At 41.0% G+C, this 576,716-nt stretch overlaps 1 protein-coding gene across 2 annotated transcripts; it reads right to left on the bottom strand.

Annotated features, from left to right (window-relative positions):
• Positions 1-137,189: 137,189 nt before the first annotated feature.
• Positions 137,190-431,036, bottom strand: LOC136863913 (centrosomal and chromosomal factor). 2 transcript variants are annotated; one of them, XM_067140334.2, is made up of 3 exons: positions 429,934-431,036; positions 354,912-354,986; positions 137,190-141,027 (listed from the first exon to the last, which is right to left on the bottom strand). In XM_067140334.2, the coding sequence occupies exons 1-3, from the start codon at positions 430,835-430,837 to the stop codon at positions 140,195-140,197; spliced, it is 1,812 nt and encodes a 603-aa protein (XP_066996435.2). In that variant the 5' UTR covers positions 430,838-431,036; the 3' UTR covers positions 137,190-140,194. The 2 variants fall into 2 exon arrangements, with proteins under 2 accessions (XP_066996435.2, XP_066996436.2); XM_067140335.2 differs by lacking the exon at positions 354,912-354,986.
• Positions 431,037-576,716: the final 145,680 nt, after the last annotated feature.

Raw genomic sequence — 576,716 nt, 5'->3', positions numbered from 1 at the left:
CACAAACCACAAATGCAGTATTGCACAGTTAATGTTGCACAAAATTCGAGTTAGAGAGTTGTTGTTTGATTTTTTTGCTTCAACGGAGGAAATGTTTACTTCGAGAAATCAAGAAATTAGTGTAACCGAATTTCGAATAGAGAAATAAATGAATGTGAAGAATGGGACAAACGGCCGGGAAATATAAGTTACGTCGAGATACTGAAAATTCGAGTAATGGAGGTTCGAAATATCGAGGTTCGAGATATCGAGGTTCGACTGTATAAAGTAGAAAACTAGCTTCCTACCGCTTCTTACAATCATTGTCCAGGTTGGAGCGTGTAATTATTTTATGTATATTATATACAGGTCGATAACGTTTCGAGTTGAGGTTAAATCCGTGGACCCCAGGCAAATGCTGGGGCTGTACCTCAACTAAGGCCACGGCCGCTTCCTTCCAACTCCTAGGCCTTCCCTATCCCATCGTCACCATAAGACCTATGTGTCGGTGCGACGTAAAGCCCCTAGCAAAAAAATCCGTGGACACCGAGCTCGATAGCTGCAGTCGCTTAAGTGCGGCCAGTATCCAGTATTCGCGAGATAGTAGGTTCGAACCCCACTGTCGGCAGCCCTGAAAATGGTTTTCCGTGGTTTCCCATTTTCACACCAGGCAAATGCTGGGGCTGTACCTTAATTAAGGCTACGGCCACTTCCTTCCCACTCCTAGCCCTTTCCTGTCCCCATCGTCGCCATAAGACCTACCTGTGTCGGTGCGACGTAAAGCAACTAGCAAAAAAAAAAAAAAAAAACATCCGTGGCGAAGCTGATTACACCAGATAGAGTAGAGCTGCATAACAGGCTTGACAAAGAATACTGTACCGGTAATGTGATCGAAACGTCAGCGACAAATACATAAGGTCCATAATAATCCACGCAGTCCAACCTGGACTAAGACCGTGGACTAAGTTTAATATACTGTGGATGCTTCATCAGTAAATTACATTTCCCTGCCCATCCTCAGAATAAATCAAGACCTACTGTATTCACTATTTTAAACATATAAATTACATCTAGTCCAAGTTAATTTAATTTTTCTCGGTTTTCCGGTCTATCTACTTCTTCTTAATCAGGGTTGGTTTTCCCTCGGACTCAGCGAGGGACCTCACCTCTACCGCCTCAAGGGCAGTGTCCTGGAGCGCGAGACTTTGGGTTGGTGGGATACAACTGGGGATGAGGACCAGTACCTCGCCCAGCCGGCATCACCTGTTCTTCTGAACAGGGGCCTCGCGGGGGATGGCAAGATGGGAAGGCACAGGCAAGGAATAGGGAAGGAAGCGGTCATGGCCTTAAGTTAGCTTCCATCCCGGCATTTACCTGGAGGAGAAGTGGGAAACCACGGAAAACCACTTCGGGGATGCCTGAGGTGGGAATCGAACTCACCTCTACACAGTTGACCTCCCGAGGCTGAGTGGACCCCATTCCAGCCCACGTACCACTTTTCAAATTTCGTGGCAGAGCCGGGAATCGAACCCGGGCCTCCGAGGGTGGCAGCTAATCACGCTAATCACTACACCACAGAGGCTGGCCAGTCTATCTACTACTCTGCGAATGAGAGTCGAACAGCAGGTTGAATAACCGAAATTAGAATACCAAGAAAGCAAGCTAAAATCTTGTAGTAGTAGTAGTAGTAGTAGTAGCAGTACTACTAGTAGTAAGTTCTGTGAACTTATTTGTGCCGTTAAAATCACTCTGAGTCCGCCTCTGTGGTGTAGTGGTTAGCGTGATTAGCTGCCACCCCCGGAGGCCCGGGTTCGATTCCCGGCTCTGCCACGAAATTTGAAAAGTGGTACGAGGGCTGGAACGGGGTCCACTCAGCCTCGGGAGGTCAACTGAGTAGAGGTGGGTTCGATTCCCACCTCAGCCATCCTGGAAGTGGTTTTCCGTGGTTTCCCACTTCTCCTCCAGGCAAATGCCGGGATGGTACCTAACTTAAGGCCACGGCCGCTTCCTTCCCTCTTCCTTGTCTATCCCTTCCAATCTTCCCATCCCACACCAAGGCCCCTGTTCAGTATAGCAGGTGAGGCCGCCTGGGCGAGGTACTGATCATTCTCCCCAGTTGTATCCCCCGATCCGATGTCTGAAGCTCCAGCACACTGCCCTTGAGGCGGTAGAGGTGCGATTCCTCGCTAAGTCCGAGGGAAAAGCCAACCCTGGACAATAAACAGCTTAAGAAAGAAAGATAATTCACTCTGATATTATTAGTGCTAATGTGAAAAAGGTGTGTTTGTATACGAAAGGGTTAGCTAAAATAAGTAAGCTCGAGTCCTCGTATTCCCGGAATTAGTGCACTTATTTAGAATCACACTCCCGAGAGAGGTGAATTACATGCACCTCTTAAACCACATAACAGGCCTTCTGCCAAACTTAAGGCCTTGGTAGTGCCGTGAATCGAACCTGAGCCTCTAAGGACGGGAGCTAATAGGATTAACTTTCATAATGCGCACTTGTGGCCCACGGGCTTGTTACTGAATGTCATGGTCCTACATGAATATAGCCTTCCAAATATATAACTAAATTTCAACAAATACTGCAGTTGGTACCGAACGTGTAGGCCTAATGCAATCTGTCCGGCTCCATGGAAAAATAATTAGAGTGCTGGCCGTTGGTCACAGGGGTCCCGAGTTCGATTCTCGGCAATGTCTGGAATTTTAACCATCATTGGTTAATTTCGTTGGCACGAGGACTGGGGTTATGTGTTGTCTTCATCACCATTACATCCTCACCACAACGCGCAGGTCGCCTACCGGCATCAAATCGAAAGACCTGTACCTGGCGAGCCGAACATGTCCTCGGACACTCCCGGCATTAAAAGCCATACGCTATTTCATTTCATTTCATTTCATTTCATTTCATTTCATTCCAAATGGAGGTATCAAATATGCATGGAGATGTTACTACAACTTGAAATGCTCGCAATGAGTAGTACGCTCATTCAGTAAGCGTCCGACTCGTTGGCCGAATGGTCAGCGTACTGGCCTTCGGTTCAGAGGGTCCCGGGTTCGATTCCCGGCCGGGTCAGGGATTTTAACCTTAATTGGTTAATGCCAATGGTCCGGGGGCTGGGTATTTGTGCTGTCCCCAACATCCCTGCAACTCACACGCCACACATAACACTATCCTCCACCACAATAACACGCAGTTACCTACAAATGGCCGATACGCCCACCCTCATCGGAGGGTCTGCCTTACAAGGGCTGCACTCGGCTAGAAATAGCCACACGAAATTATTATTATTCAGTAAGCGATCCCAATTAAGGTAAGGGATTCGTTTCCAATCAGACTAATTTCTGAACCGAAACATTGACTGTGCGGCTTCAGTCACGTAGCTGTCAGCTTGCCCGAAAAAGTATTCAGGGCTGCCGACAGTGGGGGTTCGACCCCATTACCTGTTTCCCATTTTCACACCAGGCAAGTTCTAGTACTGTACCTCAATTAAGGCCACAGTCGATTCTTCGCCACTCCTAGCCTTTTCCTGCCCCATCGTCGCCGTAAGACCAATACGTGTCGGTGCGACGAAAAAAAAATTGTTAAAATATTATGTAATTTTCCCAGGTAATTCACAAGTTCAACACTTTTTCTTCTTTAGTATTTCCAAACGTAAATTAAATAGAAGAAGGAGAAGAAGAATAGAGACATGCATTGCAACAGAGAGGTACCATGGTGGCAATGTTTGTTTATTGTAGTTTAATAAATGTCTTCCAATTTTAATTTTAATATCATTGAAGGATACAGTAGAGATAACTTAACATACTTTAAGAAGATTATAAGAAAGCAGTCCTTTGAAACAGCTAGAGAATTCTTTTAGCATTACGAAATAATTTTGTTTTAAGTAACATCGATTTTCTCCAACGATCGCAGAACAAGAACAGGTAGGATTATTTTTATCTTAAACCAGTTACCTGATGTAATGGATACAACCGTTAGATTATTGTTATTTGGCTGACTAGGGTATACGATTGCGTTATTGAATTTACGGGGATATTGATATTGACTAGCATTATCCTTTGAGGTAAATGAGGATATATTCCTCCTTTAAGAAATACTGGCACCAGCAGTTTTAAAATCCTGACTGAACGTTGAGACAGGAAATCGTGGAATCCAAGTGTGCGCGAACTGAGCTGAACTAGCCTTCTTTATGAACAGTATGAGTTATTTAGATCATTATGTGTTAAGATGTTCGCCTCTGTGGTGTAGTGGTTAGTGTAATTAGCTGCCAGCCCCGGAGGCCCGGGTTCGATTCCCGGCTCTGCCACGAAATTTGAAAAGTGGTACGAGGGCTGGAACGGGGTCCACTCAGCCTCGGGAGGTCAACTGAGTAGAGGTGGCGTCGATTCCCATCTCAGCCATCCTGGAAGTGGTTTTCCGTGGTTTCCCACTTCTCCTCCAGCCAAATGCCGGGATGGTACCTAACTTAAGGCCACGGCCGCTTCCTTCCCTCTTCCTTGTCTATCCCTTCCAAGTTTCCCATCCCCCGCCCAGGCCCCTGTTCAGCATAGCAGGTGAGGCCGCCTGGGCGAGGTGCTGGTCCACCTCCCCAGTTGTATTCCCGACCCAATGTCTCATGCTCCAGGATACTGCCCTTGAGGCGGTAGAGGTAGGATCCCTCGCTGAGTCCGGGGGAAAAGCCTACCCTGGAGGGTAAGCAGATTAAGAAAGAAAGATGTGTTAAGATAGAAGTAATCTGCAGCATAACGAAGAACAAATAAATTCGTTCCAGCTCTAAATGCTGACTGGCAGTTTATAAACATAATTTAGAAGATGCCGTTATACATCACCGGCCGGCCCCGTGGTGTAGGGGTAGCGAGCCTGCCACTCGCGCGGAGACCCCGGGTTCGATTCCCGGCCAGCTCAGGGATTTTTCTGTCGACCTGAGGGCGGGTTCGAGCTTCACTCAGCCTACGTGATTAGAATTGAGGAGCTATCTGACGGTGAGATGGCGCACCGGTCTCGAAAACCCAGAATAACGGCCGAGAGGATGCGTCGTGCTGACTACACGGTCCCTCGTATCTGCAGGCCTTCGGGCTGAGCAGCGGTCGTTGGGCAGGCCAAAGCCCTTTCAAGGGCGTTAAGTGCCGTGGGGTTTGGGGGGGGGGGGGTTATACCTTACCATCAGAGTACTTACCAAGTAACCAAAAAACAAAGGCGGATATCCAATAGGTGGTATAGTGGTCAGTGTGATTAGCTGCCACCCGCTAAGGCCCGGGTTCGATTCCCGGCTCTGCCACGAAATTTGAAAAGTGGTACGAGGGCTGGAACGGGGTCCACTCAGCCTGGGGAGGTTAATTGAGTAGAGGTGGGTTTGATTCCCACCGCAACCATCCTGGGAGTGGTTTCCTGTGGTTTCCCACTTCTCCTCCAGGCAAATGCCGGGATGGCACCTAACTTAAGGCCACGGCCCCATCCTTCCCTCTTCCTTGCCTATCCCTTCCAATCTTCCCATCCCCCCACAAGGCCCCTGTTCAGCATAGCAGATGAGGTCCCCTGGGCGAGGTACTGGTCATCCTCCCCAGTTATATCCCTTCGACCCAGAGTCGGAAGCTCCATGACGCTGCCCTTGAGGCGGTAGAGTTGGGATCCCTCTCTGAGTCCGAGAGGAAAAACCGACCCTGCAAGGTTAACAGATAAAGAAGAAGCTTTATATCTTGCCGTTATGCGGCCGTGGACGGCCAGAACTAAAGCACAAAAGGAACTTCCATTTGGTCAGAAGACAACAGATACGTGGATATTTCCAGCTTTCACCTCTTTGTGAAGCCAGATGGGTCTACGAATTACATCAGATTTCCTGCAATGTAGCCTAACTTTCCATCGTTATATTTTAGTGTACAAGAGATGGCAGAGTAAATAAAAGGAAACCCATTGAAATATTCTGGCTTAACAATGGACGATTCCTTGTTAGACACAATTGCATTATGAGGGACGTCCGCCTCCGTAGCATATCGGTTAGTGTCATTAGCTGCCGTCCGCGGGGACCCGGGTTTGATTCCCGATACTGCCAGACATTTAAGATTGGCAGGAGGGCTGGAACATGGTTCAAATGGTTCGCGCAGCTCACCTCCATTCGGGGTGTGCCCGAAAAGAGCTCCACCACCTCGAGATTAGGACACAAGTTTGCATTATGAGGGACCTGAAAATAACTTAAATATAATTAGTAAACGAAATATAATTTATTATATTTGCATTAAGCATCGTACAGTTGCAAATGACACAATCACACTATTAATAATTTTAACTTTTATATATGCTTTTTGTTACAATTAGAAATTGCGTTACGTCCCACCGACACAAATATGGCGACGATGGGATAGGAATGTGCTAGAAATAGGAAGGAAGGAAGGAAGGAAGGAAGGAAGGAAGGAAGGAAGGAAGGAAGTGGCCGTGGCCTTAACTGAGTTATAGTCCCAGCATTTTCCTGGTGTTAAAGTGGTAAAACACGGAAAAACCATCTTCAGGGCTGCCGACAATGGAGTTAGAACCCACTATCTTCTAAATGCAAGTTAACAACTACACGACCCACACAGCAAACTCCCTCGGTCAAAAATAGTGATCCCTACACACAGGGTTGGTGTCAGGAAGGGCATCCGGCCGAAAAACAGGGCTAAATACACATGTGCTATATAGTTCTCACCCGTGACCCTTTAGATGTGGGAAAAGCGGTAGATGAAGACAGAAAGAAGAATGGTTTTAGTACCTTAACTGTCTTTGAAATGCTTTTGGCCTTTACAGTAATTAATGAAGGATGGTTTCGTGATGCTCTAGATAAGGACTGTATGTTGTAGGAGAACATGATATGTCATTGTTTCATGATGCTGATTTAACTATTAGATACACAACTCTCATAGCAATTAAATAATAGAATGGACTCACTAAATACCGGTATTAAATATCCTGTTCTAAACTTAATGAGCGTTCTAAACTACATCAGGAACATGTTCCTATATTTCGTACACATTAGTTTGCTCACTACGGTGCCTAATGAAAAGGTAGAAGTAATTCTTGTGTGTCTATTTTGTAATGGAAATTCGTAAGCTGCTATTGCGGAATGCAGTGAGTGATGTACCAATCAAAGAATTCCATCTCGACGTATCATTTGACTTGTTTACCAGATGGCATTTAAAACGGGCAGGCAGCCAAATTCTCTATCGCAACATGAAGGAAAAGCATTATTTGATGTCTTAAACCTACACAAAGTGTTAAGAATGGTGACGATTTTTATTTAAGGGGCCAAATACTGAAGTCATTGGCCCCATTAAAATTAATTTACGGACGAAAACTCGTGGAATCGCTTTACGTAGGCTAGTGGAATGTCTGTCACGGGTGTGACGATTTCTAGATTAAGAGATCACCTGTTCAATATCTGGAAATCGGAGACTGGTCGGTGGTTTCTTCAATGGATGGGTGTTCATGCTGTCTCTTCAGTAGGACTCTTGTAGTAGCTGTATTTTTTTATTTAGGTGTTTGGAACAGCGTTCACAATAGATTAAATAAATTCCATGATATTAAGTACTTCACCGAGCTCGATAGCTGCAGTCGCTTAAGTGCGGCCAGTATCCAGTAATCGGGAGATCGTGGGTTCGAGTCCCACTGTTGGCAGCCCTGAAAACGGTTTTCCGTGGTTTCCCATTTTCACACCAGCCAAATGCGGGGGCTGTACCTTAATTAAGGCCACGGCCGCTTCCTTCCACTTCCTAGGCCTTTTCCATCCCATCGTCGCCATAAGACATATCTGTGTCGGTGCGACGTAAAGCAAATAGCAAAAAAAAAAAAAAAAAAAAAAAAAGTGAAGTTCTTCTAAATGCTCAGTGCAGGTAAAATTAGTCTAGTTATTTGGTGTTTTTGAATTAATAACTGTCCGGTTACATGGCTAAATGGTTAGCGCGCTGGTCTTTGGTCACACAGGACCCGAGTTCGATTCCCGGCGGAGTCGGGAATTTTAACCATAATTGATTAATTTCGCTGGTTCAGGGGCTGGGTGTATATGTCGTGTTCATCATCATTTCATCCTCATCACGACGCGCAGGTCGCCTACGGGAGTCAAATCAAAAGACCTGCATCTGACGAGCCGAAGTTGCCTCGGATACTCCCAGCACTCAAAGCCATACGCCATTTCATTTTCAATTAATAATCTACGATATATCATTTTGTTATATCCGTTTCTCCTGGCTGAATGGTTAGAGTCACGACCTTTGGTTTAGAGCATGCTGGTTCGATTCCCGATTTGGTCGAGGATTTTAGCAGCGTCTGGTTATTTCTTGTGGCCTAGGGGCTGAGTGTTTGTGTCTGTCTCAATCCACAGCTCTTTATATACACGTTGCACTGCCAACCACCACAGAAACTTCCAGTGGTGAATACATACCTTCATATAGGGTTGTCATCAGGAAGGGTATTCGGTCCTATAACAGGGCCGACATATGCGGCAATGTTCTCATCTGAGACCCCACCTATGTGTGGAAAAATGGTGGAGGAAGATAATGATTGTATACCCCTTGGATTGCATGAGAAAATTACAGAAAATCCCTTCTTGAGTGGCCTTGAGTGGAGCATTTGCCTGGTGTGAAAATGGGAAACCACGGAGAACCATCTTCAGAGCTGCCGACAGTGGGGTTCGAACCCACTATCTCCCGAGTACTGGATACTGGCCGCACTTAAGTGACTGCAGCTATCGAGCTCGGTTGTGCCAGTTACAAGACGAATGGTATAGATGAGCTGTGTTTCAAGTCTTGTGTGAGTACAGTAAGTAGGCCTACAATACTGTAATTACAGTAGTGTGTTTTTTCTATACATTTGAGCAATAATGTAGTAACGCAGTTTCATAAGAAAATTCACTTTTACATTTCCTCATTTATACATTACATTAGCTACCTTATTTTGAGAACGTATACTTGAGGTATATCTTATTATTATTAGGCCCACCGAGCTCGATAGCTGCAGTCGCTTAAGTGCGGCCGGTGTCCAGTATTCGGGAGATAGTGGGTTCGAACCCCACTATCTGCAGCCCTGAATATGGTTTTCCGTGGTTTTCCATTTTCACACCAGGCAAATGCTGTGGCTGTACCTTAATTAAGGCCACGGCCGCTTCCTTCCCAGTCCTAGCCTTTTCCTGTCCCATCGTCGCCATAAGACATATCTGTGTCGGTGCGACGTTAAGCCAATAGCAAAAAAAGAAAATTAATAGGCCTACCATATAATTTAGATATGATTTATATTTCATTTATGGATTTTCTAACTGCTCTCCTGAATAAAGCATATTTTGTGGTGTTGGATTAAATCATCCCGTTCAGATCTTACACGGCCTACAGTGTCCTATTCCAGACCATCAAACTAACCTTACGTGCGTGGGAAAGGCTGGAATAAAAAACAGGCCACGGTCATGGCAAGAAAAAAATGGTGTTCGAAGCCACATACCTTTGAAAAGAATCTGAATGGCACGGATAATAAAGACAATAACCAGATGGGTGCAATTAAATTAACATGACTGAAGGTCTGGATACATTTCCTGTATTCCCAGTAAATTCAGCCGAGGTGGACATGCTTAGAGCATGTAAATCAAATACAGCTGCAACTTCCGGAACCAGTGAACCGCTTCTCTGCTCCAGTCACACGCTAGTGCTGGTGAGTGGACAAGACATGAAGACCACACACGTTCTGCCAAGTGCAAAGAAATTCACCTTTTACATTATAACCGAGCTGTACATATTTTTCAGTTTTGTAGTCATTCGACTTAAGATGCAAATTCTGTGAACTTCATATTTTTTTTTTCCTAATATTGCTGTTTGGATTGGCAGCTTGAGAGCAGGCTTTTAACACGGATTTGCATGTGAAAGATGTAAAGTTAATCCCAGAGGGTGAGTCCTTTACATATACACAACTGCATGTACACTGCACATGGGTCACTATTAGTGCATACAAACTGGTTTTCTACCTCAGTTCACTAAGCTTCATAGCATACTTCTAATGTTGCAGCTCTTCCATGAATTCCAGTCCACTTGCTTTCAAAATAGCAACGAGGTGTCCCTACCTCATGTATCGCCAGTTTATTGTAAACCCATTCCTCGCACGGGTTGTGAAGGGGTATAACAGCACTTAACCAATTATTTTACATAGTTTTTAGCATTTTCCAAGAAACGCTGCGTCCAGGTAATAATATGTCTTTGCTCAATATTTTCTAGTTTCTGTTTTCTGTTTATTTAATTTTTGTTGCTAGGGGCTTTACGTCGCACCGACACAGATAGGTCTTATGGCGACGATGGGATAGGAAAGGCTTAGGAGTTGGAAGGAAGCGGCTGTGGCCTTAATTAAGGTACAGCCCCAGCATTTGCCTGGTGTGAAAATGGGAAACCAACGGAAAACCATTTTCAGGGCTGCGGCTAGTGGGATTCGAACCTACTATCTCCCGGATGCAAGCTCACAGCCGCGCGCCCCTACGCGCACGGCCAACTCGCCCGGTTATTTAATTTTTGTCCTTTAATGTTATTACATAGAGTATTATTATTTATTTGCGAATTGGCCACTTAGGATCACGCTACAGTTACATTTTTTCTTTGTCTGAAGTTTGCTCCTCCTCTAATAGGCCCTACTTCTTCACATGGGCGCTATGCTGTTTCCTCTGTTCATCCGTCCAGGCTCTTCCCGTCTTTTCACTTCTTTCAACTTGAAACCCTTCCAAATTTTTAATCATGTTCGGAAATGATTTCCTCTGTAACATCTGAACCTCCTGGATGTTGGACTTCTCTAGATCTTTACGATCTTCCTTAATCCATGCCGTCGTTATCTTCTTGTTCCACAGGTAGTCGAATAATTTTTGGTTAGTCTGGTTTCGTCCATTCTGTACAAATGTCCGAGAAATGACAACCTCCGCTTTTTCACGGTCTCTGAAATTTTCTGAACATTTTTGTAGACTTCATCGAGAGGCATTCGCTGGCATACAGTCGTTATGCTTTTACTGCAGTGTTGTAATGCCTTATTTTCGCATTCCATGAGTTGCCTTTTTTGTTGTAGATTTTTTTTTTTTTTTTTTTTTGCTAGGGGCTTTACGTCGCGCCGACACAGATAGGTCTTATGGCGACGATGGGATAGGAAAGGTCTAGGAGTTGGAAGGAAGCGGCCGTGGCCTTAATTAAGGTACAGCCCCAGCATTTGCCTGGTGTGAAAATGGGAAACCACGGAAAACCATTTTCAGGGCTGCCGATAGTGGGATTCGAACCTACTATCTCCCGGATGCAAGCTCACAGCCGCGCGCCTCTACGCGCACGGCCAACTCGCCCGGTGTAGATGTTTTTATTTAGTCTATAAGCTCTCTCAATTTTTGAGATACAACCGTCTACAGCAGCTTTCTCTAGTCCGCTCTTGGATGATTTCACCGAGGTATTTGAATTTTTTAACCTTCTGAATCCGTCCAATTTCTATTTGAAGGAATTGTGGTCCATGTTTGTAATTCATCATGAACTTTGTCTTCTCTTTCTAGATCCTAAGTTCCAAATTGCTAGCGATCTTTTCTAGGAGGTTGATCTGTATGGCCGCTTCCTCTAGGTTTTCTGAAAGTATCGCGAAAGCCGCGAAAGCCGAGCGGTTGACTTTGATTCCTCCCGATTTTCTTCCTAAGCATATCGTTCTACGATGCGATTTTATTGGACGTAAATAAATATCACACGAGAACACGTTCACTTCCTTGTATAAATTACTTTATTTACACTGTACGTCACAACACACAATTATACACACTAGCAAATGATACTATATACAACACACAATAGCGGAGTACCTTGAAGTCCATTCTGACCAGTACAGATTTATCAACCCTGGTTCGCGCACTCTCTTGAATTCCCCGCCTCACTCACCTACTCGAGTCCAATGATCAGACTCCACCTCGGAGCCCAACAGTCACTCCCAGTCAATCACTTGCCTGAGTCCCAAGAACCATGATCTACGAACTGAATGAAATGTCGTATGGCTTTTAGTGCCGGGATATCGCAGGGCGGGTTCGGCTCGCCAGGTGCAGGTCTTTCTATTTCACTTCATCATCATTTCATCCTCATCACGACGCGCAGGTCGCCTACGGGAGTCACATAGAAAGACCTGCACCTGGCGAGCCAAACCCGTCCTGGGATATCCCGGCACTAAAAGCCAGACGACATTTCATTGGAAGTGTCAAACGAAGCGTCAGGGAACGGTAACGGGTGTAAAAAGCAAAAGTTAAAAAATATACGGTAAATTGATAGTTATTATTGATTAATTACTTGGAATAAATCAGCAGCTGGTGCCGACATAAAATTACAATGAAGAATATAAACAAGGTTTCACCTTGAGCCGTCATTGTTGATTTGAAGATTAATTCATACACACACGTGCGTTGTTCGTTGTTCAGATGAGCAGCTAGGATTTCATTCGAGAGTTAGGGGAAGAAGTGGTGCAGGGGAGGGGTGAATAACATCGCATCCATTAGCAGTAATCGTATTACGTATTGGATTATGTTTTATCAAACTCGCCTTTACTCCTCAGAAACATTTACACCATCAAGTAGCAACACAATGAAGCATAGAACTGCGAAGTAATATATCAGTATTAATATTAAATTTGTATGACGTTTCAAACGCCTTTGCTGGCGCGACCTAGTGTTTACTGTGCACTATGTCTTCTGGTATGGGCTAGAGAGATTTTGTTACTTTCATTGATATGTCTCAGCTTTATCATTGGCTTTGACAATATGAAAGTGACTGAGGTATGAGTGATGCTAGTAATGCCATTCCTTCTGCAGCCAGTCCCTGCTATGAATGGTGTGAAAATATTGCTCATAGGGTCGGCTGGTGCATGCATTTCAGTGGGCTTGGCAGACTGACATGTAATAGCAACTTCTGGCTCGGCGAGGAAAGCAACGGGAAAATACCTCACTCCTCATTTCCCTAGTACGCCTCTTCAGTGATGCCTAGGCCATCTATGACAGCTGATGGCGGAACTGGTGAGGATCCAACCAGCCTTCGGGCTGACGACTAAACATACATACATGACGTTTCAAATAATGAGATGTATTGCTCCTCTCAGTAAAATGAAATTAGATAACGCATAGCTCTCTAAATGGCCGATTGCTTGGCTGAGTTGTCAGCGTAGTCACCTTCGGTTCGGAGAGCCCCGGGTTCGATTCCCGGCCGGGTCGGTGAATTTAACCTTAAATGGATAAGTCCCTGGCTCGGGGACTGGATGTCTGTGCTTTCCCCAACATACCTCGAACTCACACCATATACAACGCTATTCTCAACCGCAAATACAAGCCGCATCCTATACACGGCAGATGCCACCCACCCTCGTTGGAGGGTCTGCCGTAAGGGCTCCACTAGGCTACCAGGACTCACACGAAATTGTCGGCTCTCTAAATAGCGTGTAGGTAATAACGTGTTATCAAATCTATGATTTTTATTTACGACCTTTGGTCATCGTAAGCATCACATGAGTAAATTCTGTTGCTGCTGTGAATAGGGTTACTAAACGACTGTATATGACAGGACATGCCCATCCTATGTTGTCCGGCCACCCATATTTATTTCCAAAATAGGAAAATATTCACATTTTTAGTAAACGAAGTTGAGTATTCACATCATTAAAACACTTTAGGCTTTTTCAGCTGTGAAATTATCAGCCTTTCGCCTCACTGTAGCAGTCCGTTGAATTGCCACACCTTTGCAAGACACAACTGTAAGGGCAATGCAATGACGGTGCGTCAGGGGAAATATAACCGGCTCCATGACTAAACGGTTAGCTTGCTGGCCTTTGATCCAGCGGGTCCCGGGTTCGATTCCCGGCGGGACAGGGATTTTAACCTCCATTAGTTAATTTCGATGGCTCGGGGGCTGGGTGTCTTTGAGTGCAGTTTTTACCATTAGAATTCATCATAGGCACGGCCCATCCTCATAGATGCCTATACGGCGTCAACTCGAAAGACCTGCACCAGGCCTCTTCGGAGGCCACACGCCATTATTATTATTATTATCAGTATTATTATTATTATTATTATTATTATTATTATTATAGTTCTTCTTCTTCTTCTTCTTCTTAATCTGTTTACCCTCCAGGGTTCGTTTTTCCCTCGGACTCAAAGAGGGATCCCACCTCTACCGCCTCAAGGGCAGTGTTCTGGAGCGTGAGACATTGGGTCGGGGATACACCTGGGGAGGAGGACCAGTATCTCGCCCAGGTGGGCCTCACCTGCTATGCTGAACAGGGGCCTTGTGGGGGGGGGGATGTGTACTTTGGAAGGGATAGACAAGGAAGATGGAAGGAAGCGGCCGTGGCCGTAAGTTAGGTACCATCCCGGCATTTGCATGGAGGAGAATTGGGAAACCACAGAAACCAACTTCGAGGATGGCTGAGATGGGAATCAAACACACTTATACGCAGTTGATTACCTTAGTCTGAGTGGACTCCGTTCCAGCCCTCGTACCACTTTTCATATTTTTGTGGCAGAGCCGGGAATCGAACCCGGGCCTCCGGAGGTGGCAGCTAACCACTACACCACAGAGGCGGACCATATTATAGTTATTAGGGGAAATATGCACTTCTACTTGTATAAATGCCTGTGTTCAGCTTTTTTATCAAAAGTATTTGATGTTGAATATTTTTAATTTTCTTTTCAACACCGCTAAGTTATACCAGTCGCCTCCTGTATTCTCATCAAATGATCCAGAAGGGTCTCATTTTATCTTGTGAATGGTACCGAATTCTCTACGGTTGCAGCGCTTTCGGCTGCAGTATCAGCAGAGTATCAGTCTGGTGCGTATGTCATAAATGAATCCATAACGCAAACTATAGCCAAAAGAAAGAGGAAACGAAAGAAACTCTTCAGATGAAAACCTACGACCTGTTTTCCAGTCATTGACAGGGTCAGGGATGAAATGACTGAAGCCCCCATCTTGCGGCGAAGATAGGAATTGTGCTGGCTGAGGAGGCCTGTCGCACTCTTCTAGGGCAATGATTAATGACTAACAGATGAAATGAAATTATTATGGAGAGTGTTGCTGGAATGAAAGATGACAGGGAAAACCGGAGTACCCGGAGAAAATCCTGTCCCGCCTCCCCTTTGTCCAGCACAAATCTCACATGGAGTGACCGTGATTTGAACCACGGAAGCCAGCGGTGAGAGGCCGACGCGCTGCCGCCTGAGCCACAGAGAATTTTTGAAGGAAAGTCTTCAGGTATGGGGAAGAAATTCAAATCTCCACAAATAAAATTTATCTTGCTTGCCAGTTCATGTGTCACGCTTTCACTCTTTCTCTCTCGCACACACATTATTTCCCCACCTCTACCTGCTTCCCGCCACTCACTCCTGTCTATTCGGCGCTTAAATGATCAAACATTGACACCCCAAAACAGGTGCTAAATATACAACTGGGCATTCTAATTTTGATATGGCTGAAGTCGTTGTACCAAATCCAAATCAGATCAGAGACTTACAGATGGAAGGAATTCCTTGTCAGCCACAAGGCCTTACACCGTTGGCTGCGCAGTAGCATGTGACTGGGGAAGAGCTGTCCATGCTGTATCGCCATGTCGCAGGCACTCCACAGCTCACCGAGGAGATCGCAGTATGGAATTCATGCATTAACTTCAATTACGCACGAATGAAAACACCTCTCGACAGGTTATTTTTATTCGTGCGATACAGGATAACACGGTGAGAAAAGATGTTCATTAGATACACCCAAAATAAAATGTTAAAAATTTGCCGCTTTAGAAAACAGAAGATCCGTACGGAAATGTTGCATTCCAAGCATCAGGGAAACTTATCTATTCCCAGGTCCTAATTGATTAATAATAAATGGCACAGCCTACACCAGCTAACGTGAATATACGCAATAAATATACAAGAATCAAGACGGTAATAACACGGAAATGATACTTATGCGTACAAACTGAATGCATTTGCATTGTTATTGAACAAATCTCCACAAATCATTTGGATAGCTGGCCTATAAGTAACAGACGTAATAAAACAACATTTAGAAAACTGGATAAGAAGACTTCAAAATACACTAGTAATGATAGTAAATATATACCTACGTATATAAACACATGTCTTTTAGAGAACTCTCTCCAAAAACAGAAAAACATTGTATACCAGTACATTAAATTAATAATCTTCAAGAAAGAATATGTAGCTCACATTAGGCCTACTACAATGATCATGTTTTAACTGATTTGTTTGCATATTCGGAATAGACACATGCAATTAAATCCTAGACTCGGCAGTTAAGCTATCATGAAAATACCAAGACATTTTCAAATCACAGCAGTTTACAATTTCAGTATGATTTACAGATCATGAGGAGAAAAACAGTCTTTTACCTGTGACTTAGGAGAGTGGAGAACATCAATAATCCATCAATTTTTCAATATTTACAGCATTTACAAACAGTTGTATCAAAAGCAAGAATCTGTAATATTGGCAAAAAGAAAACCTGTGAAATAGAATGTTTTCTATGGAAATTACATGGCAGATCTTTTCTTTCTGATGAGTAATCACAGAAGGTATTATTCAGTACTATGAACAGATTGTTGGAAATGTACATGACTGCAGAAATCTGTAAAAGAAAAAGTAAAGCTATGCCCAATGTTCACCACAAGTAACTTTACTTAGGTACTTTACTAAATCCCATCTGAATAAAAATTTTCTTTTTTATTATTTCCAGGATATGAAATAGTATATCAGGATGAGTATATCTTCAATTATGATTTCTATATGATTTGGAAAATAGCTACCTAAAATCTACTGAGATATACTGAGATTTTTATATGTGTTGTGGGGCTTCCTGCACTAAAATAATTGTGCTCAGATGAAATGCACTGTGTAACAGCACTGACTGAACTGCTATATAGACTGGGATCTATGGTGTTATTCTGTGGATTTGTCCCTCCAAAATCTATCTTCCATTTTAAAATCCTACAGGGAGTCTTGTCAGTCTGAAAAAATAAAAATATATAGGCCTATTGAGTCTACCATAAGCAAAGCCCTATCATTGATTAAAAAAATAAAATAAAATGAAATGAAGTAATACAATATCTAATCCAAATTACTTGACCTACAAGTACCATTTTTTAGATGATTTGGAAAGTCAAACAGTGTTGGCACTGCATCTTTCAGAATTTTGTTTCCTTCAGATTGCCAAAACTTGCTTCTGTGAAGTGAATTGAACATAGTCTATGGGAATAAGTTGGAAAAAACTTGTCTCGCTTAACAACAACAAGCCACTTTGACAGAAGGTCAGGCTTATTGAATGGAAAACTGTAAGCAATATGTCTAAAAAATCAGCCATGTATTCGAAATCAAAGAAATGTATATATTTCTACCTCCTCCTTTTTTCTCAACCATTCCTGGTACGATGACAGAACATTCTCCCGTTGATTTATCACAAAATATTCTTCTGCTTCATAAATAGAACCTCATGTGATATATATCAGAACAGAGTGGTGGAGCCAGCAACCATTCGCATTTCACTAAATTATTTTACATTTTGAAAATATTCTTCCTGAAAAATCTCATTACACTAGTGCTACTCTACCTCATAATTCTAAATGTATCTCATCATCATCATCATCATCTGTTTACCCTCCAGGTTCGGTTTTTCCCTCGAACTCAGCGAGGGATCCCACCTCTACCGCCTCAGGGGCAGTGTCCTGGAGCTTCAGACTCTTGGTCGGGGGATACAACTGGGGAGAATGACCAGTACCTCGCCCAGGCGGCCTCACCTGCTATGCTGAACAGGGGCCTTGTGGAGGGATGGGAAGATTGGAAGGGATAGACAAGGAAGAGGGAAGGAAGCGGCCGTGGCCTTAAGTTAGGTACCATCCCGGCATTCGCCTGGAGGAGAAGTGGGAAACCACGGAAAACCACTTCCAGGATGGCTGAGGTGGGAATCGAACCCACCTCTACTCAATTGACCTCCCGAGGCTGAGTGGACCCCGTTCCAGCCCTCATACCACTTTTCAAATTTCGTGGCAGAGCCGGGAATCGATTCCGGGCCTCCGGGGGTGGCAGCTAATCACACTAACCACTACACCACAGAGGCGGACCTCTAAATGTATCTAACAATGAAAAGTTTAAGTTTCTCTGAATTAAATACATTTTTACCAGTTGGTTAAATTTAAGAGAGGAAAAATATATCATTTAGGATGCAAAATTCCCTCTCATACTATTCTCATCTTGAATACAAATATTAGGCCTACTGATTTTATCAACTCGAACTGAAAGGAGATTTTCTGAGCACAAATTAAAATTGAAAATGTGTTCTAACTTTTCTATTACAGGAACATTATGATTCACATAAGGAAGAAAATAAAGGAGCTCGAATATTAAGCATATATGAATATAACAGTTAAACAGGTATTTTTATTAGTGTTTTCTAGTGAAAAGTAGGAGTCAGCCTAGTCAAACTTCTCTGGAAAAGCATATTTAGCAATTATTTTATTATAAAGGAGATGTGAAAACATGGATAATGGTATCAATAAATCATTTTTCTGATAATTGTTAATAATCTGAAGTAATAATTTAACCTAAAAATAGATGGGTTTACCAAGCTTTATCAATTATATTTTTTGGATTCTAGGCCCGTGTTTATCGAAATTTTAATACAGTTACACAGTCTGTAAGAACAAAATATGCGCTTTTTCAGAATAGCTGATTAATTTTTAAGAATTGTCCCTAATGAAATGAAAAACGCCAAGAAGAAGAAGTCTAAATATTGAGAATGCCACGTCCATACATCCCTGAATCCACCAATCTGTATCCCATTCTCGATTATGGTAATTTTATAACATTTCAATTTCTACTCACTTGTGAAAAGAAATACCAGATCCTTTCTGATACCGACTGTGCAATTGAAAGCTGCACAAGAGGTCACCATCGTGAATAGTTCTCCACTCCGCACTTACGGCTTAACTTAGGCCTACTCTCCTTTAATATCGCCGATCAATGTAAGCTCGCACTTATCACTAAAGTAGTTGCCAGTACTATATAAATGATCACTTAATCACATAACACAACCACAGATCCGCTAACCGATAGGTATCACCATGAAAAACGCACAAGAAACTGTAAACATCATCACGTGTTAACGATGCATTCAAAACTGTAGTGCCCGCAACATGGCGATGCGCGAAGATATTCAATTTTCCGCATAGCACCAGCGCGCTCTGTGAGTCTAGATAAGTAATATTAAAGTCTTTGGTCAGCCAAGGGTGTGGGCTGCTATGTTAATTAATATTTATCCCGCATGTCAGCTTCAAAAATTCGTAGGCTGCTATTTTTACATCAGTTGGTAGCGTATATATCCCTTGCTGTGATTTTCTACAGGTTGTGTCAGACAGCAGAAAACCCCCGTGCAAATAATATTTTGTTTGGGGAAACACCAAGCTTCAAGATGCAGCGCAAGATGTAGAAGAAACGTTACCTTAGCTGAGGCCACACAGAACGCTACGCTATGTTCGCTACGCATACTACGTACGGGATGTATCCCACGCGGCCACGCAGAAAGCTATGTTTTGTACGAGACGGCTCAATCTTGACTGAAATGTTGGCTGATAGTGTGCCATGGGTGAGCAGCGATGGTTCCGACGACGCGCTATTGTTGTTACTTTCCTTATGTAAGCGTAAAGGAACTGGATGCATGGCGTGAACGTAAAGTTTGCAGAATTTCAACCTTTGATAAAGCAGATGCAAGTTAAATTTAAAGATCACTTAAAGAGTTATTTTTAAATAAAACAATACTGCGCTGAGTGAGATAAGTAGAGTGAAAAATGACTTACGAGGTGATGATGATGATGATGATGATGATGATGATGCTTGTTGTTTTAAGGGGCCTAACATCGAAGGTCATCGGCCCAATGACTTACGAGAAATAGGCGTGTATTGACACCTCGCAACTATTGAACAGAACGAACGTAGCGTACGGACTTCTGTGTGACCAATCACATTGCCAGCAAAGGAAGCTATATTTCTGCACGCATAACGCTCTGTGTGGCCGCACCATTTAACAACCCAGTGCATCATTCAAGTTACAAAACAATGAAATTGTGTCCTATTTTCATCTCACTTCTACCTTACGTTGTTTTTTTTTTGCTTCACGTCGCACCGACACAGCTGGGTCTTACGGTGACGAACCAAACCAAAACCAAACCCCATGGCACTACAGCCCTTGAAGGGCCTTGGCCTACCAAGCGACAGCTGCTCAGCCCGAAGGCCTACAGATTACGAGGTGTCGTGTAGTCAGCACGACGAATCCTCTCGGTCGTTACAATTGGCTTTCTAGACCGGGGCGGCTATCTCACCGCCAGATAGCTCCTCAATTCTAATCACGTAGGCTGAGTGGACCTCGAACCAGCCCTCAGGTCCAGGTAAGAATCCCTGAACTGGACGGGAATCGAACCCGGGGCCTCCGGGTAAGAGGCAAGCACGATACCCCTACACCACGGGGCCGGCCTTACGGTGACGATGGGTTAGGAAAGGCCTAGGAGTGGAAAGGAAGCGGCCGTAGCCTTAATTAAGGTACAGCCCCGGCATTTGCTTGGTGGGAAAATTGGAAACCACGGAAATCCATCTTCAGAGCTGCCGACAGTGGGGTTCGAACCCACTATCTCCCAGATGTAAGCTCACAGCTGCGTGCCCCTAACCGCACAGACAACTCGACCGGTAGGGTTCATATTAGCTCAGTCGATTTTCTGAAGGCACGTGTTAAGTTAACGGAAAATTTCCATGTTGACGACTGAGGTTCAGGTTTTCATTTTAATAGTGGCAGAATGTCAGGAAGACCGATCGTACTTAAGCCACGGCCAAGGCTCAGAACAAGCCAGTGAGACATCAACAACACTTAATATTTCTATGATGCAATGACGGTTATTTAAAGCAGGTTCTGTGGTCACAGTAAATGTAATCATTTAAATTTCAATTCCGAAAGACACTGCTGACAATTCATAAATATTCATAAATATCGTATCCTATCTTTTGTTTGAGTTGGAATAAATCTGTGTAGTGGACGTGATAAACGAGTGGCATAGCTAACTGGCTTCTGACCAAGCCCCGACAATTCGAAACCGTGCCAACAAAAATAGAAATTTTATAACGAAAAGTTACGTCTCGAAGGTTCGGATTACACATAAAACTGGAAAACTGGATATCAAAAGTCGCTTGTTATATTCATACCTTCGTCTATCCCTACCGTTTTTACCGCCTACACGTCCCTCAAAAACCAACTGCACAAGTCCTGGGGAGAAGGGTCCTATCATTTTATCTCTTCTTCTGGTCTTGCTTGCTTGCTCGCTTGCTTGCTTTAAAGTGTGAATTTTCTCCACATAGTGAAACACAATTTACATTATAAAATTGAAGCCATAAATGCGGAAAATTAAATAATAATAATAATAATAATAATAATAATAATAATAATAATAATAATAATAATAATAATAATAATAATGTTTTGTCGTTGTTGCTTGAGACATCAGTCCATAGGTTGGTTTCATGCAGCTTTCCTATCCTCTGCCAAACTTTTCATTTCAACATTTCTACGTAATCGCTGCATCCTACGTACAGTACATCTCCACTAATCTGCTTGTCATATTCATAACTTGTTCTACCCCTACGGTTCTTACCGTCTACACATCCCTCAGAAACCAACTGCAGACGTCATGGGTGTCTTAAGATGTGTCCTATCATTTTATCTCTTCTTCAGGTCAAATTCAGCCAAATCGATCTCCTCTCACCAATTCGATTCAGAATCTCTTCATTCGTGATTCGATCTGTCCATCTCACTTTCAGGATTCTTCTGTAACACCACATTTCAACAGCTCCTATTCTATTTCATTCTGAGCTAGTTATCGTCCAAGCTTCACTTCCATACAATACCACACTCCAGATGAAAGCCTTCAAAAACATCTTTCTGATTTATATATCAATATTCGAAGTAAACAAATTTCTTTAGTTAAGAAAGTTCTTCTTTGCTTGTGTTAATCTGCATTTAATGTCCTCATTATTTCTGCCATCGTTATTTATTTTACTACTCAAGTAACAATATTCATCTACTTCCTGTAAGACTTCATTTCTTAATGTAAGATTTCCTGCATCACGTGACTTCCTTCGACTACACTCCATTACGTTTGTTTTGGACATTTATTTTCATATTCTACTCCTTATCCAATACTCTGTCCATAATAATAATAATAATAATAGTAATAATAATAATAATAATAATAATAATAATAATAATAATAATAATAATAATAATAATAATAATAATAATAATAATGTATGTGTATGGTCAGTCCTCAGCCTTAAGGCTGGTTGGATCATCAACAACTCTGCCATCAGCTGTCATAGATGGTCTAGGTATCACTGAGTAGGCGTACTAGGGAAATTAGGAGTGAGGTAGTTTCCTGTTGCTTTCCTCACTGAGCCAGAAGTTGCTATTACACATCAGTCTGCCAAGCCCACTGAAACGCATGCATCAACCGACCCTATGAGCAACATTTTCACACCATTCATATCAGAGACAGGCTGCATAAGGAATGGCATTACTAGCATCACTCATATCTCAGTCACTTTCACATTGTCAAAGCCAAGGATAAGACTGAGACAGGTCAATGAAAGTAACAAAATTGCTCTAGCGTACACCGGAAGACATAGTGCACTATAAACACTGGGTGGAGCCAACAAGGGCATAATGATGATGATGATGATGATGATGATGATAATAATAATAATAATAATAATAATAATAATAATAATAATAATAATTTCGTGTGGCTATTTCTAGCCGAGTGCAGCCCTTGTAAGGCAGACCCTCCGATGAGGGTGGGCGGCATCTGCCATCTGTAGGTAACTGCGTGTTATTGTGATGGAGGATAGTGTTATGTGTGGTTTGTGAGTTGCAGGGATGTTGGGGACAGCACAAACACTCAGCCCCCGAGTCATTGGAATTAACCAATGAAGGTTAAAATCCCCGACCCGGCCGGGAATCGAACCCGGTACCCTCCGAACCGAAGGCCAGTAGGCTGACCATTCAGCCAACGAGTTAATAATAATAATAATAATAATAATAAGAAGAAGAAGAAGAAGAAGAAGAAGAAGAATAAGAAGAAGAAGAATAACATTGATCAAAGCTTAGCCCTACACCGGATGGCTACACTGGGTTCTATTATTAAGGACATAAGTACGGTGCCTTTGAGTCGATCGGTTATTATCGCTGACTTGCCTTGACTCCGGTCTCACACCAGTCAACGATGATTGACTGGCCGAATTAGCTTGGAGTGTGGTAGATTAAAATAAATCTCGTGGCGGTCTGGCCTTTGAAACTTCATGACTAAACTACTTGAGATATGGGTCTGTTTGACAAGCCCGATATTCGTTCATGTCATAACCATAGATTTTGGCAACGTTGCGGTTCGAGGTGAACATGATCCACACGGCCTAGGCATAATTTACTTCTTTCTTATTCGCTTAGGCTCGTATTCACCAACGTCAGTTACTTTTCCTGTTATGTTACATTTCCAAAACTAGGATAACGCTCACTTCTGTACTCACCACATAATTTATTATCTCGGTTTACCAAAACTATGTTATCTTTTCAATCTGAATTTGAATCTTCTATTAGTCATACTTGCGCACTGAAAATGAAATAAAATCTCGCCAGATGCAAGTCCTTTTTTAATTTGACGCCCGTAGGCGACCTGTGCGTCGTGATGAGGATAAAGTGATGATGAAGACGACACATACACCCAGCCCCCGTGCCAGCGAAATTAATCAATGATGGTTAAAATTCCCGATCCTGCCGGGAATCGAATCCGGGGTCCCTGTGACCATAAGCCAGCAGGCTAACCATTTAGCCATGGAGCAGGACACTTGCGCACTGAAAACAAGTGACTACGTGCTGCTGCCATTATCGAAAAGTAAAAAAGAAGGTTCGATGTTTGCAAGTAGTTTATTATAAAATTAGGCCCCTATTAACCAGAAACGAAGGAATAATCCTGATATGATGTTCCAAGGGAACCTACTATCTTTTGACTGCAAGTACACAGCTACGCGACGCTAATCGCAAGGCCAACTCGCCTGGTGTCTCCGATATTACGAACGAGAGTGAACTGTTGACATTTGTGCCAAAATAAAATATGCGAAGTGAAGGGAATAAGCAAATCCGTGGAGCAAACCCCGAGATGCTCACGTACAAGTGATTTACAGAGCTGAGTGGAATGACAGTCAGAGGAATTGAAATTCAAGTTGCTACAGAAATACTGGTAAAGCCAGGCATATATTTTCAGGGAGTTCAGACTGACTTTTCAGATTTCCAAGACGCCATAACGTAAGGAATACCTTATTTTTAGGTCTATGCACTTTAAATGTGCAAAATAGAATAGACTTGCGCTGTTTGGTTCATCTAGCTGTCATTCGGGAGATAGTGGGTTCAAACCCCACTGTCGGCAGTTTTGAAGATGGTTTTCCGTGATTCCCCACTTTCACACCACGAAAATGCTGGGACCGTACTTTAATCAAGGCCACGGTCGATTCCGTCCCATTCCTAGCCTTTTCCTGTCCCATCATCGCTTCAAGGCCTACTGCGCCGTTGCAACGTACAGCAAATTGGAAAAATGAAGAAATAAAGAAGTATTGTTGTTCTAAAAGGAATTTTAATGCAGTTTAAAAATATATTATTGTTTTTACGTCCCATTCACTACTTTTACGACCGAGCTCGATAGCTGCAGTCGCTTAAGTGCGACCAGTGTCCAGTATTCGGCAGACAGCAGGTTCGAACCCCACTGTCGGCAGCCCTGAAGATGGTTTTCCGTGGTTTACCATTTTCACACCAGGCAAATGCTGGGGCTGTACCTTAATTAAGGCCACGGCCGCTTCCTTCCCACTCCTAGCTCTTTCCTGTCCCATCGTCGCCACAAGACATACCTGTGTCAGTGCGACGTAAAACAACTTGCAAAAAAAATACTTTTACGCTTTTTCGGAAACTCCGAGGTGCCGAAAGTTAGCCCCTCAGGAGTTCTTATACGTGTCAGTAAATCTACCGATAAGAGGCTGACGTTTTAGAGCACCTTCAAATACCACCGGTCTGAACCAGGATCGAACCTGCCAAGGTTGAGAAGGGTCAGCGCTTCAACCGTCTGAGCCACTCAACCTGGCTATGCAGTTTTACTGATCTTATCGGTTATTTCAATTAATACGGACTTGCCTTAATCCAATCAACCTATCCACCCGACTAGTCCAGATTGAGCCTCTACTGTTTATGATGTCTGCGCAAAGTGTATCTTGACGACACATTGTTGTGCCGTCAAACACTTTAGCTCCCGTGTGCTCATTTCATTAACTGGAATTGTATAGATGACAGTCTCAATGGGGTACCGGTAGGTGTGCTAGATTTCTGTGAGTAATTATGTTCGTCTTGTGCAAGCGACTAAAACTGTGATGAGTGCATAATGACTGAGGCTCCCAGTCGAGAGCTTTCGTCACATATTGACATTATTAGATATGATGCTATGATTACTAAAATGGTGTCGTGCCAGATGCGACCGTGCCGCATGCGTCCAGTGCCACTAGCGACCGGCGCTGACAATCTAGTTTTAATTTAACAAGCAATGTCATCATCCAAGATAAGGTAAGGTAAAACAGAACAAGGCAATCTGACAAATTAGGTCAAACATTTATACCACTGCTTCCCAGGTTGGGAATTACATTTTTCTTTGTTATGTTCAAATAGCGAACTACTATAACCACAAACCGTGCACAACATTTAATTATGTACACTAAATGAGTCGTCGGTAAAAAAAAATGTATGGCGTATGACTTTTAGTGCCGGGAGTGTCCGAGGACATGTTCGGCTCGCCAGATGCATGCCTTGTGATTTGACGTCTGCAGGCGACCTGCGCGTCGTGATGAGGATAAGATGATGGAGACGACACGTAATCCCAGCTCCTGTGCCAGCGGAAATAACCAATGATGGTTAACATTCCCGAACCTGCCGGGAATCGAACCCCTGTGACTAAAGGCCAGCACGCTAATCATTTAACCATGTAACTGGAGTCGTCGGTAAATACAGCCGATATAAATCTTTACGGAGAACAATCCCAACGAATGAGTGAAAGGTTTATAAATAATAATTAATGAGTACATTTCTATGACGAAAGTTCAAATAAAGGATGCATTATAGCACACACACAGGTAATATCTATGAGCAACTCAAGAAGTCGTCGTTGAAAACTAAATCACTGTAATGTATAGTTTGGAATGCCATTAACTGAAATATTCCTCCCCAAGAGAAAACACAGATGGGTCATAAAAATGCAAGAGATATTTAAGACCAAAAACCTAAGAATGCGGGGGAAAATGTACGATCAGGTAATTCTATTCTGAATAATACTATAACACACGTTCAGTTATATTTTAAGGAAGATTATGTTTGTAAATAATAATAATAATAATAATCATAATAATTTGGCTTTACGTCCCACTAACTTATTTTACAGTTTTCGGAGACGTCGAGAAGGTGGAATTTAGGCCCCCATGAGTTATTTTACATGCCAGTAAATCTACCGACAAGAGGCTGACGTATTTGAGCACCTTCAAATACCACCGGACTGAGCCAGAATCGAAGCTGACAAGTTGGGGTCAGAAGGCTAGCGCTTCAACCGCCTGGGCCACTCAGGCCGGTAATTGTATTTGTTTTACAGTTGCCTTATCTATAAACACAGTTCTTGGGGATGATGAAGTTCAGTCCCTGGATTTTCGAGAAACAGAAATGACAGAGCAGCATCTTCTTAAGTTGCTTTTGAAAAACTGACTGTGGGAAACTGGTAGTTTTTTAGAACACAAAATATGGTGATGCGTTTACGTTTTATCCAAATCATGCCCGTATATAGAGATGCGTTTCCATGTCTGGGAGAAGTTACCAAACAAGTTATCTCAGTGCGTTACGGCACTGCCTGTTACGGCTATTTCGAAAGACGGCTGCGTTCGAATACCCCGTCGGCTATCCTCGAAAATTTTCATTTCCAGCCAAACGCCGGGATGGTACCTTTCGCATGGCCACGACCACTTCCTTCCCATTCCCAGCCCGTACAATTACACCCACGTACAACACCCTCACACAGTAGTACAAGTAGCTCACTCCCGTGGGGTGTACCGGGAAAAGGAGGTACAGATCTGACGAGCCGAACATGTCATCGGACCTCCCGGCACTAAAAGTCTTGCGCTCAAAAATAAAATTTGGAAACGTTCAAGGTAATCGTAAGAAGTTGTAGCATTTATTCGTTTTTTCGTGTGATCGTGTTCAAAAATCAAACCACATTCCAGTATATACAGCATGGAAGGTAACTGATGCACCAAATTAACAGAGTAGATCTTGGAGAAAGGATCACAATGCCGTAATTTTCAGGTCTAATGCTTGCACCGTTACGCTAAGACTTGGGAGAAAGGAGACGAGTTGCTCGAATAAACGGTTTGTTCCGAGCTGTAGTGGAGAGATGTCGTGGAATGACATTGGTAGACGAATACGTTTGAATGGTGCTTTTAAAAGTAGGAAAGATCACAATATGAAGATGAAGTTGAATTCAAGAGGACAAATTGAGGCAAATATTCGTTTATAAGAAACTGAGTATTACTTTGCTGGCGAGATGTAGTGTTTACAGTACACTATATGTTCTTGTACGGGCTAGAATTAATTTGTTACTTTCGCTGACCTGTCTCAGTTTCATTCTTGGCCTCGGCAATATGAAAGTGACCGAGGTATGAGCGATGCTAGTAACGCCATTCCTTATGCAGCCAGTGCCTGTTATGAATGATGTGAAATTATCGCTCGTAGGATCGGTTGGTGCATGCAATTCAGTGGGCTTGTCAGACTGCTATGTAATAGCAACTTCTGGCTCGGTGAGGAAAGCAACGGGAAACGACCTAACTCCTCATTTCCCTAGTACGCCTCTTCAGTGATGCCTAGGCCATCTATGACAGCTGATGGCGGAACTGTTGACGATCCAACCAGCCTTCGGTCTGAATACCCAACATACATACACAAGAAACTGAGTTAGGGATTGGAATAGTTTACCGAGGGAAATGTTCGATTAATTTCGAAATTCTCTGAAATAATTTAAGAACAGACTAGGTAAACAACCGATAGGCAAACTGTCACAGATCAGCGGTGACTGACTGACTGATTGACAGATGGGTCGCATGCGGCACGATATCAGCGTGGTCGCATCCGGCACGGTCGCTTCTGGCACGTAACCACTAAAATACCCTGGTTGATTGTGTACAAGCCAACTAGTTGATCTATTCATTAATTCCGTTCAGTTATCGCTGTTGAGAGCACCTTGGCATCTTGTATACGGGGGAGGATTTTGAACCCACATTATAAAGAAGCGCCTTAGTCATTATAACTTCCACCGATTCCCGACCAAAGATCGAAGGAACCCGAATCCCTACAAATTGAGTACATAACCGATATCATGTACAAGTCGGAAATGCATTCGGAAATAGTGGGTTCGAATCACACCGTCGATAGCCCTGAAAATGCTTTTCCGTGGTTTCTCATATTCACACCACGCAAATCCTGGAGCTGTACCTTAAATCAGGCCACGGCTGCTTCCTTCCCACTCCTAACCCTTTTCTAATTCATTGTCGCCACAAGACCTATCTGTGTCAGTGCGACGTAAAGCAAGAACCGTAGTAAAAAGTATGTCGGAAATACATTGCTACGACTATTTATTTAATTCAATTGTGGTTTTGTAAATTAATTCTACCGTATGTTTGTCAGGTAGCGGTAGTGTGCATATGGACCTTATTCGCATTGATTAGTGGTAAATTCTCCAATGTCTTCTTTTCCCCCTTCCTTGAGTTTTCCCCTGTTTTCTAGATCTGTACTTGATGTGTATTTGGCCTAGATTCACGGGCGGGTGCCCTTCCTACCGCCAGCTCAATATGGAGGACTGAATTCACTATTGCGGTAGTTGGTAGTCAACCCTCTACCCTTCCGGCCTTTTAAATATTGCACCGGGAAAAATCCTAGGGTCGCATATACGGGTGATCCCAGAGATATATTCGAGTAGAAATAACTAATCTTAAATCGTTAAGCACAAAGAATGAGAGAGAAGAAAAATAAATAAAAAGATATGAATGAGAACCTTTGTTGCAAACAAATTTATTAAAGAAAAAAATAAACTTTGGCAAAATAAAATAAATTAAAAATGTATAACACTTTGAACCATTCTGTTCATGGTGTCAAAGATGATATTTGACGCAATTATAGTATTGCACAATAGGACTCAATGATAATTGGCACGAAGCCATATTGGAAGCGGGAGCTTGACTGTAGTCCACTAGGTCGGGCGTGGCATCATGTGTGGGAGAGAAGATTTTGTCAGAGTGGGACAGAAATATGCGGATTTTGTTTGGGGAACCACAATGCCACCTTGACGAAACCTAAAGCGGCAAAAAAACAGGCTTGTCACTTCGAGGGAATTGAGCCATATCATTGCTCCCTGAGGGATCTTAGAGAAGATAAAACGGCAGTAATAATCCTCAAATTTTCGGAACGTCATGATGTGTCTTATGACATTAATAAGCAATGAATTCTATAATACAGCATTAGCGCGCACACCGTGGGAATCAGTCAAGTAGCCATATACCGATCTCAAGTTTGTTTGCTGGTGAGTCCCCCACCGTGGCGTGAACTAGGTGATCTGGTGGGAGGCATCTCATTCTGTAACAAGATTTACTTCTGTGCGTATCGTGAGTATGTCGGCTTGTTCGAGAAATTGTGCCATAAACTTTGTATCGGACAAAGATTCAGCTTACCTTAGTGCGGTTGTGCAGGTATTTATTCGGCTGATAGGTGATTCATAAACTTATTAGAAACCAGTTCCATCGAACGCTTACGTTCGGACACTTTACAGTGCGGTCGCGAGTGTGAAACTATTTGACCGGAGATAACGCCGTACCGGTATGCATAGACTTCATCATAGAAGCTGCACGGGCAAACCGTGTAAATATAAAGAAATGTGCGGTATAGCTGTAGATATAGACACGAGCAATTAATATTGTTACTGTCAGACTAACATGTGTTTGTAGTTGAGCATGAAGTAATAACAGTTTTGTTCAACGGATTAGGCTACAGATTTCGGCCTACAGTTGAAGTTAGCTCACACACGAGTTCGCACGCGGTTAAGCAGTTGACAGAGAACAATGACACTTAGCTTTGCAGATCGCCAATGTCTGATTTTATGCCTGTGAGAGTGAGTACGAGTATCTGTAGCACAGTGCTATCAACTAATTAGGCATTTGATTGCAGTGAAGACCTGTATCGATTTCAAGAGCTGATAGAGCACGAGACCTTCCTACCATTATTTCAAGAAGACGACACCATGATGGAGCCATCCATGGAGACGAGACCAAGAGGATCAACCCAGGACAACAGCATCATCATGATGGGCTAAAAATGAGTAGCCATATCCAGGCGGAGGAAGCCGTGAGGTCATCAGCCATCAGATAAATGAACAGGTGTTTTGGCATGTGATGTGTTAGGGGTAGTAATGACTTCGCATATAGTTGTTTGTTTTGCTACGTGGCTTAGATGTTCATTAAGCCCTTATGACAATTTTGTAATATAGCCAAGATGTTAATTAAGCCCTTCCGGCAACCTTATAAGATAGCCAAGATGTTAATTAGGCCCTTCTGGCAACCTTGTAATATAGCTAAGAGATTGAGTAAGCCCTTCTGGAGATTAGTTAATTTCCACAGGACTATTGCATGTGGGGATTGTGTTGTTAGCTATGATTTGCGGGAAATGAGGGAAATAAGGTATAGCTTAGGATTGTTACTAGGGAAATATTCCACTTTATTCTTTATGCAAGTTAGTGTAATCAGTTGAACCGTACATGTCTTCAAAATGGAAAGTTCTGCTACTTCAAGTTGATGTATGGGAAGGTAATAAAAAAAGTTAGTTAATTTAATGTCAGGATTTGCACGATTTTGCATACATGAAATTCAGTGACTTGGACTATGCTGTGTGTAAGCTGTTGCAACGTCGGAACAGCAAGGATTATCTAAAATTTCCGGCAGAGTTTTCCACCACTGTGCACTTGACATGAATCTGGGACTTCGGGACGAAATATTACGCAGTATGGCAGATACTCCATAGCGGTTATGAAGAATTGGTACATGAAAATACTAAGTAGATCCGAGAAGAGGTCAGGCGTTTAAGCCTTTATGTTTATGAGAAAGAATGATCCCTTGTGTGTTAGCGAGCGGCTTTGCTAGCCTGTGTATACCTGCTTTTAGAGGAGCGGAAGATTTAAATTCCCCTCTTGTCGAGACAGCATCAGCTGAGTATGGCATTCGGTCGAGTAGATGTGTTTGTTTACATTTTTTGTTGGTCGGGGAGACCCTCCTATTCCACTGTACCAGCGGTCAATGACACTGCCGGCACCCCAGGCGAGGGTGTGATTGCTCGTTTAAGACGTCTGCATGTGAAACATTTCCTTTCCATTTATGCGTTTTATTTTCAGGTAGCAAATTCTGATGTCTTTCTATGGGCATCATTGTGCTTTCTTCTTTGTTTTGTTTATGGGTGTTGTATTGTCTTATGTTTGACGATAAGAATGTGATGTAACACGCAAGTTACTAGAGGTTGAGTGTTCAAACCCATCCTTGTGAGATTCGCGCTCACGGTAAACTCGGTGTTTTGGTGGGAGTAATTAAGTCCCATGTTTATGTACGTTTGTATAGACATAACGTACGTGAGGGAATTTATTAGTGCTAATTAATCATCTGCGAAGCGTTACTAGTCCTAACACTATAACTGATTAATTTTATGCAATGGTGTTGCACACCTAGGGCCTGTTCACGTTTATCTTAGATCTCAGATGGCAAAAGCAATATCCCGTCGACTCAATGTGTTGTTCATTGAATTGCCACCCCTTGGCATTACCGCACTTGCATTTTAGTGCATTGCATTATGTAAATTTGGATTTTGATACTTTTTGTACTTTGTGCTCTCGTTCATTAAATTTGTTTATCACAAGGTGTTCCTCATTTATAAAAACTACGCAAATTCCTGTCTGTTCAGATCTTTTAGAACCTTTTAGTTATATATTTGAGGCCACAGGACCGACCACGCGTTCTCCGGCTGCTAGGCGGTGCAATCAGGACAGGAACAATAGGTAAGTTGTTGAACCCCTTATCCACTCAACTTACCAATTTAATTATACCTTTATAGAGTATAACTTGCTATATAAATTTGTCACTCACGCACTAGGTCAACTGAAACCCTTAATAATTGATCCATATTATCACATTCATCTAATCCACTTAACTATTTATTCCAATCAATCACAAATGCTTTCATTTGTTGAATTTTACAGGTCGGCCTAATTTTCAAACCAATTCAATTCCATCCATAAATTATTAACATAATACAACACTCTACCTTCATATACTCCAAATCCAGACAAATGCGTATCAAATGGTTGAAATATTATTACGTCTCTTAACAAATTCATTTAACAAGTTCATTACAATAAATACTGCCAGCATCATTTTAATTAATTCGTTCTTTTAATTACCACATATCGCGTTTCGTTATTATTTACTTATTAACATTTTTCCAAAAATATAGTTGAGCTGTGTTAACTACACCAACTCTACCTGAGTGACATTTCAATCCCAAATATCTACTGTACATTTCTTCTATACATGAATTGTTTAAGGGATATTAAATCATTCTCTTCTCTCGTGGCTTCATACTTTCCGTCTACAAACACCTAACATGAAACGGATCCGGACCGACGAAGTACAGACAGTACAGTACAGACTGCAGACTACAATCTGACTTTTACAAAAAATATTAACTCCACACATTCATAATCAGCTGTTTCTCTTTGCATTAAATAACCACAAACTTGTAGCGAAGGGCCCTAAAACTAACACAAAGTCCCCCAAAAGCTTATATCTACACTGAGTCTACAGTAGTAAGACAGAACCTCTGCTTCAAACAATGACAACCACATTAAATTAATCCACAAATCAAAACATTACAACACCGAGCTCAATAGCTGCAGTCGCTTAAGTGCGGCCAGTATCCAGTAATCGGGAGATAGTTGGTTCGAGCCCCACTGTCGGCAGCCCTGAAGATGGTTTTCCATGGTTTCCCATTTTTACACCAGGCAAAATGCCGGGGCCGTACCTTAATTAAGGCCACGGTCGCTTCCTTCCACTTCCTAGGCCTTTCCTATCCCATCGTCGCCATAAGACTTATCTGTGTCGGTACGACGTAAAGCAAATAGCAAAAAAACATTACAACTAAAATAAGAATTTGCTTTGCCAAACTGTACAATAAACACAATTCACATATGCCAACAGAATAAATCATCCGTCAATAATAACCATCAAGAAATCCCAGGTCCACTGACCTGGTCGAGAGTCGAAGTATCCACCGTCAGGATTGTGACATTACAGTGGCCTGAAAATATCTATCTTTAATTGGAGCATTGCAAATAATATTGTATCTTTAAATCTCTATGTGCTGTTACCTAAATGGTCAATCTGAATTAACTAATAAATGACATTGTAACTATCCTTTGATGACCCCATTTCAACGGGGTTTATTCTTTAACACAAAACGCAGAGCAGTGGAGAAATCTTATCTGGGAACTCAAGCACATTTATTTCCTTTACGCCTTCAGCACTATATCTGTCATCACAACTAATATCTCCGTGTCCTCGACAATTCACATAATTCCTCTCAAATCGTACTCCACATAACTTAGCCTTCACTGGCTTATAATCTCAATTGTTCATTTGCATTCTGCATTTCAAAATACACTATGTCTAACATATCCACATATCCACTGGTTCAAATCTCACCAGGATTCACATCGTCATTCATCGAGAACACTTAACTTCTTTGCCTGCAATATTCTTAATAGTGTCTCGTTCCATATTATCATTGGTTCACTGCCTACCACTAGCGTTTTGAATGTTAAAGAGCCTTATCCCAAACTAAGCTCGAAACAAATTACGAGATGAAGTATATAAAAAATATAAAGTACCTCACAGCACATTATTATTAGCCTGACAAAATCAAGTTACTTATCGATGAACGAAACCCTAAATATTCACTGTAATGCCCGTAGCTGGTCACTGGTTCATATCCGCAGCATAATATACATGAAATTTCTCGAAGATTATGAATATTCATGCAACATGCCACTTACTACAGTATAATTAACATGCCCCAAGGGCTACTAAAAATGTACCGTACTAAATGCCATCTAACCTTATCACTGTATTCACACACACGAGTATTATTTCAGAAGATCACACGCTTATATTATTATAGATCATATGACCCAACACACGCTTACAAAAAATATATTAAAAATCACAATAACATCAACACACGTAAATCATATATACAAAATACTCACTCCCCCAAGGTATTAGTACTACAAATGAATTATCTAACCCTAGCTAACCCTTGCTACGCTTAAAATAAAAATGAAATTAACCATCACATGCAAGAAAAAATTATTTACAAATTTATATAACAACTGATCATGCTTATATGAGTTATATAAATTCAGAATGTACTAATCTTAATCCGGTTTCGTTCCATGTTCAGCCACACACCATCTCGGCCGTCAGGTTGGCCCACCGACATTGGGCTCACTCCATAATGAAGGTGGCATTATCGTCAGTGAAAATTCTCTTCTTGAGGTCCATGTCCTTGACACAGTTTACGTACGGCATCTCACACGTTTAATACACCGAGTATACAAAAAGGAAAACCTAATTATTATATTACAAATTATACACAAAATTACAATCTTCTCACTCGCGTACAATTCCCGTAACTGTTTGATTAGAATTTTATCTCGGCAAGAATCCACGATTCCATGATAAAATGCACTCCAAAGCGTCCCGCAATTTCATTTAATTACGTTTGTTGCTGCTCGGCGAACAGGTTTATCGGCACTCGATACTTAATATCTCAAATCTATGGCAATCTGAATATCTAAATTTCCTTATGGAAATAAATCCCGCGGATTATGTTCTACATTAGCAAGTTAGTATTTATTAAGTCGGGAAATGCTCAGATCCACATTTCTACAACGGCGATCACACAGACACGTCCGAACCGTTCCGAAGTAACGAGAGTAGTGACCGAATGGCGTTCTTCCGTCCGCGTTCCTCGTGGCACAGCGTCTAGGGAATCCCCTGATCAGTTTCATCATATCCTGCTTTCAGTAGCCACCTATTTAAATTTAAAAGGTTTGCCAGGATATTACAGCTTAATTTTTCCAACTATGTACAGGACTTATTTATCTTTTAAAATATCTTCTTGTGGATTTAGGTTAATATCGCAGGGCGTTCACATTGGTGTTCCTGCTACTGCTTCACTTAGCTCCTCGCGCGCTATCCTGTGATTCGCTGGTTCAAAAGTTCTGCCAACTTAAATTCGTATATCTCTATCGCCTATCTCTTACACTTCTCTCTCTAGAATGGAAGATTCCATTGCTTTCTCTCTTATGCAATATCCGCCAACTTTGACACGTGCGCTAATGGACTTATAAATTTAGCAAGCTGCATTACAACATGCATCCGGCTTCCCATACAGGCTTTGCCTCATATAATATTACTTCTATACAATTCTTACAATTATATGCCAATGGCATAAACCACTTGCGTTCAGTAGTATGGTGTGCTGTATTTTGATGAAGATAAGAGTATTAAGATGAACCTAAACACCCAATCCCGAAGCAAAGGAATTAACCATACGCAGTTAAAATCCCTGGGCCGGCCAAGAGTCTAATCTGAGGGCATCTGAACCTAAGGCCAGTACCCTAACCAATCAGCCAGGGAGCCGGACGTCATTTCTCCTCTGTATTCATTGTTTTAAAAAGTGGGCAACCTTGTAAATAGAAATCCCTCTTTGATATCCTTGAATGAAAATTTTGGGAAACAACAATAATAATAACAACTGCTAGTAAGTGAGATTGCGAGAAAGAATAAATAATTTTCCAATTTCTTATTGTTAGTAGAAAAATATCGTCGCAAAAGTACTTGATAACGCGTTCATTTCTTGTGGTGATTCCATGTCTATTTTCTTTTCTTTCTTTTCTGTCTTGCCACTTGTTTAACGTAGCACTAACACATCAAAGGTAATTGGCGACGAAAGGATGGGAAAGAGCTAGGATTGGGAAAGTAGCGGCCGTGGCCTTAATTAAGGTACAGCCCCAGCATTTTCCTAGTGTAAAAATGGGAAACTACGGAAAACTATCTCCGGGGCTGCCGACGGTGGGATTCAAACGTACTGTCTCCCGAATGCAAGTTTACAGCTACGCGACCCAACCCGCACAGCCACTTGCTCGGTAGAAATAAATTTATTTTGAAATGCCTCATAAATTTATAGAACATGTTTTGTTATATTTCAATCTATATCACAACATTTTAAGTGATTTCAAGATTGTTACAGCGACTTCAAGCTCACCACATTCGTAGAATTTCCATCACTATCTCCGTCATCGTATTTGTCTCTCGGTTTTCAGTACAAGTCACATAACTGAACAAATGTTCAGGAACGATAAATTTTCTTGTTACAGAACTCACTAATTTTAAATTTCAGTGTATGCTTAATGTCCTTTCGTATTTCGTCGCAGAACTCCGTATTTGATATACTGTAAGCTCCACCATAAATATCTACTTACGCACAGTTTTTTGACCTCTTCAAAAGCAACCAATCTAGCAAGTGCGTTATTTTGTGCTATTTAATCCTGTAACTAATTAATGAGCCCGCCTCTGTGGTGTAGTGGTTAGTGTGATTAGCTGCCACCCCAGAAGGCCCGGAATCGATTCCCGGCTCTGCCGCGAAAATTAGAAAAGTGGTACGAGAGCTGGAACAGGGTCCACTCAGCCTCGGGAGGTCAAATGAATAGAAGTGGGTTCTTTCCCACCTCAGCCATCCTGGAGGTGGTTTTCCGTCGCTTCCCAATTCTCCTCCAGGCCAATGCCGGGATGGTACATAACTTAAGGCCACGGCCGCTTCCTTCCCTCTTCCTTGTTTGTCTCCTCCAATCTTCCCATCCCCCGCCAAGGCCCTTGTTCAGCATAGCAGGTGAGGCCACCTGCGCGAGGTACTGGTCAGTCTCCCCAGTTGTATCTCAGACCCAATGTCTCACGCTCCAGAATACTGCTCTTGAGGCGATGGAGGTGGGATCCCTCGCTGAGTCCGAGGGAAAAAACGAACCCTGAAGGGTAAACAGATTAAGTAGAAGAAGAAGAATGTGAATTTCCCCTTCAAAAATCCCATACAGATCCATATTTCATGACAGTATCTTAGGTAAAATTTAGATTTTACAGCTTTAACCTTTTGAACCATATTTCCTTTCCAAAACTCTTCATTAACTTCTCTTACCTTTTGTTCTATATATAATTGGGGAAGATCAGCATTAAACACCTTACTAACTGCAAGTTGGTCCTGAAATTCACTCCATATTGCTCTCTCCTACGAAGCACTTGCTGAATACTAGCGGACAAGACATTATTCTATATAAATGTGGTAATCACATACCCGATCTGCTGGCTAAAGCAGTTCTAATACGTTATCCTTACATATTCTACAAGCAATATGTCATGGTATAAATAAAAAAAGGAAATAATTGCAACTCACGCAACTTGCCCTGTAATATGTTGGCACCCTTTTCCCTCTCCCCTTTTTACCATCAATAATCGTACTCGTAAACCCCGCCTATCCAAACTCCCCTTTACGATAAACAACACCCCTATGCACGGAAAATTAATCTGTCAGTTCACCAGGTGACAGTCTCCCAGAATGGGCTTGTTCCAAATACAGTAGTTTCACCTCTCTTTAATAATTCATACGCCGAGTGGCTGGGTGAGTGGAGCCGTTTTTCCAAGCTTGTCTCCTGAACTCAAGATTGCAGAATCAACTCCCAGTTCAATTACTCTGTTTTACAAGGTGCAGATATCTGACATGATGTTTACTGCTTCTAGTGCAGTTTTTCATCCTGATTTCAAATCTAAAGTCCATCTGCCTCTATCACATCAGAGGTTGAAGATATTAACAACGATTTATTTCTCATGGAACAGCGTTCATCGAGAATATTTTTCGTTATTTTTCATACAAAGCCGAATATTTTTATTTGCTTCTCTGTTATTGTCAGTGACAGTGGACATTATAGCTTCCAGAGGTTGAACAAACTCACCAAATCTATTTTGCCACGTGCGCGGCTACGTAACAGACAAATCCAATAAGTTCCATGTGGTGCATTTGCACTGATCTTAGCTAAATGCCATGTTCATTAATATTTCATGTTCCAATCAATGCTCTAGTGAAATTTCTGTCTATGAGTTGTTTTCCTTGATACGATGTTAAACATATGTAGCCGGGCTGAGTGGCTCAGACGGTTGAGGCTCTGGCCTTCTGACCCCAACTTGGCATGTTCAATCCGGGCTCAGCCCGGCGGTATTTGAAGGCGCACAAATACGTCAGCTTCGTGTCGGTAGATTTACTGGTACGTAAACGAACTCCTGCGGGACTAAATTCCTGCACATCAGCGTCTCCTACATATGTAAATGGTTGATGTCCTATATCTTAAAAACGGTGGGTGATGCAGACAAATGCTTTGTATATTTTGAAAATGTAACGTTTCAGTTGTCCTAGAACGCGTGTTGGATACCAGGATATCCGCCGAAAGTTATTTTTTGTTGATCAGTGTTATTAGTTAGCATTTGAAAATTCTTAAATGTCAGAGTTCGTTGACACCATGTCAAGTTTAAACAAATCGTTTTGAGAGCAGAATTTCAGTCGGATCGATTTTCGTTTGCTCGAGATTTCCTTCACATTTTCGTACCATTGTCGTAAAGTTGCCTAAAACTAATAAACTCTTATTATTAAAGTGATAGCAGTAGAAGAGACTCTAACATTAAATGTATTATTATTGCTATTATTATTATTATTATTATTATTATTATTATTATTATTATTATTAATATTATAGATAGTGGGTTCGAAACCCAATGTCGGCAGCCCTAAAGTTGGTTGTTCGTGGTTTCCCATTTTCACACCAGGCAAATGCTGGGGCTGTACCTTAATTAAGGCCACGGACGCTTCCTTCCCACTCCTAGGCATTTTCTATCCCATTGCCGCCGTGAGACTTATCTGTGTCGGTGCGACGTAAAAGCAAATGTTTGGAACTCTCTTGGGGTTTATTTCGGGCCCAGAATGTTTTCGTTATATGTGCTTTTGCCCTTTCTTAAATTCATTGGTTTGCTGGACGCAGAGTGGTAATTGTTAGAGGTTCTATTGAAGCTGTAGATCTGATTATATACCGAACGAGTGGCTGCACGGTTGGGTTAATATAGCTGTTAGCTTGTATTCAGGAGATACTGGGTTCGAACCCCAATGTCGGCAGCCCTGAACATGGTTTTCCGTGGTTTCACATTTTAGAGTACGGCAACAAATTCCCCAGTCCCAATTCTTCCCTATCCCACTGTCGCCGACGATGTGTGGCTGCTGACTAAAATGAAAACAACTTAAACTCGACTCCAGATACTTCCGCGTAATTTAGATAAGTACGTAGTTGGTTCTTATCTTTCTACGGAGATTTTAACTACTGACCTAGTTAATGAGGGCTCTTCAGACATTGAAACAAACAAGGTACAGTAACATTAACAGTACCGTTCATTAACACATAGTTGTCAGAGAATCATTTTCCCCCAAGAAAAGAAATATTTTAGAACTTCACCAACACAATGCGACTTCATATTGTTTACAGACCTATTACAAAATGTTAATGCTTATGCTGATGCCTGTGTGGCTGGCAAAGGCAAATGCTGTGTTATATTGAGAGCACCCATGCACCTAGTTTTGAAATTTCGACCAGTTTTTTCAATGTTGATTTTTTTTTGCTAGGGGCTTTACGTCGCACCGACACAGATAGGTCTTATGGCGACGATGGGATAGGAAAGGCCTAGGAGTTGGAAGGAAGCGGCCGTGGCCTTAATTAAGGTACAGCCCCAGCATTTGCCTAGTGTGAAAATGGGAAACCACGGAAAACCATCTTCAGGGCTGCCGATAGTGGGATTCGAACCTACTATCTGCCGGATGCAAGCTCACAGCCGCGCGCCTCAATGCTGAATTTAAGAGGTTCATTGTATATTTGAGTTTGTAAATATCAATTAAGTTATACAAGGCTGTGGGCTCGATTTTTTTGTTTTTGTTTTTGTTTTTTGTTTTTTACAAGTTACTTTACGTCGCATCGACACAGATAGGTCTTATGGCGACGACGAGACAGGAAGGGGCTATGAGTGGGAAGGAAGTGGCCGTTGCCTCAATTAAAGTGCATCCCCAGCATTTGCCTTGTGTGAAAATGGGAAGCCACGGAAAACCATCTTCAAAGCTGCCGACAGTGGGGTTCGAAACCACTATCTACACTATCTCCCGAATACTTGATACTGGTCGCACTTAAGCCACTACAGCTATCGAGCTCGATATTTTCTCTGGCCTGAATTCTATTAAGGGTTTGGTTCTATTTTCTGAATGCCATCTTTTACACTAATATCCTGGATTTTGTGAAAAGATGTTGCATTATGTTAGTGTAACATAAGCAATGGAGTCATTATTATGACCACATTCTACGTCGGCACCACGTATCTCATGATGCACGTCACATGTCATGAGCTAACGTGCTGAGTATAGAAGGTGTGAGATAGGCCGTCTGCACTCGTATCACTCATCGCTGTCATATGTAAAAGGGGAGATTTATCAGAGAAACAAAAAGGGTAGATTGCGGGCTTTCGGCCCTAGCGTGGCAGTATTTCTTAAACGGCTGTTCGGGAACTACTTTGGTAAAACTCTATCGTAGGTGAACAACTGGCATCTTTGCCTATAACCGACAAAAAAACTGCGGAGGACCACTTGCCATTGATGTGAAAGGTCAATCTCGGCTACGTACGCGCATGAGGACCGACGTATGAACGTGGAGCACTGATTGTCTTCAGTGACACGGTTGAGATCCTCCAGCAAGAAAATGTGACATGTAACAGGAATGTGGGAGCACGACCGAGATTTTCAAGTACTGTACTTCCCTGTCTCCAGATGTCCTTGACTTGAACCGAACTGAGCATCTGTGAGACCACCTCGATCGTCGTGTTCGCTCTATGGATCCCCGTCACGCCCCTTCCAACAGCTGTGGGGTTCATTACAAGCAGCATGGCTACAAAAATGAACTCCATGACTAAATGGTTAGCGTGCTGGCCTTTGGTCGCAGAGGTCCCGGGTTCGATTCCCGGCAGGGTCGGGAATTTTATCCTTAATTGCTTACTTTCGCTGGCACGGGGGCTGGGTGTATGTGTCGTCTTAATCACCATTTCATCCTCATCAAAACGCGCAGGTCGCCTACGGGAGTCAAATCAAACGACCTGCATCTGGCGAGCCGAACTTGTCCTCGGACACTCCCGGCACTAAATGCCATACGCCATTTCATTTCAAAGGCATTCATGTTGACAATGTGCCGCAGTGAGAATTGGCGGTAGATTGAGCCCTTGGTTCAGTTACCTGCGACAACCTACCAGCAAATTTATGAGTCACTCCCAGACCAGTGGCTGTTCGTGGTATATGTTGTAGATGGTTGTAGTTTATTTTATATTATTATTATTATTATTATTATTATTATTATTATTATTATATTTACTATTAACAAATTCATCGCAATTGGGAAATGTCTCGCTGGCAATAATCACTTACAGAAGTGTGATAATAAAGTGAAGTTAAAACGTAATTACCCAACAGCAACAACAACAACAACAACTACTACTACTACTACTACTACTACATGAGTACAACAAGCAATTCCATGGAAAGAAAACATTACAAGAAATACTACTAGTTTAACATTCTAAATCCAGCATCAGCATATACAAATTCACACACAACTGAAGTATTTCCAATGCTTATCAATACGGGTTACAATACTAAAGGTTACTACTAGCATAACATATAACAACGTCATACACACCAGGCAAATGCTGGGGCTGTACCTTAATTAGGGCCACGGCCGCTTCCTTCTCAGTCCTAGCCCTTTCCTGTCCCATCGTCGCCATAAGACATATCTGTGTCGGTGCGACGTAAAGCCAATAGCAAAAAAAAAAGTCATATACAAATTCACACGTACCTTAAGTATTGTCCGCCTCTGTGGTGTAGTGGTTAGTGTGATTAGCTGCTACCCCCGGAGGCCCGGTACGAGGGCTGGAACGGGGTCCACTCAGCCTGGGGAGGTCATCTGAGTAAAGGTGGGTTCGATTCCCACCTCAGCCATCTTGGAAGTGTTTTGCCGTGGTTTCCCACTTCTCCACCAGGCAAATGCCGGGATGGTACTTAACTTAAGTACACAGCCGCTTCTTTCCCTCTTCCTTGTCTATCGTTCCAATCTTCCCATCCCCTCGCAAGGCCCCTGTTCAGCATAGCAGGTGAAGCCGCCTGGGCGAGGTACTGGTCATCCTCCCCAGTTTTACCCCCCGACCCAGAGTCTGAAGCTCCAGGACACTGCCCTCGAGGCGGTAGAGGTGGGATCCCTCGCTGAGTCCGAGGAAAAAACCGACCCCGGAGGGTAAACAGATAAAGAAGAAGACCTTAAGTATTTCAACATTTTACACTATGACTTACAAAAACAACAACATGAGTACAACAAGCAATTCCATGGAAAGAAAATATTAAAATAAATACCACTAGTTTAACATTCTAAACCCAGCATGGTCATATGCAAATGCGTAAGTGTAAATGTTAAATTCTAAAAATGAGATAAATTACAATGAAATCACGAATATACAAGTCTACAGGATGAGGTGTTTTAAAAGTCGGATAAAATATTAAAATAACATTTTATTTTTTCACAATTTACTTTACGTCGCACCAACACAGGTAAGCCTTATTGAGACGATGGGATAGGAAAGACCTCGGAGTAGGAAGGAAGTAGCCGTGACCTTAATTGAGGCACTGCCCCAGAATTTCCATGGTGTGAAAATGGGAAACCACGGAAAATCATCTTCAGGACTGCCGACAGTGGCGTTCGAACCCACTATCTCCCGGATGCAAACTCACAGATGCGCGCCCCTAACCGCACGGCCAACTCACCCCCGGCAATAACAAGTAAATAATTCCGTTATTTAATTAAACAACTGTGTTGACGACACCAGCTTGTTGGTCCTACTTGAAAAGGAAATCCACGCTACGTTCATCGATGTGAGCGAACTTATCGATTACTTTCTCGTTGAATCTGGAATTGTTCATGATAAAGTCTGATAAATATCATTCCTATTTTTGTCCATTTATCATCCCTGCCAAATAACAAACATGGAAAACAGTGCAATGAATTGTTCTCTTCACAGTTACAAATCCAGTTATGTTTATCATAAATTGAACGTACGTGTAAAATGTTTGCTTTTACTTGTTCAGTCTTCTCTACGTTTAGTCCTGATGTCAAACGTCCGAAATGTTTTAATTTATAGCGTCTCTTCTGCTTAATACAAGCTGAAGGGATTTATCAGCAAATTGGAAACGAAATTCATTGGAAAATGCACTCCTTGAACCACAGTTGAATTTAAATAGCAGCAACAATACACACTCATGACTGCTACACACAAATATTGTTAGTCAACTGCGAACCAGTTTCTCCGAACAATGCTTTATGACACCAGCAGTGCAGAAGCTAGCGAGATGCGCTTCCATTAGAAATGAGTGGAGAATACAATCTGTCGTTTGGTTGCAAAGCAAATACGCGCCACCCACACTCCGCTGGAGTGAACAGAAACCTAGATATATGGACATTGGTGCAGAAAGCTTTAAATGAACGATGCACTGCTCAGAAAGAATAACTTGTAATCTCGAATCAAATAACGAATATAAAAATTGGTGGATGCGCAAACCTGCAACCAGGCCAGAAACCGCCACTGCTCGCAGCCCTTCAAAGTCTGTGATGCATACGGTGGTTAATCAGAATTTTAGCAGGTGGTCATACAAGTAATGTTATTGGTTTTACGCAGGCGGTGTAACCTGCCTGCCTCTTACCCGGAGGCCACGGGTTCGATTCCCGGCCAGGTCAGGGATTTTCACCAAGATGTGAGGGCTGGTTCGAAGTCCACTCGGCGTACATGATTACAACTGAGGAGCTATCTCACGGTGAGATAGCGGTCCCGGTCAGGGAATTACGGCCGAGAGGATTCGTGGAGCCGACCACATGACACCTCGTAATCTGAAGGCCTTCGGGTTGAACAGCGGTTGCTTGGTAGGCCATGGTCCTTCGGGGCTTTTGCGCCATGGGGTTTGGTTTGGCTTGGTTTGGTATGGTTTTACGTCCCGCTAACTATTTGTACGTTGCTTTCGGAGACGTCGAGTTGCCGGAATTTTGTACTGCAGGACTTCTTTTACGTGCCGGTAAATCTACCGACAAGAGGCTGGCGTATTTGAGCACCTTCTAATTCCATTGGACTGAGCTGGGACTGAGTCCACTACCAAGGGCTCAGGAGGCCAGCACTTCTACCGTCTGAGCAATCCAGTCCGGCATGGTCATAACGAAACTCGGCTGTGCATGGCATACAGTATATGTTAACGTTACTAGGTAATGGACGATAACAATGGCGAAAATTATAGTGTGTGGATGTGTATATGTGATTCATACTACGCCTCCTGAAATCGCCGTGTAGACTACAGAACAAAGCATAACAATATCACGCTATACCGTATTGATTGTCAATCAATACACTGCTATTCGAAAGTGACCTGAACTTTATATAGTCCAACCACTGTAAGCCAGGCAAGGAACTTATCAAAGAAGAGTTTCCTCATAGAGGTTTTGTAGATACTAATCCATGAAAGCGGTATGTCAAAATTTTAACTTTGAAATATTTTGTTTGGTGCCACTGAAGGGCTTGTAGAACGAGAAAGTTTTTTCAATCGATGGCTGCAGTTTTATCAAAAACAGATTTCTTTAATGTGTATCACAATATCAGTAATTGGTAATGTTATTTCTAAAATTATGGGTATTGAACCATTCTGTTCATGGTCAAAGAACGTTGATATAATGATAGTTATGGTAATAATATGAGACCACAAAGAAAGGACATTAGGGGGCATTTTATTATGCAATAGTATCTAACATTGCGCGCTTTTCAAGAGAACTTAGCGTCAGAAGCGAGCTGAAGTTCCCAAGATGCTTATTAAAATTTATTATCCCAAGCGAACCTCTTGACTTACAGCGTGGGACGCGAACTACTCCGTGAGAAGCGGCGGGGAAGTTTATATTGGAGGGAAATGAATTTATTCAATATCCCCGCCCACAAGAGGAATATAGAGCATTGGAAGTAATAACTGCAATGAGCATATTTTTCTGGAAATTTTGATATGCTACACGACACAAGTTGTAATCACAATAAAGGAATGAATAATTACTCTGCGTACCGTGGGAGAATTTTCCTCTCCGCGGGCACGCTCATGAGGGCCCACACACGAAGAGCTCTGTAGCGTGGGTGCACGATCGCTAATATATACGGCCGCCGAGGGCGCGAGCGTCATTTACTATGTGTATCGCTGTCAAGAAGGTGTCTGTCACGCACTGACTCAGCGAAGGGAAGATTACCTTTGTCTACGAGCATCGCAGTCAGAGTCTACCTTGTCCTGGGGACTTTTCCTCTTACGTCACGTGTGTACTGGACGCTGCTCATCCATCGCGCTGAGGCAGTAATTTGGAGCGGAGCTACAGAATATCCTTCACGGCATCGAGGTACGACCGTGGACCATCAGCGACGTCCAATCAGCACACCGACCACATCGAGGAGGCGGCAATCGAGTCACCTGAACGAGTTGCAGTTGAACGTCACAGCAGACCAGGATGTCACCAGTCATCAAACTACGATTGTTGTCGCCTGCCCACAACGTTAACATGATGGCTTAAATTAGCAATGTCCATAGGAGAACTGTTCAGATGATATCACAAGACACAGGTCAGATCATTCCACTTCTTAGCATGCAACAGATAGCAAATGGTTAGGTCAGCAACAGATAAATTTGGCCTTCCGCCAATATGTAAATAAGTAGGTGTCTGAGGGCATATGTAAATAGAATTTATGCTCAGGACTCAAGCTTAGTTGGATAGTTAATGTTTGCATGTTATTGTTCTTATTTATTTTCGTTAGTGTCATAATTGAATAGATACAATGTTTCAATATAGGGGAATTAAGGTCGTGTACTTTCATTTATCCAAGACTTACGCAGTCTCAAATGAGTATAGCCAGGACAAGTTGTTTAGGTACTAGCTAAATGCACGGAGCATGGTAGACTGTAGTGTTAATTTGTGAGACGAAGAAAAGCATAAGATCTTCTATATTTCTTTAATGCACTCGGACTAGCATATCAAAGTGAGCGGGTCATGTACTAAGAAGCCCATAAGAAATGAGGAATATGTTTGTTAGGCCCAGAGTATAGAGACAAGGCCCATAAATAGCATGATAAATAAAGGCTTAAGTGGTAATTTGATTATTTGGGTGCCAGCAATAGCGCCAAGGTGTATTTGTATGAATGTGCTAGTTAGTGTACCAGTGTGAAGTTAATAAACGGGCCAGTTCTATTTGAGTCATAACTGGAATAGAGTGTTGAATTTTGATCTCTAGGGAATAAATTGGCATGTAGTAATTACATGGGAATTATATAATAAGAGGGGAAAATGAACGGTAGATCAATGGGCCGGAACGAGGGAAGAGTCGTCCCTTGGCTCTGTTTATAAGTTGTCGACCGAGAGAGAGATTTATGGTTGTAGAAACATGGCCGCTCAGTTTATCCAAAAGCCGAGGCGTGTTGAAGGACAAAAAGTAGGTCGTTCTGACGTCACGACACGAGAGTCTGCAGTGAAGAACAATACGGTTTCCGTCAAGGGGAAAGGAGAGCAGTGACCTTTTAATACAGCAGCTGGAAGATAAAATTCTATACACGATTACGTGTGCCATTTAAAGGTGTACGTAACTATTCATATGTGTCTGCACGATGTAAATGACGTTTTTCTCATCATTCTAGAAGTCATGTTGTCGTAGGATTTGGGAATAGTCTCGTGGTCGATTCCCAGGCGGTAGAGTGTGTATTGCATGCTTAGTTTAGAGCTTATATTAATCATGAGTACTGTGGCATAGATTCACTTTAGGAATATGTTATGTTCATTGTAAATATGATTTGGTTATTAGCAGACTTATGATTCAATTTATTTTCTTTTGACGGAGTCATTATGCTGGCTGTTGCAGTATCGGGTGTTTCCACGAGGCTAGAAATCTCCTCCACAAGGCCATTAACTCCAGGCGAGATGCCTCTTTACTTCAAGAATTTTTTTTATGACAACATTGACCATTATGTAAATTTTATTGAGGATTTTGGTTTATAACAGAATTTTTAAAATTATTGTGATAAATTAGATTATTATAGCGAACGTGCAGCTCAGTTATAGTTTTTTGGCTCGAATTAGTTCACATCCTGCTCATTTTATTCCTCTTCATTTATTTTATTTGTTCACGTTGACCCCTTTTCTACACGTAATCCCTTGTTACTGCTGTTGCTGACGGAGATGATGAAGAGGATCGTCGAGCAAGGTAAGCTATGTGCCAAAGGGATTCACCTGGTGGTGCGCGTATTGTTCACTATAATGTACTTGGTCAGATCTCAGCATTTGCTTGACGTTGACAAGGGCATTATAGGTCACAGTATATTGTTATGCAACTAAGTTGCAAATCTATTGTTCTTTTAAAACAATAGGCCTATTCATATGCAACTATGTTGCAAGTCTATTGTTCTTTTGGAAACAATATGTCTATTGTTATATAATGTCTATTGTTACCTTGCAACAATGTTGAAGTTCGTTGTTCATTTGAAAATATCATTGTCAATGTCAATGAATGTTTTCATGCAGTGTAAAACAATGCTATTTAAGTGTAAAAATCTAGCCAGTATGGTTTCTAGAATATCGTGTGTTTCTTCAAAACTTATCATGTTAGTATACAGACATAATTATTTTCATGCACAGCACTGGTGTGTTTCTGTCTGTGAATTTTCGTCTCAAGCAGTTAGTGTACCTGTGCATTTTAAAATTTTTTTGTTACTACTAATGAGTGTCGTTCTCTTCCTATGCCATATCAAAAGGTCTTCTCCCAACACGGTGTGCTTTCTTACCGTGTGAATGTTTTTCAGTTGTTTCTCACACGGTATGTTTACTGTATTAGTATACGATGCAGACAGAAAATTTTACCAACAATTTCTTCCTGTAGACGAATCATCACATTATTTCTCACATCATCATAATGAAAATAACAGTAGTATTTTAGCGCCATATGGTTATTTTCAACAAATTATTTTGTAAATAAGTTTTTGTTAGTATGTTTTATCAGTCTCTCACAAAAAAGTTTCCAATGAATTATTTCGGGTACTTCGAGTTCTTCTGCAACAGGTAAGTGAATATCTATGCAGTATTTTCATACAGCGTTCTTTTTGTGTAAAGAACGTGCCTGTGTGTTTTAAATATTCTTTTTCAAAGCTTCACGTGTTAGTACAGGGACAAAAGAAATCAAAACACAGTCCTGATGTGATTCTGTCCACGAATTTCATCTCAAGATGTTTGTACGCGTGTGCACCGTTCTTTTTTATATCATGCTAATGAACGTTTCTTCAACACCATGTCAAAACTTTTTTTTTCTCTCAACGCAGAGTGTTATCATGCTGATGTTTACTCAGTCATATAACACACATGTGTCTGTGTTCACCATATTAGTATACAGACGGAAAATGTTACCAACAAAATGGGTATTCCTCCACTAGATATTGTCTAGAGATATAGTTTTCAAAAGAACAACAAACTTGCAACATTGTTGTACAACAACAGACCTATTGTTTTCAAAATATAGCCTTGCAACATTGTTGCAGCATAACAATAGATCTATTGTGTTGTATAACCCTTTCCGAATCCCTACCACGACACGTAAGAAAGTTAGTAAGAAAATAAATAAACGAATATGAGAGACTCATTTGTAGCATAATTCCTACAACCATGAAAGTACCAGACAAACATCAATAGCAAGGTTGTCTGTTTTAAACCTACTAACTACTTTAAAGTACTGCGGAGCCCAGATAAATGACCTGTTGATAACAGAGTGAATCATGGTCAGCACATTCCCAACTATTCACGGCCGGGTACACTGTCACTCATATCACAAAGCTTCTAAATGGTGATAAAGAGACTGTGAGAACGCCGCTTTAACATTTAGAACAGGATTACATGTTATTCAGTGAGCACTACTTGTACTTAATGTTCGGTAGCCATACCTATATTTTCCTTAGATAGGTTCGATGGTTGAAAAATTATAAGCCTAAATTTATATTTTACAGTAATTATATTCCATGGCGTGTTTATATTGTGATGTCTCTGCAGGGACACGTACGCAAATATATATTTTGACTGCATATTGGCAGGCTGCTGAATTTGGAATTTGTAACTACTTGAAATTTAACAGTATGTGCTGTCGTTTTGCATATATTGGTACTAAAACACTCTCAATAAACTTTCCTTCACATATACACAACACACCAAGGACGTACCCAGAATCTAAACTAGGGCTGAGAGTGGGGAGGGGGGGCGGGTGAGCAGAAATGAGGCGGGAGTCAAAGTAAAGCTCAGGATTTCGGGAAACTAATTTTATTAGTCACTAACCCAGGTGGTGATTTTGATCACAGGCAGATACATGACGGGGGGCCCGAAGTATGGTGCCAGTATTTCGACTGTAGCCGCTCATGATGACTGTCCCCGTACCATGATATGGAGAGTGTTCCAAGAGTGGAGGAATCGTGGAGAGACATCGAGGAGAAGATCAAACTGCAGCCGTCCACGAGTGATTGATCAGCGAGGTGAGCGTCGGGTGTCACGACTGATATCATAGCAGCGACGCTCCATAATGGAACATTTGACCCATGAGTACAACAGCGGACAGGAACGTCCGGTTTCCACAATGACTATGCGACGTGACTTGCGTTGACTCGGGTTCGGGAGCCATAGAACAACAAGGGTACCCACATTAACCCCACGTCATCGCAAACAACGCCCGCGTAGGCCATAGAAAGTCGTCAGTGGACATTGGACGCATGTAAGAGGGCTGTCTGGAGTGATGAGTCTCGTTTCCTGTTGCACCGTTCTGACGGACGAGTCCGTATCTGACTTAAACCGCATCAGGCGGCGTCTGTACCGTCGGCGTCCAGCAAGTTGGAGGTTACGGTGTCAAGGCTGGGGAGCATTCTCATGCCCGTCCTGTGGATATTGGTCATCTTACCACATACCGTGAGTGGTGAAGACTACAGGAATCTGTCAGTCGACGATCAGCACCTGTCTCTCCAGGCATTCTTTCCCGACAACAGTACCATACTCTAATAGGATAATGCATAGTGTAATCGGGGCAAGGACACTAAGGACTGGTTGAATAAAAATGAAAATGTATTCTTCACTCTGCCATGGCCTGCAAATTCTCCGGACTATACGCCCATTGAAGATGTCTGTGGTACGTTGGAACGTGCTATGAAGGCCACTTCTAGGCCTCCAAAAATGTGCGTCAACTGCATGAGATGCTACAGCAGGCATGGCTTGGATTAGACATGACTACGTGCTTCACCTTGTGGAATCTGTCCCCTGATGTTTGCAAGCCGTGATCGCCAGCAAATGGTATATATATCTACCAGATGCAAGCTAACAGCCGCGCCCCTAACCGCACGGCCAACTTGCCCGGTACCAGCAAATGGGGACCAACCCATTATTAAGTTACTGTTACCAATAAAGTGATCGTTCAAATTTATAATTCTGTTGGGTGGTCAAGCAAAACGCAACATCAGATCACACTATTTGTCGACTGCTGTTTGTATCTCAGATAATTCTTTTTTTTTTTTTTTTTTTTTGATAGTTGCTTTACGTCGCACCGACACAGATAGGTCTTATGGCAACGATGGGACAGGGAAAGGCTAGGGGTGGGAAGGAAGCGGCCGTGGCCTTAAGTAAGGTACAGCCCCAGCATTTGCCTGGTGTGAAAATGGGAAACCACGGAAAACCATTTTCAGGGCTGCCGACAGTGGGGTTCGAACCTACTATCTCCCGAATACTGGATACTGGCCACAATTAAGCGACTGCAGCTATCGAGCTCGGTAGAGAATTCTCCGGTTAGTAACTATACAGTAGGGAGTGCAGGTGCATTATATACTAGGTATCTCTAAGGGTATATGTAAGATATTCCCTTAAGGCGGGATTCCACTGAGGCTACCTTTGGGCGACAGTGACGCACGATGCAGTCGACTTTCAATTGAGGAAACACTGCGCGACATGTAGCGTGCGACTGTGTGGCATGAGACATGTTGCGATCTGTCCAACGCTCTCTGGTGTCGCATGCCTCAAAAATATGCTAGTCGAACAGTGTCGCCCGGGATCCGATAGTGTATGGATCGGTGCTACAATATTCGTGCGGCAAGATGAAATGGCTATTGATAAAACTGTGAATGTAATTGAGGATTACCACAATGCTCCGGAATTGCGGAATGTAAAAACAATAGGATTACGATGGATTCGTTGAAACGGCTCTCAGCGTCCAGGAACTGAAGAAAAATTTTTTAAATGCGTTCAGCTTTCCATCGAGACCACAAAATGAAAACTAGTGGCACTTCTCCACTGAGAGGAAATTTTTGGTTCGGGTATAATATACTTACCATTCTTCTTGACTTCGATGCTCCGAGGAAAACTACTTCAAAGTCAGATGAAAATGGGGAACGTGAGGTGAGTCGATTTTAAACCACTGTTTACCTTTAATAAATAGTTAACTGCTTATAAACTCTGTAAGTAAGATTGTGATTTATTCAACGTCTAGTTTTCTGATTTTTGGTACTGGCAACAGTTCGCACTAGAAATAAATAAATTAAAGATAACAATGAAAACATAATTTGACATCATACTATTAACTACTACTACTATTAATAATAATAATAATAATAATATATTCTACTTATCAGCATCGTATGACATTTTCATCCCTGTAGATTTCTTGTAAATACATTTTTTAACAGCTAAACAACAAAATGTTCTCCTTTCTACACTGTTAACACACAACAATAATCTACTTGTTATTTAGAAATCCAATTGCGCAGTGTCTTCCTACATTGTTTCATCACAGTCTTTTTCTTCCTCAGTACATCTGCTTATTGTCATAGTTCATTTTTCTGGTTTAGGTTTATTAGAAATTTGAATGGTAAGGGGTAAAGTAATCGGGACATAGTTAGGATATTCTACTTAAAAGTAATACATTTTAATAAGAATGTTGATTATGATTAAATTCCAGTGTACACGAAGCTTCTAAAACTTCCCGTACGTCTGAGCATACCGATCCTGCCATAGTACACCGTAGTGACGGAACTATCGATTGAAAACTACCGAATTATTCGATGGTCGTCAACTACCGTTACGACCGATTGCTTCCGTTTGCATTCGGTTTTACATTCGGATCTCAAATTCCAATTGCATCCACTTGTCGGCGCTGAAATCGGCCTCCTCTTTCGTCATGGAGTAAAGTCAGAGTTGATAGTATACTCTATACTCTTTGGGATAAATCTCTTGACCGGCGCGAATTATGATATAAACATAAACTAATAAAGCGAATAATATGTTTGGATATATTTCCCCCTCGCAGACTCTGACACAAATTTGTATAATGAAACTGAATTAGTGTTCACATTATCAATAGATAATTATGTTATAGTTCTTATAAATACTTTCCATGTACTAACCATGAACCTCTAATGATTGAACAATAACCTTAACTGAATGGAATGGTTTTTAAATTAACATGTGCAGTATTACTTGGTCTTAGTAAAATATGTTGTCTTTTCATTTAGTTTAGTTTGCTGCATTCACGTTATTTTAACATGGGGTCTCATTACAATAGGTGTAAAGCTAAATTACTTAACATTTGTTATTTTATGAACTATAATACATTCATTATCTTGTGGTTAGGGACACAAAAATGCATTTTATTTAAAATGAAACATAATGATCACAATTACTTTAATCGGGAATCTTTATTTTATTTTATAGACCAACGTTTTTCAGTTTCCAATCACTTCACTCGAACATTGTGTAATGTTTGTTACTAGTCTCTGTATTCCCGCTTATATCACTACCAACAAAACGAACATGTTGTATAAATCGGTAGTATAATACAACAATCCGCATTTCAATATTCGATCTTTGTAGTTACTAGCAAATGACATATTACTAGTTACTGAGAGTCGAGCACCGCAGTACAAAACGCATTTCACTACTTTCTAACTAATTTCAAGCCGAATGCTTTTTTTAATATTTATTTTGCTTAACGTCGCACCGACACAGATATGTCATATGGCGACGATGGGATAGAAAAGGTCTAGGAAGTGGAAGGAAGCGGCCGTGGCCTTAATTAAGGTACAGCCCCGGCATATGCCTGGTGTGAAAATGGGAAACCACGGAAAACCATCTTGAGGGCTGCCGACAGTGGGGCTCGAACCCACTATCTCCCGATTACAGGATACTGGTCACACTTAAGCGACTGCAGCTATCGAGCTCGGTCAAGCCGAATGAAAACTATCACTGTCACGCTTCACAATTGGTAGTCTACCGATAGTTTAAAACATTCGATATTCCCATCACTAGTACACGGTCTTCATCTGACATAAAGTAATCCATAAACTCATCCCTAATGGCTTTCGCCTCTTGAGAATTCCGACGTGGTTTGCTTCCCAGAGGCTCCATGCCTGTATCCACTTGAATCACTCCGCGCCATGATCCACGAATGATATTACCATCTTTGGTGTCGGTGTCAAATGTCACCGGAGGCGAATAAAGAGATCTTGAACTAGGACGTTTTCTGAGAAAGTTCTGTAGATACAGGCATGTGGTAGTTACAGTTTCTCTATTTTCTACACTAATCTCCATAGGCTTTCTAAATACTCCGAAAACACTGGCCAGTAATCCGAAGCAGTTTTCTACTATTCTGCGAGCACGTGAATGTCGGTAATTGTAGATTCTATGGGGTGAGCCTTTGTCGTTATAACCAGTGTATGGTTTCATAATGTGCTCTTGTAGGGGAAATGCATCATCCGCTACCAGAATATAAGGCGATGACGTTTCTCTTCCTGGAAGAGGTTCTGGAGTCGGGAGAGACAATTTGTTTTTCGATAAAATCTTGAGAAAGCCAGGTTTCCGGAATAGTCCACCGTCCGAAATCCTTCCTTGACGCCCAGTATTAGCGTACAGGAAGCAATACGTTGTGTCAGCGATTGCCATCAAGACGATGCTGAAAGTTCCCTTGTAATTAAGAAATTGACCACCACTTCCTTTTGGGCACTTCACCTTCACCAGTATTTATGTTTTCCGTCACACGCGCCAATACAGTGAGGATAATTCCATGAAGTCTCAAAATAGTGTGATGATCTTTCCCAATCTTTTTGTTTGTTTGGAACCTGAGGACAATAATTTTGTTATTAGTAAAGTATGTTGAGTACTCAGCCCGAAAGCTGGTTGTATCCTCAAGAGCTCTGACATCAGCTGTCATTGATGGCCTAGGTATCGCTGAAGAGGTTTACAAGGGAAATGAGGAGCGAAGTGGTTTACCGTTGCTTTCCTCACTAAGCCAATCGTTGCTATTACACATCAGTTTGCCAAGCCCACTGAAATGCATGCACCAAACGAACCTATGCGCAACATTTTCACACCATTCATAGCAGGGACTGGCTGCTTAAGGAATGGTGTTACTAACGTCGCTCATACCTCATTCAGTTTCTTATTAGTATTCTTTAAATGTTACATAGAATTTATACGTATTACTTCTTTATCTGCAAGCTACAATGATCTGTTATTCTTCATTAAATGAGGCGACTTTGGAAACTGAAGATTTACTCCGCGCTGGAACTCCAGACTTTTCAGAAATCTCAGTGGATGATCCATCAAGTCAGATTTTGAAAAGCATGGAGAAAAATCAGCGGTCTCCTGAGGAAATTGGACTTGGAGGAAAGAATAGTGGAAAGTGCAGGAGAAGGAAGTGTAATTTGCAAGAGGAAAGAATCGAAGAAGCCTCGATTTCGAAGTCTTCCATTACCAGAGATGGGTTCGCAGTGTATGGAGAATATGTGGCAAATGAGCTGAGAAAATTATCGCCAAGAACACAAGCTCTAGCAAAGGTACATTTTAATTGAAGCCTCAGTTGGCAACTACGACTTTCATTTTCCAAGCTACACTAGAAATTTTAGCTTTCTTTTCTTTTTTTGAAATTTGCTTTATGTCCCACCTACACAGATAGGTCTTATGGCGACGATGGGATAGGAAAGGGCTAGGAGTGGGAAGGAAACGGCCATGGTCTTAATTAAGGTACAATGATCTGTTATTCTTCATTAAAGGAGGAGACTTTGGCAAGTGAAGATTTACTCCGCGCTGGAACTCCAGACTTTTCAGAAATCTCAGTGGATGATCCATCAAGTCAGATTTTGAAAAGCATGGAGAAAAATCAGCGGTCTCCTGAGGAAATTGGACTTGGAGGAAAGATCTGTTCATTTTACTCTTTAACTGGTGACGTGGGGTTTTCTAGACTCCTAAGAAACATTATTCTAGGCTTCTATAATTAAATCTTGGAGGAAGCTGTTGTTTATGTGACCTTATCTTTGTCAACACATTTCACACCCTCAGTTAGGAATATTCATTGCCGGGATAATAGGTTCCAAAATGTACTGCACGTTTTCTGGTGTGAAAATGGGAAACCACAGAAAACCATCTTCAGGGCTGCCGACACTGGGGATCGAACCCACTATCTCCCGGATCCAAACTCACAGCTGCGCGCCTCTAACCGCACGGCCAACTCGCCCGGTTTTAGCAATTTTACCCTCAAGTAATAGTACTTACGGGCCACCCTCAACTACATCAATTTCTACATTCCAGTCTCCTTTGGCGCCTGTACGTTCACCTGAGAAGCATACTTCTGTCCCGTTCCCACCCATCGATGAGAACGAGATTTCACAATTACAGTGCGACAACACTGCTGACAGCCAAGCAGATTTCGTGGAATTACTGCCTCCACAACTTGAAAGATAAAAAATGTTGTAAATGAATATATTGAACAAAAAACTATGTTGAACCAGGGTATTGTGGGTTATTGTAAATGTATATGTATGTTTCAGGTGTCCAGATTCTGCTTATTTTCCTTTGCGGTTCTTTTATAATTTATTTTACTCTTTAACTGGTGACGTGGGGTTTTCTAGACTCCTAAGAAACATTATTCCAGGCTTCTATAATTAAATCTTGGAGGAAGCTGATGTTTATGTGACCTTATCTTTGTCAACACATTTCACACCCTCAGTTAGGAATATTCAGTGCCGGGATAATAGGTTCCAAAATGTACTGCACGTTTTCATTTAACTTATATGATTATTTTTGTTTACGCTATTTGTTTTCTCTTTGTTCCTTAGATTATAGTGAATCAGTGGAAAGTGAAAAAGGAATTTATGGTGTTTGCGGTGTATTTGTATAATTTAAGTGACGACAACGGGTAAAGTGAAATTTAAGAGGATGTCTGCACACAGTGAGTAAAACATATATATATATATATATATATATATATAAATTTTTCACATTAGTAGATCCTACGTAGAGTACATTGCGGAAGACTATTAAATGCTGAAGCAGACAAAATTATTATAGTCATCATCTGTTTACCCTCCAGGTTCGGTTTTTCCCTCGGACGTAGCGAGGGATCCCACCTCTACCGCCTCAAGGGCAGTGTCCTGGAGCTTCAGACTCTTGGTCGGGGGATACAACTGGGGAGTATGACCAGTAGCTCGCCCAGGCGGCCTCACCTGCTATGCTGAACAGGGGCCTTGTGGAGGGATGGGAAGATTGGAAGGGATAGGCAAGGAAGAGGGAAGGAAGCGGCCGTGGTCTTAAGTTAGGTACCATCCTGGCATTCGCCTGGAGGAGAAGTGGGAAACCACGGAAAACCACTTCCAGGATGGCTGAGGGGTGAATCGAACCCACCTCTACTCAGTTGACCTCCCGAGGCTGAGTGGACCCCGTTCCAGCCCTCGTACCACTTTTCAAATTTCGTGGCAGAGCCGGGAATCGAACCCGGGCCTCCAGGCGTGGCAGCTAATCACGCTAACCACTACACCACAGAGGCGGACCAAAATAATTATAGTACTTGTATAAAATGTCAAATTTTTCTTATCGACCTCTATTTCCCAGGAGTCTCGCAGACCTCACGTCACCAATTATGTTCCGAATTCCGCACGTCTCCAGTTAAAGGTTTCAAACGGAAAAACAATTCTATGTTTCGTGATTCTCCAAGATACCTTTGGTCAGCGTGTTACCGTAAATTGGGGTAACATTGTGACACAGTAGAATCTCCAAGACTTTAACATGTCGGCTTAGAAGGGTCGTAAGTTATGTCAGATTGCAAGTCAGTAGTGGGCTATGAATTAGTATGCATTATTGTTTATGAATTATTATACTTTTAACGACCGAGCTGGATAGCTGCAGTCGCTTAAGTGCGGCCAGTATCCAGTATTCGGGAGATAGTGAGTTCGAACCCCACTGTCGGCAGCCCTGAAGATGGTTTTCCGTGGTTTCCCATTTTCACACCAGGCAAATGCTGGGGCTGTACCTTAATTAAGGCCACGGCCGCTTCCTTCCCACTTCCAGCCCTCCCCCGTCCCATCGTCGCCATAAGACCTATCTGTGTCGGTGCGACGTAAAACAAATAGAAAAAAATACTTTTAACGAATTTTCCCCATTCTGGCACTAAGTTAGCCAACTTGACGGCACTGCATATTACGAAATGAAAACTAGAAAAATAAAAATTGTAAAATTTAACATTTTGATCCTTCCAGGTAATTATATTAAATGTACTTACCTTTACGAAGTCTTTCAAATCAATTAATTAAAGTCATGCACACCTCCGGGATGATTCGTGAGATGCTAGGTTCAGAAACTCGAATCAAGTACATTAGTGAACTAGAGTTGTCACGAGTAGCAAAAAATCGAAGGGTAAGCAACAGTCTAACTTTTGGCGGCATTGCTTCACGAAAATTGGTATCGAACTTTGCAATCATCGGTCCAACCTCCTCGAACAAAAATTCAAAATCTTCCTGGCACATCCGCGTAAAAATTTTGAAATGCGCTTTGTCGTCAGCCAACAGCTTCTCGAATAATTCATGCTGTACTTGATTTGATCGAGTGAACAATTCTCGCCTCCACAACCGGGGCCGTTTTCTCCTAAGACCGTCCTGAATAACAATTTACGCTGTTGCCGCAATAGTTTGCAAATACACCCTTCTCGGTCAATGTCGCGTGAGAAACTGTTGCCTTGATGGAATAACATTTGTAGCTGGCGACACGTCTCCACAAGTAACGCATGCTACACCCGGCAACACATGGGCAACACATGTAGCACACTACATCTTTCCTGCCTCACCGACAACAAGACGCATGCTACAAGTAGTAACAAATTTTGTTGCCAGACGCATGCTACATGTAGCAACAAATTTTGTTGCCAGTCACATGCTACATGAGACCCTTTTCCGCAGGCAGTGGAATCGTGCCTCACGCAGCCAGCAACTGAAATGAGTATCAGATCAATTCTAGAGGCCGAATTCGACCGGGTATAAAGATAACCAGTCTATCCTATGCTGAGGTTACTGATACTGGAAGTCTATTTCAGGAGATATCATGGCATGTACAAGGATTTCTCAGCTTTTTACTTACCGGTATGTATTGTATGCCGACCTTACGGTATAGGGGTAGCGTGCCTGCCTCATGCCCGGAGGCCCCGGGTTCGATTCCCGGCGAAGACAGGGACTTTTACCTGGATCTGGAGGCTGGATCGAGGTCCACACAGCCTACGTGATTACAATTGAGGAGCTATCTGACGGTGAGATGGCAGGCCCGGTCTAGGAATCCAAAAATAACGACCGAGAGGTTTCGTCGTGCTGACCACACGACACCTTCGGACTGAGCAGCGGTCTCTTCAGGGCTGTTGCGCCATGGGGTTTGGTATTATTTTCCTTTTTCTATGTATTGTACAGTCATTCGCCTGCGTCACTCCGACCGTTTCAAAGCTGAATTCTGAAAGAATACAGCATATTCGCAGAATGGTGCTTAAATAACTAGATTTTATACCGTTACAATTGTTATCTGTAATAAAGCATTTAACACGCGTGTAACTGATATGCGAACGAAGTTTCCCATAAAACTAGGGAATTTATTTAACATTCTATAGCTTTGTAACTGATCGTATTTACGATAATCTGGTTGAATGTTTGCTACCCTTCACCCGACAAAGGCTAGCTAGCTAGATACGACGTATCTGGCAGTAACCCTGACTGGCTTTCATGTGCAGCGTCGCTTATCACTGTGTCACCGGCACGCTATCAATAAACAGCTGTAATCTGCACTTTTATTGCCAGACGATGCTGAATATTCCAAGGATAGGTTACAACACCTCCCAAGGGCGGAGCCGAGGTAGTCGTGAAGTCGATCTCGCGGTCGGGGTTGTCATTGCAACACTTTTTCCACTTTTATCATTCAACTAGCGAATGTACCCGTGCTTCGCTACGGTATTCTACATTGTATTCGAATATGAAGTAAATAGTGTACATGCAGTAAATAAGATTGTTTTAAAATCGCATGTCTCTTAGCGTTATCCGAGAAAGAGCATGGGGAGGTCCCCGTACGTTGTTTCCAATGTAAAGTGTTTGTTATGGATTTGTGATATAACGGCAGGCTCACTTGCCTACTGCCATTCACAATCGCGTTGGGAAGTTTACATTATAATTGCAGGCCCCATTGCCTACTACGCGGACAGAATCGATTTAGGGAGTTTTCGTTAAAATGGCAGCCCCCCGTTCCTACTTCCAGACAGATTACAGTTGAGGAGTTTTTATTATAATGGCAGGCAATTACCCTACTATCACTCGAAATTGAGTTGTGCAGTTATCATTATAATCCCAGGACCATTTTCCTACTTCCAGCCAGTCACACCAAGTTGGTGAGTTTCCATCAAAATAGCAGGCCACTATGCCTAATGCCAGTCACATTTTAGATGAGGACATTTCTTTATAATGGCGGGCACCCTTGCCTACTGCCAAACACAATCGGGTAGGGGAGTTTTAAACAAAACTGCATGCTCACTTGCCTTCTGCAAGTCAAATCGAGAAGTGAACTATTCATTACAATTGTAGGCCTGCCTTACCAATGACAGTTACACAGGAGTTGGAGAAGGAACCCTTTCATACTGCCAGTCAAAGTCGGTGTGGGGAGTACTGATTACAATAGCAGACCCACCCTTTCTCGATCGCTACAAATCGACATCAGTGAATATATATAGATCGACATACGAAAGTATATGCGTGTTTACAATATTGAAGACCTTCATTTACAGATTAACTGCTACTAAACGTACGTCATATCGACAAAGGATTATACCATAAGACACGCCGGATTTAGTGGCCTAAATGGCTGGTCCTATGATATGTCATCTGTTCTTGGGTCAGATTGAGTTAGAAACGTGGAACAGGGTAACGTTTTTGTAAGATTATCTCACATTACATTACTTTTCGGATAATTATGTGACAGCTAAATACATAGCATTTGGCTCACATATGGCTACTGGGTGGGCCAATTTTCGTGAAGTGTTTGATGATTCTGTATTTCATATAAGTAATCGGAAGTATGAATTATGCATGTAAAAATTCCAAATTGACTTAACATCGATTAATAGAGAAAAATCAAACGTAAAAGGAATACAGATACGGCAAAAAGGCATAAGACCAAGGTTGTAGATCATTCCAAATTGAACGGAGATTGTGCAATCTGTTATGTGATAGGAATTTCCGAAGGTCTGCACCATCATTAAAATTGCCTGCATATTTCGATATTCTTCGGGGATAAAAAGTGAAAAATTTAATGATCTAGGATGTTTTCCGTTCGTTACAGGATAAAACGTATAATTTTGTCAAATTTCAATTATCTTCTTTTTCTTCTGGCAGATTATGCCGCAATCTGGATTTTGGGCGAGGCGGGTAAAAGTTAGGACTTTCAGGAAACTAAACCAAAAATTATGGAGATGGTCATTATTACCCCTTAAAGGGAAAGCTGTACGAAAATTTCGCCAAAATAGTCAGTGTAGAGGCTCACAGTCGTTACGATTTGATTTATATAGATAAGGAATCTGCTCCATGTAAAACACATTTTGGGCTATGTCCGCTGGACTTAACCTGCAAAACTGACCATTCATGATATCTCCCTTATTAATCCTCCTGACGAGAAAATGCACATGAATAAAAGGTTTAGAGGTGGAATTCCATCATGTTTGTTCGATTTCCAGTCAGGTTGGTCTTGTTCTGTATATATTGTGGAAGAGTAAAATCACCATTTCGGTTCCCTATAAACCGCCAGTCCATTCCGGAACATGAAATGTTATTTACGTTTAAAACCTACCTTTGGACAGGTGGATGCTAAATATAAATTTTGGTTCGAATGTCTTCAGTAGTTTTCAAGTTGTAAGGAATACGCTTTACACGCACCCGCTCGTGAGTTAAGTCCGATGGGAGTTGTACAGAAAAACGGTCTGTTAATGATATCTCCCTTATTAATCCTCGTATCGAAATGATGTACACGAGAAAAAAGGTTTAGAAATTAATTTCTACCAAGGTAGGTAGATTTAAATTAACGTTGGTTGTGTATATTTTGTGGAAGTGCAAAATCACTGTTTCGGTTTCGTATAAACCCCCAGTCAGTTCAGGGATTTAGAAACAATATTTGCCCTAAAACCTATCAAGGACAGGTGTATTCTAAATATGAGTCTTGATGGAAATACATCCAGTAGTTCGTAGCACTCGCGTACATACGGCGTAATTAAGGAAGAAAATTATACAGTTAAGAAAGTTGAAAGTAATAGAAAATGGATTATAACTGAGGACAGCCGGATAACGACAAATATGTAAATGCCAAGTGAATGTATTGGAAAATCAAATGTCCCTCAATAAATTATGCTAGTGTGAGTTATGGATATAATAAAGCGGTAACACAGGATAAATTTAGGTCCAGTGATTCCTAGGTAAACAAATAATAAGAAGATGACTAATGGTGTTATTACTTAATCTATTCGAGGGCGGTTATAACATCCAACGATATTCCGCCAATATCCCGCAGATAGGCCGATTGACGCCTCTCTTGCCTTCTACCCAAGGAACAACCACGAATTTAACAGCATGATGAGGAAAATGGCAATACGTTACTTCCCTGCTGGCATGCAGTCAGAGACGTTGCCATGGTAACCTGTAGGTTCGTTGTCCGTCTGTCGGTCACTCAATGCAGAGCATGATACCAGCGGAAAATTGTAAATTTCTCCGTCATGTGAAGAGTAAGGTAAATTATGAACATAACGAAAGTTGTTTATAATGAAGAGACGTTTCACGTACGGTAAACTAAGTTTACAGAAAATCAATAGTATAGGAGAAAATGGAGGAAAACCATTATGGTTTTCCTATAAAACCCCGTCTATTCAAAGATTTTAAAATGATATGCATATTGAAACCTTCCCCGGTATGAGTATACTCTAAATATGAAGTTTGATTGAGATCTATCCAGCCGTTTCGACGTGATGGTGGAAAAACCATTCTGGTTTTCCTATAAACACCCCGTCTATTCAAAGATTTTCAAATGATATGCATATCGAAACCTTTCCCGGGATGAGTATACTCTAAATATTAAGTTTGGCTGAGATCTATCCAGCCGTTTCGATGTGATGGTGGAAAAACCATTCTGGTTTTCCTATAAACCGCCCGTCTATTCAAAGATTTTAAAATGATATAAATATAGAAACCTTCCCCGGGATGAGTATACTGTAAATATGAAGTTTGGTTGAGATCTATCCAGCCGTTTCGACGTGATGGTGGAAAAACCATTCTGGTTTTCCTATAAACACCCCGTCTATTCAAAGATTTTCAAATGATATGCATATCGAAACCTTCCCCGGGATGAGTATACTGTAAATATGAAGTTTGGTTGAGATCTATCCAGCCGTTTCGACGTGATGGTGGAACAGACGAACAGACAGACAAACAGACAAACAGACACGAAACGTAAAAACCACCGATTCGGTCTTGAGTTGACCTAAAACGGATAAATATCTGAAAAATTGGCAAAACAAAAGAAATTACAGACAGCGGACCCCCTACAATTTTATTTATATAGATTAAGTCGTATACATAGCCTATGGTGTAGTGAATGTCCTCCTTATATTAAAAAGACTGATTTTCGCGCCTCTATGACGAATTTTGTGCACCATAATAAAATAATAAAAGCGTATGGCTTTTAATGCCGGGATGTATCCGAGGACTTCGGCTCGCCAGGCGCAAGTCTTTGTATTTGACATCCATAGGCAGCCTGCGCCTCGTGATGAGGATGAAATGATGATGAACACGACACATACACCCAGTTCCCGTGCCAGGGGAATTAACGATTATGTTCAAAAACTCACAACCCTGCCGGAAATCGAACCCGGGACGCTTGTGACCGAAGGCCAGCACGTTAACTATTTAGCCATTGGGCCGGTGTTCGAACATCGATGTGTAATAAATCTGAATATCTATAAATAAGAATTTTGTTTGTACATTGCTCAGAATTAAAAATAACTAGTCGCCTGTCGCATCAATAGCTATGAAAAAAGTCTGAAAATGAAACTCTGATGATAAAGGAACCGTGAGAAATGTGACTGAAAATATACTGAACTCTGGAAGACCATTCAAGTGCCTTTAAAATTACACTTCCTTTGTGACTATAAATATGGGATTTTTGAACCTTGGCAAATGCCCTATAATAATTTTCTTGTGGATGCTCTTAACAGTCATGCATCACTTTAATAAAGTAGGCTACAGTCCACTGTAAATAATTGCACTTGACTGTAATATTCATTGACCGATTTTAGTACTTCATTGTAAATGATGATGCCCTTCAGTTTCGGGAAACTGACCCTGATATGGTGCAGTTATAATTTTTATTTTGACATCCCTCCCAGCTTTAACTCTACTAAATGCCACGTAACTGACCATGGCTGCAAACGCACCGAGATAAGTAAATGCCTGTGCTTTGTTATTAGTCATTGCGAAAGCAAGACGTAACGGGAACTGCCTCCATTTGAATTTGACAGGCACCTTACCGACACTGGACACCAAACCAGTCCTAGGTAGATAAATTACCTCATTCTTTGAAGCACCTGTAATGACGTCTGTCAGCGTGAGTGGCTCAGACGGTTGAGGCGCTGGCTTTCTGACCCCAACTCGACAGGTTCGACCCTGGCTCAGTCCGATGGTATTTGAGGATGCTCAAATACGGCAGCCTCGTGTCAGTAGATTTACTGGCACGTAATAGACCTCCTTTCTTAATCTGTTTATCCTCCAGGGTTTGTTTTTCCCTCGGACTCAGTGAGGGATCCCACCTCTACCGCTCAAGGACAGTGTCCTGGAGCGTGAGACATTGGGTCTGGGATACACTGGGGAGGATAACCAGTACCTCGCCCAGGCGGCCTCACCTGCTATGCTGAACAGGGGCCTTGGTGGGCGATGGGAAGATTGGAAGGGATAGACAAGGAAGAGGGAAGGAAGCGGCCGTGGCCTTAAGTTAGGTACCATTCCAGCATTTGCCTGATGGCTGAGGTGGGAATCTACTCAGTTGACCTCCCGATGCTGAGTGGACCCTATTCCAGATCTCGTAGTACTTTCCAAATTTGGTGGCAGAGCCGGGAATCGAAACCGGGCCTCCAGGGGTGGCAGCTAATCACACGAACCACTACACCACAGAGGCGGACAAATAACATTATTATTATTATTATTATTATTATTATTATTATTATTATTATTATTATTATTATTATTCGTAGTTGCTTTACGTCGCACCGACACAGATAGGTCTTATGGCGACGATGGGACAGGAAAGGGCTAGGAGTGGGAAGGAAGCGACCGTGGCCTTAATTAAGGTACTGCGCCGGCATTTGCCTGGTGTGAAAATGGGAAACCACGGAAAACCATTTTCAGGGCTGCCGACAGTGGGGTTCGAACCTACTACTACTACTACTACTATTATTATTATTATTGTTATTACTATTATTAATGCCTTCCAATTTTATAATATTGTCATACATCGCTTATTATAACCAACATGGAGTAATAACTTACATTCTAGTGATAACGTTATCTCACAGAGCCATATAACGGACTAACATAGAAATATCTGTATAGGCAACTTTCACAAAGGCCTCTATCGGGCTGGCACAGAAAGATTAGCGGAAACAACTTTCATAGAACTGTTCCAGAGTCTGAAGTGAGACGATAACTGATTTCAATTAAATTACATGCAACGGGGGCTGATGAAATCCCAATTTTCTTTATTACTAACATTATGGATATTATATTGCCGATTATTACTGATTTATTTAATGCATGCCTCTCTCGCGGTTATTTTCCAAAAAAGTGGAAAGATGCAGAAGTTGTCTCAGTTTCAAAAAGCACCTGACTTTCATCCTGTAGGCATTCTATCAGCACTGTCTAAAGCTCTAGAAAAATTGATCTATAAGCAAATTGAACAAACCTGAAAAAATGTTATCTGCGTGAACCCTTCCCATCTGGTTTCAGGAAAGGACATAGCACAGGGACGGCACTACTAAGAATTACAGACGACGTTACACGAGCTATAGATGAGCGGAAAGTGACAATACTTATTTTACTTTACTTAGGCAGTGCGTTTGACACAGTAAATATTGACATATTATTAGCAAAACTACAAAGATTTAATCTGAGTCCCTCTGCTGTTCTGCTCTTTGCTCCATAACTCACCAATCGGCGACAACGTGTTGTCATAAACGGCATGACCACGGACTGGAAGATGAAGCAAACAGGTGTCCCACAGGGATCTGTGGTAGGACCTCTTCTGTTTACTCTATATATCAATGATACCTCTCACTTCAGCACTTGTAAGTATCATTTATATGCAGATGATCTACAAATATATTAGCACTGTAAAGCTGTTGATATTGAATTTCGAATTCATCAGATGAATTCTACTTTAAATCTGATTAGCTCCTATTCTAATAAGAACTGTTTATTAATTAATGCTAAAAAGATACAAGCTATTATAATAGGGTAACAAAGGCAGCTAAATACCATTAATAAGAAGTTATTGCCTTCACTTTTGCTTTGTGGTGTACTATACCATTGCAGAAGTCGGTAAAAAATATTGGGATTATCATAAGTGACATACTAGACTGGAGTGAGCACATAACATGCATCTGTAGGAAAATTCACTCGTCACATCACCCTCTCAAAACTCGCCAATCACTTCTTCCACTAAGCATGAAAATTAAACTCATCCAGACCCTCATATTTCTTATACTTAGCTATTGTGATATTGTAATGATAGATGCCCCCATGGAAGAAAAATTAAAATTACAGAGGACAATGAACTCATGCATTAGGTTTATATTTTCAATTAAAGTTTCAATTCATATCTCCCCTTATTATGAAATTCTCTCCTGATTAAAGATCGATAAACTACGATATCTTCACATTGCAACTCTCGTACTTCGTCTGTTGAATGAATCTAAACCACAGTATTTATCCTCAAAGTTTAATTTACTCTCATCCTCTCATGAACATAACACACGATCGACTACTACACTCTCAATTCATGTGCATCGCTCATCATCATTTAACCGCTCCTTCGAAGCGTCTGGTGCAAGGCTATGGAATTCTCTTCCAGTCAGTGTCAGGAATTGCACTTCTTTAGCTTCTTTCAAGCGGTATTACAGAGATTACCTATTAAATGATAACCAGCTTCTATGAATGGCAGTATGAATGGAAGAATGAATGTGGTTAGAATTATATTTTTTCATATTATTTCATTATTCTGTTTTATGAAATTTATTTTAGATAATACGTGGTTAAGTGTAAGACAGGGCCGTGAGCTTTAACTTCGCCACAAAGGAAGGCATGAAATAAATAAATAAATAAATAAATAAATAAATAAATAAATAAATAAATAAATAAATAAATAAATAAATAAATAAATAAATAAATAAATAAATAAATAAATAAATAAATAAAGCCATCTAGCGGCTAATACAGTGTTCACTACAATGACCTAAGCATCATATTATTCTAAAAGAAGACTATTTTACGAAAGTAAAGGGTAAAGGACTTAATGAAAGAAATAATACTTTTTCTAGTACTGCTGCAATGGAGACCTTTATTTGATGTGTAACACATACGCGTTAGTATTGCGGTTATCTCGTAATTTTGTATTACACGTTCAAATTATATATATAGATTGTATTTCTGTATCCGTCGAGACCAGAGTAAGAAGGAAATGCAGTTTTTAGTTTTCCGTTATGTCTGTCTGTCTGTCTGTCTGTCTGTCTGTCTGTCTGTCTGTCTGTCTGTCTGTCTACCTTTACGCGCATCACGAGGAAATGGCTGAACAGAATTTAACGAAAAATCAGTATATAAAGAGAAGCAATACTTTAGGATATAACCAATTTTATTCAGGACGAGTGAAATGGTAGTCCAGGGTAGGGCCTAAAATTTAATTTTTAAATATAATCTTTATTAGTGGTCCTATCGATAAATCCTAAGTAACAAAAGTTATACAGAATATAATTTCTGATCATTTATGTCTTATACAGTTTTACCGTACCGACTATGAAAACAGTAATTTAGACTTTTGTTCCTTAGTCCATTTCAACGCCAAGCATCACTAACGTGGAAATATGGTTCAGTACGAAAAAGCTTCACCAGTATTATTTGAAGTGATTGGTTATGAAGTAACATAAGACCCCACTCGAGGACCAAGCCTCTTTGAAAATTGAAAATTCTAGCTTGTAACAGTTATGGCGTGCTGCGATTATCTTGGTTTGGATGTAGAGTTTTCTAGTGCTCACTTAGTTTGTATTATGTATGTTTATAGGCTGTCTGCGGACGGTGTGTGACCCCCTTTGGGGGTATTATGTAATTTAAAGACGCGCGAGTGTGTACCTTCGTTTGCCTTATTCACTTTGGTTACTGGTGACTAAGGTTTCTAAACTTTAAGTTTCTCTTCTGCGGTTCAGTCTTCAACATTTCTTGTCTTAATTCACCACGTAGTATGGCTTATCCTCTGTGTAACCGGGCCTCCTGCCCCAATAGGTTTTATGACAAAACATGTCACAGGGTTCAGCATCCCATTACATTTTTCTCGGACCTTCTATTATTATTTTGTTTTTCTCTTTCTTGGCCGTGTAGTATGAGCTTCGGCTCCTGTATTTTCTGGATCCTTCGGAATTTTTTGTGTTGCTCCCCCACGAAGTAAGGGTAGCGAGTGTCACGTGGTATGAAAGCTATTGAGATTTTTATTTTAATAAGATGTGAGTCCTTTGCCCGTTATTATTATTATTATTATTATTATTATTATTATTATTATTATTATTAGTATTATTATTATTTCTTAATCTGTTTACCCTCCAGGGTTGGTTTTCCCTCGGACTCAGCGATGGATCCCACAACTACCGTCTCAAGGGCAGTGTCCGGGAGCGTGAGACATTGGGACGGGGATAAAACTGGGAAGAATGACCAGTACCTCGCCCAGGCAGCCTCACCTGCTATACTGAACTGGGGCCTTGCGAGCGGATGGAAAGATTGGAAGGGATAGATAAGAAAGAGGGAAGGAAGTGCCCGAGGCCGTAAGTTAGGTACCATCCCGGCATTTGCCTGGAGGAGAAGTGGGAAACCATGGAAAACCACTTCCAAGATGGCTGAGGTGGGAATATAACCCACCTCTACTCAGTTGACCTCCCGAGGCTGAGTGGACCCCGTTCCAGCCCTCGTACCACTTTTCAAATTTCGTGGCAGAGCCGGGAATCGAACCCGGACCTGCGGGATGGCAGCTAATCACGCTAAACACTACACCACAGAGGCGGGTATTATTATTATTATTATTATTATTATTATTATTATTATTATTATTATTATTATTATTATTATTATTATTCGAACAAAGTGGACGGCAATTTGGGTACAACCAGTACAACTCACACAATCGTTTTGACCTCTTTGTAACTTTGTGTTAAGTGTATCAGAAAGATCACTTTACACGATAGGAGTAAATACAACGACAGGAAACCCTAATGACTATACAAACGTTTCCACATATTTGATGAGATGGATGTAATGTTTCCACACAGTTGTTGTAGAAACAGATTATATCTTGTTAATAATGTTTGTTTATTAGTCACTCCAAGGAGATATTACATTTTTTTGTAACTGTACTATATGTGCTAACCGTATATACTGAACTAAGCAGATACAGTAGCTGTTACCAAGGAAATTAAACTGAATCTGATATATCTATGTCCGCCTCTGTGGTGTAGTGGTTAGTGTGATTAGCAGCCACCACCAGAGGCCCGGGTTCGATTCCCGGTTCTCCCACGAAATTTAAAAAGTGGTACGAGGGCTGGAACGGGGTCCACTCAAACTCGGGAGGTCAACTGAGTAGAGGTGGGCTCGATTCCCACCTCAGCCATCCTGGAAGTGGTTTTCCGTGGCTTCCCATTTCTCCTCCAGGCAAATGCCGGGATGGTACCTAACTTAGAGCCACGGCCGATTCCTTCCCTCTTCCTTGCTTATCCCTTCCAAGATATAGCAGATATCCTGGATATCCTGTGTTCAGGAGGCCAAATGGTCTGTATTGCGATTGACCTACCTAAAAAGAGTGACTGAATGGGTGGCTATATTTCTAGAAAACTGAACTCAGAGAATTAGAGTAGGCGAAGCTTTTTCTGACCCTGTAATAATTAAGAGGGGAATTCCTCAAGGCAGTATTATTGGACTTTAATGTTTTCTTATACATATCAACTAGGTGATGTACCCGTGCTTCGCTACGGGATTCTCAGAAAGACTGACTTGGTGGTTTTCCTAACTGAATTCAACATAGGTCATTACAAAAACCTCAGTAGGAATGTAGCGATTGGAAGCAATGTTATCATATAAAATACTCGATCAAATGAAAAACCGCACACTCTCACATTCAACGAACAGTACTACTCATTCCAATCAGTGCCACAGAGTAGGGATTGAACAGCTCGAATGCTATGATGAACCAGTGTGTTACGTAACAGTAATATCAGAAAATGTATGAACCAGTAGAATGGCATGCTAAAGAAGAAAGTTATCTAACTCCCCAGCAACTTCCCGCCAATATACAGGCAGGCTGTTACACTCGGTACGGCCAGGTGAGTTGGCCGTGTGGTTAGAGGCGCGCAGCTGTGAGCTTGCTTCCGGGAGATAGTGGATTCGAACCCACTGCCGGCGTTCCTGAAGATGGTATTCCGTGGTTTCTCATTTTCACACCAGTCACACCAGACTGTACCTTAATTAAAGCCTATGCTGTTTCCTTCACACCCCTATTCCTTTCGTATCCCATCGTCGCCATAAGACCTACCTGTGTCGGTGCGACGTATAGCAAATTTTAAAAAACCGCGGTACGCTGCAGTAATCCTATCTATCGGGTATGAGTGGAAACAGAAGACAGAGAGCACATCACAACAAACAATGGTCAATGTAATGTTATTGTTGATAAAGTTTATGAGCTTTCTATATTGCAGGCCTTCACATTAGTTTTCTTTCGACTCTGTGATATTAGGGCGTCTTACAAAATTATTTATATCGTACACTGTAGTTCCTTATTCTCACATTTTACATACCTATTTTCACTAAATTCTGTTTACCCATTTTCTCGTGACTCGGCACTGATATGAACTTAGTAACAAAAATCCAAATTCAGGAATATCTCTGTGATTATATGCGGTACGGTAACAATGCGTAAGTGATCGGAAACTTAATAACTTCTTACATTACTACTACTAACTTACGACATAATTAAAGTTATGTTATGTATGTAGTATTTATCGATAAGACCACTAATAACATAAATAACTTATTTGAGAATTACATTTCAGGCCTTCCCGTAAACTACCATTTCACTCAGCGTGAATAAAATAATTTATAGCTTAGATTGTAGTGGTTCATCACCCGACTTTACATACCGATTTTCAGTAAATTCTCTTCCGCCGTTTTCTCGTGATGTGTGTACAGACAGACAGACAGACAGACAGACAGACAGACAGACAGACAGACAGACAGACAGACAGACAGACAGACAGACAGACAGACAGACAGACAGACAGACATTACGGAAAAGTAAAAAATGCATTTTCTTGTTACTGGGGACATGACCGATACAGAAATACCATTCTTTTCAAATTCTGAGCAATGTACAGACAAAACGTTTTTTTTACATACATAGACGATATGTGTAAAGAAAGTGGAATCAGAGATAAGGCTGTTTGCAGATGATGTTATTTTGTACAGAGTAATAAATAAGTTACAAGATTGTGAGCGGCTCCAGGATGACCTCGATAGTATTGTGAGATGGACGGTGGGCAATGGTATGATGATAAACATGGTTAAAAGTCAGGTTGTGAGTTTCACTAATGGGAAAAGTCCTCTCAGTTTTAATTACTGTGTTGATGGGGTGAAAGTTCCTTTTGGGGATCATTGTAAGTACCTAGGTGTTAATATAAGAAAAGACATTCATTGGGGTAATCACATAAATATGATTGTCAATAAATGGTACAGATCTCTGCACATGGTTATGAGGGTATTTAGGGGTTGTAGTAAGGATGTAAAGTAGAGGGCATATAAGTCTCTGGTAAGATCCCAACTAGAGTATGGTTCCAGTGTATGAGACCCTCACCAGGACCCCGTTCCAGCCCTCGTACCACTTTTCAAATTTCGTGGCAGAGCCGGGAATCGAACCCGGGCCTCCGGGGGTGGCAGCTAATCACGCTAACCACTACACCACAGAGGCGGCAAGTTGAAATTTAAGAGGACAAATTTAAGAGGACAAATTGGGACAACTATTCGTTTATAGGAAGGCGAGTTAGGGATTGGAATAACTTACCTAGGGAAATGTTCAATAATTTTCCAATTTCTTTGCGATCATTTAAGAAAGGGCTAGGAAAACAACAGATAGGGAATCTGCCACCTGGGCGACTGCCCTAAATGCAGATCAGTAGTGATTGAAAAAAAATCTTCCCATCCCCCCGCAAGGCCCGTGTTCAGCATAGCAGGTGAGGCCCCCTGGGAGAGGTATTTGTCATTCTACCCAGTTGTATCCCCCGACCCAGAGTCTGAAGCTCCAGGACACTGCCCTTGAGGCGGTAGAGGTGAGATCCCTCGCTGAGTCCGAGGGAAAAACCACCCCTGGAGAGTAAGCAGATTAAGAAGGAAGAAAGAACGACGCTGTTATTCATCCTGTGCCCCGCGCATACTCCGCAGATTAGGGGCTGAATGTACTGTAAACTCTGCTGTCATTCGGCATGTTTTCCACAGAGGAATACGTTGACATGCTCCTCATTTATGGGGAAGCAAGACAAAACGCGTGCGAATTACTACGTTTGTACCAGGAACGGTATCCCAACAGGCGACAACCGGCTGCTACGACATTCCGCCGTGTTGAAAGGCGCCTAAGGACAACAGGCATGATTTCCAACCAGCCACCAGTCCGCCACAAACACATTCATTCACACACAGTTTGCATGAAAGCGGGCACTGAACTTATATAGCACGGGTGGCCACTGACCTTAATTTTGGGAGCTGCAAATTTAGGAGCGTCCGCCTCTGTGGTGCAGTGGTTAGCGTAATTAGCTGCCACCCCCGGAGGTGCAGGTTCGATTCCCGGCTCTGCCACGAAATTTGAAAACTGGTACGAGGGCTGGAACGTGGTCCACGCAGCCTCGGGAGGTCAACTGAGTAGAGGTGGGTTCGATTCCCACCTCAGCCATCCTCGAAGTGGTTTTCCGTGGTTTCCCACTTCTCCTCCAGGCGAATGCCGGGATGGTACTTAACTTAAGGCCACGGCCGCTTCCTTCCCTCTTCCTTGCCTATCCCATCCGATCTTCTCATCCCTCCTCAAGACCCCTGTTCAGCATAGCAGGTGAGGCCGCCTGGGCGCGGTAATGTTCATTCTCCCCAGTTATATCCCACGACCAAGAGTCTGAAGCTCCAGGACACTGCCCGTGAGGCGGTAGAGGTGGGATCCCTAGCTGAGTCCGAGGGAAAAACCGAACCTGGAGGGTAAACAAATGATGATGATGATGATGAAATTTAGGAGCAAATTTAGGAGACAAAATTGGGAGCATGTTTAGAAAACGGTTTATAAAATGAAGACACGTTTCACATCTCATAAAAAAATGAAGGAACCTTTATTTTCTACACTACACAGAACATTATTGCTCAGGTACACATCAAGGAATGAGATTTTACTTTTGAGAAGTGCCTTTTCTAGTGGTGATTTTTGCTGTTAGTTTTTTTAAATCTGGCTGATAATTGGTAAGCGCAGTTCGCAGTTAGTTCAGATCGATATTTATATTGAACGAATTTAAGCGTTGAGTACAGTGATTCACACACGTAAGTAGTACGAAGGATTGAGATAACTCTCTTAGTACACTCCATTTTTAGTGTGTATTTTTCTTCTGGAGCATTCTTCCAAAACTCCATGGTAGACGCCACTTCGTTTGAGTCCTTTTACTCTTTCGCCCTCTTGCAGTTCTTGTAGCTCCAACTCTACAGCTACTCTATCCTTTGTTAATGGTGATGAAACAGGACAGACATCGCCCGCAACATCAACAGCAAAAGGATTTTCCAAGAATGAAAATGAAGGTTTAAGTGATCTCAAATCATTAAATAACGTTAAGGCGCACATCGCTGCTACTGACTGCCACCGGCCGCGAGATGCTGTTAGTTTCCATTAATTATATAAATTAATTTTACTCTACGCTTAGTGTAAACGCCGCACGAGACTGACTCAAGAGCCGCATGCGGCTCGTGAGCCTCGTTGTGGCCAGCCCGGTTATATAGCGTGCGGTACGTATTAAACAAAGATTTCAAAAATTCGTAATTTTTATGCCGGACTCGAACCTCCCACTTGATATGCAACGCCCACTCCGCCGCGCCTGTTCCAACTACGCTACGGTTTCTTACGCGACGCGCGGCAACTTATTGCAAGTATTAAGTTTACTGCGGTCACCAGATCAATTTAGTGTTTCGCCGGCGTGTCAGGTTCATATGAACTAGAAGGCACACGCATGTCTTCCAAAGTTTAACGAGTATAACATTACGGCGTCCTATCATGGTGAGGCCGTAAATACCATGGTATCCGGTCTGAGCATACCGACAGGGCAAATATTTTCAGGACGGAATGAATATTGTGGGTTGCAAAAAGCTACAATGGAAGGGGCGGCTGAATCACGCTGTATATATTGAACATATATTTCTTTCTTTCTTTCTTTCTTTCTTAATCTGCTTACCCTCCAGGGTTGGTTTTTCCCTCGGACTCAGCGAGGGATCCCACCTCTACCGCCTCAAGGGCAGTGTCCTGGAGCGTGAGACTTTGGGTCGGGGATACAACTGGGGAGGATGGCCAGTACCTCGCCCAGGCGGCCTCACCTGCTATGCTGAACAGGGTCCTTGGTGGCGGATGGGAAGATAGGAAGGGATAGACCAGGAAGAGGGAAGGAAGCGGCCGTGGCCTTAAGTTAGGTACCATCCCGGCATTTGCCTGGAGGAGTAGGAAACCACGGAAAACCACTTCCAGGATGACTGAGGTGGGAATCTTTTTTTTTTTTTTGCTAGGAGCTTTTACGTCGCACCGACACAGATAGGTCTTATGGCGACAATGGGATAGGAAAGGCCTTGGAGTTGGAAGGAAGCGGCCGTGACCTTAATTAAGGTACAGCCCCAGCATTTGCCTGGTGTGAAAATGGGAAACCACGGAAAACCATCTTCAGGGCTGCCGATAGTGGGATTCGAACCTACTATCTCCCGGATGCAAGCTCACAGCCGCGCGCCTCTACGCGCACAGCCAACTCGCCCGGTGAGGTGGGAATCAAACCCACCTCTATTCAGTTGACCTCCCGAGGCTGAGTGGACCACGTTCCAGCCCTCGTACCACTCTTCAAATTTCGTAGCGGAGCCGGGAATCGAACCCGGGCCTCCGGTGGTGGCAGCTAATCACACTATCCACTACAACACAGAGGCGGACGAACATATACAGTATTTAAAAGCATAAATACGTACGGTATGAAGTGCAGAGTTTCTAAGACGGAATCCTGTGCTAATTAATGACAAATCACACCTATCATCGAAGAACATTATACTGACAGAAAACGCACACTCAATTCGCATCCCCGGGGAGTGTGTATGAAAAGAGCTGAACCACCTGGAGGAACGAGAGGGCACGAATTTACATTTACTTATAACACAGACGCAATTGAGAGGTTTACTAATAATCACGTCTTTCAGGTAGAGATCTTCATGTGTGGTTTAACTTCTTCTATAGCAGTGGCATCGTTGGACTTAGAAAAACCATGGTTGGTAAAATGTTCCTTTCTTAATCTGTTACCCTCCAGGGTTGGCTATTCCCTCGGACTCAGCGAGAGATCCCTCCTCTACCGCCTCAAGGGCAGTGTCTGGAGCTTCAGACTCTGGGTCGGGGGATACAAGTGGGGAGGATGACCGGTACCTCGCCCAGGCGGCCTCACCTGCTATGCTGAACAGGGGCCTTGTTGAGGGATGGGAAAATTGGAAGGTGTAGACAAGGAAGATGGAATGAAGCAGCCGTGGCCTTAAGTTAGATACCATCCCGGCATTTGCCTGGAGGAGAAGTGGGAAACCACGGAAAACCACTTCCAGGATGGCTGAAGTGGGAATTAAATCCACCTCTACTCAGTTGACACCCCGAGGCTGAGTGGATCCGGTTCCAGCCCTCGAACCGAGGCCTAAGGGGATGGCAGCTAATCACACTAACCACTACACCACAGAGGTGGACTTGGTAAAATGTTTGGAATAATAGTATCGGTACAGTTTGCGAAGAAACGCCTCTAAGTAATCACCGTGACCATTACATTTGTTCTGAATATCCTTAATAGAATTGACCATTTCTTCTTTATATACCTAGACATAAAGAATTACCATATTGTGAGAGTTAACTTACAATATATAGATGGAGACCTCCAACTACGATCAATGTTCAGAACCTTGGTGTTTCATATAATTCTCCTACATGATTGTGGCGTAATAACTTAATGTACTTATTGTTCTCATCTCCACACGATTTTAAATATTTCCAAGCTCTACCTTTCTTTACATACTTGCACATCACAGATATTGAAAGAGGCGGTGCGTCACGACTGTTGGAGTACACTTATCGTATAGTCCCTTCAAAGTAACTAGAGAAACTCCATCACCAATGTTTATACAAATGTAAAGTCTCTCTCCATTTTGCAGTTTCCCGATAATAAATTCCTGGAAGTTAAGTAATTTTTAGTCTTTGTTATCTATGGAACTTTACTATAACATTTCTTTCTTAATCTGCTTACCCTCCAGGGTTGGTTTTTCCCTCGGATTCAGTGAGGGATCCCACCTCTACCGCCTCAAGGGCAGTGTCCTGGAGAGTGAGACATCGGGACGGGGATACAAGAGGAGAGGAGGACCAGTACCTCGCGCAGGCGGCCTCACCTGCTATGCCCAAAAGGGGCCTTGCGGGGGGATGCGAAGATTGGAAGGGATAGACAAGGAAGAGGAAAGGAAGCGGCCGTGGCTTTAAGTTAGGTACCAACCCGACATTTGCCTGGAGGAGAAGTGGGAAATCACGGAAAACCACTTCCAGGATGGCTGAGGTAGGAAACGAACCCACCTCCACTCAATTGACCGCTCGAGGCTGAGTGGACCCCGTTCCAGCCCTCGTACCACTTTTTAAATTTCGTGGCAGTGCCGGGAATCGAACCCGGGCCACCGGGGGTGGCAGCTAATCACACTAACCGCTACACCACAGAGGCGGTGTTTATTTTCTTTTGTAAAAATTCCATGGGGCATTCTAACCCCCCATAACCCTCCTTGGCTACGCCCCTGTTTTAATCATTAAACATGTATTTAATGTGTTTACAGAGGTGTCTGATTGGAATGAAAATGGTCGTAGGCTATATCCTGACACGCGTCAGTATTTAAATTGAAAAATCATGGGAAATCATTTCGAGGATGTCTGACTCGTTGGCTGGTCAGCGTACTGGCCTTCGTTTCAGAGGGTCCCGAGTTCGATTCCCGGCCGAGTCGGGGGTTTTAACCTTCATTGGTTAATTCCAGTAGCTCGGGGGCTGGGTGTTTGTGCTGTCCCCAACATCCCTGCAATTCACACACCACACATAATACTATCCTCCACCACAATAACACGCAGTTACCTACACATGGCAGATGCCGCCCACCCTCATCGGAGGGTCTACCTTACAAGGTCTACACCCGGCTAGAAATACCCACACAAAATTATTATTATTATTATTATTATTATTATTATTATTATTATTATTATTATTATTATTTCGTGGATGACCGAGAGTGGGATTAAAACTCACTTCTCTGTTCACTCATATTAGCTGAGAATTAGTGCGTTCCGTTCCGCTTCCTCAAACTAGTACAACGTTTGTACTAGAGTTGGGAATTATACCTGAGTCAGTTGGAGCCGTCCACATACCCCATATCTAACACTACCTTTCCAAGGATCGAAGGATATTTAATGTAGGTGACTGCGAGGTTTCTGCGTTGTAATCATAAGCTCACCGGAAAGAAAAAATTGTCAGCCCTGGATTAGTCATTACAAGCATAATTTAATACCGTGTGCCTCCGCCCAGATTCTGTTAGGAAGTTGGTACGTCGCATCCACTTGATGAGGATATGATCGCCTAATTCCACCAGATTGTGGAGATGCTGATGTCGGCGTTTTACCCGCTATTCCAACATGTCCCACAGATTATCAATGGGGTTCAAGTCAGGTGATTATATAGGCCAATCGAAATGTAATAAGGTGGGGGAGTGTTCGTAAAACCAGTCTCATAAACGTTCAGCCCGATCAACTTTGCCGTCAGCTTGAAAAATCGGGGTATCTATAGCATACACATCATGAAAATGTTGACTGAAAGACAAAACCTGGCTCATGTTAGTAGTTTCCTCAGTGAGCAGGCCCGATCCATGATACGAAAAACACCCCCAAAACAGCACAGACCCACCTCCGACTTGAACCTGACCTTGCACATATCGAGGATGAAATGCTTCATTTGGCCTTCGGTGCGTCATTGGAATACAGCCAAAAACGTGATTCGTCAGACGACATTACGTTCCGCCAGTCAGCTGCTGTCCACGTTTGATGACTTCGAGTCAATCGAAGTCACGCAGCTTTATTTGCCTGGGTGAGAAATGATCTCTTGGGAGGTGACCTACTCCAAATGTTCAATACATGTAGTTCCCGTTGCAATGCTCTCTGCTAACAGGTTGTGATGGACATTCATTCACTGACTGCAGCAATTCCTGTTGGGTTTGGAAGGGATTTTGATTCTCAAGCTGTGAAACGCGTCTCCGGTCCCTCTCAGAGAAGATCATTTTCCGACCACAATTCTGACGTAATGTTTTGTGGACGTTTAGCGGCCACGTGTAGCACACCACTGCTTGTAGACACACCGAACAGACTGCTGCGAAACACCAACAAATCCAACAAATTCACGCACCGTATGGCCATGTACGCGGACAAAAAGGATTGCCCCTTCTTGCCCCTCTATCATCTACGAATGCCATGTACATGGGTTTGTCCTTCTTGATTCGATCCTCTAAGATCACATATAAAGTCAGGATTGCTTCACGTGTTCCTACAGTTCTTCTGAAGCCAAACTGATCTTATCCCAACTCAGCTTCAACTTGTTTTTCCATTTTCCTGTAAATAATACGTGTTAAAATTTTGCAGGCATGAGATACTAAACTAATGGTGCGATAGATTTCACACCTGTCAGCACCGGCTTTCTTGGGAATAGGTATAACAACATTCTGCCGAAAATCGGATGGGACTTCCTCTGTCTCATACATCTTACACACTAAATGGAATAGCCTTGGCATGCTGGTTTCTCCTAAGGCAGTCAGTAATCCAGAAGGAATGTCATCAATTCCAGGGGCCTTGTTCCTATTTAGGTCGCTCACAGCTCTGTCAAACTCTGACCTCAAAATTGGGTCTCCCATTTCATCATCATCAACAGACTCATCTTGTTCCAGAACCAAATTATCTACATCTTCAACTTGATACAACTGTTGGATATGTTCCTGCCATCTTTCTGCTTTGTCTTCTTTCCCTAGAAGTGGCTTTCCATCTGAGCTCTTAATATTCATACACCTAGATCTCCTTTCTCCAAAGGTTTCCTTGATTTTCCTGTATGCGGCATCTACCTTTCCTGGGACCATATAACCTTCCACAACCTTGTACTTCTCCTTCAGCCAGTCTTACTTAGCTACCTTGCACTTTCTATCCACTTCATTCTTTAATCGCCTGTATTCTTTTCTGCCCTCTTCATTTCTAGCATTTTTGTATTTTCGTCGTTCATCAATCAGGTCTAGTATCACCTGAGTTATCCACTGATTCTTAGTTGATCTTTTCTTCCTTCCTAACATTTCTTCAGCAGCCCTCCTGACTTCATTTCTCATGACTATCCACTCTTCCTCTATAGTGTTTCCTTCAGCCTTTTCATTTATTCCTTTTGCAACATGTTCCTTGAAACAATCCCTCACGCTCTTTTCTTTCAACTTGTCTAGATCCCATCTATTTGCATTCTTTCCTTTCTTCAATTTCTTCAGCTTCAGATGGCATTTCATGACTAGCAAGTTATGGTCAGAGTACAAGTCTGCTCCTGGGAAAGTTTTGCAATCCAACACCTGGTTTTTGAATCTCTGCCTAATCATAATGAAGTCTATTTGATACCTTCCAGTGTCTCCAGGTCTCGTCCACGTATAAAGCCGTCGTTTGTGGTGTTTGAACCAAGTATTGGCAAGGACTAAATTATTATCAGTGCAGAATTCAACCAGCAGACTTCCTCTTTCGTTCCTTTGTCCCAATCCGAATTCTCCTACTGTATTACCTTCTCTTCCTTGGCCTACCACTGCATTCCAGTCTCCCATCACAGATTCTCGTCACCTTTCACATATTGTATTAAATCTTCTATCTCTTCATATGTTCTTTCGATTTCCTCATCATCCGCTGAGCTAGTAGGCATATAGACCTGCACTATTGTGGTGGGCATAGGTCTGGTGTCTATCTTGACGACAATAATTTTTTCACTATGCTGGTCATAGTAGCTTACCCGGTGCCCTATTTTCTTATTCATTATTGAACCAACTCCTGCATTTCCTCTGTTTGATTTTGTGTTGATAATTCGGTAGTCGCCTGACCAAAAATCCTGTTCTTCCTGCCAACGTACTTCACTTATACCAACTACATCTAAACTTAGCCTATCCATCTCCCTTTTCAGATTATCTAACCTACCACAACGATTCAAGCTTCTAACATTCCACGCTCCGACTCGGAGAACGTCAGTATCCATCTTCCTGATGATCGCCCCCTCTCATGTAGTCCCCACCCGGAGATCCGAGTGGGGGACTAGTCTACCTCCGGAATATTTTACCCGGGAGGAAGCCATCATCAGTACATCATCCATACAGAGAGAGCTGCATGTCCTCGGGAGTTAGTTACGGCTGTAGTTTCCCATTGCTTTCAGCCGTGTAGCAGTATCAACACAGCTAAGCCATGTTGAGTATTATTACCAGGCCATATCAGTCAATCATCTAGACTGCCGCCATTGCAACTTCTGAAAGGCTGCTACCCCCCTTTCGATGAACCATTCCTTAGTCCGGTCTCTCAACAGATACCCATCCGATATGGTTGCACCTGCGGCTCGGCTATCTGCTTCATTGGGACACGCAAACCTCCCCACCGCGGCAAAGTCACATGGTTCGCAGGGGAGGTCTATATAATTAACCGGTAAATAATGAAAACGGAAAGCAGATAGTACATATTTAATAAGTTTGTTTCTTTCTTCTTGGTTCTGCGGTAAACGAACTAGTTTTTTTCGTATTTTTGTTACCCCAATAGACATATTGGAATAGATCTTTAAAAACAAGACAACAACTGTTTTGTAGAATATTCGTAAATTTTTCCCACATTTTAGAGAGTGGAACAGAATAAAATGGCGCGTTTTGGAAATATTATTTCGAGATTTCTAATAGTTTTATACAATCTTGTATTGGATTAAATAATTTTTCTTGTTGGAAATTTTCGTTCGTATAATTATAAATTGTTGCTTCCAATCTTGTAATTCCATTCTCATTATCTAATATAGAAGAAAATCTTTCTTTTAATCTTTTATCTGGACAATTTAAAATATCTATTATATGGTTTCCTAGTTGTTTTTAAATCCTGGACTTGTCTATTCCAACAGAATTGTTATTGTTAACTATTATATTATGTTCTTCTTTGTATTTTCCGTGCGTACGGAAATTAAAATTATTTGTGAAATACTCGCACATTTCTTCTTTGTTGAAAATACCTGCGAAATCTTGTGTTATATCTGCATCCAGTAGATAATAATGATCTTTTTAGGTCCTTCTAATATATTTGGTAATTCTGTTAATTCCTGTGGTTTCCCGGTTTCACTTCCAGGGAAATGCCAGGGATGTTCTTATTCATAGGCTACAGCCGATTTCTTCCCCCTCCACACCCCATTTCATTCACCATCGTTTATTTCGTCTTTATTTTTACATCTGCTAATTCTATTTTATATGGAATAACATTGCCTGCTGCCATTTCTTGATGGATACAGTACTTTTGTATCCATCTCTTGGCACAGGCCAGAGTAAAGTGTAGCTTTCACCGAAGTCCCAGTCTCATCCATGGCTGTGACAATATGGAAGCTGCTGGGGTATGGGTGGTACTGAGTAATAGCATTCAGAGCACGACTAGTGCATCTGAGTGTTATGAAAGGTGTTGCTCATAGGGTCAGTCGTGCTGCAATAGCACTTTCTGACCCAGTGAGGAAAGCAATGGCCAACTACCTCACTCCTCGTCTTGCCTAGTACGCCTAATTTTTGTGCTGCCATTGGTTTTTGGGGTTTCCTTATAACAGCATAACCTTTGGTGGTGCTATTTGAGGATCCAACCAGCCTCTGGGCTGATGACCTAACAGACAGACAGATGGAATAACAAATTGATTCGAGTACTTTTTATTTATAATATCTATATCCTTTTTAAAAACATATGTTTAACACCTCTAATAGTTTGTGTATTGGAATTTAATAAGTATGATATTTTTGCTTTAACTCCATGTCTTGCAAAATTAAAATTAGAGAACTTACTTCTTATATAACTATTAAACGAACCGCATGCCTCTTTTTTTACGAGAAATTTAACGTTTTTAATTCTCCTTGGTTGTTTCTCTCGCAATATGTAAAATATGTCATTTTAACAACCATAATATTATCGCAAAAAGGTTCTGCATTTGGTTTAAATTCTTGTAATTTTCGTTCTCGATTTGCGTAATTCATATCTCCAACATTTTTAATAAGATTCGTGTTATTTAAATTTACTGTAAGTAGCCATAATCCAAATCTTTGGTTGGTTGGTTGGTTTTGTTTTATTGCCTAATGACTCTGTAATAGAGTATTTATTTGTTGCAGTTAAATTTCAACTTCCATTTTTACGGAGAAAAAAGTATTTAGAATATTTTTAGAAATTTTTATTAACTTGTATTTGTTAGAACTTTTAAAGAAACCTGAAAAAATAGAGGTAGTTGAAATTGGGGTAGTTGAAAGCAAAACAAGGTGCTTTTCATACCTATGTGGCACAGATAGCTATAGTGACAGCGACTAATCTTCTTTTTTTAATACATTTCTGGGCTTTTCAGTCCTATTTGGTTGTAAATGGGTACGTTTGGCGAATTTTCCACTTTTCTATAAAATTCACTTTTGGCAGTTTTACCTAAAAATGGTAATTTTGGGGGAAAACTGGCAATTTGTTGGAGACTGCCGAGAGTGGACTTTCGGAAAATGGAAAATACAGTGAACGTACCCACTTACTACTGAAACGAGTGACTACGCTCCTTGGGTGAATATTCAGTGTAGTGGCCTTCAGTTTGGGGGGCCCCGGGTTCGATTTCCGGCCGGGTCGGTGATTTTAAGTTAGTCTGGTTAATTTCTCCGGTTTGAGGGCTGGGTGTTTGTGTTCTCTGAGACTTAGGACAGTTTGGGGTGAAAGTTGACAAGCCTTCCTTCTCCCTGCTCCTCAAGAATAAGTATCTCTTTTGACGCCAAATTTATCAATATGCCTGAGAGAGAGAGAGAGAGAGAGAGAGAGAGAGAGAGAGAGAGAGAGAGAGAGTGACCGGCTCACTTTTTCTAGAACTCGAACTGCCTTCTACACCCGGCTTTTCACGTAATCCTAACCTGATCGTGTTGCCACAGTAGAAAATGGTACGTTATAGCCAGTTTCAAACTTATATTTGTCAGCATCTCTCGATGCCCTTCGATAGCCATCAGTAGGTGCTCTCTGTTCCTATTGAGCATTCATTATGGCCACAAATGTTGTAGCCCATGAAGTTAAATTGAGGGTACCGTTTAAACCGCGCCTATTGAAGCACCAAAGCACTTAAAACTTTACGAACATTCGTCATTATACTGCATACGGTTTTCTAATTCCTGTATAGCCTCCATTACAACGGCAAGGTGTAAAAATATGAATAAACAAGCTATACATTATGTAAGAAGGAATTTTGCATAACAAATTATTCAGATATGCAAATCCAGGTGTTTGACGTGGAATAAGTGTTCTAAAGATAAATGAATGGTTTTTATTTTTCTGAATGAAAGTCCACGGATTAAAGAGAAATCATTGCTAAGGTCACATACTGTATAATACTACATAGGTGAGTTTACGGCGGAGAATTGGGCTGCCCACGAGTAAACCACTGCTACTTTTATCTGTGCACTTCTTCATTTGCGTACACTTCTCATCTCTTGCTTTCACTGTTGTGCAGAGACCCTCGGATGTACGGTCAGACTAAAGCATCATCCAGTAATATCAAACACTTCTAATTTTCTCCGTACTAGTGAAAAGAATAGCGTTAAAAATGTATTGACAGAATCGTTACGCTGCGGAATCTACTGCTGCGTATTGCATCTCTGGGGTGAATTATTAATACTCCACACTGAATATCTAGTTATGCATCTTTCCCAGCTGGCTACAGCAGGAACGCAAGGAGGTTGAGTTTTAATGCCGAGCAGCCCTAGAGGTAGGTATATTTAACATAGCAAGCATAGAATGTGTTGAATTCCGAAGATAAACGATAAGCTATGAGATAAAGCACTCGGAAACGAAGATATAGTGTTCATTATAGCATTGTTTCGCATACAATGAATGCATTGTTGAATGGAAGGAAAGAGCATCTCCTTTTAAAGCTTATTCAAATTCTTACAGTAGGTACGACCCACCAACAAAAACATGCATTTGGATAAAATTTATCTTGCCTACTTTGTTTTAACATTTCTCTGATCCATGTTCTGGGGAAAATACTTAACAGCGTTGTGGAAATGAGAGCGTACGAGATTGATAGACAAGCAGGGAGAAGGAAACCAGAGAGTTTTAAACCTCGGAAGGATAGTCATAGTGTAAGTAGGACTGTATTATACACTAGTGTCCAAAAGTTAAGCATAATCACTAAACGAGGCCATACCACCTGATAGGAATGTCAGACGGATTGCTGAACAAACGGAAGCTGACTCACACACCATATGTCACACAACTTGTTCACAAAAACAATGTCAGAGAGGTTCTGATAGCTAAGATACACCTTTGACTACGACTAACAAAACTTGGCAATGCCTTCCACAAAAAAATATGCTGTTAATAGGGTGTATGGTTACCCCTAACGGCCACACATGCTTCGCAGCGATGTGGCATGCTCTCTATCAGATGGTCCAAGAGCTTTTGTGGCAGTCGATCCCATTCGTCCTAAAGGGCAATGCGAAGGTCTTGGTGGGTCCTTGGTGGAGGCTGATGGGATGCAATTCGCCTCCCCAATGTATCCCAGGCATGTTCTATATGATTCAGATCCGCAGAACTCGGTGGCCATTCCATGCGGATGAATGTCTTCCCCAGCCAGAAATTCATCCACCAGAGCAGCGCGGTGTGGTCGGGCACTATCGTCCATTAAGAGGAAGTCTGAATCAACCGCACCTCTGAACAGTTGAACATGTGGTCTCAGTACCTCATCCCTGTATCTCCGAGCGTTAACAGTTGTGACGTACCCACTCAGCCCACAGATGTGTGACAGTATTATAACGTGGCGGGTCACTTTAACAGTAATATAAATAAATGATATCTCATTGTTTCTCAATAAACAATATCCCATGGGCGCCAGCCTTCAAGCTTATGGCTTGAAAACGATAGTTGATAATTAATAATAATAATAATAATAATAATAATAATAATAATAATAATAATAATAATAATAATAATAATAATACGTCATGAGACTCAAAAAGCTCCCAGGGGTAGGGTGACGGGACACTAATCATTAAGTACACTAACTTGGAATTTAAGGATCATTAATAATCATTTCATAAAATACAAATTAAAACAGCTATTTATTAGGATGAAAAACGTGACGTAACGGCGTATTAACGAAATCTGAACTTACGGAAGCAAAAGAAAAATTGAATTAAATTAATTCTAAGAAAATGGACTGTTGAGCGAAGACTTGCAGTAACTTATGCCATAAGCTCACCATTTGTAGTCTGTGTTGTCTTGAAGCTGATGATCGATGGATCTCTCGTACCGGCTGCGTCATCTGTTGTTGGATTCCAGTCCTACTTCTGCTTTTCCTGCCTTTAACACTTCCTACTGTACTCCTTACATAAAGTCGTAATGAGTCCTAATTTTAAATGCAAAACCACCATGGGTTATGTTCATGGAGAGAATACACTTGTATTCTTCCGTATTACGGAACAGTAGCGTAGCTAAATTCATAATAAAAGCTCTCCTCCCCTATACTAGTTAAAACCAGTCTCCCGTTGACTACCTCTCGTCATTGAGATAACAGGTCCCAATGAGAGTAACTTTTGAGTAGTATATACTCGGATGCGAAGTGAACTAAGTTAAAATCTTCTCCGATGTGCAGACGTAGAATCGTAGTAAGAGTGTCTTCCAAGAATGTCTCTGTGTCTCAGAGTAAGAAAAAGAATGTCCACTCCAGCTCTTGTCGGCGGGTATATAGCCGTCAAAAGTCTCCCTCCATCAGCCATATCACATGGTCCAGTAAGATTCGAGGTCTCATCCCTTCTCCTATGTATTGCTGTGAATCCATCACGTTGCTTCATTACGTCCATTCACATAGGCTGAACTTTCCCGCGAAATCAAAGCGCCAGGTAGCGAACTTCGAAAAGTCGGCGTTCATAATGTTTCAACTGTCTCTTCAGAAGGTGGAGAGGGTAAGGTCTCTCGTAACCTTGATGACGTACTTTTCCTGGAAATGGGCTGAAATTAGCCTGCTGACTCTGGTCACCTCACAACGGCTATTGTAAAATTTACTGCAAACTATTAATATGAATGATGTTGAAATACTTTACCCAATATGTGGTTCGTTCAGAATACGTTATAGCCGCGATACAAAGAAATGAAATGATGTGAAATGGATCATTAAAACCCCATATATATACATATTAATTTAAAAATGAACTATCAGAGATTAAATATATACATATTATCAATTAATTAGACAGTTCAATAATTTATCACATTCTGTGATGTTCCAAACATCACACAGTGTACCTCGCACCACCCATGAAGATGTGCAGGTCCGTACGGCCATTCAGTATGATGCCGCTCAACACCATGACGCCACCACCACCATACTGGTCCCGTTCCACGATGTTCCTGGGGTTGTATCGGCTACCCGGTTCTCTCCAGATTAATGTGCGACGGGAATTTTTCCGCAAACTAAAGTGGGATTCATCTGCCCCATTTATTCATGGTCCATTTTCGATGTTGACGGCTCCACAGTAAACGGACCCGTCTCTGGGCTGGAGTGAGCGGGACGTATGTGCTCTCTCCTTTACATCCTTACTACAACCCCTAAATACTCTCATAACCATGTGCAGAGATCTGTACCCTTTATTTACAATCATATTTATGTGATTACTTCGAGGATGGCTGAGTTGGGAATCGAATCCCCTCTACTGAGTCGACCTCCCGAGGCTGAGTGGACCCTATTCCAGCCGTGGTACAACTTTTGAAATTTCGTTGCAGAGCCGGGAATCGAACGCGGGCCTCCGGGGGGTAGCAGCCAGTCAGCTAAACACTACACCACAGGACAGGTATCCTACAGTATTAACTTTAATTTCAGCATTTTCTGAAATGAGTGTGGAAAACAGAACTAAGGATACGCTGTCAGTCATCGAGCTAGCTGCAAAAACTCACGATTTTGATACTCCCAACACTCACCCTTTCTTGCTTGAAACTATGGCAGCGTACCTTATACCATTGCTATCGCACAGCGCCTACGTCACCACTGCTGACGCGATTACTCTGGAACCTGCCCTACCAACAAAGGAACGGGCTATAAACTCACGCACAACCACATAAACGGACTCTCCATCAGCAGTTATCGCAGCAGTAGAAATGTGCCGGGCGAGTCATGGATATTTTGTGTGGAACTTCGCGAACAAAGTTATCTGGGAAGACGGTGAGCTGGATGCAGCTTTCATACAACCACAGTGGAATCTCAAGAAATGTTATACGTCGAAAGTAACGTCTACTGCCTTGCGAAAACCACTTTAAGTCGAAATATTAACAGGTGCTAACACGAAGTTTTCGTTAGAATGTCAGAGTCGGAAAAACCTGTGCCAGAAACTCGATCACCATTAGTCGAAACAATTTAGTCCAGTGTGAAAGTGGTGTTGATTCCAGATGCTTAATGCTCTCAATCGAAGGAGAACTATAACCGTATATGCTGTAACAAAGATACTTGTATTTGAGGAGTTGTTCTGTTGACACCCCACAAAAATGTTCTTGTTGTTGTTGTTGTTGTTGTTGTTTGAGTCATCAGTCCATAGACTGGTTTGATGCAGCTCTCCGTGCCACCCTATCCTGTGCTAACCTTTTCATTTCTACGTAACTATTGCATCCTACATCTGCTCTAATCTGCTTGTCATATTCATACCATGGTCTACCCCTACCGTTTTTACCACCTACACTTCCTTCAAAAACCAACTGAACAAGTCCTGGGTGTCTTGAGATAATGAACTTTATTTCTGTAGGTAAAAATTCCATTTCCCACATTTGAAAGGGAATTAATGTAAACAATGCCGTATTTTAAATAATTTTCTTTAACCTTTTCCGTTTATTAACAAAGAGATTGAATTAGTATTTAAAGGCACAGATAAATACAAATACTTTTCAATTGAGTAACAATAGACTAGAGTTAAGTGTTATTTTATGGAATAATTTCAGAATACCGTAGCAGAGAATCAGTACAGGCTAATCCACTCATTTTCCCATAAACGAGAAAAAAATCGTAAATCAAAAATAATTCCATTCAACCTCGTCAAATGATAACATGTTTCTTAACACTGTATTTAAATTCGATATTTAAATAAAAGCAAAGCCTTCTCCGTAAAGGCCATGAAAGCAGTTGGAGGAGTGGAGAATTCCTCAATTTCTTCATTGATGTGCCATTTACACGTCTTGGCACTTCATGGGATAAAGTAGTCAGTACTATGCTCGGCCACCTTTGCCCCAGGAATTAATTTGATGATCATTTTCTCGGCTGAGTGAATCTCATAGGCATGAACTTTTCCAGACAAGTGGGAATCTCGTTTATAAATGTTTCTACTTTCTGACGGAGAAACGATCCCACGTCGTTCCGGGTGAGTCGAACACGCTTTTATCGCCTGAGGTAAAAAAAATTAAAACCTCTTTATCTTCGAGTTACATTTATGTTCTGCTGTATTCTGAATGTTATTTGTTCCAGACAATTTTTTCCCTCCGATTGTTCATAAATTAGAACTTTGTAAATTTCTCCATTGATGTGCCATTTGCACGTTTTGAAAGGACGGCTCGCTCGCACAAGATCATACTCACCAGTACAAATACTGAACAATCTTCGTGTATTTGCATTATTATTGACACCGAATGATGTGAATTCACACATGTGAATTATGTGTCTTTATATTCTCTACGTCACGGTACCAGAAGAAGATTTTTCTTTTTTTGCTATTTGCTTTACGTCGCACCGACACAGGTAGGTCTTATGGCGACGATGGGATAGGAAAGGGCTAAGAGTGGGAAGGAAGCGCCCTTGGCCTCAATTAAGGTACAGCCCCAGCATTTGCCTGGTGTGAAAGTGGGGAAACCACGGAAAACCATCTTCAGGGCTGCCGACAGTGGGGCTCGAACCCACTATCTCCCGGATGCGAGCTCACAGCTGCGCGCCCCTAACCGCACGCCCAACTCGCCCGGTAAGAAGAAATTCAAGAACACCTTTAATAACTTATAAAACTGATATTTTAAATGTTGCGAATTAGTTAGGTCGAAGAGAAATAATTTATATATATTACCAATATTCTTGTGGTATTCACAAATGTTTTTTTCTCCTTTCTCGTCTGAAAGAGGCTTAGGATTCTACAGTCAACACCACCGTGAACATAATACGTGCGATCCCATTCTGAAGAATTATTTTGTCTGGTATTTAATATGCACACTGGTGTATTTATTATTAATTAGGGCTATGTTTGGGAACTATTCCGAAATATATGTAAATATCGAGTGAGAAACCACGGAAAGTGAAGGTAAGATTGTTACTGAATTCCCTTCTCAGTAACTGTTCAACAGGCTATCACTTGATGAAGTTGCAAATTTATTTTGGCAGATAAAAGTGAACCAGAAAAACATTCACAGGCTTCAATCCTGGCTGTGTCCGGTGTTATTTGAAGGTGGCTAAATACATCAGCCTCCTGTCGGTAGATTTTGTGGCACTTTAAAGCACTCCTGCAGGGCAAACTTCCGGCACCTCGGCGTCTCTGAAAACCATAAAAATGTAGTTAGTTGGACGTAAAACAAATAACATTATTATTAGTTTTAACTGGCACAGTTTTCTATATGTATCTGGTATTGTTGCTGGTTTAACCTCGCACTGACTACTTCTACGCTCTTCAGAGACGCCGAGGAGTCGAAATTTTGTCCGGCACGTGTTCTTTTACGCGTATTATTATTATTATTATTAAATGTAGGGATTGAAATAATGTTACATAGGTTTTCAATATAACTAAAAACATATGGCGTTGGTGGTGATTCGTCCGTCAGATGGGAACGTAAAGCTTTGAGCAGACCCCATGGTGTTATTCGACAGGAGTAGGCTACGTGCCGACACAGGGTTCCACACTCTCCCTACCTCATTATCATCCTTCCACATCGAGACGTGCAGGTCACCCATGGGGGTCAAACAGAATGATCTAAACTAGGTGAGCCGAACATGTCCTCGGACACTCCTGGCACTAAAATGCCATACGGCAAAGTCAGTGAGTGAGTGACCTACTCGAATTTACAGAGCAAGTAATTACAATATACAGTACAGTGCGTTGTCAATCAATATGACCGCACAAACATACAGTATACCTGCCAATGGTGCTCGGAAATCGAATCAACAACAACACAATTATCGTACATATATATATATATATATTTATTTATCTATTTATAAGGTCTTCTTTTACTTGGCGCAGTTAAGGCTATAAAGCCTTCTCTTAGACTGAACTGAGTTTAACTATTACACAAAATGTTATGATCCTAACTTACACCTATATACACATGTCTATATGAAATATATAGCCTAAATACATAGAGGTACTTACATATCACTATGCAGTTATTTACATATCCGTTAAATAATCAATAGAAATAAGCTTAAATTTAACCTGCTATAATAATAATAATAATAATAATAATAATAATAATAATAATAATAATAATAATAATAATAATAATAATAATAATAATAATAATAACTAATGAAATAATTCTACTTTACGCAACAAATAAATGTCATAAGAATAATTACATTGCATCCTGCGATTTGTTCGAAAACCCGTCTGATGCCATCAGTACTTTGGTACAAGTGACGTTAGAAGGATATCATCCTAACATATGCCTGAGTTTATATAGAAAATTGTTAAATGATGCGTGATGTGAACGTAGAAATACCATGCATGTAACCAATTGGTCTAACATTTCCACGCACGAAGCTAAATTGTTTTCCCCCACCCATAAATTCTAGGCTACTGAAATAGGATTTACATACCAGCCATAAAGCACAAATTGTTTTTCCTTAAGACGTTTTTGCATTGCCTCACCCTTCCATATACGGCTCTTTTCTTCTTTTATTGTTGTCGGTACTAACGTGATGACAATACACATAACAGTCATAGCCTTTGGCATTTCACGGAAACTTATCAACCTGTTTTCCACACACTCCATTTCCTCAGCTACTTGTAGTAATTTATCCCCAAGAAAAAAGTTTGTAGTTTCATGTGACCGTTAATATGATCAAGGCCATGTGACCTGTAGTTTTCTGTGATATAAGAACCACAGCGATAATAATTTTCATTTTTCAAATCCCACATACACTGGCCGGCATTCAAGCCGAGGTCACATTCGGGAGAAGCCAGTGACAATGCCACTCGGCTATCACGCCCCGCCCTTACAATATTTTTTCCATTCACTTCCGGGCATCGCTATATGGTTATGGTAAGTCACTCAAATAACAGAAGCCTAATAACTGTTGCTACTTTCATATATGTGACTTCCAATCGATTCTTCATGCACTCGGTTTCTATCAAGCTTCTAATCCCGTACAGTAACAGAGTGATTGAAGGTTGTACGCACCTACTTTCGCGATTACTTTGCTATATCTAAAATTATATCTCACATATAATAATCCAAGTTACTACCAGTCTTGAAGGACCTTCATGGTCTGTACGGAGATTGCTTCAACTGCCAGTCTGCAACAGATATTACCAGACATCGGATTATTTTGCAAATGCATATTTCTTTTGTCGTTATGTAGACCCCCAAAACCGACAAGGAAGTGCTTTTGAAGGTGAAATTAGACGAATTATTAAGTTCAATAATGTATATATATGCATAGTTACATATATTTAAGTGCATAATTTCAAATTTCGGATTTATTGTGTATGTTTTCGACTTTTATTAACTTATTCATATTTTGATGATGATGATGCTTGTTGTTTAACGGGGCCTAACATCTCTGTCATCGGCCCCTAATGGTACGAAATGAGACGAAATGTATTGACAATTTAAACGTTGAAAATCATCTATTGGCCAGAATAAAAAACGTGATGAAGAATGAATGGATGGATTTGAATTTAAAACAATCTGTGGATCCGACCCAGAAACTATCATAAACAATAGTATTACTGACCAAGGGACTGCTTCTAAAGCACAATCCTCAATCGAGGATGCTTATTGTATAAAGGGGTTCAAAATCCAGGTCAACGGCCGCTCATAATGGTATTTATCGCTAGTAATGTACAACCATGGTATTTGTCATGTTGCGGTACTAATCAAAGTAGCGTAGACTCACGGTGTTGCACACATTATGGTCCTACTCCGAAGTATTGTATTTCGCACAGGTAACGCAGACCTATGGTGTTTCTCCATTATTGGCGCCACTCGTAGGCAACGCAAACCCATGGTGCACCTGGTCGCACTATCCCGTGGTGTTCTTCATATAATGGGGAACAATAGAAGGATTAGGATGAAAGAACGGTTTTATTTTAATAACTTGGCAAAAAATCACCCCTTTAATACTCTTGGCCTATATTATTGTGCGTATGTTTTAACAGAAAACACTGATAGATTGATACGCCTCACAGGCAACGCCCAGACCCGTAGTGTTTCTCAAAATGGTACTAATCACGGGTACTTGGAAAACCTACACAGACTCGCCTTCTGTTGCTACTATTCACAAACCTATTGTGTATCTAACATAGTGGTACTTCTCGCAAGTAAGGGCGACCCATGGTGTCCCCGCGTGATGGTACTAATCACAAATAGTTTCATGGTTCTAATACAATAATCCCTTGGTCGCCTCTTACGACAGGCAGGGGATACCGTGGGTGTATTCTTCGTCTGCGTCCCCACCCACAGAGGGTGGAAGTGCGGTTGAAGGTGAAATTAGAAGAATTATGAAGTTCAATAATGCATATATGTGCATATTTGCATATATTTGAGATTAGTACATAATTTGAAATTTCGGATTTATTGTGTATGTTTTCGACTTTTATTAACTTATTAACTTATGGATATTTTAACATATGTTATGAGCAGTCTTCAAGAAAATGTAACGTAATTAAAGCCGTTAACTCCTGCGGAATGAGCGGCCTTGTTCTGAATGGACATTACAGCTGTCGTTAGATTTCACGAAAAAATCAAGACAAGAACACAGCGTGTGATTCCGAATTCAAGTACTGTCCTGTCACATCCGTGGATGGAGATAGATCATTCTCCGCATTGAAGCTAATTTTATCAGAAAAACGGCACAGGTGTTACAAGAAAACTGGGAGAAAATTGTTCTAGTGTACTACAAAACAAATTAGGGATAGGAAAAGTAGAGTGTGCAGTGTAAAATGAATGAAAAATGTGTATTTAAGTGTGTTTCTTCACGTTTGTGTTTTCTTACAGCCTTACTAACTATAATTTATCATGCGTATTGATTAACACACTGTGTCTTATCTAGGAGACGTGTGCGTATGTTTTAACAGTAAACACTGATAGATTGATACGGTACGTCTCACAAACTATGCACGACCGAGCTCGATAGCTGCAGTCGCTTACGTGCGACCAGTATCCAGTATTCGGGAGATAGTAGGTTCGAACCCCACTGTCGGTAGCCCTGAGGATGATTTTCCGTGTTTTCCCATTTTCACACCAGGCTGTACCTTAATTAAGGCCACGGCCGCTTTCTTCCCACTCCTAGCCGTCCCCTGTCCCATCTTCGCGATAAGACCTATCTGTGTCCGTGCGACGTAAAGCAACTATCAAAAAAAAAAAACTATGTACGGATTATTTGTACTGGTAATGAAATGTCGTATGGCTTTTAGAGCGGGGAATGTCCAAGGACATGTTCGGCTCGCCAGGTGCAGGCCTTTTGGTTTGAATCCCATAAGCGACCTGAGCGTCGTGATGAGGATGAAATGAAGACGAAAACGACACATACACCCAGTCCCCGTGCCAGCGAAATTAAACAATGATGGTTAAAATTCCCAACACTGCCGGGAATCGAACCCGGGACCACTTGGACCAAAGGCCAGCACGCTAACCATTTAGCCATGGAGCCGGACATTTGTACCAGTGAAACAGCCGCAGCTGTCAGTAGAGTGGGATTTTTTCTTTTAATTCGGTTATTATTCATAACCATGATTATATGTACTGGTAAGGGTGAATCTCGTGAGTCTAGTAAAAGAATCTTAACGATTGCATTTAATAAAAGTGTTTAATAGCATGAAATTAAGTGGATACATAAGTGCCTATTTTACTACTTTTTGCAGCATAGTTGCAAGCTTATATTGGTGATTTGTACAGCATATCGATGGATTAGTGTACAAACATTGTATGTCCAAAAATCATGATTCTGAGAAAACTCAAAATGAAAGTTAATGAAGTTGCAGTTACTTACGACAAATAGTATAGCTGTAGCCAGTGTTACTGATCCGTATATAATTTCTTTGTAACTGTATTTCAACAACTGGAGCACATTTTTGTGCATCAGTAAAGCAAATATTCACTATATTTTAATGTAATGTTGGGACATACCATATTTGGCACTAACAATGTGGAAGAGAACTTCAAAGCACAAACGTTGTATTTCTCAAAGGATTTGATTTCAACATTGCTTTTCATCATTTATTATTAAATGATTTTATTTTCTTAATAAAATCATAAGGTATGAATAATAAGTAATTATATAAAGTTGAATAATCACTGCTCAGTTATAAATATGTCTCAAAACCTTCAAAACAAGTCCAGGACATACAATATTTGTGCTCCATCAAGGCAGTAAGAAATTGAAATTTTCAACAGCAAAATAGTATGTCCGGACATACAGAATCTGCGCCTTCAAGAGAAATGAAAATGAAATGGACATACGTATACCTAGGCTAAAGTTATTATACAGAACATACAACCTTCGTGAAGTAGAGTCGTTGATTTAACTATGACATGCAATATTTGCACCTTAAAAATCAGCATGTTCCCTATTATTTCGACATGCTATAATTGTGAATTAGCTAGATATGTTTAAGGGACATCCAAATATGGTATTAACTCCAAACTGGACATAACTGGACATACAATTTTTGTGCACTAAGCCATCGATATAAATCCGATGTCTAGATATTACTGTGTTCACACTAGCCAGTATCAAAATGATGTGTTTCTTAATTAAATCTCTTGCAATCTGAGAGTCTTCCACGTACCTACATATTTTGTCACCGAGCACTGGAGTGTCATTAGCTGAATTAAAATGTATTCTAAAATACATGCCTTATCCCTAAAATCGGACAGACATTTCAGCATGCCGCAAGTGGGAATGTTTTAATTACCACCGACTGCTCTCTCGATTAGTCCAGTCTACAGGTCACGGCAGACAAGACTCCTCACAGCTTATACGAAAGACAGGCTCGTAAACAAGATAACATCTAAGGAACTCGTTTCAGCATCCACGTTTTGATCTTGCCACTCACAGCACTGATTTCACTCCACGCTGCCAACTTTTGTGTTCGATGCTCAAAATATGTTGAGCATATTATATTTGCGCACCATTCCATGCAGAGCCGTTTCAACGTAACGGAAAGTCCGCTCTGACCCCATTAGCAATGAGCAAAGGTGCTAAGAAATCTTGTCAACTTCATCCTCATCTGCACCCTCACATGGTGAATACATTGAGACAATTCTCGCACTAATTCCTCCAACTGCCAAATCATTTCACATCAATCGCTCATTTACGTGCCTAACAGAAACTATGTTGCGTGCAATAGTATTCCTGATGAACAGTCCAACCCTACACTCCGCCCTTCCCCTTTTGGCACCGGTCAAGTACACTTTATAATCTCTCCCTCGTTTTCTCCTCTACCGTAACACATCCTTTATACTGACTCAGCCATTTCTATTTTCTTTCTTCCTTAAGCCCCGTTAATGTTGAAAGCTCCCCGCCAATTTGCTTCCAAGGAGTCCATCGCCCGTCAAATGGGAGTAGACTCCGTTATTCGCGTAAGTGCGAGGCTTGCTTAAAATGCTCTGAGCGTGCTCGGTGAAAATTCTAAACAGTATGTTGCTTCCCTTACACTTTGTCCCAGTGAGTATCTTTCCTCTAACGGGGTAGGGACCAGCCATAGATTGTATAATCCTAGCCGCCTGAGCACAAGGAGGGCCACGACTCAGAATATCTCCGAGATGCCCACTCACATTAGTAGACAGAACGGACATTAAATAAGTAACTTTTTAATTTCCACGTTGTTATGTGTGTTCTTCATAACCAAATTTCCATTAACTTTTACAAGATATTGGAGTGTATTTTCAGTTAGTCAATTTACTTTCCATGGGAAATACCTACATTCTGTTTCTCTTCAGGCAACCAAACAATTACCTTTATTACATAAAAGCAGTTACCCGCGGCTTCGCTCGAGTGGATTTGGTAATTTGAAAAAAGTAATCGTTCCTCAGCATTGTACTAAGATATTATCTGAAAATCTCTAAGTATAAAAACTCACCTAAAAATGAGTTTCATTTACCCCAGAAACTCTTTGTAAACCACGTTTGTGGTATTGCCTTTTCGGGCTAAGACGACCATGCGACATAGAACCGTACATGTAAGAAACTGTCTTCTCTCAAGTCGAAAAATAAATACATATTTCTTTACTTTGCCTATTTTCCATCTGTAACATCTTCAGTTTTTAAGATATAAGTATCCCCATAAAAAGAATTCAACTCCGTTATAGTCCTTCCCCATCCCTAAATCCATCTAAGTGTATTTTCCGAAAACAAAAAGAAGGCATATTTCTTTATTTTTAAAGAAGATTCCAAATGCCAATTTTCACGCTTGTAACATCTTCTGTTTTGGAGATATAAGTATCCTCATAAAAATAATTCAACTTATTTTTCACTTCTTTTCATCCCCGATAAGTGCCTTTTCCGCAAACAAAAGGGTACATGTTCCTGTATTTTTAAAGGACTTTCTAAATATCAAGTTTCGTGTCTGTAACATGCTAAGTTTTTACAAATACTGTACATATACCGGCACTCATTTTAACATTTCACCCGATTTTTCAATTCTTTTCAGCCCCTTAAGTGGATTTTCCGAAAAGAAAATACGTGTTTCATTATTTTTAAAGGAGATTCGAAATACCAGTTTTAACGTCTGTAGATCTGTAACACCTTCAGTTTTGAGATATACACTGACTGACAGAGCAAATGCAACACCAAGAAGGAGTGGTCAGAACTTTATGCCAATTGCAGGGTAGACTGACGTCATTGAGGTATACTCATGATGTGAAATGCGCCGCTGTGCTGCGCACGTAGCGAACGATAAATGGGACACGGCGTTGGCAAATCGCACACTTCGTACCGTGATTTCTCAGCCGACAGTCATTGTAGAACGTGTTATCGTGTGCCACAGGACACGTGTATAGCTAAGAATGCCAGGCCGCCGTCAACGGAGGCATTTCCAGCAGACAGACGACTTTACGAGGGGTATGGTGATCGGGCTGAGAAGGGCAGGTTGGTCGCTTCGTCAAATCGCAGCCGATACCCATAGGGATGTGTCCACGGTGCAGCGCCTGTGGCGAAGATGGTTGGCGCAGGGACATGTGGCACGTGCGAGGGGTCCAGGCGCAGCCCGAGTGACGTCAGCACGTGAGGATCGGCGCATCCGCCGCCAAGCGGTGGCAGCCCCGCACGCCACGTCAACCGCCATTCTTCAGCATGTGCAAGACACCCTGGCTGTTCCAATATCGACCAGAACAATTTCCCGTCGATTGGTTGAAGGAGGCCTGCACTCCCGGCGTCCGCTCAGAAGACTACCATTGACTCCACAGCATAGACGTGCACGCCTGGCATGGTGCCGGGCTAGAGCGACTTGGATGAGGGAATGGCGGAACGTCGTGTTCTCCGATGAGTCACGCTTCTGTTCTGTCAGTGATAGTCACCGCAGACGAGTGTGGCGTCGGCGTGGAGAAAGGTCAAATCCGGCAGTAACTGTGGAGCGCCCTACCTCTAGACAACGCGGCATCATGGTTTGGGGCGCTATTGCGTATGATTCCACGTCACCTCTAGTGCGTATTCAAGGCACGTTAAATGCCCACCGCTACGTGCAGCATGTGCTGCGGCCGGTGGCACTCCCGTACCTTCAGGGGTTGCCCAATGCTCTGTTTCAGCAGGATAATGCCCGCCCACACACTACTCGCATCTCCCAACAGGATCTACGAGGTGTACAGATGCTTCCGTGGCCAGCGTACTCTCCGGATCTCTCACCAATCGAACACGTGTGGGATCTCATTGGACGCCGTTTGCAAACTCTGCCCCAGCCTCGTACGGACGACCAACTGTGGCAAATGGTTGACAGAGAATGGAGAACCATCCCTCAGGAAACCATCCGCACTCTTATTGACTCTGTACCTCGACGTGTTTCTGCGTGCATCGCCGCTCGCGGTGGTCCTACATCCTACTAAGTCGATGCCGTGCGCATTGTGTAACCTGCATATCGGTTTGAAATAAACATCAATTATTCGTCCGTGCCGTCTCTGTTTTTTCCCCAACTTTCATCCCTTTCGAACCACTCCTTCTTGGTGTTGCATTTTCTCTGTCAGTCAGTGTATGTATCCTCATAAAATGAATTCAACTTATTATTCACTTCCTTCCACCCCTCTCCCCACTCAAGTGGACTTTCCGAAAACAAAAAATACGTGTTTCTTTATTTTAAAAGAGATTCCGAATACCAATTTTTACGCCTGTAACATCTTCAGTTTTGAGATATAAGTATCGTCATAAAAACGAACTCATCTCCTCTTTGCACACACATCCCCCCCACCGTTAAGTTGATCACCCCACAAAGTGAGTGTTTCTTTATTTTCAAAGGAGATTCCAAATACCAATTTTCACTTCTGTAAACTTCAGTTTTTGAGATGTAAGTTTCTCCATAAAAAGTTCAATTTGTTCATTTCCTTTCACATTCACCCCTTAAGTGATATTTCCGGAAACATAAAAGCGTGTTTCTTTATTTATAAAGGAGCTTCCAAATACCAATTATCATGTCTATATCTTCAATTTTTGAGATATATTGTGACCGTATCGGTCATATACCTATTTATTTAATAATGAATTTAGGCAGAGAAAACTTTTATCATATTACTGAAAAGTTGCATTAGGTTGCATCAGTTTTCATAACACCTCCAACTTGGTGTAAAAATGACTCCGTCATAGCTGGAAGAATCTCCAGAAAGAGAGCGAGCTATGAAAAATGACAAGGAAAGGAAATCTATAGTAATAACTCCGGCCACGACAAATGGCCGAAACACGGTAATGCCAACGAGCAAGCTTGATTTGTATTGTAAGATTTCGAGATATGCATAATAATTAGTAAGGGAAACCTCGGCATGTCATATGTTTTCATAATAAAGCTCTGCCAAAATTCTAATTGTTTATAAAATGTTAACGTGTGGAAAATTACGCCACCATATTATTATATAAGCACCAGTAGCGTACCCACGCCAAATGACTACGCAGACTACGGATGGGGATCCCCGAAAAGGCATCATTTTGATAATAAATTTCAGATAAACCGCCGATCGATGCGTTTACCGCACATAACTAGATTACTTAAAAGTCTGAGTCACACATTTGAGCGCATTACCGATGTCACACAACCCGTAGAACCACTGATATGCAAAAATGTGGTGGGGACTGATCGCCGTCTATTGTTCGTGTAGTGGTGAAATTATATAAGGGGTCGCCATGTTGAGAAAACATTCACTCGACGCGAAAGATTGAAGGCAGACACACGGTCCGCTGGTGTTCTGGCCTTACCTGTACCCGGGAATGCTAATACACATTTTTCCAATACGTAGTGTGAAAAACTTTGCACAAGTTATAGATAAACTTAAAGTGCTAAATGTGTTTGAAATTTTTAACTAACGTGACCGCAAGAACTGTGTTACAGTTTCGAAAATTGTGTTTGTGAATGACGCAACTTATTTCAACGTCATTAGACTTGTTACAGTGAAGAAGAGGACCCTAGGATTGTGAACGTGCTCAGCAGGACTAGAAGAGGATTCGAACCTGTTGATCCACGTCAGCACCATGAGAGGCTAAATGACGATAAGGGCCTTCCCGAGGTCCGAACCATGGATTTCTCGACATGACGATAAGTACATAAGATCTAAATATTATCCAAATAAATGCACGGTTAAGTAATATGTAGATTACATAACTTGGGTTAGTAATATAAATTGCATGTATTCTTGAATTAGAGAGAGACTTGTGAGTGGTCTTCATATTGTTTTAAATATATCACCTAGATGGGAAATTTTCGGGCCTCTAAAATGAAATTTTAACGTAACGCATGTGCGTGATTTAACGATGAAACTTCAGAAAGGTTGAGAGTGTTTTAGAATTAGGAGGGCAAAATAGAGATTTGTATTATTGATGATCTCAAACCGTAATATGTTTTATGAATATTCAAACTATCATGGTAATGCATGGCGATAGTGTCTTCAAAATGTCAGTATTGGCATAATAATCATGGGGATAGGAAGGCACTCTTGTTTTAATGTAATTTGCATGAAGAGAATAGGTAGATGGCTGTATTAATTATTTGTGTAAGTTGTGACAAGCCTGGACACGAACGAACGCCCACCCAGTTTTAGATAAGGTATTCCTTTTATGTCAACAAGTATGTGCTTTTCTTTAATATTAGAATAAAATTATGGATACGCTTAAATCCATTTGAGATTTATGTCTGAGTTCAAACTGTAGGGAAACATAAGCTGCTTTTTTCTATGCAATCGACTGGATGTGAACCTGGATATTCTAAGTCTATGGATGGGACGCTGAAAAGATGAATAGTGGCTTGATATTGAGTTAAATAATTGTAAGCGGGCAGAGAATTAATAAGCCAATGGAGCTAAGGAATATGATAAGAGGATATCAGTTGAAATGATATATTTACCACGATGTTTTTCTCAAGGAGGCATTTCACCTCGCCTTGTATGTATTTAAAGGGAGTGATCTCCGGCCACCCATTACTAAGTGTGGATCTACGCTGTAGTATGATTTATGATTTTTCAAAGGGTGCGTTAGCACTCCTTTGTTTTAAGGGTCACTGCCAAGAATATTGTTCAAGCTTGTCCACCAAGACTGAATGCTTGGGGTTTCGCAAAAATGCAGTTGCGTCGATTGTCAATGGCATCCTGGAGACCACCGGTTCGAAGTCCAAGGCAGACAATGGATTTTTCATCACACACATGTTAATTTTTTGTGTTGTGTTGTGTTTATTGCTTATACTTCTGTTTTATATACGTGTACATAATTTTTTAATATGCTTTTGAGATGTATTTAATGTTTTGTTGGAATTCCAAAACTAGTTCTGTCTCGTTATTTGTCATCAGATTCATTTGGGATGTGGGTTTGATTCTGGACCCGACATCTGTTTAATTTATTTGATGATTGTGATTTTGCCCACTAGTGTTAGCTTATTATTTTATTTATCAATTAGTAGTATAATTATTAGGTAGGCGACCACTCCAATTTGTCTCCAATTTTTGCATAGATAATGTGTTTCTCCTAATAGTGGGGAAAGCTTGTAATGAGAACCGTCGCACTTACAAGGATATTTTGTACTTACCAAGCATTCAAAGTAATAATAATATAGGTGTACTAATTGTCATGTCAAAAGAGAGAATAGCGATCAACCGAATTAATGGTCAAATAGAATGAATTATTACAAATTCTCAATGAAAGGAGTGACATCTCCAAATTTGTATTTAGTCCATCGGACATTGTTTATTTTGTTTTTATTATTGTAGAAGTATTCAGGGTTGATTTTTATTAATCATGATTTTATCAAGGAATAATAAATACGTTTTTAAACATTTCTTTACTTGTCATTTTTGAAGTATAAAATTATGCATCCTAAATTTCCCTCCGTTCATTTATGCCTTTAAGTTAGTTTAGTGTTGTATTTAGATCTTATGCCGCAAACGCACCATGGCCCTGGGAGGCCGCTGGTTTGATTCTATGGAACGGAGGAGTGTAGTTGATCCTTGCACGGTCGAAAGAGCTTCTGTTCACCCATCACTTTGAAGTTTACTTTTCTTCGCCTTCTAGATGAGGTGGCATTTGACTCTAGACTTAAAAGGTCTTATACAATCGAACGCTTTGGCATATGGTGCTATATATCGGTAGCCCGAAATTTTGGGGACAATGATGCTGTCGTATGGTTCTATGGGGCAATGGAGTGGGTGGTATGGTTGCAATATGTATCCTCGTAAAAAGAATTTAAGTCCTTTTACACCGCCCCACTCCCCAAGTTGATTTTCCCCCAAAATGCGTGTTTCTTTATTTTTTCAAGGAGATTCCAAATACCAATTTTCACGTTTTTAAGATATTTTGTTTTTGATATATGTGTCCTCATATACAAAGAATTCAACTAATTTTTCAATTCATTCACCCCCTTAAATGGATTTTTGGAAGACAAAAGAATACGTGATTTTCTACTTTGAAAGAAGATTCCAAATACAAATTTTCATATCAGTAACATTTTCAATTTTTGAGATATAAGTATCTTCATAAAAAGAAGTCGACTCCTTTTTCACCCCACCCCCAACCGTTAAGCTGATTTCATCCGATCCAAAAAAATACGTGCTTCATATTTTAAAGGGAGATTCCAAATACCTTTTTTCTCCTCAGTAACCTTCAGTTTTAGAGATATGTTTCTCCATAAAAATAATTCAATTTTTCACTACTTTTCACACTCGCCCCCCCCCCGTTAAAATAATTTTCCGAAAACAAAAAGATGTGTTTCTTTACGTATAAAAGAACTTCAATAATAATAATAATAATAATAATGTTATTTGTTTTACGTCCCACTAACTACTCTTTTACGGTTTTCGGAGACGCCGAGGTGCCGGAATTTAGTCCCGCAGGAGTTCTTTTACGTGTCCGTAAATCTACCGACACGAGGCTGACGTATTTGAGCACCTTCAAATACCACCGGACTGAGCCAGAATCGAACCTGCCAAGTAGGGGTCAGAAAGCAGCGCCTTAACCGTCTGAGCCACTCAGCCCGGCTAAAGGAGCTTCAAAATACCCATTACCACGACTGTAACATCTTCAGTTTTTGAGATATATAAAGAATTCAACTACGTTTTCATCGACCCTAATAGAATTCCCTCCCAAAATGCGTGTTTCTTTGTTTTTGAAGGAGATTCCAAATACCAATTTTCACATTTGTAACATCTTTAGTTTTCTTAGGTATAAGTATTCTCATACAAAAAACTGAACTAATTTCTCAATTCTTTCATCCCCCTTAAGTGAATTTTTGGAAAACAAAATTATACGCTTTTCTTTATTTTTAAAATAGATTCAAAGTAACAATTTTCACGTCTGTAACATGTTAAGTTCTTGAGATATACTGTAGATATGCTCATTTAAAAATTCACCCCCCCCCCTTTCCAGTTCCCCTTAAGTGGATTTTCCGAAAACAAATTATATTTCTTTACGTTTACAGGAGATTCCAAATACCATTTTTCAAGTCTGTAATAAATTACGTGTCTGAGATAATTTGCAGATATAGTCTCTTTTAAAATTTACCCCGTTCGTCACTCCTGTTCACCCCTTATTCATTGGATTTTCCAAGAACACAAACATTTGTGTTTCTTTATTTTCAAAGGAGATTCAAAATACCAATTTTCATGTCTGTAACATCTTCATTTTTGAGATATAAGTACCCTCATAAAAGGTATTCAACCCATTTTCCCCATTTTTCACCACCCTTAATGGGATTTTCCGAAAACAAAATATACGTGTTTGTTTTTTAACGAGATTCCAAATACCAACGTTTCCGTCTGAAAACTTTTTAAGTTTTTGAGATATACGTATCCTGATTTAAAATATTCAACCCCCCCCCCTTTTTGCCCCTTAGCGACGGAATATCCAAACATCTTCCCTTAGTGAGCACCTGCACCCTAATATAAATGTATCCCCAAAATTTCATTTCTTTATGTCCCTTAGGTTTCTCTCAGCGATGATGAATCAGTCAGTCAGTCAGGACATGTTATTTTATGTATAGACTAGCAAGATACCCGTGCTTCGCTACGGTATTACACTGAAATTTATAATTGAATGCTTATTGTTTTAGATATATAATCCGCCGAAATTCGGGATCCGACTCGTTTTCTGCGAGAATCCGCCAAAATTCGCGATCTGACTCGTTTTCTAATAGATTACGGCAAGTTTCCTCCCATTTTTCGTTCTTTCCTTCTAGCAATCGATTTCGTACTTCCCGGGGTAGGTCCAGGTATTCCACCCGGTCAGTTGGGTCCCTAAATCTTTGCCATCTTTTCCTATAAGCATTTTTAATATGGATCAAATCCTTCAGGAGATCCGGCTTGGTGTCGTCTTGGGTGCCTTGGCGGTACTGAACCCGCCGCCGGACTGCATTCTTAGTCATTACCCGTCCAGGACCCGCTTCCAGCGCGGTCCGCACATTTCACGACGGTCCAGAACATTATTATTATTATTATTATTATTATTATTATTATTATTATTATTAGATGTTCTGGACCCCACAGCAAGATGCAAGACCGCTACTTGGCGGTAAATTACATCTGCTGCCATTGTCATTGTTGTCAATGTGACCAGCACCATTGTCGCGAGTAGGCAAGTGTGCGGGTTTTCTGACGATACGAATGACTGACATCCGTGCATTATTGACCTTATTATAGAGATGAACAATCTGACGGTCAATCGCATTCCTATCGTTTATTTCAAATGTGTTTAAATTTTTATTTATATGCCAGGAGAATCTACTGTAATCTAAGAACGTTCTCCGAACGAAAAGATGGCTGTTCAAAACGAACCCAGGAAAGATTAAAAATGATCGATTAATGATCAGAATAAGTACATCGAAAATATACAGCCTGTTTCCAGTCATTCGACAGGGTCAGGAATGGAATCAATAAAGCCCCATTTAGCGGCGACAATAGGAATTGTGCCGGCTGCCGAAGCACTCCTCTGGGGCAATGATCGATGAATGACAAATGAAATGAAATATTGGACAGTGTTGCTGGAATGAATTATGACAGGAAAAATCGGAGTAAACGGAGAAAAACCTAACCCGCCTTCGCTTTGTCCAGCACGAATGTCACACGGAGTGACCGGGGTTTGAACCACGAAACCCAGCTGTGAGGGGCCGGCGCGCTGCCGCCTGAGATTCCAAACACGAATGTTCACGTCTATTACCTTCCGTTTTGAGATATAAGTATCCCCATAAAAATAATTCACTTTCTTTCACTTCCTTTCACACTCCTCCCCCCCCCGCCCCCCAAGTGAATTAACCGGCAAAAAATACTGTTTCTTTAATAGTAAAGGATATTCTAAATACCAATTATCACGACTCTAACTTCTTCAGTTTTTGATTTATGTGTCCTCATGAAAGGAATTCAACTTTTTTTTTCACTCCCGCCCCCCAAGATGGGTTCCCCCCAAAACGCATTTTTCTGTGTTTTTAAAGGGGATCCAAATACCAATGGTCACATCTGTAACAACTTTAGTTTTTATTAGATGTATGTATTCTCATACAATTAAGTCAATTAATTTTTCAATTATTCCACCCAACCCCACCTCCCAATTGGATTTTCCGAGAATACGTGTTTTTTTACTTTTAAAGCAGATTCCAAATATCAAATTTCACGTCTGTAACATCTTCATTTTTGAGATATCAGTAGTCTAATTAAAAGAATTCAACACCATTTTCCGTCACTTTTACCCCCTCCACCCAAGTGTTATTTCCGAAAACTAAAAATACACGTTCTTTTATTTTTAATAGAGATTAAAAAATACCATTTTTTACTTCTGTAACGTGTTGAGTTTTTTGAGATACTGTAGAAATTCTAATTTTAAAATTTCACTCCTTTTTAGTTCCCTTTAAATGGAGTTTCCAAAAACATATCACCTATGTTTCTTTACATTTACAGGAGATTCCAAATACACACTTCTTACGTCTGTAACATTTTACGTTTCTCAGATATTCTGTAGATATAGTCTTTCAAAAAATTCACCCCAATTTGTCACACCTGTTTAACCGCCATTAATTGGCTTTTCCAAAAACAAAAAATACGTTTCTTTATTTCTAAAGGAGATCCAATATACAAATTTTCAGTTCTGTAATTTCTTCAGTTTCTGAGATGTATGTATCCTCATTAAAGGCATTCAACCCGTTATTCACACTTTTACACCCCTCCTATTGCGATTTACGGAAAACAAAAAAATACGTGTTCCTTTATTTTTAAAGGAGATTCTAAATACTAATTTTTTACATCTGTAAACTTTTAAAGTTTTAAGATGTAGACACACTCATTTTAAAAATTCACCACCCTTTTCACCCCCCCCCCCATTATTTGGATTTTCCAAAAACGAAAAATACCGGTTTCTTTATTTTTAAAGTAGATCCCAAATACCAATTTTCAGGTCTGTAATATCTTCAGGTTCTGAAATATAAGTAGCCTCATTAAAAGCATTCAACTCATTTTTCACCCTTTTCCACCCTTCCTATTGGGATTTTCCGAAAACAAAAAATACCTGTTTCTTTATTTTTAAAGGAGATTCTAAATACCAATTTTTACATCTATAAACTTTAAAAGTTTTGAGATATAGATGCACTCATTTTAAAAATTCCCCCCTTTTCACCCCCCATTAATTGGATTTTTCAAAAACAAAAAATACGTGTATCTTTATTTTTAAAGGAGATCCCAAACACCAATTTTCAGGTCTGTAATATCTTCAGTTTCTGAGATATAAGTATTCGCTTTAAAGGCATTCAACCCGTTTTTCACCCATTTTCACCCCTCCTATTGGGATTTTCCAAAAACAAGAAAAATACGTGTTTCTTTATTTTTAATGAAGATTTTAAATACTAATTTTTACATCTGTAAACTTTAAAACTTTTGAGATATAGATGCACTCATTTTAAAAATTCCACCCCCTTTTCACACCCCTATTAATTGGTTTATCCAAAAACAAAAAAATACGTGTTCCTTTATTTCTAAAAGAGATCAAAAGTACCAATTTTCAGGTCTGTAATATCTTCAGTTTCTGAGATATAAGAACCGGAATTCTGGTTAAAGGCATTCAACCAATTTTTCACCCTTTTTCGCCCCTCCTATTGGGATTGTCTCAAAACAAAAGAATACGTGTTTCCTTATTTTTAAAGAAGATTCTAAATACCAATTTTCACCTCTGTAAACTTTTAAAGTTTTGAGATATAGATACACTCATTTTAAAAATTCACCCCCCCCTTTTCAGCCCCTTAGCGACGGAATATCCAAAAACCGTCTCTTAGCGAGCACCTACATTTTAATATGAATATATCCTCAAAATTTCATTTCTTTATGTCCAGTAGTTTTGGCTCGGCGATGATGAATCAGTCAGTCAGTCAGTCAGTCAGTCAGTCAGTCAGTCAGTCAGTCAGTCAGTCAGTCAGTCAGGACAAGCTATTTTATATATATAGATTACAAAACACCGAGTGCGCATGAAGTTCTATTAACATTGCAGATGTTTCCATGGAAACCGCGGACGGCGATCCTCACTTAATTAAGTCATCGCCACAAGTGGTTCTCTTTCCACATTTTCATCTGAAGGACTTCTGTAGATTTCTCTTGATACTTAGAAACTACGCTAGCCTATTCCAAGAAAATTTTAGATGTCTGGAAAATGCTCTTCCGATATCTTACATTTAGGTTTCCCAGTTTTATCAAGTTAGGTATAGCTGGTATTTTCCAGATTATAAACCATCACTCTCATTTTTGTTCCGTATTGAAAAAAGCGATCTCAATTAATTTACGAAAGGAGTATATCTTTCACCCCACCTATTCAATACAATGGATTGTATTCCAGATTAGACAAATGTCGTAAATTGCAGCTGAGGATATTTTGAGTCTAAGATAGCCATTTCTGTTCTCCTTCCTCCCCTCGATGACAGAAGTGGCAACGGTACCTTCTAGTCTGAAAGCTAACTTGAAATTTTTTGCTGTATTGGGATGCCATCCATTGAATTTGTAGCTGGGGCTTTCTCCATTATGTGTAGAGTGAATGTTGAGCCACTGGTCTACAGTGTTAATCCCAGATATTTAAAGGAAGGCCCTATGTCCGAAGCAGAGTTACAATATGTAAAGGGAGAAACTGGAGGGGAAGTATGCTCTGCAGCAATCAAGATTTTTAAGGGAGACCAGGAGCTGGGGGGATCTATTGACGTGGGTGGTGTTGAGGCTCCGATCACGTGAGCACGTGAGGAACGTGTGCGGAGGAAAGGAAATCAGAGTAAACTGATTTGGGAATTAGGTTAATACAGATATTGAGAAAAGTAGAAGGGTAAGAAGAGGGTAAGGAGGAGGTTGTAGTTTTTCATACTGATACCAACAACGTAAGGCAGGCAGGAATAGGTACCGGCATAGTTGGGGATGTGTGTGATCTGGTTCTGGCAGCGCAGAAGAGGTTCAATGGAGCGGAGATTGTTATCAGTGGGATAATGTGCTGGAGGGATACTGAATGGAGATTGATTGAGAATTTAAATGAAACTGGGAGTGGGACTTGTAAATCCTAATGAGCGGGTAGGAGATAGCGATCTGCGCTCTGAAGGCCTTCACTTGAACCGCATTGATTTGTATAAGTTAGAGGTTTATTTAGGAGTGTTATAGGGAGGTATTGTACCCGCTCAAAGCCTGAGTCCCAACCCGCATATATCTTAGGGAGTGTTACGGTCCGAATCTATCGCAACTAATACAAAATAAAAAAATATTTTGAGATGTAAGATCTCAAACTAAATGTAAGGGCGCCATCCAATCAGTACTACAGGGTTGAACGGGACACTCTAATCTTTAACTTTAAGGCCCATCATAAAACACACAAATTATACATCTATTCAGATCAAAGGGAAATTATGAAGGCTCCATCCTAGGGATGAGGACGGATATTTAAACGGTCACCAAGGGTTTACTATTCTACAAGAACAAGAACCTGGAAATGTTTCCTTGCAAATGCTAAAGGAGCCTTTTATTTAAGTAAACAAAATAATTTTTTCACACAATCAAAATCTGTTGACCCTTGATTTGCCGGTAATTTGGCAAATTATTCCTGAAAAATGATTACATAATATTTATCAATTTGACCACCCTTCCATTTGGGTGGTGGAACCGTTGATATCTGAAGGTATCAGATACACCTTCGTTAACACCATGACAATATTTGGTCGTGGACCAATTACCTGTTGGCTAAGTGGGCGCGATCGCATGAACTATGTTATCGCCTCCACTTTGATTGAGATGAGACCAACCCGGGAGACTACAAACTCTCCCCGGGTTCCTAAGCAAGGTACGCTAATCGTTAGTTGAAGGAAACGACAAAGAGACTCCAACCTAATGGTCCAGATGTAGGGATTTGCCTTCATTTTACAACTACTAACTTAACTTATTATTCACAACAACTTGACATTATTACGTAATTCGCCAGCTGACTTCCCTAGTATCATTCATCATCAGCATCCGAAATAATATAATAAAATAAAATAAAATAAAATAAAATAAAATAAAATAAAATAAAATAAAATAAAATAAAATAAAATAAAATATTTAAACAATTATTATTATTATTATTATTATTATTATTATTATTATTATTATTATCACCATTATCATTAATAGTGGAAATCGTGATTATCGTAACCCGTAATCATCCTCGCTATAATACTTCAACATCTCGCTCTTATTATTCTCATCAAAAAAATAAAAATAAAAAAGTAGCTTCCTTTTTATTCTTCTCCTTCTTCAAATATTCTCATTATTATTATTATTATCATTAGTTAAAAATCACAAATTTTTCATTTCAACTCCCAACATCATCATTATGTCCAAAATATAAAAAGTAAATTCTTCTTCTTCTTCCTCTTCTTCTTAAAAAAGTAGCTTCTTTTTTTTTATACTTCAAATATTATCATTATTAAAGTGGTTTGAAAATTTCAATATTTTCAATTCAATTCCCACCATCATTATTGTGTTCATAAATAAAAATAAAAATTCTTCTTCTCCTCTTCAAATATTTATTATTATTATTATTATTATTATTATTATTATTATTATTATTATTATTATTAATTTAAAAAATAATTTCGCTTGTTACACGGTAGTCCACTCTTAATATGTTTAACGCATAACCCCTTTTACAATTTCGATTTATTTTGGCACTAATCAATCCAGACATGATTTACTTGGAATATTATTATTATTATTATTATTAATATTCTTATGCTCTCGAAAATCTTTATTTTTATGCCCCATCTTTATAATTTAGTCACATATGTCCTCTCCCAAACAGAAATCACCAAGATCCGAATTCACATCGGTCGGGACATAATAGTGTTCGAAACCGCAACCTTATTTTCGTATTGTCGTTAATTCATGGAGACCATATGCTCCTAAGACAAATCTCAAATCCCATAACACCTCGCAGTTGGGCAAATACCTCCAATCTCTGCAAGTGTTAAATTATTCCTTCCTTTTCCATTTTGAAGTCCATTTATCCATCGGAACTTTTCAAAACATTTTCACTAATTAACCCTCGGTGTGTGGACTCCATTCTGCCACTCAATACACCAGTATATATATACAACCTCTATGTAGGCCTTAAGATCCATCTATTTCTTCATCAACATCAGTACAATTCACTTTCATTTCGGGCCGGATTTCTGTCCCATAAAACTCCAAATCTCAACTTTTGGCTCAAATCACTCTGGGCCTCAAACATAGCGTGACCATATTATCAAAATGCCTATCTCGTTTCTACCAAAATTATTTATGATTATTATGGAGTCCACAATCGTTAAATCAACAATTAGTGTTAAAATCAGATTCACTGCCCAAATAAAACTTTCATGACACATAATATCTCACATTTAAATTACTTTGATTTGCAATCATTCTATCCAACTTGCCCGTGCCTTTGTTCTCAAAGATTATTATTAAACACGCCTTTACACATTACCCAATATTAATGTAACTACTTCGACACTTGTACAGATTATTATTATTTTGTCCACTGGCGAAATTCGCGATATTTACAAACAAATCAACGGACTTCATTCCGTCTCACAATAATTTAGATCACTTGGCAACCCTACCTCTGGATTATCTTAACCACATGCCTTAATATCTATAAAAGTTCCGATACTGGAAAAACACTTTGCAAGCACTTCTAAATGAATATTAACATTATCTTTACGTGAAACGTGCTCCATATCATATCAAACAACTCAAGCACTTGAATGAACAACTCAAACATACTATACTCTATTTAATAATCAAAATTATGATGAGTGCTCGATATAATCATGTACATATTAATTTGTCCCTTTGTCTATCTATCTTTGAATTTATACGAGCCGGAAACGGCTCGTTTCACAATCAAGTTACCATGATAAAATAATATGATTTCCTCCCCCTAACGATAGCAATCTACAAATATTTGAAAAGGTTACTCATCTCTTTTTTGTAGTCTGCTAAGCCGGACGAGAAGTACAGGCCCCGTCCAGTCTTAGCCCTGCATTCCACTGGTATTCATGCCAGCTTGAAGAATTAATCCTTGACCCTTTTCAACTTTACACATTTTGAACAAAAACAAATAAAATAACTGTTGCACTTTGGAATAATTTCCACCCTAAATTCTACTCACAAATTTTACACTCTCGGCCTTGTATCTGGCCCACTTAATGTAGATATACATTCTTCATTCCTTTCCCGGACACTAGGAACATGGGATACCTCGGGATCCCTTTACAACGGCCCGTGCGCGCACTTGAATTTCCCGTCTCACGTTCGTGTAGCTGACCAGGTATCAGTTTAGAATCGACTGTTTACTAGGTGACATAAACACTCGTGACCGTTCTCACGTAACGCACTTCCTAATCTGTTGGTAGAATCTCACACTCCGTAAGTTATGCTTTACTGAGTCCTGTCTATTTGAAACACTTCATACTAGTATACTGCTCAAGACTGTAATATGAGCTACATCACGTCATGAATCACTGTACTATGTAACAATATAATACTTCGAAACCTACTCCACGAGTAAGTACACACATGCACCCCTGGCGTAATCACGGCTCGAACAAAATATCAGAAGTTGTCACGCACCCCAAGCGTGGTATCCGCTCGAACGCTTTGTCAAAAGTAGTTGTCAGTCCTTGTCCACGACCTCATATTTATACTCGCATCCCTTCTCTTCCGAGTTCACCGGAGTTCATCTTGGGACGCGCAGTCCCGATATCTTCATACGACACTTTGCGGTTTGGCCCGTGGCTTTAATATATGATCCAATGATGTAATTATGTTCTCAAAGGCTCTATACCAATTCTCAACTATTATCGTTCGCTGGTAATGGATATATTTGGGAATTTAGCTGCCGTATCTTGGCTCGGCATTTCGCGCTCTATTGTGGCGTCCTATGCCTCCAGCCAATCAACGAATAGCGTCCATGAATTGTCAGAATTACACCATGCAATCTCCCGCAATTATTAACTTTTTATAAGTTTAGTAATATAGTAAGGCTCCTAAATTCCACCTTATTCTGAATTGATAACTCACTCCCTTCTATCAGTTTAATCCGCGGAGTTAGCCTCGCTAGTGCTTCTTACAATACGAAGTTGGCGTACCTGCGACTGGTCGATGAAATTTTCTATTGGTTCACATAAACCACGGGATCGGGAAGGCTCATATTTTTTTCTTCCAGTGCCAACCCCGCGTTCAACTCCCGCTAGTACATGAAGATATCCTGCCATCATTTCTAAGAAATTTGCACCCGGCTCCCTGCTCTGTCGCCACTACCTATTCTGCCCGGGGCTATGATAACTTTCCGCAACTAGTCAACAACTCGTGCCTTTCTCTTTCCCACTCCGTCACAATTTCTGAGAATTCTAATTCTGCCGTTCATTGTGTTTGTTAATCTCAGTGGAGACAATAGTCTGTGCATGTTTCACCATACCATCTCGGCCTGGCCTGCTCTTACTGTATGTACAGTAAGATATTCTTTATTCTGAGAATGAAATATATATTCCTCATTAATTCATCATAATAGCATGACGCTTATCACACCCCCACCAGGGCGCATTATTTCCCACGCTACGTTTAAAAGTTTTGTGCATACATGAAATTTTTAATAACTTTGGAGTCACTATAGCGTCATCAATTGTTTTCTGACATCCTTCTAAACTAAATCATTTCCTTGGCTTCAACAATCTTGTTTCGTCGTTGATTATTCTCCTTTTGAAGTGCCTCGTTCTCTTGCTCTAATTGACGAATCATTTCTATGAACTCCAGGTGGTCGCTGTCTGGGTTTCCACATTCTGAACATGGTCTGGCTATTGATGTAGGCCGGAACATTTGGACATCTACTTCCATGGCTTCTCCTTCTCCTATGGCATCTTCTTCTTCATCTCCTTCCCCCTCTTCTTCTGCCTCATCTTCTTCGTCTTCTCCGCCTTCTTCCATACCCTCGGCTGGCGTGTGGTACAATTTAAGGTTTGCTGCGATGTGCACTTTTTCTGTGGTGCCATCCATGCTCTGGACTTTGTAGGAATTATTCTCGTAAGTATGAATAATTTTGAATGGTCCCACATAAAGTCGAGAAAATTTGTGGTATACCTTTTGCTCTGGATTCGATGGCGTCGGATTCTTGACTAATACAAGCTCGCCTACCCTCAATGGGCGATGAAACCGCTTGTTCCTCAGCCTCCTCAACCTTCTATCAGCCTGCGCTTGCAGGTGTTCACGCGTCTTAGTCACGCACATTTCTTGTGACTCTCGCGGATCCGTTCAATCGACGACTTCATGCCATGGTCTGGCTGGAAATTGGTTATGGTGTACCACCGCAGGTATCCGTCCCGTAGCTTCGTGCATAGTGGTATTGATACATTCTGTGATTATCGGTACCACATCAATCCATCCACAGTGTGCTTCTGAGCAGTAGATCCTACAGAATTTGGCGATCTCCCTCATGATTCGTTCTGACGGGTTGGCTTCAGGATGCCGTACATGTTTGATGTCTAGCCTGCGTAGTTCGTTTGCAAATGCCAAGGATGTGAATTGACTTCCATGGTCAGTCAAGATGAATTTTGGCTTTCCCATGGTTGGGATTATGTGAGATATTATCCCCCTCAGTACCAGTTTAGAATTTGCGTTCTGCATGGGATATAGAGCCACGAATTTGGAAAAAACGTCTAAGCTTACTAAAATGAATTTGTTTCCCCTGCGGGCCTTTGGCAAAGGGCCGTATAGGTCCATTGCGAACATCTCTTTTGGCTCAGTTGGTAACAATGGACGCGGTGATTGTTTGAGCAAGAATGGATTCGGCTTAATTCCCTGACAAATGTCACATGTTCGCAATACATCTCTGACAATTTTGTTCATTCTATTCCATACGAAAGTTTCTTGGATCGTTGATAACACCTTTCCGATTCCACAGTGGCCTATGACTCGGTGAACGTGGTTTACCAGTGCCTTTTGGATCCCCGAAGGCACGACTATCCTCAGCTTCGTATGATTCTCATCCACGAACTTGTGCAGGGTCCCATTGTAGTAATGGTAATTAGGAGCCATTTTTCCTGCTCTCACAAATTCGGGACTGCCAGGTTGAAGTTTCTGGGTAAAGAAATCAATCATGAAATTGGTAAAATCGTCTCTCTTCTGCAACGTTCCGATTTCCCCTCAACTTTTGTAGTACCTCACGATCCTCATCGACCAATTCCAAACGGTGTATCGCGAAATCATCTGGGTTTGGGTTACGACTTAATGTATCCGCCAAGATATTCAATTTCCCTGGGCAGTGTTCAACGGTAATATCAAACTGTTCAACAAACAAAGCCCAACGGCTGACCCTCTCACTTGACATATTTGTCTTCATTATGAACGTTAATGCCTTGTGATCTGTGCGAATGATAATCGGGAAACCATAGATTATCTTCCTCCAATATTGCAAGGCATTGACGATGGCCAATATTTCTAACTCGGTGATGGTGTATTTAGTCTCATGTTTCTTCAATTTCCGGCTCATGAACGCAATGTATGTTTTCTTGCTGGAGTTTTCTGGTTCTTCTTGTAATAATACAGCCACGATGCCTATGGTGGAAGCGTCCGTCTGAATGATAAATTTTGCTTTGTAGTTTGGATATCCTAGTTTTACTCTCTGCAAGAGCCTTTGCTTGGTTTGAGTGAAAGCCTCTTCGCATGCCGAATCCCACTTCCAACGGTTGTTCTTTCGGTGGAGGTCTTGCAATGGTGCCACGATCGATGTATACTCTGGGCAGTGATCCGCGAAGAACTGACACATACCGAGAAACTGCCTGATATGTTTAATTTTGGTAAGTTTTGGGAATAACCTAATTGCCTCTATTTTCAAAGGATTTTGTCGTACTCCTTCTCCGTCAACTAAGTTACCCAAAAACAGAACTTCTTCTTGACACCGATGGACTTGGGTAGATTTACCTTGAAGTTATTCTTCCCCAAATCGGTGAGGACCTCATCGATGATTCCTAAATGTTCCTCTAGAGTTTTTGTGGCGATCAAAATATCATCCACATACCGAATGGTTGTGTCTCTGACTTTAGGGCTGAGGTTTCCATCAAGAGCGCGGATAAGGACTGATCCAGCGTTCTTAATACCAAATTGGAGCCTGTTAAAAACATATGTTTGCTGTTCAAACAAAAATCCAGTTAACAATTTTGATTTCCCTTCTAATACTATGTGATGAAAGGACGAGGTGAGATCAAACGTCGAGAAGAACCTCATGTCCCTAAATTTCTTTAAAATTTCTTTAATGGCTGGCGCTTGTTCATATTCTGGTACCAGCTCTCATTTATAGCCCGTGCGTCCAGGCAAATGCGCACGGAACCATCGGGTTTTCTGACCACCACTAACGGGTTCAAGAATGGAGTCGGGGACTTGGATATAAGCCCTTCCTTCTCCATGTCCCGAATAGCCTCCCTGACTTGCGGATAGAATTTCTCCGCGGCCGGGTATACATTTCTCCTATACGGGGACTAGTCGTTAACATTTAATTCATTTTCAAAATTTGGGATCTTCCCCGGTTTCGCGCCAAATGTGTCCCAATGTTTTCTCAAAATATCTGCTAATTTTGCCTTTCTCTCTGGATCGATGTTTGCTTCATTGATTTTTCCCTCAATGTTCTTCTCACAATCCCCATCATCTTTTTCCATAGTTCCGACAATTTCTTCTGTATCAATACCTGCTGCGTCCACTAGTTCGTTGTCCCAAATTTGAACCTCCGTGTTCCAGACAGTTTCTTCGTTATTTATTGTCGCTTCCTGAGGGTCCATTGATGCGTCCTCTATAATGTCTTCACTTTTGAACTTGATTGTATTGTCTCCCATGTCAATCAAAGCTTGATACTCAGTCATGAAATCAGCCCCAATGATAAGGTTGTAGTTAATCTTAGCCATCACCACGAACGCGTGTGGGAAGGTCGACTAACCAATTTCGACTTCCAATAAAGCTTGCTACTTACAAATGACATTTTTGTCCGGAAGTATCCCTCGAATTTTGATACTTGAAACTGGAATAAGAGGGATATTAAATTTTGATTTCAATTCATCCATTAAATTTTGTGAAACTACGGAGATGCTAGCGCCTGTATCAATAAGTGAGCGAATCTTTAAGTTCCCAATCCTAGTAAAGATAATGCGTAACTGTCTGATGCCCCTGGCGATCAGAGGTTGAGGGTCGTCGATCAATTCCTCCGGGGTCGCGAACCATGAATCGATCTTCGGGATCGTCCATTCCCCCGCTAAAATTTGGCGTTTTTTGTAGCCTCGAACCTTTGTTCAGGGTCAAATTGGCTTGCGTTCGGATTCAATTGGCGCTCCGACCTGACTTGCTGTAGCTGTCTGCCCTCAGCTCCGGAAACCTGTTAATCTGGATTTCTATTCTGGATCGCATCTTTCCATTTCCGTTTATTTAGTTCATCTAGATATCGTCTGCTCTCCTGATGTCGATCCTCCAATTCGTTATTGGCCTTCTGACGAGCTGTATGCTGGGCTGGGTTCCGTCAGGTGTTAGACGAATTTCAGGTAGGAGATTCCGTTCTGTTACGTGTTCCCATGCTCTCGTCCAGTGAAGAGAAGGTGACGAAGAAATTATTTTTTTTGTATCAGGGTCCATTCTAGATTCATTGTCGGGTTGGTCCTTGTGCATACAGATTGAAAGATGGTAATCGTGTCATGTTGGGCACTTATAATATTCGCTCTCTAAGACGATATATTTCTGCGAATTAAGTGTAATGTCTCACCGATGTTTTTTTGATAACATTAAATGTACTTGAGTTTGAAAACGTGAATTCATGTATAGGTTGTGAACCTAGACCTGACACCATTGTAGAAGCCATGAGTAACTTGGGATTTTTGTTTTGAAACTGCAGAAGGAAATTAATGCAATAATTTTCTAAGTAGTAATATTTTTTGCAATGAAAACAAGAAATTGCTTGCGGCCATCTAAGGGACGTAATCCACGTGTGATTACGTGTGTGTGTGGTGTATATATTATGATAACCTGGAACTGCCGAACACTTTGATGGTGAAGTGCGAAGATAGAGTTATTTTACCTGTTCGTGTAAATATTATGAGTGTCGCTGACAAACTTTCGGAAGAAAATCGGCAGGAATTATGTTATATGGTATCACTGAAACAGACAATCTACAGTGAGATACAAGATTTGGTTAAGTATGTTTTTTATTAAGTGTGTGTCAGATGTAATGATGTATATATCAACCGTTTTGGTGTAGTGTGTTATTTTCATATATGTTATATCTGTAAATAACAGGAGGGCGTATGTAACCGTCCAGGCTTCACCAGCCCTACTAATTTAATATATCATTTTACGGATATCATTTGATATCAAGTTTATCCGCCATCGGCAATTATTTGTAATAACATATTTATTCAACGTCAATCATTTGTAATCAAGGCTTTTTGGAAACATATTGTATATATGATAACATCGTTTTATTATTTAAATTATTATATTATGTAGGATAAGAATTCATTAAGTTGTAAATACGGTCAATATGTTGAGACATAGTTGTTTTCATTTCTTCTCATATTTGTGTATACGGAGGGTTATTCTTGAAGCTTGGGATTTTGCGTGAGTCATGGGTTTATTTTATGACCAAGGCTAGTAAACAGCGACCCGAGCGCGAGGCTTGCAAGCTGGTCAGCTATATCATCGCCACGCCTTTTGGACTTGTCGAGGAAGAAGGGAAGGGGAGTTGATGCTTCGATCTATCGAATCAGATACCTCGTTGTATATGAGTTTTGAGATTGAACTGTTACCAAGAGTGGGGGTGAGCACGGATATATACTGATTCTCAACACGAGAACGGGACCGTACGACCTTACAACCTTACAGCCTTACGACCTGACAACCTTACAACCTAACTACGTGAACTCCATCACTAGTACTTCTACTGTGAACATCTACTTTGAACGGTGGGATTTGATTTTTGAAACAGTGTGTGGTCGCTCCGCGACATAGTTATTTTTGTACAATGTGTTATCGCTTCGATACAGTACTTACGTGCGGTTATGTTATCGGATCTGCATGACAAGAAACTAGCTTACGGCTTGTGTTATTTTCAGTAAATATTGTGGACGAAGAACTATGTTTAGTTCAAGTCTACGTAATTTTGGTACAAGTCTGTACCGTATAAATAGTATAGCCAAGTTGGATTGAGATTTCTACTAATATGGAAAAATTCATATCTCTGAATTTTCTCCTCTTACGATCAAAGCTGATCAGTTTTTACAAGTATAGGGCCAATGTCTAATTTAAAGACTAGGCATGTAGGGAGTGTTAGTCCAGATAGCCCGTACCATATCAGAGAAGGAAGGAAGGATGACCATGGAGCGAAGTCTACATCGAGAAGAAGAGAACGAGTAACCACGGAAACCAGATGACTTCAACGGAAGCTGCAATTGGTGAGCTTCGATTAGATAAAGCAAGCAATAGTAAATTCAGTAAATTATAAATTCCTCCACGCTTTAAGGAAACTTTTCCGATTCATCTCATTTTTTAAAATAATAAATTCATTTGTATTTTATATTGCGTTAATTTTCTTTCCTAAGCGATACTTAATGGTTAATTATTTAAAATCCTACCCCTGTGATTTAAGTATAAGTCTCTATGCTAGTAAATATAAATATAAACTGTAACCATGGCGCCCAAACATTACATAGAGAAATGCGGATCCATGGAATGTTAATTGTTTCTATATGCGTGACAATTTGCGGGCAAGCCACAAATAGTTTATTTAATATTCATGTGTCCCAAGATAATAACTTTCATCTCCTCAAGTGTTTTGCTGACGAGAGGGAACAGTTACACTGCGGTCTTCCTTTCTCCTGAAATGTCCCTCGGTTTTTCCATGGCCTATGTTGCCAATTTTGCTCATACGTTCTCCCCTTAGAAGTTGTTAGTTCACGACTGGTGTTTGTGCTCTGGTGTCTAGTGGACTCTGTTTTCGGGCTTGTCCCCATTTCAATATTATTGACCTGCGGCTCTGACGATCTTTGGTGCCTACCATTTCCGTGATGGGTCGTCTGGTCAAGTTGTCTTAACAGACTTTCCGCCTGTACTGCAGTGCGTACATTAGAAGCAATCAGCATTCGCTGAATTTCGAACGGCAACTGCTTCGCAATGGCACTTATGAGCTCGGTCTCACAGACCGGATTGTCCAACTCGCGCATTTTATGAAATTGTGCGGTGAAGTACTCGGAGTACATTGTTGGCGAAGAAGTAGAGTATCGTCTCGAGTATAACTCTAACCTGAGATTCTGCAGCGATTCCATACTCCAATACTTCTGTAAAAACGCTTGGCGGAACCCCACGAAGTCATCAAAGGTATATAGAAATGCCCTGAACCAAATCGCTGGCGCTCCGTCCAGAAAATTTTCCACTGTCCGCAGTTGTTTTTCGGCAGGAATCCTGTGCTCTTGGATGTAATTCGTGATCTCCCTGATGAACCATTTTGGCGTGATTTGCCCTCGAGATTCGAACTTGGGAGGTTTGTCATCTGACATCCTAATAAAATGAACTATAGGAGACGTCGCATGGTTCGCAGAGGCCGACGGTGATCCGTCTCCCATGTGGAGTTTCGAACCTGTCGTATCAGATGCCAAGTTTTCCTCCTTCATCCTGTTCAACCCTCTGTTCTCTGGGGTCTCGAACTCCCTATACTCTAGGTTAAAATCTCGAGTACCGGACCTGTCCTCGTGCGTCATTAAAAGTTCAACTTCCTTCCTCAGTTCATCTATTTTATCCGCGTTGACATCCGCAATGAACTTAGTCTTAAACTGTCTTTCCACGCACTCTTCCAGTTTACTGCCTAATTTTCGTTCCAACTCTTCGGTTTCCTGCTCCCGTATTTCAAGTGCTTCGATCGCTTTGATCAGCTTATCATTTATATCTTCACAAGCCTCCAACCTGTGATCTAAACTTTCGATCCGGACTCCTGCATCCTCTAATTCAGTTGAAACCTCACGATTATTTTTGAGGGATTCAACTTCTGACTCCAGAACCGAAACCTTCGCTTCCGTACGTTGGTGCTCAGTACGTAGCGTTTCCACGTTTTTCACTATCTCGTCAGTTTTCCGTGCGGCTTGAATGATATGGCTTTGGATCTGAGACCTAATCTCCTCGCGTCCTTGCCGACATTCCTCTCGCATCTTCTCAATCTGTGCCTTCGACTCATCACGATCAGCTGACATCTGGGTCGTGATTTCATTGAGCCCTGCCACTAGCCTTTCCCTGATTTCGTTTCTATCCTCCAATGCTTCGGACCTAACTCGCTCTACCCTCTCGCTCACTCGGATGAGACTTGAATCGAAATGTTCTTTCATTTCCTCCTTCGTCTTATGACACGCTTCGCGTACCTGGTCTAGACCTCGGGTAAATTCCCGTTCGTAATTTTGACACGCGGTCCGCACTTCACTTATTTGCTCCGCTAATTCCATTCTACTATTATCACAAGTGATCCGCATTTCTTCAAATTTCTGTTCCATAGACTGTTTTAAGGAATCATTATTTTGCTCCATCGACTGTTTTAAAGAAGATTTTGACTGCTCTACCGACCTATCTAACGACTTCAGAGGAAGAGCCATAGCCCTCATCATCTCCGCCAACGTGAGCGATTCTTCCTCTCCTACATGTCCATCCTGGGATATCTCCCCCTCTACATCAGACATTATGAATTTCTATCATAACAAATTAGGGCCAAACGGCTCCTCGCCCTACAGCACTACGTTTAACAGTTGGGCAAGGTCCTATCATCTAACGGTTCAATACTCGAATTACATTTTTATTTTCTTACCACAATTTATATTCAATCACTCGTATCAAACAACGAGTAGCATAAGGACAACAAGTTTTGCTTGGTTCCATCCAGAATAAATACGTGTCAGACACATATAGAAAATAATTTTAAAACTGTTATGTCAAACACCACCTAGAAATTTTGACATAACACATCAGTCTCGTAGCTTTAAATCTGAAATTAATAAATTCTCGACGACACAGTTCCAGTTCTCATTCCTGTATCAACTTGGAGTTTGGTACTCAGTATAAATTTTACCATATTCTCCTTGTTCCTGCAATATACTCATACTGCCCTTTGGTGACCAACGTGTGGAGCCTTCACCCTCGCAGATATAAAATCGCATGAGAAAATTTACAAAAAATTATTTACTAACTGATGAGCCCAACAACCTACTTCTATCATCCTATCAAATGAGCCCCATTCGTAAATTACTACTAGCCTATGCTATGTTAATAAATTTCTCAACACAATGACAGAATAAATAAATTAAAAACAAATGAAATGTAAACATCAAATTTAATAAACACAGTATTATAATAATGGGGTCATCTCATACACTAGATGATGCCATCATTATTTAGATTTACCTTCCTAGATCTGAATAAATGCTTCCCAACAACGCATAACCGTGATGCGGTCTATAATTAATTCCAATACCCTGATTGGGTTTAATCATGATGTAATCGGGCTAAATGTTTAAGTCCCACGATTGGGTCTAACTATTTTCCAGTCCGTCCCTTAGTTGTGTGACATGATGTCGTCGCTAATGCAACAAAGTTCCGGATTTTTTTTGCAAAATAAAAGTCACACGTTGCTCAAGCACGATGCAATCAGCCCTTTTACGTTGGGCGCCATGATGTACCCGCTCAAAGCCTGAGTCCCAACCAGCTTTTATCTCAGGGAGTGTTGCGGTCCGAATCTATCGCAACTAATACAAAATAAAAAAATATTTTGAGATGTAAGATCTCAAACTAAATGTAAGGGCGCCATCCAATCAGTACTACAGGGTTGAACGGGACACTCTAATCTTTATCTTGAAGGCTCATCATAAAACACACAAATTATATATATTCAGGTCAAAGGGAAATTATGAAGGCTCCGTCCTAGGAATGGGGACGGATATTTAAACGGTCACCAAGGGTTTACTATTCTACAAGAACAAGAACCTGGAACTGTTTCCTTGCAAATGCTAAAGGAGCATTTTATTTAAGTAAACAAATGAAATTTTACACACAATCAAAATCTGTTGACCCTTGATTTGCCGGTAATTTGGCAAATTATTCCTGAAAAATGATTACATAATATTTATCACTTTTGACCACCCTTCCATTTGGGTGGTGGAACCGTTGATATCTGAAGGTATCGGATATACCTTCGTTAACACCATGACCATATTTGGTCGTGGACCAATTACCTGTTGGCTAAGTGGGCGCGATCGCATGAACTATGTTATCGCCTCCACTTTGACTGAGATGAGACCAACCCGGGAAACTACAAACTCTCCCCGGGTTCCTAACCAAGGTATGCCAATCGTTAGTTGAAGGAAACGACAAAGAGAATCTAACCTAATGGTCCAGATGTAGGGATTTGCCTTCATTTTACAACTACTAACTTAACTTATTATTCACAACAACTTGACATTATTACGTAATTCGCCAGCTGACTTCCCTAGTATAATTCATCATCAGCATCCGAAATAATAAAATAAAATAAAACATTAAAAAAATATTTTTATTATTATTATTATCACCATTATTATTAATAGTGGAAATCGTGATTATCGTAACCCGTAATCATCCTCGCTATAATACTTCAATTTCTCGCTCTTATTATTCTCATCAAAAAATGTAGCTTCCTTTTTATTCTTCTTCTCCTTCTTCAAATATTCTCATTATTATTATTATTATTATTATCATTAGTTAAAAATCTCAAATTTTTCATTTCAACTCCCAACATCATCATTATGTCCAAAATATAAAAAGTAAAGTCGTCTTCTTCTTCTTCTTCTTAAAAAAGTAGCTTCTTTTTTTATACTTCAAATATTATCATTATTAAAGTGGTTTGAAAATTTCAATATTTTCAACTCAAGTCCCACCATCATTATTGTGTTCATAAATAAAAATAAAAATTCTTCTTCTCCTCTTCAAATATTTATTATTATTATTATTAATATTATTAATTTAAAAAAATAATTTCGCTTGTTACACGGTAGTCCACTCTTAATATGTTTAACGCATAACCCCTTTTACAATTTCGATTTATTTTGGCACTAATCAATCCAGACATGATTTACTTGGAATATTATTATTATTATTATTATTATTAATATTCTTATGCTCTCGAGAATCTTTATTTTTATGCCCCATCTTTATAATTTAGTCACATACGTTCTCTCCCAAACAGAAATCACCAAGATCCGAATTCACATCGGTCGGGACATAATAGTGTTCGAACCCGCAACCTTATTTTCGTACTGTCGTTAATTCATGGAGACCATATGCTCCTAAGACAATTCTCAAATCCCATAACACCTCGCAGTTGGGCAAATACCTCCAATCTCTGCAAGTGTTAAATTATTCCTTCCTTTTCCATTTTGAAGTCCATTTATCCATCGGAACTCTTCACAACATTTTCACTAATTAACCCTCGGTGTGTGGACTCTATTCTGCCACTCAATACACCGGTATAGAAATACAACCTCTATGTAGGCCTTAAGATCCATCTATTTCTTCATCAACATCAGTACAATTCACTTTCATTTCGGGCCGGATTTCTGTCCCATAAAACTCCAAATCTCAATTTTTGGCTCAAATCACTCTGGGCCTCAAACATAGCGTGACAATATTATCAAAATGCCTATCTCGTTTCTACCAAAATTATTTATGATTATTATGGAGTCCAAAAACGTTAAATCAACAATTAGTGTTAAAATCGGATTCACTGCCCAAATAAAACTTTCATGACACATAATATCTCACATTTAAATTACTTTGATTTGCAATCATTCTATCCAACTAGGCCCGTGCCTTTATTCTCAAAGATCATTATTAAACACACCTTTACACATTACCCAATATTAATGTAACTACTTCGACATTTGTACAGATTATTATTATTTTGTCCACTGGCGAACTTCGCGATATTTACAAACAAATCAATGGACTTCATTCCGTCCCACAATAATTTAAATCACTTGGCAACCCTACCTCTGGATTATCTTAACCACATGCCTTAATATCTATAAAAGTTCCGATACTGGAAAAACATATTGGAAGCACTTCTAAATGAATATTAACATTATCTTTACGTGGAACGTGCTCCATATCATATCAAACAACTCAAGCACTTGAATGAACAACTCAAACATACTATACTCTATTTAATAATCAAAATTATGATGAGTGCTCGATCTAATCATGTACATATTAATTTGTCCCTTTGTCTATCTGTCTTTGAATTTATACGAGCCGGAAACGGCTCGTTTCACAATCAAGTTACCATGATAAAATAATATGATTTCCTCCCCCTAACGATAGCAATCTGCAAATATTTGAAAAGGTTACTTATCTCTTTTGTGTAGTCTGCTAAGCCGGACGAGAAGCACAGGCCCCGTCCAGTCTTAGCCCTGCATTCCACTGGTATTCATGCCAGCTTGAAGAATTAATCCTTGACCCTTTTCAACTTTACACATTTTGAACAAAAACAAATAAAATAACTGTTGCACTTTGGAATAATTTCCACCCTAAATTCTACTCACAAATTTTACACTCTCGGCCTTGTATCTAGCCCACTTAATGTAGATATACATTCTTCATTCCTTTCCCGGACACTAGGAACATGGGATACCTCGGGATCCCCTTTACAACGGCCCGTGCGCGCACTTGAATTTCCCGTCTCACGTTCGTGTAGCTGACCAGGTATCAGTTTAGAATCGACTGTTTACTAGGTGACATAAACACTCGTGACCGTTCTCACGTAACGCACTTCCTAATCTGTTGGTAGAATCTCACACTCCGTAAGTTATGCTTTACTGAGTCCTGTCTATTTGAAACACTTCATACTAGTATACTGCTCAAGACTGTAATATGAGCTACATCACGTCATGAATCACTGTACTATGTAACAATATAATACTTCGAAACCTACTCCACGAGTAAGTACACACACGCACCCCTGGCGTAATCACGGCTCGAACAAAATATCAGAAGTTGTCACGCACCCCAGGCGTGGTATCCGCTCGAACGCTTTGTCAAAAGTAGTTGTCAGTCCTTGTCCACGACCTCATATTTATACTCGCATCCCTTCTCTTCCGAGTTCACCGGAGTTCATCTTGGGACGCGCAGTCCCGATATCTTCATACGACACTTTGCGGTTTGGCCCGTGGCTTTAATATATGATCCAATGATGTAATTATGTTCTCAAAGGCTCTATACCAATTCTCAACTATTATCGTTCGCTGGTAATGGATATATTTGCAAATTTAGCTAACGTACCCCGGCTCGGGATTTCGCGCTCTATTGTGGCATGCTATGCCTCCAGCCAATCACCGAATAGCGTCCATGAGTTCTCAGAATTACACCATGCAATCTCCCGCAATTATTAACTTTTTATAAGTTTTATAATATAGTAAGGCTCCTAAATTCTACCTTATTCTGAATTGATAACTCACTCCCTTCTATCAGTTTAATCCGCGGAGTTAGCCTCGCTAGTGCTTCTTACAATACGAAGTTGGCGTACCTGCGACTGGTCGATGAAATTTTCTATTGGTTCACATAAACCACGGGATCGGGAAGGCTCATATTTTTTTCGTCCAGTGCCAACCCCGCGTTCAACTCCCGCTAGTACGTGGAGATACCCTGCCATCATTTCTCAGAAATTTGCACCCGGCTCCCTGCTCTGTCGCCACTACCTATTCTGCCCGGGGCTATGAAAACTTTCCGCAACTAGTCAACAACTCGTGCCTTTCTCTTTCCCCCTCCGTCACAATTTCTGAGAATTCTAATTCTGCCGTTCATTGTGTTTGTTAATCTCAGTTGAGACAATAGTCTGTGCATGTTTCACCATACCATCTCGGCCTGGCCTGCTCTTACTGTATGTACAGTAAGATATTCTTTATTCTGAAAATGAAATACATATTCCTCAATAATTCATCATAATTGCATGACGCTTATCACACCCCCACTAGGGCGCAGTATATTCAGGGAAACGGGGTGAACCAGGGGTGTGATGAGGGTACAGGGAGCTGGAAGTTAAGTAAGGATGGCAATGTTGTTAGTGTTTATCTCCTGAAGTGTTGTCAAGAAAGGAATGGAGTTAGTAATTTAATATATATATATATACCGGATCCTGTAACAGGAGTTTAATCATGACTGAAACTGAGGAAAATTTATACTGTGTAAGGGGAAAGTTTCTCCCAGAACTGACGTGTCTATCACAGAGACAGGAGCGGTTCGAAAGGAGGGAGAGTATTCATACTGGTCAAAGAAGAATTTGTAATCTATGAATATTTTTGGGATAAATGTTAAAACATTCTAAGTGTAATATCTAAAGATATAAAGCAACTCGATGTTCTTGGGGAGGCAGACCTCGCAGAGTTGATCCTGACAATGAGGCGGAATTATTTGCTAGGATAATCAGCTATGTGGGGAACGATATTGAAAGTAGCGTGATTGTGGCGGGTGATCTCAATTTACCAAATGTAAATTGGGAAGGTAATGCGAATGTCAGAGAACATTACCAATAAATGGTAAATGAGTTAATGGAAGGATAGCTGAATCAGCAAGTGATGAAATCAACTGGAGAGAAGTCCGGCTCGTTGGCTAGAGTCAGCGTACTGGCCTTTGGTTCAGAGGGTCCCGGGTTCGATTCCCGGCCGGGTAGGGGATTTTATCCTTCATTGGTTATTTCCAGTGGCCCGGGGGCTGGGTTTTTGTACTGTCCCCAACATCCCTTCAATTCACACACCACACACAACACTATCCTCCACCACAATAACACGCAGTTACCTACACATGGCAGATGCCGCCCACCCTCATCGGAGGGTCTATCTTACAAGGGCTGCACTGGGCTAGAAATAGCTACACGAAAAACTGGAGAGAAGAATATTCCAGACGTAGTGCTGATAAAACCAGTAAGCTCTACACAGACACGGAAGTGACTGAAGGTATAAGTGATCACAAAGCTGTCTAAATCACCGTCAAATCTAAATCTTGGGATCCCAACGCTGCTTCTTCTACTCATCTAAGTCGGAAGAATCCTCTGAAGACTGAAGCATCAAGCACCATTGATGGACACTGGAACATCAAGATTCAAGAACCATGGCATGACAGTGGAGCACCAAGATTCAAGAAATACGTCAACCATGGCCCATAACAATGCTCTGTGCAAGAGTTCTACCGGACTTTCATGTTTGGCGGGGATATTTGTAACCCCTATGTACACAACTGTATTCATTTGGACTGTTATATCATATTACTTACTTGACTTCCTGGTTTTGGCATAATATTTTATTATATTTTCTCCTCCGGTCACGTCTTCCCCAGCCTCGTACTCTGTCCCCATGCTACTGCCTCGTGTTCCTGGCCTTCCACTGTTTCTGCCCTGTCTCAGTCTCATCCTTGGCTTTGACAATATGAAAGTGACTGAGGTATGAGTGATGCTAGTAATACCATTCCTTATGCAGCCAGTCCCTGTTATGAATGGCGTGAAAATATCGCTCATAGGGTCGGCTGGTACATGCATTTCAGTGGGCTTGGCAGACTGATATGTAATAGCAACGGCTGGCTCGGTGAGGAAAGCAACGGGAAACTATCTCACTCCTCATTTCCCTAGTAAGCCTCTTCAGTGACGCCTAGGCTATTTATGACAGCTGTTAGCGGAGCTGCAGAGGACCAAACCAGCCCTCGGGCTGAATGCCCAACATACATACATACATACATACATACATACATACATACATACATACAAGCATTGTGCAAGCTTAGTTAGCCTATATTTAAAAAATATTTATCTTATTATGATGTCGCAATTAATAGTAAGCCGTTGCTTTATACACATAAAAGGGAACAAATTGCTTCGATTAGATGTTAAATTTCTTCTGTATGAATCTTGAATGTACATAACTAGTGAACCCTCACCCCCCCCCCCCCCCCCAATCCCTCAGACGTCAGTGGAGAATTTTCAATTGAACGAGGACTGATCAAGGCAGATGTGGTGCTACACTCACCAGATGGTGATGTTGGACTTACCGAACGACTGTGGCGTCAGTTACAGACAGTTGAACGTATTACATTTGAGTGCCTACTTCAACCTTTCTAAGGTACTTTGACAGATCTTCACCTCATACCCAATGAAGCCGTCAAGTGGATTTCCAATCTGGACTTGGGTTAGTCACCACTATTCCGATATTGTGATTTCTCAGTATATTTCTTTTATTATGTACGTAACTTGTTTATACCTTTGCACTAGACGTTATGCGCCTTTAAACAACAAGCATCATCATCATCATCAACCTTTAAATTAGCATACTCTAAATAAAATAATTTACTGTACTTCACATAAAAAGATTTCCTTCTTTCATTATTATCTTGTGTTTTTTTCATTTGTTTACGTTCTTCATAACAAAGTATGTTCCACATGGTAAATAATGGCAAAGCAATTGAAGTAAGGAGTGTGCAAAGGCATCTGATGTTCCTTTCATAAATATTTCGGCACTCATTGCGAGTAATATCGGTTGAGACAAGAGGGCCGGAAACCATAAAAGTAATGGGGTGTAAAACCAATAACTGTTTCCTCTTCTTTCAAATCGGCCAACTAAAGACGACGAAGTTCCATATTAACGCTTGGAGCGCGCCTCAAATTGACCAACTAAGGACCACGGCGTTCAATATTTTTGCTTTGAGCGAGCCTTGATTGCCCAGCAATCTCTCATTCTCTGCTTATGTTGTTCATTTCTCTTCTTCGTCCAGAAGCGCTTGTATTCTTTCGTGGTAATTAGGCCTGGAACTCTTTTGTCAATATCCTTTCGAGATGTAATAGTTCTCTGATGTCACCTCCTGTTACACCTAATTCCTGCATGTCTTTCGTCACTTATGTTAGCCATGGTGTATTGATCTTTCTATTGTTCCAGTACGTAAAAAGCCGGTTGATCAGTCTGGTTGGATTCATCCTCGAAATTTGACCACAGAAAGTCAGAAGCCTATTCTTGGCAACACCTGTGATCTTTCCAGTGCAGCGGTATAAATTCTGGTTAGGTTGCCTTCTGCATTCGCCTTCTTCTTTGACTGGTCCCAACATCTTCCTTAGTATATTTCTCTCCTGGATCTCCATTTTTTTTCGTCAGTCCTTTTTTGTTAAGTATCAGACACTCAGTGGCATACAGGGCTTCTGGGCAGATGACTGCTAGGTAGTGTCTGAGCTTGATGATGCTTATTGTTTAAAGAAGCCTAACATCTAAGGTCATCGGCCCATGTCTGAGTTTGGTATTGTGGGGGAGACTGTTCTTATTGTAAGTGTTCTTGGTTACTTGGTTGGAATGCAAGCTCTAGTTTATTCGCCCGGGTCGTTGGCAGTGGTCCTTGTGAGCGACTGGGTTCCAGCCATTCACCAAGTTTGACTTGTTGACTTTCTCAATTTTGCCCAGCTACACTTGTAGTTCACTGGGGACATCACCGATGTTGGTCAGGTATTTCGTTTTGTTGAGTGACACTAATCTTCTAATTCCACCTTCTCAGACTGGTGTCTGAGTGTTTTTGGCTGCTTCACTGATATTTCTCTTGAGCTCACGTCATCTGCGAAGTTCAGGCCACCCACTCTTATACCCTCTCGTTTGTGTCCCAAGTAGATCTCACTGGGGAGTTTTTTTTTCAGCTCCTTCCGCCACTCTCCGAAGACCTTCTTCAATGCACTGTTGTTGAAGAGGAGAGGGGTGAGCCAATTCCCCTGTCTAACTCCTTTCCTTATCTCAAAGCTTTCTGAGAAAATTCCTCTGAACATTACTCGTGATCAGGTGTTGCCCAGGGTATGTTCGATAGGCAGATGCTCCTGTGGTCCAGTCCCATTTGGTGTAGAAATCTCATAAGGAGAGGTCTGTCAAGTTGAGTTATATGCCTTCTTAAAATCGACAAATGTGACCGCGTAATTCTTGTCCACTACCTTAGCTCTCCTTAATACTATTATTATTATTATTATTATTATTATTATTATTAAAATGACCTATGAAATGGTGTGTTGTCTGCAAGGCAAATTCAGGCATTTGGGAAAAATAAAGCACGGTGTTATGCACCTATGGTAGAGATTAAACACACCTTCGTACATATACACCAGGTTTCCGATATTCTACCGGTTGAACTGTCCCCACACCATTCTGTTACGTGCCAGCCCTGCACTAGCCCACTTCGATTTTTCAAGGAAGGGATAAGTCAGGCCGACAGCCTTCCAGCCGGTCCGATGGCGTGGCCCGCCTCTCGTATTGTTTTCGTCCTGTTTCTCCGCAGGCCTTCTCGAGGGCGGAACGATAATATTTCTTCTTTAGCCGAGCCCTGAAGTTATAGTTCCCCATCACTAGCGATGTAAAAAGGAGGTTAGCCGCGAACAGACGGTAAATAGTTGGAGCTGGACGGCAGTAGTGCTGGATATCTTCAGTTTTGCTGTGGTGGGTGTGCTACTTGAGTCAGCATAAGAATATCGTCGTGTTGGAGTGTTGTTGGTGTACTGAGTGAAATACACTCTGTGTGTGCCGACCTGGAGTCAGTATGTGGAACAGTTGGTTTGGGTAGAGTTGGAGCAGTATCAACTGCCGTTGTTGCGAGGAGTGTAGTGCTGGTTAGCACTGTTGAGCTGTTGCTGTTATGCGACCCATGTTTAGTTGTCAGTGTTAAGTAGTTCACTATGTGGAGCATTTAGGTTGTCTGCGAGTTAATCGAATTGACTGAGTGTGTTACCGGAATCATCTGGAGTGGAACAGTCGTCGTGTGTCGTGATTGTTAACAAACTGTATTTGAACCTGTCTGTGTGCAGCTTTTGAGTAACGTGACTGAGCGTTCGAGAAGCGAAGTGAAAGCTCAGTTGTCAATCAGAATTATCGCCGTCTAAAATAATACCAGCGATTCAGACTACCTGCTGAGAGTACAGATACACTGTACATAGTCTCTAATTAGTGAAATGTTATCATTCTCAGATATAATTGTGCGCGTGTATATGAGTGTGTACTCACGATATACAGATGTTCAGGAATGCTCCCGGAGGCGGTCGAACGTTTGTTACGAATAACACACTCTCTGTGTTATCGATCTAATTCAGTTCAGGACGACCCAATTAGTAAATATATACAGAATGAATCATCTTACATTTGCACCCCAAATATTTCCGAAATGGAAGGTGTTATTCGGGGTTAAGAAACAAAACCTCGTATGACATAATGCTCTTCCTAGCCATTTTTCTTAAGACTGGTCACGACTCCCAGCCACATATGGATATGTTATCCATCAGAACAACGTTCGTTGTTAACATTGATGCTTTCACGGTCCATAGCATGTCTACAACGTTCGTTGTGTTCATTTGTATACCAATTTACGCACTCTAAGAGTATAGTGCATTTAAGGTTCATTTTTCTTTACACTTAAGCATGGAGAAAATGAACACAACGAACACTGTTCCGATGGACTTTATTTCCATATGTGGTTGGGAGGAGTGACCAGTCTTAAGGAAAATAATGGCTACGGAGAGCATTGCAAGATTCAATGTTTTGTCTCTTAACCCCCGTATTGATGTGCTGTTTTCACAGATATGAGGTGTAACCAAGGACTCCGAATTGTAGCCCATACATAGACTTTAATACTTACTCTATTAGAATGGGTGTTGGTTTTAGAAAGTTCGTTTTTCAAATGGAACAAAGACTGTCGACACTAACAAAATTAAACTAGAGTAAATTAGAACGTTAATTGTAATTTCTTGTCAGGATTCTAGTGCAAGTAGTTTATGAGCTATCGTAGTTCCGAAAATTGTAAATATCGGAAGTTTTCTGCTCCATTTATCAGCACTAACTTACAACAAGAAGTGAATAAACGAATTCTTCGGATTCTGAAGAAGAAAGAGAATTGATCTTCAAATGTTGTGTTCGAAATGATGACCACCAGCTTCAGTACAAGCTTCCAGTTTGCCAGTTTCATCAGAAATGTCAGCACAAGTAGCACTAATAATTCAATTCATATCATCTGATGTAGTCAGTATGTCCTTGTAAACAGTGTATTATAGCTTTCCCCAGAGGAAAAATCTAAAGGGGTCAAATCTGGACAACGGGCCGGCCATGGTACAAGACCCCATTCTTCGAATGCAATAATTCTGAAACAATCGGTGAAGACAATCTGTAGTACGTCGTGCATTATGGACTAGACAGCCATCATACTGATACAACATATTCCTCCTAGTCTGCAGCGGAACTTCTTTAACATCTGTGAAAGTTGGTCTGTTAGGAGGTTGACATAATTTGGAGAATCTAGTGTTCCTTCTATGAAAAAAAGATCCTACGAGCTGATGGCTCACTATTCCACACCATACATTTAAACTCCATGGACGTTCAAACAATCCCTCCTAATCTGCATTTAGGGCAGTCATCCAGGTGGCAGATTCCCTATCTGTTGTTTTCCTAGCCTTTTCTTAAATTATTGCAAAGAAATTGGAAATTTATTGAACATCTCCCTTGGTAAGTTATTCCAATCCCTAACTCCCCTTCCTATAAACGAATATTTGCCCCTATTTGTCCTCTTGAATTCCAATTTTATCTTCATATTGCGACCTTTCCTACTTTTAAGGACACCACTCAAACTTATTCGTCTACTGATGTCATTCCACGCCATCTCTCCGCTGACAGCTCGGAACATACCACTTAGTCGAGCAGCTCGTCTTCTTTCTCCCAAGTCTTCCCAGCCCAAACTTCGCAACATACTCGTTGGTTGAATGGTCAGCGTACTGGCCTTCGGTCCAGAGGGTCCCGGGTTCGATTCCCAGCCGGGTCGGGGATTTTAACCTTCATTGGTCAATTTCAGTGGCCCGGGGGCTGGGTGTTTGTGCTGTCCCCAACATTCCTGCAACTCACAAGCCGCACATAACACTATTCTCCACCACAATAACACGCAGTTACCTACACACGACAGATGCCGCCCACCCTCATCGGAGGGTCTGCCTTACAAGGGCTGCACTCGGCTAGAAATAGCCACACGAAGTTATTATTATTCGCAACATATTTGTAACGCTACTCTTTTGTCGGAAATCACCCAGAACAAATTGAGCTGCTTTTCTTTGGATTTTTCCAGTTCTTGAATAAAGTAATCCTGGTGAGGGTCCCATACACTGGAACCATACTCTAGTTGGGGTCTTACCAGAGACTTATATCCCCTCTCCTTTACATCCTTACTACAACCCGTAAATACCCTCATAACCATGTGCAGAGATCTGTACCCTTTATTTACAATCATATTTATGTGATTACCCAAATGAAGATCTATGTATGCTATTTGTTTTAGGTCACATCGACACAGATAGGTCTTACGGCGACGATGGGATGCGAGCTCACAGCTGCGCGCTCCTAACCGCACGGCCAACTCGCCCGGTCAATGAAGATCTTTCCTTATATTAAGACCTAGGTACTTACAATGATCCCCAAAGGGAACTTTCACCCTATCAATGCACTAATTAAAACTGAGAGGGCTTTTCCTGTTTGTGAAACTCACAACATGACTCTTAACCCCGTTTATCGTCATACCATTGCAACTGCTCACAATATTCTAATTTATTACTCTGTACAGAATACACATATCATTGACATATATATACACAAGAAAACATACAGGTCCAATAATACTGCCTTGAGGATTTCCCCTCTCAATTATTACAGGGACAGGGCAGTTGACGTTCCACCTGACGAAGACAATGTTTAGTGCATGTTTCAGAGGTTTACTTGGCCATGTTTGTAAATGTTGCTTCATCACTAAGATACATGGTAAATCTGGCGATTCTTCTGCAATAGCGCTAGTAGCGATGATACCAGCTGCCACACGGTACGTGCCGGAATATCTTATCTACTAGTGGAAAGCAAGAAAATTGTGCACGATGTTTGGCAATCCTTCGTTACAGACGGTCATGACTTCCAGCTTTGAGTCTCCATGCCACTGTGAATGTACCAAACACCGCCACAATCCTCTACTTTTATCTGTAAATCATCAGAAACCGAGTCTAACAATCGTCGTTTCGGTCTTCCTCTACTTCCCTTACCCACCCTGAGATAGTTCATTATTCTCCTAGGTAACATATCCTTCTCCATTCGCTTCGCATGACTCCACCACCGAAGCCAGTTTATGAGTACCATATTTATCCATCGAGTTCATTCCTACCTTGTCCTTTATCTCCTCATTCCTAGTATTATCCTGCTTGTTTGTACCAGCAATCATTCTCGCTACTTTCATGTCTGTTTTTCCTAACTTATTCACAAGATATCCTGAGTCCACCTAGATTTCACTCCTGTACACACCGGTGTAATCTTTCTATAAAGACTAGCCTACTATTTTTCTGAGGACTTTCACATTGCACGAATTAGAATCTATCGAGTCGTTTTCTTACAACTGCAGTTGCTGAACGACAGTTTAGCACATTGGAAGCTATGACAATTACAGTCTAATAATACTGATATTGGATTTACGTCCCACTAACTACTCTTACGGCCATCGTAGACGCCGAGGTGCCGGAATTTAGGCACGCTCACTCAGCCCGGCCACAATACTACTCAAACAAATAAATTTAATATAGGACTTCGAAAATTCCGATACCACTGTTTCGCCCAAATTAATGGTTTTAATCTTGTTATTTATTATTTATCGCTTATTACTTACTTGTACTGCTTTCAAAAAAATATAAGTCTCATAACGTAAACGATTTTACTGTAAGCTTTGCGAATCCAGACTTCTAATTACGGAAAAAGCAGAATAAAATATACGTGTAAAGCAGTCCACTCCTGAGTAGCGGTTATAATCTATCGATTAATGAAGTGTATATGATAGTGTGGGAAACAAGTGTTAAAATTTGTTTGATTGTATGTAGACTTCCTTGATTTCTTCTTTGTAGCGATGACTGTTCCATTTTGAAGGCTTGGAACATCTTCGTTAACCTTTTTTCTTGGACTTAATACAGGAATATTGAAATGTCCGATAATACGGTACGTTTTACTGTACATGTGTTAATTTGTTATTTATTAAGTGTAGGATTGTAGATTTGAGAAAGCTATCATCCTACCATTCACCTGAATTTCAACTGAGGATTCGGGACGAAGAATCACTTCAAGGATAGCTCACATTGGAATAAAACATACTTACCTTCGGTCGGAATGGTCAGTTTTACGGGTCTTCAGTTCATCCACTAGACATGAGCGTTCTTCAAATATTTCCCAGGAGACAATTTGTGAAGGAATCTTGTGGTGTTCTTTTAAACTCGAAAGTAGCCGTGAGCACGTTAAGTCAGAATTATAACGGAACAAAATAGCATTTATCTGCAATTACAGATTAAAACGTAGAATTTGTCAGTTACTAGATATACCTCGCAAATGGAATATTTTTAACACTTCATTAAGTTGGAATACTTGAAAGACTGTCCGTGAAGGTGGTCGTTTACAGTTCAATTATGGATACTGAAAGTTGATAACAGATGACTAGAGGTAAGAGGACACAAGCCAATGCTTCTTTTTGGTTTTAGCTTACGTAGTGCAATGGGCTACCTCCCCAATAGAGATGTAGGCCCTCGTAAAATGTGTTGGGAGCAGTAAGTCAGCACCTTTAGGTGACCTGAGCCTCCCGACCACTGTCAGGATCAAATGGACCTAATTCATGGGACTGAGATTCTCCTTATCATTTTAATGAGATTGTAGGGTGGTTGTCAGTGATGTATGAAGTCTCGATGGTAGAATTATCGGGGGTACATATCGTTGTCTCAAAATCAGGGAAGGCTATCCAGAAACCGTGCACACTGATTCAGAAAGTCCGCAGACGAGCTGCATTAGCAGCCCTTCCCTTAAATAAATGGGCGACCTAAATCCAAAGCAATGACACTACTCAAAATTAGTTTGACAACAGGCCTATGTCTTATTTCTCATTTCAAAACTCCACGCAGGACAAATTGACAGAATTTATATCCAATGGGTTTCTGTACATTAGAACTGGATCTTACTATATCGGAATACTCGTATAGAAGGATGAGAGGATCTGTGTCAAGCTAGGTGGTAAATTGAATACACAGAAGACAAATTGAATCTATTTATAGTTTATTTATCTCTTTATAACATTCCTCCTAAACACGTTATCACAGTCACTTTGAAAAGAATCGAACATTGATCATGTTTTTGTAGTTATCATAAAACTGTCACACTCTTTGTCAATTGTGCTATGGGAGGTTGGCCAGGGTAAGTGGTAAGGGATAGGATCTGGTTGGATGAGGATTGAGGTTCAGGATAGCACTCCCATAACACGTCCCTAGGCTGATCCAAGGCAAACTCTTTCATCAGGGCTTCACAAAAACCTTGCCCAGAAAGTAAGCAACTCTACATAGTGTATCAGTACCAGTACATCATACATTATTTACATGATATATATACCCTGCTAGGTGAAGACGAGTTTTTTTGGAAATTTGTGTAATATACACTTTTTTTGATATTTTATATATTTTAGCAGTTTTGAACTCAACACGCACATGCACAATTTTACATGGAAGGAATGTAAAAAGAGCTCAGATCTCATCAAATAGTTTCATTTTCAATCCTTTTCATCAGATATGAAATCACACATCCATTTTATTTTACGATATTTGGTAATATGATAAATTGTGAAGCGTAAAATAATTTGTCGGTGTGGTCACGTGATAACTATCTCATCATATATACTGTGGATACGGCCGCGTACCGACCCACACAATGTCTCTAGGGAGAAATAAGGAAGATTCAGGAACTATTCAGCAGTTGTTTCTTTAACATTCACTTGAGTTAAGACTAACATCATTTATGATAGGGGGTCCTCTTTTATTTCGAATAGGGCCTACCCGCAATAGTTTATTTCAATAATATCGAAATATACACAATTAATATCTATATATACCGTCATTTTTGTATACAATGAAAGCTCTGACAAACACATCTCAGTTAATGACTTGTGTATGGCCTTCTACATATTCTCGTCCCTCAAATACTTTCTCTCTCAGTACAACGCTGTTTGTGGCCATCCTGATCAATAACCACGTTACTCAACTCTTCTACAAAGGGGCTTGAGTATAATTTCTCTATAATTATTCATTTTCAGAGCCACACAAAAGCGTTGAAATCTGGCCTTTAAAATCACATACAAACAAGGTCAATAGAAACAATCTTCTTTCACAAGTAACCCATTAACAGCATGACCAGCATATAAGCTACCTCACTTCACCAGTCAGGCGGATCACACAACTAATTAAAGCGACCAGCCAACACTTGAGCCTTTTCTTAGAATGATAACATAAAAGAACAGCCTCATAGTGCATGAAGACGCTCCATTACTGAGAATGCCAAGGAAATACTGCCCTCTTCCGAAGACAGACATCGCGATTTCTAAATTAGAACAACGACTCCTACAAGTCTTTCGAACCAATTCCATGTGACATTCTCGATATCAAGTCAAGGAAAAATATCACCTTCAAATCACATTTAATTCTAAGACAGCAAGTGACTTACTTATTGTATATAATATATGGCACTTAACTGCCATCGCATAATTGTCACATCTGTCCTACGATTCTCTCTACACTCACGCCATTCAGCCTGCTCTGACTCATGCAAGACTAGACAATAGAATGAGCAGGCCCTCCTGGCTTAAAATAAGTCTTTAACATCACTCATTTTCGTCACATCAAACTGGTCCAAAATTGGTATTAAAAAGCATATGACATAATATACAATATACAATTCTCTAAGCGTGAATAACACACTGTCATACATATTTATTTAACAGTCTACATATATATAGATATATGTATATATAAAACAAATTTAGCATTCTCACTAATGAAGGCACGAATATAGACATGCAAGAACAGTTTTAAGGCGTAATTTGTATGTAGTTATATGGATAAATAGAGGAGTGCAGCTGAAGATTCTTTCATTTGGCTAAGGAATGTTCCTTTAATGTCACGGAGACATGAATTATATTTGGAAAGCTGCGAAGAGTCCTATAAAATGACGGCCGAGTGTTTACAATGAGTTGGATATTAAAAGACGCGTTCACAATGCAACATGTATGATCTACAAACATGTAGTTAGTTACTCCATAATTATTATTGACTACAGTTGATTAAACATATAGTATACACTGGTGTCACTTCTTTGGAATTAGATCCAGTACATTAGCAATATTCTCCAAGGCATCAGTAAGACATCACTATGCTGTATAGGATATAGAAGTGAATTCAGTTAAACTAAATCCTTATTTGTAGATCTGTCTGGTAAAACAATTGGACATGACCTAAAGTTTAAATATTAAACATAAAACACGAGATTATATGGATATATAGGAATCAGTTCCGTATTTAAAGGAGGCATTAACACACCTCTTGACTTATGCTTTCAGAAAAATTTAATCAAGTAACGCAGATCGGCATTAACCGCTTATATAATTATGGGCTACATAAATGTTTTGAAACTCTTATCTGCAACATAAATTAAATAACTATTTGCTACTCAGCTTTCAAGGCCACGATTGTCCTTTCTGGAATTTCAAGTTAAATTGTCAATATCTCACATGGTAGCTAAAATAAACTACTCCTGCATATAGTCACCAATACAGGATATACAACAGATTTACTCACACTACATTATCCAACACAACTGTATCAGCAGTTAACATATAAAGCAACATGAATACTTTAATTTAATCTGATTTTAAAGTAACGATTATAGGACTACACGAGTTTCACACAAAGTCTGTTACTACGGTAAATATGTTTGTGGCTATGTCCAGGTAGTTTATTTTAACCATAAAATTCTATAATGCTTATCAGTCGAAAGAAGGTAAGAGCAAGGTCACACGATACGCAAGTCACACTGTTCCTGCTAAGAAGCAGTCATAGGAATGGAATGGAAACTTATGCCAATAGCAAAGCTGTCCAATGGCACCGAAGGTACATTAAAAGGGACAACCGTGGCTCTTGAATAAAACGAAGGTCATACATCTTGCAGTGAGAACGCGGCCTGGCGTTACGGCACCCGGGCAGTTCGTTTCCCAGGCATGTGCTACACCTGGAACAGCCGTAGCATATTCTCGTTGTTCCACAGTATTCGTGTGCCATCCTCGCTGGCTCCACGACAGTAATATGAGCCCCACTGTTGTTGCTGCTGTTGTTGTTGCTGTTGTTGCTGTTGCTGGTCTGTGGGTTGGACCATGCTATTAGCGCAGCAAGTCTTGCAGACGGGGCCGCAGTCTTTGCAGTTTTGCCAGCTAGCCGCCCACGCATTGCTCGCGACAGCGCTGCTCACCATCTCTGGCTGCTGTTGCTGCTGATGATGGTGATTAGTCATCGTCGCCGCAAGAGCAGCAGCTGCTGCTGCGGTGGCAGTCGCAGTGGCAGTTGCAGTCGCCGTCGCCGTCGCGGTTCGACTTCGCTTGACAGCGCCACTACCAGCACTGCGTGCCCAAGGTACAGGGCGTCGTGCATGCAGCGAGGAGGCAGCGTGTTCGGGTCCGGGTTCAACCGCACGCACGGAGCGCTGCTTGCCCCCTCCAGCACTGCTCGGCATTGCCGCAGCGGCAGGCTGATGAGGGTACTGCGCCGGAGCCGTCACCCCTGCCCATGGTTGCTGCAGCAGACGCTGGTAAGGAGCAGCCTGTGGATGTAGGAAGCAACTCTTGCAGCTAGCAGCTGCCACTGCGGCAACTCCAACGGCTGGTTGTTGAGGTCCACACTGACATCGCCCTCCAGCAGTTGCCGGGCACAAAGGACCATGTGTGTGCTGCTGCGTCTGCTGGTGATGATGATGGTGGCGCCGGCTTTGGTGACTTTGATGTGTCATTTCTTTCCCGCCTAGATTGTTGTTCACCTCACTGCCACACGTCGCAGCGAGCAATTCTGAAACAGAAAGAAAACCACTTATTAGTACAGGTCAGGTTTCTCACCTCCTTACATCGTGGCGATTGCTCGCCATTTTATTCATAAGCATCGTACTGCTGTTACAGAGTTAACGTTATAAATATTTCCTGGAGAGCTTAGTTAATGGTCTCCCTATTATCACAAATTGTTTTTTGTGGGTAGAGTACGAATATATTAAATTCATCCAAAGGAGAAATAATGGACGTTTGCGATACACGATCACACTAACAACATTACTAAAGACTGGAAGGAGAAATCTCGAAAATTACTTGAAAGATCACAGTCTCGCTCCAAGAGAACTGTTAAAGAACTTAAAGAACGAAATTAATGAATATGATCATAAGTCCTGAAACATTTTAGTTCAGCGCTTAGATATATGAAAACCGAGCTCGATAGGTGCAGTCGCTTAAGTGCGGCCAGTATCCAGTATTCGGGAGATAGTAGGTTCGAACCCCACTGTCGGCAGCCCTGAAGATGGTTTTCCGTGGTTTCCCATTTTCATACCAGGCAAATGCTGGGACTGTACCTTAAGCAAGGCCACGGCCGCTTCCTTCCAACTCCTAGCCCTTCCCTGTCCCATCGTCGCTCTAAGACCTATCTGTGTCGGTGCGACGTAAAGCAACTAGCAATATATATATATATGAAATACAATATAATTTGATTGTATTTCAGTATCTCGAGCAGATTTGACAGTGATGGTTTACTATGTGATAGCCGTCAGTGAGCCATTCAGAAGCAGGGGATCTGGGTATCGAAGTATGTTATTTCATTTCTATTAACAACGTTAATCACAATTCAATTCAGGCTAAACCACAGAGACATATTTATTACATGAATATTTATGTTTTAACTAATTGGAGAAATCATAGTACACTTTCCCTAGCGACATCATCGAAGTAACACAAAGCATACAAGGAAAGTAAACACAACCGTAAAACAATGAAGACTTCAAATAAAATTACAGAAATGCTCAAATACATTCCTGAAAACACAAAATTCCAGTGTCTCGCTAACCCCACAAATTTACAGAAAGTGTTTTTTTTTTTTGCTAGGGGCTTTACGTCGCGCCGACACAGATAGGTCTTATGGCGACGGTGGGATAGGAAAGGCCTAGGAGTTGGAAGGAAGCGGCCGTGGCCTTAATTAAGGTACAGCCCCAGCATTTGCCTGGTGTGAAAATGGGAAACCACGGAAAACCATTTTCAGGGCTGCCGATAGTGGGATTCGAACCTACTATCTCCCGGATGCAAGCTCACAGCCGCGCGCCTCTACGCGCACGGCCAACTCGCCCGGTACAGAAAGTGTATAACGCCGTAATGAACTCTAGACTCAGAGGAGGAATTCTGAAAGACAATAAGAGAGATCATCGTAGCCGCTACAGAATTGTTTTACGTAAGCCATAAACATGAAACAACGTTGAAACTAATGAAGTACTTCCAGTGGTGGGCAGGGACAAAGTCTGTCTTTAGGCGTGTAATTGCATTATTGCGATCCAAGACGAGTCGAGTTGCGTGCCTGTGGCTGGCGCATAAAAGGGAACCCAAACAATGTGCCGGCCCACAAAGGAGCACTCGAGTCTTATCGCGCGTAGCTCAAGGGCATATGTCCCAAACTCGTACACGCTCGGCTAAGCTTAAGCAAGTCCCTTCAAGTACCATCTCACAATAATGAAAGGAAATAAACCTCACGATGTACGGTAATGAAACAAGACAGAAGTACCAGTGTTACAACTGAAAATACTTCTCGAATACATACTCCACAAACTTAACAAAGGAATTGATGATGTAGAAGTGGTTTAAGTCTTTGTAAGGAAGTTGAAGAAACTCTGGCGCAACTAGTCCATACAATAAAATACCATAGCCAAATATACTAGTACCTCTCAACAACAGATAACTTGTAAACTAAAACAGCTGATGTCACTGCTCATATATTTGAAAGACAGATAGGTATGCATCTCACATACTCTGCATGTTCGTAGTGGTTTTCCGTGATTTTCTGCTTCAGTCCTAACACTAGACAAATCACGGCCGCTTCCATCTCAATTGCATTAATAGAATTTCTTTGTAACACTCTAGCCGCATGTTTACTGCCCAGTTTTACTACACTGGGAATGGCACAGTTCACTGATAATCAAATGCCACAAGCATTTCGTTATTGTCTTCCAATATTCGTCCTACACAATATTTTACAACATGAAGGTACGTAAGAGCTCACCGGCAAACAAATGTAATGAAACAGTTAAAGAATAAGACCACCCACAAAGATTTTCATCCCAAAAATCGGAAACAACTCAGGTTGCACCAATCCCTAAATCACGGAGGAGCTGATGACGATGATTTTTGTTGTTTAAAGGGACCTAACAGCTAGGTCATTGGCCCATATCACCGAGGGGCTGTTTCTCTTGTGTTAGGCAACCAACAGATCGTTAACTGCATATAACAGTCATGGCTATAACAGATGTAAAATCGAAATTACCATTGATGGAACACAGGAAACGGACTGAACTAAAACCATTAGAAAAATTGTATCTTTCGGACGAAAAATAATATCCAGTCATTGAGTTGCCTCCCAGACCTATTGTGGTACACCTATACTATTCGCAAACCTGGAACACACTTGATCAAGACGTCAAAGTTGCTTGTGGAAGGAACTTATATAGCATATGTCTCAGTTCCTTATCTCTGCTTACAAACGCTGCCATTTAATTCTAAGAATAAAGACCAAACAACATCTTCATTAAAATGGGTCGTTTCCTTAAGAAGCCATCAACGACCATGACTTGCGTATTAAGTGACGTATTGCTATCAAAAATTAATTGGACGATACGGGAGTGGAAGTTTGAAGGAAGTCAAATAACAAGCTCTACCACAGTTCATTATTAAAGCCCATGAAACTCGTTTCTGTGCGGAAAGACACAGATGCACAAGTGATTTTGAATCTACGCGTAAGCCTGTATGTGCCTAAAATGACATTACAACTCCGGTGAAACACGCCTTACAGCTACCTTACAAACGACAATAATCATAGAATAGTCCATCAGCTACACACTGATTCAAATGAACAATAGGAAAATAAATAGGAAAATGAAGCAGCACAAAGACCGAACATATCGTCGCTGCCGGGACAAAACCTCCCATGTGAAATATTTTAGCTTAGAACTTTGGCGGAAAGAATATATCATCTAAGATGCAATATTGTGTGAATATTGTCCAGGCATTCTCGCTCTTCATAATGTATGTGCTGCGTGTCAGTATATTTCCAAAAATGTTATCACATAGGAGGTATGGTCCCGGCAACGACGATATTCCATGATGCACTATCGGCTATCACAAATGCATGTTTGCCCATGGTTGAACGATTTATGGTTGAATATTTAAAACAATGAATTGGTGGCATTACCCGGTGTCCGGAGACCAGCTGTACCGTGACGTTTGCCTTCAGTTGAATTATTTTGTTATTTAATGTAGAAGAGACCAATGTCTCCTAGCTGTCGCATCGGATGTCCAGCAACGACCTCTACTGGTCAATTCTCAGAGATTTTAAGAGACTTTTACATGGAATCCGAACCATGAACGTGACTAAAATATCAAGATTCCCAAACGCATTAGCTAGGAGGAGTTGAGTTAACTGGCCCCACCCATAACCATCCAGTCAATAGCCAGATTATTAAGTTGGATGTTTCCTGTCATTCGAATTAAACTTTGTAAAGCCCTATACGGAACGCATTTAGTATTTACTGTCTGTACTATTCTATATACAACATATGAATCAGAACTGCATGGCAATCTGATATCCTATCTTACCAGGGTAAGCTTTGTTATTCGAACTCTAACCGCGTCGTAAGTTGAATATTTTTTCCAGAAAACTGTATCGAAAATTGCGTTTATACCAGACTCCTGCAGCCATTCTTAGAAATCTCAACATCCTGTTTCCTGTAGGGCAATGCTAGACTCGAGATACGGGGCTATTGTACAGAGTTGTGTGTACAAAGCCAACATTACAGTGAGTTACAACAACCGGAAGTAGACAGCAAGTTCCGGGGCGTTCTCTGTCTAATGCCGACCTACACATTAGCAAGTGGCACGAGCAATGTGCACGAAGGATACCTTAAAACTGCCGCTCATTGTTCCCTGGCTCATAAAATGAAAGGGTTGTAAAAAGATATGAGACAACAAAATCTGCACCAAGTCTCACGTTAGACACGGCAAGTAGGGCAGTTCTGGTTGTTGAAGCTGAAATCTGGTAGAGTATTTATCTCCCGAATTCTCTCTTCAACAGCGTAGATATTTATTACAGCCTGTGGAATGTTTTTTAATTCGGGATATAATTAAAAAATAATAATACAGCCTAACAGACACGTTCATCAATATCGTGCACAAGAGATGCTTGAAATTTTTTGGACATATCTACAGAATGGACAACAGCCGCCTCACGAAAAGATAAACTAAGTAGAAGAAACAAAGGAAGATATACAAGAACTTTTTTAAATTGGGGTTTAACGACGCACTAACACATCGAAGATTTTCAGCGATGCAAGGATAGGAAGGGGTTAGGATTGGGAAGAAAGTGATCGTGGCCTAAATTAAGGTGCAATTTGACTGGTGTGAAAGTGGAAAACCACCTTCAGGGCTGCCAATGCTGGGGTCGAACTCACCATCTCCTGAATGCAAGCTTACAGCTTCGGGACTCTAGACGCATGGTCAATTCGCTCGGTTCTACAAGAACAGAAGTCGTCATAAAAAATATCAGAGCCTTTGGAACATCAGTAACTAAGCATATATTTACGGAGAAACGTAAAGAATGAAAACTGGTAAGAAATGATCAGTTATTATTGTACATACAACTTGCTTCACGTCGCTCCGACAGAGATATGTCTTACGGCGACAAGACGGCGAAAGAATAGGAAATGACTGGGCCAGAAAAGGAAGCGACCGTAGCCTTAATTAAGGTACAGCCCCAACATTTGCCTGGTTTGAAAATAGGAAACCACTAGAAATGGTCAGAAGAACGCAAGAAACATCACAGCGAATTCACGAAGAGATTTGGGGAGGATAAGACGACGAAAGCCATCAAGCCAATTAAGTTCCAAGGCGCTCTTTGAGTACGCAAAAGGAATAATAATAATAATAATAATAATAATAATAATAATAATAATAATAATGGACAGTATAGACTCCGAGGAAGACAAGAGCTATACAGGGATAATGGACGGTTATGGAGTCAATAAGGAAACTACGACTGAGGTTCTACGGACACCTGTTCAGGATGGATGCAACCCGACCAACGAAGCTGACTTTTAATGTGTTGGACAACGGATCTGAAGTCTCGGATAAATGGTTCAAGGAAGTAAGGAAGGACCTCAAGAGTATGGGACTAAATCAGTAGGACATCTCTAACCGATCAAAATACACATCAGTGATCAACAACGTTAAGGGGTTCAACGATGATCAAAAGCAGAACAGCGGCTGGACAGAAGAGGTCGGTGGAATCAGAGTGGGTTTCGGCCCTCAAGTGGCCACGGCTGGTCCATGGTCCAACAGCTCTGCACTCCGACCGGCTAACCGAACAGAGGCGGGGTGGTCACGGCTCTACCGTGGCTCTACGCCTCTGCATTCGGGAGGCGTGACAGGGCTGGACCTCACGACTGGCCCCAACCGTCCTGAGAATGGTTTTCCTTGGTTTTCTATTCTCCTGCACTAAGGCGTATGCCGGAACAGTTCCTACTTACAGGCCACGGCCGCCACCCCCTCACCTTCTCCGTGCAGCTCCTTTCTTCACTGTAACAAATCTCCAGGCCTGAGAGACAGCGTTACCGTCTAAGAGGCCCCTTCCGGGGAGGAATGCAAATAGTAGTAGTAGTAGTAGTAGTAGTAGTAGTAGTAGTAGAAGTAGAAGAAGAAGAAGAAGACTGACGACCAGAGAAAGAATGCAACGTTTTCGGGCTTCAAAAAAAGGCTTCCAGAAATGCCTTATGGTTACTTGAAGTGGTTTCTAATGGCCCTAAACGAAAATAATAATAATAATAATAATAATAATAATAATAATAATAATAATATCATTATCAAGTGGTCGACGAAAAGTGTGTGTAATGGCACTGATATTCGCCTTGTTCATCACGTGACGATAAGTATTGTTTCAAGAGTTTATTGAACTGCTTGTGACTAAGTACTTCTAACAGCTTGTTTGTAATCAAGTACTGCATAAATGACCGCAGGAAGCAATGTCTTCTATAAGGCAATAAACACACACATCCAAGCCAGTACGAGCAGTTTTGCTAGTGATTGACCTCTGGTAAGCTTATCATGGCTATTGTTGAAGAGCTTTATGGTGTGTGCCAGCAAGCTAGCAGGCGACTAACCGGTCCCTTGTTTATAGATAGTTTGAAATGGAGGCTCGCATACGTCAGCAAACTGCGGTAGGCCGGAAGAGAAGAAGACTGATTGAATTAGCACTGCACCCGAGCGACTTAAATCGTAAATCATTGCTTCGATCAGAGCGCCTCTAATCAGATCGCAATAGCTATTTGGTTTGCGTTCACAATTTGGGGAAGCTAACACAGTTTACGACGCAGCCGAGAAACTTCACAGAAGCTGGAAATTTGTTTCCCGGAGCAATATCTTGCCTCGTTCTCTCCGTCACTGCCTCACTGTCGTCATCTACCTCTTGTAACTCAATATTACACCGATGTTGGCAGTGCAGTAAATTAAACGCAACTATAATTACCAAAACCGTTCTCAAGGCACATTTACTGTTCAATTTCTGTCTGGGGTATATTTTAACCACTGCATGAAGGAAGAAGAACTTGTAAAAGCTCATTAAGCTATGAAACCGCAAATGAGAGTTAACAAATGTGCTCCAAACTCTGGATGAAAACAAAACTAAGAAATATATATTGCAGAATTTATTAATAAACAGAATTAAATTACTCTAGAGAGAAATTTGCACCGATAACACAAGCACATAAGTATGTTGTTTGCCACAATCGGATGTTGGTCATGTACAGTGCCGTCCTATGGAGATCTTAGCCAGTCATACACAGACGTCTACTTTTACACTTCCCACCAGATGGCACCAATAGATTCCCGTTATTCACTGCTGCTACGAACTTCCGATATCTTCTGATCATTAATACTGTATATAGCTATGTATGTATGCATGTATGTAGATATGTATGTATATGTATGTATATTACGTTATTACAGGATTTGCACCGAAAATAAAATATCTGACCTTATAATAGAAATATAAGCACATGGTTTGAAGTATGTCCGATAATTTTTAAGTGACTGTCCACTATGTAGCCTGAAGTCATGGACCGAGGAATACGAACTACTGAGACATTAGGTTCAATTCCTAAATGTTCATGAACATTAACTGGGATTCAATCTGCAACTTTCCTGACGAGATAAGCGATGTACCCAGTTTTCCTGCTTTTGCAGATTTTGGAATAACCTGGCCCCAAATCACACTGTACTGCCATAATAAGAGCCAAAATCGAACATGTGATGATGGAACGGTCCATTTTGCACCAGGATCATGTGCCTCTTGGGAAGTGCACGCCTCGTTCTAAATTTCTCCACTTCTGACCAGGAATCGAAACCACGTACTTCCCAGGCAGACCATGAATCAATAAACCAGAATTTTATCGCTCCAGCAAGGTAATGATGGGGTCCAGACGGGTATCAGACCACCGAGAGTGTTGGCCCGTTGGATAGGGACGCTCAGCGGAGAGCTTGCATCCGGGAGATAGTGGTTCGAACCCCACTGTCGGCAGCCCTGAAGATGGTTTTCCATGGTTTCAAATTGTCACACCAGGCAAATGCTAGGGCTGTACCTTAAGGCCACGACCGCTTCCTTCCCACTGCTAGGTTTTTCCTATCTCATCGTCGCCATACGATCTGTCTGTGCCGGTGCGGCGTACAACAAACAGTAAAAAAGTAGGTATCAGCCCTACGTAATTGTTATTGTTATTGTTACTGAATTGTGTATTAACATAGACATCAGTCCTTAATGATCATAAGGTATCCTCTAAATTCGGTGCTATTGCGGTGTCTGTACTGATATACAACATAACTGAACTGGTCAGGTCAAGAACAGCCCAAGTGACATTTTCTGTCGAAATTGAGTTATGATCTCCATTTTATTCTACTCTCAAAAGTTCGACGTTCTGAAGGCAAAAACAGCCAAAGTACAAAATGTCTGACTGACTTCAAATAAGAAATAAAGTCAACCTCAAGTCAAGAACTGCCCAAGTCCAACGTACATGGGTGCTTCCTCCCATGAGATTGGTAATTTGCTACAACCACCTGGTTTTAATAAGTAGCAAGTCTAATCATTTCTCTGTGAATGTGTATCTTGTTGTGTTAAGTCAATTTTAAATATTATCTTTTTAAAATTCGTTATTAGGAGTGAAAGTGAAAGTTGTGATGAGCCTAAACTAATGGTGAGGCATACAATATAAAAAAAGAAAAGAAATCCACAAGAATGGAAAAAGAATAAAATATCAGCCAAAAAGGCTCAAGGGGAAGAGCATGTTGGACGGAGAGGGCAACTGGTTCCTGTATAAAAGAAAAACCAAGAAACGAAAAAGATGCGCAAGAGTAGGTTAGGCCTATATGCATATAAATTTTTTTATCAAGTATCAGTTTATTGTGCTGATTTGTAAATAAACATGGTTTGTTATGTTCTAACAAACTCATATTTTCAAATCTATTCCCAACACAGGCAGGAGTGGTACAATCATTATAGGCATATATTTAGTAAAGCTCTCTTGTTTTTGTAGTTAGCCAAAATGTACAAAAAATAACTGATTTTATTAATTATACGACTTACTATGAAAAGTTGTATTGTTTAACACACCAAAACCATATTTATAATGAATTTGTACACTACCCGGTGCAAAGGAAACCTAACGTCATGGTAATAAGTAGTATTCATGTCACACGTCCAAGTCAAAAACTAAAATACAAAATTTATTTCTATTTTTCTTTACTTTACCTAGTATTTAATGGGGAAAACCAGTATATGGATATGTTTATGGTATTATTTACTGCAACCAAACAAAAATTGGATTTTTAAGACAATATTAACAAAGCTATCAAGTTTTTTAATGTTTTTCCGATAACTGCCGGAATGTTACATAGGCACTTCTTGGTTGACCCATTCAATTACAGGGTTTAGGAATCACGGGAATTGAAACAAGAAGCCTATTTTCCTGTAGAATACCGAATGATGTGTGTAATATCACCTCAGCTACTAAAGGAATTCACAGATGGCGGAACGCCAAATGTTTGTCCTTTCACGGTCCTGATCAGGAAACAGATCAAAGTTTTCTGTTATGTAGAATTTTGCTTTATTTTTACTGAAAATATGGAAGGCAGATAAGAATGGAATGATGCACAAAACAGACTTCAATATTTACATTTGCTATATGGCTTTGCTGGCGAGATGTAGTGTTTACAGTGCACTATGTCTTCTGGTAAGGGCCATATCAAATTTGTTACTTTCATTGACCTGTCTCAGTCCCATCCTTGGCTTTGACAATATGAAAGTGACCGAGGTATGAGTGATGCTAGTAATACCATTCCTTATGCAGCCAGTCCCTGCTATGAATGGTGTGAAAATATCGCTCATAGGGTCGGTTGGTGCATGCATTTCAGTGGGCTTGGCAGACTGATATGCAATAGCAACGGCAGGCTCGGTGAGGAAAGCAACGGGAAACTACGTCACTCCTCATTTCCCTAGTATGCCTCTTCAGCGACGCCTAGACTATTTATGACAGCTGTTGGCGGAACTGCGGAGGATCACACCAGCCTTCGGGCTGACTACCCAACATACATACGTACTTGTATATTATTCCATTCTTATGTTTTACATTTACTTGTGCATTATTCCATTTTTATCAGTCTCCTGTTTTCAAAACCAGATAAAATGGCACAATAGCTTGCATTACAGAACATGATCACAACCATATAATGAGTACTAAAGCAATTCATCAAAAGAAAGGTAAACTGCAGGAAGATGCTACAGGAACTGAATAATGAATTACAACAAAGTATCATTACGTGCATCAAGAGGAAGCCATATCGTCACAACTTTCGCATTTAAACGCGCGCCTCTGTCATAAAATCTGTCCTCAATTAATTCCCTCTCGGAACAGGTAACAGGAAACTAAGTTCTTAAGGGAAATACTTTCAGTAATCTGCCATCAAAGAACGAAAAAATAATCGCTAGGATTCGTTAAGTTTTCATACCTTACAAAATGCTGCCGTAATACTTTTCACCGCCATTTCACCGTTACCACTCTGAAGTAGTGAGGGCAGAATGCCGCACTTACGAAGCAAACCAAGTTAAATTATACAGCAGAACAAGATTGGAGCGATATTCATCGGATTCCGGCGCGCAGATTAAAAAGAGAAACGAAGTTGTGCATAATGGATGGCACACTACTTTCTCTGTCCTGTCTCGTTTTGAAGTAACTAATCGACGAGAAAGGAGAGATCTAGTCACGCTAGCAAGCGCACAGTCCGATAAAAGAAGAGACAGCCAGCTGAATACTGGACCTTCAATGGAGCACGTCACGCTATGTAAGTCCCGGGTCATCACTCGCCACTAGAAGGAAAAAGAAAAAAGTACAGCCCTTATCTGCATTACCTTCACGACTACTTAACATTACTCTGCAAATATGTGTATACTGTAGATAAAAAAAACCATGCTATTCCTAAAACGTTACTACGGCCACAAGAAAGATAACGATTCCGTGCATTTTATTTATTCAAAATCTCGTGAGCCTCACAAAACAAATTCTATCTTTAAAGCTGAGTCCATTATTACAAAATGAGGAACTGAGAGCACCCCCCCCAACACACACACACACACACACACACACACACACACACACACACACACACACACACACACACACACACACACACACACACACACACACACACACACACACACACACACACACACACACACACACACACACACACACACAATCTGAACACGAACTAGTACATGTTTCTAAACAAAGGCTTATGTGTGAAAATGGAGAACCAGGATTTAAGTCCTATGGTAATCAGTGAGCCATAAACAGGGCGAAATATGTTAGAACAGCTTCGAAACATATTGGCACATTTCCGATACGTTGAGGAGTTTATGAAACGAAAAAGTTGTTAATACAAATTTAGAAAACAAAGGAGCGGAGTTGTTCTATTCCCAACCACTGTATGATGACTGAGTGATAGAGTGAATAATTTTATGTCTGGACCACCTGTGCTGCCAAGAAGTAACCTGGTGATTGTTAGTAATTTTGTCGGGTGATACAGATTGCGGCCGGCCCCGTGGTGTAGGGGTAGTGTTCCTGCCTCTTACCCGGAAGTCCCGGGTTCGATTCCCGGCCAGGTCAGGTTTTTTTTACCTGGACCTGAGGGCTGGTTCGAGGTCCACTCAGCCTACGTGATTAGAACTGAGGAGCTATCTGACGGTGAGATAGCGGCCCCGGTCTCGAAAGCCAAGAATGACGGCCGAGAGGATTCGTCGTGCTGACTACAAGACACCTCGTAATCTGCAGGCCTTCGGGCTGAGCAGCGGTTGCTTGGTAGGCCAAGGCCCTTCAAGGGCTGTACTGCCATGGGGTCTGGGGTCTGGATACAGATTGCACAGAGATTTTCAAACACCGTCGGCAGCCTTGAAGATTGTTGTCTGTAGTTTCCTATTTTCACACCAGGCAAATGCTGGTCGCTACCTTCCCAATTCTAGCCCATTCCCATCATTCCGTCCCCGAAAACCTTTCTTGTATTAGTACGACGTTAAACCACTAGCAAAAAGTAATACTAGTAAATAAGCCTAAACCTTCAAAAATTCCAACAACAATGACATGGAGAGAGAAGATTCTTGACCGCACTTCAAACCTCGATTATCTCGGCCAGAATCGAACCCACTAACTTGAGATCCTGAGTCGACGATAACAACTGAGCAGCAGGACGAGCGAGCGAGTGGTGTCAAATCAATCAGTCACTACTGATCTGCATTTAGGGCAGATGCCCAGGTGGCAGATTCCCTATCATATGTTTCCCTAGACTTTCCTTAAATTATTTCAAAGAATGGGGACCAGCCCCTCCTCGTCTCCCGAATACAGAGGCATAGAGCCCACTCTTCTGTTTTGCACGGTTGGCCGGTCGGAGTGCAGAGCTGTCGGATCACGGACGGTTGCTGACTTTTTTCCAAGCTGAAGAGCATGATCAAAGAGCATAGGTTCGCCTCGACAGAAGAGGTAAAGGCATTCACGACGTACGCACTAAAGGAGGTCACCAAAAATGGCCTGCAGGACTATTTTGATAAGTGGTACGGACGCTGGCAGAAGTGTGTCGCCGTCCAAGGTGTTTACTTTGAATGTGGTGTTTCGTAAAATCTTGCATGTCTTTTGTAATAACTTTTATCACAAATCATAAATGTACTCTACCACGAATATATGTCAGTAATGAAAATCGTGAAATGAATGTCACATAACTTCGCCTACATGTCCACATATACTGCAGCAGCACGATTACATTTTTCAGTACCGCTGTAACCTCATGCCCATCTGCTAAACGCTGTCAGGACGCATCACACGCAACCGGAATATCTAGCGCGTGATACTACTAAGCCATAAAGCACGGTGTCAGTGATAATGAACTCATGCTCACAATGTTAGCGTCACGAAATTCAGAAAGTATTATACGGTACGGCATTCTGTTTAACGATCCTGTTTCAGTGGCAAATGAAGCGTATCGGGCCGTTTTACTGAAGGATAAAAGAAATTGTATGTTTTTCTTAATTCGACCATCGTCACCTGGCCAAACACAATCGAGCAGCAACAGATCAGTAGCCACCAAACGTTTAGGCGTTCACCAAAATAACAATTCCACGTTGTAAGTTTCTTTCTACCTACAGCATCTACAACACAGTGCGTTCCAATGAGAGCACCAGAGGCCGACAGGAAGGGGTTCGATACCAGGCCACGTCAGTCTCGAGTCCGTAGATCCACTGGCACGTAAAGGAACTCCTGCGGAACAACGTTACTGTACTTCAGCGTCTCAAAAAACCGTAAAAAGTAGTTAGTAGGACATAATACCTATTAAACTGTATTATTATTATTATTATTATTATTATTATTATTATTATTATTATTACAGTCGAACCTCGATATCTCGAACCTCCATCAACCGAATTTTCAATATCTCGAAGTAACTTAAATTTCCCGGCCGTTTGTCATATTCTTCAAGTGTATTTACTTCTCTATTACTCGAAATTCGGTTACACGGTTACACGAAACCTTTCCTCCCTTGAAGCAAAAATACTCTGTAACTCGAATTTTGTGCAACATTAACTGTGCAATACGGCATTTGTGGTTTGTGAGGAACAGTTAAGAAGTAATGAAAGGTTTACAGTGATGCTGGAAGCTAATATCAAGGGAACCGAAAAACTAAAACTTCTAGTGATCGAAAAATCGGCGAAGCCTCGCTGGTTCTCGGGTGTGAATTAATTACCGGTCACGTACGAAAGCAACCCCCGAAGTCGCGCATGACAAGCTCCATTTACGAATCTCGGCTGCGAGGTATTGACGAGAAGTTTCAACGTGAAGGGAGGGAAGGTTAACCGTAACAAACAGAAGAGACTACCGGATTTCTTCCAAAGGTGTTAACAGAGGTAGCCTATGTTTGTTTCACTATTGTATGTACTGTACCCTGTCTTCTAAAAAGTTACTATAATAAGTGTTATAATTAAGGCGATGCCGTAAAATAGAGTTTGTTTCTATACTTTGTTAGTACTGTTAACAATAACGTATTCAGTATAAGCCCGTGGACACATGATTCAAGTATGTGTTAGGGTAGGTTTCCATGTGAGATTAACTGGGAGAGTAACTCTCGATATCCGCTCTCAGGTTATTGTCCATTTGAGAGTTAATTTCGGCCCGAATAACTATCGAGAGTAGCCCGCGAGTCCCTCGCCAAGATAGCTTTCACGAGTTCTCATCACACCCTGTCCACTTATGCACTTGTAGAGAGTGGAGAGTAGTCGATGTGTCATCACACTACTACTGACAAGTCACAGCAGCTGTGATTATTCCCTGTAAAAAAAGAAGTCCACTTTGGTAATTGTTATCTGTCCCGCTACCGCTTTTCCTGTTTTTAATTTTTTTCAGTTCTTGAGATACCTTAAACAGTAGAGAGCATCAAATTATTGATTTGAATATCGTATATATGTATTATATTGTACTGTACTGTTAGATCATCAGCCCAGAGGCTGGTTGGATCCTCAAATAGCACCACCAAAGGCTATGCAGTAATAGGGAAACCGCAAAAACCAATGGCAGAGCCCAAATGAGGCGTACTAGGCAAGATGAGGATTATATTATATACTTGTTATTATAATAATAACCAGACTACAATCATTACAATATATTTCCATGCAAATTGATGTGATTATAATAAAATATAAACTAACAATTTATTCTTAATTCGCCTTTGTTAAACAGACTTAATTTACCTGATTCCTTAAGTTGTGAAGTTCCCTTTGAACTTCAGCTCCGGAACACGAAAACTTCACTCCTATTTCCTCGAAAGTTTTATGTTTCTTCACTCTGTCACGGTAATCGCTACAAAATTTCTCGACTTTTATACATTTCAATTATCAGTTTTGTTTTCTCCGGTGATCAATTGTTAGCCATCTTGCAATTGAAAATAGAACCAAGGTCTCGATAGCTTCGCCACAATTCGAACACAGTTCGTATCTGGAGAGCTAATCTCCGAGAGGGCCGGGGAGAATGTGTCGACTAGCGAGGACGCTGAGACAAGTTAGCTCTCGGAGATTTGCGAGGGAATTTCCGATAGCTGCTCTCGGCACTGTGTCCATTGGCGAGTAACTGCTATCGAGAGGTTCTCGGCAGTATTTACTCTCAAGTGTACGGGCACCTTTATACATGCTCAAAAAACGGTATTCTCTATGTCTCGAAATTTCGATAACTCGAAATAAAATTTAGTTCTCGACGTGATTCGAGATATCGAGGTTCCACTGTATTATTATTATTATTATTATTATTATTTTCAATCATCATTAATGGTACTACCTACAATCAATTGATCAATCATTAACTCCAGCGACATCAACACCTTGATCTATTGATTACGACAGCTGGGAAACGAACGAAAATTACGATGGCTCTCACATTTATTTCGTCTAACAACATGGCAGCAGAGCACGTGCAAGTGCGTGATGCCGCAGCCAGTAACGCACAGTTGGTACTGTGTAGAGAACAATGTTAATTTTTTCAAGCCGAGTTGTTTCTGTTTTGTCACTGAAATTCGTGACTGTGGTGACATCGCACGCTGCCTTTCCTCTCGCTCATTTCTTGCACGACTGACTGCATGGCTGGCTGGAACTGCTAAGAGCCACGTACTGTACTACAAGCGTCTGTTCCCATTCCTGAATCGAAGGAAGTCGTGCCAACCGTTACACATTTCCGCCATGCCAGAATGACATACATCATCCGTGTTGAGACAAAACTGAACTCACAAAATGTTTTCTTATCATGAAAGTCATTTTCTCCACTTTCGACTTAATTAATTTAAAATTCCGAGATTTTCCAGTCTGTCGAAACTAATTTGGTAATAACATACATTTAGGAAATCCTGAAAAAGAAAACATTTAGTAAGAGATTATGCCTGAAAATTAATTAATGAAATGTTTGAAGTATAATCTGTTAACAAATGTTTTCCTTTTCATGTATATTATATTGAATTAGTTTCAACAGACTGAAAAACTTCACAGTTATAAATCATAAAGGTGTCGTGTTAAAATTGGGATAGAAATAAATATGTAAATTGAAGCAAGAAAGCTTTGTGATCGTTGTTGATATCTGGTTCATAGCCATGAGACTACCAAATTCTATGTGGAATTTAAAGGACGTAACTGTTCAATTAAAATACGATACAGGCAATGGAGGGATACTAGCTACTCTCGCCTTGTGGAGAAGTCAATGACATATCCGCCTTGTGCGAACTCCGCAGAGACTACGATTTCTCCTCATCTTATCACCTTTCAACACGAGACAGCAACAACAACAACAACACATCAACAACTTTCTACTGTTCAAAACCATACGAGAAATGTAAGCACAAAGGAAATATTTAACTTCTACATCCGAGAGTAAATTCTAATTTTAAAACGAACTGTACTGACGTGATGTCTTGTACTATTATAATGAAAATGTCCAGTAGCTAACTGCATGACGTAAATATAAACAGACTCCAGCATTCTGTAAATTGTGTGTAAATTTCTATGTGATGCCGTCATATTTTAATGTAACGCTTAATCCACTGCAAACTGCAGTATTAAGGTATCTGAATTATTTAAGGTAGATCCTATGTGTGAATTTGTATACGAACGTATTGAATTTACAATAGTTAATAACTGGACCGCTCAATTTACTGTAAGCCATAGTGTGAAATTTTGAAATACTTTAGATACGTGTGAGTTTGTATAGGACGGCGTTGTAAGTCATTGTACTGCTCAACCTATACAGTAGTATTGCAAGCCGTAGTGTTAAGCACTGGAAATACTCAAGTTATGTGTGGATTTGTATACGATGATGCTGAATTTAGAACGTTAACCTAGTAGTATTTCTTGTAATATTTCCTTTCCATGGATTTGTTTGTTGTATTGTTGCTGGGTAATTATGTTTTAACTTTATTTCATCACCACACTACTGTAAGTTATTATTGCCACCGGGATAATTCCCGATGTCGATGTTAATAATAATAATAATAATAATAATAATAATAATAATAATAATAATAATAATACACACCGAGCTCGATAGCTGCAGTCGCTTAAGTGCGGCCAGTATCCAGTATTCGGGAGATAGTAGGTTGGAACCCCACTGTCGGCAGCCCTGAAAATGGTTTTCCGTGGTTTCCCATTTTCACACCAGGCAAATGCTGGCGCTGTACCGGTACCTTAATTAAGGCCACGGCCGCTTCCTTCCCACTCCTAGCCCTTTCCTGTCCCATCGTCGCCGTAAGACCCATCTGTGTCGGTGCGACGTAAAACAACTAGCAAATAATAATAATAATATTAATAATAATAATAATAATAATATTAATCATAATAATAATAATACATTTTCCATATATTAGCCTATAACGCGATTTTCACCACCATCAGGGTCACCACCGCCATCACAATCAAACTTAATAAAGAAAATACGCGTGTAAACTAGCACAAAATATTTCCTCGCAGATAAATTTAGATTAGCAGATTGTCAATTGAATCAAAATTTGAGAGACTGAGTTATATTTCACGTAAAACATGTTGTAATATTTCATCTGCAGCACTGGGAATCTCGTAAATTGCAGCATACTTCATGGACCTCACGCGCACGAGTTATACTAGATATAAATACTTCATGAACCTCGTGGTTTATTTATGAGCGAATCTTCAGAAATTAGCTAAGTGTAAATAGGGCCGTATTTTAAGTCTAATTTCTTCTTGAAACCTTTCCATAAAGATAGTTGATGTTCACTGACTACTGTGCAACCCAGGTCACATAGTCCTACATTTTACATTAGACTATATTAAGTTTCCGGAGTTCGGCATTTATTGCTTTACCATAGAGAGATTAAAAAGGGTCAAATAACGTCTTCACTGGCAATCGAGGGTGCCACCTCTGAAACTCAAATCATCAAGGCCGCCGGGTGTATAAGTCAAAGGTGATGGAAATTTAAGAATGATAATAAACAATAAGATTTTCTCCTCATGCGGAGAAGAAAGTACTAAGTACTTACCGGAATATGCATGGGTCAAAAAGAATTCAGGAAGATGTTACCCACACCTTAAAAAACCCTCGCTATCTCCTGTACAGGATAATTCAGTAAAAGCGCAGAGAAATGAAACTTAATAATCTCCAAATCATTTTGGAAGAAACTTGGGACTAATACAAAAGAAAAAAAAACGAAAGTGTTCGCATTCGTTGGCACGAAGTTGTTATTAAATGCAAGAGGAATGTGTCAGTAAATTTACTGGCACGTTTTAAGATTTCATTTTCCAGGCAAAAATTCTGCTACTCCGGTGTCTCTTAAGACCAATTACTAGTTAAAGAGATGATAAATAAAAGGTAATAGTATGTAATTAAATTTACACCCTAGGTCTTCAATGTATGTTTCTGGCTAGGCGAATGCAAAGTTTGATGGGCTTTTATAGGTAGGTGAGGGGTTAAAAAGATTGAGAACTTTCATTGAGTTAACAATAACACAAAACAATGAAGAGATGTTTCGCAGCACTCTTCCGCAGTTTTTTGGAACAGCTCCCAGCATGAAGCTTGCTTGCTTTCTGGTATGTGCTCGGAACTATGAAGCGCGACGAATGCGTAAAATACAGTGCACTGAACTGATGTCGTTCACTAGCCCACTGTACTACGTCATAGGGGATCTTGAAGTAAGAAGAACTGTAGGGGCCACATGTGCCAATGAACAGAATATGAACTATCTGTAAAACACAGAAGTGAAATCCTCTCTTCTTATCTTAGCAGCCACGAGGAGTCATAAGGCGCCACCTTACCACTGATGTACTAATTACACTGTTTTATCATATCGATTAGTTATGACGCTTTATGAAGTCTTACACTGATGATAAGATTGTTTTAGTTTCTTTTTTCCCCGGCGGCGGCATACTTACGAGTCTCTTTTCCGTCACAAACCACGCCTTGAGCAGCCAGCGGTTGCGAGGCAGAAAACGGAAATCTGTAATGGGCTCTATGAAGACCTCGCCACTATACATTAATGAGACATTCAATTATTAAGTAAGGCATTCGACCTTACGGGCGTGGTTCTTCGACCGGGTGTTACAATACGCCGCTCAAGTGGACTGAGACATTCACCTTTCATTATTAGTATCAGTCATTAACGATACCTTAACTGAGAAAAGATCAGGAAGTATGATTGTAGTTCCACTTAATTTTAAATATCTTAGCTATCAGTCACATAACCAACAATTTTACGCGTAATATTAGCACATGAACTTAGCTTATCAGAAGGAAAATTCTTCATGTGTACTGACCGGAATTCGAACCCGCAGCTGCCTAGATGAAAGAAGTTTATGGTGAAACAAATAACCCCACCAGAATACCAATAATTACCAATGGTATGCAGAAGGAGAAAATGTGTTCAAGTTTTTTTTGAAGACATACGAATATTTAAACTCAGAATATATACTCTATGTACTGTCGCTCTAAAAATAAAATATAAAAGAATCAGAACTATCTGTAACCACAGAAGTTGAAATCCTTTCTTATCCTCACAGCCATAATTATAATTAAAATATAATTCACCTCCCATGTACAGCGAGTTTCTCTCATTGGTTGGCCGGCAGGCGCGCCCAGCTTATCTGCCTCCCGTTGACTCACCACTTCCCGTTACACAGCGCAGCGACAACACGGGAATGCCCACACTTCGCAGTTCAGGCCCGTGCCTAGAACGAGTATTAAGTGTTGATCTGTCGCTCCAACTGTGCTCGCGCTGTGAAGTGTTACTATGGGGTATAATTCCCATAATGCCTCAACGTGTGTACAAGGTAGAGGAAGGGGTATTTATGCATGGTAATTATGTGAAAACAGTCTTGCAGGGAAGTCGTTAGGCAATTTGTAACACCATTTCCAGGTGTACGCCCTCTACATAGACCGTGAGGAAACTCGTAAACAAACTGAGAGGAACTGGTTCTTTACTCGATAAAAAGCGAAGCGTTAAATAACGTATACTTAACGAGAAAAAAAATCCCTAAGACGATTTGGACAAGAAGCCGGGGTTTCGAAGAGCTCAGCATGATGGGCTACGAAAATGTGTGGATGCACGAGGAGAACATTTCCAACATCTCCTGTCATAAAGTACGAGCTTATTTTTTAAATTCTTAATTACTAATTTTCTTATGAAAATGAAAACCTACAACCAGTTTTCCAGTCATTGACCGGGTCAGGGATGTAATGAATGAAGCATATATAGGCAGTTAGTACGATGGGGTCGCAACTCCCAAAGTGATATATTAATGACTGATAGATGCTATGAAATGAGAATGGAGAGTGTTGCTGGAATGAAAGATGACAGGGAAAACCGGAGTACCCGGAGAAAAACCTGTCCCGCCTCCGCTTTGTCCAGCACAAATCTCACATGGAGAGACTGGGATTTGAACCACGGTATCCAGCGGTGAGAGGCCGACGCGCTGCCGTCTGAGCCACGGAGGCACTAATTTTCTTAATTCTTATTTTATTAACTATAATTTTTATCTCATGTCATGCTGCCCTTGTTGCTTGCAGCGGAGCGGGGAGTGATGAGTCAACGGTAGACAGGTAAGCTGGGGAGGGGTGCACCCGGCCAACCGATGAGAGAAACTCACCGTAGTTCGACGTATTGTACCAGCAGAAGAACATCCTTCCTTCAATTTATATTCTGGTGTGCGTGACGCTCGGTTCGATAGACTATCTCCCTATCTCAATGACGACTATAGATGCGCTGCCTTTAACCACGAGGCCAACACTACAGATAAATAGACTATACTCTCAACAAGAAATCATGACGTTGACTGTGGAGAAAAGGAAACTTACCGAGTTCACGGGATACAAGTACATTTCCCGCATGTTCGCCTTTACTTTCCAACTTGCCAATCATGACTGTTATCCCAATTTCTGGGCCCTGCGTATCGGTCGACAGTGACATTTTCATCCTCATCACGACGTGCAGGTCGCCTGCGGGAGTCAAATAGAAATATCTGCACCTGGCGAGCCGAACCCATCCTGGGATATCCCGGCACTAAAAGCCATACGACATTTCATTTCGTTTTCGGAAACGATACCCCTGTGCCTTCCTTTCCTTCACCAGAATACGGTGTCTGCATACACAGAGGAGCATGAACGCTCAACTCAAGGCAACATTCTCATTTTCCTCTAATTCAGTCTCTGTAATTCTGTACAGAAGTATGGAGGGTGTTGTTCACTAGCACCCAACACCCGTACCATCATGATTACAAGTATTCCTACAGAATGTAAATTCTGCATAAAACAAGAGGTGTAGATAAAAGATGAAGGTAGGGACCTAAAGGAATGGGATAATACCTGTGAAATACAGTTGAAACCATCATTACTTTGGTTTATCATTCTACGGAAAAAACCGAGCGAGTTGACAGCGCGGATAGGGTCATGCAATTGTGAGATTTCATTCGGGAGACAGTGGGTCCAAATAGCCCCGTCGGTAGCCCTGAAGAGGGTTTTCCGTGGTTTTCCTTTTCATACCAGGCAACTGTTAGTGCTGTACCTTCATTAACGCCACGGCCCCTACGTTCCCAATCCTAGCCATTCCCCTACCTTTCCGTCACCGACAACCTTCGATGTGTTAGTATGACATTAAACATGTAGACAAAATAACATTCTAAGAAAAAAATAATGAAAATCGAACTAACGCCGTTAACTTTGACATCCCACAGCATTATGCAGCATGGTGTTTACTGGAATCCTACCTATAAACTCTCCGTCTTGACAGCTAATATTATCAGTCAACTGTTTCTATATTTCTTGTCGATATATTGCAGGCGTGTGATATATCTAGGATCAGCGATGTAGTAAGTAAGTAAAATTTATTATCATGAAATACGATAGCTAAAAATACAACCCATGTTAATTCCAAAAGTGAACACAGAACCTATGTAGATGGCTAACTTACAAATCTCTTTAATTAAAACTACAGTAATTAAAAGGAAAATGTTTCACTAAACTGACAGCCAGTTTCTTGTAAGTAGACTAGACATATGTATTATTGGATCTAGATAAAAACATTAAGACAAACAGCTTCTTTCAAATGTGTCATACATGGCTCAGGAAATAGGATGTGTCTCAGACGTTTACCTCTCTGAATTTTGTCCCGTGGATGCGATCACGCACCCAGGGAATAGGTCAAGAATGACTGATCGACTGAGATTCATATGAAGGCTAATATTCAAGACAGGAAGCTTCAAATCCTAATTCCAGCTTGTTATAGAAAACGATGGTAAATATACCAATATCTCGTCAAAATATAAACGCACTGACATATCAGAAACAACATGTGTATTTACGGTAAGCGCACATGCTGACGACCGTGATGACATTAGTTTCTCTCTATACGGAATCTAAATGAGCACAGTAAACAAGGAACGTGAGCCTTCTTCGAAAGTTGAAGCGCAGGCAGTGAACTGGGCAGTACAGAAGCTAGAGAAGAATCTGAAGACAAAAGGAGCGGTTCGGTGCAACGTGCAACTCATTTTCTGTTAATCTTGTTGGTAGGGTAAGATCTCCCGGCGTTCTCTACTTTCGCATTTTCTGAATGTCTATTGTTTTTGTCCAACGTTATTGTCATGGGGAGCAATCCAACTAGAGCTCCTTCGCAAGTTTCATTGTTACCCTATGGTATACAAATATACTGCGTTAATGTTCAACATTTCAATGAAAAATGAAAATAAAAACTGAACCGTAAATCACAATTATCAGTGGTTTCCATTCAGGGCGAGGAGCCCTATTCAAGCTTACGGCCTTATTTATGAGTTAATGTTACACACACGCGCACCAATGCACACAAGAGATGTATGGATATGGATATGTCCTGTCCATAGCTTATCAACTGACTACTTCCTATTTATTGCTGATTAGCTATCGTTTATTTTTACATTTTTGCTTTTAACACTTTGTACAATGTGAGTAGTTTTTAAATGTTTATCTGTTCTATGTGATAGCATGATGTAATAAATGGCATCGTCTACAGACTATTATGTTGATTACATTTTCCTACCCACACTAATCCACGGATTGTAGTCAAACGACCTCCAATGACATACCCACTACAATTTGTGTAGTCATAATTTTCGTGAATTTTGCATTTCATCTATCAGTAATGGCTTCCCCTCTTCTATTAATGGTAAAATACTATAATTTCAACCCATATAGCCAACCCTTTGCGTGATACAGCCAGATATTGGCTTGGATGGCGCTTTCCATTAAATTTATTTTTCAAACTCAAACAATAGCAATAGAATTGAATATTTTGTCTTCTCCATGGCAGTAGATATTTAAAATGAATCAATTTCAAATGTTTTCGAACCATTACCTTAATGGAATGGCATGGAAACAAAAGTGGAGGAATATACAATTCACTGACCCAAGGCTAGCCTGACTTTGTGTACAAAAATCAATGGTACAATTCAGAATAAATAAGAAACTTCAGTGAAAATTAACTATGTGTCAGCTAATACGCGATGGCAATTAACTTGTAGGTATTTACTAGATAAAACAATTCAAAACCTTCACGTTCTAAAGAAAGTGATTTCGTTTTCAGTGGAAGTATAATAATTGTTGTTCCATATTACGAGCTAGTGACATTTTCGTAAGCCTAAATGATGTAACATGATACGTAACGGTATATGTGAAGCTTCTACTGTGATTTGAAAAATAAAGCTGCAACAGTAGCTATCAGAATAGCAGAATTTCACAGCTAATCAACGGGGATTATTAAACCTGTCAGGAACACGTGGCCACAATTTTAATATGAAACTGAGTATATTGACCAACAAGGACTATTTATGCATGGAGCACGTTCAGTACAATCGACCTGCTTTGTACTTAACTAACATATCTCGCTTGAAATTAAGGTCCGTACGCGATTTGAGATTGTTGTGGTTTCTTTGATCCCTGATTTACTAATGGAAAATTCAGTTCCCATGCCCAATATTTTGTGTAACTACTATACTGTGGTTGTACTAACAGTGCCAATGTTTCGCTCGAGAACATTTCTGGGCAAAATTTTTGAGTGTCGTAATCGTAACTCTTGCAATCTGACTTGAAATTAAATACGAATTCAATAAGAAGAATTTGCCACACTAAACCTGAAATGAGAACAGCAAAAATAAATGAATAAACCTCAACCCCACATACAAGTCTTCCCAACATTTCCAACACTTTTCCCATATTACCTCAAGTACGGTACCCTACCAGTTACGACGATGCTGCTGCTGATGATGATGCTTTATTTTTAAAGGGGTCTAATATATCGGTCATCGGCCCCTAATGGTACGAAATGAGATGAAATGGAATGACAACTTAAATTCCAAAATTCATCCACTGACCAGAATTCAAAACTTGATCATGAAGAATGAATGGGTGAATATGAATTTAAAATAATCAGCGGATCCAACACACAATAATGAAAGTTACAAATAATTCCAAAATCATTTCACTGACTTGGATTCCAAATGACGACGATGAATAATGATTATGAACTTAAAAAGAAACGAACTAAAAACAATGATATATCCCTTCTGACCAAGGGGCTGCTTCCAAAGCGCAATCCTGAATCGATGATGCTTGTTGTCTAAAGGGGTCCAAAATCCAGGTCAACGGCAACTCATAATGGTACTACCGCTAGTAAAGTAGAACCATGGTATTTCTCATGTAGCGGTACTAATCACAAGTAACGCCGACTCACGGTTTCACACATTGTGGTACTACTCACAGGTAACGCAGACCTATGGTGTTTCTCATATAATGGCGCTACCAGTTATGAGAAAGCTGACCTGTACTGTAAGATAATTTTCTATTGGGACATGTCAGAACGACAATTACCGTGCAAATAGTGTAACCTATCAGTCTGCAAAAAGTCCACGTGAAAGTGTCAAGTTCCAGTCTAAGTAGCTCGCAGAAACTGCTTCCAAACAGTGCAAATTAACACTACTGAGAGTAATAATGACAAAGTATAAGTTACTTCTCAAGATAGAAATTATGTGAGCCTACTTTTGAGACTTATGTTAGTGGAGAATGCCTGGCTTCAAGTCCATGAACAGACTCCACAGCTGTACGATCAATGGTATCGACCACGGGATGATCAGAGATGACAAGCGAGATGACAGTTCTAAACCACAGTTAATTTCGACTTTCACGTACTCGATCACCTCTCCCTCACGTGTAAAACCTGTCCGACTCTCAGATTTCTATGGTATCCGTACTGGTTTCCGAATCATTAATTAATTAATTGCGACTTGGATTAGGGTAGCATTTATTTGTTATTTTATTTACGTCACATTGACACAGATAGGACTTATGGTGACGGTGGAATACGACAAGGCTAGGTTTAGGAAGGGACCGACCGTGGCCTCAATTAAGTCGCATTCCCAGCATTTGCATGGTGTAAAAAAGGGAAGCCGTGGAAAACAATCCTCAAGGCTGCCGACAGTGGGGTTCGAACCCACGACTCCTGAATACAAGCTAACAGCTACGTGACCCAAACCGTGTAGCCAACTCACTCACTGATTTGGGAAGATCGTTTTGTGATTTATAGTAATAAGATCTATCTCAGAACATACCAGCAAAGAGCGTGAACATTTTGGAGAGAAAAAAAAAAACATTTAGGATAGCAGCCTAAAGTTGACATGACACTCTGCATTCTCATCTCTGTTCTGACGTGCTGTACACCCGCTCGGCTACATTAATACGCTACAACAACAACAACAACAACAAGAAGAAGAAAAAGCAGAAGAAGAAGAAAAAGAAGAAGAATTTCAACCCCCAACGTCGGCTCCCATGAATATTATATTCCATTGGTTCTCATTTTCACACATATGCCGAAAACCCTGCAATGTTACCGCGACTTTAAAATTATATATATATATACATACACGTTTGACGTCCCATCAATCATCTGATATAATCTTAACGAGTCATCTGATATAATTTTCACGAGATGGTGGATAACCGGAATTTTGCCCCAAAAAGGGGGTTTCTTAACGTGCCAGTAAGTGTGCTGAATCTCGGATTTACGTACTCCTAACCGACTGTGCTACGGTTCGATCCCACAACCTCGAACACGAGAAGCGTGTAGATAACCAACAATGCTTCATAGGCCGTCTTCCAGAAGAGAACAACTTATGTAAATTTAAGCCACATCTGCGCGACAAATTACATTTTCACCTATATAATTTGACGCTGACAAGGAATTTTACATAATTATATGAATGCGCATCTAAATTTTCCATTAACTGCGTCAGCTGTTCACAGGAATTCAAGTAACTTTCCACTGCGCGGCCAATTTAAAATGTTTAGGTACGGTACTCAGAATTATAAAGCCTTATAAAGCCTTTGTATTAATTACTTTCCATACATTACACCTTACTTAATTCCTTCCCAGTTAGGTTTCACAAGAGCAACGAACGTGCTAGGAATTAGTACTAACTTCACCGCGAGTAATATCTCCCAACGGAAAGAAAAATAATAATTGTCGATATGACAAACTCTCAATGGTGAATATCAAGTACAAGATAATCCATTGTGAAAGCTCAAAAATCACCCTGCAGTTATACTCGGCCATCATTTTAGGACACAGCTCGAGTGCATGTTCCACAAGCTGTGGCTGAGTTTATCAATCGCTGGGATTTGAAAGTCCTCTTTCATCCATATGATCTCCTGATTTGAACCCGTATGACTTTGATTTAATCCCCAAGAGGAAGAAACAACTTCGCGGCATTTGGTCCAGAACTATCCCAACATTATTCTGGCAGAAGACTGTTCAACGAAGCTATCGACCAAATAGGAGCTATCTGCTTCCGCATCGCTGGCAACGGTTAAATTCTACAACACGGTGATACCACGGCAGGTCAACAAAACTCTTATGCTTTACCGGTTGTAATTAAATTACACGAAGAGGTGTAACTCTATACAGTATTTTTCACACACCGAACTTTTATACACGTACATCGAGGCATGAAGCCACTGTTTAATCCACCTAATCACCCTCTGGGTACGAACAGGGTAATCCTTAATTTGAAATATGCTGAACACAGATACATGGATGTTGCATGCATATAAATTTTCCGACAATAATAATAGTAAAATATGAGACTAGGATATTAAAATGAATACCTTGAACGCATCGACAAGCTACAGAATTATCGTCAGTATTACCCTCTGCAGCAGTAACGAACAGAGAAACCACCAAATAGCCACATATTTATATCCCAGTCTCATGCAAACGATTATTGTATTTAATTTCTACTCATTGTAATGGTTTGTATTACGTTACATTCTTTTTCGCGTCATAGCTTTGACGGCGTGAGTGAAAATAATGATATATAAAATTCATAGTCCACTTCAGAAGATATGTCACGGACACCATGAATGAGTTTTATCCATCAAGACAAGACTCAGTGGATGACATCAGACAACCAACCGCATCGAAGTTATTCTGCAACACGTGCTCGAATATATTTGATTACAGGAAATTGTTAATTATAGACGGGTAATGAATGTAAATCACTCCACGCCGGCATCATGCCTGCATATGCCACATCTAATGGAATATTAATTAACGAATCCTTGTTACCGTTCACTGATTTTATACAGCGTATTTCCCTCTCATATGGACATCAATGTCTTATTTAACAAAGAATTGCGTTTATATGAACACATTTAACTGGCCAATCGAAATCATAATACCGTATAAGACGAATATGTCATTGCTTACAGAATATTTTCCAGTATGATCGCAGGAAAGGAAGGAGCAAAAAAAAAAAGAGCAGTAGCCCACAATATTTTGAATATTCATTCTTATTGTGCAGTACTTTCATGATTGTCCAATCTCAAAGATTCTGAACGGTGATCAGGATAGCGAGAAACAAGATGTATCCACAAACAAACTGCTGGGATAAGAAACGAGGGATATGAAAGAAGTAACTACTCAGAAAGGAGTGACAGCGTGTCTGATTTTTTATTTTTTATAATAAAACTGGTGGTAAAGGAGATCAATGTGAAATTTCGAAAACAGAAACCGCAAGTTCACGGAGAGGAAATTAAAATTGAGATTTGTCGACAATATACGAGATCTGTAGAAATTACTGAATAGTGTGGACACGGTCTTCCCAAGAAGGAGAACTAGATGTAAACAAATCACTTTCAAAATAATTGTTTGCAGCCGAATGAATTACGGACGTAAATGAAAAATAAGATAAGGAAATTAAAATGTAAAATAAGTAGATTAATATTGTTACTTGAGAGTAGAATAACCAATGATGGCAAAGAAGGGCATGAAATGCAGACTAGCTCAGGCAAGGAGAACCATCCTTGAGGAAAGAAATCTGCTTACTTCGAGATTGATATGCGTGTTAGAAAAATATTTTTGAACACGTTTGTGCGAGGCGTGGCACTACAAAGTGCAACATGGACAATAACTGGCGCTGAAAGAAAGAAAGAAAGAAAGAAAGAAAGAAAGTGAACGGACCTTACAGAATACATAAATGCAGACGTTTCTTTCAACTCATAGCTTTAGGCCATAGTAATTGATGAGTCCCACACAAAATCCAATTCCTTCAAAATAAACTCATACCATTGCGCCGAAATGTACATCCGATAAAAAAGATGTCCATTGGCCAATATAATGTAAACGGACTCAAGGTACCAAAACAAGACTGACTGTTAGAGTATACCAAGCCATTTAAGATGCTATAATTCAGTAACGTTTACGAACAGAAGACATTCCCTTTAAAAGAATTGAGTGTAAGGACACTAATTTTGTAGGCGTTAAAATTGAGAAGCGGTTCCACATCTGAATATTACAGCACATATCATAATATATGATATGATAGCATACCCTGGGGAAATGTTACAACCCCTTTGTCTTGAGCCCCAGCCACGTCCCTCGTCTCGCAACAACCCCTGTAACGTGATTAATGGTGCATTTATTGAAGGGCTAATCTACTTTTCCTTTCAACGGATTTAACATGCAACATTCTGTTAGCTGGCAACAGCCCGCTGGGGAGGCGACTACGCGTTCGCCCCCATACCACAACCAATAGGGCAGTTGTACGTCCAATCCAGCACCGCGTTCATCTTGACTCAGAAGAGCGATGGTGCACTTCAAATTGCATTCTGGAGAAATATTAGATATTGGACCAAGCATAGAAGGAGCACACAAAGTCAGGCAACAGATATCCAGAACCATAAATACTCTTGAACCTTAATTCTGAAAGCCGACCTGTTTTCAAATCGAACTTCACGGAATATCCTTTCATTTTTACTAACCTACCAACGCATTATTATTATTATTATTATTATTATTATTATTATTATTATTATTATTATTATTTACAATCTGCTTTACGCAGGTAGGTCTTATGGCGACGATGAGGTTGGACAGGGCTAGGTGTGGGAAGGAAGCGGCCGTGGCCTTCATTAAAGTACAGCCCCAGCATTTGCCTGGTAAGAAAATGGCAAACCACGGAAAACCATCTTCAGGGCTGCCGACAGTGGGGGTCGAACCCAATATCTCCCGAATGGAAGCTCACAGCTTCGTGCCCCTAACCGCATGGCCAACTTGCTCGGTCGAATGGCTGGAAACAGGCTGTGGATTTTCATTGTCATTACCTGAGTCGACACTGAAAAAGAATGATTTCCTTCTTGACAAATTATCCACTATGTTGCTCAAGTTCACAGGAAGATGGCCAGTTAAGGTGAAACAGAACAAATGAGAAGAAACGTTTGGTTGTATTTTAACGTAACCGATTAGAAGCAGCAGCAGCAGCAGCAGCAGCAGTAGATCTACCCAAACAGTAATTCTCTGCTTATCTGGTATTACGTTAACTTGCGGGAATATAATGAACAGTTGATCTCAAGGAGAGTAGAGGATATAACATTTGCTTGCTTTGATCCCCTGAACTGCATGTTGATTTTCTTAGACGACATTTCCATACATATACAGCGGAGTAGCCGTGTGTGATAACGCGGTACAGCGATGGACCCAAGCTCTGCATTCGGGAGACGAATGGGTTCGAATCCCACCGCTGGCTGTCCTAAAAATGTTTTTTGTGGTTTTCCACTTTTACTTACAGGCAAATGCCGGGACAGTTGCAATTCATAGGCCAAAACCGATTCCTACCTCCTTACCCAATTTCGTTCGCTATATTCATTACATCTAATTAGCTCCTCAACTGACGTTGGCGATAGGAAGGACCACCGCCGGTAAAACATGTCATAAAATTTTATCTCACCTCATCACCTCCCGCGTATCAGGAAACGGGTCTAAGGGGTAGACATATATAAGCAAATTACGAAGTGGACACATAAGAAAATGTTAAGTCATTTCACAGAAATTTCATCACAATTGCCGTAAGAATACTGGAGAAATCAAGGAGCATATACTGAGCGGTCACACTCAACTTATGAAATAACCCTTCTCCAACTGAGCAGCAGTACGTGGAAAAGGCATTCACCATTTTAATGAACAGTTATAATCCGTGAGTGAAAGCCACCAAAACACGAAAGTAGCTAACCAAAGAACAAGGTAAGAAATTACGCTTTGGCAACTTTAATTATAACAACATGATGAGGAATAAAAAGAAAATTTCAAACCACGTTTAAGATTGCCACTTTATGAAGGTAAGTTTTTATCGGCCTACCAATACTAACATAGAAACAGGATACGTTGGTTTATTCAGAAACAGGGAGTCGCGAACGAAAAATATTTGCCTTCCTATGGCTTAGTTAACAGAAGAAATCCTTCAGTTGGCATAGTGCAAGAAAATGTTGATATAAGCGACCACCAGGTTTCGGCAAATGAATGAGGTGACGAGGTTGAGAAAAGTATTTATAGAGAAAGCTGTTTATATTCGATCGTAACAATTTCTAAGTATATGGTAGCAGCAAAGGATCTTAGAGGTCGACGCTAATTAGGAACTAACATTTAGAGGCCCCATGAAGAAGAAAAAGTATGTGGTACGATAAATCATTAAGTTGCTCCATAAAGAGGGATCGTGGAAATGCTTCATCTATCCAGAATGGGTACCACAATGAACGCCAAAAACTGTAGTTACACTCAAGCTAACAAATTAGAAACCGTAAATAATTAAAATGGATTGTATATTTTTCTGATTACTTAAAACTTCCGAAACCATGTAGACAAAAAATGCCGCATTGGTTGACATTTCACACAAATAGAGAGATTACATGATTTTCGAGATTAATGAAATTGATATTCTTCATAAGTGGGGTTTCAACTTCGAAGAGGCTAACGGGGTGGTAAATCCTCTTCCACTCTCTATCGACCCACCTAGTCAATGGCACGTGATCCCTACATTCGCATCACTCAACAAAGTAAAGGCCACGTCGAATAAAACCAAACTTTGCATGGCTCAGGAAATCGGTTATTCTTTTAAAATGTCTCAGACGAATCTCCATCTAAACAGGCAAAATATCTGTTACCAGTTCATTAATTTAATTTTCCCATAAATGTCAGCTAGACGGAGGATAGTTTCAGACTACAATTAAAGGTTCATTGCTTCATTCCCCATGTACTCAGTATGCGCGACATCTGATAACCTGCGTTGCTGTGGTGTTTGTATTCGTGTGCGCCAGCAATAAATTGAGGGTTCCAACTGGAAATCTAAGTGACCTTGACCGGAATGCTACTACTGTGGCATTCAACTGTGGGAGCTGAAGTGGGTAACGACAGAAAGGCAGTTCTGGGGCGACCGAAAGAGGGATTCACGCCCGCACTAGGGTGGATGAATCTCATTCCAACCCGCGTACGAGCTAGTTATTGAACCCGAGCCAACAGGGTTGGAAGCTAATATAGCTTACCCCTAGACCACAGCGGCGACTAGTAGCAGATCATTACGCTCAAGCTGGGTTCATTTTTCTCGGCTCACAGAACAGCCAGCTCGCTGTCTGCATTAGCATATCCAAGTCCAGTAAAACCAAACTGTGCATGCCTCAGGAAATCGGCTGTTCTTTTAAAATGTCTCAGCCGAATCTCCATCTAAACAGGCAATACATTTGTTAATCTACAGCACATCTGTTACCAGTTCATAAATGTACTTTTCCCGTAAATGTAAGATAGACGCGAGGTAGTTTCACACTAGAATGTGGGATTCTTCGTTGCTAGAACTATGACACATTTCCCTTGATAAATTAATCCAATCTCTTATTTCTCGTCCTATAAACGAATATTTGACCCAGTTTGTCCTCTTGAATTGTGACCCTTAATATCTTTAAAATCTTAATTCAAGCTTATTCGTCTACTAACGTCATTCAACGCTATCTCTCCACTGACAGCTCGGAACATGCTGCCTAATCCAGTAGGCTCATCTCCTTACTCCGAAGTCTTTCCGGCCCAAAGTTAGCAACATTTCGTAACACTGCTCTTTTGTCAGAAATCACCAAGAACAAATCGTGCTGTTTTCCTTTGTATCTCTTCCATTTCTCGTATCAAGTGGTCCTGGTGTGGGGTCCTACACACTGGAACCATACTCTGCGACATCGTCGAGGAAGGTCGTATCTCGTTCCAACCCGCATACAAGCTAGTTATTGAACCCGAGTCAACATGGTTGGAATCTAATATGCTAACCCCTAGACCACGGCGGCGGCTAGTAGCAGATCATTACCCCCATGCTGGGTTTATTTTTCTCGGCTCACATAACAGCCAGCTCGCTGTCTGCATTAGCATATCCAAGCAACACAATGGGTTCAGTCCAAGCAAACAGAGCAAGGCAGTCAAATATTCAGGTACAGGGCAAACAATGTACTGCAGGAAAGTCGCGCCATTCTCCTCTAGAGCCAAGGGAAACACGTCAAACGACAACGATATAAACAGTATGAATTGACAAACCAAGTAAATTCGCAAGGAAGGTTAAACAAATTTGGGGATAGACGCTAGAAGGCTTTCTCGCGAGCTGCTATGTAATTTTACATCATCACCAATACAAAATACTATATGGCAAACGGGAAATGCGAGTTCATGAGTGGCGTACGCTTATGCTGCTGCCTCGAAGTATTTCTAACGTTAGGGTCAACTCATGAGGATATGTTGTCTGAGTAGGTATGATTAGCAGTATCATATCCAGAGGCAAGATTTTTTCCCAATAATTTATGCTGGATTTCGCGAAAATGAAGCAAGTTTTCGCTTTATTTCGCGAAATAAGACAGACCCCATCGCTTTAATTTCCCTTTAATCCTTTCCTAAAGTTATTCATAAAAAGTTGAATTCGTGAGATTTGTGAATTATTTGTGTGAATGATAGATAATTAAAGAGATGCAGTATTGATGATCATTCATTATTCCTTACGCAATACTGATTAGAACTATAATATAACCCTAAACAAGATTAATAACAAATTGCCCTTTCACTCTACATGGCCGTAGATTTCACCCTTATATGGCCACACCATGAGGGGATTTTATAGAATATTAACACGAAGAGATACTTCTGTCGAAATGAGAAATCCATATTCTGTCTTCTGTTTCCCTTCACATACGTGATATTAGAATACAATTTCAAGGTCATTATTTTCCATGAATATCGCTGCATTTTCGCACTTATCGCAAAATAAGTAAATTTCGCTTTAAACTGGCGTGTCGCTTTAATTCGCAGTAATTCGCGAAAACAAAATCACAAACTTCTTAACCAGAATCATATGATTCGTTAAGATATCTCAAAATCGCTTCAAAATATTTTTGTCGCATTTATCGTTAGTGCGAAAAAATCTTCCCTTTAATCATATCCAATAGTAAGACAGCGTAGTAGGCCTAGCCTATTGTATACCTAAACATTCAAGGATCGGCATATTAATGGGTGTTATCTACAAAGGTTTAGAATTTAAGAACTCATTAACATCTTGCAAAGAGCGGCAAACGTGAATAATAATAATAATAATAATAATAATGCACTATCTTCAAGTAAGATTGAAAACAGAATACACTGAAGTTGCACTACTGAGAATATACAAAATACCAATGATAAAATTCTCTACTGCTTAATTTCGGAAATAATACATTATAGATTCTAAAATTTATTGGGGACGTGTGTAGTGTACTCGCAATGAAACGCAATCTCCAAAGTTAAGCAACATCAATTATAATTATTAGGCCTATTATTTCGTGTAGTTTTTGCCAGCCTTACTGTAGCCCTTGGAAGACAGACCTTTCGACGACAGAGGGCGGCGTCTGCCATGTATAGGAAACCGAGTGTTACTGTGGAAGAGTGTCGTGTGAGGTGTCTGAGTTGCAGGAATGTTGGAGACAGCACAAAGACAACAGTCCCCGAGCTAAAGGAATTAACTGTTTAAGCATAAAATACCTCGATCCAGTCGGGAATCGAATCCGGTGCCCCGAGGACCCAAGGCCAAAACTTTAACCTGTCAGCCATGGAGCCAGGTAGGTCAATATTTAGTTGCTAATCATTGGAGGAGCGAAAGGAACTGGTCACCTTACTTCAAGTCTAGACTTAGCTGCGGGCATATTACGTAATGAGGCCGAACGTAATCTGAGATTAAAATCTGTTTCAGAAACGAAATGGGACAAGTGTGTTGGATTTGCAGTTGTAATTAATATCATTTCAGGTTAGAGAGTATCGACCCTGGGATATATTACTTTCGATTTGCAATTTCTTTCGAAAAGTTTTGATGTTCTATAAAGCGACAAGGAACCAAGTTCCCTTTACACCAATGAAGACACAATAAGGAATGCAAAGGAAGTCAGGCAGGCAACGCGGCTTGGCTAAGCTTGGAACTTTGCATACAGCACTGCGACACACAAATGTCACATCAGGCGTCCTTTGTCAATGGCATCGTTTCACCAGCCATTTCTCTACGTGAGCAAACATAATAGCAGCAGGAAAGGGCAGCACTACCATACAGATGCAGGACTCGCAATAACATTTGCACCAAGGGTAACGATAATGGTCGAGCGCTTGTACACATTACACCATAATGTCCGTGTTTTCTAGAACAGGGACAGCAAGATATTACCAGAGTTTTACGGTTAAAGGCTCCATGCAACACTCTCAAACTCAACTGGAAATTACTCATTATCACTTCTGCATTACAATATGTATAATCAAATCATTTCGGTTTGTTCTCTTTTATGAAGAGCAAGGCAATCTGCATTAACCGATGAAAGACAACCCAGTAGTCTTCTCTTCATCTAGGCCTACATGTAGAATGGTTTTCAGAGTTCATATACGTAATTAGTGACTAATTCTGCTTATGGAAAGCTTCTTAAGTACTTAAAAGGGTCATATGAGTTCTATAAAGTAATCACACTAAGTGAAGATCCCATATTATGGCAAATATTGTTATTGTTAATTTGAACAGAAAATGGCAAACATGTCATCATATCAGCTCAATACATTAAACAAATATGTTTTCAATTTATCAAAAATAACGAAATACAGAATTACAATTTTAAAATGCATTTATATTTAATAAATACGGTAATAAAGTTACTGATCTGTCCAGCTCCTTGTCAGAATGGAAAGCGTCGAGACCTTCGGTTCAGATGTTCCCGGGTTCGATTCCCGTGCGGGTCGGGAGCATTTGGTTCATTCTCCTGATTCAGCTCACAAAGCTGAACGAACCTTTTCTAACTAGTGTGTCTACAATGTTACCATCAAACGACCAACGTATTTACTTCTTCTTCTTCTTCTTCTTCTTCTTCTTCTTCTTCTTCTTCTTCTTACTCCTTTCCCTTTATGCTCTCGCAGGCGTCGGGTGTATTTACTTAACAACAGTGAAATATCTCCAAGGAACGGACATTAAATTTTAACATGGTACAGGCCAATATACTAATGTATTTTGTACATAGTGAAAATATACGTTAAACTATAGTAAACTATAGATGGCTAAATGGTTAATAATTGGCCAAAACCCAAATAAATAAATAAATAAATTAATTAATTAATTAATTAATTAAACCCTGACTCGGGTCCAAACACGTTCTTTTTCATACGTATACAACACACCACACTGCCAACCACCACGAAAATACACAATAGTGAATACATTCCTTCCGTACAGGATTGGTATCCGGCCCATACGCATAGGCCCAAATCCACATTTGTGACAGTTCGCATCCGCGACCCTACCACGTTGTGGGAAATGCGGAAAGAGAAAGAGAGGAAGGAAGTTATTGGTTTAACATCCCACTAATTACTTTTACTGTTTTCGAAGACGCCGAGGTGCCAGAATTTAGTCCCGCAAGATTTCTTTATCGTGCTGGTAAATCTACCGACACGAGGCTGACGTATACGAGCACCTTCAAATACCATCGGACTGAGCCGGGATCGATCCAGCTATCTTGGGCTCAGAAGGGCAATGTATACCGTCTGAGCCACTCAGTCAGGCGTATTTAAATTTCTAAATGAACGCAAGACCATAGTTGAGCTGTAACGAGTCCTACTCCTTCACACTGTGTTCCCGAGAGAGCAGGTTCGACCCTGGCCGATGTCCTTGATATCTGAATGTGTTAAATACAACTTCATGTAGTTGACTTCCGATACGTTACATAATTTCCAATGAGACAACATTCTGACACCTCTATGTCTACTAAAATCTACAGCACCGGGCGAGGTGGCCGTGCGGTTGGGGTCGGGCAGCTGTGAGCTTGCATCCGGGAGATAGTGCGTTCGAACCCCACTGTCGGCAGCCCTGAATATGGTTTTCCGTGGTTTCCCAATTTTACACCAGGCAAATGCTGGGGCTGTACCTTAATTAAGGCCACATCCGCTTCCTTCCCACTCCTAGCCCTTTCCTATCCCATCGTCGCCATAAGACATGTGTGTCGGTGCGACGTAAAGCCACTAGCAATTGAAGGGACATTATTATTATTATTATTATTATTATTATGATCAAGCGATACATATTACCTTTACCCCGTACCTGTACCACCGCGTTTGTGTATGAATTGTCCAATAACATTCGTTATACTCTTTTTGCAGGATATTCTGCTGCATTTCGTAAGCTTGTCATCACTCGTCCCTTCAGCGCTACAGTATCTGCCGAAGAGTACATCACTTCCTTCTCCGCACAGGAAGAGTTCATGTGCAATTTTATGTACTACGCTATCACACCTGTCTTTAGAGTAATGAGCTGCAACTCTTGTCATCGATAAGCAAGTTAATTTTACGCTCCAGAATCAGTAAGCACATGAGACAACCTCCTAACTGACCTCAAACGCAGGCAACTTCCGCACAATAATCTACACAGAAAAGCTTTCCAATATCATGAGTTTAAAAGTTTTTAGCTTGCCTTTTATTAAAGATAATATACATTTTTACTCACGTTAACTTCCCAAAATTAAGCTATATGAACTCGTTTGAGGGCTAATAACGACAGTGATCGCCAACGTCAGAGGGGCCTGATATGGTACTGTGAGGAAGAAGAAACTTGGAACACGGAATACGAATGTATCTGGCATGAAATTCGCAAGAGTTAGCACGGGAGAAGCAGTAATACAAGTGTATAACAAGCTGTGGGTTTTAAAAAGCCATGCTTTCGCTTCTCCGTGACAGAATACTATTCCCTGCAATCTAACAATACTTCCAACATTTCTGGAAGTATGCTTCATATTTTACGATTTAAAATAAAATTACTCGCGTTTAAAACAAACTTAATTAGACAAAACCTCACATTCAAGAGGCAATAGCAATGAAATATGGCATATTCAAGCAAACAAATTTATTAGAAAAGGGGCTTGGTTTTAATTCCGGACTCAAATAAATTAAACATGTAATGCACGGCGATAACACAGTCTTTGGAAGTCTTTATAGGTTCGTATACACGCACGAGCGGCGGCGCCTTCCATTTACGGCCTGAAAGCTTAAAGGCCTTAATCCATTTAACATGCAAAGAGCTTTTTAGGGCGGCACAGGCACGTAAGGCTGGCAGCGGCGTCACGGTGCGCACAGATTGCTCACCAGCCTTTTTGTCCCTTCGCCACTTCAATACCTCCCGCTATCCGTAAGGAATTTGCTCGCACAAGCCCGCCATTCCGGCTGCGCATCAGCTCATTTATGACCATCAGAAAGTAGTTTTATGCACAAGTGACTTCACTGAAAAAATATTTCTTGCTTGAATGGCATCCGCAATATTAATTTCTAACCACCTGTTCCCGAATATCATTGTAACTCCTCCCAAGACCTTCTCAACTTAAATCAAACACATCTGTAGGTCTAAAACTGAAAGAACAGTGAATACAAAGACTGTCATTGGTCTATGTGTAGCCCCAAAATACAATATATCTTATGATTTTACGAATAGCAATGTTCTAAGTACGAAGAAAAATGAGCCGCACCCAATCGAATGAAAATGGGCAGTGTGTGTGTGTGGTGTGCGGATTATTTAAATGTCCATCCTGTCACAAACTCCAGCTATACTGATCTTATGATATTTGTCCTCCTACCATTAAGCATTCTGTTTGCTGTCATTTCTTGATGGGTAGAGTGCTTTTATATCCATCTCTTGACACAGGCCAGAGAAAAATGTAGCTTCCACTGATGTCCCAGTCTCGTCCATGGCTGTGACAGTATGGAAGCTACTGGAATACGCGTAGTGCTGAGTAATGACATTCAGAGCACAACCAGTGCGTCTGAGTGTTATGAAAGGTGTTGTTCATAGGGTTAGTTATGCTACAGTAGCACTGTCTGGCCCAGTGAGGAAAGAAATGGCAAACTATCTCACTCCTCGCCGTGCCTCGTACGTCTCATTTTGGTACTGCCATTGATTTTTGTGGTTTTCCTATAACTGCATAGCCTCTGGTGGTGCTATTTGAGGATCCAACCATCCTCTGGGCTGATGACCTAACAGACGGACCATTAAGCATACAGGTTATGACTTCAAATTCGCTCACTTAACACGTCACTGGTCTCGAATCAATAACAAGCGGACCAAGAAATATATACTTTTCTGAAATTTGACCCAGCTTCCATGAACAGTGATTCTACCACAAATCAAATTCCTCTCACACCGGCCATTGTTAGTCGATAAAGCGTATACTGAGGAGTATACATAATGATGGTGGATACTATAATCTGATTCTTCACTACTTGCGTACATTAATTAATCACAAAACTACCTTACTACAATCTGCTCCACAGTTTATAACAGCTACAGATAAATTATTTGCAATGTCTTGGAATGTTCTATGTAATTCGCATTATTTTAGTAATAATAGAGTAGTTCAATGCTCGTAATAATGTAACACAGTTTGTACTATTTCCGTTGTTTCCAAGAGAGGAGAGCTTTGCATGGGGCCGCCCGTATAGCTTTACCGCAAGGGGCGAAGGGACGAAGCCCATTAATCTCCTTCTAGGGGGTCGATGGCACGTTGTGCTGCAAGTAAGGAACCAGAAAAGCACTGAGGTCGCTAGTCATAATGGAGTGAGAGTTCCCGACGCACCCATTACAAACGCATATGTCACTGTTTTTATGCTTGGAATAAATTATTTACTGAGTACTTAAATCTGTGTATGTAGGATTTAAAATACGGCTGGACTGATAGACGTACTGGAATGCAAGTCAGATTTATGTTCCATCAATAAAGTTTCAGTGTTACCATTTCTGAATTTTCTTCAAATCAAAACGATAATTACTGCGCTTCCTAGGGTCATATGAAGGCAGTGTGATTCGTTCGCCCGACCGCACTTCAGCACTGAACTACAGGATTACTTGTAACTCTTGAGCATGTCCTAAACTCACATGAGGAAGTATCTTAACAGGTCGCGGAAGGTTACAATGTAAACACTGTGTGAAAATCATTCCTGTCGTTTCATTTCGTGGCCATCGCGTCTTTTACACAAAATGGGAGGAGGAAGCACATCCACCACAATCTTCGTGACTAATGATAAGCACTACTATCAGAAACATTCGCTCTCAAGAAGAAAATGAATAGTTACTGGACGAAAGGAAACAGCGTCTCTCTTCGATTCCTTAGCTCCCTTTTCTCTCGGTTCGACTATCAGGACACACCTAAAAATCGCTCAGTGCGCTTCACGTATTATTTTCTAAAAAACGCCTATAACTTTTAGAGTTCAAAATTAGAAAGTTCGTGTTTATGTTTTATACCGTACAGCACGAAACACGCGAGAAATATAATCGAAAATCTAAAATTAAATCTTTATCATTCTTCGTATGAAAAATATAGTAGTATTCTATAAGTTATCCGTACTACTCGTACGTACTATGTATAACTGTGGTCTATTTGATATTTCATTTGTATCCAAACTAATACTCCTCCCAGCAGTTACGAAATAATGTATAGCCTGTGTTCCAGTCCCTCTTTCCCTCGTTCGACTTCCATGTACATTCGTGTGCACGCGAAAGAAGAATCGCACACTTCTAAACTGCAAGAATAAAACATCAGCAGGATTGGTATAAGTAATTCTGCATAAAATAAAGGGGTAGGAATTTGAAATAAGACATGAAATCTACTATTACTTTGTACTACCTGAGTAGCTTAATCTTAGTTTGAATGCATCTGTGGTAATTGCATTTTCGTTACATGAGTCACAGCTGCAATAATATGCTTTAATACCCCACTAAATACATGACTGCTTGTAATCTAAGCGTTTCTATCAGGACTCCAGTGCAAATGCACCACAATATTATCCCATTCCCCAGTGCCAATAACGGTAATATACTGAGTGGTAATTGAGATGTTAGCGTCTTGCCGGAAAAATTCCAGACTGAGATTGAATTGAAGACAGTTTTGAAGAGTAAGAGAAGCCAAATTTGTGACAGGCTTCACTATAAGCCTGACTGTTATTTATACAGTTTTCCGAGTTAAAAGAGAAAACTAATTGTTCGAGTGCAATAAACGGTTGAATTGTGTAATTGTTAGAACGTCAAGCAATACGAAATGAATAATATAATGTTAAGTTCTAGAGATAAATTTAAATATTCGATTAAAATATGAGTTACATTTCCTCTAAACTAAAAATGAACAAAGCTTTCTTTGAGAGGAGCAGAAACGATATAGGCCGTTAAATAATTTATAGTACATGAGAATTCATTAGGGCCCCTGTTATGTAGAAACCTGCCTTGCTGTAAGAGTTTCCATTTCCCGCACAATTAAGCACGAAAATTACGGCTCGCCTAAAGGGCGTCATTTCTCCCTAATGTCTTCTCCGGTCCTAGCCTTCACTGCATCAGCGGCCAGCATGTACAATCGGCATGGGTTATTAGGCACTATATTAGCACGGGAGCACGATATTATGCCTCGTTCAGTTCAGAACGTCAGCCGGATCATAATGGTTGCCTTCACTTCGTGTTTTATGACATTAATAATAAGAATATCAGTCCCATTAATTGCTACCTGTTTTACGAGGCCCTAGAATGTTGGAATTTCCCAGGAGATCATTGACGAAACGGAAGCCAATGAAGCAATAATGAGTTGTTTCATACATAACATTTTGAAAATATATAACGTTAATAATGAGCGTTGTGATTATCTGTAATATTAGGTTATAACCAGGGCTAGGATTTTGAAGACATGTCATCTTTTAAATGGTTCACAATAGACATTGCTAACTTGTACAGAAATCCCGATCATAGATCATTGATTGTAGAAATGCTAATTCATTAGGTCATTTTTATCACTTTTTGCCATTTCGTATTTTTAGGTCATTTTCTAAAATGATTATTAATAGGTCAACTTGAAAATAGATGCAATGGGGTCTTCTCTTTCTTCCTTTGCTACCGCTTTTTCCCCCCCACACCTGTGGGGTTGCGGGAACGAACTGCGTTGCACCTGTGAGTTGGCCCTGTTTTACGGCCGGATGCCCTTCCTGACACCAACCTTATATGGAGGGATGTAATCACTATTGTGTGTTTCTGTGGTGGTTGGTAGTGTGGCATGTTGTCTGAATATGATGAGGACAGTGTTGGGACGGACACATACACCCAGTGCCCGAGCCAAAAGAATTAATCAGAACCGATTAAAATCCCCGACCCGGCCGGGAATCGAACTCGGGACCCTCTGAACTGAAGGCCAGTACGCTGACCATTGAGCCAATGAGTCGGACAAAATAGATGCAATGAGTATGGTATGAAAATTAGCCTTTCGAAGACTAAATTGATGTCAGCATGTAGGAAATTGAACAGAACTGAATGTCAGATTGGTGATACAAAGCTGGCACAGGTAGATAATTTTAACTACTCAGGTTGTGTTTTTTCCCAGGATGGTAATATAATAAGTGAGATTGAATCAAGGTGGAGTAAAGCTAATGCAGTGAGCTCGCAGTTGCGATCAGCAGTATTCTGTAAGAAGGAAGTCAGCTCCCGGACGAAACTATCTTCACATCGGTCTGTTTTCAGACCAACTTTGTTTTACGGTAGCGAAAGCTGGGTGGACTCAGAATATCTTTCATAAGTTAGAAGTAACAGATATGAAAGTAGCGATAATGATCGCTGGTACAAACAGGTGGGAACAAGGGCAGGAGAATACTCGGAATGAGGAGATAAAGGCTAAGTTAGGAATGAACTCAACTGATGAAGCTGTACGCATAAACCGGCTTCGGGTGGTGGGGTCTTGTAAGGCGAATGGGGGAGGATAGGTTACCGAGGAGAATAATGGACTCTTATGGAGGGTAAGAGAAGTAGAGGGAGACGAAGACGACGATGGTTAGAATGTTTCTAACGATTTAAAGATGAGGTATAGAACTAAATGAGGTCACAGCACTAGTTGCAAATAGAGGATTGTGGCGACGTTGAGTAAATTCACATAGGCTTGCAGACTAAACGCTGAAAGGCATAACGGTCTATAATGATAATGTAAGTATTATAGGTCATTATTTGGTCATTTTATGGAATTTAATAGACTAATTTATACTTTTTGAGTCATTTTCTTACATGTTTGAGGATTTTGAAGCATTTACGCGTGTCGTATTGGATATTATCGCAAGTTTAAGTATTTTTTTGTTTTGTTCTTCAGTTGTTCCCGACGTACTGGGCCACATAACAGAAAAGACATTCTTGAAAGAAAAACTGAATTTCCAGTATTAAATAATGGGCTAAAATGTTAACCAGTATTTATGTGCATCTTCATCAAAGTACGAAATTAGATTAGGTGTCCACCACATTATTGTTAGTATAGAAAGACGTAGTATGTTTGCATTTCTTTGTGTGTTAAAGTTATGTAAACAACATAAATATAGGCTATACCAACTCGATTAGTATATTGATTGTAACATTTAATTTAAAATGTGTATGTCATTTTTAGAAGTTTTCCGATCATTTTACTGGAAATGTTCCGTCATTCTATAGATCGTTTTTTAAACATGATTAGGTCAACAAAATCCTGGCCTTGGTTATAAGGATACTGGTAATTACGTAATCTGTTGACATTCTTGCCAAGGAAACTTTTTCTGCTGAGGAGTGAAAGCACAAGGCCTAAATCACTGGATTATTTCAATATCACCTTTTACGTCAGAATTTGCTGTCGTTCACCACACAGGCTAATTCTTGCATCTTGACTAAAGTAAATGAAGATATGCTATTTTTTGTACTGGATATTCGAACGTTCCAGATAAGCTCTATTTGGATCGCCAACATTTCTATCATTAGCTGTTGGGACAAAGCATGGCCATCACTGAAGGAGTGTATTAGGGAATTGAGTGAGATATTTTCCGTTGTTTTCTTCACCGTGCTACAAAGTGATGTTATATATATCGTGCATTCCACTAATACACCAATCGACTCTACAAGCCATTATTCCAGGCCATTCATCACAGGAAGTGGCTGCATAGGCAAATAAGTCAGTCACATGAAATTGTCAAAGCCCTGTTTTCGTACGTTAGATAAAAAGCAAGTTCCTTGCCATTTAAATTGCCTTTGTACTTCTCTGAATCAAGTGTACTGATTCTACTGTAATATTGCAATAAAGACGTACTGCGGATAACTATAGGTTTCTGCAGTGCTCAGGCTTTAATGGGGTCCAAAATGGCCGCATCTCAAGTCCTGTTGAAAAAGTTTGATCGGTATTCCCCAGTTTTCTCAAGGTGTTGATACTGAGGGCGATGACAAAACGAGGAAGCGCACAATGTCACCAACCTGTCCTTCAATGAAAAGCAAATTAATGCACTGGGGACCAATACTGTGCCGGGAACCGAGAAAGAAACAGATCTCTAACCCAACAGTGGTCTCAAAGAGTATTTTCTTATATTCACCAATCACATATTCTTGGATAAAAGGGTGTAACGTGACTAATATGTGCCTGGCAATATTCATTACACTCGTTAGAGTTAAAATTCAGAACATGTGGACAAAGTAATAAGCATCTGAGATTGATAATGCACAAAGAGTAACAGTATGCAGTCCACTGCATACTAATGACCAGAGACAGACATAATATTTCCTCTAACTATCGCAAAAGAAAATATCGTGCCTTTCAAGCGCATCAACAATTATTTTTTCCTGCCGTATATGATGCATAGGTTTAGAAACTAGTGTCAGATAACGGCTAACATAAGAATGATTTCTCTAGACATTTCACCTCGTTCTCAAGTCGCAATGGATAGTAAAAGCATGCAGACTTCAACATGTTGCAAGTCATTGAAAGTAACGAGTTCGTCAATGTCAGTGATGAAATTCGCAACTAATATAAAACTTATACATTTACTTCATTAATTGATCTTCTAGAATTTTGACGCAGCGATGACAAAATGTAACAGTGATATCGACGTCTCTACTGTTTCTAGGATAAATAAATTACTTCGTTGGAGCGCTTTCACCGACCGTCCTCAGCAACTCATTCTGTTACAAGCATTACGGTTAGAGAGACAATTTTGCGTATGATAGTACACTGCATGTGAATTGAGTTGCAGCTGTTGATTGAGAACGTTGATGTTTTAAGATGTAGAATACGCAAACATCACCGCAAATACGGAAATTTTCTTCATAACACACCCTTAAAACTCTAGAAGAAAGCTCCGCGCAGTCCGCACAAATGGTGCAGCCCGGTCTAATGCGAATAAGGCATCGAATACGCTCAGAAATAAATAAACACCTAACCCGTACAATTGTGCATTCACGGACTGAAAGGGATAATTAAGGTACAACCCTAGTATGGGAGATGGTGGGTTCGAATTACATCTTCGGGAACCATGAAGATGCTTTCTGTGGCTTCCAATTTTCATGACTGGCAAATGCCAGGACTACATCACGACTACAAACTCCCAAGTCCCATCCTGTTCCAGTGACGTCGAAAGACTCTCTGTATTAGTGCGATATTAAACAGTTAAACAAAGAAAATTAACATTTCAAAAATAATCTTTATTCAAACTGGTTGGTATCCAGGGGATAACATATGAAGTTGTTCGTAACATCTTTTTGAAAATAATGATTAACCATAACATATTATTCATACAACTGTTGTAAATAACCACATTAACACTGAACGTGCGAGTCTTTACAGTTAAGATGATTTCATCGAAATTTACGGTCTTACAGAGTTGGAATATATATTTTTAAATGCCGCCGTTCGCTTTGATCCACTTAGGTCAACCGCTTACTTAAAGAATTCAGTTACATGTTTAACTTCAGAATACTAGCTAATGTACTTATTTATTTATTTGTTTATTTATTTATTTATTGCGAACAAAAATCTTGAGTTTCAATTATAATGTTAACGACAACTGTTGCAAATACGTAAAACATGAAAGAGAATGCAATTCCTGAAAACATTATTTAGTTCTCTGTTCCACTTACTCTTCATGCTAAAGCAAACAATATTCTACGAACAACTTCTGAAGTAGGGAAACTGCGTATAGGCCCTATTCGAAGTAAGTAGGTCTCCGATTTATTCAACGATACTGTCAAAAGATAATTATTGAGAAACGAGTTCCGTAACAGGCGAATTTTCCTTGGGAACCATTCTATTTGAAACCATGTAAGGAGAAAAGGCAGATCCATTGATCAAAATAAGGCTGGAAAAGTAGAATAAAATATTTAAACACGAAGTCCCAATGAATTCTCCACTCCCTGAATGCCATCAGAGTGATACATGTGCGGAGTGCGTTGAAGTCCAAACAGCTCACAATACTATCTTTCCTGTTGCGATTTAGATAGAAAGTAGGAACAAGCAAGTAATATCATCATCAATCTTCGTAGTACATATTAACCGACAAGGGAAATGAAGTGCATTGCACAAGCTGTGATATACATGTCGCAGAAACCACTCGATCATGATCGGAGAAGATCGGCTTCTGTGCACGAGTTAATCGTTATAAAACCAGAATATCTTAAAGAAGGCTTTCAAATCAGCACACGTCATATTGCACCGAGCTCGATAGCTGCAGTGCTTAAGTGCGGCCAGTATCCAGTAATCGGGAGATGGTGGATTCGAGCCCCACTGCCGGCAGCCCTGAAGATGGTTTTCCGTGGTTTCCCATTTTCACACCAGGCAAATGCCGGGGCTGTACCTTAATTAAGGCCACGGCCGCTTCCTTCCACTTCCTAGACCTTTCCTATCCCATCGTCGCCATAAGACATACCTGTGTCGGTGCGACGTAAAGCAAATAGCAAAAAAAGTTATATTGCAAGTCGATATTTTCAGTTCTTTTACTATTATCTCGTCCGGTTCCTTGGCGGAATGCTCAGCGTAGTGCCCTTCGGTTCGGAGGGCTCCGGGTTCGATTACCGGCCGGGTTGGAGATTTGAATCTTAAATGGCTGGGTGACTGGGTGTTTTGCTTTCTCCCAACATCTCAGTAACTCATGCACCACACACAACACAATAAAACGCAGTTTCCTATGCACGCGGACACCGCTCACCCTCGTCGGAGAGTCTGCATTATAAGTGTCGCGCCAGCCTAGTAATATCCACACAAAAGACTAACACTACCACTAATAATAATACTTAGTGCTGATCTGTGTTACGACAACTACACTAGTAAGAACAACTGTAATGCAACTGGGACAAGGATTGGGAAAGACCGGCTACGTAGCGCTCGTCCTTTATGCTATAAATGGTAGGTTCGAATCCAGTTAAATCGGTTCGGATTTAAGAGTGCTTAAACGATTCATGGGCTCGTTCAAAAAACCCCTTCAGGGAATGATTCCGGCTCTCCCGTGTCTCATTAAAAACAAATATCGATTGAAGGGCTGTTAAACATTTTTATATTACTGTATTATTACTACTACTAAGTATTTGGTAAAAGATCCCACAACTAGATATAAGGTGTCATTATAGCATTCTTCTGTAAACGTGTAAAAACACATCCATAATTGCTCATGAAAGCGCAAGAATTCAAACCACAACTAATGCAGGAGCCTGTACAGCCACTCTGATCGTTGAAGCCACTGGAAAGTTATTCTATTTACCTACAGACAAACCACGGAAGTACGTGAAGAGGATGATCTATGAAAGTATTCCCACAATTTTTCACGAAATCCCTAAAAAGGTTTACTTCCCCCCAATAAAAGACGACACGAAAATTGAAACATCAATACATGTTTTGACTGACTTAAGGTACAAGAAGGACAATGAGTTTGACACTCGGGCGAAATGATTCACAAATTTCTAGTTCCATTGCGATCAGCAAGGGCACGTTAGTTACTTACCGGTATTTCACTTTACACCCACACTGTAGATGACGACATACAGAGTCAAATATTCTCAATAAATATTTAGAAAGAGATGGGTGTGCAAATGAGAACCTACTATAAGACTCCACTTATTTCGATGAGCCGGTCAATGTGGAAAGCAGGTGCTCCCGGCCCTCGCTTGGACAAGACACTGATTCTTACCCATACAGCTGGAAAACACCAACGTGTAATTTGCCAGATGACTGCAAGGCGTGTTTAAAAAACAGCTAACGCTATAAAAAAGGGAGAGAGGAAAACATCCTTTCCTGAAAAGAAATTACTATGGACGACGGTCTTTGTACTGCACACTCGTCAAATTATAAAGTTTGAATGCATTTACCTTAAGGCCAGCGAACTTCGAGTAAACAATTCTTTCTGAAATAGACAGGAGGCAGCAACTGGCTCCAATACAAGGCCATCAAGATCAACTGAACTTCAGCTAGGACTTAACAAAATTCAGGTAAATCAGATACTTCTATTTGTGGTGTCTGGGGAAGGTATCATGCTCACTCTGCTATATTCTCCACGGACCATCTCCGCAACTTATACATCCTATTCGATGAAAACCCTTCCAGAATTAAGGATAAACCTTGTATATCTTTATGAGGTTATATGATAACACGTCATTTATGATGAGTTGATCAGTTAACGGAAGTTCTTTATGAAGGATAGACGTTGTCAGCAGAAATACAGTACAGTAGTATAGGCTACGTAAGTAGGAGTTTCCGGTCCCAATTGCCCCGTCTTAGTCAATTCCTTCAGTCTCAAGGGCAGCTCAGAGAATAAAGAGTTTATGGCGTTAGGACGGAAGTAAATCTTTAAACGCATTCAAGGATGGAAACTTCAAACATTCTCGAGGACTGCACTTGTAATTCAAACGTAACTTCTTATATCGTAACCAGACAAGAAAATGACCACCTCAGAGCCTAGAAAATAAGCCATTTCCTTTTTCCGATTACTTATTCCCTCCCCAATGAACGAAATATGCGTCATAGGTGATTAGTATCATTTGATCCGTATCACGCTGTGAGGGAAATGGTCACGATAAAAATATTTGACTGGGAAAGTTGGCCGTGCGGTAGGGGCACGCAGCTGTGAGCTTGCATCCGGCAGATAGTGGGTTCGAGCCCCACTATCGGCAGCCCTGAAGATGGTTTTCCGTGGTTTCCTATTTTCACACCAGGCAAATGCTGAGGCTGTGCCTTAATTAAGGACACGGCCAATTCCTTCCAACTCCTAGGCCTTTCCTATCCCATCGTCGCCGTAAGACCTATCTGTGTCGGTGCGACGTAAAGCAAGTTGAAAAAAATGTTTGAAACCATATTCCTGACGATTCGTTGTAAGCTGGACTGGGTAACTCAGGCGATAGAGCACTGACAGTCTGAGCTCAAGTAGGCGGGTTCGATCCCGATTCAGTCAGGTGGTAACTGAAGGTACTTAAATACGTCAGCCTCGTGTCGGTAGATTTACTGGCACGTTAAAGAACTCCTACGGAACAAAACTCCGGCACCTCGGTGTCTCCAAAACTCGTAATAGTAGTTAGGGTGGCGTAATACCAGTAATATTGAAAATAATATGTAAGTTGTAAAACAATCTAATCATCGTGGTTTAACTATTCGGTTTCTTCTACTGCTTCAACAGTTGGGCTTACCATCGAGAAACCTGAAAACGGTTTCCGTGTTTTTACGTTTGCGTACCATACAAATGCACTGGCTGCATCTCACTTCAAGGATGGAAACTTCAAACATTCTCGAGGACTGCACTTGTAATTCAAACATAACTTCTTATATCGTAACCGGACAAGAAAATCTTATCTCCTCGTGTCGAAAAATACCCTTCTTATTTGAAGCATGTTTTATTCGTTTTACGTCCCACCGACACACACAGGTTTTCACAAAGGTTTTATGGCGACGGTGGATAAGAAAGTGCTAGGACTCGGAAGGAAGGAATCTTTTCCTTAAGATACAGCCCCAGCAGTTTCCTTGGTGGAAAAAAGGGAAACACTAACGACCATATACAGGGCTGCCGACAGTGGGGTTCGACACATCTCCCGAATTCAAGCTCACAGCTACGTGACCTAAACTCTGTAGCCAACTTCCTCGGTGATTTGAAGCTTACAAACCTTCCGAGACAGTTAATTAAGATGGAGCTTATTTAAACAAGCAACGGAAGCAACATATGGTAATATTAGTAGTGGACCTCTAACCTTTAGAACATTGTTGACGAAATGGTTCATAACTGTTAATGCACTTACTTAGCTTTAGCTGGTTGTACCGACATTACTAGGACGTAGACTTAACCAAGTACAAGAAAACATTCTCCTGGTGTGTCAAAATGGCTGACAACTAAGCACTTACTCGTTCAAGCAGCATAATATTTAAATACTTCAATAACCTGTCTTCTGGCTGACTAATTGAACTGCTAACTAATTCAGAATCGAAAGAGGAATCTGAAGACATGCACAGTGTTTAAGCACATATGGTGCAGGATTTTGTACAGAAAAGTGCATTTAAAGTAGTATACGCTTTAAAATGATTAAAGGACAATGACATAATTGTACAGACGTTATATACATGTTTATGTGTGTATAATATTAAACTGCATAAAGACATAATACAGCAGTTAGAAGGTGAAAGTGTTCAAATGACAAAGTTACGGCGAGGTTTATTTTTATCGAAATAAATCGGCATAGAATCGTCAATTAATCAGGAAATACCTCCCACTCAATAGGTTAATTTGCACAGCGTATAAAAGGAATACTCTGAGAGTTTTTCAAACTTACAAAAGAAAGTAGAGACAGAACACAAATTATCGGGAATATTGTAGAGCAGTGTGATAAATGAAGGGATGTTCCTTTTCTTTCTACATTCACTCCCAAGATACAATCAAAGCTTGTGTGGGGAAGCCCCTCCCCTCCATGATCCGTGCTGAAGGAGCCATTATATAAAATAAAATAAATGAAAAAGAGGCTTCATTTTATGATCTGACATTCCGTTTGTGGGGAGGGAAAGCGTGAAGTTTTTGGGATCGTGAGCATGCACTGCTGACTGGCCACACGGGCTCCTTGGTAATTAGGCTTCATTCATCCCGCATATTAATAGGGCTGGCTCACTTCACTACAGGCAGTCCGACAAAAATCAGAGGCACTGGGATGCACTGATATGTTATACACGACTATTACTACTTCGTTATAACCTGACATATTCAAGGCCATACTTGTCGTGTTAACGTCACAAGGCTGTAACCGACAGTTCTACATTCAGAACACTAACTAAATTAGCAGACTTCACTGCTTAGGATTCGAGGGTGGAATACCAGCCCTGCAACTGACGGTGGCAATCCAGAGAGAGGTCTTCCATCAACTCTGTTTAACCGAGAACTAAATCCTGAAAGGAATCCACAGGAAGATACTGTTGCAAGAATTAGTTGCTAATGAGAATCACCAGAAGATATTGTTGCAAGAGAACTAGTTTCTGATGAAAATCACCAGAAAATATTGTTGCAAGAAAACAAGATTCTGATGAGAATCGCCAGAAGGTATTATTGTAAGAAAACTAGTTTCTGATGAAAGTCACCAGAAGATATTACTGAAGCTATCATTCCCTGTAGCTGAGAACCAGTTCCAAAATGAAAAACTTGAGCGCCACTGATACGAAAGATGAGGCGGTACTCATAAAAGTTAAAAATCTATGTCGACCAACTGCATAAAGTAAAAATCTCACAAATCCCAGATCCATATGTTTTAAAAAAATTACTAAGCGACGAACTTTACAATTCAACAAACATTTGTGTAAGGAAAGTTGCTTTTCGAATAATATAATACCATGATATTAAGGACACTAAGTCTTTTATTTTTGCTACAGATTTATTTTTAACAATTCAAATTACTATGGTGAGTTGGGCAAGTGGCTCACCTAAGGGTTTATAGGATAGAGTATGGGGTAGCAGTCGCGTTGTATTATTTGACAGATTCCTGGAGCCTGTCATTGAAATAATAACATACTCGTACTTAATATGAAATATTAAACTAAATCTGAAGCTCACATGCAGGAGAATGGTGCCATAGTTCATGACACGTAGCAGAAAACATTTTCATAACAAAGTTCCGGCACAATATGTAAAATATGTAGCAAATTTAGGGACGTTAGCATATGCATTATTATATACAGCTTTTAAATTCAAAGAAACTGTACGAGAGGCAGAGTGTGTAGCATGAATCAAGCTCCTTACACACAGGAGGAACAAGAACTTCGATAGCATTACTTACTGTACATGAAAAATAAGCGTGTGCCACCAGTCTGCCTGCAGTAAAATTTTGTAGTGGGACATTTCCTACAATCGAAGATCACATCCTTTTCAATTATAGATCCAGTTTTCAAAATACACGCATTTGAACACAACAGTAGTACAAGATCTAACTTATACAGACAAGAACACGGGACTAATGACCTTCACGCCATAGGTCCAAAAATATAATGTCAATGAAAGTCTGGGAGGACGTGGTTAAAGTAATGGTTTAGCGCCCACATGTTTCATGCTTGATTCCTGTCGATTGTGGTATAGGATTTTCACCTTGAAACTTACCTCGTCAGGAAGAGTATCCGACCAAAACCTCAAATGAGCAGATTGACATCAGTAACCCCAAAAGTAACTGGGGTAAGCTAAAAAATATTTATGTTCATTTATCTAAGAGATCATTCGCCGAGCGAGTTGGCCGCAGTATGGATCTCGTAGCTGTAAGCTAGCATTCGAAAGATGGTGGGTTCGAATTCCACCAACAGCAGCTCTCAATATGGTTTTCCGTAGTTTCTCCACTTTCACACCAGGTAAATGCCGAGGCTGTACATTAATTGAGGCCACAACTGCTTCCTTCCCAGTACTACCACTTTCCTGTCCCATAGTCGCCGAAAACCAACCCGAGTTAGTACGACGTTAAACCACTAGAAAAACAAATTCACACGTGAAGAAAAAGATAAACTGAGGTACGTATTATTATATTCTATCAAGTCGCCAAACAATTAGCGCTTTTTTTGGAGCGCCAGAGTATCCATCAGACTGTGTAGTTGTCAGAAAATCGAATCGAATTCCTTATATACTACACTTCCATAACAGTAAATCGTAGTAGAAATTAAATCACGCCAACATGTCAGCACCTAGATTTTGGAACAAACGTTAACCACGTGATGCAGCTGTGTTTCGCACAACATGAGCTGACAATAAGATGAGACACGGCGCATTGTTATCTGAGTGGTCCATTAGGCTGCAGACAGTGTAGAGCTGGACAAATAGACTAGAGTAGGCCATTGTCAAGCCACTAGTGTGTGCTTCCACTGACAAGCATACAACTGGGTTAGAATAACCACCTCTGGCTGCTTGCTTGCTTGCTTGCTTGCTTGCTTGCTTGAGGGGGCTTTTCCGTGGCACAAACTTTGCTGAAGGAGAGCGCAAACTACTCGATATAACATTCGATTGGATTGCATAACATAAAATGTATTGGTAAATCACACATAACAGCCGTAATAACTCCCTCTACAACAGAGTGAACCAGAATTTAAGACGACTGCATGACTTTGGAGACGTACACAAAATGTGATCGGATGAAAATTAAGTCTCTTATCACAGAAATTCGTTGGCTACATAATACAAAGAGATTAACATTCACTTTGCCAATAAGATAGTGCAGTTTCCCCACTCCATGTATTTCGTATTATTATTATTATTATTATTATTATTATTATTATTATTATTATTATTAGATGCGAAGAAGACCAGAAAACTGATCACGCAAAGCTCACTTAGAAGTTGTGCATTTCCTTCTTTGCCAGACAGCCTTCAATTTTTCTCTCATCGTGGCTCTTCGTTCTTCTGTCCACTTAGCTCCTGTCTTCTTGTGGTTTCTCTCTGACTCTACTTCCCACTTGTTGATTTTCGTTCTGTAGCAGGTTCGGTCAGCGATGTCGGCCACTTTGATTCCTGATTTTTCCAGGTCTTGGCGGATTTCCGTTGTCCACCTATTTGTTTTGATGTTTTCTGTTGCCTCAAGTAAGATTCTTGTCAGTCTGTTTTCTGGAAGGCGTTTGATGTGTCCGTAAAATTTCAGGCGTCTTTTTCTGGTGTCGGCCGCAAGGTTTGAGAGCTCCTCGGTTTTTGTACGAGATTGCAGTCAGTTTTAGGCCGAAAATTTTTCTGATGATTGTACGTTCCTCTTTCAGGATGTCTTCGAGTACTGTTTTCCTGTGGAGATCCAGTGTTTCACTCGCGTATAGTATTTCAGGTTTGATTACAGCATTGTAATGTCGAATTTTGGTGAAGATTGAAAGGCATTTTTGGTTGTAAATGTTTTGCGTTCGGCCGAGGGCTCTCTTCATTTTCTGGATGCGGACCTCGACGGCCTTCTCTTCTTTTCCTGTTGGTACTATAATTTCTCCGAAATATCGGAACTCAGTTACTTTTTCGATTGTGCCAAATTTCGTGTTCAAATTCTGGAGGCTGCAGTGGTTGCATATGACCTTGGTTTTTGAGAAGGAGATTTGTAGGCCGAATTTTTCTGAGCATTTCTCGAGGGTTTCGATTTGGCTGATTGCCTGTTGTTCGTTCGTTGCGAGGATCGCGAGATCATCTGCGAAAGCGAGACAGGAGATTTTTACATGTTTTCTTGTCATACTTACTGGTTGCCAATTTCCTTAAGCTTTTAGAGCTTGTTCCCATTCTCTCATGATTTTGTCCAGGGCTATGTTAAAGAGTAGTGGGGAAAGTCCATCTTCTTGTCGGATACCGGTTTTTATCTGAAATTTTTCAGATATATTTCCCATGAATTTTACATGGGAGGTTGTGTTGGTGAGAGTTAGTCTGATGATTTTTTTGAGTCTTGTTGTCCAGTCCGTATTCACTCAGTGTTTGGAAGAGGGATTGCCGGTCAATTGAGTCCACGAAGGTGCAGATTGTGGGTTATTTTCTTGTGTGTCGTAGTCTCAAGATGGTTTTCAGATTGAGTATCTGTTCTGCACAGGATCTGTGGGGCCTGAAGCCCGCTTGGTATTCGCCTATGAGTGGTTCTAGTTGTTCCTATGTTCTTTGGAAGAGGACTGGGGAGAGGATTTTGTATGCGACTTGCACCAGGGAAATTCCCCAGTAATTGTTCACATCTGTTCGGTCACCTTTCTTGTGAAGTGGAATGAGGAGGGCGTTTGTCCAATTTTCTGGTCGTTTTTCCGTTGTCCAAATTTCTTGTATGATTTGTGTGAGTTCTTGGAGAGAATTCTTTCCTAGATGTTTAAGAAGCTCTGCTACGATGCCGTCGTCTCCGGATGCCTTGTTGTTTTTCAGTCGTTGTATGTGTCGGTGTATTTCCTCTTGTGTAGGTGGGGATGAGTCTGGGTTTGGGTTCGGGTGGGGTTTAAGTGGAAACCATTCCGTTGGTTCTGGGCAGTTAGGTAGTGACTCGAAGTATCTCGCGAGTTCCTTGGTGTTTTCGTCATCTGTGAGTGTCAATTGTCCGTTTTGTTTTCTGAAGCAGAGGTTCTTGGGCGTGTACCCATTTAATCTGTTGCGGAAGACGCTAAAATCTCTGGTATTATAGTTGCGGAAGTCCTGTTCGGCCGACTTCAGTTGGTCCTCCAGGTATTTCCTCTTGGTTTGTCTGATGAGTTTAGAGGTCTGTCTGCGGACTTCACGGAATTTTTCTTCGTTTTCAAGTGTACGGTTGCTGATGAACTTCTGGTATGCGTTTTTTCTATTCAATATGGCTTGGTCACATTCGGTGTTCCAAAACGGGTGTCTGCTCTTTTTCTGTAGTGGGATTTGCTCTGATGCACTCTTCATGATTTTGTCGTGGAATTCGTTCCAAGTTTTGGCTGGGATTTTTTCCCACGTTTCCCTGAGAGTTGATGTTTTTATTTGTGCTGTGTCCAATTTTTTATTTGCCTTGGATTTCTGGTAGAAGCGTTTTGGGGTAAATTTCACTCTGATTCTCATTAGATGATGGTCCGAGTCAATGTTGGCTCCTCTGCGGACTTGAACGTTGTGAGATGGCGACATGATCGATCTGGTGTTTGCCACAGCAGGTGTTGGGTGATTCCCATGTGAAGAGCTTATTGGGGCTTTTCCGTAGGGATGTTGACATGATTTTCAGGTCGTGTTGTTGACAGAGCTCGATGAGGCGTTTGCCATTTTTGTTGGTCTTTTCGTGTGCTCAGAATCTTCCTGCGGTTTTTCTGTAGCACTTTTCTTTACCAATTTTACCGTCGAAATCGCCGAGGAGAATGATTGTGTTTTTTTTTTCAGGTATTTTGATGAGTATGGTTTCAAGTTTCTTCCAGAAGTTTTCTGTTTGTTTCTGATCTTTGCAGTCGTTGGTGGGTGCGTGGGCATTTACAAAGGTGTAGTGGCAATTTGCACAGCGAAGTCGCAAGGTTGCCGCCTTCGTTTTCAGTTGGCGGGTGGATTGGTTACCACCTGGAGTAATGTTGTTCTTACTTGCAAGAATCATGGTGTGCTTGTTCTCAAGCGATTGGGTTGATCCCGAGGGATCGGAGTACAATCAGGTGGGTGAAGTTCCTGAAGGTTTTCTGAGGCAACCGCTCCGACTCGGAGAACAGACGCTGACCAGTTGGCGCACCAAATAGGTGAACAGACGCTACTGGATTTATTATTATCCTATGCCGTTGGCCATCTAGTGGCTCTTCCGCCTTTAGGGGCAGTTTCCCACACCGAGGGCAAGAGAGTGCCCTGAAACTCTACCCGCTCATCCGCCCTCCGAAGAGGCCGTTGGCACTTGGTAGAGCAGGACCACTTATACCGGTGGTTACTCGATTTGTGGACGCAGATTAACGTTATGCCCGGGACATCATCATCATTATTATTATTACTACTATTATTATTATTATTATTATTATTATTATTATTATTATTATTGTTGTTGTTGTTGTAAGCTATCACAGAGACAATGTTCGCTTACACAAAATACCTAGCAAATGTCTTCCAAATGTAAAATGCAGAACTTCTGACCCATGACTTACTTTAACAATATATTGGCCTAGAGTAAGTTAAAATAATCACAAAACCGTAAGAATAGAGTTAGAATGTCGGGTAAAAAGCAGGAAAAGAAATGCCTTATTGGCATGAAATAAAGCTATTTTAAATAACATCTATGTCTGTCATACAAACGTGTGTATAAACTGTAATACGTTAACAGAATCATTTCAGCACATTATAATGCACACTACACTAAATTTACACGATTTTGTAGTACATTCTTGAAACAACTCGCTTGTTTGGAAAAAGTCCGTAACACAGGTTTCAGTTTTCAGTTTTTTTTCAACTTTCAGTTCCTCGACTTGCTCTACATCCTCCGATCTCTATTTATATCAAGAGACGTTTCTAGCCGGCTGTTCAGCTCTTCCCATGCAAGTTTATTCGTTTGGCATTGTACATGTCACATTGTTAAACTTTCCCCCCCTCCTGGTCTCTAGTCTCAGAAAAACTAAAACCATATTCGAATTAGGATTGAAGAATGCTATATAAAATTGGCCAGAACGTTTGGAGATTACATCAAACATCGGCAGAACGGCTAATGTTCTTCTCCGAAGGGCAAGTTGCACTAACACACAAGTTCCTTAACGAGATCATTCTTGAGGTATACCATTAGCCAAATGGCAGTAACAGTACAATACACACTATTACTGTATTCAGAAAGGCTATTATCTCGCTAACACCTTACACACATTCAGGGATCACCTCGCCCTTTTCCAAAGTCTCGAACTGCTATTCCAATTTCGATTCAGAACATTAATGCGCGTGTTTTCCGTTAATGTACTTTTGCAGAGCATAATATTAGCGCATGTATCTTTATTACTACATTTACAGAGTTCAGCAGAAAATCAATGTGGTAATTCAAAAACAGTGCCACCTCCGATGCACGAACCTAACCAGAGACTGGTTTCCAGTGAACATGCCATTATCCTTGAATTAAAAATAGTAATCCTTGGCAGTATCTAAGTCGAACAACCACCAGTATTTTCTACCTTTTGTTTTTGCTATTGGCTTTACGTCGCACCGACAAAGATAGGTCTTACGGCAACGATGGGACAGGAAAGGACTAGGACTGGGAAGGAAGCGGCCGTGGCCATAATTAAGGTACAGTCCCAGCATTTGCCTAGTGTGAAAATGGGAAACCACGGAAAACCATCTTCAGGGCTGCCGACAGTGGGGTTCGAACCAACTATCTCCCGAATACTGGATACTGGCCGCACTTAAGCGACTGCAGCTATAGAGCTCGGTAGTTTTTATATAATTATACCAGAACACACCTCGATGAACAACGTACAAGACATATTCCAACCAAATAAACAGATCGAGATGACGTAGTAAACTTTCGTGTTTTACCCCAATGAGGAAGGAACTTCATCTAAAACTTACTCAGAAGCCTCTGATTAAAGCAAGGACGCGGAAATAAGAGTAAGGAGGAATACGCAAAATTGAACTTCAAGATAATTATTTTATAACGTGTGTGAATATACAGTACTTTATAACCTGGTGTGTTTACGAACAACAACAAATTTTCCAGTAGTATCAACAGATATACCCAAAACACTCCAACAGTTAGAAGTCACTATTCTTCATTAGGGATATGGCACGTTGTAATCGTGTATAAGTTTACACCAAACACAAGAACTCAATTCTACTTATCCCTGTCTTAAAGATGTGTTTCGAGAAAGCATTTTAGTGTCAACATTGTTTCGTTGTTGATTATAAATCGAGGACGAGAGATAGAGTGAAAACTCTGTGGTATTCTTCTTTTGTTAGAATGCCTGCAGGACAATTCGAAGACTGGGATAGGTATCCTGGAACATGTGGCAGACTTATAAGTCTGGATGAAATGAAGATTGATAAGGACAAATGATTTATAATAGCTCCATATATAAGTGAACGGTAATTATAAGATGAACGATCAATTATTTAAATATTTATTCATATAAATACATTTCACCAGGACCCATCACACATTCCACGTAAAACCCCATCTTATGTACGGAAAAAATTATTAACCGTAAAAACACAGGGTTATAATCCCACTTTTCAGGTACGGTAACCTTTGAAAGTGGTCTGTTAATCCTATGTTAAAAGCACTTCAAATTTCTCCACCTCTCTCAATTCAAACGTCACGAAATACATTTTTTTTGCTAGTTGCCTTACGTCGCGCCGACACAGATAGGTCTTATGGCGACGATGGGATAGGAAAGGCCTAGGATTTGGAAGGAAGCGGCTGAGGCCTTAATTAAGGTACAGCCCCAGCATTTGCCTGGTGTGAAAATGGGAAGTCACGGAAAACCATCCTCAAGGCTGCCGACAGTGGGATTCGAACCTACTATCTCCCGGATGGAAGCTCACAGCCGCGTGCCCCTGACTCGCCCGGTCATATTTTCTGAACATGATATAAGCAACTATAAAAAATGAACGATTACAAAAATATTACAATAACATTACAACTTTTCATCATTCTTACGGGAATATTTCTGAATGCTACGCTTGTAATTGTTACACGACTGTCAATATTGTGATCACAGTCAAGGGATCTCAAGTTTTACGAGGAATCCAAACCAAAGGGACGTGGATGTTTATTTCCAGAATCTCACATGGATTGGCTGGGTTTCAAACTACGGCCGTCTTGTAATAGCCCGGGACAAAATAAATCTTTCCCTTCGTCAGAAATTTAGTGCGCATCAGCCTTTTATTAAGTCCTAACCTACATGCATGAAATGCATCACTACACTACATACCTATCAAATCCAATCTTTCGTTGCTATATACTCGTTTATCGATTATGGTTAGTTGTCACACTATCTCGCGTGAGGAAGCAGTTGTATAATTCTGATGAACACGGTCTACAAGCGATTCACAACTAACTGAATCTTAGCCGATCAGGATACATGGCTGGTAAGTCAAGTCTCTCAGATATATTCCTTACAGAGGTCTAGTTCATTCCAGATCCCGCCGGTGGGAGGAAGGGTAGCCAAACCTCGAAACTCGCAAGCTGTGAGTAAAGGAAATGGTAGTCCGGAAGTGTCCAAGTTATCTTCAGTAATTTCGCTACCAATTTTGGTACCATGTTTATCAAACCGTTACGACTTTCACATACCATTTTACATTCAGAACGCCCGGCGCAGTTTCAGGTAAAACTGTTTGTTTGACTTTTTTTTTTTTGCTAGCGGTTTAACATTGCACTAACACATCGAAGGTTTTCAGCGACGCTAGGAAGGGAAAGGGTTAGGTTTAGGAACAGGGCGGCCGTGGCCTTAATTAAGAAAAATGGGAAACAACGGAAAACCATATTCAGGGCAGCCGTCGCGGGATTCGAGCCCACCATCCCCGAATGCAAGCTCACAACTATGCAACCCTAATCGCACGGCCAATTCGCTCGGTATATTTCTATTTTATTTTAATACAAAACATATAACAGAGAACAAGTCTCTAATTACAGTACACTTGTAGCTACTAACCCAATTCCACCACAGCCTATCAAGTTTGGAAAATAAGTTATTCTATATTCTTCGTAAAACTCTTCAGTTTTTTAAGCCAATATCTTCATTTCTTCTCAGAGTGATATCTAAAACGGTTATTTAACTAACTTTCTCTGTGATGAATTATTATTATTATTATTATTATTATTATTATTATTATTATTATTATTATTAAAAATCTCGTCCGGCTCCTTGGCTGAATGGTAAATTCACTGTTGTTCTGGTCAGACGGCTCCGGGTTCGATGTCCGACCGGGCCCAGGATTTAGCTGTGTATGGTTAATTACTCTAACTCGGGAAATACAACCAGTGCCTCTTTTTTTTTTGTAGCGGTACGCAACGGTACGCATTACCGGCACCTTTTTTCGAAGAAACAAAATATGAATTGGATATTATTGGGAATATTCCAATCACAATTCCTATGAAGTGGTTTAAAATCAAGCTTGTCTGTATGCTTTAGTTGCGTTTCTATACATGCAATGTGTACGAGAACATGACTGAAAGTAACTTACGGGATATACAGCTAAGCCACAGAAAGCTGAAAGAAGTCAAAGCAGAGCAGTGTTTTTATGAGGCCCTGTTGAAGAAAAAATATTGAGCGATTTAAGTTTAGAATTGCAGGAAAGAATTATAAACTTGTACAACGGTGAGAAAAATGTAAGTATTGTTAACGGTGGCCCATATTAAAGCGTCTCTCCAAAGCGAAAAGAACATTGTGTTCAAAGAGATTGAACTTTACAGCAAAACAAACAAGAAGTACAGTTGCTCAGTGAATCCAGGCAACTTTTATCAGGGCCAAAGGAAACACTTAGAAAGAAGATTCCTGCAGAGGACAGATGTAGATTTGCTTGATTGTGCTAAAGTTAGACTCTCATTATCGGTCAGAAAAGACACGAAGACAAGTTACCTTTGGAAAAGCAAACATTCGAAAGCTAGCATAAAAGCTTCGAGCAAATTAAAGAGAGGCTATTTTTGGTTTTCATCAGTATCTTGAAGAAGATATACTGCTGAAAAGACTGCCTCCACTCTTTAAACATATTGCTTTATCTTCCAGTGAATGCGAAAGAAGTTTTAACCTGATTCTGACACCATCCAGATCATCAACCTCTGCACTCATGTTTATAAACAGTTTCCTCTCAACAGTTTCAAAGCGGACAGATATGTTGATCTGTGACTGTTCCAAGGACGACATTTCGTTTTGGATACCAACGCAAACAGCGATCGAGAGGAGAAGAAGGTACTTACGGAGATAATATGAATAACGTGTGGGAGCTCTTGTAGGATTCCGTTTAACGAAGAAGTTCGGGTGAGCAGCCCCACCCTTTTTATTAGAAAAAAGTACTGCATACAACATTCGTCACTACCAGGTAATAAGGAATACATTCTCCCTCCCCCCACACCATGAAAGGGTTGGTGTCAGGAAGGGCATCCGGTCAAACTCACATCAAAGTACCTACACCAATAAAATTGAAAAGAGGCCAGGAAAATGTGGGAGAAGATGAACAGAGCTCGTTCAAATAACAATATAACAGTGTGATGATGATGATGATGATGATGATGATTGGTGTTTAAAGGGGCCTAACAGCTAGGTCATTGGCCCCTAATGGTACAAGGTTAACGAAATGAAAATTAAAACTTCAAAATATATCCAATGACTAGAATCTAAAACATGGTGATGAAAAAATGATCGTGAAACAAAAACATGTCTTAATTACTGGGGTCAACGGCCCCTCACAATGATACTAATTACTAGTAAAGCAGAACCATGGTGTTCCTCCTACAGTGGTACTAATCACAGGTGACTTAGACTCATGTTGTTTCTCGCATGGTGGTACTAATCGCAGGTAATGTAGACCCAAGGTATGTCACACACAATGGCACCACTCGCAGGTAATACAAACCCATGTTATTTTGCACATAAGGGCCCACTCACAAGCAACGCAGACCCTTGGTGCTCCTCACTTGGTGGAACTAATCACAGGCCACCTGTACTCATGGTGTCGCACACATAGTGGTACAAACCATAGGCAATGCAGACCCACGGTGTATCACCCATAATGGAAACGCCCACAGGCAACAAAAAAACCTCGTAGCGTTTCTCACATAATAATACTTTTTTTACAACTTGCTTTACGTCGCGCCGACACAGATAGGTCTTACGGCGACAATGGGACAGGAAAGGGCTAGGAGTAGGAAGGAAGCGGCCGTGGCCTTAATTAAGGTACAGCCCCAGCTTTTGCCTGGTGTGAAAATGGGAAACCACGGAAAACCATCTCCAGGGCTGCCGACAGTAGGGCTCGAACCCACTATCTCCCGAATACTGGATATTGGCCGCACTTAAGCGACTGCAGCTATCGAGCTCGGTAATAATACTATTCTCAGGCAACGCAGACCAATGGTTTTCCTCACATAGTGGTACTAATCACGGGCGCCAGCCAAACCCGTGTTGTTTCTCACATAGTAACCGTAACCAGAGGCAACGGAGACCCATTGTGTTACTCATGAAGTGGTACTACTCATAGGTAACGCAGACCCATTCTGAACACAAGGGAACCTAACAGTGCAATACCTGTACAGTACATATGATGATCTCTATCACTGGCAACACTCAGACACATGGTGTTCCTCACATAATGGTACGGCTCCTATATAACGTTAGACCCATGATTTTCTTCGCAAGGTGGTAACTAGTCGCAAGTAACGTAGATCCATGGTGTTCCGCACGTACTGGTTCTAATGTCATCATCCAATCGTCGCCCCTTTTAGTCACTTCTTACAACAGGCAGGGGATACCGTGGGTGTATTCTTCATCGGCGTCCCCCACCCACAGGGGGTATACATAACAGTGTGGTGAAGGTATATAATGTATGTAACTGACCAGAATATTCCCTCCGTTTATACTTTTTATAATATTATTAAAAACTAGACAACTGAGAACAAAGATCTAGGAAACTGAACCGACTACTAGACGAGTCTAAATGTTAAAAATCCCTTACGTTTTCATGAACCGAACCGTCCCTACTGGCTAAGCCTCTAAGCTAACACGTTCCTCATTAGTGCTACCTCCCGTACAGACATAATGCCACGCATGCATTAATCATTCATTTTAATAAGGATACAGTGAGGTTCGTACTTAGTGTGGGGCTGAGTTCCCTACACAGACACGCTGTAGGCAGAGCAGGGCTAGGCTGTTTATACGTCTGCTAAATAGACCCGACTCTGCTCAGACGTGTGTTTAGCGTCTTCATATGAACAGTTGGCCGCCATAGCGCTCAGCCATGTTGTAAACAGGATGGGGAGACCATACTGTCTGCATGCAGCAGGGGATATGAAATATGTAAATGGAAGGAAATGAAGGATGCCGGTCGGCCGGAGTGTCAGTAAACACATGAAATATACATTATGTCATCCTCCAACCCGGTAGCCTGCAATGGCAGTCGCTGGGCAACACTTCACTTCATGAGCATAAAATCAAAAGGCTGAAGCATAGGAACATTACGCAAGAGAAAAGAAACGTTTAGGCTGTTAACTTCACTCATTGAGATTTAACAGGGATATGTTAATCCAACGTTAAATGATTCAGATTATTGGATATTTCGAATAATTAAAGATTAACCTCAATATCTCTATTTAAATAAATCCTGTTCCAATTTACTCAGATTATTTAGTAGCTTAAATTTTAAAATGGAGTTCCAACGACTCAGGAAAATGTCCTATCACGGAATTCTGTTCATTATGTTAGCCATCAATTACGAACTGTTTCTATAAACAACACATTTTCATTACTAAAAGAACTGCCATAGTTTACATTCCAACCTTATACGCGACGACTTGCCTCAAACTATACACGCAATTTCAGATTCTATCTATAGAATAAATCTGAACAGAGTGAAGCAAGGAACAATAAAACACATCCCTAAGCGACAACTTGAATACTTTATTTGTAAATTTTGAGTTTATGTTAATACAACGTACCAACTGTTTACTGTTTGCGCGAGGAACTCCTATCTTATTACGTCGAAGAGGAAAGTTCCACTGAACTATCCCCGCCAGATGAACAAATGAGAGTTAAGAAAGGTCACTTATTACCAATATACTATGTCATTGGTGATTCCCTACAACCACAACAATGAACATTCAACGTGGTTAATACTGTAATGCATGATCTGAATGAATACAACTGAAGGAGGTCCCTTTCGAAGTAATCGACATGCCTATACGCTAGTAATAAGTCAAAAGCGGGTATAGTGCGCATTGGTATCACCTAAATATCACTATAAAATTTGTCACAAATGGAACATAATAATTACTTTTACACATATCAAGTGAAAAATCCCTGGCAAATTAAGAAATATATGTTTTTTGGAGAATATTAATACGTACTTTACTACTTTACAAGTACATTTGGTGTTGCGCTCACAGTGACACACGTATGTCTTTTGTCTTACACTTTGAACAATTTCGTGTGTGATATCTGTGTTCACTGAAGTTCTTTGCTTTCGTTTCATTCTTCACTTGTCAATGACATCATTTCATGAATTGTATCGCGATATGCAATATTTAATAGGCGACAAAATGATATGGCCAATGTACATAAGAAAAATTCAGTGGACTAGTGATTTCGTTCGAACAGAAATAAAAATATTTATTGGTCCAGGGATCATGCTATTTTTCTTTTGACCTCCATTTTGCTGTTTGTACTGGCCAAAGATAATGAGAATCTACAGACATAGCACTCCCATTCCACGGTGCTAGCCCTGGACCTGAAGAAAGTAACAAAAGACGGCACCAGCAACGTAGTACGACATAAACCAGTCCTGTCTACAAGCCTTAAATATGTTTTCATATTTCTCAAATAACGACGGTATTTCTTAATTTGCCAGGGATTTTTCACTTGATATGTGTAAAAGCAATTATTATGTTCCATTTGTGACAAATTTTTATAGTGATATTTCGGTGATACCTTTGCGCATCATACCCATCAAAAGCAATTATTTCTTACTGGAACATGTGTGGCTGTGCTGCAGAAACGGAAGTAGGAAACCGATCGAGCCAAGTTTAGGGTACGAAAACCTGAACAAAAATGAACGTAATTAACACAGGAATTAACAAAATTTGGATACTTGAGGCACCTGTGCCTAAATTGTATCTATCTTTTCTACTCCAATCAATTCAACCTAACGTTTCATGTCAATTATTTCCGTGGGGATAGCGACTGTAAAATTATAATAAAACCGCAAAACTTCCATGGTCTTAATCTTCACGCATATGAAGAGGAGTTTTGCTGGAAGACTTCTTCCAGGTTTATGAAACGTCAGTACAATAGGACAAAGGTTCTGAGACTACAACTGCGAGATCAGTTCTCCTTACACGAATGATATTCTGTGAGATAAATGGTCTTAAAACGTAAGGCTCTATTTATTCAATAAAATCCACGAATGACATTGGTGTCAGACTCTAAACTAGAGAAGAATAATGCACAGTTGACACACCATCAGTATTTACCACTTCTCCAGAAATTGGAACATAAACACAGAAAGATCCTAACACTAACTTTTATAAAACTAGTCTCAAATCTATTCTTCAATGCTGTTGAATACGCCGTCTAATAAAAGTCGTGTGTGTCAACTTTGATAATTTCAAGAGCTGAGCCATTAACTCTCATTCGCATCCATGCCATGATCTCCATCACAAATATGGAACTTCATCCAACGTATTTATTCATGACTAGACCTTCTTTTTAAAAAGTGTCGGAAACCTATTCTCGCTGTCCTATCCCATCCGTGAAACACTCACTTCCGGTACTTTCATGACTGCGAATGGTTACTAAACAAGAAAAAAAGAAAATTAAACTTACTTACCAAAAACAATGTTGAAAATTTTCCACATGACTTCACCTGAAAATTTTCCACATGACTTCACCAACTATTCAACCAAACGACAGTTATTGCTGTAGGTGCAACAAGACTTAAAACAGGAGTAAGTTTGGACTCGCTGATTTTAGCGATTTCGGCAAATGATTTATAGTCTCTTCGTAAAACTGCTGGAACCGGGAAGGATTCATATATATCAATATCAGACGTAATTCTGACCTCACGCTTGCCTATTTTGTATGTATAGAATACTGTTACAACATGACTCGCCTGGGGAGTGTCACTTAATTGTTGTTTATGTTTGTATGATATCGACGTTGGCGATGCTTTATCTCTTGGATAGTTCCGATGGCTATTTGAGATGCCAGTCCCCATTGAGAGTCAGTAAATTGTAGCGCACAACAATAGCTACTGCGATAATGACAATGCTAGTTTTACAATCGTGAGCTGCGCATAATGGTTTGGGCGGCGGCCTTGTGATCAAATCTACTGCGAGTAGGCGAGGGAGCGATCAGGCCGGCATGTAAGTCCAGGACACAATACAACCCAGCTAATATTATGATGAACAGATGCCATTAGCCTTTCACTAGTACAGTATGCTGCGATTTTAGCCAGTAAAGAAGAAGTGCTCCCGAAATATTCATCGAAACCTATATGAGAGCAAAATCTAGCACGATGGGATGGGATGGGAAAGAACTAAGACTGAGAAGGACGTGGTCGTGAAGCTCCAGCATTCGTCTGGTTTGAAAATGGGTAACGACGTAAGACCAAAACATTCTTTCAAATAAGAGCAGAAGTTTTAATAATAATAATAATAATAATAATAATAATAATAATGATAATAATAATAATAATAATAATAATAATAATAATAATAATAATAATAATAATAATAATAATAATAATAATAATTCGAGTCCAAGACCTACCTCTGTGTGGCTATATACTTGATACTACCATAACAGAAGAAGTCGCATTTAGACTCCCAACCCATATAGGAGCAATGACTGCCGGAAGTCGCCCTTAATGGAAGTCCATACCTAAGGAGTCAGCTGTGTAGGACAGTTGGGTAGAAACTTGTATCCTACGCTCTAACATATAGTCGTTCTGCTCGCAAAAATAGCTATGTTAAATATTTAAGCTTAGAACTGTGGCCAGTGAGGTTCTCTCTGCCAAGATGCAATGTCTGCGAGTATTTTCGAAGAATTCTTTCTGTTGTGGCATTTGTACTGCGGGTCGGCATTTCCCTGGCAACATAGTAACACAACCGATCATGCAGCCTCAACGACGATATATGAACTATAGCTTCTATAAGGTTGTTCGTATATAAGCAATCAAATCAACCAACCAACCAACCAACCAACCAACCAACCAACCCATACACAAGGTAAGGAAGAGCGATTGTTGATACGATATCTTCAGAATCCAGAAAGAACACTACAGGTAAAAATAAAGACATTTCCAGTATCGATGTTAGAATCGCATGTGAAGTTGAAAGTAACGTAACAATCACCTTCATAAAAACACTACCTAAACTACATTAAGAAGCTATAGCCGCTCAAAAAAAAAATAATAATAATAAAATAAAAATACAATGTATGGTTCTGTATGTTCCTCAGATTTTAATTTGATCAGACTTCACTTTAATTTAATGTTATTGGCTTTTTACGTCCTACCAACTACTTTTTACGGATTTCCGAAACGCCGATGTGCCGGAATTTAGTCCCTCAGGAGTTCTTTTATGTCCCCGTAAATCTACCGACATGAGGCTAACGTATTTGAGCACTATGAAATACCACCGGACTGAGCCAGGATCGAACCTGCCAAATTGAGGTAAGAAGGCCAGCGCCTAAACCGTCTGAGCCACTCAGCCCGGCAGACTTCATTTTAATTATTATCAAAGTATAATTCACCTTCCATGTAAAAACGCACGACAAACATGATATTTAAACATTCAACCATGTCTGAGCAAAGTGTGCATGCGAAGAACTTACACAATACCATGCACTCATTCTTTTAGCGACTGTACAAAACGTTAGCCCTTAAAATGACGGACCATTTATGTAGTGTAATTGATTAGGCGCTTGCCCTTCTGTGTTGAAGGAAGTGGAATCGAAACCCGGCACAGCTTGTTAGCATGCAGACGTGTCTAAATGCTAGAGCCGCATGTCAGTAGACTGATGTCAAATAACGCCGTTATTCGTACTTAAACTATAGTAGTTGTAGGAATTATTATTATTATTATTATTATTATTATTATTATTATTATTATTCTTTCTTTCTTTCTTTCTTTCTTTCTTTCTTTCTTTCTTTCTTTCTTAAACTATTTACCCTCCACGGTTGGTTTTTCCCTCGGGCTCGGCGAGGGATCTCACCTCTACCACCTTAAGGGCAGTGTCGTGGAGCATGAGACCGATGGTCGATGGATACAACTGAGGAGTAGGGTCAGTACCTCGCCCAGGCGGCCTCATTTGCTATGCTGAAATGGGGTCTTGTGGGGGATGGGATGATTGGAAGGGAAAAGGGATAGACAAGAAAGAGGGAAGGAAGCGGTCGTGGCCTTATGTTAGGTACCATCCCAGCATTTGCCTGGAGGAGAAGTGGGGAAACGACGGAAAACCACTTCGAGGATGGCTCTACTCAGTTGACCTCCTGAGGCGGAGTGGACCCCGTTCCAGCCCTCGTACCACTTTTCAAATTTCGTAGCAGAGCCGGGAATCGAACCAGGGCCTCCGGGGGTGGCAGCTAATGACGCTAACCATTACACCACAGAGGCGGGCATTATTATTATTATTACTATTATTATTATTATTATTATTATTATTATTATTATTATTATTATTATTAAGGCAGACAAAATGTTTAGTCAGTGCAATCACGGGAATTCAATCATGATCATCTATATTCCTGAAAAGAAGGTTCAAGGTTTTACGAACCTAATTATAAGCTGAAGTGCACTTCTTTGTTAAAGTACAACATGTTATCGGTTGGCCGGTCACGTCATTCGTGAACTAGACGCGCCGTCAGACCGGATAGGCTTATGGCTCGCCTGATAATATTGGACAAATTAATGAGACAAATGCTCAGCAGTGTGTAAGCGTTGATTACGCAGAGTAGGGGAGTTCACTGGTCGTTGAGACGGCTCGAAAGATGACAGGATAGTAATGAGAAACAGGTCGAATGTTGAGACTAGCCGTACTTCACACACAATAGAAAGGTCGGTTAGAGTAAAGAAACTCGCCAAATATAACACCGCCTAAGTCGAGTTTCAGCGCTTCCCGCATCATCAAAGAGCAAAGTTTTGAACCTACAAGTAGAGGTTGGAACTGAGCAGGTTGTTTGTTTTCAATACGGATATATCATTGCATGCAAGCGCTGAATCATCCAGACATTTTAGGTTCCCGATTTCAAACAATTAGCTGAACACTCGGGTATTCGTGAAAGAAGGCAAATAGGCCCTACTCATTTTGTGTTTTGTGTGAAGGAAATATTTTGTGAAAAGAAAACATCCCTTCTCTCAGCAAAAACAAAAATTAGTTTCAACGTAAAGAAATGCAATAGTTGGAGTGGGCAGAATGACTAACTGGCGAAATTTAACTACAACGTAGCGAAATTCTCAGTTATATAGTAGTTCTAACCAGATTGAAGATATCCGATGCAGGACCACGGTACTGTTATGATCTTTAAACGAGACACTACGACTGATAAAGTCCCTTTCAGATATAAAACATAATTCAAATTCGCCTTCTGGCCACGTATACTGAGGCGGGTAAAGAAACAGGAAGGCATATTAAAAAGCAGACAACAATAAGTCCATGAATGGCTCCATGGCCAATGACGTAGAAGTTTAAAACAATAGCAGTCATCAATGAATCAGAAGATATGCGGCATCATGATTTCTAGTCGCTTAAACTTAAGCCCGCTCGCATATATCGGTCTTAGGCATACTCGGAGGTCTGAGAGAAGCTAGCTTCAAAACGCCTGACCTTAAATGTGAATTCACTACCCAAAAATAACTGAACTCCAGGCGACTGACTTACACGAATCTTAACATAAAGGGTTAAGCTCTCTTCGAAGGTCAGAAATGGAACCATTCGGACAGCTCCGCTTGAAAATGCCGGGAGCAGTTTCCGGTGAAAAGCTGGGAGCAGGGAACCAATATTGGACCACAGTCTAGCCAGAAAAAATTCTTCTATATATGACGATCTCGAGGAACCCGTAGCATTATGTTGCGCAGAAATATTTAACAGGACGTTAAAAAAAATATCACGTGAGAAATATGAACTTTCTTCTTCTTTTTTTCTTTCTTTCTTTCAATTTGCTTTACGTCGTACCGACACAGGTAAGTCTTATGCCGACGATGGTATAGGAAAGGGCTAAGAGTGGGAAGGAAGCGACCATGGCCTTAATGTACAGCCAGCATTTGCTTGGTGTGGAAATGGGAAACCACGGAAAAGCACCTTCAGGGATGTCGACAGTGTGGTTCGAACCCACTATCTCCCGAATGCAAGCTCACAGCTGCGCAACCCTAACCGCACGGGAAACTAGCTCGTTATGAACTTTGTATTTTAGCGCCATTTCTTAGCCTGATCCTTACACTGTAAGACTAAACTGCATCCCAAAACTACATCAACAGCGTTGTCAATGGACTGCAAAGTCTTCAAGAAGCCCCACGATACCCATTATCCACACTTAATTTTTTTTTGTACATTCTGTCCAAGCAAACTAGCAGAAACTTTTTCAATTTTCAAGCTAGAGACTTCTGATTTTCAACACAAAGATACTTAAGGTCTCAGTTCCAGGTGACGGTTAATTACTCATCGTGACGCAGCCGTGAAAGTCCAAGATGTTCCTTCGAAACTCGTAAAAGTAGTTAGTGGGACATAAGCCAATAACCTAAGCTGTTGTGTTATACAAGCTGTTGATTAAGATGTCAGAAGTCCCTAACATGAAACAACAAACAGTTAACTCACCATAGTACAATCCCCGTCCAAGGGAATAAAGTCCTTATACCGTGAAATCAAAAAGGGGTTATGCCACTAAGATCCTATTGAGGAACACAATATTAATGTCTAATTTTCATTTTCTTTCAAACAGAGGATTCTTTCAAAATGTTGCTCAAGTTATTCATGCTTACTCCAGACAGAAGGCACAACATAAGGAAATGTGCAAGTTTTCTGCGAAGGACAAGCGAAACAAATATGGAGAAGAATAGACCCCACTCTCGCGAATGTTACTGCACTAAACGTAACATATGATTCCCAGAAGTTAGCAGCAGAATGAGCCCACTCATTTACTACGTTCCACCAGTATTTGCAGCGTAAATTTCCGGACTACTTTCAAAGAATTGCCTGTGTATGATTGCCACCCTGCACCTTAGGTCATTTTCTGCGAAATCCGGTTGATTAGTTGGGTGAATGATGGAAGGGATACACACGAGCAGGCTATTACAATATTAGTGCAGAGGGCAAACATCTACCGATATAACTAATATCATGTTAGTACACCTGTGTTTGAGTTTCTGGATGATACTCGATTTCCAGGTAGCGAATTTCACTTGACATACATCAGCGAAGGAATTACTCACGATATTTTGTGAGGACACGTCGGCAAAAATGACCATGATTTGAGATAGCCGACGTCAGTGTCGTAGTCAGTTTACCTTTATTCTTCTGTTTGGCCTCCGTCCCGGATGAGTTCGGTGGCATTTGAGGAGATTTAAATGCGTCAACTCCGTGTCATCGGCGTCCAGCTCGTTGAAGAACTCCTCCGGGACAAGACTATGACTCCCTGGAGCATTTTCTATGGTATGACATTATTATAATATTTGATAAGATAACTATTTAAAATAGCTGAAATTAAAGTATGAAATTTGCATTTCATAACATGTGTTAAAACTCTTGAGATGGTGTTAGACCGCACATGTATGTATGTTTAGTCCTCAGCAAGAAGGCTGGTTGGATCCTCAACAGTTCCGCCATCAGCTGTCATAGATGGCCTAGGCCTCACTGAAAAGGCGTACTAGGTAAATGAGTGAGGTAGTTCCCGTTGCTTTCCTCACCGAGCCAGAAGTTGCTATTACATATCAGTCTGCCAAGCCCACTGAAATGCATGCACGAACTGACCCTATGAGCAACATTTTCACACCATTCATAGCAGGGACTGGCTGCAGAAGGAATGGCATTACGAGCACCACTCATACCTCAGTCACTTTCATTTTGTCAAAGCCAAGGATAAAGCTGAGACAGATCAATGAAAGTAACAAAATTGCTCTAGCCCATACCAGAATACATAGTGCACTGTAAACACTTGGTCCCGCCAGCAAAGGCACAGATCGCACATAAGAGAATTTAAAGTTATCTCCCCTTTTTAACTTTGTTGGGAATTTTTATAAGCATTTAAGGTCAAGTAACGTTTATATTACGCTTCATCGTAGATCAAATACCAAAATATAAGACACGCATAAATTAATGAAAGTACAAGGTCTACAAAGTTGAAGATACGTTATATCACACAGTGGAATACTATTAGTATTTTAAGTGTATTCCTAGGCTTATGCGTCAGCCTTCCGACAAATGTCTCAACTGTTCTATGCGTCACAAACCGGTTATGAACACTATCGTTAAAAATAATTGGTTGGTTTACGTCGCACCGGCCGGCCCCTTGGTGTAGAGCAGCGTGCGTGCCTGCCTGATACCCGGAGGACCCGTGTTCGATTCCCGGCCAGGTCACGGATTTTTTACCTGGATCTGAAGGCTGGTTTGAGGTCTACTCCGTCTATGTGATTTAACTGAGGAGCTATCTAACAGTGAGATAGCGGCCCCGGTCTAGAAAGCCACGAATAACGGCTGAGAGGATTCGTCGTGCTGACCTCGTAACTACAGGCCTTCGGTCGCTTGGTAGGTCAAGGCCCTTTATGGCTGTAGTGCCATGGGGTAAGGTTTTTTTATTATATCGCACCGGCACAGATCGGTCCTATGGCGACGATGGGGTAGGAAAGGGCTAGGAGCGGAAAGGAAGCGGCCGTGGCCTTTATTAACGAGAACTGAAACCATCTCCGTGATGCTTTAGTTATTCCCTACGAAGACGTTACAAACCTATATTAAAAGTTGGTAAGTTGGTTATTTTTCTGGTACTACAATGGCAAATTTTTCACGGATCTCTCTCTCTCTCTCCCCCCCCCCCTCACTCCCTCTCTCTGACACCATCCCTGAAGCTTTCTAAAATACCTGAAGGGAACAGACTCTACTGTGTCTCCTAATATGGTTACTTCCATTTTTTCTGTCTATCTCAGTCTCATCCTTGGCTTCGACGATATGAAAGCAAGCGAGGTAAGAGCGATTCTAGTAACGCCATTCCACATGCAGCCAAATCCTGTGATGAATGGTGTGAACGTGTTGTTCATAAGGTCGGCTGGCTTATGCACTTCAGTGGGTTTGGCAGACTGATATGTAACAGCCTACTCTGGTTCGCTGAGGAAAGCAACGGGAAACCACTTCCACTGACGGCCCTAGTACGCCTCTTCATTAACACCTAGACTGCTTATGAGAGCTGACTGTGGATATGTTCAGGTTCCAACCAGTCTTCGGGCTGAGTACTCAACATACATACACCTGTAGTGAAACAGAGATTTTTTCCAATCAAATTACCAACGAAAGTGGGGGTATCATAAAACAAATCATACAAGATTGGGCTTCTAAAACTACGCGTGACAGGTGAATGAATGCGAACAATAAGGGAGCTGCAATTCGAAATACCACTAAATACCGCAAAGTGTCTACTCAAATGCAGCGTGAGCACTAAGCAAGGAATGTGCCGACTGACGAGGACTTCCACGTTTCGTAGTCCAGGGTTCCCGTATGTAACATACCCAACTTCTTTTGACCATTGATATCTTGAACCAATGGTAATTTGAGGGGAAAAACACAATAACCTAGATACTAATGCAATTAACCGGAAACTTACACAAATACATTGAACTATTCTCAAAATAATCACCTATTTATGTGGATCGAGTGCCTTGGAAATCGATCCTGCATCATTGGGCACAAATGAAGACCAAATTCGATCAGCGTTATTTATTTGTTCTTTCATATCTTAACCGACTTCGAATTCAAGAAATCTGTTAGGAATGTACGAGTTTTTCGCGGGATTTTTCGATGATACAGACCACTATCTGATCTGTAGTGAACTAATTATCTCTAGGCCTCGGGTAGAGAATGTGAAATCTGTCTGCAAACGAATACAGGTAGAAAATCTCCAGGACGAGGAAATTAGACGGAAGTACATGGATATGATTAGTGAGAAGTTTCGAACAGTAGACAGTAAGCAGGTTCAGGATATAGAAAGAGAATGGGTGGCATACAGGGATGCTGTAGTAGAAACAGCAAGGGAATGCCTAGGAACAACTGTTTGTAAAGACGGGAAAAGGCGAACGTCTTGGTGGAATGATGAAGTAAGAGCAGCTTGTAAACGTAAAAAGAAGGCTTATGAGAAATGGCTCGAAACAAGGGCCGAGGCAGACAGGGATTTGTACGTAGATGAAAGAAACAGAGCGAAACGAATAGTTGTTGAATCCAAAAAGAAGTCGTAGGAAGATTTTGGTAATAACCTGGAAAGGCTAGGTCAAACAGCAGGGAAACCTTTCTGGACAGTAATAAAGAATCGTAGGAAGGGAGGGAAAAAAGGAAATTAACAGTGTTTGAGTGATTCAGGTGAACGCATAAAAGATCCCAGGAAATCATTGGAGAGGTGGAGGGAATATTTTGAACATCTTCTCAACGTAAAAGGAAATCATCCTGGTGGTGTTGCGAACAGCCAAACTCATGAGGAGGAGGAAAATGACGTTGGTCCACGCTTGAGGAGGTGGAGAGGATGGCAAATAAACTCCATTATCATAAAGCAGCAGGCATAGATGAAATTAGACCTGGAATGGTGAAGTATAGTGGGAAGGCAGAGATGAAATGGCTTCAGAGAGTAGTAAGATAAGCATGGAGTATTGGTAAGATACCTTCGGATTGGACAAGAGCAGTAATTGCACCTATCTATAAGCAAGGGAGCAGGAAGGATTGCAACAACTATCGAGGTATCTCATTGATTAGTATACCAGGCAAAGTGTTCACTGGCATATTGGAATGGAGGGTGCAATCAGTAGTTGAGAGGAAGTTGGATGAAAACCATTGTGGTTTCAGACACAGAGGGGCTGTCAGGATCAGATTTTCAGTATGCGCCAGGTAACTGAAAGATGCTACGAGAGGAATAGGCAGTTGTGTTTATGTTTCGTAGATCTAGAGAAAGCATATGGCAGCGTACCGAGGGAAAAGATATTCGCCATATTGGAGGACCATGGAATTAAGGGTAGATTATTAAAATCAATCAAAGGCATTTATGTTGAAAATTGGGCTCCAGTGAGAATTGATGGTAGAATGAGTTCTTGGTTCAGGGTATTCACAGGGATTAGACAAGGCTCTAATCTTTCACCTTTGCTGTTCGTAGTTTACATGGATCATCTGCTGAAAGGTATAAAATGGCAGGGAGGGATTCAGTTAGGTGGAAATGTAGTAAGCAGTTTGGCCTATGCTGACGACTTGGCAGATTGTGCCGAAAAATAGGTGCAACGAATATGGTCTGAAAATTAGCCTTTCGAAGACTAAATTGATGTCAGTAGGTAAGAAATTCAACACAACTGAATGTCAGATTGGTGATACAAAGCTAGAACAGGTCGATAATTTCAAGTATTTTGGTTGTGTGTTCTCCCAGGATGGTAATATAGTAAGTGAAATTGAATCAAGACGGAGTGAAGCTAATGCAGTGAGCTCGCAGTTGCGATCAACAGTATTCTGTAAGAAGGAAGCCAGCTCTCGGACGAAACTATCTTTACATCGGTCTGCTTTCAGACCAACTTTGCTTTAGGGAGCGAAAGCTGGGTGGACTCAGGATATCTTATTCATAATTTAGAAGTAACAGACATGAAAGTAGCGAGAATGATTTTTGGTACAAACAGGTGGGAACAATGGCAGGAGGGTACTCGGAATGAGGAGATAAAGGCTAAGTTAGGAATGAACTCGATCGATGAAGCTGTATGCATAAACCGGCTTCGGTGGTGGGGTCATGTGAGGCGAATGGAGGAGGATAGTTTACCTAGGAGAATAATGGACTCTTATGGAGGGTAAGAGAAGTAGAGGGAGACCAAGACGACGATGGTTAGACTCATTTTCTAACGATTTAAAGATAAGAGGTATAGAACTAAATGAGGCCACAGCACTAGTTGCAAATAGACGATTGTGGCGACGTTTAGTAAATTCACAGAGGCTTGCAGACTGAACGCTGAAAGACATACCAGTCTATAATGATAATTTATGTACGTGTATATATATATATATCTCCCTTTAAGCACTTTGACACAGTAAACCTTTGAAAGAAAAAGAAAGGTCTTGCCTAACGCATTACATTTACCTAATATAATTTAACTAAGACATACCAATTTCTGATTTCTGATAACTCTGAGGTCAAATGGGTTGTATATTTATTAGACATTGATATTATCTTATTTCTACATTATTTTGATCGTGGTAGGCCTTCTACTAGTTTACTGCGCCTTGAGTAGGATCAATTCATTTGCAAGCTTCCTGTAGGTCAGGGACACCCTAGATGGTAACCGCCAGACAGTAATGTAATTTAACAGACATACATGAGTGTCCGAGTTCCAGAACCGGATCTGAATGGCCAAGCCGCCAGGCTTCCAGCAGCCATCAGTAGCTATTCGTGACTTACTAACCGAAGAGAACGAACGAACTAGCCACACAGGAGCAAGACGTGAGCAGTAAGAATGTTGACTATATCAAGAAATATACATACATAAATAGGTTCTTTCAATAGTGCTAACTAAGCAGTGTAAAACACCTATATGATTCCTGAAAACCTACATCCATTCGTGCACTAGAATTCAAAACAACAAAGTGCCTTATCCAAACCAGGACGTTGGTGACCTATTCATAGTCCCCAGCTATGCCTGGCAAAACTGACAGGCATCCTGAGCCGGGGTTCACACGCAGTAGGGTGGCGAGTTCCTGTCTGCCCCTGCTCCAGCCAACAGTTCTTAGGCTACCCATCCAAGTGGCGACAACGCCCAATGTTGCTTGACTCGGAGATCTCGGGATCTGGAGTTTCAACATGGCTACGCAGCTGACATACTCGGACTCACAAGGAATTACATGTTAAGCTCTTCGTACAATTCATCAGTATTATCACCAGGAAGATCCTCACCATCATGATCATGCTTAACACTATAGGTGATAAAATGAGATGGAGACCCGTATATTTATTCCACTTACGGCTCAAGTCTGAAATAGTGGAATCATTTACCTTTAACTCGCCTACGGGTGTCAAAAAAAAAAAAAACTGCACCTGGCGAGCCGAACTTGTCCTCGGACACTCCCGGCACTAAAAGCCATACGCCATTTCTTTTTTCTTCATAAAGAAAGTTTCCGCGATAGCTTTGGCTTTTGGCTCCAGGACTTGAAATAAATACTATTCAGCGGCGTGAATGTGCGAAAATAATGCTTTGGATGGCCACTGTCAGAGCCCTGATACGAAACTCATATTTCCGACTGGTGCACTACTGTGGAGCGGACTTATTCGACTACTAATTCTTTTTCTTATACTTCCGCTTTTCTCACACCTCTATGGTCGCGGGTGCGAACTGTGTCACACACGTGGATTTGGCCCTGTTTCTGCGGCCGGATGCCCTTCCTGACGCCAAACCTGCATGGGGGATGTAATCACTATTGCGTGTTTCTGTGGTGATTGGTAGTGTGTTTTCCGAATGTGAAGAGCAAAGTGTTGGCACAAACACCCAGTCTCCGAGCCAGAAGAATTAATCGGACGCGATTAAAATCTCCGACCACCCGGTAATCGAACTCGGGACCCTCTGAACCGAAGGCCTTAACGCTGACCATTCAGCCAAGGTGTCGGACTTATTCGACTACGAATGTGAGCGTCAAAACAAGAAAATTAAGGTGAAAAACATGTACGCAAAAATATCCCTCTCAAAAATAGTATAAGTACTCAATAAGCCTGTTCACATATGACTGATATACTCTACGGGTGCCTTCCAAAGAAAATATCGAAAGAAAACTAAAAGGGTCAGTGGGCAGCATTCCAAAAGTAAGGACACTGTTAATTAACGACAATTCCACTTCATTCTTCACACATACGCTGCAATGAATTTTCAACGCGAATACTACAGTATAAGTAAATATTCCGGCAGTCAGTAGATTACGTAACAAGAGCAATTACCGTATTGCCGAACTTTCTAAACACAGATCGGGTTCATAACTCATTTGGATAGGATCTCGCCTATTGTGCTCAAGGTTACAGGATATTTTCCAGACGCAGACTAATTAAATGCGAGAGATTCGTGTCTTCCCAGGACAAAACTCGCGCAATTCGGCGCCTTTTCAAGTCGTTGGTATTTGGAGAAGAGTTGTATGTGTATGTTCAGTCTTCAGCCCTAAGGCTGGTTGGATCCTCAACAGCTCTGCCATCAGCTGTCATAGATGGCCTAGGCATCACTGAAGAGGCGTAGTAGGGAAATGAGGACTGAGGCAGTTTCCCGTTGCTTTCCTCACCGAGCCAGAAGTTGCTATTACAATCAGTCTGCCAAGCCCACTGAAATGCATGCACCAACCGACCCTATGAGCAACATTTTCACACCATTCATAGCAGGGACTGGCTGCATAAGGAATGGCATTACTAGCATCGCTCACACCTCAGTCACTTTCACATTGTCAAATTCAAGGATAAGACAGAGAGAGATCAATGAAAGTAACAAAATTGCTCTAGCCCATACCAGAAGACATAGTGCACTGTAAACACTAGGTCCTGCCAGCAAAGACATTCCTGCCAGCAAAGGCATAGGAGTTAAACAATTAAATTATTATACTATATCCGGTTCCACAGATGAGTAGTCAGCGTCTTGGCCTTCGGTCCTCTGGGCCCCTGGTTCGATTCCCGGTCGGGTCGATGGATTTTAACATTAAACGATCAAATTCCTTGGCTCATGAACTGGATGTTTGTCTGTCCCCAATGTCCCTGTGACTCACACACCACACACAACACTATTCACCACCAAAAAAACAAGAAGTTGTCCACACATGGAAGATCCCACCTACCCCCGTCTATTAGATTGGTTATTTGCAAACTGCCTGAGAACAAATGAGAACAAAGTCAAGAATTATCGTACGGCTCAGTTTAAAAGCAATAAAAACCACCCCCAAACAGTTTAGTTTTAATAGTATGGTTTATGGTGTAATTCCAACTGTAATCAAAATACGAGAAATTAGTTACATGCTTTTTCGCAGCAAGAAGCTGACGTTCCGAAGGAGAAATGTATAATGAAATCCTTCTCAGCTCGAGCAAACGTTCTCAAATAATATCTTATTTCCGTAAAGCTTGTTCTAAAATAATTATCCTGCACTAGAAACATTGTTTATATTACATTACCAACGCCTACGTAGAATTAAATTCGTGGAGTTCCCGAGGTACGGTTATCTCGGTATGGATAGTGTGCTATTTCTTCCTGTTTGGTGACGTCACAAGACGTAGACACTTGGGCGGTCGCCAGCTAGTGGAGCATGACGGAGTTCAAGGTTCACACAAGGCCGCGGTCTCACTGTTAAATTAACCCCTCTTGCTAGACAGCGTCACAACCGGTTATTAATTTCCAGCCTCAGCATTGGCAAATAAAATATCATCTCAGTTTTAATCAGTTGTGCTAAGCTATATTCTAAAGATAACGACACATTACTATGACCGAGCGAGTTTAAGATCACGAGCCCGAGGTGTAACCGTATTCGAAACCCACCATGACACTCTGAAGATGGTTTTCCGTAGAAAATAACCGACTCCCTTTGGCGCATTCGCTTGATTGTTGTCCTTCCGTTCCCAAGGTAGCGGGTTCGATCTCGGGTGAAGTGGGTGGCATTTTACGATGTTCGAATAAAATAACTCCATATCGGTGGCTTCTATCGTGTTAGTGAACTCCTGTGGGACAAAATTCCGACATATAAGCGTCTCTTGAAATCTATAGCAACTGAAGAAATGTTAAAATAATAATAATAATAATGATAATAATAATACTGAGCGAGTTAGCCGTGCGGTTAGTGTCACCAGCTGTGAGCTTGCATTCGGGAGATAGTGGGTTCGAATCCCACTGTTGGCAGCCCTGAAGATGGCTTTTCGTGGTTTCTATTTTTCACACCGGGCAAATGCTAGAGCTGTACCTTCATTGAGGCCACGGCTGCTTCCTTCCTACTCCTAGCCCTTTCCTATCCCATCGTCGCCGTAAGATCTATCTGCACAGGTGCGACGTAAGGCAAATAGAAAAAATGTAATATAATTATACACTGGTTACCCTCTTAACCAACCTGCTCGGGAATTGGACCCTTAGTCGGATAACGAAATAGCCAGTTAAACCTACAAAATTGATATAAAGGGCCTATTCAACAGCTCAACTTGATTTGATTATGTTTTAAACAATATTTCGAAACATATGTGGCTTAAAAGTGTGTTTCTTTATAGGACAAGTAATATAATACTTAACTTTTAATATTATCAAAATATAATTTTCTTTTTCTTACTATTTGCTTTGCGTCGCACCGACACAGATACGTCTTATGGCGACTATGGGATGGGAAAGGCCTAGGAGAGGGAAGGAAGTGGCCGTGGCCTTAATCAAGGTACACCATTTGCCTGGTGTGAAAATGGGAAACCACGGAAAACCATATTCAGGGCTGCCGATAATGGGATTCGAACCCACTATCTCCGGGATGCAAGCTCTCAGCTGCGCGCCCCTAAGCGCACGGCCAACTAGCCCGGTCAAAAGATAAATAATTAACCTCCCATTTAGATACAAACCCTGCGGATACCAACAAACATTATATCTACTCTATAGGTTCAATTGTTTCTGAGAAAATTGTACATGCGACGAACGAATACAATACCACGCGCTCATTCTTTCTTCTTTGCGGCTGTTCATACAAACGTGAATATCTGCCATGATACGAAATATTAGATCCCGTTCATGGTTCTATAGCTGTATTTTTTACTTCATAACACAATCGCTTACTCATTAAAGTAAACTTTTGAACAATCTATCATTAACTATTAAAAACGATACTTACAATAAAATGGACTTAGACTTAACACATGAAACAGAATATACTTAATCTATGCGCCCATTAGTTCGTTTTTTGTCCGACGACACGAAGTCACGCCATTTCCTCATAAACATGAACATAATATCTGAAAAGTCTTTCGGGACGTGAAATGTCCCGAATTCGGTTCGTTGTCCATGAATTCATTCTAATGTTACACCAAATAAATGATGTTGGCAGATTTAACGAGTTCCGTCGGTGGAAACAATGATGTCCGCAACACTGCTCACGTCCTGCAATTATTCCTTATTTAGCGGTTGTACCATATGTTAAAAGCCGCCGCTATCTTCACTCCACTGTTAAGAGCCGAACGTTTAAATTAGTAACTAACGTGAATGTGCGTGAATGTATTCCTACCGGATATAAGTTCAGTGTAGAAATGATCGAAGCAAAAATTATTTTAAATTTTGATTTAAGGAGTTTTGAATTTGTAGACTTTGTAAAAGACGACAAGTAAATGCTGAATACAGATACTGGCAGTAAAAGGTACAAATGGAGAAGAATGTTAACGAAAAGAACAAGATGCGGATGTAATGAAATAAGAATGATGTAAGATCACAGTTAAATGATCTAAAATAAGATTGTATTTATACGACTGTAGGCACATTATACATTGTAACGATATAATAATACTGTATTTCATCATTTTAAAGTATGTATAATATTAAAAGTTGAATGGGCAGTCTTTTTGCCTCAAATTTAGTTTCTGCTATTGACACAGTTTACAAGGTATATTACACACACACACACCCACCCACCCACCCACCCACCCACCCACACACACACACACACACGCGCGCGCGCGCGCGCGCGCGCGATGATTTATGATTCAAAGTCCCGAATTGTCACGCTTCAAAATGAAAAATCAAGTCACTACGTCACTACTATCACAGAGTCATCTTTCATCAATTTGAGATTGTAATGAGAAAAATAAATCACATCTACACTAAATGTATGTATGTATGTATGTATGTATGTATGTATGTATGTATGTATGTATGTATGTATGTATGTATGTTCAGTCCTCAGCCCGAAGGCTGGTTCGATCCTCAACAGCTCCGCCATCAGCTGCCATAGATGGCCTAGGCATCACTGAAGAGGCGTAGTAGGGAAATGAGGACTGAGGTAGTTTCCCGTTGCTTTCCTCACCGAGCCAGACGTTGCTATTTATATCAGTCTACCAAGCCCACTGAAATGCATGCACCAACCGACCCTATGAGCAACATTTTCACACCATTCGTAGCAGGGGCTGGCTGCATAAGGAATGGCATTACTAGCATCGCTCATATCACAGTCACTTTCATATTGTCAAAGCCAACGATAAGATAGAGACAGGGCAATAAAAGCAACAAAATTGCTGTAGCCTATACCAGAAGGCATAGTGCACTGTAAACACTAGGTCCTACCAGCAAAGGCATAGTAAATGACTAAGAATCCGAAAATAGGCAGGGCAGTTTCCTATCAATACTAACTGGGTTATAATTTACTTCCCAGACCATAGTTAAATTTAGTGCCCGTATCATTACGGGATGAAAGTATTCGTGCACTTAACTATCCAACGGAAATAATAAACGTAAATGCTCTTGAAGCAAGAATAACGGCAATGGCTCATCAATGATGGGTGCTCATTAACGATTACTGCGAGACCACGCCCTATCTCGCCGTTAATTACAAGTGATGGTAATGCAAATTAATATAACATAGCTGAAATGGTAATATGAAAATAATGAATAATTCATATAGGACATTAGAATATTACGAACATTATATTGCTATTGTTGCTCTGTTATCATAATGTTCTATATGAATTTACAAACCAATTCCAACCACCATTCTGCGGGATATTGCGGAAAAGTTACGTGTGCATTAATTAGATAGCAGTATATACACGAATATATTCTGCGGCGGGGCAAAAATGCAGTTAATATATGATATGTCTAATTTCATTTTACATGAAAGCGATCTGGTTCGAATCATTGCCATGATCTTTAAACCACAAAACCACTTATACGTTCTGTTTTTCCCCCAAATGAATAAACAGATATGCATGCTCTAATTGCATATTGCGTTTTACAAAATTATATTAATATATTAATGTACAATAATATTTTTCTGATAAATAAACGACCTCTCCAGCAAGTATATTATTTGATGCATAATTATGGAATTAGTGAGAATGGAAGTTGCGGGACGAAAATCAAGAGCGGAATTACTCGCAAAAAGTACCTTTTCCTTTTTTTACTTCACACCAACTCAAGACAAGTCTTACAGCGACGATGGGATGGGACAGGGCTAGCACAGGGAAGGAAGTGACCGTGGCCTTAATTGAGGTACAGCTCCATCATTGGCCTGGTGTGAAATCGGGAAACCACGGAAAACCATTTTCACGGCTGGCGCTAATGCGTATTCGAACCCACCATCTCTTGGATGCAAGCTCAAATCTTCGTAACCCGAACCGCACAGGCAACTCGCTCGGCCCGTGCAGAAGACTAAACTACTATGTACCAACAGGCCCAACCTCCTCCTTCATATAAGGTTCCTACATACATTCATCAGGACCGTACTAATGCAAATAAAAGCTAAACTAAAATGTTCACAATTGTGAGGACAGGTAAGAAGGCAAATACTGAGGTTTTGCGCGGAGTTCGACAAAGTGTATATCCTCTGAACTCAATATACAAACAACGTCGTTCATGGTTGAGTCATACTTAACTCCATTCTTCATTAATGACAACCATTGCAGAAGGCTTGGGGAAAACCTCAGAATTCATAAAACCGATCTTAGAAAATGTTGGCGTGGGAAGTTACATAACAATGAAGTGGACAGGCATCAATCAGATAGCATGGTACAGTTCTTGGGCTGAATACCTGTTGAGGAATTTTAGAATAACATTTTATCTCTGAGTATACGAACAAAATCAGCAGGGAAATTCCTCTCAATTCATAACAAAATGGCAAAACCATGAGATACTCAGGATATATTTTGAAATATAATTGGGCAACCAACAGATCATCAACGTAATTATACGAACGTGCCTTAGTGGAAGTGTGTCAAGAATGTAGCACGTTAAACTCGTCTTCTGTAGTGACTCTAATGCGAGTTTGATGCTTTCTGCGACATAGAACACGTGCTGACAGGTAGCACACAATCAAGCAATGACACGCAGCAAATACCATCGTGACATCGCAACACAAACTTCTACCAACTGCCAAATAGATAAATAAACATTGGTTCAGTTATATCCACTAAATTACGGAAGATACTCAGAAGGATTCTAAAATATATGCGGTATTCATCACACACTTGTCCTGCTTTCTACACGGAAAAAGAATGGAAGAGGGCATCAGCATGAAGCAGTGCGTGTGCTCCAAACTCTATTCATCGAAAATATTCGGCTCGATGTACGCCAGATTTCCCTGAGTGTGTGCGCCGCAACAAAGAATATGATGGAAGAGCGAACGAACTCTTTACATCGTATTATGGAAGGGAGTGAAATATCACGAATGTCGACAAGTACTTTGAGGAAGGCAAGGCAAGTAAATACCAATTGTAGCCTGTGCACAACTGGTTGATGGAGCGGCCAAGTGTCCGAATTTCATGAAATGAATTCAATGAAAATCGCGGGAAAGACTTAACAAACCTCACGCCATACCATGGCAAAACAGGTAGCGTTATTTCAATAAATAAACAAGGTGTACGGTTATGAACACTTACTACTAAATTAGAGTTTCTTCCGTCAGCAGTTAACAAGAGAAACAGAAATAGTTTCCGAATTGTTACGCCGCCGTGTGCTAGAGAATTTTCTAGCACTGATGTTACTTTTGATTTTTATATATAACCGTAGATTCCTATTCTGTTGTACAAGTACATATAAATCTGTGGAGTGTAGCATTTTTCTTAGCCTTATGGTAATTAATATGCAACAGGCTACTCAAATTCTGCTCAAACTGGAAATATCTAAACGGGAAATACCTCAAGTAATGTTTTGTGGTCGGATATTTTGAATGAAGTTGCATGACTATTAGTATTCATAACTGGGGCGTGAATTGCGAGGATTTAAATTCAAGGTAGCCTGTATTTCAATGCCGTTCGAATAAATTATGCGCCGGAGAAAACTTGAGATGAAATTTTTTTAGGGCGAATGTTTGAAATAAAATTTGAACGTTCTTTCTTGAGCAGATTCTACGTTTCAACATTTTAAAGTAAAATGACCCTGAGTTTTTTATCGCATGGTTTAAACTGTATTGTACATGCGCAAAATCCACGAAGATACGACTTAGTTCAAAGCGATTTATCTCGGATTTCCTAGCTCCCGATCATGAAGTTAGCATTTTCTTGTTACTGTGGAGGACAAAGTGCCACAGTTACATCGTAGGTGCTCGCTGCTGTGCATTAAGACTGTCTTCCGAGTTGAAATACTGTATTTCGGCATCCATGTTAGCATTCACCGAGAGGTGGGTGTAAAAGAAAGGACATTGTACAGGGTCTTGCTACTGACTTTGATGGAGAAAGCTGCGTCGCTGGAGTTTGGTAAATTTTTCTTTGTTAATGTTCCAACCTGATATTAGTGGATGTTTCGTTTAATGCGTTCAAAATACTGCTAAGGATAGTCATCCGACGCTATTTCAGGTAACTCTCCAAAGAGGATACATTTCCGACAGTTGATAACGAACCAGGCGTCCCGTTGAACTATCCGTGCCGATACGAACCTAGTCCAATTCCAGCAATACTATAGGTGTGGAGGCAGTACTTGTTTGTAAGTACTGTCAGCCACAACTTCGGCTGACGACTTGCGCATGTTCATCACGTCTAAACCCAGAAGCACGCAGCAGAAAACAATGTACTGACTAATGAAGATGAAGATAACTGTCACTGAAGTCAATGCGGGCTTTAGAGAAGGATATCGCGTGCCTGGCAGCCAACAGACCAGAGGGCAGCGCTACGAAGCAGAACATGAGGGCGCGATAAACAAGTTGTGGTAATAACTAGCACCGCCACTCCCACTGCCGAGCCCAACACTACTGCACAGGCTTGTAACAAATATCACCAATAAAACTCCGTATATTATTATAGTTTAAGTACACCCATGTTTGATTACATTTTTCTTCAGTTCAAGAAAGTTTCCCAGAATCAGTGCAATTGATGCTTCGGATATTCATTTTTCAATTATCTGGAGTTAGTTCACTAACCTTTCTCTAACTGTAAAACAAATATGTAACATAAACCCGAAATTAATTTCTAGCCATCTGAATCCATGTATAAATAGATAATTCAATTTTGAAGCCTAGTGAAGGATAAAGCTCAACAGAACTAAATTTACCTTCAGATAATTAACAGAAAATAGAAGGATACTCCGCATGTGCTGTATATGGATGGATGCCCAGAAAAAATTATCGCTTAAGCATAGTATTGATCAAATGTTTTCTCCAAGCTTACCTATAGTACACCTGGTTATATGCAATTTTTACAGTTATATAAAACATATTTTGCTTTGTTCGACGGTGATTAGTTGATGAGAAAAAATGCGTCATTTACATCACTGGCTAGGTTTATCACATGATCAAACTCCCCTCTGAGTCCTGTCTACAAATAGTAAATGGCAACATCATTTGTCCTAGTGACGTACAATCAGTCAAGGGATGAACCAATCACTCTTCAACGCTCCAATCAATACTGCGCTTTCACTCACTGTATACTACAATGATCTGCCTCAATTTCTATGACTGCATTTCTGAACCATAGCACTTGATAGTCTAAACAGCCAATTCAATAACAATGGTGTCACTACCCATTAAGGTATTGTTACTTAGTATTTGCAAAAGCAAGCTTACAGTTTTACGGTACTGTTGCCATAGGAGATCGTAGCAAGGGAACCTCCAAATTTTCGTGGAATTCAAACCACAGGAACTTGAATATTTTTTTAATCCCACATGCACTGGCAGGGCCTCTAACCCCGGTCGTCTTGGTGAGAAGCCAGTGGTAATACATTTAACTATCACGTCCCGCTTATATGCGTATGAATAACTTCATAAATGATAAACGTTAGGGTATATTAAGCTGACTAAGCAAATGTTCACGAAACGTATTAGGACAATAATGAAATTTGTTATTACTGATATTATTCAACAAATTATTAATTTAAAATTTTGGTTTAAATTACCACATTAGGTTCCTCGCTATGGTGGCAAATTGAGAAATTATCTTCGAATGGCTACGAACTGCACGCAAATTTGGTCGCCATGGACAGGTTATTTGAAATTGAAAATAATGCTAACGGTTCACAGCTAGCAAACTAAACGCCTGTCAGTGTTACAGTTTACAATGAATATGTGTAATACTACTACTACTACTACTACTACTAATAATAATAATAATAAATAATTTATTTGTCCAGGTTTGACCACTACTTTGTATGTAACTTATATTACGTTAGGTTGCCGTCGTTTTGCAAATATTACAGAATTACTTTTACTTTCTATTTTAGTCCATGCCCCGCCGAAATAGGCAGATCCCCACCATTTGCCTGGTGCGAAAATGGGAAACCACGGAAAACAATCTTCAAGGCTGCCCACAGTGGGGTCCGAACCCACTATCTCCCGAATGCAAGCTTACTGCTATGCGACCCAAACTGCGTAGCCAACTCGCACGGTACATTATCTTTATAGATGAGTCGTCTAGTGGACCCCTACTCGATTCGAGAGTTAGTCACCCCACATAGCTAAAAACTGATTGAATGATGATAATGTATTCAAAACGTCAGCAACCCGTATATAATGTACAGTACACTGCCTGACCAAAACTTGAAGCACCTAGAAGGGGAGGAGGAAACGGAATGAAAATTCACGTGTTGAGAGGGTACGTGATGTTATTTCAGTGATTACAACATCGACTTTAAGTAACAAAGAACTTGGCAGTACGAGCCCACTTATCAGTATGGCGTTACACTCCCTCTGGCCTCTATGCATGCACTGATTCGGTAGGGGAGGGTGTCATAAAGATGCTGTATCCTCTCCTGAGGCAATTTCGCCCACAACTGTTGTAACTGGTTCTTGATGTCCCGGATACTGGCTCTGGAACGGAATTGCCGTCCGAGCTCTTCCCACACATGTTCTATCGGGGTTAGATCTGCGGATCTTGTTGGCCACGGGAGTACCTCAACATAACGCAGACAGTTCATACACACGTGGCGTGTGGACGAGCATCGTCCTGTTGAAAAATGGCACCACGATACTGTCGCATGAGAGGTAACACACGAGGACGCAGTATGTCCGTGACGTACCGTTGTGCCGTCAGAGTTCCATCAATCATGACCAGCCGTGACCTGAGTTATACCCGATGGCTCCCCATACCACGACGCCAGGAGTAGAACCGCTATGCCTCTCCAAAAACATTGCTAGAATAGAACCTCTCCCCAGGTCGCCTCAATACTCGCAGACGATGGCCATTTTGGGGTAGTGCAGAATCGCGATTCATCGCTGAACACAATGCGACACCATCAGCAGTCCATGCTTCCCTACCACGGCACCACTCCTAACGCAGACGTTTGTGTTACGGCGCTAAAGGCAGTCTACGCATGGGACGGTAATACTCTAGTCTAGCTGCTTCTGGTCTCCGACCAGTGGTGCGGGATGTCACAGGGAGCCATTTACTTGTTCTCGGATGGCAGGCGCAGATGTGAAGGTGTTACGGTGTGCTTGGGGCACAATACGGCCATCCTCCCTTGTGGTAGTCAGACATGGTCCATCGAAACGTTGACGACGACTATACCTGCCTTCATGTTCCCATGCAGTCCAACATCAGGACACTGTCACAACCGAATGCCCCACAAATCTGGATATTATACGATTAGACCAGCCGGCCAAATGGGGACCCACAATGAGGCCACTTTCAAAATCTGTCAGGTGCTGATAACGCTGTCTCGCACGAGTACGCGGCATTTCCATATCCTTCTCAGTGATCACTCAACATATGCCAAATGTTACTGTTTGGACACCCCTGAGGGGGGCCTTTTTTGGTCCCAGTACCGGTGCGCTTTACTGCACTCTTCTGCTGGCCTGTTTAGGAAAATAAGAATAATTTTATATTTTGTGATAATAATAATAATAATAATAATAATAATAATAATAATAATAATAATAATAATAATAATAATATTTAAACATCTGCATAGTGATTTACTGTAAAGTGAGAATTGGCTAACGTTCAACCTTCGCATTGACATCTGACCATGTTTGAGTGACAAGGGCCAAGCCTGGTTGGTGACCCATCCAAACTTTGACCCCGTCCGGTGTTGCTTAACAATAACCGGGCCTTGCTGCTGGATTGTTAGCAAGCGTACATGAATTATAATCATATATTCAGGTGTGTTAGTTGTGTGTGACTAAACGCCTGTCAGTGTAACAGTTTACAATGAAAGAAATTATCTCTGAAAAAGAAGCTTTCGCGTCGCACATGATAAAATGGAAATGGCATATCAACTGACCAAAGACGTTTACCACAAAAATTCCATATCTTTGAATGCAAAACTCAAACATTACTGTACTGTCATAAGACCAGAAGCTTTTTATGCAGCGGAATGCCTTGTTATGAATAAGAAGGGCCTGATAGAAAAATTGGAAATTAAAGAAAGAAAGAAAGAAAGAAAGAAAGAAAGAAAGAAAGAAAGAAAGAAAGATCTTATGGATTTGCAGCAAATGTGCGCATTCCGCCTAGGCGTCCTGTCTCCATCCAATGCTTCGGTAGCGGTGGTGATGGTTACTGTTTTGTGGGGTTGTGCTGGTTCGTTGTGGACATATGACATTTTTTCTAGTGAGATCAAGTATATGGGAGCCTCAGGGCGAAAAAGGATATACGACGCCGTTCAGGTCCCTTACATACAAATCCTGGTAGCAACACTAAACACGAACAACACTAATTCACTCTGGTGACCGTTCAACTTGTCACAGAGAATTCCAACTCTAATCATTTCCATACCCGGCGATGGTGTGTACGAAGTTATACCGACATCCGACCATTTCTTCTGGGTGCTGTCCGGCTCCATTGCTAAATGGTTAGCGTGCTGGCCTTTGGTCACAGGAGTCCCGGGTTCGATTCCAGGCGGGGTCGGGAATTTTAACCATAATTGGTTAATTTCGCTGACACGGGGGCTGGGTGTATATGTCGTATTCCTCATCATTTCATCCTCATCAGGACGCGTAGGTCACCCACGGGAGTCAAATCAAAAGACCTGCATCTGGCGAGCCGAACTTGTCCTCGGACACTCCCGGCACTAAAAGCCATACACCATTTCATTTTTTCTGGGTGCTTGAAATTTTTTGTCAGGCAGTGTATACAGAACAACGCCCAGGTCCAACGGACGAAGAATGTAACAGTAGTAGTACTACAGCCCATGCCTCTTGAAATCTAAAATAATATCTTTGGTTTTACGTCCCACTAAGTTAACGGTTTTCAGAGACACCAAGGTGCCAGAATTTTGTCCGTACGTAATATTTTATGTTGCTGTAAATCTACTGGTAGGAGGCTGACGTATTTCAGCACCATCAAATACCACCCGACTGGACCGGGATCGACCCCACCAGGTTGGGGATAGATAGATAGATAGATAGATAGATAGATAGATAGATAGATAGATAGATAGATAGATAGATAGATAGAAGCCTTACTGCGAAATTAGAGCTCCTGGCCCTCTCTTGCATTTAATCACATACATATTAATACAACCAATTGAAACTTAAAAACAAGCGCTCTACCATCTGAGTCACTAAGCTTTGCGTATTTATGTCTGTCTGTTAATAATTTTCTTTGATGCCTCAGCAGTTTTGTTGGAAGATCTGTGTTCTTCGGCAGTAAACACTGGCTGGAACAGAGTACATAGTCATACAATTACGGCTTTTATACGCTCTCTTCAGCTGTACGCTACATATAAGCTTGTGTATGCACGGTGCAGTTAAGTTTACATTGCTGCAAAGTGAATAGGTGTGTCTGTGTGCTGATCTTCGCAAACACTTCTCTTGTATTTAGAATTCCAACTAACAGAGAGTAAAAAGTATTATATGCAAAGCTAGCAAGGTTCGGCATTCGACGTGCAATTCGTGCTACATTACTTAAGAAATCTCGAGAACTTTCATGATTCCACATAAATCATGTTTAGGTTATCTACACGAATATAAATGTTTTTATTTTAAATATGACATGACTTGTAAATTAAATTCCATGTGTAATTGTCGTGCGCTGCTATACATGACGATTAGTATTCCCCATCGTGGCCGGAAATCACATCCTTATGTTCCAGGATATGAAGCATGCACAGTAGAATTGAGCTATACTTAGTCTTATACTGATGTAATTTCACTGAACTTGAATGGCGACTTCAATTTCACAAAGGTTTTCCATAAAATTAAAACAGACAGCTCCCCACTCCAAGATTTGAAAACACTCCTTTTCAACTGTTTATTTTTGAATGCTCTCTTCGACTCATTACAAAGCGTTATTCAATCAATATTCAATCGAAACATGCTTGCTTCAAAATATTTCTCTTCCTGACTGGTATACCCAACAGAGGAGACATACTTGGTCATCAATCCGCGTGTCTGTGTGTGTAGAAACATGTACAGTACTTTTGATCACTTACAGGAAAGAGGACATTTAGTCAAGACTTTAACATTAACAGGAATAAAACCAGGTCGAAGGTGGAATATTCAATATAGATCCACATTAATTTTCCTCTCTAAATTGTACACAAAAATGACTACCAGATTCCGTGAGATCTCAAAAAAAAGCAACGATGGGCATAGTCACAACTTGGATGGGTAGCGTACGTGTTGTTGGCTAGAGGATGAGCAGAACTGGCCACCCAACGGCAAGGAAACTCCAGCGGCTTGGTATGCCTGATCAGTGGCCTCTGGCTTGGCTGGGGACAATTACTGGGTCACCACAGTTTGGATAACGCACTTTATTGTTATTATTGTTATTATTGTTATTATTATTATTATTATTATTATTATTATTATTATTATTATTATTATTAATTAAGTCGTTAAATGAATGGTAAAATTTTTTAATTTTGAGCGTAATTTACTCAAAATCATACTTTTCGTTGTGTCTATCTAAACTTACAGATATATACGAAAATAATTAATATTTCCTCTAATAAGAAACAACTCGAGTCTTCAAGTCCGTAGTCAGAACTGAAGAACCGACACTGCTGCATTATAAAAGACAACCGATATATGTAGTAACCATCATCTTGGTGAGCGCCCCTGCAAGACCTTTGCTACTCGGTTGGGTCTCCTGTGTCCCTCCTTAAAGAAAAACTATTGTCTATTCACAGGGCCGGGTGAGACGGGAACAATAATAGACTGACCCGTCAAAGGTTGATGAAAGACAATAAAAGGTTATACAGGTCGGAATACATTACACGACAACTCTGAATAGTGAGCCACCAGTACGATACACTGGCCCTTTGTAACTATTGTTTGAATGTCCCATAGTATAAAACATGGTGACCATATGAACTGTCCGACTTCTTTCAACGTACATACGAAATGAATATTTGACAAACACTAAAAATCATTACATTTTCAAATGAATTTGTGTGACGTACAACAGACATCGGAAACTATTCAGAATAAAATTAGCAATGTAAATATAAAAAGAACGTGGTTCCTGAATGAAGCTATAGTACAGTAACTTCAAATTATGGTTTCTCCTTGGATCAAGCAAGAGTACTGCATTATAACTACAAGGTTTAGGTCACGACTTAGCACTCTGACCATGAGTAATTGAACGACGAAGACTGATAATTTAAACTTGGTGTTCTTGCTACTACAGGAGAACCAAGCATTCAATCTTCAATTGATGGTCTTGAGCTTCGAATCATATTAAAGATACATATTGAGACATGCATAAATATCAATCACGAATTTACGTCGGGTCATTTGGAGAATCATTTATCCAAGACCAAGTTAGCGATTAGTGCTTTGTAATGGTGACCCAATCTATGTCAGGATGTAATGGATTACCATTGTTGTTGCATGCATGAAAGAACTCTAAGCTCAAGTCGTAATTAACATTAACAATACCCATCCACATCAAAACAGAATGGAGAATTTTCACTTGGTGACCACACTTGGAGAATAAAAGTTGTTTAGTAAGCATGAAACAATAACTCTTTCGAAGTACACAGTTGTAATTGAATGGATATACCCCACGTTGAGTTAATCGCTTGTACAAATGAATGAAATCCATTTTGTAGGTTCTTATGACGATTCTTATTAGGTTTCAGGGCTAAGAATAGTAAGAATTACCTATGACCTACGTGACAATCATGAATAATTTCTTGATATGCCGAAGTCTCACATAATTTCATCTCAAGAAACTAGTAAGTCTGTGAAAGATAAAAGTGAAGTAATTTGACGTAAACCAATAGTGTGTCCTCCGCTCTTTTATTTTTTCCTCTTGCTAGTGGTTTAACATCGCATTAACAGAAAGAAGGTTTTCGGAGACTGAATATACCGTCAACACTGTCGTCGACAGAAGAATCCAGATATTCACAATTTTATGCATCACGAAATAAACGTCCAACGACAATGGCTGATGGCAATCTACACCACCCTCAAGCTTTCGTCATATTGTAGATCTCTATTTCTCGGCAAGCTTCTGCGGAGCACAGCCTTATTATAGACATGAATCTGATACACGAATTTTGCACAAGTTTTCGATGAATCGTGAAAGAAGTTTCTTCACCTATTGTAGTTAAGGCGGTTGGTTAACGAATCACCAATAACTTACTTCGATACAAGTGATGGATTATTATTATTATTATTATTATTATTATTATTATTATTACAGTGTTAACAATGCTGTGTTTACAGTCGGAAGAAACATTCTAAATTCACCACAAAGTTGAAAGGTATTGATTCCATAGTCTCAGTTTCATCCCGATCGCAGTTCTTCAGACGAGAGAGAAAGATACTGCATGACAACTTGTAACATGCACACATGGTCAAGACAAAAGGCAAGTTGTCCTATCAAGGGGAAATCCTTTTGCTCGTCTTCCTACATCTAACTGCATTTAAGGAGACTCGAGCAGTAGGTTTATCTACTGCACATAATACTCTTGTGATCAACATTAATTTCGTCTGCTACACTGAACTTCAATTAAGAATTTGATTTTTGAACATATAGTTAAAACAGTATTTAAAAAAATACTTGATAAAAGGGCCATTCAAGTAACTGATATGCTGACATATTGCGTCCGATTACCACCCAGGGAGGAAGTGAATAGAACTGGCCATCATATCAATGTCAGCTCCGGCAATGACCGCCGTAGGGATTGCCCGTGGTGACGACATTCCCAACAATATTCATTCAACTGCAGAACCAAGAAAGCACTTACTACTTCGTTCTGGAGCAGTAAGTTAATGTTCAATTTACAATATTTATGAAGCAAGTAAATCATTATTTTCTGAGAATTGTGAAAATAACTTTCTCCATTACTTCCATTGAGCTAATGATCAAAGAAAGGATAGTAGTCAACCAAACTGACAGCCTTCCACAGTCCTTTTATATCAGTGAGTAAAATGGATCGTGTGACGTTGGCAGAAAAAATTGCGATCAACTTTTCTTCAAATCCGATCTGTTTTATTTTCTTCCACTACCATAATTGTATTTTAAAACGTGCATATAGCAGCGGACTATTTTTCGTTAATTCTCTGCACGAATATAACAACCTGCGCTCACCTCCCAGCGGAACCTGAACTGAAAATTTAAGGCCGTGAACGCCAGTTAACACCGATTTATTTCTTATTATTATAGAAGAATATGTGGAATTCAGTTTCGTATATCGTGTGTATTAAACGTTGCAATACTCAGCTGAACACAACATGAAGATCATGATTTTAAAACACGGTGAAATTACGAGCTTCGCACCATGGGCGCCCGCAGGATCTTTTCCAGGGGGTGGGGGCACATTAACAGTTTTCTTGAATATAAAAACCAATATAATGTCAGCAACATTAAATTGTTTACAGAAATTTCCAGTTATAACAGATGCTAGATGACTGTCAGTAATTTCAGTTTATGAAATAATCTGGTATGATATTAAACAATTGAACATCAACATCTTTAGAATTCCAAGGGGGGGCAAGTGCCCCCCTTGCCCCCCCCCCCCCTTGCGGGCGCCCATGCTTCGCACTCATCTGCATCTGACTCTCGTTAACGATATTTAGGGACATGGGCTCCACAAGATCTGATGTTATGAACACAAAAGCCTACTGAATGATGGTCGAAATTGAAGCTATGGACAAGAGAAGTTAGACTGGAATAAAGAGGAACCAACCCATTTTTGCTGAAATGAAAGGTATAATTTTAAAAAGGCAATACAATATCTAAGTTCTGAAGGAACAGGCCCCATATCTTTAGTTCTAATAGAAATTTGCAACTATAGCACTTCAATCGCTGAACGGATCCCAAACTGTGAAGTTTACATACATAATACATACATACATAAACTGTTATGCCTTTCAGCATTCGGTCTGCAAGCCCCTGTGAGTTTAGTAAGCCCCTCAACAATGATCTATTCACAAATAGGCAGGTGGCCTCGTTTTTTCCACATCTCCTATCTTTAAGTAATTCAAAACTGAATCTGACCATCTTCCTGTTACTCTTACCATTTACAGCCGAGTCCATTATTCTCCTCGGTAACCAATCCTTCTCCATTCGCTTCACATAACTCTACCACTGAAGCCGGTTCATACGCATAGCTTCATCCATCGAGTGCATTTCCAACTTAACCTTTATCTCCTCACTGCTAGTGTCCCCCTGCTATTGTTCCAACCTCTTTGTACCATCAATCATTCTCGTAACTTTCATATCTATTACCTCCAGTTCCATAGCCAACAAATGTGCACTGTAAGCTTTTCATTGGAGAAGAACGTAGAAAATCAACATGATAGGCGACGAATTGGTTACGGTATACAATGAGAACGTGTGTAATTTAAAGAAAACAAACACGTATTTGCGAAACAGCAATCTACGTGTGCTCCGGTAAAATATTGAGAACAAACAAGAGATAAGAGTGCGACGGATATTACTTCCGAATGTAAGAGTAGACGACCAAGCTGAAGTTTTCTTCCCTGAACAGTTCATGGAGTATTGCGAATAGTAAATGGAACTTCGTAAGGATCACCTCTTACAAGCCTATTCCTTGATATTTGCAAGTCATTTTATGACATCATCGTGTGAAACAAATAATGTACAAACTAATCCATACTACGAAAGTACACAACACGCAAAATCAGTAATGAAAACCAATTTCTCAAAAGTAACAGTGCTAATTACTCCATTCTATTATAATGTAAGTGCGTTTTAAACGATAACCGCTGAATTCGGATATAAAACTTTTAAGAGTGTGATGAATGTTGTCGTAACTTGCCACTATGCATAATTTCTGAACATAAATATTCCACCTTGCTATCCAGATTTACACGGTGTCTTTCGAACTCAGAATACCGTGTGAAGAAAATATATCGTTTGTACTAAAACACTGGTCAATACATATAATTCAGGGAACACAATGGAAAATATTCTGACTACCAAGAAAGTATTTCTTTAGATACCACAACATCAGGAGCGTGACGTAACTGATAGAGTCTGGATACTGCCTAGAGATCATACTGGTCGCTCTAAACACAATCATCACCCTCAGAAGGAGAATTATGAGGCACACTGTGGCAGCTCACAATGGCTGTGTTATCGCAGACCACCCGGTAGTACAGGCTCACTAATGGTTTGTTGATGTTGCCTGCCGCCATGATCAATAGAACCAGTTCCACCTGTCTCTGTCTCTCTCCCTCTCACTCTCTGGAGGACTCCGGAACAGCCAAACTCCCCGCAACGCCTGCCCGGCCTTGGGACTCCTAACCGGAAGATCAGCGGTTGGAAATCCGCCAGTCCGTACATGAATGAGTTATATCTGCTCCACAAATGATCGAACAAAAAGTGGACTAAAACAGGTTCCCTTCTCCCAAAACCATCTGCACCTTAAGAGAGAACTGAATGCGGTGCATGGAAATTTAACAAATAAGGAAAGCCAGTTCAAATGAGTACTACACGAGTTCATTGCGAAGGTACGAACGCTGCATAGTGGAAGAGACTTGGATATCTTCTCGTCTCGCAATGGGGATTCGAATGGCTCAGCGCAGCTATGTCGTCCACTAATAATGTGTAACAAGAGAACTTTTCAACCTCTTAAGGATATAAGAACTAGTGTACAATAAAGTTTTTATTATGCATCATCGACTCAAAGCTCTAAGAATATAGATTATTTTACAACTTGCACAAGATTAATTCAGAACTTTGTATTTTAATACCCACCTAATTTCGAATACACTACAATCATTGTTTCCCTTATTTTTACACCAGAGTTATTATGCTCTTGCGGTCTTTACACTGACGATGGCGAATACTGATAATTAGAAACTAGGATTTTAAAATTGTTTATAGAACCGCTCGTCTGAAAAAAAGTTCCGCAGTTGTGATCGTGGCATGTTTCACCGATTCATCTTCATCCACAACTGAAGGACAGGTTGATGTTTCCGAGACAATAACTCAAAGACACAATTACATAAACGATGATGCATGTAGGATTTCAAAAACAGTCTGGTAAGTTGCTGATAGTCTATCTAGTACTCACAGTACAGCGAGACTATCAAGAATTATAAAAATGACTATCTTTCACCGAATGTTACGAATAAATACACCCATGGAAGGCTATTCTGAATAATTTCCAGGCGAGGTATTTCCCATTACATACAAAACCACCCGTTCCACCCTGAGATGAGTCAATTTTCATAACACAGATATATATATATATATATTATATATCAGATAAACGTTCATTTTAATCACTTAGCTTCTGCGTTACCGCAACAAACATCTGGAGATGTTAAGAAAGTGTTTGACAACTACCAAATGTTGCGAGATCTAGGCAATGCCAGTGAATACACAAATATTCCCTTGAAAATATCTTATACCGTATACCTTCAAATCCCACATACAGTTTCTCTGGTCGTTACCACCAATGACGCTGTCTTTGTCATCAAGCTTATTTGATGCTCCTTTCCCGTTTCTTGTAGAGAACAGGCTAACAAGTGTCCATAGCAATGCCATTATAAGTTATAAAATGTGTACGATCTGAAAAAAAATACTGTGAAACCGTTGTCATATGGGGTTTTCATATATAACTTAGAATACTGTATGTACCACGTGGAATTCACCTGTAATGAGACATTCTTATCACAAGAGTTCCATGAAAATTCTTTGGGTTTCCCTGTCAGCTTTGTAACATTCGTAATATGATTGATTCGTCTTGCTTAACTATCAACCAGGGCACCGGTAGCGTCCTGAGTTGAAGTGTTGGCTAAGGAAATCTGTCTTTTTTTTTTCAATCGTACAGCCAAAGCATCATACACGGAAGAACAGCCACAATGACAACAGAAAAGGTTATTAAATAATTTTCTCACGCGTAGAAACTACATGAAATACTGTATAAGGTCAAGACGTTCCAAGTCCCTGTCATAAATTGATGGAAAAGCATTATTTGAGATACTTAAATAGAATAATGAAAGCATGTTAATACAGAAAAACTTTCTTACTATATTTCCAGCTAAAATTGTTCTGGAAATATTCTACTTGCATTAACTGAGGAAATATAAAGCATATGGGATTTGACGTTCAGCTTCGCTTAGCAACATTTCGCTCATTTGCAGAAGTGACTAAAACCCCATTTACAACTAAATATGTCAGAGAATGTAATACTTGTAATCCAAGGCGATCAAAGAAACTGGGCTTCGAATGGTTCCTGGGCTTGATATCTCTACAGTGTTAACATTCTGAGTCCAAAAGAAGGCTGTGAAAATATCGTGACGGTACGACATTCGCAGTAAACATAAACCAACAAGGTGAAAAGAACTGAAAAATTACTTCCATAGCAATCAAATACGACGCTGTTCTTTCAATGACATAAGAAAGGTCAATGCAGCGCTTTTCAAGGAAGGTCAAACGCACCAGTGGTAGTGGGCGAGAAGTAATGGCGACAAGCAGCAAGCATGACGTCATCCACAGCTGATCGCCCACGTCTGGCGGTCGGCACATTCTCGGCAGCAAGTAGGAAGGGATCCCCTTAACGGCAGAGGTGACATCACGAGATCAGCTGATCGTACAATTACAACTCTGAGGAAAGGCGCTCCGTTCTCAAATACTGTACATAAACTGGCATACTCTTAGTAACCTACATTCATTTTGAGCCTGTGTCTGGAATAACGAAGTCACTCGCCCACGTCTCAAGCGGCTGTCTAACTAATGCGAAAGTGAAGATTGCGCCTTGAAACCAGCTGCTGTTCATTCACAGCGACCGCTCTGGATAAGAGAATGGAAATAAGAGAAGAAAACGGAACATCCTTGTGGCAACGTGATGTAGAATGAAGAGTAATAAATCACGACCAGCTTGGCCTTATCTTCACTCCGCCGAGAGGCTCAGGAGGATGCGAATAGCTCTGATTCGTAGCCAAAGCCTTTCCAACGTTCACGACCAACTGTAACACGAGATCCAAATGCATTTTCCCAATGCGTCTCGAATGAATAAAAGATGTGTGGCTCACAAAATGATACTCACCTTCGAACAGAACATTACTTCAAAGTAGAGTTGAATGTAATCGATATATTTTTGCTTACAGTTGATGCATTTTTTGGTAAAAAGAGTTTCATTAAAAAGTAAAAATATTTTATATTCGATGCAAGAAATCAGAATGTAAATGGAACACCACAGCAATATCTACTTCAAATCAGAATGCGAATCTATTTTGTATTAAATCCGTTTGTGTTACTTCATTTTACCATGAACAGATGCAAACGACAATAATGTCGTCGGGCAGGCAATTTTACCAATTTAGATTTTATTTTCAGTGTACCCATTCCCCCTCCCTATAATACATTTAATAGAACTTCTACATTAGCATTAGAAGTAGCATGTACAATAAGATACTCAACCATTCATGGATAAAAAATTATGAATGTGAGAAGCGCAGTGACTACTGCAGTTCAACCGTTTTGTCTTACCTAGAAATGAAGTGTATCAGAACATTTTTCAATGATAGAGTGACAGTCAATCAGTTCGTCTGAAGATAGAAGTGGCCGAAGGTTCAATTCTTAGAAAGACACACCACTGCAATGCAAGAGAAGGAAGATCGAGATAAAATACTGTGCGTTATATCAAGATTCTCCAGGACCCCGCTGAAATGAATGGGATTCTTCTTCCTTCTACTGAAGAGTATAAGGACAGTTAATGGAAGGAAGCTCGATTTATAAATTATAAACAGAAGACGATGATTACAGTCGAACCAAATGTTTGTACTTGGCAGGAAGCTCTCTGATCATGCACTGATTACCAGGACGTCATATCGGGAACTCATGCGAAGTCCATTTCCCGCGTGGTAAGGGGTTATGAAGAACAGTTCGTGAGCTGTGGTGCTACAGCTGGAAGATCGCTTCCTAATGATCACAATAAATTACCACTCATTTCCTGTACAGCTTAATGACACCACATACAACTTGAGGCTCATACACCGCTTCCTGTGTAGAAAATGTGGAGCCAGCAGCACAAACCAAGTGAGGTCATTTACAACATGCAATGAAATGATTTCACGAAAAACATTACAACTGATGAAGAAACTGCCTTATCCTTTTTATACCGGTATATATATATACACCCGAAGCATGAAAGAAGGATATGGTTTCAGAATGGGAGTCTCAATTTTAGACCTCAGTAACAAGGACTGAACTCACAGTAATTTCAAGCAGATGGCAATTATAACATCAATTCCAAGACAGTAATAAATGAACAATGTCTTGATACTGCATCACTTTCATTTCATACTCGTACGGTTCACATTTCTCACACAACAGGCCTTCTCAATGTTAACACTGTGTCATAAAGTCATAATTAACTCAAGAGGAACCAGTTTTCTCTTGCAGAGAGAAGAGAATTTCTCGCTGACCAACTTCTGCCCTTATCAATTCTTAAGTATAATTATCACTAATTTCTTATCAGCATATTTTTATGGGCAATTTAATTTTAAATCCAAAGACTTATCGGACTTATATTTTACGCTTAATTTTTTTATCGGATAAAGCATGTGCCGAAACAGAGAGAAACATTTTTTCCTAGCAAATTGTTAGTGTTCGGAAGGAAATGCATATGCACGCTATATATGTTTATTTACTTTATTTTATTGTGTGCAGTAAAACGCATTCCAAGAACACTGGCTGAGCTCTGTTATTTTAACAGGACTAACAGTTCAGTTAGCGAATTCACCTTTAAGGATTCTAGAAGAATTTTCTGATTCACTCTATTTTTTTGAAAAACAGCCTGTAAATAATTTGGAAGAAATAGGTTTTCTAGTGATGAAAGCATGGCTGAGATCGGTTTAGTGCTTTTCGAGTTTGCCTACCATACACAAACTATCACACTTAATACTGACATATGGAAGCCCTTTGGTACTACAGCCATCTTGGGATTTTGGCCCACCGATCAATTATTGCCTTCCTTGAGAAATGTCAAAGTGACGGATCCCACAAGTTAGGTTCACAGCATTTCGAATAACAGTTCTTCAATTATCTTCAAAAGATGAAGTGCACTTACTTGCAGACCTCAACGTCACTCTGAATTCCTACACAGAGTTGGAAGATCGAAACTAAATGCGAAATCAGACGAACAAATAACAAATCCGTGACAATGATAAAGACCAGAATATACGTGAAAAAAAGTGGGAAGGCCATTACAGTAATAAAATTTATTTATTTTATTTATTTATCGTATGGCTTCTTCCAAGGACTCGCCTGGTACAGGTCTCTCAGTCTGACTCCCATAGGCAACTTGCGCGTCTGAATGTGGGGTTAATAACGATGATAGTAATGTGGTAGAGAGATGGAGAAAACCCTGAGTCAGCACGCAGTGTCGAAAAACACTAAGGGGTCCGCTCAATGCTTAACGTCTTCATCTGAGGTACGACTCACCATCAGCAGCGTCATGCCCTCACTCCACGACCAATGAGGAGATGTTTGGAACTGAATTCAGGCATTTGGCACGCATTCTAGTTATTATAAATTGTATACCACCACCTTTCCTACCCTACTGACCAATATTCTGGTGCTGATTTTTTTCCCACCAACGGGACTCAAAGCAGGTAACGACGGTGTCAGACGCGTTAAAGATCAAGGCTACCATGCGGGCAGAGTATTAAGAAATTGCATCTTAATTAAAGTCTATTCGCACTAGAAACAACGAGCAACTGGCTGTTTCGAGTGGCATAACACAATGACGCCTGATGATTCCATATGTTTACAATAAAATAAGTTGTAAAATAGTATTTACTCTCACTAAATTAATATTTCCCCATGTGCATTAGACGGGATTCAAACCTGAGCAGACTTGGTGAGAAGTCACTCGGCTATCATGCCCGCCCGACTCATACCAGAATGAACCCACATTAGCTGGGAAAGTGGAAAAAAGTGCCAAACTGAGACCTCATCCGAACTGTATATTCAGAGAAATCCAAGAGAGCGAATGAGCGTGCCATTTCTCCAACTCACATAAAACATATATTACGAAGCGTATGCGTGGCCTGCAAATTTTTCCACCACACAACTCCTTCTCTAATTGCATTCTATCTCGCTGGGAGTTGTTTGTTCCTATTACCACAGATAATGAAGACGCTCTCTTTGCTCCAAATGTCCTACTAGGCCAAGCGTTAAGAGGTCGTGAACTCCTTCGCCAAAATGAAAGAACTATTCTTAGCCGAACTTCAGGCAATCAACCGAATAATCTCAATCCATCTTCATTGACTGACGTAGTTTCTAAATGTAATTACTTTGAAAATAATTTAAACCACAAGGCTCTTCGCGAATCTTGTGTTTATGAGCTATCAGTTGTTGATATCGAACAGACACAGTGTATTTTTGCATACGCGGTGAATGTAAACACTGTCAACTGAATGGATGACGTGCGATCTTTTAGGAACATTTCTACTGTTTCTTGTCTGGTTCCTTGGCTGAATGGACAGTCTTATGGCCTTCGGGTCCAGAGAGCCCGGGGTTCGTTATCTGACCGGACGGGGGATTTTACCTGAGAATTTTTTTACTTCCTCTGGGCCGGGGAATGGGTGCCTGGGCTCGTCTTAATACAATGCTCTTGATCTAAACACATCACATTATATTACTGACCACCAGAGAAATAAGCAATAGTGAATACACCCCTCCGCATAGCGCGTTGGTGAAAGGAAGGACATCCGACCGTAAGACTGGGGCAAATTACCATCACGTGCTTAAATCAACAAAGTGGGGAAAATACCGGGAAAAACAAAGTGAACGGTTTGTTGCAAGCTAGAAGAGATGGCACATAGCGAATGCAGGGTAAGTAACAAATATTGTTCACTCTGGCTTTATTTAGGCCATTTAGGGGCTAGGGATATTTTGGTCATTAGTCCCATTATACATGTGTGCATGAAATCTACTAAATAACTGATGTTACTGAAGAGACAGTTTTTGTTCGTGGAACTATAAGAGGAACCATAATTTCTCCGATCTAGGAATGATACAGAAATCCTGGAACTGGAGTGCACTGATATTGTTTTTACGTCTCACTAACTACATGTGAAGGTTTTCGGAGATGCTGAGGTGCCGGAATGTTGTCCCGCAGGTGTTCTTTTACGTGCCAGTAAATCTACCGACACGAGGCTGATGTGTTTGAGCACCTTCAAATACTACCGGACTGAGCCAGGATCGAACCTGCCAAATTGGGGTCAGATGGCCAGCGCCCGGCTAAACTGATGGATAATGGAACTTCTTTTCGCCTAGACAAAAGGGCGTGGAGTAAAACATACTCTCTCCCACGAACGATACAGGGTTAAGTGACGGTATATTGCCTCTCCTGGTAAAAAAAAAAAAAAAAAAAAAAAAAAATGGGCATCATGTGGTGAACGTGACGTTTTCCATCACCAAAGCTCGGGAGAAACCTCGCAGTTTCTTTTTTCAACAAAAAACTCTCCAATTTCCCTCGCATGGCGAAGTCCATTCAAATTTCAGACCCCCATACCCAGTATCAGCTCTTAGCCACAGCCATGAATACAACCAGGACCACCCGGAGAGCAGCCTGCAACGCTAACCACCAGCCAGAGTGGCAGCCACTCCAATTTGATTACATAATGCTGTCATTTTCTAAAGGCAGTGGGCTCTATACAATCGTAGTGTCGTTAAAAGCCTTATTTTCTGGCGATGCCTTGTTAGACTTCTAACGAGCGCTTTTCAGTAAGTCAACACACTAATGAGTAAGTTCAATTGCCTTAGAAGCAAAATTAAATCAATTATTAATGATGCAGTAGCAAAGTAAAACATATACACTAGAGAAAAATAAAAGCCTTTGTATATCCAAAGGAAAAAATATCAATATTACTCTTTAAAGAACAAAATTTCACACATTAAAATATAGGCTACAGCTCAAATCCAGTCTTAGTTAATATTTTATACCATTCTTGGCTTGAATGGTTCAGGGGGCCCCGGGTTAGATGATTTTAACTCCGTATCGTCCGGCTCCATGGCTAAATGGTTAGCGTGCTGGCCTTTGGTCACAGGGGTCCCGGGTTCGATTCCCGGCAGGGTCGGGAATTTTAACCATCATTGGTTAACTTCGCTGACACGGGGGGCTGGGTGTGTGTTGTCTTCATCATCATTTCATCCTCATCACGACGCGCAGGACGCCTACGGGGGTCAAATCAAATGACTTACACCTGGCGAGCCGAACATGTCCTCGGACACTCCTGGTAATAAAAGCCATACAACATTTCATTTCAACTCCGTATAGTTATTTCTTCTGGCTCGAGGACTGGTCTTAATACACTCATTAACACAAAACACACCACACTACCAACCACCGCAGAAACACGCAAATAGGCATCCGACCGTAAATGTGGACCAAGCCCACACGAAGCGCCGGCGTCAATAAATTGGAAAATGGTCACGAAGGAGAACATGATTTGATTTCATTACTGGGTAAGATAATAGGGCGTCGTAGCACATATATCAGGCATATTATCTGTAATAATTTCTCATTTCCGTCAAAGGCGAATAGAAGAAAAAACATCTCGCCGCAAGACCTACCTGTGTCGGCAGACGTAACACAAATTGTAAAAAATATCAGCCAGAGTTAAATTTAAGTGAGCGCTCTTGAATGTACAGGAAACGGGGATTCATCAAAGTGTCCATGACCTCTTTCTTTTACACAGTCATAGGTTATGAGCTCTTCCTGATACAAAACGTGATCAGCTTATTTATCCATATGCCTTTTAGTGCCGGGAATGTCCGAGGACTTGTTCAGCTCACCTGCTACAGATTTTTCTATCTAACGCTCATGGGCGACCTGCGCGTCTGGATGTGGTATTATGATAATGAGGCAGGGAGATGGTGAAACCCAGTGACGGCACGTAGCTTACTGTTGTCGAACACCACCAAGGAGTCCGCTCAAAGCTTTACGTCCCCATCTGAGGTACGAATCACCATCAACAGTGCCATATGCACTCACTGCATATGAACACTGCTGAGAGGTTTGGAATTGAACACAGGCTTTGGCACACAATCTAGTTATTAGGAATTGTATACTACCACCTTTCCTACCCTGCCGGCCAACATTCTGACGAACATTTTTTCGACCAATGGGACTCGAACAGTCTAACCACACGGCCTTAGACCACATAGACTTGATGCCTTAACAATCCCGGCCACCAGGTGAGAACATGATCAGCTGAAAATAGCCAAGGCCTCGAATACAAGCATGACCGAAGTATATTGATAGATGAAATGAAATGTCGTATGGCTTTTAGTGCCGGAATATCCCAGGACGGGTTCGGCTCGCCAGATGCAGGTCTTTCTATTTGACACCCGTAGGCAACCTGCGCATCGTGATGGGGATGAAATGATGATGAAGACAACACATATACCCATCCCCCGTGCCATTGGAATTAACCAATTAAGGTTAAAATCCCCGACCCGGCCGGGAATCGAACCCGGGACCATCTGAACCGAAGGCCAGGACGCTGACCGTTCAGCCAACGAGTCGGACATATTGATAGATAATGCTTGATAAGCTTAAACAGCTGTTCCAATAAAAGTTTAAATGGTAGTAACATTCACTACGAATTATCCTAAACGCTTGTTGTCACTTTCCTAACATAACGGAAATAAGGAAGGTTACAGCCGAAGCGCGTGTTGAATAAATGTAATTACACTATGACGGGGAATATTTTATTAGGAAGGACCTCGCACGCTATGGAACGAGGTATGCAAAGTTTGACGCAGTTTATTCCACACTATAGTCCGACTAGTTTGTTTATTTTATCAGGAAGAGAACGATGGAACCAATTCTATAACGTCACTTTAGGTTCAAACTATAACTACACAAACGTTCTTTTTGTGTGGAAAGAAATATATTGAGTGAAACGCTAACGCTGCTCCACAGGAAATAAATCTCAATGGAATATATAAAGGCCAGACAAATGAAAACTGTTCACATATCAGAAAGTTAGTAAAACATTTTGTTCCATGAAAGTAATCACCAGAACTGTTAAGACATTTGCCCCGCTGTGTGATGAGACCGGCAATCACATTCTTTAAAAAAAATGGGGGAAGGGGAGGTGGTTGTCAACGGAACCATATCTGTACCCAGTCACACACGTCGTCGTCTGATGCAATCCGATGTCAACGAATATCTTTCTTCAGTTCTCCAAGGATGTGAAAATCGCACGGGGAGAGATCTGCGCCGTAGGGAGGTGGTTGGAAGAGTTTTCCATCCAAAATCTCTGGAGCGTACTCATACAGATGGCAGTGTGGGGCGGGCGTTATCATGAAGCAGGATAGTGCCGTTCGACAGTATGCCCGTTCGTTTTGACTTTATGGCCCACCTCAAGTTTCTGCAACGTGTCTTCATAGCGCTGTGCATTGTTTGTGGCCCCATGCTCGAGCTGAGGTAGGTGACCACTTTTAATTTTAATGCCCCTTATACTATAACTGTGAACGTCTTGGCATAAGGCTAAGAAATAACTGTAACCGGTCACGAACTTAGTGGCTGTGACTTTGGCTTTGTTGTTAATTCATTTTATAAAAAAAACCATCAACATGGTGGCAGTCCTGGCTGCTGACTGGCATCCATCTCACAATGAAAGCTGGTCGGGGAGGGGAGAATGTGAGTCGTTCACATGAAGCCATATTCCTAGTCTGTGAAACCTACCTGCTCTACGTGCTTAATTAGAGAGCTTGCTACAGTTACTCTGCACGCACCGAAAGCATGGATGGGCTTGAACAATGAAACAGTCACGAACACCTTTCCACAGTAGTAGTTCCCTGGGCCCAAATTGCATTAAGCCTAAGACAGATACTGTCTAGTCAAGAAACATTCAGCTTATAATTGTATTACAGAAATAGGTTCATTGCTGAAGACAAGAATGCTGAAGTTACCAAGCTCCTAAACTACTAACGCGTTTAAAAACACGGTCAGCAAGTCGAGTGATATTTTACCCATCCACTAGCGTTACGGTCCAGGGTGGAGAGGGACTGTGGAATTTCATCTTCAGCAGAACAACAAATAACCGTAAACAATTACATATATCGGAGGATTACAATCAAATAACTACATTGCAAAAACTGAAAAGCAATGCTCTAATATTTTCTTCAGGTTATCCAAGGTACGTCTAGGGTCTTTGAATCCACGTGGCTCATTTTCGGTTTTGGCCAGGGTTTAAAGCTGGATGCCCTTTCTGACACCGCGATATTTTTCGGGTGAAAATTACATCCGGGGCTCGATCAGGAGTTGAACCTTGGCCGTCCAAGTAAAAAGCCAGTAGCTAAGTCACTACGCGAATTACGTCTACACGAAAATAATTAGATGATAATAAGAAGAAGGCCGTGTGAGTTGGCCGTGCGGTTAGGGTCGCGCAGCTGTGAGCTTGCATTCGGGAGATAATCTCTGAATATGGTTTTCCACGGCTTCCCATTTTCACACCAGGCGAATGATGGGACTGTAGGCCTACATTAATTAAGGCCACGGCCGCTATCTCCCCAATCCTAGCCCTTTCCCATCCCTCCACCGCCGAAAACTTTCGTTGCGTTAGTGCGACGATAAACAAGTAGCAGAAGAAGGAAGTTATTGGATTTACGTCTCGTTAACTACTTTTCCCTAGCAATAAAAATATTTTCTACAATCTGTTTATGGTCGTAACTTCCGGGAGTAATAATTATTATTTTAGCTTCCCGTAAGTGAATCCGAGTTTCTATGGAATTTACACTCTGAAAATCGCCACTGGAAAGCTGTTCTCCATACTGGTGAATAGGTCTACATCACAGCAGCGGTGTTTGTGCCACGCACAGGAAAATTCGTCGCTGTTTGGGCAAAAGGATATACCTCTCAATGCTCTTCCTATCCATCATTTTCCTTAAGAAGACAGTGCCGCACTCTAGAAATGTATGTCTGCATGACTTATTTACGATCTACTACAGTATAATGTAATTAAGGTTCATTTTCCTTTACACATCAGCATACGAAAATGAACACAACGAAAACTGTTCTGATGGACTTCATATCAATCTGTGGCTGGGAGGCGTGACCAGTCTTAGGGAACATAACAGATAGAAAGAGCATCATGAGCTATGACCTTTCGTCCGAACAGCGACGATATACATTTTTTTGGAAACGTGAGAAAGATATGATCAAAGTTTTTACAAATACGTTCAGCGAAATTAGTACAGTATTATTCTTCTTCACGGAAAAATCTCATTAAACATAGAGCACCGTAGGATTGTAATTCACACCCAATATTCGGAAGCACAAAGAAAGAAAAAAAAATGTGGACACGTGTGGTCAGAAATTCTGCCAACGATGAGGTGTACACCGTGCCATGCTGTGCATTAGCCCTGTAGCGTAAAAGTGAATGCCAGGTCATTAGTGTTTCTAAATCGGAAGCAGTTAAATGGCAGCGAAGGCTTGAGGCCCCTCTTGTCACTGCTACTTCGATCCAAGGATGCTGACAATTTCAAGTGCTTAACTACGGCTATAACATTTAATTAAACGAATTTAAAGAATGATAATTTTAATTTAATGTCAGTATAATTTATATTTATGGCCATTAATTCATTATTTTACTTATCCCAGTGGCAGATGGCAATCTACTCCAGTACCATCTTCCTCTAATTGAATCACACACGGTCTGTTCTTGAACAAGCACGAACAGTTTTAACCATTCCTTCCTACCTTCACGTCGGCGTCAATATTCGAGGTAGAGCACTTTTATTTGCATAAAGTGGTTGAATTCGAGGCCACCTGAGTGCACTTTTAACTCGTCAGACCTACTTCTCTTGCAGCATAGCACTAATCTACCTTCTCTGCAATGATAATGGTGCTTTTAAAATGTCATCATATTGCAAGAACTAATTTTGCTTTGAATGGCAAGATACATATTGATCACGTTAAAATCAAGTCAGACCAGTTACTGGAGTTTACCCCTACCCCATCTTGAGGCATATAATGAAAGCCATCCCTCAATCAATCAGTCTTCCTAATATTCCAGCATTCTACTGTGAAGATGACTGCTGCCCTGTCAGATAGCCCTAAGTTTCTGATAACCACCTAAAGCGGAAGGTCCCGTTGCTATGATCACGGTATCACCAACCACGTAAAACTACAACCTTTCTTGCATTTGCATTGTAGTAGTAGTAGTAGTAGTAGTAGTAGTAGTAGTAGTAGTAGTAGTTCATTTTCGTCCTTTCGTTGAAGATGGTTATAACGTTATAAATATTCCATCCGCAAAATAACCACTGGCTAACTCGTATGAATAAATACTAAATACGTGAAGTTTTGCCCATATATAATAGTTTCTCCCTGCGGTCAGACCACTATTAAGAGTTTAAGAGTTCGGTAACTATGTACAAGTTTATAAGCATCATTACATAATATATTATTTAGGTATGTATGCGATCACTCCTTCGGCAGTGCCGGAATTATGCCAGTTATGCAGACAACTAAAAGAAAGTCAACAAAGTTTGGAAACTTCCCTCTCACAAGGAAAAGTACCGTACTATATACTTCAGGCATTGTTACGCCATGTATTTATTTAGAAGTGATTCCGACCGGAAAACCTTATCCGATTATAGGACTAATGGAAGCTTTGCCACAGTCAATAACTCTCAGTCTTCAAAGTATGCCGGGCTGAGTGGCTCAGACGGTTGAGGCGCTGGCCTTCTGACCCGGTGGTATTTGAAGGTGCTCAAATACGTCAGCCTCGTGTCCGTAGATTTACTGACACGTAAAAGAACTCCTGCGGGACTAAATTACGGCACCTCGGAGTTTCCGAAAACTGCATAAGTGGTTAGTGGGACGTAAAGCAATAACATTATTATTATTATTATTATTATTTAATTATTATTATTATTATTATCATCATTAAGTATTCCATCAGAGTGACGGTCGTTGTGTCCAGGAGCGAATGGTCTTTGGCAATTCGTGACGTTACTATATCTCCTGCCGATATCAGGCAACACGACAGGTCACATGCTGCAAGTAAACATAGTAACACATAGATAAATTCGAACTTCTGGAGATCGCCTGAGTAATTTGATGATCAGGTGGCGATTAAAAATCACCCCATTTTTCTCCAAGTTTGTGTCTGTAAAGCATAAGTTCTTTACATTGAAGCACTCTGTACAAATCCGTAGAGGAGCTAATTGTGAAACAACGGGTATTTTTAGAAGCTTGAACAGAACGTTTACAGCTTTACGTACGGGCAGCTACTACCTGGATACAAGTACGGCTCCATGGCTAAATGATTAGCGTGCTGGCCTATGGTCACAGGGGTCCCGGATTCAAATCCCGGCACGGTCATTGATTAATTTCGTTGGCACGGGGGCTGGGTGTATTTGTCGTCGTCATCATTTCATCCTCATCACGACGCGCAGGTCGCCTACAGGAGTCAAATCGAAAGACCTGCACCTGGCGGGCCCAACATGTCCTCGGACACTCCCGGCACTAAAAGCCATACGCCATTTCATTTACCTGGATACATTGCTGGGATACAACCCATACGGAGTACATTCCAGTCACCAAAACGAACACAATATCAGTGGGAGGAAAAACCTTTTATTATTTACACACGCCACCTAAAACGCCCGTTCGCAGCACTCTCTCTACTCGTTTATACTGACGAGATAAATACGGGATGTTTTCCAGCCTAGTGCCGCTGATACATGGGACATGAAAACAGCAAACCGAACATTTGCGGAGGATGGCTCGGAAGAGGGAATACCCGCGAATGATTAATTGATGCAACCCACAAAACGAGATACAAGCATTTCAAGTTGTTTTTGCACGAAACGGAGAGTTCAGCAATGTTATTGCGCATTGAATTTGCATTTTTTAAAAGCACCTAACAATGCTGTATTTTCTCCGAAAACGTATTATCACATAACAGTGGGGTTCTCGTTGTACAAGAAGTTACCATCATGATAACGGTACGCTATTATTTATTAGGGGAGGCTTCAATATCACACCCATAACTGATGTGTAATCATATGTATTCATCAGCATTCTGGGAATGTTCTTTCTCAATAGCACATTCTGAATAATGTAAGCATCAGATGTTGAACACGTCATGGAGTATCATAACGATGAGTATACATCGTGACAGCAAACAGCTGCGTTCCCGAGGTGGTAGTAGTAGCAAACCACGATAGTCAAATTATTAAAGCAAACGACAAACTAGCATTTTGATTTGTTCGAAATCTACAAACCCGAGATAACATAGTGGCTGAGACAAACACAGAGACCATCATATATTGTATTAGGGAATTCTTACTTTGAGGAGCCTGTAAAGATTAAAATTGGAACATCATAAATATTAACTTTCTGTTTAATTCCTATAAAATATGGGAAACGTAAGTAAATTCAGTAATTTCATTTTCAATAAAGAGTATTAAAACACACCCCTTGCATTCGGGAGATGGTGGGTTCGAATCCCACCGTCGGCAGCCCTGAAGTTGTTTTCCGTTGTTTTCTATTTTCAGCTGTAACTAAACTAAGGCCACAGTTGCTTCCTTCCTAAATCTAGCCCTGCCCATCCTATCGTCGCCAGAAGACCTGTCTCTGTCTGTACAATGTAAAACAAAGAACAAACAAGTAACCCCTCCCTACCACGTAAGCCTCCCGGTATCCCATCTCTTTCTCTCTCTCTCTCTCTCTCTCTCTCTCTCTCTCTCTCTCTCACTCACTCTTTCAGGGCACACTCTCAGCCCTAAGGGCCAAGAGCTGCCAATGTCCCCACTTGGAATGGCCTGATGTAAGTGATGTGTTACGTATCTGCAGCACAGAACAAAATATAAGCATTGAAAAACTGTTATATAACCCATTTGAAACACGTCATTAATATCAACTACAGTACCTGTATTTTCATGTGAATCAATGATGAACTTTTTAACAGGGAGGACGGAAAACCTGAGGTAAAGTAAGTGTATTTACAATGAACCTATGTGCATTGTCTTTATTGCTGTAGAACAGTCATTTCATCAAAAGCTGGTGAACTGAAGGAACCGAATCGATGACGGCATTTGTCAGCCAATGCTCAGTTGGTCCACCGGCCCTCGGTTTTACGAGAAAGCGTCAAAATCCGGCCCTAAAAACGGTTCTTAACGAGTCAATAAAATTACTAAATTGGTCTCTTGTGTATAAATCGGCTAAGAAGAAATTCGATCCAACGGCCTTCAACACTGAAAGAGGTCCCAACGAACTCTACTTCCCACAACGGTAGTTCTCATGTCAATGCATGCCAGCCAAAACCGAAGTTGATCTACTGTAGGTCCCCATAACTTTACTAGCTAGGGTATCATTACATTTCCACGTTTAAATGATATACAGCCAGAACATGAGAAGCGATCTACCTTAACTCTGACCGAAACTGGTGGAGATGTAGTCTGGGGAGCTCTATGGGAGAGACTAGAATGTGGCCAATCCAACACTTCCACCAACACTTTAGCCGCTGAATTGAATAAACGTGATGGAGGGTTACCGTTTTAGTTAGGGGAACAGCGCGCTAACAGCCGTCAGCTGATCGCTCAGTCGGGAGATCGATAGGAAGCGAACTTTCTACTCTTCCCACCCCACTTTCAGCGGGCTACACTCTTTCCTTCAATTAATCCCTCCTTTCGCACAGAGGAAATAGAGGAACTGTGGCCAGGAGGGAACTGTGCAAATAGAGTAGAGGTCCATGTATTGAAAAAATTGAAAGAAGAGCAGAAACAGACCAACGCGTTTACCTATTCCGTGAGCAGCTACAGTAGGTTTCGTGGACCTTTCCGATATTGAACCACGAAGAAAAGCGAGGCATATCAAAACACTTGTGTGTTTCTAAGGCTCCTTTTTAAGATCTGTACCAAGTACAAAATGTACAAAAACCTTCAGGACGAAGAAGAAGAATAGAGCAAATTTTACGCATATTGTACACGGAATAATAAACAGAATACTTCACAATATGCGACACCCAGGACGAGTGACTCAGATGATGGTATTTGAAGGTGCTCAAATACGTCAGCCACCCGTCGGTAGACTTATCAGCATGTAAAATAATTCCTGCAGGACAATATTCTGGCTCCTTGGTGCCACAGTAGTAGTAGTAGTAGTAGTAGTAGTAGTAGTAGTAGTAGTAGTAGTAGTCGTCGTAGTAGTAGTAGTAGTCGTAGTAGTAGTAGTCGTCAGGGGAGCGTAAAACCTATACCGCAACATCATTGTTACAATATGTTAAAATAATGATAAGGACTTATAGGTTTCTTCTCTACATGTAGATGTATATTGAAAACAGTGGTCGGGAATTTTAACCATCATTGGTTTATTTCATTTCATCCTCATCACGACGCGTAGGTCACCTACGGGCATCAAATCAAAAGACCTGCACCTGGCGAGCCGAACATGTCCTCGGACACTGCCGGCACTAAAAGCCATACGCCATTTCGTTTCATTTACCGAAAAGGAATGAGAGGGCAGATGATATTCAACTCTGAACATTCTTTATTATCGTCAATATCTGTCATCTGAAACGATAGCATACAAGGATGCTATATGCCAGTGCTTTCCCTGACAAGAGTTCCGCGATATGTGTGTACCTGTCGTATGGCCGTCTCACTGATCTAATAGCATTTTAATTCTAATCCCGCTAGACATCCCGATTCCCTCTCGATACAAAATTTCCCTCGTCAGTCAGTCAATCTAATTCACCAGATGAAGATATTGTTGACATGATATGGGCTGACATCGGTACTTTATGCTGTAGCCATGCATTGAGCACGAACATTAGCGTTATCACTTGAAATATTTTACGGCATACTTAGGAAAGGGAAGAGGTAAACTGACAACCTATTTAATATACCAGTCATAATTCGACTGTTTACTGTTTCCCTTCTACTGTTCTCGACAATGATAAGGCATTTAAACGTAACAAATACCGTCACAGTTTCTGTAGGAAACTAGGTTAGTATATGAAGAAAAGAAAAGAAAAGAAAGAGGTTATCATGCACTGACCATGGAGTTGTGGTAAAAACAAGGGAATTTGAAAAGAAAGTATGATTCCTTCGAAACCTTTGACAAGGTTAATAAAGGAATAAAATAATAAGGTGATTCAGATAGTATATTCGAAAGTTCAAGAACGAGGTGGAGAATCAAGTAGCAAAATTAATAAATGAATAGTACTGCAACACTGTTTTTAATTTCATAAAATTAAATGATTGCAAAATGCGCAAAATAGAAGTTTGTCCCGCGTATAATTCTTAGAACATAAAGTATTCTGTAGGAAAAGAAGTTTGGGAAATACTTCTAGATGTCTAGCAAGACTAGTAACAGTCGTTATTTCACATTCTGGAATTCATCGTAATTGAAACCCACTTCTGCGTATGCCAAGGTGATTTCACAATCATTACGTGTACTAACACGGGACTGTTAACGAAGACCGTCCTTCTAATTTATTCATTTCGGGTAAAAATCTAGCCCTATTAAAAATAATGGCATAGATGTTGAGAATTTAAAATGGCTCCAATAACAGCTTTACTCTCGCAGCAGCCATAGTGAAAACAAAGGAACATTGTTCAATACTGCCAAGTTTTCCTCAACACTTTAATAAACATAGAACTATATCATTTTTATATTGGTGTTTCCATTTGATTAAGTTTTACAAAACATGGTACATACATGAGTAATAGCATGACAAATCTAATAATGTGTAATAAACGATAAAGTGTTACTTACATAATCTACAATATGCATATCGATTATACGCAATCTACACGCAAAAGTGTTGTGTTTCAATGACAGCCAACGATAAATAATACAATGAGAAATGATGAAACTGTGAAAAGTTGGGATACTTATCAGCATTCTGAAAAAGATAAGAGGGGTGTATGAAATAAATTACAGTATCGTATTGTGTCTGATACTAAAGCTGCTATATACGAACCGTATGCTGCCTGCCCAATGCCATTCTGTTTTATTGTTATTATTACACACAATCAGATCTGTCTACGGAAAGGAAATAAAACAAGCTGAGCTAAAACCCGTTTCCACTATCGAATGAACACAGTATGGACTGATTTAAGCGTGAATGGTCCCCGCGAAAATTATCGCCGCTACAGTAACGCGATGCGCTGGAATGATAGGCTGTATTCAGGCAGAGGCGCAGTCGGTAGCTCTGAACGAGCTATTGGCAAGGACTCTGCGCCATGGATGGAACTCATCAATCAACTTAAATTAAGGCCACAATTCTAAGCTCAATTATTACCTTAATGGCACAATTCATTAATCACACACAATTTGAAAGGAAAGCGCACTACAAGGAGGTAAGCAAGGTTGTTTGGAAAGCCACCGGTTTCTGCAGCGGAGACCCACATTATACGGACTTACTAAATACAATACCCCAGAGAATAGTCTTAACTGCATACATATTCAGTGGGTTCACTAATGATGGCTACGTTTCCAGTCCGCTTATGAGTTTATTTGAATCAGCTGTGTTAGGCCTACAGATATTACATTACACAGAATGCAATTGAATATTTATAAATCATTAATACACGGGGAGCAACTAGATTGAAATCGCTATGCAATTAAAAATATACAAAGTGATGATCTCTATAGGAAATCTTAAAATACATCCGATTGAATACAAGAACCATAACAGTTTGTTGATGATGATGCTTGTTGTTTAAAGGGGCCTAACATCGAAGGTCATCGGCCCTAACAGTTGGTAGTTTGTAGTATGTATTTATGTTACTACTAACGTAACAAAAATACACCTTCCATGAATTGGTTTTCCTTGTCATGAAGACAAAGATTAACGCACAGGCCATTGCAATTTCTCAAACCTACTCCGGAAGAGAAAAGCACCGAAAGATAGTGAAAGATTGCAGAAGTTTCCACGCCAAATTCTTCAATCAGGTCTGATGGAACCGATCCCTGTAATTTTTTTTAAGATTTCTAAGCGTCACGACGATTTGTTAAACAACAATACTTACACTACAACGGCAAGAAGACAGAAGAGTCAAACACGCACATTTAGCTGTTACGTTGCCTGGTAAGTAGCACACTGCATAACTTTCTGCTTTGTTAATTTTATTGTTGTCCGTCGCCGTGCAGTTAGGGGCGCGCGGCTGTGAGCTTTCATCCAGGAGATAGTGGGTTCGAATCCCACTGTCGGCAGCCCTGAAGACGGTTTTCCGTGGTTTCCCATTTTCACACCAGGCGAATGCTGGGGTTGTACCTTAATTAAGGCCACGGCCGCTTCCTTCCAACTCCTAGGCCTTTCCTACCCCATCGTCGCCATATGACCTATCTGTATCGGTGCGACGTAAAGCCACTAGCAAAAAAAAAATAGTTGTCCGGATCCGTAGCTAAATGGTTAGCGTGCTCACCTTTGGTCACAGGGGTCCCGGTTTCGATTCCAGGCAGGGTCGGGAATTTTAACCATAATTGGTTAATTTCGCTCGCACGGGGGCTGGATGTACTCTGTGTCGTCTTCATTATCATTTCATCCTCATCACGACGCGCAAGTCGCCTATGGGAGTCAAATGAAAAATGTCTGCATCTGGCGAACCGAACTTGTCCTCGGATACTCCCGGCATTACAAGTCATACGCCATTTCATTCGTTAATTTTTGTACATTTCTAGGGCGTTCTATTTCATTCAAATTACATCAAGTGTGTGCCTCATTACGTAAGTTTTTTGACACATCATTCCTTATATATATTTCAAAACTGAACTTCGGATGTGGGAGAGTAGCTACAAGCTTTATGTACTCTATACGCCTGATTATTAAAAATGCGACAGAGGTGTACACAATTGAAATGGGCCTAGCGAATGAAGTACCCTGTACTCACGTTGGGAAATACCGCAAGTGCGCAAGGAATTACTGAAGGTTTGCCTTCATGAAACCACAATTTATACATGGACCATGACATGAATAGAAAGTCAGATTAATGATCTGCAACGGGGTGCGTAGCTCGGTTAGTCGTTTGTACACTGCTGTCATGGTAATGGGAACGAAATTAATGGCAACCAATCAGGAGGACTTGAATGTGACAAACCTACGCCAGTGGAATTACTACACGTAAAAATATCCGTTTCCAGGGCAAAATCTCAGCATTACGGCATACCATGATATTGAAGGAGCGTTATTACATGAAAGAAAATTTCAGCATCTACCTTGAAACCGCCTTTTTCTTAACTCGCCCTGCCTAGTTCATACAATACAAAACCTCATATAGTATCAACAATCGGTCGCAGAGCTTTAGAGGACAACTCCTGTCAAAGCAGTAACAATGGGTTAACGAGGTTGACTTCCTGAAGGCTAGAATATTGCTTTTAGTAGTCCATTCAGTGTTGTGGGTTTATTTGCTTGTCATTTCGTAAAAAAAAAGTCCACTGATTCATAACGTCAATTTCTCAAGTCATGATGGAATGGTTATGTTTGAACATGCTACTGGGTGTGGATAAGAAATTATGTGATTCCGTTCGTTACGCTGCAGTGCTCTACCAGCTGGTTTCCGGTCTTTTATGTAGATGGTTATAAATTGGTTTTTATGAAGGATTTCTATGCAAGGCTCCCTCGTCACAACGCATCCTAGTTCAAGGACACTATAGATAAATAAATTGTGATTGTAATTAACACTAGACGTAATGCGCGAACAACTCTTCGCCGTAATCATCACGTTGCAATAGATGATGATATATCAATGCTCACGAGTAAAACTGTGACAGTCATCGAATGCTATCGTTCCACTTCGTAAGGGAAATGAGCAATAATTCGTTCCGAAGAAGAAACACGCAACTGTCCATTGTTATCAAGAACATTAGGAATAACTCAGGTGCTTCTAAGTCCACAATTACGCGGCACACGCGAAGAATTGCAACTGCACCGTCACGCAAGAAATTGCCGGTGGTAAACTTGGCAGATGTCTGCGTTTACTCTTCGCAAAATCAATAAGCATGATCTTTGTCGTTTATTGTTGACTCACGAAAATGACTAGGGATTCACGTTCTTCTTGGGTGTTGAAATACTACCAATATCAATGTTTAATTCTCCTCGCAGACAACCGGAATTAGTGTTATTTCTTTACCACAATTCTGACAACAGAAGCAGGGAACATATGTACATATAAAATGTTTTCTACAATTTAAGTACTGAAAGAGGCAAGTTCTAGGCAAAACGTTCCATAACTTTGTGGAGTGCCTATTAAATCTATTCTGGAGGGTAAAGGTACGGCCAAAGGACGGAAAAAGATAAACTTCCTGTCCTCTCCGAACTGAATGTTATGCAAGTTATAGGCGATGGAATGGATCATTATCTACAAAGGCAGAGAGGCCAAGAGGAAGATCAGGTCAGTTTGTCTGGCTACTGTCTCAATGGAAGGGAGGCATATTGGATGAGACATGGAATGACGATTAATTAGCTTTCCCGCGCGGTGCTGCACTTTGTACTCAATTTAACTCTTCCGGCGTGACTTTCAAGAATTACGAATTCTATTATTTCCCCTATTCAAAATAATAGAAATCAAGGCACGTACTAAGCAATCTCAACTACGAGCCTTGAGAAGAAGTCATTCCCATTCTACCATTCGTAAGTTTGAAAGTAATGTGTATTACGTTACCATTCCTTTATGTACGAGAACTGTTAACGATGGCCACAAGGCAGGACGAGGAACGAATTGAGAGCTTGCCATGCTGGATTATATCGCTCTGCATCGCTCCCTCCAGCCCGCAGTGCGACGTGACCGGCTGCCTCAAGATGAGGAAGAATGTTAAAGAGAGAAGGAAATCCTTACAACACGATGTAGTCCGCTTTATATGCTTTCCTGATACCAAGCAATGGAGAGAAGGTGATATGGAATTTCAGGAGGTAACTTGCACGTAAGTGCAATATCTATGATACGAGAATCACTCAACTTACCAGAAAGTTTTAGCAACGACTAATTAAATTATGATAATGTGTGTAAGATGACCTACCTATGTTTCGAACTTTCAAACCTGGAGTGGAATTTCAACTATCAAGAAATTTAGTGAATGTAATAAAGAATATATACTGACACCAAGAAATCGATAAATAATCCTTTTAACAACAAACTTTCCTCAACATTGCACAAAATCATTTTAACAAAATATCCCTTACTGAATTTATTATTCATTTCAAAATGGTAACTATCAACATATCAGGTATGAAATCACCAAATCCCACGAAACGAGCTGAGTATGTGGTATGGGTCGCGTACAGTCGTTCCTCAGGAGATGCAAGTTCAAACTCTACGTCAGGAACCATGAACGCGTTTTGCATTTTCCCAACTCACCTTGCAAATACCTGTGCTACACCTCGAAGTTCACCTTCCCAGTTCCCCTCCCAGCGTCATCAAATAATATCCTTACCGCGACGGTAAATAGCTAGCCATAACAAAATCAATAAACCCGTTGAAATCCATGTTGCTTCTTCTTCAAGATAACTTTAAAAGTATGAGTCAACCTACCATAACACTTCTATTTATGACGGAAGGAAGCTATAGAATTCCGACATCGTCAAATTGCATTTAATCATTTGGAACACGCTTAACGTAAGGAAAGAACGATATAACACACGTTGTGGATTGGGACCACACTCAGACACAGAATGACGACGAGAAAATTGTCCATCGTCAATAAAAATAGAGATGCCAACCTTAAAAATTGGTTCAATCAAAAAACGTGTGAAATAACATTCAGCCCGTATAACACTATTATTGCCATTTTTTGTAGTGAAAAATGACGAAAGCGTCTGTATTACCCTTCGATTAATTCATACTCCATGTTAAAAAAAATATATTTCGCATGGCGTGATTGTCATCGAGAGTTCCAAGTTTAAATGAAAAATCTCACTTGCATGTTTGACGCGCTACGGTGACATTTTCGATGGCCCTAGGCATGAACACTCCTCCGTACACTGCTTTCTGCAATACTGATTCGCTGCATATCTTTTGTCCACGGACATTTAGATCTTCATTGTTTTCACATTTACAGATCATTTGGTTTATTTTATTTAATGCTGTTCTTCACATAACCGAAATAAATGCTTGCACTGTAAGACATAAATTCTCAACAAAAGCAGCCAACGGAAGTAATAATCAGAGTAGACAAATCGTTACGAAATCACAGGTAATAGAACAGAAATCGAGCACATATGAAGGGAACAGACATTTATCAAATAATGATACGTACGCGGTTAAAGGTTGTAAACAAATGACCCTTTCTCGTATTTTTTCACGAACTATTTTCTAGCAGTGAGTCTCAAATGTGTGAAAATTTTTTTCATGTTCTCGGGAGAAATGGAGAAAAGCATTTCGATTTCCTAAAATCTGTAAAAATCAATGCCGCTTCCACGTTACCGTAGTGTATGCGAGAAAACCGTAGAAACTACCGGAAGGTAGCTGGCATCTCTACAAAAATAACAACCCCTCTCTCTCGTCACGTTTTGCAGTGTTTATTTTCCTGAATTGTCTAATAATTTTACTTCATCTCCACCCCCCCACCCACCCCCCAACTTATTAACCGAAAAGCACTTTTAGTTTGCAAGGTCCCACTAAAGTTCATAAATGGCATCAGCAGTGGAGACAAACATGAATAAATATTTTCCTTTTCTTCCTCTTTCTCTAAGAATAGGTATCTACAGTATGAATTTTATGTTCCAGTTCAAGCCATATAAGCGACTGTAACAAAGTCAAATTTAGCTGCGTCTGAAGAGAAAATTAAAATCACCCTCAACAAAACATCCGCTTGCCTGTTATCTGTTTAAGGAAGCATAATTACGGTGTGATCACACCGACTTTAAAAGTACCGGTATGTTTGCAACAACTACACAAACACCTAATCCCACTCACGGTAGTGAAGTGAGCTAATATACTAACTAAATCAACGAATACGTATAACTTCACTGCGTAGAGCGAAACCTTTCTGATACTATTACCTGGCAAAGTCTATCATACGACTTCCTGCTTTCCATTTTCTATGGCCTCCGTAATCTTCATTGGCGATGGCCTGCTCTGAGCTTTCATACCAATGTTGTATTTCTAATCCAGCTTACCTAGCCGAGGAATGGGATAATTACTAATAAAATAAAACCCACTAAGACGGTCTATGCACTTATTTGATACTTAAATCCACTACAAAAATAATCACGAGAAGAATGGATATTCTCCGTTTCCTTCCTTTTTAGGATCACCAGCCTGTTGAATTTTCAGTCCGAAGATTAATTCTTTTTTGCTGTTATGCAGTACAACTTTTCAAATACTAGAGGAGATAAAATATATAATGGATTATAAAAATTATCTTATATGTTAAGTTACATGACATATCGAGTGGTTACAACTGAACTTTCCCTACTTTACCCACTCTAGACAGAAAACTATTCATTGTACGCGTACCAAACTTAGCAGGAATAATTTCCACTATATGGGCTACAAGTTTTGCTTGGTGCACCTTACCTCACAGGAAGTGTTTATCAGAGGAATGTTCATACATGTGCTGGTATGAAGAGAAGCTTAACAAGAGAAGTAGCAGGTAATACACGTGGAGCTGCCACGCGAAACTGTGCAGCGTGCTTACCTACATTCCCAGACTGCCCTGGACACTGATGGACTTTGAGAACACTTTGTGTTCTGATGGACGATACGTCCATAACAACCGGTCATATTGTATGAAATGGCAACGCATGAATAATGCTCCACTGGACTTGCTTATGCATTATTTCTCCTCCGCATGTCCTTGGGGAGATGTTTGGAATACGTTTCATATTCATACAACCCCTGGTTTTCCACATACATACATACATACATACATACATACATACATACATACATACATACATACATCTTCATTATAGACTGTTCTGTTTTTCAGCATTCAGTCTGCAAGCCTCTGTAAACTTACTAAACGCCTCCACAATCCTCTATTTGTAACTAGCTCTGAGGCCACGTTTAATTCCGTACATCTTTTGTTTAAATCATTAGAAACCGAATCTAACCTTCGTCGTCTTGGTCTCCCTCTACTCCTCTCACCCTCCATGACCTGAAGCCGGTTTATGCGCACCACTTCATTGAGTTCATTCCTAACTTGGAGACATAGGGCAAGTTTAATTATAATCACCCAGTGTTTGATTGCTCAATAAATGCGATAGCAAAACACCGCATGTCTCCATCTCATCTGTAATATTGCTCCAATCTACCAGGAACTAGAATGAATAAAAAACTGGAATAATAAACCACGACAATGTATTGAAAGGCCTTAACAAACTGGTTAGTAAAGTTTTCTGGATGACATTTTATGAAGAAGCGTTACTGTCGGCCTCATAAATGTTCACATTGAATGTTCCTGCTTCTACAACAGAACGGATTTGATCATTCTGAAAGTAATGAAGACTAGCAGTGATAATTAACTAATCAATAAAGAAAACAAATGACGACGGAAAACTAACTACAGCAAGCTGAATTCGACATACTCTACCTAACGGGCCACATTTTCCGTATAAATAGCTCCTCATTTGTACATATGAAGCTTAGTGCTTAATATTCCACATCCCCAGAGGCCCGGAAGTTTGAACGTGGGAGCCTCCAGAACAGCAGCATGTGGTTCTAACTACTAGGTCAAAGACGAAGTAAAGTTAAACGAAGCACATTGCAGATCTAAGGAAATGCTAATTATCCTCTACACGTATGGAAGGACATCAGTCATATGACCTAACGATACGTGAATATTATAGTTTCCGCATTATTTTTTTTTTGCAATTGGCTTCACGTCGCAGCGACACAGATAGGTCTTATGGCGACGATGGGACAGGAAAGGGCTAAGAGTGGGAAGGAAGCGGCCGAGGCCTTAATTAAGGTACAGCCCCAGCATTTTCCTGATGTGAAAACGGGAAACCGCGGAAAACCATCTTCAGGGCTGCCGACAGTGGGGTTCGAACCCGCTATCTCCCGAATACTGGATACTGGCCGCACTTAAGCGATTGCATCTATCGAGTTCGGTACAGTTTCCGTACGTACATCCATACGCCGTGGCATTCCTAAGCTTTACGCACACTTTGTGTACGTCCATAACAACCAGTCTTATTGTATGAAATATTTCCTAGATCGCCTATTCGTGCCTGCAATTGTTAAACATGCAGAGTAAAGTTAAAAATCCGTTTCAGGACAAATTATAACAAATAAAGGGCATTTGGCGCGCCTATAAATATCTATTTTGACCGTTCAGCTTATACATAGCTGATATATCATTTTATTATAAATAATATTTTATTAAAACATTATTCTTTTATTGTTCAATTTTATTTTTTGCTTCAATACATCCCACTGATCGGCAGAAAGTACAGCCCGATGACATTCTGCAAGGTAGAGAGCACATTCTCTCAATTTAGAAATATTCTGACTGAAACGAGGCGTAAATTCACGCAGAAAACCTTGAATATTACACAGTAGTCAACTGTAATGTACCTGCAGAGTAAGTTGTTTCATTACAGCTTCGTTCTGTCTTCATAGAATTGAGATCAGAAACTAACTGGCACTTCTAGATACTGAACAGAAAACTCCTATTTCTTAATAATAATAATAATAATAATAATAATAATAATAATAATAATAATAATAATAATAATAATGTTATTTGCTTTACGTCCCATTAACTACTTTCACGGTTTTACGGAGACGCCGAGGTAGCGGAATTTTGTCCCGCATGAGTTTTTTTACATGGCAGTAAATCTACCGACACGAGGCTGATGTATTTGAGCACCTTCAAATACTACCGGACTGAGTTAGGATCGAACCTGCCAAGTTGGGGTCAGAAGGCCAGTGCCTCAACCGTCTGAACCACTCAGCCCGGCAAACTCGTATTTAACACTGTTCGAGGGATCAGGTAATTTTAAATAGTTAATAGGAAATCGGGTTCTTTGGTTAAATGGCCATCGTCGAGGCCTTCATTTTAGAGGGCCCCATGTTCGATTCCCAGGCGGGTTGGGATTTTAGCCGGGTCTGGTTATTTCCAAACATCCTCCCCTTCATGTAAACACAACACAAACCATATTCCCAACTACCAGAGAAACACGGACTATTGAATACATCCCTCCACATAGAGTTTGCCTCAGGAAGGGCATCTGGCTGTAAAACAAGGCCATGTTTGAACCCGCTAACCCACCTAGGTGTGAGAAAAGCGAAAGAAGATGTATAATTAATTACTACAAGTTCTGATAGTGCCTATCTTATTAAATACCTATTTAGGCTGCCTAAAACAGGATTTTTAATGACTAAATATCCTCAGCTTGAAGTGTATTAATGGGAGGTGGAATGACAGGAGGAACAGCAAGGCGATGGACTCTACAAAGAGCATTCTAAAAACTTGCTTTGTTTGCTTTTTTCATTGTGGCGGCAGAGCGAGTTTACCACACGTTAGCGACGACTGTACACTTGAAATTTCGACAGATGTTCCCGTTCCATTATTTAGCAGTGCATCTATTGATCTATTTCTGTTTCTTTATTTCCGTTTGAGGGAGACACGTCCCGTCACGCCAAGGCAGGCCAGCTCGTGCAGGCAAAGAGGAGAAAGAGGAGAGGGGGCAGCGCCCCCGCACGACAACCACAGTAATTAAAAGCATTAGCTTATAATAATACCAGACATTCACGTCATGCAATTCCCTGCCATAACAACAGCAATTTAGGACGTAAAGGAAATTTAAGAAAGCCATAATGCAAGTAAGCTTTGTGCAGTAGGCCTATATTATTAATGTAAAATGCCTTTGCTGGCAGGACGTTGTGTTTACGGTGCACTATGTCTTCTGGTATGGGCTAGAGCAATATTGTTACTTTCATTGATCTGTCTCAGCTTTATCCTTGGCTTTGACAAGATGAAAGTGACTGAGGTATGAGTGATGCTAGTAATGCCATTCCTTATGCAGCCAGTCCCTGCTATGAATGGTGTGAAAATGTTGCTCATAGGGTCAGTTGGTGCATGCATTTCAGTGGGCTTGGCAGACTGATATGTAATAGCAACGGCTGGCTCGGTGAGGAAAGCAACGGGAAACTACCTCACTCCTCATTTCCCTAGTACGCCTCTTCAGTGATGCCTAGGCCATTTATGACAGCTGATGGCGGAGCTGTTGAGGATCCAACCAGCCTTCGGGCTGAGGACTAAACATACATACATACATGCGGCATACTAGGCATACTACGAGCGGCTAAGAGAACGCTTCATAGCTCCGCCATCCAGTTCACCACTTTCCTTACACTGCAATAATTCATGTATTCAATCGAATGCCCAATATGATTACGCGTTTCACAACTTATTGCTCACGATTTTAACATGAACTTCCAAATGTATATCCAGGAAAGGCCTATAGTGAAATGCGCGTGCCTGTAGTTTGATTACCGCCTCGTACTTTTAGTCTTATACACCTCGATCCATATGATTTCCTAGCTATTAGGTACAACTACAGTTGCAATATTTATGTTGTTGACGACCAAGGAATTAAAAGCAAGATACGGTACGCTGTTAATTAAACTGGCAGATGTGGGTTTTTCGAAAACAATTACCATAAATGCTAACGTGTCAAAACAGAGTAAGCCGGAGTTCATAGAGTAACAAAACCTGATATGATTTAATGAAATAATTTACACTTATAATCTCTATAACGATCACGCTCTTATACTCTTTTCTGCAAAGAACAGCTGTCGATCCTAGCTATCATCATCAAAAGATTTTACTCTGTCGCCAGTCTAAGCTATAAAGTCAACCCGGCTTCCTGGAAGAATGACTGTTGTTAGCACAAAGCAAAATCTCCCAAGATAAACGTCAATCGTGGCAGAAGCCAACTAAGCTACATCAGCTTCATTTCCGATACCAAAGATCTTGCACGTCCTTAAACATCCCATTCCACTCCAGCCATTAAAAGCATAAGGAATACCTTAAATTCGATGCAAAGATGAAGTTCCCGTTTATTCGTGTATACTACCATAATTATCAAATATATAACCATAACTGTTCTAAAGGGAGTCTTAATTTGTAATCTCCTGTGGAAACAGAATCCTAAAAGAGGAAAGGATGATATAAAGCTGATCTCAGTGACGCCGTTGATTAGTCATTTTCCTTCTGTTCCGCAGGTTCGATCCCGGCCAAAGTCTGAGGCATCTGAGGATCTTTAAATGCAATAACTTCATGCCGGATGTTTTGGTACCTACATTAAAAGACTCTACGGAACAAGCCTAGTCTCTTAAAATTCAAAATAACTGAAGGAACGTTGAACGCATTATTATTATTATTATTATTATTAAACGTAAAGCATTCAGACACATATCAAGAATATTCATTTTCATGCGGAGTGGTTTAATACAGCTGCAGAAAAACTCGTTTCTCTGTAGGTTTCTTCCTACTGAGAAGTTTCAAAATAAACGTTATTATTAAAAGATACTCGTAGACGATTAAGAAAACAGTCCCTAGACAGCTCTGTCTCTCAGTAAAAGTCGTAGTATGGAGACAGTCATGACTGCCAACAGAACAAGCAGGCCAGGCCCTTCACAAACGCCCCAGTTCAGACGATTAGTGTCGCACTCCACATCCCTTCGGATTTCCTCGTCGGTTAAAAACGACACCGAAAACGATTAACGGAGATAAGGAAGATGGCTAAATTTATTTCGAGAGGGTACATTTTGAACTAGAGACCAGGCTGCCCCTGCCGCACGGAGCTGCGAATATCGCCCAGGAGCACTGCCAATAGACTACAGCTTCACAACAAGGCCACACACGAAGAGTGGAATCGTTTCATTCATGAGCAGGTTAACGCGTTGTTATTGTTACAGAATGTAAGACCTCACTGTAGTCAGGAATGCAGAGGCACAATATTTAGTATACTCATTACTGCCGGCTAAGGATAGAGCAAACGCGGATGTGTGAAGAAATATAACGCATCTGATCGAGAACAAAAGCTTATGTTTGACGGGCGGACGAAGGTTGAGTAAAGGCTAGCGTTCAGTTTCCCAGAAGGAGAGTTTTACAAGCCTCGTGGCAAGGGAAACGGATGTGTATATCACGGCCAGACGGTAATAGACATTGTACAACACAGTGAAACGAAGTAACTGGAGGCCAGGATATATGGAGCCACAAAATAGTAAGCTCACTCAAGCTATCGTTGAATTGCACGGAGTCAACCTTACTCTGTCCACTTACTGGAATGGAAATAAATATTTCCCATATTCATAGCGTAACACGTGAAAACATGCTGGGTAAGACTGGGTAGCTGAATTTCGATCATTTCATCTTGGGGCTGTGTGTAATTCTGCAGCTCCCCTGAGCATAATCTCTCGTTTTCAATTAGTGCATATAAATGCTGGGTTAGTACATTTCCAGTTCACGAAGCATCTACTTCAGACCAAGACCTAAGACGGTATAGCTACTCACATAAGCACAGATTTCGAAATAAATGAGGCAGATAGAAAGAGCGCGTGTTAGCGTTAGAAAGAGAATAGAGCGAAAGAATGTGCGAGTTAGATGAATTTATTGTACATATTGTAAATATGTAAATAGTATAATATGTAATAGTGTATTGCATATAATACCAAAGTTAATCACACTTAGTATAGGTCTACTAACAGTTTATTCACGGAAATGGAGACACAAATATATAATCCAACCTTAAATTGTATCACAATTTTCGGAAAATTAATATACTACTACTACTACTACTACTACTACTACTACTACTACTACTACTACTACTACTAGGCGAGATGGCCGTGCGGTTAGGGGCGCGGAGCTGTGAGCTTGTATCCGCGCGGTAGTGGATTCCAACCGCACTGTCGGCAGTCCTGAAGATGGTATTCCGTAGTTTCCCATTTTCACACCAGATAAATGCTGGGGCTGTACCTTAATTAAGGCCACGGCCGCTTCCTAGACCGTTCCTATCGCATCGTCGCCGTAAGACCTATCTGTCTCGGTGGGACGTAAAGCAAATTGTAAAAATACTACTGCCAAAACACTCTTAAAAACCCACAAGTACAAGGGATGGATGATTTTAAAGCCCTAGTCAACAACGGAAAAGAAACTGCCAATGCTTCTGAATGTAATCGACTACGCTTCCAAACAATTTTCGGAACCTCCGGCAACATAAATCTAACTTTAAATGAGCATGCCTTGAAACATGCACCCTACGAATTTGAACCAACAATCTGGAAATCCTTCTTCTAAGATGTAGAATGAATAGTAGATCCATTAGTTTAACCATGCGAAGGGAGAAACGGAAATTATACCCAGAAATTTGACAACTTGAAGGAAAAAATAAATTGAAAAATTGAAAATAATTTTTAAACATCGGTCACCACACCATGATGAGCTTAGACGATCGTAGACTTCACGGTTCGATTATTATCAACGTGATCATGGTTCAAATCATGTAAAATACACGAGATAGATCCATGAAGGTAAGAATTCACATTAAAATTAACAATAAGATCTTGACTAACAAGCAAGAGATTTAATGTTTCATAAAACGGCCAGCTCATTTACAAGCTCGACGTGACAGGACTGTCCCAATGACATCAAAACTATCTGCAAGTGGGTAAAGTACAATTCAACATTAAGCTGTAGATTAGGAAAACTAGGCTAACAAAGAATGAATGTCACAACATCGATACAAATATATAGATATGCTCCGCCTTACGAACAGATTTTTTCATTACATCTCTGGACGTTACTAACCACCGTATGCTCATACAGAATTCTGTACACATGTTCTAAATAGCAGAGAAGCATTACTGAACGTGGTATGACTTACAAAACTTCACAGGGGAAATAGCCGAAAACCTCAATTGAATGGAATGGTCATCTTACCTGAAACAGAAAAGAGAAAAAGTGAATTTAAGAAAGAGAACAAAACAAACAGTTCCAAAGAAATGTTTTAATAAATACATAAACACATACATACATACATACATACATACATACATACATACATACATACATACATGGTTATGCCATTCAGTACCAGTCAGAAAGCCTTTGTGAATTAATGTGCTATCAGAATCGTCCATTTGCAACTATCTGTGTGGACTCGTTCAGTTCTTCACCTCCTACCCTTAAAGAATGAAAAACCGAGTCTAACCATCGTTGTCATCTTGGTCTTCCTCAAAGAACGCCACTGACAATGTTAAAAAGAAACTTTTTTCTCTTTTGAATTACAGAGCATGAACATATTTCGGGAAAACTACCAAATTTCAACTTAACAGTCTGAATATTTGTGTTAACGTCTGTACAGGCACGGTTGACTATCCTTAATGAGAATATTTTAACTTAAAGGCAATGACTACTAGCAGTATACTGTCTAACTACAGCACGTGCCAGCCACCCACAGACTTGGTTGCGTACTGCGTTTCAAAAGGACCCATTTAATTAACAATGTCACCCAACTGCACTATCAGCAGGAATAGGAACACTTCCAGATATACAGTACTTTCGTGGGTATTAATAGATACAGAACGAATTAGTCCATAAGTGTTACAGATGACCGACTCCAAACAGCAACTAGTCTGAGTCCCCTCTGTTGAATACAATTTCTGCAGGGAAGGAAAAAATTCTCGGTCAAAGGATGGCATTATGATGATAGTGGTGGAGATAAAATATACGCTATTCATGCGGATAATTACACGTAAAATAAAAATGCTGAAATCCCCCAGAGCTAAATGAGAAGCACAACGAATTCCTTGAAATAATTACAACATATATTATAGCAAGTGTATTACACATTTCTTCGGAATGGAGTAAAGGTTCTGTGACACGTGATGTCTGCAGATCGCCCCTAAAGGCTTAACCCGGCTTCATATTCAACGTTTTTAAGGACATATTTCGTTGCATGTTTGGGAGCCACACAGGAAACAAGAAACTGTCTTTCCACAAGCACAGAAATAGGGCCAAAGGCACTGAAGCCTGCAAAGCAAAGTAGAAATTCTCAGGCACAAAGATTCCAAGTTTAAATCATCCTCAGTCACAATCACATACTAAGAGCTCCAATGACACATTAAAAACAGCAGTACTATTCATAGTGCTCATAAATTTGTTCAAATGAGTCAACTGTTTTGTTGTCCACCAATAAAATGAAATGGCGTATGGCTTTTAGTGCCGGGAGTGTACGAGGACATGTTCGGTTTGCCAGGTGCAGGTATTTTGATTTGACACCCGTAGGCGACCTGCGCGTCGTGATGAGGATGAAATGATGATGAATACGACACATTCACCCAGCCCCCGTGCCAGCGAAATTAACCAAAGGGAATCGAACCCGGGACCCTTGTGACCAAAGGCCAGCACGCTAATCATTTAGCCATGAAGCCTGACTGTCCAACAACAATAGACCCTAATAATAATAATAATAATTAATAATAATAATAATAATAATAATAATAATAATAATAATAATACAATTAATACACAGAGAAATGCCTAACAATCGAACAATTGAGGGTCTCTGGTTTCAGTAGAAATTAAACCAAGAGTGAAGTGAAAGTGGTAGAATACAGGCCCTTCCCGGAAGAAGCCCTCTGTAATGTCCACCTAAATGTTTATGAGGATCATAACACGTCGTGGAGGTTTCGTTCTCTGCATCAGGAAGAAGACACCTCCGTTACAGTCTATTCTCCACCCACAAGGGGAATATGGATATTAGATTTAACATCACTGACCATTTCACAAATTATCTGTAGGGACACAGAATGAACCAGAAACAACCTGACAGATTTATTATGGACTGATATACCCCTTGTTTCGCCCCTTTAAAGAAACCTTATCACCTCAACTTGTACATTTCTCAGGTAGCATTTTGAAACTAAAATTTTAGGAGGGGCTTTTTTTTAGTATTTTCTAATTAAGTAGTTTCAGTTGAGATTCAGACAGTATCAGCCAGCCGAAACCGAAACTGCGACATAACAGGGATTGAATAGTTAGCTCTGTGCTTTTGCCCTTACGGGCATCTGCCCCTCCAGAAGGAGAACTCTTGGTTCCCTAATAGCTGACCTCCAGATGGGAAATCGAACCATTGTCCTTCATAGTGAACAAAATACGTACTTAGTGCCCCGGATTGGCAACATCCAACATAATGCTTGGAATAATTAGAATGTATTCTGCTTCCACAAAAACTACACCTGACCTTCAATTAATTCACATGAATTCCCATTAACTTCCTAATTGTACAGGATGACATACATTCAAACTGAATTAAGGTATAGGTTGAAAACACTATGTAGCTTGTATTGTGGATTTATTTTGATTGCATCTTTTTATGGAAATCACCAAGAGAATGAATGTTTCAAATCTACGAGCACTCCACCAAAGTCAGATGAAAAGGAAGGAATAATAGTCGCGGGGAGCGAGGTTGTGAAGGATGGCGCAGAGAAACTCGACTGGCGTCTATTTGGCAAAGGAGTAGACATCCGTAGCTATCGAAACAGCGTCCAAATCCAATCACAAGATAAAGTACTTTACCAGACCACAGAAGAACCCATTCAAACATGGATACAAAATATTTAACCTTCTGAGATATTTACGCGTTGTTATCTCAACAAGAAGTAAAAACGGCAAAGCAAATATTTGGGGAAAGAAACCTGTCTTGGTACTATCCCATAAAAATGGGAGATAGTACACGCAGGTATGAACGAATCGATATAGTGACACAGAAATACTTCTCAACGACACGCTTTCTCACAGAAAGGTTGAGAGTTTAATATACAGTTTTTATAATACAGTAATATATTAGATTAACATAAGCCATGGTAAAAAAGTGCCCACAATATGGTACATTTTCTGAAGGTCTCCATCCCCAGGACGGTAGTGCGTTTCGCGAGATCACAAACTTCCTTCTAAATTATTCTTCTAACGCACCCTGATTTGCGATTCTGCAGTATCTCAATCTTTTCAAAAAACATACCGCGTGTGAAGCTATCTGAGCGATACATAATGATTTTTGGTAGGGGGCTAGTGAGACAAATTTCCTTCAACAGCCGAAGAGACAATTTTATGAAAGTAATAAATACACTTCCAAAAATGTTCCACACCTGAATCGGTCCCACGTCTTCTGACATGGGATGCATATTAGAATATTATATTCTCCCTCACAGCGTAATGTGACTTTAGGAAACGTTAATCCACAAAATATTTTGACAGAAATATTGCGATAATCTGTCGGTAAAATTTAGGGTAATACATTGTAAGTTATTATTTATTCCTGACGAATATATCGTGGTTAGAATCAGTCACTCGCATTGGGAGCACTCCAAGAAAATTCAAGTTGTTATACCCGTAAAACTGCGCTATATCACCAGCTCAATTTGAACTGAGGAAACATCTGCATGTCACGGGTCCGGTTCTTCCATGTTTTAACCTGCACTGTCACGCCACACAGGGTTATACTACGCCAGATATCGTACAGTCATACCGGACACGCCGCAGGAAAACCTGGAGTTATAATGAGTATTCAGTACGTCAGTTATGCATTTTAATGTGTACTTTTCACCTTAAAAAACAGGCATCAAAAATCCCTAAACTTCCAACACACATTACACTTGCATGCACCAGTTTAACAGATATTATCATAATGGGTCCTGATTATATATTCAGATTTCTGAAAGCCGTTCTCTTAGCAATATGCGAGGTTTAGTAAACTACTGCTTTCAGTTAACTCACGCTATGGTACACAAATCCTCCATTCGTAATCGTTCAAGTGGTTTTTTTTTTTTTACGGCCGATGTATCACGAGTAAGACACAATACCGTACGATTACGTGAATCTAAATGTAAGCCAATGTGTACTTGTAGGCCCTATGTCAAATCTTGTATGTAGTCAGATCATAGTGGGCATAAAGAGAAAGGAAAAACTAGCAGATTTGTAGTTTTGCGTGACTGTTGATATAGTAATCGTAGCCACGGGGCCCCCAGTTGTACGTAGAATCCGAACTACAGTACAAACATCCCACATGCATTGACCGGGACTGGAACCATGACCGCCCTGGTGAGATACCAGTGGCTATGGCCACTCGGCATATCACACCCCTTTACAAAATCACATTTAAGTGGAGAAGCATAAATGCCAACGGATTAGAATATGTTCGTGAAGTTGCAATAAAGCCCAAGCTACGAATTAGTTTTTGTACGTAGGTAATTTCATATGATTTAATAACCTCAGACTCCCTTCGCAAGCACTGGCACTCTCTTTACAAATGAAGAAGACGGTCACGCATAATTATATCTCATGTAAACCATTCAGTAGTTTCTCAATAATAATAATAATAATAATAATAATAATAATAATAATAATAATAATAATAATATTAATAGTTTTACGTGTCACATTCACGGTTTTCGGAGACGTCGAATTGCCGGAACTTGGTCCTGCAGGATTTCATTAACGTGCTGGTAAATATACCGACACGAGGCTGACGTATATGAGTATCTTCAAATACCACGCAACTGAGCCAAGATCGAACCTGCCAACTTGACCTCCAGAAAGCCAGCGCTCTACCGGTTGAGCTCCAATAACAATAGGCCAATATTGTCATATATGTTATGACACACGGAATTGACGAATATAATATCCGTAAAAAAAGATACAAGCACGGACGAAGAATGAAACAGTCTATCAAGCTGAAAATCTGTTCTAAATATATATGTAGCCGATCGTGAACGCCTACAACATTATCTGTCTATAGTGCTAAATTCACGTTCAGAAATAAATTCTTGATCATCTTCGTAATTATTATTCGTGGCCGGTCCCGTTGTGTAGGGGTAGCGTGCCTGCCTCTTACCCGGAGGTCCCGGGTTGGATTACTGGCCAGGTCAGGGATTTTTACCTGGATCTGAGGACTGGTTCGAGGTCCACTCAGCCTACGCGATCACAATTGAGGAGCTATCTGACGGTGAGATAGCGGCCCCGGTCTGGAAAGGCAAGAATAACGGCCGAGAGGATTCGTCGTGCTGACCACACGCAACCTCGTAATCTGCACGCCTTCGGGCTGAGCAGCGGTCGCTTGGTAGGACAAGGCCCTTCAGGGCTGTAGTGCCATGGGAATAAAAAAATGAATGCTCCGTATATCGCTTCTCAAGGTACCAAACAGTGAAATGGCATCTCAGTGCATAGTGTTTCTAGCGTTAAGATCAATCAGGTACAAATGAGTTATGGTGCACCATCAATGTAGACATCTGATATATCGAAACAAAATATATAGGTATTCAACGGAACTCCATAAAATGATAGCATTTGAACTCCGTCTTCGGTTACCTTCTACATTTTTTTTTTTTTTTTTGCTAGTTGGTTTACGTCGCACCGACACAGATAGGCGACGATGGGACAGAAAAGGCCTAAGAATGGGAAGGAAGCGGCCGTGGCCTTAATTAAGGTGTGAAAATAGGAAACCACGGAAAACCATCTTCAGAGCTGCCGATGGTGGGGTTCGAACCTACTATCTCCCGAATATTGGATACTGGCCGCACTTAAGCGACTGCAGCTATCGAACTCGGTTTCCCTCTTCTACATTTCATTGAAATAATGTTATTTACAGTACAAAGGAAATAAAATGTAGTACTGTGCGATTCCGTTATGGACAAAATAGTATCATTTTGCTACAGCACGAGCTTGCTACAGAGGATCTATTTAAAGCTAACGTAAATAATAATCAATTTGAAGAGAATGAGGGTGCTAGGGCCATGCTAGATCCTTATTACTACGACTGAAATAGGCCTATATGCACGTTGTTCGCCGGTAGAAGAGCCCAGCGGATTTATGGTGTTTTGCAAACATGCATATATTATCGCCAGTATGGCCCGCGCGTGTCGGCCATTGGCCAGCCAGGAACGTATCATTAGGCAGTCTCCATGGGACCGGAACATCGCAACTAGACCAACAAGCGCACTAAATTGTGCAGTGTTTAATAAATCTTCTGCTATTATGCATCCTCCCAAACGTGACCTAAATTTAAAAGGAAGATACTCTGCATCGATGGTACCTAATGTGTAACACTTTGTAATGCAGTTACAAGCGTTGAAAAAAATGTATACGCCCATTCTCTCTATTGTCAAGTGTTCTTTGAACGCCATTAAATATTCTGCAATTACGTTCCGTGTTACATCAGATGACCTCTTCCCCGGTATCACCGAGAAGAGTAGGCTTAACAGCGGCTAGTTTTAGCTAGCCATGCAGATCTTCATTCGGGAGGCGGAGGAGCTACTCCCCACCGCCGGCTGTCCTGAGAATGTTTCTTCCATGGTTTTCCATTCTGTTGCACTAGGACGAATGCCGGGACAGTTCCTTTTTCAGGCCACGGCCACACCCACATTACCTCCTCCACAAATCACATCACCGACACACATCTCACTGGCTTGAGAAACGGCGTTATCGTCTACGGGACCCGCCATACCCTGTCCGGGTATGGATTTAAAACTTTAATCCCCTCCCCCTCCGGATATGATGATTACCAGTCCAAAGCGCAAAACCTCCTCTTGATCACGAATAGCACAGTATAGATAAATCATAAAGAAACAAACGAATTTAACATGTTCAGGAATGTATTTCTAAAATAACCACTTCTTATATGTTGTGCTTATGAGTACGTTAGAAGGGAGGATCAGTCCCGATACGTAACTCAAACAATCTGAAGAGAAAGTTAACTACAAATGTTACATCAGAAACAATTTCAATCACTATATCCTACTGTAATTAAATGACATGCTAATTTTATACACTCATTTATCCAAATAAGTTCTCGTCCCGCTCTTTGACTGAATGGTCAGCTTAGTGGCCTTCGGTTCATAGGTCCCCGGGTGCAATTCCTGGCCGAGCAGGGTATTTTCAACACGCTTCGTCAATTCTTCTAGCCTGAGAGCTTTTATGTCTGATTGTCTTCATATACAAGTTCATTTATACGCAACCATATCACACTACTAAACACCACAGAAGCACGCAATAGTAAATACATCCACCCCTCAGGATTGGCGTCAGGAAGGGTAACCGGCCGTAAAACGAAACTTAATCCACATTAGTGACAATTTCAGTTAATGGGTAAAAGGCAAGAAACGAAGAAGACTTTATCTGAATAAGTTCTCATGCAAAAGAGAGATTTCCTCGAATCTTTCAAAAATTGGGCTCCTTCGAACCATCATAAGTAATTATTTATACTTATACATAGTTTTAAATTCAAAATAGAAATAAAGTTTTAGTGTCCAGTTCGTGGAGTTCGGAAACAATTGCAGTGAACTCAACTACAGAACACGCCTGAAATGTTGCATCGTACTCCAAATTTTCATTCATCTGACCAACAACACCTTTGTTCCAAGCAATGAACCTAATACTCATTCCTGCCACAGGCTGAAAGAAGAAACCCCAAGTCCATCCATATGCCTCTCTAGAGGTAGATGAATGCAGGGAAACTTGTAGTGAACTGCGGCTGTTGGCACAATACCTCTAGTATCACGTGGATTACAAATCAATAGATTGTTATTTTTCTGTTTGTTCTTTAAAATACTTTAAAATGATTTATATTTTGATCTCTAGAAGGGTATTCGAAACCATTCAGTTAAACCAGTGAGTCTTTCCTTACTTAGCTAGTCATTGCCCAATTATCAAGTTAAACAAGTTTTACTTCTGAAATTGCAATTCTCTGCGAACTTATGAAAATCGATCGACAAAACAGGAAAGGCATTGATATGAATCACCGGGAAAATACTCGCTCGTCGGGTGCTCATCACTGTAGGGAAATGGAAATTGAATACGTATGCATATCTCGCATGTTCGCCCACAGCATAGCCGAGGATCGTAAGACACGTCACTGCAATTGAGAAACGATTAAAATCAAATATACCCGGTTTCTGCAAGAAGTACATTGCAATTCTTTTAAGCTTGTGAAACGTAAACTTACTTTCAGTGAAAACACTATTCTGCCCTGATGAAGCTTTCAAAATTTCACAGCTGTCAGGCTTCTAGAATCTTAGCAAGATTCCCACATCGTATGAATATTTAACCTGTCCCTCGGTTCTTTGAACAACAGCTCAAGAATACAGAGCGCCAGAGGCGTATCTTACACGCATTTTTGAGTGTCTATGTAAATTATCTTAAAAATTAAATCCAATAAAGATCGGACACAAAATGCTTGAAAATATAGTTCAGAGATTAGTATTATCTTTATAAATGGCTGGCAATCGGTAAGATGTTCACTCAACCATTCCATTTATAGACCTTGGAATTTTCCATTTGTAGGATTCATATTGCCGCCCTGCGGTGTAGGGCTAGCGTGCCTGCCTCTTAGTCTGAGACCCCGCGTTCGATTCCCGGCCAGGTCAGGGAATTTTACCTGCATCTGAGGGCTGGTTCTAAGTTCGCTCAGCCTACGTGATTAAAATTTATGAGCTATCTGACGGTGAGATAGCGGCCCCGGTCTAGAAAGCCAAGAATAACGGCCGAGAGGATCCGTCGTGCTGACCACACGACACCTCGTAATCTGTAGGCCTTCGGGCTGAGCAGCGGTCGCTTGGTAGGCCATTGTCCTTCGGGGGTGTTGTGCCATGGAGTTTGGTTTTGGTAGGATTCATATCAGAAGGTTGGTATATTTATATGAGAATCACTGTCACCAGAGACGAGTATCAGTAGACAAGCAGCAGGGCATTTCAGAGAATGACAATGCATTTGGGGAAAATTTCATGAAGGGATAAGAAGATGACGCTGCAAGGTTGTACTTCCACCCTTGGTCATATTCAAAGATCTTCTTGGGTAAAACATTTCCTCACTCGCTGAATACAGAAACAATATGGGATGGAATTAATTGATCATTAATTAATTTATATAATGTCGAACTGCTAACTGGTGACGTTAACAGGCGCCAGGTTGTCAGAATGTTGACCCGCAGAACTTCTTCAACTAGCTGAAAGCTAGAAACAAGGAGTTGCCGGTCCCGTACTTGCTTTACTTCGCACCGACACAGATAGGTCTTATGGCGACGATAGAGGTAGTTTTTGAATTTAAGCAAATCACACGTACGTTCGAGATATTTGATAACGCGGCAATGTGGCAGAATAGCGTAACTACTAACAGTTTCGTTAGTACAAGCACGGTGGTCGTCCCTGTTGACAAAGAAGAGCACGCATTCGTTATAGAACTGGTCTGTCTGACGAGATACTTTTCTGTACTTGGACCTATGTCGTACGAAGAAGTGCTTTATCTCTTCGGCCTTCTCCTGATGAAACTGTGAACCGAGCGAGTTCGCCGCACGGTTAGGGGCGCGCAGCTGTGAGCTTGCATTCGGGACATGGTGGGATCGAACCCTACTGTCGGCAGCCCTGAAGATGGTTTTCCGTGGTTTCCCATTTTCACACCAGCCACATGATTAAGGCCACGGCCACTTCCTTCCAACTTCTAGCCCCTTCCTATCCCATCGTAGTCGCAAGACCTCTCTATGTCGGTGCGACGTACAGCCAATTGTAAAAAAAAAATTAAAATGAGAGCGATGAGAGAGCATTATACATGATCCTCGTAACTACTACCGTAACACTTCACTCGTCGAGGCATAGACCTATAACCAGCCCCCTTAATAAAGTAATAATAATGGCGTATGGCCTCCGGAGAGGCCTGGTGCATGTCTTTTTCTATTAGACGGCCTATTAGGTGATCTGCATGTCTAAAGATGAGGGCCCTACCTAGGATGATTTCTAATGTTGAATACGTCACACACACCCAGCCCCCAAGCCATTGGAATTAACCAATTAAGGTTAAAATCCCCTACCCGGCCGGGATTCGAATCCGGGACCCTCTGAACCGAAGGCCAGTACGCTGACCATTCAGCCAACGAGTCGGACTTCTTAATAAAGTGACTGCCAGTATTCTTGTCTCACTGCACTCTGATGGATAACCACTCACAAATAGGTCTGAGACAATAATAATAATAATAATAATAATAATAATAAAGTACCTGAGTAGTTGAATGCTCTCCTATGCCTAAGATTGCGGGAATGAAGCTCGGCGCAGTCGGTTGGCAATGAAAAACATCTACATGGCATCTTAAAGAACGGAACATGATATTCTGTGCTTTGTAACATTCTTATTTTAGCTCTTACATCTTCGCTGTTAAATCGACACTGAAAAGAACCATATATAATTCCTGCAAACGTTCGGTGTTCGATTCTACAGAGTAGGCATAATCTGTTCAACTACTCGCCAAGGTGGTTGGGGTTGTTATGAGCGATCAATGGCAGACAGTGAATTTTGTTACCGAGAAAGATAAATGAACATATCCAATATCGAGTGAAGACAAACCACATAACAAAGTGGCCTGTTTAAACAGTGAATGGCTCACCGAAATCTCGCACACTGGGGACAAATTCTGCTCCGTTCGCAATTCAATTACTGTACGTCGGCCATAAATGAACTCGCGCGGAGAAAACCAACGTGCGCTTCACAACACTGGCTTTCACCAATCAATACTATCGAGTATAGTATAAGGGCAAGTACTAACTCATCCATTCTCCCACTTCAGTTATCCATTTATCTTGCGAGAAGCCTGTTTCTGAATGGCATGAAGGAAATGCACTCCAATTATTCCGACGTGCTTATTTATTCGCATACTATTGACTTTCTTTGGTGCTCGCCAAGAAGCTATAAGTTGCCTTGGCTACGTGTCGAGTGGTTCTCGTCTTGGAGACAGGTCATGTGAGGTCGGCTCTCAGGAGCTGGACACAGCCCTCGGTCCTGATTGGTCCAAGTAACATCCGCCTTGGCTCTCGTCTTACTTAGATGAGGATCGATATGACGGCCAAGTGAAATGGAAGGGCTGAGCTACCCCCTCTCCTCCTTCAGCAACCCCACTCTGCTCATGGCACCACCCGCATAACAGATTCAATAATTCACACTTGACCGAGTTTTCATTTCAGACCCGTGCCGCTTACTGCCAGAAGAGGTGAAACTACCGCCTACCCAAAGAATAAAATACCTCAAACAAGTTCGTTAATACTTTTGCCGATACGTCACCCATATAAATATGCACATACAAGTACAGAGATTTTCTTAAAACAAACAAGATCGAACATCGTGGCCTGATGGGCCTTAGTCTACTAAGCGACCGTTGCTCAGGCCGAATGCTTGCAGATTAGGAGGAGACTCGTCAACACGACGAATACCTTCAGCTGTTGTTCTTGACTTTCTAGGTCGGGACCGCTATCTCACTGTCAGATAGCTCCTGAATTGTTTTCATGTAGGCTGTCCAAATTCTATGCGCGACAGTGCTATGCAATCCAAATTAGAGAAGTCTGTCTGAGAAAATGGTAGTATGTGAACTGTTTAACAGTGCGACAGCCGAGGCCAATATATGAAGTAGAGTGATGTTATCATTATGCTAGCCATATAAGAAACATAGGCCTACATAAAACTGCGATAATACATTGCACACACCTTCGTAATACTAGTCAGGGTTGGTTTTCCTTCCTTCTTTCTTTATTTTTCTTTGGGTAAGAAATATTGGAAGAAAAAAAAGTATGCCCTAATTTTCTTCTTACTTTTGGGAACTTAGTCTGTTTAGTGTAACCCACAAAAGCTTACTATAACGAAATATTATTTCCCGAACTTGGGATCTGATTATCAACTTCTTCCAGATGCAGCTCAAGCTAACACATACCAGTGTTTGAAGGCAAAAGTAATAATGTCTGCACTATGATTACTGCTTCACACTTAACAGCCAACATGTGTGTTCTTCATTCGCAGTCCCGCGTGTATGATCTCTTAAATTATAATATGCTGCCATCGGATTTTAACAATTCTTGCTTCCTTTTACGGGGTTTGGACACCTTAATCAAAAAATTCGGACGGCCTATTTGGCTTGTGTGCCCTTACAGATGTTCGTATGTGCAATTAATTAATGCTAGAGTCGGAAGCAAAGTGATAATGGTTTGAATGTTAAAAACTATCTCAGAATTATCTTTCAGTTGAGTGAACTTTGAGTGAACTATAGGAAAAATATTTATAAATATTATTGGTTTTTTAAGTACCACTAACTACCTTTACGCTTTTCAGAAACGTCGAGGTGCCGGAATGTCGTCCCCCAGGAGTTCTTTCACGTGGCAGTAAAAATGAAATGGCGTATGGCTTTTAGTGCCGGGAGATCCCAGGGCGGGTTCGGGTCGCCAGGTACAGGTCTTTCACTTGACACCCGTATTTGACCTTCGCGTCGTGATGAGGATGAAATGATGACAACACATACAACCAGTCCCCGTGCCAGGGAAATGAACCAATGATGGTTAAAATTCCCGACCCTGCCTGGAATCGAACCCGGGACCCCTGTGACCAAAGGCCAGCACGCTAACCATTTAGCCATGGAGCCAGACACGTGCCAGTAAATGTACAGTACAGACACGAGGCTGGCGTATTTGAGCACCTTCTAATACCACCGGACTGAGCCAAGATCGAACCTGCCAAATTAGGGTCAGAACGCCAGCGCCTCAATCGTGTGGGCCATTCAGCCCGGAAAAAAAGCAAAAAACAAACAAATATAGGGTATTCGAGAGTAAGAACTGGACCTACTTTACTACTTAGTGGTCTTCATGAGACTCATCCCTCTATTTAAATTCCAGATGATAAGTTGAGAATCGAATCCTGGCCAATCGTGCGAGAAGCAATTATAGCCTACTAGTCCCAAAAAATGACAACGGTTCATGTTATCTTAAATTCGTGTGGAAAGCTTTCACAGAATTCATAAAAATGCATCTGTCGGAGAATCATCTAGCCTGTGCAAGTGCAAAAGTTACACGAATTCTCCTATATATCGCTTACAAAATGTAGACAATTTTCAGCTGGTGTTTAAAAGCAAGCAAGCTTGTAATTCTGCAGACTGTTGATATTTTGATCATAGCCATGGGGCTTCCAGTTTTGCGTGGAATCCCGAACATAGGGACATAAATTTCCACTTCAAAAACTTAACGTGCACTGGCCCAGAAAGAACCAGGGCCGCCTAAGCTGATATGCCTTTCGTCCAAACAGGGCAAATACTATCATTATAATGTTCTATATATTTTGTACCAAGTATATGGCAGTTTGAACTAACACGTGTAACTAGATAAACATAGAGCCACATTTGAGTGGCTTAATCCTACGCTGCAATGTTATCAATCGCGAAAGAAGCGAAATTACCTACTCCACAAGAATTGCTGCAATAGCGCCAACAGTAATTGGGAACACCGAGGCATCTATCCCAATTCTAGTTCAAAGCCTAGGCATCCTATGGAAAAGACTACGTGAATGAATTCCAATACAATCGGTCCCCATTTTAAAATGCTTCTGAAGTTCACGCGATGCTAGTTATTACATTTACCAGCAAGCCCATGAAAGTGCCCCAGAATGATTTTTTTTAAAATTTACAACTGGTTTTACGTTGCACCGATACAGACAGGTCTTAAAGCGACGATGGGATAGGAAAGACCTAGAAATAGGAAGGAAGCGGCCGTGGCCTTAAGATATAACCCCAACATTTGCCTGGTGAGAAAGTCGAAAACCACGGAAAACCATCTTCAGGGTTGCCGACAGTGGGGTTCGAACCCACTATCTCCCGGATGCAAGCTCACAGTTGCGCGGCCCTAACCGCACGATCAGTGCCCCAGAATGAATCTGGTACTCATTTTCATTGGAAGCTGTGTGAATGAAGCGCTGGGATACGAAATAAGTAATCACCAGCAACGAAAATGGAATATCACTCGGGAAAAAGGGACGGACACACACACACTCACTCACTCACTCTTTCCACCCTGTCCGGTGGTATTTGAAGGTGCTGAAATACGTCAGCCTCGTGTCGGTAGATTTACTGGCACGTAAAAGAATTCCTGCGGGACTAAATTCCGGCACCTCGGCGTCTCCGAAAACCGTAAAAGAGTAGTTATTGGGACGTAAAGCAAGTAACATTAATTATTATCTTTCCACCCTAAGCTGATCCGAAGCGAAGTCTTTTCTGGAACACTCCTGCAATAGATTATATAAATATAATGAACATCATTTTTGGTTACCACGAAACAAGCACTATAATGAGCTTCACGCTGTCTATTAAGCATTCTTGAGTCCAATTAAGTTACGCAGCGCACTACTCAACACAAGATTCCTTTCTACCTGCACGCTGATGCGCACGCTTTTTTTCACAACACTAAATTGCATTACGTAAAATTAAATTTCTGCGTAAATGAGTCCTTAGGTTTACAAGCCTAGGTAGTCTTCAATCTTCTCTCGTTTCATAGTACATCTCTAAATAGTTCAATTAACGTCGTGCTAGCACATCTTAAAATAGTTCAATCATCCACGGCATAAAATTAGGGTCAGTTGGACTGGGAACTGAAATGTTTACCCAAAAATTGCGGTGGTGGCTTTGATACAGAGATGTTTTGTTACTTTGCAGAAAATACCGTGACAAAATCCACAAAGACAGCTAAACATACTAGTGTAAACAATGTGTGTGGTTGATAGACGTGTTTGTAGCTTATAAAATAAATAGGTACGAATTACATAACATTTCGACAAGGAAGACCTTCTCTTATCAATACCGTTTCCGCTTAGGACAAGACAGTACAATTAACTTGTAGAAAGTCATCGCACTTTGCCACCCCACGCTCGCCTCCCAGACGAAAATTAACTCTGTGGTAAACATCCGAGGAAAGGGAGTGTCAAAAAGCTTTTATATTTCGTGAACAAAATTATGAATAAACGACGACAGTAACAACGACGTCATCATCATCATCATCATCATCATCATCATCATCATCATCAAAAACAACAACAACAACGTTGAATCAACTACTATATGTATATATGGCTCCAACTGCATGCCCTTGACAAACGGAATTTATGACTAATTTTAGGCTTTAGAAGTATTAGCCATAATTTATTTCGCGGATTCCACCACATTATGGTTCAAGGACTGATAAGATGTATTCCAGTCCACGTTCAGCAAACTACTACGTATTACGGCTGCTCTCTCCAAATGTACTTGCCATATGATGGTAAATAATTCACTGATTAATCAGTAAAATGATGCCACACGCCTTTTCGAAGCGTGGAGAAATTGGGATGGCACGCAGCAGTAATTTCAATTAAGCTGAAGCAGTTTAAACAAACATAGCTGTGATCACGAAATAGCCAGTGACTGTTAAACTACTAATATCTGCTAAAGAAATATGTAAATGTGGACATCAATGCATACACTTCTTCACACCAAACAACAACTTTGCCAGCTCTCTGGACTGGATAGCGATAGAGGAGTTCTCGCTTACAACAGAGAAGTTCATACTTAAAGTACACATTTTTTTCTGTTTTCGTTCTCGTTGGTTTTTGTCTTTTCAACCATTCATGCAACTTAACGAACATATAGATTCTGTCAATATTCATTTATTGCGAGTAACGATTATTAATCACAAGTTAGGTAGGGGTAGAATACCTGCGTCTTACCCGGATCCCCGTCAGTCTAGTGACTTTAATTCTAGACGATGGGATGGAACGGAGTTCACATAGCCTCATGAGACCAAATGAGGAGCTGGATGATACGAGAGACAATGGAACTGGCCACCAAGGCCAAGAAATGCGACTGAGGATGTCTCATGCTGACCATGTGGCACTCCAATATCTGCATGCCATATGGCTGGGCAGAAGTCGTCTTGGTAAACGAAGGTCCAAAATTGGCTATACGTGCCACGGGTTACATCTGCGTCGAAATGCACAAAACCGATGACAACATGAGCAACCATATTTGAAAAAATGGCATAAAAACACATACGTTCTATATCCATATAAATAGCCTACAACTTTATCGTCTGGTGAATCTTTTTTAGGAATAATAATAATAATAATAATAATAATAATAATAATAATAATGGCGTAGGCGGAAGCGTGGTGCAGGTCTTTTGCTAGTAGACGGCCTATAGACGACCTGCTTGTCTATGAGGATGGGGCCCTACCTAAGATGATTTCTAATGATGAAGACGGCACACTCACTCAGCCCCTAAGTCAGATGAATTGACCACTTAAGGTTAAAATCCTCGACCCGGCCGGAAATCGAACCCTTCCCGTCTGGACGAAAAGCTAAAACGCTAACAATTTAGCCATGGAGCCGGACACTTATAACAATAGCCGATCATCAAGAAAAATGTCGTTGTGGGAAGTAAAGCAAGCGACTGTAGAATTAGCATTGGAGCCACCTCTTTTCCCTGGCCACAGCAACATATTTTTTCGCAAAATGTCCGCAAAGCTCCTCATTGTATCCCTATTTGCTCTGTAACGGACAACACACTGTATAGGATTGCTTACAAGAATTCTCACGAGTACTTAGTTTTCATTACCTTATTAGTCTACGGAATCGTGAGCAAAGCAGCCATCAATCCAGTCGGTGCATGTTCCTCAGATGTGTACACTAGGGTGCATTATTGTATTTCATTAGAGCTAGAAATGGGATATATCCTCCAGGACTGAAGGTAACATACTATCCCGAAGTAAATTTGCATGCTCGGTTCCTCGAGAAGATGCAGCTCTTTCGAGGCACACCCCCAAAGGAGATGAGCTGCGTGCACTGCACCTTTCCAACCATATACCATCCCCACTGTCAATTTTAGATTTCAGACAGGGCCAGGAATGGAACCAGGCTCTCAGCTAGTGGCTTTACTTCGCACCGACACAGATAGGCGACGATGGGACAGGAAAGGCCTAGGAATAGGAAGGAAGCGGCCGTGGCCTGAATTAAGGTACAGCCCCAGCATTTGCCTGGTGTGAAAATGGGAAACCACGGAAAACCATCTTCAGGGCTGCGGACAGTGGGGTTCAAACCCACTATCTCCCGGATGCGAGTTCACAGATGTGCGCTCCTAACCGCACGGCCAACTCGCCCGGTCCCGGCTCTCAGAGGACGGCACCTAATAGCATTAACCGTTATACTACGGTGGCGGGCAGTGAGTGTCGTAAAATCCACGCTCGAAACAAGAGTTGAAAGCCTCCAAATCTTAATATCGATTTTTTTTTTTTTTTCTGGCTTCCTATCACATCCACTGAACGTCTCGTAAATCGAACGGCCATGGGAGCAAATCACTTGTCCTTTACCCTCGAACAGCTGCTCTCGAGAACCACTGCAATACAACAACAAAAGTATGAACATTGGAAAACTTCTCAGTCGAATTGTCCTCACACGAGCTGTACCACTTCAACAGCCAATCACCGTCGAGTTCATTTTGTTCCCTTCTAAACAACTGTTGATGTACCGTAGTTCTCGATCAAAGATCAGGTAAATAAACACGTAGTCTCGCAACTTGATCTATGTTTCACAATGTACTCTCGCAAGGGGGCATTCCCTGTTCGTCACCACCGATTTCGCTCAAATTTATACAACATGCAGGGCTTGGCTAGAAATGAAAGTACCCGAAGTGGGAACTCCAGAACCCACGACCATCAAATTACTAGTCCAAGCCCTTACCGCAACGCCAACAGCCGCTCGGCGTGCGCACTAACGTAAGTGGCTTATACGGTGCGAGAGCCGCGTGAACATTTTTATTTTTATTTTCTATACGCCTGGCCATCTGGAGTTCCCACTTCGGGTACTTTCATTTCTAGCCAAGCCCTGTATGTTCTATAAATTTGAGCGAAATCGGTGGTGACGAGTCAGTTCGTTAATGACCAGGCAAACAGCACCCAAGCTAATATGTGAAAGCTGAAATTTCAACCTTACTCTGTAAGCGTAAATGTGTGGGTGTCAAAATGGCCCTTCTATGTGTTCAGTCGGAAATCACGTACGTGAGAACTCCCACAGCCATGTAAGTTATTGAAAGTACAGAGCCATGCGCAGGCAAAGTGGTGCTTTTAATAATGCCGCCAATTCTACCTCTGCATCGAATTATCTCCTTTGGCCGGTGCTTAATTGCAGCCCGACGAGCTGAACGGAATTGACTAATTGGCCCTGTCATGTCGAGCTAGCGAAGAGAGAGCGCACTACACACCATGCAGAACAAATGAGGGAGTTAGCTGCGCCAGCTGCACCACCTTTATATATGAATGTTTCAAACATTTATAACGTGAATTATGAGGCTTACAGTAACCTTGTGCTTTTGTATTTGTTTGTTACCCCTTATTTACAGGACTAAAAAGCTTCAAGTTTCACTGCAGGTATTATAAAAAATATGAACGAAACACGACACAGAAAACGAAGTTAACTTCACTAAATTGTGCACCTTTGTTGTAAAAACTGAATACTACCTCGTACACAACACGAATGAAACGTTAACGGTAGCAGCTTAACTGGGGTTGGAAAGCACAAAATCGAAAATTTTGACAAGTTACGATTTTATCCCACAAAAGAATTACAAACGAGCTAGCAAAACAGAGCACTGAGACGGGAAAATGAGAGAGTAGGTGCAACGTAGACGTTTGAAACATTTATAATGTGAGCCTCGGCCTGACAAGCTGACTGCTGCGCAGAAATGAAGTCTCCTTGTGGTTAGCGTGCCGACTTCCTCGGCAGTATTGCTTGGATCTCTTGACTAGGTCCAGTACCTCTCGTATAAGTTAGCTTCCACCTCGGAGATTCTCTTTCCAGCCCTTAGTTCAGGATTAAAGTCCTTGGACAAAACAGAAATCGAACTCGGGCTTAAAGTAAGAAGCAAACATGCTAATCCCACATCACAGGATTGGCACAAAGTAATTCAGTTCTAATAATAATATTTTGATTCAAATGGATTATCACTGATTAAGAAACTAGTTCTAGAAACATGTTCCTTATCGTACTTACGAATTTATGTACGTATAGTTAAAATGACTCCATTTCTAATGTGCTTGTCCCTCTACATTTTGGAACTCTTTCTTCTGTTCCTTTGTTCAGAATAAAGCCATTGTTTATCAGAATATAACTTATAAACTTCACAGTCTGTTGAATACAAATACAACACTTATAGCACTATAATATACATTTTAAAGGGAACAATTAGGCCTATAAGATTCAGCTTAGAGTACTATAAGAGATTCCACTTGGAATTGCTCATCTTTTACAGGTAGTTTTAAATGCTCTCAGTGTTACATTCGTATTCGAAAAACTGAAAAGCTTATACGTTATATTTTCGGAACCTAAAAGGAGAACCGTGATTTTCACTAACGTGTAGAGTATTATTCGTAACTTTGGTAGCACTGACATGAAAAGTACGGCTTCCATGAGTGTGGCACGTGGTTTTGAATTCAGTGTTTGTATGCGTTAGTATTCACCACTCTGCCTGCAGTAATATCCAGAATTGTCCAACTGACAGTGTCTTCAGATACCTATTTTTTAGGTTTCCATCCTTCAGGACGCAATCTTACTTTCGTAATCAACGAGAAAATATATTCACGCACATAGGCTATTGTAAATAGACCTGAACATGGACTCTTTCACGAGGGAGTCAGAATATTCTAACTTGTTGAAGTTAGTACAATAGTAAGGCAAACTTGTGTGTACTCTCCCAGGATGGTACTATAGTAAGTGAGAGTGAATCCATGCGCAGGAAAGTAGTTACGATCAACAATAATTCTGTAAGAAAGAATTCAGCTCCCGGACGAAACTATCCTTACACCGGTCTGTTTTCAGACCAACTTTGCTTTTTGGGTGGGAAAGCTGGGAGGACTCAGGTTATCTTATTCATAAGTCGGAAGTAACAGGCATGAAAGTAGCGAGAATGATCGCTGGTACAAAAAAAGGGAGAACAATAGCAGGAGGGTCCTCGGAATAAGGAGATAAAGGCTACGTTAACGGCTTCGGTGGCGGGATCATGCGAGGGAAATAGAGGACGATAGGCTACCTAGAAGAATAAGTCATGGACGGTAAGAGAAGTAGAGAGAGACTAAGACGACGATGGTTAGACTCGGTTTCTAATGATTTCAGAATAAGAGGTACGAGGCCACAAGAGGTAGTTACAAATAAATAGAGGATGTGGAGGCGTTTAGTAAATTCACAGAGACTTGCACACTGAACGCTGAAAGGCAAAGCAGTTAAGAATAAGGATGTATGTATGTATGTATGTATGTATGTATGTATGTATGTATGTATGTATGTCAACTTAAATATAAAGGAGAACATTCGACACCTAGCGTTTACTCATGAAATTTTGCTACTCTTACATACCAGTCAAACATACTTCATCTAAAATCATACATGATTGTGTAAATCTCAGTCTGCTACAGAAGGAAGTAATACAAGTTTCTAAAGAAAAGGATTTTGCTTTCACTCCGTCAGAACATCTTCCACTTAACCTACATATGGAGGGCGCTCTCAATCAAAACATTTCCTTCACTATCACAACCGTACGTTAGAGCGATGAGTTCGCGTAAACAGCATAGAAAGGCAATTAAGTGTAACGTTATCTAAATGACTTCAATTCTCACGACTACACCGCATATAAAGCTCGTGATGCTATAATTTTTAAGTGTTGCAGGTGTCGCCTGACGCAGCATGTTAGAGGTTGCTGTGTGGTCCATTGTCTCCCACTTCAATACTCCATTGTATTACAATCAAGTGCGTGCCTTCTCACTGAACCCTGCCAGTTTAACCTTCTCAAGGTCCACCAAACTGCAGGGGATATCACGAAAGCTGTTATCGTCCCTTGATACAAGATAAACCAACACTGTCCGACAAAGTCATTAACACAGAAAATATAACAAGAACAAGCATTCTTTAGAAATATACTTGAATAGTAACGTGATCAAAAACTGGAGCAGGAAGACAAATTGACTGCAGGCTTCTGAAGAAAAATGAGAGCTTATTTTCCTCCATTAAGGACAATTATGAAAAACGTATATGTCCTCAGGAAAAGACATATACCATGCTATTAACCCGCGAGTGGTCGCTAGCCGAAATGTAACGTGAGTGGTCGCGCGTGAGACTTTCTCGCACATTAAAATAAATATGACATTTTTAACATTTTTGTAGGGCGTAAGGCTGAAATTTACTATTGAAATGAAACGCAAGTTCTACCTTATATATTTTAGATAAAGGAAATGAAATGGCGTATGGCTTTTAGTGCCGGGAGTGTCCGAGCACAAGTTCGGCTTGCCAGATGCAGGTCTTTCGATTTGACGTCCGTAGGCGACCTGCGCGTCGTGATGAGGATGAAATGATGAAGTCGACACATACACCGAGCCCCCACGCCATCGAAATTAACCAGTTAAGGTTAAAATTCCCGACCCTGCCGCGAATCGAACCCGGGGACCCTGTGATCAAAGGCCAGCACGCTAACCATTTAGCCATAGTGCCGGACATATATTAGATAAAAATGGAATGATTAGCTGTTTATTAAAGACACAAATTACTACTTAAAATAACATATGCAATGTACACAAAAATAACTTCCGTCCTGAAGTTGTAAAAAATAAAATCTCACACATGCATTATATCTAGTAATATTTACGTACAAAGCAAGGTTTCTGAACACAAGAACATTTTCAAAAACAAGAAGTGCTCATAATACAAATACTAACGCGTTCGACAGGAGTAAGTTTCCCGCTCCACTTCAACATAACAACGTCATTGGTCGCGCGATGAGAGGAACTCTCACGCCGAGCGTATGGACACATAGGAACCTTTGTTCTGACTAGGGGAGGGGGCGCTTACTCTTCCAATGTGAATCGCTCTACTCACGACAGTTATAAACTCAGCTAGAAGAGGTAACAGTCACCTCCCTTTCATCACTGTGAAGTAATATCACAATAAGGAACCACTCGCGGGTTAATACGATCAGTGGAGAAGTCCTTAGTGGGCAGATTCCTGGCAACAGTGAGGTCTGGCATCAGTATTCGCAAAAATTGATCGGCTAAAACTAAGTTCCCCAGTACAAGCACGACCGAAAGGAAAGACCACATTACCAGAAAGATTTCTTTTTCCTAGTGGATTAACGACGCACTAACCCACTGCAGGTTTTCGGCGACGCAAAGATGAAAAAGTGTTAGGATGAAAAAGGAAGCGGCCGTGGGCTTAAGTAAGGTACAGCCCCGGCATCCTCCTTGTGTGGAAATGGGAAACCAAGGAAAATTATCTTCAGGGCTGCTGACGGTGGGATTCGAACCACCATTTCCCGAATGCAAGCTCACAGCTACGCGAATCTAACCGCGCGGCAAACTCGCTCCATCATAGAGATGTCTTGGCTGGTAAGTACAGGGAGGTTTATTTCCACACTGTCAAGAAAATTCTAACCTTTTATAACGAGTTAAAAATAATATTACCATTCTCTACAAATTTCCCTAAAGACTGCTTCACTCTTTCGAACCAGAATATGAAAATGAAAACCTACGACCTGTTTTCCAGTCATTGACCGGATCAGGGATGTAATGAATGAAGCAGATATAGGCTGTTAGTACGATGGGGTCGCCACTCCCAAAGTGATTTATTACTGAATGATTGATGCTATGAAATGAGAATGGAGAGTGTTGCTGGAATGAAAGATGACAGGGAAAACCTGAGTACCCGGAGAAAAACCTGTCCCGCCTCCGCTTTGTCCAGCACAAATCTCACATGGAGTGACCGGGATTTGAACCACGGTATCCAGCGGTGAGAGGCCGACGCGCTGCCGTCTGAGCCACGGAGGCTCAAACCAGAATAGAAGTACACAAATTTATTGGCAGAGTATGTACGACCAGGCGAGTTGGCGGTGCGGTTAGGGGCGCGCAGCTGTGAGCTCGCATCCGAGAGATAGTGGGTTCGAACCCCACTGTCGGCAGCCCTGAAGATTGTTTTCCGTGGTTTCCGATTTTCACACCAGGCAAATGCTGGGGCTGTACCTTAATTAAGGCCACAGCCGCTTCCTTCCCATTCCTAGGCCTTTTCTGTCCCATCGTCGTCATAAGACCTATCTGTGCCGGTGCGACGTAAAGCAAATAGCAAAAAAAGAAAAAAGTATATACTGAGTAAATGTATGTCATTCTACAGCTTTTCCCGGGTGTCCTTCCTAATACTAACACTGTCTGGAGGGATGTATTCACTATTGCGTGTTTCTCTGGTAGTAGTGTGGGGTTTTGTATTGTGAATACGAAAAATAGTGCATTGGAATAAGGACACAGTCCCCGAGTCAGACGAATTAACCAAGCGCAATAAAAATCCAAATCTAACCCGGGCCCCTCTGAACTGAAGGTCTCAAAGCTGATCCTTCAGCCAAGGAGAAGGACTGCACAAATGTGTATTAAAAAGTAAGATAAGTATTTTTATCACGGAAGACCATCGCTCACCATTTAAGGTTGTCACCCAGGTGGCAGATTCCCTTACAGTTGTTTACCTATTGTTTTCTCAAATAATTTCAAGGGATACCACAAGAGAAAACATGGGAAGTTTTACGGTGAATCTTTCGTACAAGAGTAATGTCGACGTTATTGGCAGTCAGTTGTTTGTGTTCGGATACAAAAATAACGGGGTCAATCCCATCTGATGACAGTAGTGTTTTTATATGCTACAACTCCGGATCGGCGCCTTCTGGCACGTGAAAGAACTGCCATTGGAATGTTCAGCAAATACCATACATTTTACTCAATAAATAATAATAATAATAAGACGAAGAATAATGGGTGTTTAACGTTCCTTCAGTTGTCAGAGACTTTTAATACGCTCTGGAGATACAGAAAGGTGTTTCTATACATACCAGTATTGATACGGATCTCTTAAATGTCAACCAACTGAGACAGGGTTCGATCCCGCAACCCTGAGCATAAGAGTTGAACGTATAACCAAATATGCTACGCAGCCGGTCATATTATTAATCAGAATATACAACACCATTCCTTGACTGTAAAAATTATGTTACTGTGAATGAATAAATGAATTAATGAATGAATGAGGTAAGGAAACTGTTTCCAGGTCATCACTGTTCAATAACAATACTGCAGATGACTGGATCATGTCATAAATCAAACAGTTTCAAAGCTCTAATGATAAGATAAACCACTAAAAAGTGCCGGAGGAAACCACACTGCGATAAGGCATGTCTGATTAACATTCATTGTATTAATTAAGTATACTGATGACATTATCTCCCGCAGTAGCGCCGTAATAATTTACACGGAATGAGGTCAAAGTTATTTCCTTATTTTGTTATCTCCATACACCGACGAGATTTAGCAACCCGTTTTATTAAATACAGAAAACCGTTCTTTTTCGAAGATTCAGCATGATATACACCACGTAAAATCACACGCCATGCGAAGGCCTTAGGTCAAGGAAAGCAAGTGCTCGAACAGTAATTATAATTAACATCTGATCGATAAACGAGAGCTTATCAATGATGTCTATGTACTGTAATTCATTTTACTTCAGAAATATCAACAACATCTTCCCTTCAAGCAGTGTGCTTAGAAGTTGTAATAAAATGGTAATGATAATAACTTTAATGTTTCGATTTACAATCTAATAGTTAATATAACTTATATTTCAATGCAGCTACGCGGCACTGGCAATTCGGAATAAAGTGATACAAGGTACTGCATTGATATAAACACTTTCCAGTACACGTTGTAACCGTAATACATTCATATTTAAGAACTGAGCATTGATATGTTGAAAATTATTGCAATCTTGAATTATACAGTAAAAACAAATAGGAAACTACGAAAAAATACGATTAACAACGTGTGGACAAATTTTTCGAAACCCCACTTTGAGAAAGTGTGTTGTCGTGGATTACCCGGGATACATTTGGACGCATATAAGCTTCAACTGCAGCAAATTACAGCATACTATATATTGGATATTTTTCGACTTGCAAATGATTCATTATACAGCAAGGCAACACATTTCAACAAATAATAAGCACGTAGTTCATGTGAAATACTTCAGCAGAAGGGCATACAGTAAAATGAAAACTTGCAGTTCATCGGAAAATTCACGAGGAGGAAATTTGAGCTCGCAGTCTATTGGTAAGTCTACAGTACCTGTCATATCCTACACTATGAATAACTCCATTCCAGGATGACAATAGGTGACGAGGACGCTGAGCACAAAAACCAGGACAAAGGATTGGGAGGGGATAAAAGTCTATACAATGGAAGACTTAAATTGCAAATACAGAGGCAGGGTGAGTTCAAGACTGAATGCATCACAGAGAACATGTTTCTTAGCACCTTACACAGCTGTCATAGTGATACATAGAGAATGGACCACGACATGTTGTCAATCACGAATCGGCAACACACGAATTCACCCAAGGCTTTGTACGATATCCTCAATGGAATACGAACTAACATCATTGCTATGCGCGCGCTAAGATCCGTAATGGGGGTGAATGAGGAAGACACGGACAACTAGTAACATCTCACGCCAACGTAGCATACGGTAAATCCCCAATGTTTTCCCGCAGTCACTTCCTGAAAAGTGTGCTGCACTTCAGTTCAAATCCCTACAATAATACGTGAATTACAATACGAATTTCACATATAGAGAAATATGGAGGTTTGACGTGAAAACACACTGGGTCCTTTAATTGAACAACATCAACACGGAGGTATAAGATAATACAATCCTATGGACAATTTTCAAAATGTACCAGAAATCTACATGTCAGCCAGGCTGAGGGGTTCAGACGTTAGAAATTCGCAGGTTTGATCTTGGCTCGGTCCGGGTCCGGTGGTATATGAAGGTGCTCAAATACGTCAGCCTCTCTTCGATAGATTTACTGACATGTTGAACTGCTGGACAAAATTTCGACACCTCGGTGTCCCAGATAACCGTAAAGTTATTATTATTATTATTGACTAAGGAGCTAAGCCCTGCATTCCAGAGACGCATGGGTTCTAACCCCACCGTCGACTGTCCCGAGAGCGGTTTTCTGTGGTTTACCATTTTCACTTCCAGGCAAATGCCGGGGCAATTCATATTCATAAGCCACAGCCAATTCCTTCGACCTTCTTATCAAATTTCATTCACTAACATTCATTTTATCTTCATTAGCTCCTCAACTGAGGTTGGCGTCAAGAAGGGCATCCGGTCGTAAAACATGGTCACCTCACTTCATCCTCGACCCAGTATGAAGAAACGGGACCAAGGGGGAGACAGATATTATTATTCCTACATCTAATAACTATTGACCTATATCCATTTGTAACGAATTTCCAAACAGAGATATTTCAAAAATTCACATTTAGGCTATTACCCAAGAAGTTACGCAAGAGTTGGGGAAAGAATGCCCTCCAGCAAATGAGGCTATACATGTGCCAGCTGTGGTTAGCGTGGTCATGTCTCGAGATATTATCGTTCCCTTGGTTCTCCACACCATTTCCAATTTCCATAACTACTCCTTTCATTGGCGGACGTGGCCATTACCGTGTCCCATCACGTGATGCTGAGATGTTTAAAACGTCCCCTGCTCCAGGCAATCAATCATGAGCAGCATAAGCTGGCTAGCCATTCATCTCAACCGGCCGTCCCCCGCACAATAGGACTAATATCACCTCTGCACGTTATTAATTGCTCACATTCATCAAGAATGACATGAATTCTCAATTAACAAGTCACCGTTCTACTCATAGCAACAATCCTGCCATCTCCTGTTTTGAAATTTCAATACACACGTATAGAACCGAAACGCGGAAGGACACACAGACTCTTATGTACGTTTCCACTGAGCGTGTACGCCCACCAGAAGACGAATACTGTTGTCCAGAAGAATCAGCAAATTAATTGTCATTCTTGTCCAACAAGTCTACACTGGACAACAATAGAGGAATGGTGAGCAATTAAATATGGCAGTTCCATTCTGGAGGATATAGCAAGCATGCCCATGCCCTTCTCACAGAGAACAGGTCAACTGCTCAGTAATAATGCAGATATATTAGGGGCTTACTGGGAAGCCGAGATGACAAATGGCTGCTAATGACATAGTGATAACACATGCGCACAGCTAGATCCACTGCTGCAACATACATTTCCTGAAGTCAAAGCGAAGTATAGATTCCAACGGATTGCAAATATTGAAATGACACTTTAATAAGCACACTAATTATCTGTTATTTCGTTATAATGGATTTGTAATAAGGAATGACGCACCGAAGGTGATAAGTACAGAATATATCTGTCTATCGTACTGAGCGTAATTAGCTGGCTGTGTAGTGAAAGCGGCCTTGTCTTGCAAACAACGAGTAGGCTTAAATACAATTTTCAAGTGTGCTCAGAAAGATATGTCGATAACACAGCCTACAATATTACAGAAAACCACTTTACTCTGGGGATTTTTGCTTTAGCATCTAGTAGCCCGAGTGTATAAAATGTCTATCCCTGAAGTATAGTGCAGCATAACCCTCGGAATAAGTTCACCGACTTAGTTGCTGACGAACAGCCTGACATTCGATGTTCGAATGCCTGTTACTGCGGCGAGAACTATCGTGTGAATGTTACACATACATAACGACTCTTTTAAAAATAGCGTATATTAACAATGTGTGGCATTTTGATATTTCACGGTTTGACACTGGACCTTTGCGGTATGGAAAGAAAAAAACATTACATAAGTAATACAACCAACGGTAATATGCCATTGTACCTTTTCAGCGCGAAATGAAACCGAACAAATGTATTATATTCATCAGAGTACAATGGGGAATTACTTTTTTAACGTCCCACAAACGCATACAGCATCTTCCCGGCGACGCTGAGACAGGAAAAGTCTAAGACTGAGAACATACTGGCCACAGACTTAATTAAGGTACAGTCCAAGTGCGGAAGACAATGTTCGGGGTTGCCGACGGTGTGGCTCGAATCTTTCTTACTGACGAACAGTCTGGTGTCCGATGGTCGAATACCTGTTACTGAGGCGAAAATTTCTCTTGAAATTATCATAAAGTTGAAAGTCTTCGAGCCTTAAACTTCTTACTAAAGCCTAGACGTAACTAGGATAAACTGATGTAATTATCCTTGAATGGTAGAACACAAACATTGCGAATCCACCATATTTTCTGTATTTATTGCGATCTTGAAAGCAATAACCACTGTTGCTGCTGCATTGCAGTAGTCCGAGCTTACATTTTAGCAGAATAATTCCATTCAGAGGGCTACACTAATTTTAGAACTATCATAAAGTTAATCTCTTTTCATGGCCCGATGACCGCATATACATATCTTATTATCTCCATATTAATGTTTTTCAAAGTGACTTGGCCGGTAGTCAAATGATACGCCATGAGTCACAGACGCGATTCGTAATTGATGATAGGGCGCCATACATAAGACAGGGTCACAGACACAGCTAGGAAATTAACGTTTCACATGACATCCTCTAGATAGTGCCACATGAATATTCGTAGTTTGCACGAGCTCTTTGCTAAACTCGCAATGAGAGATTTTTGTTTGGTGGTTGTATTTACTGTATATGCGAGAGTGTGTTTTTTTTTGCGGCTGTCATTGTCGTACCAACATTGAAACATTTCGGCAACAATGGTATAGGAAAAGGGCTAGGACCGGAAAGGATAGCGGCTGTGGCTTTAACTGCGGTATGGCTGCGGCATTTGTCTCGTGTAATAACAGCAACACCGCGGTAAAACACCTCTAGGTCAGCCGAGGGTGAGGTTCCTAAACATCATCTGAATAAAAGCTTACCAATGCACGATTTGCATAGCGTAATCGACTCCCCCAGTAAGATGTGAACACTCGGTTACACAGTTTACAGTACAAGACGAACAGAAGATTACACACTTATTTAGTTAAATTGTATCCTTCGGGGCCAATTACCTAAATGTTATGCCCCTTACTACTACTACTACTATTTTTACCGGGCGAGTTGGCCGTGCGTGTAGAGGCGCGCGGCTGTGAGCTTGCATCCGGGAGATAGTAGGTTCGAATCCCACTATCGGCAGCCCTGAAGATGGTTTTCCGTGGTTTCCCATTTTCACACCAGGCAAATGCTGGGGCTGTACCTTAATTAAGACCACGGCCGCTTCCTTCCGACTCCTAGGCCTTTCCTATCCCATCGTCGCCATAAGACCTATCTGTGTCGGTGCGACGTAAAGCCCCTAGCAAAAAAAAAACTACTATTTTTTAACATTCATTTCACTGCCGTGATGAGTGGCTCAAACGACTGAGCGCTAGCTTTTGATTCCTACTTCACGGATTCGATCCCGACCCATCCAGTGGTACTTGAAGGTGCTCAAATACGTCAGCCTCGTATTGTCAAATTCACTGGCATGTAAAAGAAATCCTAGGGGTCAAAATTCTAGGTACCTCTGCGTCTCCGAAAACCATAACAATAGTTATTGAGACGTAAAACAATTATTATTATTATTATTATTATTATTATTATTATTATTATTATTATTATTATTATTATTATTATTATTATTATTATTATTATTTTCACATATGTTTACTTGAGTATGATCGTGTACTTTAAAACTCTTTAGTCTCAGGACACAATTTCATAATTTCGTTTATAGTAGTAGATAAATGAGAAATTTAAATTATCAGTATAAAGTAAAACAGTAATTATTTGAACTGCTTAGGATATAGTGGTCATTAGTCCGGTCAAAATATCAGCTATTGGAAAAAATGTCGGGAAACTGGACGCTGCTGAGTGGAAGTTTTCCGTTGCTTCAGTCAATGTCTGGAATTATTAGTGCAACCATAATTCGTGCAGGTGGGGTGCAATGGTTTGAAACCAGTCTAGTGAGCTCAGCACTGCAAAATACAGTCTTCAACGGACAGAAATGAATGAAAACCGCAACTCATTTCACGGATCGCTCGAGTGAACATAAATTCCAGTTTCAGTGAGGGGTTTGATAACTTGAACTTGTTTCTGAAGATCTCGGGTTCTATCCCAGCGTCTGACAAGCATCGAAGAAAGGGAATGTCATGACTAACACCTAGCAAGGAGGGAAAAGGAGGAAAGCGGCATCACTTTTTCGTACACCAAGTTCAGTGCGAGGCATGTGAGTGGTCGGAAACAACGTGAACTCAATATATGAGCGTTAGAGTGTTGGTCATATTGATAAATAACATGAAAAAAAAGAACTCTATATATCGCACCATTGTTATTTCTTCAGCTGATGAAGTTAGCCAGTCAGCTCGCTGCGCGAGCGAATTAAAATCGGCTTCGCGAGGAGATGTCGCTAAATCTGCTCGTGGCATAAGACTGAGTAGCCTGAGGGCACCAATCGAAGAAAAACACTGCCACGGGAGGAATTTGAGCACGGACTTCCTAGCTGGCAAGATCGCGCCATAGCAAGTACGTTACAGTGACACTGGTTGAAACCCACTGTGTGATTATGTTTGATGCTGACTACTCGGCATCGATGGCTGCAAGGAGATCGGTCATTTACGGAAATGTTCGTTATATAGCCATGTGGTAAGCGTACAGTGGACTTGTACGCACATCGCAACCCAAACCATGAGCAGGTTTAGCAACACCGCTGTGCAAAGCCCATCTGAAGTGACCCGCGAAGCGATATGATTTGCTAACTTCCGAGCTGATACAATAACAACGGCACGGGATATCGAAATATTGTTTTCAAATGGTTTATCAGTATGAACAACACTAACGCTCATATATCCAGTTCACTTCTTTTCCGACAACCCTGTTGAAGACAGTACAGTACGCGCAACTTTTAGTTATACCTGGTTTTACGGGGGGGGGGGGGTGAGGAGTAAGGAGGGAGCTCTCCCGGTTCCGGTACTACTGCCAACTGAACGGAAATGAAATCTGAATCGAATCGATAGTACGATCGATCGATATGAAGTTTCTAAACCATTATTATCTTAGCAAGAATTGTCTGAAATATCACTTCCACAATCACTTTCACAATCGTCACTGCTATCTGCAGTACTATTAATTACAATCTCGTCCATGGCACAGTCGTGCCTCCAGTATTTCTCTTCCAGTTCTTTCACCTTTTTGCAATACCCCTCCCACCTGCGGCAAATACTAAATGGAATGCCCCGATGGTCAGTCGTCGTAAGTTAACTGCTGACATGTCTCCCGTAATAAAGCGTCGTTTGAATTCGCGTTTTATTTTTGCCCATGCCAAATCAATGGCGTTCAGATCACAGTCGTACGGGGAAAGACGAAGGATGACGTGACCTGTTTCACCAGCCATGACGTCAACAGCATACATTTTATTAGAAAGCCTGTTTTCCTCACTCATGTTCAATCCTGACCTATATGTTGGCTTTGCTGTGGAAACAACAGTAGTATTTTAGTAGTACGTCAAGTGTACGCCAGATGTCTCACGGCGATGCATAATCGATTCACAGTTTGTGCTTCAAAGGTTGCCAATACGAATCTCGAAGATAACCGAGGTCTACCAAATACAGTAGAGACAATACACGACACTCAGCAAGATATCGAGGGACAGCTATTAGAGCTCTCTCTACCGGATGGACCTGAGAACTACTGATTCTGTCATAAGAGCACGTGTATTTGTTTGTGAAGTTTTTGGTGTTATTTATGCGTTTTCAGTGCGTTGACATAATTAAATAGTAGTGTGTGTCATTCCTTGATATCTCCTCTCAACATGAGGAGAAAGGTATATGCTGTGTTGGCTGCAGTAGGTAACTATGAAGTAGAGAAGAATGCGCGGTCTTTCTTTCGTTTCCGTCGTGACAAGAAAATGTAAGTAATATTGTATTTGCATACATATTATTCCAGTGACAAAGAGGTTTTTATAGTACTTCATAATCTTCTGACCTGCTCGACCCATATTTTAACAGGCTTAAAATATAATACGCATATTTTATTGTATAGTGCACCAGTTAACCTTCAATACCGACGTGTTGTTGTAGGTGTGATCTGTGAGTTTTGAAATGTCACAGAAGTGATTTGGATAAGGTGTACAAGAAAGAAGGGACGTTACGCTTATATAAGAATTATAAGATCTGTTCAGATCATTTCCAGGCCAGCGACTTTAAAAATCCTGAACAAAATATGGGTGACTTAAGAAATGTACACATTTTGTTGAAGCAATTTTGCTTTACCCTAATGTAATAGCAAGTATTGCTTATAGGGAAGTTTTGAATGTTTTCGAGGCTAATTTTACAGATTTTCTTTCTGCTAGTAGGCTTCATGTTCAGAGGAAAATTGCCCAACTTTTGAATGTTAATTCATTGCATCATGTGTAAGGAATGTGCCGATATTTTTATTGGCAAGTGTCTTAATGTGATGATAAAATGTTTTTAATGAGAAAAAAGACAAATCTAACCGTAAAAGTTCAGGCAGGAATGACAAAGCAAAAAAAGTAATGCCTAAATGAAAGATCAACCCATTTCACAGCAGTCCATTTCACATCTTGTTTATGTATCTAATTTCAGTCTTTGAATAATAACCTTTTAAATAATTCTTCATTCATTTATCCAGAATTGCTTTAGCAACTTCGAAGTTAATGTCTCAATAACACTTTCTTTCTAGACGTAATTTATTTATCCTTTTTCGTATATGCATTTCCATTGATATTTGAATTTAGCGCTAAATTTCAGGTCAAGTCACTAGGAGCGCCACCGTAGAATTGTCTCCCATTTTAACAAGGCTAAATCCGTAAGTGTCGCGTATTGTATCTACTGTATTTGGGTCTACCGATTCAGTACTCGGGAGTCCAGGTACCAATAAAAGTTGCGCGTACCGTACAGTCATTCGAGCTAAACACAATACTACCTTTGGTATACTCGGTAAATATGATTAATAAAGACTTGCTTCGATCTTCCGACATTCGTCGATTAAATTGTACTACAGAGGTTAATAATGGCGTGTGGCCTCCTATTATCATAGGTAATAATCTATGGTTAAAACCCCGATCCGGTTGGGAATCAAAACCGCACCTCTTGGCCAGCATGCTAACGTCATGCACGTCATGTTCCAAAATGTATCTTAAATTTCCGTGAAAAAATACTTAAAATAGTTTATATCATAGAATTAAAAAACCTATCCATGAATTCACCTTCATTTCAGCTGTCACATTTTAAAAGCCTTTTCATTATTATGGCACAATTTATCAGATATCCTGGCGAGAGAGGAGCTTGATTTGTATTCGTAGAAATTGCAAGGTTTTTGGAATGCAATACAGACACTAAAGGAGGCAAAACTACTAGTAACGAAGCAATGCACCGATCTAAACTACACACAACAGCAATTTCAAATTTACTTACAAAAGTAACGCTTCTTCTCAGGTGCGGAAAATGTGCATTAAACTACCACGGGATGACCCGAAGGTTACTTCCCACGTACAACCTTCACCAAGACATTGTGTACTTGTAAAATGTAATATCTTCTCTGATTATAAAGAATATGAACGTAAGAAAAAATAATACGCTTCTAACTTGTTTCCAGAATGCTTATGCAAACGTGGTGGTTTAATGAAGAGCAACTACCTCTAGTAAAGTTGGTACTAAAATTCACGAAGTTTACATCCACGAGGTCAACGAAAAATAAGTAGAGCTTGGAAGATTGCTGACTGGCACTCAAGAGTTAACGAGCAGATAGTTTGTGGTCGTGAGGGAAGATACTGTATCGCACGACGGAACACCACGATAACCCACTTCTAAAGTTCCGAGTAAAACTTCCTCAAAATTAACAGAATGCCACATTTATCCCCAACCTCGGGCGTCACTAAGCTGTTTAAGTCGCTGAACACCACATGACTAACACCGCATTTGTTCATTAAACACTTCTTCATAACACGTCATGCACATTATGTTCCGAAACGTATCTTAACCTTCTGTGAAAAAACATTTAAAATAGTCAATCGCGTGTTTATATTCTAGAATTAAGAAATCTATCACGAATCCACATTCATTTCAGCTACGTCACATTTTAAGACTTTTCATTATTATGGCACGATGTATGAGATATCCTGGCGGGAGAAGGAGCTTGATTTGTATTCGTAGAAATTGCAAGGTTCTTGGAACGCAATGCAGAATACGTAACTGGCATGTGCCAAGACGCTGGAGCACACTTTCTACTGCACAGCCCATACTGTACTAAACCTACGGACAAAATATGAGTTAATTGAACAACTAAGTTATTTTTCTGCCTGAGAACAAAACAGCAGGGAGTATTATTTTCGTCACTGCATGGAAAGCTTTACACACAGTTGGGACGGGTTTGATTTTCAGCTTTGTAACGACTTTCAGACTGGTTTGTCACTAAGCTGTTTAAGTCGCTGAACACCACATGACTAACACCGCATTTGTTCATTAAACACTTCTTCATAACACGTCATGCACATTATGTTCCGAAACGTATCTTAACCTTCTGTGAAAAAATATTTAAAATAGTCAATCGCGTGTTTATATTACACACAGTTGGGACGGACCTTGGAAAAAACACAGGACAACGTATGTAGTTTAAAAAAGCGTCAAATATACGGATGGAACTGTCTATATTTTCATACAATAAAATTAATCTGCCTCAATTTTCAATGACTTGCATTGAATGGCTTACCGTAAACCGTAACACTTCCGTATCTAATTTATGACGCAATCTAGCCAAATAATGCATTATGATACAAAGTCGAATAGACCAGTGGAGAGACAATCATTTCGATTTTCAGTTAGTTTAGGCGGTGATTTAAATCACTGATAATATATACAGTAGTCTACAATTAAAAATGAACTAGCGCCAGCACAAATATATGAAACTCCAAAAACCGTCAAAGGTAATTAGTGGGACGTAAAAAGCAACAACATTATTGAATATGTGAACATTATAGAATGAAGGAATACCGGTATTACAAATATGTACCTGTAAGGAGAGCACAATATACTGCTGAAGAATATAAACATGAGTAATTCCTCGCTAATGGGTGAGAGAGATTGTACAGACTGTAATAAACATTCTTTGGTACGTTAATATTAGTTTTATTACAGCTATTTATCAGTAATGTTGTTTCACTTCCTGAATCACTAACATTAAACTTGTGAATTAATGTTCCATTTAATTCACTGGTACATTTATTGCCATTATTTAATTCACGTGCCCAAAACAATTTAGTAACGCTGGTTTTTAAAATAATATTTAGGCAACATTAGAAACAAGATTTCTAAATAATTATCTTCAGTATTGTCACTTTAATTGTCCGACTCCTTGGCTGAATGGTCAGCGTTGAGGCCGACGGTTCAGAGGGTCCTGGCTTCGATTCCCGGTCGGGTCGAAAATTTTAAACGCGTCTGATTAATTCTGACTTGGGGACTGAGTGTTTGTGTGATACAACACTTTCCTCTTTCTATTCAGACTACACACCACACCACCAACCACTACAGAAACACGCAATAGCGATTACATCCCTCCAACGGGCTGGCGTCAGAAAGGGTATCCGGCCGTAAAACAGCACCAAAATCCACACGTGCTATACAGTTCGCACCCACGACCCCACAGGTGCAGAAAAAAGCTGAAGAAGAAGAAGAGAAGAAGAAGAACTGTCGCTTTATTTGAACTTGGACCCAGGGCTGGGTGCTATTCATTGTTGTGTTACTGAAATACATTTCAGTATAGTGTAGTGACGCTGGAACAGATTTTTTTTATTACAGTACACTTATACTAGAACAAGCACACACAGGAAGGTGTTTACGATATTTCCAGAGAAACTTCCAGGCTAGCTAGTTTCAAGTAGGCCTATGGATAGTCCAAGGCATGAAGACTTGTTCTTAGATTTAGGAAAACGAGATATGCGACGAGATTTAGTTAGTTCTACAAACATCACGACAGAAACTGGAAGATTTACAGAAGCCTCACTGTTGCCAGTGAGTACGAGTTTTATTAAATGATATTTGGAATGTGTAATTGCGGACGGACGCCACATCAAACAACTTCAATAACCATGAAATAAAACAATACCATGTGCATGATATTACTGACTGAAGTTATTTATTTCAGTTTTCATTCTTCACCCTGAAGGATGACTGAAGTTGCTTGAGTACACACAGGAGAACTTGCCCATCAACGGAGCCGGTGACTGGCACGGACTTGGCCCAATGCGGGTTTCGCCGAGCTGCGGACGAAAGTCAGATGAAACTTCTAGTATTTCTTCAGTGAATATCAAATTGCAATGCCAAGGAATTAAGTGGAGGCACTTGAAAAGTGGAGAACAAGCTTAGCAAGTGAACCATCACGATCGATATCGAAAAACAATTTATGGCAACAGCAATCACTTTTCTCTCAGTCCACAAGGTAAGGAAGGCAAATAATGGTTGGCCAGTTACAATTCAGATGGTGTGCTGAAGCGTGTCAGTCCACGTTCCACTAATTTCAGCCAGTGATTTTCTCTCCTTTTCGATGAAGTGAGGCGAAGCGAAGCGAAGCAAGGCCGCTTCTGTCTCATACATCACGCTTCCACCCACCAAGAAATTCTCGACCCAGCAACTTTGCATACGTTAAAGAAAGAATCAACAACCCACTATACATTTGAAGAAGGCTAGAAATGATTAGCATAGTTGACATAAGTGGCGCCAAGGGCATACGACGTGTGAAGAGCTCTTACAAGCGTGACATGTGTCAGCCATAGAGAGCGTGGGTAGAGTGTGCAATCCCCACTCGTATACTCATGGACACCTATAGATTAATTTCACTTTGCAACGTGATCTTGTTAACGAGAAAGCAATTATTCCGCCAAAATCCCAACAATATTGTCCTAGTAGTTACCTACAACAGTTATCTGAAGGCTGTAACTTATGAATAATAATAATAATAATAATAATAATAATAATAATAATAATAATAATAATAATAATAATAATAATGGACAGCCCCCAGAGATCTACAGGTTAATCAGGGCAAAATAAAACCGACAGAGAAATTAAAATGCCCAGGTAGTGGATAGAACCTAATATCTGAGAAAGAGGCATTCAAGTCAAGAATCAACAAGACGGAAATGGCCTACCACCTCACCAAATATATTTATAACAAACGGTCTATATTTTTAATAATAATATGTTATTTTCTTTCCGTCCCACTAACTACTTTTTAAGGTTTTCGGAGACGCCGAGGTGCCGGAATTTAGTCCCGCGGGAGTTACGTGCCAGTAAATCTACCGACACGAGGCTGACGTATTTGAATTATGAATGTGTATTATGAATCCTAAATAAAAGAACTATTTTAGTTCCGCACTGGTACATAGAAGAATATTTAATTGCAAGAAAGTACCCTTATAATCATTTTTTTAATTTAACATAATGGCGAAGGATATTTTGATATTCGGAGGGATTTTTCTAGGCCATTTTAGGGACTTTCCTTTCCGAATACTTGGCAACAATGGACGAGGCAATTACCAGGCTTGATTCTCAAAATATGCAATCATTTCAGTATTTTTTACCATAAGGACAGAATATCTGAAAAGCTCGCGTGATTTTAATGGGAGTCAGTATGAGGGTCTTTCATATCACTCAAAGCCAAGATTCCTCTCTCTACTCCCTCGTATAGAAATAAAAATCATACGTGACTACGAGGTATTAGACGCATATATTTCTGGGTGAGGAAAGTTTTCCAGTTGTTACCGTCAATTCTGGCATGCACGTAGGTCCAAAATGAGTTCGAAACCTTATTTGGCCAAGTTTCTAACCTGCAGTTCATTTATCGTTTTAATTTCTCGTAAGTCCGGATAAATTGCAGGTTGTTACCACAAACAAAACCAAAGAAGTCCATCAGTCCATATGTACAAGCTCCAGTCATTTCTATATTTTTACAATATTTAATACATGCGTCAAATACTGTACTACTCTTCCTGATATAAGAAAATCTGACCACCTTACTCAAGCAATGTCAACAAGGAACACTCAACAGCTCACACGTCAAAATAAACAAGATAACTATTGCGGAACAGGTATCCTATGATACAAGATATAGGCCTATAATTCGCCACCACATCTTCAAATTCCTAGTCATCGTTAATTTCTTTCTAAATAGTGCAGAGGCCCGATGCATTACCTCCGTTTTGGACTTAAAGGCGAGCAGAAATAATACAGACCATTGCATTTCAGAATTTGTGCTCTGTGTAATATTCTACAATTACCGTTACTTTCGTTCTTATATAAGAGGCAATTAATGCCATACTGAAGTGTATAACGGAAATAGCCATAGTATTGCTCTTGAAGGCACTGTTAAATATCCCACAATTGCCTCACGTATTATTCCATCCTTCTCTACTACGAACCGGCTGTAACTAAAGTACAACCGGCAACAAAGCCAGAAATAAATTACTATTGACTATAAGTTGTCTTGATATAGCATTTAACTACACCTTAAAGAGAATATACACAATTTATCCCGCGGAGAACTAAATATTTCAGCTAGAAAATTTCTTCTGATAATTGGTTTCCTTATATAGCGTACGGCGATAAATGTATTATTTTAAGTAAACTGTAAACGGTTAACAATGTACATTACAAAACAAGTCACGGATCAACCGATGGTCGATCCTTAGCGATTAGTACACATCGTCTCACGAGGGAAGCGTGGATTCCTCTATTGGTATTCTACCTTTGGCCATCTTTCAGATGTTTTCCTCGCTGCCTGACTATTGTCGTGGCCTAGCAATTAGCATAGAAGTTTTCAGAATTCGGCCTGGGATCGATTCCTTCATTTTGGCACGACATCAGGACAGTAGCAAGGACTTATAAAATGTGAATTCAGCTTCAGTGAACGCAACTGGATTGGCCCTTTCAGGCCTGAAAATGATCCTGAGTTAGAAACAGTATTTTATTAACAAATATGACCTCTGAATCGGCACAAAAAGAGAAGTATTTTTTGAAATGTTCTTATTTTATTTTATCTTTACCGGTACCGGTATGTATGGCTATCTCCCTATACAAGCTATTCTCAACGGTTACCAATTAAAACATTATAACTCCAATGCATTTAACAACAGAGATATTTTACTATTTTTAAATGTCTACAACGACAATGAATGAAAAGTCCTATTACAAGCATAGTGCAGTAACTGTCTAATAGGAGTGATAGTACCTCAACTTATTGAATATGCTCCCTCAGGCATTTTAAATTTAAAATGAAGTTCCCCCACGGAAAAAAAAAAAAAAAAATTCACCGACTGAGAATGTTAAGGAATGCAGACTTCTCAATATAAAATTCCAGCGTTTCTTCCCAGTGTACCAACTGAGAATTAAATACTAACATGCCATGGATGAAAGGGGTAAAAATATCAACCATGATTCTGGGATAATGTAACTCATTTATACTCTATAGTTAAGTTCTGAACACTTAATTCATGTACACTATAAACGAATCTACAAAGTAAGTACAGAGTTCATGTTCGCACCGTTAACATTACGGAAATGGAATCTTTTATTTCACACTTCAGAACGTGATTTCCGGCAGCACAATCCGAGCAGCGATAATAAAAGAGTCACGCTCGGTTGGTTGTTAACATGCTCTGGTATCCTCGCCATGCCAGCCTGCGCCAGGATATTCCATTCCCAGCCCCCGGAAGTGGCCAGCCGTCCGGCTGATGGGTAGGGTTGGCTATTGTTATGGAGATGGGATGGGCTTGCTAAAGAAGCCTTACTGTCAGCGAGGGTGGGCTCAAAAGAGCTTACACACGAAAACCTCATAGTCGTGTCACATAGAAAGTGGCGTGGCAGTACACATTTTACGTACACTAAGTGCTTACTGCTTAGCCATTTCATTTGTTCGAATGGTATCATGCAAGAAACACGGCACCAACCTCGTCAAATTCTGAACGGAATTACCGCTTTTCGTGTAAACTATATTCAAAAGAATGGTACAAATTCTAACAGGGAATATTACTTAAAATGATACGGAATCAGAAAAATCTGGAAAAAAGAAATGGAACCTCAAAGCAGGAATTAAAAGACGATATATGTGTGCCAGTTCTGTTATTAGCAGAGAGCTTGGATAGATTCTCCAAATATAACACCAGAAATATACAGGCACATTTATAATAGTCGTGTACTATGACTAATGCCAGAAGTGTTCTGGTAAACTAACCAACGGGTAAGATCACATTGAGATTGTATAAACCGACTGATCTTTCTAACTGTATAAGGAAGGAATTTATTTCGTCGATCTGGTGATCTGGTGTGAATAAAATTCCTGAAAAGTATTATTACATACTAAAGATAGAGTTGAAATGAGGAAAGAAAATAGGTAATAATAGCTCTACATTAGTTAACACTGACATTTACAAGATGGAATGTTTCATCTTTAAACTCTCGAGATTTCGTCAAAGATTTTCATGAAATATCCCACATATACATGTTGGCGTACATTTTTAACATTCTGTTATAATACTACAGCAACCGAGCAAGTGGCTGTGCGGTTTGGGTCACGTAGCTATCCGCCTGCATTCCGGAGATAGTGGGTTTGAACCCTACTGTCGGCAGCCCTGAAAATGGTTTATCGTGGTTTCCCATTCTCTAACTAGACAAATACTGGGGCTGTACCTTGTACGTACAGTATATACGTATTACATAAATGCGATTTAATAGAATCTAAAGATACCCCTATTACGAAAGAAGTGGTACTAATCGCAAGCAACGACCAGACCCGTGGCGATACTCACTTAATGGTACTAATCACAGGAAACGTAAACCCATGGTGTTCCGCATGTAGTGGTACTTATCACAGATACTGTAAACTCGTAGTGATCCACCCACGATGATACTAATCACAGACCTATGGTGTTCCTCGCGTGATATATATATTTACAGGTAGTCTCATGATTCAAAATCAATCATCCTTTGGATGGCCCTTTTAGTCGCCTTTTACGACAGGCAGGGGATACTGTGGGTGTATTCTTCACCTGCGTCCCCCACCCACAGGGGGTGGATTAAATGTGTTGGTATGAACAGCACAAGAGAATATACTGTATTTCAACGTGGGAATATATTTGTGATCTAGCAGAATGCAACTCACATATTAAAGGTTAAGAGAGGCAGTTCAGATCAAAAATAGTTTTACTGAACGAAACACAAAGGACAAGTTTCATTCACAGTTCAATTACTTCGTCTGTTTGTGTGATGACGGTCAGAAAAATATTTCAGAGTTAATTAGAAGGGAGAACATTAGTGGCTCCCAATATGTAGGAAATATGTGAGAAAAAATACATATGCAATAGCTTCGGAACGCTGACACTTTTGCAACATAACATACAATTGCACTTGATGCTAAAGTAGGTTACAGGGAGGAGAAGCGCTCTCTGTCCACTGACATCATACAATGTAGATCTAAGATAACATGCTCCAGCCAGCTTCCAAGCCCTCGAGATTAGGGGACATTAGTCTTCCAGTGAGCACACACACACAGTACTCATCAGCACCATTGTGTCCCAGTCGTATTGTTGTATGTGCATTGTTAGGTAGGGGTGATGGATGTCCGCTCTAGTTTACATATCAAACCGCAATGCAACATTCGTCCCAGCTGGCGGCCGCAGCCAAATTTACATACGAATCCAGCTATTTACGCTGTGTCAAAACTGGGATGTTCCAAATCCCTGTTAGCTCATTTTTTGTTTCCGCTAATAACCGCACTAGTCTTTCGTATACTAATTCAGAGTATTCATAAAATATTTCAAAGGAAAGTATAGTGTATACTGTGATATATTTGCAAATGAAAAATAATTCAAGCTGTCAAGTTCAAATGAAATGTTGAAAACGTTGTTGCTGCTTAAATATAGGACCACGGAGACATGGTCATCAGTCCTGTTTCTCTTTCCACGTGGAGCGGTAAGTATTTGTTACTGCACTAACAGTGCAGTTCTCTAGTCCACCACACAGGTCTATAGTATATGAATTACGGCATCGGATGTTGCACTATGAGAAAAATTACGTCTTGGATAAGAATCAATCAATCAATCAATCAATCAATCAATCAATCAATCAATCAATCAAGATCTGCATTTAGGGCAGTCGCCCAGGTGACAGATTCCCTATCTGTTGTTTCCTAGCCCTTCCTTAAATGATTTCAAAGAAATTGAAAATTTAATGAACATCTCCCTCGGTAAGTTATTCCAATCCATAACTTCCCTTCCTATAAACGAATATTTGCCCAATTTGTCCTCTTGAATTCCAACTTTATCTTCATATTGTGATCTTTCCTACTTTTAGGGTCGTATTCATGAACGTGACTTTGACTTCGACTTACGTAAGTTCGCTTAGTTGAGTTTCGTGGAAGTCTGTTTCATAAACGCAACTTTTACAAAGTAGACTCTGGCGTAAGTAGACTTTGGTAAGTTACGATGTGAAGAATTAGATATGAAGTTGGCAATGAAAACAATGGAAGAGCAGTGAAGCATCTCCCATCACTCAATGTTTTTTTCTTAATAAAGATGTAGAAGAAGAAGAAATTAAGCTGTTTCCTGCGTTATAGATCGCATTGGATTCTAAACTCAATCCAATCCAGTTAATACAGTTAATTTTTATTTCTCGACGATGGATGGAAAGAAAAAATTGCCTTCAATAACTATGAAAGGGAGGTGTTGCTATAACTAGTGAAAGAGAAGAAAGATATAGCTGAAAACGAAATCAATAAACTTCATCTCGTGGTTGGCTATGCCCTGATAATTGAAACTAAAAATCCCTTTCCTATCACGGAAAACCTCAGCATGGTTGCCACCTGGACTTATTATTGGTACATGGGTGCAATCAATAGCCCCAACCACTCCAGGGAATCGGGATCTTTCATACACACGTCGCGCATTATTTCGACATTCAGCTTCATTTGGGAACGAAACAAACTGTGGTCTCTTTCGGGCAGTCAGGATCGATATTCGATATTCTTTTGATTATTCTACATACTGAGGACTGGCTTACTTCTCGTAAATCAGGGCAATCAATTTGGAAGTTACCTGAAAACCATGGAAGTGTGAAAGACTATTGTATTTACCATAAGAATGCATTAATCGATGCTGATCATCCCTTAACCTAAATAGATAACACGATGAGTAGAAATGCAAAAAACTTTGTGCTATAGTAACAATAATTTTACTCTTATCTGTAGCATAATATCTTAACGACCGGGCGATTTGTCAGTGTGGTTAGGGGCGTGCGGCTGTGAACTTGCATCCGGGAGACCGAGCTCGATAGCTGCAGTCGCTTAAGTGCGGCCAGTGTCCAGTATTCGGGAGATAGTAGGTTCGAACCCTACTGTCGGCAGCCCTGAAAATGGTTTTCCGTGGTTTCCCATTTTCACACCAGGCAAATGCTGGGGCTGTACCTTAATTAAGGCCACAGCCGCTTCCTTCCCACTCCCAGCCCTTCCCTGTTCCATCGTCGCCATAAGACCTATCTGTGTCGGTGTGACGTAAAACAACTAACAAAACAAACAAGCATCCGGGAGATAGTGGGTTCGAACCCCACTGTCGGCTGCCCTGAAGATGGTTTCCCATTTTCACACCAGGCAAATGCTGGTGGGGGCTGTACCTTAATTAAGGCCACGGCCACTTTCTTCCCATTCCTTGGTCTTTCCTATCCCATCGTCGCCATACGACCTATCTGTGTCGATGTGACGTAAAGTTAAAAAATAATCTTAACGAAATTAGCAACTGTATTATTGGAGATATGGGTGATCCTCGATTATTATATTTCTGAAATTCGTTTTCAAACATGGTTAGTACATCTAATAGGCTACTGTACGTTTGTCGAATCTGTATCGTTTTCTGAACTCACAACGTACCGAATAATTTCCTGGATCTCTTCAATTTCGTCTACAAAATTAACTACACCAGCAATATCTGCCATTTTATTATTTTTCTGATCTCAGAGTCTACTTAAGTACGGAACATCGGCGACTTGGAAGTAAGTCGCCATCTAAGTTTACTTACCTCCAAGTAGCGATTATGAAATGGAAATGGCGACTTACCGCCTTCTAAGTCGAAGTCTCGTTCATGAATACGATCCTTAAAGACACCACTCAAACTTATTCGTCCAGACTACTAATGTCATTCTACGCCACCTCTCCGCTGACAGCTCGGAACATACCACTTAGTCGAGCAGCTCGTCTTTATTCTCCCAAGTCTTCCCAGCCCGAACTTTGCAACATTTTTGCAACGCTACTCTTTTGTCGGAAATCATCCGGAACAAATCGAGCTGCTTTTCTTTGGATTTTCTTCCAGTCCATGAATGAAGTAATCCTGGTGAGGGTCCCATGCACTGGAACCACACTCTAGTTGGGGTCTTAACAGACTTATATGCCCTCTCCTTCACATCCTTATTAGAACCCCTAAAGACCCTCATAACCATGTGCAGAGATCAGTACCCTTTGTTTACAATCCCATTTATGTGATTACCCCAATGAAGACCTTCCCTTATATTAACGCCCAGAAACCTACAATGATCCCCAAAAGGAACTTTCAGCCCATCAACGCAGTAATAATTAATAAGGCAATGAAACCGTTTCCGTAGCTGATCTCACACATGTGACCGCCACCACTACCATCAAAATCACTCGGGAGAATGTCACCTGACTCGCCTTTTTAATATAATAATAATAATAATAATAATAATAATAATAATAATAATAATAATAATAATAATAATAATAATAATAATAATATTTGTTTTACGTCCCACTAACTACTTTTTAAGGTCTTCGGAGACGCTGAGGTGCCGGAATTTAGTCCCGCACGAGTTCTTTTACGTGCCAGTAAATCTACCGACACGAGGCTGTCGTATTTGAGCACCTTAAAATACCACCGGACTGAGCCAGGATCGAACCTGCCAAGTTGGGGTTAGAAGGCCAGCGCCTTAACCGTCTGAGCCACTCAGCCCGGCCCTTTTTAATGTTGCAGATAATACGGGCAAGTAAACACTACCATACAATACAGGCCTATGAATATTAACAAAAGTCGAGTTCCAACGAGTATTTCTTATACACAAAATGACAATTTTCGGTTAAGTAATTATCTTCTACGTTCGGCAAAATGAAGTCGCGAGGAGAGACCTCATCAAATGAGACACATGATGCAATCCACAAAGTTCAGAGAGAAAGTGAACACTTGTTTGTGTAAATTGCTTAAAACGATTAAATATCAGATGGGTAGCACAGATGACTGGATGCTGGCCCTTTGTGTTCATAACTGAGGAACCGCCGGGCTGAGAGGCTCAGACGGTTGAGGCGCAGGCCTTCTGACACCAACTTGGCAGGTTGGATCCTGGCTCAATCCGGTGTTATTTGAAGGAGCTCAAATACATTAGCCTCGGGTCGGTAGGTTTACAGGCACGTAACAGAACACGTGCGGCACAAAATTCCGGCACTTCGGCGTCTCCAAAAACCATCATATGATTAACTGAGAGATCAGATCCGGCACAATCTGCCGACTTTCAAGGCGGCTCAAATGCAAAAGACTCTTCGTCAGTAGATTTACTGGTGTTTACTCTATGCTCTCTTCTCGATCGTCTCGAAGAAATATTAAATCTGAAGCATTTTAAACTAGCCAGAAATTCCAATTCTGGGTTGAGGAGTGGAACAGGGTTGATTCAGACTCGTCAGACTAACTGAGGAGGCGTTGATACACGAGGAACGGACCCGATCAAGAAAGCTAAGCAATGTGGCTAAGCATGACATCTGACACCGTGGCAGTCGACCATCGTCAGGCCATCCAGCTGGGCAGCAGACACCCTGGCAGGCCAATGACCCTAATAAGCTGTTGCGCCACGTGTTATTTTACATTAAAGACTAGCAGAAACGATGGGGTAGAATTATGGGGATAGGCGAATAATTATCATGCAATACCATCATTTTACATGCCGACGTTTACGACATGGCGAGCTATGAATTTTCCCAGCTTCAAAATTCCATCGTTCTTGTCCAGGCTGAAACATACAATCGTGAATACAATATAGCAAATCGATAATAATTTGGTCAAGTGTACGTAGGCCTATATATAGCAAGTAAAAGCATACACCATTGCAAAGCCATGTTTGTGAAAAGAGTTAGGATTTTACTGAAAGATTGTTGTGTAAAAGCCTCCGTGGCTCAGGCGGCTCCGTGCCGGCGTCTCGCTACTGGGTTCCGAGGTTCAAACCCCGGTCACTCCATGTGAGATTTGTGCTGGACAAAGCGGAGGCGGGACAGGTTTTTCTCAGGGTACTCCCACTTTCCCTGTCATATTTCATTCCAGCAACGCTTTCCAGTGTCATTTCGTCTGTCTGTCATTCATCATTCCCCAAGAGGAATACGACAGGCTTTCGCAGGTGGCACAATTCCCATCCCCGCAGCTACTCGCAGATGGGGCTTAAATAATTCCATTCCTTACCCGGTCAAATGACTGGCTATGGATTTTCATTTTCATTGTTCTGTAACGTACCAGTAAAACTTAGTGATACGTGGTGTCGCTGGTTTTATGTGCGAGCTAGGTGGTCTTCAACTCCGTGGAGCTGAACACATGCTATTTGTATGATGGCCTAAGCCACCACCATGCCTGTAGTTACGTCAGTAGCTGCCATTGCCTAGATTAAGAATGGAAACTTTAAATAAGGCAATATTTCGGCATTTACCAATGGGTGAATGTACAGCCGGAAACAATCAACTACGTACACGACCATGGGTTAGAAAACCTCAGTCTTTCCGAATGTCTTATAAAGGCAACTACGTTTCAACATTTCTCATGAAAACTATGTGAGCAAATCTCTCGGCCACCCCCATACAGACTCCACTGCATCCAGCTAGTCGTCCATGAAAAGTGAAATCGATTTTCAAGAATGTATGAATAGAGCGTATATGGAATTCTCATAATGCGGTCTCGATTAAAACCTGGTAATTAATTTCAGCATGCGAGAAAGGAAGGCTGGTGAGGGGAAGAGGACGGACGAACGGCGCCACGAACACACCACAGGTAGCTAGTCCCTATGGAACCCACCTCATTTGCCTCCAACACAAACTCGCTTCAAAAGCTTCTTTTCTATAGAAGGATTTAAAGTGACGTCCCCTTTCGAAATTACACTGCTGGCTAAAATTTATTCCACCCTATCCGGATTTATTGATATGGGGTGACATGCATTGGAAGATAAAGGTTGAAAGGGGGCCGAGAGCTAACTCCAGTCCCACCCTTGGCCAGCAAATACCTAACGAACAGGGATTTTGAAACCAAGACAAAGTACCCTGATAACTTCAGTAGATGAACTACAAGGCGTCGATTATCACGGAATCTAAGTTCCTCCAGCAGTGCAAGACGCGATCGTTAGTATTTATGGTCGTTGCTAAAGTCGTAATTTAGTCCAATAACGTTTCTAATTTATTCTCCAATGTGTAGAGTTTGATGAAACGATAATAAAGAGGATAAATATCACAAGCTGGGATCACGTAAAACTGTCGTTAACTTGCAATTCGTACTGTAACCAAGTAAATGATATACAAACTACGGTCTCGCACATAATTATGTCTTTTATGCTGCGATACAATCGTCTCACATCGTTCCATTAACAACTGCATACTCCTACAGGCCGAGAGACTCGTACACGGGTTAAAATAAAGAACTACTTAGTTAAGGCGCTTTTCACGGGATCAGACAAAAGTGTGTCTTAAGCGGGGAAATTATCGGGAAGCACTTAATTTTAGGTTCTTAGTCACCTTAATTCGTGCCTATGGGGTGTTTCAGTGAAAGCGGGGAAAATTAAATATGAAATAGGGGATGATCTACAGAGTATTTTAAGACGAGAATCCAGCTTAAGGATATGTAGGCTTAAACATGTCTATCACTACTACTGTTCCCTGGATCATTTACAGTTAATTTTTAAATGTATTTATTCACATTTTTTTACATTATTTGCATGTATTACTGTACAGTACCGCACCACTGACCTGAATTATCGTACCATTTCGCATTTTAAAACAGCAGATCGAAATGACGGCCACTAACTTCAATACGACCATAATATCGGGGTACGAGATTCTGTCGTACCCTAAAAAGAACAAATATAAATAAATACATGTAAAAATTAGCTGTAAATAATCCGGAAAGCAGTAATAATGATAGACATGTTCAAGCCTATGTCTCCTTAAGCTAGCTTCTCGGAATGTAGGTAAATATTCAGAAGAGCATCCTCTTCTTCCCGTTTTAATTTTTCCACACTTTTCCTGTAACATCCTACGGAAAAATGAACCCCTTCCTAAGGGAAAGAAAATAATATTCGTTTACCGAGTACACTGAAATAAGAAACTACTTCTGAACGAACCTGTCTTTATCATCCGGCAGGAACTCATTAATGTGCACATACAGTAGTTGCAGTCAAGGAGGCACAGAGAGAATGCCTCTACAGGACGTCAAATATTAAAGTACACTTCTAACAAACTAAAGAACGACTAGCATTGCCAATGTCATCCAAAAGAAGAGCCACGGCTAGTGAAGGCACTCTAGTGCTGAGGCAAGTTATTTACTCAGATCTCCAGTAGCCACTAAGAAAATTTAAGTGCAAATTTATTTGCGTACACTATCTCACAAGATAGCTTAAGGGTGCCACGTCCAATAAATTTCGATGTGGAATGGTGAAAGCTACAGCTTTCATAACATGTATTACTGCATCCGTCCTAAGCAGAAGACTTCCCACGACCACTGTTTTAAGAGGTAGGCAAGTTGAGCGAAGAGAAACTTATTTTACGTTAGCATCTCTCTCTCTCTCTCTCTCTCTCTCTCTCTCTCTCTCTCTCTCTCTCTCTCTCTCTCTCTCTCGCTTAATTAATGGCTACAGGAACTCAACATTAGTACATTAAATAAGCTGAAATAAAACCATCCAATCCGCAGCAATAGCAGTGATGTTTAGATCCACAATTATATATTTTGTGAAATGGGGTACTTGTAGAACAAACTGAAGTTTAGACAGGCATGATTGTTGTTTGGTTTATGACGAGTGAAACAAGACAAACTCCAAAAAAATTGACGTTCCTCGAAGACCTTTCCCTTGTTCCACATGAAGCAAGCCATAACTTCTCTAATAACGTCCAAATCTTTCAGCATTATCAAAGTCTGTTATTATGTCTAGACTGCGAAAGTATTGTTCGAAACATTGTAAGTTTAATATTTTAAGTGGCTGGGATATATGTGCCTATCCCGAAAAGTGCGTCTCCGATATGCTGTGTTCTGGTATTTATACAATTTGATAAGTTTTCTCATCTTCCGCTGTCTAGCGTCGTGCAAATGTAAGGAGTTTGGTTTTTCCTTTGACAATTTCATTTCATTTCATTTCTTTCTTTGGTGAGGCGTAACCGTCACACAATTTTCAAGCTTAGGACCAGCGCGATAACTGAGTTTCTAAAAGTCGAATGACTTTTTAAAGTTTTCATATGCCTAATTTACTACATTCACAATTTTTTTCTAAGTGTACATTTGTTTTCACGAAACTACGCAAATCTCCAATCATTTTATGAGAGTAACTCGTTATACCCGTCGTTGGCTTCATAATTATGAGTAGCCGACAGGAAGGAGAGTCGGCTGATCCCGACGCCTCCCTCCCCTTTACAAATAAGTCTCACTCAGCACTAAGACATGTCGTTTCGTGAGTTTGATTTGTTGTGTTAAAAAATGTACAGCTGATAGCTTACATTAAACGTTCGATATTTCGATTTCAAAGAGTACAGACAGAAGGACGATTATATACATACAAAATGACCCATGCTGGTCGTAACCTGGGTGAATTAAAAAAAAAAAAAAGGAAATTGCTCTCCGTAAATATCACAAGTTCTTTCAAGGGGAAAATAATTACGTTTGTGTCGATATTTTCCAATCAATCTACATACCGAATATCTGTAGAACCACAAGGTACAAGTTACCTTTCGCTTACTTCATAAATCTGTCAGTTAGGCCGTTCCTTCAAAGAGGAAGCCTGTGTAGCTAACGTCGTACAAAGCCCTTCACTCTCTGTTATGTAAAACGGAATCAACTGAATGAGGTCGGAATCTAAAATGCGTTCTAAACTTTTAAAACTCCATTTAAAACTTTTGCTTTCATTTCTTTTCACGTTTAAATAGGAAACTGCGCGCGAAGTGCTAACAGATTTCCCACTCTGTACCAGGAAGATAGGCGCCCACCCCTCCCCAGAGTCCCGCACACACTTTCAAACCACACCCGACAGCTACGAATTTTCAATTACTTGAATAACTAAAGTATCTTGCTAAATAAAACCCCAAGTAATGAAAAGAATATTCTGACCGCATCGAAAATTCCAACTGCGAAGGGATAACTAAATGCTGATTTGAGTGGTTTCTTATCAAGTTTCCAACATTCCTCTCTATAAAAAACGGTGGAATTTCTGCCACACAATGAACTGAATGATTTCGCTGACTTATTGAACCACAAACAAATATATTAAATGATCGATTCCACTAAAAATTCCACTTTTTCAGAAAAGACGTGTCATTTATCATTAATGGGTTTGTGACTAAGAACATTGGCCTAATATATTAACTATGTGTGGGAATTCTTTTCTGTAACATATGCTGCAGTATTTTTTAAACTGACAAGTGTATTCATAAAAAAGCTGGGGTGAGTATTCAGTGCGTATGGGAAGGTATTTCTGAAATATCTTACTATGATTACATGAACAGGACCAATCTGAATTTCAATTCTAGAGATTCACATAAGTTTAGTACTTCAAAATTCTTGCTGTTAATTCATTTTAAGGGTTTGGGACACCCTTGCTTGCCAACAAGTGGTTGTAGAATTATTCAATTGAGTGTAATCTGTGGGAGAGGTGTACTTGTGACTATTAAGGTCAAGGATAAGTGCCCCAGGACTTGAAATTATGTATTACCCCGCATCTTCAAAAACCATCAAAAGCTAAATTCAGGATTGCCGCTGAATGTGGCTTTCAAACCAGGTCTCTGAACGACGGAGTTTACCAGTTCTACCCTGCAGTGAAACAACTACAGAAGCGTGAATTGCAAGAGGGGTCACTGTCGGAAAGGGATCCATTCGTACTCCTAGTGAGACACGTCTAAGTTATAACCTGAGGATCAAAGGCTACTAAAATGTTATCCAAAGTTCGTTATTTTCCTGACTGGAAAGGAATTTAGAAGATCACGTTACAAATAGGTTAAATGTGTTATGCGGCTTAGTAGACGTTTTTACCCAGCACTCTACTGTAACTGGTTGTAACATACGCTCAAAATATTCTCCCTGGCCACCGATGGAGTCCGCAGAGACAAGCCTAGTTTTTGTAGATTTCTGAGAGAATGTTTACTGAAACGAGATAGTTGGGAGGTTTTATATTTCCCAGAAAGACGGCAGTTATCATTTTATAAGAATTCCAAACAGGCAGTTCCAGATCTTTTTTTTTTTTTTGCCAAATTCTCTGTCTTCTACTAACTTCCTAATCAGCGAAGCAATAAAAAAAACCTCCTTCACCTTTATGTCACTACCTTACGGAAATTTCTCCTTAACATACCGAAATTTATAATAATTTTCTTCGAAATATGTTACCAAAGTAATGAATATATCCGTCTTTATACATAAATAGGCAGGATCACCTTAGCTTTGTCACTGAGGGTAAAATCCTTTACATTCTCCTACCACATATGATTCTTCTAGACCATTCTTTTGTCTTCGCTGTTGTTTCGTGTCCTTGCTGTCCCACAGACATAAGAAGTAACATTCCACTTTGCGGGCCAAGCAACAGAATGAACAACTGCTTATTCGTCACACACCGATACCATCGATATCCTTCGTAACTCCTGACGACATTACTTAAAAGGAAATCCGCTTTATTCAAAGCAGTTCATTTACCTCAGAGTAAAAACAAAGTTTAGCAATTAGAAAAAAATATTGTTATGTTCGGACTGTGGTGCGTCAAAATACAGTTAAAGGTAGGCTATATTTTTACAGTTATTTATTTTACAAAGATGTATATTTTCTCTAATATTTGTTGCGATGTAGCATTATTAATGGCATTTTCTTGAATGGTATATGGAAGATGAAAGAACTGTATTCTTATACCATTAACGACTGTTTTAACATATTACATTAACATCCCAGTTAGGGTTGTAGAATACGGTCCTGCGGAAGCAAAAATGTATCTAAACTGGATGCGTTTTTTACTCTTTTTGGTGTAATTGTTTGAAATTCAATAAAGCCTAACAATACAAACGTAAAATTTGTACAAATTACGAATATCGCAGTCATAGCGATGGTGATCATGAGATTATTATTATTATTATTATTATTATTATTATTATTATTATTATTATTATTATTATTATTATTATTCTAGCGTTAGGGCCTACTAGGGGCCACGTTCCAATTTCAATTCTTCATCCTTTGTTGTTGTTCCTTCCTTTTCTTCCAATATTCCTTCATTGTTTCACTATGATTCTTTTTTCTTTCTTCAGACCACTTTGTGCCGGTTTTCTTTGCCTCCCTCCCTTGGAATCCTTCCATCTTTAAAACTTTCTTCCTGAAAATTTCTCTATCCATCACTTCTTCTCTGATGTTGATTCTTTACAACTCTTTTTTGATCACTTGAATGCAGGTGGTTTTTTAGTTTTTCTTCCAAAGATACGTGAAGATCTTTTTGGTTAGTCTACTGTGTCCATTCTATAAAAATGTCCAAAAAATAGCAGTCTCCTCTTCCGTACTGTTCTAGATATGTTTTCTATGTTCTGATAAATTTCGTTATTACTTCTTATTTTCAAAAATTCTGTACTTTGAGAGGGCCTAATATTTTTCGTATAATTCTTTCTAGTACTTCCAATCTATCAGGTTTATAATTGAGTACTAAGCATTCACTGGCATTTAAGCATTCTGGTTTCACAACTGTGCTGTAGTGCTTTATTTTAAGATTTTTAGATAAACAATTTTTGTTGTATGTATTTTTGTTATACCATATGCTCTTTCCATTTTTAATATCCTTGCCTCTATAGCAGATTTTTTCTAACCATTTTCTTGGATTGTTTCCCCCAAATATTTTAATTGCTTTACCCGTTCGATTGAACCAACATCTGTTCCTAGCAATTTTGGAGCATTTTTTATATTCGTCAAGAATTTTGTTCTCTGCCGAAATTTTTAAGCCTGCCATGTTGGCTGCCTCTTCCAGAAGATTTACTGCATTAGTCAGGCTTTTAGAGAATATGGTAAAATCATCTGCAAATGCTATTATTATTGTTATTATTACAATTATTATTATTATTATTATTATTATTATTATTATTATTATTATTATTAGGTCTAGGTTATAAACTGTCTATTAAAAGTAGTCATATTCTATAAAAATACTTCAAAATTACGTAAGCTATCACACGACTGCATGGAAGACAGGCGTAGGGTGTTGATGATTACGCCTCGGATGTCTACGATGTGCCATGTCTCCTTTTACAAACTAAAGTTAAATTAGATCCATTTCTAGCTTTTGTGAACATAACAACGCGGTTTTTTATTGGTTATATAAATGCCTAATTAATTATTTTATCATTAAATCAAAAGTGACCAACATACAAGCATACTTTTTTGTCACAATTGTTTAGCAGTTCTCCAAGTATTAGTCGCATGTTTTGTGCTGATAATGCCAAGTGATTTCCTTTTGTGTTTGGTTATTCGGGATTTTCTTATCTTAGACATCAACCAGCCCCGCGGACAAGGGGTTATGAATCTGCCTCTTACTCGTATACCCTGGATTCGATTCCCGACAACGCATGTCAGGGATTTCTATGTGCTTCGAGGTCCACTTGGCCTAAGTGAGAACAAGTGAAGAGCTATCTGACGGTGATACAGCGGCCCCGGTCCAGAACGTCAAGAAGAATGGCCGGGAGGACCGTCGCGCTGACCATGTTATCTGCAGGCATTCGGACTGAGCAGCAGTCGCTTGGTTGACCAAGGCGTGTCAGGGCTGCAGTGCCATGGATTTGGGTTTGGTTTGGTTTCCTTACATTTTATAGTTAAATTAATTTTGAAGGTAACATGTTTCGCGAGTGGTAAGTCGTCATATTAATGTTAGGAATGTGGCCAATTTGCTGGCCTTCTAAGCAAATTTTGGACAATATTTTATTTCTTTTGCGTCATATTTCCAAGATTTGATGTTACAGTTTGGTACTTTTTAGGGCATAAGTCCAGAGTTTTAACTCATAAAATTCCGTGCCCTATGATGACTAAGGTTGTTTCGGCTCCGTAAAATATGTTAGTGAGAGCTACAAAATGTGGAGTAGTAGACAAATCCAGCATACTGTTCCCGCTAATGGCCTTCGCGTCCTCCATGCACGTATCGCTACCCCCATCCCCACCCCCACACTTATTTCCAGACTCATTGGAACTCATTCAATAAAGACAGAATCGGCTGGGTTGCGTGGTTTGGTCAAGTGAGAAGGGGGAATACTGTAATTGGTAGAACCCCTTCCTCTAATGGCCTAATGCTGATTACACAATTACATGCAATACGCGTCATGTGGTTTACGGTTTAGCATAAGAGAAGGCAGATGAGTTTCCCACATTGGTTCCATGCAACTGAGAAAGTACTTCGCCTGTGCTTGAGGCTGTGGCAACATACATGTGGAAGTGAAAGCTGAATTGACGGCTAATTTAGTAGGTAATGCTAAGTACGGCTGAAAACATTCAGCTCATTGGTCGAGGACTCTTTAGTAACACAGTTTCTGACTCCCCTTCAGGTTTTAATATTGCATCGGCAAGCCATGATTTCATATGTTCGTTAGAACTACCCTCATTACTAATTCCAATAATACTAATAATAGTAATAATAATTTTGCTCTTCCCACGCCCTTGTGGGGTTGCGGGTGCGAACTGTGTCACATGTGGAATGACTTTGCCAAGTTTTACGACTGAATGCACTTCCTGACACTCCCTATGTGGAGGGATATATTCACTAACGCGTGTTTCTGTGGTGGTTGTTAATGCACTGTACGGTATTGTGTGTAAATGAAGAGGAGTGTGTGGGAACAAGCACTCATTCCCCAAGTCAGACGAATTAATCATAGCGGTTAAAACCCGATTTGACAGAAAATCAACCCCAGGAGTTTCTGAACCGAAGACCTAGAAACTGACCATTCAGCCAAACAGCCGGGCACTTCTAATTTCTAATAAGAGAAGAAGAAGGAGGAGAAGAAGACGAATCGAGTGAGTTGATTATGCTGTACAGGTCATGTAGCAATGAGGCTGCAATTGGGTGACAGTGGGTTCGAACCCCTCCCCCCCTCATTGCAACCCTGAAGATAGTTTCTTTCACACAAGGCAAATGTCGGGTTTGTGTCCAACTTAAATACATGCCACCACCTTCCCACTCAGAAGATTGAGACTGAAGATTCCAGTTAAAAATGGCACAGCGTTTACAGTATTTGGTGCGGCTAGACGATACTGGCAGAATTATATGCACACTGCATTTTCGTTTTGCAACTTTGAAACATTGCCAGAGATCTGAACTGTTCTGAATTACACAAGAATCGACTCAATCGAGCGCTAGATAGATGTAAATAGAACGACTTCATCATAAAGTCGCACACAAGCTTTACTGCGTTTTGGAATAAGACTTGCATAGAAAAAAAAAAGTGTCTCGAAATGTGAACCCAGCAACAACCAAAACAGAAAACAAAGGATATACAGTAATAATTAAAATATCGTATATCATATTGTTAAAATATGCGCGGTCAAAATTCGCTGTATGAGTGAGTGTATTTTTGTAACTAAATGGAAAAAGACTACGGCGTTCCTCTGGAATCGAATGGGAAACCATCTCCCAACTACTTTGTGCTGTCTGAATCTAAGTCTTCAGTCTTCTCAAACTAGTGGCAAGGGTCGGAACTGTACCCGAGTCTATTTACCCGGAAGGTGCTATCCCCTGATCAGGATAGGATCAATACGGCAAGAAAAATGCATTAAAGAACTGAAAATTGTCACCTGTACGTAACGTTATTTGGTAAATTAGGAATCAATTTCGCTTTTACTTCCACATGGATATTCCTACAGCCTCAATGTGTCCGCTAAAAAGCGAAATATCACCAGGAAACACTAGTCCATTAGTAACTTCCGAAATAGGAAGAGACTATTCCCCTTCGAGTTTTACTGAGATAATCAAGCATGGATTTCCCCAGACAGGATACTTCACAAAATTTTATTTTAGCAACATGTAAAAATCATGTTTCCAGTCTAGATGCATGAATTCCAAAGCAGTTAGCCTACAGTGCTCACTTCCGTACAACTGAAAAAAGTCTCTTTTCTTTTGTTATAGTTTGTTACAATGAAAGCCGTCCAACTCGTTGGCTGAACGGTCAGCGTACTGGCCCTCGGTTCACAGGGTCCCGGGTTCGATTCCGGCCGGGTCGGGGATTTTAACCTTAATTGATTAATTCCAATGGCACGGAGGTTGGGTGTATGTGTTGTCATCATCATCATTTCAGCCTCATCACGACGCGCAGGTCGCCTACGGGTGTCAAATAGAAAGACCTGCACCTGGCGAGCCGAACCCGTCCTGGGATATCCCGGCACTAAAAGCCATACGACATTTCATTTCACAGTGAAAGCCATCTTTTTTAAATCAGTTAATCTATAACTGTGAGGTTTCTCAGTATTCGGAAGTCCACCAAACGCAGACAAGGTCGTTAGGCTTCTTCTATTATTATTATTATTATTATTATTATTATTATTATTATTATTATTATTATTATTATTATTATTTTCTCCGACTCATTGACTGAATGGTCAGCGTACTGGCCTTCAGTTCAGAGGGTCCCGGGTTCGATTTCCGGCCGGGTCGGGGATTTTAATCGCTTCTGATTAATTCTTCTGGCTCGGGGACTGGGTGTATGTGTCCGTCCCAACACATTCCTCATCATATTCAGACAATATGGCACACTACTAACCACCACAGAAACACGCAATAGTGATTACATTCCTCCATAGAGGGTTGGCGTCAGGAACGGCATCCGGCCGTAAAAACAGGACCAAATCATATGTGCTATGCAGGTCGCACCCGCGACCCCACAGATGTGGGAATAAGCGGTAGCAAAAGAAGAAGAAGAAGAAGAAAGATTAAGATTATTATTATTATTATTATTATTATTATTATTATTATTATTATTATTATTATTATTATTATTATTATTATTAAAAGCAAGTCCACCAAATGTCCGTCTCCTTGGCTCTATGGTCAGTGTAGTGGATTTCGGTTCAGTGGGCCCCGGTTCGATTTGCGCGTGTGGGATTTTAGCCGCGTTCGGTGGTTAATTCTTCTAGCTCGGGAGCTGGGTATTTGTTATTGTCTTAATACACATCTTCGTTTACATACAACACACCTTTGTTTATATACCACACATCACACTACAAACCAGTACCGATACATGAAAATGTATATTAATCCTTACATATTGGGTTGACGTCAAGAAGGACATTCAGCCGTGAAACTAGCCTTAATCTACATTAATGTTGACCCCAGGTACTGTGATTCGGAAAAATGCCAAGAAAGCGGAAGAAAAACAATGCGTACTTCCACAAAACGATTGTCCGTAAATCAAGTGTGGAACCTATAATTAATTTATTGCCACGTACATGTTAAAAACTAAATTAATATTCCACTGAACAATCTAAAGGATGATTATGGCAGTCGTGGTCTGAGAAAATGAAACGAGACTTAGGAGAAATCTCTTCAACGGTGCACTGCACTCAACATAAACATATAATCAACCCAACTGAAACGCTGAAAGGCATGTTCAATAGGCCTACGTAAAGCACGGACTGGCATGCTTTCCAAATGAAAATGTTAATGGCCTTAAGTGGTTATGAAGCATCTACCTGAAGTTGTATTAGTAAAGCTCATAAGTATATCATCAAGCGTTTTGCAAGGGGACTGATGTCTTATGCATATGCATGTTAGCTACTGAGCAAGCACACTTCCCTGCCGGAGCGGTGGTAGGAAACGCCCTCTCCGAAGTACAGTCGAGTCCACATTGCTATTGAGGTTATTGCCGGTCAAATACCTGCTTGTACCTCCAATACACTCTTACATGTAGGTGGTTCGCTTGAATCATTAATTTACTAACGGAATTACATTACATTTATATCCGTATCTCCACAATATTCCAGTCAAATTGGGAAACGAGCCTATTCCCAAGCAGGACTTCGAACAGTAGGATGTCGCGGAGACTCACGACGTATTTTAAATCAAACCATGGTAAAGGGTACTCAATGAACACTGTCTTCTGTACGAGTGATTCCGTGATATGCTAGGTATAAAAAGTGTTTACCATAGGTCGGTTCAAATTATTCCCACAGTGAAGTAAGTGACGACTGTGTGAACAATTGGCAGAATATGCAGCTGCTGATACTACTGGGCGGGAAAGATGATATTGTATTTTTTGTCTGCTAGTGGTTTAACGAGCCGGCACCACGGTGTAGGGGTAGCGTGCTTGCCTCTTACCCGGAGGCCCCGGGTTCAATTTCCGGCCACGTCAGGTCTTTTTACCTGGATCTGAGGACTGGTTCGAGGTCCACTCAGCCTACGTGATTACAATTGAGGAGCTCAGATAGCGGTCGGATAGCGGACCCGGTCTAGATAGCCAAGAATAACTGCCGAGAGGATTCGTCGTGCCGACCGCACGACACCTCGTAATCTGTAGGCCTTCGGGCTGAGCAGCAGTCGCTTATTAGGCCATGGCCCTTCGGGGCTACTGCGACATGGGGTTTGGTTTGGTTTGGTTTGATTTCAGTGGTTTAACATCGCACTAACACATCGAAGATCTTCGGTAACCCAAGGATGGAAAAGGGCTGGGATTGGGAAGGCAGCGGCTGTGGCCTTAAATAAGGTACAACAGTATGTGCCTGGTCTGAAAATGGGAAACCACGGAAACCATGTTCAGAGTTGCGGAAGGTGGGGGGTTCGAATCCACTATCTCCTTAATATAAGCTCAGAGCTACGTGGCCAAAGTACAATTCGCTCGGTCACGGAAGAAATGAAAGGCGTAGAGGTTTTCGGGGACGCTGAGATGGGAAATAGCTGGGACTGGGAAGGTAGCGACCATAGTAATTAATATAAAGCCCTGGCAATTGCCTTATATGAAAATAATAATGACAAAAAATATGTGGCGTTGATGTCCATAGGGGCCTTTGACTGCCAAGAAGACTGATGCCCAGCTAGTTGGCCTGCAGATTCGAGAATTCCACGCGGTCAGTATGATTACATCCTCAGCACTATTGCTTGGCTTTCTTGCCTCCCGAATCAGACATCTCAGTTGGTCTCGCAATGCTGAGTAAACACCGTTCCTGCCTTAGTCCAGAACAGATCCATGGAGTGGCTGGGAATCTAACTCGGGGTCTCGAAGTAAGAGGTAGGACTACCACTACACCACGGGCCTAACGAAAAATAATTATTTAACAAGCACAGAAAATTATGCTCGGGTCTCCCGACGGTCGGGTTCAAACCCACTATTTTGCAAATGCTAGCTAACAGCTACACTACCCGTACAAGCCAATTCCTCAGTGGTAAGAAAAAACAATTCACTACAATTATATATATTGAATGTATAATTACCGCAGATGTTGTATCAATATATCACTGTGGCAGAGTGACAAGTCAAGAATCTAACTAAGTTGAAATAAGGGTTTAAACATATTTCGTAGCTATGGAAATAACAATGAACAGTTACATACAACACGTTACCAACTGCAACACTGAGCAGCTGACGGCACAGCAAGAACGACAGTATATTTCAATGAACACCAGGATTACTGTTGATAGTACGAGACAAGTACTGTAGTTAAGATCGATTATCTGTAGGCGCTGAAGGCAGCTGTTTCTACAGTCATTATAAGAAGATCCTGATGTCACACGGAGAGAGGAAGTACTTTGTAAAATAACGACAATATATTCACAGAAGCTGATGACACATTTACAACCAGACTGCTATAGTGCACGAAAATATTATTGCGAAAACATTCAGCGCTAAATGGTAGTACGGGCGAAGTATATACATTTTTTTTAAATGCTGAAACTAACGTTACAGGATAGTTCAACACGCATTGGCGTAACAAGAGATCATTTATAATTTTCTTGGATTCGATTCTCGACCCTACCACGGAGTGCAATCAGCTTCGGCAACAGCCGACAGGAGCGGTTTTCCGCGGTTTCCAATATCCAACTCCAGGATAATAAATGCATTAGCATCACAGTCGACAACCATACTCAACACTACCAACCACCATAATAAGACAAGAGTTTCTTATACGCGGCAGATGCCGCCCACGCCCGTCGCAGGGTCTGCCTTACAACGGGCTGCACCAGGCTAACAATAGCCACACCAAATTATTATAGTCGACGAACAAAATTTAAAGGGATTTTTCGTAGTTTTAACATAATTTTGTATCACTTAAATTAATCTAAATTAATTAGTTCTAATCTTGTGACCTTTAGTTGTAAATGTATTACTTACTACTTGTGTATTTAAAATAAAATGTTCTTATATGTACGTTTAAGTGATGTTAATGTTTGCAACACCTTTTTTTTTTGTAAGTGGATTTACGTCGCACCAACACACAGGTCTTATGGCGACGATGGGATAGGAAAGGCCTAGGAGTTGGAAGGAAGTGGCCGTGGCCTTAATTATGGTACAGCCCCAGCATTTGCCTGGTTTAAAATGGGCAAACCACAGAAAACCATCTTCAAGGCTGCCGACACTGAGGCTCGAACCCACTATCTCCCGGATTCAAGCTCACAGCCGCGCAACCCTAACCGCATGGCAATTCGCCCGGTTGCAACACCTTTTAAACAGCGGTATACTATTGAGGAATATCCCTCATTTCAGCTGGCAAGAATTCCTCAAGCGGATAGTTGCGGGAATGAATGAATCACTGTAACTAGTGCGATGGTACGGGAAACTTTCAGGGAGTTGGTTAACGACTTTGGTGATTATTTCAGGAGGACAGGTACTGAAGGTCTTCACTCCCAAGTACACTATAAATAAGTGGCACGGACTGCTGATTCGTCTCTCCTCTGAATATAGCAAAGACAGGTGAGTGAGGCAGGGTGAGATATGGCAGTCTTGATTTATTTAAATAAAGGGGATACATGCGTTGTATGCGCACTGTAATTTGATACCGAGTCTACCGTATGTAAAGACTCCGTAGTTAAACATTGGTAGAATATTAGACTATGCATAAGTAATTTCTTCGTTTAAGTGGGAAGAAAATCTCTTAAGCCTTTAAGTGAGTGTATTGTTAGAAAAGTTCGCTGGCAGAATTTTGTTGCATGTTCAGACCAGGTTAGATATATATCAGTGATGAGGTCAAGATTCTTCACGGAGTCTTTCAAAGCTATTTCTGTTCCCCGAAACATGACTGGAGGTATGTTTGTTTTCTCCAATTGATTTGATTATTTTTGGATCCTACTAAACTTGTGATTTTGACGAGTTAACTTTAAGGGAATTATTAACAGTCCCGTCTCGAATTCTGTTTAAGTCTTCGTTCACGTTATTTATGGCCAAGTGGATGTCATACGGAACTCTGTATTGCGGCTTCTCACTGTTTAGGTTTCCCAAAAGAATAATAATAATAATAATAATAATAATAATAATAATAATAATAATAATAATAATAATAATAATAATAATAATAATAATAATAATAAAAATAATAATAATAATAATAATAATAATAATAATAATAATAAATGAATAAATAAATTGAGGTCTGTCTGTATGTGTGTGTAATTGTATGTCGATGATGATGATGATGATGATGATGATGATGATGATCAAGCTTGTTGTTTAAAGGGGCCTAACATCTAGGTCATCGGCCCCTAATGGTACGAAATTAGGCGAAAAGTAATGACAATTTGAAAGTCCAAAATCATCCAGTGACCAGAATTAAAAACGTGATGGCGAAGAATGAATCGATAAATATGAATTTAAAACAATCAGTGGATCCGACCCGCAATGCCACACATCTCCAGAAACTAGCGTAGAGCAATCGTATTACTGACCATGGGGCTGCTTCTGAAGCACAATCCTGAATCGATGATGCTTACTGTCTAAAGGGGTCAAAAATCCACGTCAGCGGCCCCTCATAATGGTTCTTATCGCTAGTAAAGTAGATCCATGGTAATTGTCATGTTGCGGTACTAATCAAAAGTAGCGTAGACTCGCGGTATTCCACATATTATGGTACTCTTCACAGGTAATGTAATACGCACATGTAACGCAGACCTATGGTGTTTCTCACATTGCGGCGCCACTTACAGTCACTCTTACTATACCACTGTGTTCCTCACATAGTGGGTACTAATCATCGGCAACGCAGACCCAAGGTGTCGCTCATACAGTGGTACTAATCACAGGTAACGCCCAGACCCGTGGTTTCTCACATAAAGGTACTAATTACAGGCAACGTAAGTCCGTGGGGTTCCGCATGTAGTGGTACTAATCACGGGTACTGTAAAATCCATCCTGATTCACACACAGTTGCTACTAATAACGAACCTGTTGTGTATCTAACATAGTGGTAATGCTCGCAAGGAAAGGCGACCCATGGTGTTCCCCGCGTGATGGTACTAATTACAAGTAGTCACATGGTCTTACTTCGATCATCCCTTGGTCGCCTCTTTTAGTCGCCTCTTACGACAGGCAGGGGATATCGTAGGTGTATTCTTCGTCTGCGTCCCCCATCCACAGGAGGTTGTGTATTTGATCCGCAAGAGCTATTTTATTTCGCTTAAGTCCGCCGGTTAAGACCCATCTAGCCGCCACATGGGACGCGCCACGTGAGAGTATCCTCTCTCCCCCTGGTACGCCAAGGTAGTAGGTTCGTGGAACTGTATATCGTCAGCGTGTAAGTTGTATTTACAATTTTTTAGATTTTCTGGTAGGCCTACGTCATTTAGATACACGGAAAAGTGGAGTTGTACCACGACACTGCCCAAGTTACGCATTGTTGTTGCTCTGTAAAGTATGACTGCAACCACGATACAGGTGTGTGTGTGGGGCGGGGGGGGGGGGGATTGAAAGCTTTATATTTTGACAGTTATATATCTTTGTCTACACAGTCAAATGCTTTGCTTATGTCTTTTTTTTTTTTTTTTTTTTTTTTGCTTATGTCTAACAGTATGAGAGTTGTCATTCGTCCTTTGTCCCTTTCTAATTGAATGGCATTGGTAGCTTTCAGTAAGGCTGTGGTTAGGTCGGAATCCTGATTATTTGTTCAATAAGTTGTTTCTGTGAAGAGAGTCAGAAAATCGTTTGTGTACGATTTTTCGAGTATTTTACCTAGCAGGGTAGGATACAATTTTGTCGAAAGCCTTCTGGGCAACTTGGGTTTTCTTTTTTTTTTTTTCTAAGGATCATATTATAGCACACTTCGATTCTGAAGTGAAATTTACAGTCATGAGGGAAATGTTCATGATGTGTGTGATTGTGGGGAGAATAATTTCCGAAAGTCTTTTATATCGGCGGCATGTTTACTCCGTCACATCCAGTTGCGACCGATTTTATTTCTAATAACACGGTCATCACGTCATGTGGTGTAACATGAGAAAATTGAAATATATTGGTAAAATGTCTCTGTTTAGAAATTATTCTTTCAATCGTCTCCTTTTTGTTCGTTCGTCTGTCTTGCTGATGATAGAAAGCTAATAAAGCCTATTGAGGTCATCCAGCGGTACGTCTATTTTTACATGACTTCCTTTGTTTCCCGCCAAACCAATGCTGCGGAGAGATTTCCACGCGTTGCTTGGGTTGTTCCTGATCAGGCTTTCATGCGTGTGTGTATTTTTGCATTTCTGATCGCTAGAAATGTTGTATTATCCCGTTTCTTTTCTTCTAATTTTCTACACTTTCAGCCGTTGTATATTTAGTGTTTGTAGGGCAAACCTCTTGCATTTTGGCGTCTGATAATACCAATAGCAGTAAAAAGTGCATGAAGCACACTGTATTATTATTATTATTATTATTATTATTATTATTATTATTATTAACTGACTGACTGATAGAATGAAATCGTGTGTGGAAGGTGAAAGAAAAGTATTTATAAAGCCTTTCTAAACGAGTTTATTTACAGACATTCCACGGTAGGAATATAGTCTGGCTCTTTCATGCTGCAGGTTACTTAAGTGCTTGAGATAATAAAGTTTCTACATTAGGATGGCATAGCGTGTCTTCCGGGTGGCATTATGTTGGGCCGTGGACTGAGGCATGAGCCAGCCTCATTCTGTCCGAATGCAGAATGAGTCCGCTTTATCTTGACGAAGAAATAAGCTGGCGAACAAGCATCTCGTGCGCGAAGCAGATCGTGCCTCGCTGCTCGCAAGAACGCTCTAGATAAGATTGTGGGGCACATCTCGGAGGGGCTGCAGTACTAAATATGAATTATAAAGCCTCACAAAGTTACAAGCGCTCCCAATACAAGTTCTGTTTTGGCAGAAATAGTACGTAGCTATATATACAAGTTGGAAAATGAAGCCATATTCAGCTAGACTGACGAATGTCAAACGGGTCGCGATCTTAATACTGCATCCTAAAAATAACTAACCTCGCTACTGGTTTTAACGTCATCCAATAAATGGGTATAGGAAGGCACGACCCTAAAGAATTAAGATCCCACCACAACATTCCTCCCTTCACTCCTGAACACTGCAAAGGAGCACACTGCAATCTCACTGCTCGTCACGATTAGCTATAAGAGATTGTACAAACGTTAAATGTTAGATCCAGAAGATGGTATTGAGTCAAATCAACTAGAATTTACAAGCTCACGTCTAGAGTTTATTGGGCATTCACTTTAAGGGCATAACCCCCAGTCTTATCTGGTAAATTGTCGAACATTCATTGCAGTATCCTCAGATACAAATCTAGGTGAGTATGTGAAATTTATATTGGTTAAAGCGAAGGTAGAACAAGATTTCTCCGACACCTTTCCCCTGTAAATTCCTTACATTAAACTTTCATAATAATTTACTTTAAATAGCCTCAGAAGTGTACGAGAGTCTCACCAAACTACTTAGGGCTGAATTTAGGTAAGTAAATTATCAATGTGGCTCCAAGCTCACCGTATCATCATCAAAACGGATTACATAGAAATTCAAAGGTTAATTGAGTTCACTGGATTTACTAGAGTAATATTTTCAGTGTACGGAATACTATACATGCTATAATTTTGTGTTTTTTACGCCATGTAAATGAAACACATTACCTACAGATCACATTACTCCGCAGAACTTGTCCTCTGACACTCCCGGCACTAAAAGCCATAGGCCATTTCATTTTTTCATTATTCCGCAGAAGGCAGTACCTCCCGACCTCACAAAATATTACAACATAATAATGCCATAAGGAAAATTATTATTATTATTATTATTAATATTATAAGGTAAAGTATATATAGAAATAATTAACCTGGAATGTCGAGCTTCGACAACTTGTCCACTACACTTGGTATCACTTCATGCAGAGCCGGTAATCCATCCTTTAAGGCTGATAGTAGACAGTTTTCAACAACATGAAACTATGTCTGCTCGTCAGCACCACACACTCAAGAATTCACAGGCACAGTAAATTCACGATATCCCCACTTTTTCGTCATATATCGGCACCTGCCGTGTCCTGTTCTGATCCGGTTGAGTTTTGACCACTCGTATCGAGGAAGATGGAAACATGGCACTTTCTTCGTTAGGCCCTCGATCAGAAAGGCGCTGTTCCCATCGCTGTCCCGTTCTGCTGTTACACTGAATGTTTCCCGTGCATGTAGATCGGTCCAGAGCGAGTTTCGGGATTTTAACCGCGTGGCTGATGGATCCCGTAAGGTGTTTTCCGAGTTCTTCTTTAGCAACTGTGTTTTCTCTGCTTTTCTCCTCAGATCTGGAGGAGCAATGTTCGTCAGATCAGGCAGCCACTGAGTAGGAGTGGACCTCAACTTAGCGACTGCCATGGCTTCACGAGCTGCACGTCAATCTTGGTCAAATGCACGCCAATTTGCCCACACAGGAGCACTGTAGTCACCAGGTCGGCACACAAGGGAAAAGTGAAGAAGTGTGAAGAGTGTTGATCCCCGCTAGTTTATGCAGCAGATATAATAATAATAATAATAATAATAATAATAATAATAATAATAATGGTTTTACGTCCCATTAACTGCTATTACGATTTTCGAAGACGCCGAGGTGCCAGAGTTATATCCCACAAGAGTTCATTAAAGTGCTGGCCAATCTACAGACACGAGGCCGACATCCTTGAGCCCCTTCAAGTACAACCGGATTGAGCCAGGATCAAACCTACCAACGTGAGATCCGCAGGCCAGCGCTCCATCGCCCGAGCCACTCACCCTGGCTTCCGTTTCTTTACTGCGTGACTGAAATATATCTCATAAATTCTGTTACTGTGGTACCTGAACTGATCTGTGTACACTTATAATTAGTTACAGCAGTAGGAAATAAAGTGACAGTGTCCTCGAGGAAGATAAAATCGGGGCATGAAATGGGTAAACCACGGAAAATAATTTTCAAAGATTTCCTACTCTAGATCTGGAGCTCTCATCACTTGAGCCCGGATTATATGTAATTACATATTCTGTTTCCATATATGTAGCTACAAGAAAAACTAAAATGTCGGTGAATCACACAAAAAGGACCATTATTCCAGGAGTTTAAAGTTATATATATATTTAAATATTTCGATGCATAATAAATATTTTGATAAATATTACATATTTTAAATATTTTGAAGGCTATAGCGCATTTGAAAGAAAACAGTCATTTTTTCCACTAAATTTACATCGATTTAAGTGTTTGAATTACACACTTGAAAATACGTCTCTAACATCTAAAAATAATTTAATAATTTAAAGTGAAGTATTCTGTCAAAGAATCGCATCCCTTAGCTATGTTGACGGTGCTAGTCTTGGGTGTCTCGTGGTGTGTATCAATCTTCCCTTGCACAAACTTTGTCACATTGGTCTCCTCTCAGATTTAGTGACTTATTTCGTGATCCCTCCGCCAGTCCTCGGTTTAATGCCATATGTCAAAAGCGCCTTCTCTTTCTTTCCTTCTTTCTTTCTTTCTTTCTTTCTTTCTTTCTTTCTTTCTTCTTCGGTTATTCCATTCACATCCACAAAGGCCTGCAGTCCACACAAAAGTCTTTCCTAATTTTCCTAATAAGCATACTTGTGTTTGATGAAATCAAATTTCATCTCTCTTTATAAGGACCTTCCTTGCTTGAGCAAGTCTACAATTAAATATTTCTTTGACGAGCAATTTGAAATACGCGCCAGTGACTTCATGTGAAGTTGAAAGGTCATTTTTCTATACATAAGAACATCCTAACAGACAGTAAGCATTCGATGACAGCAGAAAATTTGAAAAACTATTTAGTTATCAACTGTGCCTCCAAAAATATTTTAGAGGTTGAATAACTTCTGCATTTTTTACTTTTTCGGTTTTGTTTCCTTTTATGTTGTACAAGAGTACATCAAATAAAGCTTAGATATTAAGTTACATATTTTTTATTTATTGCATATTTAACTACATATTTTGTCAATTATAGCTACATATTTATGTAAATGTTTCTTATTTTTATATTACATATAATCCGGGCTCTACTTATCACTCACGGTTTAAATATTGACACACGTGGCCAAGGCATTATTACTATCCTAGCACTGTTATTATATTACTGATGTTTGTAACTCACTTCTGATAATACGAGCAATAGAGAATATTTTAAAGCTTTCCACTGGAGCAGTTTTGTATAGTCGTTACTCGAAGGCTCACCGAACCTTACTAATAGTAAGCCATTCCGATAGAGGTAAAACAAACACCTCCACAGGGTCGTATAAAGGAATTGCTGACAGCGTGGGCTGTATTAATTCACGTTTTCTCTCACAAAATCTGCCATGGGAACTGTTAGGAATGATAAGTCGTTAGGAGTGAGGAATAGAGGACAATGCATTAACGACAGTTCGTGTAAAAGTCAGATGTGAACACAGAACAATGGGGCAACATTAGTTACAAGTCTCTATGGGATTCTGCTATTCACTGCACGATTCACATCATAATTAAATGGAAGCACAGAGGTACCGATAAAAATAGTCATTAGTTCTAGAGCACGGTAGCTATAGACTTCTACATTTCATCATTCTACTGCGAGTAGAGAAAGTCGAAGCAAAAACTTTACAAAGGGATATGGCTGTCATAGTCTATACCACTCCTCCATAGTAGCAAAGATAACTTCTGAACTACGAGTCCTGAATTGATTTTTTTAATGGTTCATTCTTGACTAGAGAATGAAAATTGGGCCAAGGACAAAAAATCATGTCGTTCCACGATATTTCTCAATGACTAGACTACAGTGTTCTTTATAACCTGACGTCTCCAAACATTGTTAAAAAGTTAGGTAGCGGAACGCAAAACCAATAATATTGTAATAATCTTTGTAACCTCAAATGTTTTTTTTCCTAGTTGCTTTACGTCGCACAGACACAGATAGGTCTTATGGCGACGACGGGATAGGAAAGGCCTAGGAATTGGAAGGAAGCAGCCGTGTCCTTAATTAAGATACAGCCCCAGCATTTGCCTGGTTTGAAAATAGGAAACCACAGAAAACCATCTTCAGAACTGCCGACAGTGTGATTCGAACCCACTATCTCCCGGATCAACCTCAAATGACACGATGGACAATTGAACATATTATACGTGAGACGATTGTTTCTCCCGAGCGAGTTGGCCGTTAGGATCGCGCAGCTGTGAGCTTGCATTCGGGAGACAGTAGGTTCAAATCCCACCGTCGATAGCCCTGAAGATGGTTTATCCGTGGTTTTCCATTTTCACACCCGACAAATGCCGGCGCTGTGCCTTAATTAAGGCCACGGCCACTTTCTTCCCAATCCTAAAAAAAACCTTCATTGTGTTAGTACGATGTTAAAAACTAGCAACTACCGGGCGAGTTGGCCGTGAGGTTAGGGGCGCGCGGCTGTGAGCTTGCATCCGGGAGATATTTGGGTTCGAACCCCACTGTCGGCAGCCCTGAAAATGGTTTTCCGTGGTTTCCCATTTTCACACTAGGCAAATGCTGGGGCTGTGTCTTAATTAAGGCCACGGCCGCTTCCTTCCCACTCCTAGGCCTTTCCTATCCCTTCGTCACCATAGGACCTATCTGTGTCGGTGCAACATAAAACAAATAGCAAAAAAGCTAGAAATTATTTCTCAGACCTAGGCAGCCGCATATCCGAGCCGCATAGTTCGAGCTCTGAACGTAGCTGTGGCGTCTTATACACTATGAAGTTAGAGATTATTTTAACTGAACCTACGTAACATTAATGAAATCAAGAATGAATTTACAGGCCTACATTCCATACAATTATCGACAGAAGAGTTAGAATGCTCGTGTCTGATATTGTCCTTTGGGTAAACAGAAGCTCGGTACCATTATCACACAGATCCCGAGACGACCACAGTTTAAACTTAAGAAAAGAAAAAAAAAGAACTAGCATGTAATTTTTAGTGTCGGAAGTGTCTGAATACACGATTGGCCCGATAGTTCTGTAATTGCCTTTCCTGGTACAACCCATGGGGGTGAGCTACATGTAACGCTATGTAAGAGTGTTGTCAATGGGTCGGCTAGGAATGGGAAGGAAGAGGTCGTGGCCTTCAGAAAGGCACCAAAACCGGCGATTACCTAGAGCTGAAATGGGAAACTAAGGAAAACGATTTCAAGAATGGCTGACTGAGAATTAGAACTCAGTAATGTGCTACCAGCCATATCTGGCCGTGCCGCAACGCACTGAGCTAACCTGGTCAGAAGTAAAGTATTTATTAAAATATAAAGCATTCCTTTGCAGAAGGAATGATCTGGGCGATTTCCTTCAGTGTAATAAAATGTTAATAGTACGCAAGTTATGAACATACAGTGCTGTCAACCGACATAGGCCACGTTTTTATATTTGCCCTTCCCCCTGTCAGTCATCTTCTCCATTTCTGGCGTACCTCCTCACAAACTTCACGCTGGCTTTCGAGAAGTCAAGTCTTGTTGCATACTGTATAATAATGTAATCTGAATATTCCATAGATTATTGCATGAAACATAAATCAAGCATCATACAGCAAGAAGCGTGCTAGTGCAATGGACACCTAGTCGAATAGAGAAATTGCATTGCTTCATTGGTGAAACTCCTCAAATTTATTTTTTTACAATTTGTTTTACGTCGCACCGACATCGCCTTATAGCGACGATGAGGTAGGAAAAGGATAGGAGTGGGAAGGAAGAGATGGTGGCTTAATTACGGTACAGCCCGCTGGTGTGAAAATGGAAAATCGCGGAAAACCTTCAAGGCCGACGACAGTGGCGTTCGAACCCTCTATTTCCGGAATGCACGTTTGAGAGCTACGTGACCCAAATCACGAAGTCACTCGATCACAAATTTTAAGCACATACAGAGTACATACCTACAATAAAAACAGTCGTAAAAATACTTTTTCTACGATCTACTTTATGTTGCATCGAAACAGATCAGTCATATGACGACGATGGGATAGGAAAGGGTTAAGAGCGGAAAGGAGAAGACCGTGGCCTTAGTTAAGGTACAGCCCCAGCATTCGCCTGGTGTGAAATTGGGAAACTACGGAAAACCATCTTTAGGGCTTCCAACAGTGGGGATCGATTCCACTATCTCCGCAATGCAAGCTGAGAACTACGTCTCACTGGCTCGGTCAAGAACGTGGTGAGACCTACAACGAAAAACGCTGTCATGGAAATATTCTTAAACATATTGTCACATGTGTATCTCGCAGTTAATTACTGCCAGAAAAAGTATAACATTATTTTCGGAACTATTACTACAAGTCTGAACATGATATTTTGTGTTAATTATATCACCCTTTGAAGCCTCCGTGGCTCAGATGGCAGCGCGTCGGCCTCTCACCGCTGGATACCGTGGTTCAAATCCCGGTCACTCCATGCGAGATTTGTGCTGGACAAAGCGGAGGCGGGACAGGTTTTTCTCCGGGTACATTAGTAAGAGTTTCAATAATTAATTTTTCTACGTGAGATTCAATCAAGTTGTGACTGAAGAAACTGACACAGGGTATTCATCATGATAACCTAACTGTAAGTAAATCTCAAGTTGAACGACCGCCATATCGCATGTACATATGACAAATCTTATGACGAGCATTATCCTATAAATGTCTGCCGTATATTTGCTAAAGAATGAACTTTTTGATAAATTGAATACCTTCCACAATAGAACCATAAGAGAAAATGATATTCTGAGCTTTTAACGGGAAGGAGAGGCCAAAAAAACCGTCTCACTCAGTTTCCATTTTTCACGTCTGACAGGTCGAGGATCCAAACTGGGGAGCCAGCAATGGCAGCAAGAAATGTTGGAGGTCACCAAACTCCACTGGGCAGGTCCGTGATCCATCATCCCCGGGTCCTAGTCCAATATCCGGCCGGCGCACAATCGACAGCTGCAACGAACCTTGCCTTCTATTCTAAACAGCTCAAGTTTGATAGTCCCGCGCATTCACTGAAAATATTCCGAGCGCTGGAGTTCTTTGTGGCGAATGGAGTTTGGCTGAAATAGTTGTTTAACAAGGACTAGTTACAACATCCCGTAACTCTCCGCTAGGCTGTTACTTTCCGTTACAAGACATGAGAACGCATTGTATGAAATAGAGGAAAGTAATGCATCATAGGACACTTTCACCAACCACTGTGGGCTAAAGCAGGTGCACAACTTATTAGAGGACAGCTTTGCACCTCCAATGAAGTAATAATAATAATAATAATAATAATAATAATAATAATAATAATAATAATAATAATAATAATAGGAGTAGTACTGGTTTTACGTCCCACTGGCTACTATCGGACTGTCCCGCGGGGATTACTCCTCTCGCCAGGAAACGACACGGGAAAGGCGTATTTAAACACCTTTAAATAACACCGGACTGAGCCGGGATCGAACCAGCTAAGACTGGTTACATTTGAGGACGTTTAACTGCTCAATTCCGTTTCACTGGCTATCCGATACGTTAATAAACTCCTGCTGGACTAAATTTTGACATTGCAGGGTCTGTTAAGACAGCAGTAGTCGTCATACCCAAGTTACCCTGAAGGAAATGGTGAAAGGCTTATGTAAAATGTGAGTGAGTCTGTTTGTTGCTGTCGGGCTGAGTGGCTCAGACGGTGGAGGCGCTGGCCTTCTGACTCCAACTTAGTAGGTTCGATCCCGACACAGTCCGATGGTTTTTTAAGATGCTCAAATACGTCCGCCTCGTGTCAGCAGATTTACTGGCACGTATAAGAACTCCTGTGGGACAAAATGCCGGCACTTGGAGTCTCCGAAAACCGTCAAAATGTAATCAGCGGGACGTACAAATTATTATTATTATTATTATTATTATTATTATTATTAATAATTAATAATAATAACAATAATAATAATATTAATAATAATAATAATAATAATAATAATAATAATAATAATAATGAGTTTGTAGCGCGATACGGGCCTTATAGATGTGAGCTTGCATTAAGAAGATGATGCGTACGAACCCCACCGTCCTTTGTGCTGAAGATGGTTATCCGTAGTTTCTCACTTTCACACCCGACAAATGCTGGGGACGTCCCTTAATTAAGGCCACGGCCGCTTCCTTAAAAGCCCCGTCTTACGTAAAATAAGGGGCTTCAGATGGAATCAGGGCCAGAATTCTACTTAAGCCTTCAACTGTATTTTTTGTCATGGTTGAGGATTCGATAATAACTGAATACGGTAATGTGTACGATTCTGTATATTGTCCCTCCTTCCGTAGATTTCATCGAAGTGATCAAGAGTAGTGGCATGCTGTTTATGAGCAATAGATGAAAGAAGAAATAGCATCCGTATAGTAGCACTGAAGATTTTTTTTTCTTTTTCCTCAAAACATTTATGTTGAATTACGAACGGATATGAATGATGGAGAATGAGTTTGTTTTTGTAAGGGTGAATTGGAATTGATAATACTGCACATTAAGTTTAATACATGTGCAGACGATCAATGGCTCTTAATTCCCTCATTCCCTAGTGCATCACCGGTTATGAATAGCTAATGCTTCACCACGCCTGCTAGTAATCAATACAGTTCGTCAAAGCGCCCCGATTGCATTAAAATGTTATATACTACAGCATGTATTTAAAACACATTCCAGGAAGCTTTGGCTAGCATACAATTTACACCCACAGTCCTCACAAATCAAACAAACCCCACCATGAATCCATAGTCCTGACGGGCCTTGGCCTACCAAGCGACTGCAGCTCAGCCCAGCCCGAAGGACTGAAAATTACGGGGTGACGCATGGTCAGAGCGACAAATACTCTCGTACGTTATTCTTGGCTTTCTACGCCAAAATTAAAGTTTCTTGTCACTAATTAAAATGCAATGCGGGAATAAGTTACGATAACATTTACAGTGAGATTCACTAAACAAGAACAAAAATCGCCGGCATCAGTAGCTCAGACTGTAAAAGAGCGGGCTGGCCTTCTGAGTTCATGTTGGGGATTCAATTACAACTCAGGCCGGTGGTGTCTGAAGGTGCTCAAACCCGCTAGACTCGTGTTGGTAGATTTGCCAGCTCGTAAAAGAAATCCTGCGGGACAAAACTCCGCCACCTCGGCGTCTCCGTAAACCATAAATGAAGTAAGTCGGACGAATTAATAGCATTATTAATTAAGGGAAAAATCAAATGAAAATAAACTCCACTTTAGATATGGCAGTGACTGATGATGATCGCGAGTAATTCTCTTGCTCAAATTTTGCTATATAATAGAGCTTCGTAATCGTTACATTGGTGTATGAGTGTTCAGAAGTAAATATTTGGATCACCTACTACATTCTTGTAAGTAAGATGCCTGACATATCCGTGGTCTTTGCGAGAAGTGAAAAACTATAAAGATAACCTAAAACCCTCTATTGACCCACTCAAAATGACCATCTCTGTTGATAGAGGTCGGCATCTATCGAATTCAATGAATGAAGAAATCAATGATATTTTTCAACAGACACAAAGTAAGCCAACAAATAACAACACTGTAAATAACCCTCCACTTCCTAGCAGTGCATCAGGTAACCAAATGACAACCGTCACTACTAGTAACGAACGTAATTCAATGTTAAGCTATTCAGCTGCAATACAGTCGTACCCCTCCAAAGAACAAGCTATTGTAATTGAATCTCATGATGGGATCAGCATAAAGGATTATGTGCTAGCTATAGGGAAACTTACAACCCCTAGCAACATTCGGTTTGTTTCACGTACAGTATGTGGCTCTGTTATTCGTACAGGCTTCAATTACTTATCAAGTCACGTATATTCACATTAACGATTGAAAAAGTGACATAAAACGTACATTACGGGTAAAAACACGGTTTGTCAATGACAATTCGTTAGTGAAAACCATAGTTATTTACAAACAGTTAAGAAGATTTGATATTAATGTGTCGGCATCGACAAACGGGTGTATCAGTTGTGTTCGTACACATGGACAGGATGATGTCCACCGTTTGGTTGCGATGCACGGAAAAGTCTGTGACGGCATACGACTGGTCAAGTGCGATAGTCTCCTTCCTAGTGTATCTGTGGTGGACATCGGTAGGAGTGCAGATTTAAGTACGGAGCTCAAGAACACCATACTTAAACTGGCACTTAAAGGACTTTCATTACGAAAGATTGGACACCTGGTCAATAGAACACATTCTACTGTGGAATATGTGGTTGATACATTTAAATACAAAGGCATTATTAAGAACACGCGAAGGAAACCCAAGAGAAAGTGTTTAAGTGAAAGGAAAGAACGGCTTGTTGTTCGGCTTGTAAAGTCAGATTCCAAAATAAGTGCACCAGTATTGAGACAACTCATGGAGGAAAGAACTGGAAAGAAGATCAGCAACTCGACCATCCGTCGAATCCTGTATCGGCATGGGTACTATGGAAGAATCCCTCGGAAAAGGCCATATGTAAGTATAAAACACAGACGGCTTATACTGACATTCGCTAAAGAGCATATAAATAAGGAGAGAGAATTCTGGTAAGATGTTATCTGGTCTGATGAGACAAGATAAACCTTTCTTGGATCAGATAGCGTCCATAGAATGTGGAGAAAAATTGGTATGGACAATGATGTGGCGAATACACTCCCAACTGTAAAATACAGTGGTGGGTCTGTAATGCTTTGGGGCTGTATGTCAGAGAGGGGTGTGGGTAAAATACATTTCATTGACGGAATAAGGAACAAGGAGGGCTATAATGCAATCCTGAGAGCAAACGTGAAACAGAGTACCGAAAATATGGGGATGCCATCTGTTTATATATTCCAGCATAATAATGAACCAAAACCCACTGCTGATATTAAAAATACATGGTTGAACTGGAACATTCCTAAGCAGCTTAGAACACCTCCCCAGTCTCCGAATTAAAATCGCATCGAACATCTTTGGGCTACGTTGAAGAGGAATCTCCGCAGGCAAGGTGTGCATGCAAAGGGGGAACTTAAAAGTGTGATTCTTCAGGAATGGCAGAAAACCAGCCCTGAGATGTGCAAGAAATTAGTGTAATCTCTGCGGCGACGATGTCAGGCAATTAAAAAGTCTTGGAGACATTCCACTAGATACTAACATGTCCCAGGAACCCTTTATGTTTTGTTTATTTCAAGTGTTCAGTTTGCTTGTACGAATAGGAATGATACAAGATTATGGGTGCGCTTTTCTTTATTAGAAGATGTATGTTTGGTTAACATGACTGCATACAGATACAGTAGATATATGTTTTCTGAAGGCTTTGTTGAATATATGTTCAGTGAATAAAATCATTTTCAGTTTGTTATTTTCTGGCAGTGCGTTGAAGTACTAAAGCAATCAGCCCGTACGAATAGAATAGGTACATACTGTATATCGAACGGAAGGAACTAAGAACACTGTTGAAGATCTGATACTGACAAACCCTAAGAGCATAGTAAACAAAGTATCACTGGAAATACGACCCCTTCTAACTAAAAACAAGCGTATTATATTATCCAACGTCTATCTGTGATCCCAAATTATGTTATCGAAGAGGAATTGTTAAAACTCGGCGTGAAAATCATGTCTAGGATTACCTCAATTAGAGCACGCTTTTCAATTCCAGGATTCTCCAACATTTTAAGCTTTCGCAGACAAAAGTACATTCAAAATGAAGACTTTGATAAACTCCCCGAATCCCTCCATATTGAATACGATGGTACTAACTACTGGATTTACCTATCATCCGACTCACCCACATGTTTTCTTTGCCATACCGAAGGACATCTGGCCAAAGATTGTCCTAATAATGTTTCAGTTCCAAAATATTAATCCTTTCCCAGTCACTTTCCTCAGCTCCAAAAGAATTGTCGGCAGCCCTGAAGATGGTTTTCCGTCGTTTCCCATTTTCACACCAGGCAAATTCCGGGGCTGTACCTTAATTAAGGCCATGGCCGCTTCCTTCCACTTCCTAGGCCTCTCCTATCCCATCGTCGCCATAAGACATATCTGTGTCGGTGCGACGTAAAGCAAAACATTAGCTGACACATTCGCCGAGATCTCTAGTGACAATTATGATCCCAAATTTCTCCATACAAAGAAATCCAGTGAATCCATTGATGTAAGGAAAGACATCTCTGACCCCCACTATAATCTAAACGATGCTTTTCAACTACAGGAAATAATTATTGAACTCGACAAATGTGGCAAATCTAGTCCTGGCTCAGATACTGTCCCTTATGAATTTCTAAAACAGCTTCCAGTAAATGCAATAAATTATCCTCTAGCCATTTTCAACCACATACGGAGTTCTAAGACTTTTCCTGATCAATGGCTCAAAGCCATTGTAGTACAAATACCCACACCAGGGAAAGACAACTGAATTGCAGAAAAGTATTGTCCTATTGCTTTAACTAATGCGATGTGTAAACGTATGGAGAAAATAGTCAACAAAAGATTACGCTGGTATCTCGAACACATACATTTCGTCAGTAATGTGCAAAACGGGTTCCGTAAAGCACACTCCACAACAGACACTTTGATAAGTTTGGAATCTGAAATACAGGACGCGTTCCTCAATAACCAACATGTAATAGCAGTCAGTTTAGATACTAATAAGGCATATGACATGGTATAGATTATGTAATCAAAGTATTAATGACACACAATATATCTGGAAATATGTTATATTTCGTTTATACTTTTCTCCAAATGCACCAAATTCAAGTTAGAGTAAATGGAATGTTGTCAAAAGAAGTAGTAATCACCAATGGAGTCCCACAAGGATCAGATATATAGTATAACACTGTTTCTTGTAGCAATTAATGGTATAGTCTCCAACATACATTCACCAGTTAAGTGTTACCTTTTTGCTGCCGATTTGATAATCATCTGCCCAGGGAAAAACATTACGACGAATCAACTCCTATTACAAGAATCAATTGTAAATATTAAAAAATGGACTAAAACCACGGGGTTCAAATTTTCTAAAACTAAAACCAAATTTATTCTCTTCTCCAAAAATAAACATACCATCCCTAACTCTGAATCATATATGGAAGACCGTAAAACTGAATCAGTTAAAACTATCAAAATTCTAGGACTTCTATTCGATAACAAGCTCACCTGGACCCCCATACCTCAAAAATCTCAGACGAGTGTCAAAGAAGAATTACTGTGATGAAAATTCTCTCAGCAAAAGCTGGGGAACAGATTACCAAGTCCTAATGAACACATACAGAGCCACAATCAGAGCCAAACTGGATTATGGCAGTATAGTATATTGTTCTGCCAGACCAGATACTCTGCAGATCCTTGATTCCATCCAATTCTCAGCTCTTCGAATTGCCCTAGGAGCCCATCGCACCAGTCCCATAGCTAGTATAGAGATTGAAGCCAACGAACCACGACTTGAAATCGAAAAGGCAAAGGAAAACTAACAGGATCTCAACCCCGACCCTTTAACATCAGAATATACAATCTTCTCAAAGAACTAAAACTCAGCCTTCCACCTATTTTACTTCCACACAACTCCCTAGATACCCTTCCATGGACAGCTCATTTGCCTCGATTCAACTGGGAATTGAACAACAATTTTAAAGCTCAAACTGACACGGCGAAATTCCAACAGTTACTTCATGAAATTTGCAATAGATACTCATCATATAGTGCAATTTATACTGATGGATCAAAATCCAATGAGATAAATGGTTGTGCAGTGAAATATAAAGACTATAGTAAGCTATACAGAGCCTCAGGCGGCAGCGCGCCGGCCTCTCACCGCTGGGTTCCGTGGTTCAAATCCCGGTCACTCCATGTGAGATTTGTGCTGGACAAAGCGGAGGCAGGACAGGTTTTTCTCCGGGTACTCCGGTTTTCCCTGTCATATTTCATTCCAGCAACACTCGCCAATAGCATTTCATTTCATCTGTCATTCATTAATCATTGTCCCAGAGGAGTGCGACAGGCTTCCGCAGCCGGCACAATTCCCATCCTCGCCGCTAGATGGGGGCTTCATTCATTCCATTCCTGACCCGGTCGAATGACTGGAAACAGGCTGTCATAGTAAGCTATACAGATTACCAGATCTTTTCACAGTTTTTACAAGTGAACTGTATGCTCTTAAACAGGCCATGATTCATATTTCAAAAGCAAGCTACAATAACTCATTCATAATATTCTCTGATTCCAAACGTGCATTAACTTCAATACAAAATCCATCAACAACACACCGCCTTGTTAAAGAAATTCAAATGCTGTACCACAAGATCAAGATTGTAGGAAAAAATGTTTTCATGTGGATACCATCTCGCAGAGGAATACCAAGCAACGAATCAGCTGATCAAGCAGCAAAAGAAGCTAGTAGTCTTCGAGCGTCAAATTGCCACGCCACATTCCGATATCATCGCTTGTATCATAATGAAACTATACGAACAATGGAAAATGAACTCCTAAAATTTAAAATGGTATCTACGAGAATATATACTCTCCAAAACCTCACCAGACATGAACAAGTCTTATCTCCCGACTAAGGATAGGACACACTAAGATCACCCACAACTATCTCCTAGAAAAGAAAATCTCCCACCTGCAGTAAATGTAACTGCTCTCTCACTGTCAAGCATATCATCTCAGAATGTCAACTGTATCACCATTGGCGCCAACACAACATACCTAAGGAAATGGAAGTGACACTGGCTTCTCCAGCACTGAGTCAAGTCACCAACTTCCTCGAGGACACTGGCTTGCATTCCAAAATGTAATTACATTATACTTATTTACATTTTCCTTATATTTTTGTATAACTACATTATTATTATTATTATTATTATTATTATTATTATTAGCGGCTGTCTGGCCGAGGCGGTAAAGGCGTGCTCGGATCACCCGGAAGGACGTGGCGTTCGATTCCCCGTCAAGATGTCGTAAAATTTAAGAAACGAGATTTCCACTTCCGGAGGTGCACATGGCTCTGAGATTCACTCAGCCTACACAACAAATGGGTACCACGTTAATTCCTGGGGGCAAAGGCGGCCGGGCGTAGAACTAACCAATCTACCCCAACAAGTGCCGAGGTTACTGATAGTGGAAGCCTTTACCTTCCACCCCTCCAAGGTCCTTCATGGCCTGTATGGAGATGACTTTGCTCTTTGTTTTGCTTATGATTATGATGATTATTATGATTATTCTGTAATCATATGTAAGAGTCGCGATAAGACCTTGGAGTTAAAGCGATTATAAACAACCGTAATAAAAAATAAAGTAATAAACTTATTTTTTGCTAGTGGCTTTACGTCGCACCGACACAGATAAGTCTTATGGCGACGATGGGATATGAAAGGCCTAGGAGTTTGAAGGAAGCGGCCGTGGCCTTAATGAAGGTACAGCCTGGTGTGAAAATGGGGAAACCACGGAAAACCATCTTCAGGGCAGCCGACAGTGGGATTCGAACCCACTATCACCCGGATGCAAGCTCACAGCCGCGCGCCTCTAACCGCACGGCCAACTCGCCCGGTAAGTAATAAACTTGTTTCAATCATTATTAGCAAATCTGGTTTTCTACGCCCTTACGGAGGAAATTCAAGCTAGTACTACATTCTACAGAAGCCTCCGCGGCTCAGGCGGCAGCGCGCCGACTTCTCACCGCTGGGTTCCGTGGTTCAAATCCCGGTCACTCCAAGTGAGATTTGTGCTGGGCAAAGAGAAGGCGGGACAGGTTTTTCGCAGGGCATTCCGGTTTTCCCTGTCATCTTTCATTCCAGCAACACTGCAATATAATTTCATTTTATCTGACAGTCATTAATCATTGCCCCAGAGGAGTGCGATAGGCTTCGGCAGCCGGCACAATCCCTATCTTCGCCGTTAGATAGGGGCTTCATTCATTCATTCCATTCCTGACCCGGTCGAATGACTGGAAACAGGTGTGGATTTTTTACTACATTCTACACATTATTCGAAAGGTAATATTCTGTGCAGAGTGAAGTAAGCAATCATCAATGCAACTGTGTGTTAGCGAGATGGCTGACAGTACAAGTGCACATTAGACGCCAGAGGATTTCTGACGTCAAGCTCTACAATGAAAGGGCGCGATGGGTGTAGCGGCAGAACACAACATCGACGTCCACAAGGAGAACCAGTCCCACCCCTCCCTCCCCCTCCAACTGGAAAACCTAAGTCACCAGTATAGCCGCCTCACCCTTAACAGGGATTTTTGTAACACTGACGGGTGTGGATAACACTCCTTACAAACGGAACTCCCTTACAATGGGTAACGGGCGAAATACTATAGCTGGGTAAAATGATACTATTGTGCAGCGCTCAAACCTCACACAAAATGCAAAGCCTGCTCGCAACTCCCGTACATAAAACCTAGAATTCCTTTTACTGAACTTCAATACATGTTAAGCGGTGAATTAACGAAATATGACATTTTTACCATCTATTGTCACGTTGCAAGGAAAGGATTCAAGTCACGTATTACTGCATAAGACGTGTATTGATACATACGAACAGCTCTATATGATCCAAAGCAGTCTTTCAGCCTGAACGGCCATGTCTCAGAATACTTGCCAACCCGTATAGGATATGGTGGTAATGTGCAGTCCCCGGCTGGTGTGGTCTTCACATGGTGTTTTCAAAAACAGGACTTGCCTCAGGAGTCCACTTACATCCCCTTCCACTTTGGGAGGGGAGATTTAGTAAAATATCAAAGGGTCAACAGATTTAAACCATTAATATCCCTCCTCCGATGTACCTCAAGGCAACAGTGGACTGAATCCAACACGTTGGCGCACATACAGGCCTGTGATGTTCATGACCTTTATTTATTTCTTTATCCCTAACCAGCGTGGAAGATGCATTTGGCGTCATTCGTGACTGAGCATATTCTTTAGTTTCATTCATGACCAAAGCGATCACACTCTTCCATTCTCAGTGACAAAAGTGAATACGCATAGTACAGATGTCGCACTTTCAAAGTAAAGCCTGTCCTCAACGCGCGCACCAAGTAGAGGCAGAAGTAGTCATTTTTAAACTACTTGGACATTACAGGACATCCGGTAAAAATATACTAAATTTACAAACACCAAACAGGACTATAAAACGGTTTTTCCAAACCCAAGCGTCCACGTAGCTGTTAAGCAAGTCACGCACCAGTCCATTAAAACGAATTACGAATAAGAAAACGAATGACAAAACAATCCTGAAAAATGAGTAGCGTTTAGATGTAAGATTTCGCGAGCTTTGGATGGTATTACGACAAAATAGCAACAATGATTATTCTTAGCCAGCTGGGATTGTTGTGTACTTTCGATGATGAACAGCAGATATCTCAGCAAGGGCTGATTTCACCCTGTGGGTCGGGTGATGTCTGAAGGCTGTTTTTAGTTCGTTCTCTAACGATGGAAGCTTACTTCAGGATAAAAGTACAGATTAATATCAATATGACCGCTGATTAGTAACGCGTCTTGAAAAGTAAAGCTGACCCAATGAAATGTGGAAAATCCTTTTGCAGGAATTATAATACAATATTTCAAATGGTCTCGTTTTTATTAATTGTAAATACAATAAAATGACAGGTTTTTTTTGCTATTTTGCATTACGTCGCACCGACACATGTTTTGTGGCGACTATGGGATAGGAGAGGCCTGGGAAGTGGAAGCAAGCGGCCGTGGCCTTAATTAAGGTACAGCCCCGGCATTTGCCTGGTGTAAAAATGGGAAACCACGGAAAACCATCTTCAGGGCTGCCGACAGTGGGGTTCTAGAAGGTGGAAGTCCATTTTTTTAGAAATAAGGCATGAAAAATCACAAAAATACAAATTTAGGTGAATACAAGGCAGGTGATAAATGAAATCATCTTCCCGGCGATTGTATCTCACAAAGTGTATCTTCTTGTAAACTGCAGAAAAAATTAAACAGGCACGATATTTAATAACTGTAAAAAAAATATCCTTATAGGTTCTGACGAATAAGAGTACTGGCATCAATGATGATTCATTACAATACCACACATCTTCCCGGCAACCGAAACGCGATGGACTGGCAATCCAAAGGCTGGTATTGTCTGATAATAGTAATGGAAGATTAGGTTACTCGTGCAACATCTGGACTGAAAACACGCCCCAAATAAACTCTCTCGTACATGCCTTCAGTAAATGGAATATTTTACTCATCAGAGGTATCCTGGATATGACCATCATTCAGGCGGCTGTTATTTTCTTTGTTTCCCACAGAGACTGACGGCACCGTTCTCATCAACGACATATACTTACCATGAGAGTGAAATGTGTCCAGCAACTGTGTTAAAGTGCCATTTAGGTCTGTAAATGATCTGGGCTAGGGATGGGAATGGTATTCTGGTACTTGAAATAATTTCCGGGCAAATAAAAAAGCACAGTTGAGACATATATAATCACCACAGACTAAGCTCACAGAAAAAAAAGTCCGGCACATGTCTGCGAGAAACAATCAGTTATTTGAAACGGAAGTGCTATTGCAGTTATGCTCATAGAAAAATATAAAGCTTTCTAATACATGCATGGTAGTGTGATGGAACCAAATGCAAATAGTGATGGTTCTGCTAAAGCGCTTTTAAACGTCGCTGCATTATCTCGTTGAAAAAATGCCTTTTCCATGGAATGCAATACACGAGAACTAATGGGTGTCCTGAACGTATCTCTGTTCTGCCAGTAACTTTCTTACACGCACTTAGCAGGGACCGACGATTCCATAAGGTGGACACCCTGCTATCATACAATTATCAGTGCTGGTGTACACCTGCAAGTCTTAACAGATTTTAATATAAGTCTTCACTGGAGAGCATGGAGGAGGAAATATAACGTCACAAAACCAGTCCACGGACATGTACTTTTCATCATTCAGCCCGAACTTCTGTCGTACTGAAGACGATGATGTGCTCTTCCAATAGGATCCCGTCCGACCACACACTGCAACAGGGATTAAACACGGTCTTCGAGGTACTTGTGAACTCTCGTAGCCAGTGCAATCCAATCCTAAGATCTCTCAAATATCCAGCAAGAATGGGCTCGGATATTACATGTCACGGAGTCTACAAAATCTGTACAGAGCACTCAATACATCATTATGTGAAATGTACATGGAACAATATTGCTCTGGTTGCCACTGGTCTCGTTTGTGATTGACATCACCCAACAGTTCAGTTCTGTTCGAGGTAGTAAAGTCATGCAAAGACAAGAAGAATATAGCAACGTTTTAGATATTTTTATCTTCAAAAAATAAGCAGAATTTCAGAATGTGATCACTAGTGCAAGGTATACTGGCCACAGTTTCAGAACTTGTCATTTAAACTATAGGAATAAAAGTCCTGCATAGTTATTCTTAAACTCGTCAGTATGTATCGGGAAGGAATAAGGGTATTTCTGGTGCAAGACACTAATGAATAGGCAAATCCGTCAATTACGTGAATCAGAAAGAAGTCTAATACAGAGATACAGGTTAACGTTACTCATATTGAAATAAATTATCGTTTCATATATTCCATTCAGCATGAACTTAAGAAGTTCTTCATAATATGCTACTGCAAGTGGGATGAAAATTATTATATGGAAAACACTATAAATTTGATGTGAATACTTTCGCTGATTTGACACACTACCACACGTATTGTACACCATTAGAAAGTACGTTCATGTCCAAAACAAGCATGGTATTCCACAATGATGCAGAACACTGTTTACGGGACAACATTCAGAATGACTTCCTGGGTTGATGTTGTAAAGCAAAACATAATAAAAACAAACAAATAAATAAATAAACAAAAAATAAATAAAATCATAAATGATTACCTCTGAAGACCCCCATATCTGGACAAAGCCGCGGCCGCAAATAGCATTCCCACAGGTTGTGCAAGGCTGGCGTATCTAATTAAAATAAAAGAAAAGACGAGATGTTACTCCAACGATCGTAAGTTCTCTTATTTCTTCAAAATGATACAATGTTATCACCCTCCTAAAATCTGATCATATGGCACAAATACCACAATGTACCAAGGTATCCCCAATATAGTATCTCTCTTGCAGGAGACGTTTAAAACTATCATTATTCTCGCTGGGAATGTGTCACAGAATCATTTAAAAGGACCACTGGGAATTTTAGACTTGAGATTAGTGTAGCCAACTTACATTTATAAACCCCATCATCCAGAGCACAAAGCGCTCAAATTTAAATCTTATTCATTCATTATCTACGAGGACAAGCTGCATATTCTGTAACTCTGGTTGTTTGTAAGTTGAGAAAATGTCTCATTTTTAAGGTGAAATACAGTCTAAACGTATAACTACCACTACTCCTTACTTCAGCTTCTCACTGCATGTATTTTCTTAATAATACGTATTTTATTAACATTTTATTTCTTCACATTTACCAATCAGTGTGCGTTTCTGATTGACGCCATAAGTAAATACATTAAATGTAGAAATATATTTCGATATATTGATAAAGTAGTAAATCAACTTGCATAACTATTGACTAAGAAATAATACCACAATTGTTTGGTCGTATGAGAAGCTGATCTGGTTACAGAAGGCTAATTTAAAGGAAGCACGAATTTCGTCCCGTTTCGGAGACCTCTGCACAAATCCAAAATTATGCTTGAAATACCATACTCACTGTCAGTTAACTATTCCTAACCCAAACCTGAATAACACCGTATTGAAATAATTTTAAAATGCCTAATTTATAAAAGAATACACATTTATAGCCCTCTTTACACTAGAACCATTATTTTTTAAAATGGTTAAAGGCTTATGAACACTTCAGAATATTGTCTGAATCATAATTATACAGAAAAAACAACATACAACGTTTATTAGGCTAGAAATATTACATATCATTTGGATGTGTTAAATGGCAGCGTAATGCTTTAACCACCCAACTCCCAACCCGAATGCCCCGGGTTCGAAACCCGGCGCAGTATTTACACTAAGACCAGCGTGTGGGGACAGGAAGGACGTCCGGCCTTAACTTCTGTACACTGAGCCCCGGCGTTTCGTCAACTCAAAAAATGTAGGAAGACGGGGATGAAAAAAAGTGATACGTCATTAAGTTCGATTTTAAAACGAAAATGACAAATGCTGTTTTGTATTACGGACGAAGAATTTAACTTCCTTAAAAAATTACCATTTGGGCAGTTTCCAAGTTATATATATATTTTTGCTAGTTGCTTTACGTCGCACCGACACAGATAGGTCTTATGGCGACAATGGGATACGAAAGGCCTAGGAGTGGGAAGGAAGCGGCCGTGGCCTTAATTAAGGTACAGCCCCAGCATTTGCCTGGTGTGGAAATGGGAAACCACGTAAAACCGTCTTCAGGGCTGCCGACAGTGAGGTTCGAACCCACTATCTTCCGGATGCAAGCTCACAGCTGCGCGACCCTAACTGCACGGCCAACTCGCCCGGTGCCAAGCATTCTGACAGTCTATCTGCATGACGACAATACAACAGTATCATTATGGGAAACTTGACAGACATGATTCCTTTCCATGTTATGGTGCAACAGGAAATAATTGATGATAACGTTAAATGGACTTTTATTAACATCGTAGTGTGCTGCGATTGTGGTGATAAGTGTTCAGTTTTGAGAATCTACGAATATATTCGCGTATATACAGATAATCTATCTTTCAACCTTGTCAGTTTCACCTACAATAAGATGATGTCATGCATGACATCGATACTCATTCCTTCTGCAGTGCACGTATTGCATACTGTATTATTTAGTAAGCCGGGCGAGTGGCTCAGAAAGTTTAAGGCGCTTGCCTTCTGAGCGCAAGTTGCAGGTTCGATCCTGGTTCAGTCCGGTGGCATCTGAAGTGCTCAAATACGTCAGCCCCGTAAATGAACACCCGCGGGACAAACTTTCGGCACCTCGGCGTCTCAGAATATCGTAAAAGAATATAGTGGGACGTAAAACCAATAACATTACTATTATTATTATTATTATTATTATTATTATCGTCCTTTATTTCTAATTATTTCGGCACCTCGGCGTCTCAGAATACCGTAAAAGAAGACACTGGGACGTAAAACCAATAATATTATTATTAGCCTAAATTTTAAATTATTATTATTATTATTATTATTATTATTATTATTATTATTATTATTATTATTATTATTATTATTATTATTATTATTGTTTAATAAGAAAGCATGATTCTGCGCAATTTAACATATCTAAAATGATGATGAATTACTGAACATCCAGTTCATTCATAGGTCCTACTTATATTAACATAACCGGGCGAGTTGGCCGTGCGGTTAGGGGTGCGCGGCTGTGGACATGCATCCGGGAGATAGAGGGTTCCAATCCCACTGTCGGCAGCCCTGAAGATGGTTTTCCGTGGTTTCCCATTTTCACACCAGGCAAATGCTGAGGCTGTACCTTAATGAAGGCCACGGCCGCTTCCTTCCAACTCCTAGGCCTTTCCTATCCCATCGCCGCCATAAGAACTACCTGTGTTGATGCGACGTAAAGCCAATAGCAAAAAATTATATTAACATTAAAATCATTACAGTGTTTATATCATCTTCAGTTTACGATAACTTATAGAAATGATATTTTCCTTTCATATCTTGGCAAGTTGTTTTTCCTTGTATAACTTGGTAATATATCGATATCATAGTTTCGTTCGATCTAAGTTCCATTCCCTTGTTTTGAATGGGAAGGATTTGCTACTCCTAGGAATTGTGTCAAGTGTTATCAAGACAATCGGTAATCAGTGATGGATGTTACTAATAAAACGTCGCCTTCAAAAACACGATCAAAGTATTTTACTTTGTTGACAGATAACGATACAGTACGGTATATCCAGGTCAAAACTTTCAGCTCGAATGGGAAGAAATATTTTCATATTAGGAAAGAGTTAAGTAAGGAGAAACACAGGAGGCAAGAAAGGTTATGGTGGACATGGAACTTCCTATAGCTCCGCAGCGATGGAAAGGGAAATCGACCCACTCCTCCCTAACTTGAATTGAGCATCCATGCTGTAAGCGGAGCTGCGAGCATGTCCGCACTGCTAGTGTGATGTATGGGACAGGGCAGGGACACAGAGATCCCATGTCGTCCGCTGTCCGCTGCACATGACATGAAGTGTGAACGATGTGGCATATACAGCGGTACAGAACGGAGGGCCCCAACCTCTCCCGCCTCCATCTTTAATAATAATGTTGCTAGAATGACAGTCAGGAGGGCCCTGTCAGCTTATTACACAAGTCACCAGTAACATCAATGTACAAAAACAGTTTAATGCGATCTATATAATTCTATGAAGTATAAAAAGTTAAAATAAACCTCGCTGGAGCGTGAAAAAGGATATACCAAAATAATTTTAGGTTTCATCTGCCATATTCTCCATCGCCACGAACGATTTCGTACCAGATTTCCATTAGTTACTCAGAGTGGATGGAAATTCGCACTGAAATTCTCGTTTCTTGCACCTCGGCTGGGATGTTGGTCGTTCGTCCTGGTGTCATGGAGTAAATTACGTGGTTCTTCACAAGTAGCTCTTCTACACGCTGGGCTAATATAATCAAAACTTACTTGTCCAACCGTTTTAAATATTACAGATTTTCATAATTATCTTACATCTCCTCTTTTGCGAAGAACTGACCTCTACCATTTACTGCGAATAATAATTTGTCTACTCTTCTTTTACTAAGAAAATGGGATTTGCACTGTTAAAAAGTGTACTTCAATAGAATCGAAATAAAACTGCATACTTTCTTCCTTTCTGTAGGCAACTGTCGCCCTGATCCTTCCCGCACAACAAGCTCAGGACAAAAGCGATAAGCTGAGATGGACGGAGTGGAATAAGAACCATGCAGTACGAATGATATTGTAAGCTGAGAAAAGTAGTTTATGTTTAGCCCTCATTTTAATTCCGGCATACACTGCTGCTATGTACTGTAGATCCACGATCCCATGAAGTTCACCTTGAAACATTTTACGTGACATTTTAAGTAGTATTTAATTATTCATTTTCGGCAAACATTCCTAACGGCCTTCCTACCCTAACTTAACAATACAGATATTGATTCAATGCCCCGTTACATAGCGAATGGGAGTAGACGCCTTTTAGTTGGAAAAGGATGCTCCGGAATCGATAGCTGCAGCTGTACATGAAGTCATGTAGTTCACACTCGGACTTAGCAGCCGACGTTTGGCCATAATGGATGACTTTTATCTTCAGGCGTTCTTTCAGTGTTTCCAAAAATGTATAGGGTAGGTACATATCCTAAAGAACCTTCTGCAAGCATACTCTCACAGCTAACCACAGATTCATATTGCTGTTATCCCGTGCTCTCTATGAAAATTAAAGCGTGGACAGGATCGGTCTCGTCCGCATTACCCCTTCGTTCGATCTCTCTATCAAAATCCATTCCTATAATTGTTCTCATGTAACCATCGTTTCATCTTCGTGGAGGAGATTTTATTCGTTACTTTTGAGACGAACTTTACCAAAACACATGCTATTTGTATGGTGATATTTATACATGTATATGAATAAAAACCACGTAAACACTCAAAGAATAAGCACAACTGCTCTGAACGAATTTAAATGTTTTTAGTTCACTCTAATTATATTTTAATGTCCCATTTCTTTAAAAACGAGGCCATATACCAGGATATTTCCACATTTCTTGTTTACAAAAACACTTGAACATCCGTAGGCTGCGAGGTTCGAAGATATACGTGCGTTTTGATGTTTGGCCGTTGCAATAATATGCATTATTTGTGGCACTGCAGAGGCAGTTAACCACAGTGAGAACTCCTGTGTTATTGAGGTGCCGTAAGAATGATCCATGATTATTAAGAAAAGTGAATCTCGGTCCATACATGAATGATTTTTAAAATCAATTTGCTTTACGTCGCTCCGACACAGATACGTAAGTCGTATAGCGACGATGGGAGAGGAAACAGCTAGGAGTAGGAATGAATCTACCGTGGTCTTGAGTAACGTACAGCCACAGGATTTATATGGTGTGAAAATGGGAAACAGCGGAAAGATTTTTGAAATGAATGGTCACATCGTTGACCCTGTGTTTTGCAGTCCACATTAAATAGTCAAGATTTGAAATGCAGGGAACGAAAGATAGCAAAGTATAACCCATAATACAAGCCTTTGCCTTGAAGGCGACTATCGTTGTGTCATTAATTATATCTAGCACGCTTCATTTGTGTCTTTCACTTAAGTTTCGTGTCAGTTATTTCAACAACAGCCTTTAATACCTTTGTTTTTATTTGTATCTTACCACTGATTTTATACTGTTTTAACTAAGCACTAGCTCAAATTTATTTGGAATTTTATCGTGCACTGACCAAAGAAAAGTCTAAGTTATTATTTTATATCGGCCTCGTAAACCAACATTATCGCCAATTGAATTCGTCACAGTGATCACGTGACTTCTAGCCCTGCTCCAAGGAAGGCAGCGGGCGGTTAATCGGCCAGAACCGGAAGTTTAATATGCTAGAGTTCTAAGCGATTCATTTGGGAGCAAAACAGAAATTAAGGTTATCGGCAATTTAATTCACCATCAGCAATTCTTCATGCACCTCATGTTCCACGACGGCAGCGAGAATTCATTTTTCATGCCTCTCAACTTCTACGAAGGCTCCTAAAATTCCATCACAAGTTTGTGACGCACGCATTGTTCATCATAACTTGGTCTGGAATAGTACAAGCGAAACCTATCTAGCAGCAGCTACACCGACGAAAATGGTGTAGCGTGCGGGCGACCTTTCAAGGGAAGATCGTTCATTGTTTTCGGAAAGAAAAGTGAGAATGAGAGAAGGGCCTGTGCTTGTGAAGGACGAGCAGTAGTGTCTGCTATCGATCGCTTTGCGGGGTAGAGCGAAAGCGACAAGATACGGGTAAGAGAAGGGCGGGACGAGGCGAGATTAAAGGTGAAGGAAGCAGAGTGCTACCCGCTGAATGCGGCATGTCACAAAGAACATGTACATCACTCCCACATTCCTGGGCTCTGGCAGCACATATTACTCGAGTTATGCTTTCCACAGTTCACCTTAAAACAACACATTTCACTAACCACTCAGCTAAGGCATGTCTAGTACATTCCAACCATTCAGGCGGTATGCGCCTTCTACTACAATTTCTAAGCAACATTCTATGTCAAAAGAAATAAAGCCTGAAATTCAATTACAAAGAGAAATTTGTGTACATAACTTATTATATAGTTGAGAAGGTAGGAGATTAGTGGATCATTTTTCTAAACCACAGGCCCCTAAAAATTGAAGCCTTTATTATTATTATTATTATTATTATTATTATTATTATTATTATTAATCTGCTGCTAGTAATGCCGGCCTCACGGTCTAGGGGTAGCAAGCCTTCCTCTTAACTAAAGGCCCTGGGTTCGATTACCCGTGACAACAAGGATCTTTACCTGGAATTGAGGACTGGTCCTAGGTCCATTTAGCCTATGTGAGAACTGAGAAGCTATCTGACGGTGAGGTAGCGGCCCAGGTTTAGAAAGTCAAGAATAACAGGCAAGAGTATGCGTCACCTCGTAACCTGCCTGCCTTCAGGCTGAGCAACGGTCACGTGACAGGCCAAAACCCATCAGGGTAGTGCCATGGGATTTGCCTTGTCTATCACTGGCAATTCTTCTATTCAGCCGTTCCTATACGGGGCACGTTGTTGGATGTTCCAATAATAATAATAATAATAATAATAATAATAATAATAATAATAATAATAATAATAATTTACGTCATACTAACTACTTTTTACGGTTTTTGAAGACGCCGAGGTGCCGGAATTTTGTCCCACAATAGTTATTTTACGTGCCAGTAAATCTACCGACACGAGGCTGGTGTATCCGAAGATCTTAAAATACTGCATTCCAGCCAACTGGCCAATTTTAAATCTCTGGCACTACCAGGAATCGAACTGAGGCGACAACAGATAATAGCGCTAACCATTACACAACAGCTGATGGTGGGGCTGTTGAGGATGCGACCAGCTTTTGGGCCGATGACTCACCATGCAATAACTTCTGACTACTTAGGAGCTTCCAAGTCTGGTTTTTAAATCATGTTCATGATTTAATAAAAACATTGCGTTTACAAATCTATTTTACAGTTCACACAGGGAGTCTTGCAAACTGATTGGTACAATAGCTCGCAGTTGTGCCTTGTCCTATTGCACCATATCTTCAAGGGCAAAGAGTCTATTAAATTATTTTCCTACTATTGCTACCTTCCTACAACGGTTCGATAACTAATGGGTTGTTGCACACACCACTGTTTTAAGACACCAGTGCTAAATGAGTTTCAAAGCCACAGTCTCTGCAGTAACTGTACTCGTTAAGTAATCTAGGTCAACAATGTTTAGAAAAAAGTACTATACAAATACTTTCGAAAAAAGAAGTATTAAAATACAAACAACACTCCAGTGGCATTACGTAGGGCCACGATGAGGAATACTGTACGTATTTCTCATATACAACACGCAGTCCTACACTACACAAGAAAGGAAACCCTAAGAGGCTATTTTATTTTACTACAGTTACAGCCCATAAACTTCACCTTGTTCCTTGCATTTGAAATTTTCGTAGCCATTACCAGTCTCATATTTGGGTATATACTGCCATGTTTTATCATTTTAAATGCTCACGTTTCTCCCACTTCTGCCGTATGCCTCATAAAGGCCAAATATCAGCATTTATGGAGTGAACCTACACAAAATCTACGGCTCCATAACATGTGATAGCAAAGCCTCGGCTGGAAGTTTCCAGGTACATTTGTAAAAATAAGCAACTAGTATATGTGCACTTCAGAACTAGGACAGCTTCATAGCTTCCAGTAAGTTATGCTGCCAAATGGATTGAACACGTGCAAAGAGTTTGATAAACACAGAAAGGATGGAATAAAAGCGCTCTAATTCAGATCATCAACCTAAAAATTGACTTATAGACTGTCATCTCAGACACATCTCTATTGTTGTGCTTATATGACACGGCGTTATAAAGACCAAGTTCAGTTGTTCGATCCTAGGCTTCCGTGATTTCGACGGTCATTTTGATTAAGATTTCCACGAGTTTTTCCCAGTCTCACATCAGATACCCCATGTCCAAGTTCCGAGGTACCTATTCTAAAATTGGATTAAATTAACTCGCGCAAAGACTCATCATTAAACACAACGCAATAAAACCGATTATAGCTCGATTTAGGCTGAAATTCCACAAGAGAATGATATTGTACGAGCTCGATATATACTGTACCTTCGGGCTACAAGTAGCTCTAACCATTAACTAGAAGACCTATCAAAATACGAAATTTCCAACAGAGGTACGATCGCAACCATATTTTGGTGTTTAATTAGCTTGTATGATACGAATGTAACAACTAACACCTTCATTGTCCTAAATCTTTCGATTGAAAGACATATTGGCCGATTTTGAACGAACATTTAACAATTCACAAATCAGAAGCTTGCTCAACATTGAACCACCGGTCGAGTTGGTCGTGCGGTTAGGGGCGCGCAGCTGTGAGCTCGCATCCGGGAGATTGTGGCTTCGAACCCCACTGTCGGCAGCCCTGAAGATGGTTTTCCGTGGTTTCCCATTTTCATACCAGGCAAATGGTTGGGGCTGTACCTTAACTAAGGCCACGGCAGCTTCCTTCCCATTCCTAGGCCTTTCCTGTCCCATCGTCGCCGTAAGACCTATATGTGTCGGTGCGACGTAAAGCAAAAAACCACTCGCTATGCAAAAAACATTGAATCACACGCCTCTTTACGTTTCACTTGCTCACTGATGCCAACTGCAAGAGAAAGAAGCAGCTCAAGACGCCATCTTTTTGACTCCTACGCAATCGTCCTGACTCAGAAGCGAGGCATCAAACTCACGTACTCATCGCCATTTACTATTGGAAGCGACTAACTATTGTCCTTAATTACATCAAGCCCCTTCAGAAGTTTGAATGTAACGATTCACTTCCAGTACAAATATAAGGATGAAATGTAAATAATTTGTATTAGAAGCCATGCCTGACCTAGTTTTTGCTTGTTAATAATGTTATTTGCTTTACGTCCCACTAACTACATTTACAGCTTTCGGAGACGCCGAGGTGCCGGAATATTGTCCCGCAGGAGTTCCTTTACGTGCCAGTATATCTACCGACATGAGGCTGACGTATTTGAGGACCTACAAATACCACCGAACTGAGCTAGGATCGAACCTGCCAAGTTGGGGTCAGAAGGCCAGCGCCTCAACCGTCTGAGCCACTCAGCCCGGCTATTTGCTTATTATTTTTAAGTCAATTTACTGGTATTGTTTTATCACTCATAGCCACTACTATGGTCAGAATATTAGCCTAATGCTGTGGCAAACCATTAAATTTGATTTATGGTATAGTAAAATGGCATATGAGTAAGAAAGACCGAAACAAGGAAGAAGTACGCGAATTTTCTAAACTTCAAACTTTATATTCGTGTTCGACAAACTGAAAAGCTTTCAAGTAATATTACAGTAGCTGATTCGACACTGAAAAAGAATTGCTTCATTCGTAACAAGTCATGTGCAACAGTTCTGAAGACATCTTCCAATGCCTCGAAAAACCTTACACATCCCTGAACACGAAGTAAGTCCTTGCCACTAATGACAAGTGTTTCTGTAAGTCATTTATTATTGAACAGTACAACTGCTGTGTTGAAACAGTTGTACCGCCTGTTCTGTTGGTGGGTGGCAGACATATGTTAGGAAATTTCCAGCTGAAGGGGCAGCTTAAAGCTGCAAGAGGTCTGCTGTCTAAATGAGGTCTGGCGGTATGTTTGTCGACCCATCACGCAGGCAGGCGGTCTTCAGCACAACGCATGCATGCATCTTCCAGATAAAGGATAAGTACTTCAACTTGCCAAAACTAACTTCTATTATGGCTGACATAAACAGAACGTACTGTATCGTCTCTGCAAGAGGAGTAAGCTACCGCTTCAAAATAACGCACAGCACTCCAGAAACTTTTCTGCTGGTATACAGTACCATTTCTACAGTATTTACCCATGAGTATTTTATGACTAATGTTAAGAATCTGAAATGCTGTAACGGCAATAGAGTCCGCGGAATACGCATACACCTGGGATTTACAGAGTTGTACTAAATGAATAAAACTTCTTGCGTCCAGGACAGTCACAATCGTCACTACCGTTTTTCCCACGCCTTGTGAGGTCGCGGGTGCGAACTGTGTCCCACATGTGGATCTGGCCCGTTTTACGGACGGATGTCCTTCTTGACATCAACCCTATGTGGAGAAACGACAGGCTGAAATCTTAGCATTAAAATAAATATCTCCCCAAAGTTTTCAGTGAACCATTTCAGGCTAAGGCATACTCAAGAAGGTTTCTTTTTAAAATGGCATAAAAACATAGTACTGTAAATGGATGTAGGGCGCAAAAACCCTGTTTGAAATTTGGAAACGTGAAATTTGTGGTAGATTCTGAACAATTTCTGGAGGGGGCATTAAATAACTTACTGCATTTATTTCACCACTATGAATGAAAACATATCTCCGATATTAAACACAAACTAGAGACCAAGGCATTTAAGGGAGTGGCGAATAACAATTTACGGTAATAAGCATTAAGATGTGCTGCGAGTATTAGTAAAATGGCGTGTAGGGCCTACGTGGGTTATTCACTTATAAGTCAAATGCTGACAGGCTGGGGTGTAACAGAGTGTACATCGTTAAGACCCATTTTCATTTCGCTGGATGGAAATGGAGGCAAGTGATTTATCCAATCTGATAAATAAACAATTGATATTAAGATTGAAAAAGGGAAATAATTGCTGTTACTAATCATCAGCAACAGTAGTATTTTGTAAAATCAACTGAATGAAGGGGTACATCAGCAGTAGCGGTGATAAGGACCCCGCAGTAGCCGCGGGGCAGCGGGGCCCCATGGCTTGTGAGGGACCCATGGCCGTGCTGTATCAACTTTTTCAAAAGCGTAGGCGATGCATGTTTTCCTGTTTCATTCTGCCCATACACTCTACTACTAGCTAGTTTCACCCAGTTTACCACCGCTCTCTAAGGAAAGGCATCCCCACTGACAAACTTGCAGCCTATTATGTGAATCTCATCCCAACTCCAGGGGAGTTCACATCTGAAACCGGACTAAGTGGTAAAAAGGACATTATCAGCTTCAACCCACTTATGTCAGAGCGTTCGTGTGCTGTCTGGGTCTATAAATGCATTCGGGAGACAGCGGGTTCAAATCCCACGCTGGCTGACCTAAAATGCATTACTCATTTTCATTATGAGGGAAGTACTGGTACCGGGAACGGTACTCTTACGAGAACCGCAGGCATTTTCTTTCCGAATTCTTAACAACACTTGAGCTGAAATAAAAACTACGAATAAGAGAATCGGTGACTTAAAAAGCGCCCTACATTTTCTAAATTATTATCTTCGTTGCGTCGTTGTTTTTCATTGTAATAGTAGACAACCTTGCATTACGAAATAAACTTGTAATTTTCCTTATCAGGAAACGAGGGGCCCATTTTCAATTATTGGGGGGGGGGGCAGCTTCCTAGCGCCGCTACTGTACATCAGGAGTAATGACAGGGCATCTGTTTCACCTCTGCTTGAGGAAATGCATACAAAGTGAACGTTTCTACTTGTCATATGCATTACACAGCACACTAAGCAACAATTCAAGGCCCTTAGAGGGGAACTAAAGAGCATTAAATGGAAGAGTAGCGGCCATATTGGGTAATACTCGGGCCGAAGCAGCCTCAACAATGAGGCATTGATTGCAGGCCTTGGCCCCAAACGTTCCAATCGAAAGGTTTCCATGAAGGAATTCAGACTAATTACGGGCTATTATTGACTGTCTAATGGAACACTGATATACAGGTGCTATGAGGTTTTACCAGTCCCATTCAATATCATCCTAACGCACCTGTGATTTCTCACATTGCACTAATAAAACATTTATGGTTTTCACTCCCAACGTTCTCTATTGCCATTCCAAGCACATCAACATACCTTCCTACACAACTACTTCTAATAAGATTTAAATAGTTCTATTCGTACGTTAACGAACATCGAACTCGTCAAATTAACACCAGAAGATTAAGTTCCTCCAAATTTCTGTTCGACTCCACGTGTTAAGAATATACTGCTTACTTGGAATTATTCACACCTCAAAATCACTTAAATTACATAACAGACAATTTTATTTATTGTCAACTCGATATATTTTAGGTATTGTTTTTCTGGTACCTTGCTTGCCCAGAGAATTTGGTTTTACATTCCAATAATCTACGGTTTTCGGAGACGCCAACGAACCGGAAATTTCGTCCCGCACGAGTCTTTTAGATGCCAGTAAATGTACTAATCCGAGGCTGGCGCTTAGGAAAACCTTCAAATACCACGAGCATGAGCAAGGATCTAACCCGCCAACTTGGGCTCGGAAAGCCAGAGTTCTATCATCTACGCCGGGCTGAGTGGCTCAGATGGTTAAGGCGCTGGCCTTCTAACCCCAACTTGGCAGGTTCGATCCTGGCTCAGTCCGGTGGTCGTGTCGGTAGATTTACTGGCACGTAAAAGATCTCCTGCGGGACTAAATTCCGGCACCTCGGCGTCTCCGAAGACCTTAAAAAGTAGTTAGTGGGACTTAAAGCAAATAACATTATTATTCTACCATCTACGCTTTCTCTCTTGTTATAAAGAGTTTTGCCCTGTTTAGCGTTCAGTGTGTAAGTCTCTAAATACACTATGCGTTTACACAACCCTTCATCTTCAACGTCTATATTCCAATTACCTGGGGTTGGCATTTTGTGTGGATTTGTCCCAGTTTTACGGCCGGATACCCTTCCTGATGCCAACCCTATTTACACAATCCTCCGTTATTGTCCCATAATATGAAGTATGAAAACACTTCTTCCACAGCTCCTCTCACATCCTAGTGGGGGTCTTGGGTGCGAACTGTGTCGCATATGTGGATTTGTTCCTATTTTACGGCCCGATGCCCTTCCTGATGCCTGCCCTCTATTGAGGGATTATTTACTATTGCGTGTTTGCTTTGGTAGTGCGGTGTGTTGTGTGTATAGAAGAGGACTGTATTAGGATAAATACTAACACCCAGTCCCCGAGTCAGAGGATGTAACCAGACAGAGTAAAATCCCAGACCCGGCCGGGAATCGAATCAAGAATCCTCTGAACCGAAGGCCCCGACGGCGACCACGCCGCAAAGCAGCCGGACGAAATTTTGAAAACACTGACGAAACTATTTAGACAAAACGCGCAATAGTAAAGCGAAAAAATCAGTGAATGGTTTGAACAGCAACTAGGAATTAATCTAATACTAAATTTCAACTGTCTATAACACTGTATTTGAAATCATTGCGATGAAATTGGTCTTGTACTTGGACCTTAAAATATCAAAAACATTCAAAGCAACCCGTTATTTCCCTTGCCCCATCATTTCCTAAGGGGAAGATTGTTTATCGCCCCAGAAGTGTAGTGAGGGGTCTTTGAAAGCATAAATCACGATGTTCTCTCCTTAGCAAAGAGGTGGACGGGGTTGTTAAACATGGTGCAGGGGGAAGTCCACGGCGGGTAATGAGGACGAACTGCAGATTATAGCCGGCATCAGCCAGGTCAAAAGGAAAGTTTTATTACGGTACCCTAGACCGGTGGGTGGGAAAACGGTTAACTGCTTTGGCTTGGAAACGAGGTGAAGTAAGGGTTTCACCAATATTCTATGTTCTTTGTGGAAAGAAAATTCCGCACAGATACAGAGCTACTATTAGTGGTCGCAAAATCGTTAAAATGGATCTAATGTAAGTAGTTACGAAGGTGACATACAGGACAGAATACATAACATATCTGATAAGAAGCTTAGTGACATCGTCCTCTTTAGCAGTTGAGCAATGAACAATCCATTATATTGGTATTATAATCCATACGGTATTTTTGAGTACTGGATACTGGCCGCATTTCAGCGACTGCAGCTATCGAACTCGGTAATAATATAATCATAATAATTTTTATTATTTTTAGTATAGTTTATTTTACGTCCCACTGACTACTTTTACGGTTTTCGGAGACGCCGAAGTATCCGAATTTTGTCCCACGGAAGTTCTTTTACGTGCCAGGGCTGGGATCGAACTCACAAAAGTGGGCTCCGCTTTTACTATCTGAGCCACTCAATCCGGCGAAGTCGATATTTATTGGTCTATCACGGACTAAGGTGGTTGTAATGGTCGTGATATTTGCCGAATGTTTACCCTTCTCCCGGTTTCATGGCTTCTGTCCCAATTTCGACCACAGAGAATGAACCGACTTACTGGAGACACCGCAGTAATAGCAACACTCAAACAAATTCCGCACACAGAAAAGCAGCGATGTTAATGACCAACATCCCTAATATAAAGAAACGACGAAAGTTTTCAAACGCTCTGAAATTCGTAGACACGCCTCATGCCACTGGTGTGGCATAGGCGGGAATACATACACAAGACCTGTTTGTGTTGAAAGAGTTCCCTCGCATAGAGACGGATGTTGTTTGGAATAAGGCAGTGTGCAAGTGGAACAAGCAGCGTGCCTTATGAGGCGAGGCGAGACGAGACGAGAACTGGCCTCTTCCTGTCTTCCCCGACAGAGAATATTCTGAAAAGAAAAACAACGCAGCAGCAAAGGGATCGCAACTGCATTTATTAGAATTATTCGTTCCATGAAAGCTTGTAATCCATCACTGCACTCGCAAAGAAGGTAGGAACATTCGATATCACTGAAATAATTCAAACATAGATTAATACAGCTCCTAATAACCCCCGAACTTACACTACAGCAGTTTACACAAAATATGTCTATTCCCAGGGCACCCCGCATGTGAGGTAGGAGTGGCCCGCTACATGGTACGGAGCCTGGAGGTATTCCGTGAGTTTAGGTCCGCTTCACACTAGGCGACTGAAAGTGGCGATCAGTCGCCCGTGCTTGTGAAACATTGTTTTACATGGAGCCCTTCACACCGGGCTACTCAGTAGCCGAGCTACAGAAAGAAGCCCGGCGACCGACCTTGCAAGTAGCTCACTCCCGCTATAGAAGAGCAGACACTCCGAAAACCGTAAAAGTAGTTAGTGGGACGTAAAGCAAATAACATTTTTAAAAAAGGGGCAGACACGCAATGTTTTGGTATTAAGTTGTGGAGAACAATATTTAAGGCACATTGTTGTGAGCGTTCTTGATTTTACTTTTAAAAGGAGGGTTGAAGGGAATCAACCAATAATTTTCATAATGCGACTGTGTATACGAACAACTCTATAGCGCCGTCCGCTCAGTAGTCTACAGAGAAAAACGTTATCACAGATAGATGTCTTAGAATATTAGGAAGGGCAATCTGAAACGTTGCTGTTTGGGGAGTTGCTTAATAGGAATAAATGTAACTCTGATAATAGAGTGAAATTTAATAAATATGACACTGAAATGAAATGAAATGGCGTATGGCTTTTAGTGCCGGGAGTGTCCGAAGACAAGTTCGGCTCGCCAGGTGCAGGTCTTTCTATTCGACACCCGTAGGTGACCTGCGCGTCGTGATGAGGATGAAATGATGATGAAGACAGCACACACACCCAGCCCCCGTGTCATTGGAATTAACCAATTAAGGTTAAAATCCCCGACCCGGCCGGGAATCGAACCCGGGACCCTCTGAACCGAAGGCCAGTACGCTGACCGTTCAGCCAACGAGTCGGACAATATGACACTGTACCATGATCACACAAATCATCGAATAGTTTATAGAACAGTCCTTTTTCCGAACGATTTTTCAACATAGGTTTTTTTCTTCGGTATTCGGGACGAAGCCCACTTCGCCAGTGAATTATGTAAGGAAGAGATTTATAGGAACTTATGTATTTATTTATTTATTTTATTTGTTGCTCGGATACAGGAGAGTTGGATTCATCTTCTCATCATAAGGCCCTTTATGGCATCCAGTGGTACACGTGAGTAGGCCATAGACCAGAAGGATGTAGGAGTGTTGTAGTTCTGGTAGGGTAAGTTCAATGCTAGGTGATGGTTTTAGATTTTCAGTCCAATGTCAGAAAGAAATGCATGTAACTCAAAGTAAGATACATTGGTCACTTTCGTGGAGAATTTACAAAGGAACAAGTGGTAATTGGCATCCCAATGACAATAAATTTTGTAATAGGCAAGTAGTGCGAGCAAAGTGGTGTAGACATCCAAATAATATGTGATTTATGATCTGCAACTGCATCAGCTGACCATGAACAGAAAGGAGATCGGAGTACAACATACGATGTGAATGAAACCTACGACGCTTTTCCACAAAAACAAGAGCAGCAAGAGAGACTCCGCTGCCTGAGAACTCATGTTGAAAATTGGCACTAGGCTCGAGAGGGCGGCTAAGTAGCGCGACCGGCTACCGCTCGACGACACCGAATTCACCTGAGCTATCTTTATGAGTCAGAGTAAAAGTTTGGCTCTAACAATATTTACACTGAAATTGAAATTAGCCCTCTAAGGTTACTTAATTCAATATCTGAAATCATCGGTTTTCGTACATGTTAGGATTGCACTTCGCCTTCCAAGTACCCGTCCCGTAACCGTAACATTAGTGAACATAAATAACGTGTTCAAGGCCTGAAAAAAAAAAAAAAAAAGATATGAATGAGCCACTTTCATCGCTATTTTTCAAGCCTAAATTCCACCCCAGGATACACAAGGATTCGATTTTTGACCGCCTGAGAGGAAAGATAAGACACAACCTAATTGCTGAAAAACCTAACATGAATGCACTTTAAGCAGTTACTAAAATTAGACAAGACTAAACTAGTGAGTACATAATAAATATATTTCTTACCGTAAGGAAATAGTTGGGAAAACTCAAATGGAAATTTTGGTATTCTTGGTCCCCGTATTAATAATAAAAACACGCTTCATTCACCTGATCAAACTGTATAAATTACTAAAAGAAAATTGCGACATTTGAGATGTATGTAGGAATAGCCCATCTTCTTTTTCTGTTTTGCTATTTGCTTTACGTCGCACCGACACGGATATGTCTTACGGCGTCGATGGAATAGGGAAGGCCTAGAAATTTTAAGGAAGATGCCGTGGCCTTAATTAAAGTACAGCCCCGGCATGTGCCTGGTGTGAAAATGGGAAACCACGGAAAACCATCTTCAGAGCTGCCGACAGTGGGGCTCGAACCCACTATCTCCCGATTACACTTAAGCGACTGCAGCTATCGAGCTCGGTCCCATCTTCACCGGATCCTACGTATTTCTTCCATAATAATAATAATAATAATAATAATAATAATAATAATAATAATAATAATAGTTTTACGTCTCACTAACTACTTTTGCAGTTTTCGGCGACGCCAAGGTGCCGGAATTTTGTCCAGCAGGATTTCTTTAACGTGCTAGTAAATCTACCGGCACAAGGCTGACGTACTTGAGCGCCTTCAAATACCACTGAACTGAGTCCAGAACGCACCCGCCAGGTTACAAATGAATAATGCATCACCTATCGTTAAGAACCGTTTCTGGGATAAAAATGTAAATCGTATATATTTCCATTAAACTGCGTTGCATTTTTCCTACAAACTCGAGTTAGAGCTGCACTACACACAACATTGTACCTGATTAATTGAACAAGCCATCACTTCAAGCAGTCTGTTGTCTTAGTAATTTAATGAATAATAGATATCCAACTGAGCTAGTTTAGATAGGAAGATCATGTAACAAGAAGAGTGACACGGGCGTGAATCTGCTAATTTCTGTTTCATTAGAAAGGAGCTCAAAGTAGGTTTCTGATTAACGAACAAGGTTCCTGAGAGAGTTCAGGCAGAAAGCCAACTGCATTACTTCACAGACTCAAGTGTAATGGGCGTTCGTTAAGTAGTCAAAACTGCAATAATAAGACCCAGAAAGTACCTATTTCTTGTTTGATCACAAAATGATTGTTTATCATAAGAGAACCACAACTGATTCAGTCTAATTACACTTTAAGTGGAAAAGCATCGACGAAACAACGTGGAAGCACTTCATCATTACGTTCCCTATCGTTAGAATAGCACTGCGCATTTTGTTAGATTTATTAATTTAGGAATATGACATTTCACCTTTATGCGTGTTCTCTTATGAAAATTAGTATACCTGTAATCCTCTGAAGTAACATATGGACAGTATATACTTTCCAATGTATTTTTTTAAATTTCTGATGTGAATTTAGAAATCTGAAAATATCCACTCGATTCAAGGAAACGTTTTGTCCAGCTCCATGGCTAAATTTTTAGTGTGCAGACCCTTGGCCCAAGGGGTCTCGGGTTCGATTCCCGGACGGAACATAGATTTTAACCTTCATTGGTTAATTCCAAAGGCTTGGGAACAGTTGTGTGTGTGTGTGTGTGTGTGTGTGTGTGTGTGTGTGTGTGTGTGTGTGTGTGTGTGTGTGTGTCTCGTCTTCATAGGTAGGGAGACCCCATCCTAATAAACATTCAGGTCGCCTATACGGCAACTATAAGAAAGACCTGCATTAGACCTCTTCGGAGGCCAAACGCCATTATTATTAACGAAACATTTATTTAAACTTTTTTATCTCAGCCCTTATGTCTTCTAACCAATCAGATTAGTACGTGATTTGTAAAATACATTTTTAAAACACATGTCTCCAGATCTGTGTCTACATGGGCGAAAACAAGTACGAAACAAAAACAAAACCCGTATCTCAACAGCCCATTGACAGCTTTAGCCTACCACGAAGACTGCTGCCCGACACGTGGTGAGCGTAACGACATCTTCTCCCGGTTTGCTTGGCTTTCATGGCGTTACTGTGAAATTTAAAATGAGTTCATGTTCGTCCACTCATATCTAAAATAATTGTTCTGTAATGATTTTAGGTAGTAACGAACGTCGTCAGTATTCAGTTACCTAATCTTTCAGATTTACACGCCTAACTGTGGATTTAGGTAAGAATACTCTTGGGGCCTCAAGTAATCCTCATAGCGCATTACTCAAGAAATGACGAGGGGAACGAAATAGGGAAGGAAAAGATAGCAAACATTGAATAAGATAGAAAAATGGACAGAAATGAGTTCCTGAGGGTGTTGAAGTACTTCAGGAACTGTATGGAATACGATTTGGATTATCGTATGGGTTGCAGATAAAAATTGAAAAATGTAATCTACAATGGGGCATCAAATGCACCGAGTTGTGCATTGATTTCTTTGTTATACAGATAGTTGCGTTACACGAAATTGGTTCAAGTTTCAAGTCATGGCTATTAAACCCGTTCAGGATACCTTCGAGAAAAGAAGTTTTGCAACGTATGCATGCTTAAAGAATGAGCTTCTTGCGAGATGTAACAAAAATTTCTTGAATAATTCCTTTGTGGTAACTTAACTGATTTACCTTTCACAAATATATTTCACATCTACCGCAGTTACGTTTGTAGGACAGACCAAACAAGCAGAGACCTCTTTGCCTGAGAAAGTCACGCCGTAACTCTCGTCACGATTGAAGTTCTCAAACGGCTGCAGGATTCGGTTGATGGGCTACAATTCATTAAACAGAGCAACTATTCAAAGTGAACTAACAAGTACTGCAATTGAGAATCGTGTAACTCACAGATTTGCTGAACACTACAAATGAGAAATGTCTATGAATACGCAGTAATAATGAAATTTTTCTTCTATCGATGAAATCGATTCGTTTTTTTATTATGCAACAGGACAGAAATCCAAATGACACCCACAATGAAGTACCACGAGTACGAGTGCATTCAGTCATCGGGGCCACTATAAATATAATGAAAATACAAACTACCGTCCCATCTCACAGTTTTCATTAACAGTCAAATGGAGTGCGAGTAATCAAAGTGATTATTTACGTTTAAATGCGATAATTCTCTGTCGTAGGCTTCTGGCATGTTAACGAACCGTGGGACTATATACCAAACAACATCCGGCGTCTCTCAAGATGTATAGCAATTAAGGGAACATTAACAAATAACATTAACAATAAAGTCCGAAGGTAAACTTTCAGCATCGTGAAAACTAATCATAAGACGTAATATACCACAACATTACCTGGAAAAAAGAAGCCCATCAAGCATGGGTAATTACGACTGAATATTCTCTATGCTTTACAGCATACTAGAGACATCTTTAATGACGTTATTATAATTTCTGCTCATGTATTCCAGAAACAAAGTAAACTAAACAGTGTACCTTTCTGTACAGAATACTAACACCGACAAACAGCATAATGTCTGAATGTTAACGAAAGTCCTCTGCACATGAAAGCTGTTCGGTACACTCGGTTACGCTCTTCTTAGGTAGTGTAATATTTAGAACATAAAATCCCATACATAGCTATATTAAAGATTCGAGCGGTCTGAGTAAACTAAACGAAACTCATACCTACACCAAGGATTAAAAATACACTTTTATAATAATAATAATAATAATAATAATAATAATAATAATAATAATAATAATAATAGTAATAATAATGGCGCATGGCTTCTGGAGAGACCTGGTACAGTTCTTTTGATTTGGCTCCCGTAGGCGACCTGCGCGTCGAAATGAGGATGAAATGATGATGAAGACGACACATAAAACCCAGTCCCCGTTTCATGGGAATTAACCAATTATGGTTAAAATTCCTCACTCTGCTGGGAACCGAACCCGGGACCCCTGTGACCAAAGGCCAGCACGCTAACCATTTAGCCATGGAGCCGGACATTAATAAGAGTAAACAAATCGTCTATATACATAGATACACGATACTTAAAATATCGTAAGCAAGCAATTTATTATTCTTACTTGGAACACCGTAGACATCAATTGTATACAAAACTGTGATGTAAATGCCATGTGACGCATACAAATAAGACCGTTTAAAGCTATAGCATTCAGTTGATGTTAAAAATGCAGCTTCTGCTGCTATAAACATAGCACACAATTAGGGGTCGTTTGTGTTATTTTCCACATAAAACTGAGCCAGCAACAGAAATGGCAACACAATTCAGAGATGGGGCTGTTCAATGAGCTCCATCCTTATATACGCAGTAATGAGCCAAGCCCAGGGTTGCGTTTGTGGTGTTTGTTTATAGCGTCCACTCTTTCTGTTTGCAGCGATGTTTTGTTTTAGTTGAAAGCTTTTGTTTCCTGGTCCTGTGCTAAATTGTAATGTGTTCGTTTATATTTCACTCTCGGAAGCAGACATAAATGTTAATGAAAAGTATTAGGGTAAATGAACCAGGGGATATGAATCGCATAGTTACATTCTACTATAAAACCACAAATGTATAAAATGCCCCATTCAAAAAAGTTGCTATATTCGTGCAAACAACTAAAATGCGATTCATAACTCAAGGATCAAACGTTCATATATATTCCGTACTTCCGGGCAGCCTACATTGGGATGTCATGGACCTAGACTTCCAATCACAGGCTGAATATGATGAATTCGGTGGGTTTCGCTCCGGGAGATTTCCGACTTTCTTTGAACTACAAGTTTATTAATCTGATGTATTCATGTTGCTCCATATTAGTTTAATTATAATTATACCACTGTGTTGTACTACTGTTTACCGTGTTCAAGTTGTCTTAAAAACCGCTAAACTAAAAATGATGTGGGAAAACATCTTACCAATAATCTCTCAGAATATTTTAAATGGCATCTTCAAGTCAATCTCATATGGAGTGCATCGATCAGCGCAAAAGAAATAAAACGAAGACTGCTGACTATACTTTCCAGTGCGTTAACTATACCTGCCCAGTCCTTCCCGAGAGATACTGCGAACTATATTAAAAGTTCAATTTCTGACTGGGTGCAGTTAGACAACACGGTGATACCACGTCTGGGCTTTTGTATGACTCAAGAAATGTTTGTCGGTCTGAATAAAAGACACTTAACGCAAAATTTATAACATAATTTTACAGAGAAGCATATTTAATTATTTATTATTCACAGTATTTTGTATAAAATTGACGGTACTCAATTTTGTTTTTCAATTATGGCTATATTAACATTTAAAGGTGTTCAAAACAAATATTAAAAAATGAAAGTTCAATTTCTGTAACAGACCCCATTCTTCTGTTTACCCTTAAATACAACCTAGAAGTTGTTGGGTAAATCAACATTTTTTACTTATGTTGTCGGTGGAGCACAAATTAACTAAAAGCTCGTACAGACAAGCGAAAACAAGCGATAAAATATACGTATAATTAACTGAAAATAATCTTGAACTTTACACTCGTGTTAAGTCCGTAATTGGGAAACAGGAGAATTCTGTTATTTCCTTTCTTCCTTCCTTCCTTCCTTCACTCATAGATTCAATGAAACCACATTCCTTTGTCAGGAATCAGAGCGGTGCGGTGGGGGACTATATCTGCAAATTATCTCAGACACATAATATATTACAGACTTGGAAATTTGTATTTGGAACCTCCTGTAAAGTAAAGAAACTTAGATAATTTGTTTTCGGAAATTCCACTTAAGGGGAACTGAAAAAGGGGGCTGAATTTTTTAAATGAACATATCTACAGTATATCTCAAGAACTTAACATGTTACCGACGTGAAAATTGGCATTTTGAATCTCTTTTAATATAAAGAAATGTGTACTTTTTGTTTTCCGAAAATTCAGTTGTGGGGGGGGGGCGGTAAAAGAATTGAGAAATTAGTTGATTTGTATGAGAATACTTATATCTAAGAAAACTAAAGATGTTACAAACGTGAAAACTGGTATTTGGAATCTCCCTTATAAAGAAACATGCATTTTTTGCGGGAAACCAAATTGGTGGTGGTGGTGGTGGGGGGAGGATGACAACTTAGTTGAATTATTTTTACGAGGATACGTATATCTCAAAAACTGAAGATGTTACATTCATGATAACTGGTATTTTGAAGCTCCTTTATACGTAACAAAACACAGTTTTTTGTTGTCGAAAAATTCTTTTAAGAGGTGGAGTGTGAAAGGAAGTGAAAAAATTGAATTCTTTTTATGGAGAAACTTATATCTCAATAACTGAAGGTTACAGAGGTGAAAATAGGTACTTAGAATCTCCTTTAAAAACATGAAGCACGCATTTTTGGGTGGGATGAAATCAACTTAACGGGTGGGGGCTGGGGTGAAAAAGGTGTGTACTTCCTTTTATGAAGATACTTATATCTCAAGAACTGAAGATATTACGGACATGAAAATTTGTATTTGGAATCTTCTGTCAAAGTAAACAAACACGTATTCTTTTGTCTTTGGAAAATCCACTTAAGGGGGGGGGATGAATGAATTGAAAAATTAGTTTAATACTTTACATATGAGGACACATATCTCAAAAACAAAATACCTTAAAGATGTGAAAACTGGTATTTGGAATAACTTTGGAAAAAGAAACACGCATTTTGGGGCGGGGGGGAAACAACTTTGGGGGGGGGGGCGGTGTAATAGGAGTTAAATTCTTTTTATGAGGATACATATATCTCAAAAACTTCTTTTGTTTTGAAAATCCACTTAGATGGATTTGGGGGTGGGAGAAGGAATAATAAAGGGGTTGAATTCTCTTTATCGGGATACTTATATCTTAAAAACTGAAGATGTTACAGATGTGAAAATAGGCATTTGGAATCTCCTGCAAAGTAAGAAACATGTATTTATTTTTCGACTTGAGAGAAGACTGTTTCTTATATGTACAGTTCTATGTCGCATGGTCGTTTTAGCCCCAAAAGATAATACTACAAAAGTGGTTTACAAAGAGTTTCTGGGATAAATGAAACTCAAATTTTAGGTGAGTTTTTCAACTTAGGGATTTTCAGGTAATATCTTAGTACAACGCTGAGGAACGATTACTTTATTCAAATTACAAAATCCACGCGAGCGAAGCCGCGGGTAACTGCTAGTAGGATCATAAGATCCAAAGCCAAGCTGATGTAAAAGAACCACTACATTTCGCATTCATTTCAGGTTGTTGATTACCTTCGTGAGGAGAAAAATGACATGTACAGGTGTATATTTCCTGATACAAGATGTGATTGGCCGAAAATAATTCAATTGCCCGAGTACAAACGTGACCGAAAGAAAGGGTCACATTACCACGTATATTTCTCGGCTAGCAAATACACGGATAATTTATCAGCACCCTGCCAATGAAAACGTACATCTACATGTTTTTAGAACAAATTTATATAGTAACATTCGCTACAAGCTGCTCTACACACTGCGTCTCACTTTCCGAACATAAGAGAACTGCGCAACTTTATTGCGAAAGTGTGATTACACAAATGTATACTGAAGAGTAATAACGACAAATATTTTATTACGAAAGGTCATACACCGGGCAAGGCATACAAAGTTTGACGCAGATTCTTGAATAAAACAATAAGCTCAGTTATTGAGTCACGATGTGTACATGGTTAATGGAAGCTCAAACTACATACTCGCTCAACTACACGCTCGCATTTGTATCGCTGAGAGTTACTGCATACATACTAGGGTGGGTGGACTCATTTAAAAACATAGTATGAAAAAACCGCTTGAATCTTGTGTCACGGTGAGTAGCTTGAGCAGACAATGCCCGTATTCTTGTTATTCTTTTTCGAAATCACTTCTTTTCAACTCATGATAGTGGCTTCTCCACTTCAGAAGGTACGTATAAAAGGGCGGTGACGCCATACAACACGTAGCCGCATACCTCACGTCACCACTGACTTCCGTATTCCAAATGTACTGCCAAATCGTCATCCAAAAGATAGTACGCATTGGTAGGTTGAAACACAAGCCATGTTCTCTTCCGTATTCACTGCGGCCGAGAGGGGATTATCATTCTCCGAGCTCGCCAGCCTTCCTTCCACAACAATGCGGCCAGCCGACCAACTACTTTACATTCGGGACAGTCTCTGCTTAGCTACACTGTACAGGTTTTTTCCTAACTCGGCTTGTTCCTGCCATGCAAATGTCGAGAAGCAACCTCGCCAGGGGTCACAGTTCGCTGTTCATTCCATAGTGTGTTCCCCTCTTCTCATTAAAACACAACACTCCCACCATTCCGTAATAATGTAAAATATGCACAACGATTGGAGGGATCTAGACAAATAGCATACAAACGAATTTATTCATGTTCCGCAATCCTGGGAATAAAAAGTATTATTAAATTATGCAATTATATATAGCTTCCGGTAATAATGTGCCGTATGCACAGATGCCAAACATGACAAAGATAGTAGCTACAACGGAGGACCTACTGTAGATTGCATTCAGAATAACATGAACTACAAAACACCAACCACTTCCTCTTTACGTAGATAAGAATGGTACGGTTCGCTGTTTCTTTACATGGATTAACACAGTAGCTTCCCAACGGGTTAATCCAGGATTCATGGTACACCAAATGAAGAGTGCTTTGTAGAACTGGGTGCATTTACACTCTGCGACACAACTGAGAAGCTTTTCGGAGCAAGGTGGGTTGAAATTGCATTATTGGCCGTCCTGATGGTGGCCTACCGTGGTTTCCAATTTTTATACGAAGGAAAAACAGGGAGGGTACTTTCATTAACGTAATGGCCACGTTTCCAGCCCTAGTTCTTTGCTATGCCAGTGTTATGGAAATCTTATGCCGTGGGCTTATACTGTATAATATTGCGAAGTTAAACAGCTAGGAAAAAATAAGATGAATTTCGGGCCGATGACCTTGAAGTTAGGCCTTGGACTGACAAGTGCAAAATCTGTATCCATCCACGGCCCCCTCTACGTGGCATTATTATAGATTTAAGGGAGCGGTTTCGAATTTGTCTAAAAATATTCTAATTTCTAAATGTCGTTTGAATTAAGTTTGTTCTGGTTACAAGAGATTTTGACAACCTCTATGTAACTTTAACTTACATTACTTCCCTTGAAGGGGTGTCAGAAAATAATCATCAACATCAAACTCTGGACAGCCACCGAGATACAGCACGGTTTAAATTAGAGTCAATAAACTTCGGCATCTAATGACTGTTAAAGGCTTTTAAGGTAACCAGTACAATAAAAGTATTATTATTATAATTATAATTATTATTATTATTATTATTATTATTATTATTATTAATATTATGATGTCCAACTCGTTGGCTGAATGGTCAGCGTACTGGCCTTCAGTTCAGAGGGTCCTGGGTTCGATTCCCGGCCGGGTCGGGGATTTTAACCTTAATTGGTTAATTCCAATGGCCCGGGGGCTGGGTGTTTGTGCTGTCCCCAACATCCCTGCAACTCACACACCACACATAACACTATCCTCCACCACAATAACACGCAGTTACCTACAAATGGCAGATGCCGCCCACCCTCATCGGAGGGTCTGCCTTACAAGGGCTGCACTCGGCTAGAAATAACCACACGAAATTATTATTATTATTATTATTATTATTATTATTATTATTATTATTATTATTATTATTATTATTATTATTATTATTATTATTATTATTACTACTGCGGACCTGAGTCCCAACGGGACAGCGGGCGTGTTCGAAAAGTAACGATGTAATTATGGCATGAGTAATATACAATGATACTGGAATAAGACCAGAGAAGACAGTCCATAATTCGGCGCACAATATCATGATTAGGTGAGGCATGCAAACGAATACAAATCTATTGTTTTATATCAGACAAAGCAGTAATTAATTAGCAATTAAAAACTTACGAATATCCTTAATATCCTCACAAGTGACATCTTGAGAGGCTTGTGTGGCAACTACAGGATCTCGGCTGAGCCTGCATCGCCTTCACATGCTTCTTCCAGGACCCTTTCTTTCGTCATTCCTTCCCGCGTACCAATGTCAGTTCTTGTTTTTTTATAACCTCGAAGCATTGGAAATTCCAAGGAACTTATTTTCTGTCAGTATTTCATAGCTTTTCGCTTTGCTTACTCAACAACCTCATTCCTCGAGATCAGGCATGTTCCTCTTCCTTTCCAGAAGCGGGTGATGACCACAAACACTATTACCACATATCTAGGAGCATGTTTTTTCGCATTAATTTATGTTCGATTTCGCGAAAAGGAAACAATTTTTCGCGTTACTTCGCGAAATAGGGATGACCCCGTCGCTTTAATTTTGTGTTAATTATTTCCTAAAATTATTCATAAAAAGTTCAACTCTTGAGATTTATGTGAAAGATAGATAAATGAAGAGAAGCAATACTGATTGATTTTCATTTATTATTCCTTATGTGATCTTTATTAGAACACTAATATATGACTAATCAAGATTACATAAATTACCCATTCATCCTACATGGCCATAGCTTTCATCTTATATGGCCATAGTACTGCATTAAGGGATTTTATAGAATATTAACACGAAAAGATACTTCTGTCGAAATGAGAAATCATTATTCTGCCTTCTGTTTCCCTTCACACACGTGATATTGGAATAGAGTTTCAAAATCATTATTTTGCATGAATTTCGCTGCATTTTTGCACTTGTCGCAAAATAAGTACATTTCGCTTTAAACTGGCTGTAATTCGCGAAAACAAAATCACTAATTTATTAACCAGAATCATATGATTCGTTATGATATCGCAAAATCGCTTTAAATTATTTCTTGTCGCGCTTATCGTTAATGCAATATTGTCATGCCTCTTCACATATCCCAATGTCAGATGAGACCTCGCCACACTTGCTACTTGACTAATTACAATGGTGACTAATAAAAGTTGCGAGTTTCAAGCTAAATGAAGACGGGCGATTTTTGTTTAAAGGGGCGTAACATTTAGGTCATCAGCCACCGCAAGCTAAATGTCTCACAAAAAGATACACAAGTTTGACCACAATTATGCTCCTTCATTAGTGTAGGGGAAATTACACTAACAGCACTGAACAAGCGTTGTTGTGGATAATTGCAATGCAACATACCACACCTCATAAACGAGACATTTCTTATGAATATTTCCAGAGCAAGAACGCAGCAAGGTTGATTTTATGATGCAAGAATTCCTTCAGTTCATTCATAATCAGTTGCTGCTTTTAACAAATTCATACTCTCGTAGAATGAAATAAACACTATATTTGTTATATTGCATGTGTTACAGCAACTACATTGAAAGTAAACTTCATCTAAAACCCAAGAAAATCTACTCAGCTCACGATTTTTTTTTGCTAGTGGCCTTAGGTCACACCGACAGAGATAGGTCTTATGGCGACGATGGGATAGGAAAGGCCCAGGAGTTGGAAGGAAGCGGCCTTGGCCTTAATTAAGGTACAGCTCCAGCATTTGCCTGGTGTGAAATTGGGAAACCACGGAAAACCATGTTCAGGGCTGCCAACAGGGGGATTCGAACCAACTATATCCCGGATGTAAGCTCACAACCGCGCGCGCCCCTAACCGCACGGCCAACTCGTCCGGTAGCTCACGAATTTCCCGCGAATGTTTCAGTCAAGTCAGTTAACGTAGTTTAGAAATAATTATTTATTATTATTCCTTTATGTCCATGGCGTGGCTCAGGCTGTGAAGAGTACTATTCTGCCAAACCATGGGTTATAACACTATAAGTATATATACACTTTAACAATAAAATGCACTCTCTCTCTCTCTCTCTCTCTCAACTGTACGAAGAGAACATAATATAGAAAAGAAAAATATATAAATAGTCCAGAATGATGAAAGTTGCCCTAATTTGACAATAAAAATAAATTAAACACGAAATTTAGTAACGATGAATGAAAAGACTAAACACGAAATAATTAATGTATTTACACTCACTTAATCCGTCCAAGTACCGCTGCCAACATGTCTTTGTTAGTCGTATTGAATCCCACGGAACCTACAAAGTTTAAAAATAAGGCGTGGTCACTCACTCGTCGTTTGTCCGAGAGATCGCGTATTTTTGGCTAACACAGAAGTGGAAAAAACAGGCCACCCTCTGGCAAATTAACTCCGTCTTAGGATGCCTATTCACTGGTGTCTTAGCTTAGCTAAGGGACAATTCTCAAAGACTGTATCGCTTGAGTTGTGAGTACTTTAGATCCCGTCTAACGCACTCTATAGTTCGTGCAAATAGAAAATTGAGATTAAGAAGTAACTAAATGGAGTGCTCGAAACATTAACTCTCGTAATAAGATTTACTGTTACAGTGCCATTCAGTTTAAAGGACGACCACCACTCACGATCAATGGAAGGTAATAAAATACTTGCTCCTGAAGGAAAATCAATAACACACGACATCAAGGGCCTTTCTAACTCTAATGTATTTCTCAAAAGTAAAGAAAACTTCTCGTACTTAGCACACGTTAATTCTGCCCTATCACACTGAGCTAATCGAGCTTTCGCATTAGTTCTATGCTTCTCAGAGCGCGTTCTTTCATTCAAATTGCCTATTAAATTCACTAATCCTAGTAAGCAGTCATGTGCAATGTTTCCATAATGCAAAAGCAAGATGAATGCTCTTCGCGTGACTATATAAAACATTTATTTACATATTAGTTGGTTCTTCTGATAACAAAATTATGTATTCCATTAAATATTTTGTTTGCCAGCCGGCGAATTTCACAATCGCTTCCATTTTAAATGCATGGCATACTGAATGAGTTGAAGTTGTCAATAACAGCCTCCTGTCGGCGTACAGCTCAATGCTGCTCGCTTGCTTGCTTGCATGAAGCTGCAGGAGAATGATCGATGTCAGATGTTAAAATCTTCAAATGTTGTAGCACAATTTACAGTCGCTTCAAAATGGAACAATGAATTTATATACGGTACAAGTATCCAGAAAAATCTAGAAAACTGTGTGAGTAATAAGTTACCAAAGTACAATGCATGTTATCAGATGTGCAATATTCCAGTAATCTGATGACAGAACAGAAAATAAAAGACGACCGAAATGGTGATGATGATTATGCTATGTGCTCTATGTCCCTTTAACTGTTTCCGCGTGTCGGTTGATTTACCGGCACTTAGTACTCCTACTATGCCTTTGCTGGCAGGACCTAGTGTTTACAGTGCACTATGTCTTCTGGTATAGGCTAGAGCAATTTTGTTACTTTCATAGATCTGTCTCTGTCTTATCCTTGGCTTTGACAATATGAAAGTGACTGAGGTATGAGCGATGCTAGTAATGCCAATTCTTCTGCAGCCAGTCCCTGTTATGAATGGTGTGAAAATGTTGCTCATAGGGTCGGTTGGTGTATGCATTTCATTGGGCTTGGCAGACTGATATGTAATAGCAACTCTGGCTCGGTGAGGAAAGCAACGGGAAACTACCTCACTCCTCATTTCCCTAGTACGCCTCTTCAGTGATGCCTAGGCCATCAATGACAGCTGATGGCAGAGCTGTTGAGGATCCCACCAGCGGAATCGCTGACGGACTGAACATACATACAGTACTCCTACGGCGGGCTGAGTGGCTCAGACGATTGAGGCGCTGGCCTTCTGAACCAACTTGGCAGGTTCGATCCCCGCTCAGCCAAGTGGTATTTGAAGGTGCTTAAATACGTCAGGCTCGTGTCGATAGATTTACTGGCACTGACGTAGGTTAAGTCATTAAGTATCTGCAATTTTGCTCTAATTTTTTTAGGTTGGCTCTCTGGCGTTGTATGCTCACCAGCCGCTAGATGGCACCGTTGTCTACGTCTGTGGGTAGGTTCCGGCGTTATCAGATCAGTGTAGCTTGCGCTGTTGCGATATAAAGATGGCCGCGCCGCTCTCTGTTTACACCAAGGAAGAATTGCGTTCCGTAATCCTTTTTTTTTTTTTTTTTTTTTTTTGGTCTGAATGTGTTTAATCCCGTCCTCTACATAGACAATGTATTGTGATGATTTACAACTACAGTTAATGCACGAACTCACAAGTGTACGGTGCTGATGACTGAACATGTACCAAGTGTCTAACATACATCAGCAAAAACAATAAGGTCTATAAAACTATAAGGTCTATAAGAACTGAGGCAAGTGGTCCACCATTCCTTGTTCTAGAAAGGAACGCTAAGAGTGCAGCACGGAGGGAGGTGATAACAGACATCTGTTCCAGCAAGGTGCACATTAAGTGTGCCTAGCATAGCCAGAGCCACGCCTGCAATGGTGCTGGCGGATGTTGATGACACGAAGAAGTTGGACGCCGCCATCTGGAAGTGCGCTGCAGCTAGTGAGAGCTGCGTGATCGATATAGACAGAGCCTCCTCCTTCAGTGGGAATGACAGTCCCGTCTTGTTTTTGTGTGGGCGTGGAAAGGATGCCAGGCAGCAGCTGCGAAAAGAGAGGGGACGGCTTAGCTGGGTAGCCTTTACTAGCCCCAGCTGACACTAGATCTTCTACCCATTCATTCTTGCCAAATGAATCTAGCAGAAGTTACATCACACTCGCTCTGTAGCCCGCTTGTTGAGAGGTCAAGGACCACTAACATATACAGTCAACATATGTAATTATGTTTTCATTTATTCTTATGACAAGAAGTTTTTGCCTACGAAATAAAAATGAATTCCAATCAGGTTATTTATACTGAGTACATGAGGAGGTTGGATACTACGGAACATAAGAAAGAAGGAAATGCCAATCATCACAGGAGAGAGAAAACGCCAAGTAAATTCGATATCATAAAATCTGAAATTTGGTATTTTGATTACGTCAATTACGAAATCATTCTCATTAACCAGCCATTTGTTGAGGTGTTCTTCACTCATCGTGAAGATGGCGCATGCGCTATCACTTTCCGAACTATTCCAGTAAAATGGAAGAAATGCAATCAAACGAGGCTCACTATCGCCAACCTTTATAAACTACCTGTATATGACGGGAAGAGATTGGGACAGAAGTTAATGAACGAAATAATATACATGAATTTTACTTACCGCAGTCTACTGGCTGCTTATTCTAAAACTGTAGGAATCTTCATTACCGGTCCATTTTATTAATTTTCTAGATGGTAAACGCACCCACAAACACGAAGTATTTGCAGAACTATAAGCTTCTGTGTGTTATCCGTAATATTTAGGGCTCGAATAAAAGAAATATGTCTTAATTAGATGTTCCATCATACAAATTGAATGAGTGTAAAGCAGAACCAGGGAAGTACGTGGCTCGTACTGGTATATTGAGTCAACGGCCGGGATTTGAAGTACCGGTACTAAACTTTTGTTTATGGTGCGTTATTTACCACGATAATACCGCTATCCAAGTCAGTAATCAAACATGTATCCCATCATCTGTAAGAATTGTTACAAGACAGATACGTTACAAGATCAAAAATCATTAATACTGGGATACAAAAGTGAATAATATATTACCATATTCGCTCTATGAACATAAAGGCGACAGCAAACGAATGGTGAATAAGGAAATGTGACGAGCGAAGACTCATAGCAATTTCTTATGTGACAAGCCAAATACGACACGTTGCTTTCCCCAGCACAAACTTTCTGCGCGCATTGCACCATATAAAACTTCACGCGTTCTTTTTATGACAACGGTGAGAGAGCTGTCTATTTCCACCGGAAAGAAGACAGCACTCCAACAGCCTGGTGCGCGAACAAAACGGCACCACACAAGCCTCAGTACGCGGTCATAAACGAAACTCCCCTCCACTATGATCAAGATAGGAAAGGTTGAATTACTGTCTGTCTTACAAGAAGTTAGTTTCATTTCAAGACGTACATAGAAAGCGCATGCTCTGTGCAGCATTTCCATTCTACTAGTTCCTAAGAACTTTGGAGTAATAATGGGTTAGCAAATTGAAAGTTGACAAACAATATTAGAATTTGGTCCACGGGCTTCTAAAAGTCCTTTCCCTAATTATAACAACGCATTACAACAGTTATACAATACACAGTATAATATAACGGGTAAAATATTGGAAGATTCTAATCCCGAAATATGCAATGTTGTTATATTCTTCCGCAACAGTAACGAAGTTTTCATCTGCCAGTTAGTAGATTTGAGGTTCACGGTGTACTATGCAGCAAGTACAGATAAGTTGTACCTACTATAGTAAAAATTATCTACGTTACGATTGATTTCGTGATCATAGCCATGCGACCTGCAGTTTTATGTGGGATCCGATCAATAAGAACGCGAAATTTAATTTATTTTAATCCCACATGCAAAATACTATACGTAATTGAATAGTGCGACATACAACATTGAAAGAAAAAATATATAATTCAATTCCATAAAACAACTGCTGAGGGAATTTCTATACATTAACCTTAGGCTATTTCCAAAAATGTGTCGAACTCATTAGCATGCTCTAGAAGAAGTGTTTTTACAAGGTATCATACTGAATAACACGTATGAATCACATCGTGTCCCAAACTTATCTGAACTGGAAACACGGTGCTCAACTCATGGCCACGGTATCTGCCCTCTCTTGCCTGTTACTAAGGCGGAGTGGGGACTACAATGGAGAACTTTGTTCAGACAACTTTGAATGACAGACAATAACTCGGGGATTCAACAGTAAAGATGCTCGAAACTTTAACTTCGGGATGTAAGAAACCTTAAATGTGAGAAACAGGCTGATCCATTGATTATGTAATTGTCCCTCGATCCGATAACGCAGTGTTGGTGGATAAGTCCAAAGCCGTAACAGATGTGTAGCCTCGCTCATGGGGAAAAAAATATTTGTGGAGTCTAGGAACGACAGTCCACTGAGATTAAATGTAGCTGAATATTTTATGATGACGTATGTTACTATAGTAATGTAAATTGATTCAAGCCAGAATTTGCTTCAGGACTAGAAATATGGTATTACTGAGGCATTTTACACGAATCAGTGAACAAATCTCGAATCAAAATCTGCATTCAATTTGGCCGTAGGAAATAACTAACGGCAAGGAAAAAAACCACTGGATCCGTAGAAGAACTGCAGTATCGCAAGTTATTAGAAATGTTCTTTTTAATGGCGGTGTGACTGTTCATGAGAAAAAAGACTGGAATATTTATGATTTAACGACAGGTTATCCCTAGAGTGCGTCTCAACAATTTACTAGGATTTACTAGCTCAAATCCAACTTCTGAGATTTAAAGGAAACCCCTACTCTATTATTAGGGAATATAAACTCACATAATTTCAAATGAAAATAAAGCATGATTTTATGTTTCGATAGAGAACTTGAAGTAATCTTGGAGCAACTTGCTGGCAACTAACTACACCTGCAGAGAGAATTTTCTGAAGTGATTACGATGCAGCGAGCTTCGTGAAGCTAGATGATGCAGTATTAGAATTCCACAAAGCAGCGAAACGATAATAAAATGCTCGGTACTCAATAGCCGATTCAATCGTAGCATATTTCCTATATAAGATCAATGGGTTGATTTATTGCGTAACAGTGGAAAACGATTACAGATGAAGGACAACTGTGGTTAGTTATTTCCACATTTCGAGAAAGGAGATATGATACATGCTTTCAGGTGAATTAATAGATTTTATCGAGTTTATTTTACATGGGATATTTTATGACAAAGCAGCAAACGCAGTAAAGAAAGATATCCAAAATTAACATTCATAAATGTTAACGCTGTTGATTCAGAATATACAGCGTAAAGGGTTTGAAGTTAGCAAATCTCTCCATCCATACGCCTGCATTAAATACGACGCTATCAAACCAGAGAGCATTGCATCCAGCAAATCTTGACTTTTGTGAACTGTACGTAAAATGTCGAGTTCCTCAAACACTCTCGTTTGAATGACGATTGCGGGTGAAAATATCACAACTGAATGTAGGAACTTATTCTTATTCTCCTACCGCTTTTCCCACACCTGTGGTGTCGCGAGTGCGAACTGCTTCGCAATGTGGATTTGGCCCCGTTTTCCGGTCGGATGCCCTTCCTGACGCCAACATTATCTGGAGGGATCTAATCACTATTGCGTGTTTCTGTGGTGGTTGGTAGTGTGGTATGTTGTCTGAATATGAAGAGGAGAGTAAAACGAAATGTAGAATATCATCGCGAAAATGATCAATACTTATTAACATGAGTATATGTAATTGTATCACAAGTCTGAATGTAGCTTTCGACAACACTTACTTCCTCACCCAATGCAGAAGCAATATACATGCTTTCATACCCAGAACGTGAGTACCAATCTGTTCAAAAGCTCCTCGGGCGGAATTAGATAGCATAGTAACACGAGCGAGAAGCCAGATTGTGAAATTGTAGATCTACCAGCATCACGTAGTAAGGTAGGATTTGCCTCCACCGCATTCACTAAACCCTTGCTTCCTAGTTCGCCTTCTATATGCAGCATTGGAAAGCTCTCCGTCTGTCTGGTAAAAACAATAGAGGGGTTTTATTGAGGACGCTCCGACAAGGCGACATTTCGGTTGGAACTTGAGACAATAAACCCACTAAAAAGGCAACAAATGGTTAATGGCACTCTTCGTTCATTTTCATCTCATAGCAATGCCATCTCCACAAACCGCACTGGCATGTGTTTTCATCGTACAAAACATCAACCACAGAATCTACTAGGAGCACATCCAAGAATGACGAGGATGAGTAGCATCCTTGGCACCCTTTCCGTTAAAACGTAACTGAATCATTTAATGAGGAAATGATTTGTATTACTCTAAGTGTTACAGCGATCAGTCTCTTAAATGTCAGTGAACTAACCAAATGTCTCCAAACTCTTACATTCTTGTGCTTCCACGTTTTCTATTTTGAAATCATTAGTAATCTACCCAATATTTCTACTTCTGTAACTATCCTCAGTGAACTATCTTCCTCCGTGGGCATTACAATCACAGAGACACGGTCCCCAACTACACTGCAACTCCATCTATCTTCTTCATTACGAGTACTGCCCAAGCAGCTGCCTGGTGTGAAAATGGGAAACAACGGAAAGCCATCTTCAGTGTTCGAACCCACTATCTCCTGAAAGCAAGCTCACAGCTGCGTGATCCAATCCGCGTAGCCAATTCGCACGTCTCAGAAGAACTAAGACCAGAATGAACGAATGAAACATTTAACTTTCGAGGCAGTCGGTACGGCTTACTCTCACCCAATATTTGTCATTTGTTTCCAGAAAAGAGTACGTTGAGTTTAACCTCATTAAGTTAGATTACATGGGAAATATTGAAAGGGTTTGTTTCAGTGTTATATCAGATTCCTAGACTAGGATAAAATTCAAGCGAAATTTCAATATAGACAAAAGAACTCGACTTAAAACGCATCACACACAACGAATATGCACCTCGCGCGACCAGTTAATGTAAATGATAAAAATGTAACACATCAAAGCAAACGCCGAGGCGATATTGTTTAAGGTAAAACTGAATTACTGTTACTGAAGCAGCACATGGGCGATTTTATTTAAAACGTCGCTGAATTACTTCGTAATGGCACATTTCATTATTTCAGTGATTTGTAAACTGTGTTCTACTAGCTTAAAACATTCAATGTATGAAAGGAAATTCTCTCCGAAAATTTCACCGGAAAACGTTATATCGTCAAGTCGCGTGCTGTGAAGTCACACTTGCATTGTTAATGGGTGTAAGAACATTAAATCTAGGACTTCAGATTTCCTACGAGCACTAAAGAGGATTTAGCCACCTCAAACTTCGCAAAATACCAAGTTTTTTCCCCTCCTTCATGAGCTAGCATCTCGCGGTCATCCATCGAAGTACAGTAGTGATCAAGTACAATTCCTACGAAAACAAAATTCTGGACCCCAGCGTCTTCGAAAACCGTACAAGTAGTTTGGAAGAAGTAAAATCAGAATGCACATTGTAATTTTGCAAAATATCTGCTGAATTAACTTACTGATACCAACATTTCAACTGAAACTTTGCACTCTTAACCTCATACGTAGGTAGAGAGGGCCGGGCACCGTATTAAGCTGCCAAAGTCATGGCTTGTACCAGCAACTGAATATATCTGCAAGTTCGAATCCGACCTAGGGCATGGTGTGAGCGTTGTCGTCCCTGCGTGTCCAATAGGATATACATTAATAAACATTTCTAATGATAATTACCCTTTATGCGCACATGCATCATAATAATAATAATAATAATAATAATAATAATAATAATAATAACAACAATACCGAGCAACTGGCCGCGCGGTTTGGTCCACGTAACTATCAGCTTGCATTCGGGAGATAGTGTGTTCGAGCCCATCGTCACCATAAGACCTATCTGTATCGGTGCGACGTAAAGCAATTGAAAAATAATACTCTTTTTACGATTTGCTTTACGTCGCACCGTACAGAAAGGTTCTATGGCTACGACGGAATAGGAAAGGACTTTTTTTTCTTTTTTTTTTTTTTGCTAGGGGCTTTACGTCGCACCGACACAGATAGGTCTTATGGCGACGATGGGATGGGAAAGGCCTAGGAGTTGGAAGGAAGCGGCCGTGGCCTTGGTTAAGGTACAGCCCCAGCATTTGCCTGGTGTGAAAATGGGAAACCACGGAAAACCATCTTCAGGGCTGCCGATAGTGGGATTCGAACCTACTATCTCCCGGAAGGAAAGGACTAGGAGTGGGAAGAAAGCGGCCGTGACCTTCATTAAGGCCTGGTGTGAAAATAGGAAACCACGGAATACCACCTGCGGGGCTGTCGACAGTGGGATTCAAACCCACAATCTCCCGAATGCATGTTGACAGCTACATGACCCAACCCGCTCACTCACTCGCTCAATAATAATAATAATAATAATAATAATAATAATAATAATAATAATAATAATAATAATAATAATAATAATAATAATAAAGTAACAATAATGATTTAAATATAAAAGGCAAGGAACTAAATGTGACCACAGAGCCAGTTACAAATACTGGAATATGGGAGCCATTTAGTCAATTCACAGAGGCTTGCGGATTGAACATTGGAAGGCATAGCACTTTATAATGAAGATATATGTAGTCACATGTATGTATAATAACAATAATAATAATAATAATAATAATAATAATAATAATAATAATAATAATAATAATAATAATAATAATAATAAATCCACTCACACGAGGCTGAGGTAATTGAGCCGGGATCGAACACGCGAACTTGATCCCATAAGGCAAGGGCTCTACTGTTTGAGGTACTCAGTCAGGCATGGTCCTCCTAAACTGAGTAAAAGCGATTAATCAAACGTGGATAATTAGCTGGCTGATTGGGTATCAACCAGACTGCCATTTTTTTTTTATTTTAGCAGGTAGAGAGGGGCCAAGGAAAATCAGAAAGTATCATCATGGTTGTCCGGAATTTCAGATGGCTACATCATAATGATTTCAGCCCATCACTTATTACCCATTAACAATCGAGGCGTGAAAAAAGTTTCCATCTTATTTGATTGGGTGTAGCACCGTCACTGTTCGAGGCCAGGCCAGGGGGTCGAGATAAGGTTGAGTAACGCGGCGTGTCTGCGCGAGGCACACAACTATCTAGCTCCATATAAACTCGCTCGCCCTGACAACTAATGGTGCCATTTGGAAGAGACGCTCGAGAAGCCTATCTAAAGCCTGAATGCACGCCATTTTCTCAAAATTTCTCCCATTACAGAATATGATTGCATGTTATCGCCGTAACGACCCGCGGTGAAATACCATGGCTGTACTTTTGTTGGGCTAGAATGCGTGAAAGAGGGAGGTGGAGGGGGAAGGTTGGGAGGACGGTGCAACCAGCCATGCGGTGATTTGGTAACATGGCCTGCAGCCAGTTTTCTAGTGTTGGCAACTGTTTTTTATATGTAATATATAAACACACACACACACACACATATAAAGCACAGTCAGTTGGTCCATTGTTTTCCAATGAATTGATTGTGTCCCTAGCAGGTTGGGCAGGGCTGCTGATCCATCAATACGTCTGCCGGTTTTATTACTGCGCTGCTGCATTATGACGCAGCCTTATCGTTCTCGGCGCACCCTGATGGGATGTGCTTACAAAACGGCACGAGACGTACTTCTCGTGCAACTGCACTATTTATTGTTAGCCACGAAAATGTACAAGAAATAAGGAGATGTACATTGAAACCTCGTTTCTACAACCCCGTTTATGTAATTCCGCATGCCCTGGTAAATAAAATTATATTTAAAGGAATGCTCTATTTAAACGAAAAAGGTATGGATTACACAACGGGTGGTTAATTAACAGGAGCCATAACTGTCCTTCAACACACACCAAACTAAAATATTCGCAATTACTGAGTTAAAACCGACGGTCAGAACCAAGCCCTTTACAGACTAAATGAAATGCACCGGTGGTCAGTTTCAGGGGTGTTTGGATTCCATAGCCTTATTCGCACTATTGCTCTACCTTCAAATACAATAATTTTAATACTCAACTATATAATTTAGATCATAATCAAAACAAAAAGGACCTTTACAAAGGCACGAGATAATTTACAGGTACTGAAGTACTTTTTCTCTTCTGGCCTGCGCACGTCAGGGCTTCAGACCAAGTATGTAAATAGAGTAATTATATTTCGAATAAATAGTGTTCTCTGAATTTCTTAGTTTTTCCTACGTTACCTTATCATGACCGCAAAGTTGATTATCGGTGCAATTCAATAATTTTTGGGGTCGACGAATGGTGGAAACTTCTAAATTCCTCCGACCTTCAATATCAGCCAATATTTCCACTTCTCCGGTTGTTACAGGGTCAGGAAAAAGCATACCCACGCACAGAGGATTTATACATTTAATTCTGGCTTAATACAGTACACTTTGTTTACAATTTGCTTTATGTCGCACCGACACAGATAGGTCTTATGGCGACAATGGGATAGGAAAGGCCTAGAAAGTAGGGAGGAAGCAGTCATGGCCTTAATTAAGGTATCGCCACGGCATTTGCCAGGTATGAAAATCGCAATTACAGCTTCCACTAATTTTCTTACTGATTGTAATAAGGTTTTCATGACATCGAGTAGAGAAGACTCGAACTGCTACGAAATTTAATTTATTAAGAAGACCCATACGTAGCGTAAGAAGTTAAAACGTAGAAATGCAATTTTTACACCCAAGACACCTTTGTTCAGCTCTGTTTTAACATTTCTATTGCCGACTTTGGGTCCGTTTCTGCACAAACGGTCCCATTTGTACCCTCTACATCATCAATGTAGAACACCATCGAAGCAAATTTGGAGATATTATCTCATAGGACTTCCGAAATAGGCTACACTTTCCCATTCAATGAAAATGGTATTGCTGTTGTACTCGATATCACCATTGTATCGTAGAACTAAATACTAACGAAGTGTGGACACGTAATTCCTTAGAAGTTTATAATTATTTAAGAATGTCCATTCCATTGTAATTCAATTCTTTGCTTTAATCTCATTCACAAAGCTAATAATATATTCCCCTGAGAGTCGGCCAACTCAGTTCAATTCAATGGGCGTTCATATATCTTGAATTAAACAAGAACTTGGCACCGAATTCAACATCGCCACTTAACTACTACTCCTTGGTCATTTTCACGCTCAAGCTCTTTAATCTACAGAACGTCTCTATTCTCTCAAGCCGCCGACTTGTTTTAAGGGTTAGTATATTGCTTGCCGCTTGACTCGGGTTCGATTCTCAGCTCTCCCGTGGAGGGTTAGAAGTTAAAATATATAAAGACGTACTTTAATATCCAGTGCTGACGATTATTACTGTAAAGCAAGTGTCATATCGCACAGGAGTTATAAAATGCAGGGACCATATGAGGCGTTCCGAATCGTAAGGGCGAACTCCATACACGCTTGTTTCGAGGAAATGCAGATTAAAACAATTCTGTGTTCGGCGATCTCAACAACATTTTTCTACTAACTCTCTTATTCTTATTTATGTCAATGGTGGTTTAACCTCGCACTAACTTCGGTTTTCCATGACTGTGGGGTAGAAAAAGGCTAGAACAGGGAAGGAAGAAACCGTGGCCTTAATTAAGGTACAACGGTTCAAAATCTTAAACAATTTTAAAATAAATAAATAAATAAATAAATAAATAAATAAATAAATAAATAAATAAATAAATAAATAAAGCATGATTTGATAGAATCTTGAGCCTGTTATTTCAAGAACGGAACATTTGAGGCGTATTCTGTTTCATTAGGTGTTTTCTTTTCCAGGCATTTTCTTGCGTTATTTTTGACAGACTGGAAAACTTCTAAAGTTGCATAAAAAGTAATTAGATAGTTCAGTACCGTACAGCTTTTCCCGGCAGTAACTTCGTTTTCGCGTAGGATAGGTCTGAACGACGGCCAATACTTTTAGCCGAACTCTACGGTACATTTGCAGTCGAAATTCATGCTAAACCAAACCAAACCCCCTGGCGCAACAGCCCCAAAGGGCCTTGCTCTACCAAGCGACCGCAGCTCAGCCGGAAGGCCTGTAGATTGCGGAGTGTCGGTACGACGAAACCCCTCGGCCGTTATTCTTAGCTTTCTACACCGGTGCCGATATCTCACCGTCAGATAGCTTTTCAACTGTATTCACGTACGCTGAGCGGACCTCGAACCAACCCTCAGATCCAGGTAAAGCCCCTGACCTGCCCGGGAATCGAACCCGGGACCTACGGGTAAGAGGCAGGCACGCTACCCCTACACCATTGGGCCGACTTACTGTCATGCGCTATAGTAAAATAGCTAACAATTATCGTTTCCGTATGCCATCTCAAAGATATCGTGTTCAATATTCCTCCAGTAACTTTGTTCTACAATTGAATATCACGCATCACTGAGTGGTATGTGTTGTTCTTTCGATCATTAGCTGAACGGCATGGTACGAATATCGTACTTCTTATGTAACTGTGAGCGACTTACGGGAACAGCTAACTAAGATTTAAAACGCCACATGTGAGGTTAACAGTTGAGAAGGCTTCTGGATTCGTACCCTCATCTCATCCAAACCACCATTACTTCCCATCACAGCTACAGACATGTTTGCCTATCTCGAGAGCTCAGTGTTATTTCTAATTCCCGGCTTACCTCCTGCATGAACCGCCAGCTGACGCTGTTCTGCTCTCCCACGAAGTAGCTGAGCTGACTTACATTTGGCAGCGCAAGGAGAGAGCCACAATCTCAAAACAAGCAGCAGCTGGGGCATCTTGATTGATGGGTGCACAACCAAACTGAAGTTGTCCTTCGTAAACCTGCTTGTGTTCAGCTAGCAGAAAGAAAGGCTAAGTCCATTACCTCCAGAACATTTTTATAATTTCTCTACGGAGGTCGTCTGAATAAGACACAATGAAACTAACAAACAAGCTTAGTTTACGTGGGGAACAAACGAATTATTCACATTACGATCGGAGACACTCAAGAGAGCTATAAATAATAATAATAATAATAATAATAATAATAATAATAATAATAATAATAATAATAATAATAATGTTTTACGTCCGCTTACTTGGCTGGAAGGTCAGCGTCGCAGGCTACGTTTCAGAAGGTCCCAGGTTGGATTCCCGGCCGAGTCGGGGATTTTAATCCCGTCTGATTAAACCCACAGACTCGGAGACTGGGCTCTTTTTTGTCTTAATAAACAACTCCCCATATTCATTGAACACTACCAATCACTACGAAAAACGCTCAATAGTGAATACATTCCTCCTCACAGGGTTGGCGTCAAGGAGAATAAGGAGGTGGTTTTATGTCCTAATAGCTATATTTAAGGTTCTGAAAGACGCAGAGATACCAGAATTTCGTCCCGCGGGAGTTCTGTTACGTACCGTTACGTGGCAGTCGTATCTGTGCACCATTAATACTACCGGACTGAGCCGAGAACGAACCCACCAAGCTGGACTCTACAGTCTCAGCCACCAGCCCGGTGGGTGTATTGTGTACCTGTTGAATGTTCAGGATATATAAATAGATCTCCTTAGATACCACTTGGACTCTTATGTCTATGATGTTAGATGATATAGGCCTACAGACTGGCTCGGGTCTGGATTGTTACTTTTAGTGTCCGTCTTCAGTTACTTTCTTCTTTACTCACAAAAACAAAACTGTGCGAAAGAGCCCTGCATCAACGTTCCCTTTCCTGTACTACAAATATAGTAACTAGACGCACCCCATACAGAAAGACTTCACACTTCGTTACAAGGAACATTTTGTGAAGTGCCTGACAGATTTGTGGGTCATGATGTGGACATCTGTTAAGCACAATTGTAAATGACAAAAAACACATTGGACGAATGATCCATTTTTGTGGCTGGGAGCTGAGTAACTCGAATCTTCAGTGTACCGGATAATATTGTCAGGAATATCAAAGGCATCACATTCAACTGGAAACGTTCTTTCTTCTAGACATGCTTAATCATGTTACTGAACATGGGGGCGCTTATATGATGGATAAGCACATGAAGGTTAATGGTAGCGTTACGGCTCTGGTGGTCAATAATAATGTTATCGAGCAAAACTCACTCAAAAAACGTTTGGTGAACTTCTTCCATTGACGAAAAAAGCAGACATCCAAGTGTTGAACAATGGAACTTGCACAAGGAGCAATGATTGTATAGATGGAGTGAAACTGAACAAGTGAGCATGAGCAGCTAAACTTGCGTTACTGACATCCAGTGGATTATTTATGTCTTTTTACAGAAGATAAATATCCGCCAAGCACTCTGCGAATGTTCCTTGTTAGGCGAGGAAAAGCTTACCAGACAATTTCACTGATAATTCACGAAATCTTCCCCGGAGGATCAAAACAGCTTCCGTATTGGAGCATATAAAGACATACCGGCATCAAATCTCGTTTCAGTGTGCAGAAAAAAAACTGAGCTTCAATTACTTCAACATCCAAGGTAATTTTACTAGTTCACATCTTCTATCCTAATGAATTCAAAGAATGGGCATCAGCAATATTCTTCTAAAATTACTGCAATAATTACATTTGTGAGTGTGAACTATTCTCTCGCTGCTGGTTTCACGTGGCACCAACTCATCATCGCAACGATAGGATAGGACACGGCTAGGACTGGGAAGGATGTATCCGTGGTCTTCATTATTATACAGCCCCAGCGTTTGTCTGGTGTGAAAATGGGAAACCGCGGGAAGCCATCTTCTGGGATGCCGACAGTGGAGTTCGAACCCGCTTTCTTCCGAATGCAAACTAACAGTTACACGGCCTGAATTATATAGCCAACTCGCTCAGTCGAGTGTGAACTCTTGTCTGATAACCAGTCTCGATGTAGTGACGTACTTCTGTGTGTGCGCGCGCGTGTTAAATTCGACCCAGCACAGAGAATTGATCCCAGGCCTGTGAGGCGAGAATAGCTGCACTAAATGAAATTTCTCAGCAGTAGTTTTAAGTACTCCAATTTTACGATTTGTGTACCTTTTTCTGCTTCGTCTCTCTCCCGGTTTATATTGCACACTGAATGCATAACATAGGCGTGTTATTATAAGTAGTTAACAAGATAAACAAAACCACAAACGTCCACAGCAATTATATTTTTATTATTTACTGACGTGTCAGCTGACAAAGGCCTTGGGTGTTCGCTGTAACAGCATGTCACATCACAAGAATAAAAACTATATCCATTATGTGCAGCAGTGAAATTTACTGTTTGACAAGTAGTATATATTGTCACTTCAAAGAAAAACCTTCTTTCACCTGGAAATATTATGGAAGTCCTCGAATGTTCTGAGTGAAATATGGTAAAATTATGAGTACTCAACCCCTTGAGTGACGTATCCTTCTGCCTATATAGACAAGGCATCTAATTCCACTACAGCCGGTCGGCACTTAAGGGTAGTTTTATGCAAGAGGCTCGCGTCATTCTTCTTTTTATCCTTATTATTATTACTATTATGCAATTTAAATAATTTTACAAACTCCGCGTTACTTAAGAGAGACTTTTGAATGAAACTGGCCTGTTAATACTATTTTATAACATTAACAGTAAACACGTAAAAAAATCCTATGTTTTACGAAGACAAACTAGTTACTGTATACGCAATTACTGTATAAGTAGGACATTTTCAACGGGATAGTTATTGAAAACAACTTTGAAATATTTCTCCGGGCGGGTTGGCTATGCGGTGCACGGCGCGTTGCTCCAAGTTTACATCAAGGTTCGAAATTGTCTGCAGCCTTGAAGAGGATTTTCCACGGTTTCCCAATATCACATCTGTTAAATGCCCTTCCCATTACTTGGAGGGATGTATTCAGTATTACGCGTTTTTGTGTTGGTTGGTAGCGTGTACGTGAAAAGGAGTGTACTGGGACAAAAAATGTCACCGAGTCGGAGGAATTACCCGACGCAGTTACATTCCTCGACCCGGTACGGAATCGAACCGCGAGTTTCTGAACCAAAGGCTTCGACGCTGACCATCCAGCTACTCTCTCTCTCTCTCTCTCTCTCTCTCTCTTTTTCTCGATATCCTGAGTCCACCCGTAAAGCAAATTTGGTCCGAAAACAAATCGGAATAAAGATAGTTACGTCCGGAGCCGACATCTCTCCTGAAAAATACCGTTGATCGCAACTGCGAGCTCACTGAACTGGCTTTGCTGCAATTCGATTTAATCTCACTTACGGTACTAATTACAATCCTAGGAGAATACGCACCCTAAATACAGTACCTTAAATGATCTACATATTCCACTTTTGTATTCCCAACCTGACATTCAATTCTCTAAGGTTTCTTCCCTACTGACATCAATTTAGTCTTGGAAAGGTCAATGTTCCTACGATACTCATTGCACCTGTTTTCAAGTTCTAAGATATCAGATCGCCGGCTTTCAGCACAGTGTGCCATTAAGAGCAAGTCGTCAACATAGGCCTAAATGCTTATAACATTTCCAACTGTCAATTGACAGCACACGGCCCATGTAAACTATGAACAACTAAGTTGGAAGATTATCGCCTTATCTAACGCCTGTTACTACCTTGAACCAAGAACTCATTCTACCACCAATTCTCACTACAGCCTAATTGTCAACAAAAATACATTTGAATTTACATAATCTACCCTTAATCGCAAAACCCCCAGTGCGGCTAACATATTTTCCATTTGTACTTGTCAAATGCCGTCTCTAGATCTATGAATCATAAACATAATCGTATTCCTCTCGTATTTCCCCATTACCTGACGGATACTGAACAGAACCATCCCCTGTTCATGGAGAAATAGTTGCCAATAAGGAAAGAATGAAAGTGGAGCAGGAAAGCATGCACCCCTTGTATGGGGAAGAAGCGCACCCTCAACGAGTGAAGTCAAGGAACAGTTTCCTTCGAACATCGAAGGTACTTAGATCCAGTGCTGAAAAAGGCAGGTTAAAACTATCGAGGAATAAGACCTCCCTCCTTCCTGGTTAGAAACGATTTTCTGAATATTTACCCCCTGGTCATGACAAGGATTAGCTAACTTGGAAGTCCCTGAATAGGCTGAGATCAGGAACTGTCTGGCAAGATGGGGCTACATTGAAGAAAACTGTATTCAATGTGATTGTGGAGAAGACCAGTCTGTTCAGCATATGCTTCAATTTCGACTGTGTCTAGCTTCCTGCACAGATGACCGTTACCAGACCACAGAAAATGTACTGGAAGGGGCCAGTTATATAGGCTGTGTAAAATGTACCTTTCTGTTGCGAGAATATATATATTGAAAATCTGATCCTGACAGCCCCTACTGTAGTCTCAATTCACACTGAATTTCATCCAACTTATTCTTAACCACTGATCGCACCCTCCATTCCAAAATGCCAGTGGATACCCTACCTTGCATACTGATCAATGTAATACCTCGATAGTTGTTGCAATCCTTCCTGTTCCTTTGCTTACAGACAGGTGCAATTACAAGGCACCATGCTAATGTTATTGCTCTATCAAGCCATTCCATCCCTGTCTTCCCACTATATTTCATGTCTAATATCTTTTATTCTTGCTGCTTTATGACAATGTAGTTATTTGCCAACCTTTCCACTTCCTCAGAAGTGATTTTCACTATCACCACAGACCTACCTCCCTTGCTGTTTCTACTACAGCATACCTGTATGCCACCCGTTCTCTTTCTATACCCTGAACCTGCTTACTACCTATTGTTTGGAACGTTTCACTAATTATCTATCCTCCTCCTGGAGATTTTCTACCGTTATTAGTCTACAAACAGGTTTCACTGCCTCTATCCTCGGCCTACAGATGCTTAGTTCACTACAGATCAGAACAGTACCGAGCGAGTGGCTGTGCGGTTCGCTTAAGGCAGGTATCAAATTTTATTCGGGAGACACGGGGTTCGAAACCCACTGTCGACAGCCATTTCCTGTCCCATCTGTGCCGGTACGACGTAGGCCTAAAGCAAATTGTGAACAATAACATTTAAAAAACCAGATAGTGGTCTGTATCACTGTATCCTAACAGATTTCCTGAATTCAAAGTCGATTATATATACACTATTATGGATCTGGTGCCCCCCCCCCCCCCGATGTGTAGCGGTGAACAGCCTTATGCATGAAGAATGTGTTCTTAACTGCTAATACCAAACTAGCATAGAAGTCCAGTAAACGCTTCCTATTCCTAATTAATTTCCGTATCTTCCCCACATTTACCAATCACCTTATCCTATCCTTGCTTTTGGACCTGACTGATGTCACTCAGTCCTTCAGAAAACTTGCCAAATTCTTCTTCATCTGCACCTTCACATGGTAAATACTCTGAGACAATTCTCATCCTAATCCTCCAGTTTCTAAACCTACGCACATAATTTGGTAATTGACGTGCCTAACAGAAACTATGTTGCGTGCAATAGTACTGTATTCCTGATGAGTCCTACCCCACAATATACCCTTTCCTTTTTAACACCTGTTGAGAACACTTTATAATCTTATCTCTTCCTCGTTATCTCCCTTTACCCGAATATCATTAATTCCTAACACATCCAGACACATCCTCTTTGCTCACTCAGCCAGTTCTTCGTTTTTCTTTCCTTCTTCCTTTCTTCCATAAGCCCCATTAATATCGATAGTTCCCATCGAATTCCATTTCAATCGCCAAGTTGTTTCCGAGGAATGCCTCGCCTCTCAAAAGTAAGACTCCTTTACTCCCACAGGTCCGAGGCTTGCTTACAACGTTCTGACCGTAATCGGTATAAATTCTGTGAAGCAGGATGTTACCCTACTTACGCACAGTCCCAGTGAGATTCACTCCCCTAACGGGTTAGGGACCACAAGTGGATTTTAGTCCTAGCCGTCTGAACACGAGAATTATTTGAGATGCCCACTCCTATTCCATAGCAACTGGTATCCGGACTCTCAGGACCACATACTAGGCCACTGAGTCCTTGCCCCTGTTTCACGAACTAGGACCGACCACGGAAACCTACGCTACGAACAGCTAACGAGCCAGGGAAAACTAATAATGTTATTGGCTTTACGTCCCACTAACTACTTTTACGATTTTGAGACGCCGAGGTGCCGGAATTTAGTCCCGCAGGAGTTCTTTTTCGTGCCAGTAAATCTACCCACTCGAGGCTGGAGTGTATGAGTACCTTCAAATACCACCGGACTGAGCCAGGATCGAACCTGCCAAGTTGGGGTCACCGGGCGAGTTGGCCGTGCGGTTAGGAGCGCGCAGCTGTGAGCTCGCATCCGGGAGAGAGTGGGTTCGAACCCCACTGTCGGCAGCCCTGAAGATGATTTTCTGTGGTTTCCCATTTTCATACCAGGCAAATGTTGGGGCTGTACCTTAATTACGGCCACGGCCGCTTCCTTCCCATTCCTAGGCCTTTCCCGTCCCATCGTCGCCATAAGACCCATCTGTGTCGGTGCGACGTAAAGCAAAATAGCAAAAGCTGGGGTCAGAAGGCCAGTGCCTCAACCGTCTGAGCCACTCAACCCGGCCCAGAGAAAACTAAGACCTCCATGCGCTAGCTTAATAATGACGGTGGTTACAAAATCGTGTGGTTAACATCAGTCGTACAAGTGATTGTAGTGCCTAAACAGTTCCCTGAAAAGGGATTCTTCGACGTGCCAATGAATCTGCTGACACAGATCGCTTGCATTGTAGCACTCCTAAATGCCCGGGATTCAATCCAGTAACCTGCAGGAAAGCAAACGAGTAATTAACCAAATTAGCTGTGTGTAGGCGGTCCAATTCCATTTTATTTTCTGCTTTTCTCAGAGAAGTATTTGTTCGCGAACAGTAATGTAATGTGAATTAGGGATTACACGTGAAGTTAGAAACCGACTTAGTATTTTGTACGAAACAAACATACGAGTGGAAAACACGCCATTATTCTGCAGCATTATTTTTTCCGCCAATCCATTAGCTGAAAACTTGAAAGGTGGACAATACACAGCACCTTTTGTCGTCTGCCACAAAATTCCCAATGCTGTCGCAGTAGTCATTGGTTCTGACCCACAGTATTTGTTCTGACTTGTTTTCTGTCGTAATTAATATGTGATATAATTTCAAAATTTACATCAACTTACGGAGCTTTTACCTAGTATTACATGAGGGTAGACTTATGTCTAAATGGTACAGGATGTTAAAATGGCATTACGAGAGGCAGGAGTGGTAAACTTTTGCCCAGAAGAGATTCTTTTGACATGATAATTACTTCTAATTATATACACTTAGAAACACCAGCACTACATCAATGCTGTTGAGAATCGTTGGAATCTTCCGGATAATGTTCATTAATATCCTAGCCCCCAGTAATGGCTCACAATGTTCCCGTAAGGTCTTATGCAGACGGGCATCTCAACTCCAGTGCAGTCACCCTACAAGAAGCTCTAATGAAACTCGAATGACAAGGACGGGAGTGCTAATGACAACATGAGAGTATCGTAACATCAAGTGGGACCGGTTTCATCAGTTCAGCACGAAGCACGAACCACCAAGCATCACATTCTCATGAAGACATCATTATGGCAGTCATGTTAACATCTTTGCTCACTTCGCCCAAACACTCACTGAGAACAAGCATATCACAGAATAAAAGGTGAAAAAAGTTCCCCGTTTTCTGCTCGGCAACTTCAAAGTTAGACGTGCACAATTTACTGCTGGCGTACCTTGAAGCAACATAAAATGCAAATCATCAGAATCATCCCTGCTGTCAACAGTTAGTTGCCCTGTGGTGCATTTACACATAGTAATAATGTGATACCTCTGATGCCTCGGTATCCGATGTTGCGAATGACGCTCTACGCCAGCTTTGAATAAGCTACCAGGAAGGTTTTTCAAATAATCTGATTTTAACTATTATCCACAACTGAATAGAACCAAGCTATCGTGATCACAGCCTTCTGATTCACGTGGACACTCGACCTCGGGACATAACTTTCCATTTCGGAAAGTCCATATTCACCTGCTGGGATTCGAATCACGGCCACGTGCGTAGAAATCGGTGACGATGTCTCTTGAATATGAGGTCCTGACAAAAATAAGCGACGAATCATGAAAAATTCCAAGTTACTTTATCCGGATAAATGATGCGATTGGGGATCGGGAGTGGGTTAAGATGGAGGAAGGCATCTTTTTTACAATCTGCTTTCCATCGCACCGACACAGATAGGTCTTATGGCGACGATGGGATAGGAAAGGCCTAGGGGCGGGAAGAAAGCGGCCGTGGCCTTAAGGTACAGCCCCGGCATTTGCCTGGTGTGAAAATGGGAAACCACGGAAAACCATATTAAAGGTTGCCGACAGTGAGGTTCGAACCCACTATCTCCCGGATGCAAGCTCACAGCTGCGCGGCCCTAACCGCACGGCCAACTCGCCCGGTGGAGGAAGGCTCAAGCTGGATATAAATTGGATGAAAATGAAAATCGACTGCCTGTTTCCAGTCATTCGACAGGGTGAGGAATGGAATGAATGAAGCCCCCATCTAGCCGCGAGGATAGGAACTGAGCTGGCTGCCGAAGCCTGTCGTACTCAACTCGGGCAATGATTATTGACTGACAGATGAAATTATATTGGAGAGTGTTGCTGGAATGAAAGATGACAGGGAAAACCGGAGTATCCGGAGAACTAATTACAACAGATAGGGAATCTGCCACCTGGGCGACTGCCCTAAATGCAGATCAGTATTGACTGATTGATTCATTCATTGAAAAACAAGTCCCGTTTCCGCTCTGTCCAGCACAAATCTCACATGTAGTGACCGAATTTGAACCACAGAACCCAGCGGAAAAGACCGGCGCGCTACCGGCCAAGCCACGAAGGCTCCATCAAGTAAAGATGAAGATGAAAATTAAGACGCGATTCTTCCAATAACCAACGAAATTGAGCATTAGCCTACACTTAACCGCCGGCACAACCACATGTATTTATTTTAAGTCTAGGAAATCGCACACTTTAAGTGAACGACGACGAAATACCGTTATATCACGGAATGAAAACGTATAATAAAATACTTTCATGCATACCCTCCGAGATACTGAGCTCCTTCACTACTGACGACAAAAAGCTATCAATATGGACAAGAAATTACTTGGTAAAAAAGACCAAACCAGGTGCAATAGGCATTACAGTTCGGAGAGTACGAGATAACGACTACCATCTGAGGTCAATACCTCAATGTATCCTGGGCATGTTCCGATCATTAATCAGAAGAGGGGTTCCCTCCCGTATCGGAGTTCCGGCTAGCGCGCTCTAGCCGATAAGCCTGCAGCAGGATGTGGCGCTCCATGCATCACCTGTCCCCTACATCCTGCCATCCAAGGAGAGAGCTCTGAAACTGGGTGGAGCAAAGCACCCCTAGTAGTCCGCCATAAACTTCCAAGCGCTATCATAGTAGCCACTGGTTCTACCGTAACTAATATTTATTTTCATTATTTCATCTTACTATACTTCTCATATTAATTTATCCATGGCGGACATGATTTGTGCAGTTTAAGAAGTTTAAATTAACTTGTGGAGATTCGTCTAAGATCGCATAAGGGTAGAATTATGTTTGAATGCTATGGGATGTTAAAACGGCATTAAGAGGGATAGGACTGCTAAACTTTTGTCCAGAAGAGAGATTATAAGATGTGACATTGACACACGTGTCTCGTACTTAAGCACTAATAAATGTCCACTGACTGCACCAGGATTCAGTGCGACAACCTTGCACAGCAGGCGAGCGGCGAATCATATTCATGAAAAAGAAAAACCCAGCTGAATATCGTATTGTCTTTTAAAAATCAAGAATGGTTCAGCAGTTTGACAATAATTCAATCTTTTGGGGAATATCAATCTCTTCACGTCATACATGAAACATTTCAAGATACCAAAATAATATGTAGACAGTCATACGAATAGGGATATAGTTTCATAACAGGAAATACCACAATATTTTTATTTCGTAGTTAAAGTAATTAAAACATCAAGGATAGATTTGATGGGGCAATTAATACATGGAAGGTAATATCAAACAAGAGAGGATAATATACTTGACTGAATTATTTCAATGGCAGGCCTGTCCTATCCCATAACAAAAGAAACCGTGAAAATATTTACAAACATGGCCAATCATTTTCCTACCTCACGTAGGCCAACCTACTGGATTCAGTCAGGGAAAGAGCTTCAATAGCATATAACAGTAAATCATATTACTGTTCCTAATAATAATAATAATAATAATAAATTCTTCGACCGTTCGATTTCTTGTGCACCAACCAAAAATCTGATGGCGGATGTATGTATCCTGTGGGTCCAGAATTTTTTGGTTCCATCCACAGTTGTGAAGTCACACCCACAGATGTGATAAAATATTTTGAAATAACCGCCGTGATTGACTAATGTCTGTATTATCTTAAATATAACTGGTCTACATAAAGAACTGATGCACGAGTGGGACTGTAGTTAAAGATGAAGTTTTCATAACGCAGCCAAGGAACTTAATGGGGCTATCAAATACCTGAACTTCAAAAGATGACTGTCGGCAAACCCACTGCTTACAAATGTGCAGAAACTACCGAGACACATATAAGTAAGACAACAATCGGAAACAGAGTTCCGTCCAGTGAAGTAAAAGTTTTCTGCTAAAATGAAAGACGTGAGATGGAAACAATATCACGTCGAAGTTTCTTGGAAAAGAATTCACCTAACCAAGGAACTCGTGAATTAAAAAAGAACGGCACTGCGAGGAGAGGGAAGGGAAACCTCCCTTTTGTCCAAGCCGTCTGCCATCGATCCCGTGTCGGTCCTATACCCCGAGCCGCCATTGCTACCCACTAAACTTCTCCAATTACTTTTGGACTCCCCAGGGGTTTAGCTGGCTAACAGCACTGAAAGAAGTCGGCAATTGTGCCAAGCTCTTAGGATTTTACTTTCCAGCCCAGTGGATCAGACAGCCCGTACTGGAATACTGAAGTAGGCATTCAACCTAGAACCTCTTCCACAGTAGTATGGATGCACGAACAAGAAGATGGAGCCCTTGAAGCTTGTCCCCTAAATCGGTAGGCCTATACAGGAGGGATTTTAGGACTGGTTAGACTCGTATTTCAATGAAAGGAACCACACGCTGCGTAATCAGTAATTCATTACCAGAATTCTTCGTTGCCCACCCCAGAGAAGAAAAGTGTGAAGAGTCATTCGGACCATAAAATTTACCATTAATTAGGAAGGTAACAAAATAGCGATAACAGCCCCATATCCAAACGTTCAGAGAGAACAAACATGAATAGAGAGAAAAACGAATGTCCTGAAATTACGATACTATAATGACTTTAATCTGGGCATCACTCGAATATGGCATTTGAAATTCCCTATCGTCACTGAAAATCTCTGGCGAACTCATTTGGTGAAAATGTTAAGTTAATTCAAGCCGTTATATTCAACAAACGGTATATTTCACAACGTGTTCATATCACCAAGTGATAAACAAAAAATACATCCTACGGAGTAGGTACTTTTCAAACGACCGGATAGGTACAATTTGTATGTTCAGTCTTCAACCCTAAGGCTGGTTGGATCCTCAACAGCACTGATACATGGTCTAAGCATTGCTGAAGAGGCATACTAGTGGAATGAGGAGTGTAAGTATCGATAATAGCGAATCAATCCTCTACTGGCCTTTCAAAAAGAGCTCTTACCCTAGAACCATCCATGCAATGGGCCATTACAAAATACTAAACATTTTGCCCATAGTTGTAAAAAAGGAGGAAAAATATATAGGCTCGTGTCACTTGACAAAGCAGCACCTCAACTTCATAACCCAGCATGTACAGTATGTAAGACTGGGAAACCTCTCCCACCTCTCCCTATCTCTCTCTCTCTCTCTCTCACACACACACACACACACACACACACACACACACACACACACACACACACACACACACACACACACACACACACACACACACACACACACACACACACACACACACACACACACACACACACACACACACACACACACACACACACACACACACACACACACACACACACACACACACACACACACACACACAACCATATAATCCCCACGGTAACAGCTGCACCTATTCCAGTACCGTACTGTAGCCAGTTGAAACTTTCTATCCAATCAGTATCAAATGCTGAACCCCCTTTGTCCGTTTCAAATTACAATCCTGCAAACCAAACGAGCTGCATTTGCAATTTGCATGACGGTCAGGTAAAGCACGTCTTTTCACGAGCCCAGTGAATGGCTGTGCTAAGTTTGCAGGTGACGCGTTAAGCTGCAAAAGCGCCTTCGTTATCTGTGTTGAACGGAGGAGAGGTATTTCGGGAGGGGCTCATTTGGAATGTGCAATGGGGTTCTAAAAGGCTACCCACTCGAAAACGACAAGAAAAACCATTTTCTTTTGCTTTGCAGTTAAGCTGTACCTGCACTGAAAGGGAATTTCTGCCGTGTATGAGCGCCACCCGCCAGTCCGTAGATAAAAAGCAGCCTCCTTTCCCCTCCCTCCGACACGGAATGTTTTACAATATGGGCTGTCCCTTTATTGCGTCCCATGTACTCCCAGTCCCAAGTGTGACCCCACCCTTTCAAATATCCGGGGATGAGGGAGGAGGTCTCATTACAGCATAGACCTCCACCCTGCACCGCCCAAGCTTTCCTTCCTATGGCTTCAGCTGGGGATACGTCCAATGAGCGCGGGATTTGCAATTCAAGTGCGCCTGCTACACCCAGCCAGGCCACCCTAGTTCCATAAACATTGTGGCAGCCATCTACCGAAGTATCTCCAGAATGCTGACAATAGAACAATAGAATTACTGCTTGCTTCGTTAACAAAATGAGCCAACTTCAATATCACTCATTCACTTAGAACGGTAGTAAGATATCGATTGTTTAGAAAGCTGAAGCTTACAGGCATAGCACACAAAAGTTTCCGTGCGTATTACAGTAATGTCGCAAGATAAAACTCTGTAACGCGCATGAGCTCGTAAACTTGTATTATACAGTCACGGATATGATACATTCAGTCTTCACAAAAGAACAACCTACTTTCTCGCTCGGATCAGTACTTTTGTACTGAACAATGGAAACATTGCAGACCCACCGGCTAAAGAAATGTTGAAGAAGAATTTATGTTTCTTCAAACAGAATTCCTAATGACCCTTTGTCCCCAATGCAACATAGTTTTAACTGCCACGGTCATCAACAACAACGGAACAAGTCTGAAACTACGATTTTGTTTTACACTAGTTGACGGTATAAACAACCTAATAAACAGGTTGTCTCCTGGATATAGCAAGGATCTCAATCAGTAAAAAATATCACCATCAATGGGTAAAATCATGTTGCATAATCTAGAACAGGGACTTCAAAACTATGATTGGACTTATTCGAATTACTGATGCTGAAGTTAGACGAAAATGGATAAAAGTAATGAAGATACTACTGTATTAAGAATTAAGCTCATTTCTTTTTTTTTTCATTCTGCCTTCAAACGGACCCAGTATTAATATTTGAAACGTTATTTTGATTATTAATATTACAATTGCACTGTCTACCGTAAGAGGAAAAATCAACATATGAACAATTCATGTATTTGAAGTTATGAGGTTCGTTATATTTACTCCGGGGGCTACCCCAGTGGATCTCAATTACTTCTAATTTTGTAGGGGCAAAGTTAGAACAATAATATGATCAATTATTAATTGAAGTCAACTTGGATAGATGGCACACCAGGCAAATGCTGGGGCTGTACCTTAATTAAGGCCACGGCCGCTTCCCTTCCTAGCCCTTTCCCATTCCATCGTCGCCATAAGACCTGTCAGTGTCGGTGCGACGTAAAGCCACTAGCCACTAGTGTCTCATGGGCGTATAATCGGGATTAAATCGTAATATACCGGGCGACTTGGCCGTGCGGTTAGGGGCGCGCAACTGTGAGCTTGCATCCGGGAGTTAGTGGTTTTGAATCCCACTGTCGGCATCCCTGAAGATGGTTTCCATGGTTTCCCATTTTCACACCGGGCAAATGCTGGGACTGTACCTTAATTAAGGCCACGGCCGCTTCCATCCCCTCCTAGCCCTTTCCTATCCCATCGTCGCCATAAGACCTGACTGTGTCGGTGCGACGTAAAGCCACTAGCAAAAAGAAACCGTAATATAGGCCTACTTCATTACAGAAATTATTTTCTGAAGGTGTTATAGTTTTCTTTTCCTATTGGGCAGAGATCAGGACCTTGCTGACTGAAATACAAGAAGCTAGATGAACTGCGTAGGAACATTTTCTCATTTACGAAGGAGACTCAAAAACCTTTTAACTTTCAAAAGTTCATCAAATTAATGTGAACGCTTTCCACAACGTGAGGGCACCAGAGAGCATAATTTATACTGCGATGACAGACATACACTTCTCTTGCGACGTTTATTTGAGCAAAATTGACAACCATGATTCTTCTTTTTTTCACTAAATTGTCTTGTTCTAGCATGCAATGCTATGTCGTGTGTCGTACATGGCAGAAACTGAACTATACACCCCGAATATTTAAAAACAATACTTTAAAAGTAAAATGAGGGGGATTACATTTTTTATTTATTCTTCTACAGTGTACTATTGCACAAGAACATACAAAGAATAGCGCTTTCCGTGGAATGACTGTAATATCAGGAGTTCATTTAAACAACAACTCACTGTTCGGATAAGTGGTAGTGTGTCGGTGCCGTAACTCAAAGATTGCGGGTTCAAACCCGAAAGAGGAAATCAGAATGTTAAAGAACAGTTAAGTCCTTTCGGCATTCCACGTCGTATGTTGTCGGCATGTTAAAGATCTCTGGAGGCATATTTGGTGTTCAACTGATAATATTAATTGCAAATCAGCTACAGGTCACCCAAAATAGTTCCGATTTCTCTGCCATTTTGAACAAGGAAAGGAAACGTCGAAATTGACACGCAGGCATCCTGAATGGCGCTGAATTACGGTAGCCCTATTCATGGCGGACATAGATATGTACAATACTTACGTAGAAACTCACTTAAACAGCAATAAAAAACATGAAATAAAATAATTATATTCATACCAAGATTAGATATCTCACAATATTCTACATTTTAATTTTTCAATTATCATATCAGTTAAAACTAGCTCCCCTACATATTGCATCAAATTCCCGATCAAAAACCAATTTAACTGTCGTCGTGATTACGTCAAGATAGAACAAACCGTCATTTTCACGTCTCAACAAGCAACAATTTCTGAAATGGAACTTTTATGGAGAAGTTTTCAGCTGTGAAGTACGTTTCGTAATTTGATTTATGAATCCTATGACACGAGGAAGCGAGAACGTGAAGTAACGAACTGCTTACCTTCTGCTCATCAATCAGGTATGATCCAACGTATACAGCCTTGTTCCTGATAATTAGACAAGTTGCAGAGACTGCTTTATCATACGATTCACTTCTTTTAAAGTAATTTCTATTTTGTTTTACATTAAATCACGCTGTAAGGATTTTTTTTTGCAAGTTGCTTTACGTCGCACAGACACACACAGGTTTTATGGCGACGATGGGGCAGAAAAGGGCTAGGAGTGGGAAGGAAGCGGCCATGGTCTTAATTAAGGTACAGCCCCAGCATTTGCCTGGTGTGAAAATGGGAAACCACGGAAAGCCATCTTCAGGGCTGCCAACAGTGGGGTCGAACCCACTATCTCCCGAAAACTGGATACTGGCCGCACTTAAGCGAGTGCAGCTATCGAGCTCGGTGTAAAGAAAATCAATGAGAAAATCTGACTTGAGAATCATCCTACAGATACGAGCAGATAGCGCAATTTTGAACATTCGTCATTTCACAGAAACACACAGCTAAAACTGCTTTATGTAAAGTGATAACAATCCTAAACGACCTATCGTTTCGTTTCCAACTGACATACAGGAAATATGGGACATCATGTACACTGATATACCGTATCAAGAGTCAGTACCGTACTGAATCTCTTATAACCAACATCACATTCCACACACTTTTAAAGTTACTCGACTGGAAATTATTGTACTTCAAATTAATGTGGAAACACGTGTTTATGCCAGCATAGCGACATACCACTTCACCAGGGGAATTTTCCTGGGTAGAAGTAAATTATGTATACCTTTCACAGAAAAAAATGTTTCTTACACAAACCAAGTAATCGCGTACTATGGTCCTTTGAACGGAGGATGTTGAAAAAGACGAAATAAACTAAGTGTATTTATGTACACGAACAGCTTATATTACTACTACTACTACTACTACTACTACTACTACTACTACTACTACTACTACTACTACTACTACTACTAATAATAATAATAATAATAATAATAATAATAAAATTGATGTCTTCAACCAGTGCTGTGGATTACTAAGATACTTCTAGGAACGATACAGGAAACGTTTGAATTTCAAAAGCTCAAAATCTGGTAACTGGTAACTTCTCTTTCCCCTCCAGCACGAAATGAACATGCATCAAGCGAGATACGAACCCTGAGTGCAGAAATGCTATGTCAATTTCTCTACTTCATCGAAGTTCCGTGAATAACCTCCACAAAATATGGAACACGAAAAAACAAATACAATTAAATCTATGTACTAAAAATACAAACGCGAAAGTTGAACGAAGACTGCAGTTTGATATGAGCTTTATTATTTAAATTCCCGACATTGGATTCCTAATATGGGGCGATGCCTTTGTGCGGTAATGGAGTTTCCTAATCTGAGACGTGATTTCTGCGGGATATATGAAAATGACAATGAACAATGACTCATCGAATGTAATCGGTTGGTACCTAAAATTTAAGTCCAGGCTTCAAATTCTAATGCGATTGGTGTATTTTTTCTTAATAATTATACTGCTCACTATTTTGGTATATTTGTTTCTTCTTCTACACACACACACATTTCGCAGCAGAATGGTCTTGAATAATCACTTGCACAAGCAGTGCGTGCCCATTTGAGTGAGACATTTGCAACCACTTATCAAAGGTTCTCCTTCTGAGTCCTCCAAGAAAAGACCTACACAAAAGACACACTGCAACGTCGTTGTAGTCACCGACTTTTATTCATTCTTCTTCCGACTCCAGAAACACAACGTCGTCATCTTCAGAGTAGGATGAAGATTCAAGGGAGCCATTCGAAATGTATTGGTTTGGGTTCCAGAGCTCGTTTGACTTTCGACCGTGTACTGTCATTCATCTTTTTCTTTTGCTCAATCAGTCGAGCCTTGTAGGGCGAGCTTGTAATTAGGCTATGCAGGATGTTCCAGCGGACGACCTGACTTGCCCTGACGTGCTCTGCTTCTGTTTCGGATTTTGGCTAGTCCAATATCTGCTGCCAGGACTATAATCTGCCGGCGAATCCGTCACCTGGTATAAAAGATAATATCCTAAAACGGAGTATTCCATATTGTCTTCCACCGTACCCCATAATAGGGACTCGCCAATTTAATTTCCAAAATCTTCTAGATACCATTTAAAATAAAGGTGGAGCAAAAAACACGGCTCACGCCAGACAGGTAGCTTTATTTGCATATCACTAGTCGAAGACAAGTTCAGTAAAAACAATATTTACTTTATTATATTTGTAATCTGTACATGATATGCACAAAGAGCAAACATTTTCGCGGTATCAATTTTCTTCTTCTACTCAGTGTTGCGGGATCTTACATAGCCATGTGCGCTCGTTCTTTTACAGAACATGTTAACACTGTTCTTCTAGTTCTCGAAGTACGCAGGCGATGTCAGCTTCATGCAGCTGACATAACGGTACCCCAAATAAAGAACCACCTCACTGGGCTACCTTCCTCTACTATTATTATTATTATTATTATTATTATTATTATTATTATTATTATTATTATTATTATTATTATTATTTATGATTATATTTCCAGAATATAAACAGGATTTGTGAATAATAATAATAATAATAGTGAATTAATCATCACTGATTGGACACAATAATCCAACAGGACGTTTCCAGTAAGTGTATTTTGATAATATATCTATGACCTAATTTAGAACAGCGTATGCGAGTCTCTAAATAGCAACGGATATGAATTCAATTTGTATTTCATAATTACGATTTCACGACGACTTCCTAAAGTAGCAACAGCTATCAGTACTGAGCATCGTAAATTAAATTCAGGCAACGAGATGACGTCCAGCGGAGTACCAATAAAGATATTTCATTGGGAGATTAATTTGGAAGTACCGCACACCTTGTATGGCTTAGCAGTCCGCGTCACTGCCATGCCAAGTCCGCTCTCTCGTTTAATAAAAGGAAGCAGTTTCTGCATCGACTAAAACGCCCTTCCCCTCTCCCCACCTCAAAACTCTCTCCATCCCCTCCCCAACCCTCGCGGCATCGACCGCAGCGGATTCAATGGGATGATTCCAGCCAAATTACTCGGCGATCTACATTTAGCGACTATTTTAGATTAATGTACGGGTACGCTCACTTCAAATTGACGTGTGCCATCCTCGTTTAAAAAAAATACAATGCGTAAATCTCCGTTCACTGACGAAACTACTGCTTTCAAAGTTTCCCTAACACGCCGAGTACTCCAGAATTATAACGCGCTCCTGAACACGATTAGACTACTTCACTAAAAATATCACACCACTAGTTCTACCTAATCTGCCAGATATTTCTGCTATCATTCTCTATCCTCTCAGAATTACATTATCTTTAGGGACCATTAACAACAATTAAAAGAGAAACTATAAAATTTGGATTCTCTCCACAAACTACATCCAACAATTCCAATAAATTGTTTATTGTATCCATTTCGTGTTCCGTGGAATTCCAGCCAATTAATAACGTACGACTTACATTCTACGACAAAAAAAAAGAAAAAACCCAAGGCGCAACAGCCCCGAAGAGCCTTGGCCTACCAAGCGATCGCTTCTCAGTCTGAAGGCCTGCAGATTACATGTGTGGTCAGCACGACGAATTCACACGGCCGTTATTTTTGGTTCTCTAGACCGAGGCCGCTATCTCAACGTCAGATAGATCCTCAATTGTAATCACGTAGGCTGAGTGGACCTCGAACTAGTCCTCAGATCCGGGTAAAAATCCCTGATATGGCGAGAACTGAACCTGGGCCTCCCGATAAGAGGCAGGCACGCTACCTCTACACCGCGGGGCCGACCATACGTTCTACGACACACACAATAAAATAATCTAGTAGTTTCTTACTTCACACATTTGTATTTGTAGATTTTAGAAGCTACGTCTTTCCTTTGGTCCTTCAAACTGTCTGTTAATCTGCGTTACTGTAATGACTGTTCTGTCAGGTTCAAATACAAATATTACCGGTAATGATAAAGTTTGGGATATCTATTCAGACTAGGAACAAAGCAACATGACTGGATATATAATAAGAAAAAACATACCCAACATAGCTGCGAAGTAGCCGAAACCCGAGCAAGATTACTCAACTTCAGCTCCCATTATCACGGAACGTGCCCAAGTATTTCAATCGTGAAATTAGGAATTACATTTTATTATATTAACCTTATCGTGTGTTACCTGAATGAAACACATGGCGCTACAGCCCTGATTAACCTCGGCCTACCAAGCGACCGCTGCTCAGCCCGAATGCATGCAGATTCCAGTATGGCGCGTAATCAGCACGAAGAATCCCCAAGTCGTCATTCTTGGCTTTACAGACCGCGGACGCTATCTAAACGTCAGATAATTCCTCAAATGTTGTCACGTAGGCGGAGCAAACCTCGAAAAAGCCCTCAGATCCAGGTAAAAATTCCTGACTTGAACGGGAATCGAACCCGGGAACCCTTGGTCTTCTGTTATATTCCATTCTTTATTCTCGTCAACTGTCATTGTTTACGAGTATAGTAGTATGTTTCCATCACACGTAGAATCAAGATTTAAATGATTTAGATATGGTTATATATCGAATTCATTGCTCTACACCTCTTGGTAGACTTTCTCAATAACAGGAAAATACAACATTTCTCGTGTCAGATTAGAAACGCTTAGTAAAGCATTGCAATTAACAACTTGAAATCAGTGGCAGATCAGTATCCAGTTACGAAGCCATCACTCTCTTATCTACAACCATATACTGTATGCCAACGAAAACATTCATACCAAAGACGGACGGATCCTAGAAAGTCGGCGACAATCTTTGCTGTAATTCTCTAAACGTATAGATCACCTTCCAGCAATCCATGTGAAGTATTCGTGCTAAAAGAATTGCGAAGAGAATTTGAACTTCTTTCTTCGGTTCTGAAGGCGAGGGAAGTTTTTTCACGTTAAGGGAGAGAGAATCTCTAGGAGTTATTCGTTTTCCTTTTCACTTCCATCCAATTACAGGGTTAACAAGTACGAAACATCCTTGCAATCGTCTGGTTAGTTAACAGATGTAGGCCTACGTAGGTTTAAATATAAGATATTTTAGTCCTGTGGGAAGTTGGCTGGATGAGTGCATGTAGACCAAATCGTCTTTAAAAATGTGAAAAATGATTTATTTCTTCACCACTTCGGTTCTGAATTTAATATCTTCACACATCAGTCCCATTCGCTTTCAAGAAGATATACATATGGAGCACAGTATATTCTAATCACTGGGAGTCTTTAAAATATATTAGAATTTCGGAGAAAAATATTCTGCCACTCCATGGATGTAATTATCGTTTCAGAGGAAACAATTCTCCCCAGATTAATAATTCCCCACAAAATACATTGGTATGTACAGAAATTTATTGTCGAAATCAGTGTCCATTGTATTTAAATGAGGACAGTGTTGTCTTCCATGGAGCGTATAAATTCACAATTCTTAAAAAAATCTCTTCTATAGCATGTTATTTGATCACTATTTATTACGTCAATTTTTACGTAGTTAATATGTGTGTGATACTTGACAGCGGAAAGTTTGGTTCTAAAAAATCGCATATTAGGTGTCTAAAATAGATTTTTATACAGCTCTATTTAGGTTCTATAAAATATAAAATAGGTACTAATAATTTGCTAAAGTGGCATTGATATAACAACGTACCACATTTATTTAATGGATATTAGAAATAAACACATTTACACATGTTTTACACTCTGAACGTGTATATACACAAACTGAATACTTTCTTTTCTTTACACTCTTATTTTTATCCATCACCATTCCCGAAATTTGCCTCGCAATAGATAAGAAACACTTTTTGGTTTTCTACTGAGCTGTTATATAGAGCTTATCACTCAAAATAAACTTATAAGCTGAAAAACCCGCATCCTTCACCGAATGAAGAAACGGCACAATATTTTAGATTTGGAACTGGTAATCATTCTCACCTTCGTTGTTTCTTCCTGCTAAAACGCCAACGGCAGCGATTAATGTCTTCTGTCGAATGATTTCTTGCAGCACATTGTCCGACTTACTTTTCCCTTTCTTTTTTCATCAGTCCCTTCTGGACCACGGCCTACAAGCCCACAAACTTCTACATCGAAAAGAAAAGGATTTTATCCGTCTTGGAATGTAAACAGTATGGAACAGACAGTTAAGAAAAACAGTAGACTGTTGCGAAAAAAATAAGTAAGAAATTAAAAAAAATAAAATTCTTAAATAGGCACTAACGTCAACAAAGTCATATTTTGAAGAATAAAACACATTTATTTAGACCTAATAGTCCATGGCAAACATAAATACTTAATCTCAAGCATATATGTATCACGGAAACAAGACTTTTCGTCTAAATTCTGTTGTCTAGTGATAAACATAATATTCGACCCTTGTTAGAATTTTCATTCACAAAATTTCACCAGCAAAAAACAAAAAAGACCAAGCAAGTGAAGTGTGCAGGACTGCTTGTGGAGCGTAACTGAATAAACTCACTTTCTGTGCTCAAAATTATGGGATCGACTCCCGGCAGGGCCGACTGGCATTTAAGATTTTGTACTTTAGGCCTAGATCCTAAGAAATCCCTTTTCCAGGCAAAATTCTTATGCTGCAGCATGAATTTAAAACGACAGCAGTAGAAGTAAATCACAAAGTATTATTATTATTGAAGTATAAAGGAGCAAGTTCAGCTATACCGTAGTACACAACACAGAAAACAACAACAGCAACTGGAACTCAAATCCACCGAGCAGTTTTCAAAGTACGAGTAAGACACAGACGTGCGAATGAAATGACTCTTGCAGGTCCGACCTCTAGTTCCGAAATTGCGACAGAGCAGTAAGATTCACCTTGCATACCAAATATCACCTCCATGGAAATTTCCGACACCTCACGGTTTCTGAAGACCATCAACAGCAAACGAGATATTAAGTGCGTGCCGTTATCGAAATAAATTGAATATGTAGTTACGTATTATATAATAAAATAATTATTTCTGAATCCGTACTCGAACGTTTCCGTAATATGTTTCCCTATCTCAAATAGATCCATTTGCCGTCCTCCATCATCCCTGAAAGTTTGTAACGTAATCACGGACACATTCTGTAGATCACAATACGACCTCATCAAACACAGCACTGCACAATAGATACTCGATATAAACAACTATATATGTCCTTAATTATCTCCTTTTCATTAAGTATCCTGCTAACTTTGTTTGGCCTTCATCAAAGTATTCATTCCATGTAGTCACTATATACCATGGCCTGAAACACTTTCTACACTTCTAGAACTATCTAACGTTCGCTCACATCACATTACACATTCAAGCACCCACTTCCAGCCAACTTTCCAACACTGAGTTTCTAACCGAGTAACTCATACTGCCGCATGTAGCGACGAAGAGCATCATCATTTACAGAAGCTTTATGCATGCTCCATTCTAACAGAAAGACCGGAGAGTTCCAAGGAAGTTCCTCGCCAACCACTGCATTTTCATGAAGAGTTTCTCCACAAATAAGAGATAAAAAAAGCTACTCATCTTGTATAAAACTTACTTCTTATCTTACATAATTATACAGCTTACAAAATAAGTAATACAGTAAAGGAAGTAGTTGTTTAATTACGGTACCAAAAGTCGTAAAATGTGTATACTTTAAAATCATTCCAAGTGCAATATTTATTGCATTAGACTCAAATTACTAACAGGAAAAACGCTCAGAATCATGGACAACGTATGTAATTTAAAAAAATACGTACTAATCATATAAACACTATACGGTGAGTGGTACTTCTTCGTTTAGCAGATGAATGTCCTCAAATAGAGTGAAAAATATGTTAATATGTTGAGGATACAAGCATTTCCAACAGAAAATATTTTAAATTCAAACATGCAAATATTTCAGTACGTCCAGTTCGTTCAGGTCGGTACTCGCACAGTAAAGAAACATCCATTATGGTAGGAACATTTTAGACGATGGCACAGAGTTTTGGGCTTAAACGTTCTATTGGCAAAAATAAGGGCAACATCTCTCTCCTCGACTTATTCCTTAATACAAATAATTTAATATTTACCATTTTGTATGAGTCAGGCATCGTGGTTTATGGAATGCATGCCACGCGTATCGTACTGATACGATTGCCTTTATGCTTACACAGGGATTCAGGAATCTTTTCCCAACGACTACAAAAATCTACTGAGAGAATATAATGTGTTTGGCGATGTATTATACGCCTTAACTGCGTTTTCCAAGAGTTCGGAGTGATCTGTTGAAAACATCTGAGGGCAATGACGCGACTACAGTCAAATATGTGTGACAAGCCAAGCAACTGATGTCGTAATAATAATAATAATAATGCTATTTGTTTTACGTCCCACTAACTACTCTTTTACGGTTTTCGGAGACGCCGAGGTGCCGGAATTTAGTCCCGGAGGAGTTCTTTTACGTTCCAGTAAATCTACCGACACGAGGCTGACGTATTCGAGCACCTTCAAATACCACCGGACTGAGCCAGGATCGAACCAACTGATATAGAAGATGATAAAATGTTAACGTGTCTCCTCTTCACCAAAACTGGAGAAACTGAATATTTTCTTCAACACTTACCATTATCGGCCATGCACAAAATCTGAACGTTTTTAACCACATGTATGCTATGAACACATGCAATAAGTTATATTATCTTAATTACCATAATAATGATGACATATGGCCTCCGGAGAGGCCTGGTGCAGTACTTTCGAGTAGACATCCTAGAGGCGATCTGCACGTCTGAGGATGGAGCCCAACCTAAGGTGAATCAAAACGTTGAAGACGACGCAAGCATTCAGCTCCCAAGCCAATGAAGGTCTAAATCTCCGACCCAACCAAAAATCAAACCGGTGACCCCTTGGAACATTCCTAACCATTTGGCCATGGAGCCGACATATTTTTCGTGAAGTATTATCTCACAATTCCATACTTTTTGTTTTGCTACCTACTTGTTTCACGTCTCAACACATCGAAGGGTTTCGGCGAAGCAAGGATGGGAAAGGGCTATGTTTGGAGAGGAAGCAGCTGTGGCCTTAATGAAGGTGCAGCCTGGTGTGCAAATAAACTACGGAAACCCATCTTCAGGGCTGTCGACAGTGGGATCCGAACCCACTATCTCCCGAAAGCAAACTCACATCTGCGCGACCCTAACAGCATGGCTAAATCGCTCTGTACTATTCCACAGAATTAAGAAGTGGGCACACATGAATATTTAAAAGAAAACGTATGGCTTTGAAAGAACTCCGATTGAGCGGCACAATGAACATTTCCATGGGACATCATGGTAGTCCTGTGTTACACCTACTGACAGGCGGACATTTCATTCAATGGTATAGTATTTACGAGATATCTTTCTCAAGAAAGAATAAACTACTATGAGAACAGCCTTATGACAATCATCAATAAAATTGCAACAATGAACCAAGACTCTGAGAACAGAAATATATATTTTTCAGTTAATTTAATTTCAGGCACTTTTAGAACAGACAACATGGAGATACAGGTCAGAGCAAAGGATTATGAAAAGAAATAAACCAAGGATATCGGATTTTTAACATCGATCCAAAATTAAGTCGAGCATCACGGAGAATGTAATTTAATACAGAATACTTTTAAGTCTGTGAAGTAGAAGTAGAACGAATATAATATAACTTACAGGAAATGTTTGCCCTGTCTTGGTTTTCGAAATTATCATCAGCCAGTGCTGAGTTAACTACATCGAAGGTGACCAAAAAATAAAATAAAATAAAAAGAGGGAAAAGGTTATAACTTATTTTTCTTTTGTGAAGTTTTGCAGATGAAGCCGAATTTCTTTAACACTGCATGGAGCAATGTGAAAAAATTCACGTATAATAATCGGGAAATTAGATTTACTGCCTATAGGAGTTCTAGAAGAAGCTACATTTCGAAACTGTATTTCACTGAATTGCGATTTAGAAGGCAAAAACAAAGTGTAGCAGCGCGTTGAATAATAGTGTTATCAGTTTTCTATATTTGAAGATATTATGCCAACACAAATGGAAAAAGAGATGATTCAGTACAGAAGAACATAAATATGTTGCAGGTCAATCTCATGTATAAAATATTCTCCAGCATCACTCTAGTAAATGACACACATGAGAGAGAACCAAAACCTCCTCAGTTTCAATGACTGCAAAAAAAGGAGAGAATTGATCCATAAATAATTTCCACCCAGGATCTAAGACGAGAAATTCTCATGGTCAATCACTTCTTAGTAAACAATTCCTTTTTTTTTTTTTTTTTTTACGTCGCAACGACACTAATAGATCTTATGGCGATGATAGGATTGGAAGCGGCCCTGGCCTAAATTAAGGTATAGCCCCCAGCATTTGCCTGGTGTGAAAATTGTAAATCACGAAAACCATCTTCAGGGCTGCCGATGGTGGGGTTCCAACCTACTATCTGCCGAATGCAAGCTCACAGCCGCGCGCCCCTATCCGCACGACCAACTCACTCGGTAGTAAGCAATTCAGGATTTTATGAAGAATAAAAGAACTAACATAACAGATATCGAGGAAATTAGGTTGTAAGTAATATTTAAAAATTCGGTATCATCACTAGTTAACACAACAGACGATGTTTCGAAGTAAAGGAAGAAAATACAAAAACGAATGAAAGTTTACATAGCAGTACTGAAGGATAAAGGATAACTGGTATAGATGAGAAATCTCAAAATACAATCAATGATACAATAAGTTATTCACAGAATGAAGAAACACAAATTCTGAAGTAGTTTAAACAATCAACAACAGCCAAGGTATTTCAAATAAATGCATTTAAAGCGTTTTAGCTTTCTTTTAATACTGGTAATGAAAATTAACCAAATATCGGCAAGTATGTAGATGGAAATGAACGAAGCTTTTAAAGAAATTTGAGTAGTTTAGAATAGTATACTAGGATGTTATTCAGAAGAGATAACCAATTGGACATAGACCAAACATATAGGCCTAAGTTAATCTTAATTGTCCAAGACACTTCAATAAGAATACCTATTCCGTTGATGTTCGACGAGAAGTCACTCAGTCGATATGTGCGTAGGTACTTAGTTATGCTGACACTCGAATGCCGATGGATGTCCGAGAAACAAGTGATGATTTTATTCAACATTGTGATACAAGTTATACCATATTTCCTTAGTAGATACTCCCTACATTGTATACTGAAAAATGGTGGGACTCAAACCAGGCACCTGAGATAAATCCTTAACAAACGAAACGAAACTGGATCGAAACATTAGGATCGAAACACTGCGAATGACAATCATGTTTTCAGAAGACATTCAGAAGTCAGTCTATTACAATGATGCGTAACGCTGATGATAACATTTTAATACGCCGTGAAAAAGTTAACCGGGATGATATGTATTGGACAACTTCGAAAAATAAAACGTCCCTGAAGTATAATACAGGCAAGCATACATAACTCTTTCATATATGACCATATTTCATAAGACGAAAATAACGAGTTAATAAAATTTCCACCAGAAAGCACGTGCAGTACAATTAAGAATAACAAGATTCCTTCTCACAGTGTAGCACATTAGTCACTATAGCTTTCAGCTTTTATTGCAGAATCGTTGTATTAGTGCACGAGAATAACAACTCGATCCCTATACGGACTAGGTACGAATCTCATTATAATGCACGCTGAGCTCATGTAATTTATAACATAGTTCAACCACAGGGTATGCCATTGTAACATGTAATGATAATTCGGTACCCTTTACCGGCCAGCACCGGTAATGGAACGAGGAGTAGTAAGAGGTGGACATAAACCGTCCAGTTCGAGATTTAGTTAGGTTGTATCCAGGCAACTGGAACGGGTTTAGCAAGGCAATTTGCTAAGAGAGTAACAAGGCTGCAGGTACTGAGCGTACGGCACACTAGTCTAATTGGGATGCAGGCAGTCAGGCTGGTAAACCTGTTCCTGCTCCAGGAAGGGGCGTAGAGCAGGAAACAGGAAGTACTGTGCACAACTTCTTCATTCACATTAATTCTGCTCCGCACAGTCAACCAGGCGTAACCTCCCTCTGTCTTACAACACGACGTGTAACCTAGAGATCATCCTTTCTCAGAACGATCTTTGTTTCAATTAATACATCGTTCATCTCCTATGAAACTAACGATTCGGTAATACCGTAAATCCATAACACGCAAGAGGAGTGTGAATTTACATGATAAAAAGGAATACATGTTACACTGGTTCACTGTCATAATACGTAGCATGAAATAAGATTGTCAACTCACTCTCGTTCAATAATAATAATAATAATAATAATAATAATAATAATAATAATAATAATAATAATAATAATAATAATGTTACATGCTTGACATCATTTTAATTGGTGAGATTTTACAAGATGCAGGAATGATGAATGTATGTACTGCACGAGTTCTTGAACGTCTTGGAAGCCACGATACGGAGTTACCTCATTTGAATACCTTCAAACGCCACCGGCCTCAGATAGGCTTGGGGCGACTACATTGGAAATAGGACGATGACAACCATACTGCACCAATGAATGAAAATACATGAACTAAGTACCACTTGCCTCGGTTTTTTGACAGTCTTATATACAACTCAACAATTTTCACAATATTCATACGATTTGTTTGTTTGTTTGTTTGTTGAGAGTTACTTAAATAACCGTCGACGATGTCTTAGTACTCGAAATTAAGCAGAAGACTGGAGTGAACATAAACTGAACAACCAATCGAAGAAAAGACACGCTGCGGACTTCAGCGTGTAGTTCAAGTGGAAAGTGATTACGAGCTAATGCTGTAACACCTTTATTAGTATTCATGTAGATAGCTATCATGTTGTAAGGTTTAAATTCAGAAAAGAATCTTTCCACTACTGGCGAATGACCAAATAAGACATTCAGAATGTTTCAAACAGGAATGTACAATACGTAATTTGACCATTTTATTAGGTGATACACGGTAGCTTTAACACAGATTTCGACGTTTTAGAAATTTCATTATACTCCCTTAATTTTGTAAACATATATATAGGAAGGTTTACTTCCAGACGGAGGAGAAAAGAATGACGATTTTACCAACTCTTGCCTCAGAAAGACCTAGAATCAAGTGACATGGATGATGATGATGATGATGATGATGATGATGATTAAAATAATAATTATAATGATAATAATAATATTAATAATAGTAAATAGCTCTCGGTGAACACACCATGACAAAACGCTGACTATTACGAGGGCATGGGTCACATAGCAGTAAAACACACAGCTGGCGCTTCAGAGGTAGATAATCACGCTTTCCTTCAAGGACTAAACAAGCAGGCGGTCATGACCTTCGTTCAAGGCACTACAAGTTATTGCAACATTTGCACTGAGCCATTCTTGAAGCCACGACAAATTTCATTGGAGGAAACCGGTTGGTAAGGCTTTACAATATCATGTGAAGACAATATGAAATCGTATTTTAAAATAATTTAATTCCTGGAAAGGCTGAAGCCTTAATATTCAAGAAGTTACAACGGGAATTGGCGAGGAATCTTCTCTAGGGATGAGAACGGAAGAACGTATTGAAGATCCTTAAATCAGCTTCCACAAACTCAAAGATGGAAGATAAATGTTCAATTATATTGGTGGGAATCGCCTTCGAGACGAAAACTGCTTGTGACGAAATGAAATTCAGAAGAATTTAAAGAAACGTAGGAGCAAATACGGCCGGTTACGCAGCGAAGTTTGTAAGGCACCTGCCTTCTACGCTGAAAGTTACGAAATCGAAGCAAAAGACAGATCTAAGTCAGTAGATTAACTGCCACGTTAACGATCCCTTTTTAGGATAAAATTACAATAATCTTGAGTCTCTTAAAATAGTTATTAGAGGGGCGTTCAACATAATTAAAATTATGAATGAAACATCGCACAAGGAAAAGAAACAACTTTGTTTCGTATAAGAATAAATACGATACACTACAAAATAAGTAACCGATAGACTAAATTTCAAATATTTAACAATCAGAGAATATGTGAAAGCTCTTAGCACTCGGGAAATAATCAACATTCAAGGGAATCATCGTTCTTTAATCGCAACTTCAAGTACCTAAATCGGGGATTTTATCTTTAAAGAGGAGAGACATTATGATCGAAACTGCGAAGCAACTGCGATAATTTATAATTAGGCCCTAGATGTTTATTTCTTTTAAATGAGGAATTTGTTGAGTGAATATGCGTATTTTCTCTGAAAAGTGCAGTGAGGAAGATCATTCGAAGCAATGTGGAACTCAAGGAGAAACTCCTCATAACAATAGGCCCTGGAAAGAAGCCAGATGCACAACAGCTGAAGGAGATACTCTTAAAAACATGTGAGAATAGGACTGATGGGATCTGCTGTGCAAACCTCCCTACAATACATTTAAGTGATTCTCACACCAGATAGACCATTATTCAGAGCAGAAAATAACCACATATCAATGAGATAAAAGGTGCTCCGATGGAGTAGTCAATCAACCTATGCCCTGCACTATACAGAGATTACAATTAAATGCGAATTTGGAACCCTTAGAATGATTTCTGTTTTCCTATGTAGTTACTGTTTAATACCTTGTGCTATGATAAAATATCATTCCCATGGGCAGAAATGGCTTCCGTCCACCATACCATCAATTTATTTAATGCGAAAGCAATGAGAGGAAAAATATCTTAAAAAGAAGATTACAGCCAGCGACATTATAAAAATCCGATAGCTAAGGACTGGCGGAGGGTGACCTAATTTATGTTTAGAAGGAAATTGCAAGCCTAGCATATAATAATTACTAGTAACTCTAACATTCTTATCTCATTAAAAGTTCGAATTTGAATACGTAATTGAATGAAAGAGAAAGATCAGGTAGATTTCAAATTTATCATTGATTATTGCATTAAACAATTAATTATCTTACTCAATAGACCTTGTTAATCCATTATTACAGAATGAAAAGTTCGACCTATGTTAACCAGAGAGGAACAATAGTTTCTTTATTACTTGGAATTCTACTAAAACCTCGTCGTAAGTGCAAGTTTTCAAACAATTTAAGAGCTAACCCGAGGCAGGCATTCGAACCTCAACACGGACCAAAGTCATAATGTCCACCATGGAGGTTCCGAAGCTGTGCCCGCCAGTATTGTTCAATAACTTCATCGTAATGTAAGATGTCGCTACTAACTTACTTATCTCACCATCGTCCCAAGCTGTTCCACAACTTCTGGAGTGTATCTTACAGCTCATGAGACGACGGTGTCTGCCTATAAGTTCTGAATACCCTCAATCAACACAGATAACACACCTGCTAAGTCAGACTTAATTGAAGAGCTTTAAAACTTCCTTAAAGAAGGTTACTTCCTAGAGGCAAGATTTCATGAATATATTACAAGTAATGAGATAACTATAAAACTGATGATACATGTTCCCTTCTTTCTTCCATTTTTCTTTCTTTACTTCTCTCCACTTCATTTTGTGCCTAATCTCACATTTCGTCGATCTTATTCAGTTGTTAGTTCTAAACTCTACTTCACATAAGAGGACATTGAAAATCATCGGGTGGTGTTTCAAGATTGTAGTGTCTGTATGGGATAGAAACAAAACTGTTTACAGAAATTACTCAAAATGAGGACGGAACTGATAAGCTGCACGGTACGTTCCGTTGCTTTCATCTCACAATGTAAAGTAGATAATCAATGACATTTTGTTCTTCAGCGGTGTTAGCCGAGTTGAAGGAGAGCTAAACAACAGTCTATTAATATCATGATCACAATAATTTCGTTGGAAAATTAGCAACTCTCGTTACAAGACAGTACTATAAAAATAATTCGTATGATCGTGGTAGGAAACATATATAGAGCTGGCTTCTCGAGAGTAAGGGAATATGTTACACACGTCCTGACGTTAAAATTTAAGAGTTTGACACGAAAGATCATACAACATAGAAAGGTACATGACACAGGCAAACTCACTAAAGATTCACGGAAGTTAAGTGTCCTTTTTGAACAGGAAAACTGCAATAATATTTCATTATAGGGGAAGGATTAGTTTAGAAAATTTCTTTAGAAAGAAATCAAGCATACATCTCGTATATGCAAGGAAATCTGCAAACTACCACGCCCTGTTGGAACTTTTAAGATCTTAAACTGGGGGCGCCTGCGCGAAGATTCTGGGCGTCGTCTCCATTCAAACTTCGGTTTCTCCTCACCCCCTTCCCAATCCATTATACACAGAGATAAAAAAAGGACTGTAACTACGGAGCGTGAAACAAGGAATGGCGAATAGCACTTCCGCACTTGCCTCATAGTTCAGTCAAATGAACCTATTAGCAGGCGATTAAAAAAAACTGCTAAGTATTAAGAATGAATACTAAATATAGGTTAAAAGATAATCAGGGCAAAAGAATTCCAGGATAAACTTTCAGTCATGACAAGAAACAGATCATATGGCAAAAGAAAAAAAAAGAAAGGCACTCGGTTTACAGCATAGGGCCTACATCCCAAAATGATGCGGTACAGAAGACAAATAAAAACTGAATCGTAATTTTAAGAAATTTTACACGGGCACATGTAGCGAAAACTGAAATAATCACTTTATCAAAATTTCAGTTCTTTTATCACGTTCCCATACAAATGTATGAGGTTCGAAATAAGTAAGAATCATGCTATGTTCGTGTGAACCCAAGAATATGAAGTTGCGTGCCAAAATACTTCACCAGACATACGATCACCCTCTCTGATCTCAATGCCCACTACAACACATTTGAACTCCACAGCACATATTCCTTTCTACGGTATCACATAAAACATACGTACAACCATTCACTTAACATTTTACGGACACTTCAGACTTCGAAAATATATTCACATAAAACGAATATTTCTCCTTGCACTTTGAATGGCATACTTGGAAAAAATGATCAGACGAGAAAACAATAGACGGAAGAAAAAATGTACACACACGAAATGACTAAACGTTGAAAAGACACACACACAAAAACGATTCTACTTTGTGATGTGGAATTACATCAAATAAAATAATTTGCAAAAAAAGCTGAAACGAAATAGCTTTGATCTATTCAAATGCGGCTATCAATCAAACAAACACACATACACAACACGTGTTCTCACTACACCGATCCATAAGGCAGCTTACCTGAGAGGACTGCCTTGTCGTCTGCCAGAGAAGATACGGGGGTGGCGATGCCGCTGTCAGTCCCGGTAGCAGCTATCGTGAAGTCCCTTTGGAGGCGTAGTTCTGGTGCCAGAGGGCTCCGGTCGGAGTCCGTCCAGTGGCCGGCACTCACGCCGCTATCCGAGCCCGAGCTGAAGTCCCCACCCCCGCACAGCAGAGGATCCCGCTTGCCGTGCTTCGCTACCGGCTTGGTGTATACCGGAACTGGCTCTAGTTGGTTCCAGGCAACTGGCTGTTGTTGCTGCTGCTGTTGTTGTTGCTGTTGGGTTTGTACCTGCTGCTGCGGTTGTTGTTGCTGGAGTTGTGGCACTTGCTGCTGCTGTTGGGGCTGCTGGTGGTGATGCTGTTGTTGGTGGTGCTGTACTTGCTGTTGAACCTGAACTTGCTGTTGCTGCAAGTGTTGCTGATGCTGTTGTTGCATTTGCACTTGTTGTGCTTGCTGAACTTGCTGCTGTTGCTGTTGTTGCTGTAGCAGTGGGTCAGGGTAACGAACAGCTTGTACAGCCTGTACAGCCTGAACAGCCTGAACGGTTTGAACCGGGTACTGCTGAGCAGGAACCAACCTTGGCACTTGAGCCGTGTGTCTTCGCCCTCCAACAGCCACTAAACCTTGCCCACGAGTAGGTAAGTTATTAATAAAAGGACTTCGTCGCTGGCTTTCAGCTCGCCGATAATAGCAAGGATGGATCATAAGCAGCGGTTCACAGCGGGAGCCTTCCGGTGGTTTAGCCTGATTAGGTAATTCATATTCGACGCTACAATCCACGTGCAAGGGGCGGCTGTAGTCCTTGTGCGGCGCCGGGGTGTGCCGAGTCGTCGGTGGAGGTGGTGGAGCCAATTCGAAGCCCGAATAGCACGTTGCCATAATTAAAGTATTGAAGAAAAACCTTCACAATCGAATAACAAGAACTAAACTTTCACAATAATCCAGAGATCTAAGCACAGATTTACACTTCACCACTGACACTTAGTCGCACAGCTGTTTGAGATGCCGGCTCAACGCTAGTAGGCCATTACAACCTAACAGCACGGCCGACACGTCTCGACTGGCGGCAGACTCCGTAGCAGCGCTGTCTGTGGCCCAGTCCCCACACCCGCGTTCCCCGCCCAATAGCGAGCTGTGTGACTCTGCGCTCAACCAATGGGAGCAGTGTTTACAGTAGTGTCGGCAGCGGACCATTCTGCGGCCTTAGCGGGAACTACAACGCTGACAGAACAGCGCCACGACGGTCGGAAATCCTTTTAACGAGGAAAATCGATTGAGTGAGGTCTTTCGGTCCAACATGACATTTTAAAAGAGTCCCTGTCTCCTTCCTTTTCTGTTCACGCCTGTCCAAACAATACGGTTGGGCTTGGCTTGCTTCGTGACGGAAGTAGTTTGGCCTTACAGTTGGGTATTTTATTTAGGGGCCACACGAATCAATACTCATAGGACCCCCTGCTGAAATGTCTCTGACAAGTACTGACGTCACATAAGTGCCTGAAACAATCGCCCATAATAAGACTGTTAACTATTCAGGCTGGGAAATACAAGCATTGATTCAACCGAAATTAAAATTGGTCCTCAGCTCGGTCACTAGCACATACTGCTAACCACACAAGCTGACTGAGCGCACGCTCCCTGCCCAATCTCGTTATATTTTGTATTATTAATTAACGTACGGGCACAGAGTACACAACAAAGGCTTGCATAAATCTCATTTAACGGTCCGCTGTAAGTTTGCGAGCTCTAATCTCTGTCTGTTGACAGAACCAGATAACAAGTACACCTCGCGTGCAGCGACCTTTTGGCCCTAGAAAAGCAGTGTGAAAACCATCACATGTTACTAACTGAACTAATATATCCCAGTTTTCTTGCACTTCAACACCACTTCGCTCGCGGTCTTACAAACAAGCATGTGAAAAATACAAATACGATCATTTTCCACCTGGAATACTACACTGAGCTGTAATTCGAAGGTAAAGATAGAGTGGTTTAGCGGATAGCATAGTAACTTCCCCTTCGGTTGACCCGAGTTGGATTCACAGCCGTGTCACGAATGTACGATTAACCTAAGAGTTTCGGGACCGTAATAGAGAAGCGGGGTAAAATCCTATTCTCGGATGCTCTACCATACTAGAATTGGATTTTTCAATCTGCTCATGCCTTATTCCCCATCCTAGTCGAAATTAACTGCTACTACAGCCACATAAGTTTTCACAAAGAGTTAATTACACGGAGCTGTTGACTACAATGCCCCAAGTGAACCAACAACAATTATATTTTAAGGATTGATATGGCTACCTTACACAATTTTTAAAACCCATTTGCAATATATTTCTTTAAGACGGACCTCCTCTATCAATTACTTGAGTGCAGTTCTATCCAAAGCCGACCTCAATGGTGCAGCCGGTTCTTTTGTACTTTCTTCCCAGAACAGAGGGTTCGATCCTGGATGAAGTCAGTGACATACGGAAGTATTTAAATGCGACAACTCTATGTCGCCGGCTTTCAGCACATCAAAAAACTCCTGTGGGTCTAAATTCTGACACCCTTGTGTCTCTTAACTTATATAGCAATTCAAGGGAATTCGAACGAATAATATTCCTTATTTAAATTGTATCGTGAGGACCATCACAATACTGTCTTTTTGTCATTACTGTACATTATTATTTGATTCACAATGTCACACCTGATAATTTTCCGGGACTGGTAAGCAAAGTATTCGACAACGGACAGCACTGAATAATAATAATAATAATAATAATAATAATAATAATAATAATAATAATAATAATAATAATAATAATAATAATAATAATAATAATAATAATTTATTTATTTATTTATTTATTTATTTATTTATTTATTTATTTATTTATTTATTTATTTATTTATTTATTTATTCCTGTCAGAAGCACACATTTTACACAACATAATGGTACTTAATGACATACATATCAAGTAGTGTCTGCCCAGAATTTTGCCAAATCAAGGGCATTAGGTGTCACAGCCATCAAGTCCTTCATTGTGCAACTTAAAGGACACTTACTACAGTTCATGAAATGGGCTGTGGTTTGGTCTTCACCACATTCACATAGCCTGGATGTACCAGGAAAGCCGCACTTTACCATATTGATTCTTGATCCAGATCCAGTGAGAAGCCTTTTCAACGATTTCCAAGTAGACCAATGTTCCTCATGTCCTGGAGGGAGATGTTCAATTTGTAGCATACAACCAGCAAGTTGAGGATAACTAGTTCCCCATAATCTCAGCCTTGTGGATTGAGCAGGTTCGTTTAGATCTTCGGTTGTATTCAAGAAACTCCTCCTAGACCTCAGTCGTTGGTGGGCAGGTTCATATACACGTACCATGGGTGTGCACATGAGGCAAGTACTTTAGTTCTCTCATTCGTGGAACGAGCCTCCCCAAAGAGTGTAAGATTTACATTCGGGCGTTCCCTGGGCAGCGGTGAGGTGTTACACCGGCTGATTTTTCCAATCCAGGAGTAACACCTATTACTATAATAATAATAACAATAATAATAATAATAATAATAATAATAATAATAATAATAATAATAATAATAATGGTTTTATGTCCTACTAACAACTTTTACGGTTTTCGGAGAAGCTAAGGTAAAACTTCAGTCCCACAGTAGTTATTTGACGTGCTGGTAAATCTACTGACACGAGGGTGGTGTATTTGAGCACATTCATATACCTCTGGTCTGAGGCGAGATCGAACTCACCAACATGGACTGAGAAAGTCACCTCTCCTGCAATCTGATCCACTCAGCCCAGCGCATTGAGTAACCATTGAAACGTACCCCTCCTTTGCTATCGTATGTTTCGGTAAACAAAGCCCTAACTTAGGAATGATAAAATGTGTTTGAAGGGGAATCTTTCTTTACCGTAGTTGTTGTAGACCGCAATAAGGTTAGCTGGAACACACATCATTCCCCAATTTCTCTCTGTGCGTTTGTCATAAATCCTACTTTAAAAAATCCATAGTCTACCTTGTTGAAAATGAAAACCTACAACCTGTTTTCCAGTTATTGACCGGGTCAGGGATGTAATGAATGAAGCAGATATAGACTAGTACGATGGGGTCGCCACTCCCAAAGTGATTTGTTAATGACTGATAGATGCTATGAAATGAGAATCGAGACTGTTGCTGGAATGAAAGAAAACAGGGAAAACCGGAGTACCCGGAGAAAAACCTGTCCCACCTCCGTTTTGTCCAGCACAAATCTCACATGGAGTGACCGGGATTTGAACCACGATATCCAGCGGTGAGACAAAGGGCTAATCACTCTCTCACTTAATGTAATAATAATAATAATAATAATAATAATAATAATAATAATAATAATAATAATAATAATAATAATAATAATATGTTTTATTTATTCCGCAATGTTACGGATGTAGGCCTACTCCCTTTCTCACACTTAACCAGTCTTATCCTAGAACACTGCTAATGATAACTACTGATGACAATAATATGAAAACGATATTAATAATAATGATAGTAACAATATTAATAAAATATTCAAACGTAGTGATATTAAGGAAGAATCATATCATACACACAAAACAAATCATGCCATCTATATAATACACATTGTACGTAGAGTGCATTAAAATATATGAAGAATAAATACTAGATATAGTACTTAAGGGAAGGTTTCAAAAATATATAAATGTTCAGAAGATACCGGGATATCGCCTTCAATTGAGAGGTGAAGAGAAGGATAAGGAATAAGATGAAGAAGAAGCAGAAAAAGAAGAAGTAAAGAAGATGATGATCTGTGAAAGGAAGAGGGGAGTAATGATGATGAGGATGTAGGAGGTGGTGTTTTCAGATCAAAACTTGGTGTTTCATGCATACATCGAGGTTATGAATAGTGACATCCTCTACTTTTCACTCCTCCACAGACCTTCAAAGCCTGTACTGAGACAGTTTTGCTTTACTTTTGTGATGGTATAGACTGAGTGTCTTCACTTTGAAAATATAGAAGTCATCGACAATTTTAGACTTTAAAACGTCTGCCTGAATATAATTCAAATGTCAGAATATTTATCACAAATTTTCTTGTTCCTACAGTCCAGAAACTATGTTGTTAAGCTTAGCACGCTGAGGTACTAACCAGTAATAATAATAATCTTCTTCTTTTTATACCGCTTTATCCCACACCTGTGGGGTCGCGGGTGCGAACTGTGTTATAAGTCCGGATGCCCTTCCTGACGCCATCCCTGTGGAGGGATGTAATCACTATTGCGTGTTTCTGTGGTGGTTGGTAGTATGGTGGGTTGTCTGGATATGAAGACGAAAGTGTTCGGACAAACACAATTACACAATCCCCGAGCCAGAAGAATTAATCAGACGCCATTCAAATACCCGAACTGGCCTGGAATCGAATCCGGGACCCTCTCAACCGAGGGCCCCAACGGTGACCATTCAGCCAATGAGTCGGGCATCCATTAATAATAATAATAATAATAATAATAATAATAATAATAATAATAATAATAATAATAATAATGGCGTATGGCCTCTGGAGAGACCTGGTGCAGGTCTTTCGAATAGATGTCTATAAGCGACCTGCGCGTCTGTGAGGATGTAGCCTTACCAATGATGAATTCTAATGTTGAGGACTGTACATGCAACCATTCCCCGAGCTAGAGGAAATGTAATTTTTATTTGTTTATTTATTGCTAACAAATAATATACAAAAGAAGAACAGAGTAGCTAATTTCTAGCACCACCCCTGAACGAGAAAATCTCGCCTTCAGGAGTCTGGGTAATTGCTCACAAGTATAAAACATACAAAAAGAAGATTATTAAACAATATTGATCGATTTGCGGCTTGGCCACGAAATATGAAAAGTACGAGAACTGGAACGGCGTCCACACAGCCTCGGATGGTCATCTGAGTAGAGAGTTTTCGATTGCCACCTCAGCCATCCTGGAAGTTGTTTTCCGTGTTTTCCCCACTTCTTCTCCAGGCAAATATTGGGATGGTACCTATCTTAAGGCCACGGCTTCCTTTCCTCTCCCCTACCTACCCGTTCCAATCTTTTCATCCCGCACAATGCCCCTGTTTCGCATAGCAGGTTTGAGCGCCTGGCAGAGGTACGGGTCATCCTCCCCAGTTGTATCCTAGACCAAATGTCACATGCTCCGTGACATTACCCTTGAGGCGGTTGAAGTGGTATCTGTCACTGGGTCCGGGAGAGAAACCACACATGGACGGTAAACTGACTAAATAAAAATAATTAAAACATATTGAACTAAATGAATGTCCGAGTTTTTGGCTGAATGCTCAGCGTTGAGGCCTTCGGTTCAGAGTGTCTCGGGTTCAATTCCCGGCTGGGTCGGAGATTTTCATCGTTTCTGATTAATTCTTCTGGCTCAGGGGCTGGGTGTTTGTGTTTGTCCCAACACATTCCTCTTCATATTCAGACAGCATACTACACTACCAACCACCACAGAAACACGCAATGGTGATTACATCTCTCCATATATGGTTGGAGTCAGGAAGGGCATCCGGTCGTAAAACAGGGTCAATACCATAAATGCGACATAATTCGCTCCGGCGACCCCACGGGTGTTGGAAAAGCGGTAGAAAAAGAAGAAGAAGAGACGAAGATTGAACTAAATGCATATTTGTAACAATGAAAATAATAATAAAATAATTTAAATTCTGCAATACTAATTTTGTTGCACAAATTCTTAGTCCTTTAGTAATCAACACTCAAGTTTAAACGACAAGAAAAATCAATGAACTAAAGTAATACTTAAAACAAGCAAATAACACAATTACTTTGAACTCTGCAAACAATATCATTCTCTCTTGATAATGTTTTTAATTGTGTTTTTGCATTTTAAAATGTGAAATTGTTGCAAAGCCGGTCCCACGGGTTAGGAGTTGTGCACCTACCCTCTGTATCAAATGGGTGTAACTTTTTGGCATCGAGAGACTACTCAGAATTGTCTAACCAAGCGGTTGCCGCGTTGCTTCACCCACTGAATGCGCTACACTGCGCGCAAAATTTCCCAGGGTTAAATATCACTTGAGCTAATCCACAATATATTTATTTCATAAAAATGACCGCACCGCAAACAGCTTCCCATTTGACACCGTCCAGAGTTCGCACGCAGGATTGTGGACTCAATGCTGAAAGATACTGTATAAGGGTCCATAATAAACATTTGTTTGCATAAGCAAGCTTGCAGTTATACATGACTTAATGTCGTGATCATAGCCATGGGACGTCCAGCTTTAAGTGGAGAACTAATTTTATTACTGTTATTGATTTTACGTCCTACTAACTAATTTCAAGGTTTTCGTAGACGCCAAGGTGCCGGAATTTTGTCATGCAGGTGTTCTTTAACGTGCCAGTAAATCTCCCGACACGAGGCCGGCGTATTTGAGCACCTTCAAATACCACCAGCTTTAGCCAGGATCGAAACTGCCAAGTTGGACTCAGAAGGCCCGCGCTCTACCGGCCGAGCTCCTCCATCGTTGGCCGGGATTCGTAACATGGTCGTCTCAGTGTGAATTGAGTGGCAATGCAACTTGGTTATCCACCCCTGACCCCTCGCAAAATAATGATGTATTTTAAGGAAGTCCATTGCTTTGTTGACAACGAGAGTACAAGAAGAGCGGTCCGGCCCCGCGGTATAGGGGGTAATGCGTCCGCCTGTCACCCGGCGGTCCCTGGTTCGATTCGCGGCTGGGTCAGGGGTGTTTAATTGTAATTGATTAATACCCCTGGCCTGGGAACTGGGTGTTTGTGTCGTCCTTGACGTTCCTTGCTTAGTTGCTTTACGTCGCACCGACACAGATAGGTCTTATGGCGACGATGGGATAGGAAAGGCCTAGGAGTTGGAATGAAGCGGTCGTGGCCTTAATTGAGGTACAGCCCCAGCATTTGTGAAAATGGGAAACCACGGAAAACCATCTACAGGGCTACCGACAGTGGGATTCGAACCCACTATCTCCCGGATGCAAGCTCACAGCCGCGCGCTCCTAACCGCACGGCCAACTCGCCCGGTTTAACGTTCCTTTCCTCACATTCAATACTCTACACTTCCTCCATTCCAATTACACGCAAGTTCATATCACATGGTGCAAGCAGGGGCAAGAGATCTCTATAGGTCGACCCTCCGAACAAATAGCTGGTTTTTATTTTTAAAAAATATTTTACAAGAAGAGTGGACATTATTGCAACTGACAGGGAAACAAGTCGGGTTTGATCACCGATCCAACCATACGATTTGAAACCGACTCTGAACAGCCACAAGAAGTTGACAGTGAGAAGAAAAAGATATACAGTATGAACCGAAAGCAGCAACCGAAAGTGTCTCTGTGTTTGGCTTAATAATCGGGAGCTGTGGAAGTAATCCAAATACACTTCTAAATTTATGCAAGTTATTTTCAATTTCAAAATAATGAAGCCACTGAAAAGTTCAGTGCAAATTATGCGGAATCTTTAATACTGTTTCTTTCTTTCTTAATCCATTTACCGTCCAGGGTCAGTTTATCCCTCGGGCTCAGCGCAGGATCTCACCTCTACTGCCTCAAGGGCAGTGTCCTGGAGGGTGAGATTTTGAGTCGGGATGGAGGGTGGGGTCAGCTGGGGTTGAATGACCAGCACCTCGCCCAGGCGGTCTCACCTGCTATGCTGCGCAGCGGCCTTGTGAGAGAATGGGAAGATCGGAAGGGATAGACAATGAAGAGAGAAGGAAGCGGCCGTGGCCTTAAGTTAGGTACCATCACGGCATTTTCCTGGAGGAGAAGTGGGAAACCACAGAAAATCAATTCGAGGATGGCTGAAGTGGGAATCGAATCCCACTCTACTCAGCTAATCTCCCGAGGCTGAGTGGACCCTCTTCCAGCCCTCGTACCATTTTTCAAATTTCGTGGCAGAGGCGGGAATCGAAACCGTCCCACCAGAGGTACAGGTAATCACACTAACCACTACACTATTAATAACTAGGAATCGATGTAGATTTATCAAACAGTTTAGCATATACATTATAACTACTTTCTTATTGAAAATGGTATTATCTGGTATTCTCTGCAGTGGCAGAATGTTTTAGAATAAATAAACGCACTTAAGTATGAAGGTATCCCATTAATTTCTAAATAGCTGGCCTACTCTATAAAATTAATTGTGTACGATATCCCATTTACGGATAAAATGTAACCTTCCCTACCGCTCCCTACTGTGTGTGTGAAATCGATTTAACATCCTGCGGCGTCTGTATTAGCATGAATATTATCAGTTAATGTGAGTTAGAATTATTGAAATTTATTGTCCGGCTCCATGGCTAAATGGTTAGCGTGCTGGCCTTTGGCCACAGGAGTCCCGGGTTCGATTCCCGGCAGGGTCGGGAATTTTAACCTTAATTGGTTAATTTCGCTGGCCTGGGGGCTGGGTGTATGTGTCGTCTTCATCATCATTTCATCCTCATCACGACGCGCAGGTCACCTACGGGTGTCAAATAAAAAGACCTGCATCTGGCGAGCCGAACTTGTCCTCGGACACTCCCGGCACTAAAAGCCATACGCCATTTCATTTTTTTTTTCATTGAAATTTATTAAAAATTGAAATTGGAAACCACAGTAACTGACTTCTAGGGCGATCAACGATGATTTTAAAATTCTCTCAATCTCTTCAGTCCATAGATAATAGCTACATTAGCTTTAAAACGTTGTTGTCATATAATGCTATTGGATTGGCAAATTTTAGGTCAGCAGTTCTCCAAAAAGGTGTTTAGAGATGACCGATTACCCGTGTTATCGTGAATCCGTAGTAATACGCAGAACAACTCAGGGGAAACCATACATATTAAATCGGCAGCTTAAGCTGTCCTGGTTTTCAGTTTTGTCGTGAAGTGACCTACGAGAGTGGATACCCCAAACACTAACCTGATGAGTATTCCATAAATTTTTAACAACGTCAGTCATTTTCGACATAAATAAGCTTTCTTTCCACCGGAACGGCGTTCCGGAACCTCTGAGTTGAAACGTAGGCTAAGTGAAAAAGTTACAAATGTATAAAAATGTTTTGCAGGGCATTTGTTTTGAAACTGGCGAAAGAGGTAGGAAGTGGTTAATCGTACGAGATATCGCACATCGATTTTGTTGTTTCGATTCTCAAAACACAACATTCTTTCACCTTACGTCTGCATCGGTCTGCGTGCATCTAATGGAAAGAAGAAATACGCACATTGGCAAGATAATTTCAGCTCAGTCAAATAGAAGTAACTCCAGCCTTCAGAGATGCAATTCAGATAAGAAATGCTTTAAATATGTACAATTTTGCGCTTCCCAGACGAAACTCTTCGAGGCTCTAGAAAGGTCTGCCATGTCGGTGAAAATATTTACTTCATAAGAACATTTTTGGACCTCCTCTAACTGTTTGATTCAACTAAGTATGTTAAAAGATGGCTGCTTCGATTTTACCAGTCAGCAATAGACACCAAAAGCAATATATATATATATTTAACAAGTTGCTTTACGTCGCACCGGTACAGGTAGGTCTTATGGCGACGATATGATAGGAAAGGGTTAGGAGTGGGAAGGAAGCGGCCGCGGCCTTAATATTAAGGTACAGTCCCAGCATTTTCCTGATGTAAAAGTGGGAAACCGCGGAAAACCATCTTCAGGGCTGCCGACAGTGGGGTTCGAACCCTCTAACATCCGAATACTGGATACTGGCCACACTTAAGCGACTGCAGCTATCGAGCTCGGTAAAACAAAACTTAGGCCTATATTTAACATAAGTTGACTCGTTGCGACGTAAAACGAATAGTTTCCGTGGAGATTTAGATGGGAATTATGGACAAGAAAAGGTTAGATTGCAAGCGTAATGTAGCCGCTCTGCAGTTACGCCGGTGTGTTGCATACATTTTAGGGGTTCTGGTACTTCAGATCACCGGGCGAGTTGGCCGTGCGGTTAGCGGCGCGCGGCTGTGAGCTTGCATCCGTAAGATAGTGGGTTCGAATCCCACTGTCGGCAGCCCTGAAGATGGTTTTCCGTAGTTTCCCACTTCACACCAGGCAAATGCTGGGGCTGTATCTTAATTAAGGCCTCGGCCGCTACCTTCCAACTCCTAGGCCTTTTCTATCCCATCGTCGCCATAAGACCTATCTGTGTCGGTGCGACGTAAAGCCACTAACAAAAACAGTTCAGATCGCTAATATTTATGCAGATCACCAAGCTCGATAGCTGCAGTCACTTAAGTGCGGCCAATATCCAGTGTTCGGAAGATAGTAGATACGAACCCCACTGTCGGCAGCCCTGAAGATGGTTTTCCGAGGTCTCCCATTTTTTTTTTTGCTAGGGGCTTTACGTCGCACCGACACAGATAGGTCTTATGGCGACGACGGGATAGGAAAGGCCTAGGAGTTGGAAGGAAGCGGCCGTGGCCTTAATTAAGGTACAGCCCCAGCATTTGCCTGGCGTGAAAATGGGAAACCACGGAAAACCATCTTCAGGGCTGCCGATAGTGAGATTCGAATCTACTATCTCCCGGATGCAAGCTCACAGCCACGCGCCTCTACGCGCACGACCAACTCGCCCGGTGTTTCCCATTTTAACACCAGGCAAATGCTGGGGCTGTACCTTAATTAAGGCCACGATTGCATTTTTCCAACCGAGCTCGATAGCTGCAGTCTCTTAAGTGCAGCCAGTGTCCAGTATTCTGGAGATAGTGGGTTCGAACCCCACTGTCGCCAGCCCTGAAGATGGTTTACCGTGGTTTCCCATCTTCACACCAGGAAAATGTTGGGGCTGTACCTTAATTAGTTAAGGCCACGGCCGCTTCCTTCCTATTCCTAGGCCTTCCCTATCCCATCGTCACCATAAGACATATCTGTGTCGGTGCGGCGTATAGCAAAAAAAAAAAAAAAAAAAAAAACTACAGACTGGGAAGGGCTCGCAGTATGGCAAAACATGGATTTCTGCTGCTGGCTTCAGTATTCCGAGTATTTCACAAACCACTCAGCGTCAAACCTTCAACAGCTGAAGTTATAACACTAGCCTGTGTTCATTTACAAAATTTCTTGAGGAGGAATTCTGCTTCCAAACAACAACTCAGCCACCAGGCTCTCTTGACTTCGAAAATACAGAAACAGGCACAATGACATCGGTGAATGGAGGAGGGAAGTTCCGCTTCCTTCCCAATCTTAGCCCATTCTTGTCCCATCGTCGCCAAAAGACCTAACTTATCTGTGTCAGTGCGACGTAAAGCAACTTGCAAGAAAAAAAAGCTTCCTTCTCACTCCTAGCCCTTTCCTGTCCCATCGTCGCCATAAGTCGGTGCAGTGCGACATAAAGCAACTTGTAAAAAGGAAAAGAACAAATCTCACTGCAAAACCATCGTGCGGGTTACAATATATACACTTGCGCCTTGGTTAATTACGTTTGCATTCTAACTTATCCCTGCCTAAAATTCCCACCTCTAGAAAGGTGATGTGTTATATGTGTGTGAAGATTATATTAAGACGAACAAAAAGACCTAGCCCCCGAGCTAGAAGATTTAACTAAAAAAGGTTAAAATCCCCGGCTGGACTGGGACTCGAACCCGGGGCTCTCTTATGAGAAAGTGATCATTCAACCTAGGAGCGGAATGTAAAACACAAGGATGTAAATATTTTGATATTAGGCCAACAGCAGGCATTTATACAAGTGGAGGCACATGCTTCCCCTAGTGCATCGTCACTGTATTGTCCTACATAAGAGGCTTTCAGTGGTGTCTCAACGGTGCACTAGCCGCCAGCGTCTTGGGAAGGTGCAGCAATCCAACTGATGAGCCCACTGCTACACTGTGGCGAAACGCTGGTAATTTCACGATTGAAAAAGCCTTAAGAGCTTCAATGTTATTTCCGTTATCGTTCGTCGTATGGAGAGTATAGCACAAGACATATTGTAGGTCATGAACATTATTTTCTACCACCTATCTTATCAAAATATTCGAGACTTGAAGCCATCAATTAAACTAATTACTCTCACCAGCATTTCGTAAGCAATGCAAGACAGATGGGCTCGACGCAACCATACGGTTAGACTGTACCTGACAGAGGGGTGCGAGAACAGGCAGCTTACCCCCACTACATGCGCAGGCAGCTCTCGCGCAAGCTGCAGTAAATTTAATCTTTAGAAGCGCAAGATATACAACTTTTGAAGAATTTAAGTAAGCAGACAACGCACAAAATATATTTTCACTAATAACGCCTCTGTGGTGTAGCGAAATTTGAAAAGTGGTACGAGGACTGGAACGGGGTCCACTCAGGCTCGGGAGGTCAACTGAGTAGAGGTGGGTTCGATTCCCACCTCAGCCATTCTCGAAGTGGTTTTCTGTGGTTTCCCACTTCTCCTCCAGGCAAATGCCGGGATGGTACCTAACTTAAGGCCACGGCCGCTTCCTTCCCTCTTCCTTGTCTATCCCTTCCCATCTTCCAGGACACAAGGCCCCTGTTCAGCATAGCAGGTGAGGCCGCCTGGGCGAGGTACTGGTCATAATCCCCAGTTGTATCCCCCGACCAAGAGTCTGAAGCTCCAGGACACTGCCCTTGAGGCGGTAGAGGTGGGATCCCTCGCTGAGTCCGAGGGAAAAACCAACCCTGGAGGGTAAGCAGATAAAGAAAGAAAGAAAGAAAGAAATAACGTGAACATAAAATACCATGCCTAAATCTTGTAATACAAAGTTTTTCTTCACCAACACTACATTTCTACGTTTTCGTGGAGTCTTCAGAACACCCAGATTCAGTTTAAAATTTGGCCAGTGGTTTGAGATAGGATGTTCTTCCTTGTGACACACGCTCGTCCTATTGAAAATCCCTCCCGTGTCACCGAGATTCGAATTCAGACACACGGTTTGGAAGCCAAGTAACTAAATCATAGCGCCAGCACGGACCCTTACTACAGTTATTTAAGTAAGTTAATGTACGGCTCCATGGCTAAATGGCTTGCGTGCTGACCTCTGATCACAGGGGTTCCGTGTTCGATTCCCGGCAGGGTCGAGAATTTTAACCAACATTGATTAATTTCACTGGCACGAGTGTATGTGTCGTCTTCATTATCATTATTTTCATTCTCATCACGACGCGCAGGTCGCCTGCGGGTTTCAAATCAAAAGACCTGCACCTGGCGAGCCGAACATGTCCTCGGACACTCCTCATTATTTTCATTCTCATCACGACGCGCAGGTCGCCTGCGGGTTTCAAATCAAAAGACCTGCACCTGGCGAGCCGAACATGTCTTCGGACACTCCCGGCACTAAAAGCCTTACGACATTTCATTTCAGTAAGTTCATCATCATCATCATCTGTTTACCCTCCAGGTTCGGTTTTCCCTCGGACTTAGCGAGGGATCCCACCTCTACCGCCTCAAGGGCAGTGTCCTGGAGCTTCAGACTCTTGGTCGGGGGATACAACTGGGGAGTATGACCAGTACCTCGCCCAGGCGGCCTCACCTGCTATGCTGAACAGGGGCCTTGTGGAGGGATGGGAAGATTGGAAGGGATAGAAAGGAAGAGGGAAGGAAGCGGCCGTGGCCTTAAGTTAGGTACCATCCCGGCATTCGCCTGGAGGAGAAGTGGGGAAACCACGGAAAACCACTTCCAGGATGGCTGAGGTGGGAATCGAACCCACCTCTACTCAGTTGACCTCCCGAGGCTGAGTGGACTCCGTTCCAGCCCTCGTACCACTTTTCAAATGTCGTGGCAGAGCCTGGAATCGAACCCGGACCTCCGGGGGTGGCAGCTAATCACGCTAACCACTACACCACAGAGGCGGACCATTTCAGTAAGTTAATTTAGAATATGTCTATGACAGAGCGGAGTAACTGCGTGTGTTAATGCACTACAGGTATGGAGCCAAGTCTGCATTCCGGAAGCGCGTGGGATCGAAGCCTTCTCAGTGGTTAATATATACGTTTGCGTCGTTCATTGTGAATGCCTGCATTTCGATGTTTGTAGACTATGCGTTTAAGATTTGTAGACTATGCATTTAAGTTTTATGTGTAAACGTTAACGTTTCATTTTCATTGTGAATGGGGCCTAAGTGCAATAGAACTGTTCCTTTGTGTCCGACTGTCTTTGTCCCCAGTTCCAAGGAATTATCATGACATTCATTTCTCGTTCGTAAATGTTTTGGCTTCCTGCTTGGAACTGAATCCACGTCCTGTCAGGTGAACCGAGCAAGCCGTAACTACCGTATCTCGTTGATTCGAATACCGGTAACATTCTGTTTCTCTAGGATTTTCCACAATCACTGAAAGGAAATTCTGGGAGGGTATCTATTTTCAGTCGTAGAGCACATTCCAAGGCCGACTTACTAAGTTTCACATTCTATCTCTGCATAATAATGGCTGCCAACTGACGACGAAAGTACAGGACGGTATGTAAAATGAAGCAACAACTAAATTTCGCAGTAAGCATCGTGTTATTTTCAGAGAATTTCTTTAAAAGAAATAAGAAACGGCAAGGAGAGAGAGAGAAATAACAATAATGGTTTTACGTCCCACTAAATACTTTTCCGATTTTCGGAGACGCCGAGGTGCCGGAATATTGTTCCATGGAGCATTTTTAGGTGCCGGTAAATCTATCGGCACGGTGCTAATGTGTTTGAGCGCCTTTTAATATTTCCGGACTGAGCCAGGATCGAATCTGCCAACTTGGACTCAGAAAGCCAGAGCCTTAAGGGCCTGAGCCTCTCCGTCCGGCAAGTAATAAAGAGAAAGGCATAATGATGGAGGAATGGAGAAAATGAGACTAATAGTTTAGATCTGTGGAAAATAAAAATGAATCAATTGATGAATGAATAAAGAATGCCGAAACAAACTAAGGAGTTACGAAAGAAACGGTAAAGAAGACAAGGAACACTCCGATTGCAATACATTATATCAACAAAACGGCGTCCGGCTCCGTGGCTAAATGGTTAGCGTGCTGGCCTTTGGTCACAGGGACCCCGGGTTCGATTTCCCGAAGGGACGGGAACTTTAACCATCATTGGTTAATTTCGCTGGCATGGGGCTGGGTGTATGTGTCGTCTTCATAATCATTTCGTCCTCATTACGACGCGCAGGTGGCCTACGGGCGTCAAATCAAAAGACTTTCACTTGGTGAGCCGAACATGTCCTCGGACACTCCCGGCACTAAAAGACATACGCCATTTCATTTTAACTGAAAACAGCATCTGACAAGAGAAAAATCAAGACTTAGATTTGCTGATGATATTCTTATTATTTTTATCATTTGATAATTCCATCTGACTCTACAGGGGTTTTCGAGACATTGCTAAATGGTATAGGCTAGTCTGGGAGAAAATGCACGAGATGGCAATTAGTAAATCTAAAACTAAATCACAGACTGACGTATGTGAAGCAGGAAATATTGCATTAGAAAATTACGTTTTAAAGGAAGTAGATCGATATTATTGTTTGAGCAGTAGAATAACCAACGGCGGCAGAAATAAGGACAACATGAACAGTAAAATTGCAAATCAAAGTCATCGCCGTACAGGCCATGAAGGCCCTTGGAGTGTGGAAGGTAAAGGCTTCCACTATCTGTAACCTCGACACTTTGTGGGGTAGAGTGGTTAGCTCTACGCCCGGTCGCCTTCGCCCCCAGGAATTAACCTGGTACTCATTTTTGGTGGAGGCTTAGTGAACCTCAGGACCATCAACATGAACTGTACACTAGCCCAGGCAAGGAAGAATTTTCTTAAGGAAAGAAATTTAGTTGCTTAAAATACGTAGACCGGGCGAGTTGGTCTTGCGGTCAGGGGCGCGCGGCTGTGAGCTTGCATCCGGGAGAGAGGAAGTTCGAATCCCACTGTCGGCAGCCCTGAAGATGGTTTTCCATGGTTTCCCATTTTCACACCAGGCAAATGCTGGGGCTGTACCTTACTTAAGGCCACGGCCGCTTCCTTTCAACTCCTAGGCCTTTCCTCTCCCATCGTCGCCATAAGACTTATCTGTGTCGGTGCGACGTAAAGCCACTAGCAAAAAAAAAAAAAAATGTAGCATATAGTATGCATATATAGGCTAGCTAATCCCGCGGACTGGGGATAGTGAGCCTGTGCCTTACCCGCAGGTCCAGGGCTCGATTCTCCGCCAGGTCAGGGATTTTTACCTGATCTGAGGGATGGCACGAGGTCCTATCAGCCTACGTGAGGACATTTGAGGGACCATCTGTCGGTGAGATAGTGGCTTCGATCTAGAAAGCCAAGAATAATGACCGTTACGCTTACCACGCATCACCTCGTAATATGCAGGCCTTCCGCTTGAGCAGTGGTCGCTTGGTAGACAAAGGTCCGTCTGAGCTGCAGCGTCATGGCGTTAGTTTTTAAAATGTTTAGTAGATATTAGAAAGATGTTTCTGGAGACCTTCCAGTTGAGTGTAGGCCTGAATGGCAGTAAATAAAGGAAAATATCTAACAAAGAAACAAAATGAAAGACTTTGAAATATAGCGTTATGGAAGAATGGTAAAAAGCAACCAAGCTTACTGTTTTGCGTGACTGTTAATATCGTTATAATAACCATGGGACCTATACTTTTCGCGGAATGCGAACCATGGGGACTTGATTGTTCGTTTCAAAAATTCCACGTTCGATGGCTGAGTTTAGAATCGCGGCTGCAGAATGGTTAAAGTGAGATTAGTGTTAGTAGCAGAAAGGCAAGTCGTTACTGTTGTTTTTCGGTAATCAGCTCTGTAGACTGGTGTAGATGTTACGTAATCACTTTCAGAGTTGTGAAGTACGTACCCACTCGAATGTCGGTGAGTCACTTCGCATTCCAGTGTACTGTAATGCTAATGAGTAACCTGTAGATAATTAAGTTCAGCAATAATTCTTGTTCATTCGTCGGTATAATAACTAAGTTGAAGGTCTGTAAATAATAATTAGATTGCTGCAATCATTTCCATGAGAAGTTACAACAACAACAACAAAAACAACAACAACAGCAAACACAACAAAACAACAAAAAATGTGTTCATTATACAGTGTACTGTAATACCTTTCGTAACAACAATAACAACAACATCAACAACAACAACAACAACAACAACAACAACAACAATAATAATAATAATAATAATAATAATAATAATAATAATAATAATAACGGGCAACAAAACAGATCTTTCACTTTTTTGACTTCAAACCCAAAACCACAATGTCCTGGTTTATGACACCAAGGAAAACCTCCAAATGTTACTTATAAAACCCGAAGAAGCCTTCAATAGAGATCTCTTCCGCAAAAAGATACTGACGAATGGGATAAACCGAGACAAGTAACAGACAAGTAACTACTACTACTACTACTACTAATAATAATAATGTAATAATATAGTAATAATGTATAATATAATAATATATAATTTTTTATTACTATTATTATAAAATGTAAGAAAGTTTGCACTTTTACGTGACTGTTGGTAGCCATGGGACCTTTAGTAGGCCTATTACATGGAATTCGAACCATAGGAATTTGGCTTTGCATTTCAAAAGCCTCCCGTGCATTGCCCGCTATTCGAGTTGCGACCACATTGGTGGGAAATTAGTGGCGATTTGCCCGGCTCCATGGCTAAATGGTTAGTATGCTGGTCTTTGGTTCAAGAAGACCGGGGTTCGATTCCCAGTCGGGTCGAGGATTTTGACATTCATAAGGATGTTTGTGGGTTACTGTAGTCACGTCCTAGTTCGTGAACCATGGGCAACGGCTGAGTGGCTTAGTAAGTGGTCCTGAGAGTCGGTATACCAGTTGCTATGGAATTGGAGTGGGCATCTCGGACATATTCTGAGTCGTGGCCCTCCTTGTGCTCAGGCGGCTAGGATTATACAATTCACCGGTGGTCCATAACCCGTTAGAGTAAGAAGGTAGAACTGGCTGAGTCAGCAAAGAGGATGCATCTGGATGTGCTAGGAGTAAGTGATATTCGGGTAAGGGGAGATAATGAGGAAGAGATAGGAGATTATAAAGTGTACTTGACGGGTGTTAGAAAGGGAAGGGCAGAGTCTGGGGTAGGGCTCTTTATCAGGAATACCATTGCACGCAACATCGTTTCTGTTAGGCACGTAAATGAGCGAATGATGTGGGTAGATTTGTTAGTGGGAGTAATTAGGACAAGAAATGTGTCGGTGTATTCACCATGTGAGGGTGCAGATGAGGATGAAGTTGACAAGTTTTATGAAGCATTGAGTGACATCGTGGTCAGGGTGAACAGCAAGGATAGAATAGTGCTAATGGGCGATTTCAATGCGAGAGTTGGGAATAGAACTGAAGGATACGAAAGGGTGATTGGTAAATGTGGGGAAGATATGGAAGCTAATGGGAATGGGAAGCGTTTGCTGGACTTCTGTGCTAGTATGGGTTTAGCTGTTACGAATACATTCTTCAAGCATAAGGCTATTCACCGCTACACATGGGAGGCTAGGGGTACCATATCCATAATAGACTATATCTTAACAGACTTTGAATTCAGGAAATCTGTTGGGAATGTACGAGTTTTTCGGGGATTTTTCGATGATACAGACCACTATCTGATCTGTATCTCTAGGCCTAGGGTAGAGAAAGTGAAATCTGTCTGCAAACGAATAAGGGTAGAAAGTCTCCAGGACGAGGAAATTAGACAGAAGTACATGGATATGATTAGTGAGAAGTTTCGAACAGTAGACAGTAAGCAGGTTCAGGATATAGAAAGTGAATGGGTGGTATACAGGGATGCTGTAATAGAAACAGCAAGGGAATGCCTAGGAACAACTGTGTGTAAAGATGGGAAAAGGCGAACATCTTGGTGGAATGATGAAGTGAGAGCAGCCTGTAAACGTAAGAAGAAGGCTTATCAGAAATGGCTCCAAACAAGGGCCAAGGCAGATAGGGAGTTTTATGTAGGTGAAAGAAACAGAGCGAAACAAATAGTTGTTGAATCCAGAAAGAAGTCATGGGAAGATTTTGGTAATAACCTGGAAAGGCTAGGTCAAGCAGCAGGGAAACATTTCTGGACAGTAATAAAGAATCTTAGGAAAGGAGGGAAAAAGGAAATGAACAGTGTTTTGAGTAATTCAGGTGAACTCATAATAGATCCCAGGGAATCACTGGAGAGGTGGAGGGAATATTTTGAACATCTTCTCAAAGTAAAAGGAAATCATCCTGGTGGTGTTGTGAACAGCCAAGCTCATGGGGAGGAGGAAAATGATGATGGTGAAATTATGTTTGAGGAAGTGGAAAGGATAGTAAATAAACTCCATTGTCATAAGGCAGCAGGAATAGATGAAATTAGACCTGAAATGGTGAAGTACAGTGGGAAGGCAGGGATGAAATGGCTTCATAGAGTAGTAAAATTAGCGTGGAGTGTTGGTAAGGTACCTTCAGATTGGACAAAAGCAGTAATTGCACCTATCTATAAGCAAGGGAACAGGAAGGATTGCAACGACTATCGAGGTATCTCATTGATAAGTATACCAGGCAAAGTATTCACTGGCATCCTGGAAGGGATGGTGCGATCAGTCGTTGAGAGGAAGTTGGATGAAAACCAGTGTGGTTTCAGACCACAGAGAGGCTGTCAGGATCAGATTTTCAGTATGCGCCAGGTAATTGAAAAGTGCTACGAGAGGAATAGGCAGTTGTGTTTATGTTTCGTAGATCTAGAGAAAGCATATGACAGGGTACGTAGGAAAAAGATGTTCGCCATACTGGGGGACTATGGAATTAAAGGTAGATTATTAAAATCAATCAAAGGCATTTATGTTGGCAATTGGGCTTCAGTGAGAATTGATGGTAGAATGAGTTCTTGGTTCAGGGTACTTACAGGAGTTAGACGAGGCTGTAATCTTTCACCTTTGCTGTTTGTAGTTTACATGGATCATCTGCTGAAAGGTATAAAATGGCAGGGAGGGATTCACTTAGGTGGAAATGTAGTAAGCAGTTTCGCCTATGCTGACGACTTGGTCTTAATGGCAGACTGTGCCGAAAGCCTGCAGTCTAATATCTTGGAACTTGAAAATAGGTGCAATGAGTATGGTATGAAAATTAGCCTCTCGAAGACTAAATTGATGTCAGTAGGTAAGAAATTCAACAGAATCGAATGTCAGATTGGTGATACAAAGCTAGAACAGGTCGATAATTTCAAGTATTTAGGTTGTGTGTTCTCCCAGGATGGTAATATAGTAAGAGAGATTGAATCAAGGTGTAGTAAAGCAAATGCAGTGAGCTCGCAGTTGCGATCAGCAGTATTCTGTAAGAAGGAAGTCAGCTCTCAGACGAAACTATCTTTACATCGGTCTGTTTTCAGACCAACTTTGCTTTACGGGAGCGAAAGCTGGGTGGACTCAGGATATCTTATTCATAAGTTAGAAGTAACAGACATGAAAGTAGCGAGAATGATTGCTGGTACAAACAGGTGGGAACAATGGCAGGAGGGTACTCTAAATGAGGAGATAAAGGCTAATTTAGGAATGAACTCGATGGATGAAGCTGTACGCATAAACCGGCTTCGATGGTGGGGTCATGTGAGGCGAATGGTGGAGGATAGGTTACCTAGGAGTATAATGGACTCTGTTATGGAGGGTAAGAGAAGTAGAGGGAGGCCAAGACGACGATGGTTAGACTCTGTTTCTGACGATTTAAAGATAAGAGGTATAGAACTAAATGAGGCCACAACAATAGTTGCAAATCGAGGATTGTGGCGACGTTTAGTAAATTCTCAGAGGATTGCAGACTGAACGCTGAAAGGCATAACAGTCTATAATGATAATGTATGTATGTATGTATGTAAGGTAACTCCTATAGGTCGGAGGCTGGGGTTTGTTACGTCTTCAGCAATATATTTCATCATACGTAGGGTCCCATCCTCACAGATGCGCAGGTCGCCTGTACGCCGTCAACTCGAAAGGCCTGCACCAGGCCTCTCCGCAGGCCACACGCCATTATTTATTTGGGGGCGATTTCCCTTGACTATCGCAGTCTAATAATAAAGTAAAGTTAACTCGTGTCCTCATCCCGAGGTGGTGCAGCTCTTTTTAGGCACACCTCCAATTGAGGTGAGCTGCATGTATCATTTCAACCATATACCAGCCCTCCTGCTATTCTTAAATATCTGGCAGTACCGGGAATCGAACCCGGGCCTCGGAGGACGGCAGCTAATAACACTAACCGTTGCGCTACAGAGACGGGCAGTCTAATAATAATAATAATAATAATAATAATAATAATAATAATAATAATAATAATAATAATAATAATAATAATAATAATTGCTTAAAATCTTTTTAACATTGAATGGTCGTACAGGAAATTTGTCTAAAACGTTTCATTCAGGTGTCACCATATCTACTGCCACGGATTTCCCCCACTTAACATCGCAAAAATAGCTTTTTTTTTTTGCTAGGGGCTTTACGTCGCGCCGACACAGATAGGTCTTATGGCGACGATGGGATAGGAAAGGCCTAGGAGTTGGAAGGAAGCGGCCGTGGCCTTAATTAAGGTACAGCCCCAGCATTTGCCTGGTGTGAAAATGGGAAACCACGGAAAACCACTTTCAGGGCTGCCGATAGTGGGATTCGAACCTACTATCTCCCGGATGCAAGCTCACAGCCGCGCGCCTCTACGCGCACGGCCAACTCGCCCGGTGCAAAAGTAGTGACTGACAGTACCGGCATTCGATCAAGGAACCTTGAGGGGAAGAAGAAAGTGCCCTACAACTTTCTCCGCATAGCGGGTTTCATCAGAATATTAAATCAATAACGAACGTCAGTATTCTCAACTTAGCCCATCGCTGAGCAATGTAATCACAGTGTTTGAATCACTCACTCCGTGACTAGACACGTGACCTTTCTATACACGAGTATCTCTTGGTCTCTTCAAGTTCACACCCATACAATTCATACTTCACTCACACAGAATAGCAGTGGCACAACTGTTCCGAAGAAAGCTGTTCTAACGGTCGCTGACGTGATTGACAGATATAGCCAGTTGGCTGAGTGATTTAACAACGTGGTTCGACTCCTGATGACTTGTCTGTAGTTTCCATGTTGAAAGTTCAGATTGCCGTCATTCTGCAAACGCATGTGTACGATATCTTAATGCAATAGAAGCTCAATGTCACGCGGTAGTCGCAGGACACACCACTCTCACGTTGTGTCTTAACTAGGATATTTCTGCTGAAGAACTGTATCAGAAACGTGAAAGTCGGTAAAATGCAATAAATGTAAAGTAGGTATGTCTCTGTGGTGTAGTGGTTAGCGTGATTAGCTGCCACCCCAGGAGGCCCGGTTCGACTCCCGGCTCTGCCACGAAATGTGAAAAGTGGTACGAGGGATAGAATGGGGTCCACTCAGCCTCGGGAGTTAAAATGAGTAGAGGGGGGAGGTTCGACTTCCATATCAGCCATCCTCGAAATGGTTTTCCGTGGTTTCCCACTCCTCATCCAGGCAAATGCGGGATGGTACCTAACTTAAGGTCACGGCCGCTTCCTTCCCTCTTCTTTGTCTATCCCTTCCAATCTTCCCATCCCCCACATCAATCCCGTGTTCAGCATAGGTCGCGAGGTACTAGTCCTCCTCCCCAGTTTTATCCCCCAACTCAAAGTCCCCTGCTCCAGGACACTGCCCTTGAGGCGGTAGAGTTCGGATCCCTCACTGAGTCCGAGGGAAAAACCAACCCCGGAGGGTAAACGGAGTAAGAAAGAAAGAAAGAAAGAAAGAAAGAGAGAGAGAAAGAAAGAAAGAAAGAAAGAACTACAGAAAGAAAGAATGAGGTGTAAATTAACGAAACTACAAATGGAATGCAAAGCCATCTCTGCACAGGCCTCGTAAGGGCATTGAAGAGTTGGAAGGTAAAGGCTTCCACCTTCCGTTACCTCTGCGTTGAATGGGATGGAGTGGTGGTCTCTATGTCTGGCCATCTTTGTCCCTAATGTCGAAATGTCTAATAATATCGAAAAGAGAACGAATTATAAATCACATATTATTTTTGATGAACATATATCCTAACGGATTGGCTTATATTTTTCAGTTTGTATTTTACTAATTTTTCCTTATGATTTATTTTCTTTTTACTCTTATGCTCCGCATTTATTTTATTTTATTTGTTGAGCTTTGCTTTCTGTCCTCATTATATGTTCCCCAAATCTGCTATTTAGCTTAGTTATCTTAGATTTTATAATAGAATGGTATATTTCTCCTATAAGTGTGTTATCGTGTAATTTACGTGGTTAAGTGCAAGAGAGGGCCACGAGCCTTAACTTCGCCAATGCTAAAGTCAAAAATAAATTTGAAAAATAAATAAATAACTAGCTGTCAGGTAACCTACACGTCGTCGAAGAGTCACATCTCATTTTTTTTCTCAAACTCCTCCCTCCATTTCCATCCTTAAGATCATTTTTTCCGTAATTCTTCGGGAGATCTTTCCGTCATGATTTTCTTATTTCGATAGTCATCTTCATTATCGTAATGATTAGGAGCCAATGAGCGCGATGTTTTCCAGCTGTACAAACAATCATGACAACCACCACCACCGTCACCAGTTAGTACATTACTACAATGATGTCCGACTCGTTGGCTGAATGGTCAGCGTACTGGCCTTCGGTTCAGAGGGTCCCGGGTTCGATTCCCGGCCGGGTCGGGGATTGTAACCTTCATTGGTTAATTCCAATGGCCCGGGGGCTGGGTGTTTGTGCTGTCCCCAACATCCCTGCAACTCACACACCACACATAACACTATCCTCCACGACTTTAACACACAGTTACCTACACATGGCAGATGCCGCCCACCCTTATCGGAGGGTCTGTCTTACAAGGGCTGCACTCGGCTAGAAATAGCCACACGAAATTATTATTATTATTACTACAATGATTGAACAGCTTGTTTTTTACAATTGGCTTTACCTAGCACCGACACAGATACGTCTTATGGGGACGATGGGATAGGAATGGGATAGGATTCGGAAGGAAGGGACCGTTTCCTTAATTAAGGTACAGTCCCGCCATTTGCCTGGTGTGAAAATGGGAAACCACGGAAAACCATCTTCAGGGCTGTCGACAGTGGGGTTCGAACCCACTATCTCCCAGATGCAAGCACACAGCTGCGCGCCCCTAACCGCACTGCCAACTCACCTGGTGTTAATTAAGTAATCTTTAAGATTACGTATATAGTATTGAGTAGGTCTAAATTATATATTTTAATTTAGATATTATGGTCAATACGGACTGAATAACCTAACAGTAATCAATTAACTAAGAGGAAACTGAAAAGAAATTGCTTACACGGCATAACAGATTTCTTACGAAAAACCCATCCTACTTCCAGGTCGGGAATGTACGATTTTGTTGGTAGCGCCATACAAGGTTTAGTTTTGCTAGAAAAATGTTAACTGCTAGTGATAAACCTTGTCCACACGGAAACGATGGAAAATTTACCTTTCAGATGTTTCGAAAGCATCTGACTCTTTATACGAAGATGATCTGTAGGAGACAGGGGTTTCATTTTTCAATGTGGTCATTGTCAGACTTCCCGTACTGGTAAAATCAGACCTTTAACTTACACCATGTGCAGCGAATGAAGTATAAGCCTCTGTACTGACGATTGAGGTTCAAAAAACGAAAGCAAGCCCTTGTTAGGTATCAGTAGCATAGCCAGGATTGGCCGATGTGAGGTGGTATATAATTACAAAATTATGATAGAACATATTGAAGGTGTTTTTGCGTATGTGGTGCCCGCATGCCTGACTGTCATTGTAAAGACATGAAACAATTTTTCAATTTGCTTTACGTCGCACCGACACAGATAGGTCTTATGGCGACGATGGGATAGGAAAGGCCTAGGAGTGGGAAGGAAGCGACGTGGCCTTAATTAACGTACATCCGCAGCATTTGCCTGGTGTGGAAATGGTAAACCACGGCAAACCATCTTCAGGGCTGCCGACCGTGGGGTTCGAACCCACTATCTCTCGGATGCAAGCTCACAACTGCGTGCCCCTAAGGAAATGTTACAAGTCAATTATGTTGATATTCAGAGTGCAATACAGGACAAAATCTCACATTAAAATACAGAACAAGAACAATATGATCTAGGTCGACAGTTTTACAGCAATTGGTATGTACAGTTTACAATCTAAAATCCAACTTTTGAGGCTTCTTTGAAAATAGATTCACCAGATTTGTTGATTTTGCAATTATGTATCTGTGAATGTTTATTTAATTTATTGTTTATTGTCAATTTCTGTTTATTTATTTATTTCATCATGATCATCATCATCATCATCTGTTTACCCTCCAGGTTCGGCTTTTCCCTCGGACCGAGCGAGGGATCCCACCTCTACCGCCTCAAGGGCAGTGTCCTGGAGCTTAAGACTCTTGGTCGGTGGATACAACTGGGGAGTATGACCAGTACCTCGCCCAGGCGGCCTCACCTGCTATGGTGAACAGGGGCCTAGTAGGGGGATGGGAAGATTGGAAGGGATAGGCAAGGATGAGGGAAGGAAGTGGCCGTGGCCTTAAGATAGGTACCATCCCGGCATTTGCCTGGAGGTGAAGTGGGAAACCACGGAAAACCACTTCGAGGATGGCTGAGGTGGGAATCGAACCCGCCTCTACTCAGTTGACCTCCCGAGGCTGAGTGGACCCCGTTCCAGCCCTCGTACCACTTTTCAAATTTCGTGGCAGAGCCGGGAATCGAACCCGGACCTCCGGGGGTGGCAGCTAATCACGCTAACCACTACACCACAGAGGCGGCTTATTTATTTATTTATTTTTGTAAAAAAAAAATATGGAAAGGTGAGGCGAGTTCTAACCTCCTGTAACACCCCTGGCCACGCCCCATAAGGTTCTTGATTTCCTAGGATGACTGCTGGTCAATCAGACGGCTACACATTTTGGAGGCCAGTGTGAGTGTTACGATAACCTCTGCCATTTTTCTTGACTTTTATGACTGAAGTAGCAAATTTCGCTGCGTTTAAATCAAATGTGAACTCCTTAGGCATGAAGATCGGATAGGTAACCACTCTTGAAGAACGCATAATGAATTGTTACTCTGTAGGAATATGATCGCTCTGTAGGTTCACCACATCGAACGAGTTCGATTTTGATTTGTATGGTGTTAACTGTTGTGCTCAGTTCTTTGTTCGGTGCTCATGGTGCAAGTTAAAAATCAGCTAGGAACTCATTTCACTTTATGAGATGTAAGTCCTCTTTCCAATGAATTATCTTCCTGTTCAAAGAATTCTGCTTTCCCCGATTTCGAAGAGCGATGAGCTTCTCGACAGAGGCTTAACACGTAACATCTAACGTGTGAACAGTGATAATGTCGTCCTCAACCCTGAATATGCGTATAATCCTGTCTCTGAATACAACTCGAATGCCGCATTTTTTGGTCACTAGTATTCAAATTGTCTGTCTTTGAAAGAGTTTTCCGTGAATTCCCATTCTCAACTCATGATTTTAATCGCGTCTATTTAATTCTTCTAGCCCGGGGACTGGGTGTTCGTGCTTTTTCCAACACATTCCTCTTCATATTCAGACTACACTACCAACCACCACAGAAACACGCAAGTGTAATTACATCCCTCCATATAGGGTTGGCGTCAGGAACAGCATCCTGCCGTAAAACAGGGCCAAATCCACATTTGCGATGCAGTGGTGGAAGAAGCAGTAAAAGAAGAAGAAGAACTCATTATGAATGACGGAAAATTACCTCTCCGAAAGGCTATCACCGCTTTCTTCGCAATTTCTTGTCCATTTCGTCTCATTCATGTCCCACAGACAGACCCACTTCCATGTCGTCTGGGCGATAGGCAATCCTATATTCCCAGTTGTATCCTGAATAAAGTATATTGCCTGATTGGGCGGTGGATGAATGTTTTTTTTGTCCTAGTATGACGCCTCCAGGAGAAAGAATCAATAAAAAATAATGAATTACAAAGAATAAACCATGTGAGAAATTGCCGGCCCCGTGGTATAGGGGTAGCGTGCCTGCCTCTTACCCGGAGGCCCCGGCTTCGATTCCCGGCCAGGTCAGGGATTTTTACCTGGACCTGAGGGCTGGTTCGAGGTCCACTCAGCCTACGTCATTAGAATTGAGGAGCTATCTGACGGTGAGATGGCGGCCCCGGTCTAGAAAGCCAAGAATAACGGCCGAGAGGAATCGTCGTGCTGACCACACGACACCTCGTAATCTGCAGGCCTTCGGGCTGAGCAGCGGTCGCTTGGTAGGCCAAGGCCCTTCAAGGGCTGTAGTGCCATGGGGTTTGGTTTTTGTTTATGTGAGAAATTACTAGCTATAGTTAATGGTAAAAGAAATTTCGTACTTCACTTCTTTGATCAATGTATTTAACGTTCTACTTCTTCAGGATAGTGGTAATGAGTTAAATCCATAAGCAAGCATTTACTTTTGAGGATATAGAACTTGCAACAGAGACAGAGTAAGAATACAATTCTGATATACCGGCTCAGGACGATGTCTAGTGCAGAATATTTCTGCACATATTGGTGCCTTTGAAAGAAAATTCCTCCAGCCAGTAGACACGGAATATGTCTCACTCTTCTTAAGCTGTTCCTCAATGTTCCTTTATGTCATAACGTTGTTATGCTTGACCACGTTTTACGGTTATTGTCATAATTTGACTTCATTACACGAGTACGAACCCCGTGGTGTAGGGGTAGCGTGCCTGCCTCTCGCCCAGAGGCCCCGGCTTCGATTCCCGGCCAGGTCAGGGAATTTTCTTCCGACCTGAGCGCTGGTTCGAGGTCCACTCAGCCTACGTGATAAGAATTGAGGAGCTATCTGACGGTGAGATGGCGGCCCGGTCTCGAAAGCCTAGAATAACGGCCGAGAGGATGCGTCGTGCTGACCACACGACCCCTCGTAATCTGCAGGCCTTCGGGCTGAGCAGCGGTCGCTGGGCAGGCCAAGGCCCTTTCAAGGGCGTTAAGTGCCGTGGGGTTTGGGGGGTTATACGAGTACGAACGACATAGTTTGGAAGTGTGATTGAGAACCTGTCGTTCTTTGAGCTGGCATCAGGATTAATTTGCGCGTTCGGAATTCTTGGGTTTTCCGAGCATCTGCTGATTGATTTCCGTAATCCGAATAGAATCCGTGAATCTTTACTTTCGAGCAGCCTGATCCTCCGACCGATAGCCACATGAGTGTGCAAAGAACACCGGTACACTACTCTGCCATGATAGTAGATTTCTTGTATTCGGGAGATAGTGGTTGCGAACCCCACTGTCGGCAGCCCTGAAGATAGTTTTCCGTGGTTTCCCATTTTCACACTAGGTAAATGCTGGGGCTGTAGTTCAATTAAGGCCAAGGTCGCTTCCTTCACACTCCTTGCCCACATCTATCCCATTGTCGCCATAAGACCTATCTGTGTTGGTGCGACGTAAACCAGATTCCAAAAAAAAAGTCAGATTCCAAAAAAAAAGTGACCTTGTTGTGGGTGTTTCCATATAATTATAATTTAATTTGTTAGTAAGCATAACTCTTGGTTAGTATAAACGTGGCGCTCTCCTTTCCCTCGAGCATAATATTAATTAACTCGGCCGATACTCCGCCCACATCCCGTTCGGATAATTTCATTGGGCTGTCTGGCCCTGACAAACCTACCGCAATAGCCTCCAAGGTCACTTCAGCTCATTACTTCCTTGTCAATTGGAGAAAATGAAACTGGAATCGCGGTTCCGGTTCATTCTCATGCATTTGTAGTAAATAGTTCCTAAATCCGACTCTGGGCTGCCTGGCCGATGCGGTAAAGGCGTGCTCGGTTCATCCGGAAGGACGTGGGTTCGAATCACCGTCAGGAATTCGTGACTTTTAAGAAGCGCGATTTCCACTTCTGGAGGTGCACATAGCCCTGAGGTTCACTCAGCCTACACCAAAAATGAGTGCAAAGACTACCGGTACACCACTCTGCCATTATAGTAGATTTCTTGTATTCGGGAGATAGTGGTTGCGAACCGCACTGTCGGCAGCCCTGAAGATGGCTTTCCGTGGTTTACCATTTTCACACTAGGTAAATGCTGGGGCTGTAGTTTAATCAACGCCAAGCTCGCTTCCTTCACACTCCTTGCCCTCTTCTATCTCATCGTCGCCATAAGACCTATCTGTAGAGCCAACCACTCTACCACTTCAAGTGCCGAGGTTACGGATGGTGGAAGCCTTTACCTTCCACCCCTCCAGGGGCCTTCATGGCCTGTACGGAGATGACTTTGCTTTTTACTATCCCAATGATGAACTAAAGTCTAAAGTCTCACAATTACAAGGGGAGACCACAGCTATGGGATAAACGATTTCGTTCAAACCTCGGGAGGTAAATCTATGTAAAACATAAGCAGACAGCGAAAAAGTTAATATTATTAGCTGCCCTCCTCGGCGGCTCGGGTTCGATTCCTGTTACTGCCAGAAATTTAAGAATATCAGGAGGGCTGGTATGCGGTTGAAATGACGCATACAGCTTACTTCCATTGGGAGTGTGCCTGAAAAGAGATGCACCACCTCGGGATGAGGACACGAGTTTACTTTTCGTCCGTCTCTGTGGTGTTCTGTAGTGGTTAGTATGATTAGCTGCAACCCCCGGAGGACCGGGTCCGATTCCCGGCTCTGCCACGAAATTTGAAAAGTGGTACGAGGACTGGAGAACGGGGCCCACACAGCACCAGGTCAACTGACTAGGGAGGCGGGGGGTTCGAATCCCCCCTCAGCCATCCTCGAAGTGGTTTTCCGTGGTTTTCTACTTCTCCTGCGGGCAAATGCCGGTATGGTACTTAACATAAGGCCACGACCGCTTCTTTCCCTCTTTCTTGCCTATCCCTTCCAATCTTCCCATCCCCCCACAAGGCCTGTTCAGCATAGCAGGTAAGGCCGCCTGGGCGAGGTACTGGTCCTCCTCAAGAGTTATATCCCCAATCCAAAGTCTCACGCTCCAGGACACTGCCCTTGAGGTGGTTTTTTTTGGGGGGGGGGGAAACCTCGCTGAGCCCAGGGGAGGAAACAGCCCTGGACGGTAAGCGAATTAAGAAAGGAAGGAAGAAAATAAGCAGATACGTGTCCGAAGGTTTGTGCTATTGGTCAATATTTAACGAAAAATGGCCCTTTCAATTTAACAGCGTAGTGTACAAGTCTGCTGAACGGGCTGTCTGGCCAAGGCGGTGAAGGCGTGCTTGGTTCACTCGGAAGGACGTGGGTCGAATCATTTAAGAAATGACAATTCCATTTCCGGAGGTGCACGCGGCACTGGGGTTCGATCAATCTACACAAAAACTGAGTACCAGGTTAATTATTGCGGGGCAATGACGATCGGGCGTAAAGATCACCACCAAGTGTTGAGGTTACGGATAGTGGAAGATTTAACCTTCCACCCCTCCCAGGGCATTCATGGCCTGCACGGAGATGACTTTGCATTGCTATATATCTCTTGGCACATTTGCGTAAAGTGCATCTGCTGCACAGCTGGTCAAGTGGTCAGCATGGCTGACTTCCATAAGGGTGTCTTGGACTGGAAGCGCACTGGCACCCCTTTGTTATGTTTTCTTTTCTTCTCCCATTTTTCTTTTATCTGCTTTATAATTATAAGGTCAATCATATACTCTTTCACTTTCGTCTGTCTTACCAGTCTTAACACTCTCAGATTGACAAACCTTTTTTCTGTTAATTTGATAATCACTGCTGCAGTTATGATAAGAGATGCAGAGAGAGCGAGAGAATGAAACTGTTTTTGTTTCAGAACAAAAGATCAGTTACCTGCAGTCGCTAAGTGCGGCCAGTATCCAGTATTCGGGAAATAGTAGCTTCGAATCCCACTGTCGGCAGCCCTGAAGATGGTTTTCCGTGGTTTCCGATTTCCACACAAGGCACATGCTGGGGCTATACCTTAATTAAGGGCACGTACGTTTCCTTCCCACTCATAGCCCTTTCCTGTCCCATCGTCGCCATAAGACCTGTCTGTGTCGGTGCGACGTAAAGCAACTTGTAAAATAATCAGTAATAGTAAAAAAGAAAGTACTAATGCTATAATTTTATTTACAAGTGCCGGGCTGAGTGGCTCAGACGGTTGTGGCGTTGGCCATCTGACCCGAACTTCCCAGGTTCGATCGTGGCTCAGTCTGATGGTATTTGAAGGTCCTCAAATTCGTCAGCCTCGTGTCGGTAGATTTACTGGCAAGTAAAAGAACTCCTGTAGGACTACATTCCGGCACCTAGGCATCTTCGAATGCCGTAAAAGTAGTAAGGCCAATAAAATTATTGTTTTCAACTGACCGGCTCCGTGGGTAAATTCTTAACATGCTGGCCTTTGGCCCAAGGGGTCCCAGTTTCGATTCCCCGCCCTTTTGGAAATTTTAACCGTCATTGGTTAATTTCTGTGGCTGGCAGGCTGGATGTGTGTGCCGCCTTCACCATTAGAAGTCATCGTACGTAGGGCCCCATTCTCATAGACACGCAGGTCTCCTAAATGGCATCAACCTGCACCAGGCGTCACCGGGGGCCAGACGCCATTAAAATTGTTTACAACTAGCTGTCATACCGTCGCTGAAGGGTTAGTGTTTGTATAACTGCAGCAGTAATCCCATCTAGCGAAGATTAGTTCGTCAGGGTAATGTTATGGTTAATAAGTTATATACTTATGACAGTGAAGGACATTACATGTTGTTTTCTTCGAGCTCGTTTTTAAAGCAATCGAGTGGCTATTGCTAGCCTGGTACGGCCCTTGTAAAGCAGATTATCCGATGAGGGTGGATGGCATCACCCGAGTACGCCTATAAGAAAGTGCGTATTGTTCTCGTGGAAGGCAGTTTAATGTACCGGTCCTGCGGTGTAGGGGTAGCTTGCCTACCTCTTACCCGGAGGCCCCGGGTTGGATTCCCGCCAAGGGCAGGGCTGAGGGCTGGTTCGAGGTCCACTCAGCTTACGTGATTACAGTTGAGGAGCTATCTGGTGGTGAGATGGTGGGCCCGGTCTAGAAAGCCAAGAATAACGACCGAGAGGATTCGTCGTGCTGACCACACGACACCTCATAATATGCAGGCCTTCGAGCTGAACAGTGGTCGCTTGGTAGGCCATGGCCCATCGGGGCTGTTACGCCATGTGATTTGGTTTGCTTTGGTAGTTTAGTGTGTGGTGTACGAGTTGCATGGATGTTGAAAACAGAACAAACATCTAGTCTCCGAGGCAAGGAATTTAACCATCGAAGAATAAAATCCCTAACCCAGCTGGGAATTGAACGCTTGGGCCTTCGAACCGAAGGCTGACCATTCACCCAAGGAAATGGACGCGAGTTCGGTGATATTAGAGCATGGAGGCCTAGACTTCCAACTTCCTCGCTTATAATTCCGTTTTCCCTCATTCTTTGAGAGATCGGTCGCTTTTTTCTCTTCATTTCCGACAGGCGCCTTCATCATCATCCTGATCAATAACCGCTGATGACCACACGAATTTGCAGCTTATTAAGACAATCATAACAACAAGAAAATAAATTTGCTTACTTCAAACATGATACAGGAATTAGAAAGAAGATTTTGAAGACTTTCATGTGGAGCGAGGTAATGTATTGTGACCGTTCATAACGTCACATATAGTCTGTCATGATATCCAGGAGATGAAATATGCCGTTTTCCGCGTCATTCTCCGGTAAAAGCTGTCCAAGTTAGGATTTATCCACCCGCCCCGGGATGCGATTTGCAGTATGCCGGCTCGCGCGACCCAACTCTCGTTGTCGGTAATTAGCAGCAAGGCATTGCAGGAGCGCTGGTACTCGAAGTTTTCTCACTCCAACCACGAGCAAGACAGAAAGAGACGCGTTATCACGTGACAGAGAATCTAGGTCACTAGCAGAGTTCAGGGAGTATATCCAACGTGAGAACTAACATTATACACTATTTCCCTCATTCATTCACCACTGCCATCTCATCGAGTTCAATTGCTATTCCCCTGATAATTTTTATGAATCGCAAGATACTCGACGGATAGTCACGTGCAAACATTCACTTGAATCAGGGAATTTTACACATAATTATGAGAACGAAAAGTGCTCTACATACTTGAAAGAGCGGTAACTACGCCGTAACCAGGGTCCGTCTAAATGGTTACAAGATCTTGGGTCCCAACCGCGGCAGCCAGCTCGAGGATTCCCCTGGCGCTCTTCATCATTCGCCGACAGAGACAAAAGGACGCTTTTAAGATTGCTTGAGAATCTACGAAGCTATTTCAATAATATTCACTCAGTGAAAATGGGAATACAGGAGCTACAATTTGATATCCAGTTCGTCATTCTACGTTGCGTATTACCGGAGCACATTTTGAGAAGGGGGTGTGTTTTACCCTCACTGCTAGTACCAGGGCATCTCGCCTATATAGTAAGGGGCTGTGGAACGGACACCACCGGTTCATTTTCAGTTCAACGCCAGTTCGTTACCACTTCGTCGTGATTTGTGTGTGGGTCTTTTTATGAAGAAATCACTCTGTAATGTGAGCAGTGTAATGCAGTGATTTATTAGAGTCTGTGAATGTATGTGGAAAGAACCACAATCTGAGTAAGTTGTTGGCGCGTACAGTGTGCCGCTAACAAATATAGTAGGAACGGTAAGAAACCGTGATGATCGCTGTCCGTGTGTCGAAGAGGTCGTGCATCGAGCCTCATATATGCCTAAACTAATACGGCTCAATTAACATAAATATGCACGTATTTAACTAAGTGCGTGGAGCGTGTGTACTCGATATGAATGTGAAATATAAGGAAAGGAAATGAACGGCTCATTGTCTGCATGATTAAGGGCAGTGCCACGTCAGATCGATCCCTAACGCAGTAGAGAGCTCGACTTACGTATGACTAAATGCAATATAGTATGCCTGAATTATTGTTGTGTAAAACGAGAGTGCTAACACATTAGTGGCCTAACCCGTGACGTTCTAAGTGAACCAGTGGAGCTTCAGGACTTAGAGTAGCTGTTAATTAAAAATATAGGTGGATGATAAGGGAATAATGTCGGGCTTCAGGGACACAACCGACGTTAGGTTGGGTTGCTTGTGTTACTGAGCAGACCCAACCACATATTTAATCTGTGATGTGTAATATAAACTAACGCATTCCCATGAGATAACTTCCCCTCATTTACATAAGGAGTCTACAAGAACGTCGGAGTGAACGAGACATCTATCTGCCTGCCAGAATTTTGCCTTGTGTAGCAGAGAGAACGAGACATCTAGATGCCTGCCGGAATTTCGCCTGGTGTAGCAGAGATCGTCTGGAACTTCGCACGAGATCAAGCCACCATGTTCGTGACTTGCCAGTTGGTCATCAAAGGACTTAACATCGCTGATGACGTCATGAAGGCAGAGTAAATACATGAGCGTGCCCTCCTGTAATGCTGTGTTTATGGTATCCAGAAGGATGAGTACATTTCCAAATATTAGTAGCTTTGAAAGTCATATCCTATCGTAAATATAGAATCAATTTGCATGTAGACGTAATGTAGGTCGCCAATATGCCATTTCAGAGGGATAATAATAATTTCATTTTATTTAGGTTTTTTATGGAATACCTTCATCATGGTTTGGAATAACCGTATTTTACTTCCGTTTTTGGAAGGGTTTTTGCTAATGACGTAATTCTAAGGACCTTAGATTAATTAAGTGTGAAGCGCTGTCGAGTAAAGAGGGCTTAAATATTCCGTAAAAATGACTCCAGTTATCATCTTCTCTATAGCAATTATGAGTCATCAAAGATCTCTCAGTAATTAATTTCCTTTTGTTTTTTGCACTTCACACGCTCTTAGGGAGTCCCCTAACTAGTAATTAAGGCTGCTGAAACAACGGAAGGTGACATGACATTGGGGTATATATCGTCGAATTATTTAGCTCGAGAGTGCGTGTTGTAATTTGGACCCGTGTGGCAGGTGTTCATCATAAAATAGCACTGTACTCGAGGTACCGAGAGAAGAGACGAGGCAACTAGGCAGGCTGTAGCCCTAATGTATATTGTGAAGTAGAAATGTAAAGTTTCCCCTGGAGTCTGTTATTAATATGCATGAGGTGGATACCGTTCTACGAAGATGACGATTACGGCCGGATTTAGAGCAAATATTTAATGTGCTACCATTGCGGCTAGAAAAGAAAGAAGTGAGATTATTTGCCGTGAAGCAATTGTATGAGAAGACCCGGTGGCCGCTATTGGAAGTGGGTCGTGGGCGACGCACAGCTGGGTGATTTACGAGCCCGTCACAAGGACGCAGTAAAGTGTTGTCCCATTGAAAGGGAAAATAATACAAGTAGTTGGTTCATTCCTCTCGGCACAACGATTACGTGCATCAATTTAAATATTACCAACGTCGCATAGATTCCAATGTGCATTAGAGGAAGGGTCCCTCCAATCTCTTTCCTTAATTATTTACCGCGTGCAGGAAATTCCAGGTTAAATATACCCCGTCTCAGAGATCCTGAGTTCATTTCAGGAGACAGTGAAAGCTTCTACTCACTGCCACCAGCAGCAAATGATTTGTACAATCTGTGACTCATCGTGTGTGTTTGAAATGTATTTGTTCTTGTCCATCTCTTGCAGGAAGTGCTATGATACTCTGTCTATGATGTTAGGGTATTTGAGTTGCTTTATTTTTGTCCGCAGGTAGCAACGTTGTGTAAATAATGTCGTGTTATGTGTATTGATAAAAATCCTAATGAAACGAGCGTGTGTATTATATTGCATATTCAGCTATGATTAAAGTAATACGACTTTCAAAGATTTGGGAATGTATACATAAGTAACATACGCCTACTTCAGTTCATCCGATCATATTATATCGTAACTTGATACAATTTGAATACATTAATTCTCAACAGGTAAACAGAATTACAGCAGGGTATGTCCATACTAATTAAACGTGTGCGCAAAGTGATAAGTGTAAAGAATTCAAAAGGAAACGCCTCTCTAAGTTTAAAATAATGTAAATAATTCAGGATGAAAGGCGTCTTTGAATTTGAAATAATTTAGCGTCGAATGAGGTGTAGAGAGGGACTAACGAACATCCACGACGTCAAGATCAATCTAAATAATATTTGTAAAGTGCGTTGTATGGCATATCCATGTTAATAAGATGTGTTTCACTAGTATAGTAAAATTGTTATACAAGATATTGTTTCTCTTCTCATTAGTAATGAAATAGTGTTCCTCTCATAATTAATATTCCCCTACTATAGATATTATTAGAAAATTATAGCCCCATCGGACGCACCAGTCAGACCCAAAATGCAATACCGACTTAGCTAGTGAATCATTCTAGTAGAGGGCTGAGTTCGAAGCTCATCGGAGGTGCTCCATTCTAATATCATACTTATGAACCACGGTAACTTGCTTATGTACTGAAGCCTTGGACAGGTACAGTATGGACAGTAACTAGCTCAGAAAGGAAGAGAATAGAAGATTATGCAATGTGGTGTTACAGAAGAATAGTGAACGTGAGATGGATAGGTCGTATCACGAATGAAGAGATACTCAATCGAACTGGTGAGAGGAGAACGATTTGGCAAAGTATGACCAGAAGAGGATGTAGAATGACAGGGCAGATCTTAAGACACCTGGGACTTGTTCAGTTATTTGTTGAGGGAAGTGTAGGTGGTAAGAACGGTAGGGGTAGACCGAGGTATGAATATGACAAACAAATTTGATTAGACGTAGGATGTAGTAACGTATAAATGAAATACTTAACACGAGATAGGGTGGCATGGAGGGCTGAATCAAACTAGTCTATGGACTGATGACCCAAACAACACCCAATTTTGCTAGTTGATTAAAGCACGGCAAGTTGAAGTAAGAACCTTGAAGCCAAGCGCTAGTTTCGTCAGCTGATGTGACAGAGAGCGGGCGAGGATGAGAGAGAAGACACACAAGGCGCTGTTGCCGGCGTAGCGAGACATAACAGTACTCGGCTAATGTGATAAGTACAGTCAGTACTCGGCCTAGTAGCGAGCGAGTGGTTTGAGCGAGACAGTGGATAGAAACGTGGCCCAACTGCTCGGCCGAATGAGTACCACCTCCGCCTGCCAACTCACCTCGGCGCTTCACTCGCTCTTCACTCGGTCAGTGCAATCAGTCAAGTCAATTGTGAAGGAGTGTTCTTGTGTTGTCTGGCGCGCTGTGATTTGATTTCTTCAATGATAATGGCTAAATGTAGTAGTGAAACAACGTTAAAATTCATTCAAGCGTACAAACTGATGTGACCCCAATCTCATAAAAGATATACATTCTTTAAGATCTTCATTTTCAAATTCCCTTAAAAGAGTTGCAGTTCCTACTTGATCTCGTCTTAATAGCCAGGATCTTGTCCATAATCGTTTTCTGTTGTTGCTAATGTCATCTTCGATTTCCTCTACTATGGCAGGCATGATCAAGTTGCAATAGTGTTTTAAAACTCCATTTTCCTCATTTTCCTACTTCGCATAACCATGTTCCCGCCCCCTTGAAACGTTTCAATGCACTGACTCGTCCACTGTCTCTTCCTCGTGTAATCACATCTACTCCTCAATAAGTTACTCGGCCGAGTAACAAAGCGAGTGACTCGGCCCAGTACTCGGTAGGTGTAATTCCGGCCTTAGGGTGACCAACCGTCCCGCATTTTAAGGTATTTTGCAAATGTCCCACGTGGGACTTCATTTGTCCCTCAAATTTTTCGTTTTCTATCTCAACAAATATTCATGTTATTATCATCGTACGAATTTTCACAATACGCAACTGTCCTGTCATCTAGCTTCAACTAAGCATAGCATAACCGTTGCCAAAAATGCAAAGAAGTAGGTTATAGCATTCTTGGAGAACCGTTTCGGATCTATGAGTAACAAAGAAAATTTACCTTGTGCAAGAAGTGCTGATAAACACAGTTTCAAGCAGGTCAAAAGATGTAATAGTTTACTTATGTTGAAGTTTTCAGTATTTCTATACTCAGTAGTTACTTAGAACACGTGCTGATGCTTCTTTGTCTGTTTTTAATGGTGCCTAACCTCTACGTCATCGGCCCAACAAGTCCTGTTACAAAGTGTTTCATGTAACTGAAAAAAAAACGAAGAAGTCCCACAAATATGTATTTTTCTTCTATATATTAAAAAAAACTTGTGATGACATTTAGGCTATAAAAGGTTCCATACTTGTTTCATTACCTACCATAATTTCTTATATTTTGTAAGTTTTCATTTAGATGAAGGGTCTTCAACCCAAAGAATGGAACAAAAATTGTACAGTAACGGTGAGTGAAATGTAAATTCTTATGTTATTACTTCGGAAAAAGTACGCTTGGTTAAAAAAAGGGAAACTGGCAACACAATGCTTTTGAAAACGTTAAACTTTTTCTCGTTTTGAAATTACAGCTAAAATGTAGCTGTCACCCAAAATTATTTTGACTGTCTTGTCCCTCATCCCTTCCTTCAACAGTTTTTCGCCCTAGATACAGTGCAACTCTCAGCGCACGAGAACTGGCAGCACCGATTCCCGCCAGGACACACCTCGGCGTTGCCAAGCCGTGCACAGTGACAGAGAAAGCGCCGACCTAGCTCGCTGTTAACGGAAACGTCTCCCGTGAGAGTTGGACCTGTGGTCACTATTCGGCAACATTGGGCGATCATCGCCTCTATTGGCTCGTGACGTTACACTCCCATGTGGAGATTAGAAGGCTATTGGCCTTGCATTACTAGGGCTAGAAGGGCAGGACAAAGTTATCTGTAGTTCACACGTCTTGCAGGATTTTAGTTGGAATTGTCGAACTCTATCATGATGACTGAACAATATATCCCAGGCAGTGACGCTCGCGCTTATGTACTCAGTAATGCAAACTTAAATTCGTAAGTATCTCTATTATTGCAGCTCTGAAGATAAAAATAAAGACATAAAGGATTGAAAATTATATTTTATCTCCTTTCTTATGTACACTCATTTTACCGTACAGATTTGAACTTAAGTGGAACGTGTATTTATCACCAATGTCTCTGTCAGTATTCTTCGTACCGTGCGAGTTGACCATGCGGTTAGGAGCACGCAGCTGTGAGCTCACATCCGGGAGATAGTGGGTTCGAACCCGACTGGCGGCAGCCGAAAATGGTTTTCCGTGTTTTCCCATTTTGACACCAGGCATATACTGGGACTGTACCTTAATTAAGGCCACGGTCGCTGCTTTCCCATTCCTAGGCTTTTCCTGCCCTATCTGTATCGGTGCGACGTAAAGCAACTAGAAAAGAAAGGCATTCCTCGTATGTTACAGAAAAAACTGAAACAAAAAAAGACTGAAAATTATATTTTGCACAACTTTTATTATACACAGTTCTTCGATGCAACAAATATCAGAGGAGGAATGGGACATATTTAATTTTTGTCCCCTTAATTTTGCTACGCCAATGTATACTAATCAAATAATATATGGCCTGAAACAGAGTTTCATGAAATTCTGACTAGCCATTTTCCCCTGATGTTCAGACAAACAGGCAGACACAAAAATTGAGCTCTGTCCAGTTTCGACATTTGTAGGCCTATTCCTAATCCGAGATAAATAACGACCGGGCGAGTTGGCCGTGCGCGTAGAGGCGCGCGGCTGTGAGCTTGCATCCGGGAGATAGTAGGTTCGAATCCCACTATCGGCAGCCCTGAAGATGGTTTTCCGTGGTTTCCCATTTTCACACCAGGCAAATGCTGGGGCTGTACCTTAATTAAGGCCACGGCCGCTTCCTTCCAACTCCTAAGCCTTTCCTATCCCATCGTCGTCATAAGACCTATCTGTGTCGGTGCGACGTAAAACCCCTAGCAAAAAAAAAAAAAAGATAAATAACGAAGTACGAGGTAAACATTTGAAGTGTATTTACATATAGTATGTATTCATTGTTCAAGTGTGTCATATCGTCATATCTTTTCTTGGTGGTTTAATAAATCGCTTTCATTTGCCGTAGAATAAAACTGTGTGGGTCAAAATTCCAACATATTGCGTACCTACGTCTGATCTCCAAACACAAATACGTCAAGAATTCCTAGAATGTGGACACATATATATGTTTTGTAATTTGTGAAATATTATACCTCATATTTGATATTTAGTAGCAAAAATTAGTTAGAATTTTACTTTACGTCGCACGAACACAGTTAGGTCTTATGACAACGATGGGAGAGGAATGGGCTAGGAGTGGGAAGGAAGCGTCCGTTGCCTCAATTAAGGAACAGCTCCAGCATTTTTATGGTTTGAGAACGGAAAACCATGGAAAACCATCTTCAGGCTGCCGACAGTGGGGTTCAACCGCGCTATCGCCCGATTGCAAGCTCACAACTTGTCTATTCAAAGGCTGACACAATTAGATGACAATTTTCTCCTTACATAAGGGCCAATGGCACAATTACTAGGACAGATCTTTTTACTTTTGACGTATCGGTAGGTCAAACTCCCGGAGTTTGAACGAAATCGGTGACCCATAACTGTGGCCTCCTCTTCTTGGTTGTTTTTCGTGTACGGTACGTGGTTATGTGATGCAATCATAAATAATGTACTCGTCGTCATGAGGTACATATTCAGTATTGTGACTGGTTTGCCCTGGTGATAGGCGTAAGTCTTTTCCAGCTGGCTCGGTCTTGAGCAGCACGTTCGGCTTATTCATAGCTTGGAAATCCGGCATTTTCGAGGAATATCTTCACGAAGGTCTTTCTCGAGGACGTTGCCTGATATTTTCCCTTCAATCACTTCAGTAATCAGTAATCAATTGTCGTATTCAAGAATAAGAATTTGATGCAATGTCGACTTTGTACCCACAAAAATCACCGTTTTCCTATTCATAGTCGACACATTGGAGAAAATAGACTTTGGCCGAGACTTTGCTTCAACGTCGCGAATGGACCGAACTTCGACCTCACAAAGTCGACTGTAGAGGATAATACATGGTGGACATTCTAAACCAGGCGCGGCTTCATAACGCGATCTGCAGAGCTGGAGAACCACCAGAATGAAAGCTCTCATATACAGCGATTAGCGATCCCATCCTTATTATTGAGTGTTATTATCGAGCCAAAGGTCGATTGTCAATCAGATACTGGTGATCTGGCAACCCTGTTGGTATCTGTGAACGACGGAACATCAGGTTGATAACATGAGAGAGCGTACTTAACCACGGCTTCTCCGGTAGATGGCTAAGAGTCGCCTATAAGATTATGTATGAACTGCACGCTTTGCAGCGCGACTGGCCTGTTCGGATGTATTGAAGCCGCGCTGCTGAGACCATAGAGTAATACACTAAAGGCGCGTTTAGACGGTGCCTTTTTTCGTGCAATTTGCGGCTTGAGGCACGGCATGTTGGAGCATGTAGCACCGCATGCGTCAGTATTGTGCGCACGACTAGGCGCAAGTAGTTGCAAGCGCTCTCCAAGCAGAATGGGGAACACCGTGCGTCACTCGTGCGACTTAAGCTTTTGTCTTTGTACTTGAATTGGTATTGGTTGTGAGGTAAGTATAAAAATTCATTCACTTGTCACTCAACATATTTCCGACTGCTGAAACTTAATTATGACGAGTTGTTAACATACATTTTAATTTTGTTCGTTTTTGTTTACTGAATAGCTACAGAGTGGGATATTAGATAAGAGACTAGAATTCATAGAAGACTACAGAACACATACGGTGTTGTGGCGTTCAAGAAATTCAATCTATAAAAACCGTGAAATGCGAAGGGACGCACTTTAGGTTTTAGGGGAAAAGTACGTGTTAGATTCTAAATAAGTCCTCAAGAAGATAAAATGTTCACGCTCGTATTTTCACCGTGAACACAGTAACGTGATGAAGAAAAAAAGGGGTTCACCTGCATAGGAGACCTATCTGTCAAACTGGTTCGGCTACAAGTCTCTGCTGTTTATCCTGGATGGGAATGATGTACTGAACCCTTGACTTACCATTCCATCGTTGGTCGGCCACAGCTGCTACAGCAGAGCAATATTGAACTCTTAAATCTTGGAGTCGTTGCGGAAATGTTTCGGTCACGATCTTAACCAAACGATGGGGTTCAGAAGAGAGCCCAACTACTTGAAATGAGGAGCAAATATGTGCTTACTAACTTTTATTAAATTCTTAATGGCACAAATTCTTTTTTATTTATATAAAAAATTAATTATTAATTATTAAATGTTTGAAACGCAGTCACATTGCATAGCGTTAATTCATTTATCATAATATCGAAGAATTTTGTTCGGAGAAAATAGGAATCTCATAAATTAGTGGACGGCGAAACTAAAAAAAAAAGGTGAAAGGAAAACCTGAAAAATCGGGCACCTATTAATCCAAACGATAACTGAGAATTAATCCACACGATCCGTGGAAAATCTGACCTTCAGCAAGTAGAACGCCTGATTTACTCTTAATTAAGGTTATCCACCAGTCGAATACCCTTTCGGATACGGAACACCCGCCGAGTGGATCCTTAATCGAACCAAATTGACTATCAGTTGCTTTGGATAGGTTGCGAAATATTATTGGAAAGCATGGTGTTCACTACGAGTTGACAGCAGCATTCACTATTGAAACAAAATTCCACCATGTATTTGTCATTTCATGACACCCTTAAGTTATAAATTAATCCCGATGCTAAACGTGCATCACCCCAAACAGCTGTTCAGAAGGAACCAACAACAACACGATCCGCGAGGATCTTACGTTACATCGTTCTGAAGGAACAAAACTGCGAAATGCAGGAAACACTTATTCATCACGCTTTTAGAAGAAATGGCAGACACTGAAGTTAATTAAAAAGTGGTAAATCACTTGAAAAATATTATTATCAAACCCATTTTCAGGTTATAAATGGTTACGTTACGCTTAATAAAATTACATGTCCACATGGTAAAATAAAACAAAATTACAGAATTCTTTCCTACTTAACAATGACTACCAACACAGATCCATCTACTTATTGTTTATCACAACACACTACCTACAAAGTTATCAATTGATATAACTCAACTACGTATAAAAATGAAAGAACGACAAAGATTGAAAATAAAATATATTACCGGCTGACGAATCGAATCCGCATTCGTAACTCAAGTCTCACACACCTACGCTGAGTGTCAACACGCATACTGCCAAAGCAAAAACGGACATCAGAACGACAAAACAATTAGGTCCGTAAAATAAAATAAAATACTGTAATTAAACTCAAATACGCACGGCAAACTGCAGTAAATATTCAATCACCGCTAGCTCAGTATCCAATATTGGACAACCCCCATATGCCGATAGTGGTTCCATAATCTTAAGTAAACACCTCCCAGCTGTTGAGGGCTGCACACAAGCTTGGCCTCGTTATTACCGAGCTAACCCTCTTCACATTGCTTGTACTACTGCAGACATTATCTTCGATCAGGTCACTTCGCAAAAACATCTAATCTAAGACTTGAGTATGTACAGCTGACATCCCAGACCTATCGTCCGGCCTACTTAATGTCTACACACCCTAACACTAACCTCTATGTACACACACCTTCCTAATTCTATCGATGAGCGTGAACTAGGACGTCTCATCATCAGTATACTCCTAGGATAACATGTGACGTCCTAAATCTATTGTCGAACGGAAACGGGGTCGTATACGCTTCCCCTAGCATATCAGGCGAAATCGTAATTTCAAACAAACTCTCAAATATTTCGGCTGTAAATCTGGTCGAAACTAATATCACACAACGAAACAACTCTTGGCACAGAACGAACGCAAGCCGGAAAATGCAGTAAGTCCCTATCTTGTTACTAAACGTGAAATTGAAAATAAATATCGCGTGGCGAACAATCCACAACTCAAACACGATCTCAGCATGCGCAATGATGTTTAGGAAAGAACAATGACTTCCAACACACGTCTGAGACTACTTGACTATCGCCCAACAATAATCACCACCACCAAAGAAATCCACACAGTAGTTTTAGGATGAAGCCCTCAAATCGCCTACCGTCATTTTTCCAAATATTCATATCGATGACTATCCAGTGAAACGAAGTCCAATGAATCTACACAGCCAAACATCTCGCTTTAATAACGTCCAATATCTCATCTCACAATGTTTCCAATTTAATGATAAATTACCGCCTTGTAATTTATGAACTTTACTGATTGGAAACTTGTCATTACAGTCAAATAACACCAACCGTGTATTCAAAATGCTCTTCTATCCTCGAGGTCATATTATTCTAACTTACATTATACTGACTTTACGTAACTAGTCACTTGATTTTTACTACAAAGATTTGCAATCTTCACCAGAATCGTTTTTCACTTGGGATCTTACTTGAAATTTACTGTGCCTCACACAATAATTCTCGAACCAACCTTCTCCAGGTCCCAGCTTTCGGATTGTTAGCGGAATATACTACAGCCTGCCACATAAATCTCACATTTAATATACAGCCTGTCTCAAAAATTCTTCCTCGGCAAATATAGCCTGTCTCAAAAATTCATTCTCATCGCCTTGTCATGGCGGTATTACGTAAAATCCAGGCTCCCTTTGCCTTCAACATTTCTGCAACTCTTATCTCCACATATATAAATTCTTCGCTTTCAATCCATTTCTTATATTTCAAGATCCTCTCGTGACAAACAACTTTCATAAAAATATACCTTTTTTATTTTACTGTTACTACAACTTTCGGACCTCGAGAATACAACAACACACCGTGATTTTCCATGTCATCGACATACACGATGTCACAAAATTTTTACTTCCCATGAATAAAACATAACTTTATCTGATTTCACTGGAATTTTCTAGACACCCGCAAACCTTGTAGAACGTACTTGTTAAATCCACTTTTTAACATAGGAAAATTTTATCCCGCGGTAGACATTGTTATTATTATTATTATTATTATTTCGACAAAAATTTTCTGAATTCAGACGATATTCGAAATTAAGACATTCGCCACGACTACGTTACCATTATCACCTACCTAATTTTCCTCACTTCGGACAATATCTCAAAGAATATTAACACAATATTTAAACGTCGCATTTTTTAGTTTCTTGATGTGAACTTTACAACACTAAAGATTTTCACACGCTGACCAGGAATATAATAATTTCGCCTGATCATCACAAAATATCAACCCAACACACGCAATGAAAATTGGTAGGGACAAACAATAATCTAACTACAACATTGATACAAAATATTCACAGACCTGCGATCGTAGCCATCGTCCTGGATTCTGGCTGCATCAGCCAGCAAACCTCGTTTATTTTAGCCTCCCATGATTATCTGGGATTTCTTCTTATATTTACACAGGTAACTTAAATTACACAACACTCTATAACGTACTTTCAAAACGTTTACCAGGCGACGAGCATTCTTCTCAAATGATCACGTCCACTGCGTTCGCAAGGCTGTCCCCTTCTCGCCCGACTACGGCCAGGTGTTCCAACAGATAAGAAACAAGACACAGTAGCTAACTTCAAACTCCTCTTTAACAGACACGCACTGAATACCGAGAGAATTTCAATTACTTCTAAACCTTCAAAGTTTCCATTAGCGGCAGCTCAGAAAATTTATATCATCTTCCGCTTCTAACAGTATATTTGAACCATAGCCACGAACATGTAATAAATTATTTGGAGACCAAATTTTCACACTTTTATGCTGACGAGTGACGCTGGCTCCGCCGCACCAGTAACCAAACAGAGACTGTCAAATGTACGGAGGGAGATTTCTTTTATACTCTATGGGATGACGCTACTCACACCATGAAGCTTGCTTGTGTAATATGCTAATTCCGCATCCAATAGACCGATTTTCCTGAAATTTGTTTCATAACTTCGGATAGACTTACGATTTATTTCGGTGTTAATTTCATAATTTTCCCATACTCGCAACAGGCGAAAAAAATTATTTCTGCCCGGGCATTTCGCGGGTTTTCTTCATCCCTCGACCTTGGCACGTGTCGCTAGTCCGCGGATCGGATGCGGATTCGTCTCTAGGCTTAACTGCATTTATATTTACCCTGGGTGTTCTGTCTTCACGTAGGATTTAAGAATAATTTAGATTCTTTATTTCTGGATTTACTGTGTTGCCAAAATCTCTCGTTACGAAGGATTCCTTGAATTTGAAAAATTGTTGAATATTCGAAGTCCACCGAAGTGTCCCGGCGTTTCACGAGCTTGCGGTCTGCTCGACACGGGGAGCTCGTTCCCACGAGACCGCCAGACTCATGAAATGCAAACATGGCCGCTCTCAAACAAGTTACTTTTATTTGAAATAAATATCGAGAAAATAAAAAAAATTAATTTTCTCATCGTAGAATTATGGGTTCAGTACGAGATTGGAAGGACACAGTGACAACATTCAACGAGAGCTTCGTAAGTTTATAATTGTAGCCTGTTACGTATGCGTGTGTACACATATCAATACAGGCAGGAATGGATTGCGAGTATTATCAATGAACTTTTCTAAAATATCATTCATTTTTTCAAGAAGATCGTTAACTTAATTTAGAAACAAAACAAGATAAAAATAGCTAAGTAACGTGGTTGAAAGTATTTACTCTTCGGCAACACACTCTTCCAAATTAAGAATTCGGAAGATTATTCCCAAGCTCTTTCTTTGTTTGATCACTTGTTTGGTGGCAGTAGCCGTCATATTACATCTAAATCTTACCTGGTTCCTGTCAATACATAGTAAAGGAATAGTTCGTCCTGTTAATGTTACTCTAGAAAGCTACGTTTACAAAAACTTAGTAGCAAGCAATATTCAATATTCACACCCTTCGATATTTTACCCAAGTTGTTGTGCTTATGTTTTGTTAAAATTGAACAAAACAACAATTACATAGTTTTTCCTTTGCTGTACATTCGACCAAAGGAAATATTCATGGTTCCGGTTCGTATCACACACACACACACACACACACACACACACACACACTGATCTAATCTCCCCGTGGGTGCCGATGACCTTAGATGTTAGGCCCCTTTAAACAACAAGCATCATCATCATCAATCTCTCCGTGCGTATTAATTTACAAATACACGTATTTATCTTATCAGGAAACACGTCCTTCATTAGACATAAAATAAGGCATGGATATGTATCTAATTTCCTTTGCATTATTGCTGGGATTTCTTGCAATTATTGCTAAGCTTACTATGCCGCTCAGTTTGAACTTCCCTCCTCCATTCACCGATGTCATTGTGCCTGTTTCTGTATTTTCGAAGTCAAGAGAGACTGGTGGGCTGAGTTGTTGTTTGGAAGCAGAATTCCTCCTTAAGATATTTTGTAAATGAACACAGGCTAGTGTTATATTTTTGAAGACTTTCGTGTGGAGCGCGGCTTTGTATTGAAGTGAAACATGGACGATAACTAGCTCAGAAAGAAAGAGAATAGAAGCTTTTGAAATGTGGTGTTACAGAAGAATGCTGAAGGTGAGATGGATAGATCGAATCACGAATGAAGAGATACTGAATCGAATTGGTGAGAGGAGATCGATTTGGCTAAATTTGACGAGGAGAGATAGAATGATAGGACACATCTTATGACACCCAGGACTTGTTCAGTTAGTTTTTGAAGGAAGTGTAGGTGGTAAGAACGGTAGGGGTAGACCGAGGTATGAATATGACAAGCAGATTAGAGCAGATGTAGGACGAAATAGTTACGTAAAAATGAAAAGGTTAGCACAGGATAGGGTGGCATGGAGGGCTGCATCAAACCAGTCTATGGACTGATGACTCAGACAACGACACATCTTTATTCGTTATAGGGACCTGATGACATGACAGATGGAAGTTGAAGATCCTACAGAATTTATCGCACCACCATGTAGAAAAAGAAGTAAGGAGAATAATGAACCGGCTGTTGCCGAGGATTGCAGCTTATTTAAAACAGTTCAAGAGAGTATCCAGAATAGTGATTTTTCAATTTCTGGAGAGTATATGGCAAACAGGGTTCTAAATCTGAATAATAAGGAACAGCAGCTTGCTGTCTTACATAAAATAAACACTCTACTATTTGGCACCGAGATAACAATCGCCAATCTGCACAAAGTGCACACTCTCCTTTAGAATGTGAACCTTTCCCAGGAAGGTCCCTGTCCTTCAGGATCATCTACATCTGGTGGTGAGGTTTTCACACCCAACAACTCAAGCGATATTTCTGAATTAATTATAAGTTTTTTACCCCGAACCAGTAAATATCTTGTTTCTTATAATGTAAACGTACTAATATAACTGAAATACTTTTTCTACTTTTGTAATAAATTAGATAAAAAATAAATAATAAATCTCTAAATGATTGAAAATGTCAAATTTGAGACAATTGCCTTCACATATTCCTTTAATGCCACCATTAAAGCCGGGCACATTTCGGGTATAATGGTTGATATTGTTGAGACGAAGATCATAAATAAGTTATATATAAGTGTATTATAGGAGTCACCAGTCGCTAGAAAACGTAAAATCACAGCTAACCGCTTGCACTGTGAAATGGCTTCTCTCATAATAGTGTCTTCCTTATCTATGAATGGCCCAATCAACTGCAAGAGTATCTCGAAGTCATGTGAAGATATCCGAGTAAAATTACGAAACAAATAGCTATCAATACTGACGTTTCGAGGAACATTTAATGTCGTACCACGACCGCGCAGGAAGTCTGACACACGTCGCTTTCGATGACGTTTGCGTTTATTGGCAATAATTATCAGAGCAGCAGCAGCGGCGCTAGCACATTTAAGCTGTTTGGAAGCAACTTTCGAATATTGCATGCGCCTCGTTTCTGTGAGTGTGAACACGAAACCGGGTCTACAAATTGAGATGTATGTTTACCTGTATTTTGTCTGTTAATTTTCGGGAACTTCTAAATGATAGTACATGGAGTAAAGCGTTTCTGCGCGGTTGGAGCAGGGACGCACACGAGCTCAGCTCGCACTTTCCATAAATGCGATACGAATTTAGATTTGTCTGCAATGGACAGGGCGTCACAGAGCAGAACCACCAACATAATTTGGCACGAGAAGCCACTGTTCTAAACATAATCCCGTTTGTGAAAGATTTTGAATACGTCCAGAAGCTTATCCAAGACCCAAATACGCCTCGTCGAGTTATAAGAGATGCGCAAATCCCCTACAGGGATAATGAATTCAAAATTAGGTACAGATTCGATAAACGAACTGTGTTAGACATCTTCGCGATGTTCGAAAGTGCGTTAATGATGGAAAATCAAATAGGACTACCTATTCCTCCAATATAACTGTTAATTGCTTTAAGATATTATGCCACGGGTAAATGTGAATTACTAGACTTATTAATTTATTATTTATTGTAACGTTCTTACACGTAAATTATTGAGGTTTTGTTAAATGAATAAGCACACTATTCTAGTTGCAGGCGTCCGGCTCTATAGCTAAATGGTTAGCGTGCTGGCCTTTGGTTACAGGGGTCCCGGGTTCGATTCCCGGCAGGGTCGGGAATTTTAACCATCATTGGTTAATTTCTCTGGGACGGGAGCTGGGTGTGTGTGTTGTCCTCATCATCATTTCATCCTCATCACGACGCACAGGTCGCCTACGGGAGTCAGGTCAAAAGACCTGCACCTGGCGAGCCGAACATGTCCTCGGACACTCCCGGCACTAAAAGCCATAGGCCATTTCACTTCTAGTTGCAGGCCTAATTTATTATTTTGTTATAGGCATTTTCAACTAATTTCTGCAGACTTACAGAGTATAATGCAGCCAACATTCAGCAGATTAAAAAAAAAAATCTGCTTACGTCGCACCGACACAGATAGGTCTTATGGTGACGATGGGATAGGAAAGGGCTAAGAGTGGGAAGGAAGCGGCCGTGGCCTTAATTAAAGTACAGCACCAGCATTTGCCTGGTGGGAAAATGTGAAAATACTTGAAATCATCTTCAGAACTGTTGACAATGGGATTCGAGCCCACTATCTCCCGGATGCAAGGTCACAGCTGTGCGCCCCTAACCACACAGCCAACTCGCCCGGTCCAGACTAGTAAGAAGGGTAAACTATCTCTGTATTGATTGCCAGGAATAGACCTCAGTTTTTCAAGTTTTAAAAAGTTGAAAATCTTTCTATTTCCTTCTATGGCTGAGAAAAAGCAAACATGAACAATTATGATAGGCCAGGCCCGATCAGAAATAGCTAAAAGTGAATGACGGAAGCCGCTTTTCTCTTGTGTTCTATTATGATTATTATTACGCACATTATCATTGCCAACGTCAAATAGGCTACAGTTCATAAAATCTCGTCTTTGCTAGGTCTACTTCAGCTAGAGTCGACTTTGGAGAAAATAGCGGCTATGAAACAGACTTAGAGCAAAGTTAGACTGTCCTATCAAAGTGGACTTTGTAAAGTATCTGATCAAAGTCTTGTTTTCGAATACGACCCTTAATCTTACTCAGCAGCTGCCACGTCCATTATATCCCCAGCCGGCATCAAAGCAAATGGAAGGTCTTTGAAGCAAGTGTTGCTCGCGGGATTCCTCGAAACATGCGTTGTTGCTAAATACCTTTACACCCCCATAACTACTTCATGGTATTGTTGTATCTAAAATAGGGCGCACTTGGTTTAGTTCTCTTTAGAGCCTTGAGGATTTACTGCGTGTTAGTTTGAAAGCCCGATTCTTTAAAATGCATCTATAAGCAAATGTCTTTCTGTGAAAGTGAGCAGTCAAGGGCCAGCTTCAAAACAAGCTGTTACTGAAAACACAGGCACGTGGCGTTAATAGCTTACAAAATCTAGTGTAGTGCTAGAACTCAAAGGCTGCCGACTGAGGGTCGAATGGCCACGGTGACAATACCTTATCCAACACCTCAACTTTATCGTACAAATTATTTTTTTCCGTCGATGCCAACACCACATCTTAAAGCTTCCCGCCTTTTGATGTCTTACTTATTGGGCGTCCAGTTATCGGCAGAGTGCAACGTAACAGATCAAACATAGGCCTTCGTTATTCGTTTACATATGCTGAGGGACATTTTACTAGACTGTTTGTCAATGAATGCTTGCTTGGTCATAGTTACTCGAGCCCTAATTTCAGGATGGCATTGCAAATTTCCTGTGATAACATCTAGCCAAGGTATTGAAATTGAGCTATCTGCTGTACTATTTCGCAATCTTTTTGCATATATAGCCTATTCGGAGTACTTGAAGTGTATTATAGAGGAGAGAGATTTCATCTTGCCTTGCAGATTCATTTCGTCAACCGAGAGACAAATATTTGTACAATAAAAACGAAGCGCTGGCGATGTTTGGCTTACTTTGTGTGGTAAACAAAATCCAGGCCAAATATGAGCTCATATGGAAGCAAACTGCGAGAAATACACAGCTATTCATACTAAAGTGTCTTGTATCTGGTAGCGATGCATCTGCCAATAACTCTAACAATAAGCAAATTTCGAGTCTATACAAATGGGACTGCGTCTTATTCGATTTAAGCGCTTACATCTTCCTCTCAATGAGTTTGCTTGGAGAGATGGCATTTAATATGTCCGCTGTGTATTAAACTAGCAAGACTGAGTAGCTCAGACGGAAGAAGCACCGGTCTTCTAGACGTAAGTTTGTAGGTTCAATCCTGGTTCACTCCGGTGATATTCGAAGGTGCTCAAATATGCCAGCCTCGTGTCGGTACATTTAGTGTGTCGTAAAATAAGTCCTGTGGGGCTAAATTCCGCCACTTTTGCATCTTCGAAAAGCGGAAAAATAGTGGAACATTATTATTATTATTATTATTATTATTATTATTATTATTAGGATTATTATTGTACCGGGGGTACACCTTCTCCGTCTGGTTAAAATGCGCGCCTTCTATAAGGCCATCTGTGTTATGGAACTTGAACTAATGTAATGCAGGATACTTGGGTTTGCTACTGTTTGATGTCTCTACCATCGGCCTAAGTGTCCCCTCTGGCGAGATTAAGGACAATCAATACTTAAGGGAAGGTTAATTTTCAGAGGTGGCAGACCTTAAGTTTGTGAAGATTGTTTGGTTTTTATGTCAAGGTTGTCAACACTTCTGACCCCCTCAAACTCCCTTAACTAGCAACCAATCAGAATTTATGTGAATATAATAGAATTGGGTGTGTGTGCAGACATCCAGCCTATCTGTAAAGAGTTCTGGAAACTTCCCTTCGAAATGCTATAAAAGCTGGGTGCTTTAAGGCCGTATTGTCATCTTCTTCGCTCTGGTTTATTGAGTGTGGCGTGTTATTCGGAAGCAGGGGTGGCAGGTCGGCTTTCGGAAAGCCCAGAAAAATAAGGTAATGGCAGAAATTCATAATAGTTGTATGTGATAGCTACAGACAGATAGCTTGAGGAGAAGGTTTCAAACATCTTTCATTTTATGTAAAGTTCGAATTTAATGTTTTAAATGTAGATTTTCGGCAAGTCTGAGGACTCTGTTCAAATCCCGGTTGGGAAACATGTAAACTAGGGAACAAAGTGTGATTATCCTCTGTTGATTCCCATTCAACTTGGCATGGGGTGACTAAAATTTTTTAAACTTCTAAATTCTTAACACAGTTTTGGCTTTTAATATTTCTCGTTTAGTCACCTCTCTGTAAAATTGGCTTAGACTCTGCATCCTCGGGCCATAAGGCCACGTAGGTTTTTAAGAGTTTTTCTAAAAGAGTGCAAGTGTTTCACCTCCTAGACTTTCGTTCATGGCCGATCATGTTAAAAATTTTCTTTTTATATTAAGGCCATTTAGAATGGGACTCATTGCCCCTGTTTAAATTGTAATTGTTTATAGACCAGTCTGTAACAAAATGTTGAGCAGAAGTGACTGTAAATACATTATTTGAAGTTTTTAAAATTAGGGTTGTTTATAGTCGCTTTAACTCCAAGGTCTTATCGCGACTCTTACATATGATTAGAGAATAATAGTAATAATAATAATATTGTAATTATAACAAAGGAAAGGGAAAAATAAATAAGTATAATGTAATTAGATTTTGGCGTGCAAGCCAGTGTCCTTGAGGAAGTTGATGACTTGATGACTCAGTGCTGGAGAAGCCAGTGTCAGTTCCATTTCCTTAGGTATGTTGTGGTGTTGGCGCCAGTGGTCATACAGTTGACATTCTGAGATGATATGCTTGACAGTGAGAGAGCAGTTACATTTACTGCAGGTGGGAGGTTGTTTGTTTTCTAGGAGATAGTTGTGGGTGATCTTCGTGTGTCCTATCCTTAGTCGGGAGATTAAGACTTGATCATGTCTGGCAAGGTTTTGGAGAGGATATGTTCTCGTAGATATCATTTTAATTTTTTGGAGGTTGCTAGTGGAAGTATTAAGCCGGTTCATTTTCCATGTTCGTGTAGTTTGATTTTGATATAAGCGATGATATCAGAATGTGGCGTGGCAATTTGACGGTCGTTGTTTGGAAGACTAGTAGCCTCTTTTGCTGCTTGATCAGCTGATTCGTTGCCTGGTATTCCTCTGTGAGATGGTATCCACATAAAAATAACATTTTTCCTGCAATCTTGATCTTGTGGTATAGCATTTGAATTTATTTAACAAGGAGGTGTGTTGTTGGTGGATTTTGTATTGAAGTTAATGCACTTTTGGAATCAGAGAATATTATGAATGAGTTATTGTAGCTTGCTTTTGAAATATGAATCATGGCTTGTTTAAGAGCATACAGTTCACTTGTAAAAACTGTGAAAAGATCTGGTAATCTGTATAGCTTACTATAGTCTTTATATTTCACCGCCCAACCATTTCTCTCATTGGATTTTGATCCATCAGTATAAATTGCACTATATGATGAGTATCTATTGCAAATTTCATGAAGTAACTGTTGGGATTTCGCTGTGTCAGTTTGAGCTTTAGGACTGTTGTTCAATTCCCAGTTGATTGGAGGCAAATGAGCTTTCCATGGAAGGGTATCAAGGGAGTTGTGTGGAAGTAAAATAGGTGGAAGGCTGAGGTTTAGTTGTTTGAGAAGACTGTATATTCTGATGTTAAAGTGTTGGGGTTGAGATCCAGTTAATTTTCCTTTATGTCTGTTTGAAAGTAGGTGTTTTTTCAAGTATTGGTTACTTGTGCCAGCATTTGAAATTTGTCAGACATAACCTTATAAGAAACGTGCGCCTCTGAGAGGCTGGACTATATGGTAACTTTTGGAGCTCATACTCCTAGACGATGTGAGTGGAGCAAACATGCTCTTATAAAATTCTGTACCTGTTCAGAACTATAATCCTCATCCATTGTATATTATCGTTTTGATTATTCTCTCTCGTTCTTGTACCTGATTTATGAACTTAGAGTCCGCTGTTGTTATTGGAGCTGACGAGGTCATTGTACTTTTATTTAACAGTATTTGTACCAAATCTTCTATCTACCAAAGTTTAAAATATAAAAAGGAAGGAAGGAAATAACATTTCAAAATTTAGTGCTTTAACTTATGCTCTGGTCATTTCCTTGTCTGCCCATTCACCCCAGCACTTTCTTACACCTCTGCGTTCCACTAAATTTCCGTATCTATTATTATTATTATTATTATTATTATTATTATTATTATTATTATTATTAATATTAATATTATTACAATTTGCTTTACGTCGCACCGACACAGATAGCTCTTGTGGCGACGATGGGAGAGGAAAGGGCTAGGAATGGGAAGGAAGTGACCGTGGCCTTAATTACGTACAGCGTGCCTGGTGTGAAAAGGGGTAACACAAAAGAAACCTATTCAGGGCTGCCGACAGTGGGGTTCAAACCCACTGTCTCCCGAGTGCAAGCTGACAGCTACGTGACCCATACCACGCGGCCACTTGCTCGGTGGGGCATTATTATTATTATTATTATTATTATTATTATTATTATTATTATTATTATTATTATTATTATTAATTTATTTATTTAACAGTTGGTATTATAATACAAGGAGAAAATTGAATAAATAAGCCCGAGTACTGGGCTGAAGTATTATATTTCCGTACTGTGGTATGGTGCACACTCGAGTTCTTCATGTACTCGGGATTACATCAATGTTGTTACTACGGACTGAAGGTTTTGAGTTGAGTAAAATGTGAAACCGATGTAATGGAAGACTACGATTCAATAACTAATTTCGTGTGGATATTTCTAGCCTGGTGCAGCCCTTGTAAGGCAGAACCACTGAAGAGTGTGGGTGGCATCTGCCGTGTATAAAAAGCGCGTATTTTTGTTGTGGAGTATATTGTTGTGTGTGGTTTGTGAGCTCCAAGTATGTTGGGACAGCGCAAACACCCAGTCACCGAGCCAAGGGAATTAACCATTGATTGTTAAAATCTCCGACCCGGGCGAGAATCGAACCAGGAGCCCTCTGAACCGAAGGCAACTACGCTGACCAATCAGCCTTGTCTGAGTTTTATGACCGGATTCCCTTCCTGACTCCAACCACATGTGGACGCATCCGTGTACAGTATTTACAAATGCATGTTCCTGAGGTGATTGGTAGTGTAGTATGCTGTGTGTAAGAGAAGAAATATGTATTAAGACGAAGACTAATTCTCAGTCCCCGAGTAGTAGTAAAAGTGGATGGTTCTGCGGCCGCCTCCACCTCCGGCTCTCGGGAGGGATCTTCACCTCATTGACTACGCTGGCTAAGACTGCATGCTTAACCTCACATCCGCCATCATGGAGGGGCTTAACCTTACCTTTTTACGTATAAGAGCGCAAGCCTAACCTCACGGAGGGGCCTAGCTTCAGTTTTACGACGAGATGCCCTTCCTGACGCTTAAGAGAGCGAGATTAACATCAAAGACCCTATCGTGGTGGGGCATAACCTTAGTTTTACGGCCAGATACCCTTCCCGACGCCATCGTGAGTAGTAGGGCAATGGGTATTCTCGAGACGTTATTTTGAGTGGTGGGGTAATGGAGATTAGCATAAGAGAGCACACCTAACGGTATGGATGAGCCTAACCTCAGTTTTACGGCCGGATGCCCTTCCCTTACGCCAATTGCATAAGATGGCTGCTATACGCAGCTCCTTATGAGACGGCTTAGGGCGCTTGTGCATGATGGCGGCTATCTAATTGCACAAGATGGCTGCTGTACATGGGCTCTTATGAGACTCCCTAGGGACGCTTGCACAAGATGGCGGCTATACACGGCTTCTTATGGAGAATAATGACTCCTATGTGCGCTTGCGCAAGATGGCTGCTATACATAAGCTCAGAACTTCGTGCTGCCGTCTTTACAGCACTAAACCTCACGGCTACTACCTTTGGCATGTGGCGGCGGGCAATTTGAAATTCCATGTGCTCTTGTTTGTAAACAAAGCCACATGCTTTTTGACAGTTGACAAGCTGACAGCAGCCATCTTTAATCAACAGAGCACCGCCCTGCTTTCTTTACAACACTAAACCTCACGGCTACTACCTTTGACATGTGGAGGCGGCGGGCAATTTGAAATTCCACATGCTCTTGCTGTAAACAAAGGCGCATGCTTTTTGACAGCTGATAGCAGCCATCTTTAATCAACAGAGCATCGTGCTGCCATCTTTAGCTACTACCTTAGGCACGTGGTGGCGGGCAATTTGAAATTCCACTTGCTTTTTTGACAGCTGTCAGCGACCATCTTTAAACAACAAAACTTCAGTGCTGGCAGGCGCTAAATCCACATGTCTGCAACCTTAGGCATGTAGTAGCGGGCAATTTGAAAAATTCCACGTGCTTTTTGACAGCTGTCAGCCACTATCTTTAACTACATGCACATGACTTACTGCTATCTTGACGGAAGTAATCTTTATAGCGCGGAATTTAAATTGATCTTAACGGGACTTAGCCACGCCACAAGCCTAAATTAGAGAGCATAGTGCTGCTATCATACGGGGCTAAATCCTCATGAATTCCACCTTAGGCACGTGGTGGCGGGCAATTTGAAATTCCACGTGCTCTTTAAAGCCACGTGCTTATGAAGAAAGCAAGCTTAGAGGCTACTGTACAAGATGGCGTTCATACATATGCTGTTATGACCTCCTCCTCCTCCTCCTCTGTCAAGGCATAGCTTTATGTCTCTATCAAACGAGTTTAAACATGCACTCTACTGCGCAAGATGGCAGCTATACACAGGCCCTTATGAAGAAAGCTAGCATTGAGGCTGCTGCACCAGATGGCTGCTATACATAGGCTGTTAAGGTCTCCTCCTCCTATCAAAAGGGCAAAAGCGAAATAGGGCACCTCCTCTTAGGAAAAGGGCAAATGTGCAAAGAGAACACTTCCTCCTCATCTGCAGGGCAAAAGGGCTACTCTTCCTGGCAAAAGGGATCCTCCTCCCAGCTAAAGGCAAATGGGCTGATCCTCCTCCTGGCAAAAGGACTCCTCCTTACAGTTACTGAGTTTAGTTCCATCCCTCCTCTTACAGACAGATGGTTTCCTCAATTAAACGTTACATTACAAACAAATGTACTTACGTTATGTAGCGTTGTCCTCGTCGCATAAGTTTTTCGATTGAGGAGAAAGCGGTACGAGGAGGAGGCGGTAAGGAGAAGGTAATATTTTTTCAGCATGTAGGATAAGAAAATTCTGCATCCGACAAGACAAAACAGGTTCAATCTAGTTGCAGAATGCAATTGTAAAAATATAGAATTGACATGCTGTATGTCTTTATCCGACAAGACAAAACATGTTTACTATTAAACAGAAAACTTTTATCGCTACTGTGCTATATGTTTCTATTCGTCAAGACAAGTTACAATTAGCACACACTAGAATTGATTGTAGAACAAGACGAAACATGTTGGCTATCAGTGATCAGAACAGGAAAACATATAACGCAACACATTACAAGATTAATCTCTCTGTTGATACAATCGCACTCTTATGCAATCAGCGCGCACACATAGAATAGCAAATGATGTATATCTCCATCCGACATACTTCTTCTTAATCACTGCAGATAAAATGATTTTACTAGTTTGTAGGGGATACCTTTGTCCTAAGGAGATCAATTTTGTGGGATTCGAGCACATGCAACAGAAAAAATATGTATAGATTTCGAACACTGATTTAGTTACAATAGAAAAACATAGATCAAAACCTCTTCTCTTATCGCAAACACGGAAAGTGAAATTAAACAGAACGCCTAGTGCTATAGGAAATACACTGCTTACATTTAAGTCCCTAGCAGTCGAACAAATTATCTCATAAACATCTAACATGAAATATCGGTTCGGAAACATATTGTTTCAATCTGTTGGCATGGGTTACAAGCATGTAGCTTATACGGAAGGAATGATTAAACAGAACGCCTAGTGCTAAAATAAATACATTGGTTACATTTAAGCCCCTAGCAGTTGAAAAAGTTATCGCATAAACATTTAACATGAAATATCGGTTCGGAAACATATTGTTTCAATCTGTTGGCATGGGTTACAAGCATGTAGCTAATGCGGAAAGTGAAATTAAACAGCACGCCTTGTGCTATAAGAAATACATTGGTTACATTTAAGCCCATAGCAGTCGAACAAGTTATCGGATAAACATGTAACTTGAAATTTCAGTTCGGAAACATATTATTCCAGTCTGTTGGCATGGGTTACAAGCAAGTAGCGTGTGCAGGAGAGGGTTACTATGCAAGATGATTGTAATATTCTGAACCGAAAAAATAATCGTGCTATACACATGATAGAGAATGGAACCCAGGGGCCACGTCTTATCAGAAGGGCAAAAGGATGAAAGGACTCTTCCTCCTCCTCCTCCTCCTCCTCCTCCTGACCGCGGCCTTCTCCTCCTCCTAGGGCTAAACGGCTAATGGTCTAAAGGGCTCCTCCTCCTAAGGCTAAGTTTCTAATGGGCTAAAGGGCTAATGGGCTAAAGTGCTAAAGGGCTCCTCCTCCTCCTCCTCCTCAACCTTACCGCGACCTCTTCCTCCCAGAAGGAGTTAGCTGAAGTTGGTACATTTTTGACAGCAGTAACACCCTCATCGATTCTTATCTGCAAGAACGCTTCTACTTTGTTAGATTTAGCAAATTAATCTCTGTTGGCAAATGGTTTTGTGTTCAAAACCGAAGAAATTCATGTGATGTGTACATGCACTAGCTGTAGAAAATAAAAAACTTACTACTGCTATGTTCGCGAGATTTATAAACATCGCTATTCTTACTGCTGCTATGTTCACAAGATTTTTATACATGACTATTCTGTAAGCTGCTCTTAACGACGTTGAGCGCGGAATTTAAAATCACGTGCATTTAACAAGTTCTAACCACGTGGGCGTAGATTTTGAACTTCGGGTGATGGCACAGCATATCACGTGACGGTGACGTCACGACCACGTGCTCTTGTTTGTAAACAAAGCCACGTGCTTTCTTGACAGCTGTCATCTTGACGGACCTTAACCTGAATTTTAAGGGCAATAGAGCATCGCTAACCTCACTTCTACCATCATCACGGCGCTAAACCTCATCCTTATGCATATGGTAGCGCGGAATTGAAAATTCACGTGCATTTTTAACACCTGTCAAGATAACAGCTGTCGTCTTTAACCACGTGGGCGAGGAATTTTTAACAGCAGAACATCGCTAACCTCACTGCTGCCATCTTGACGGCGCTAAACCTCATAGTTGCCACCTTTGACATGTGGTAGCGGTCAATTTGGAATTCCACGTGCTTTTTAACCAAATTCTGTTACTATGAAGGTACTGTAGTAGGGTCGTAGTCATAGTTAAGGTACAACCCAGCGTTTGCCTCGAAAACCGATTGTAGGAGGGCGTACCTTAAACAGCTGTAAAGATGGCAGCTTCCTCCTCCTTCTCCTGCTCCTCTATATTAGACGCAGTTTCACAGATAGATAGGCAGTTGTTATTTGCCGGTGTTGTTATTTTCCGGTTGCAGTGTAAAACTATACATCATATCTAGTTATAAAACATCTATTATGTTTATGTGTGAACTTTGCAGTGTGAGCTTTTCAAGACTTGACAATCTTGAACGACATAAAGCTGTAAAGCATAACTTCGAAATATATGCATGCAAACAATGTACTGCTATATTCAACAGACGTGATATACTCACACGACATGTAAATTCTATACACATTTCTTTACCAGTAGAACGCATAGAAACATTAAATAAATGTCGAAAGCACGATATAAAGAAGTGTGATCGAAACGATATAACATCGTCACAGCTTACTACAACTTCTGTTACTAACCTCACACCACCAGATAAAGAGGAGATGCATAAGGAAGAAAAGCAAGAGCACAACGTTTCTTTTCCATCGGAGCTTTTTCATTCTACTTTATTTTTAACCCATCAACATGTTCTGTTCTGTGCAAACATCTCAAGAAGAGAAGCAAGATGCATCAGTAGAAGTAAAGAAGAAGAAGAAGAAGAAGAAGAAGAAGAAGAAGATTTAACCGCTTCTTTTCAATCAAACCGTGTTAAGTTTCTATCTGTTGATAACATTGCAGAAGCACATACCGCATGAAAACAAGTTCTTCCCTTTTCTACACATCAACTGTCTACACATGTTAGCAAAACTCTGTTAACCTATGCACATGTAAGATACTGTAAAAACGTTAACCTATTCGTTGAACAATTACAACTCCTAAGAGCTTATCAAGGTTTTGGATACACAGTGTATGTACGAGAGATTCAAGAAATAGAAGACGAATTACGCCGTAAGCGTATTATTGTGTAACAAAATCCCTTCCCGACACTATTTTTTAAATGTAACAGCTGTTGAGAACAGCTTCCTCCTCCTCCTCCTCCTCCGATCGGACATAGCCGTGTTTCTCTTTCTCCACCTCACAGGTAAGCTACGTTCCTCCTCCTCCCCCTCGCAGTTACTGAGGTTAGCTCAATCCCTCCTCCTACGGAATAGTCATTTATCATCAACATTGGTGTGAGCTTTGACATCGTACGCTATGGAACAGAAAGAGTACAACAAAACTGTCAATGTGCATGCTGTGTGCATGCTCATACGCAACATCCTATTAATTCCACACGAGTAAGTAAGGCTATTAAGATGTTCTATATACATCGAACCTTATCTCAGATGCCGAAACATCTGATTCAATGTTTACCACCAGGATTTTTATCTACGTACGCTGCTCCTTTCGTAAATAATTTTCGAGACATGCTTCCTCTCCATAGTAAGATGTCAATCGATGTAGCTTTATGCAGAACCTGTCAACGTCATTACAAGCATCGAGGGGAAAATGGTGATGATGATTGGGATGGACTAAATGCGAGGATTAAACACTGTACACTGTGTATGGATGAATTTTTTCTACTACATGATGACGATAATTCAGAAAAGGAACAAACCACATGAATAACAACAAGGTAAGAACTGTATTATCTTCTTTGTGAAGCGTAACGTACTTAGTAAAATATATTTCTAAATGTTTTGTTTAATTTAAATGATGCAGGACGCATTACAATTTCGGAAGCATGCTACCTCTTCGCAGAAAGCTGTTAAGAAGCATAGCAACCTTGTCAGCAGCAAAACGAGCACTATTGTAGTACATTATAAAAAAAATATTTTATTGTATTCAAAATGTTGTACTTATTGCATTCCTTACACCTACTAATTCTATCTATAAAAGCTTGAGAAAACGAACAAGTCTAAACACGCACATCTATAATGACGTCATCGCTGCAGGTTAAAAACACGTGCATACTCTTGCCTTCGCAATGCATGTTTAAACTTGTTTTATAGAGACATATCTCTATGCCTTAGGGGGAGGGGGAGGAGGAGGAGGAGGCCCTAACAGCCTGTGTATAGCCGCCATTATGTGCTGTAGCCTCTAAGCTAGATTTCTTCATGAGAGCGTGTGTATAGCCGACATCCTGTGCAGTAGGCCTCCTCAGCCAACTTTCTCCATACGAGCAGTCGCCATCTGGTCTATACGAATTGATTATAGCAGTTATCTTGCATAATAACCCTTGCCTCATTTCTCGAATTTCAGGCTGATCAAACTAATAGGTTACAAGTTACAAGTAGTGAGCCCCTGAGGCGACACTCTAGTTAAGGTCTATACGAATAGAGTATAGCAGTTCTTGCATAGTAGCAGGAGGAGCAGCCAATTTGCCCTTTTGCTAGGAGGAGGATCCCTTTTGCCCTTTTGCCAGGAAGAGTAGCCCTTTTGCCCTACAGATGAGGATGAGGTGTTCTTTTTGCCCGTTTGTCCTTTTGTTAGGAGGAGGTGCCATTTTTCTCGTTTGCCCTTTTGCTAGGAGGAGGAGGAGGAGGAGGAGGAGGAGGAGGAGCAGGAGGCCTTAACAGCCTATGTATATCCGACATCTTGTACAGTAGCCTCTAAGGTAGCTTTTTTCATAAGAGCCTGTGTATACCTGCCATCTTGCGCAGTAGAATGCATGTTTAAACTTGTTTGATAGAGACATAAAGCTATGCCTTGACAGAGGATGAGGAAGAGGAGGGAGAGGGGAAGGAGGAGAAGGAGGAGGAGGAGGAGGAGGAGGAGGAGAAGGTCATAACAGCCCATGTATAACCGCCATCTTGTAGAGTAGCCTCTAAGCTTGCTTTCTTCATAATCGCGTGGCTTTATAAACACGCGGAATTTCAAATTGCCCACCACCACGTGCCTAAGGTGGCATCCATGAGGATTTAGCCCCGTCATGATGGCAGCGCGATGCTCTCTTGTTTAAGCTTGTGCGTGGCTAAGTCCCGCGCTATAAAGTTTATTTCCGTCAAGATAGCAGTAAGTCATGTGCATGTAGTTAAAAATAGCAGCTGACAGCTGTTAAAAAGCACGTTGTTTTTCAAATTGCCCACTACTACATGCCTAAGGTTGCAGGCATGTGGATTTAGCGCCTGCCAGCACTGAAGTTTTGCTGTTTAAAGATGGTCGCTGACAGCTGTCAAAAAAGCACGTGGAATTTCAAATTGCCCGCCACCACGTGCCTAAGGTAGTAGCCATGTGGTTTAGTGCTGTCAAGAAGGCAACACGGTGTTCTGTTGATTAAAGATGGCTGTTGTCAGCTTGTTAGATGTCAAAAAGCACGTGACTTTGTTTACAAACAAGAGCGCGTGGAATTTCGAATTGCCCGGCACCATGTGCAAAGATAGTAGCTAAAGTTGGCAGTACGATGCTCTGCTGATTAATGATGGCTGCTGTCAGCTTGTCAGCTGTCAAAAAGCATATGGCTTTGTTTACAACAAAAACACGTGGAATTTCAAATTTCCCGCCGCCACCACATATCAAAAGTAGTAGCTAAAATGGCAGCACGACGCTGTGTTGGATAAAGATAGCTGCTGTCAGCTTGTCAGCTGTCAAAAATCATGTGGCTTTGTTAACAAACAAGAGCACGTGGAATTTCAAATTGCCCGCCACTACATGCCAAAGGTAGTAGCCGTGAGGTTTAGTGCTGTAAACATGGCAGCACGATGCTCTGAGCCTATGTATAGCAGCCATCTTGCGCAAGCGCCCATAGGAGTCATAATTCTCAATAAGAAGCCGTGTATAGCCACCATCTTGCGCAAGCGTCCCTAGGGGTCTCGTAAGTGCCTCTGTATAGCAGCCATCTTGGGCAATTAAGTAGTCGCCATTTTGCGCAAGCGCCCTTAAACCGTCTCATAAGGAGCTGTGTATAGCGGCCATCTTGTGCAATTGGCGTCGGGAAGGGCATTCGGCCGTACAAATTCGGTTAGCCTCCTCCATGCGGTTAGGTGTGCTCTCTTATGCTAATCTCCATTGCCCTACTACTCAAAATAACGTCTCGATAATACCCATAGCCCTACTAAAGATGGCGTCGGGAAGGGCACTGAGGTTAGGCTTCCTGTCTTGCGCGTAAAAAGTAACCTTAAGACCCTTCAATATGGCGGATGTGAGGTTAAGCATGCAGTCTTAGCCAGCGCAGTCGATGAGGTGGAGGCCTCTCCATAGAGCCGGTGGTGGAGGTGGCAGCAGAACCATCCACTTATACTACTCCGAGTGAAATAAATAAACCAGCTACGGTTAAAAATCTCTGACTCTGGGGGAAATCGAACCCGAGGCCACCTGTAGCCTACCGTAAGTTACTCTTCTGAGCATCAAGACCCTCGGATGGAAATCATTATTTGAATTGATTGATTGATTGATTATTTATTCATCCTGGCAAGATTAAGGGCTTCCGTTACATCTAACCAGGTACACAATTTGCGACAATTTGTTTACCACTATATGTACATAGACAAGGCCTATATACACTGACTGACAGAGCAAATGCAACACCAAGAAGGAGTGGTCAGAACTTTATGCCAATTGCAGGGTAGACTGACGTCACTGAGGTATGCTCATGATGTGAAATGCGCCGCTGTGCTGCGCACGTAGCGAACGATAAATGGGACACGGCGTTGGCGAATGGCCCACTTCGTACCGTGATTTCTCAGCCGACAGTCATTGTAGAACGTGTTGTCGTGTGCCACAGGACACGTGTATAGCTAAGAATGCCAGGCCGCCGTCAACGGAGGCATTTCCAGCAGACAGACGACTTTACGAGGGGTATGGTGATCGGGCTGAGAAGGGCAGGTTGGTCGCTTGGTCAAATCGCAGCCGATACCCATAGGGATGTGTCCACGGTGCAGCGCCTGTGGCGAAGATGGTTGGCGCAGGGATATGTGGCACGTGCGAGGGGTCCAGGCGCAGCCCGAGTGACGTCAGCACGCGAGGATCGACGCATCCGCCGCCAAGCGGTGGCAGCCCCGCACGCCACGTCAACCGCCATTCTTCAGCATGTGCAAGACACCCTGGCTGTTCCAATATCGACCAGAACAATTTCCCGTCGATTGGTTGAAGGAGGCCTGCACTCCCGGCGTCCGCTCAGAAGACTGAGAAGACTACCATTGACTCCACAGCATAGACGTGCACGCCTGGCATGGTGCCGGGCTAGAGCGACTTGGATGAGGGAATGGCGGAACGTCGTGTTCTCCGATGAGTCACGCTTCTGTTCTGTCAGTGATAGTCACCGCAGACGAGTGTGGCGTCGGCGTGGAGAAAGGTCAAATCCGGCAGTAACTGTGGAGCGCCCTACCGCTAGACAACGCGGCATCATTGTTTGGGGCGCTATTGCGTATGATTCCACGTCACCTCTAGTGCGTATTCAAGGCACGTTAAATGCCCACCGCTACGTGCAGCATGTGCTGCGGCCGGTGGCACTCCCGTACCTTCAGGGGCTGCCCAATGCTCTGTTTCAGCAGGATAATGCCCGCCCACACACTGCTCGCATCTCCCAACAGGCTCTACGAGGTGTACAGATGCTTCCGTGGCCAGCGTACTCTCCGGATCTCTCACCAATCGAACACGTGTGGGATCTCATTGGACGCCGATTGCAAACTCTGCCCCAGCCTCGTACGGACGATCAACTGTGGCAAATGGTTGACAGAGAATGGAGAACCATCCCTCAGGACACCATCCGCACTCTTATTGACTCTATACCTCGACGTGTTTCTGCGTTCATCGCCGCTCGCGGTGGTCCTACATCCTACTGAGTCGATGCCGTGCGCATTGTGTAACCTGCATATCGGTTTGAAATAAACATCAATTATTCATCCGTGCCGTCTCTGTTTTTTCCCCAACTTTCATCCCTTTCGAACCACTCCTCCCTGGTGTTGCATTGTCACTCTAAGTCAGTGTATTACAAAGTACACACCTCTAGCATAATGTTTTTCACACACACACACACACACACACACACACACACACACACACACACACACACACCTGCCTTATGTAAAGTAGTACCTATCAATACTACTATGCCCCCAGGCTAGAGTGTTGGTAGAATTTGGAGTGACAAACCGTTTGCAATCATCATTATTAAGGGCTACCTTACTAATTAAATGAGTGTACAACTGGTGCTTCTTGCTTGTAATGTAACATATCGCCATATGCCACATATTATTATGAGTAACACACAGGGTTCATTAAAAAAATGGATTATTGCATGTAGGAGGAAAATGGCTGTTAGGAAGCTATACTGCGCCTAGTTAGAGTGAAGTCGGTACCAAGCCATGGATAGACGGACATTTTTCGACGTGTAGGCGCGGTGGTTCTGTCCGCTGGTTAACATTTTCAACCAACCACGAGCTGGAGTGGGGAGAACCGAGCTTCCGGAGCTGGCAAACTGCAAGCGAAATGGAGACAACTTGACCCAACCTGGTATAATATTTCATTGGAATCCGTCAGATAATATCCGTCACGGAGCCATATTCCACAGTTTATTCGTATGGAGAAAACGAGACTTGAATTGTCATAATGTCTGTGAATAATAACATTGTATTATTATGCCTGTTTCATGTGTATTACGTTCATACCGATAGCCTGGTTTGAACCTGTTTTGGTTGTGGGACCGGAAGGCGAGGATTTACGAGGCGAAGTTCTTTGGCAGGACGGAGAAAGGTGGTTGAAAAAGAACTTGGAAAGGGGAAGCCGCGCCATGTTAGAAGCTCAGTTTGTTTTAAATGTAAAAACAATGATCTGATCAGTTACCTCTGCCTAAAACATTCGTAATTGAGTAGACACCAAGGTGCGGGCTGGTGATAAACGCTCTGAGTTGCTAATCTTTGACTGTGAGGGATCCATTCGTTATTTGCGATTAATCTCACGCAGGCGCATTACTTTATTAGCAATAAACGTTCCGGGTCGCGCGTGCGGTTCGCGGGTATGGCGAGTGCGTTTCGTAATTAATTTTGCCGCTGTGAAAGACTGATATCTGCCCGGGCTTTGTGCCCTTAATTTAATGGTGCATAATTTGAACTATAAATTTTCACGCAGGTTGTAGCTAATCGCAGCCTATCATTAAGGGCGGAATCTATGTGCACGAGCACTACTAAGCGGTGAAGAAGACGAGTTCCAGTACGACCACATTGCAGGGGGTTCCGGCACCTTCAGGACAATCATGGCCGCCATTGGATTCCAAAGGATGATGCTTCAAATCCAGGAGACCGCTGCTATGTCAGGCTAAGGCCTGGATGACAATAGCGGTCATGTGAGCGCCGCTGGTGGTACCTGTCGTCAAAGCTAAGTTTTCTAATGTCCTTTAGCATGCTGTAGTCATCAAAGATACACTAGGCAGATTAGACTTTTCATGTAAATAATTTTTAATTCAGTTTTGAATGTCAGCCCGTGGAGGCTTTTGTTTACTTAAATTTTTATTAACGTAAATATATTCAGAGCTAAGTGCATGATATAGCTTGGGACGTTTGCATTTAAGTTAGATAGATGGGTTTAAAGGGATGAGATAGCGTAGATACAGGTGTGTTGTAGTTTAGTTTTATATTTATTTTTGTCTTTCAATTGTGTGCTTCACGTTATTTCATTTGTGGTAGAGAATCGATATCTAGAGTCCTCACACGGCCATGAAGCTATTTGCCTCTAATGTCGCGCGGGTACGAGCTTAGGTTTACAGAATTAGAACAGGGGCTTTTCCTTGGTTTTATTATCGGTGCATGCGGCATGTTTTTTTTAGACGCCCCCAATGTGATGCGCAGCAGAGTTGTGATCAACGTTGATTGAATTAAGATCTTTTAATATGCAGGGAAAGCAGATTCTTGGGACCATTTAGGGTCGAACCTACGGTATATGTGGTATGAGGCTAGAGATGCCCATGTTATGATAAATGAATGGCCTAATCTAGGAGAGATAACCTAGGGAATGTAGCGGAGTGGCCAGAGGCGCCTTTTGGAGTTGGTTACGTTAAGGGTCGAACCCTAGATACGTTGAGTCAGAGGCCAGTGGAGCCCGTGAGGGCTCGTGAAGCCAAATATGTTGGTGATAGGCAGGAAGCCGTATCTATTTGCTGGAATCGAATCAGTATGTGCGAAATACCCAGTTCTTATTGGTGCCACTTGAAAGCGAGAGCTGGGCTTTATAATTCTGAATGAGTTTCGTCTCGAGTGTGCAGAGATTTCTGCCTGCCAGGGCTAAGTTTTGCTTGTGCTAGCCAGCGTTAGATAAAGAGGGGTCCAGCTGAGGCCTGGTCACCCTGTCAAGGACGATGTTATGTGCGAGACCGCTAGTTCCAAGAATCATGCAGCCCCTTGTTAGCCAGCATCGATGGTTTTTGTCTGTAACAGCTGCGTGTATGAAACTTTCAATCCAGGAAGAAACTGAGAGTGGAATACGGAAGTATTTGTGCCGGGCTCGGAGCAACATGACAACGCCCACCTATCGGAATTTTTATCCCGATAGATTTACCATGCAGTACATACTTTTATTTATTCACAGGTATCTGGAGTGTGTGATTTTATATTTCTGTTTGTCTATTGTTTTATGCCATGTGTCGAAGTGTTGTATATATAACCAACGTTGATTAATATTTTTTTTTATTTAGCTCGTAAGCTAAATTTCTGGTCGACGGTCTTTTGAACCGGTCTAATTTGCATATGGCTCGAGACCATATTTAGAATCTGTGGTTTTGGATTGGGTGTAATGCGATGCCTGAACCAGACATGTTTTTTTTTTTTTTTAAATCCGAATTGGTCTGTTTCGGAGTGTGTATATATCGCGTTTAATTTGCCTATGAGTGTATTATTTGATAATATGGCATCATTGAGACAGTTTATATATTGCAGCCCTCGGGCACGGGCTTAGAAAACTTGGCCGCGGCGACAAACCATTTGAATGTAACATCATCGAAGTATTCAGTTTTTTTTCTTTTTTTCAAAATTACTTTGTTTGATCATTATCGGGCGATACCCGAATTTTATGTTACTTGTGTTAATTTTTTGATGTATGGTCGCTCGTAGCGCGACACATTTTTCTTTCTGTTTGATCCTTTAGAGGTCGTCTTTTCAATTTTCATTTTTAAAATCTAGTTTGAGTTTAGTGTGATTGACATTTATGTTTTAGCCGAATAAATCCATCTCATCCCTTATATGTTGCGTTCTTATTCACTAAATAATGTAATCGTAACTCCTGTCCATATACTTTTCCAGTATAGTTATGTTTGAGATATTTTTTTCTTGTAGCCTATTTTACCGAACGTACCACGCGCATCTTACCGCTGAGTTTAGCCCCATTTTCGGACAGGATACGGTTCATTATATGGCGTCCCGACGTGAGGCCTGAGTTTGTTGTTTGGGCAATGTTTATACCCACTATCGGGCCACTATTATGCGTCACTATATTTTGGCAATTCAATATAGGCTTTGTTAGGAAGATTTTTGTTCGAAAGCTGGAAATGACCAAGTGGTCAGGCATTTAATTATTAAAGTAAGATGTAGGGAATTTCGAACCGGACGCATTATCTGGCAGCCTAGCGTGTTAGACGACTTATGTCTGAAGTCCTTAGATTCGATGATACTTGTGTTGGTATACGGATATAAAGGGCGAGGTTTCTAATGAAATCGTATATTCAGGAGATTCAGTAATTCCTGAATATATAAGTTCACGTCAGGTTTAAATCGGCAGTTGACTGTTGTAATTTTTAAGTACTAGATAGGAAATGAATAAGAACCCAATAGCCGATCAATAAGGCATGTCGAAGCAACAGTGTGGCTCAGTGGGAGTCCGAGAACAATAACATTTCTTCTCATAGATGAGGTAAAAACGGACGATGACGTACCCATCAGGTATAGATCGCCGGTGACATAGCCTATGCATTTTTTTAAAGAAAAATTCATAGCCAGTTAGGTAGTTTGGTTTCGATTAGAATAAGCTAGGGACGCGAGAGGACCTCAATCTCGTATGAATCTAGGTAACGATAGTTGCATTAAGATCAAAGATTTGGGGCATATAAACCACTGTTCGGGATATATTAGCCTCGAGTTGGAGATATATTGCAAACATGGTTACGTGCTGGTGTCTAGCATTTTGATTTGGGCCCAAAACTAGGAGCCTATATTCTGATAATATATTTGGGGCCACCAATGAGTAAATTTGTTCCAAATTGTTGTTTAAATTCGGTACTACTGGCTTTACCGCGAATGCTTAAAACATAGATGGATTTCCATAGGCAGTTTCTGACTTGGCGAGTTATGGAGCCAGGGTGCTTGCAGATTTTGATTAACGTAAATGACAGAAACTGAGAATTAAGGTAAATTATAATACAGGGATACTTGGATGTTACATTCAAACCAGTAGCGGCGGGAGCAGACCGCAACGTCACTCTATATACGCATTAGTATGGCAATTACTTTGGCCGATTTATTGGCGCGGATGAACTTGGAAGCGGAGAAGGCAGAAAAACGCGAACAAGAAGCCGAGAAACGTCAGTTAGAACACATGAACGAACTCACAAATAGGATGGACTTAATGGCAATCGAGGCCGAGAGACGTGAAAAGGACGCTGAGAAACGTGAGCAGGAAGCTAGGGATGAACTTAAGGCTGAAATTTGTAAGGTAGCGGAGAAAACTGACGCGTTAGCGGACAAGATAGATAACGTAGAAAAATGCTGTATAGAGGGCATGGACAGGCTGGAGAAAAGACTAGATGAGGTCGAAAGTAAGACACAGGAACAGGTCACGAAAATAAGAAATTCTGTTGAGGAATTATCCGGCAAAGTGGCGGAAAATACGGTTAGGACTGAGAAACGTCTGGAGGAGGTCACCGTTAGCTTAGACGAGGCTCGAACCGAGATCGGATTGAACCGGAGCGCCATTGACAAGTTAAGCGGAGATACGGAAACCAGATTCGAGAATATGGCCATGGAGATTAGTAATCATGTAGCCGCGGCACAGAAACAGACAGAAGAGAAAGTAGAAAATGCGATGAAGGAAAGGCAACGGAAAACCGAGACTGAGATGAGAAAATGGGAAGAAAGACTACGTCAGGAGGTCGTGGATGAAGTGGATACCAAAGGGGACGAAATTAAGAAGATGATATTGGCAGACCGCGAGGCAGTCAGAGCAAATAATCAAGAAATAGGAAATAGCGTCGAGGCTTGGGCTGAAGTTAGTCACAAGAATCAAACAAAATTAGTTTCGGTAGAGAAAGAATTAAGACACATGAAAGACAAGCTAGAATTGCTGGATTTGAGGACAGATAAGGAACTTTCCAAAATTAAGGGGACAATTCACCATCAGAGCTTGGAAAGAGAACCGAGTCAAGCGAGTGAACCCCCGATGCTGAGCGAGTTACTACACTTGCCCAGAACTGAAGAGCGTACTTCAACTCCGAACGTACATGGAGGTACACCAGTGTACAATATTCTACGCACAGCGGAAGATAAACCGCGGAAGTTCAGTGGGATGGAGGACAGGACCCCACGAGCTTTTCTCAGGGAGATGGAGGATTACATCTCAGACTGTAGGATCCCACCCGAGAGAAGACTGCGCACTGTCGAAAAATTCTTGTGTGATTCTGCCCTGGAGTGGATGACAGCGTTTCGGTACACGTTCACTACCTACGAAGAATTTAAGGTAGCATTTCTTCGAAAATTCTGGGACGTGGCGACGCAGCAGGGATTACGCATGGAGTTGTATTCTAGGAAGTATCCAGCTACACTTCCAACCAAGTTTTCTCAGTATTTCATTTCGCAAGTGATAAAATTCAGGGACCTGGACATGCCACCGACAGAGAGCGAGATGATAGCAGCCATCTCAAGACAGCTACCGATTGAAGTACAACGAACACTTATCGCTGTTAATGTAAAAACTGCGGCAGAGGCAGAAATTACATTGAGGCAGTTGGATCAAACCTCGAACCAGGGACATCCTAGGATTCGGCACGCTGAAGCCATCCACACCATTGGTTTAGGTGAAGATGACGGCACACCGCCTAAGACGAGAAAAGGTTGCGAGAGACAGAGCTCTGGGACCCAAACGACTTCACGTCAAGCAAAATGCGAAGAGAGGGAACTGCGGAAAACGTATTGGCAGCCGAATAACAGAATGGAAGAAAGGCCAGGTAGGCGATTTAATTGGAATAGGGGCGAGTTAAGAGGAAGGAATTTCCCTCCTGGAAACAGTGGAAGAGCGTATAAATATAAATACGGTAACTTCGCGGGACAGAGGCGTCCATATTATCGCTGGGATGAAAGGGACGACCGCAATTGTAGAAACGAAGGAAATTTTCGACCTGATTACCAGCAAAGGAACAGAGATTCGCGTAGATATGTAGAACAGTTACGGGACAAACAACAGGGAGAAGCTGGGTGGAAAGAGGCTATCCAGGGAACAGCTGAGGATCAGTGTCATGGAGCTGAGAGCCTACAGTACAGCGATCTTCGTCAAAATAAACAAGGTCATGGCCTAAATCCCAACGCTCCAGAATATAACGTCAGTGGCGGAGCGTCTAGAAAAAACCCACAAATTTAAGACATGCAAGATGACGCTGACATGGGCGAAGATGTCGAGGATGATGAGGAAGATATGGAAGAAGAGGAGAACGTAATTGATGAAGAAGAAGAAGAAGCTCCGGAGGAAGTAACTTTTGTAGTAAATGAGGATTCAGAACACCTTCAAGTAGAAACGCAATGGCTATGAAGATAACCAGAGCTTGCGACTCGAGAAGCAGTTGAAGTTATGATGAAAAAAATACATTGCACATATTTTTTTCTTCGGGTTGGCAGGAGAATGTAACATATCGCCATATGCCACATATTATTATGAGTAACACACAGGGTTCATTAAAAAAATGGATTATTGCATGTAGGAGGAAAATGGCTGTTAGGAAGCTATACTGCGCCTAGTTAGAGTGAAGTCGGTACCAAGCCATGGATAGACGGACATTTTTCGACGTGTAGGCGCGGTGGTTCTGTCCGCTGGTTAACATTTTCAACCAACCACGAGCTGGAATGGGGAGAACCGAGCTTCCGGAGCTGGCAAACTGCAAGCGAAATGGAGACAACTTGACCCAACCTGGTATAATATTTCATTGGAATCCGTCAGATAATATCCGTCACGGAGCCATATTCCACAGTTTATTCGTATGGAGAAAACGAGACTTGAATTGTCATAATGTCTGTGAATAATAACATTGTATTATTATGCCTGTTTCATGTGTATTACGTTCATACCGATAGTCTGGTTTGAACCTGTTTTGGTTGTGGGACCGGAAGGCGAGGATTTACGAGGCGAAGTTCTTTGGCAGGACGGAGAAAGGTGGTTGAAAAAGAACTTGGAAAGGGGAAGCCGCGCCATGTTAGAAGCTCAGTTTGTTTTAAATGTAAAAACAATGATCTGATCAGTTACCTCTGCCTAAAACATTCGTAATTGAGTAGACACCAAGGTGCGGGCTGGTGATAAACGCTCTGAGTTGCTAATCTTTGACTGTGAGGGATCCATTCGTTATTTGCGATTAATCTCACGCAGGCGCATTACTTTATTAGCAATAAACGTTCCGGGTCGCGCGTGCGGTTCGCGGGTATGGCGAGTGCGTTTCGTAATTAATTTTGCCGCTGTGAAAGACTGATATCTGCCCGGGCTTTGTGCCCTTAATTTAATGGTGCATAATTTGAACTATAAATTTTCACGCAGGTTGTAGCTAATCGCAGCCTATCATTAAGGGCGGAATCTATGTGCACGAGCACTACTAAGCGGTGAAGAAGACGAGTTCCAGTACGACCACATTGCAGGGGGTTCCGGCACCTTCAGGACAATCATGGCCGCCATTGGATTCCAAAGGATGATGCTTCAAATCCAGGAGACCGCTGCTATGTCAGGCTAAGGCCTGGATGACAATAGCGGTCATGTGAGCGCCGCTGGTGGTACCTGTCGTCAAAGCTAAGTTTTCTAATGTCCTTTAGCATGCTGTAGTCATCAAAGATACACTAGGCAGATTAGACTTTTCATGTAAATAATTTTTAATTCAGTTTTGAATGTCAGCCCGTGGAGGCTTTTGTTTACTTAAATTTTTATTAACGTAAATATGTTCAGAGCTAAGTGCATGATATAGCTTGGGACGTTTGCATTTAAGTTAGATAGATGGGTTTAAAGGGATGAGATAGCGTAGATACAGGTGTGTTGTAGTTTAGTTTTATATTTATTTTTGTCTTTCAATTGTGTGCTTCACGTTATTTCATTTGTGGTAGAGAATCGATATCTAGAGTCCTCACACGGCCATGAAGCTATTTGCCTCTAATGTCGCGCGGGTACGAGCTTAGGTTTACAGAATTAGAACAGGGGCTTTTCCTTGGTTTTATTATCGGTGCATGCGGCATGTTTTTTTTAGACGCCCCCAATGTGATGCGCAGCAGAGTTGTGATCAACGTTGATTGAATTAAGATCTTTTAATATGCAGGGAAAGCAGATTCTTGGGACCATTTAGGGTCGAACCTACGGTATATGTGGTATGAGGCTAGAGATGCCCATGTTATGATAAATGAATGGCCTAATCTAGGAGAGATAACCTAGGGAATGTAGCGGAGTGGCCAGAGGCGCCTTTTGGAGTTGGTTACGTTAAGGGTCGAACCCTAGATACGTTGAGTCAGAGGCCAGTGGAGCCCGTGAGGGCTCGTGAAGCCAAATATGTTGGTGATAGGCAGGAAGCCGTATCTATTTGCTGGAATCGAATCAGTATGTGCGAAATACCCAGTTCTTATTGGTGCCACTTGAAAGCGAGAGCTGGGCTTTATAATTCTGAATGAGTTTCGTCTCGAGTGTGCAGAGATTTCTGCCTGCCAGGGCTAAGTTTTGCTTGTGCTAGCCAGCGTTAGATAAAGAGGGGTCCAGCTGAGGCCTGGTCACCCTGTCAAGGACGATGTTATGTGCGAGACCGCTAGTTCCAAGAATCATGCAGCCCCTTGTTAGCCAGCATCGATGGTTTTTGTCTGTAACAGCTGCGTGTATGAAACTTTCAATCCAGGAAGAAACTGAGAGTGGAATACGGAAGTATTTGTGCCGGGCTCGGAGCAACATGACAACGCCCACCTATCGGAATTTTTATCCCGATAGATTTACCATGCAGTACATACTTTTATTTATTCACAGGTATCTGGAGTGTGTGATTTTATATTTCTGTTTGTCTATTGTTTTATGCCATGTGTCGAAGTGTTGTATATATAACCAACGTTGATTAATATTTTTTTTATTTAGCTCGTAAGCTAAATTTCTGGTCGACGGTCTTTTGAACCGGTCTAATTTGCATATGGCTCGGGACCATATTTAGAATCTGTGGTTTTGGATTGGGTGTAATGCGATGCCTGAACCAGACATGTTTGTTTTTTTTTTTTTTAAATCCGAATTGGTCTGTTTCGGAGTGTGTATATATCGCGTTTAATTTGCCTATGAGTGTATTATTTGATAATATGGCATCATTGAGACAGTTTATATATTGCAGCCCTCGGGCACGGGCTTAGAAAACTTGGCCGCGGCGACAAACCATTTGAATGTAACATCATCGAAGTATTCAGTTTTTTTCTTTTTTTCAAAATTACTTTGTTTGATCATTATCGGGCGATACCCGAATTTTATGTTACTTGTGTTAATTTTTTGATGTATGGTCGCTCGTAGCGCGACACATTTTTCTTTCTGTTTGATCCTTTAGAGGTCGTCTTTTCAATTTTCATTTTTAAAATCTAGTTTGAGTTTAGTGTGATTGACATTTATGTTTTAGCCGAATAAATCCATCTCATCCCTTATATGTTGCGTTCTTATTCACTAAATAATGTAATCGTAACTCCTGTCCATATACTTTTCCAGTATAGTTATGTTTGAGATTTTTCTTTCTTGTAGCCTATTTTACCGAACGTACCACGCGCATCTTACCGCTGAGTTTAGCCCCATTTTCCGACAGGATACGGTTCATTATTGACAGACATTTGCTTATGTAAAATAGGTGGATTACTTTTAATACAATTGTTATAGTTTTCAAAACTTAACTGATTTTGAACTACATTCTTCTTAACCCCCTTCAATCTCTTTATTGTAAGTTCATTTAAGAGTTTTATGCAATATGACTTGGATTTAGTACCTACAAATGAATCGATAATATTCCCAGCAAATTCATCTTTCATTTTACCTAGAATTTTTTTTTCACTAGCGGTAGATGATATTGATTATTTGCAGGATAGTTACTTGTATCAAACCTACCCAAGTCTGGCTTTATATCATTGTAATAGTCATCAGTTTTGATTTGATAAATAAACGAATCGGTATCTGTGTAGAGCAATTGCGCATTACGAGCGTACTTCTTCATCATATAATCGTAATGGAATTCATACATGAGTGTTTTAGCCAATTCAAGTACTGCAAAGCCGAAGTAGGTAGTTTTGTCATACTTAACCTTAACACGATTCATCTGTATAATAACTAAATTCTCATGTATGTTGGTACAGCTGTGGAAATTTGGTTTACTTGTTAAATAGTTAGCACCATACCATTTCTTAATATTTTCCCAGTTTGTAATCAATTTTACATCAACGCGTTTGTCAACATTTTCCATAGTCTTACCAAACACACTGTTATTCATGAGCTTGTAGAAATCTTTCTCAAACTCGTTAACTGCATTTGTTCTTAAATTATTGTTCAGATCGATATATGGCTTTAGCCACGGTGACTGATTAAATTCTAGTACGCGATGAATTTTGGATAACTTCAAACCATGCTGCAAACACTGTTTTAAATTTCGGTAATGAATGATATACTTAAATTTATCACACAAATTAGCAATTAGCATTTTCATCGTTGATGCGATGTACGGGGACTCCATACTTTCAGGGCAGAACGGTAAGTCATTATGAGAAGTGTGTAACTCTTTAGGATACTGTAAATCAACTTCGAAGATATAGCCTTTATCAGCTTCATCGCCTAGGGCGTGCAGCTGTAAAGCATCAATTTCGCACTGCGTTAGCCAGCGGAAACCACTCACCCGTAGATGCTGACTCATCGCCCACCCTTACTGATTATTAGCATCGAGATAAGCAATATACTGAGATTCCTGACTAGAATCGAAACTCGGCATGTACTTATTATTTGCCTTAGAATATCGCCCACTGCACTGACTTAGACCGCCTCGAATAGACGATTTTATAAAGTGCACCATATCAATATCGTTTAGCAGTTCCAAATTCACCTGCGTGTATTTTAACATGGCACCCCAACTTAACCCAGGCGCTGTAAAATACTGACATGGGTCAAGGCTGTAGGTTTTCTTGCAAAAACAGCGAAAATTTTCGAAAACATCAGCTAAAAAAGGTACATCCGTCTTTAAATATAAGTCGGACTATTCACCTAACGTTTGAATGTGGAACTACTCTCAGATATGTTGTGCATGTAAACAGTCATCATCACTAATATCCGCTGAATTTAGCGAGCTGGAAGTGATTGTTTCGATGGTAAAGCACGTTCTTCGAGGCGTTCTAAGCAGTCAAGATATTCGTAACAAAAAGCACCCTTACGCCGAAGTAAATTAAACTGCGCTTCTTCAGGAAAAACGCGTCGAGTTTCCGTAAATTGTTCTGGCTGTAAATGACTAGAAAGTTTATCGAGGCTACTCGCCATAAAGCGAAACGAGTCAAGGAATCTCAGTTTTATAGAATGCTCCTCATCTACTTTTACAGACTTTGTAAACGCAATGTACCGCTCTTTATTCTGAGGGATTATATCTACTTTTTCATCTGAAGCTCCAAATTGTGAAGTGATGAAAAGTGAGTCGTAACCAGATAAGTTATGAAAAATTACAGGGATAAATTTAGGAACTCTGTACTTAAGATTACAGCTATAATGAGCGGCACATCTGTAGAAACCAGTTAAATGATCATGATCGAATACTTTAGGGTCATTTTCGGAAAATTCCCCATCACAAATGCCACATTTTATAGCATGTTCATGATCATTTAACTGAATTTCGGTGAGCGGTTTCATAGGAATATTACTATTTAGAATACGACCAAGACGTACTGCATCACTTTCAAGTCTTTCTAAAAATACTTTAGCAGCATTAGGTCCTCGATACAGCTCTAACTTGTTAAGCGTACTATCGTAACTACACTTGATGTAATATGCGAAGCTATACGGGATATGCGTGTGCGTAGTATTAGTAAAAGAGTTGTCAAGGTCAGGTGAGCATGTGCTGCATGGCTTGAGGATGGCTTCAAAGTCTGCATAAATCACGAAAGGTACCCACATCTGCTTGTGAAAATTTGTAAATTTTAAAATATTATTGCCTGAAGTATGTATCTCTGTATATACATGATTGCAGTCATTCTTGGAATGCTTCGTTAACTGATCTTCAGTTCTAAAATACTGCAAGCATCCATCACATAGCCACTTTTTACCATCATGTTTTGACAACTGACTACCAACAAGTCTACTCAGATTTTTAATCCAGCAAAAGTGGTTATTCTCACTGTTTTCGATATAGAGTAAGTTAACATGAGTACTCTTCTTATGACATGTATAATACAGAGGACCTACTACAGACTTTTTTACTACACTATACACATTAATGCTAATGTTATTTAGTTGTTCAAAGCGCTTAATGTCCTTTAACTGCACAGGAAATTCTATGCTATCTAAATTTAGTTGCGTTTAATAGTGTGGATAAGATGATGTTCTCTTAGATACGTCTGATTTCGCAGGATTTAAAGCCGACATCACCGCCCATGCAAAACATGCTTCGTCATTGTTTTGGATGTTTACAACAGCTTCTTTTCGCTGAATCCATTTCGGCAGCTCGATGTACGATGAACGTCGCATGGGATTGTACTTATTGATGTTAACTTCTAGATACAAAATTTCAACTAAAGCCCACCCTGATTCCTTTTCCTGAAATTCCTCGCTCTTAGTTGAAATAATGTTCGAGACATCCCTAAGTACATCACCAAAATTAGTCGACTCACTTACTGCAAAATTCTTTGTATTAAATGATTTAATGTCCGTTATTTCGGATTCATCTATGCTCTTAATATACAACGCAAAAAGTTCGAAATTAGCTTTTAATAAATTATGATTGGACAAAGTTTTAGCAAGAAGTTGTTGTACATCCGGTTGAATGTAATTTAAAAAGTGTTCAGTACTCTGAAACTTCTGACTAGCACGAATTCTGCAACTAGAAATCCTACTTTTAAATGCAGTATTAATTTCCTCGATGTTTGTGTTACTACCACTTCTACAGGCATTATTTTTATGAGCATTACTCCGTAAGTGACCCTGAAAATGTAAAGATGGTACATCAGTGTTACAGTGCTCGCAGTGGATAGTTTGAAGTTCATGACTTTTTCTAGGTTTTTTACTACTACTACTTTCTACAGCTACATCCGTTTTTTTACGCTTTTCTCCTATTACCTGAGGGTTATAGTTGCAAGTAGATACCTGATGTGCTTCTACTAAGTGAGCCTCGTATCGCTCTACATTAGCGAAATACACACCGCAAACTTCACATAAAGCAGATGTTATGCTAGGGTGTTTTGATTTTATATGGCGCATAAAGTTATCTCGCCTTGCGAACGTAACGTTGCACCGCCCGCAGGAAAACGTGTAAGCCGCCTCACGATGTTTCGATTTTACATGACGTGTGAGGGTGTCACGTCTTCTGAACATTTCGTTACACTGCGAGCAGGGAAACATCTGAAAAGAGAACAACCAATAGAGATTAGCCTAATGTTGCGATGTTCAACCTATAGAGGTCAACATTGTCGTGAGTTTTTAAAAAGCAAACAGAGAGAGATGAATGTTCTATACCTAACAAAGTAGAAGCACTCTTGTTGTTAAAACTATAATAACTCAATATCCTTCCCTCGAGTTGCAAAGAACAAAACGAAAATTTTAATTACCAACGATCAACTAGCATGAAGGATTGAAGAGAACAACTATTTATCAATAGAAATTAGCTTAAAGTTACGATGTACGGAAGAAACCAAGTTTCAACCTATAGAGGTCGGTCATTGCTGTATGTTCGAAATTGTAAGATTAACCTCTTTTATAGCATGCGGATAGAAGAGAATAACTATTTATCAATAGAGATTAGCTAAAATTACTATGTTCAGAAGAAACCACGTTTCAACCTATGGAGGTCGGACATTGCTGTGAGTTTGAAATTATGAGATTAACCTCTTCTATAGCATGAGGATAGAAGAGAATAACTATTTCTCAATAGACTAAAGTTGCAATGCTGGGAAGAAACCAAGTTTCAACCTATAGAGGTCAGACATTGCTGTTTGAAATTATAAGATTAACCTCTTCTATAGCATGCGGATTAAAGAGCACAACTATTTATGAATAAACTAAAGTTACGATGTTCAGAAGAAACCAAGTTTCAACCTTTAGAGGTCAGATATTGCTGTGAGTTTGAAATTATAAGATTAACCTCTTCTATAGCATGCGGATTAAAGAGCGCAACTATTTATCATTAGACTAAAGTTACGATATTCAGAAGAAACCAAGTTTCAACCTATAGAGGTCAGACATGGTTGTAAGTTTGTAATTATAAGATTAACCTGTTCTATAGCATTCGGATTAAAGATGCCAACTATATATCTTTAGACTAAAGTTACGATGTTCGGAAGAAACCATGTTTCAACCTATAGAGGTTAAACATTGCTGTGAGTTTGAAATGATAAGATTAACCTCTTTAATAGCATGCGGATAGAACAGAACAACTATTTATCAATAAACTAATGTTGCGATGTTCGGAAGAAGCTAAGTTTCAACCTATAGAGGTCAGACATTGCTGTGAGTTTGAAATTGTAGGATTAACCTCTTTATAGCATGTGGATTAAAGAGAACAACTATTTATCAATAGAATAAAATTGCGATGTTCGGAAGGAGCCAAGTTTCAACCTATAGAGGTCAGACATTGCTGTGAGTTTGAAATTGTAAGATTAACCTCTTTTATAGCATGTGGATTAAAGAGCAAACTATTTGTCATTAGACTAAAGTTACGATGTTCGGAAGAAACCAAGTTTCAACCTATAGAGGTCAGACATTGCTGTGAGTTTGAAATTATAAGATTAACCTCTTCTATAGCATAACGATTGAAGACAACAACTATTTATCAATAGACTAAAGTTGCGGTGTTCAGAAGAAAACATGTTTCAACCTATAGAGGTCAGACATGGTTGTAAGTTTTAAATTATAAGATTAACCTCTTCTACAGCATGAGGATTAAAGAGCACAACTATTTATAAATAGCGATTAGACTAAAGTTACGATGTTCGGAAGAAACCAAGTTTCAACCTATAGAGGTCAGACATTGCTGTGTGTTTAAAATACAAGATTCACCTCTTCCACAGCATGCAGATTAAAGAGAATAACTATTTATCAATAGAGATTAGCTTAAATTTACGATGTTCGGAAGAAACCAAGTTTCAACCTATAGAGGTCAGACATGGTTGTAAGTTTGAAATTATGAGATTAACCTCTTCTATAGCATGTAGATTAAGGAGAACAACTATTTATGATTGGACTAAAGTTACGATGTTCGGAAGAAACCAAGTTTCAACCTGTAGAGGTCAGACATTGCTGTGAGTTTGAAATTATAGCATGCGGATTAAAGAGAACAACTATTTATCATTATATTTAAGTTACAATGTTCGGAAGAAACCCAGTTTCAACCTATAAAGGTCAGACATTGCTGTGAGTTTGAAATTATAAGATTAACCTCTTCTATAGCATAACGATTGAAGAAAACAACTATTTATCAATAGACTAAATTTGCGATAGACAAAGTTCGAAAAATACCTTAAAATGTACGCGCTGCAAACTGTTACTCAGATGAATAAAATGCGTGCCTTCAAGCCTGTAACTTGAGCTATAATATTCTAGTCGTACCTAAAAAGAACAAACATATATGGATGTAGTGTAGGGTTCGTCAGCTAGCCTAGCTATCTTTACAAACGTACAACTAAAAGTTCGAAACATACCTTAAAATGCACGCCTTGCAGACTGTAACTTGGATAAGTAAAATTCGTACGTTCAAGCCTGTAACTCGAACGATAATATTCTAGTTGTACCTAAAAAGAACAAACATATATGAATGTAGTGTAGGAATATAAAAGGGTACTTCAGCTAGCCTAGCTATCTTTACAAACGTACAACTCAAAGTCCGAAACATATCTTAAAATGTTCGCGCTGCAGACTGTTACTCGGATGAATAAAATGTGTACTTTCAAGCATGTAACTCGAATGATAGTATTCTAGTTGTACCTAAAAAGAACAAAAATATATGAATGTAGATGTTAATTACCTAGCGCAGAAGTTGCTTTGCAAACAGTAACTAATAGTTCAGGCTTACCTTAAGTTGAAGGCTGAAGAATAATATTCACAGCAGACAGTACTTAGACGTTAAGTGAGGATGTGCACGCAATAAACACACACAAAGAACTGTGAACGCTTCACGCAGACTGCAGCGAGTAAATATGCTGCTTGTTATCAAGCGGATATCAGAGTCGCTGAGAACTGCAGTACAGTTGGAACTAAATGTTTATGCAACAAGAGCTCTCCTGAGGGCCTTACGCTGAGTTCTGCAGGCTGACGTATTTAAGCACTAAGCCAGGATCGAACCTACTGTTAATGCCGAGGAGTTCTACAGCAGATCGAACCTAGGAAGGTCAGCGCGCGCGATTGCAATGTTTGGGAACAAACCAAGTTTCAACCTATAGAGGTCAGACATGGTTGTAAGTTTGAAGTTACAAGATTAACCTCTACCATATCTACACCTTCTAATCCTAGAGTGCTAAAAAACAAAAGCGCGAGTCATCTAGCCTAGAGTTGCGATGTTCGGAAGAAACCAGGTTTTAACCTATAGAGGTCGGACATGGTTGTGAGTTTGAAATCATGAGATTATCCTCTTCCTTGTCTACACCTTCTAATTCTCCTATCGTAAAATGCTAAATACAATGGAGGTTGTAAATGTTACTTGGTTCCTTAACAGCTAACCTAGCTATTTTTAAATTAAAGACCTTTATTACCTAGCGTAAAAGCAGATGTAATAATACGGTACGAAAGGACAAGTCAGCTAGCTTAGAGTTGCTATTTTCTGAAGAAAACCAGTTTCAACCTATAGAGGTCAGACATATTTGTGAGTTTCAAATTATGAGATTAACCTCTTCTATAGCATAAGAATTGAAGAGAACAACTATTTATCAATAGCCGAAATTTGCAATGTTCAGAAGAAACCAAGTTTCAACCTATAGAGGTCAGACATGGTTGTGAGTTTGAAATTATAAGATTAACCTCTTCTATAGCATGAGGATTGAAGAGAACAACTATTTATTAATAGAGATTAGCTTAAAGTTGCAATGTTCGGAAGAAACCCAGTTTCAACTTATAGAGGTCAGACATAGTTGTGAGTTTGAAATTATAAGGTTAACCTCTTCTATAGCATGCAGATTGAAGAGAACAACTGTTTATCAATAGAAATGAGCTAAATGTTACGATGTTCGGAAGAAACACAGTTTCAACCTATAGAAGTCGGACATGGTTGTAAGTTTGAAATTATAAGATTAACCTCTTCTATAGCATGAGGATTGATGGGAACAACTATTTATCAATAGACCAAAGTTGCAATGTTCGGAAGAAACCAAGTTTCAACCTATAGAGGTCAGACATTATCGTGAGTTTTACTAAGCTAAGCCTTCATCCACAGTATCCCCTACCTGTTAGCGACCTTTGAAAACAACACGAAACGCTGAGGTACCGAAATATACAAGTTCTACAAGCAGACGTATTTGCACTACGATTAAACAGGAAGGTTTGACCTCAGCTCGACAAGCTGCTAATAATTTTAATGCGAACTGTACGCGTGCAGTGGACTTCGTACTCCGCTGAGGCAAACACATTCAAGGTAGGAGCTTGCTAGCCGGATGCAGCTTGCGCGTGTGTGTGTATGTGTGTAGGCATGCTTCAAAAACACATCCCAGATATTTTTTCTGGTTCTAGAGTCTGCTTATTTGAAACCCGGTGCAGGTACATAGCTACTCGTAAGGCATAACACCTGTAATGCACTAGGAAGCAGCTAGCTGCTGCTCTCCTCCTGTTTTTACAACCAGTTGCCCCCTACCTAACATGAGATTTCAAGTTAAAAGAACTTATTTTACGGCCGGATGCCCTTCCTGACACAAGAATATGTTTTTTACAGCTAGAAATTTAAATCACAGTTTCTTGAACTATTGTTTTATGCTTAGATGCCCTTCCTAGCGCTGAAAGACCAGGATTTAGCCAGTTACCTTTCCCGATGTAACAACAAGCATGTTAGGTGCAAGTTATGCTAAGCAAACAATAGCTATCTTACGCAAGCTATTCAAAACTGTAGTCTTCTTTTCTCTTAGAACAAATGTATACCCCCAATCGATGTTCTGATCTAATGTTGTATCGAGTACTTTGTTCGATTATATACTTAATCGCTTCTTTTAAATTGTCGAATACTACGATCAAGAGCGCAGCACGTTGCTCTCTTGATTAAAAATGGCGGATTTGGAATTTGCCGCCACCACATGTCAAAGAATAAAGATGCTAACACGATGCTCTCTTGGCAGCTTTTTAAATTGTCCGCCACCACAGAGTGAAGCGCGGCGCTCTGTAGATTAAAGATGGGGGTCGCAAGAGTGCGGCACGGTGGTCTGTTGATTAAAGGTGTCGGATGACAGCTAACGAAATTACTCGCATGATAGCAGCACGGTGCTCTGTTGATTAAAGATGGCGGATGACAGCTGACGAAATTGCCCGCATGATAACAGCACGGTACTCTGTTGATTAAAGATGACTGCTGTCAAAAAGCACGTGAGTTTGTAAAGCACTTCGAATTTGCTGCCACCACAAAGAGGGCAGCACGGTCCTCTCTTGATTAAGGATGGCGGATGACAAAAGCACGTGAGTTTGTAAAGCACTTCGAATTTGCCGCCACCACATAGAGTGCAGCACGGCGCTCTCTTGATTAAAGATGGCGGATGACAGCTGTCCAAAAAGCAAGTGGCTTTGTAAAGCATGTGGAATTTGCCGCCACCACATAGAGTGCAGCACGGTGTTCTCTTGATTAAGGATGGCGGATTTCAAGGATATGTAGCTAAAGAGGGCAGCACTGTGCTCTGTTGATTAAAGAGGGCGGATGTCAGCTGTCAAAAAAGCACGTGGATTTGTTTACCGATTCAAATCTCGCGCTAGTAAGGTTAAGTTGCTAGCACTAAAGTTTAGGCCCGTCAAGATGGTAGTACTGAGGTTAGCGATGCGTTGTTGTCTGTCAAAAAGCACGTGGCTGTCAAAAAGCACGTGGATTTGTTTACCGATTCAAATCTCGCGCTAGTTAGGTTAAGTTGGTACTACTGAGATTTAGGCCCGTCAAGATGGCAGTACTGAGGTTAGCGATGCGTTGTTGTCTGTCAAAAAGCACGTGGATTTGTTTACCGATTCAAATCTCGCGCTAGTTAGGTTAAGTTGGTACCACTGAGGTTTAGGCCCGTCAAGATGGCAGCAGTGAGGTTAGCGATGCGTTGTTGTCGATGACAGTTGTCAAAAAGCACGTGGCTTTGTTTACAAATTCAAATCTCGCGCCAGAATTCAAGTTTCCCGCCAAAATTCAAATTTCCCCCGGGAGGCGGAGGGCCCCCTGGGAGCCCGGAGGCGGAGGCGGCCGCCGAACTGTCCAACTATACTACTCAAGAATGGTCACTGCATGCAGCTGTAAAAATAGCGATTCCGTCCAGCTAGTGCGGCTACGAGCTAATGAAATTTCTAGGGCCAGAAAATGCAACGAACGCAAATGACGGCCTTTAAATGCACAGAATGTGAATTGAGAAATGAAACGAAATGGCGTATGGCTTTTACTGCTGGGAGTGTCCGAGTACCAGTTCGGTTCGTCAGATGCAAGTCTTTTGATTTGATGCCTGTAGGCGACCTGCGCGTCGTGATGAGGATGAAATGATGATGAAGACGCACACATGCATCCAGCCCCCGTGTCCGCGGAATTAACCAATTATGGTTAAAATTCCCGACTCAGTCGGAAATCGAACCCGGGACCCCTGTGATCAAAAGCCAGCACTCTAACCATTTAGCCATGGAGCCGGACTGTGAATTGATAAACGTCACTTGGTCTGTAATAGCTAATAACGCAACAGCAGAGCGACACAGAGAGTAACTGAAACTTATTTTCTTGCAGATGTTTCATTCTTCAATGGTCGTGTTTCCGAAACTGTTGCCATAAAATGGTTGCGTTTTATCTGTCTCAGCTCTAGAGAGTATACTGATCACGGGTCGTACTAGGAAAAGAAGTCCAGATGACTTTGAAGAACTATGCTACGGAAATTGCGTGTGAAATAGTTTCCCATTGTCTCGCTAACCGAGACAGAAGATGCTATTACTCACTAATCATTCTGTAAAGACCGAGCTCGATAGCTGCAGTCGCTTAAGTGCGGCCAGTATCCAGTATTCGGGAGATAGTACTTTCGAACCCCACTGTCAGCAGCCCTGAAAAATGGTTTTCCGTGGTTTCCCATTTTCACACCAGGCAAATGCTGGGGCTGTACCCTAATTAAGGCCACGGCCACTTCCTTCCTACTCCTAGCCCTTTCCTGTCTAATCGTCGCCATAAGACGTATCTACGTCGGTGCGACGTAAAGCAACTGGCAAAAAAATAGCATTCTGTAAAGAATACTGGCATCCACATATCAATCAATCAATCATACCAGCGATACCCTCACATCATACATCTAGGGACAGGCTGATTAACGCAATGGTATTGCTATCATCACCCACACCTCTGCTTCCTTCACTTGGTTCAAGCCAAATATGAGTCGGTGACAGACCAATGGAAGCAAGACATAGCGCACTCTAAACTTATCTCACTAGAGGAGGTTCAGCAATTTTCGATGATGACATTCCAATGAACTCATGTTTTCGTTACACATTCCATGAAAATATGTGGATAACCGATTATTACTGCACTGTCAACTTGGTTCAAGTATATACAAAATCGTACATTTATGCCTGTTAGAGCAACACATGATGACTATTAGAGTGCATATGCAATAGGATATTACACATTACTTCATGATGTGAGGTTCCTCATCTGTGTGCAAAATGGGTAGACCCACGTGGGGAAAACCACGTCATCTTCCAGATGGTTATCCAGTAGGTTTGATACATTCGTGAAGTACATGCGGAAGCAGACGTCTCTAATTGCTTTGTTGTTTGGTCTACGTCCTTGTAGTCTTCTGGGTATGCGCCACATTTTCGTAACTTCATTATCAAGTACATCGTAAATAACCAGCGCTGTACTTAAGAACGACAGAGACAGTAAGAACTCAAAAGAACACCAAATTAACACATATCACAAGAGGACCGTGATATAGATGTTAACATATGAAATTCACATCTAGCAAGCAAAAAAACTTTTGGATGAAATGAAATGGCGTATGGCTTTTACTGCCGGGAGTGTCCGAGTACAAGTTCGGTTCGCCAGATGCAAGTCTTTGGATTTGACTCCCGTAGGCGACCTGCGCGTCATGATGAGGATGAAATGACGATGAAGACAACACATACACCCAGACCCCGTGCCAGCGAAATTAACCAATGATGGTTAAAATTCCCGACCCTACCGGAAATCGAAACCGGGACCTCTGTGACCAAAGGCCAGCACACTAACCATTTAGCCATGGAGCCGGACACTTTTGGATGAAACAACCACGACCGAGCTCGATAGCTGCAGTCGCTTAAGTGCGGCCAGTATCCAGTATCCGGGAGATAGTGGGTTCGAACCCTATTGTCGGCAGCTTTGAAGATGGTTTTCCGTGGTTTCCCATTTTCACACCAGGCAAATGCTGGGGATGTACCTTAATTAAGGCTAAGGCCGATTCTTTCCCACCCCTAACCCTTTCCTGTCCCATCGTCGCCATAAGACCTTTCTTTGTTGGTGCGACTTAATGCAACTTGTAAAATAAGACAACCACGTCAGTGCAAATGTTCCATTACGAATGACAATATCTGTTTTTACTTTTGCTAGCAGTTTAATATCCTGATAACACGGCGATGGTGGGATGGGAAAGTGGTAGGTCTGGAAAGGCAGTGGCTGGCCTAAATTAATGGATGGAAAACCAGAAACCGCGGAAATCATATTTAGGACTGTCGCAGGTGGGAATCGAATGCAAGCTTAAGGCTCAGTTAAACTAAGTTATCTTACTATGGAATGTCGGGCGTGAACGAACAACTTTGTGAGGAGTGCAGTTATGTAGATTTCACTTTTATAGTACGTCTTGATGTAAACAAACAGTTGTAAACAAAAAATGTACGGTACCTCGAGTGTGCATTCGTTAGCTTACGCCGCGTACGTAGGTGTAAACGTAGTTCGCTAACGTACTTGCAAACACTACTAGGATCATTTGGATTACATTATAACTAAAGCCTGTTGTACACGATCACATTTTTGTCAAATTCAGTACTTCAATTTTCTCTTACACTATTGATTACATGTAAAATATGTAGACTACCACGTGTATGCATAAGATAATATTGTTATTTGCTTTCTGTCCCACTAACTACTTTTTACGGTTTACGGAGACGCCGAGGTGCCGGAATTTAGTCCCACAGGAGTTCTTTCACGTGCCAGTAAATCTACCGACACTAGGCTGACGTATTTGAGCACCTTCAAATACCACTGGACTGAGCCAGGATCGAACCTGTCAAGTTGGGGTCAGGCGGCCAACGATTCAAACTTCTGAGCCACTCAGCCGGGCTATATGCATAAGCTTTGGCCAGGTTTTGTGTTAAAGAAAACACATAATTTTCAAAGGAAATTCATTTTTTAAAATTCAAAATATTGGCCATCAGCTTCTACACACTTCGCCGATCTTTCAGGCAAATTATGAATACCTTGCCAGGAAAACTGCATGTCTTTTGCGGCAAACCATTCGTCGGGACATTTTCCAACTTCCTCTTGGTTCCTGAAGTGCTGCTCTGCAAACTCGTGCCCCATTGATGCGAGGAGGTGATAGATGGCGCCAGATCAAGACAGAACGGCGGGTGCGGTAAGATGTCCCATCCAAGGGATTTCAAGATGCCTTTCACTAGTTTTGCTGTGTGAGACGGCGCAGTGTCTTGGGACAAAATCACTTTGCCATGTCTTCTGGTCCATTCCGGCCGTCTTTTGATCAATACGTGATTTAAATCAATAATTTGATGGCGATAGCGTTGTGCATTGACGGATTCGCCGGGCTTCAAGATTTCATAATATACAATACCGCTCTGGTACTACCAGACACAAAGCATGGTTTTTTGCTGAAGCGATTTGGCCTTGGTGTTCTAATCGATGGAACGTGTTCACCATATGTTTCTACCAGCCGAACGTTGACTTTCCACAGCCCTTGTCTTTGGATTAAATAAGGAAAGCAACGGGTCCCGCAAATGTTCTTTTTCAGGCACAAACGTCGACATGATCACTGAACGATACAACACATACGCTAGTGTTTGGCGGACTCAGTTTGTGTGTATTGGTACATTAACGTCAGACGAACAAACTGACGTATTTAACCCTTTAAGGTCTTTCGAAGGATAGCTACCATCCTTACCTATCAGCAAATCGACATGAGATCTTTATCTTGGGACGTTGATGAGTTCTTCGTTACTTGTTTAGGTAAGAGGCGTCTATCAGTAATTTTTAGCTATTGTCTACAATGAGAGGAGTCGAGTAAAAAAATGGATGTTTTATTAACCATTGACGATGAAGTCGAAGAAACTAGTGACATTTTACCATCTATAGACAAGGAACTTGCCCGTTAAAAAGTAACGATAATAACGATGATGAGAGACGCTAGGTTTGCAGGCCTTAATTCAACTGCCTGAGGGGCATCCTTACTAGAAACCACCGTCTTAATATAAGAATGAAATAAAGAAAGTCTGGATATCCCTAAGATCGGTTTCCATGTGAGACTGCATGTACCACCATAATGAATCGTGGTGATCCAGCCTCCTTAACACGAGCTCTGCACTCATGGTATAATTAAGGCAGTCCAATCGGTATGTGCCACACAGTGGTTGTACGGCATGAACCCTTAATTGAATCGATGTGTCCTGAGACTATGTCATTGACGGACATCTAATTTAATGATTTACGTTAAAGTCATTGTAGGTGATGACCGCAAAGAAAATGATGCTACACTGGCAGACGGCCCGGCGTGTTAGCTGGCCAGTGTCTTGGAAAGGTGCGGTATCCAACTGATAAGCACATGCCGCACTCTGTTCGAAACACTGGCATTTTTTGACGATTGAATTTCCTGAATTTTATTTTTTAATTGACGATACGTTTGAAGAGATTTTTTCGAGAGAAACGCCTTGTCACAGCGTTTCAAACTTATGATGTTAAGATCAGAAATTTTCGCAGATCCAGTAAATTAAAACTAACATCAATTCCTTCTTATACGCCATATAACTACACATAATCATAAATGCAGGACCATTGGTTGCCTCCAAAATAACACTGAAGGTAATGGTGAGCCCGTTACTCACTGGCAAGGATGGGACTTGAACCCACGACCCCTAGGTAGCGTGCGTGCTACTGCACTTTCTAACAAAACACACGACAAGTCAACAAGTAAGAACAACACAAAATAGCACAGAATAAGCAACAAACACTGCAGCACCTGAAAATAATTTACAAGCCAAGGGAAACAAAACACTTCACTCATCTTGCAGTCTTCGCAAGGGATTGATCTCTCCCTCTGAACTGCATACTGGGCTGTGGCAATGACCGCTCATGGCGAGGGGTTGGGACAAGGTCATCTATACTTCCAGCCATTCAAAACAAACGTCATTTGACACCTACATTCTCAGCTCTTGGCCCAGTTTACACACAGCTGGCAACTGTCTCGGGATAACGTGACCTTTAAAACATTCTGTTTCCCTCAAAGCGGGGATTCTTTCGGCTCTCTGGGCCTCTTGATAATACACATGGGGATTCATTCCCTTCTGATTCACATCAAGGCATACGTGCCGGACCTCATATCAGGTCAATATCTTCCAATGGAAACTCTTCCGTATATCATATCTCTACCAAAGTTCACGGAGTGACATCTGTTCATTATAGTTAGTTATCCTTGAGTCCCCGATTCAAATCGAGTGCACATTTGTGGGAAAACCCCGCCGGCAAAATTTTGATAACCTTCACTCTTTCGACACATGATCCTCTGCTTCGCCACTTCCTGTGACATTCATGCACACAGATAAACATGCAAACCCTGACTTTAAGTAGGCCAGTACACCATAATGAGTTCCAACTCAACACCATAAGGCGGCATGTCCTTATGTTTTAAAGACCCTGATGGTGGAACTATCTGCGTCATCAAACACAAAGGAATAAAATAAACTATTTACATGACAACAAACCTAGACCGGACCTATCTACCTCGTTAACTATAATAAGACAAAGCTGAAACACTGGCTATACATGCATTAGTCCTGATATCAACACTTGGTTGCCAAAAGGGCATAAATAAAAAATTAATTAAATTGAAAGGAAAATATTTGCGAAAATAGCTGTCCCCAAGTCATGTCAAAACACCTGCTCAATTTATCTTAATACCGAAAACTTCATGGACGCTCCATACCGGACTCGGTTTTCGTGTCTAGCCCATCATCAGGCCGTCGTCATCCTGGGTTGACAGTCCTGGTCCCAGCTCCTGGAATAGCCTCATCGCGATGCCGTCTTCTTGAATCTGAGTATTAAAAGGTCTCGTGCTATTGGCAGCGCTTGTCGTAGTTTTCTACCGTGCTAACTGCAATTAAACACCCAGTCAATCGTTTTCAACGCACTCCGGACTCTCCTACTCCTTATTTACGTTAGGGCAGAAATTTGTGGTGTATCAAGCCAAATGCACTTAGTGAATGCCTAGTGCTCAACCGCACGCGAACTCATGTTAGAAATCTGTACTTCTTCCCGTTCTAGTTCAGGCTCTAGCTACACCCCTATGTCGAATTGCACACTGTTCGCCTATTCATCTTCTACGACGAAGTCTTTGTTCTATTGGTATGTTCACGGCACAGTCACCTGCCGGACTGACACACACGCGACCGCACTGAAGAAAATGTTAGAATGGAATCAGCCCTCTCCACACATCTCTCTCTATTTATCGGGACAGCTGGTGACGCCACGCTAGGGACTTCACCAAGATACACACTTGAGTTCTCTGTGTAGCGAGTCGTTTGATTCCCACGGTACTAGCGCGAATGTTGTATTATGAAAAACAATGCTCATTAACTTCTCAAGACACATCATGTCATTCAGTAAATTATGAGCAATATATAACTGTGGTTTTAATTTCTCTAATATCCTCCCAGGAGAGTAGATATGGCCCTAATTTCCAAACGCGTCAGGCATGGTTCTTGCCGCTTTAATTCTTCGCAGGTGGTAGATGTAGTTCCCCGAACAGAATCCGGTTATCGCCATCCTTTATCTGCTATATTCTTTCTCGCCCACTCCCTGCACCACGCCCGCCTCTGCGAGCTTCGCCTCCCTAAAACACTCAGCTCGACTTCGCGCCTTTTCTGAATTAAATCCTCTGACGCTATATTAACGCTGCGTTAAATAGCAGTTTCCCTTACCATGAAGGATACGGTTCAATATATATAGATTATTCTCAAATATTTTCGTTATGAAAAGTCCGTATATTTCAAACGTTTAAGGATATGTTATTTCCGTTGCTTTATGCCGTATACTTATTTATCGTATGACGGATTATAAAGCAGATGATTAGGAAAAATTGGATTTTTAGTCCAAGTCTCGTGGGAAATGTCGTGCATGTCACTTCAAGGTAGGTAACGGGAGAAACTAAAGAGCCATTTTAATCTTTTCGATTGGGCAAATATTACGGTAGGTATCTTCAACGTCAGAGCGCCACACCAGTGGTCAAAGGTTCAACATGCAACCTGAGAACCACGGAAAATTTCGCACAACTGTACCAGAAACTGTACCGTACAATAAATTCCGAAATCGTCCTCATTCTCTCTCGACTTTGTTCAGCTTCAACGTGTTTCACGTTACTGCCACGCGCTTTCGTAAGAAAACATCATTTTAACATGCCGCATGAAACGGGTGAATAGACCCTGTGAATAGATCCATGTGACCGGGCGAGTTGGCCGTGCGCGTAGAGGCGCGCGGCTGTGAGCTTGCATCCGGGAGATAGTAGGTTCGAATCCCACTATCGGCAGCCCTGAAAATGGTTTTCCGTGGTTTCCCATTTTCACACCAGGCAAATGCTGGGGCTGTACCTTAATTAAGGCAACGGCCGCTTCCTTCCAACTCCTAGGCCTTTCCTATCCAATCGTCGCCATAAGACCTGTCTGTGTCGGTGCGACGTAAAGCCCATAGCAAAAAAACAAAAGAACAAAAAAACAATAGATCCATGTCACTTCGAATAAATTGCTGAAGGAAACATGTAATCCACTGAAAATTCCCGTGCGAAGAACTGGTACAAATGCTAGTTGATATATTTCTAGTCATTACGTTGCTTGCGTATTTTCAGTTCTTATTCAGTTATTATCAGAAAATAAGTGTACAGCATGCTCATGTCGCTTTCTTGCTGTTTGGTTCCGAAAGAGAGAAGATGGGCCATTTAATAACGCATCATGCCTGATCGATCATGTGGAGTACGTTAAACATCGCCAAGGGAAGCATTTAACGAGTGGTGAGAAAACTGTTAACGTTTTATTTTTGTAGTGTTATTCGTATCTCTTATCTAAAGAGTACACTATTTCTGAAAATATGTGTATCGCGTGAAGAGGTTAGTAAGAGCGAATGCGAGCTTTGCCAGATCACAGTGCACGTCCGAGCGAAAATGTGGTGGACTACAGCAGACTTAATTACATAGTTTTCTTGAACTACACAAATGGGTCATGTGTGATTTCATGATGGCAACATCCCAGTCTACGGATTTGTGCGTTGCCTGAACTGTGGAACACAAAATCGGTATTACTTAAACATCATAATTTGCAGACTTTACGGCTGAGCAGCGGTCGCTTTGTAGGCCAAGTCTCATCAGCCCTGTTTTTCGCGCGGGGGTGGTGGTAGGGGGGGGGGGGTGTTGGTGGTGGAATTTATCTGATAATGATTGACGTACAATGTTAACAACTCCACTGCCTTAGCAAATATACTGCATTCACTTTGAATATTGTTTCTGAACGATTTGTTTCAAGGTAATCTTTAGCTAAATGTAAAGGCAATGCTAACTCTTAATAATTATTAATAATAATGCTTCAGGTATGTTTAGTGCAGTGGTGGCGTGCCTCCGTCTTACCCAGAAGTATCGGGTTCGATTCTCGGCCAGTCTAGGAATGTTAATTCTTGCTTAAGGGCTGGGACTGGGTTAACCCTGTTTCATGAGACCCACTGAGTAAATGTTTAATAAGAGAGACAATGGACCCAGTCGTAGAATCGAAGCAATACGGCACTGAAATGAAATGGCGTATGGCTTTTAGTGCCGCGAGTGTCCGAGGACATGTTCGGCTCGCCAGGTGCAGGTCTTTTGATTTGACGCCTGTAAGCGACCTGCCCGTCGTGATGAGGATGAAATGATGATGAAGACGACACATAGGCCTACACCCAGCCCCCGTGCCAGCGAAATTAACCAATGATGGTTAAAATTCCCGACCCTGCCGGGAATCGAACCCGGGGCCCCTGTGACCAAAGGCCAGCACGCTAACCATTTAGCCATGGAGCCGGACAATACGGTACTGATCACGTAGCACTCCAGAATGTGAAGTCCTTCAGAATGGGAGGGAGTCGTCTACCTTCCTGATCTCCGTACAGCACGCTCTGATGCTATAAGTTTTAACGCCCCCTTCGATTGCTCGTAGGAGACGCTGGAGTACTGACATTTTGCCTTGAACATTTTTTTACTATTTTCTTTAGGTCGCAGCGACACAGCTTGTTCTTATGATGTCAATGGGACAGGAAAGGGCTAGGAGTGGGAATGAAGCGACCGTGGCATTAATTAAGCTTCAACCTCAGTGTTTGTCTGATGTGGAAATGGTAAACCACTGAAAACCATATTCAGGGCTGCCGACAGTGGGGTTCGAACCCACTATACCTCGAATGCAAGCTGACATTTACGTAACCCAAACCGCACAGCCACTTGCTCGGTTTTTGCCTTGAAATTAGTTTATTTAACTTAATAATAATGTGATCTGCTTTACGTCCCAGTAACTACTTTTGCGGTTTTCGGAGGCGCTGACGTGCCGGAATTTAGTCCCATATGATTTCTTTTACTTGCCAGTAGGTATACAGACCGAGGCTGACGTATTTGAGCAGCTTAAAATACCACCGGACTGAGCCAGGATTGAACCTGCCAAGTTGTGGTCAGAACGCCAGCGCCTCAACCGTCTGAGCCACTCAGCCTGGCTTCTTTAACTTACCAATATATCTACTAATATGCGGCTCTCGCATTTAAGCAGTGTTTTTTTTTTTTTGCTAGGGGCTTTACGTCGCACCGACACAGATAGGTCTTATGGCGACGATGGGATGGGAAAGGCCTAGGAGTTGGAAGGAAGCGGCCGTGGCCTTAATTCAGGTACAGCCCCAGCATTTGCCTGGTGTGAAAATGGGAAACCACGGAAAACCATCTTCAGGGCGCCGATAGTGGGATTCGAACCTACTATCTCCCGGATGCAAGCTCACAGCCGCGCGCCTCTACGCGCACGGCCAACTCGCCCGGTTTTAAGCAGTGTTAAATGCCAACTGATTGTGTCGGGGTTTGAACCTGTCACCTTGATGATGCAAGCTGTCAACATTGTTTTAATAAACTAAATATGCCAGGATGAGCCCAGATTTACCTCTGATTAGATATTATGTTGAGAGCACATATGTGGTATGAATAAATATTAGTAGTTATTATATTCTCAACGTTTCTGAGCACATACTTCGCTTCATAAGAATAAAGTTCATAGAGATCTGTACATAATGTACAGAGAACAACAACACTGTTCAACCCGAAGAAAAAACAACAACTAAATAATAGGTGCTGTGTCGAATATGGTTTAATTAAAAGCATTTTTAACACTGGTAAGTGTTTCAGTGCGGCATAGGGGACTTGGTATCCATCAAACAACTGTCTAAAAAACAGAGTATAATTTTCCAGCAGCAATGGCTACTCTTGACTTCACTCATGTTAAGCCTGCGTATTAGGGAAGTGAGTTCATATACAAGAAAAGCAATGAAAGTATTTTCCTTCTGGACCATCATGGTCATTGCGAATGCCGGGCAGATGTTTCGTTTGAAAAATACATGTGCATAGGGTAATCTTTTTTCAAGTCTCACGTTCAAATTTATCTACCGAGCGAGTTCGCTACGCGATTCGGGTCTCGTAGGTATGAGCTTGGATTAGGGAGAAAGGGGTTCGATCCTAACTGTCGGCATCCTTGAATATGGTTTGTCAGTATCACACCAGGCAAACGCTGGGGCTGTACCTTGATTAAGGCCACGGCCTCATCCTTTCCAGCTATTTCTTCGTCGCCATAAGACCTGTCTGTTTTCTCCAGCCAACCAATAGTTGCATTAAATAATGTTGGACACAGACTTACAGCTAACATCGTCCAAATTTGAAGCTATGTACAGTAAATTTTAAACACAGATTTCCATTGCATTAGTTGATTGTATTTTATCTGGAGTTTTATATGTATCACTGTTTTCTGTATATGTATTTCTTCTTTATATATATTTTAACTGATGATTACCTCTAGGCTAGGTCGAAACATGTCCATGTAGCTTTTTAGACAGACCATTTACCAAATGGCAAACGTGTATTGAACAGGTGGACTTTACACAATTAAAATCATTTAGAATATTATTTTAGACATCTAAAGTCAATACGGAACCGGAATAAAGTTCATTACTTGTACAAATAGCAATATACATTTAAAATCAAAAGTATCCGGACACTTCAGCATTTTGGATGTAAGAGGTAATACTTCTACTCCTATGGGTAGGAAGTGTAATTCGGCATGTCGGAAGTATTACTAGTGAGCTTTCTTCAGGAAACATGCGTGATTTGTTTACCAGTTGCATTCAAGTCTCTTACACTAAACACTAATTGGACCTATTCTCCAAAAGTATTCGCACACGTAATAAAATAAATAAATAAATAAATAAATAAATAAATAAATAAATAAATAAATAAATAAATAAATAAATAAATAAATACATAAATAAAAAAATAAGTTTCGTGCCATGACTCACGTGTTTCAGAACTGTGTTGAGCCTTCAGGAATAGTAGCGTGACACTGAGCAGCAGGTGGACAGCAGTGAAATCAACAGCGGGAACAAAGAATGGGTTGCAGATGTAAGGAGACGACACAGGATGACATGATTGACTATAAGGCTACGTAATCAATTAAAGTAATTGAATGAGATAAGCCGGATTGTTGACAGATCTCGTTCAACTGCTTGTGATATAATGGACAAATTCGGCAGGGAATCGGCTGTCGAAAACAGGCCAAGAACGGGACGACTGTAAATCCTCACACTATACAATAAGCGTGTTATCCACCGATCTGTCAAGAACCCCCCTCCACCGTCTCAGTGCTCCGAAAATTGCAGCTGTACAACAGAACGCCGGTGTCTGAGCTTTTGCGAGCACTGTGCTGCGTTTCTGTAATCGTGAAGGGTACCATGATCGAGTTCTGGGTGAATGAAACAAACATGAAGAAGCGACTGGTATTTGCTTTCAAATATTCGGATAAGACTGAGGAATATTGGAGAAATGTAATATGGACTGATGAGAGTAAATTCAACGTGGTGGGTTCAGATGGAAAGCCGAAGGTATGGAGGAAAGCGAACGTTGAACTGGAGCCTCAGAACATCTTTCCAACTGTTAAACATGGACTTGGCTCTACAGGTGTGTGTGAGGTTGGATGAATAAACATCAGTGATGATGTAATGGGCGACAGAATTGACAAGAACATCCTTAAACAAGAACTACCAACCACTGAAGAAAAAATGGGGATGACTGATGACTGGATTTTTATGCACGATAATGACTCCTAACATACTGCTCATAATGCGAAACTGTGGATGTTGTCTAAGACTCCCAAGCACCTACACACTCCACCCCAATTCCCTGATATTAATCCCATTGAGCATATATGGAGCCTTTTGAAGGAAAACATAACAAAGAAAGATATTAGAAACAAAGGTGATCTCAAACATGCTTTCTGGCCGAATGGGAACTAATACCTGCAAATTACATGAACTCCATGCCACGCAGACCAAAAGCGACAATCAAAGCTAAGCGATATCAAACAAAGTACTGAAATAACAGTGTTGTAGGATTGAGTGTGTTTTTTCCCACTAGAGTCTTCAGTAGCCCTATCGGAATACATTTTTTTACAGTTGGCTTTACGTCGCACCTACACAGATAGGTCTTATGGAGATGATAGGATAGGAATGGTTTAAGAGTGGAAAGGAAGCGTCTGTGGCCGTAACTGAAGTGTAGCCCTAGCATTTGCTTTGTGTGAAAATGGGAAACCACGGAAAACCGTATTCAGGGCTGCCACAGTGGGGTTCGAACCCACTGTCTCCTGATTGCAAGCTCACAGCAGCGCGCCTCTAACCACACGGTCAACTCGCTCGGTCGGAATACTTTTGACGCGTGAGAAAATAGGCTTTTTTTCTAATATTCTTATTTATGTTTTCCTTATTTTCGTCATTGCTCCATGAAGGTATAAGTGCCCGATATTTTGTATGGTTGTCCTTTCAGGGTTACATATGAATATTGTTACTGTACGAGTAAACGGCCGAAGAAGCTTGCGTTGTACGAATACATTTGGTTCTCTCTGCGTATAATTTATCTCTTTCTTTATCGTACATGTTTCTACCTTCTTCCTGCTCTTGGCTTGCGGTTTGGTTTGAGTCAGGCCTAATATCATTTCCTTTTGAGGCTTATTAAAGAGGACAGCATTCAAATTACGATGAGTTTACAAACAGGAAATTCTATGAAAGTATTAGAATACACATTTGTTTCACTCTCATGTTAATGTTATTTCTAATTTCCTTCGACGTACGCGTTTCTACATTCTTCCCGCACCTGCGCTTTACACGGGTTTAGACTGATTCCATAGCCTCGGATTTTCCCCTCCGAGACGTATTACACAGGACAGCCCGCATACCATGGTAATGAGGAAGGACTACGCAAGTATTAACATGCCGTACATGTTTTATTAACATCTCACTTTTATCTCACTCTCTCTTTCATATTGTTTTTTTTCGTTATCGCTCACGTTTCTACCTTCTACAGCATTGTCATTTCAATTTGTTTTATTTTTTATTTTTATTATTTTACAACTTGCTTTACGTCGCACCGACAAAGATATGTCTTTTAGCGACGACGGGATAGGAAAGGGCTAAGAGTGGGAATGAAGCGGCCGTGACCATAATTAAGGTAGAGCCCCAGCATTTGCCTGGTGTGAAAATGGGAAACCACGGAAAACCATATTCAGGGCTGTCGACAGTGGGGATCAAACCTAATTTCTCCCGGATATAAGCTTACAGCTGCGCGCCCGTCATCGCACGGCCAACTCGCCCGGTTAATTTGTTTTAAAATGACTCCGGAGTGTCGGGTATCTTTCCGACACGTAAGAACAGAACAGAATGTGCATACGTACATCATCATCATCATCATCATCATCATCATCATCATCATCATCACCTTCACAAATCTCCATCTTCATGGCTAAATGGTTAGCATTCTGGCCTTTGGGCCAGGGGTCCCGTGTTCGATTCTCGGCCGCGTCGGGGATTTCGACTTACATCAGTTAATTTCTCTGGTTCGGGGGCTGTGTGTTTGTGCCATCTTCAGCATTAGAATTCATCTTAGGTAGGGTCCCATCCTCATAGACGCGCAGGTTGCCTATGCGGCGTCAACTAGAAAGACGTGCACCAGGCCTTCCCGGAGGCCATACGCAAATATTATTATTATTATTATTATTATTATTATTATTATTATTATTATTATTATTATTAATATCACAAAATGATTTACACATTTCTGAGTGTCGTGACCCTACTGGCTTTGCTGGTGACACCTCTCGCCATTGTCCAGTACGTCTGGTTGCAGCCCTTCCCCATGGTCTACTGCTTTCATCCTTCCTTTACATGATTAATTTCTCTATATTTTTCCAGGTCGTCTCGCAATGTGTCCAAAGAACTGCAGTATTATTTCACTGATACGAGAAGAATGGCTTTTAAAAAACTTCAGCTCCTGAAGAATGGACGCATTTGTTCTTCTTGCGGTCCAATACACACATAGCATTCCACGCCCCCACCACATTTGAAAAGCATCCATGGGTTTTCTGTCCAAAATATATGCATGCATATCAGCCCCTTAGACCCGTTTCTAAGAAGAGAACAGAATATTCCCGTAAAATTTATGTGAATGTTATTGGCGGAATATTTGCCATTTCTATGATCAAAATACCACTTGATATGCTTGCAGACGCAACGGAAATCGGAACTCAGCAGTTGAGGCTATGTATGGCGACAATCGTACACAACATGAGGATATACTCAGTTTTAAACGAGCCGGGCTGAGTGGCTCAGACGGTTGAGGCACTGGTCTTTTGACCCCCAATTGGCAGGTTTGTTCCTGGCTCAGGCCGGCAGTAATTGTAGGTGCTCAAATACGCCAGCCTCGTGTTGGTTGATTTACTGGCTGATAAAGGTACAACACTTACTCATTAAGTTAGCTTTTATCATAATACTGTAATAACATTTAATAGTTAGTCTCAATTTCAATTCCTTAATTTATTCACCTAAAATCATTAACTTGCATTCATCCATATTACATAAAAGTATATTTTAACATGAAGTAGGTTAATAACCATCTCTCCCCTCTCCAGTGTTGATAGAAGATTCCACACGGCCCAGCCCATGCTTCTCCTCCCCGCGAGCTGTGTGCTTTACCCAAACTTTTCATGACCACAGTCCTGAAATAGTGTTTGGTGACAACGGACTTAGCATCGGCAGTCTAGATAAGTACGCAAGTTTTTCATTATATTAATACTTGTAAATTTATTTTTTGTCATTACTGGTTCATGTTATCACTAAACTCTCTATCATTGACAAGTTTACGCAACGTAAACAATACTGTACATATATAAGCATGCTTTAAGTGATTTGATAGAATCTGAGGGTGTTCTTTTAGAACGAAACATTCCATTCTTTGTATAATAGTGTGTATTTTTACAGGTATGTTTACAGTATTATAATTTATATTGTAATTGCAGTGTGTTTGAGAGACTGAAAAGTTTTTTTTACATTTAACTAAGTCGACACAGAAAAGTATGGCTTCATTCTTAAGAAAAAGTAATTATGTGATGTTGATTAAATGATTAAATTATGAGATGAATATAGTAAAATGATAGGAGCATAATAATTTATGGATTGATTGCCGACAGTAGAACCTCAGTGTCTATAAATATGTAATAGTAATGTTGTAATCGTGTGATAGACTATATTATAAACTGTGATCTAATTTGTGCTGTATCTGACATAGTAACTTGCGCTATTTATCATTTGACCATAGAGTAAGGATTTAATTAAGCGACCTAGATTAACATACTCATATGTAGGAAGGAGCGTGAATGTCATATTATGTTATAATAATTCAATGCAGATATTGTAGTTCTGGATTATGTGCTTTTGTTATGCTATATATTTGATGAATGCTATGTTGACAGGGTTGTGTATGTTTGTACATATAAATTTCAGGGGCGTTTTGATCCCTCAAATTTTAGTAATATCAGGGAAGGACAGCCGGGTGGTCATGGTCAATAAATGCAACATTTCTGTTTATCTTGGTAAAAAACATCGCAAATAAATAAGTTATCACAACCATAAATGTAACTAAAGGAATCATGTCATGTCATTGAACCGACCTTAATAAGTTAACTCAGTGTAAAAATAAATGCCGCAAAGTGTTGATTAAGTGTGCGGAAACCTATCGCCACTGTACGTAACGTAATATGTTGTATATTAGTAGGATTGCTAGAAGTGACTAGCGGTATAATTTTCATATGTGTAGAAAGGCGAGTTCAATTTATCAATGGCAGAACAAAATGTATTTGGTAACGTTAAAGTGTCCAATGACTGTCACAGTGAGTGATTTTATATTTTTTGGCTGACAAATTGTTTTTACTTTTCATTGTATTCAATTTCAAGACAGCCATGAAAGGCAAACAACCAGGCATTTGATAGTGGTGTGTGTTTATAATAACTAAAAAGAAGTTATGTTTTAGAGGTAAGAGTGTGTGCTCATGGGTGAATTGGTTTCACACGTTTAACAGTCCGCAATGCTAGGTGACCTAACCGTTTCGTATTAATTGGTTTATCACTGTAATTATCTCATTTTGTTGATCATGTTTGTCTTAGGAATTAATTATGTCAACTCCCTTAACAGTTGAATTATTCTTATTAGCATTTTCTTTGAGTGTAATTCATTATTTATTTTAAGTTGATGTTGAGTCATTCTTGAGTACAGTTAGGTGACGGTTTTGTTGTTGTTTGAGTTTGGCCTAGATTTCAGGATATTGCCATTATTCTTTTGCATTTGCACTCGTTTGAGTGGCAAAAAATTTATTCATATTTCCTAATTTCAGTTAACATTAAAGATTTGTATGATTTCATTTTTAAAATTTTTAATAAATGTTATTATTTGGTTTTAAATCAGTCTGAGCTACGTTATTGCAGATTAGCTTGACCCATTGTAGTTGTTTGTATCCCCCATTGGCCCTACGTTCGAGGAAATATGGACGGTCCAGTCTTGAGGCAAGTTTCTGTGTGTGAGGAGAGTATTTTTCTTTTCAGCAGCCGAGGAAAATATCAACAAGAGTATCGTCGCCACACATGCCATAAAAAGGGCACAATATGGAGTAAAAGGTATAATACGCTGTTCATGGTGATTCGTCCGTCGAATGACGACGTTAAGGAGGTTACATTTCTTTGACTTCATAACAACTTGCTACTAAAGTGAGATAAATGCTTGCCAGTTTCTATTCCAACATTATCTTGAAAAAAAAAAAGAAACTAACTAATTAAATTAAGAATAATAAATTGAATTAATAATAACATTAATAAACGTACGACGCATACAGTGGCATCAATTAAGAATATACACTTGTATTTCTCCATAACGCGCATCCTCGTAAATAGTATTAGACAAATAACAAAATTATACCGTGTGGGAGGAATCATTTGATAAGATACATAGCCTGAACCTTAACTTTTGCGTCCAGGTTACATTTTCAGTCCTTTTATTTTCTACAAGTTCAGAGTCACGTTACATAATTAATTTTAACATTTCTTAGTATGTGTGGATTTTTGAACTGAACTTCCGCATTGTAGCTGAATAAAGGAGTCCGATATTGGGCTCTAGTAATACAATTTCAAAAGGTATAGTGCTAAAAAGACAAGAACACCAGGGAACACATTTGCCACCGTGCCAAATTTCACCGCATTTTCATTAAACTTATTACCAACGCAATAAAAATATTACTAGGTACATCTTCCGCATAATAATAACGTCGTTAAAATCCGTTGATAATACACAAGAAAATATTTCACTTCTAGTTTGCAAAACTGCAGCCTAAGTATCTGGTTGTTTATCTGACAGTCGCAGTACAGGCCCTTAAACATTTAGGCGGGCCGCTTCCTGGCTCGTCAAATTCATGTAGAGGTAGGCAAAGTGACCTACGGTATGTAAATAATTGTAGCAAACACTCTTTATATTTCATTTTAGCTTAGAGTCCTTGGAGTTTACTTTGGTTTAGTGCTTCATTTTGTTAATATTAGTTGGGGAGCATGATTCAAAGTCATATAATCTTAAAATTCTGTTAGGATTGCTCCGAATCGTTCGGCTGACTTATGTCAGGTTCTCTTTCCTGTAGGTATATTAAGGCATGTTGCATGATTATACAGAGGTACAGGGCTGCTAGTGAATTTGAATGTTGGTTGCACAGGTATGATGTCCTGGTGGTGGATTGTAAATATCAGTGATTTACAGTATGTGTGCCGCGGAGATATAATAATCAGTCAGGGTATGGAGGTGATCAGAGGAGACGAGTTATGTTTCATATGTGTGTAATAATAATAAATTGTGAAAAAGGCACGGGCTTGATTTCTAGGAAGAGGTTAAAATCAATTATCCAGTAACCTGTGGCACGTGGAAACCTTTAGTTTGTTTCAGTAACTATCGGTTAAATATTATTTGGTGATGTAATGCTTTGGGGAGATTTGATAATAATCAAAATAATGTGTGTAGAAGCGATAGTGGTAGTGGGGAATGATGGTCATATCTGTTGCTAGTTCCTTTACGTCGCACCGACACAGATAGGTCTTATGGTGACGATGGGTCAGGGAAGGGCTAGGAGTGGGAAGGAAGCGGCCGTGGCCTTAATTAAGGTACAGCCCCAGCATTTGCCTGGTGTGAAAATGGGAAACCACGGAAAACCATTTTCAGGGCTGCCGACAGTGGGGTTCGAACCTACTGTCTCCCGAATACTGGATACTGGCCGCACTTAAGAGACTGCAGCTATCGAGGTCGGTGGTCACATCCGTTGAAGGCCCGGAAGTTCGTCCTCAGACTTTATCCAAGGACTTAAAAAAGTGAACATTTGAGAAATTAACAGATTCTCTTTTATAATGACTATTTCATAAAATTACAATTCCAACAAAAAAGAACAGGGGCTGCCTGGCCGAGGCGGTAAAGGCTTACACGGATCACCCGGGCATAGAGCGAACCACTCTACTCCACTATGTGTCGCGGTTAGGAATAGTGGAAGCCTTTATCTTCCACTCCTCCAAGGGCCTTCATGACCTGTACGAAGATGACTCTCCTTTATTTACTATAAATACTCGATGGAGAAGTCTATATTCATATTGCAATTGACTAGTATGAATGTTTTGAACATACGTCGTCAGATATAGACACCGTAAATGACAGGGGTGAAAGAAACCTCAGTATTTGAAGAAAAAGTATTTTCTTAACTAAACGCTTAAGGGAGCGACCACCTAATTGCGAAGATATATATACTATTTTTGACAATAATGTTATTTGTACCGGGCGGTACACCTCCGCGCCGCTAATTCAAACATTGCGCCAGTTGAAACTCCTCTACTGGAGAAAGCCTGAACTTTAACAACCATGTTAATTCTAAAGTTCCTCAGAAGATGTCGCTATTGTAAATTTTGAAGAGTTCTGAACTGTGTCTTTTTCGATTTATGTTTGTTTTCTCTGTAGTGAGAAGTGTGAACATTCTCTTCTAGATGGCACTACTAAAGAACTGCAATTGTGCACCCTAGTGCGAAGTGAAGGAACTGTTTTTTGAGAAATTTTGTGTTCATAAGTTTGTTCTTTGTTAAATTTCTTTCAGTCATTTTTGGGTTGGCAGTATAACCCTTCTCTTTCCGCTTGTTTTGAATTTAGCCAATCCCGAATTTCTCTAATTAATTTTTGACCAATAACGTATGTCTTCTCCGATATGGAGATATGTATTAGGAGTGCAAGTTACGCCTCCACTCAAGTTGGTATTTTGGGGCCATGTAACTGACATGTTTCTTTACTTAATAGGCCTCAAATTTGGTTTTGGTGTGCCTCGAGCAGGCTTAACAGGTAATTGGGAGCTAGTGCTCCTTGGCATGATTGGGGTTTTCTTCCCCTTTGTTGAACCTTGTTCATAAGTAAAGTTGAGCTCATTGCTCAGGGATTGTGAATCTGGGGCTCGAAGCCCAAAATGCATTAATAAACTGTAATTGTACTTTCTTAACTTGTTGATATACATCTGCGTTCCTGTTATACTTGTTATTTCTTGACCTTGAAAAGAAAATATAACCTTTGTTAAATTTTAAATAAACTTTAATTTCGTAAGTTGAGACCTGTTCATCCCAGCACCTTCTTTCACCTCTAACTACCACGGATAACTCCGTAACAAGTGGTAGCAGAGCGTGGTTGAATGGGTCTCAATTTAGCCCCTTTTGACGGCTAAACATTGCTTTGCTTTCGAACTCTAACAATTTTCTCAGTTGCTGGAATTTTTTTTATTTTTTTTCTAAAAAGTTTCTGTCACCATGTCCGGCCCTCGCGAGGTTCTTCATCCTTTCTATTTGCGTAAAGAGGAATTCATTTATAAACTATCTCCCAGAAACGTTCAATCTGGAGGCACGGTTGCAGTCGACTCCAATAAGCTAAAAGATTCACTTGATTTGCCTATTACCATCCCGACTTTGGGAGAAAAATAGATTGACGACGCTCTCTCCACGATCAATGATAATACTACTGAGCTAGCATCTGTAGTTACTTTTTTTGAAGTAAGTGATCCATCTCCTAATCAACTCAAAGGAGTACAGGCTAGGTTGTACCATTTTTATAATAGGGTGTGTGATCTATTGTCTCTGAAGTTAAATGACCTCCAGGCTAAGGAAGCTAGTGCCCTTGCCGAAAACTTGTCTAAAATGTCTAGCAAAGTTAGCCATTTGTTATCTGGTTCTGCTATTCCTAAAGTCGACCAGCCTATGGTAGTAAATATTGTAAATGTGGAGGATTACTCTAAAGAGGAAGGAAGTAGTACTGAGGCGACTACACAACGAACATCTGCCCCATTAGGAACCGAGTCCGATCGTCGCACGTCCATTCCAACCTTTGTGTTAAATAGGGCACCTTCGGAATCTGCTTCTCCGCCACTTAGGCCCCTTTCTACTATGTCACCTGGTTTCAGCAGTTTACCCCATCCATTAGCTATGTTACTTAGAGGTATTTCCAAGTTTTCTGTTAACTCCACTACTGATGTTATTGCTTTCTTAAGGTTTTTAGTTGAATTCCAAGATCATGCCCTTGTTTTTTCTCTCTCTCCGTGTCAAACCCTTCAGATAATTTACCCTTATTCCATTGGTGTCCTCTCCGACAAAATAGTTAGGGCAATTGTGGAACAGTCATCCATAGAAGACTTCCATGCCCATCTGTTGGCAAATTTTATCCCCGCTCGAGCTAGATCATCGCTCATTCAAAAGTACTACTACCGAGTACAACGGTTGGATGAAAATTTAGCAGACTTCATCCAAGACATTAAGTTTTACACTAGGGTATTTGCCCTTCATTTTCCCGAAGATCAAATTTTTCAGGCCATAGTGGAAGGTATTTCTCCATCATACTTGTGTTTTGCGTCGCGTCCGCAAACTTTTGCCGAGTTAAAGGCGATGGCTGTCTCAGCCGAAGGAGTCAGATACGCCGATACCTTGCGTGTCGCGAAAGAACCCCCTCCATCCTCTAGTAGTTTTCAGCATCCACCTCGCCGACCCATCACACCCCGTAAATGTTACGCTTGCGGGTCGCCCGACCATCTTCGCAATAAATGTCCATTGATCAAATCTAGTAGGACTAATATTGGAGCAGGTTCATCCCAAGGCTGCTTTAAATGCGGCGCGTTCTCCCATATTGCCAAAAACTGCCCTAATACTAACGGTACCCCCTCTTGCTCAACTTCGGGTGCAACTTCCAGCAACAATCAAAAGTGACTAGGGGTTTCGGCTGAGTCGGCGAACCCTTCCCCTCAAGGCTCAGCCCCAAGTAATCATGCCGAAATTTCAGGGAAAAATCTGTCTTCAAATTTATCTTTTGAAGGTCCCAAAGAATGTCTTAGGATTGCGGCGGATACCCCCGCACCTGTTCCTTTTCTCAAAATTGAATTAAATAATGAACCGGTAACAGCTTTATTAGATTCAGGTAGTGTTTGTTCTATTATTACGGCTGAATGGCACTCCAAATTGAAAACTGTTTGTAAACTTCCTGACTATTGCTCATATTCAGTTCAATATGTTTCGGCTAATTCTTCTCCATTAGAAATTTTAGGGTTTTTATATGCCAAAATTCGGATTTCTAAATTTACTTGGAAAGTCAAATTGTTGGTGGCGAAGCACTTGTCCTGCCCCATTATATTGGGAGCAGATTTCATGTCCCACACTGGTCTAGTGCTCGATCTTCAAAGTAAGTCGTGCACATTCAAATTTGCTTCTAATTGTAAAATCCCCTTATTGAAATGTAATTCTGTATCATGTTCATCTATTTCGCCTACCCAGGATGAGATGTTGTTAGATCTTAGACATCTACCTGACGAGCAGGCTGAGAGTATTCGTAAGCTGTGTCAGTCGTTTCCAGAGGTGTTCTCGGATACTATTGGTGTTACTGACCTTATTGAATACAAAATTGAGGTTACGGATTCGATTCCTGTCCGTTTTCGACCTTATAGGCTATCTCCACCTAAAATGAAGTTGCTGAAAGGAATCATTGATCAGATGCTGAAGGACGGCATTATTCGGCCCTCTAAGTCGGCGTATTCTTCGACCATTTTTCTAGTCCCGAAACCCCAAGGTGGCTTCGGGCCTGTGATTGATTATAGGGCTCTCAACCGGAAGGTGGTGTTACAATCCGTGCCCCTGCCAGACCTTCACTCTTGTTTTCCTTGGTTTCGTAAAGCTAAGTTCTTCACCATCTTAGATCTTAACCAGGCGTATAATCAGATACCGTTAGCAGAGGAATCCAAACATCTTACAGCGTTCGCCACGGATTGGAATTTGTATGAATACAACCGCGTGCCTTTCGGGCTCCCCACGGGAGCAGCTGTACTCACTAGACTGCTAGACAGGGTCTTCTCCGACATCAAGTTTGAGTTATTGTACCACTATCTTGATGATGTCGTCGTATTTTCGGAGACCTTCGAAGAACACCTAGATCATCTGCGAGAAGTTCTCAATCGCCTTCGTAAGGCTGGGTTAACTGTGAAGTTGTCCAATGTTGCCTTCGCTAAGCCCTCCATGTCTTTCCTAGGGCATATTGTATCGCCCGATGGTGTTGCAGTCGATCACTCTAGAACACAGGCCATCCGTGATTTCAAGCCTCCCAAGGACATCAAAGGTATTGCTAGGTTCATTGGTATGGTGAATTTCTTCAGGAAATTTATTCCAAATTTCGCCAATAGAGCGGCGCCCTTGAACTTACTTCGTAGGAAAGGCGTCAAATTTGAGTGGGGACCTTCTCAACAAGCCGCTTCTGAAGATCTCAAATTAGCTCTGTGTAATGCCCCTGTTCTGGCCATGCCCGATTTCTCCAAGAAATTCATCGTCCAAACCGACGCGTCGTCGTCGGCGGTAGCTGCAGTCCTTCTTCAAGAGACTGAACTAGGGAGGCGACCCATCGCCTATGCATCTAGGACTCTATCGGCTCAAGAAGCCAAATATTCCATCTATGAGCTCGAAGGTTTGGCAGCCTTATTTGCTTTAGAAAAGTTCCGTCTCTATCTGGAACATGTCAAATTTGACTTGGAGACCGATAACCAAGCCTTAAGTTGGGTCTTAGGTAGGCCGCATCGTACTGGTCGTATAGCCCGTTGGGCCATCCGAATTTCGGCCTTCCAATTTGATGTTAGGCATATCAGAGGTTCTGAAAACGTGGTTGCTGACGGACTAAGCCGTATGTTTTCTAATGATGTAGAGACGCCTGATCTGGATGATAGTCCTTCACCTCCCGTGTCCATACTATCTGAGGTTAATGCCATCTTAACAGATGCTCCCATGCTTTTTAGGGATATTGAGAAATATCAACGTGAAGATCCGACGCTGGCTCCGATCATGGAAACCCTTTCTTCTGGGGGACATGTTGTCCCTTATGTTTTGAGGAATGGTGTTTTATGTTGCCCGTCGAGGCATGATCAAAAAATGAAAGTTGTAGTTCCGGCTGTTCTTGTACCAATGATCTTCAAGTACTATCATGAGACCCCATTAGGGGGGCATTTAGGCATCTTCAAAACCCGTGAAACGATTCGTAAAATGTTCATCTGGAAGGGTATGGACGGAGAAATCCGTGAATTGGTAAGATCTTGTAAATCATGCTGGCTTAGTAAACTTACCATGTCAACTAAGCAAGGGCTTTTGTCTTCTCATCAAGCGTCGCGCCCCCATGGAACGTCTCTACGTCGATTACGTAGGAACCTTTCCCCAGTCAAAGGGGAACGCTAACAAGTTCATCCTTGTATGTGTAGATGGTTTTACAAGATTTTCTTGGTTATTTCCGACTAAGCTGGCCACCGCTCAGTCCACCATTACTTGTTTAAAATCCATTCTTCCTTCTTTTGGTCCGTGTCAATATATTGTGTCTGATATTGCTAAAGCTTTCACATCCAATCTCTTTCGTAAATTCTGTTTTGATCTGTCCATATCTCATGTGACTACTTCGGCTTATTATCCTCAACCATCTCTAGCTGAACGGGTCAATCGTAATCTGAGGTCGGCCCTTATTGCCTATCATCACGACGATCATTCTAGGTGGGACACGTCCTTGCATTGATTAGCTTTTGCGTTGAATTCGGCGGTTCATGAATCTCATAAGTTTACTCCAGCTTCTTTGATGTTCAAATTTGTTCCCAACACGCCGCTCTCTAACCTTTGGTCTCTTAGTGATATTCTACCTGAGACAATAGATCCAGATAATATTAAAGATCTTTGGAAGAAGGCTAAAGCCAGTGTCTCATGAAAAGGTTAGGGAAATATATGATCGTGGACGGAGACCCACCAATTTGAAGGTAGGTGACCAGGTGATGCTCAAGAATTTTGTTCCCGCGGGCAAGCTTGCCCCCAGATTTCATGGGCCGTGCATAATTGTAGATTTTCTTACGCCGGTGAAGTTGTTATTAAGCAATCCAGCCACCGAGAGGATATTTAGGGTTCACCTGTCGCAGGTGAAACCTGTGTAATTTCCGCGCTAAATTAGCTGGTTTTTATTTTTGTTACATTTTGAAAGAAATCTGAAGGTTATGTTTTTGGTTTCATTTTGAGGCCTTCTGCCCTTGGAATTATGTTCTTTGTTTCCTAATGTTCATTGTACAACCTCCCCCGACCAGTTAAACTGCTATCCTGTCCTTGCCATGGCCATTACCACGCTCCCGCCTCCTGCTCAGCCACACCAGTGGCTAATTAAAATGAAATAAAGATTTCCACGCCGCTGGCCCCTCAACTCCACCACAAGTACTGTACCCGAAAATCATTATGGTCCAACAAATTCTGCCGCCGAGATCTTAATGTTTCAGTGCCCCCGCAGCCGCGCGGCGCCGTGCCGCTACTGGAGTAGAGCACGGGCCCGATCTACTTCAGTGAGGTCAACCAGTGTACGGCGAGCCGGAGCCCTCCTCCCGGCCAAGGTTGATGTGCGGCGCACCTCCTGCAACTTGCCCGCGGTCGGTAAACATTCGCCGCGTGTGCGGCGTGCTTCAGCACCACTACCCCTCTCATGGTGGGGGAGAGCGGTATCTCAGGGTACTTGAGGGGTCCGAGCGGCCTCCTCTGGACACAAGCAGCGGCGGCTGGTTTGGCCGTCAAACTTAATCAACATTTAATGTACTTATTCAGCTACATGGACATTCCATTTCTACAATTACTACATTTTTGGATTCAACTGCTATATTTGGTGGACTTAGAAATTTTTTTTTCCTTTCAAGAATTAAAAGTTTTTCCTTCTGAATTCAACTACTACAAGCATAAAGACATTACATCAAAAGTTACTACAAAGAATTGTGAAACTGGATCCAACCAATTTAAGAAAACTTGTTTGTAAATCCTTCTGCAATTAATTTCTATATCAACATCATAACCTGGACCTTGTTTTAAAACAAAATTTGGTGTTCTTCTGTGTTACCCCTTGGTGGGACTTTTGGGGGGGGGGAGGTCTGTACCGGGCGGTACACCTCCGCGCCGCTAATTCAAACATTGCGCCAGTTGAAACTCCTCTACTGGAGAAAGCCTGAACTTTAACAACCATGTTAATTCTAAAGTTCCTCAGAAGATGTCGCTATTGTAAATTTTGAAGAGTTCTGAACTGTGTCTTTTTCGATTTATATTTGTTTTCTCTGTAGTGAGAAGTGTGAACATTCTCTTCTAGATGGCACTACTAAAGAACTGCAATTGTGCACCCTAGTGCGAAATGAAGGAACTGTTTTTTGAGAAATTTTGTGTTCATAAGTTTGTTCTTTGTTAAATTTCTTTCAGTCATTTTTGGGTTGGCAGTATAACCCTTCTCTTTCCGCTTGTTTTGAATTTAGCCAATCCCGAATTTCTCTAATTAATTTTTGACCAATAACGTATGTCTTCTCCGATATGGATATGTTGCTCGATCCTAGCCAATAAAGTTGAAGGGGGTGTGGGTTCTCATTCATGAAACGTCTCGAATTTTCCGCGAGGTTATATAAACTGCTGATTTTCTGGTCTCCTCGCCACTTCAGTAACATCTTTCCTAGTGTGATTATGTAGTAGGGGGCGGGAAGCGCCTCTTTCTTCAGGCGGCAGTTCATCCCATCAGGTAATGGCCTTTTAATAACTTCTTTGCTTGCTAGCTCAGCAGTTTAACCCTCGGGGCAGGTTCGAAACTTTTATCATGTAACCTTCCTTTAAAATGTAAAAGACACTTAGTATAAATTCCGTCTCTTTAACTACCAATCGTGATAGAGGGTGCTCAACACTCTCGAGCTCCCTCTCATTGTGTTTTTGGGGTGACTACGTTTTCATAACCTTTTTTCTTCGCTTCATAATGTAATAAAGTTTTCCTATCGTGTCACCTCCGTAGTATGGGATTAGCCCTTGCATAAGTGGCCTAGTGCCAAATAGGTTTTAAAATGGTGTATTAGGAGTGCAAGTTACGCCTCCACTCAAGTTGGTATTTTGGGGCCATGTAACTGACCTGTTTCTTTACTTAATAGGCCTCAAATTTGGTTTTGGTGTGCCTCGAGCAGGCGTAACTGGTAATTGGGAGCTAGTGCTCCTTGGCATGATTGGGGTTTTCTGCCCCTTTGTTGAACCTTGTTCATAAGTAAAGTTGAGCTCATTGCTCAGGGATTGTGAATCTGGGGCTCGAAGCCCAAAATGCATTAATAAACTGTAATTGTACTTTCTTAACTTGTTGATATACAACTGAGTTCCTGTTATACTTGTTATTTCTTGACCTTGAAAAGAAAATATAACCTTTGTTAAATTTTAAATAAACTTTAATTTCGTAAGTTGAGACCTGTTCATCCCAGCACCTTCTTTCACCTCTAACTACCACGGATAACTCCGTAACATTATTGATTTTGCGTAGCCCAAAAAATAAATTTGGTCACTTTTTACATGTTCATACCTCCAAGATTGGCACACATATTGAAATGAAAACAAACCTCCTTCTTTGCATGAAATGAATTGAAATTAAATTATTTCTTTTTACTCTCAGTGCAGGACGTCATTGCACAACGTGTCATAAACAAAGTGATTCTTGGTTATTAACCAAATGCCTACGTGGTAATTAGGCGTCTTAATAAGGAACATTGCCAACCTCTCATTGATAACAACTTCACAATGCCTTGCCATATGTCTGACAAGGCGCCCATGTTCAGGTGTGGCAGACGTCTCAACTTTTACAAAAGGCGACTTCAAGGGCTTTTAGTGTTTGGGGTGGTGGATTTTTCTCTCGGATGAGTTGCTCCAGTTGGTCCCAGACTTGTCGGAACATCTCGATAGTCACTCCATTCGTAGCACTTGGTGGTCTTGCAGGAGTCTCCGAACGAATATGGAATCGTACATCCTAGCATTATAATGAATGAATACTGCGTTTTATCCAAGTTACTCCGTGAGGAATCACACGTGGCTCCAATATCTCGTCAATATTCTGTCGAGCAGTTAAGGATCCATTGCGAATGATCAGAAGATCGGTTTTCTTGGCAAAACTCTGGCTGTCCACACCATGACAGATCCACCTCCTTAAGTAACGATCAATTGTACATCTATTGGATGAAATCGCTCCCCATGTATTTTTTCCATACTCGCAAAGGACCATCTGAAACTTACAACCTCACAATGTAGAACGGGATTTTTTGGGGCCGATGACCTTCGATGTTAGGCCCCTTAAAACAACAAGCATCATCATCATCATCATCAGAACGGGATTCATCTCAGTGCAGTACAGGACTGCAGTGTCTTAGCTACCAGCGTAGATCATCTCTAGCAAATATTGCAGTCTCCTGCCAAGATGTCGTCTGTCTAGTACAGGTACTTGAGCGGGTCGTCGGGATCTTTTTTTGGCCTCTGGAAGCCTAGGATAGAGAGGCAGTTAGTTTGTAAATAAATAAATAAATAAAAAATAAATAATAAATAATAATAATAATAACCTTTTTTCAATACATTCATCCATACTGTATAGGAATACAAGAGGACTGAGTGGCTCGGACGGTAGAATGTTGGCCTTCTGAGCCCATGTTGGAGGATTCGATCTGACTCAGTCCAGTGGTATTTGAAGGTGCTCAAATATGTTTACCTCCCGTCACTACGTTTACTGAGATGTACAAGAGTTCCTGTACGACAAAATCACCGGCACCTCGGCGTCTCCAGAACCCGTAAAAGTAACGAAAAACCAGTAACTGTCTTCATCTTATTCTTCTTAGTATAAATTTAGCGTTCCTTATACTGTTCATGCAAAAATCTTATTAACAAGGACCCTACAACATTGCCTCCGAATAACATGATTCCACTCCATACTTAGTTTAGGATCATTGAAATACTTCTATTTACTTTCAGAAGAATATTCAACCTGTGTTATGCATGTTCAGTCCTCAGCACGGAGGTTGGTTGGATCCTCAACAGCGCCACCGTTAGCTGTCATAGATGGATTAGGCATCACTAACGAGGCGCATTATGCAAATGAGGAGTGAGGTAGCTTCCCATTGCTTTCCCCACCGAGCCCGAATTTGCTATTACATATCCGTCTGCCGATCCCACTGAAATGCATGCACCAACCGACTCCATGAGCAGCATTTTCACACCATTCATAGCAGGGACTGGCTGCATAAGGAATGGCATTACCAGCATCGCTCATACCTCAGTCACTTTGATATTGTCAAAGCCAAGGATGAGACGGAGATAGGTCAATAATACCAGAAGACATAGTGCACTGTAAACACCAGATCTCACCAGCAAAGGCATAGTATTCAAACTATAGTCTAATAATATTTGATTGTTGGGCTGAGTGGCTCACACGGTTGAGGCGCTGGCCTTCTGACTCCAATTTGGCAGGTTCGAACGTGGCTCAGTCTGGTGGTATTTGAAGGTGCTCAAATACGTCAGCCTCGTGTCGGTAGATTTACTGGCATGTAAAAGAACTCCTTGGGGACTGAATTCCGGCATCTCGGCCTCTCCGAAAACCGTAAAAGTAGTTAGTGGGACGTAAAGCAAATAACGTAAATAATAGTTGATTTGTTACCTATCTGTGTACTATAGGTAATAGAATATGCAAGAAAGAAAAGTATGTTTTTCGTCATGTCCATACATCGAAACGCGTTGACCTGGCATATTTCTACCGCAGAATTTATTCAATCCCATCCTGCAGCCATCCGTGTTTCTTTCTCTGTCTCTTCCCGGTATGTTGGGCTTTGTCGTCTTGTTTGTGCGGCTGGATGTCGATTCGGGCAAAAAGAACCTTCTTGATATTGAAAATATGCTCCTTTTTCAGGCAATACCGTCAGCAGTGCTCGGAGGTATCTTCCATAGATTCTGGGAATAAATCTGCTGTGTGTCTAAAATGATTTGACTATAATAATAATAATCATACTAATAATAATTTTTTTGCTATTTGCTTTACGTCACACCGACACAGATAGGTGTTATGGCGACGATGATAGAGGAAAGGCTTAGGAATGGGAAGGAAGCGGCCGTGGCCTTAATTAAGTTGTTAATTTGCCTGGTGTGAAAATGGAAAACCACAGAAAACCATCTTCAGGGCTGATGACAGTTGTGTTCTCCCGGATGCAAGCTCACAGCTGCGCGTCCCTAACCCCACAGCCAACTCGCCCGGTAATAATAATAATAATAATAATAATAATAATAATAATAATAATAATAATAATAATAATAATAATAATAATAATAATAATAATATGTGTGTTCTCCCAGGATGGTAATATAGTAAATGAGATTGAATCAAGTTGCAGTAAAGCTACTGCAGTGAGCTCGCAGTTGCGATCAACAGTATTCTGTAAGAACGAAGTCAGCTACCGTACGAAACTATCTTTACACGTTCTGTTTTCAGACCAACTTTGCTTTAGGGGAGCGAAAGCTGGGTGGACTCCGGATAACTTATTCATAAATTAGAAGTAACAGACATGAAGGTAGCGGGAATGATTGCTGGTACAAACAGGTGGGATCAATGGCAGGAGGGTACTTGGAATGAGGAGATAAAGGCTAAGTTAGGAATGAAATCGATGGATGAAGCTACATACAACAATGAACAATAATTTGCTTTATGATCTGAGGATGCATTCAGAAGATTGTGGGTTTGAATTCCGTCGTCGGCAGCCTTGAAACTGGTTTTCCGTATTTTCCACTTTCACACCAGGTAAATGCCGGGGCTGTACCTTAATTTAGGCCATGGTTGCCACCTTCCCAATCCTAACCCTTTGGTGTAGTTGTGCCTCTGCAAACATCCGATGTTTTAGTGCGACGTTAAACTACTAGCAAATAAATGCTTCAGGAATTTTACGGAGAAAGCCATGAATAACGTCCGAGAATATACGTCGTGCTGACCACACGTAACCTGCAGGCCTTCGGGTTGAACAGCGGTCCCTTTGTAGATCATGACCCTTCGGGGCTGTTGCGCCATGTTTTTTTCGATTTTTTGTTAATGACCAACGTAATTTGCTATTGCAGAACAAAATATTTTCTTCCTTTCAATTGATCTTTAATTGAATGAGTAACGAACTGGAAAATATACTGTTAAAGTTACATACATACATACATACATACATATATTATCATTATAGACTGTTATGCCTTTCAGCGTTCAGTCTGCAAGCCTCTGTGGATTTACTAAACGTCGCACAATCCTCGATTTACAACTAGTGTTGTGGCCTCATTATTTCTATACCTCTTATCTTTAAATCGTTAGAAACTGAGTCTAACCCTCGTCGCCTTGGTCTACCTGTACTTCTCTTACCTCCATAGCAGAGTCCATTATTCTCCTAGTTAGCCTATCCTCCTCCATTCGCCTCACATGACGCCATCACCGAAGCCGGTTTATGCGCACAGCTTCATCCATCGAGTTCATTCCTAAATTAGCCTTTATCTCCTCATTCCGATTACCCTCCTGCCATTGTTCCCACCTGTTTGTACCAGCAATCATTCTTGCTACATTCATGTCTGTTACTTCTAACTTATGAATAAGATATCCTGAGTCCACCCAGCTTTCGCTCCCGTAAAGCAAAGTTGGTGTGAAAACAGACCGTTGTAAAGATAGTTTCGTTTTGGAGCTGACTTCCTTCTTACAGAATACTGTTGATCGCAACTGCGAGCTCACTGTTAAAGTTAACATGTAAAATTGATATAGCAATCACATAGCCTATATTCTGAAAGTGAAGCAGTTATAATGAAGGGAAAAGTAGTTTTCACTGTATGAATAGCTACTCATTTATCATTCATTAAGCTTTATTTTCCTCCTTCAGACGTACAGTATGGTCATAGAAATGTAGCTGTTACCAGTAGTTGCAATGCTTTTTACCGTATCTTGTGCAGAGATTTTGTAACACTATCTCCCTCATCTACTGCGCACTACTCTATTAGGAGAAGAGACTTCATTATTGCTGTCCTTCCTTAGGGATACATTTTCGATCCTGGCTAAGGCAGGTTGAACTTGAGTATTTAAATGTGGCAATACCGAATCGGTGGCTTTCGACACTTTATAGAACTCTGGGATAAAATTCCGAACAGATCCAAACCCACATCAGTGACACAATTCGCATCAGTGACCTCACTAAGGTATGAAAATTGTGGCTGAAGAAAAAGAAACTTTCATGGATATTTAGAAAAGTATAACTTAATCTGGAGCATGTGTATGCACACAGAAAGATTGTAAAATATCTACCGTTGAAAAATGCTTAAGGTCCGCCTCTGTGGTGTAGTGGTTAGTGTTATTAGCTGCCACTCACGGAGGCCCGGGTTTCATTCCCGGCTCTGCCACGAAATCTGCAAAGTGGTACGAGGGCTGGAACGGGGTCCACTCAGCCTAGGGAGGTCAACTGAGTAGAGGTGGGTTCGATTCCCACCTCAGCCAACCTGGAAGTGGTTTCCCACTTCTCCTCCAGGCAAATACCGGGATGGTACCTAACTTAAGGCCACGGCCGCTTCCTTCTCTCTTCCTTGTCTATCCCTTCCAATCTCCCCATCCTCCCGCAAGGCCCCTGTTCAGCATAGCAGGCGAGGCCGCCTGGGGAAGTACTGGTCATTCCCCAGTTGTATCCCCGACCCAGAGCCTGAAGTTCCAGGACACTGCCCTTGAGGCGGTGGAGGTGGTATCCCTCACTGAGTCCGAGGGAAAAACCAACACTGGAGGGTAAACAGATAAAGAAGAAGAAGAAGAAGAAGAAGAAGAAGAAGAAGAAGAAGAAGCTTAAACACCGTCTGAAAAATAATACACTATATTATTTCTTTCGTTGTTGCCATTATTCATGCTTCACTTCCTGCTTATAGACTGTGTCTGATATCTGAAGCAATCCCTTTTCGATTTCGACTCAGTTACTTGATAATCGTTAGGTTCTTCAGTATGCCGAAAATAATTTTGAATAATTATCTACATTCATAAACTACCTGAAAAAGAAAACATTTGGTTACAAAATCTCATCTCGAAAGTTAATAAGCAACTTGATGTTTTTGCAGTGTACAGACCTGGAAAATGTGATGCAGAGCTGAGTCGGGATTATTTGATGAAATAATCAGCTATGTGGGAAATGATACGGTAAGGAACGATATTCTATCTTAATTTACCAAATGTCAATTGGGAAGGAACGGGAGGGAGTATGATCAACAAATGGCAAATATTTTAATCTTGGAAGGACAGCTGAATGAGAAAGTGATGGAACCAACTAGAGAGAAGAATATTCTGGACTTGGTGCTTTTAATTCCAGATGAGCTCTTGCTTCGAGAACTGACAAGAATTCAAAGAAAAGCAGCTAGTTTTGTTCTGGGTGATTTCCATCAAAATGGTAGCGTTGCGAAAATGATGCAAAATTTGTGTTGGGAAGACTTTGGAGAAAGGAGACCAACTGCTCTGCTAAGTGGTATGTTCCGCTCTGTCTGTGGATAGGTGTCGTGGTATGACATTAGTAAACAGATAAGTTTCAGAGGTGATTTTTAAATTAGGAGACATCACAATATGGAATTCAAGAGGTCAGATTGGTGCAAATATTCGTTTATAGGAAGAGGAGCTAGGGATTGGAATAATTTACCAATAATTTCAATAAAATTCCAAATTCTCTGCAATTATTTAAGAAATAAACAAACCGCATGGCTTAACAGCCCCGAATGGCCTTGGCCTATCAAGCGACCGTTGTTCATCCCGCGGGTCTGCAGATTACGAGGTGTCGCGTGGTCAGCACGACGAATTCTCTCCGCCGTTATTCTTGGCTTTCTAGACCGCGGCCGCCATCTCGCTGTCAGGTAGCTCCTCAATTGTAATCACATACGCTGAGTGGATCTCGATCCAGCCCTCAGAACCAGGTAACAATCCCTGATCTGGCCGGAATCGAACCCGGGGCCTTCGAGTAAGAGGCAGGCCCGCTACCCCTACACCGCGTGGCCGGCAATTATTTAAGAAAAGACTAGGTAAACAACATGTAGGGTATCTGCCACCTGGGCAAATGCCCTAAATGCAGATCAGTGGAGATTGATAGATTGATTGATTGACTGATTGTGACCTGAAGAAGGAACAACGTTTTCAGATATAATTTTGTTACGATATTAGTTTCGGCAGACCTAACCTAACAGTTATAAATTACGGACTGTGAGCGAAGTCACAACAGAATGAACTAAATTGTTTTCGTTATTTAGGAAAACGCCTTTCTAATCTACAGTATATGTTCCAGACACCACACTCGAAATTAAAAGAAGCAAAGGAAGTGCTGTCACTTCGGAATAGCATCTACTTAAGAATGATTCATGAAGAGAACAGTCACTTCAATATTTGCTGAGTTCGACCGTCTTCTTAAATTGAAACGTCCTTGGCTCGAGACACAAACAAGGCTTGGGTACGTCATGTCATTACTGCACGCTTCAAAACAAGACATCACAACGTTCTCCGATGACGTGTATTCCATTGCAAAATACGAACATGACGGTAGAATATCCCATTCTGATCCTCGCGCCTGGATCAACTGGTTAGTCCCACGTTTCCTACTCTACTACTACTAAACGTTTTCATTCCTCCCCTGAAGGGGTAGGCGGGCCTCTTAGACGGTGACGCCGCCTCTCAGGCCGGGAAATTTGTTACGGTGAGGGAGATGTGCGGAGAAGGTGAGGGGGTGGGCGGCCGTGGGCTATACTACGAACTGTCCCGGCATTCGCCTTAGTGCAGGGGAATGGAAAACCACGAAAAACCATTCTCAGGACAGCCGACGGGTGGGGCTAGGCGTGAAGTCCAGCACTGTGTCCCAGGCCCTTCTCCCGAACGCAGAGGCGTAGAGCCACGGTATAGCCGAGGCCACCTTTCCTCTGCTCGGTTGCCCGGTCAGAGTACAGAGCTGTTGGACCACGGACAAGCCGTGGCTTCTTAAGGGACGAAACCCAAGGGCCGAAACCCACACTGAATCTTTTCCTACTCTTAATTGTGGAACATATCCCGGCACGATTGCTTGACAAGTAGATATATTAGAATGCAATCTAGAAACCGTGGCGTGTGAGTAGCGTGTTTGTCTCTTACTCAGAGGTCCTGAGTTGGATTCCCAGGTCGTCCACGGATTTTAATGCTGGCCTGGGGTCTGGAACGACTTCACTGTAATCCGAACCTCAGAAATGTGACATTGTTTTATGATGGGTATTCAGCCCGAAGGCTGGTTTGTTCCTCAACAGCTCCACCAACAGCTGTCATAGATACCCTAGGCGTCACTGAAGAGGCACACAAGGGAAATGAGGGATGACGCATTTCCCCTTTGCTTTCCTCGCTGAGCAAGAAGTTACTATTACATATCAGTCTTCCAAGCCCACTGAAATGCATGCAGCAATAGACTCTATGAGCGACATTTTCTTACCAATCGTAACAGGGACTGGCGGAATAAGGCCATAACTCGGCCAATTTCATATTGTCAAAGCCATGGACAAGACTGAGACAGGTCAATGAAAGTAACAAATTTATTTTAGCCGATAGCAGAAGACATAGTGCACTGTAAACACTACATCTCGCCAACAAATTACATTTAAAAATTCCCACATGTATTATCCTAGGTTTATATACATTAGTTACTCTCTGTTTGTATATATTATATTGTGAAAACAATTTGCCATTATTTGACATGGCTGCCCGGCCGAAGCGCTGAAGACGTGTTTGCCTCACCCGACAGGACGTGGGTTCAGGAAGTCTAAAATTTAAAAAAAAAGAAATTTTCGGTTCCGGAGGTGCACATGGATCTGAGGCTAACTCAACCCTCACCAAAAATGGGCAAAGGCGGCCGGGCGTAGAGCTAACCATTCTACTCTCCAAAGTGCCGAGGTTACGGGTAGTGGAATCTTTTTCCTTCCACCCCTCTCAGGGCCTGCATGGCCTGTACGAGATGACTTTGCTTTTTATTGTCTGAATTGCTGCGAAAAATAGATTGCGATATTGTAAATCAGTGTGGTTATGAAATGTATACAACAATGGATAATGACCTACAGCAGTTACGATGACGAAGAAGAAGAAGATAATTATATCCCCACAGTGAGTGATACTTTAGAAGCCGTCAAAGAGGTGAACATTTTCTACGAAGCTAGGGGAAGGTACAGTAAAACTGTGACACATGTGAACGTAGATCATAGCTCTGTACCTGAGAGTTAAACAACCTGTCATATTATTGTAGACACTTTTGCTTCATTGTGACTTAGGCAATGAATGCTCATCAGGTCATCATTGTTGTTGATACATTTATTGTAATTTTGATCACTGAACCCATTTTTAACATAATTTACACTTAAAATGGTTAATTATTATTTTATTGCCATAAAAATAAAATGACAGTTGACTTGTGCTTCGATACTCCGGACTTACAGTCATAAGTATTACGAAAACATAAAATAAATACAATATGGAATAACCACACCCAAGCATTAATATTAGCATTGTGTTGAGCAGGTGCCTCCGTGGCTCAAGCTGGAGCGCGCCGGCCGCTCATCGTTGGGTTCCGTGGTTCACATCCCTGTCACTCCATGTGAGATTTGTGCTGGATGAAGTGGAGGCGGAACAGATCTTTCTCCGGGTACTCCGGTTTTACCTGTCATCTTTCATTCCAGCAATACTCTCCAATATCATTTCACTTCATCTGTCAGCCATTAATCATTGCCCCAGACGAATGCTACAAGCTAGATGGGGGGGGGGGGGGGGGGGAGTTCATACATTCCATTACTAACCAGGTTGAAACTGGAAACTGGAAACTGGAAACAGGCTGTGGATTTTCATTTTCATTGTGATGAACAGAACTCCTCAAACATCATCTTCAACTTCATCTTCTCTAGCAGGAACGACAATTCTCTGAAATCCACTGCAGAAGTGTCATTAAACCTTTATATTTCAACCAGCTGATTTTTTCATGTTTGGTATTACTTGAATATTCAATGGCAAATATACTGGCTTTCGACTATTTCACCGCATATCAACAGACTGAAATTATTTCGTGAAGTTTGTTTTGTAAAATTTCATCCGGGAGATAGTGGGTTCGAACTCCACTGTCGGCAGCCTTGAAGATGGTTTTCCCTGGTTTCTCATTTTCACATCTGGCAAATGCTGGAGATGTACCTTAAATAAGACCACGGCGGCTTCCTTCCCACTCTTAGGCCTTTCCTAGCCCATCGTCGCCAAAAAACCTATCTGCGACGTAAAGCAAATTCTAAAACGTTTTGTAAAATAGGATCGCAAACGTATCCTTTCGTTCTTGCAACCATACCAACGAAGATAATTTGAAAGGTATCACCTTCAGTCATCTTTTATTGTGATATGACTAGGGACGCATGGCTATCCATCAAAGAGCTGACATTTCTGAAGTCTCCCAAATTCACATGCTTCACCCAGAAAGGTATCTTCTTGTTGCATTTTGAGATTAAATTCATTACATCAGAAGACTGTGCTGTTTGGCAGATGCTTCTTGGCTTTCTTTATAATGCTCTGTTCACTCAATCAACCTTCATATGAATGTGACCTCTGAGAAGAAACTTATGGCTTAAGTATTTGAGATTGGGACTGCACAAGTAAATTAACCACCTCGTAAGATTGCGTTTTTTTCCCTGTAGAGTTATCTGTCCATATGGTCGGAACTTCTATCCTACATTTCATAATAGTCTTGTGTTATATTCCTCCCAAATGAACAGAGAGGAGGGCATTTCATTACCTCTTTGCCCTGCTGTCACATCTTACCAAAGCAAGCACGAAGACTCTTGAGAAGTATAATCATGTATTGGATAGTTCAGTGACCAGAGCTTCCTTAAATAAGAACTCTGCGAATTAGTCAAGTACGGTGTTGGCGAACACTTTTGGAGGTCGGCCATTTTGGTTTTTTACTTGGTATTTAGCACTATCTTTTCCTTATCCTCATATTTTAGACAGTATCTCAAAGTTCCTACTTATGTGTGTTTGTCTCGTTTCCCCTTAATGGCCTTTTCTTTTCTCTTATATTGACGCATTCTTTAGCTAGTATTTATACTGATGGTACAGATCACAAGAAACGATTTCTGGAAGGTAGAATGACTAATTGAACTCTTTACTTATTAAATACCCATTGGAAAAGCCACTCGTTATGGTTTCTTCGTACCAGCTGCCTTGCATTCTTCAAACATACAATGAATACACTTTTGAAATATTTGAGATTATTTCCCAAATAAATTTTTCCTGTCCTTTCTCGACAATAGTGCCTTTGATATGGAGGATACCTAATGATTTGTTTGACTATTTGTTCTGAAATATCATATCAGTACATTTTAGAGTAAAAATGACTGGTAACTTGATTGGTAAAGCACTGATGATTTATAAAGTTTAAATACGTACATTCAATTCTTTTAGAGAAGAAGATCGGCGAGGCTGGATTTCCTGCTGCCAGTTACTTCGTCCGTTTGAGTAGGCACATTTCCTTTTTCAGATAAGACTTTTTTCCTCTACTTAAATTCATCGTTTATAAGTAGTGCACTTCGCACCCTCAATCTTTGAAAGAATCACCGACAATGCCTATGTCCGGAGCAAGATATGTACATTGTGTCCCTCAAAAGGGACTTGAACCGATTATTTGCTTGTTTGCGTAAAGATAAAACAACGCATCTGGACGTACGCTTATAGATTCCTAACATATTTAGAACCATTTTGTAGTAACGTGACTTAAGTTTGTTTAGCTCTAAGATGCATTAGGACTTGCATCGCTTAAATTCACCTATTTCCTTTCTAAATGAACTTTTCGACTTAATTTAGTTTCTAATGCAAAAGGCCATAGGAACCTGGATTTCAGTGTTTTCTCAGTTTAGAAAAAAAGACTTACGTTAGTCCAGCTCTCGGGTACAGAGTTTAGGAAGTGTGTGCTGGGTAAGCAGAAGACAGAAAATAAAAGTCACTCCTTTCTTTTTCCTAAATGAAGAAGCTTTGTGAGTTCTTTCTTAATCTATTTACCCTCCACGATTGGTTTTTCCCTCGGACTCAGCGATCGATCCCACCTCTACGCCTCGAGGGAGGTCTCCTGGAAAAATTTGAGTCGGCTGATACAGCTGGGGAAGAGGACCAATACCTCGTCCAGAGGCCTCACATGCTATGCTGAACAGGAGCCTTGTGGGGGGCTGGGAAGTGGTAGATAAGGAAGAGGGAAGGAAGCGGCCGTTAGGTACATGCAAGCACAGAAATGGTGTCCCGACGTAAACAATCAACACTGCCCCACTCCAGTACAGAAAATGAAGAGAGGGAGTGGAGGGGTAGTGTCGAAGGCCATTCCAGTACCGAAAAGGAGAGGAGGGAGTGAACGGGTAGTGCTGAAGGCACAGTGTGTGTATCGCTATACATCCACCGCTGTGCCCATTTAAATCACAACAGTCTTGTAGCGGACTGTCTACCAGTAGCAATGCGTTAAGCGTGGAGGTGGGGGTATACCATGCTTTGTTTACACCGGGACACCATTTCTGTGCTCGCGTGTACCATGCCGGCATTTGCCTGGAGGAGAAGTGGGAAACCTCGGAAATCCACTTCGAGGAGGATGGCTGAGGTGGGAATCAAACCCCTTTCTACTCAGTTGACATCCCGAGGCTGAGTGGACCCCCTTCCATCCCTCGTACCACTTTTCAAATTTCGTGGCGGAGCCGGGAATCAAACCCGGGTGGCAGCTAATCATGCTAACCTCTACAAGCTTGGTGAGTACTGCACATAACTTACTGTACAGTAGAAGCTAATATTGTTTTATGAAATTTAGTATTGCATTTTATAGTAGAGGCAATTCAATATTGTTATTTATTTTACGTTCCACTAACTACATTTTTATGGTTTTCGGAGACGCCGAGGTGCCAGAAAAAGGACTGTTACGTGTCAGTAAATCTACAGACAAGAGGCTGACGTATTTGAGCACTTTCAAATACCACCGAACTGAGCCAGGATCGAACCTGCCAAGGTGGGCTCAGAAGGCCAGCGTTGTACTGTCCGAGCTTCTCGGTCCGGCAGTGACACATCAATTTTGCAACCTACAGTAAAATAAGCCTAATTAGGTTTTCTTTTGTACCATTCTCCACCTCGCTCGACTGATTGCAAAAATCTCGGTTACAGTGACACTCGTTCATAACGACACAATTTATCCAATATATCAGGTCCGTTCTTTTCTTTTCTTACAGTTTGGCTTTATGTCGCGCCGACACAGATAGGTCTCATGGCGACGAATCAGGCTCATTGTATATCTTATAACAAAGTTCTACTTTACTGCACTTTTACTCACCCTTTTTTATATCTAAGTATATAATCCTTTGGTTCCCAGAACATCTACAGAATTCAATTGTGATTGTGTGAAAAGTTCGCTTTTTTGATAGTTGCTTTTCGTCGTACCGACACAAAAAGTCTTATGGGATAGGAAAGGGCTAGGAGTGGGAAGGAAGCGGCAGTGGCCTTTAATTAAGGTACAGCCCCAGCATTTGCTTGGTGTGAAAATGGGAAACCACGGAGAATTATCTTCAGGGCTGCCGACTGTGGGGTTCGAATCCACTATCTTCCGAATACTGGATAACGGCCGCACTTAAGCGACTGCAGCTATCGATTTTGGTGGAAAATTAAAATCAACACATCGTATAAAATTGTCGGATATTCAGCTCTGCTTGGCGTTATCCTTAGAAGAGGCAATAAGGGAAAAGAGTTAGCTTCAATGCTTGATGTAAATAGAATCGTGCCCCCAAAGCTGAGTTAACGTCCTCATTCAGAAGAAAGAGTCATTATTCCAGCTTCACAGCTGCACTTCAAAGACAGATGTGCATCTCTGCACTGAGCCATTAACAAGAACGCGAACGTAAGATGTGGAAGGGAAGGGTCTGGTAAAAGTTACGTGTTGTTGCAGTCAGAGCTCTCCACCAGGCACACTTATGTTATCTCCAATTCACTGGTAATTAATGGAAATCCATTTACTCTAGTGTCATAATAATAATAATTGTTAGGAAATATCGTGGAACACAGAGGAGTAGGAAGCGTGAGGGTTGAATGGATGGACAAGGAATTGATGATGATGATGATGCTTGTTGTTTTAAGGGGCCTAACATCGAAGGTCATCGGCCCAGGACAAGGAATTAACTAGAGCAGAACTTAACACAGTCCGCCGCTGTGGTGTACTGGTTAGTGTGATTAGCTGCCACCCCCAGAAGTCCGGGTTCGATTCCCGGCTGTGCACCGAAATTTGAAAAGTGGTACGAGGGCTGGAACGGGGTCCACTCAGCTTCAGGAGGTCAACTGAGTAGAGGTGGGTTCGATTCCCATCTCAGCCATCCTAAAAGTGGTTTTCCGTGGTTTCCCACTTCTCCTCCAGGCAAATGCCGGGATGGTACCTAACTTAATGCCACGGCCGCTTCCTTCCCTCTTCCTTGCCTGCCCCATCCAATCTTCCCATCCCTCCGCCAGGCCCTTGTCCAGCATAGCAGGTGAGGCCGCCTGGGCGAGGTACTGGTCATTCTTCCCAGTTGTATCCTCCGACCCAAAGTCTGAATCTCCAGGACTCTGCCCTTGAGGCGGTAGAAGTGGGATCCCTCGCTGAGTCCGAGGGAAAAACCGACCCTGGAGGGTAAACAGATTAAGAAGAAGAAGAAGAAGAAGAAGAAGAAGACGAAGAAGAACTTAACACAACAAATTTTGAAATTTTATTTCTTTCCTTTTTAATTTAAACATTGATAAATAGAAAATCTGAATGAATAACAACAATCATCATAATCATCATCATCATCATCATCATCTGTTTACCCTCCATTTTCGGCTTTTCCCTCGGACTCATCGAGGGATCCCACCTCTACCGCCTCAAGGGCAGTGTCCTGGAGCTTCAGACTCTTGGTCGGGGGATACAAGTGGGGAGTATGACCAGTACCTCGCCCAGGCGGCCTCACCTGCTGTGGTGAACAGGGGTTTTGTAGGGGGATGGGAAGATTGGAAGGGATAGGCAAGGATGAGGGAAGGAAGCGGCCGTGGCCTTAAGTTAGGTACCATCCCGGCATTCACCTGGAGGTGAAGTGGGAAACCACGGAAAACCACGGAAAACCACTTCGAGGATGGCTGAGGTGGGAATCGAACACACCTCTACTCAGTTGACCTCCCGAGGCTGAGTGGACCCCGTTCCAGCCCTCGTACCACTTTTCAAATTTCGTGGCAGAGCCGGGAATCGAACCCGGACCTCCGGGGGTGGCAGCTAATCACGCTAACCACTACACCACAGAGGCGGCCAATAACAACAATATTAATGAGAATTCCAGCTCTAGCAATATCGAGGACTTAAAAGTCCGAATATCCGTTACAAAATTTGAGAAAATTACAAATGCTGATTTACACAGAAAGGTACTGGATTGCTCTTGGGAGGTATAACATTTACTAGATCATGATTTGCTCCATTCCTTTACACTAAAGAGGAGTCTGTGCTCCATTTATATCATAGTCCAGAGGCTAAGCCTATTCTACACCAGAATGACTAAATGAGAAACATTATATAAAAAATAAGCGTTAAGAAATTTGGAGGTTTAGAAACTTTAGTCGCCCCATGCCAACTTGAATGGGAATCAACAGAGGGTAATCACTCTTTCTTCCCTTACATTACCGGGCGAGTTGGTCGTGCGGTTTTGAGCTTGCATCCGGGAGATACTGGGTTCAAATCACACTGTCGGCAGCCCTGAAGATGGTTTTCCGTGGTTTCCCATTTTCACACCAGGAGAATGCTGGGGCTGGACATTAAGGCCACGGCCGTTTCCTTCCAACTCCTAGGCCTTTCCTATCCCATCATCGACCTATCTGTGTCGGTGCGACGTAAAGCCACTAGCAAAAAGGAAAGAGTTCGCATACAATGATATTTCGCAGTAGGGAATAGAACAGATTCCTCAGACTTGACGAAAATTTTACATTTTAAACACCGACTTTAGCAATTTACATGAAATAAAAGAGGTTGAAACCTTCTCCACAAGGTATCCGCAGGAGCTATCATATGTTTATGAAAATTCTGCCATTACCTTGAGTTGCTGGGCCTCTCGAACGCCGTCCGCAGCCTCTGCCTCCTTTAGGACACGCCGCACTCAAGTAACAGGAACAATACCAGGCGAGTAGGCCGTGCAGTCAGGGGCACGCGGCTGTTAGCTTGCATCAGGGAGATAGGTAGTTCGAATCCCACTGTCGGCAGCCCTGAAAATGGTTTTACGTTTTTTTCCCACGGCCGCTTCCTCCCAACTCCTGGGCCTTTCCTATCCCATCGTCGCCATAAGACCTATCTGTGTCGGTGCGACGTAAAGCAACTAGCAACTGGAGCAATGAAGACAATACGGCCCTAAAGCGCCCCTCTTTACTGATAGGCTGGATACCTGTACACACACCCAATTTTAATTGGCTGGAGAAAATATTTACAGAAATCTGATAGGATGATTGCTATTGAAAAATGAACCAGCAGAAGAGTTGACAACTTTGATACATGAACAAAACAATCTTCGGAACCTAAGGTTTGCCAATTGTAAAAATAAACTTTCCTTTAAGAATTATTTATCGTTGATCTCGCCAAAGGGGGCACTTAAACCGACGATAGAGACATTTAACAGTTGAAAACCGAAGTATCTAGTAATAGATTAGTTCAAGTTAGATTACATAAGATGGCCTTATAGAAGGCGCGCAGTTTAACTGGCCGGGGAAGGTGTAGCCCGGTACAACAACAACAACAACAACAACAACAACAACAACAACAACAATAATAATAATAATAATAATAATAATAATGATAATAATAATAATAAAATAATAATAAAATTAAAAATCATCCTCGTCCTCCTCATCATTGTCTTATTGGCTTTATGTCCCACTAACTACTTTTACGATTTTTCGGAGACGCCGGGGTATCGGAATTTAGTCCCGCAGGAGTACATTTACGTGTCAGTAAATCTACAGACACGAGGCTGAAGTATTTGAGCACATTCAAACACCACTGGACTGACCCAGGATCGAACCTGCGAAGTTGGGGTCAGAAGGCCAGCGCCTCAACCGTCTGAGCCACTCAGCCCGGCAATCATAATAATAAATTTAAACCACAATTATTTCAAGAAATATGGAATGCCTGGTGAAATAAGGTGAGCCCCACATACTACGTTATACATGTTTCACAGTTTGCGTTGCAGATTATAATTAGCAAGACCAGAGCTATGAAAAGATAGCACTGGTCAACAAAGAAATAAAAGTAGTCCATTTTCTTAACATAAATCCTCAGTTCTAAGAAAACAGGGATCAAGGAACATGAATATGACATCAGTACACTTTTATTAACTCCTAGTTTGAAGATATTTGTATGCACTGGAGCGTTTCTTTTACTCTGATTTTCGTTTGTAGTCTACTACTGAGGCATTTCTCAGCACATTTTGACAAGAGTCTGCACGTAAAAGAACTCGTGCGAGACTGAATTCAGGCACTTCGGCGTCTCCAAAAACCGGCAAAAGAAGTAGTTACAATAGTGGGACGTAAAACCAATATTATTATTATTATTATAATAATTATTATTATTATAATAATAATAATTATTATTATTATTAACAATCGGCTGCAAGTGTAGGCGAGTTCAGTTGCCCTAGAACCATCTTTCAATCACTGAAATGTCTTGACTGAAATGCTCTCCATGCATGTCACTCGAGGTGCCACAATTGCTTGGAAAGAAGTCAAGACACGAGTGAAGAAAGTGGATCTTCGGTAACATATTACAATCTAACATTTGGGATGGCCTCAGACAACCACAGAGATTTACTGCATATAGATTACAGTAGATGTGTAGCACGTAGGGTTTATCCTAATTTGTTTTACATTCGAAGTAACGGTAATATGCTGCCTTTATTAATAGCCTCAATTCACGTTTAACCGGGCGAGTTGGCCGTGCGCGTAGAGGCGCGCGGCTGTGAGCTTGCATCCGGGAGATAGTAGGTTCGAATCCTACTATCGGCAGCCCTGAAGATGGTTTTCCGTGGTTTCCCATTTTCACACCAGGCAAATGCTGGGGCTGTACCTTAATTAAGGCCATGGCCGCTTCCTTCCAACTCCTAGGCCTTTCCTATCCCATCGTCGCCATAAGACCTATCTGTGTCGGTGCGACGTAAAGCAAATAGCAAATAGCAATTCACGTTTGTAAGATGAAAAGGTCGTATCAGCGCCTACATAACGAAAGTTATCCACACTATTTCGATATGAACGCGGAAGCACGAAATCTAAAAAATCTGGATTGAAAACCAAATAACAAATTAGCTTATGAGAGTGTACTGTGAGTATTTCTTATGCACCCTTGAAAATAAATCAAGGTTTATGTTGGTTTATTCATTTAATATTTTCTTCTTAATCTTAATCTCCTTACCCTCCAGAGTTGGTTCTTCCCTCGGACTCTGCGCGGGATCCCACCTCTCCCGCCTCAAGGGCAGTGTCCTGGAGCGTGAGACATTGGGTCTGGGAATACAACTGGGGAGAATGACCAGTACTTGGCCCAGGCAGCCTCACCTGCTATGCTGAACAAGGGCCTTAGTGGGGGATGGGAAGATTGGAAGGGATAGACAAGGAAGAGGGAAGGAAGCGGCCGTGGCCTTAAGTTAGGTACCATCCCGGCATTTGCCTGGAGGAGAAGTGGGAAACCACGCAAAACCACTTCCAGGTTGGCTGAGGTAGGAACCAAACCCACCTCTACTCAGTTGACCTCCCGAGGCTGAGTGGACCCCGTTCCAGCCCTCTTACCAGTTTTCAAATTTCGTGGCAGAGCCGGGAATTGAACCTGGGCCTCCGGGGATGGCAGCTTATCACACTAATCACTATACCAAAGAGGCGGACTCATTTAATACTTACCTCTGAAAATTGAGTCTTCTTAGAACTCCGAACGCAGAAAATTATTGAAAAATAACAGTGAAACAAAGGACATTTGAACTATGATATGCATCACTAGACTAAGCGCCAAACACCATTCTGAGATAATTGAGCTCAAAGTTTCCAGTCGATTAAAAATCCATTTATTGTTAAATTTTCCCAATTTTTTGCAATAAGTAAGAATTATTATTTTTGAACTCTTTTGTAAAACCTCAACCTAATTACTTATCAAACAACGCTAAAAATAAATAAAATGGCGGTTAGTCTATTTACGTTTGTTGTTTGATTGTGCATTTTTGTTTTGCATCAACAGACTAAATGACTTTTAAGTCCTTTGGTTGCGTTATGCATAACTAAACAGTGCATTTGGACTAGTCTGTGATAAAGCATAAGTAAACTACACGACGTTTCTGAAATTTACAGTTCAATATATCAACAATCATTTCACTATATTGGACACATAATCGTAAATGAAGTTGTAAATTACATTACCTAAGATACAAATCATTTGTGAAATCTACAATTTAACGTTATGGAATTATTTTTTCTCTCAAGACTTTTGTAGAAATTCCTTTTCTTACTGGTAGTGTGAGGGAATAGCAATAACACGCACAATTTTGCAATAAAAAGTACTTTATTCTTCACTAATTGGCACAAAACATAGTAATGTAATGTAAAACAACTGAATAAAAATGGAAATAATAAAGCTTACAAGACAACAACAAATCCAAAATGAACCCGGACGTTATGTATTTTACACTTTAAAGATTTTTATTACCTGGCTTGAATCACAAGATACTTGATTAATCTTATAAACATAAACAAAACCCCTAAAATTAAAAGGTGCCATTGGAAGTCTTTTTCACTAATTAGCATGAAACACAACACTGCTCAGTAACTAAACAAAATTTAAGAAAGAAACATAAATGAAATCAAAATCTGTCATTATTCACTTTCTATTTCAAAGTCAAGTTGTCCATTGAACCCATCAATATCGTCTTCCACACTATTATCAGTGAAAAAAGACCGATACATTGGTCTGGCATCTTCTGGAATCAGCGGCAGAAGAGACTTCAAGTCTTCAAGTTTAGGTTTTGAAATTGGTTTCTCTCCTGGTCACAGTTGAATTAAGTGTTCACTCAAATGAACTGGTTGCGCAGAAGTTCCTCTTTCCTTTCTTTTCTTTGAATACTTAATTCAACTCCAGTGTCCTGGTCAAAGTCACTCTTCATGAAAATGCTTGGAGGTTTGTCTTTTCTGATTTCAAGTTATCTCGTTTTCAGCCAGTTTATTTTGGGATTTTCCATGTCAACTTTACGGTTTGTTATCCGTTTTTCCAGCATTTGTGTTCCAAAGAATTCTTTCTGTTCCATTCTGTGAACAGCCAAAGCATTCTTTCTACGACGTACTTTCATCACATTCATATAGTCATTCACAGTGTACAACTGTTGTAGCTTCAACGCGCACTCTATGTCTCCAAAATTGCTGTCGTTGGACAAAAAACTGTGTCCTGGGACAACATAGCGCAAAGTAATCTTCTAGCGTGGGGTGAGTTTCCAAAATCTTTCGTTTTCTTACCTGTAAAACCTCATAGTTATTAGAAATCCTTATTGCATTTGTAACAATGCGTTCGGTTCTTGCTCTGATAGCCTCCATTTCTGTTACCATAATGTAGGAAATACGACAGCACAATCGTTTACCATGTAAACATGCACAGTAACAACATACTAGGTTAGTAAACACTGCACAGCTGATGTTGTCTGGTCTGTTGTGAACCAGTGCAGCCACCTGTTTCGTTTAGTATCACTAGACCACAGACCGGTAAAAGGCGCTTGGTCTACTGTTGCATAACTAAACATTGGCTTATCGCTTTTGGTTTCGTGATGCAAAACACAAAATCAAACATAGGTAAATTTGCACTTAGATTTTTCACATATTTTAAGGCAACTGTTACTAGGACATGTACGGTGATTTTTGTCCATTTAAGTTACGTTGTTTCTCAACAGAATGCGCACAAATACTGATTTTTACAAAATGGCGCTTGGTCTAGTGATGCATAACATGGTCCATTTATAAAATGAAAACAGCTTCTCTATGAATAGACCTAATATGTAAAATAGTTTACTCACATGTTGACAACCTATATTTATAACCGCCAAGCTGAGTGGCTCAGACGATTGAGGCGCTGGCCTTCTGAAGCCAACTTTTCAGGTTCGATCCTGGCTCATTCCGGAGGTTTTTGAAGGTGCTCAGATACGTCGGCCACGTGTCGGTAGATTTACTGGTTCGCACAAGGAATCCTGCGGAACAACATTCCGGCACCTTTGTGTATCCGAAAACCGTAATAGGAGTTATTATTATTATATTTGTTATAAAAGTTGTTTATCAAAATGAAACAATATCCATCATAAAACGAATTCCTCTTTTTTCAAGAGAATGACAGATAACTAAGCGTTTCAAACACCATTTTGCTTATTTCACATCAAAATGAATAGAAATTAATTGCTTTTAATTCGGAAACATTTTTACTCTTGACCAGTGTAATTACAGTATGTACAACTATTTCAACTATTTCTTATCTACTTTATAAAATTCTCTCAAGCTCTCTCTCTTTTCTCTCTTATCCCCCCCCCCTCCCCCACACACAATGCACGAAATCAGCGTTTAATAATAAAATATTTGATTGCCATTCTTTAAAATAATTTCGGGTCATGATTAGCGGCAGTGGCTTAACTGCTGGGTTTCCACCCAGATGAATCCCGATCGAACCTCGGGTAGAAATTTCACCTGAAGAATTAGTAGCATCAGGAAGGTATCCAGACTTAAATTCCTGGCCTATACGTAAATTACTGAGCAAGTGGCCTTGCAGTTAGGGGCGTGCAGCTGTGAACTTGCATTCTGGAGATAATAGGTTCGAACCCCACTGTCGGAAGCTCTGAAAATTGTTTTCCGTCGGTTCCAATTTTCACACGAGGCAAATGCTGAGGCTGTGCCATAAATAGTGTTACGGCCGCTTCCTTCTCACTCCTAGCCCTTTCTTGCCCCTTTCTCTATCTGAGTCGGTGCGACGTAGAAATAAAAAAAACAAAACAAGCACCTAAATTAGCCTGGGTGGTTCCAGCGACCCTAGAAATATCTGAGATAAGGTAAATAAGGTTATTTTTAGAAATGAACAGCTGTTGTAACGGTCATTGATCAGACAATCATTTAGCATGTGCATGATTACATATTCCTCGATTGCTTATAAATCATTTTACAGAGAACTGGGACCAATATACGGATATCGGTTTAATACATTCACGTTTCGAGTTACGCTGCCTAATATATTGTGGATACATTTACCTGGGTAACATGGATGATAATAATAATAATGGCAGCCCTGAAGATGTTTTCCCGAGGTTTCCCCATTTTTATACCAGGCAAATGCTGGGACTGTACCTTAATTAAGGCCACGGCCGCTTCGTCCCAACTCCTAGGCCTTTCCTATCCCATCGTTGTCATAAGACCTATCTGTGTCGGTGCGACGTGAAGCCACTAGCAGAAAAATGGAAACAAAGTGCTGAAATGGAGGGATTCTATGTTCTGATGGAAAAGAGAAAAGGCTCAAAATGATGAAGGAGTATTGGAGGAAGAAGAAGGAACAACAAAGGATGAAGTATTGAAATTGGCACGTGGTCCCTAGAAGACAGTAACGGAGAGAATAATAATAATAATAATAATAATAATAATAATAATAATATGCATGACTTGTAAGGCAGAGCCTCCGACGAGTTTGGGCAACACCTGTCCATCTTTATGTAACTGCGTGTCAGGGTAGTGGAGGGTAGTATTGTGTCTCGTGCATTAATTGCGGGAATATCATCCATTCCCCTGGCAAAGGGAATTAACTGTTCACAAGTAAAATCTCATAACCTGTAGAAAATGGTACCCTGGACCTCGACTCCGGAAGGCAAGAAACTGACCAGTCAGGCACGGTGTTGAATGTAGGAGTTAACTAAACTAAACCTCCGAGCATTATTTTTTGCTTTCTTGACTGAAATCGCTATCTCACAGTCAGACAGTTCCTCAATTGTAATCACGAAGGCTGATTGGAACTGGAAGCAGCCCTCAGAGCCGCGTAAAAATCCTTTGCCTGGCCGGAAAGATGCAGACACGTTACCCTGTACACCACGGGGCCGGCCAAGAGATAACTAAAACATCATTCTAAAATGGTGTGCTTTGACAAACGGTAATTCCTTAGACCGCTGAGTCTCAAATTCCCGTCAATGCTCGTGAGATTTTTGAAATAGAGAGGCATGTCCCTGTGGTTCGGATTCCATGTAAAACTGCAGATCCTGTGATTATGATTACGGTACTGTTGGTATATAAATGTACAAACTTAGATGTTAATTTATTGATTCTACAGATGGATCAGTGTTTGAATCACAATGAATCGTCCTTAGCCAGCAAGGAAGTCCGGCTGAAACACCGCATCTTCGAAGTTAAGTAACGCTAGATGGGGTAAATACTTGGATAGGTGACTCTTCGCTACTGTCTGGTTGAGCAGTGGAAGCGAATTGGCCACATCTCTACAATTAATCCCAGGCTACAGAAGCCTAACCAATGATCCCTTTAACCAGTCTGGGGCGCATATCAAATTACCTACGTCCTGGAATGGATACGGTACAGTTTGGTTTCCATCACAGCCACGCCGCTAGATAACGGTCAACACCCTTCCGCCCCTAGCTCTCTCAATCGAGCAGATAAGCCTGGGACTGGGCAGATGATATAATTAAACATTTGGATTAATCGTAACTGTAGCCTGAAGTGAATAGCGACGGGGGCGGTGATCGTTGTTTTAAGGGAAAGTACAATTAGAGACCAACACCCTCTTACTGTAAGTGTAAGCAGAAGATAGCTGAGTGGCATTGTCAATGGTTTCTCTGAAAGGCGGGCGTGGATCGACTCCTGGTCATCGCTTGGATATTGGGATACTGTTGATATATTCTGTGTTCCCATTAGGGTTGCCCCGTATTTCACAAATTTAGCCAATTTTAAGATTATAAGATGTTGTATGACATAATTTCTCGCTTCTTGAAAGAAATGAAATGGCGTATGGCTTTTAGTCCCGGAAGTGTCCGAGGACAAGTACGGCTTGCCAGATGCAGGTCTTTTGATTTGACGCCCGTAGGCGACCTGAGCGTCGTGATGAGGATGAAATGATGATGAAGACGATACATACACCCAGCGAAATTAACCAATTATGGTTAAAATTCCCGACCCTGCCGGGAATCGAACCCTGGACCCCTGTGACCAAAAGCCATTCTCGCTTCCTGACCGAAGACAAAAAGTATTTTCTGAATTTTCTCCCTTTAACGAACTTCATGAAAATTAACGTTCAACATCTTTAATTTAGCACAACACATTTGTGGCTATTTCTTTGGAATAACTCTAGACTGTGAAACTCCCATAATGTTATACAAACCGCTGTGAACGTTCGGAGTTATACCACACATTCGGAAAAATATGAACATTAAGCAACCTCGGGTAACGGAATCTGCATAATTTGCTTCTCTGTGAATTTAATATAATTTTCATAAGATTGAGTTCCTTTTCTAGGGGCTGCCTGGCCAAGGCGGTAAAGGCGTGCTCGGTCCGCCCAGAAGGACGTGGGTTCGAATCCCCGTCAGGAATTCGTGAAAATTAAGAAACGAGATTTCCACTTCCGGAGGTGCATATGGCCCTGAGGTTCACTCAGCCTACACCAAAAATAAGTACCAGGTTAATTCCAGGGGGCAAAGGCGGCCGGGCGTAGAGCTAACCACTCTACCCCATCACGTGCCGCGGTTAGCAATGGTGGAAGCCTTTACCTTCCACTCCTCCAAGGGCCTTCATAGCCTGTACGGAGGTGACTTTGTCTTTGAGTTTCTTTTCGAACACAATCCAGCTTTTAGTTCAAGTATGGGCCTATTACGGATGAGAAATTTCAAATACCAAAAAGGACTACGAGGCTTAATGAACCTAATACCATCGGGGCCGGAAGAAAACAATAATTAACCAAGGGGGTGAGATAGCAAAAATAAGAGGAAAGAGACTAACACAAGAAAATGAATGCAATGATCGACTGAGCTATAGGACCCACAACAAGTTGAGAGCCGATTTGTCTATTACGGCATACTGAGGATATTAATTTCGTGCGGCTACAACTAGATTGGTGAACCCTTTTTAGGGCAGACCCTCCGACGAGGTTGGACGGCATCTGGCGTGTATAGGAAACTGCGTGTCATTGAAGTGGATGGTAGTGTTAGGTGTGGTGTGTGAGTTGCAGGGATGTTGGGATGTTGGAGACCCATTCCCCCGGACAGTAGAGTTAACCATTTAAGGTTAAAATCTCCGACCCGGCCGGGAATTGAACCCGGTGCCCTCTAAACCGAAGAGCACTACGCTGGACAGACTGAGGATACTGTGGGTACATTCTGTGCCCCGACTAACAAAGCAGTCATAATCTAACAGCACAGACCAGGTCAAGTTTAGATACTCATCCAATAGGTATCTGTTACGCAAAACTTTTCAACTAGGCAGCGTGTGTGTAGGCAAGTACTGTCCTTGCTGGTATGTGCTTCTTGCACCTGTTTTGTTTTACATGTGATTCATATACAATATTTCATAATTTGATGTTTACAAACCAAAACTTTTATTTCTGTTGAATGAAAATGGGCATGTTATATTCTGCTGATGTTTCGAAAGAGATGGAAAATAATATAGATGCCACCATTGCTGATTTCATAGCGAAATATAAGAAAAGAGACTAAAATTAAACGCAGAAAGCAACCGTTGATGGAAGGGTAAGTCCTAGATGTAGCGGTCGCGGTTTTTTGAAATTTTGTTAAACGCTGAATTCTGTAGGCCTAAGCACAAATAGACTTTTGAAAACATGTCTGAACTGTATTAAATATTTTTAGGTTAGAAGCGTACATAAAGTACGTTCTTGGTAGGATTACAGTAACAATGGCTAGTACTAGTCTGTCGGAATACAATTTCCTTTCAGCACTTTTTTTGTTAGTGGCTTTACGTCGCACCGACACAGATAGGTCTTACAGCGACGATGGGATAGGAAAGGCCTAGGAGTTGGAAGGCAGCGGCCGTGGCCTTAATTAAGGTACAACCGAGCTCGATAGCTGCATTCGCTTAAGTGCGGCCAGTGTCCAGTAAACGGGAATAGTGGATTCGAGCCCTACTGTCGGCAGCCCTGAAGATGATTTTCCGTGGTTTCCCATTTTCACACCAGGCAAATGCCGGGGCTGTACCTTAATTAAGGCCACGGCCGCTTCCTTCCACTTCCTAGGCCTTTCCTCTCCCCATCGTCGCCATAAGACCTACATGTGTCGGTGCGACGTAAAGCAAAATAGCAAATTAAATAAATAAATAAATAAATAAATAAATAAATAAATAAATAAATAAATAAATAAATAAATAAGATACAGCCCCAGCATTTGCGTAGTGTGAAAATGGGAAACAACGGAAACCGTCTTCAGGGCTGCCGACAGTGGGATTCGAACCCACTATATCCCGGTTGCAAGCTCACAGCCACGTGCCTCTAACCGCACGGCCAACTCGCCCGGTTTTCAGCAATTCATGAGTTTTAAGACATTATGTCAGCTCATGAGACAGGAGCAATTGTTTTAAACTTAGAATTGAAGATTTAATTAGTTTTAAACAACCTGAAATCGGTCATGGTGCGGCGTCAAAATATAGGCCATTTTTTATTTGGTATAAAAACTATTCAGTGATAGATTTTTGTTATGAAGGGTTTTAGTACAATGCAATACAGTATATTTAAAGCACAGGTCAGGTTATCCGCCTCTGTGGTGTAGTGGTTAGCGTGATTAGCTGCCACCCCCGGAGGTCCGGGCTCGATTCCCGGCTCTGCCACGAAATTTGAAAAGCGGTACGAGGGCTGGAACGGGGTCCACTCAGCCTCGGGAGGTCAACTGAGTAGAGGTGGGTTCGATTCCCACCTCAGCCATCCTGGAAGTGGTTTTCCGTGGTTTCCCAATTCTCCTCCAGGAAAATCCCGGGATGGTACCTAACTCAAGGCCACGGCCGCTTCCTTCCCTCTTCCTTGCCTGCCCCATCCAATCTTCCCATCCCTCCACAAGGCCCCTGTTCAGCATAGCAGGTGAGGCCGCCTGGGCGAGGTACTGGTCATTCTCCCCAGTTGTATCCCCGACCCAAAAGTCTGAATCTCCAGGACACTGCCCTTGAGGCGGTGGAGGTGGGATCCCTCGCAGAGTCCGAGGGAAAAACCGACCCTGGAGGGTAAACAGATTACGAACGAACGAACAGGTCAGGTTAAAAAGAAACCAAAACACCGTGGCGCAACAGCCCCGAAGGGCCTTGGCCTTCCAAGCGACCACTGCTCAGCCCGAAGGACTACAGATTAAGAAGTTTCGTGTGGTCAGCACGACGAAACCTCTCGGCCGTTTTTCTTGGGTTTCTAGACCGGGAAGTCAGGTTCCAGCAGAGGTATATATTGTGTGTTACACTTCTATTCCCTCAGTTACTCCAGTGAATCTTTTCCGTAAGCGCTCCTGCTTAGAAACTTGGCGTTATGGGTACAGTTGACCTTAATTTTGCCACCTTGGAACGCAGCTTTAGTTAGACATTGCAGTTTTTCTCGTCTTCTTGTAGACGTTATTTTGTATTACAAATTAAACAGCACACAACTTCATCTGTCAACTAAGCAACTGTCATTACATACACCACAAAACAAAATAATAACGAGAACCGCATACAGTCAACTACTCGCGAGACATCTGTCCGTAGTTTTTCAGCGCATTCCTCTTCTGGTCTCATTCAACATGTCCTCTCTCTTTGTGCAGCCCTTATGTTCATTCCAACCACCAGCCATGACAAGAGAGCGCCCAACTCAAGCTCACCTGCTAACGAAAATTATTTTCTCCTCTCCTGGACTCTTCTCAATTACCTGGGATCGCCAGTGCAACAATAGTTAAAGTTACCTTGGGCACCTGTGGACGTCAGAACCATGTCCAGCAACTCAGCTGTTAAACATGCCTGTGTTGAAATACTAGATAAACATGAATGAAACAAAAAAAAAGGAAATGTCGTATGTCTTTTAGTGCCGGGGTATCCCAGGACGGGTTCGGCTCGCCAGGTGCAGGTCTTTATATTTGACTCCTGTAGGCGACCTGCGCGTCGTGATGAGGATGAAATGATGATGAAAACAACACACACACACAGTCCCCGAGCCATTGAAATTAACCGATTAAGGTTAAAATCCACGACCCGGCCGGAAATCGACCCCGGGACCCTCTGAACCGAAGGCCAGTACGCTGACCGTTCAGCCAACGAGTCGGACAACATGAATGAATAATCTAGTTTTGACCTAAAAACACCTTCTCCTACGTCCTCTTAATCATTATTTGCTTCTTATTTTCACAGATAATCGTCTTCTTCTTCTTCTTCCTCCTCTTCTTCTTCTTACTATTTCTTCTCTTCGCCCCTTAACTGAAGGCGATATTTCGGTTTCTCTTGAAATTTATATATATTTGAAACTTTCTTTTGATTAGTATTTCTAGTACTTAATATTTGCTTTTTATTTATGTACAATGTATTTTATGTATATAGATGATATGATCTGTTTTTTGCATATATGATTTCACTCTTCCTTAATATCAGTTTGTTTGATTATATTATTAATACTGTCACTGTTATTATTGTTAATATATTTCATCTTATTGTCATCAGTAGTTATTATTGACAGTGTTCTAAGTTAAGTCTGGTTAAGTGTAAGAAAGGGAGTAGGCCTACATCCCTAACTTTGCCAGAATACACAAAACATATTATTATTATTATTATTATTATTATTATTATTTGGACTTATCCCGGTTTTGGGGCCGGATACCCTTCGTGATGACAGACCTACGTAGAGGAACATATTTACTACTACATATTTTTTTTTGCTATTTGCTTTACGTCGCACCGACACAGATAGGTCTTATGGCAACGATGGGAGAGAAAAGGCCTAGGAATGGGAAGGAGGCGGCTGTGGCCTTAATTAAGGTACAGCCCCAGCATTTGGCTGGTGTGAAAATGGGAAACCATGGAAAACCATCTTCAGGGCTGCCGACAGTGGGATTCGAACCCACTATCTCCCGGGTGCAAGCTCACAGCTGCGCACTCTTAACCGCACGGCCAACTCGCCCGGTTACATATTCTTGTGGTGGTTAGTAGTGTGGTGGGCTATTTTGTAAATGAAGAGGTGTGTATCTTGACGAGCACAAACAAGCTTTCCCCGAGCCAGAGGCGGTTAAAATCCCCGGATCAACAGTAAGGCCATCTAAACCGAAGGCCGTTTCGCTGACTGCTCAGACAAGAGACTTAACCGCTGGAGAAACGTGTGTGAACATTAAAATGTTGAAGCTGGCTAACAAAACGGACATCACTGTTCCGTTGTTGTTGAATATAATAATTTTGATTTTGTTATACTGAGCGTAGAATGACGTAGGATGAGTGAAAGAGAATGACCGGAACCAGTGAATAACCAATAATTTCACTTTAAACATTTTGAATGAGCGCCACAAAGCTTCTATCCAGTCACAGAGTATGTGTGCAGGTAGTTCATATTTCATTTTTCACTAGTTTAAAGAGAAGTGATGTGATTGGTACACGCATGCATATAAATGGTGTCCCGGCATAAACAATCAACATTGTCCCACTCCAGTATTGAAAAGGAAGAGAGTGAGGAAGGGGTAGTGTTGGAGGCCACTCCAGTACCGGAAAGGAGGGGAAGGGAGTGAACGGGTAGTGCTCACAGTGGGTGTATTAGGAATTAGGTCACCTTCAGACGAAGATACTTGTGACGCGCTACCGTTGACCATGCGCGACTCACGAGCTTCTCGATATGTCGCGCTGCAACAGCCAGTCAACAATATCCACACTGTCGTGCCACATGTGGAGAGCAGTCGTAGCTACTTACCCATGGATAGGACTAAAACTGACAAGGAGAAATGTGCTGTATTATTGAAACAGAAAAGCTGGTCTCATGACGATGATTTGACGAGTCAACGTTTCTTTCAGAATGATATACCGTTCATAAAATGATGTGACAGACATCCTGCAATAATTAAAGAATTCCACTGCACCTGCTTTGACATGAGGTACTCTTTGATGTTCGGTCTTGTATAATAGGATGAATCCAGAACCTCCCCTTCCTTCTCCACTTTTTCTTCAAAAGGGACAAATAATACACAATCGCAGCTGCTTCTTCCACGTCTATTTCCTCGACTGCCGAAGACCGTGTCGCTATTAGAAGTCGCAGGTCAAGTCGCTATACAATGAATTGGCGCGACACCACTGACGCTTCAAAAGTCGCCCAGTGTGTCCGTACCCTTACTATACATCCACCACTGTGCCCATTTCAATCACAACCGTCTTGTGGAGGGCTGTCTACCTGCAGCAGTGCGTTCAATGAGGAGGGGGGGGGGCGTGCGGGCGGCATGCTTTGTTTATATCGGGACACCATTTCTGTGCGTGTGTGTACATCATAAATGTCCTTCATCGATATTTCCAGATAAGAACAATTTAGTTTTTAGATGAATGAATGCTAATACTACTGTTCTCCCTCATACACTTTCAAACGAGTGTACCGGCAAAATATTTTTAAAATACACAACTAAAAAATGAAGTCCTTATAACTTCGATTTATTTCTAATCATTTCAAAATGCGAGAATGGTAAAGTAATTGAACGAAATGGTCATGCATTCGCGTTCAACCAAACAGGAAGTTTTCCACCAAGTTTTTCCATCTGCTACAGTATTTCTGGGAACTAAGCCAAGTAATTCAAGTCGCCATTCTCCAGACACAAACTGAGGAAACCTTTGTGTATTAAGATCATTCATTTCAATGATTACTATTAGGGTCATTAAATGGCCATTTATAGGAGGATTTATCCTAGCCCATCCTCATTCTGAAGTTGCCGAAAGCCTTCGATGTGTTAGTGTGAATTTAAATCAATGGCGAAAAACAAATCTTTTGGTTAGAGGATTTAAACGTCACGCTAAGGTAGGTAGATTTTCGGCAACGATGAGGTCGGAAAGAGCTAGAAGTAGGAATGAAGCAGCCGTTGCCTTGCTTAAGTTGCATCCACAACATTTTCGAGGTGTGAACATTGGAAAGCACGGACAATCATCTTCAGGACTGCTGAGGTGAGGTTCTGACCCACCATCTCCAGAATAAAAATTTACTGCTACACGAACCGTACCGCTTGGTAAGGACCTTGAAGTCATAGTCTTCCATGACATCTCTCAGCCTGCATCAGTGTGATGAGTGCTCTGGTGTGTGCTTGTAATTAGCTGAGACTCGGATCGGAAAGAGAGCCTACACTTGTACATTATGTCCAACGCGGTATCAATGGGAACCAGTAGTAGGATGTTAGAGTGTGAAATTTCATTGCTAATATCTTTACCTTAGACACGAAGACCACATTCTCGGCTCGCGATTCGTCCACAAACTTTAACCCTGTTTAGAAGAATGGGATTGGGATTGGGTTCATTCTCCCTCGCTGCCTAAGCTACCTGAACTGCCTGATATAAAAGGCAGTGAACCCAGTTAAGAAACCATCTTTCTGACTACGTCACTTCAGGTCCTTAATGGGCTAAATGGACTATAGGATTCATTTAGAGCGAGATTTAATCCCATTTCTCTCCTCTATTTTGGTGTATAAGGCTGAGTGGACCATATTTCCAATGCACGAAACCCTTATGTTCTCGGCAGAACTGGGAATCGAACTTAAATCTACAAGGTAGGAATTGGGCTACATAGTTTGAGTCCCAAGAACTTGCTCGCTGACTCTCGAATACGTAAAGAAAGTCCCAGCTCCTATGCATATAGTTTCGTAATCTATTTCAATGTTAATAGTTGCTTATGTTAATAATACGTTATGTCATCTTGGCGTTATAGAATTCAAATTGTACTTTAATGTATGGCATTGCAATTTTGAAGGATGACAACTAGCCCAGGATATTTGACCTTATCGATATACTGAAGGACATTCTGTCAAATATCTGATTCTTATTGAGAAGCAAAGGTAAGACGGGAAAGGAAATCGAGGAGACTGAAGGACTCCTTTGTCAAAGGTAAGTGGGGTATATAACAGTAGTATTCAAATTTTTGGTTGGCGTACCCCAAAAATACAATTGTTTTACCTTCGTACCCCGAAGAATCGTTGTGGTAGGTTAGATAATCTGAAAAGGGAGATAGATAGACTAAAGTTAGATTTAGTTGGTATAAGTGAAGTACGTTGGCAGGAAGAACAGGATTTTTGGTCAGGCGACTACCAAATTATCAACACAAAATCAAGCAGGGGAAATTCAGGAGTTGGTTCAATAATGAATAAGAAAATAGGACAGTGGGTAAGCTGCTACGACCAGCATAGTGAAAGAACAATTGTCGTCAAGATAGACACCAAACCAATGCCCACCACAATAGTGTACGTCTATATGCCCACTAGTTCAGCGGATGATGAGAGAATAGAAAGAATATATGAAGAGATAGACGATTTAATACAATATGTAAAAGGTGACGAGAATCTAATTGTGATGGGCGACTGGAATGCAGTGGTAAGCCAAGGAAGAGAGGGTAATACAGTAGGAGAATTCGGATTGGGACAAAGGAACGAAAGAGGAAGTCTGCTGGTTGAATTCTGCACTGATCATAATTTAGTCGTTGCAAATACTTGGTTCAAACACCACAAACGACGGCTGTATACGTGGACGAGACCTGGAGACACTGGTATGTATCAAACAGACTTCATTATGATTAGGCAGATATTCAGAAACTAGGTGTTGAATTGCAAAACTTTCCCAGGATGAGACGTGGACTCTGACCACAACTTGTTGGTCATGAAATGCCATCTGAAGTCGAAGAAATTGAAGAAAGGAAAGGTTGCAAAGAGATGGGATCTAGACAAGTTGAAAGAAAAGAGTGTGAGGGATTGTTTCAAGGAACATGTTGCACAAGGACTAAAGGAAAAGGCTGAAGGAAACACTATAGAGTAAGAGTGGATATTAATGAAAAATGAAGTCAGTAGGGCTGCTGAAGGAATGTTAGGAAGGCAGAAAAGATGAACTAAGAATCAGTGGATAACTCAGGAGTAACTAGACCTGATTGATGAACGACGAAAATACAAGAATGCTAGAAATGAAGAAGGTAGAAAATTATACAGGCGATTAAAGAATGAAGTGGATAGAAAGTGCAAGGTAGCTAAGGAAGAATGGGGAAGGAGAAGTGCAAGGATGTCGAAGGTTGCATGGTCCTACGAAAGGTAGATGCAGCATACAGGAAAATCAAGGAAACCTTTGGAGAAAGGAAATCTAGGTGTATGAATATTAAGAGCTCAGACAGTAAGCCATTTCTAGGGAAAGAAGACAAAGCA

Source organism: Anabrus simplex, chromosome 2 (assembly GCF_040414725.1).
Source record: "Anabrus simplex isolate iqAnaSimp1 chromosome 2, ASM4041472v1, whole genome shotgun sequence".
NCBI lineage: Eukaryota > Metazoa > Arthropoda > Insecta > Orthoptera > Tettigoniidae > Anabrus > Anabrus simplex.
The sequence above is the reverse complement of the archived record's forward strand: the minus strand, read 5'-3'. Positions and strand labels throughout refer to the sequence as shown.

Bases quoted from the DNA above. Each gene is read 5' to 3' on its own strand.
- LOC136863913 (XM_067140334.2), bottom strand. From the start codon at position 430,837: ATGGCAACGTGCTATTCGGGCTTCGAATTGGCTCCACCACCTCCACCG. The intron at 354,987-429,933 runs GTAAGCTGCCTT...TATTTTAATTAG, and splicing joins CGACAAGGCAGTCCTCTCAG to ATACGCCAGCCTTGCACAAC. The intron at 141,028-354,911 runs GTAATCATTTAT...TTTCTGTTTCAG, and splicing joins AGATATGGGGGTCTTCAGAG to AATTGCTCGCTGCGACGTGT.